The 576716-nt window shown below is 37.0% G+C and overlaps 1 protein-coding gene and 1 non-coding gene across 2 annotated transcripts; one reads left to right on the top strand and one right to left on the bottom strand.

Annotated features, from left to right (window-relative positions):
• Positions 1–342730: 342730 nt before the first annotated feature.
• On the top strand, positions 342731–573271 carry SEMA3D (semaphorin 3D). Its single transcript, XM_027539842.1, has 19 exons — positions 342731–343602; positions 377731–377825; positions 430473–430663; positions 450607–450767; positions 471605–471667; positions 483817–483936; positions 489239–489332; positions 492054–492182; positions 509189–509331; positions 525164–525278; positions 526465–526534; positions 529269–529413; positions 541497–541719; positions 543603–543691; positions 545475–545516; positions 548383–548540; positions 552087–552151; positions 561129–561265; positions 568279–573271. The coding sequence occupies exons 3-19, from the start codon at positions 430513–430515 to the stop codon at positions 568702–568704; spliced, it is 2331 nt and encodes a 776-aa protein (XP_027395643.1). The 5' UTR covers positions 342731–343602; positions 377731–377825; positions 430473–430512; the 3' UTR covers positions 568705–573271.
• On the bottom strand, positions 464880–464984 carry LOC113891973. Its single transcript, XR_003510945.1, has one exon. It is a non-coding gene; the product is annotated as a U6 spliceosomal RNA (small nuclear RNA).
• Positions 573272–576716: the final 3445 nt, after the last annotated feature.

Below are 576716 nucleotides of genomic sequence, written 5' to 3'. Positions count from 1 at the left end.
TTTGGTGTTCTCTGAAACAAAATATAATATATTTGAAGGGATGTTATCAGTGAAAACACAATTTCCATTCTTTTTCTGTACAGGTACTGACCACAGAGAGGAGTCCCAGATGACTCAAGTAGTGGAAACATTTACCCTTGTCAAACTATTTTTTGTCTAGAAGACTGGTGACCGTCCTGTCACTCAGGCCTGCTGCTGAGTCAGGGAAAGGAAGTGAAAGGGAAGCACTGGTCCAGCTGGGCAAGTGGCCCAGACAGACGCCCACACTTACTGCCAACCATGAGCAGAAAATGAAGAACATATGGCTTAAGTCACCAAACTAGATATTTTCCTGGTAAATATAAACTTGGTACTTAGCAGATTGTATATAAAATGACAATAAGCAATTACTAATAATACATATATCACAATAAATGTCATTTGTCTTACTTTGTAAAACTTGTTTTTAAATAACATGAAGGGAAAAATCTATGGTAAACCACAGTTAGGTTATTATAAAATACATCAAGAATTCTATTGAACTGTGTTAGGTAAAACAAACACTGATTATATTTAACAGCACTAATAAACGTATAAGCATTCAGCAGATATTACAAATTGTAACATGTGGCACACAATTAACAATTTCCATAAGCTGATTTTATCAAATAGCTTATCATTTTATATTTATAAATAGCTTACAAAGAAACTACATGAAACACATCAAAGTTTTATATCATTTAAAGTGACTGCTGCTGCTAAGTCGCTTCAGTCGTGTCCCTCTGTGCGACCCCATAGACGGCAGCCCACAAGGCTTCCCCGTCCCTGGGATTCTCCAGGCAAGAACACTGGATTGGGTTGCCATTTCCTTCTCCAAGGCATGAAAGTGAAAAATGAAAGTGAAGTCGCTCAGTCATGTCCGACTCATAGCGACCCCATGGACTGCAGCCTACCAGGCTCCTCCGTCCATGGGGTTTTCCAGGCAAGAGTACTGGAGTGGGGTGCCACCGCCTTCTCCAATTTTAAGTGAAGATATTAGTTATTAGGCAGATGTTACTTACATTCTTCTGAACAGACCCAAAACATCACAGATACACAGCAAGGACCATTTTTCTTGTTATTTCATGGACAGTGGTGTGTGAATTGTGAGTTAGGGGTCTTATTCACCACTGAATTCCTGGATGGAGCACAGTGCCAGGAAACCAGGAGATATAAAAAAATGAATGAAAATTCCATCCACCACATTTGAATGTGTAACAGTTCTGATGTATTTCTTAGTTGACTGTAATTATTAGTCCAATAAAACAATTTTCTTCAATTTTTTAAATTAGAAATTAAAAATCTTAAATAGGTGTATTCATTTTTTGTTAAATTAATGATTTTATCTTAGTGAGATTAAATAATATACTCTGTTCTAAAAATGAGATGCAGCATTTATGAATCACCGTAGACAAGATTCAGAGAAGGCAACGGCATCCCACTCCAATACTCTTGCCTGGAAAATCCCATGGGCGGAGGAGCCTGGTAGGCTGCAGTCCATGGGGTCGCACAGAGTCAGACATGACTGAAGCGACTTAGTAGCAGCAGCAGTAGCAGCAGCAGACAAGATTAGAGGTTGATACCTAAACCAGCTAAGTAAGCACTTGGACTTAAGAAGCTCTGATAATCAAATTTTGTGGATTTGGAAGAAAACACTGAATCACTGCAGATCATGAGAGATACAGCAGCACTGAGAATCACTGATGAATATATATATATATATACACACACACACATATATATGTATTTTTAAGAACAATTTCATCATATGTATGATTTGTATGATATTAGAGTTTTTTTGTTTTATTCTCTATTTTTTACAGTTAGGTGTATTTAAAATAAATGCATACCTGGTAAACATACATATCTATAAATACATAAATTCATGTATTTATACATACTTATTTGGGCTTCCCAGATGGTGCCAGTGGTAAAGAACCTGCCTGCCAATGTAGGAGACGTAAGAGTTGTGGGTTCAATTCCTGGGTCAGGAAGATCCCCTGGAGTATAAAATGGCAACCCACTCCAGTTTTTGCCTGGAGAATCCTATGGACAGAGGAGCCTGGCAGTCTACAGTCCAGAGTCACAAAGAGTCAGACAGGCCTGAAGCAACTTAGCATGCACACACTTATATAGTCTTTTACCACTTTAATCATTTTTTTTTTCTGTCTCAAACACTACATTGTGATTTTCTTACAGGCTAGGAATATACTATATTCAACATTTCATCCATCAATTAGGAAGTTACTGTTCTATTTCCAGTGAAATATTGTGGTGCATTAACAAGATAATAAATGTACAGATTATGAGAAGATGTAGATTTTGTGCACATTTTTTATCTAGAGATAAGAAAATTTGCTGATGAATTTGATATATGGTATAAGAGGACAATTGTCAGAGATAACATCAAAGTTTTGGTAGAATGAGGTTATCATTTACTAAATGAAGTGTGACCAGAAAACAGATACTTAATTTTGCCTAGAGAATTTATGAACGTACTGTCCACGGTGATTTTTTTTTTCTTTCTATTCACTTTCTGTAATCTCAAGAAATCCTAAGAAACAGATGGAAGCATATTATAACAATTCAGATTCTCCTATTCAACATTGAATCATCTGGCAGTATCAAGTTACATTTTGCCTATATGGCCAAAGAATCAGCCAACTCTAAATATTCCCTCTACCCAATTGATCAACACCTGTGAGCATGAAGTCTAAATTTATTACTTCTGCTGCTAATGGTGTTTCACAGAGTGTTTTAAAAAAATGAGTTGGTTGAACAATAAGAGAAAAAGAAAATGGTCAATGTAAAACCTTCCAGTCTGTGTTCATACAGTGATGTACAATCTCATATGTGATGTATGAAGTATGATCTAGTTTGTGATGTTAATGCAATTGAATATATAAAAGCTGTGGCAGTGCCTATACAGTAGCATAACAAAACTGTTCCTTTCTTGCTAGAAAACAACTTAGATGCAGTCTCACGACATAGACTTTAACTTACACACATTCAACGACCTTTCACATTTTCTCTCTTGTAGCCCCCATATCAGAACTTAGAATGCTGGTGGCAGTAGTTGAGAATATAATAAATCTGAACGCTGTTCCTCTTGGTTTTGAAAAACAGTACTATGCCTCATATAACTGCTTTAATCTCTGTTTTAGATGTTGAAATCAGAAACTAACCTTTGTATAAGAAGCAACTTCTTTCTTCTCTGGTGGCTCAGATGGTAAAGAATCTGACTGCAATGCAGGGAACCCAGGTTTGATCCCTTGGGAAGATCCCCTGGAGAAGGGAATGGCTACTCTCCTTTATTCTAGACTAGAGAATTCCACAGACAGAGGAGTCTGGTGAGCTATAATCCATGGGGTCGCAAAGAGACACAACAGAATGACTAACACTTTCATTTTTCAATGATAGATTTACACCTGATAATTCTGTTCATTCCTTTTTGCTTACATGTATGAATAAAACCAGTAAAATGTACACTTTACCTGTTTAAAATATTAGTATCACTGAAAAATAAAACCATGCATAAGTAAATCAATTTAACTCAACCTCTTAAGAGCATAGTTATCTAGTCTAAGCATTTCTCATCAGTGCTGTAGACAGAGAAAAAGTTAAACTAACATTATAAGAAAAAGACTTTAATAAAAATTGTGAAAGATATTTTCATCTAAGAAATCAAGCTTTAGAACTCTCTCTACATATAACAGAGTCTAAAATTTCTTCCAATATAGGTTAGCAGTTCATATTCTGCATTATCATAATATAAAGGATAAACCAACTCAATAATATATCCCCAATATATTTTGAAATATATTCACTTTTTCTGACTTATCAGTTTATTTGCTTGTTTGTATTTATGTAGTTTTATATGTGTTCTTAAGTTTAGATGCTGAGGACTTCTTTTTAAATATTAAATTTGTATTAAAAGTTAATTTCTAATATAATAATTAGACTGAGACTCTTAAGACAAAGGAAGCTTCAGTGAGTTTTTAGAGTAAAAATAAGGGATCTCAAAATCCTTTATAAATATTTTTGTAGATTCATTAAGTAGTATTTTTCATATTCATACTTATTTTTTCAAGTGCCTATAAATATTATTATAATTTACAAAATATAAATTTACCTTAAAATATCACTGACCTTATCATAGTTTCTGACGGTTACACATTTTCCTGATCAGAAGTTACTAACAGTATCACTATTACCTTATGAATATCTGTAAAACATTTTGACATTAAAAACCAGGTCATCAGACTTGAAAAAGTTTAGGTACTAATTTACTCCATCTTAATGAAGTAACTGTCCTTAACTGATGAAATCTAATCTTCTGCCCTTTTGTCTGTAGTTAGTGGAGATTAGAAACATCTGGTTAGGATCAAATATTCATAATCCTCTCATGTAAAGTTACATAATCCAGACTTTTTTTTTAATGTATCTGGAAAGAACTAAATACTTACCAAAAAACTGGACAGAAGGTCATGCTAACCTTAGGTTATTTTGAAGTTTTATCGGGAATACCAATGACCTATCATTTTAATTCTTTATCCTGTTTTACCTGAAAGATGCAACTGTTTTACACTTCAGCCTAAATGAGGCTAGTACTGCACAAAATGCTGTCTTTGGTTAATTGCGAGTTGTTGCTCCACACATGTCAAATTCAAGTAATTAAAACTGCAGTGCCCCCAAGCAAAACATTAAAATTTTTACATTCCAAAGGGCCTCATTAAAACCAGATGACTAGTTTGGCTTCTAGAAAGACTTGGCTAGAACATATCCACTTCAAATCCATACTGTCTTATTTGCTTACATCACAGAATGATTGACTCAAGAACCTGAAGGGTCCTCCAAAGTTTATCTAACCTCTTTCCAAGCAGAGTTTTAATTTAAATATCTTGGGGAGAGGCTATCTAATATCTCACTACAGATTCACATTTAAAAATATTTTGAGATGACATGCATCATTAATTTGTATAACTTTTTAGTAAAAAACAACAAAAAACCTTCAATGTTCTATTTTACTAAAATTCTCTCAGTATAATCTTAGCTCATTAATTTCTGGTCTGTTGTTAGGTAAAGCAACACTAATTTTAACTGTCTTGAATAATACCCCACCCTACATTATTTTCAACATACAGAGCGCTCAAACTTTGCCTTCCTCACGATAATAAAACTTGAGAGTCTAAGTTCTTGATAAAAGTAACAGTCAAAAAATTTATAAATCCCATGTTTGGTTCATACATATTTTACTATGCTTGAGCAATTTATAATTGTGTCAATTATTTAACTACTCAGCATTTGAAAGAAGGGAATTAAAGGACATTAATATCATATTCCTTAAAGAATATTTATTTAAATATATATATCACAATAAATGTAATAGGCCCCTCATCATGGACAGTTTAGTGAGGTAATAAGTAAACAGCCTCAAGCAGCTTATGAGTCAAGCAATGAAAATATGCATACTGTATTGAAAATAATACAATCTTTGAAGCCCACTGTGACTTATCCTTTAGCAAATAATCCTAAAAGCTGCAAATGACAGTGCTTATGCAAGTAGTTTCTTCCTCCCCATTAGCAATGGCAAAAAGTAATCAATGCATAGTTGTTCCTGTCTGCCACTATGTCACAGGTCAACATTAAAACAGGCTGTAATGAAAAATACAGCTTTATGACATAACACATCCGATCGCGAATGCATGTGAGAGAAAAGACAGTCTTTTGAAGTCTAGGTAAATATTGAGTCACATTCAGTTTCCTTTCACACCTATTTGCTCTGGGCACAGTCTGTTAGCTGAGCACAGAAGGCTGTTGATCGTAACTCACTCAAAACATGGACCAGAAACACTGATTTTGTCATTTCAGCTGAGAAAATGGAAAAAGCAATATAGGGAAGGTATACGATTTTTACTGGACTTCATGTTACACACCATTATTACAGCAGTCTGATTTCTGGTTCCTCAGGAAAGTGATAAAGTACTGAATTACTTTTACTCATGAAACTGGCTTAATACAGTAAGAATTCAATTCATATTGTTGCCATTACGCACATTTTTAATATCAGTGTAAGATTCAATCTTAAATAAAATACAAATTTCTGTTTTTATAGCCATGGAACATAAATCTCTTTTTCCTCCTGGGTATTTATCTTTCTATGTATGTTTAGGTAATGCTAAGTGCTTCGCAAGAGAACATATTTCTGTTTTACCTGTAACAGTCATAATCATATTTTGTATATTGCGGATATTCTATTTCTTAAATATAAATAGCTCTTTTGATGAAGAAGCAATCATATATTTTTACATTTTCTTATTAATTTTAAATATTTATCAATTATTCAACTATTCAATATTCTCTCAAAACATGTTTGATTTCTAGGCCAAGGGCAAACTGCATAGAAAACCATATATCAAGCAAGCAATATATAAAGTTGCTGTACTAGTTTGCATTCCCACCAACAGTGTAAGAGGGTTCCCTTTTCTCCACACCCTCTCCAGCATTTATTGCTTGTAGACTTTTGGATTGCAGCCATTCTGACTGGCGTGAAATGGTACCTCATAGTGGTTTTGATTTGCATTTCTCTGATAATGAGTGATGTTGAGTATCTTTTCATGTGTTTGTTAGCCATCTGTATGTCTTCTTTGGAGAAATGTCTGTTTAGTTCTTTGGCCCATTTTTTGATTGGGTCATTTATTTTTCTGGAGTTGAGCTGTAGGAGTTGCTTGTATATTTTTGAGATAGCAAAAGAGACACTGATGTATAGATCAGTCTTATGGACTCTGTGGGAGAGGGAGAGGGTGGGGAGATTTGGGAGAATGGCATTGAAACATGTATAATATCATGTATGAAACCAGTCGCCAGCCTAGGTTCAATGCACGATACTGGATGCTTGGGGCTGGTGCACTGGGACGACCCAGAGGGAGAGTATGGGGAGGGAGGAGGGTTCAGGATGGGGAACACAGGTATACCTGTGGCGGATTCATTTCGATATTTGGCAAAACTAATATAATATTGTAAAGTTTAAAAATAAAATAAAAAATATATATATAAAGTTGCATATGTGCCTATATAAATATTCATCTTCATAAAAGAGAAACATGAATTTTAGAGTGACAAGCTAAAACACTTTTCCTTACACACAATAAAACTTTGCAGATCGATTGTGACCATGATCTTACAAAGACCCATGACAAACTGCTAAAATGCAAATGACTCAAGTTGACTGAGTTAGGTTTATATCACATAATAACCTTGCATCTTACCCTTGATTTCTTTATTTGATTAGTTCTTCCATTGCTGTGGAATTGTAGAAGGTTCTTCCAAGTACTAAGAAGGTACATATTTTTATTCAGTCGCTAAGTTGTGTCCAACTCTTTGTGACCCCATGGACTGCAGAATGCCAGGCTTCCGTGACCTTCACTATCTCCTGGAGTTTGCTCAGACTCACATCCACTGAGTCAGTGATGCCATCCAACCATCCTATCCTCTGTCACCAACTTCTCCTCCTGCCTTCAATTTTTCCCGGCATCAGGGTCTTTTCCAATGAGTGAGTTCTTTGCATCAGGTGGCCCAAGTACTAGATCTTCAGTTATACCATGAGTTCTTCCAATGAAAATTCAGGATTGATTTCCTTTAGGATTGACTGGTTTGATTTTGTTGCAGTCCAAGGGACTCCCAGGAGTCTTCTCCAACACCACAGTTCAAAATCATCAATTCTTCAGTGCTCAGCTTTCGTTATGGTCCAACTCTTACATTAGCACATGACTACTGGAAAAAGCAGAGCTTTGACTATCCATATAGTCTTTATCTTTGCTGGCAAAGCAATGTTTCTACTTATTAATATGCTGTCTAGGTTTGTTAATAGCTTTTCTTCCAAGAAGCAAGGGTATTTTTACTTCCATGGCTGCAGTGATTTTGGAGCCCAAGAAAATAAAATCTGTCACTGTTTCCATTTCCCCCTGCTATCTTTATGACATGAAGTGATGTGACCGGATGCCATGATCTTAACTTTTTAATGTTGAGTTTTAAGCCAGCTTTTTCACTTTTCTCTTTCAACTTCATTGAGAAGCTCTTTAGTTCCTCTTAGCTTTCTACCATTAAGGTTGTATCATCTGCCTATCTGAGGTTGTTGACATTTCTCCCAGGAATCTTGATTCCAGCTTGTGCTTCATCCAGCCTGGCATTTCTCATGATTACTCTGCATGTACATGAAATAAGGAGGATGACAATATACAGACTTGATGTACTCCTTTCCCAGTTTTGAACCAGTCCGTGTCCCATATCCAGTTCTAACTGTTGCTTCTTGACCGGCATACAGATTTCTCAGGAGGCAGGTCAGGTGATCTGGTATTCCCATCTCTTTAAGAATTTTCCTCAGTTTGTTGTGACCCACACAGTCAAAGGCATTAGTGTAGTCAATGAAGCAGAAGTAGATGTTTTTCTGGAATTCTCTTGCTTTTTCTATGATCCAGCTGATATTAGCAATTTGATCTCTGGTTCCTCTGCCTTTTCTAAATCCTGCTTGTACATCTGGAAGCCCTCGGTTCATATTCTGCTGAAGCCTGGCTTGAAGGATTTTGAGCATTACCCTTCTAGCATGTGAAATGAGAGCATTTATATGATAGTTTGAACATTCTTTGTCATTACCCTTCTTTGGGATTGGAATGAAAACTGATCTTTTCCAGTCCTCTGGCCATTGCTAAGTCCAAATTTCCTGGCATACTGAATGCAGCATTTTAACAACATCATCTTTTAAGATTTGAAATAGCTCAGCTGTAATTCCATCACCTCCACTAGCTTTGCTTGTGTTAATGCTTCTTAAGTCCCACTTGACTTCATACTCCAGGATGTCTGGCTCCAGGTGAGTGACCATACCATTACAGTTATCTGGTCAATCAGATCTTTTTTGTACAGTTCTTTTGTGTATTCTTGCCAGGTCTTCTTAATCTCTCCTGCTTCTGTTAGGTCCTTGCCTTTTCTGTCCTTTATTGTGCCCATCTTTACATGAAATGTTTCCTTGGTATTTCTGATTTTCTTGAAGAGATCTCTAGTCTTTCCCACTCTACTGTTTTCCTCTATTTCTTTGCATTGTTCATTTAGGAGGGCTTTCTTATCTCTCCTTGCTATTTTTTGGAACTCTACCTTCAGTTCCCTTTCTCCTTTGCCTTTCACTTCTCTTATTTTCCCAGCTATTTGTAAGGCCTCCTCAGACAACCATTTTGCCTTGTTGCATTTCTTTTTCTTTGAACGGTTTTGGTCACTGCCTCCTGTACAATGTTACAAACCTCTGTCCATTGTTCTTCAGGCACTCTATCTATCAGATCTAATCCCTTGAATTTATTTGTTACTTCCACTGTATAATTAAAATGGACTTTATTTAGGTCATACCAGAATGGCTTAGAGGTTTTACCTACTTTCTTCAATATTTGCAGTAAGGAGTTCATACTCTGAGCCACAGTAAACTCCAGGTCATATTTTTGTTGACTGTATTGAGCTTCTGCATCTTCAGCTGCAAAGAACATAAATAATCTAATTTTGGTATTGACCATCTGGTGATGTCCATATGAAGAGTCGTCTCATGTGTTGTTGGAACAAGGTGTTTGCTATGACCAATGTCTTCTCCTGGCCAAGCTCTATTAGCCTTTGTCCTGTTTCATTTTGTAATCCAAGGCCAAACTTGCCTGTTACTCCAGGTATTTTCTTGACTTCCTACTTTTGCATTCAAATTCCCTATGATGAAAAGGACATCCTTTTTTGGTGTTCACTCTAGGTCTTGGAGGTCTTCATAGAACCATTTGACTTCGGCTTCTTTGGCATTAGTGGTTGGGGCACAGACTTGGATTACTTAAATGTTGAATGCTTTGCATAGGAAATGAACTGAGGACATTCTGTAAGTTTTGAGATTGCACCCAAGTACTGCATTTCAGACTCTTTTGTTGACCATGAGGGCTACATCTGATTTAAATTCACCCATAATTGTCAACTTTAGTTCATTGACTTCTAAAATGGTGATGTTTAATCTTGCCATCTCCCATTTGACCACATGCAATTTACCTTGATTCATGGACCTAACATTCCATGTTCCTATGCAATATTGTTCTCTACAGCATCAGACTTTACTTTCATCACCAGACACATCCACTACTGGGAGTTGTTTTCCTTTTGGGTCAGCCTCTTGTTTTTTTTTCCTGGAGCTAGTCTCTGCTCTTCTGCAGTAGCATATTGGACACCTACCAACCTGGAGGGGTCCATCTTCCAGTATCATATCTTTCAGTCTTCTCATACAATTCATGGGGTTCTCAAGGCAAGAATACTGAACTGATTTGTCATTCCCTTTTCCAGTGGACTACCTTTTGTCAAAACTCTGCACCATGAAGGTACTTAGAAGCTCTGTAACTTCTATGATCTTGGGAGTTACTCTGTTCCCTGTCTTTCTCAGCTCTACTCTTTTTCTTCTGTGTTGGTCATTTGGTTTTCCCATAGGTAAAATTTCTCTATGTGAGAGGATATAGTAATACTAGGTCCACACAAGGCCCTAGTCTTTTAACAAAGCTTAGTGATCTCAAAGGACTGTATTTCTCCACTCTAGCATCTACATGTTAAATCCCATCACTGGGTCAATGATTGTGATTAAAGTGATGGGTAATGTAAGCCAGACCTAGATCAGCCACTCCTCTGGCTACAGAGAGAAAAGAAAGATAGGAGGGCAGGCATGACACTGGTCCCAACAGAATGATAAGCAGTAGATAAGACTCGATTCCCCCAAAAGGATGGAGTTGGCTGTTAATACTGAAATGTGGGTAAACAAGGGTATCAAAAATCTGTTCACCTCATTTCAACCTTTAGCTGCTCAGTTAGCACACCTATAACCAATTCAATGAATGACTTCACCTATAACAGTGTAATTATTTCACTTAAAACATACTTAGCCTCTCTCTAAAGGGCACAACCCATAGCAATATTAAGTCATCCTGTTCCAAAGCTGGTCTTTTTGGGTAAAATGCATTTTTCTAAATCAAGTCCAGATGTGAGTCGTCACAGTACCACAACACAATTCTAACTATAAATAGAACCATTTCCATCTTACTCAACAGACAATGTTAGGAAAAAGAGAAACAGTACAAAAAAATACTCCTATTTGAAAAGCAAGAAAGGAACAATCACAAGCTAATTCTTGTCTGTTACTGGTGTAAATTAATTGCTTTGACCCACTGTGGGGCTATCATTTGTCCGTGTGTCTCCATTACCACGCTCCTGAGGGCACAAGGGAACACGCTGTGCCTTCATGCAAGGCTCTGCAACATAAACAGTATTTAAGAATGGTATTAGTCTTGGTCCTGCAGGCTTTGAGGGCAATCACAGGTGGCTAATTACAAAGCATGGGTTTTCCTAACAATACAATTATCTTAAAATCCTAGTCATCGATCAGTTGTCATTCAGGGTAGTTCTACTCATTAGTAATCAAAAATAAAATCTTGCCACGTTATGCTTCTTATATCTCTACTATGCCCTTGCATTTTCTGTCACCAACGCTGTGGATTCTAGGCAAGACCCTATATTCAGTTTAATGGCTTTCCTCCTGGCATCCCTCTCAGGTCAGTATTAATCTATATGCCAGGATGGAGGAGTGGAGACATATTAGTCCATTCACCTCCACACTTCTAGGCTGGAACCCTGGGGATGGTGAATGGGAGGATGGTGCGTGCCATTATATTACATATATATATATATATATATATATATATATAAAATATATATATATATACACATATTTACATATACACACACATATAATCATTTAGAGGAGAGAATAACAAGTATTATTTCAGAGGATTCTGGATATTCCTTCATATTCCTTTAGGGTTTCAAACTTATTCTGGGATCTGTTTCTCATCGCCCTGATCTATCCCCTTCTTAAGGGCTGGCAAAAATATCCACGAGGTACATGATTGTCCTACTCCCAGTAGCCTTGATATCAAAACTGAATTGTTTTGCAGATTAAAATTATAAGCTTTAAGACTCTAGGCTTAAAGAGTTTTCTCTTCAAAATGAAAAAAAGAAATGAAAGGAAATAGTGCTTTAAAGAGGTAATAGAGGCATATGGCAAAAAAAAAAAAAAAATTAAACAATGCAGTGAGAGGTATTGTTTGTTTCTATTTTCTTGACACTCAAATTCTAGTTCCTTCACCAGGGGCAATCATTAAATTTCTATGTATATTTCCAGAAATGGTCTATATAAGTAATAGCACATTCATGTCTGTCATAATGTGATACTGCTGCCTACCCATCAGAACCATAATGAAAATAATTGAAAATTCAAAATGTGACAATAAAGTGAAGAAACAGTTTATTTATACACAACTGAATAGGATGTAAATTAGTAGAGGTGCCTTGGAAAAATGACTTGTCAGGATCAGCTAAAGTAAATTGATGTATACTCTTGTTGTTTAGTTACTAAGTCACACCCGACTCTTTTGCAACCCCCTGGACTGTAGCCGACCAGGCTCCTCTGTCCGTGGGATTTCCCAGGCAAGAATACTGGACTGGATGCCATTTCCTTCTCCAGGGTATCATTCTGACCCAGGGATTGAATGTATATCTCCTGCATTGGCAAGCAAAGTCTTCACTACTGAGCCACCAGGGAAGCCCATGGATACTCTATGAATCAACAATTCCACTTGCAAGTATAGACAGCCAACAGAAATGTGTATACACAAACACCAAAAGACACAAATGATATTGCTCATAGCATCACTATTTGTTAAAAAAAAAAAAAAAAAGCTTATAAAAAGTAGAATAAATTGTGTTATATTCTTACAATGTCATGTATGGCAACGAGAATGAAAAAACTGCCACTACTGACAGACGTTTGGATAAAAATTGCAAAAGTAACCTTGAATGAAAAAAACCAGACACATAAAAAGAATGTCCTGTATGATTCTGTTTACATAAACTACAAAAAGAAGCAAAGCAAACCTGTGCTCTTAGAAGTTAGGAAAGTGCTTACTTCTGAGGATTGACTGGAAAGGCTGATTGGTATGTGTATTAAAACTCAAAATTTGCTAAAATCCATGCTGTTACTGGAAGTATTCTACATAATCATGTATAATCATATATTTAATTCACAAATAAAATCAATGAGGTAGAGTTCTACTTACTGACACAAATTTAACTCCAAATAGAGCCACACTTAAAAAGAAAATAGCAGAATAATATAATATCACAAAACATAGCTCGACTTTTATATATACATATACATTTGTAAAGCTCAACCTTTAGAAAACTAAGATCATGGCATCTGGTCCCATCACTTCATGGCAAATAGATGGGGAAACAGTGGAAACAGTGGCTGACTTTATTTTGGGGGGCTCTAAAATCACTGCAGATGGTAATTGCAGCCATGAAATTAAAAGACACTTACTCCTTGGAAGGAAAGTTATGACCAACCTAGACAGCATATTAAAAAGCAGAGACATTACTTTGCCAACAAAGGTCTGTCTAATCAAGGCTATGGTTTTTCCAGTGGTCATGCGTGGATGCGAGAGTTGGACTGTGAAGAAAGCTGAGTACTGAAGAATTGATGCTTTTGAACTGTGGTGTTGGAGAAGACTCCTGAGAGTCCCTTGGACTGCAAGGAGATCCAACCAGTCCATTCTAAAAGAGATCAGTCCTGGGTGTTCATTGGAAGGACTGATGTTGAAGCTGAAACTCCAATATTTTGCCCACCTGATGGAAAGAGCTGACTCATTTGAAAAGACCCTGATGCTGGGAAAGATTGAGGGCATGAGGAGAAGGGGACGACAGAGGATGAGATGGCTGGATGGCATCACCGACTCAATGGACATGAGTTTGGGTAGACTCCGGGAGTTGGTGATGGACAGGGAGGCCTGACGAGCTGCGGTTCATGGGGCTGAAAAAGTCGGATATGACTGAGCAACTGAACTAAACTGATACATTTGAAAGATTATGTAAAATATCATTGGTATATATACTGAGCTGGCAAGTGGTTATATCTTGTGAGAAATAATATTCCCCTATATATATTATAATATCATAAACACTCAATTATATGTATGCATCATTATATACATATATATGTATGCTGCTGCTAAGTCACTTCAGTCGTGTCCGACTTTGTGTGACCCCATAGACGGCAGCCCACCAGGCTCCCCCGGCCCTAAGACTCTCCAGGCAAGAACACTGGAGTGGGTTGCCATTTCCTTCTCCAATGCATGAAAGTAAAAAGTGAAAGTGAAGTCACTCAGTCGTGTCTGACTCTTAGTGACCCTATGCACTGCAGCCTACCAGGCTCCTCTGTCCATGGGATTTTCCAGGCAAGAATACTGGAGTGGGGTGCCATTGCCTTTTCCTATATATACATATATATATATATATATATATATATATATATATATATATGTATATACACACATGTATATATGTGCATTCAGTTGTGTCCGACTCTTTGCAACCCATGGACTGTAGCCCACCAGGTTCCTCTGTTCATAGAATTTTCCAGGCAAGAATACTGAAGTGGGTTGCTGGTTGCTATTTCCTATTCCAGGGGATCTCCCCTACCCAGGGATTGAACCCATGTCTCTTGTGTCTCCTGCATTGACAGGTGGATTCTTTACTACTGGTGCCACCTGGGAAGCACATACACACACACACACACACACAAATGCATATATAAATTACATACATATATATATATACATATTCAAGTAAAAAATAAATTAGCCAAAGTGTGGAAGTAACTCAATGTCCATTAATAAATGAATGGATAAATAAAATGTGATATATACAAATGATGGACTATTATTTAGCCTTAAAAAGGAAGGAAATTCCATCAAAGATACAACACTGATGAATCTTGAGACCATTATATAAATGAAACAAGTCCCCAAAAAAGATAAGTACTGCACGACTTCACTTCTATGAATATCTAAAGTAGTCAAATTTATAGAAAGTAGAATCATGATTTCCAATGGCTGGAGTAAGGAAAAGTTGAAAAGGGAGTTGTTGACACAGACTTTCATATTTTCAAAGTAAAAAGTTCTGTTGATCCATTTCAGAACAACATGAATATAGTTAACAGTTTCAAATTATAAACTTACTCTGAACTTCCAGATGTTCAACCTGGTTTTAGAAAAGGCAGAGGAACCAGAGATCAAATTGCCAACATCCATTGGATCATGTCAAAAGCAAGAGAGTTCCAGAAAAACATCTATTTCTGCTTTATTGACTATGCCAAAGCCTTTGACTGTGTGGATCACAAGAAACTGTGGAAAATTCTGAAAGAGATGGGAATACCAGACCACCTTACCTGCCTCTTGAGAAACCTTTATGCAGGTCAGAAAGCAACAGTTAGAACCGGACATGGAACAACAGACTGGTTCCAAATAGGAAAAGGAGTACGTCAAGGCTGTATACTGTCACCCTGCTTATTTAACTTCTATGCAGAGTCCATCATGAGAAACGCTGGGCTGGAAGAAGCACAAGCTGGAATCAAGATTGCCAGGAGAAATATCAATAACCTCAGATATGCAGATGACACCACCCTTACGGAAGAAAGTGAAGAGGAACTAAAAAGCCTTTTGATGAAAGTAAAAGAGGAGAGTGAAAAAGTTGGTTTAAAGCTCAACATTCAGAAAACAAAGATCATGGCATCTGGTCCCATCACTTTATGGGAAATAGATGGGGAAACAGTGGAAACAGTGTCAGACTTTATTTTTTTTTTGCTCCAAAATCACTGTACATGGTGATTGCAGCCATGAAATTAAAAGATGCTTACTCCTTGGAAAGAAAGTTATGCCCAACCTAGAGAGCATATTCAAAAGCAGAGACATTACTTTGCCAACAAAGATCCATCTAGTCAAGGCTATGGTTTTTCCAGTGGTCATGTATGGATGTGAGAGTTGGACTGTGAAGAAAGCTGCTGCTGCTAAGTCGCTTCAGTCGTGTCCGACTCTGTGCGACCCCATAGACGGCAGCCCATCAGGCTCCCCAGTCCCTGGGATTCTCCAGGCAATAACACTGGAGTGGGTTGCCATTTCCTTCTCCAAGGCATGAAAGTGAAAAGTGAAAGTGAAGTTGCTCAGTCGTATCCGACTCTTAGTGACCCCACGGACAGCAGCCCACCAAGCTCCTCCGTCCATGGGATTTTCCAGGCAAGAGTACTGGAGTGGGGTGCCATTGCCTTCTCCGGTGAAGAAAGCTGAGTGCCGAAGAATTGATGCTTTTGAAGTGTGGTGTTGGAGAAGACTCTCTAAAGGAAATCAGTCCTGGGTGTTCTTTGGAAGGAATGATGCTAAAGCTGAAACTCCAGTACTTCAGCTACCTCATGCGAAGAGTTGACTCATTAGAAAAGACTCTGATGCTGGCAGGGTTTGGAGGCAGGAGGAGAAGGAGACGACAGAGGCTGAGATGGCTGGATGGCATCACCGACTCGATGGACGTGAGTTTGAATGAACTCTGGGTGTTGGTGATGGACAGGGAGGCCTGGCGTGCTGTGATTCATGGGGTCACAAAGAGTCAGACACAACTGGAAGACTGAACAGAACTGAACTGAACTGATGGTAAATTTCATGATAATGTGTTTTCTACCACAATAAAAATTTAATTAAATAAACTAATAGAATAAGACAATGGTGAAATTATATATTAATTCTAAACTTTGCTCTAATCCCTTAACAACATGTTTTAATTCACTTTAATTTATATAGAGTTGCCTCCATTTTTCAAATGGCTGCAGCACATTCCATTGTATAGAAGTATGACTATCTCAACACATACTGATGAATAGACTTACAAGCATGATTCGCAGCTGTGTAAATAGGGAAAAAATGCAATGGAAAACAATTTTTTACTATCAAAATTTTTTAGAAATTGTATTTTCTCCAACCCAGTTATTCAATTTCCATGAATGTATGCTACAACACATCTCCATACATGTGTTAAGATGTCCATTCAAGTAAATTGACTGCAGCTTCTTTATAACAGCAAGTTTCACTTCCAAGTAAAAGGAGTACCATGAACATTGAATTTATCTGCATAAACTAGTAACCTGACCATATTTCTCATTGTAGAATGAACTCCTTAAAGGGTATTATTCCGCTTTATCTTCCAACTCACAATGTTCAGTTTCCTTGATGGGATAGCCATTTTCTACATTTTTTTTTTTCTGGTAACATTGGTTCTTCCACTCTGAGAACAGAGGACAATGGCTATGCTCTACTTACGGGAACTCTAGATTGAATATTTGCTTTGTGCTTTGGAACTTGGTGATATAGCATACACCATGTGAAATGCCGAGCTGGATGAAGCACAAGCTGAAATCAAGATTGCCGGGAGAAATAGCAATAGCCTCAGATAGCAGACGACACCATCCTTATGGCAGAAAGCGAAGAGGAACTAAAGAACCTATCAATGAAAGTAAAAGAGGAGAGTGAAAAAGCTGGCTTAAAACTCAACATTCAAAAAATGAAGATCATGGCATCTGGTCCCATCAATTCATGGCAAATAGATGGGAAAACAATGCAAACAGTGACAGACTTTATTTTCTCAAGCTCCAAAATCACTGCAGATGGTGACTGAAGCCATGAGATTAAAAGATCTAGTCTAGTCAAAGCTATGGTTTTTCTAGTAGTCATGTATGGATGTGAGAGTTGGATCATAAAGACTAAGTGCCGAAGAATTGATGCTTTTGAAGTGTGGTGCTTGAGAAAACTCTGAGAGTCCCTTGGACTGCAAGGAAATCAAACCAGTCAATTCTAAAGGAAATCAACCCTGAATATTCATTGGAAAGACTAATGCTAAAGCTGAAGCTCCAATACTTTGGCCACCTGATGCTAAGAGCCAACTCATTGGAAAAGACCCTGATGCTGGGAAAGATTGAAGGCAGGAGAAGGGGATGACAGAGGATGAAATGGTTGGGTGGCATCACTGACTCAATGGAGATGAGTGAGCTCTGGGAGATGGTGAAGGACAGGGCAGCCTGGCATGCTGCAGTCCATGGAGTCACAAGTGTTGGACACAACTGAGTGACTGAACAACAACAAAAAGATTTATACATTTAAAAAATATATATCAAGTTATTTTCTAGTTCACTTCATTTCCATAGGCCTCAAATGTTCATCTGCAAGATAAAGAAATTACTCTTAACTAATTCAAGAGATCTGCCCACCAGTTCTAGGGCCATAACTTCTTGTAGAAGGTCCTAACTAAATTTCTTTTCAATAGTAATGAAAACTGACTTGAAGAATGAGGATGGCAGGTTGTATTTATCTTGTATTTTTTATAACTCTGTTGTTGAACAAGTGAATACAGCAGAAATTTAATATGTCTTTGTTGTCGGTGGTGATGACAGTATTTTTACTGCTGTCTTGGCAATAAGGCAAGTGAAAAATGAGTTTAGTATCAGAATAACTATAAAAATACTTTACTAAAAGTGCAACAGTACTAGTAAAAATGGCAATAACAAAACAATTTTTAATACCAGAGACAATTTGACCTTTTACATAAAAGGTCATATATTTCTAAACATATAAATAGACATTATAGGATAGGGCCCATATATTTAAATAATGGAATTAGGATTCATAGAATTAAAGTGAGTTATCTAAGAACACACAGCTGTAGAGAGTAGCTGAGATACAAGTCCAGATTCCTCTGGCTTTGGTTTCTCTCACCACTGTGTCATTACATCATGCTACTTCAGAAAAAGATAAGGCTCTGTACTTTCTAATTATATGTTCTTAAGTACTATCTAATTTTGAAGTAAACTTCTGATGGTTTTGTATGCTAATAAGAGAAATATCCATTGACATAGTGGACAAGTCTTCCTATTGGTCAATGTACAGCTATTTAATAAGAAAATCTAAAATGCTAACTTAAAATTTTAAAACATATTTAGAATTCTTAGTTGAAACTATACATTAGAAACCAAATGACCCAACCTCCGGTCACAGAGATCATGTAAAGTTGAACTTTGAGTCAAGCATGGCTGCCTACCCAATTTGGTATATGTTAAGTGGCATGTAGCTTCCATAAATATAGAGAGCACCAAAGGTCTTCACCACATCAGAGTTTGGGTAACACTTCATTTCACCAAACACAAATATAATATAACTTCTCTATTCTATATTTATGGGGCAGGTGTTGACCATATAATACTAAGTTTACTAAAGAATGTCAACTGGCAAAATATACCCCATGAATGATATTGGTAAATACAGTAGGTTCATAAGGAAAATGTACTGCTTATTTCTGTTTTCCAAACGAGAGAGAAGGTTACAGCGCATAGCAATTACCTTGAGGCTTTTTGCTTCACGAAAGGTGGCTTCCAATTTCATGACCACAAGTCTGGAGAATGCAATCAGTGTGGTCGTGGTCTAAGCAGGACCACCTTCCAACTCAGCACTGCCAATCAGAGCAGAGCACCCTATTTGGGAAGTGTAGTAGATCCCATGCTGCAGCTTTCAGAAAAGGAAAAAACTAGCACTCTCACTGAGGCCACTGTGAAAACACGGCCTTAGCATGGTAGCATTAAGCTGTCATTGATGCCCCTTAGCTGAAAAAAATAAATTAGCTTTATAAAATAGAACTTTTAACTTAAATGGAATTAACTGAGGCATTTTTACTCAAAGTACATCAATATGAACCGAATATTTATTTTGTGCAATATGTATAAGCTGCTGTGCTACTGTTTTAGGGTAATGTATAATATCACCATTTAATTTTTGTCATAAAATCTGCTTAACAAGTTAATAGTAAGCAAACTATTCAAATACAATGGAATCATATTCTGTATTCTGAACTTTATTATTAATGTCTTAACTATATCCTTGCACTCTTCTGCAACATTGTGCTAAATAAAATTTAACACGATGTAGAAGACTGATTGTTGCTCATTTACTTATCTAATTGCTATGAAGTACCAAACAAAATCCTAAATATGTAATGTGTGACTACTATATTAATTAGATTCCTCCAGAGAAATGCAATCAATGGGGGATGGATCTGTATATATATCCCAAACATAAAGATTTATTTCATTCTCTATGATTTCAAAATTATTTAATTTTATCTTTATTAAAATATAATAATTTAGTTTCTGAAAGTAATATATGAAAATATCATATATTTTAGACAATCTTTACAGAAGGACAGTAACTCAACTAAAACACCAAAACCTACTTTCCTTAACACCTGCACTTAAAAAAAAAAAAAACCTCACTGGACAGGGGTCACATTCCCAAGGGAAAGGAAATTAAAATGAAGTCAATAAAGATATTTGATGGTTGTTTTTCCATCTTATGTGTTCATAAGCCTAAACAATTTATGGTAACAGCTGTGAGTAGGCGTTTAAAGAATACTTCTTTCCTGTTCATTTTGGTGACATGAGTCACTTTGACTTTTTCTTTTGGATAATGACACAAAGGAAATTTTTGTTTAATTCCAATACTTCATGCTACCTGAAAAAATGCACTATTTTGCACATAGTGCATTTTTTAGAGATCAAACTTTAACAAAAGAAGTCATAAATTTCAAATGTACACATGACATTGGTATAATATTATGATGAATACTTCAAGTCTTGAATCATCTGAGAATGTCCAATGTTCAGTATTAGCTCAGTTCAGTCGCTCAGTCGTGTCTGACTGTTCACGACCCCATGACTTGCAGCACGCCAGGCCTCCCCATCCATCGCCAACTCCTGGAGTTCACGCAAACTCACATCCATTGAGTCGGTGAGGCCATCCAGCCATCTCATCCTCTGTCGTCCCCTTCTCCTCTTGCCCCCAATCCCTCCCAGCATCAGAGTCTTTTCCAATGAGTCAAATCTTCGCATAAGGTGACCAAAGTACTGGAGTTTCAGCTTTAGCATCATTCCTTCCAAAGAAATCCCAGGGCTGATCTCCTTCAGAATGGACTGGTTGGATCTCCTTGCAGGCCAAGGGACTCTCAAGAGTCTTCTCCAACACCACAGTTCAAAACCATCAATTCTTTGGCGCTCAGCTTTCTTCACAGTCCAACTCTCATATCCATACATGACCACTGGAAAACCATAGCCCTGACTAAATGGACTTTGTTGGCAAAGTAATGTCTCTGCTTTTGAAAATGCTATCTAGGTTGGTCATAACTGTCCTTCCAAGGTGTAAGCATCTTTTAATTTCATGGCTGCAATCACCATCTGCAGTGATTATGGAGCAAAAAAAAATAAAGTCTGGCACTGTTTCCACTGTTTCACCATCTATTTCCCATGAAGTGATGGGACCAGATGCCATGATCTTCATTTTCTGAATGTTGAGCTTTAAACCAACTTTTTCACTCTCCTCGTTCACTTTCATCAAGAGGCTTTTGAGTTCCTCTTCACTTTCTGCCATAAGGGTGGTGTCATCTGCATATCTGAGGTGATTGATATTTCTCCAGGCAATCTTGATTCCAGCTTGTGCTTCTTCCAGCCCAGCGTTTCTCATGATGGACTCTGCATAGAAGTTAAATAAGCAGGGTGACAGTATACAGCCTTGACGTACTCCTTTTCCTATTTGGAACCAGTCTGTTGTTCCATGTCCAGTTCTAACTGTTGCTTCCTGACCTGCATAAAGGTTTCTCAAGAGGCAGGTAAGGTGGTCTGGTATTCCCATCTCTTGAAGAATTTTCCACAGTTTATTGTGATCCACACAGTCAAAGACTTTGGCATAGTCAATAAAGCAGAAATAGATGTTTTTCTGGAACTCTGTTGCTTTTTCGATTATCCAGCGGATGTTAGCAATTTGATCTCTGGTTTCTGTGCCTTTTCTAAAAGCAGCTTGAACATCTGGAAGTTCACAGTTCACGTATTGCTGAAGCCTGGCTTGGAGAATTTTGAGCATTACTTTACTAGCGTGTGAGATGAGTACAATTGTGCAGTAGTTTGAGCATTCTTTGGCATTACCTTTCCTTGGGATTGGAATGAAAACTGACCTTTTCCAGTCCTGTGGCCACTGCTGAGTTTTCCAAATTTGTTGGCATATAGAGTCCATCACTTTCACAGCATCATCTTTCAGGATTTGAAATAGCTCAACTGGAATTCCATCACCTCCACTAGCTTTAATCACAGTGATGCTTTCTAAGGCCCACTTTACTTCACATTCCAGGATGTCTGGCTCTAGGTCAGTGATCACACCATCACGATTATCTGGGTCGTGAAGATCTTTTTTGTACAGTTCTTCTGTGTATTCTTGCCACTTCTTCTTAATATCTTATGCTTCTGTTAGGTCCATACCATTTCTGTCCTTTATCGAGCCCATCTTTGCATGAAATGTTCCCTTGGTATCTCTGATTTTCTTGAAGAGATCTCTAGTCTTTCCCATTCTGTTGTTTTCCTCTATTTCTTTGCATTGATCGCTGAGGAAGTCTTTCTTATCTCCCCTTGCTATTTGTTGGAACTCTGAATTCAAATGCTTATATCTTTCCTTTTCTCCTTTGCTTTTTGCTTCTCTTCTTTTCACAGCTATTTGTAAGGCCTCCCCAGACAGCCATTTTGCTTTTTTGCATTTCTTTTCCATGGGGATGGTCTTGATCCCTGTCTCCAGTACAGTGTCATGAACTTCATTCCATAGTTCCTCAGGCACTCTATCAGATCTGGTCCCTTAAATCTATTTCTCACTTCCACTATATAGTCATAAGGGACTTGATTTAGGTCATACCTGAATGGTCTAGTGGTTTTCTCTACTTTATTCAATTTAAGTCTGAATCTGGCAATAAGGAATTCATGATCTGAGCCACAGTCAGCTCCTGGTCTTGTTTTTGCTGACTGTTTAGAGCTTCTCCATCTTTGGCTGCAAAGAATATAAGTAATCCGATTTTGGTGTGATGTCCATGTGTAGAGTCTTCTCTTGTGTTGTTGCAAGAGGGTATTTGCTATGACTAGTGCGTTCTTTTGACAAAACTCTATTAGCCTTCTCCCTGCTTCATTCTGTATTCCAAGGCCAAATTTGCCTGTTACTCCAGGTGTTTCTTGACTTCCTATTTTTGCATTCCAGTCCCCTATAATGAAAAGGACATCTTTTTTGGGTGTTAGTTCTAAAAGGTCTTGTAGGTCTTCATAGAACCATTCAACTTCAGCTTCTTCAGCATTACTGGTTGGGGCATAGGCTTGGATTCGTGATATTGAATGGTTTGCCTTGGAAACGAACAGAGATCATTCTGTCGTTTTTGAGATTGCATCCAAGTACTGCATTTCGGACTCTTTTGTTGACCATGATGGCTACACCATTTCTTCTAAGGGATTGGTGTCCACAGTAGTAGATATAATGGTCATCTGAATTAAATTCATCCATTCCAGTCCATTTTAATTCACTGATTCCTAGAATGTTGATGTTCACTCTTGCCATCTCCTGTTTGACCACTTCAAATCTGCCTTAATTTTTAGACCGGACATTCCAGGTTCCTATGCAATATTGCTCTTTACAGCATCGGACCTTTCTTCTATCACCAGTCACATCCACAACTGGGTATTGTTTTCGCTTTGGCTCCATCCCTTAATTCTTTCTGGAGTTTTTTTCTCCACTGATCTCCAGTAGCATATTGGGCACCTACCAACCTGGGGAGTTCCTCTTTCAGTATCCTATCATTTTGCCCTTTCATACTGTTCACTGGGTTCTCAAGGCAAGAATATTGAAGTGGTTTTCTTCAGTATAACATCTTATAAATTCCACCTTGACTCCATATTATTCTACGGCTATGGTTTTCGACTTAGCTATGCTATTTTTCGAGATGATTAGAAATTAAGATTCTTTAATAATTCAGATTTTAATTAGAACTTATTCTACTATTCTATTGAGTAGACTAGTAGATAATAATATTAGTAGAAAATAGTGGATAATAAAAAGATAATAAATTTCAAAGTAGTCAAAGTTATCATATAGATGGTGATAGTGATACATGCTCAGTCACTCTTTGCATCCAACTCTTTGCAACCCCATGGACTGCAGTCCACCAGGCTCTTCTTTCTGTCCATGGAATTATCCATAGTGTTACACTTTTTACTAGAACTATGGGCTTCCCTGGTGGCTCAGAGGGTAAAGTGTCTGCCTGCAATGCCGGAGACCCAAGTTCGATCCCTGGTTCGGGAAGATCCCCTGGAGAAGGAAATGGCAACCCACTCCAATATTCTCCAGCCTGAAGAATCCCATGGATGGAGGAGCCTGGCAGGCTACAGTCTATGGGGTCGCAAAGAGTCGGACATGACTGAGCAACTTCACTCACTCACTCGTTGAAAATATAGGTGAGTTACAACTATCCTTTGGTATAATAACAATGACATTAATAAATCTTGAGACCCATTCATGGGAGGCACAGTATTTATGGGAGCTTCTAAGTCTGCTATGCAACATAATGTAAAATAATACAATTTAAATGATAATATATATCATCTTCCCTCATCTCCTGTAACCCCTGAAGCTGATGGGGTGGGTTTTTCATGGATTATGATGTTTAGAAAGAGCAGAATGCATAGTCTGTTGTCAAATTTTCACTTGGACCAAAATCAAAATCTATGGGAACAGACATTCTTGGTTACACAAGATGCAGAGTCAGCCAAACCAAATTATGATGACATATCCTTTAATTTTCCACCTAACCCATGACATTTTTCTAGGAATAAAATAAAATCTATCTAGGCAAACTATGTTTACAGGTAGAATAATTGTTTCAAGTAGGTTTCTCCCTACAACCAACAGTTTGCATGCACGCTTATAATAAACATTCATTTAATAGTTTATATGAACTGTCAGAGGATTCAGTTAAGTCTTATTGAGCATAAGGATTGGGTTTTCCCTTCTCACATATTTAAGAAATGTTTTGAGTTCAAGGAGGGGGAAACAACTCACATAAGATTACTATAGTAAATTTTTCCAATAGTGTTTATTCTGAGAAGACAGTGGAAGGTACTTGAATAAAGTAAGTCTGGCAAGACTTGAATGCTTCAGTAGTGGGCAATGGGAGTTGTTTTTAGAGCAGTGAGAGCATAAAGACAGATGACTCTTTATTTTCTGAGTTAACTCACTTTCAGTGACATGAAAGGAAACTGTGGGATGGTGACTAACGCAAGTGGGAAGCGTGGAAAGGCTCGAGAAAACCAAAATAGAGTTTGTGTTTAGGGCACTTCCTAAATTGTCGCTTCTTGAGTTAACTCCCCCTCTATTTTCCATCACACGTCCTTGCATTGCCTTGAATTTAGCTTTTAAAACATTTGCTACAACAATGATGATTTTATATGTAGCACATACTATTTTGGAAGGTATGGTTTTAGGGGTCTTTAATATTTTTAAGTTAATGTGGATTATTTACTATAACATCAATTAGAAATATTAAAGCAAGGATACATTGGAAACCAAACCTAATGGTGTGTTAACAGAATATAAAATCAGAAGCATAAATATTTTCAGACCTTTCATATACGTGAATATTTATTGAAAGTGTTTCTTTTGTGATAGACTTCTGTGACCTACTCAGTTATTTCTCTAGAGCAGCAAGTAAAAAATGATCAGGGAGGCTGACAAGTTAAGAACACTCTTGATTATATTCCTTCCCTAGGTTCCCTTGTTATTATATTTTCCTGGACTCCTTTGCTGGTTGCTTATTTTTACTTAACCATTCTTTCACACTTTTTTTTAACCAATAAATCCTGGGCTTCTTCAGATTTTACTTCTTGGCCCTTCTCGATATTTTCTCTACCAATTATGTCCCACAAAAATTTCTATAATAATGGAAATTTTCTATAAGCTTCACTGTCCATGTGCCAAGCTTGACTAGTAATTAGTCAATTGAAATGTAACCAAGAGAATATTAAAGAATATAAAAGAAATGTTCTCCTCTAATTATGCTACCCAATGTCACCACCATCTCTTTTATCTATTCCTTTACTCTTTCTCCTTGTCTTTTCCTGTTTTCCTCTTTGATTTATTTTCTGTTCTCTCAATTCACCTCCTTTGAAGATCTCCTTCATGTACAAAGATTGATCTACTATTGCTATTGATCTCCAAGTTTCCAGGTTACCTATACATGCACTGATTTATTCATCATATATTCATCAGGCAATTAGTAGGTTCTAGGCACCATCAGATGTAATTCAAGAGAGAAGACTGACTGTGAAGAAAGAATTACAACTGTGATGACTATTGCAGGAGGTGAATATCTAACTAAAGGAAATTATTGCAATGACATCTTCCAACCTTATGTAATGTAGCACATTCATATATGGGAGCCATTTAAGGATTTTAGGTAATGGTAATGTTCCTAAATCTGGAAAATATAATCTCAATTGTTATAGGGTTGCTTTATTCTGGCGGGGGGCAGGGGGGGGGGGGACACGTGAATGGGCAAAAATAACAGTAACAGAAATAATGAAACTGTCTTACCCTGAAACTAGAATTAAGTATCATGGTGTGTTAATGTAAATTTTGTGAATTGTTTAGCTGGATTTCTTTCTCGTAGAGACAGTGTAGGGAAAGTTAGGAAGAACAACAAATAGCTCTTGGCCACCTTAAAGGAGAGGGCAATGTGCAAAACTCATCTGCTTTTAGGGTGTAGTGGTATGGCTGTTGTTGCCCTAGCTTGATTGCTTAATGAGGGAGTTTTGGTGCAGTTTGTGGAGAACAGGAATATTGCTTGCAGAACATGACTTGAAGAAAGCAAAAATAGAAGAAATTGCTTTACCCACCACTACCAACTTTGTTTTTTAAAATTTCTATTTTATAGAGAACTGAACAAAAGTACCACAATGAATAACTGTAAACCCTTCACTTAGAGTCACCAAGTGTTTATATCTTCTGTCACTGGTTTATCTCTATATATATTTATACACGTACTTTAACCATTTGAAAAGTAGACTGAAAGTATAAAGATTCTCCATTAATATGTCAGCATACACTTTCTAAAAATAAAGACATTCTACATAATCAAAATATCATTATCAGATCTAAAATTATTATTTCATGTGTTAGTCGCTCAGTTGAGTTGGACTTTTTGTGACCCTATGGACTGCAGCCCACCAGGCTCCTCTTTCCATGAAATTCTCCCGGCAAAAATACTTGAGTAGGTTGCCATTTATTTCCTTCTCCAGGAAATCTTCTAACCCAAGGACTCAAACCTAGGTCTCTTGCATTGCAGGCAGATTCATTATCTTCTAAGCCACAAATAATTGTAATTGTCTATGTATTCCCAATTGTCTCAGAAGTCATAAGTTTCTGGCTCATTTAAAGAAAAAAATGCATTATCTTTTTGCACAAATTAAAGAATATTAACCTATTAAATTTTTTGCACCTTGCTTTTTTTTTTACCCATAAAAATAGGTGCTGGATATCACCTATCAATTTATACAAAATTTTCTCATTCTTTCTTTCTTTTTTTTCATTCTTTCTAATTACTACTTAGCACTTCTTTTTACAGATATGCTATAGCTTATTTAACCAGTCTCTTATGGTTTGGGTTCCCAAATTTTGCTCATAACTAGTAACCTTTTGCATATATTGTTTTGTATTTTGGAAGGCCTATCTGCAGGGTGATTTCCCAAAAGTGAGATTTTCAGGTCAAAGGGAAAAATGTATACAAGGATTTTATTGAATACTGCCAAAATTCCCTCCAAAGAGCTTGACCATTTTGCAAAAAGTCAGAGTGCCCTATTCCCAAAAGCTCCAGGTGCAGAGTATGTTATGAAGTTTTTGAAGTTTTCCAGTCTAAAAAGTGAGAAATGTTTTGCCTATGTTCTCCTCTAGGAGTTTTATAGTTTCTGGTCTTATGTTTAGATCTTTAATCCATTTTGAGTTTATTTTTGTGTATGGAGTTAGAAGTGTTCTAGTTTCATTCTTTTACAAGTGGTTGACCAGTTTTCCCAGCACCACTTGTTAAAGAAATTGTCTTTTCTCCATTGTATATTCTTGCCTCCTTTGTCAAAGATAAGGTGTCCATAGGTGCCTGGGTTTATCTCTGGGCTTTCTATTTTGTTCCATTGATCTATATGTTTGTCTTTGTGCCAGTGCCATACTGTCTTGATGACTGTGGCTTTGTAGTAGAGCCTGAAGTCAGGCAGGTTGATTCCTCTAGTTCCATTCTTCTTTCTCAAGATTGCTTTGGCTATTCGAGGTTTTTTGTATTTCCATACAAATTGTGAAATTATTTGTTCTAGTTCTGTGAAAAATACCGTTGGTAGCTTGATAGGGATTGCATTGAATCTATAGATTGCTTTGGGTAGTATACTCATTTTCACTATATTGGTTCTTCCAACCCATGAACATGGTATATTTCTCCATCTATTAATGTCCTCTTTGATAAAAATAAACAAATGGGATCTAATTAAAATTAAAAGCTTCTGCACAACAAAAGAAACTATAAGCAAGGTGAAAAGACAGCCTTCAGAATGGGAGAAAATAATAGCAAATGAAGCAACTGACAAACAACTAATCTCAAAAATATACAAGCAACTCCTGCAGCTCAATTCCAGAAAAATTAATGACCCAATCAAAAAATAGGCCAAATCTAAATAGACATTTCTCCAAAGAAGACATACAGATGGCTAACAAACACATGAAAAGAGCTCAACATCACTCATTATCAGAGAAATGCAAATCAAAACCACAATGAGGTATCATTTCACGCCAGTCAGAATGGCTGCGATCCAAAAGTCTACAAGCAATAAAAGCTGGAGAGGGTGTGGAGAAAAGGGAACCCTCTTACACTGTTGGTGGGAATGCAAACTAGTACAACCACTATGGAAAACAGTGTGGAGATTCCTTAAAAAACTGGAAATAGAACTGCCATATGATCCAGCAATCTCACTGCTGGGCATACACACCAAGGAAACCAGAATTGAAAGAGACACGTGTACCCCAATATTCATCGCAGCACTGTTTATAACAGCCAGGACATGGAAGCAACCTAGATGTCCATCAGCAGATGAAAGGATAAGAAAGCTGTGCTACATATACACAGTGGAGTATTACTCAGCCATTAAAAAGAATACATTTTAATCAGTTCTAAGGAGGTGGATGAAACTGGAGCCTATTATACAGAGTGAAGTAAGCCAGAAAGAAAAACACCAATACAGTATACTAACACATATATATGGAATTTAGAAAGATGGTAATGACAACCCTGTATGTGAGACAGCAAAAGAGACACAAATGTATAGAACAGTTTTTTGGACTCTGTGGGAGAGGGAGGGGGGATGATTTGAGAGGTTGGCATTAAAACATGTATAATATCATATAAGAAATGAATCGCCAGTCCAGGTTCGACCCAGGATACAGGAATCTTGGGGCTGGTGCACTGGGATGACCCAGAGGGATGGTTTTGGTAAGGAGGTGGGAGGGGGGTTCAGGATGGGGAACACGTGTACACCCATGGCGATGTATGTTGATGTATGGCAAAACCAATACAATATTGTAAAGTAAAATAATAATAATAATAATAATATATTTAAAAATAAAGAAATTACCTAATTAAAAAAAATAATAAAAAGTGAGAAATGATAATCTCAGTATAGCTTTAGTTTGCATTGTATTGACTAAAATAATGCATATTTTCAGATGTTTTATGAATATTTCCCTGTGTTAAATTCTATTCATGTGCTTTGCCCACTTTCTATATGCTTTTTATCCTTTATTTCTTAATATTTAAACTATATTTCTAAATATTTAAATATGTTACTATTAGATTAGCCAATGTGTACTTCTGGGAAACACCATGTAGAGTTTTTGTTGTTTCTGACCCAAGTGATACAGAAGTTCTTGCTTTTTGCTGGTCCCACTACAGAACAACTAATCACCTTCTCAGATTTAACATAAGATTAGTGTCCTGGATGAAGCCTTTCTGAAGTTATTCCTCCCTGCTTTTCCCCTGAGACATGAACAGCATTTTCTTCCCTCCATCAATTGGGAACAAAAGAAGAGAAATTGAGACAGAGTACTGGGGAAGATTTGGAGATGCAGATCTCTCTGATAAAATGTACAATTAGAGTGATACGTTGTGGAGGAAATGATTGACATATAAGAAACAGAAAAGTGGATGAAGATTCATCAGCACCATCCTAATCATTTTTCATATGGTTATGGAATCTGGCTAATGGCCTTTGCACCTCCTATACAACTGGAATACATTGCTGAATGGCCTTCAAGACTACATTCTTTGCACATACCAAAGTCCATTTCTAAACCTGTCTGAAACAAGGTAACAGAGAGGAAATGACAAGTTGAAAAGCTGTTTAGAGGTAACAATTTTAGGATATGATGATTGCTTTGGACAAGGATTTGTAAAAATGCAGGAAATTATGTCTCAACCATGGTACACATCAGAAACCCTCAGAGGGCTTTTTCAAAGGTGATTTTCCAAGACCACACCCAATCCCTAATGAATCAGAAGCTTTGTGACTGTGCCCAAGGCTGCTGGCATATATGCACTTGTGGAAAGATGAGGATGTTGAGTATGAGGTGTGAAATGAGACCTCAACATGTTCTGATAATAAGCAACTTTCATATAGGTTTATTTACCATTTAAGCTTACTCATTTTTTTCTGTTGTATTTTTAAAATTTATTATTGCCTTTTATAAAGGATTTTTTTGGATATCCTGTTGATAATCCTTCATCAGCTATACGTATGACATAACTTTCTCAGGTTACAGCTTATCTTTACATTTTGATTAAAGCATCTTTGAACTTAAAGTATGATTTTTTAAAAAAAATTAATATAGATAATGCATGAATCTTTACTTTTTTGTTTATTCTAGATATCTTCTTCAAAATATATTTTCCTGATCTGAAGTCAAAATCTCTACTGTTTTCTAAAAGTTTTTAAAACTTTTATAGTTTGCCTTTCACAGTTCAGTCTTGAATCCACTTAGAACCATTTATTTAACAATGTGAAGTGTTAAACAATGTGAAGTAGAAAGTTCATTTTACTATTTTATATGTGTGAATGCATATATATAGGGCTTCCCTGATGGCTTAGTGATAAAGAATCTGCCTGCAAATTAAAAGACACAGGAGACACAGGCGTGATTATTGGGTCAGAAAAGATTCCCTGGAGGAGGGCATGGTAACCCACTTCAGTATTCGTGCCTGGAGAATCCCATGGACAGAGGAGCCTGGTGAACTACAATCCATAGGGTCACAAAGAGTCAGACACGACTGAAGCAACTCAGTATATACCCACCCACAAATATATATATACAGAAACACACACATAGTTTTCCCAGTACTATTTGTTAGCAGTCAGACTGCTATTTCACAAGTCTGTCTAGGGAACAGAAACGCTAGTGAATGCAATGGAGGCAGTTGGGGAGGGACTGAAAACTTTCAGTAGACACTTACAGGAAAACTTATATGGACAAGGATGGCTTCATGTCCTGTACAGTTGCAGAGACCCATGTGGAGAAGGGCCTGATTTATTTTTGTAATTTATATTTATATTCAGGTGGCATTGGTTTATGAGATTCCCAGGTGGTGCTAGTGGCAAAGAACTTGCCTGCCAATGCAGGAGATGTAAGAGACACAGGGTCGGTCCCTGGGTTGGGAAGATTCCCTGGAGGAGGGCATGGCAACCCACTCCAGTATTCTTGCCTGGAGAATCCCATGGACAGAGGAGCCCGGCCGGCTACTGTCCACAGGGATACACAGAGTCAGACACAACTGAAGTGACTTAGTAAGCATGCACGTGTGACATTGGTTTATAATAGTATATAAGGCTCATAACAGTATATAAGGTTCATGTGTACAACATTATGTTTTTATATCTGTATACCCTACGATATGTTCACCACCCAAAATTTAGTTTCCATCTGTCACCATACACGTTGATCCCTTTTACTCATTTCTCCCTCCTCTCCACCCTTTCCTACCTGGTAACCACTACTCTGCTCTCTGTATCCACATATTCATTTCTGTTTCATTCCACATGTAAATGTATTTATTTTTGTGTACTTGATTGCTAGTTTTATATTCCACGTATAAGAGACATCATACAGTATTTTTCTCCATCTGACTTATTTCACTTAGCATAATACACTCAAGAGTTATCCATATTGTCACAAATGGCAAGCAGTTTCACTAATGGGCATAAGTCTGGAAAAAACAAAAACACTAATTCGACAAGACTCAGGCACCCCAATGTTCATAGCAGCATTATTTACAACTGTCAAGACATGGAAGCAACCAAAGTGTTCATCAACAGATAAATGGATTAAGAAGATGTGGCATATATATATATATATATATATATATATATATATATATATAAAATGGAAAGAAATTCAGTCATGAAAAAAGAATGAAATTCTGTCATTTTCAGTAACATGGATGGATTTAGAGGGCATTGTGATAAGTGAACTAAATCAGAGAAAGACAAATGCTCTATCACTTTAATGAAAATCTAATAAACAGCAAACTACTTAATGTAAAAAAAAAAAGAAGACTCACAGATGCAGAAAACAAACAAACAAACAAACTAGTAGTTACAGGAGGATGATGAAAGAGGGGAGGGCAAGATAGAGGTAGTAAATTAAAGGTACACACTATTAGGTATACAATAGTTCAGTTCAGCTGCTCAGTCATGTCTAACTCTTTGTGACCTCATGGACTGCAGCATGCCAGGTTATCCTGTCCATCAACAACTCTTGGAGCTTGGTCAAACTCATTTCCATCGAGCCGGTGATATCATCCAACCATCTAATCCTCTGTCATCCCATTCTCCTCCTGCCTTCAATCTTTCCCAGCATCAGGGTCTTTTCCTATGAGTCAGTTCTTTGAATCAGGTGGCCAAGATATTGGAGTTTCAACTTCAGCATCAGTCCTTCCAATGAACACCCAGGATTGGTCTCCTTTAGGATAGACTGGTTGGATCTCCTTGCCCTCCAAGGGACTCTCAAGAGTCTTCTCCAACACCACAGTTTAAAAGCATCAATTCTTCGGTGCTCAGCTTTCTTTATGGTCCAACTCTTACATCCATAAATGACTACTGGAAAAACCATAGCTTTGACTACAAGGACATTTGTCAGCAGACAAATTAATATCTCTGCTTTTTAACATGCTGTCTAGGTTTGTCATAACCTTTCTTCCAAGGAACAAGTATCTTTTAATTTCATGGCTACAGTCACCATCTGCAATGGTTTTGGAGGCCAAGAAAATTAAGTCTGTCACTGTTTCCATTGTTTCTCCTCTACCAATTTGGAACGAGTCCATACTGTTGCTTCTTGACCTGCATACAGGTTTCTCAGGAGGCTGGTAAGATGCTCTGGTATTCTCATCACTTTAAGAATTTTCCACAGTTTGTTGTGATCCACACAGTCAAAGGCTTTAGTGTAGTCAATGAAGAAAAAGTAGATGTTTTTCTGGAATTCTCTTGCTTTTTCTATAATGCAATGTATGTTGGTAATTTGATCTCTCACTCCTCTGCTTTTTTGAAATCCAGCTTGAACATCTGGAAGTTCTTGGCTCATGTACTGTAGAAGCCTAGCTTGGAGAATTTTGAGCATTACTTTGCTAGCATGTAAGATGAGTGCAATTGTGCGGTAGTTTGAACATTCTTTGGCATTGCCATTTTTGGGATTGGAATGAAAACTGACCTTTTCCAGTCCTGTGGCCACTCCTGAGTTTTCCAAATTTGCTGGCATATTGAGTTCAGCACTTTCACAGTATCATCTTTCCAGATTTGAGATAGCTCAACTGGAATTCCATCACCTCCACTAGCTTTGTTCTTAGTGATGTTTCCTAAGGCCCACTTGACTTTGCATTCCAAGATGTCTGGCTCTAGCTGAGTGATCACACCGTTGTGGTTATCTGGGTCATTAAGATCTTTTTTGTATTGTTCTATGTATTCTTGCCACTTCTTCTTAATATCTTCTGCTTCTGTTAAGTCCATATAGTTTCTGCCAGTTATTATGCCCATCTTTGCATGAAATGTTCCCTTTGTTTCTCTAATTTCTTTGAAGAGATTCCTAGTCTTTCCCATTGCATTGTTTTCATTTATCCTTTGTATTGATCACTTAGGAAGGCTTTCTTATCTCTCCTTACTCTTCTTTGGAACTCTGCATTCAAATGGGTCTATATTTCCTTTTCTCCTTTGCCTTTTGTTCTTTTCTCTTCTCAGTAATTTGTAAAGCCTCCTCAGACAATCATTTTGCCTTTTTGCATTTCTTCTTTTGGGAGATGGTTTTGAATACCACCTTCTGTACAATTTTACAAACCTCTGTCCATAGTTCTTCAGGCACTTTATCTATTAGGTCGAATTCCTTGAATCTATTTGTCACTTCCACTGTATAATCATAAGGGATTTGATTTAGGTCATACCTGAATGGTCTAGTGGTTTTACCTACTTTCTTCAATTTAAGTCTGAATTTGGCAATAAAGAGTTCGCAATCTGAGCCACAGTCAGCTCCTGGTCTTGTTTTTGCTGACTTTATAGAGCTTCTCCATCTTCAGCTGCAAAGAATATAATCAATCTGATTTCAGTGTTGACCATCTGGTGATGTCCATTTGTACAGTTGTTTTATGTGGTGTTCGAAGAGGGTGTTTGCTATGACCAGTGCATTCCCTTGGAAAAATTCTGCTAGCCTTTGCCCTGCTTCATTTTGTACTCCGAGGCCAAACTTGCCTGTTATTCCAGATATCTCTTGACTTCCTACTTTTGCATTCTTATTCCCTATGATGAAAAGGACATCTTTTTTTTTTTTTTTTTTTGGTGTTAGTTCTAGAAGGTCTTGTAGGTCTTCAGAGAGCCATCCAACTTGAGCATCTTTGGCATTAGTGGTTGGGGCATAGACTTGGATTACTGTGATATTGAATGGTTTACCTTGGAAACAGAGGTTATTCTGTTGTTTTTGAGACTGCACCCAAGTACTGCATTTTAGACTCTTTTGTTGACTATGAGGGCTACTCCATTTCTTCTAAGGGTTTCTTGCCAACAATAGTTGATATAACGGTCATCTGAATTAAATTTGCCCATTCCAGTCCATTTTAGTTCACTGATTCCTAAAATATCTATGTTCACTCTTGCTATCTTCGGCTTGATCACTTCCATTTACCTTGATTCATGGACCCATCATTCCAGGTTCCTATGCTATATTGTTCTTTACAGCATCAGACTTTATGTCCACCACCAGTCACATATGCAACTGGGTGCTGTATTTGCTTTGGCTCAGCCTTCTTCATTCTTTCCTGAGCTATTTATCCACTTTTCTCCAGTAACATATTAGGCACCTATTAACCTGGTGAGTTCATCTTTCAGTGTCATATCATTTTGCCTTTTCATACTGTTCATGAGGTTCCCACAAAATGGCAGAGTAGAAAGACATACACTCATCTTCTCCTGTGAGCACTCCAGAATTGCATCTAACTGGTTGCACAGAGTCGGACATGACTGAAGTGACTTAGCAGCAGCAGCAGCAGCAGCAGCTGAACAACCATTGACAGGAAAATGTTGGATCCCACCATAAAAGATATCCTATGTCCAAGGGCAAAGGAGAAGCCCCAACAAGATGGTAGGAGGGGCAAAATCGCATTTAGAATCAAATCCAATACCTGCCAGAGATGCTTGGAGGGCTCAAACAAAACTTTGTGCATACCAGGACCCAGGGACCCCACAAGAGACTGAGCCAGACCTTCCTTTGAGTTTTTGAGTGTCTTCTGTGAAGGTATGGGTCAGCACTGGCCTGCATGGGGCCAGGGGCTCCAGTGGGGCCAGGGGCTTTTGCTGAAGCAGACCTGGGAGGCACAGCATGTGAGTCCCACCATAGAGCCACAAAGCAGACAGCCACAAATTGGAGAATAATTATATGAAATAAGTTCTCACACTGTTGTGAAAGTTCTAGGGCTCACAATGTATTTCACAACCCAAGGATCTGACAAAGGGACTGAGAACTCCCAGGGAATTTGACTTTGATAGCCAGTGGGATTTGATTACAGAACTTCCACAGGACTGGGGAAACAGACTCTTGAAGGGCACGAACAAGACCTTGTGTGCACCAGGACTCAGGAGAAAGAGAAGTGACCCTACAATAGACTGAACCAGACCTGCCTGTGAGTATCCAGGATCTCTGGCAGAGGTGTGGGTCAACAATGGCCTGCAGTGGGATCAGGGGCATTGAATACAGCAGTCCTGACATAAGTCCTTTTGAAAGAGGTCACCTCAGGCCAAACTACAGGGATGGAACAAAGCCCCATCCATCAACAGAAAATTGGACTAAAGATTTACTGAGCATGGCCCCGCCCATCAGCACAAGATCCAGATTCCCCGAACAGCCAGTCCTTTCCATCAGGAGCTCCCACGAGCCTCTTATCCTTATCCATCCTTATCCATCCTTATCCAAGAGAGCAGACAGAATGGAAATCAGAATTACAGAAAGCTAACCAAACTAATGACTGGATCACAGTCCTGTCTAACTCAATAAAACTATGAGCCATGCCATCTAGGGCCACCCAAATGGCTGGGTCATGATGGAGAGTTCTGACAAAATGTGGTCTACTGGAGAAAGGAATGGCAAACCACTGCAGTATTCTTGCCTTGAGAACCTCATGAACAGTATTAACAGCATGAAAAGATACATCATACAAGGATATCTTGTACAACATGGGGGAATATAGACAACATTGTAAAATAAATTTAAATAATTACAAACAATAACTTTTAAAAATTATAAATAACTATATTGTATACCTGTGGAGAAGGCAATGGCACCCCACTCCAGTACTCTTGCCTGGAAAATCCCATGGATGGAGGAGCCTGGTAGGCTGCAGTCCATGGGGGTCCCTACAAGTCAGACATGACTGAGCAACTTCACTTTCACTTTTCACTTTCATGCATTGGAGAAGGAAATGGCAATCCACTCCAGTGTTCTTGCCTGGAGAATCCCAGGGACGGGGGAGCCTAGTGGGCTGCCGTCTATGGGGTCACAGAGAGTCGGACACGACTGAAGTTTCTTAGCAGCAGCAGCATATTGTATACCTGTAACTTACATAATCAGTTCAGTTCATGTCACTCAGTCGTGTCCAACTCTTTGCGACCCATGAATCACAGCACACCAGGCCTCTCTGTCCATCACCAACTCCTGGAGTTCACTCAAACTCATGTCCATCGAGTTGGTTATGCCATCCAGCCATTTCATCCTCTGTCGTCCCCATCTCCTCCTGCCCCCAATCCCTCCCAGCATCAGGGTCTTTTCCAATGAGTCAACACTTCACATGAGGTGGCCAAAGTATTGGAGTTTCAGCTTCAGCATCAGTCCTTCCAATTAACACCTAGGACTGATCTCCTTTAGGATGGACTGGTTGGATCTCGTTGCAGTCCAAGGGACTCTCAAGAGTCTTCTCCAACACCACAGTTCAAAAGCATCAATTCTTCAGTCCTCAGCTTTCTTCACAGTCCAACTCTCACATCCATACATGACCACTGGAAAAACCATAGCCTCGACTAGATGGACCTTTGTTGGCAAGGTAATATCTTTGCTTTTCAATATGCTATCTAGGTTGGTCATAACTTTCCTTCCAAGGAGTAAGCATCTTTTAATTTCATGGCTGCAATTATCATCTGCAGTGATTTTGGAGCCCCCAAAAATAAAGTCTGACACTGTTTCCCCATCTATTTCCCATGAAGTGATGGGACCAGATGCCATGATCTTTGTTTTCTGAATGTTGAGCTTTAAGCCAACTTTTTCACTCTCCTCTTTCACTTTCATCAAGAGGCTTTTGAGTTCCTCTTCACTTTCTGCCATAAGGGTGGTGTCATCTGCATATCTGAGGTGATTGATATTTCTCCAGGCAATCTTGATTCCAGCTTGTGCTTCTTCCAGTCCAGCGTTTCTCATGATGTACTCTGCATAGAAGTTAAATAAGCAGAGTGACAATACACAGCCTTGACGTACTCCTTTTCCTATTTGGAACCAGTCCGTTGTTCCAAGTCTAGTTCTAACTGTTGCTTCCTGACCTGCATATAGGTTTCTCAATAGGCAGGTCAGGTGGTCTGGTATTCCCATCTCTTTCAGAATTGTCCACAGTTTATTGTGATCTGCACAGTCAAAACTTTGGCGTAGTCAATAAAGCAGAAGTAGATGTTTTTCTGGAACTCTCTTGCTTTTTCCATGAGCCAGTGGATGTTCGCAATTTGATCTCTGGTTCCTCTGCCTTTTCTAAAACCAGCTTGAACATCTGGAAGTTCATGGTTCACGTATTGCTGAAGCCTGGCTTGGAGAATTTTGAGTATTACTTTACTAGCGTGTGAGATGAGTGCAATTGTGTGGTAGTTTGAGCATTCTTTGCCATTGCCTTTCTTTGGGATTGGAATGAAAACTGACCTTTTCCAGTCCTGTGGCCACTGCTGAGTTTTCCAAATTTGCTGGCATATAGAGTCCATCACTTTCACAGCATCATCTTTCAGGGTTTGAAATAGCTCAACCGGAATTCCATCACCTCCACTAGCTTTGTTTGTAGTGATGCTTTCTAAGGCCCACTTGACTTCACATTCCAGGATGTCTGGCTCTAGGTCAGTGATCACATCATTGTGATTATCTGGGTCGTGAAGATCTTTTTTGTACAGTTCTTCTGTGTATTCTTGCCACCTCTTCTTAATATCTTCTGTTTCTGTTAAGTCCATACCATTTCTGTCCTTTATCGAGCCCATCTTTGCATGAAATGTTCCGTTGGTATCTCTAATTTTCTTGAAGAGATCTCTAGTCTTTCCCATTCTGTTGTTTTCCTCTATTTCTTTGCATTGCTCACTGAGGGAGGCTTTCTTGCCTCTCCTTGCTATTCTTTGGAACTCTGCATTCAGATGTTTATATCTTTCCTTTTCTCCTTTGCTTTTCACTTCTCTTCTTTTCACAGCTATTTGTAAGGCCTCCTCAGACAGCCATTTTGCTTTTTTGCATTTCTTTTCCATGGGGATGGTCTTGATCCCTGTCTCCTGTACAATGTCATGAACCTCTGTCCATAGTTCATCAGGCACTCTATCTATCAGATCTAGTCCCTTAAATCTATTTCTCACTTCCACTGTATAATCATAAGAGATTTGATTTAGGTCATACCTGAATGTTCTAGTGGTTTTCCCCACTTTCTTCAATTTAAGTCTGAATTTGGCAGTAAGGAGTTCATGATCTTAGCCACAGTCAGCTCCCGGTCTTGTTTGTGCTGACTGTATAGAGCTTTTCCATCTTTGGCTGCAAAGAATATAATCAATCTGATTTTGGTGTTGACCATCTGGTGATGTCCATGTGTAGAGTCTTCTCTTATATAAGACTTCTATAATATTATACATCAATTATACTGCAAATTAAAAAATGGATAAAGGATCAGAATATCACTATATTGTATACCTGTAACTGAAACTTCAGTACTTTGGCCACCTCATGGGAAGACTTGACTCATTGGAAAAGACTCTGATGCTGGGAGGGATTGGGGGAAGGGAGAAAAGGGGACGACAGAGGATGAGATGGCTGGATGGCATCACCAACTTGATGGATGTGAGTTTGAGTGAGCTCCTGGGAGTTGGTGATGGACAGTGAGGCTTGGCGTGCTGTGATTCATGGGGTCGCAAAGAGTTGGATACGACTGAACTGAACTGAACTGAACTTATATAGTATTATACATCAATTATACTTCAAATAAAACAATGGATATAGGACCAGAATACACATTTTTCAAAGAAGGCAAACAGATGGCCAACTGGCACATGAAGAAAAGTCCAACATCACTAATTATTAGGAAAATGTAACTCGAAACTACAATGAGATATCTCCTCACATCTTTTAGAATGACTGTTATCAAAAAGGCAAGAAATAATGTGTTGGCAAAGATGGAGAAAAAAGAGGACCCTAGTACACTGTTGACAAGAACATAAATTGGTGCAGGGAATTAAAAACAGTACAGAAATCCTCAAAATCTCAAGAGTAGAAGTATCATACATCTAGCTGTCCCACTTCTGGGTGTTTATCCAAAGACTATGAAAATGCTAATTCAAAGATTTATGCAGTCTATGTTCATAGCAGCGTTATTTATGATAGCCAAGACATAGAAACAATCTAAGTGTTCATCGATAGAAAAATGGACAAGAAAATGTGGGATACATACATTGTTATCGCTGTTTAGTTGCTAAGCTGTGTCTGACTCTTTTGTGACCCCATGGACTGTAGACCACCAGGCTCCCCTGTCAATGGGATTTCCCAAGCAAGAATATCAGAGTGGGTTGCCATTTCTTTCTCCAGGGGATCTTCCTGACCCAGGGATCGAACCTGCATCTCCTGCATTGGCAGGTGAATTCTTTATTAGAAGTCTTTCCCTGAGTTACCAGGGAAGCCCTACACACACACACACACACACACACACACACACACACATATATATAATAGAAGTGTGTGAACTTAATTTAATGCTCTCCTATTGCCATATTGAAATTTCAAATACTTTGTAAACAGGGACCCTCTCTTTAATTTTGCACTGGATATACTGGTCCTTACAAATCTTGTCTAGAAAATGTTATCTGGCAACATTTGTATTTAGACTGCTTTTGTCATCTTCAATGTCTATTTCCATTGGTTGAGATCTTACAGACTTAAGAATATTCAGTTACTCTTCTATTCAAGAGCAGATTCTACTTTTTGCTTTTCCCCCTCACATTAAAATTTTCAGCTAGTTCCCAGGATATGAAGATTAAAACACACACACACACACAAAGACACTCATATATTAGGGAGAAATAACAGATTACCAAGTGATTCATTCTGCTATAAAACAAAGTGATAAAAAAAAGTCAAAGCTCAATCAGCCTAACAAGAAGGTAATATAGAGAGAACATGTGGTGACTATCAAATGTCAAGTAAGATTATTGTCCCTCACATACTTTTTCAGAACAGGTTGGATTACTTGCCTCCCCATTGAAACCCACCAATTAGAAATATAAGTAACTATATACTCCTCTAAGACCTCTAACACAGATCTTTGACTCTGTACTTTTCTTCCAATGTACACCTAGTTGAGATCAACATACACTGAGCACCTGGAAATTCAGGCTGTGGGGAGGAAAAGAAAAAGTAACAGGAGATGATTTGGATCCTCAGAGAAGGACGGAGACAGATCAAATACCCCAGTGATGCCTTTGTGTAGTATGAATATAACCCTATCTTACAACTAGTTCTGTAAGTCATGGTGGAAAGCACCTGTTCAATTCAGTTCAGTTCAGTTGCTCAGTCGTGTTCAACTCTGTGACCCCATGAACTGAAGCACACCAGGCCTCCCTGTCAATCACCAACTCCCAGAGTTCACCCAGACTCATGTCCATCGAGTCGGTGATGCCATCCAGCCATCTCATCCTCTGTCGTCCCCTTCTCCTCCTGCCCCCAATCCCTCCCAGCATCAGGGTCTTTTCCAATGAGTCAACTCTTTGCATGAGGTGGCCAAAGTATTGGAGTTTCAGCTTTAGCATTAGTCCTTCCAAAGAAATCCCAGGACTGATCTCCTCTAGAATGGACTGGTTGGATCTCCTTGCAGTCCAAGGGACTCTCAAGAGTCTTTTCCAACACCACAGTTCAAAAGCATCAATTCTTTGGCACTCAGCCTTCTTCACAGTCCAACTCTCACATCCATTTACGACCACTGGAAAAACCATAGCCTTGACTAGACAGACCTTTGTTGGCAAAGTAATGTCTCTGCTTTTTATTATGCTATCTAGGTTGGTCATAACTTTCCTTCCAAGGAGTAAGTGTCTTTTAATTTCATGGCTGCAATCACCATCTGCAGTGATTTTGGAGCCCCCCAAAATAAAAAATCAGCCACTGTTTCCCCTGTTTCCCCATCTATTTCCCATAAAGTGATGGGACCAGATACCACAGTCTTAGTTTTCTGAATGTTGAGCTTTAAGCCAACTTTTTCACGCTCCTCTTTCATTTTCAAAAAGAAGCTTTTTAGTTCCTCTTCACTTTCTGCCATAAGGGTGGTGTCATCTGCATATCTGAGGTTATTGATATTTCTCTCGGCAATCTTGATTCCAGCTTGTGCTTCTACCAGTACCCTACTTTAAATTAATACGTCTGGCAAGGATTGTTACTTTTTGGTGTGAAAGTATCAATAATCAATCTTCAAAAAGTAGTGGAAGAGATAAGTGAGGGGAATGAGTAATTGAAAAATCTGGTGTGAGAAACACAACAGAGAGTAGAAGCTAGGAAAGTTCATAACCATAAGGGTGTCTAAGTGAGCAGACACTAGAAGCAGGAAGAGCTGCCCTTTACAGCCATGGCTCTGGGAAGCATGGGTGAGTGGTCTCCAGGTTAAATATGAGAATAATGACTTGCTTCTCAATGAGGAAATGTTCTCAAACTTTAAGTTATTTACTTGAGGTGAAAATGAAACTTAACTGTCCAATATTTATTTAAAAGTGACAGAAGTTAGTTAATAAAATCTTCAGTATTTTCTTAGACCAGTAGAGGGACCCATTTCTCATGCCTTTTTTTTTTTTTTTTTTTACTTCTGCCTTTTTGAAAGTCATTTTTGCTGTTCTTACAAGATCCCAGTAATTCTAATCATTGCTTTTAGAGTTTGAGCCCCACAAAATTACAATGATAAGGTCTTTGATCATGAGGAGTCATGTCCAAGAGCAAGTGAATGAGGCAGGGTCATCTGAAATAGAAAAAAGGATCTAGGAAAGAAAACTGAAAAGTTGGTAGAAAAATGATGCATGTTCTTAGGGAGTTAAGGAATGACAGAGATAGTACTTTGGAAAAGATGAAACAACCTGTAAATCAATTCAGAAGTCAAAAGTGATATGACATTGAAACATGTAAAATATCATATAAGAAACGAGTTGCCAGTCCAGGTTCGATGCACGATACTGGATGCTTGGGGCTAGTGCACTGGGACGACCCAGAGGGATGGTATGGGGAGGGAGGAGGGAGGAGGGTTCAGGATGGGGAACACATGTATACCTGTGGCAGATTCATTTTGATATTTGGCAAAACTAATACAATTATGTAAAGTTTAAAAATAAAATTAAATTAAAAAAAAAAATAAAGAATGGAGCCAAAATTGACAGAGCTAAAAAAAAAAAAAAAAAAAAGTGATAAACATGAAATCAAAGAAAAAATGATGTAGGACAGAAGACTTAGGGGATGCCTCTGGCCATGGTCTTCAGGGACAGAAACTCCTTTGGCTCCAGGAGGGGTTAGAAGTGAGTTCTGCTTTGCAAGGAGAAAGCAGAGAAAAATGAGAAGAATTACAACAATAATGGGCATTGTAAGCTGTAAAATATTTTCTCTCATCTAGTTTACGATGGAGTTTTCCCACTAGTAGGTTAAAAGTCAAATGTAAAACGTGAAATCAATTTAGTAAGCAGTGACCAAGATTAAAAAAAGAAAGAAAGAAAACCAAAACATGAAGAGACCATAATAGAAGAGAATGGAAATGGAGTAAAATAGAATTGAAGGTATAGGTATATTAAGAATAAATAATTTAAGAAATTTGCTTTAAGTTTATATGTCTATAAATGAACATACATTTACATGTATGTCTAACTCTGAATAGGAGTAAAATATATTCAAAACAAAGATTCTAGATTACTTCAAATTTTCTTCTGGCTCTAATATAAATATTTTAAATATATTAATATAGTTAATGTATATATTTGACATGTAAATATCTTAAAAATATTGGAATCCTGGGGCTGGGGAGATCTTCAGGGGACTAGGAGAAGGGAAAAATAGAAAAACACCATATACAAGGTATCAAAATAGTGTTATAGTCATATAGAATTTTATGTGTCTTTTTTAAAAAAACTTTTCAAGCACTTTTTTACTTAATCTGGTCAGGTTATACACTTATTTCAATATAGTATTAAAAATGCTTTTTAGATTCATTTGTTAAGGCAGCAGTTGGAAAGGATAGGGGAAAGTCAGAAAAAATTAAGTAAAATTTGAAAGTTGTTTTCTTCAATTATAGGACAGAGCAGCTATCTATTATATTCACTCACCAAGGGAAAAAAAAAAAAAAAACAACCCTTCACTTTTCTTATTGCATTTCCAGCACCCATCAGATTGAACTTCTAAGGCAATAAGAAAAGGCTGCTTGCTAAACCAAAAATTTGTGAAAGTGGTAAAACTAAATAAGCTTTTGCTAAAATATTATATACAATTCGTGAGCATTTATGTTTCATTATACAAATGTTAATCCTTAACTCAGACACTGTCTCACCAAATGAGGGGATACTGAAGCTTGTTAAAACCCAGACAGTGCAGCTGAACCAGGGAAATGGGGGAAAGTATAAACAAATCAAATGCTTAACCTTGAAATGAAGACATGTCAACATAAACATAACTGTACTTCTCATTTTCCTCAAATACAGTATTCCAACACAATGAAAACTAGCTTTCCACTGTGAACACAGCAGTGACATTCATTGTGTTTCTAAACAGAGCTATTAGATTCTTTCCTAGAATAACGGAATAGTGTGAATATTTTTACATTCCCGGATATTTTCTTTATACCAGGAGGTACTAGCTAGGTTTTCTATAAGATCTATATCTACAACAACCACCAAAGAAAACTAAGTGATATACCAAGTAGTGTTTGCAGTATAACAAGCTACCCTAAAATTTTTTGGCTTAAAACAATAAACATTTATTACTTCTCACAGTTCTTTATATTGCTTAGGCAGTTCTTCCTCTCTAGGCATATTTAAGCAAAGGTTGAGGATTTAGAACAGTCTCACTCACGTCTGACAGTTACGAAGTTGGTTGATCTACTGAGTCCTCATTCAGGGAAGATTTGGGCTACCTTTGGTTTCTGGCACATGGTGGTACCAGGATTCCAAAGAACAGCAAGAGAGCAAGATCCAGTGACTAAATAGTTTCCAAGTTTTTATTTGTATCACATTTGCTAATATCCCATTGCTCAAAGCAAGTCATATGAACAAAGCAAGAATCGAAGGATAGAAAACTGACTCCCTTAATAGAAGAATTGCAAATTAGGAGAGATTTAACATTGCATTTTGAGTTGATTTTTATGGTGTAAAGTAAGGTCCAATTTCATTTTTTTGCATGTGGATCCAGTTTTTCCGATATCTTTTGTTGAACAGACTACCTTTTCCTCAATGTGTATCCCTGTCACCCTTTTTGAAGATCAGTTGACAGAATATATGTGAATTTATTCCTGGACTTTCTATTTTGTTTCATTTTTCTGTATGTCTGTCTTTATGTCTATACCACTCTGCTTTGATTACTGTGGTTTTGTAATAGATTTGGAAACCATTGTCATTAGTTAAAGCATTCTCAAGATTGCTTTAATTATTTGGAATCTATTGTGGTTTCATATTCATGGGGTTGCAAAGAGTCGGACATGACTGAGCGACTGATCTGATCTGATTAATTTTAGGATTGTTTCCTATTTCTATAAAAAATACCATCAGGGTTTTGATAGGGAGAGCATTGAATTTAAATATCACTTTGGTTAGTATACACATTTTAACAATACGAAGTATTATGATCTAATAAGATATTTTTCTATTTATTTGTCTTCTTTATTTCTTTTAATCAATGGTTTATAGTTTTAAGTGTACAAGTCTATCACCGTTCCTGACACTGTAAAAGTCTTGGAAGAAAATACAAGGGAAAAGCTTTTTGATGCAGATCTTGGCAATGATATCTTGGCTACCACACAGAAGCACAGGCCTCAAACCCAACAACAGATACTGGACTACATCTTACTAAAAAGCTTCCACAGGAAGGAAAGCAAAGGAAACCAAAGAAAGAAGAAACTAACTAGAACAGGAGAAAATATTTGCAAGCCCTAAATTTGATGGAAGGTTAATCTCAAAAACATATAAAGAACATCTGCAATTTAATAATAATAAAATAACAAAAACAAGATATTAAAATGGGCAAAGGAATTTAACAGACATATCTCAAAAGATGACATACAAAAAGCCAATAGAAATAGGAAAAGGTGCCCAATATCAAATATCATCTTACACTTGTTATAATGGTTATTATCAAAAAAGCACAAAACAGGTAAATATAGGTGAAGTGTATGGAGAAATTAAATGTTTGTATGCTTCCGGTGAGAATGCAAATTGGTACACTAATTATGTACCAAACTGATCACATGGAACATAGCCTTGTCTAACTCAATGAAACTATGGAACATGCCCTGTAAGGCCACCCAGGTTGGACGGGACATAGTGGAGAGTTCTGACAAAACATGGCCCACTGAGGAAGAGAATGGCATACCACTTCATGATTCTTGCCTTGAGAACCCCATGAACAGTAAAAAGACAAAATGATATGACACTGAAAGATGAACTCCCCAGGTTGGTAGGTGCCCAATATACTACTGGAGAAGAGAGGAGAAATAGTTCAGGAAAGAATGAAGAGGTTGAGCCTAAGTAAAAGCAACAACCAGATATGGAAATGACTGATGATGGAAGTAAAGTCCAGTACTGTAAAGAACAATATTGCATAAGAACCTGGAATGTTAGGTCCATGTATCAAGGTAAATTGGAAGTGGTCAAACAGAAGATGGCAACAATGAACATTGACATTTTAGGAAGCAATGAACTAAAATGGACTGGAATGGGCAAATTTAATTCAGATGACCGTTATATCTACTACTGTGGGCAAGAATCCCTTAGAAGAAATGGAGTAGCCCTCATAGTCAACAAAAGAGTTCAAAATGCAGTACTTGGGTGAAATTTCAGAAACAACAGAATAACTTCTGTTTCCAAGGCTAACCTTTCAATATCACAGTAATCCAAGTCTATGCCTCAACCACTAATGCCAAAGAAGCTGAAGTTGAATAGCTCTGTGAAGACATACAAGACTTTCTAGAACTAACACCAAATAAAAGATGTCCTTTTCATCATAGGGGACTGGAATGCAAAAGTAGAAAGTCAAGAGATATCTGGAATAACAGGCAAGTTTGATCTTGAAGTACAAAAAGAAGCAGGGCAAAGTCTAACAGAGTTTTTCCAAGAGAACGCACTGGCCATAGCAAACACCCTCTTCCAACAACACAAGAGACGACTCTATATATGGACATCACCAAATGGTCAATACCAAAATCAGATTGATTACATTCTTTACAGCCGAAGATGGAGAAGCTCTATACAGTTAGCAAAAACAAGACCGGGAGCTGACTGCAGCTCAAATCATGAGCAAAATTGCAAAATTTTTGACTTATTGCCAAATTCAGAGTAAAATTGAAGAAAGTAGGGAAAACCACTAGATCATTCAGGTATGACCTAAATCAAATCCCTTATGATTATACAGTGGAAATGACAAATATATTCAAGGGATTAGATCTGATAGAATATCTGAAGAACTATGGATGGAGGTTCATAACATTGTACAGGAGGCTGTGATCCAAACCATCCCCAAGAAAAAGAAATGCAAAAAGTCAAAATGTTGTCTAAGGAGGCCTTACAAATAGCTGAGAAAAGAAACAAAAGGCAAAGGAAAGATATACCAATCAGAATGCAGAGTTCCCAAGGAGAGATAAGAAAGTCTTCCTAAGTGATCAGTGCAAAGAAATAGACAAATCAACAGAATGGAAAAGACTAGAGATCCATTCAAGGAAATGAGAGATAAAAAAGGAATACTTCATGCATATATGGGCACAATAAAGGACAGAAACAGTATGAACCTAACAAAAGCAGAAGAGATTAAGAAGAGGTGGCAATAATACACAAAAGAACCATACTAAAAAGATCTAATGACCCAGATGACCATGATAGTATGATCACTCACCTGGAGCCAGACATCCTGGAGTGCAAAGTCAAGTGTGTCTTAGAAAGCACCACTGAACAAAGCTAGTGGAGATGATGGAATTCCAGTTAAACTGGAATTTCAAATGCTAAATATTTCAAATGCTAAAATATGATGCTGTGAAAGTGCTGCACTCAATATGCCAGCAAATTTGGAAAACTCAGTAGTTGCCACCAGACTGGAAAAGTTCAGTTATCATTCCAATCCCATAGAAAGGCAATGCCAAAGAATGTTCAAACTACTGCACAATTGCACTCATCTCACATGCTAGTAAAGTAATGCCCAAAACTTTCCAAGCTAGGCTTCAATAGTATGTGAACTGAAAACTTCCAAATGTTCAAGCTTGATTTTGAAAAGACAGACAAACCAGTGTTCAAATTGCCAACATCCATTGGATCATACAAAAAGCAAGAGGATTCCAGAAAAATATCTACTTTTTCTTCATTGACTACACTAAAACTTTTGATTGTGTGGATCACAACAAACTGTAAAATTCTTAAAGTGATGGGAATACCAGACCACCTTACCTGCCTCTTGAGAAACCTGTGTGCAGGTCAAGAAACAACAGTTAGAACCAGACATGGAATAACAGACTGGTTCAAAATTTGGAAAGTAATACATCAAGGTCGTATATTGTCACCCTGCTTGTTTATCTTATATGCACAGTACATCATGTGAAATGCCAGACTGGATGAAGCACAAGCTGGAATCAAAATTGCAACAAGAAATACCAATAACCTCAGATATGCAGATGATACCACCCTTAAGGCAGAAAGTGAAGAGAAACTAAAGAGCCTCTTGGTGAAAATTAAAGAGGAGAGTCAAAAACCTGGCTTAAATCTCAGCATTCAGAAAACTAAGATCATGGCATCAGGTCCCATCATTTCATGGCAAATAGATGGGGAAACAGAGGAAACAGTAACAGACTTTATTTTCTTAGGTTCCAAAATTACTGCAGATGGTGACTGCAGCCATGAAATTAAAAGATGCTTGCTCCTTGGAAGAAAAGCTATGACCAACCCAGACAGGATATTAAAAAGCAAAGACATTACTTTGCCAATGAAGTTCCATCTAGTCAAAGTTTTGGTTTTTCCAATAGTCATGTATGGATGTGAGAGTTGGACCATAAAGAAAGCTGAGCACCAAAGAATTGATACTTTGCAACTGTGGTGTTGGAGAAGACTCTTGAGAGTCCCTTGGACAGCAAGATCAAACCAGTCAATCCCAAAGGAAATCAGTCCTGAATGTTCATTGGAAGGACTGATGCTGAAGCTCCAATACTGTGGCCACCTGATGCAAAGAGCTGACTCATTAGAAAATACCCTGGTGCTGGGAAAAGTTGAAGGCAGAAGTATGGGACAACAGAGGACAAGATGATTGGGTGGCATCACCACCTCAGTGGAGATGAGTTTGAGCAAACTTCTGGAAATAGTGACGGGCAGGGAAGCCCTGCATGCTGCAGTCCATGGGGTCGCCAAGAGTCGGACACAACTGAGCTGACTAAATGGAAAAGACCCTGATGCTGGGGAAGATTGAAAGCAGGAGGAGAAGGGGATGACAGAGGAGATTGTTGGATGGCATCACCGACTTGATAGACATGAATTTGAGTAAGCTGTTCGAGTTGGTGATGGACAGGGAAGCCTGGTGTGCTGCAGTCCATGGGTTTGCAAAGAGTTGGACAAAACTGAGTGACTGAACTGACTGACAGTCGTTGTAAAAAACAGTATTTGGGTTCTTCAAAAAATTAAAGCTGATATACAACTAAGCAATCCCACTTTTGAGTATATATCCAAAAGAATTGAAATGAAGGTTTAAAAGATTAATTTCCACTACCATCTTTATTACATTATTCACAATATTTAAGATATGTATACAACCTAAATGTCCAATGACAGATAAATAAAGAATATTTGGTATATACAGCATATTTATTTTGGGGGGCTCCAAAATCACTGCAGATGGTGATTGCAGCCATGAAATTAAAAGACACTTACTCCTTGGAAGGAAAGTTATGACCTACCTAGACAGCATATTCAAAAGTAGAGAGATTACATTGCCAACAAAGTCCGTCTAGTCAAGGCTATGGTTTTTCCAGTGGTCATGTATGGATGTGAGAGTTGGACTGTGAAGAAAGCTGAGTGCCGAAGAATTGATGCTTTTGAAGTGTGGTGTTGGAGAAGACTCTTGAGAGTCCCTTGGACTGCAAGGAGATCCAACCAGTCCATTCTAAAGGAGATCAGTCCTGGGTGTTCTTTGGAAGGAATGATGCTGAAGCTGAAACTCCAATACTTTGGCCACCTCATGAGAAGAGTTGACTGATTGGAAAAGACCCTGATGCTGGGAGGGATTGGGGGCAGGAGGACAAGGTGGATGACAGAGGATGAGATGGCTGGATGGCATCACAAACTCGATGAACATGAGTTTGGGTGAACTCTGGGAGTTGGTGATAGACAGGGAGGCCTGGCGTGCTGCAATTCATGGGGTCGCAAAGAGTTGAACACCACTGAGCAACTGAACTGAACTGAACAGCATATTCAGTAGAATATCTTTCAGTCTTAAAGGAAATCCTGTCATATGTAACAACATGGACGAACCTAGAGGACATAAGTGAAATAAGCCAATCACAGAAGGACAAGTACATGATTGTACTTACATGAGATATTTAAGAGTCAAACCAAAAGAAGCAGGAATTAGTGGTACTTGAGAATCCCAGGGTTTGGGGAGCCTGGTGGGCTGCCGTCTCTGGGGTAGCACAGAGTCGGACACAACTGAAGCGACTTAGCAGCAGCAGCCAGGGTCTGGAAAAAGGGGAAATGAGATATTGTGTTTCAACTTACATAAAGTTTCAGTTTTGCAAGACAAATGTGTTTTGGAAATCTGATGTACAGCATAGTGCCTATAGTTAACAACACAATATTGTATACTTAAAACTTTTCTTAAAAAGGTAGATATCATGTTAAATGTTCTTATTACAATTTAAGAAAAAGTGATATTGAAAAGTAAGTCTATACAGAGAGTAAAAACTGTGGCTTCTTTTGTAATTTACCATATGAATTACTTGGATATGTTTTTGGAATGGAGGCAAAATAAAAGTAGAGAATTTATAATAACAGTATTAAAAATACATATTTTTTGAATTTTCTTGAGAATTTAAAACAAAAAATTAATGTAGGACATTGAATATTATTCTTAAAATAATATGCAGATGGTCAGACTAGATTTTTAATGTTCATCGAGCTCATTATGAGATTCTAAAATGATATTGATGAAAGAATATCATAGTAGTTTTATTTTCTCCTTTGTTATAAACTTTACTTAGTGAATGATAGTCCTCTCCCATACTCTGTGGATAGGGGTAGAGAGAGAATCAATTCAAGTTCCAAACCTACAGTCTTCTCCATCTATCAGCATTTTCCCCACTGAGGATTTGTCCATGTTTAGTACATCCTGGTAGTTCAGATTTTCATGAGAGGGTACAGCATTTGATAATGGGGGGTAGGGAGTTTGAAGGGGGAAGGAAGGTGCAGAATCTCTCTCTTGGAACCTCTGAAATCAATTTTATATATAAGAACTTACTTATTTTTTCCCATGGGTAAGACCCATTTTAAACAGTCTCATGAGTATTTGGAAACAAACTATGAACTATTTACCAAGTGGAAACTAAATATCTCAATATGTGAAGCCTTGCACATCACCGAGCTCTCTGTTAGTAATAATGTAATATACGCAAATCTCCCCAGTTTATTGGAAATACTCTCCTAAAATAAGCCTTTTACTTTTTAGGAAAGTCTTAGCAAGCACAAAGGAAAGAGGTCATAATACAGAAAAAGAGGTCTCATATTTTTTCCACTGGAGTGTTTTTGTTTTTGACTGTGCATAAATTGCAAATATAATTGTGAGATTGGATCTCTTAATACAGAAAAATTATTCAATATATAGAATTCAAAATCTGAAGTAATCACATTGGACTTTGAATTCTATTTTTGCTACCAGCAAACTGGGTCACCCTGGACAACTAATTGTTTGACTACTGTAAGCCTAAACTTTCTAATCAGTAAAATTGTAGTAATAATAATGATGATGATGGTAAAATCAGCACATTTTTGGAAAGATTAATATCATAAAATAGCATATTTTATCAGTTATTATTCATGATTATTAATTTTACTGTGAAAGACAAAAGGACAGTTATACTAATCTCTCACTGAACAAAAATAACCACAATAACAGCTAAAATACAGAGATTTAGCTGAGGCCCAAAGCCAAATGTATTTCCACAGCACTAAAAAAATCACATATATACACAAAGTTAAAGGAATTTGTAAGATTAATTTCAAAGAGGAGTTCTCCAAATTCTCCCTAACTCTCCAAGTACTTTGACTTTTAACCATAATTATCTGGTAGCTTTTCAGGTATATGGTTTAAAGATTGGTAAATAATCATATTCTAATGTAAAATTAGATAATCAAGCCAGAGTCTGCAGGAACATCTTCCATAAAGTCATTCCAAGTATTAAAGCAGGAAAACAAGCAAAAGCACATATACATGGGTAATCTGGAAATGAATTAAGTATTTTATAAGTTGCCATACTTCCCGTTTATTGTCTCAAATAATTGACCAGGTGTTCATGGAAGCCAACTTTGAGGTTTCTAAATTCTTTCAATCTTCTCTAAACCCTTCCGGCAATACTTACCTCAGTGAAAATCAAATTCCCTTAGAGCACAGGAAGAGAGCTGTTTTATAAGTAGTTAGAAACAAACATATTACTGGAAGAACAGCCAAGATTATTGCACACTACTCTGCATGAAAACTTCAGAGTTTTTTTGCCTTTTTTTTTCTTTTGAAGTTGTTGATGGAGTTTATCTGAGTGCATTTAAGAAGACTGTAATGTAATATTGAACATCTTAAAAGAATATAAACATCACAGTAAATAAGAGCCACCTTTTTAAGATTAGCTACCTATTATAACTAGGTAAATCAACAAAGATCAAAATTTTGCAGTACTGCTATATATTGTCACCCTGCTTATTTAACTTATATGCAGAGTACATCATGAGAAACGCTGGGCTGGAAGAAGCACAAGCTGGAATCAAGATTGCCAGGAGAAATATCAATCACCTCAGATGTGCAGATGACACCACCCTTATGGCAGAAAGTGAAGAGGAACTCAAAAGCTTCTTGATAAAAGTGAAAGCGGAGAGTGAAAAAGTTGGCTTAAAGCTCAACATTCAGAAAACGAAGATCATGGCATCTGGTCCCATCACTTCATGGGAAATAGATGGGGAAACAGTGGAAATAGCGTCAGACTTTATTTTTGGGGGCTCCAAAATCACTGCAGATAGTGACTGCAGCCATGAAATTAAAAGACGCTTACTCCTTGGAAGGAAAATTATGACCAACCTAGATAGCATATTCAAAAGCAGAGACATTACTTTGCCAACAAAGGTCCATCTAGTCAAGGCTATGGTTTTTCCAGTGGTCATGTATGGATGTGAGAGTTGGACTGTGAAGAAAGCTGAGTGCCGAAGAATTGATGCTTTTGAACTGTGGTATTGGAGAAGACTCTTGAGAGTCCCTTGGACTGCAAGGAGATCCAACCAGTTTATCCTAAAGGAGACCAATCCTGGGTGTTCATTGGAAGGACTGATGCTGAAGCTGAAACTCCAATACTTTGGCCACTTCATGCGAAGAGTTGACTCACTGGAAAAAACTCTGATGCTGGGAGGGATTGGGGGCAGGAAGAAAAGGGGACAACAGGGGATGAGATGGCTGGATGGCATCATCAACTCTATGGACGTGAGTCTGAGTGAACTCCGGGAGTTGGTGATAGACAGGGAGGCCTGGCGTGCTGCGATTCATGGGGTTGCAGAGTTGGACACGACTAAGCAACTGAACTGAACTGAACTACACTTTCAAAAAGAGCACATTAGCCAAGGCTTGAAAGCAGCCAACTGTTAGAAGTTCACCTAGCACATCACATTGCCAATATACATGGTCAGGAAAAAAACATTTTGAAATAGTGTTAATCCTATGCTAATGAAGAACTTTGAGAGCCAAAGTTGAAGAATCTGTTTACAAATGCTAACTTTTGTAAATGGATAAAGGACAAGTAAATTTGATATACAGGAGCATTCAGTGTTAACTACAGCCTTGCACTGATTTCCCTGCTAGCTCAGTCGGTAAAGAATCTGCTTGCAGTGCAGGAGACCCAGGTTCCATCCCTGTGTGGGAAAGATCCTCTGGAGAAGTAAATGGTAAACCACTCTAGAATCCTTGTCTAGAAAATCCCATAGACAAAGGAGCCTGGTGGGCTGCAGCCTATGACATCATATAGTCGGCACGACTGACTGACTAACACTTTCACTTTTACTTGCATATAGATATTCAACTTTTGAAGTTTTCAACAATAGCAGTTATCAATTTTAATACTATCTCTTATTATGTCAATTGATATAAAAAGAGATCATTAAGTCCTCAAAAACTCTGTTGAGACCATTACCCCTATTAAAACTTACTGACCTATACAACATTTAATTATTTTCATGTAATTTCTTTCAGTGTTTCTTATGATTTAGCTTTGATGATAGGGTGATTTTAACATAATCAAAAAGATTAATTCTTTTTCTGTTAAGGTAAAATTGTCTTGTGATTACAAGAGAAAGGACTTAAAGTTTACCTTTATTTACAACAGAATAAAAAATTAAAAACCTCTCCCACAGTATATTTTATATGAATATAATCTTGAGAGTCCCTTGGACTGCAAGGAGATCCAACCAGTCCATTCTGAAGGAGATCAGTCCTGGGTGTTCTTTGGAAGGAATGATGCTAAAGCTGAAACTCCAGTACTTTGGCCACCTCATACGAAGAGTTGACTCATTGGAAAAGACTCTGATGCTGGGAGGGGTTGGGGGCAGGAGGAGAAGGGGACGACAGAGGATGAGATGGCTGGATGGCATCACCGACTAGATGGACGTGAGTCTGAGTGAACTCCAGGAGATGGTGATGGACAGGGAGGCCTGACATTCTGTGTGTCATGGGGTCCCAAAGAGTCGGACATGACTGAGTGACTGACCTGAACTGAATCTTATTCATATACAAAATAAATGAAATTTATAAAATACATATAAATATATATCAGAGAGATCATGTTTAACATCTTCTGATATATTGTTGTAATAGGTTTACAATTTGTTGTTGTTCAGTTGCTCAGCCATGTCTGACTCTTTGGGACCCCATGGGACTGCAGCACACAGGGCTTCCCTGCCCGTCACTATTTCTAGGAGTTTGCTCAAACTCATCTCCACTGAGTTGGTGATGCCATCCAACCATCTTGTCCTCTGTTGTCCCCTACTTCTGCCTTCAACTTTTCCCAGCATCAGGGTATTTTCTAATGAGTCAGCTCTTTGCATCAATGGCCAAAGTATTGGAGCTTCAGCTTCAGCATCAGTCCTTCCAATGAATATTCAGGACTGATTTCCTTTGGGATTGACTGGTTTGATCTTCTTGCTGTCCAAGGGACTCTCAGGAGTCTTCTTCCTCACCACAGTTTGAAGGCATCAATTCTTCAGCACTCAGCCTTTTTTATTGTCCAGCCCTCACATCTGTATGTGACTACTAGAAGAAACATAGCTTTGACTATACAGACCTTGGTTGTCAAAGTAATGTGTCTGCTTTGTAATATGCTGTCTACATTTGTCATAGCTTTTGTTCCAAGGAGCAAGCATCTTTTAATTTCATGGCTGCAGTCACCATCTGCAGTGATTTTGGAGCCCAAGAAAATAGTCTGTCATCGTTTCCATTGTTATCCTATCTATTTGCCACGAAGTGATGGGACCAGATGCCAGATCTTTGTTTGTAAAATGTTGAGTTTAAGCCAACTTTTTCACCCTCCTCTTTCATCTTCATCAAGAGGCTCATTAATACCTCTTTGTTTTGTGCTGTTAGGGTAGTGCCATCTGTATATTTGAGGTTATTGATTTTTTTTTCCCCAGCAATCTTGACTACAGCTTGTAAATCATCCAGCCTGGTATTTCACATGACGTATTCTGCATAAAAGATAAATAAACAGGGTGACAATATATAGCCCCGACATACTCTTTTCCCAATTTGGAACCAGTCCATTGTTTCATGTCCGATTCTAATTGTTGCTTCTTGACCTGCTTACAGGTTTCACAGGAGGCAGATAAGGTGGTCTGGAATTCCCATTCCTTGAAGAATTTTCCAGTTTGCTGTGATCCACATAGTCAAGGGCTTTTAGCATAGTAAATGAAGCAGAAGTAGATGCTTTTCTGAAATTCTCTTGCTTTTTCTATGATCCAGCAGATGTTGGTAATTTGATCTCTGGTTCCTCTGACTTTTCTAAATCCAGCTTGAACATCCGGAAGTTCTCAATTCACATACTGTTGAAGCCTAGCTTGAAGGATTTTGAGCATTACCTTCCTAGCATGTGAAATGAGTGCAACTGTATGGTATCTTGAACATTCTTTGCCATTTCCCTTCTTTGGGATTGGAATGAAAACTGACCTCTTCCAGTCCTGTGGTCACTGATGAGTTTTCCAAATTTGCTGGTATATTGAATGCAGCACTTTGACAGCATCATCTTTTATGATTTGAAATAGTTTAGCTGGAATTCTGTCACCTCCACTAGCTTTGTTCATAGTGATGCTTCCTAAAGACCACTTGACTTTGCATTTCAGGATATCTGGCTCTAGGTCACTGATCACAGCATCATGGTTATCCAGGTTATTAAGAACTTTTTTATATAGTGCTGGGTATTCTTGCCACCTCTTGTTAATATCTTCTGCTATTGGATCTACCCTGTTAGGTCCATACATTTTCTGTCCTTTATTGTGCCCATCTTTGCATGAAATATTCCCTTGGTATCTCTAATTTTCTTGAAGAGATCTCTAGTCTTTCCCATTATATTGTTTGTTTTCATTTCTTTGAATTCACATAATGAATAATAAAGCTATATTTCAAACACATGCCTAGACATAATGACCATCTAAAGTTCAGTTCAGTTCAGTTCAGTCGCTCAGTCATGTCTGACTCTTTGCGACCCCATGAATCACAGCACTCCAGGCCTCCCTATCCATCACCAACTCCCAGAGTTCACTCAGACTCATGTCCATCAAGTTGGTGATGCCATCCAGCCATCTCATCCTCTGTCGTCCCCTTCTCCTCCTGCTCCCAATCCCTCCCAGCATCAGGGTCTTTTCCAATGAGTCAACTCTTCGCATGAGGTGGCCAAAGTATTGGAGTTTCAGCTTCAGCATCAGTCTTTCCAATGAACACCCAGGACTTGTCTGCTTTAGGATGGACGGGTTGGATCTCCTTGCAGTCCAAGGGACTCTCAAGAGTCTTCTCTAACACCACAGTTCAAAAGCATCAATTCTTCAGCACTCAGCTTTCTTCACAGTCCAACACTCACATCCATACATGACCACTGGAAAAACCATAGCCTTGACTAGACAGACCTTTGTTGGCAAAGTAATATTTCTGCTTTTCAATATGCTCTCTAGGTTGGTTATAACTTTCCTTCCAATGAGTAAGCGTCTTTTAATTTCATGGCTGCAGTCACCATCTGCTCACCTAGAGTCAAATAGGGAATATCAAAGCCTGTCCTAGATTCCTTTATGACAACTTGACAGATACTGAGAAATATTTTTCAATGACTCCCAGAGCTATCTATTTTAACTATGTGTAAGCAAATCGTCCATCAGACCACAGTTAAACATCTACTCATTCAAAGCTAGTTCTTCCAGTGAGGAATGATTATTTCTAAACCAGGATGTCAAGGTGCAGGGCGGGGCGGGCGGGGGGGTTGATTAAACAGAAGAAATGATATATATTGTGTTCTCTTTACATTTAAATCATTCTCTTGAGTGGAAATTGTAAAACAAAAAATTACCAAAGGAAAATAAAAGAAATTTAAGTTACAAGTACTTCCTTTTTCTTTTGAATACAAGAAATACATAGCACATAGCTTTCTGTGATGGTGTGAACATAAATATTTATTTAACATCTTGCTCTGTGGTAAGTGTAGAAAAGTATAACACAAAAGTTTATCCTCAAGGACTGTCATAATTTCATAGAGACAATTTACCTTTTGGATACTACACTGGTTCTGCAGGTAAAATTGGCCCTAGGATGTGTGGAAGTCATCCTATCACAACAACGTGGGCCGAGAAACCAAAGATGGCCCCCTAGACTTCACTGGGGACTGTGGACAGGACTTAGAATCATGGGCTCTGAGACTTCCCTGGTGGTGCAGTGAATGGAAATTTGCCTACCAATGCAGGGGACACGGCTTCAATCCCTGGTCTGGGAAGATCCCACATGTCTTGGAGCAACTAAGCCCCTGCACTGAAACTACTGAGCCCATGTGATGCAACTACTGAAGCCTGTGCTTCAGAGCCTGTGCCCCTCAACAAGATATGCCATCGCAATGAGAAGCCTATGGACTACAACGCAGAGTAGGTCCCACTTGCTGCCCAAATGGCAAGGAAAAGAGAGAAAGCCTATGCAAGGAAGGTCCAGAGAAGCTAAAAAAAAAAAAAAAAAAAAGAACCATGGACTCCATCTGGAGGGAACTCTGCTGCTGCTGCTGCTACTGCTAAGTCACTTCAGTCGTGTCCAACTCTGTGCGACCCCGTAGACGGCAGCCCACCAGGCTCCCCCGTCCCTGGGATTCTCCAGGCAAGAACACTGGAGTGGGTTGCCATTGCCTTCTCCAAAGCATGAAAGTGAAAAATGAAAGTGAAGTCGCTCAGTCGTGTCTGACTCCTAGCGATCCCGTGGACTGCAGCCTACTAGGCTCCTCCATCCATAGGACCTTCCCAGTAAGAGTACTGGAGTGGGTTGCCATGAACTCTAGGGACCTCTTTTTCAACTTTTCCTCTTTACAGGTAAGGAGATTGGTACCACTGCAATATGAAAGCAAAGTAAAAAGAACAGCAACCCAAAGACCAACTCTATGAATAAAAAGTCAGAAAAAAAGATGATAGAATGATTAACTTCATGACAAATTAAGCAAACGAGTAAACTGTAAAACAGCCTGTGTTCACAGAAGTTGTGTGTGTGTGTGTGTCTTTTAGATATCTATATAATATATAATATGGATGATTAAAGAAAACCTCAATGTACACACTGATATCTTAACATGGCTTAGTATGGAGGCATTCAATTTTCTTCTCTTTGCCTCTTTCCACTATTATTTTCTACAGTGAAAAAGATATTTTGAAAACAAAGATAATAATGCAAAAGAGAGGCTATGAGTGACAATGAACAACAGTAAACAAAGTTCACATTTCATGATTTTCCATTGACATCTACAGATAAATATTGATTCCCTTGGGGATACATACAGATTCTTAAATGATCATGGGAAGCATTTCAGTCAACTTAAACATTGACTGAACAGAAAAACACTTAAAGAGATTATCTGAGTTGCTTCTTTTCTCTGCAATAAGCTGAAAGCAAAAATTTCTGAGAAAGTAAATTTTGCATAAAATTTTCATAATGGACAGTTCTAAAATTTTACCAATAAAATACTTTTATTCTACTAAAATGAATAAACTAACCCACAAATACTATGCTGATAGCTACTCAATATTATGCAACCAAATCAAGTCATATTTTTTCACCCATTCTAATTTCTTTCCTTTCTGTAAAATTTCTTTTCCATAAGCTTAAGGATTTTTGCTATCCTCTTGAAGTACTAGATCAAAAGCCTTCTAGTTAGTGTTTATTTTCTAAAGAATCTCCATTTAAGAAACCTCTGTTTAAGGAAACGAAAGAAATCCCTTTGACAGAGTCTAAAACTATAACAGCATATTAGTTATAGTTGAACTATATTCTAAGACTACTCAACTTTAGGAAACAATATTTCTGCCTCAGATATTTTCTGATACTTGCTTTTTTTTTTTTTTTCACTCTGGAAAAAAGCACATAACATAAAATTTACCCTTTAACCATTTTAAAGTGTAAAGTTCACTAGAGTTGAACAAGTATTCACATTGTAAAACAGATATACAAAACTATTTCATCTTGAAAATTTGAAATTCTATGCCACTAAACAACTCTTTCTCTCTCTCCCTCACAAAGTCCCTTGTATCCACGATTATACATGTGCACTCTAAGTCGATTCAGTGGTGTACTTTCTATGAACTTAACTACTTTAGATAACTGCATGTACGTGAAATGATATAGTGTCTTTTTTGGCTGGCTTATTTCACTTAGCATAATGTTCTTACTATTCACCAGTGTTGCAGAATGTGATTTCCTTCCTTTTTAATGCTAATATTCCATTGTATGTAGTATCACTTTTTGTTAATCCATTAATCCCTCAATGGTCATTTGGGTTGTTGCTGCTTCTTGGCTATTATAAATAGTGACACAGTTAGCATGGCTCTCAAAACATCATTTCAAAATTCTACTTTCAATTCTTTTCGTTGTATACCCAAAAGTGAGATTACTATTTCATATGGTAGCCATCTTTTTAATACCTTGAGGATCTGCCTCCGTCCACATTGTTTTCTGTAGCAATTGCTATGAGCTTTTGATATACCAATATTGCAGGTTTGTATTAAAAAAGAGACAAGTAAAAAGGAAAAAAAAATCATACTTTTACTTCTTTAAATCATGGAGAAGTAAAACTTCATATATAAACTTGAAAAAACATACGTATGTGTCTAATTTGTGATAATCAAAATACTTCAACTGGTATTTATAAAAAGAGCAATGAATCAAATATTTTCCTACTGATTCATTCTTGACCATTTACCTACACTATACTATAACAACATAGTGTTGATGTTCCTTGGTAGTAAGCATTTAAATGCCTTAATAGTACATGGAAAGAAGCCACAAAAATCTGACAATCTGAGAACGTTTTATAAATCAGTCCCTGCCTTAGGACAAACATTTTAAAAAGTTAGATTCATAGTATAAAGACTGATTAGAAAAATTTGGAAGATTAAAAGTTCATATGTCAGAGCTAAACAGACATAAAAATAAATATTTCAGAAGTATACATTCTGCTGCTGCTGCTGCTAAGTCGCTTCAGTCGTGTCCGACTCTGTGCGACCCCATAGACGGCAGCCCACCAGGCTCCCCCGTCCCTGGGATTCTCCAGGCAAGAACACTAGAGTGGGTTGCCGTTTCCTTCTCCAGTACATTCTATATAATATCAACTTATACAAATGGATTTGAAATAAATGAACTCATGTTCATGAAAGTTGCATTTTTTTAAAATGTCTAGTTTTTGAAAATGCCTCAATGATGTAAAAAACTCCTTATGTCTCTAAAAGGACAATGTTACTGAATTTAGGACCTATCTAGATAACCTCAACATTCCTCCTGTAAGGCTTCTCATTTTCTGAGTTTCTGTATCAGTGAGCTAATCATATATATATATATATATAGGCTGCTGCTGCTGCTCCTGCTAAGTCGCTTCAGTTCAGTTCAGTTCAGTTCAGTCACTCAGTCGTGTTCAACTCTTTGCGACCCCATGAATTGCAGCACACCAGGCCTCCCTGTCCATCACCATCTCCCGAAGTTAACTCAAACTCATGTCCATCGAGTCGGTGATGCCATTCAGCCAACTCATCCTCTGTCATCCCCTTTTCCTCCTGCCCCTAATCCCTCCCAGCATCAGAGTCTTTTCCAATGAGTCAACTCTTCACATAAGGTGGCCAAAGTACTGAAGTTTCAGCTTTAGCATCATTCCTTCTAAAGAACACCCAGGACTGATTTCCTTTAGAATGGACTGGTTGGATCTCCTTGCAGTCCAAGGGACTCTCAAGAGTCTTCTCCAGTACCACAGTTCAAAAGCATCAATTCTTTGGCACTCAGCTTTCTTCACAGTCATACATGACCACTGGAAAAACCATAGCCTTGACTAGACAGACCTTTGTTGGCAAAGTAATATCTCTGCTTTTGAATATGCTATCTAGGTTGGTCATAACTTTCCTTCCAAGGAGTAAGTGTCTTTTAATTTCATGGCTGCAATCACCATCTTGAGGGATTTTGGAGCCCCAAAAAATAAAGTCTGACACCGTTTCCACTGTTTTCCTATCTATTTCCCATGAAGTCATGCCCAATTCTGTGCAATCCCATAGACGGCAGCCCACCAGGCTCCCCCGTCCCTGGGATTCTCCAGGCAAGAACACTGGAGTGGATTGCCATTTCCTTCTCCAATGCATATAAGTGAAAAGGGAAAGTGAAGTCACACAGTCGTGTCCGACTCTTCGAGACCCCATGGACTGCAGCCTACCAGGCTCCTCCGTCCATGGGATTTTCCAGGCAAGAGTACTGGAGTGGGTTGCCATTGCCTTCTCTGTATATATAGACTACTTTATTATATTTTAGCCATGGAACCAAATCAAAATATTAAGTACTAAAAGGAAGAATATGGTTAGGTAATTTTTAAAAGTTAAAAAATGAATTTTGAGAATATAGGTATGTATAGGACCAGGCTTGAAATTATATTGCTGTTTTCAAAAGAAAAGTTTTAACACCAATTTAAATGTATGGGTTTTCAGGGAAAACTTAATAAACATAACAACTTACAATCAGCTGAAAATTTTCAGTTTAATTTACATTCACAATTTTTTTTAATACCTAGTGAATTAATTTGCTAAGGTAATGGTACATTCAAATAACTGAAAGCATTTAATTTTTCATGTTGCTTCAGTTACAGGAGCTTCCTTGCATGATTCCAGATCTATTTAAACTTGAAAGAGAGAAATGTATAACTAGAATTTCTATTTCTATTTTTTTTTTTATTTAGCATAAGTCAGATAGTTTGGGTTTGGGAAGAAGAAAACAGACTTGCATAATCAGCACTATTTGTTACTTGGGTATTTGTTTATACTCCTGTGTGGACCATTTGATTTTCAGATATTCAAATTCCCTGTCTTAACATTCATATTCAAAAGAAAATGAAAGCATCTCTTTGGAGTATTTGAATTCCATCATCTGTTTTTTCTCAGTTCTTTTAATATAATAATTTAGAACTCAGACCCTGGAGTCCAGTTGCCTGAGTCACAAATTGCAGGTCTATCATCTTCTTTGTCGGAGAAGGCCATGGCACCCCACTCCAGTACTCTTGCCTGGAAAACCCCATGGACAGAGGAGCCTGGTGGGCTGCAGTCCATGGGGTTGAGAAGAGTCGGACACGACTGTGCAACTTCACTTTCACTTTTCACTTTCATGCATTGGAGAAGGAAATGGCAATCCACTCCAGTGTTCTTGCCTGGAGAATCCCAGGGACGGGGGAGCCTGGTGGGCTGCCGTCTATGGGGTCGCACAGAGTCGGACACGACTGAAGTGACTTAGCAGCAGCAGCAGCAGCATCTTCTTTGTATGGAATCCTTAGCTAGTCTGTGCTACAGCTATCTCTACTCACCTAGTACTCGATGTTTTTAGGTTGTTGTAATAATTAAATTAATATTTGAATGCACTTCAAGCTGCCTGCTATAATACATACACAGTATAGAATGAATGTTAACACCATTATTTACCTAATGAAAAATGCCTCATGAAGAATAGAAGCTTTAATTTCTAATATGTAGTATTGAAGGTATATGAACATTAATTTTTATATATTTTTAAAGCATTTAAATTATGTAATACATATGGCTACCTTCTGTGTTCGTTTCCTAGGACTACTGAAGCAAATTACAGAAAACTGGGTGACTTAAAACAACAGAAAGCATTTTCTCAGTTCTGGAGTCCAAAGTCCGCAGTCAAGGCGTGGTCAGTGCAGTGCTCTCTGAAAGCTTTGTGTTCTTGGTGGCCGTGATCTAGACTATAATAACAACCAGATCCTTGTGGTTCATACAGATTCTTTTAACATAAACACTAACCAATGGACACTGTAATTTCAACCTAATGACTGGCCAAAATGGACTGGAGTTGCTGTCTACAATGAGAGAATATATTTAGTTGCTGGTACTAGATTTGGACAAATGAGCCTCTGACTTGTATCCAGGTATTGAAAGTAAGGAGAAAAAGAAGTACCCTTGTGGCCTACATTCCGTTTTCCTTTCAAAATGGAATAGTAGCATGCTTTCTTCCAGCTCTGTATTTCACATGTCTTAACTTTCAAATTCTTCAGTTGCATTAACACAGTAATGACATCATCTAAAAAGCCAAATTTCTGTTAATAACTACTGTAAATGAGAGGGGAAAAAAGCCTGACTTTTGGATACTAGGGCATGAAAAGACTCAGCGTTCAATGCTTCCTTGTCTTGTTTCTTTGGTTTTCTGCTGCTATTGCTGCTAAGTCGCTTCAGTCGTGTCCGACTCTGTGCGACCCCATAGACAGCAGCCCACCAGGCTCCCCCGTCCCTGGGATTCTCCAGGCAAGAACACTGGAGTGGGTTGCCATTGCCTTCTCCAATGCATGAAAGTGAAAAGTGAAAGTGAAGTCGCTCAGTCGTGTCCGACTCTTATCGACCCCATGGACTGCAGCCCACCAGGCTCCTCCGTCCATGGGATTTTCTAGGCAAGAGTACTGGAGTGGGTTGCCATTGGTAAAAGTGGATAATTATCTAGAATATATTTTTGAAAACTCTTGTCACCCTTCTCAGTGTGTGATAGCATACAAGACAATACAATATATATGAGTTTAAAAAAATTTATCTTTTCTTTCTGGCTTCTGGTTTTTCTGTTTCTTGGAACATAACTCCAGTCTGCCTCTGTCTTCACATGCATGGTATTCTGTTCCTTTTCCTCTTTTGTTTTCTGTAAGGACAACTGTCATTGGGTCCAGGGTCTACCTGGATAATCCAGGATAACCTCATCTTGAGATACTTAATTACATCTAAGAAAGACCTTTTTTGATAAATAATGTCACAATTAGAGGCTCCAAAAGTTAGGACATGGACATGTCATTTTAGAGAACACCATCTGGCACACTACACCTTTCTCCTTTAATGTTTGATTTTTATTTAACAAATGCCTTCTCTTTAATATAGAAGCAATATTATTATATAATAGAAATAATTATTTTACAGTTTAATAATTAATGCTTAATACATTTTAACAGCTACTGCTTGTTTAATAATATTTAACTTACATGTTAGTTTTAGTATTCTTCAGAAAACTGCGATCTACCTGGTTTTATTTGATTAAGAGAAATTCATTACATATGGGTTTTGTTTTCTTTCAAATCTTTGAACTAAGGATATACTAAAACTTGCAGAGCCAATTTCCTAATTATACACAGTTGAGTGTTTCCACAATTTGTCTTTCAGCTTCATAATTATATTATCAGCTTCTTTAGTTACACACTGCAAAAATGTTAGTTCTTGTTGACATTGTCACCATCTCCTGTTCACACCCTCCTATATATAATGTACAGTCAAGTACCAGATGGAAAGGCAGACACTAAACAATCAAAACATGCAATTAAAAGCTTCCCATCTCTAGGGAATGTTTTGGCCAAAAATGCAGAAGGTTTGGAGGGAAAGAAGACAACTTTTATTAAGTTCAGTCACATCTTTGGCTTCTGATCAAAAGTTAATGCTCTCTATTTTAATCATGAAGGGGAAGGCGGAATACAATTTGGGCAGAAAAGTATAATGGGGAAGCTTAACAGCTTCAATTCCAGTTTCAACTGAGCCTGGGGTCATTCTGCAACTTTATTACTTAAATGAAATGTTTACAGATGAACAGTTTTACCATTACTATAAAAATAAAAAAATGTGTTAGTTGTAATGTGACTGATTACTGGAAATTAACCATTAGTAATATTTTCTAATTATGTATTTACAAACTAGGAGGATAATAACTCTTGAGACTAGATATGGTACACCATTTATTTTTGTCTGGTCAAGTAGGATGAATGGATTATATTTATGTCAATATAGATAAAGGAAAAGTTCCATAAAGCTTTAAGAGTCATTTAGGATTTGATGCAGAGAAGGCAATGGCACCTTACTCCAGTACTCTTGCCTGGAGAGTCCCATGGACGGAGGAGCCTGGTGGGCTGCAGTCCATGGGGTCACTAAGAATCAGACACGACTGAGTGGCTTCACTTTCACTTTTCACTTTCATGCATTGGAGAATGAAATGGCAACCCACTCCAGTGTTCTTGCCTGGAGAATCCCAGGGACGGGGGAGCCTGGTGGGCTGCTGTCTATAGGGTCGTACAGAGTCGGACGCAACTGAAGTGACTTAGCAGCAGCAGCAGCAGGATTTGATGGGATGCTATTCAAAAAATGTATATCTGTTTTTAACAAAAGGGAGAGAGGCTTAAAAGGCAAAATTTTTTCAGAGACATTTTGACTTTATAAAGTAATACGTGGAAGATAGATTTTCCATCTATAAATTAGGAAAACAGGTATACTAGAATATGCATTTCATTTTTCCATGAAATAATAGTTAAAATTATAGCATATTTTCACCATGCATGACTATTTTTAAGTGCAATTGTATTAAATTAATTAGTTCTACACATCTTGAGGATTTTAAAAATTAAATCAACTTTCTGACATTTTATTTCAGCCCTCTCCTTTTTCTCCTCTCCATCTCATTTTCATTATTACTTTCATTATTACATCATCTCATTTCATTATTACTTTCATTATTACTTAACTATACATCTAACTAAAATAACTTAACAATTATTCATTATGTTTTACTATTATTTATTATATTTATTTTACTTGTCATAAAAATCTAATTCAAGATTTTATTTGACTTTTCTGTCTTCAAAAGATATTAACAGGAAAGAATGTTTTCTATCCATTATATTAGATATATTTGTACAACAATAACAAACAAAACACAACAAACAAATGTAAAAAATAAGGATCTAAGAATTTTCTAATGTCTCAAGTGCTAGCATTTCTCAAAAATACTTAGATATGGTGCAGTTTAATTTACCTTCTTACCAACTATAGCTTAATAGCCTTTCTTTGTTCATATTTTAAAGTAAGTGGGAAGTATGTTCATATTTTAAAGTAAATGGGAATTACTCAAGGAAAAAAATAAAAAGGAGAAAGAGTTAAAAAGCAAACAGTTCTTCCAAAGTTGTGATCTTTTAAAAAACTAATTTAACTATTCACTTTAAAATAATCATGTTAGACACAAAGGACATAATTGGTCTGGCATGTGTTCCAGTGAAGAGTTCATCTTCACATTCTTGGCAATAATCATGTAGGTTGCAGTTAACAATAAGGGAACCGGCTGAGGTTTTTCCAAGTTTTGTTTTTTTTTTTTAATCAAATACTCAAAACTGTAGCAACATCTAAGTTTCAAGCACCACCAAACCCAAAAATTGAGAACAACTGGGGAAAACTTTTATTTTATTTTTATATTTAGTCTCCTTGCATATAGTCAAACCTATGGTTTTTCCAGTAGTTATGTACTGATGTGAGAGCTGGATCATAAAGAAGTCTGAGTGATGAAGAAGCGATGCTTTCTAACTGTGGTGCTTAAGAAGACTCTTGTGAGTCTCTTGGACAGCAAGGAGATGAAACCTGTTAATTCTAAAGGAAATCAGTCCTGAATATTCATTGGAAGGACTGATGCTGAAGCTAAAGCTTCAATACTTTGGCCACCTGATGCGAAGAGCTGACTCATCGGAAAAGACCCTGATTCTGTGAAAGATTGAGGGCAGAAGAAGGGGGTGACAGAGGATGAGATGGTTGGATGGCATCATCAACTCAATGGACATGAGTTTGAGCAAACTCCAGGAGATAGGAAAGGACAGGGAAAGCTGCTGTCCATAGGGTCACAGTCTGACAGGATTGAGTGGCTGAACAATGACTCATGAAGCCAGAACAATAGATGACATCTTTATATGATATGTTAATTTATCAAAAATATTTGTTGAGTTTTTGATATTCAAAAAGCCAATAGATCTTTGGTTATGTGTATTTGAAAATGTTTAAGTATGTCTTCCTAGAATTGGAAGTCAAGCTGTTTTAGCTTGCGATCTCTAAAGTTGGTGATAAGACAAGGACTCAGGCGCATGCAGTTTATTTGGAAACTGATCTTAGGAAACAGGAGTGATGAAGGGGAATATAGGTGATACTGAAAAGGAAGAAATACCATGAATGGGCTTCTGATTTGGACAACTGATGCTCTACTCCATCAACTCCTGCCTGAGAAGTGGGGTGGTTACCTTGAAATTGTCATCCACCAATTTTAATGTGCCAGATCTTCCATTGGTTAAGGGTTGACCCTGGGAATGTGAAGTCTAGTGCACTTCATTGTTTTGGAGCTAGAATAACCCTCAGAGACAGAAGCAGATAGATGCAGGTATTTGCAATGGGGTTCTGTCACAAGTCTGAAAATAGTTTATCTGAGCCGCAAAGGAATACGGAGGAGAGATTCAAGAATCTTCAGCAAAGGTTTAGCCGCAAAGTTGATCCTGTTATGTATGTGGATGATATGAAGACAAGCACACAAGTTTAGAAAACATCCAGTTGACTCTTTTAAAGATCAAAAGGTTGACCCCAGTTCAGGGAAGGAAAGAGATTACAGAGCAATTCTGAGTATTTTCTAGAGATCTTATATTTATATTTTTAGTAATTTTCTTGTAGAAGGAAACTGCACAATAACATTACTTGGTTTGTTAAAAAATATACATTTATGTTTAGATCAAAACATAGAGTCCATGAAATTTTAGATAATACTGAATATGAACAAGGATCCACATTATCTGCTGGAAAATAATTCCTGCAAAAATGGTATTTTTCTGAATGTTTCTCAACAATCCATTCTATTTCCCATGAATTCAGTCAGTCTTTATCTTTCAAACTCAACTTTTCTTTCTTTCATTTATTATCAAACTAAATAAGGAAATTTGGTAAGTCTTTAAAAGTATCTTTAATTGAAATTCTGAGAGTACATGCCACTGAATTATAAGTTACTATCAGCTCTAAGATGTTTCAACAATATTTAAAAAATGTCTTAAGTAGAAAACTAAAACTAACTTTATTTTAAAACAAATCACTACTTCAAGGGAAATATATATATATGTGTGTGTGTGTGTGTGTCTCATATTTATAGCTTATAAAACATTAATAGTTAGGTCATTGACTTGAATTGCTTACAGCATGTTAAATTTCATTTTCCTTTGTACCAGCTTTAGAATAGTAGTTATAAGTCAAATATTTAATTTGGCAGATCTAATTGATATAATATGACCAGAAGAAAAGAAAAAGAAGAAGAATCTTAGACACTTCTTGGGAAATCTGGGCTGTGGCCTGAGAAGAAAGGCAGAAACTATTAACACCTACAACAGTAGATTCATTTGGTTACGGTCATTTAGTATATCCACTTTAAAATGAAAAAAATAACCATATCTCAATATCTTCATCAACCTTTTCTTTTTTTGTTTGTTTGGTCCTGTTCTTTTCTCTTTAGAAAATTTTGTGTAGCAGTTACATGTATCTATGTATGGTCCTTTCACTCATTCTATTTATATTCTTTGGTTGTATTATCTAGTATATATACATTGAATGTCTATAATGTATAGTCCAAAATATCACAAGTTTAGAATAACTGCATCTCTTTTATTTAGCAATCCTTTGCTTAACCAACGGAAGTGTATTTTTGTGAATGGATTTTGCAATTTGGGCCAATATTTTGGAAACAGAAAGTCTAGCCATTGTGTCTCTAAGACTGCTTGTTAATATGCTTGAACAGCTTATTAGTAAACACAGCTGAATAACTAAAATTCAAAGCAAATTTTTGAGCAAACAAATTTGACCTTAGTTATCATGACACTGTGTTCACCCTCCAGTGATCTGTTTTCCTTTACTTCCAGCAAGCTGAGCAACAGTGCATTTTATTACTGTCTTTCTTACACACAACTGTACCTGCACAGAAAACTACTGAGTCCTGATTAACTTTTGACCTCTGGAAACCACCTAATTTTGGCTTCTTTTTCAATGCTTCAAATACCAAGGGGAAGCATTCAATTAATATTTCCAAGCTACATGATATAGAAAAAACATTTTGTTGACTCAGAGTTAAATTATGTCAAAAAGAACCAGCAGGAAATTGTTCCAGACCAATCTGGACTTTCTCAACTCTTGCTTCCTGGTAGCAGATTCTTTTTTTTTTTTTTTTTTTTTAATGTATACACTGAATGTAGTTGGCAAATCAGTTGGATCCATGACTACTGGGTGGGAAATGTGTCTTTTTTAACTTATTTCCTTCATATTCTCTCCTGCTCTATTTCATACTTAAGTAATAATTCACTGGCACAAGTGGATAAAAACAGCTATTCTAAAAAGGGAGTAATAGTAGGAGCTGTTTAAGAATCAAAACATTTTTAAAAAGTACAGCTGTACTGATATTGTTATCAGGCCAGCTATTTCTGATGGCTAGGTGATGGTAAGAAGCAGAACAAACTCTCAGTGCAACTATTTGCTGACTTGTTTCCGCTATTGTGGTATGCATTTATCTTTCAAAGTGATATAGCCCACATGTACACACTGTAAAGATGCCAATAAAATGCACGTGCTCTTCAAAAGATGTAAGTACATGAATGCAGTTATTGGTACTTCCTATCCATGGGGAGGAGACTGAACATCATGCAAGTGTCTTCATTCAGGAAGTTAATTCTTCATTTCATATAGAATAGCTTATATTTATCTCCAAAAGCATTCAAAACTAGTGGTGTAATTCATACAAAGTCTCAGGAACATACAGGCCCCAAGCCCTGTAACTGCCTAGCCATTTGCTCCTCTCCTCCACCTTATAAGCCATACCTGCCACCCAGAAACTCAGACCTGAGACTTCCAGCTCTGAATTGTTCTTCCTGAAGTGGATTTGGTATCATGAAGCATTCTTACTCCAGAAGGCATACAGGTAGAGACTGAGAAGGCGAACTCATAAGCGAAACCACCTTGTGAAGAGGATGACTCACTTCACTCTTCCGTGTATTCTCCCGTACTGTTTCTTCACCTGTAAGATGTGTGTTATAACAGGGTTTGTTGGTAGAATTACATGAGTGAATTAAGAATAGCGCCTGTCTGTAGTAGGTGTTCCATAAATTTGTCGTTGATACAAAACATTTCCCTTGCTTATCTTTTAACCACTGCTGACTTCACATGTAGATATGCTTATCTCTTATCTACTTAGTGTAAAGTAAAGGGCTAATGTGAAAGGTTACTTTACCACCAAAACATTTCCTCACTTTTATAGTACTAAACATTAAAAAAAAGAATACTAATCAGAGACATGACCCTTAGGGAAGGCAATGTAAAGTACATAAATCCACTGTTAAAATCTATGTATATATCTGCTTCTAGTCTTTCACACCTGAAAATAAATTAATTGATTAAATCATAGCTAACGAAAGGCAACCTAGCCCAACTTAATTTTTTTCTTTAGTTCTCCACTGTCCTACTAATTCTTCTATTATATTTGTTTCTACATTCTCTCGTAGTTACCAACAACTCCTACAGAGGTTGTATCTATGTCATCTTTGAATAATTACACAGTAAAACACCTATCTAATAAATATTTACTGAATTAAAAATAAGGCAAGTCATATGTTAAAGGAGAAACATAACAAGGAAATATAAAACTGTAGGACACAGGTATTATAGGATGGCAGAAACAGCTCTAAGATTCCTGGAGAAGGGAGGGACCAGGGCGGAGAAATAATACATGAAGACATTGGATACTTACGTTCTGGAAATACAAGTGCTGACAGGAAAGAGTTAGGAGCTGAGAGATGTGGATAAATATATTTACCTCCTCCATGGGAGTGTTGAGCTTAATGTTTTACATTTTTTCTTGAGAGTTAAGGTGATAGTGTTTATAAACATCTAAAACCACAAGGACAAGGGGGTAGGTAGGTAGTGGTTTACTATTTTAACATGATTGAGTTGCCTGCAATGAGATACTAAAAGAAGAAATGTCACAAAAAAGAACTTATGACTGTGAGCCATCTGTCAATTAGCAAAGAAATATAGGATGTTTTCTTACCATAACAACTGCTCTTTTGCTAGAGAGTGGCACTAGTAGTAAAGAACCCTTCTGCCAAGGCAGGGGACATAAAAGATGTGGGTTCCATCTCTAGGTCAGGAAGATCCACTAGAGAAGGAAATGGCACCTCACTCCAGGATTCTTGCTGGGAGAGTCTCATGGACAGAGGAGCCTGTCAGGCTACAGTCCATAGGGTCGCAAAGAGTTGGACAAGAAAGAGCATATGAGCACATATACACATGGAAGATTTTAACTCAGGCAGAAGTACACTCAAAAAATATACAAATCCTCAAGTTCAGTATGAATTCTTCTCAAGTTCATGGCCAAAACTCCTTCGAATCCTAACTATCTCCCACATAATTGTGACAAAATATCATCTCTCTTCAAAAGTGATAGGGAATTATGGGTTAACTTCCAGAAAATTTGTGGATTTACCTATACTCCTGATGTGAAATAAATTGTGTAAGGTTATAAGAACAGTAAGTATGTGAAGTATATGACGCCAACCCCAGAACTCAGAACTCTGGACTCATTGTTCAGGTTCACCTACTGTAACACACTACAAAGACTGGGAAGAAGGGAAGAAAACAGAAGACACTGAGAAATGAAAAAATAGGCCTTAGTCCTGCAAACACTAAATGAAGCAGTAGAGCTAAAAAAAAAAAAAAGGCATTAGTCCTCTAGATACTAAATGAAACAGAACTAACATGATTTGTTTAACTAAGCATAAAAAAGTTAAAGGAGATATGCTAGTCAGAATAATCATGGCTCTAGTGGATAAGATCTTGGGAAGAAATTTTAAATAATTAAAAAAAAAGGATTCACTGCAAATTAATGAAAGGAAAATTTATATATTTAAACCAGATTAAGTGATTTATATTGGCTTTATGTGTATTGTAGACTAAGTTAGCTACACGTCTGAAGCATCTCTGAAGTTTAGTGGATGGCATGAGAAGGGGAAGCTACTACAAAATATGGTAGTAAGAATGAAGAAAAAGACTAAGTTTCAGGAACCTGGGTTTACTCTTAGTGATAGTGCCATAAAGCCATCATAAGACATGTTTCAGTTTCCCCATTATGTCAGATGTCTCCTGGAGGGGTACAATTGCACAGATCAGTGTGGTAAATAATATTATGTATGATCATTCAGGCCAGGCCAGAACACAGTCTATTTAACCATATAGAGAAGAGTCATCAGGTAACTATATCTTAATCAGCAGATTTGGGTTCAAGGAAATGAAACCTGTCTCTGGGTGGATGATAGGAAAAAGAGAGAATTTATTCATAAGATATTTGTGAATGAACACATACTATGTTTCAGGTAGTAGTATTATCAAGAAGAGTTAAGACTTCTATCCTAAAAGAACAATGAGAAAAGAAAGACTCTTAAGACATGAACTTAGGCATGCTGAGCCCAACTTGTACCTCTTAATCAAAACCATGGCAGAGGCTCCCGCTGGTACCAATGCTGATGTACAGAGCGCTACGGCCACATGGCCTGCTTGCCATGTTCCTGGGCTACAATTCCCACTTCTTTATCATTTTTTGAATTCTCAATTTCACATAGAAAAAATACTGTAAATGATTGACCATGTTTGTTTTATACTTTCAACCATGTGTTATTGGTTTCTCATAGGTGTATCTTATCCCAATGGAAATATTATGAGACCATAGCACAAATGTTGTATGCAGAGCTAAAAACATCTGGATTAAGCCATAGCTCTGTCATTTATTAGCTCTTTGGTCTTAGAAAAGCCTCTAAACTTTCTGAGCCTCAATTGTCTTCACCCTACAAATGGTTATAATAATAGAGAAGAATATAATAACAGAGAATTCCCACCTCCTATGTGTTAGGAAAGAATAGAATGATCCAATAAAAATGAAAATATATTAGAAAACTAAACATGGGACTGGTGTTTTTCTTTTTTAAAAGGGAGGCAACTGGAAAAATCTCCGCAGATGAAATTGCTAGTAGAATCCCCAGTAACAAAAATAATAATATTCAAATACATTTTATAAATCATTTCCTGAGTTAAAATATATAATATTCACTTATTAAAAGTTTTTAAACAAGAACATTTACATTTCAGGCTGCAATTTACTTTATATTGGTTGCAAGAATATTTGGGTTCCCACAGTGAAGTAGTTGAAAAAGACATTTCAAAAAAAATCTTAATTATAACAATTAATTCATTTTTCTATACAATTAATTTAAAAGCTTACAGATGGAACATAGTAAATTTTTAAAACAATAATCATGCTGTAAAAGAGTGTGTAACAGAATACAATACAACTAAAAAGCAAATTAAGCTTTCCTCCTACCCAGAATTGAGAACCTCTTACATAGAATAGCCCTGTAAACAGTTTCTTATGTATCATCCAAAAATAGTCTGTGTATTTAGAGCATTGTAACCAGATATAGTTTGAGATATCTTCTCAATATTACATATCACTGATCTAGAAACTTTAAAGTGAAATAATAAATTCCACATGTAAATTTAATCTAATACTCTACACCCTTAAAATAAATATCAAGATATAAGAAATACACAATATTTAGGATTTCTACATGTTAAAATGATGCAATAATATCAGAATTCAGTGTGTTATATGTTCACTTTTTTACTGAAAAACTATTACCCCATGATGAGAGTGTGCTCACAGCTCACATGGCTGCAAATTGCAGGTCATTTAATGGAAGATGGTTTATGTGTGTTTTGGTTGGATACTCAGCATACATTTTATATGGGTGCCCATATATGGATGTGAATTCAAGGGAAGGACAATAATGAATTGTAAGAAGTTAAATGTGGGAATTCCCTGGTGGTACAGTGTATAAGAATCTGCCTGCCAAGGCAAGGGATACAAGTTCAATACCTGGTCTGGGAAGATCCACATGCCATGGAGCAACAAAGCCCATGTGTCACAAGTACTGATCCTACATGTCCCAACTACTGAAGCCCATGCACCCTAGAGCTGCACTCTATAGCAAGAGAAGCCACAGTATTGAGGAGCCAGCGTACCATGGCAAAAAACAGCCCGTGCTCATCATAACTAGAGAAAGCCTGCATGTAGCAATGAAGACCCAAGCAACCAAAACTATAACTAAATAAATAATAATTTTAAAAGAAGTTCATATGTTTCTTTCATGTGGTTTTAATAGAGGAGAGTGGTTTTAGTAGGGGAACACAAAAATGAGTCCATGTGCTTAGGCCAGTAATTCAAGTCAGTTCAGTTGCTCAGTCATGTCCAGCCCTTTGCGACCCCATAGACTGCAGGAAACCAGGCTTCCCTGTCCATCACCAACTCCTGGAGGTTACTCAAACTCATGTCCATCTAGGCGGTGATGCCATCCAACCATCTCATCCTCTGTCATCCCCTTCTCCTCCTGCCCTCAATCTTTCCCAGCATCAGGATCTTTTCAAATGAATCAGCACTTCGCATCAGGTGGCCAAAGTATTGGAGTTTCAGCTTCAACATCAGTCCTTCCAATGAACACCCAGGACTGATCTCCTTTAGGATGGACTGGTTGGATCTCCTTGCTGTCCAAGGGACTCAAGAGTCTTCTCCAACATCACAGTTCAAAAGTATTAATTCTTCAGCACTCAGCTTTCTTTATAGCCCAACTCTCACACCCATACATGACCACTGGAAAAACCATAACTTTGACTAGACAGACCTTTGTTGGCAAAGCAATGTCTCTGCTTTTTAATATGCTCTCTAGGTTGGTCATAACATTTCTTCCAAGGAGCAAGCATCTTTTAATTTCATGGCTGTAGTCACCATCTGCAGTGATTTTGGAGCCCAAGAAAATAAACCTTCTCACTGTTTCCCTTGTTTCCCCATCTATTTGCCATGAAATGATGGGACCGTATGCCATGATCTTAGTTTTCTGAATGTGGAATTTTAAGCCAACTTGTTCTCTCTTCTCTTTCACTTTCATCAAGAGGCTCTTTAGTTCTTCATTTTCTGCCACAAGGGTGATATCATCTGCTTCTCTGAGGTTATTGATATTTCTCCCGGCAGTCTTGATTCCAGCTTGTGTTTCATCCAGCCTGGCATTTTGCATGAGGTACTCCGCATATAAGTTAAATAAGCAGGATGACAATATACAGCCTTGCTGTACTCCTTTCCCAATTTGAAATCAGTCTGTTGTTCCATGTCCGGTTCTAACTGTTGCTTCTTGGCCTGCATACAGATTTCTCAGGAGGTAGGTAAGTTGGTCTGGTACTCCTATCTCTTAAAGAATTTTCCACAGTTTGTTGTGATCTACACAAAGGTTTTGGCATAGTCAATAAAGCAAAAGTAGATGTTTTTCTGGAACTCTCTTGCTTTTTCGATGATCCAATAAATGTTGACAATTTGATCTCTAGTTCTTTTGCCTTTTCTAAATCCAGCTTGAACATCTGAAAGTTCATGTACTTTTGAAACCTAGCTTGGAGAATTTTGAGCATTACTTTGCTAGCGTGTGATATGAGTACAATTGTGCGGTAGTTTGAACATTCTTTGGCATTGCCATTCTTTGGCATTGGAATGAATACTGACCTTTTCCAGTCCTGTGGCCACTGCTGAGTTTTCCAAATTTGCTGGCATATTGAGTGCAGCACTCTCACAACATCATCTTTTAGAATTTGAAATAGCTCAGCTGGAATTCCATCACCTGTTCTGGAGGTCATTATAGAAGTAATACACCATTATTTGCTAAGACTGGTGGTTTAGTCCTTAAGTCGTGTCTGACTCTTGTGACCTAATGGACTGTAGAATACTGGAGTGGGTTGCCATTCCCTTTTCCAGGGGATCTTTTCGACCCAGGGATCAAACCCAGGTTTCCACATTGCAGGCAGATACTTTACTGTCTGAGCCACCTGGGAAGCTAGGAATTCTTGTAGCAAAAGCCAATCTGCTGATATCTTCTAATATACTTAAACTGAGCAAGTTACACATTTGAATGTTTTTAAAGCAGTTTTAAAATATATTTAAAATATATGTGCTGTTAATAAAATCCAAAACTAAAGACCTCAAAATTTTTGAATTGCTCCTGGAAACCATAGTTTTCTAGTAATTTGGTTAGAAAACCATTTGCTTCTCTAAATGTAGTATTACATTTACCACCATTATCAAAGCTTCTGCAGATTCTGTGGTTATATTTTTAATATCTCAAGTTCAGAGTCATTTTTTAAAAAATACATTTTTAAAATTCTCCATTATTTTTTATCATACAGGTACTTTAAAATAAATGTAATAATTACGTGTGCTATGTTCAGTCACTCAGTCTTGTCTGACACTTTGTGACTCCATGGACTGTAGCCTGCCAAGCTCCTCTGTTCATGGGGTTTCCAGGCAAGAATACTGGCGTGGGTTGCCATTTCCTTCTCCAGGGGATCTCACTGACCCAGAGATCAAATCTGCACATCCTGCATGTCCTGCGTTGTCAGGGAGATTAACACTGAGCCATCTGGGAGGACATAAATCCCTAAATAAACTTGAGAACATATATAGTAGTAAAATAGGGAGGGTACAGTTTAGAGTATTTTTTCTTGACCTGTGGAAAGAAATACATCACAGGGCTCAGTTGTCTGATGTGTATTCATTCCAGAGAATATTTGACACTTGAGTGGCCCAGCTCTTGGGAGATAACTTCTAAGCCCTTTAAAAATTTGGACTAATAAGAGTGTTTTTAATTACCTGGGGCCTTGCAGTGCGTTAGCTAATTTATGCTAATAATTTGACATAACAGGTGGTGCATGAGCCTTAGGTCTCTGTAGCAGTAATTACTCTGTAGTAATAATTACTGTGTTAATCAATTTTCTACCAAGTAATCTGATTGTCATATGACCTTATGTTTCCTTGTATTTCTAACAATATGGTCCAGTCTCTACAGCACATATCCAGTCTTAGCAAATATTGCTTCCCTGGTGGCTCAGTCTGTAAAGAATCTGTCTTTAGTGAAAGAGACCTGGGTTCAATCCCTGGATCAGGAAGATCCCCTGGAGAAGGACACAGCAACCCACCCCAGTATTCTTGCCTGGGAAATCTCATGGACAGTGGTGCCTTGAGGGCTACAGTCCATGGTGTCACAAGAGTCAGACATGACTTAAGGATTAACCAGTCTTAGCAAATAATGGTATATTACTTCTATAATGATCTCCCACACATTACAGTATTAAAAATATGCATAATCAGACAAATATGATGATTAAAATATTAAATAAATATATGTCTCCTTATCTTTACTCAATAGTTTCAGTTAAGAGATAACTAAATACTAATATAAGAATCAAAGGTAAATACTCATAATGCTTAATGTAGTAATCTCTTTATGTAGCATTAGACAGTTATTAGTAATTTGGCCTGAATCTTACTTGAAATTAAACATCTGAAAAAGAGGCAATAAGATTTAAATAACAGCATGTCCTTCCTTGTGAAAATAAAAATTTAACCATACATGTAAGGGTTTAGATATTTATGGGGTCTTTCATATAAATTCTAAATGGAGAATCCGAGTAGTGGGTCCTTGATCTATATACATAATGCTTTAAAAGAAAACCTTAAAAATATTGTCAAGGATTATGGAATTTGGGACAGCTGTAACTGACAATTGGTATAGTCTGGATTTAAGTGGTTCAAGATTCAGGACAAAAAAAAAGGAAAAAAAGAAAACCATGTCTATAAACATGTAAATCTCAGTGGGAACAAATACACCCTGTCTGCTAATACAGTATTCCTTCTATGAACTGAGACACATCTGTGAACTTAGCTTGTCACCTTCAGACCATTAACTTTCTTTTTCTAACATTAATTTATTTTTCTTTCTTGTATGCACTAGTTTTTCAAGATAATTAGATTCATATCTAGCTTCTTATAAAAACTCTTTCATTGATTTGGTTGAGATGTTTTAAAATTGATGGAGAGGTAGAAATAAGGAATAAGAAATGTGGGGAGGGAGGCAGCAGAGGGGAGGGAGGGTGAAAAGAGGAGGGAGAAAGAGCAAAACAGAAAAGGAGAGAGAGGTGACAGAGACACAAAAACAGAGAAATAGCAACATGAGACCAAAAACACCATTTGAGCCAGAGATCTTCTTAGTCCCTCTGCATTTCTTATAGATCAGTAAACCAGTCAGGTCTCATTTATCATAAACCAACTGACTTTAGATTTCTAGTACTTATGTTTAAGAGTCTGGGTTATTCTTGAGATTCTCTGAAGGATGTTAAGAAGGAATTTAAAAACTCAGATGTATGTTTAGAACAACCAGTTCTGCAGCAGGAAAGATGTTCAACTGGAGAGAGAAAGGAGTTTTTCGCAAAAATCAGTGAGTAATGTTATTGGCTAGACTAAGGCATTGGATTCAAAGAGATAAAAGTGACAATACTGAACACACAATCGTTTGGGACTTAGAGGAGAGGGAAAAGAGGAAATAAAAAAAAACCCAGAATCTTGCCTTGGGAGTTTGATTTATAATAATACCATTTGAGGAGATGAGAGGTAAAGGAAACATAATGGCTATGAACAGGGCTAATGATAATTTATTTGTAGGACATGTTGAGTTTGAGGTATCCAAGCACTAGTCAGGGGAAAATACAATCGACTGTTGAGATATCTGGAGCTAAGGAGAGAAAAAGTTGATAAAAAAAAGAAAATATGTTAAGAAGACATCCAGAAGTGACATATACTGCACTGTTAAAAGTCAAAGACATCAGAAAGAACACCAATACTGAAAGAATTTATAATGACAGATGACATAAAATTATATGCTCCAATATTAAGCAAAACAAGATTACATTTTGGCTAAAATAATAAAAATGCAAAAAGTACATACATATAGAAAAGTCTGAATAAATACATTAAAAAGAAAATGTGAATTACTGAGTATCAATGTCTCTATTTTCTAAAAAAATGTTCTTCTTTTTCTATTATATTATCATCTTTTTCTTAAAGTAAATAAACAAAACATTTAATAGAAGCAACTTCCCAAGCTATCACATCTATGTAAATAACAAGTGTAACATATTAGCATCTATGAAGTTACTTCTATTAATTTCAGTCACATTATGTCTTAGCTATTCTTTCCACATTGTGGAATCCTAATGATTTAAGTGTATCTTTTATAAAGAAATCTTTCTAATCCTTTGATCATTCTAATTGGGCCTCTAACAACTTTCTTCTCTATTATAGCTTCACTGAAGTATAATAACCAGTCATCACGCAACCCATGTTTGCTTCTCAGAAGGCAAAGCCAGGTCCCAAAAGTCATTTTGACCTATAAGTAATAGCAGAGTTCCTGCCACTAACCATAGTTCAATAAATATTGGTTCGATAAATAAGTGCTTAATTTGGAATAGAATTCCTGATTATGCCAGCCCATGATGGCCTTTTAGATCTCATTTTCTTATGTTGGGTTAATGTTGTCAGGAAACTATCCAGAAATATATCATTATTTTTACCATATACCAAGGTTGACAAACAACAGTCCCTGAGCTAAGTGTGGCCATTTTCCTGTTTCTGCAAATAATGTTTTATTGAAAAATTGCTCTAATTAGACATCTCTCCATAGAAGACATACAGATGACCAACAAGCGCATGAAAAGATGCTCAACATCATCAGAGAAATGTAAATAAAAACTACATTAAGGTATCATCTCATACCAGTCAGAATGACTATTATCAAAAAAGTCTACAATCAAAATGCTGGAGAGAGTATGGAGAAAAATGAACCCTCCTACAGTGTTGGTGGGAATATAAATTTGTGTGGCTACTATGGAAAGTGATGTGCGAGTCTCTTAAAAACTTAAAAATAGAGCTACCATATGATGCTGTGATCCTACTCTTGGGAATATATCCAAAAAAGAAAAATATTCTAATTTAAAAAGATAGGTTCACCCCAATGTTCATAAAAGCAACTATCTACAATACTCAATATGTGGAAGCAATCCAAATGCCCATCAATAGATGAATGCATTAATAAGATGTACCACACCCACACACTTATACAATAGAGTATTAGTCATAAAAAAGAATGAAATAATGTCATTTGCAGCAACATGAATGGACTTCAGTTTAGTTCATTTCAGTCGCTCAGTTGTGTTTGACTCTTTGCGACCCCATGAACCGTAGCACCCCAGGCCTCCCTGTCCATCATCAATTTCCAGAGTCCACCCAAACCCATTTCCATTGAGTCGGTGATGCCATCCAATCATCTTATCCTCTGCCATTCCCTTCTCTGCCCTCAATCTTTCCCAGCATCAGGGTCTTTTCAAATGAATCAGCTTTTCGCATCAGGTGGCCAAAGTATTGGAGTTTCAGCTTCAACATCACTCCTTCCAATGAACACCCAGGACTGATCTCCTTTAGGATGGACTGGTTGGATCTCCTTGCAGTCCAAGGGACTCTCAAGAGTCTTCTCCAACACCACAGTTCAAAAGCATCAATTCTTTGGTGCTCAGCTTTCTTTATAGTCCAAATCTCACATCCATACATGACCACTGGAAAATCCATAGCCTGGACAAGACGGGCCTTTGTTGACAAAGTAATGTCTCTGCTTTTGAATATGCTATCTAGGTTGGTCATAACTTTCCTTCCAAGGAGTAAGCATCTTTTAATTGAATGGACTTAGAGATTATCATATTAAGTGAAGTAAGTCAGAGAAAGACAAATATCATACAATGTCACTTATATGGGGAATAAAAAAAAAGACACAAATGAACTTACAAGCAGAAACAGACACATAGACACAGACATAGAAAACAAGCATATGGTTACTTAAGGGATGAAGGGAGGGGTAAATTAGCAGTTTGGGATTAAGCTGCTCTGTATAAAATAGATAAACAATAAGATCCTACTGTATAAGACAGGGAAGTATATTCAGTATCTTGCAAAAACTTATAATAAAAAAGAATCTGAAAAAAATACACATATCTGATTCACTTTGCTGTACATCTGAAACTAACACAACATTGTAAATCAACTGTACTTCAATTTTAAAATAAGAGAGAGAGAGGAAAAAGAAAAAACAAAAACTGCTACCCTCATTTTATATATTCTCAATGGTTACTTTCTCTCTCTAATGGAGTTGGGTACTTTCAACAGAGACCTATGGCTCACAAAGCCTGAAATATTTACTTTCTGAATCTTCTCAGAAAATGTTTCCTAGTCCCAGATTTATATCAGAAATGATATCTAGAATTTATCATTTGTGAGTTCAACAACAATGCTCTCTCTCTCTCCCTCGCTTTCTCTCTCTATATATATATATATTCAGGACCTTGGCCTATATAAAACTTTTCTTCTTTTTGCTCATTATTTTGTGACCCATTTATAACCCTAAAGAAACTGTATCAGATAGCTCTTTTATAGATTATTTATGGAAATTGTGTATAATTGTCAGTCGTACAGCATTTCTCCAAGATCTATTATGATTAGTTTAGTTTCTACTGATAGCAAGCAATTATGTAATTTCTACAAAATGCTCATCACATATCATCTCATTTATTTATCACAAAATTTGCATGATTTAAAAATTTATTATTATTATTGCCTGAAAAAGAGAGATTAAGGCAATTATTAATAATTTGCCCAAAGATAATAGCCAGAGATATATTTCCTCTGACTTCTACTATTTGGTTACTTTTTGTATTTTTCGTAACTAAAAATTTCTCCCATTGCCATGTTATTCCAATATTAAGATATACCTTGGGTAAAAGAATTAAAAACTTTTTTTCTAGATAAATTAGGTAAGTACAAAGGTTTGTCTTTTTCCTATATTTCTTCCATAAAATATTACACGAGTAAGAGTAGACAATGCTCTACAAACTTACCCTTAGAAATAAACATTGCATGTTTTATATAAATGCAAAAAAATCATATCTGCTAACGATTTCTACATTCCAAACAAGAGAATAACAAATAGGATGTGTCTATACTCTGCAGAATAGGTGTTCTACATATGATACTGTCTGCATCATATGTACTCCAAAGTACATAATTTTGCAAAATGGTAAATCCTGTCTGTGACCCAAACTGGTGGGCTGCATTTATTTTTAATAGCAGCAAGGCTGCTGTTGACTAATTAGATCAACAGAAGAAGCAAAAGTCAAGAACAATTTGCTTCACAGAAATATCAGTTCAATTCAGTTCAGTCGCTCAGTTGTGTCCCACTCTTTGCAACCCCATGGAGTGTGCTCAGCTTTCTTTATAGCCCAACTCTCACATCCATACATGACTACTGGAAAAACCATAGCTTTGACTAGACAGACCTTTGTTGGTAAAATAAAGTAATGTCTCTGATTTTTAATATGCTGTCTAGATTGGTCATAGCTTTTCTTCCAATACACTGAGGCAAATTTAAAATTAAGTTACTTCTGTGATTCAGAACTCACCAAAATAGGAATGAAATACAATTAGGCTAGACATAATAAAATGCTATTTTCCAGTTCAGCCTCCATTGGGAGATTTCTAGAAATCATTCTATCTCAAATGTCCTCCAGATAAATTAGACTTAGTCTAGGTGTTCTCTGAACGTCTTGTGAGGTTTACATTCTTTCACCTCCAGTTTATGCTGTTGATTTGATGGCTCAAAGTGCCTCTAATACATGATGTTCTCTGTTCTCTAATTTAAATTAGGTTAGTCTCACTAACAATTAAGATGTCATCATTTTCCCCCCGGTTCAAATTCTCAGCCAGTCTGCCATTTTGTAACAAAATTTACAATTAACTTCAGTATAGATGTTTATTAAGAGAAGACAAACTCTTAACTCTTTTACCTGCATTCTGTTCATGAACTCTAAGGTACCACTGCCCATGCCTCCATGTCTTTCTGTGTGTGTGTGTGTGTGTGTGTGTGTGAGAGAGAGAGAGAGAGAGAGAGAGAGAGACAGAGATATCCAACTCTTTTTATTTCACCTCTCTTCCCTGGGGTTCTGAACCAAGCTTTGCATCAAAGAACAATCTAAGCTTCAGTAACTAAACTCTGCTTTACTCAAAAGTTTCTCCTCTCAATGACCTTTTGAGTTTCATCTGGTTTCTGTAGTTCCCTTCTTAAGGATCAGTTTTTTGCAAAAATATTTCTTAGATCTTCATGCACACAGGCCTCTGTTAAGCCCATGTTATGAGCTACTCTTCCTTCAAATCTACTAGCCCGAGTCTGATTTTTTTCATCAAACACAACAGGAAGTCTAATTTTAAGTCCTGAAATCATTTTCTAGTAGATTGCTGCTAAGTCGCTTCAGTCGTGTCCGACTCTGTGCAACCCCATAGACGGCAGCCCACCAGGCTCCGCCGTCCCTGGGATTCTCAAGGCAAGAACACTGGAGTGGATTGCCATTTTCTTCTCCAATGCATGAAAGTGAAAAGTGAAAGTGAAGTCGCTCAGTTGTGTTCAACTCTTCTCGACCCCACGGACTGCAGGCTACCAGGCTCCTCCGTCCATGGGATTTTCCAGGCAAGAGTACTGGAGTGGGGTGCCATTGCCTTCTCCTTCTAGCAGATTAAGAACATCTTATTTGTGTTTCACCACCTGTAGCCATTTTTTCCCTCTGATTTTCAGAAAAATTTAAACTTAAAGTGTAACTCTTTTTCCTTAATTCCTCAAGAAACCATTAAAACATTTTTGCATGTATCATTTTCTTAAGGTTTTGGGTGTTTCACAAATTGTTTGACCAATGTGTCGCTTGGAATCTCTCACCTTCATTTGCTGAGGCTAGCCTCTCTGTTGAACTCCGGGAGTTGGTGATGGACAGGGAGGCCTGGCCTGCTGTGATTCACGGGGTCGCAAAGAGTCAGACACGACTGAGTGACTGAACTGAACTGAACTGAACTGAGCCTCTCTGTTTCAACTACACTTTAAAATGATCCTCCTCTAATATCTCTGATTTTCTGTTTTAAAAGCACCTTTATTCTCAGATGCAATTGAAAACACATTTGCCATCACAGTTTCACATATGGTTATCTATACTTTCCACTCCTCACTTCAGCCTCTGCATATTTAAAAATTTATAAATAGTCTTACTAACATAAGACTTTCTACTCCAGATTTTCTTTCCTTCTAAACGTAGAGCCTTGATGACCTGTTTGGTTTTTTTTTTCTTTTTTTGTGGGGGGTAAAAGGGGGGGATTTTATTATATAGTAAACAAAAAGTCAATAAGTAGAAGAAAAAATAATAAATTAGATTTCATCAAAATTAAGTACATTTGCTCTTCAAAAGACACTCTTAAGAAAATGAAAATGCTAAACCAGACTGAGATAAAGTATTTGAAATGCATGTATTAAAAAAAGCATTTGTTTCAAAATATATAAAGAATACTTCCAATTAAATAATAAGATGATTCAGTAAAAATGAGCAAAATAATAGACATTTCACAGAAGAAGATACATAATTACATAAAAAGATAATCAGCTTCATTAGCCATGAGGAAAATTCCCAAAGGGATAGCTCACTATATTAAATGACCTCATTTCTGCAGCATAAGAAGAATAAAGGCTTCAAAATTTTAGTTTTTTTTCTCTTTCCCTATCAGTTTTTGTAGGTGTGAAGAAAATGTATACATATTATTTCTCATGAGTAAAAACCATGCATGTGTGCTAATCAGACACTTCAGTTGTGTCTGATTCTTTGCAGTCCTATGGATTGCAGCCCACCAGGCTTTTCTGTCCGTGGGATTTTCCAGGCAAGAACACTGGACTGGAGTGGGTTGCCATGCTCTCCTCCATGCGATCTTCCCCACCCAGGGACTGAATCCACATCTCTTATGTCTCCTGTATTGGCAGGTGAGTTCTTACCACTAGCATCATCTGGAAAGCCTGTATAAACTGTATTCCCCACTTTGAAGGCAAAAACAACAACAGGATGTAGTATATCTCAAATAATATTTTTACGTCTCTTGTTCTGTCCAGGGGGATTATCTTTCTTTTTGAAAAATAAAAATCAGGACCATAGTTCATGTAAAACTTGCCTTTATTTCATATTTGCAAAAATATGAGATTTTCCCTGGTGGTCCAATGATTAAGACTTCCCCTTCCAAAGCAGGGGGTGTTCATTGAATCCCTGGTCAGGGAGCTACGATTCCATGTGCCTCATGACCAAAAAACCAGAACACAACAACAGAAGCAATATTATAACAAATTCAGCAAAGACTTTTAAAAAATTAAAAATATATACTACAAGTCTGAATCCTATACAACAATATGGTCACAAATATGGTTAGTTTTCTCTTCTATTCCTGTTCTACTAGAGTTAATTGCCACAGTCTCTTGGCATACCCACTTGTAATTCTTAGTGATTTCTGAACATCTGTAAAACACCCCATTCTCTGTCTCCAGGCCCCACATCAGCTCTTATTTGTACACATCTTTAATCTCATGATGAAAACAATGATGTGAAATTTGCATTCAAAGACATTCTACCCTGCTTTGCTTTGAGACTCTCTTTAATGTCTAATTTGTCTCCTGCTGCTGCAAAAGAAGTTTGCCAAGAAGGAATATTTTGAAGGCAACATCAAGAGTGAATATATAGAGAAGACACAACAACTAAAATACAGGTGCGGCTCCAGTCTTTTAGAGAACAAAATTGAGGACTAAATACCTTTTATTTATTTATTCATTTTTGTGAAGCAATATTTAATACTTTTGGTCTTTGTATGGGACTCATCGTTTTTTTTCCCCCAATAAATTGATGTTTGCTAGAGATGTTTTTCTATTGAGTCTCACATGAAAAAGAATTTACAAGTGTGTGTTTTCTTCTTGGAAACAAAAGATGCTCCATGAAAAAGGCTTTCTGATCCTGTTAACCTATTAACCTGTTAACCTACCAAATAAAATCAGAATTATCTTCTAGAGTGCTGCTGCTGCTGCTAAGTCACTTCAGTCATGTCCGACTCTGTGTGACCTCATAGACGGCAGCCCACCAGGCTCCCCCATCCCTGGGATTCTCCAGGCAAGACCACTGGAGTGGGTTGCCATTTCCTTCTCCAATGCATGAAAGTGAAAAGTGAAAGGGAAGTCACTCAGTCATGTCCGACTCTTCGCGACCCCATGGACTGCAGCCTACCAGGCTCCTCCGTCCTTGGGATTTGCCAGGCAAGAACACTGGAGCGGGGTGCCATCTAGAGTGCTAGGTGATATGAAAAGTTAAAGCATAATAATAATCTATGTTGATTTGGGCTTTACAGTGTAACCTATACTCTTCGGTGGATAGATGGGTCCTTTAAAAATGACAGACTGTAAAAATTTTGTTCAAAGTGGTGGTATACCTCTTTGAACTAACTGAAGAGATCTAAGCTGCATTTCAGAGAGTTCAACTTCAGAGAAATTTCAAATGCTCTACACATATGGTAGAATCAGTTATAAAAGCCACTGCTGTGTGGGGCCTACTCAGTGTTGTTCCCTGGATAATATGGTCCACAGGAGCCACATAATAAATGGATTCTCTGTCTACTCATTCTACTTCCTTTCTGTAAATTTTAATTTCTTTCTGGATAGAGAAAAACCTGTTCCATATGTCTGGGCAGTGCTGCTTTAGAGGCATTCACATAGAGATAATAGGCGTAGTTTTTTTGGTATATCCCAGGAGTTCCCAGTAACATGTAAACATCTGCAAAACACCCCTATTGTCATTGTCTCCAGGCCCCATGTTAACGCTTATTTGTCCACATCTTTAATCTATGATTAAAACAACAATGTGATTGAAATGTGAACTCAAAGACATTCTTCCTCGCTTTGCTTTGTCCTGGTCCTTGCAGTCTGTCTTGGGTACAAAGCACAGTAATTAAAGACACAGTTCTTAAGGATAGTTACAGTGTGTTGATGAAAATAAGAAACAAATGGAGTCATTTCAGTCTTGTGGAGAAAACAAACTTCAGTGGAGGAAGAAATCTAACCCTTTGATAACTGCCTTTGCTGAAAATGAATTGGACTAATCCTTATGAGATAATGTTGAAGAAATGAAATGAAGACATTTTCTATCTTTTCATATCAACTCTTGCTCTAATTTTTTCATTGTTCCCAAATGTGAAAAAAGAAAATAGAGGAAATTAAGCAAAAAAGAGAGCATAACTGAAGATGACCCTAAGTACAATATTTAAATAGAATTTCAACAAATAGATTAGGAACCTTATGAGTATGGGCTATGGTATGGATAGCCATACCATATATGGATTTTTTAGCAGTCATGTATGGATGTGAGAGTTGGACCATAAAGAAGGTTGAGCATCAAAAATTGATATGTTTGAACTGTGGTGTTGGAGAAGACTCTCGAGAATCCCCTGGACTGCAAGGAGATCAAACCAGTCAATCCTAAAGGAAATCAACCCTGAATATTCATTGGAAGGACTGATGCTGAAGCTGAAGTTCCAATACTTTGGTCACATACTGCAAAGAGCTGATTCATTGGAAAAGACCCTGATGCTGGGAAAGATTGAAGGCAGGAGGAGAAGGGGACAACAGAGGACAAGATGGTTGGATGGCATTACTGACTCAATGGACATGAGTTTGAGCAAACTCTGGGAGATGGTGAAGGACAGAGAAGCCTGGCATGCTGCAGTCCAGCAGGTCACAAAGAGTCAGACACAACTGAGCCACTGAACAACAACAAAACGAGTATGGAAGCCAAGGACTATGTTATTCACTGTTACGTTTCTAGCACTTAGCACAGTGACTGATTTATAGACTAACAAGAATAACCACTTTCTTGAGTAATAGTGTCAGCCACAGTTGTACTATGCTTATGTGTCTCTGCTGAGAAGTAATGCTCAACATTATATGATGACATGGGAAGCAAATGAGGAAACTGAGGTTTATACAAGTTAGTTCACTCAATAATTTCCATCTACTCAGTTGTGGAGTCAACTTTATTTCCTTTTCCGAACATCAAAATCAGTTCCATCTGACCATAACACGAGTGTTCTTAGTTACCCATCTATACTACAGAGATGATGAGACACAGTTGAACTGAAAAATAGTAAAAGGTAAAAATATAAGCAAATAAACAGAACTAAAATGTGTTGATCGAATAGTCATAGGAGTGGTGTTACAGGAAAAGAAAAAGTAAAGGGGAGAGTTCCAATTTTTGGTTTGGTTGGCTGACTGGATGCTTAGTCTTTTCACAGAGTTAAGGAATGTAGAGGGAGCATAGGATTTCAGGGGGGAAAGAAACAATATTAGTGGTGGAAAAGATAATTTAATTTTTGACATTTGGGGGTTAATTTTCCTTTTAGACATCCAGGGAAAGAAACCATTAGCCCTAGGATGTGTGATCTGGGGATCACCATAGGAGTAAGATAAGGGAGATAGATTTATGTACCATCTGTATGTATAGTTGATTCTAGTCATTCAGAGTAGTTATGTTCTAGAATATTGCCACAAACTTGAATTAGCAAATACTGAGCCATTGCTCCTAGGAAATAAAGGGTTAGGTTCCCAAGAGTTGTCTTGTTACAGTATGTTTTGTAATTCCACAATACATAAATTTGTTTTGTATGTGTTTTCTTTAAAGACAACTCATTCAATATATATTTATTATAAACAATTCAGTTTAGTTCAGTTCAGTTCAGTCGCTCAGTTGTGTCCGACTCTTTGCAACCTCATGAATCGCAGCATGCCAGGCCTCCCTGTCCATCACCAACTCCTGGAGTTCACTCAGACTCATGTCCATTGAGTCAGTGATGCCATCGAGACATCTCATCCTCTGTCGTCCCCTTCTCCTCCTGCCCCCAATCCCTCCCAGCATCAAGAAATGCAAATCAAAACCACAATGAGGTACAATCTCATGCTGGTCAGAATGGCTGCTCTCAAAAAGTCCACAAAAAATAAATGCTGGAGAGGGTGCAGAGAAAAAGGAACCCTCTTACACTGTTGGTGGGAATGCAAACTAGTACAGCCACTAGGGAGAACAGTGTGGAGATCCTTTAAAAGCTGGAAATAGAATTGCCATATGACCCAGCAATGCCACTGCTGGGCATACACACCGAGGAAACCAGAATAGAAAGAGACATGTGTACCCAATGCTCATCGCACCACTGTTTACAGTAGCCAGGACATGGAAGCAACCTGGTGTCCATTGGCAGACAAATGGATAAGAAAGCTGTGGTACATATACACAATGGAGTATTACTCAGCTATTAAAAAGAATACATTTGAATCAGTTCTAATGAGATGGATGAAACTGAAGTCTATTATACAGAATGAAGTAAGTCAGAAAGAAAAACACCAATACAGTATATTAATGCATATATATGGAATTTAGAAAGATGGTAATGATGACCCTATATGCGAGACAGCAAAAGAGACACAGATATAAAGAACAGACTTTTGGACTCTGTGGGAGAAGGCGAGGGTAGGATGATTTGAGAGAATAGCGTTGAAACATGTCTATTATTATATGTGAAATAGATCGCCAGTCCAGGTTTCATGCATGAGACAGGGTGCTCAGGGCTGGTGTGCTGGGATGACCCTGAGGGATGGGATGGGGAGGGAGGTGGGAGGGGAGTTCAGAATGGAAAACACATGTACACCCATGGCTGATTCATGTGAATGTATGGCAAAAACCACCACAATATTGTAAAGTAATTAGCCTCCAATTAAAATATACTAATTACTTTTTTTAAAAGATTACTGTATGTAATTTATTCTGATCAAGAGAAAACAAACAAATAAACAAAAAAATGAAAAACAGCCACACAGAGCATACAAAGCCAAGCCAATCAGGTCTCTTTTGCAAACTTTAGAAACTGGTGCAATTTTAGAAACTTCAGATACAACCTGAAGACTTGTGTTGGAATCTGTCTCAGAAGATGTTCTTTCTCTGTTTATGAATAGTTAAAGTTTATAATGCTTGAGGAGGAGAGACTACTATATTAGCTTTTTTGCAACACAAATCTGATGAACTTTTAAATGAAGACATAAACCACTCTTAATTGTGCATTATTTCTGTTTATCCAGCTCTCTCTTTTTATTAATTATTTTTCTAATTATTACTTTGCGAGCTTGGTAACTTGTTAAATTACATAGCATTTTCAGAAGTGTAATTATGAAGACTGGTAAGATATTACTAAACATATTTGTAAGAAATTAGGCAAACCAGTAACTTTTCTCTTTATCAATTTCTTGATATAAGAAAGAAGTGATGAACCTTAATGATTGCTAAGATCACTTCTAGCTGTAAAATTCTGACTTTTCTGCTAAACATGTAATCCCAATTCCAATTGTAGTTTTTAAATAGACTTGAAATAGTACCTGTAAACTGCTGGACTTCATTTAGAAAAGGAAATGACAGGAAAATAACTCACAATGTCTCTAAATCACTGCAGATGTATTCACATGTCATTGAACATAAAAAACTTTTTACATTAATATAAAATACTCATTGTGCTTATTTTACTATAAAATATACAACTGTAGAATTGTCTGAAATGCCACACCTGTTCTCAACAGAGCAGCACACATGCTAAAATTGGAAATAATGTACGTTGTGTAAGAAAATAAGGCTGCACTGAATTTGTTCCTAAGAAATGAGGTGGAATGTTTTATTCCAATCACAAATACCCATTGATGTCAAATATATGCAAAATACTTTTCCAACTACTATAGCAAATACATCATCTAGGTTTCAAAAGACTTAAAAATTAATAGAAGGGATAATGCAAGCATCTATTCAGTTCTTTCTTCCTTCATTCATTCAACATTTGTTCATTTTTAAATATTTATTATTGTCCATGGAGCTTGCATTCTGGTCAATCACAGACAATTAACCAACTCTGACAATATTAGGCAGACAATCTAAAATCAGTTATGTGGTAAACAGTTTCAAAGCAGTTTCTTTGGAAGCAAAGACCTACTGAAGAGGTATGATTTAAGCTCAGATTGAATGTCAAAAAGAAACAGCTTTTTGAAGACCAAGAAAAGGAGCATTTGAGGGAGAGCCAAATATCTTCTCTTTTTATATAAAGGAAAGGGAGGAAAAACAGAGAGAAATGGGTAAAACTTCACTCTAATTGATGCCATTTATTTCAGAATAAAAACTGATGAGTTGTGTAAATCTCTCTAGCCCAGTGACTTGTCTGGGACTGAAGGAAAGGAACTGACTTGTTTAATGTCTGATATGCTGATGTGTACAAAAAAAAAAAAAAAAGTCTTCTTTATCTTATTAACACTTCAGGGAAGCTTTTCAACCGACGTGTAGTTTCCTAACTAGGTGGAGGAAGAAACTAGGACCAGTGAGGTTGGGAAGTTGTTTGAAGAACACCTAGTACTGGATGAAGTTGGATTTGGAATGCTTGGAGGTTGGCCCCAGACCTATCCCTACTACTCCATCCTAGAATCCTGTCTGCTAGCTTCTTTATACCAGCTGGCCACATTTGATTCAGTCTTCTCTTCTTGAAACTACTTGAAAAAAGCAATTTGTGAGTCTGTTACTTGCTTCTCCATTTGGTTTAACTCAAAGAGGGAAGAAACAACTGTTTGCTTCATATAATTTTTTTTTGATTGAATATGCAATTAGCTTAGTAGAGGGGATATTTTTACTTAACAAGAAGGAGAAAAAAGAAAAAAAGAATAAGCATTGAATTCATAAGAAGACATTCTAATGAACATAATAGAACTAGTTTTAAGCATAAATGTATGATATTCTGGAGTTCTGGATTTTATATTCTTTAAGATCAAACAAAATGGGGGAATTTGCCTTTCCTCTTTAAAAAAAGAAAAAAGAAGAAGAATCTGTTATCTTCCCAAAATATATTTCTGGTTATGTTGGATAAATGAAAAAATCAGCAAGTATTTGAGTGCCCACTTTGTGTCTAGTGAATCATATAATATATGTATGGTGCATACTACATAAATATTATTCTTTTCAAAGCACTTCTTAAGCAAGGGCAGCTGCATGCTTCCAACTTTTTAAAATAATTTTTTAAGACAGATCCTCTGATAGAGTTGGTATGCCTTGCAAAACCAACTATTTTAAACAAAATATTTAAACAGTTTCCTAAATACTGGCTTGATGTAGTTTCTTATCTTACTTTGGCTAAAAATCAGAAAAATGAATCAAAGTTGCTAGATTTGACCATATTTATATCTAAACTTTGGCACTATATAAGGCTGTTCTAGAAATACATTTTATTAACAATACATGATACATATATCTATGTATTTTGAAAGATCCTGATAACAATTGCTACCAATGGAAAACATAACCCCCAAAACTCCACTTTAAAAATTTTATACTTAGGGTACAAACATTAGAGTTTTTGAAATTCAAAATATTTCCCTGAATCAGAAATTTTATTGATCAGGTTTTTCTGAAATTTGCCTTTTAGGGAAATGACTTACATGGAAATTTACCCAACATCAGTTTGAGCCAAATTTACCCATTTATCAGTTTATTAAAATCAAAACCCATGGCACTGGAGAAATTTTTATACAAGTCCATAAATAACTATGATCAACTGATTCTCAATCTTTTTAGTCATGATAAACTGACTCACTTCTTGAATTAGAACATTTAGATGTTTCCTTAGTGGAAAGTTTAAATTGAGCCTAGAGAGAATTTGCATCTGGGTGAATCCCTGAGTCTCTTGGACATATATAAGCTCATTAGATAAGGGTCCTTAAAATTCACCCTATACGTTCTCACATAATTTGCTATGCAGAAGAGATGTTATTCTTTGACCTACACTTGGCTTTTCTGTATTTTATTTACTACTACAAAAAAATCCTTAAGATACTTTGCTTTGGTTCAAGAATATCCAGCAAATTGCTCAGACTTTATTCTACTTATAAAAGTAAAATTCATATCCTTAAATTGTTAGAATGATAAGAATTTAAACAAATAATTGATGCACTTTCTTCTATCTAAAGGTTTTTGTTTTTTTATAGTTCATTCTCCTCCCTGTGGTCTTTTTGCCTTGAGTACTATTGGCCACATGTAGGTTCCTGCATTTCAATTAAAATTTTAACAACTATTACATGCCTTCCTCTGTGCTAGGCTATTAGATTAGGGACTAAGCCTAAGGATTAACAAATTGGACTCATCCTTGTTTTCATGCAAGTTTTATACTAATGGCAAAGGCACAAATTTAAAAAGAAAAGTATATATACATATAATATATATATATATATATATATATATATAATTAGAAACTGTGATAAATGACAAGAGAAACAATTAGAATGCTATGAAAGCAAATAATAGAGAAGAGAAAGTACTACTTAAGACCGGATAGCCAAAAAAGCTTTCTTTGAGAGAATGATGCTTAAACTAAGACCTCAAAGGTGAAAATAGTGCACACCTTTACACCTTTAAATGTGTGCATGGTGAATAGTTGGAGAGAAGAGGCTGTAGAGAGTCTTTCTGAAAGAGTTAACTGCATGAGCAGAGAACTCAAGGAAAGGGAAAAAAATAAAAGCCGGGTGTTTTTGAGAAATTGGGAGGGGGTGGTGAGTATGGCTGGCACATGACAATCATAGGGGAGAGACAGAGATATATATGACCTTGAGAATTGCTGGCAAAGTCAGAAGACAACAGTTTTCATGGGAACCTACTGGAGGACTTCAAGTAGGGCAATGATATAATCCCTCATGTTCTTTCCACTTTAGAGAGATGCTTGCGCTGTTCTGAAATGACTGAATATGATGTCCATTCTAGGTAGAAAAAAATGTGAGAAATGAAGGGGTCTGGCAGACTAATGTTTTGAGGGCACAGGGACCATCCAGACCTTCACAGATTCTCTAGAAAGAGTCACGGAACTTGTACTCAGTACAACAAAGCAAGCATATAGAGCAAGACCATAATAAGGGAATAGGACAAAGGCAGAGTCTGGAATATCCCAGCATAAGCTTCCTGTGCTCTGCCCCGAGAGGGCCGCTAAGAAAGCCCTACCCTCAGGAATGAAAGCATTTGTCTTTTTATTGAGCAATGTGTCTGTGTTGGAAAACTTGTTTGGGGTTCAGGGTTCAAGGTTTTTATTGGACTATGGTCACAAAGGCACATATGAGGAGCCATAACAAATGAAATTGCAGGCTCTCAGAAGGAAAGCAGGTGTTCAGTGCTCCAGGCAGGCAAAACAACCTTATCAGTGTATCAACATTTCAAAGGCAGATTTTCCAGACACCAGCCCAGGGCCTATCTTACAAGTAGGCCTTCTGTCAACAACTGTTTCAGCCTTGCTCTATCTTTTCTGTATGGCTACAGCTTCTGGGTCCAAAACCTCAGAGAAAATGACATTCAGAAGTTCAGAAGTTGATACCCCAAAACTGGAAGTGTTCCATCTTTTCCTATAAAAGTCTTCTCAGAATTAAATCCATTTCAAATTTTACCTCTATATCATCATTCTTCATTCTCTGCCTTCATTTTTTTCATTACACTTTCTATTCCCTGAAACCCTACAACTATTATCTTTTTCTTTTTGTGATAGATAAACAACATATTAACATGTTATTTTCCCCCATCATTACTAATCATTCTTCATCCTAGATATCAAAATTTTACATGGGAAAGATGAATTATGATGGTGGTTCTGCAGTTCTCTGACTTTCTTATAAGAGCAGAGGCCATAGAAGGAATTGTAGGATGAATGAGTAAAAGAAATGAGGAAGAAATTAGTACAAAAGGGCAGAAATTTGCATTTCTTTTTCATTTGTATTTAATTCTATGTATTCAGATTATATCAACACTTAAACCTTCAAAATGAACCAAAACTGTACTAATAGAAATCCTTATGATACATATTATGATCCATATTACTTAAGATCACACTTAATACCTGTACAAATTATCATTTTCATTTTCATTATGTCTCTTGGATTTTGATTCAAAAATACAACAACCCAAAGGATGAGGTGGGGAGGGACGTGGGAGGGGATTTCAGGTATAGCAAAACCACTACAATACTGTACAGAAATTATCTTTCAATTAAAATAAATAAACTAATTTTTTAAAAATAAAAACAAACAAAAAATACACAATAAGTATCTCAACAACAAAAGAGTTAAATTTACTTCTCAAGGAAACATAAACAACCACGTGGCGAAACAACATATTTAGTTGTGCAGTTGCTTTTGTTATTATTTTATCTCCCAGTAGCAATGTGAGCACATTTAATATTGTTTTAAACTTCAGGAGCCACCCCAGTGGTTTCCTATGTTTGTTTATTGTGGGTTGCGGTTATGATTCCTACATAAATGTTTAGAGATCTCTTGAAGTTTCAGACTCCTTTTGGAAAGACTATAGCCTCTAAAGGTAAGAATTTGTAGTCCTGTGACTGTTTTCACAAAATACAGTTGCAAGTTTGACATGAGAAGTATGAGAAATAGAGTCTGTTGCAATGGAATTAATCTTTATCTATTCTGTTTTTACTGAAACTATAAATATAAAGTCAGAAAAAAAAAAAAGAGCGCCTCTTCCTAGCATGCCAGACCTTGGAATAACCACAAAGTCTATAACAAAAGCAGTGGGTGGACACATGACAATTAGGAAGTGGATTTCAACCACTAACCCATTCACGAATGCTACAGAAAATGCCTTTGGACACAAACCACTGGTTTCTTCCATCAAAGATTGAACTTAGAAGTTAAGTAGCACTTTTCTATTTTACTATGGGCGAAGAAAATTTGAAAATTGAGCAAATATCAGTTTTATCAGTTTAGATACCTATATAATTCAAGCAAAATGTCTCTTTCCTTTAATTGCTAAACACTTTTCTATTTAATTTTTATGAAACATTTCAAATGCTTTCCTTTCCTTCCTCTAAGTTGCTTTCTGTATCTATAGGGCAGTTGAATATCATAATTGTTAATAATCTGGTAAAATCAGGCAAACTTTGATTCAAATCCCTACTCCTCTACTTACTAACTATACATTTGGTATTTTTAGGTAGTCTCCCTAGCATCAGTGTCTTCACTTTAAAATAACATAATGGCACCTATCCCGGTGGGTTTTGTGAGAATTAAATAACATATGAAATACATAGCATAGTGCTTTCTATAACGAAGCCCTCAGTTCAGTTCAGTTCAGTTCAGTCTCTCAGTCGTGTCCGACTCTTTGCAACCCCATGGACCACAGCATGCCAGGCATTCCTGTCCATCATCAACTCCCAGAGTTTACCCAAACTCATGTCCATCAAGTTGGTGATGTCATCTACCCATCTCATCCTCTGTAGTCCCCTTCTCCTCCTGCTCTCAATCTTTCCCAGAATCAGGGTCTTTTCAAATGAGTCAGTTCTTTGCATCAGGTGGCCAAAGTACTGGAGTTTCAGCTTCAACATCAGTCCTTCCAGTGAACACTCAGGACTGATCTCTTATAGGATGGACTAGTTCGACCTCCTTGCAGTCCAACGGACTCTCAAGACTTTTCTCCAACACCACAGTTCAAAAGCACCAATTCTTCGATGCTCAGCTTTCTTTATAGTCCACCTCTCATACCCATACATGACTACTGGAAAAACCATAGCCTTGACTAGATGGACCTTTGTTGACAAAGTAATGTCCTGCTTTTTAATATGCTGCTTAGATTGGTCATAACTTTCCTTTCAAGGAGTATGCATCTTTTCATTTCATGGCTGCAATCACCATCTGCAGTGGTTTTGGAGTCCAGGAAATAAAGTCAACCACTGTTTCCATTGTTTCCCCATCTATTTGCCATGAAGTGATGGAAACAGATGCCATGAAATTAGTTTTCTAAATGTTGAACTTTAAGCCAACTTTTTCACTCTCCTCTTTCACTTTCATCAAGAGGCTTTTTAGTTCTTCTTCACTTTCTGCCATAAGGGTGGTGTCATCTGCATATCCAAGGTTATTGATATTTTTCCCGGCAATGTTGATTTCAGCTTGTGCTTCATCCAGCCCAGTGTTTCTCATTGATGTACCCTGCATATAGGTTAAATAAGCAGGGTGACAATACACAGTCTTCACATACTCTTTTCCCAATTTGAAACCAGTCTGTTGTTCCATGTCCAGTTCTAACTGCTGCTTCCTGACCTCCAATAGATTTCTCAGGAGGCAGGTCAGATGGTCTGGTATTCCCATCTCTTTCAGAATTTTCCACAGTTTCTTGTGATCCACACAGTCAAAGGCTTTGGCATAGTCAATAAAGCAGAAATAGATGTTTTTCTGGAACTCTCTTGCTTTTTTGATAATCCAGAGGATGTTGGCAATTTGATCTCTGGTCCCTCTGCCTTTTCTAAAACCAGCTTGAATATCTGGAAGTTCACAGTTCACATATTGCTGATGCTTGGCTTGGAGAATTTTGAGCATTACTTTACTAGAGTGTGAGATGAATGCAATTGTGCAGTAGTTTGAGCATTCTTTGGCATTGCCTTTCTTTGGGATTGGAATGAAAACTGACCTTTTCCAGTCCTGTGGCCACTGCTGAGTGTTCCACATTTGCTGGCATATTGTGTGCAGCACTTTCACAGCATCATCTTTCAGGATTTGAAATAGCTCAACTGGAATTCCATCACCTCCACTAGCTTTGTTTATAGTGATGCTTTCTAAGGCCCACTTGACTTCACATTCCAGGATTTCTGGCTCTAGGGGAGTGATGACACCATCGTGATTACCTGGGTTTTGATGATATTTTTTGTACAGTTCTTCTGCATATTCTTGCCACCTCTTCTTAACATCTTCTGCTTCTATTAGGTCTATACCATTTCTTTCCTTTATTGTGCCCACCCTAGGAAAACATTTTAGATGGTAGCATAGTTTGCATACAGTATACATGCTGGTATTGAACAGGCCATGTCTCTGACAAATTTGGACTTATTTTTCTCTGAAGAAATAAGAATTTGCCATTGCTGGCTCAGCATCTTAATGATGTCCATGCTAAGGACTGAGTTATTATCTTGACCTTACCCCGCTGCAGCTTCAGCCAATGTGTCAGCTTTCTAAGCTGAAGAAGTGGGTGTAAAAGGGAAGTATTCATCTCAACTATCCCTTTAGTCAGAGTAGCAAGAGATTTTTTTTGTTTGTTTGATTCATCTGTAGATCAATGGATATCTCTAAATATAAGGAAGACTGAGAATGAAATATTGAATTTCCAAGTTTTGTGGTAAAATTTCAAGTAGGAAAGAGATTGAGAATGTCTTCAAGCTACCAAAAGAGATAGTATTGCTTTAATTCCAAGTATTTGTTTAAGAATTTTATGTGTATTAACTTATTTAATCCCCTTAGCTACCCAATTTGATCCCAATGTGTTAGACACAATCATCAGTTTCATTTTATACATGATGGAACCACAGTGCAGAGAGGTTAAATGAGTTCACACGGCTGGTCTATGCTGGGGTTCAAGTCAGGTTAGTCTGACTTTGGTCTCTGTGTCCTAATTACCGTGCTCTACTGCCTCTCAATGAAGAGTACAGGGACACTGTTTGCCAAGTAGTTGCAGCAGCAGGAGGCTCAGCCCTCCTAAGAGGGTCACGAGGACTCAAACTTAAGCAATGCTAACAGAGTAGTGATTGCTCTGTCAAGTATTCCGTGAGCAGAGATCCAGCTTTGTAAATTCTTGGGAATTTAACTCTAACTCTTCGCTGTTACATAACTATATTAACCTTACAACTCCTTTAGTATGAAAAAAAAAAAAAATCCTAACAATTCTGTTTCAGTAATCAACAGATCAAGGGGGCAAAAAGATAGTGGGACAGAGTTAACCTAAACAAAAACATTAATCACATGGATCTAATTGACATCCATAGAATACTTCAACTAACACAGCAGGATACTTCAAGTTCACAAGGAACATTCACCAAGATAAACCACATTTTGGGCTATCAGACATACCTTCACAAACTTAAATCAGACCACAAGGAATTAAACTAGAAATCAGTAACAGAAATATAGCTGGAAAATCCAACAATATTTAGACATAAAACAATATGATTCTAAATAAGATATAGGCTAAAGAAGATGTCTCAAGAGACATTAGCAAATATTTTGAACTAAGCATAAATGAAAATAGAACTTATCAAAATATGTGGGATATAGTGAAAACAGTACTCAGGGGGATATTTAGATTACTGAATGCTATAAATCATAAAACTCGACAATAAGAAAACAACCCATTTGAAAAGTGGGTGAAAGATTAGAACAGAATCTTACAAAAGAAGATAGGCCAACTGCAAAGAAGTATATGAAAAGATACTCGATTACATTTCTTGTTAGGGAATTGCAAATTAAAACAACACTGAGATACCAGTGTTAGAATAGCCAAAACCCCAAACACTGACAATATCAAATGCTAGGGAAGATATGAAGTGACAGTCATTCTTATCCATTGTTAGTGGGAACACAAAATGGAATAGCCGTTTGGAAGAGGATTTGGCCAATCTTACTATATGATTCTCTATGCTCCAAAATATTTATCCAGCTGAGCTGAAAACTTATGTCCATGCTATGAACTGCACAGGGATGTTTATAGCAGCTTTATTCATAATCACCTCAATTGGAAACAACCAAGATGTCATTAATTATGAAGAGATAAACTGTGGTACATGATACAATGGAATATTGATATTCCATTGATAAAAGAAAATTAAAAGTGATAAAAAGAAATGAGCTATCAAACCATGAAAAAACATGGAGGAAACTTAAATGTATACTGTTAAAGAAGTCAGTCTCAAAAGGCTACATACTATGTGATTCTGTTTGTAGAATATTCTGGAAAAGGCAAAGCTATAGATGCTGTTAAAAAAAAAGAGTGTTCATGGGGACAGAGATTAAAAAAGTGATGCACAGGAGAGGTTTGTTTTATGAAATTCTTCCCTGTGATACTATAATGGCAGATACCTGGCACCATGCATTTCCAAGTTCATATAACTTCATAAGTCAGAGTGAACATAAACATATGCAAATTAACAAAAAAATTACTCAGGAGATCAGGGGATCCCAGAAAAGAAAACAGGCTATAGCAATAAAATATAGTTATATTACAAATGTGTGACATAACTTTCCTGAAGGGGGAAAAGGATATAAGTAAAATATAAAATTAAATGCATTTGTCTCTGTCAACTTTGGGCAGACATGTGGTACATGCAGCTTTAAAGAAGTCCAAGTGGAATCTAGCCATGACCTCTGAAGGAGCAGGGGTGAAGTATCCTTCCCGCTGTTCTCTGAATGGAGGATAACTGAGCTCCATGATCTTGAGTCAGCACTTTTTGGCTTAAAATATGTGAAAAAAAGTTAAACTAAATAAGCCTCTTCCTGTATATTCATCTAGAAAATGGTGATGATAAAATACCTGCCTCAAAGAGTTCTATATGAAATAAATAACAATATTTTACAATAGGTGTTATAAGGTGTTACCAAATTGTAATCCTTATTTTGATTGCTATTGTGGTGAGACAGCTCTTTGGTTTTCCTTCACAGGATTTATTTCTTAAATTCTGTTACACATAAACTTAGTTTCAGGATCATTCCAAAATCTATACTTCTTTCTTCTTCCTTTCCCATCATGACTTTCCCATATCAGTCCAAGTTAAAGAGGAGAACTATATCCACTGGTTGGAGGGAATAATTACAATGCTAAACTTGCATAGTAATGGAGGGTACAGGTAATTGTAGTTTCCAGGTAGTTGCTCTCTGTGTCTCTCTTGGTTAATCCTGATTTGCCTGGTAAACATGAATTCATCCAAGCAGCATCCTCTCAGAAAGACTACCTTCTCCAGTAGCATATATATGCTTTTATCAAACTCTCACCAAATTAAAGGATAAAATATTTTAACTCTCAGATAAATAGTAAAGAGAAACTAGAAGTATCAGTGACTAGACAAGAAGACTATGATGGCTATAAATGGGTATAATCTCCTAATGAATAAAAAGTGAATCCAAAAGGCATTTTTATTTGGGTGCTTTAATCTTCTCTTCATTGGAAATAGATTGCAAAATATAAGAATTAACTCATGTAATTTTTACTCTACCTTTTTTTATACCTTAGTAAAAGCAGTATATGCTGTTTCACATCATTTATTTATAAAATGAGCTATGTTAGTACCAAACTGTTTCCATTATGAATTAAAGTGATAAAAAATTATACAGAGAAGAAGTCCGATCAGTCATGAGCTCCTGTCTTTCTAGTATTAATACATGGCCTCTTCCTTTTGTAGATTGAAATAAAAATATTGGATAAAAACCTTTAAAGATCTTGGATATGTAAAAATAGTATTTCTTACTCATTGTCTAATACTTATATAATGGATGTTTTTATTTCTAAATCTCAAAACTAGCACACCCTGAAATAGTTTAGTCCATTTATTCTGTACTGTTTGAGTTTTTTGCATCATCATGTAAAGAACTTTCTTTAATTATTGCTTTTCATTTTTTTAACTTCTCACAGCTGCTGCCCAATGAATACTGTAGGATATTCACAAGACATGAACAAAGTTATTTTTTTAATGGATATTTTGAATTTAAAATTCTTGAAATCAAAGATAAAAAAGGATGAAAATTTGTTTTCCTCAAGCAAAAGAAGTAACAAATACATTCATTGCAGATGAGTATTTTTAAACTAAAAAAAAAAAGCATATACATTTTCATTTATAAAGTGAAAGTATATACAACATCCAGATTTCTGAAAGCTTTCCTTTTTTACTGAATCTAGCCAAGTTTAGAGATGTCAAAAAGTTCTTTAGATGGTTGGTTTTAAAGGGTCAGGTTTTCTACCCTATTTTGTGTTCCTCTAGAATATTTTCTAAAAGTATGCATTACAAGTAAGACTGTTTTCTTAGTTCTTTGCAATCCTAAGATAGTCACTCAGTCTTGTCTGATTCTTTGCAATCCCATGAACTATATCAGTTCAGTTCAGTTCAGTTCAGTCTCTCAGTCGTGTCTGACTCTTTGCGACCCCATGAATCGCAGCACGCCAGGCCTCCCTGTCCATCACCAACTCCCAGAATTCACCCAGACTCACGTCCATTGAGTCAGTGATGCCATCCAGCCATCTCATCCTCTGTCGTCCCCTTCTCCTCCTGCCCCTAATCCCTCCCAGCGTCAGAGTCTTTTCCAATGAGTCAACCGTTCACATGAGGTGGCCAGAGTACTGGAGTTTCAACTTTAGCATCATTCCCTCCAAAGAAATCCCAGGGCTGATCTCCTTCAGAATGGACTGGTTGGATCTCCTTGCAGTCCAAGGGACTCTCAAGAGTCTTCTCCAACACCACAGTTCAAAAGCATCAATTCTTTGGCGCTCAGCCTTCTTCACAGTCCAACTCTCACATCCATACATGACCACAGGAAAAACCATAGCCTTGACTAGACGGACCTTTGTTGGCAAAGTAATGTCTTTGCTTTTGAATATGCTATCTAGGTTGGTCATAACTTTTCTTTCAAAGAGTAAGCATCTTTTAATTTCATGGCTGCAGTCACCATCTGCAGTGATTTTGGAGCCCAAAAAAATAAAGTCTGACACTGTTTCCCCATCTATTTCCCATGAAGTGATGGGACCGGATGCCATGATCTTCATTTTCTGAATGTTGAGCTTTAAGCCAACTTTTTCACTCTCCTCTTTCACTTTCATCAAGAACTGTATAGTCCATGGAATTCTCCAGGACAGAATACTGGAGTGGGTATCCTTTCCCTTCTCCAGGGGATCTTCCCAATCCAGGATCGAACCCAGCTCTCCCACACTGCAGGTGGATTCTTTACCAGCTGAGCCACCAAGGAAGCCCCATTGCAATCCTAAAAACCTAGTTAAACCAGTTTTTTGGTACCATGGTAAAATGTATTCTAACTCAAATTCTCCTAAGCTAACCGGCCTAAGTGAGAGCAAAGCTAAAAACATGACTCTGTCATTTAGAATTGTCATAATAACCTTCTTGGTATAGAAAAATCTTAATTAAATATGTTTACAGAATGATCCTCTAATACATCTTTGAGTCAATTGCCTTCCATTGAGACTGCCCTACTTCACTATATATATTAAGATACATTTTAAGACAGTATCTTGTTTCTATATGCCTGACTGAATTTTAGATCGGTTTACTGTCAAAGAAGTTCCTCCATGAACATTTTTATATATGAAACCATTTTTGGTCACACCAGTCTGGAAGACATAAACCTGGCTCCATTGATAGTAATAAACTATACTCCCCTATCTTACCATATATTCAGTGTTAGAGAAATTACAGCTCCTGATAAATTTTCCCGAAACAGGACTTTTCTCCCAGTAACATGGATATGTTACATCTGATATCAAGTGGCCACTATCATTTTCTTATTAATCCATTCCAGTGATCTCTAGCAAGATCTTCTCTGGAGGTCTTTACTCCCTGAAAATCTATTTTATTCATCCATTTAAGGATGTATTCCACAAGTATTTATTGAGCCTTTCCTGTGTGTCAGAATCTTTTTATATCCTACAGATTTGGAATTGAATAAAACAGTAAATCAAATAAAATTGACTAAAAATCCTTGCCATCATACATCTTATATTTTAGGAGGAAAAGATAAATGATAAACCAAGTAGATAAGTTTTACATATTATATACACACGCATACACACACAATTAGTAAATATGAATGAAGTAAAGCAGAAAAAAGGAAAAAGAGGGGTAAAATAGCAGGAAATTCATTTTCATTTCCCTGGATGCCAGAGATGGGACTTGTGCCTCTGGATTATAAATTCCATAAGATAGAAACTTCTTCCTGTTTCATTCCCCATAGTATTCTTAGCATATATGCAGTTGTGCTGGACATATTTTAAATATATAACAGACATATAGGTTGAATAAGCAAACCAGAGCCAAAATGCTAATGACAAAAAAGGACATTTATCTTATTCAACAGATTCCACCTCTAAGTATTCCTGGTGAATGCAGATTTTATGTAGCATAGGCACCACTATCTGGAGTGGATCCCCAAAATGTCAGAGTATAATCATATGTTTTTTCTGATTTGTTCAAAATAATCAAAAAAATTATTGGGGAGAAGAGGAGTAGCCATGTGGATTACCCCCCAAAACCAAGGCAAATAAATTCTTTCACTTTGGATGTTACCAACTGGAGTGATTGAATATAAATCAAAGTATAATTTAGAATCAAATCAAAGACTGTTCCAGGTAACCAACTGTTAGGAGACAATTCTATGTAGGTCTCCTGTATTTCTGTACATTTTGCTGATCTATGTCCCAGACTATCTTTTCAAGGATGTTTGTACTGTGAAGATCTTTGAAACAGACAGCCCTATAGTGTCTCTCCCTTGAGCAAAGAGCAAGTTTATTGTTTTTATTTCTATTTTTGTTTGTTTGTGTATTTCCAGCACAATAAAGATAATGACCTCCTCCAGGGCCAATTTTAGGTTTATAACAGATTCAGGTTTATAACAGATTCCAGTCCCCTAATCTTGGAATTCCTCAGCTGTGACAAGCTACAGCATGTGCTATTTGTGTCATCTTTAAAGTACCCGGGAGCAAAATGAAGCAACACAAACATGAAGCTCATCTACCTGCCCTGCCATGACTAATAAACGTCTTTGTCTCTCACTGAGGGGGCTCATGTCTTCTGCCAAGCACGAAACTAGGACCTACTTACTTGATAACTTTCAAGTTGAGTAAAATGCTCAGATTCGCAGTTCTTGACAGCAATATTCATTTTTGAAGAATTTAAGCAACTTGCTTTCTTTAAATTTACTAGAGGCAGAATAAAGTTCCAAAAGCATCAGCTTGGGTAGTTAATCAATAGAATTTCACTTTATTCAAATGTCAAGAGACAAATAAATTGCTTTTCAAAAGCAATTTAAGAGACTTTCTTTGTATTAATTGCAAGCAACAAAGATCAGTCCCTGTGGAAAACCAGACAGCCATGTACAGTTAATTCAAGTAATTTCATGCCAGTTATACATTTCACGCTAATTTTACCTCAGGCTAAAATCATGTTAATTTCAACATTCCCAAAACAGAATTGTATTTGCAATATACTTATTATAGTGCTTTGATAAATATGCAAATATTGGATAGGAAATAGAAAAGAATTATCTGTGATATAAATAAAATATAAGGAAGGCATAGATGCAGCACAAGAAAAGCAACATTAGATAATGAGAGTACTATAGCATGTTCTTTGTTAACTTGTACAAGTCAAAATGAGGATAGACTTAGATATTAGTTACTCTCAGCATAATGGGAATTGTGCCTGTTTGAAACTCAGCTACAAATAAAAGTAGAGATGACCCGTAGACACGAGGGTGTTATGCCAAGCGCTTATCTCTATTTCTTACAATATTAGTATAAAGTAGATTATAGTAGATATAATCTACTCCTGTCAGAATAAACTCTAAGACCTCAGCAAGTCATTTAAATGGAAACCACAGGAATCATTAAATGATAATTATCATTCCCCCAAAGAGCTTAGTACAGTGCCTTAGTACAGTCCTCAATTCATTTAATATACTTATCTATATAATTTCCATATCTCTATAACCAACTCTCTCTATATTAATTATATATAAAGCATAAATACAAAGCATCATTTTCAAGATGAAGAAAAAAAGCTCAATGAATTTAAGTAATTTGGCTAAGTCAAAACACCTGGATAAGTATCAGGACCCAACATTGAAATTATATTTGTGATTTTATTACACTATATACAGTCTAGAATCCCTTGTACCTCAGTTGGTAAAGAATCTGCCTGCACTGTAGGAGACCTGGGTTCAATCCCTGGATGGGAAGATCCCCTGCAGAAGGAAATGGCAACCCACTCCAGTATTCTTGCCTGGAGAATCCCATGGACAGAGGAGCCTGGCAGGATACAATCCATGGGGTCGCAAGAGTCAGACACCACCACCACAGTCTAGCATACAGAGCCTGAATTTAGATCACTGGCAGGATTAGGCAGAAATTCATCCGGAGATTACTAGGTAATCTGGGAGACCTGCCATGGTACCAGCAAGCTCTGGAGATTCAAACAGGCAGATGAATAGTATCATGAGGCCCAGAAACAGGTAACAAGATCCAATGATATGATAAGATTTTGAGACACATTGCAATCATGGTGTGATCACTCACCTGGAGCCAGACATCCTGGAATGTGAAGTCAAGTGGGCCTTAGGAAGCATGACTATGAACAAAGCTAGTGGAAGTGATGGAATTCCAGTTGAGCTATTTCAAATCCTGGAATTTGATGCTGTGAAAGTGCTGTACTCAATATGTCAGCAAATTTGGAAAACTAAGCAGTGGCCCTAGGGCTGGAAAAGGTCAGTTTTCATTCCAATCCCAAAGAAAGGCAAGCTAAAGAATACTCAAGATCTGTACAATTGCACTCATCTCACATGCTAGTAAAGTAATGCTCAAAATTCTCCAAGCCAGGCTTCAGCAATACGTGAAGCGTGAACTTCCAGATGTCCCAGCTGGTTTTAGAAAAGTCATAGGAAACAGAGATCAAATTTCCAACATCCACTGGATCATCAAAAAAGCAAGAGAGTTCCAGAAAAGCATCTATTTCTGCTTTATTGACTATGCCAAAGCCTTTGACTGTGTGGATCACAATAAACTGTGGAAAATTCTGAAAGAGATGGGAATACCAGACCACCTGACCTGCCTCTTGAGAAACTTATATGCAGGTCAGGAAGCAACAGTTAGAACTGGACATGGAACAGACTGGTTCCAAATAGGAAAAGGAGTACGTCAAGGCTGTATATTGTCACCCTGCTTATTTAACTTCTATGCAGAGTACATCATGAGAAATGCTGGGCTAGAAGAAGTACAAGCTGGAATCAAGATTGCCTGGAGAAATATCAATCACCTCAGATATGCAGATGACACCACCCTTATGGCAGAAAGTGAAGAGGAACTCAAAAGCCTCTTGATGAAAGTGAAAATGGAGAGTGAAAAAGTTGGCTTAAAGTTCAACAGTCAGAAAGCTAAGATCATAGCATCTGGTCCCATCATTTCATGGGAAATAGATGGGGAAACAGTGGAAACAGTGTCAGACTTTATTTTTTTAGGCTCCAAAATCACTGCAGATGGTGATTGCATCCATGAAATTAAAAGACACTTACTCCTTGGAAGGAAAGTTATGACCTACCCAGACAGCATATTAAAAAGCAGAGATATTACTTTGCCAAAAAAGGTCTGTCTAGTCAAGGCTCTGGTTTTTCCAGTGGTCATGTATAGATGTGAGAGTTGGACTGTGAAGAAAGCTGAGTGTCGAAGAATTGATGCTTTTGAACTGTGGTGTTGGAGAAGACTCTTGAGAGTCCCTTGGACAGCAAGGAGGTCCAATCAGTTCATCCTAAAAGAGATCAGTCCTGGGTGTTCATTGGAAGGACTGATGCTACAGCTGAAACTCCAATACTTTGGTCACCTCATGCGAAGAGCTGACTCATTGGAAAAGACCCTGATGCCGGGAGGGATTGGGGGCAGGAGAAGGGGACGACCAAGGATGAGTCGGCTGGATGGCATCACTGACTTGATGGACATGAGTTTGAGTGAACTCCAGGAGTTGGTGATGGACAGGGAGACCTGGTGTGCTGCGATTCATGGGGTTGCAAAGAATCGGACACGACTGAGCGACTGAACTGAACTGAACTGAACTGCTCAGATTCCAAAGAATACTGATAAGGAAAGGATAAGATTCAAGTCTCAGAGGAACCAGTGTACCAAGTAAAGTAGATTATCAAGGCAAGAACTGGCATAATAAAATTAGCCTGAAGCCAGGAAAAGGAGGTTTAATCCAAGAATTTGATAGGAACAAGGTAGGCCCTATATTGACACTGAGTCAGTTTATCTACTGAAGAATTATTTCCATTTTACAAGATGGAGGAAAAAAAGAGAGATAAATATGAGTCAAAAATTTAGGAAACATGAGGACTAGGAATCAAACAAAGCACTATGGTTATAGTTCTCTTTACTTGCCAATTTTCAAAATCCTCTGAATCTTAATGTTTAAAATAGATCAAATTTTGTTTGAGGAGGAAAATATATTTAAGAAATGTTATTCTGAGATCTATAATCCAATGGTTTATGTTATCCAATGTTTTTGATTTCTTATACCAGCTAAAAGTATGAAAATGAAAATTGTATTTGTATTTTTGTTGAAAACAGTCTTCAAGGCAAATATACTGTTTACTTAGTATTTGATTCCAAATTCTACTTGGGTTCTATCTGCCTTAGTGACCCAGCCCAAATCACAGATTACCCTCAAGGGCCCTTTTTGAAATTTTACCTTAAGATGCTACCTGAAGATGAATTGTTTTTAAGTATGTTTTCCATGGGACTACACTATGATTGTGTTCTTTTAGAAATACAAATTCTAAGGAGAAATGTGGAATAATTTAACAGCACATAGCGTAGGAAGAGGCAGATAATGCCTTAGGCAGTTATCATCCTTTTGTTTGTTTGTTTGCTCCACTCAGTCCTTGCTTGATCATTCAAGAGGAAAGTTGAATTCGAAATCATTTTTAAAAGGAAAAAAAAAAAAAGACACTTAGATTTTATTTTCCCACATTGGATAAAGGGCTATAGCATAGAAAGAGATCCAAGGGAAGAAAGTGTCTGTGTAGTCCATTTTTATTTATAATTTTATTTATAATATTTGTAATTCTAGTATTAGTCTCACTACAAGCTCAACTGTGTAGACTAGTCATTTAATAAGATATATACATATACAATCCTTTGAATATTAGATTAACTTTTTACTTACAAGTAATGTGTTACATGATTTGAGTTCCCTGAAGTTCCAAGAAAAATATGATTCATAATGTAGAAGTCAAAGCAAAAAAAAAAAAAAGTGCTGGATGCAAATAAGACACAAGTAATCACAGGTTTATTTTCTACCAGATCATTCTTATTCAAATCATAAAATTAAAATTGAATTTATCTAATTATATCAGTTAATCAAAGCATTTAAGTGTATTTTCTTTTATGACATCAAAACACACTCATATATGTAAATCTGTGCACTATTTTATGCCCAATTAATATCTAACACTTAGCATTTTCACTTTTACTTTTTAATACATATAACAAAAATCTGAAAAAATTATAAAATGCTTTTGAAAATTCTGAAAGAGATGAGAATACCAGACCACCTGACCTGCCTCTTGAGAAACCTGTATGCAGGGCAGGAAGCCACAGTTAGAACTCGACATGGAATAACAGACTGGTTCCAAATAGGAAAAGGAGTACATCAAGCCTGTATATTGTCACCCTGCTTATTTAACTTATATACAAGGTACATAATGAGAAATGCTGGACTGGAAGAAGCACAAGCTGGAATCAAGATTGCTGGGAGAAATATCAATAACTGCAGATATGCAGATGACACCACCCTTATGGCAGAAAGTGAAGAACAACTAAAGAGCCTCTTGATGAAAGTGAAAGAGGAGAGTGAAAAAGTTGGCTTAAAGCTCAACATTCAGAAAACTAAGGTTATGGTAGCTGGTTCCATCACTTCATGGCAAATACATGGGGAAACAGTAGCTGACTTTATTTTTGGGGGGCTCCAAAATCACTGCAGATTGTGGTTGCAATTATGAAATTAAAAGACGCTTGCTCCTTGGAAGGAAAGTTTTGACCAACCTAGACAGCATATTAAAAAGCAGAGACATTACTTTGTCAACAAAGTTCTGTCAAGTCAAGGCTATCATTCTTCCGTTAGTCATGTATGGATGTGATAGTTGGAGTATAAAGAAAGCTGAGTGCAGATGAATCGATGTTTTTGAACTGTGTTTTTGTTTTTGAACTCTTGAGAGTCCCTTAGACTGCAAGGAGATCCAACCAGTCCATCCTAAAGGAGATCAGTCCTGGGTGTTCATTGGAAGGACTGATGTTGAAGCTGAAACTCCAATACTTTGGCCACCTGATGTGAAGAGCTGTCTCATTTGAAAAGACCCTGATATTGGGAAAGATTGAGGGCAGGAGGAGAAGGGGATGACAGAGGATGAAATGGTTGGATGGCATCACCAACTCGATGGACATGAGTTTGGGTAAACTCTGGGATTCAGTGATGGACAGGGCGCCCTGGCGTGCTGTGGTCTATGGGGTTGCAAAGAGTTGGACACAACTGAGCCACTGAACTGAACTGAACTGAATTCTTGCACAGAATATGACACTTTCTCTTTAAAAAACGTTTTAAAAATAATGAAAAATTACACTGAATTCCTTTCTGAACATTGGCATCAAGGTTCTACACTCCCATTTACTAATATGTCAGGCCTCCCAAAACTCTCTTCCAAGAAACATGCTAAAAATAAGGCATTCTAATACATAATGATGACCTACCCAATCTAACAGTCTTGGCTAGAAAACTGATGAGAAGCTCCAATTCTACCAAAAACTAATTAAGAAGCACATTCCAAGTCTCATGTCTAGATATTTTCCACCTAGATATTGCTTATAGTGTCCAAGCCAAATAATTCACAATTTGCCAGACCTCCACACCTCGTTCCACATGAGATAGAGAAAAGTCATCTGAAATACTCTACTTGATTACTTTCAGAAAACTAATCCAAAGCAATTAGACTTTGAAGTTTTATAATTTTTCCAATTTTATTAAATTTATTACATGTCTTATTTTTTTAGAAAAGCCACATAAAATACTACATTGTATTTCTCGTGAAACATGTCATTCATGTCTTCCTTTCACGAAGAAGTGGTGTTGTCTTTCTTTTCAAAGATAGGAATCACCTAGTTTTTTCCTAGCTTTTTCACTTACAGGTAACTTTTTGTAACAAATGTAAATTCTCTGTGTCTGCTTCCTAATCTTTGAAGTGAAAATAATACTATTACTTAATTTAGGATTATTATGAATATATGAGTTAATCCACATGAAGTGCTTAGCACACTGAAAGTCTAATTTTTAGCTATATATCTTATTATTATCAGGTAGCTCAGTGTTTTCAAGATGTCATTCATTTCTCCATCTTGATTGGTTAAAGTGTGATCCTAAATTTATTAACCACTGTGAAGTCCCGCAGTTATGTCTGACTCTTTGCAACCCCATGGACTATAGCCTACCAGGCTCCTCTGTCCATGGGATTTTCCAGGCAAGAGTACTGGAGTGGGTTACCATTATTGAATTCCAAGTAATTGTCATGCTTTTCAATCTCAGATAAATTGCCATTCAAAACTATTTAAAAGATGGACCAAAAGAGAATATTTATAGTGAGTTTCCTGAAAAACATGCATCCATTCATTTTTTAGGAGAAATTTCAATTATTCCATATGATTTTCATAGATGATACAAAAAGGGGGACTGTATGGTCACATATTTTCTAAAACATTAATAAATTCAACTTTATTCAAACTACCACACAATTGCACTCATTGCACATGCTAGCAAGGTAATGCTCAAAATCCTCCAAGCTAGGCTTCAGCAGTACATGAACCAGATGTACAGCTAGATTTAGAAAGGGCAGAGGAACCGGAGATCAAATTGCCAACAACCATTCGATCTTAGATAAAGCAAGAGGATTCCAGAAAAGCATCTACTTCTGCTTCACTGACCGTGCTAAAGCCTTGACTGTGTGGATCACAACAAAATGTGGAAAATTCTTAAAAAGATGGGAATACCAGAACACCTTACCTGCCTCCTGAGAAATCTGTATGCAGGTCAAGAAGCAACAGTTGGAACAATGGACTGGTTCCAAATAGGAAAAGGAGTACATCAAGGCTGTATATTGTCACCCTGCTTATTTAACTTATATGCAGAGTACATCATGTGAAATGCAGGGTTGGATGAAGTACAGCTGAAATCAAGATTGCCAGGAGAAATATCAATAACCTCAGGTATGCAGATGGACCTGGAGAAGGACATGGCAATCCACTCCAGTAATCTTCCTGGAAAACCCCCATGGACAGAGGAGCCTGGCAGTTTACAGTCCATAGGGTCACAAAGAGTCAGACACGATTGAGCGACTAACCACAGCTCAGTACAGCACATGCAGATGACACCACCCTTATGGCAGAAGGCAAAGAGGAACTAAAAAGCCTCTGATGAAGGTGAAAGAGGAGTGTGAAAAAGCTGGCTTAAAACTCAACATTCAAAAAACTAAGATCATGGCATCCAGTCCCATCACTTCATGGCAAATAGATGGGGAAACAAGGGAAACCGTGACAAGACTTTATTTGCTTGGGCTCCAAAATCACTGTGGATGGTGACTGCAGCCATAAAATTAAAAGTCCCTTGCTCCCTGGAAGAAAAATTATGACCAACCTAAACAGCATAATAAAAAGCAGAGACATTACTTTGTCAACAGATATCCCTATAATCAAAGCTATGGTTTTTCCAGTAGCCTGTATGGATGTCAGAGTTGGACCATAAAGAAAGCTGAGTGCCAAAGAATTGATGCTTTGGAGCTGTGGTGCTGGAGAAGACTTGAGGGTCCTTTGGACTGCAAGGAGATCCTTGCAGACACTCCTAAAGGAAATCAACCCTGAATATTCATTGGAAGGACTGATGCTGAAGTTGAAGCTCCAAGACTTTGCTCACCTGATGCAAAGAGCTGACTCATTGGAAAAGACCCTAATGCTGGGAAAGATTGAGGGCAAGAGGAGAAAGGGACAACAGAGGGTGAGATGGTTAGATGGCATCACCAGCTCAATGGACATGAGTTTGAGCAAGCTCCTGGAAATAGTGAAGGACAGGCAAGCCTGGCATGCTGCAGCCCATGGGGTCACAAAGAGTCAGACACGACTGAGTGACTGAACAACAGTAATCATAGTAACTTTTGTCAATATTCATAACAAGCTATACTTATACAAACATCTACAAAATTTTACTTCAGCTGAGACTTCTACTCTGAACCCGACATGTTCAAAATCGTCAATCAAGTCTTAATTTATAAACTGCCTCTAATCAACTTCCTTTTGCCCATAAAAAGTTGAGTCTATTTAGTTGCACAGTTTAGATATTATCTTGGATAATTCTTCCTCCCCTCACCCATATCCATCTTTTTAGTATTCACATTGATATTACTGCCCTGAACAGGCACACGTCTTCCCACTTCCACTCTTTCCATTTTATTTCAAGAAAGCCTTTTCTCTCCCTCTAATTATGTGCATATTCTATGAACTGGTCTTTTTCTACCTACTTTGTTCTTCTTTTGCCACACTACAGAAAGAGAAATCTTGTCAAAAACGTACATTTAGTCATGTTATTTTAAACAATCTTCCATTGTTTTCTTTTCCTCTTAGGAGCAACATGCTTCATATGACCTAATTGTTTGTACTCCCTCCCTGTCCTCTCTCTCAATCTCTTGCTGCCCCAATTACACTGATTCTGTTCCACTTCCTAGTATGTGCCATGACCACAGTTCCCTCTTACTGCAAGACCTTGGCACATGCTGTTCCTCCTACTTGCAATGCTCTTTCCCAACTAAATTCTACTCAAAATTTAGGCTTTGGCTCAAGGGCTACAGCTTTCTCTAACCATACCCTACACTGCAGTTTAGATCAGACTCTTCCTTTCTTCCTTCTACCCCTCCTTCTTTCCTTTCTCTCTCTATTTATTATTTGAAACTTGAGGGGCAGAATTGATTAAACAAATACTTCATGAAACATTATCATCACCTATGTGGGCATAACTGTAAAAGATTGTATTTTTTTAAAGATGACCTCAACAGTCTCTCTAATGTTTTTCTTGCCACTACTATTGAAAAGTAGAGTTTATGATACTTCTTATGTCAGAATGTGATTGTGGCTTCTTTCATCATAAAGTATGGTAGATTTGTTATGATGTGACTTTTGAGGTAGGTCATTAAAGACCATGCACCCTCCACTTGGTTCTCTTGGAACATCCATTCACTGGAAGCCCCCTTTTAGATGCTTTCTCTCAGATACCAGCCATCTGGCTGGGAGAAGACTCAGCCACACAGAGAGGCCATGTGTAAGTGTTCTACTGATCAGCTCCATTTGGCTGTTGTTTAGTTGCTGAGCTGTGTCCGACCAAACTTTAAATTATCTCATCCTTGATTCCAAATGTGAGTAAAAACATCATCTTGAAAATAGATCATCCAGCCCCAGATGCTTGTGTCCCCAGCCATTTTAATCTTCTAGGCTGAATTCTCAGACAAACTGCAGCCTTTCTGAATTCCTAACTCACAGATCAGGAAGTATAATAAATGCTGCTTTTTTACATCACTAAATTTTGGGGTGATTTGTTACATAACAGTAATAATCAGGAAAAATGACCATTTTGCTTTATATTTTTTCATTATTTATCATTTTTGAGTGAAAACTCCCACTTCTATTCTCTTTCCACTGACCACTGTACTACTCTTTTAATATGTGCCCTTTTATAAGCACATAACTATAAGGAATGTTAACAGTTGTCTTTACTATATATCTATTTTCATTAAAATAAATGATCTTGATCTAAGATATTTCCCCCTGACTTTTCTGGTCGGCACTGTTCACGACCTGTCTAGGTTGGTAACTCCATATCAAAGTCACTGTTCCTAAATGCTCCATACTACTCCACTATGTGCATTCATCACATTTATTTGTAATATGCTCATTCTTTACTTTTTCACTGACTTTGGCCTTTTGGGGGGTGTGTGCCACATGGCATAAAAGATCTTAATTCCCCGACAAGGGATTGAACCTGTGCCCCCTGCAGTACCAGCATAGAGTCTTAACCACTGGACCACCAGAAAAGTCCCATCACTTTTTTTTTATTACCTAGTTGTCTTGAGCTGAGTTCTTTCATTACCTCCAACTCCCTTCTTTGTGAAAAACCAATAACCAAACAAAAAACACCTCAATATGGACTAGAGTACATATAACAAAGGACACAATAAAGAGTGAAATAATTGGTTCAGAAGTATACTCATAAAAAGACAGGCATATATAATTCCCCTAAATACCATCAGGTATCTATAGCAGTCTCAACTTCTACCAGCAGTGCACAGGAACACAAGAATTTCCATCTTCTACATATTTACAAATACTTGACATTTTTCTAAGCTCTAATCCTGTGGAATCCTGGAATTGCTTCACTTTAAAGTTGTAAGATAATCTGAGAAGGAAATGGCAACTCATGCCAGTATTCCTGCCTGGGAAATTTCATGGACAGAGGGCCCTGGCAGTCTACAGTCCATGGAATCACAAAAAAGTCTGACACAACTTAGTGACTAAAAAACAACAACAAAGTAAGTTAATAATATAACATAGCTTTGTTGTGTACTGTCTATATATACCTTTTCCCCATTTTCACTTAGGTTTCCTGAGTTTTCCTTTTGATTTGCAGAAATTCTTTGTAGATATTCTTTGTTTGAAGCATTACAAATATTTTCTTCTGGTCTCTAATAAGAGATTCCCTGATAGCTCAGTTGGTAAAGAATTTGCCTGCAATGCAGGAGACCCCAGTTCAATTCCTGGGTTGGGAAGATCTGCTGGAGAAGGGATAGGCTACTCACTCCAGTATTCTTGGGCTTCCCTTATGGCTCAGCTGGTAAAGAATCTGCCTGCAATGCAGGAGACTGGGTTCGATCCCAGGGTTCGGAAGATCCCCTGGATAAAATTTAACCAAAACTCCTTAAATTTTGATGTTTTCAAATCTGCCCTTAATATTATTATTTGTTCCTAAGCTTTTCTGCTTGGGTCATTTATTTCACTTTTTTTATTCATGTCTTTATTCCATCACAATTTACATTTGTATACAATGTAGATAGTGATACAACTTTAGTTTTCTCCACAGAAAAGTGAGTCAAGTTTTCCCAGGGCTATCTACTATATAATTCATCTTTTCTCCCCTGAAATTTCATGTCTCCTTAATACTATGCTTAGCATCTATGTGTACAGGACACTGTTGGTATCTTTCTGTTCCTGTATCAGTACTCCAGTGTTCCCATGATAATGGTTCTATGACACAGTTTAATATCTAGTGGCATGGGGCCTCCTGGCTGTTTTACTCTTTTAAAAATAGTTTTAGTTAGTCATGGACTTCTATTCTTCTAATACATTTTTTGAGAACTGTTTTCTCGTGTTTCTCCAAAATTTTGCTTGAGTTTTATTAGAATTATTTTGAAGTTAGAGATAAATTTGAGACAATTTACTGTTGACTTTATAATGCTATCACATTCAGAAATATATTACCTCTTTCCATTTATTTAAGTCTTGTGTTATAACTTATCTTATAATAGTCTTTGAAGCTGTTTACTGGTAATTCCTAGATAGTCTATAGTATTTTATTTTGTTTTGCTTTGTTTGAGGAGGTGTGTTTTGTTTTACTATTTTGAACTGTATTTTACTATCAATATTATTTTCTTGTGGAATAAAACATCATTTACTATTTTAAGTTGTATTGTGTGAGATATTTCTGATTTCCTTTATTGGAGCCAGTAAGTATTTTTTTTAATCATATTTTACCCAGTTTGTTGCTTGGTTTATTTTTTCCTCTCTTTCATGGTATCAGGATGTCCAAACACATCATCAAGCCAATAATAAACAATTCCAAAGTTTATTCCCTACTTGAGAACAAACAAATTGCTGGCCAAGGGGCCACCAGCAACAGGATTCTCTGACTTCAAAGTGGAGAGAAAAAGTCTCCTGCTAGGTAGCTGTTGATTTCTGAATGATGCTGTGGGCAGAGTGGTAGAGCAAGACAGGCTGCCCTGCATGAAAACTTATCCACAGGACTTAGCAGAAGTGTCTGGGGATGATGTTCTGGCTGGTGTCAACATTTTGACCAAATGTCATTTTGCTGAGAAAGTTATTACTTACAACCAGTTCTATTTTCCCATGACATATCACCTGCAAGTAAGGATAATTCAGCCTCTTTGTAATCTGCCCCCTTCTTTTTGGATGGTTCTATAAAATCATGTTCCATATTAAAGGAGACAAATAGCAGACTCTGGCATGAGCCTTGCCTATGTTTGATTTCCTACTCTATCATTTAGAAGCTATGTGATATTGTTTTCTGTACCTTAGTTTTCTCATCTGTAAACTGGGTATCATACTGGTACCCAATTCATAGTGTTTCTGGGAGGATATATATATATAATATTTAGAAGTGTCCTAGCAGAGACCAGTGACAGGTTAATCTCTTTGAAGCATTTATATCTGTGTGTAACTTTATCTCCTTAAATATGGTGGTGGATGTCAGTCTCTTCCCTTAGACTTTTGGCTCCATGAGAGCACCCATTTTATCTGGATTTGTTCACCATCACATTCCAAACACTTAGCACATATTATGGAACAGAGTAGATAGTATATGTTGAATAAATACGTGAATGAAATAAAGAATGAATAAAAATGTTTATTATAAATTTCCTCTAAATAATTTAATATACTAATGAGAAGTCAGGCTATTACAGAACCACATACCCAGAATTTAGGATGTTGGCATCCATAGAACTGTTTGTTCTACATTACATTTCAGTATAATGCTCTAACCTTATGCTGAATGGCTTTAGAAGGACCAGTTCTATGAAATACTTCAATATTTTACTATAAAGAAGTAACTGAAAGTGTATGTTGTTAATGGTACATGGTTTTCTTGGTGAGGACTACTGGAGTAATTTCTGGTGCTGGTGAGAGAAATATTTTCCTTTTTTTTTTCTCTCTTAATGTTTGCTTTTGTGGAAAAAAAACCCCACAAATTTTCTTAATTAATTGCATTTGCTTGATCATAATAACCATAAGAAAGCTTCAATGAAGGAGACCCTGGTTCAATTCCTGGGTTGGGAAGATCTGCTGGAGAAGGGATAAGCTACCCACTCCAGTATTCTTGGGCTTCCCTTGTGGCTCAGGTGGTAAAGAATCTGCCTGCAATGAGGGAGACCTAGGTTCAATCCCTGGGTTGGGAAGATCCCATGGAGAATGGAAAGGCTACCCACTCCAGTATTCTGGCCTGGAGAATCTCATGGACTAGAGTCCATGGGGTCACAAAAAGTCAGACATGACTGAGTGACTTTCACTTTCACTTCTACTATGAGTTAGGGTTTCTATTCTAACTCCTAGTTTCATCAAAATGTTCCACTTTATATTTTACTCATGCATTTTAACTATTTTAATATATTTTATTGATTTAAAAATATTCCTTTGTCCTTTATAAGACAAGGGAAAGTATAATAAAGAAGTCAATTTACAGTATAGTAATAAAATTATTTATAAAATATAGATTGCTAAAATAGCAGAGAGACTAAGAGGAGGAGAAGATAGAAAGAAACAATGCCTGTTACATATCTTTTGCTATTCTGTAATGGTAAATTGATCTTTCTTTGGGAAACCACACCTCTCCCCTCTCCTCCCTCAATCACTCCAGGGATCAAAGCCTTCCATACCCTGGACAGTGACTACTTGAGTCTGTGATGTGATTTAAGCCAAACTGACTAGATACAACTAGGATTTTTGGTGAAACTTTTGGAAAAGAAGCATGCATTTTCTGAGTCTCCCTTAGAGTAGAAGCCACAAACCAGTGGTGGTAATCCTGCCACCATGTGGAACTGTCTACTTGACTGAAACAACTTAAGAGGAAAGCAGAGAAAAGACATGGAGCGGAAATTCTCATGGAATCATTTAAGCCTGGAAATTCAACTCTGCCTGATGCATCCTGGGGCTGGCCAATTACTAACAAAATGTCAAATAAAATGATGATTGTTTCATATAAAACTGAAGATGCTTTAGCCTGAGTTCTCCTTCAGAAAGAATAGCCTGGAACAAATATTTGAGGAAAGGTAGCAAGCATAGTTTGAGAATGATCCCCAGAATCTGGCTGGGGGACTGGGAACAGCAAATTGAGAAAGAGAGAAAACCAAAACAAAAATGTTTTCTAGAGTCGGTCACTGCTGTGGTCAATGTGGACTAGCTTCCATCAGGACCTTGTGAGGAACACTGAAGTATATACTCAGAATTGTCTGCTCAAAGAAGAACAGAACACATTTATCTACGAGCCTCCTCCCAATGGTAAAGAGATTTCTCTAGGTTTCACAAGTGTAATTACAAGATGGTTTCATCAGGGAGACCCATGCCAAAAGTTAGAAACATGAGGTATGTTATGTATGAGGTGCTGTCATCTTGCACTTCCACAAAGTCCTTGCCAAGATGTGGCCGGAGTAAAAGATAAGTCAAGAGCATAGGAACAAGGTAAATAAGGAGATATGTTAAAATTCAAACTCTAAAATACAGAATTGAAGAGAGGAACATGAGGGTCCTTCTTCCTCAGCTAAAAAGGTGACTATCTTACTATCTATTTTTCACCCCCCGCCCACAGATACAAAAAACAGGTGTTTGAAATGTATTCTATTGTACAAGAATGAAACTATGAGTTACAAAGTCAGGAAATAAAGAAAAATAAGAGCATTTTTATAAGCTCATTCCTATGGCCTTCATTAAAGTCTCATTTCCATTGTGTTGAAATAGGCTTGTCTAGAAAAATAAAAGAAAGAAAACTAATTTGTTGAGAAACGTTCTTTCTTAACCTTTGGACAAGGGGTGATTCGTTTCTCACCTTTATCTCTGGCTATTAATTCAAAATTTGTTGAGAAATAGACCTAAGTCATTAGCTGAGAGTGAGGGAGATATAAACACAGAATTTTTTCTGTAAGAGAAGGAATTCCCAGACCAAAGTCATGATAAATCACCTATGGTTCTCCACTGATCTTTGCCTTTGGAACCTGACCACAGATAAGAAAGGTGACATCTTGCTAATCGTTTGAGAGAGGTACTTTTCCTGACAAACCCTGAAGGAGGGTACCAGTCTTGGCACAGCTATACTTACTCCTCAGTCTATTGGCTCCCAAACCCATACTCTGAGGACGTGAGCAATAAAGATGAAGATTTTTCCAGTAAGAAAATTCTCCTCCTTAAGGCCTTTCAAATTTGACTGACCATGGAGTGAAAACAAGTGACCTTCCTAGAAAGCAGAATAAGATTGGCTGGACATGGAACTCATGCTGGAACTCTGCTGCTGGAAGGGAAGAGAGGGCATCTGGTATTAATTGTTCTACAGGATATGTTTTGAGATTTGGACCAGTGATTGTTGGGTGTTATCTCTCTGCTTCTCTTTATTAAAATGGGAGATTTGTCCATTTATCTTATTTTATTTTAAATATGTTGGAAATTATTGAATGTGACATTTAACTTGAAGTTGCTAGATCATGAATAATTATGTCACAATTTCTCAACCAAGATATTACTTTTCGCTTTTTGGTTTAAGAAGTTTGAATTGTTTTCTGATTGTTGCAATCAAAAAATCCACTGGCTTTTGTATTGAGAAATTAATAGTAGCGGAATGTTTAAATAAGTACATCTATTTGATGTAATAGTGTGAAGCTACACAACAAGGTATAAAAGGGGTTCCCAGGTGGCTCAGTGATAAACAATCCACCTGCCAATGCAGGACTTCAGGAGACTGAGACCTGGGTTTGATCCCTGAGTTAGAAAGATCCCCTGGAGAAGGGCATGGCTACCCACTCCTGTATTCCTGCCTAGAGAATTTCACAGACAGAGGAGCTTGGTGGGCTACAGTCCATGGGATTGCAAAGAGTTGGACATAACTGAGCAACTAACACTTTTTCATATATTTAATAGTTTTCTTTGCCTCAAAGTAATTTAATGAAATGCTTAGATGAATCATTTGGAAAGTGTTAAGTATTGTCTATATCTGAAATCCTCTATCAAAGCATGGTTGGAAATATTAATTATTTCATGGCATACAAGTCTGAGTCAATATAACCTTAAGGATAGAAGTGTGGGATTAGTTACATGATCTGATTAGATTCAAAGGTATAAATGACACTTTTGATAGTGAGAGAGGGAACAATGGAATAGTTCATAGCATATGTTGAGGGTGGAGGAATGCTGAATTCTATTTGAAAGTGTTACTCACTCAGTTGTGTCTGACTCTGTGTGACCACATGGACTTTATCCTGCCAGGCTCTTCTGTCCAAGGAATGCTCCAGGCAAGAATACTGGAATGGGTAGCCATGCCCTTCTCCAGGGCATCTTCCCAATCCAGGGATTGAACCTAGGTCTCCCACATTGCAGGCAGATTCTTTACTGTCTGAGCCACATATCATATAATGGCAAACAATTGCTTACATTATTGTTTTGAAACATCTATAAACAGGTGTCTACAGAAGCAAGGTTTTAAGTAACCAAGATGTTGTTACCACTAAATCTTTAGAAACAGTAGGGTCACAATGGGCTTGGTAGGTAACTTATTTGGGGAGGTGGGGGGGGGGGCAAGGGGGCTGTGCTGCATACATGTGGGATCTTAATTCCCTAACCAAGAATCACACTCTTGCCTCTGCAACGGAAGCATGGAATCTTAATTACCAGGCCACCAAAAAGTCCGTAGTCACATGCTTTTAAGTGTGGGAGAAACTTGGAGAAGGAAAATTATAAACTCAAATCTTTAAATTCACATTTAAAGATATAGTAAGAAAAAAATAAATTCTAAGACTTCCTAAAAGAAAAAAAAAAAAACCTTGTCTGCTACAGCCATAGAGGTTGAAACTTCTGAAACCAAACCAACAGTCTAATTCTGTGAGCAGTAAAATCACAATGTATAATGAATTCTCAACCTTACACAAAACATGTGCTTCCCTTCCTGCAACACTGGGTTTTGCTGGATTAGTGGAGGGAGCTTGCATTCCTGGTGGAATGTTACCACCAGGAAGTATAGCAGTGGTTACAGAACCCTGGAAATTCAGTCTGTCACCAGTCTGTCATCAATGAAATTCTCATTATGATGTATCAACAGGAAAAGCGCAGGGTTACTATACAGATGGCAGAACACATTCTATTAAGTGGAAATTGGATAGAGATGAAGGGTTTAGAAGCAGTATAGCTGTAATGAAGGTGATCCTCTGAGATATCCCTCCATTCATCCACATTCTGTAGTAAAATTTAAGGAAACAAATTACAATAGCCTGATACAGGGGGACTGTCAATGGACAGACTGGTCAGGAATAAAGCCTTGGATCACACCATTAGGCAATGATATGTACCCAGATGAGGTTCTTCCTGAGGGCAAATGAAATGTGAAATGAGTAGGCTAAGACAATATAAATCATAGCTATGATTATATGACCACATATAGAACTGAGGGTTGAAGTAGCTGCATTTCTTCCTTACATACTTACAAATATATTTTATTATTCATTTCATTTTCTTTATTTTTCTTAATCTCCCATTTTCCTAATAATTAAAACAAGTTCAGTTCAGTTCATTTCAGTCACTCAGTTATGTAGGACTCTTTGTGACCCCAAGAACTGCAGCATGCCAGGCCTCCCTGTCCATCACCAACTCTGAGAGTTTACTCAAACTCATGTCTGTTGAATCGGTGATGTCATCCAACCACCTCATCCTATGTCCTCCCCTTCTCCTCCCACGTTCAATCTTCCCCAGCATCAGGGTCTTTTCAAATGAGTCAGTTCATTGTATCAGGTGGCCAAAGATTTGGAGTTTCAACTTCAGCATCAATCCTTCCAATGAATATTCAAGACTCATTTCCTTTAGGATTAACTGGTTGGATCTCTTTGCAGTCCAAGGGACTCTCAAGAGTCTTCTCCAACACCACAGTTCAAAAGCATCAATTCTTTGGGACTCAGCTTTCCTTACAGTCCAAATCTCACACCCATACACAACTACTGGAAAAACCATAGCCTTGACTAGATGGATGTTTGTTAGCAAAGTAATGCCTCTGCTTTTTAATATGCTGTCTAGGTTGGTCATAACTTTCCTTCCAAGGAGTAAGCGTCTTTTAATTTCATGCCTGAAGTAACTATCTGCAGTGATTTTGGAGTCCAAGAAATAAAGTCTGTCACGGTATCCACTGTTTCCCCATCTATTTGCATGGAATGATGGGACCAGATGCCATGATCTTACTTTTATGAATGTTGAGCTTTAAGCCAACTTTTTCACTCTCCTCTTTCACCTTCATCAAGAGGTTCCTTAGATCTTCTTTGCTTTCTGCCATAAAGGTGGTGTCATCTGCATATCTGAGATTATTGATATTTCTCCCAGAAATCTTAATTACAGCTTGTGCTTCCTCCAGCCCAGCATTTCTCACGTTGTACTCTGCATATAAGTTAAATAAGCAGGGTGACAATATACAGCCTTGACATACTCCTTTTCCTTTGGAACCAGTCTGCTGTTCCATATCCAGTTCTAACTGTTGCTTCCTGACCTGTATACAAATTTCTCAGGAGGCAGGTCAGGTGGTCTGGTATTCCCATCTCTTTCAGAATTTTCCACAGTTTAATGTGATCCACACAGTCAAAGGCTTTGGCATAGTCAATAAAGCAGAAATAGATGTTTTTCTGGATCTCGCTTGCATGTTCTTGATCCAATGGATGTTGGCAATTTGATTTCTGGTTACTCTGCCTTTTCTAAAACCAGATTGAACATCTGGAAGTTCACAATTCATGTACTGTTGAAGTCTGGCTTGGAGAATTTTGAGCACTACTTTAAGGGACTGGCAACCACTTCAGTATTCTTGGCTTGAGAACCCCATGAACAGTATGAAAAGGCAAAAATATAGGACACTGAATGATGAGTTCCCCAGGTCGGTAGATGCCCAGTATGCTACTTGAGATCAGTGAAGAAATAACTCCAGGAAGAATGAAAGGATGGAGCCAAAGTAAAAACAACACCCAGCTATGGATGTGACTGGTGATAGAAACAAGGTCCTAAGCTGTAAAGAGTGATATTGCATTGGAACCTGGAATGTTAGGTCCATGAATCAAGGCAAATTGGAAGTGGTCAAACAGGAGATAGCAAGAGTGAACGTCGACATTCTAGGAATCAGTGAACTCAGATGTACTAGAATGGGTGAATTTAACTCAGATGACCATTATGTCTACTACTGTGGGAAAGAATCCCTTAGAAGAAATGGAGGAGCATCATAGTCAACAGAAGAGTCTGAAATGCAGTACTTGGATGCAATCTCAAAAATGACAGAACAATCTCTGTTCATTTCCAAGGCAAACCATTCAATATCACAGTAATCCAAGTCTATGCCCCAACTAGTAATGCTGAAGAAACTGAAGTTGAACGGTTCTATGAAGACCTACAAGACCTTTTAGAACTAACACCCAAAAAAGATGTCCTTTTTATCATAGGGTATTGGAATGCAAAAGTAGGAAGTCAAGAAACACCTGGAGTAACAGGCAAATTTGGCTTTGGAGTACAGAATGAAACAGGGCAAAGGCTAATAGAGTTTTGCCAAGAGAACACACTGGTCATAACACCCTCTTCCAACAACACAAGAGAAGACTCTACGCATGGACATCACCAGATGGTTAATACCAAAATCAGATTAATTATATTCTTTGCAGCCAAAGTTGGAGAAGCTATATACAGTCAGCAAAAACAAGACCAGGAGCTGACTGTGGCTCAGATCATGAACTCCTTATTGCCAAATTCAGACTTAAATTGAAGAAAGTAGGGAAAACCACTAGACCATTCAGATATGACCTAAATCAAATCCCTTATGATTATACAAGAGAAATGAGAAATAGATGTAAGGGACTAGATCTGATAGACAAAGTGCCTGATGAACTATGGATGGAGGTTTGTGACATTGTACAGGACAGGAATCAAGACCATCCCCAAGAAAAAGAAATGCAAAAAAGCAAAATGGCTGTCTGGGGAGGCCTTACAAATACCTGTGAAAGAAGAGAAGCAAAAAGCAAAGGAGAAAAGGAAGGATATACCCATTTGAATGCAGAGAGAATAGCAAGGAGAGATAAGAAAGCCTTCTTCAGTGATCAATGCAAAGAAATAGAGGAAAGCTATAAATGGGAAAGACTAGAGATCACTTTAAGAAAATTAGAGATAAAGGAACGTTTCATGCAAAGATGGGCTCAATAAAGGAGAGAAATGGTATGGACCTAATAGAAACAGGAAAAATTAAGAAGAGGTGGCAAGAATACACAGAAGATCTGTACAAAAAAGATCTTCATGACCCAGATAATGACAAAGGTATGATCACCCATCTAGAGCCAGACATCCTGGAATGTGAAGTCAAGTGGGCCTTAGGAAGCATCACTACAAACAAAGCTAGTGGAGGTGATGGAATTCCAGTTGAGCTATTTCAAATCCTAAAAGATGATGCTGTGAAAGTGCTGCACTCAATATGCCAGCACATTTGGAAAACTCAGCAGTGGCCACAGGACTGGAAAAGGTCAGTTTTCATTCCAATCCCAAAGAAAGGCAATGCCAAAGAATGCTCAAACTACCACACAACTGTACTCATCTCACACGCTAGTAAAGTAATGCTCAAAATTCTCCAAGCCAGGCTTCAGGAATACTTGAATTGTGAACTTCCAGATGTTTAAGCTGGTTTTAAAAAAGGCAGAGGAAGCAGAGATCAAATTAAAGATTATTTTGTTTAATTCAAAGTATTTATAGCTACTTAAAGTCATGTCAAGACTGTATATTGTCACCCTGCTTATTTAACTTCAATGCAGAGCACATCATGAGAAACGCTGGGCTAGAAGAAGCACAAGCTGGAATCAAGATTGCTGGGAGAAATATCAATAACCTCAGATATGCAGATGACACCACCCTTATGGCAGAAAGTGAAGAGGAACTAAAAGCCTCTTGATGAAAGTGAAAGTGGAGAGTGAAAAAGTTGGCTTAAAGCTCAACATTCAGAAAATGAAGATCATGGCATCTGGTCCCATCACTTCATGGGAAATAGATGGGGAAACAGTGGAAACAGTGTCAGACTTTATTTTTTTGGGCTCCAAAATCATTGCAGATGGTGACTGCAGCCATGAAATTAAAAGACGCTTACTCCTTGAAAGAAAAGTTATGACCAACCTAGATAGCATATTGAAAAGCAGAGACATTACTTTGCCAACAAAGGTCCGTCTAGTCAAGGCTATGGTTTTTCCAGTCGTCATGTATGGATGTGAGAGTTGGACTGTGAAGAAGGCTGAGCGCCAAAAAATTGATGCTTTTGAAATGTGGTGTTGGAGAAGACTCTTGAAAGTCCCTTGGACTGCAAGGAGATCCAACCAGTCCATTCTGAAGGAGATCAGCCCTAGGATTTCTTTGGAAAGAATGATGCTAAAGCTGAAACTCCAGTACTTTGGCCACCTCATGCGAAGAGTTGACTCATTGGAAAAGACTCTGATGCTGGGAGGGATTGGGGGCAGGAGGAGAAGGGGAGGAAGAGGATGAGATGGCTGGATGGCATCACTGACTCGATGGATGTGAGTCTGAGTGAACTCCGGGAGTTGGTGATGGACAGGGAGGCCTGGCGTGCTGCGATTCATGGGGTCGCAAAGAGTTGGACACCACTGAGCGACTGAACTGAACTGAACTAAAACTATGGTGGAGATAATAAGATAATGGCAACCTCTTTCAAAAGATCCCATGCATGCACTGCTACACTCAGTGCCCCCAACCCTACAGCCAACCACCACCGCACCACGCCTCTGCTGGAGTCTCCTGGACACTTCCGGCAAGTCTGGGTCTCTCTCTTTTGGGGTCAGTGTTGCTTTCTCCTGGGTCCTGATGCATATAAGTTTCTGTTTGTGCCTTCTGTAAGAGTCTATTTCCCAGCCCTGTGTAAGTCCTGGCAGCTCTAAGGTGTGGTTAATGGCAACCTCCTCCAAGAGGGCCCATGCCATATCCAAGTCTGCCGCACCCAGAGCCCCTGTCCCTGTGGCAGTCCCTGCTGACCCTTACCTCCACAGGAGGCACTCAACACAGTTCTGTCTCAGTCTCTGTGGGATCCTTGCGTCCTGGTTTGCACAAGGTTTGTTTGAGCCCCCTGAGCATCTCTGGTGGGAATGGGGTTCGATTCTAAATGCGAATTTGCCCCTCCTACCATCTTGCTGGGGCTTCTCCTTTGCCATTGGGCATGGGGTATCTTTTCATAGCCACTCCAGCTCTGCACAGCCACCACTCTAGTGCTGCGCAGCCGCTGCTCCAGCAGCTACTGTGTTGCTGGGGTTTCTCTGACCTTGAATGCGGGGTTAATAGAATGGTTAAACTTATATCTTATCAGTAAATAAGTTTTAAAATCTCAAGAGGGAATATACCTCAGCTAAATAATGACTAAAGGTTACCCACATGTTGATACTGTGCTACATAGACTTTGTATCCTCTTTTGGAGAGTAGTATGTTTTTAGCAGCAGGAGGGATAGTTATACCAGCTAAAGCTAACACATGCTTTTGCTATTGTCTTTAGGTGAAAATGGAAATATGATTCAAATTGGTACACATGGCTATCAAGTTGAAAAGTGGTGGACTGTAGTAGTTTCATACGATGTCAACATGGCCAAGCTATAACTACATTTTCTAGAATTTTTTTTCCTTTATAGTTCTGAGTTGCAATTAGCCAAGAGGGAAATATTCACAAGATTGGGAAGACAAAATTGAAGAATCATTGATTACTTCGTGGAGATTATAGTGTTTCTGCATGTTAAGAAATGGACACAAAGTGCTGGTGGCTTTCAACTTATCTTTCCTCTAACCCCTCCCTGCTTACAGCTTTTCTTCCAACTAGCAGCCCTGCTCTTTAATGACAAGCCAAGCCATGACCAAACGCAAAGGCAACAGCCTCCCATAGTCTTCTCTACCAACTGTCCATCAGGAAGGCTGGTTAGCAACTTTTCCTTGATCACTTATATCCTTTTTGGAGATCACCTTTTCTTACTTCTTTATCTTCTCTTGCAATTCTATAAGCAATAATTTTTCTATAACACACACAGTGGTTCTATGTTTCTCATTGACCCCTGATTAATATTTGCTTTTAAAACAGTTGATATTTACTGCTGTTTTGATTTCTTTTTCTTCTCTTGGTCCCCACTTTCTCTTGTCCTTTTACTTACTTGAATCTACTTATATGTTATGCTCTTCTTTTCCCTGACCCTTAATAATAAATGTTTCAGACCTCAGTCTTGGTCCTTCTTCTCGAGCTATTGTCAATCCTTTGATAAATCTTAGGTAATCTTGCAGTTTAAATACTTGATTCATCTTTTTCATTTATATAAGATCTAATCTATCAGAAAATATACATAGTTTTATTTTCAAAAGATATGCAGAATTCACCACAGTTCAATCGTGTATACCCACCTCATTTATCTGAGTTACCATTATTTTAAATGTCCTCTTTCTCCTCTAGAGGTTTCTTAACAAAGAGGTCAGAGTAACTGTAATAGAGTTTATGTTCCATCATATTATCCTGTTAATCAAATCCCTGAAATATCACCCATTTATTTATAACTACAGCTGAAACACTTGCAATGGCTTACAAGGCCCTTCTGAGAACCTATGAGATCGAGGCCCATCCTATACTCTTTGCCTGCTCACTCCACTCCAGCTACTCTGGCCTTGTTGATGTTGGAAACATACCACATGTGCTCCCACATTCAGCCCTTCATAGCTTTCTTCTCTATGACCACATGTCACCTGCTCAATGAAGCCCACTGTGACTACTGATTAAAATTTTCACCGAGTCACTTACATGTCTAGTCTGCAAAGACAGCTGTATATTTTTCCATATATTCATTACCTCCAACCATGACAAATAATTTTATTATATATATGATATCATATTTAACCTTCCAACCTCAACTCTAGGTAGAATAAAGCTTCATCAGGGCAGAACTTTGTTTTCTTTTTCTTCTTTTTCCAGTGATGTAATCCACATGACTTGTATAATGATGAGCAACTAGTGATTGCTCAATAAATATTTGTTACATTAATAAATGAATGGTGAAGTTAATTTCTATCAAGATCCAGTACTTTTCCTGGCACAGAGTTTCTCTATACTATAATTTTTCTTTTTCTTTTTTAGAAATGTTGACAAAAGATGGTGTTGTGTAAATATTACTGTGTTAATATTAAACACTACCCCTAGAGCCTATTATACAGTGAAGTAAGTTAGAAAAAGAAAAAAATACTGTACATTAATGCATATATATGGCATCTAGAAAAATGGTACTGATGAATCTATTTGCAAGGCAGGAATAGAGACTCAGACATAGATAGAGAGCAGACTTATGGACACAGTAAGGGAAGTAGAGGGTGAGATGAATTGAAAGAGAAGCATTGAAATATGTACATTATTGTGTATAAACTAGATAGCTAATGGGAAGTTGCTTTGTATCACAGGGAGCTCAGCCTGGTGCTCTGTGACAACTTGGAGGAGTGGGATGGGGTGGGAGTTCAAGAAGGAGGAGACATGTGTATACATATGGCTGTTTCATGTTGATGTATGGCAGAAACCAATACAACATTGTAAAGCAATTATCCTCCAATTAAAATAAATGTTTAAAAAATTAAGCACTATCTTTTATAAAAAAAAAAAAACACAACTATGCCCTCATAAAGAGCAATGACAAGCAAAATTCAAATCTCTTATACTTTCTAAAGAAGAAAAAACAATTACAATAGCAATAAATGATGAGGAAATGATCTAACCAAAATATCACGCATAACCTACTTTCATCTGTATTATCAGTTCAGTTCAGTTGCTCAATAGTGTCCGACTCTGTGTGACCCCATGGACTGTAGCACACCAGGCTTCCCTGTCCATCACCAACTCCCAGAGCTTGCTCAAACTCATGTCCATAGAGTAAGTGATGCCATCCAACCATCTCATCCTCTGTCATCCCCTTTTCCTCCTGCCTTCAATCTTTCCCAGCATCAGGATCTTTTCCAGCGAGTCAGTTCTTTGCATCAGGTAGCCAAAGTTCTGGAGCTTCAGCTTCAGCATTAGTCCTTCCAATTAACATTCAGTATTGATTTCCTATAGGATTAACTGGTTTGATCTCCTTGCAGTCCAAAGAACTCTCATGAGTCTTCTCCAAGACCACAGTTAAAAAGCATCAATTCTTTGGTGCTCAACCTTCTTTATGGTCCAACTCTCACATCCATACATGACTACTGGAAAAACATAGCTTTGACTAGACAGATGTTTGTTGCCAAAATAATGTCTCTGCTTTTTACTATGCTGTCTAGGATGATCATAACTTTTTTTTTCCACAGAGCAAATGTCTTTTAATTTCATGGCTGAAGTCCCCATCTGCAGTGATTTTGAAGCCCAAGAAAAAGTCTTTCATTATTTCCCCATCTATTTGCCATGAAGTGATAGGACTGGATGCCATGATCTTTGTTTTTTGAATGTTGAATTTTAAGCCAGCTTTTTCACTCTCCTCTTTCATTTTCATCAAGAGGCTCTTAAGTTCCTCCTCGCTTTCTGCCATATGGGTGGTGTCATCTGCATATCAGAGGTTATTGAGATTTCTCCTGGCAATCTTATTTCCAGCTTGTGCTTCTTCTAGCCTGGCATTTTACATGATGTACTCTGCATAGAAGTAAAATAAACAGGGTGACAATATACAGCCTTGACATACTCCTTTCCCGATTTGGAACCAGTCCATTGTTCCATGTCCGATTCTAACTGTTGCTTCTTGACCTGCACACAGATTTTTCAGGAGGCAGGTCAGGTGGTCTGGTATTCCCATCTCTTGAAGAATTTTCAAGTTTTTTTGTAATCCACACAGTCAAAGGCTTTGGCATAATCAATAAAGCAGAAGTAGATATTTTTCTGGAATTCTCTTGTTTTTTTTATGATCAACTGATGTTGGCAGTTTGATCTCTGGTTCCTCTGCCTTTTCTAAAACCAGCTTGAACATCTGGAAGTTCAAGGTTTAGGTACTGTTGAAGCCTGGCTTGGAGAATTTTGAGCATTACTTTACTGGAGTGGGTTGCCATTGCCTTCTCCATACTAGCGTGTGAGATAAGTACAATTCTGCAGTAGTTTAAACATTATTTGGCATTGCCTTTCTTTGGGATTGGAATGAAAACTGACCTTTTCCAGTCTTGTGGCCACTGCTGAGGTTTCCAAATTTGCTGGCCTATTGAGTGCAGCACTTTCACAGCATCATCTTTTAGGATTTGAAATAGCCCAACTGGAATTCCATCACCTCCACTAGCTTTGTTCATGTGATGCTTTCTAAGGCCCACTTGACTTCGCACTCCATGATGTCTGGCTTATCACACCATCATTGTTATCTGGTTCGTTAAGATCTTTTTTGTATAGTTCTGTATATTCTTGACACCTCTTCTTAATATCTTCTGCTTCTGTTAGGTCCATATGATTTCTGCCTTTTATTGTGCCCATGTTTGCAAGAAATGTTCCCTTGGTATCTCTAACTTTTTTGAAGAGATCTCTAGTCTGCATTATAGTCATCTGTATTATAGTTAGGTCAAAATAAGAGACTCTTTAGAATGATGTTGGAAATTTAAACAAAGGTTTGTTTAGTACTTCCTTGTTGATAAATTTCAGCTATATTTAAATTTGAATAAACCAGAAGCAAAGGGGAGAGCCGAATCCAAGAAATCCCTTCCTGCACCAAAATAAAAATAATAATAATAATAAATGAGGGATAAGATTAGCTGGGATTGAACTGCTTGCCATAACTGGGGGGGAAAAAGTTACTGCAAAAACCACATCTCAGGAAACATTTCTAAGTGTGATTGAGGGTGTAGTCTGGTGGTTTATGTAGCAGTGTAGAGCAGAAAGTCCATCAGGAGATCAGAAAAACAAACTTGATCATGAGCCAGTGACCAGTAAGTCAAGAGCATAGCCCACACAGCCCAAGGACAATGAGCCTTAACCTAATGTTTCAAGACACTTGTAGAGTTTTGCCTTTTACTTAGAAGAGCAAGGCTTTAATGACTTGTGGAGCCTACTCCTTGATTCCAGATGTTTTTCTTCCTTGTAAGGATGCCATTCCTCTCCCTCTTCTTTCACATCAGCAACAAACAGCTATCTAAACCAAAAGAAGGTACAGAGCATAAATACTGGAAATTTCTATCTGCTTCAAGATGCGAAATTTTCCTCCAGGAAAGACATCTTAGCTTTGAATATACTTTGTAAATACATTCCTATTAGGTAAAGATTCTAAGTAAAGTATAATTCTTGACTATTTAAATCTTACACAAATATTTTATGTTTTATTTCTTAATGCAGAAAACCACCATGTTTTTTAATGCAGAAAATCACTACTCTGGAAATGATATTTATAGCATAATAACTTTATTTGAGTAGTTCAGAGTAGTCCATTTGTAGAGTTCACAGAGTCTTACAGAAAATTCATTTTAGGTAGAAGTCCTTGATAGATGATGATTTGAGATAGATAGAGTAGATAAACAGATAGGTAGATCTTCCAAGAATGAGCATGAATGGCTCCCAGTCTTGCCAACAAAAGCATGCATCAAAGTAGCAGCATGATCAAAGTAGTATGCATAACTTCTGACTTGATTTGTGATATTTTTAAAATCTAATCACAGAACAAAATATAGAAGAAAGTAATAAGGTAAAAAATATTTATTCTCAAAATATATGGAATTATTAATCTAATAATGTAAAAAATATTCAAAAATGTAAGCTTTTTGACAACAGCGATCATAATAAAGAGTATTTTATAATGCCAAATATGGGTCACATGTAAGGATTAATCATTTATAGTTAAATGGCAAAGATTATCATTGTGTATTAGATTAGTGTTATATATTATCCTGTCTATAGAATTCTTTTTTCTGAAATCAGACACAAACCAAATATTTTTAAGAATATTTCCCCGAAGTCCAAGAAATTATTGTTCAAAGAACTAGACGATAGATATGTACAACATATATTTATTTACATAACTTTAATGAGCACTGCTGCTGCTGCTGCTGCTGCTAAATCACTTCAGTCATGTCCGACTCTGTGTGACCCCATGGACGGCAGCCCATCAGGCTTCCCCGTCCCTGGGATTCTCCAGGCAATTTCCTTCTCCATTATTGAGCACTATTCTCAGTTAATAAAGAATTACAACAAAAATATTCCTGTAACATGTAACTAGATACATAAATATGAGCTCTGATAAACATCAAACATATATGTAAAACCAAATGGTACATTCACCAATGAGAAAATATTTAACCATGTTAAGCTACTTTTATTTTGCCCAAGTAACGTTCTTTTGGCAAAACATTATTTTCAGAAAAGAGCATATTACAAGTTGATAGAAATATTATAATATTGTAAAGTTAAAAAATAAAATAAAAAAACAAATCCAGAAATATTTGTCTATATTCTTTTTTTATAAACAGTTTTTCACCATTTATAGAAAAACATTATGTTTAAGTATTAAGCAAAGAGACCGGCTATCACAATCTAGATCCAAATAAACTGAGGCAAATCAAATGTAAGTGATTTGTCTGAGTAAATTTATAACAGTATTGTAATTATAACCCCTTTCTTGAATTCCACTTTCCTGGTCTACTGCAAATTCTACTGGGCCTTGTAGATTCCAGAATGGAGAAGGTAATTATTTATTTAGTTGGAAATGTGACCATGATTTTAAAGAACAGGAATATATTTAGAATTTGTTTTTCTCTTCAAGTATCTTAACTCCTTCATAAGTCCTTAGTTATTAGTTTGTGGTTAAAGACGACATAATTATCTGTTAAATCTTTGTAGTGTGGTTTGATTTTTCCTGTAGCAAATCCAACAACCTGAACTAAACTAACACATTTTCTGGCTTCCTCCACTGAGAGAATTTATAAGAAAGTGGGCCAGCCTTTCTGTCCTGGGGCAAATTTGTCTAAGAGCTAATGTTTTAGTTTGCCAGATAAGAAATAAATAAATAAATAAAACACTCTTGGTGTTTCTACAGGTTTAAAGCCACAAGACAAGATGCTGATTTTCTTAAAAACACAGACCTGTTCATCTGTCTTCTTGTCAATTTTTATTTCACAGCCATCAATCTGAGAACAAGATAATTCTGGGTATCTTGTTTCTAAAACAGTGACATGTAGACATTACAGATAGCTGGTGCCTGGCAGGTAGGAATGGCAATACCCACCAGTGCCCAGATTTGTAACTTAATCTATACTGATATTTCACTTTCAAGTTACAACTCTAAGGAAAGACTAGAAAAAGAAGTATACAATGAAAGTCACTATTATCTATTATAAAAATTCAAATAGAAACTGGACAGACAAGTGGGAAAGCTAGTACTGAAGAAACACTGCCAAGTTTCTTAAAGTATGGAAGATCAAAGATGAAGATTCACTTTGAAAATATTAATGCCTTTGTGAAAAGAGTTGGGTTATGGCCAATTCTTCTCTAATTCTGAAGACTTAAGAACAATATAGGTTGTAGATAAGAATTCCCTGTTTACAAGACAAGTCTGAATGTCCAACTGAGAGGCTGGGCATCTCCTTTTCTGGCAGGTACTCAAAAGGCAGACATCAATTGAGCAGGAATGGTTAAGTGCCAGTTTATGGAGTTGGGGGGAAAAGTGACTTCCATGGTTACTTTCAGTCTTCAGATTTTAAATATAAAGGCGCCACAAAGTCAACTAAAAGGAAATATACTTATAAATAAATCATGGTATTTGGAAACAGAAAACTGCCTCCTTCATGAACCCATACTGATTTTATTTATTATTTTCTTTTGGCTTCTGATATTTTAATTGCTTCTTTTAAGGTTTATAAATTATCAGAGCTTGGGTGGCCTATTATTCTGGGTTACAAAGTAAAAATTAAGAATCTGTGGGTCCTTTGTTGCTTCATAGATTAGTCACATGGCCTTAGGCAGGTTGCTAATTTCTCTAACATTAAATGATTAAATTAATAATTGAAGGTGTTAAAAACTGAGTTAATGATAAATATTGCTTCTTCTTAATACCTGATATTACTGAAAGCTGGGTTTGTTGACAGATCTTCCCTTCTTTTTGAATTAGAAGAAGAATCTTTTATTATATAATATGAGGTCTCATTACTCTATCTCCTAGTGACAAGTAAACATAGAATTCACAGCCTAAAACTGTAATAGAATGTTTTAATTGAAGCTAAAATTCTCACTGGAAAACATAAAAACAATTTAAGCCCTTTCAGTTCAGTTCAGTTCAGTCCTCAGTCGTGTCTGACTCTTTGCAACCCCATGAACCACAGCACTCTAGGCCTCCCTGTCCATCATCAAATCCCAGAGTTTACCCAAACTCATGTCCAGTGATGCCATCCAGCCAGCTCATCCTCTGTTGTCACCTTCTCCTCCTGCCCCCAATCCCTCCCTGCATCAGGGTCTTTTCAAATGAGTCAACTCTGCATGAAATGGCCAAAGTATTGGAGTTTCAGCTTCAGCATCAGCCCTTCCAATGTATACCCAGGACTGATTTCCTTTAGGATGGACTGGTTGGATCTCCTTGCAGTCCAAGGGACTCTCAAGAGTCTTCTAAAACACCACAGTTCAAAACCATCAATTCTTCAGCGCTCAGCTTTCTTCACAGTCCAACTCTCACATCCATACATGACCACTGGAAAAACCATAGCCTTGACTAGACGGGACTTTGTTGGCAAAGTAATATTTCAATATGCTATCTAGGTTGGTCAGCAACAGTCTAAAACAACTTTATCAAGAACAACTTGTGGTTTGATCTTTCTCTGTCTTTATTTTATGCCTACCACTGATATGTTTTGCATAATAATATCATCTTTGTATTAAATTTATTCCTTTAAATTATAATAAGCATAATTTATTTTTTCTCATTCTCAGCAACTAAAAAAGAAAAAAAAAATCCTCTACTTGATGACATTAAAAATTTAAAACTATAGAATTACAGATACAGTTTTTTGTAAAGGAAAACAACATACCCTAATTTTTAAGTATCTAAATGATTTTTATTATTCCCTATTTTAAAATATTTTTAAAAGATGGCTCACATATTTGGTCCATTTCCAAAGTGTAAATTACTTTTTTTGTTGTTATTATTTTGCTTATTGCATACCTAAACAATAAGAACAACACTGGCAACAGTGAAAAATTCTTTCCTTAGCAGCTCGTTTAGATTAAAAATATTCAGAATTTGAAAGTAGATTTTTATGAAGGCTTCCACATTCCCAAATTGGCTCTGGTCTGCAAGCTAACCTTGTCTTCTCTAAAAGAGGCATATAAATAGCCCTCCTGTGTATCTAACCGGGAGAGAACTATTTCTTCCATATGCCCACATCAACTGTACAGTTCTCCCATTCATCTGATCTATTTGGAGAAGTCTATTTGAATTCTCAAAACCATCTTTTTGCTTTAACAATGACGTCTTTTGGTAATTAAAGAGCTCTGTTCTTCATATCATGCCCTACATTTATCCCAGAACACTGCTTGTCAATCTTTGCTGACCTATACTTGAGATTCTACTTCACCTAAGAGTAAACAGCAACAAAGTCTGCTCTTTTAGAATATGGGTACCACATATGGCACGAAGCAAATTTGCTATGTGTGACCATATGGTGGGGTCATCCATTGCCAGGTCATTTTGCCTACTGTGTTTTACACCATCCTATAATCTTTCATCTGGCAAGTATGCAGTAAAGTGATATAGTAAAAAGAAGTGATACAGTAAAAAGAGCAGAGTCAGAGTCTTTCTCCTCTCCTTCCTTTCTCTCTTCTCCCCTTGATCCTTTTATGTTTATGCATATTTATATTACTTAGCAGCATTAACAGCAATATGGATTATTATCTTTGTATTTAAAGATGTTCATTTATAATGAATCCTTAAAACAACAACAAAATAAGTTGTCTCTAAAGTCATTTAAAGAATCCTTTGTATAATATAGAAACAGGCTTCCCTGATAGCTCAGTTGGTAAAAAATCCACCTGTAATGCAGGAGACCCTGGTTCAATTCCTGGGTTGGGAAGATCCACTGGAGAAGGGATAAGCTACCCACTCCAGTATTCTTGGGCTTCCTTTGTGGCTCAGCTGGTAAAGAAACCACCTGCAATGCGGGAGACCTGGGTTCGATCCCTGGGTTGGGAAGATCCCCTGGAGAAGAGAAAGGCTCCCCACTCCAGTATTCTGGCCTAGAGAATTCCATGGACTGTATAGTCCACGGGGTTGCAAAGCGTTGGACACGACTGAGCAACTTTCACTCACTAGTATACTATACTTGACAATGATATACATGTTATTTCCACTATCTTTGATAAAGATTCAAGCTTCTCAAAGAGTCCCTGGTCCATAGACTTCCAACTTCAGGAAGCTTAATTGATTAGGACTGCAGCTTTGGTGCTCTGAACTCCACCTCAGCCTTTGCTTGGAGGCCACATTTCCCAGTGGATGTCCCCAGTCAATGGTTGAACCTGGGAAGCATTCAAAGGCAGCATTGTTCCTGAGAGACACAGACTCCCCTCTCGCCTCTGGCTTGAGGACTCCCAAGTGTCCTACTGAACTCTTTTTAAACTACACTGCTGTTTAGTAGGCTTCCTAGTAACCTTTACTCCTTTTTCTCTATACTTAGAGTGAGACTGAAATTATGGTCTTAGAGCTGGGCTTCCTACGTGGTGTACGGGTAAAGAATTTGCCTGCCAATGCAGGAGACTCAAGAGATGTGGGTTGGTCCCTAGGTTGGAAAGGTCCCCTGGGGTATGAAATAGCAATTCACACCAGTATTCTTGCCTAGAGAATCCCATGGACAGAAGAGCCTGGCAGGGTACAGTAAATGGGGTCACAAATGGTCAGACAAGACTGAGCATGCACGCGTGGTCTTAGAGCTATCCCAGACATTCTTCATTCCCTTTCCATTTTCTCCCAGTTCTCCAATGATATGCCTGCACATTTTATCTCATTTTCCCATCTGCTTTTTAGAGGTTGCAGATAAACACAGGCCCCAAGGACTATAGATACATGAATATCCCAGTATTTAAAAATCTAAAACAGAAAATCAAAGAACCATAAAATTCAGACATATTGAGACCAAATAAAATAAAAAGATGAAGTGACCAATGAATAGCAAAAGAGTTTAAGATGTTCACAATTCAGTGTCTTCACATCCTTTCTATACAGAGAAAGAATTCAACATTTAATTCATTCCTATTACAAGTCCCAAGCTCTCCTTGGCACAGTAAATACATCATCATACTTAATGCTCATACCTGCATCTTTTTAGCAGATAAGGAAAACTGAAACTTGGAGAAGTTGACACAATATATGCAAAATGGTGGATGGGAAATGGGACTCTAAGCTGTAAACCTGTTCTTTGTCCTTCACTGCATACTACATTTGATATGGTGCTGCATAAATCAAGGAATAAAATCACTCCCACATTTTTCATATTGTTCTTCTTTTCATATGGGTTGCCCTAATTCATAGCTGCTTACCAAAAACATATCAAATTAATTGTAATGAGTGCACCCATGCCAAACCTAGTTGATTATAGTATGCCAGATACTTGCTCAGTTCTAAATGGCAGAACTTTAAAAATAATGTACAAACACACATTTGTCAAATATGCAGAATACAATATAGAGTTGATGATATGTAGGGTGATACATCGGAGAAGGCAATAGCAACCCAATCCAGTACTCTTGCCTGGAAAATCCCATGGACGGAGGAGCCTGGTCAGCTGCAGTCCATGGGGTTGCTAAGAGTTGGACACGACTGAGCGACTTCACTTTCACTTTTCACTTTCATGCATTGGAGAAGGAAATGGCAACCCACTCCAGTGTTCTTGCCTGGAGAATCCCAGGGATGGGGGAGCCTGGTAGGCTGCAGTCCATGGGGTCGCTAAGAGTCAGACAGGACTGAAGTGACTTAGCAGCAGCAGCAGCAACAGCAACAGGGTGATACATTTAGGATGCAAACTGATAGAACGAAATGACCTAAAAGCAGCAAGTTGATGTTTAACATAGAAAACATGTGGCCCTGATTTAAAGTTGAAAAGACAATTTTGTACTTAACAAAATTGTAACTGCTCAAGATGAGACTATTTTTCTTCTGAATGTAATACATGGGTTGGTCTTCTGGAATGACAGGAGTTCATGTAAAGGTCCAGTGTTTTATATGACCACAAACTAGATATGAGCCAACAATGTTATCCTGTTGCTAAAAGAGAAAATCTACTTTGGGACTATACTAATTTATATACAGCATTATCAAAGAAAGTTAAACACACAGATCTGGAGGATAGTCTCTGAATCTGGGCATCAACTTTAGGAGGAGTCTCCATAAACTTCAGTATTAAGGAAATTATGTTCAAATAGTATCTAGATGAGGGTTTATTCATGGATGCATTCAACAAACACTTAAGTGCACACTATAAAATAGAAGCATGCTTGATAAAGGGGATAAAAGAAGTGATCCTTGAACTCAAATACTTGAAGATATTTTAATAGGGAAAGTTTACTTTCTCCAAACTTGATTTCATTTAGGTTGATCTAAGGAAAAAAAAAAAAAAGCTGGCCTGCAAAGCTACATGAAAAATAGTTATGTTCCCAGGATTTAAGATAACTATTTCTTTCAGTTAACTACTCCCAGTGCCCTGTTGATGACCACAGATTGTGGCAAGGTCTACTGTAACCTTGGGACCTAAGCCCAACTCTACTATCTCCAGGGAAAGGGTGGTATGTGTTGTCCCGTCTGAACTGGCAGGAATGGACTAATAATTATTATATGCCAGCTGCTCATCACACGAGGGAAGTAATGAAGACTTGTCAAAGTCATCGTTCTAGAATCTGACATCTAACCAGGTGGGTGCTCATGCTGCCCTAGAGTATGACAGGAAGTGCAGAACCTACACACCTCCTGAGGCTGTCTACAATGCCTCTTTCCTAAGAATGCAGTTTCATCAGGTCTGCTGGATTATCTGCTTTTCTTTTCATGAAACACGTGCAAGAAAAAAAAATGCTGCTGAATTTAAATTAGATACTCAAATGTTTGTTGAATAAAATAAGTAGGAGCTAAACTGTAGTCAGTGAGTGGAGGATGCATGCAACAAATTTTTAATGGAATACAGAAAAAGTTTTATAAAATTAGCAATAATGAGACATGCAATGAATTTCTTTTTAGGTAGAACTGTTTCAGCCATTAGGGGTCTTCAAGGAGAGATGAGGATAATATTACTTAAGCAAATTTTATTTCCAAAATGGGCAACTACTATACTGGGTAGAAAAATGTTGTCTTGATAAAATTCTTAGCCCCTTTCCACTTCTAAAATTCTGTTGGGCTCATACTTTGAACAGGCAATGCAAACTTGCATCCGAGCAGTTGCCTCATGTGGTTGATTAAATGGAGTTCATTGACCTATGTATTTTCTCAACAGCAGTATTTTCTGACTATTGTTTGCACAGTTATGTTAATCTCTCCATCTCATATTTCTTAATGCTACACGTGAAATTTAGTGCTATACTTACTTTATTGTTTTAATAAATTACATTATTTTAAAATAATATTTTAAATGGATATTTTATTTATATGAATTTTATCTTTTTAACATTTAGAGTACAAATCAAGTTTAGTAAAAGGTTAAATTTTACCCAAACATACAAGGCATTATCCTTGAAACCATACCTAGAATCTATCACTTTTTCTTCATAGTACATTTATTAACACTATGACGGAGGAGCCTGTTAGGCTGCAATCCATGGGGTCGCTAAGAGTCAGACACAACTGAGCGACTTCACTTTCACTTTTCACTTTCATGCATTGGAGAAGGAAATGGCAACCCACTCCAGTGTTCTTGCCTGGAGAATCCCAGGGACGGGGGAGCCTGGTGGGCTGCTGTCTATGGGGTCGCACAGAGTCAGACACGATTGAAGTGACTTAGCATAGCATAGCATAGCATTAAGTAGAAAGATTGTCCTTACATGGAAATGTTATAAAAGGTATAAAATTCAGGGTCTTGAAAAAGTCCTAATAAAGGATCTTATTTTAATACTTCCCCCAAAAGATAATTTATGCTGGCAGTATTGAACATAGTAAATAAACTTGGCATTTACATGCATTACCTTACTTACTTTGGTGCCAGAACTTCATTTTAAATGAATGCTCTATTTAATCAGCTTCATTAGTTATTTTCTCTTTTATTCATAAAACACCAAGCAATGCAGTTAAAATAGTAAAGCCAAAACCCAAATGGTAAAGCCATAATGAGTAGACTGCAAAAATATTCTGCCCAAATGCTGAAAAACTATAAATGGTTAATTCTAAAGGGAGAAAAAAAAAAAACTGTACCTGTGAGACAAATATGAAATTAAATTTTTGTGAAAATTGGGAAAATTAGAACATACCATCATTTCTGATCCTGGAGATTTCCCACTTATGTGATCTATTTTGGAGGTACTTATTTTATATCTCAAAAATGTTTTAGCAAGGAAGCAGGAATAGCATTTATTTAACATTCAAGAGAATCTAATTTTCTACTTCAATCTCTGTAAATTCTAGAATGGAAATCTTTTAAGTTTTTTTTTCAAATAAATCAATATAAATATTATTAGCTATTTACTTCTCTATTATGTTTAATTTCTAACAGGGATATTTGTATGTGCCAAAGACTATTCTTAAAATATCACAAAGAACACATAATTTCATATTTTGAATAATAATTTAAGTTTACATAACATCTATTTTTTATTAATTTATTTTATTTTATTTTTTAACTTTACAATATTGTATTGTTTTTGCCATATATCAACATGAATCTGCCACAGGTATACACTATGCAAATAGAAATGCTCCAAATAAGAACTGTGAGAAACTGGATGGGAAATGAAATTATATAGAAAGAGAGAGAGGGAGAGGGAAAAGAGGAAGAGGAAGGAGAAGGGAGGGAGAAAGGAAAGAAGGAAGGAAGAATGAAGAAGGTAGGTAGGGAGAGAGAGAAGAAAAGAAGGAAAGAAAGAAAGAATCATAGAATGAAAGATAATGCATGGCTACAGTGTTGTTTTGCATCAGTTTATTTTGAATGCCTTTCCATAAATTAAAAACAGCAGCTTAAGTCTCCTAAACTATCTCATTTATTTGATTAAAAAAAAAAAGAAAGAAATTTGACATAATACAGATGCTTCCTCTCATCTAATGAGATCAAGACCAATTAACAATCAAAACTTATGGGCTGAAGTAACAGCTTCATTCATAAACCATGGTTATGGTTTATAGCTTACAATATCCAATTTTAGTTGAAACTGAAATAAGTCCTTAAAGATTCACAGAGAAATATGCAAAAATCACCCTATATTTTTAAAATGCATTTCCTAATATTTTACATTTGTCTCATGAACATCTTTTTGACAGCAATTAGTAAAAATTTTCTAAAATATTGAACTTGTTTTTTTATATAAAAAAGCTTTCTTCTCATACTGCTACTCTACCAGTTACATAAGATTTGATTAATTGCAATAACTTGTTACAGTAACAAGTACAACTGGTATAATCAGTTTAAAAATAAATACAATACCCTGTTGATAAGCATAATAATAAAACCAATCTGCTCTTGATACAGTCTAGCTGTTAAGAGAAAAAATGAGTGCTGTGCTCAAGTGTAGTTAACTAACCCTGAGCATACATGAAAGACATCAGTCTATATGAACCATACTCGTTAAGTCACTTAAGTGAAGAGAGATTAAGAGAGCTCTTCCATATTTATGCAATGATAAAATGTTGAGGGCATAAAATGTGGACAGAGTAGTCATTTGATTTAAGAAAATGTTTATATGTGGATCTACTTATACAAGCTTCCCTGGTGGGTTAGGGGTAAAACAAATCTGCCTGCAATGCAGGAAACCCAAGTTTGACCCCTGATTAGTGCAGGCGGCTGCCATGGGTGCGCTAAAGCGTGGCCGAAAGGAGCTACAACACGTCCGAGGTCAGGGGCAGAAGCCGGGAGGACCCCATGCCCGAAGGGCGGCGGCCAAGAGGAGTTACCCCACTTGGGGCAGCGGCCGAGAGTGCCAGACTGCAACCGTGCAGGAACAGCCCAGAGGAGCTACCCCACGTCCGAGGTCGAGGGAAGCGGCCGAGAGGAGATACCAAGCATCCGAGGTCACGGGTGGTGACGAGGGGAGTTACCCCACGTCCAAGGTCAGGGGCGGAGGCCGGGAGGAGATACCCCACGCCCTTAAGCCCGAGGCCAGGGGCCGCAGTGGGAGGAGCTACCCCACGCCCCGACGCCTGAGGCCAGGGGCGGCGGCCAGGAGGACCAACCCCACCATGGCTGCACCAGCACAGGAGGGCCTAGAGGAGCTATCCCGCATTGAAGGTCAGGAAGGGCGGTGGTGAGGAGATACCCCTCGTCCAAGGTAAGGAGCATTGGCTGTGCTTTGCTGGAGCAGCCGTGAAGAGATAGATACCCCACGCCCAAGGTAAGAGAAACCCAAGGAAGATGGTAGGTGTTGCAAGAGGGCATCAGAGGGCAGACACACTGAAACTGTGTGTTTCAGTGTGTCTGCCCTCACAGAACACTAGTCAATCTAATCACACTAGGACCACAGCCTTGTCTAACTCAATGAAACTAAGCCATGCCCGTGGGGCAACCCAAAATGGGCAGGTCATGGTGGAGAGATCTGACAGAATGTGGTCCACTGGAGAAGGGAATGGCAAACCACTTCAGTATTCTTGCCTTGAGAACCCCATGAACAGCATGAAAAGGCAAGATGATAGGATACTGAAAGAGGAACTCCCCAGGTCAGTAGGTGCCCAATATGCTACTGGAGATCAGTGGAGAAATAACTCCAAAAAGAATGAAGGGATGGAGCCAAAGCAAAAACAATACCCAGCTGTGGATGTGACTGGTGATAGAAGCAAGGTACGATGCTGTAAAGAGCAATATTGCATAGGAACCTGGAATGTCAGGTCCGTGAATCAAGGCAAATTGGAAGTGGTCAAACAAGACATGGCAAGAGTGAATGTCGACATTCTAGGAATCAGCAAACTCAAATGGACTGGAATGGGTGAATTTAACTCAGATGACCATTATATCTACTACTGCGGGCAGGAATCCCTCAGAAGAAATGGAGTAGCCATCATGGTCAACAAAAGAGTCCGAAATGCAGTACTTGGATGCAATCTCAAAAATGACAGAATGATCTCTGTTCGTTTCCAAGGCAAACCATTCAATATCACAGTAATCCAAGTCTATGCCCCAACCAGTAATGCTGAAGAAGCTGAAGTTGAACGGTTCTATGAAGATCTACAAGACCTTTTAGAACTAACACCCAAAAAAGATGTCCTTTTTATCACAGGGGACTGGAATGCAAAAGTAGGAAGTCAAGAAACACCTGGAGTAACAGGCAAATTTGGCCTTGGAATACGGAATGAAGCACGGCAAAGACTAATAGAGTTTTGCCAAGAAAATGCACTGGTCATAACAAACACCCTCTTCCAACAACACAAGAGAAGACTCTATACATGGACATCACCAGATGGTCAACACCAAAATCAGATTGATTATATTCTTTGCAGCCAAAGATGGAGAAGCTCTATACAGTCAGCAAAAACAAGACCTGGAGCTGACTGTGGCTCAGATCATGAACTCCTTATTAACAAATTAAGACTTAAATTGAAGAAAGTAGGGAAAATCCCTAGACCACTCAGGTATGACCTAAATCAAATCCCTTATGATTATACAGTGGAAGTGAGAAATATATTTAAGGGCCTAGATCTGATAGATAGAGTGCCTGATGAGCTATGGAATGAGGTTCATGACATTGTACAGGAGATAGGGATCAAGACCATCCCCAAGAAAAAGAAATGCAAAAAAGCAAAATGGCTGTCTGGGGAGGCCTTACAAATAGCTGTGAAAAGAAGAGAAGCAAAAAGCAAAGGAGAAAAGGAAAGATATAAACATCTTAATGCAGAGTTCCAAAGAATAGCAAGAAGAGATAAGAAAGCCTTCTTCAGTGATCAATGCAAAGAAATAGAGGAAAACAACAGAATGAGAAACACTAGAGATCTCTTCAAGAAAATCCGAGATACCAAGGGAACATTTCATGCAAAGATGGGCTCAATAAAGGATAGAAATGGTATGGACCTAACAGAAGCAGAAGGTATTAAGAAGAGATGGCAAGAATACACAGAAGAACCGTACGAAAAGATCTTCATGACACAGATAATCACGATGGTGTGATCACTGACCTAGAGCCAGACATCCTGCAATGTGAAGTCAAGTGGGCCTTAGAAAGAATCACTATGAACAAAGCTAGTGGAGGTGATAGAATTCCAGTTAAGCTATTCCAAATCCTGAAAGATGATGCTGTGAAAGTGCTGCACTCAATACGCCAGCAAATTTGGAAAACTCAGCAGTGGCCACAGGACTGGAAAAGGTCAGTTTTCATTCCAATCCCAAAGAAAGGCAATGCCAAAGAATGCTCAAACTACTGCACAATTGCACTCATCTCACACGCTAGTAAAGTAATGCTTAAAATTCTCCAAGCCAGGCTTCAGCAATATGTGAACCGTGAACTTCCTGATGTTCAAGCTGGTTTTAGAAAAGGCAGAGGAACCAGAGATCAAATTGCCAACATCTGCTAGATCATGGAAAAAGCAAGAGAATTCCAGAAAAACATCTATTTATGTTTTATTGAGTATGCCAAAGCCTTTGACTGTGTGGATCACAATAAACTGTGGAAAATTCTGAAAGAGATGGGAATACCAGAACACCTGATCTGCCTCTTGAGAAATTTGTATGCATGTCAGGAAGCAACAGTTAGAACTGGACATGGAACAACAGACTGGTTCCAAATAGGAAAAGGAGTACATCAAGGCTGTATATTCTCACCCTGTTTGTTTAACTTATATGCAGAGTACATCATGAGAAACGCTGGGCTGGAAGAAGCACAAGCTGGAATCAAGATTGCCAGAAGAAATATCAATAACCTCAAATATGCAGATGACACCACCCTTAAGGCAGAAAGTGAAGAGGAACTCAAAAGCCTCTTGATGAAAGTGAAAATGGAGAGTGAAAAAGTTGGCTTAAAGCTCAACATTCAGAAAACGAAGATCATGGCATCCGGTCCCATCACTTCATGGCAAATAGATGGGGAAACAGTGGAAACAGTGTCAGACTTTATTTTTCTGGGCTCCAAAATCACTGCAGATGGTGACTGCAACCATGAAATTAAAAGACGCTTACTCCTTGGAAGGAAAGTTATGACCAACCTAGATAGCATATTCAAAAGCAGAGACATTACTTTGCCAACAAAGGTTCGTCTAGTCAAGGCTATGGTTTTTCCTGTGGTCATGTATAGATGTGAGAGTTGGACTGTGAAGAAGGCTGAGTGCCGAAGAATTGATGCTTTTGAACTGTGGTGTTGGAGAAGACTCTTGAGAGTCCCTTGGACTGCAAGGAGATCCAACCAGTCCATTCTGAAGGATATCAGCCCTGGGATTTCTTTGGAAGGAATGATGCTAAAGCTGAAACTCCACCTCATGCGAGGAGTTGACTCATTGGAAAAGACTCTGATGCTGGGAGGGATTGGGGGCAGGAGGAGAAGGGGACGACAGAGGATGAGATGGCTGGATGGCATCACCGACTCGATGGACCTGAGTCTGAGTGAAATCCGGGAGTTGGTGATGGACAGGGAGGCCTGGCGTGCTGCGAGTCATGGTGTCGCAAAGAGTCGGACACAACTGAGCGACTGAACTGAACACACACACAGAAGAAAGACATGGCAACCTACTCCATAACTCTTGCCTGGAAAATCCCATGGACGAAGGAGCCTGGTAGGCCACAGTCCATGGGGTCGCAAAGAGTCAGACATGACTGAGTGACTTCACTTCACTTCACTTCACTTCAACACACACACAAGGCTTAATTTCATCACACATGCCACATTTCTTCCATGGAAGGAACTGGTACTATCATCTGGATCCATTTATTCAGCAATAAAATGTTAGTAAAGATTTATCTCTTCAAAGAAGTTTTGACAGAAAAAACACATCAATTTAGTTTACTTCAAAAAAAATCATCCTGGTAAAACTCCACCTAGTTTTATACATTTATTAATCTCAATAACAATTATTTTTATTATCTTTAATTATATTTATTTTATAATTAAATATATTTAATTATATTTAATTATCTTTAACCTAAATCACTCATTTAATAAAGAAGGCCTTTTTAAAGACATTACTTTTAATACCTTAAAGCACCTTTTACTAACTCTTGTTTTTACAGCTCTGAATCCAGTTTTATTCTACATCTGTGAATTGTATATGGTCCCATATAGTAAAATCTGAATATTTCCCACATTCCCTCATAGGGATATAAGTACTGATCCTGCAGAAATTCCTAAATAGTGAAGTGTCAGTGATTGGCATTCTATCCAACATAGCATGGAGCCTTGATCCAAGTATTGAAGTCAAGTAATAATCCTCTAGAAAGAGGCAGCTTCAAATACTAGAGATACCAAATATATAAACTAAGTATAACGAATAAGAGCCAAGGTCAAGATCAAAGTCATAGAATATGAGATTGATGTTAGTTGGGAATAGGATCAAGTAGATCTGGAGTTATGACAAGAAATCTCTAATTGCTGGGAATTCTATGTATTTGCACTTTGGTCTTATGGTTTTTAGATGTGGAATTTCATGATTGATTATAGAATCAAAGCCATAATAGACTCAGTCTTTTTGAAAAACACTCAAGAATTACCAACATTTTATGATCTTCTTATAGTTTCCATAATAAACATTAATCTGCTTGGCTAACATATACTTTGTCTAAAATTTTGACATTTCAGTAAAGTCAATTAAAAATACATTTAGTTCAATATAAAGTAACCAATAACAAAGTATTACTTTATGTATATATTCAAATAGATATTTCCCTGAGATACTTCTCTAAAGTTAAAACAAAAAGCTTGCTATGTTATATACAGAAATTAACCCATGTTTACTATTATAAATGTAGAGGTAATAAATTCTAAAAAAAAAATCACAAATTGTTAAAAATGGATATTTTTAGCACCATTAGTTTGAATTAAGTAAGAGTTTTTTTTTACTTTCTACATATTTTATTGACTAAATTTTCATTGTATAAATTACTTTTTAATAATAAAGTATTTTTAATTTTTATAAAAGCAATATATATTTCTTAACAAATTCTTAAATATTAAATCAATAAAAAGTTCCATGTGTTATATCTATCAATACATTTCACAACTTTATCTTCAGATATTTTTTAATCACATAAAATCACCATTATTCAATTCAGTCTTGTTTGCTCTTACTTAAGTTTTTGAGTTTGAATTTACATACATCTGCTGAAGCTGGAAACAGTCTCCAGTTACTACTGTATATATGCCAAAGTTTCTCTGCATGCTCAGTGTTATGATTTTGAGAATTACTTGCTTTCTGTCTTTTCCTCTCTTTCTGTCTCTTTCTTTCTCTCTTTCTGTCTCTGAAACCCACAGACCCCATACACTCCTCCTCATTTATCCAATTTTCTTCCAAGGGCATATACATCATGCTAAGAGGCTGGTTGAAAAAAAAAATTCCACTGTCATCCACTTATTTGGCACCAGCCTATTCCTAAAATAATCCCTGTCTTGGCACTGATCCTGGATCACCAATCAAAACATCTCATTTCTTTTTGATGAATTTCTTCTCTGAACACCTGGGTCCTTTTCCTGCTATTTGATCTAAGTTGGGGACTTTCAAAGTCACCTAAATTGTGTAATATTGAACATCAAAAAAAAAAAAAAAAATAGCTTAGTCCTTAATCAGATTTCCCAAAGAAAAGCTCTTTGTCTGCAATGCAAATTTTCTATCCTCTAACCAACAATTTTTCAATTCTAAATTTAGGAAACATAGCCTTTATCCATCTGTAAAAAATCATGTTAGAGACTTAAACCAGATTGATAGAAACCTCCTCACCTTATTGTTGTTTCAAGTAACATTTGACTACAAGTGACAGAGACCAGCATTGGCTATTTTACACCAAAAAAGGAACATAAATATAGTGAAATTTTAGTTTAAGAAGCAATGAGCATTATACATATTAAGATAATTTTAAAATGCTAATGAAAGCCAGAAAAGACAACTTGCCTAATTTTTAGATAGGAAGATCCAGTGGTATGTTAATTATCACAAATTCAATCTAAATTTAGTTCAATCTTGATAATATACCAGTAAGATTTCTTTTAAGTATCAGATCAGATCAGTCGCTCAGTTGTGTCTGACTCTTTGCAACCCCATGAATCGCAGCATGCCAGGCCTCCCTGTCCATCACCAACTCCCGGAGTTCACCCAGACTCACGTCCATCGAGTCGGTGATGCCATCCAGCCATCTCATCCTCTTCCTCCCCTTCTCCTCCTGCCCCCAATCCCTCCCAGCATCAGAGTCTTTTCCAATGAGTCAACTCTTCACACGAGGTGGCCAAAGTACTGGAGTTTCAGCTTTAGCATCATTCCTTCCAAAGAAATCCCAGGGCTGATCTCCTTCAGAATGGACTGGTTGGATCTCCTTGCAGTCCAAGGGACTCTCAAGAGTCTTCTCCAACACCACAGTTCAAAAGCATCAATTCTTCGGCACTCAGCCTTCTTCACAGTCCAACACTCACATCCATACATGACCACAGGAAAAACCATAGCCTTGACTAGACGAAACTTTGTTGACAAAGTAATGTCTCTGCTTTTGAATATGCTATCTAGGTTGGTCATAACTTTCCTTAAAGGAGTAAGCGTCTTTTAATTTCATGACTGCAGTCACCATCTGTAGTGATTTTGGAGCCCAGAAAAATAAAGTCTGACACTGTTTCCACTGTTTCCCCATCTATTTCCCATGAAGTGGTGGGACCGGATGCCATGATCTTCATTTTCTGAATGTTGAGCTTTAAGCCAAATTTTTCACTCTCCTCTTTCACTTTCATCACTTTCTGCCATAAAGGTGGTGTCATCTGCATATCTGAGGTTATTGATATTTCTCCCGGCAATCTTGATTCCAGCTTGTGTTTCTTCCAGTCCAGCGTTTCTCATGATGTACTCTGCATAAAAGTTAAACAAACAGGGGGAGAATATACAGCCTTGACGAACTCCTTTTCCTATTTGGAACCAGTCTGTTGTTCCATGTCCAGTTCTAACTGTTGCTTCCTGACCTGCATACAAATTTCTCAAGAGGCAGATCAGGTGGTCTGGTATTCCCATCTCTTTCAGAATTGTCCACAGTTTATTGTGATCCACACAGTCAAAGGCTTTGGCATAGCCAATAAAGCATAAATAAATGTTTTTCTGGAATTCTCTTGCTTTTTCCATGATCCAGCGGATGTTGGCAATTTGATCTCTGGTTCCTCTGCCTTTTCTAAAACCAGCTTGAACATCAGGAAGTTCACGGTTCACATATTGCTGAAGCCTGGCTTGGAGAATTTTGAGCATTACTTTACTAGCGTGTGAGATGAGTGCAATTGTACGGTAGTTAGAGCATTCTTTGGCATTGCCTTTCTTTGGGATTGGAATGAAAACTGACCTTTTCCAGTCCTGTGGCCACTGCTGAGTTTTCCAAATTTGCTGGCATATTGAGTGCAGCACTTTCACAGCATCATCTTTCAGGATTGGAAATAGCTCAAGTGGAATTCCATCACCTCCACTAGCTTTGTTCGTAGTGATGCTTTCTAAGGCCCACTTGACTTCACATTGCAGGATGTCTGGCTCTAGGTCAGTGATCACACCATCGTGATTATCTGGGTCATGAAGATCTTTTTTTGTACAGTTCTTCTTTTAACTATAGCAGCCAATTATTAAGTTCATATTAAAAAGAAAAAAAAAGGCAGACAATCCTTTCACAATTAAAAGTGAAAGTTGCTCAGTCATGTCCAACTCTTTGTGACCCCATGGACTATAGAGTCCATGAAATCCTCTAGGCCAGAATACTGGAGTGGGTAGCCTTTCCATTCTCCAGGGGTTCTTTCTGACCCAGGGATAGAACACAGGTCTCCCACATTACAGGCAGATTCTTCACCAGCTGAGCCACAAGAGAAGCCCATACCTCCCAAAGAGCACTGACATGGAATTAACATTGCTAGATAGTAAAACATATTATGCAGTTACAGTACTTAGAATACTATCTCTTTATTACATGTCTCTACATTACTCACAGCCTACTACTATCTTCAAGATACTTCATTGAAGTGTTCAGTTCTTCTAGGAGAGAAGGTATATCTTGAAACTAAGACAACATGATTTGGGAGATGACTAAGAACTCAAAGAAGAATCAGGTATTAAATCAATCCCATTCCTATGTATTTTCTGAAAATAAAAGGAAATGTATATTGTGTATATCATCTTTATTCATGATAGCCTAAAAGTGAAAACAACTTAGTTGTCCATAAACAGGATAATTGATAAACAAATTGCAGTATATTTACACAATGAACTAATAGCAAAACAAAACACCAATACTAAAAAAATGAAGGGATCGTAAATACCTAATGTCAAACAACAAGAACAAAATACCAAAGAATACATGCTGCATGATTCCATATACACTAAGCCCAAGAATACTGAAAAGTAATTCATGATAGGGTCTCAAGAGTCTTCTCCAACACCACAGTTTCTTTATGACCCATATCTCCCATCCATACATGACTACTGGAAAAACCATACCTTTGACTAGATGGACTTTTGTTGGGAAAGTAATGTCTCTGCTTTTTAATACATTTTGTAGGTTTGTCATAGCTTTTCTTCCAAGGAGCAAGCCTCTTATAATTTCATGGCTGCAGTCACCATCCACAGTGATTTTGGAGCACAGGAAAATAAAATCTGTCACTGTTTCCACTTTTTCCCCATCTACTGCCATGATCAGATGCCATGATCTTAGTTTTTTAATGTTGAATTTTAAGCCAGCTTTTTCACTCTCCTCTTTCACCTTCCTCAACGGCTCTTTAGTTTATCTTTAAAGCCATTCTCAGATTCCAATTCAATTAGCCCATGATTATGTATTAAAAAAAAAAAAAAAAACCAAAAAACTTAAATGATCGGAAAGCAGAGACATGAAGATGAGAAGCCAACATTTTAAGACATTGGGGGTAACCCTTAGAGCTGTTATATCCATTCCTTTACCACCCCCCAAGACATAAACACAGTTTCTACTGTTTTGACTTTTGAAAGGGCCAGTCAGTTTTGACTCTGAGATTTAAATGAAGTAACACTATTATTCCAGAACAATATTGGATCTTATAAGAGCTAACTTACTCCCCAAATTATTTTCTCCTTGTTAGAACGTGAGCGTCTAATGTGCTTCACTGTCTGGATGGTCAATTGCTTCTGAATTTATGATTAAGAGTAGTAAATCTTACAGTAACCTGTCCATTTTTATATGAATTGAGTTCCTTAGTGAGTATAACCAAAGCTATATAAAAGGCAGCATTACTAAGTCTATAATACTAGCAGACACATGAAAGACAGAGAAGTTAAAACCAATTTAAGAATAAGTTCTCTTCCAGTACATTTCTCTTAATAATGTAAGGAGTTCAGTTCAGTGGGTTGGATACCACATAACATTCTTGTCTATGTGAGCTACAAAATCCATATTGGAAGCCAATGATTGGTTTTTGTGGATGAAAAACTACTCAGCCATAGTGAAAGCCAAGTCTATCTTAATCAGGGATAGTCCAAGTAGTTTAGAACATATATATACCCTCCATCCCTGGGATCTATTTATTTAAGAACCATTTAAAAACAATAAAGACAAGGGCTGATCAATACCTATGAAGCATGAAGCAAGTTATCACACTGAGTATATGAAAAATCTTTTCTACATCAGAGGTTTGTTTGTTTTTTTTTAATAAGTATTCAAGGGAAACACAATTATTTTCTTGACCCTGACCCACATCTCTCTCTCTAAATTATATCATCATATTTCATTCTTGCTCTTGCAAAGTTCCCAAGCATCTCATCAGATATCTTTTGCCCAGGAAACTGATACAGTTTCTGATCTGAGGCTTCTGTTTTTTCGGGCAGTTCTGCATTTACAAAGGAAGATAGATGATATTAATTTATGGTAAGTTGTTAAAATACAAAGTATGACAGATATCTAAGCACTGTGCTAAGGGAACCGGAGAAGAGAATGTTTCAGTTAGGTGATCTGAGAGTACTGACTGGAGAAGTCAAGAGTTCAATATGCACTCTCTAGAGAAAAGATAAAATTTTGAAAGAAAATAATGGAAGAATGAAAAAGAAGTGTATAATCTATGAACAAGGTACACTGCTTAATAGATGGATTGTGAAATATTTAGGTTCCATATTAAAGAACTTGTTTATTTTTTCTGCAGTAGGCATTCATTAGGTGAGTTTGACCAGGTAAGTGATTCAGCCTGACCTGTGCTTCAGGAAGATAATTCTGACAATATCATGCAGAATGGATTAGAATGAAGAATACTAGAGAAGCAGAGATCAGTTTGGAAGAAGAAAAAAGGACTTAAGACACAAAATGGAAAAAATATATATTATGGATGTAGAATCAATAGAATTTGATAAGCAAGTAGAATTGAGAAACAACTATTGGGGTAATTCTAAAAAAGCTTTTCGTCATTCACCATCTCTTGTGGGAAACACAATGGACCAGAAGTATAAGAAAACAAGTCGTCTCCCTGAAAACCAAGTTTCAAAAGCATAGTCATATCTCCTAAGTACAAGAAGTGAAGAACATCATACAATGGAGGGATAGGCACTATGAATAATTCTGGGAAAAGACTAGGCAACCTATTAGGTCATTTTTTGTCTGTGACTTTTGTATTAATGGAATGGAATATGTGTTTTCCTTTTCACAGCATAGCTAACTGCCACTACCTCCTTTTAGCCTGCTTCCCTCTTTCATTCTTGTTTCTGTTTCCCAAGAACTGCATCCTGCATTCCTTCCTTCCAGCACTGTTTTTAGTACACTTGCTTTTTTGTTTTTACATGTTTCATTTAATAATCCTGATTCCCTTTTCACCATTGTGAGCCTCTGAAGCCATTTGCAATATTCTTAAGTCAGGACATGTTGATTCTCCATACTAATGACTGAGCTGCCTAAGACTAAACTGAGTCCCCACAACCTGCTTTGGATTTGATTCATTTTCTTTCCTTGAGTGGGTCCACTTTTCCTAATGGGGCTCCACAACTTTGCTGATTTTCTGCTGTTTCCATTTCCTTAACTCTTCACAGCCTCTTATTTTACATCCAGCCTGTCTCCTTTGTAGTCAGGACACAAAGGTACTGGGTTGTCACCATTTTTCGAATACTAATGCTGAGGCAGATAGCCATCACAATGAAACAGGCCGAAGGTTACTGGAAAGATTCTCAGTGTTGCTTGAAATTTGGTGTCATTAGTCACTTTATCCCAAGGTTTCAGAAACAAGCAATACAATTACATGTTCAGTTCAGTTCAGTCACTCAGTCATGTCCAACTCTTTGCGACCCCATGAAGTGCCGCACGCCAGGCCTCCCTGTCCATCACCAACTCCCGCAGTTCACTCAAACTCACATCCATCGAGTCGGTGATGCCATCCAGCCATCTCATCCTCTGTCGTCCCCTTCTCCTCCTGCCCCGCTATTCTCATATCTTTGCTTCCTCTTACTGTGAAAAAAAAAAATCGCTCTGGAGAAATATTGCTCTAGGCACCAGTGTAGCTGGATCAATGTAAAATCGAAGTATATTTTATATCATGTAAGATTTAAGGCTATTTTATAACTTTTTAAAAAAATAGATTAGTTTTTATTTCATTAAGCTTTCTATATGAATTTGTTTAAGTTAAAATTGACTTGCATTCATGAATCCTGGTTCTAAATCTCAAAATGTTAGTATATAACAGTGCTAAAAACAGTCTAATCATTCTATCTGGGTCTTATTTTCTTATTCATAGGATGAGAAACTGGACCAAACAAACTTTATAGACCCAAACTGTTTTAGAACACAGCCAGTATCATGAAGATAGTTTCCTTTTATCTTATAAGAGATTATATTATTCTCCTGGCCCTTCCTCCACGTTCATACCTGCTTCTCTCAACCAATAACAAAAAATTTTAAAAAAGAAAAGAAATCCTAGAAATTGTACTTTGGTTTAGTAGTGTATTTTTTGCAATGTTTTTCATAATTTTTATGTACATAATAATATCTACTGATTAAGTCAATATCAGAAATTAATTCAAAAGTAAGTTTGCACCGTCATCAAATTAGAAATCCAGTGTAATTTCCTTGGCTTCTATATTAATTGTACTTTACAGTGATAATTAATATTCTTTATAAAGAATGGCTCTTTTCCATGCCACAAATTTGATCATGATTCTTTTTCAAATCTACAGAACCAATTTAGAAGAAATGAGATATGTTTTGTGTAAGACTTAAAAAAAAAAGAATAATATCCTATCGTGACCAATTATTTCAAGAATGTTTGCCTCCTGCTGTGTAAAACTTTATTTGCTTGGGGCAGTATGGAGTCCTTATTTGTTTAAGCTTCATTTAAAATATACCATACAGTACAAAATGCCATATCACGGATGCTGTGGTTCATTAACTCAAGGCCATATCATACTCAAAAAGGAACATAGTTCTTCAATTAATCTATAGATTTTGGATAACTGTGCAGAACTTATTACCATTCAAGATAATTATATACTTTTAGCATTTTTATTTTTGGTTTAGTGAAAGTTCATTTCTCAATAGCATTTACTCTTTTTTCAAACTGCTGCCGACATAAACCATTCTGTTTTCAAAATTCTTCCCAAATTCATTCTCCCATGTACACTTGTTGGAAGCTTTAGTGGTATCTAAATTAGACTTGGCAGAAATAAAGAGACTTTCAACTTTTGGACGGCACCTCCTATGGGGCACTGGTTTGAAAGAGGCAAATTGAAAATGAAAGAGATTTGATGTTTCAAGGACTAAAGCAAAAAATGTTTGAAAGTGGCATAATTTAAAACTACAATAACCTATGTTTACTTATAATGGCTAGGGAATGCCATGGTTTGCTTAATTGAGAACTGTAGGTAATTCAAGGATACATATGCCGTATGTGGATTATTGATTTTCAAAATGCAATGTGATAAAATACATTCAGCCCTAAAACTTGATTTTACCAAAATTTGAACTTTGGGGATTCAGATGGTTCTTCATTGTTTGTATATTCTTGGGTTGCCAAAACATACTCCCTTTCTAGCAAAAGATGAGTTTTTATTCCATCCCAAAGAAAGCAACGTGTCTTGTAACAAAGAAGAGGGTTGACTGGTTACAAACAATTGTATGTTTTTAAAAAATATGTGTTCTATATTCCTACTGCTTGTCAGAAGAGTCTGTATGTGGGAGCTCAGGAGCAATTCAAGACCTGGACAGGACGCACTGGATAGAACCTATATGAAGATCTGCTTATCCACCAAGTATTTTGGTCCACTAATTCTACCAAATGGAGATCTACTAGAAGCTAGACACTTCTTTAAGTACATGCAATAGAGTTATTGTTCACTTTAGCGTTCATTGCTTAATATAGTGAAAATGAAGAAGCAAGAAGTCAGGATTGTGAAGATGCTGTAGAAGGAGAAAAGGAATAAAAAACATGAAAACATATCTGGATTTATCCATTCAAACACAATTAAGTAGTTCTATCTTGCAGATGTTGCATAAAATTCAGGAGAAAAAGATTGTTAAGGAATTGAAGTCTAAAAGAGGAGAAAAAAAATATAATACATTATCACAAGTACTCAAAGAGAAGTAGGCAGAAAGTACTAAGGGAAAAAAAAAAGAAAAAGAGGATGGTCAGATTTTAGTTCAAGGAGGAAACTGGAAATTGTTAAGAATCGCCATGGATTGGAGGTAATTTTTTTTAATTTTTTAATTGGAGGATAATTGCTTTATAATGTTGTTTTCTGCCATATAATATTGTGAATCAGTTGTGTGTGTGTGTGTGTGTGTGTGTATACACATGTATATATGGCCTTCCCAAGTGGCTCAGTGTTAAAGAATCCACCTGCCAAAGCAGGAGAAACAGGAGATGTGGGTTTGATGCCTGGAGGAGGAAACAGCAACCCACTCCAGTATTCTTGCCTAGAAAATCTCATGGACAGTGGAGCCTGACAGGCTACAGTCCATGGGGTGCAAAGAGTTGGAAACGACTTAGCGCACACACATATATATACATACATATACACACATGCACACACACACACACACCCTCCCTCTTGAGCCTTCCTCCCACCCCACCATATCTTGCCCCTCTATCTAATCACAGAGCACCAGGCTGGGCTTCCTGTGTTATATAGTAGCTTCCCACTAGTTATCTACTTCACACATGATAGTGTATATATGTCAGTGCTACTTTCTCAATATCACCCACCTTCTCTGTCCCCTGCTGTGTCCATAAGTCCATTCTGTCCATGTGTTTCCACTCCTTCCCTACAAATAGGTTCATCAGTACCATCTGTTGTTAGATTCCATATGCTGCTAAGTCGCTCAGTCGTGTCTGACTCTGTGCGACCCCATGGACTGCAGCCTACCAGGCTTCTCCATCCCTGGGATTCTCCAGGCAAGAACACTGGAGTGGGTTGCCATTTCCCTCTCCAATGCATGAAAGTGAAAAGTGAAAGTGAAGTCACTCAGTCGTGTCTGACTCTTAGTGACCCCATGGACTGCAGCCTACCAGGCCCCTCCATCCATGGGATTTTCCGGGCAACAGTACTGGAGTGGGGTGCCATTGCCTTCTCCCTAGATTCCACATATATATGCTTTAATATACTATATTTGTTTCTCTCTTTCTGACTTACTTCACTCTGTATAACAAGCTCTAGGTTCATCCCCTGCACTACAACTGGCTCAAATTCATTCCTTTTTATGGCTGAGTAATATTCCATTGTGTATACATACCACAACTTCTTTACCCATTCTTCATCTCCGATGGACATCTAGGTTGCTTCCATGTTCTGGCTATTGTAAGTAATGTTGCAGTGAACACTGAGGTACACTAAATTGTGGTTTTCTCAGGATATATATGGTTTTCTTAGGGTATATGCCCAGAAGTGAGATTGCTGGGTCATATGGTAGTCTTGCCTGGAGAAGAGAATGGCAACCCAATCCAGTAACCTGCCTGGAGAATCACATGCTGGCAGGTTACAGTCCATGGGGTGGGAAAAAGTTGGACATGACTGAGGGTACTTGAAGTTTTTCACCTTGCAACCTGGAAAGTAAGAAACAAACCCCATTTCTCCAAGATTCCCAAACATATCCGGGTATTTCTTAAAACATTCTGTCAACAGGAACTTTGCCTCTTAGTATAGAGGCAAAGGTGGATTTTGCCTCTGTGGGCTTCTCAGGTGGCACAAAGGTAAATAATTCACCTGCCAATGCAGAAGACACAGGAGACGTGGGTTCAGTCTCTGGGTCTGGAAGATCCCTTGGACTGGGAAATAACAACCAGTAGTCTTTGCTTGTAAATTTATTTTATAAATATGTATTTTATAAATAACCTTAGAACAATCAGGTAGAAATCAGTAAGATCAAAACTTTAAATTCCATGGTTCTCCAGTTCCGACCTTATTCTGATGCTTATTAAGCATATGCATAAAACAACCACTCAGAAACACAGACTTTTTTTCAAATGCACACGGAGGATTTAGATAAAAATGACCATGTGCTGGATTTAAAGCAAGTCTATCTTGATCCACTAAGGCAGCTGTAACAAAATATGACAGAGTGGGGATTTAATAAACAATAGAAAGCTTTTTCTCTCAGTTCTGGAGGCTGCAGGTCCAAAATCAGGATCCCAGCATGGTCTCATGAGGTCTCTCTTACAGAACACAAACTTCTTATTGTATCTTCACATGACATAAAGGCACTAGCAAGCTCCCTGGAACCTCTTTTATGAATGCTAATCTCATTCATAAGCGTTCCACCCTCATGACCTAAGTACTTCCCCAATCCCCGCCTCTTAATATCATCACACTGAGCAGTAGGATTTCAACATCATTTCAGGGGGACACAAACATTCAAACTATAACAAAGTCTCAACAAATTTCACATCATTAAAATCATGCAGAATATGATTTAGGCAAGAAATAAAATTAACAAGTGGATTCTTATGTATTGAAAAATTTTAGAAATTAAATTCAAAATAACCCACACATGGAGGAAAAATAAAAATAAAAACTGAAAAATATTTTGAACTAAATGAAAATGAGAACAACAACAGATTTTCTATATCTAGAAATCAACGAAGGAATAAAAAATACAAAGAAAGTATGAAAGGAAACAATTTAAGAGCAAATATTTATTAAATAGAAATGTGAATCAAAGAAATTAAAATTTGATTGTATGAAAAGACAATAAAATTTATGAGCCCCTAATCAAGAAAAAAATAAAGTGTATATAATCAATATCAGGAATGAAAAAGGAGTCTTTATGCCATTTTCAACAGACATTAAGAGCAAATAACAATAAATCATAACAATTATCAAGAAAAAGGAAAACAGATAAAATAGACTAATATCCCGGGAAAGATATCCTACCAATATGACAGAAGAAATATAAAATCTGAATAGATCTTTATCAATAATTTGTTAAATCTCTAATCAGAAAACTGCAAAAGAATGAAATCTCCAGCCCATATGACATAAGCAGATGATTATACCAAACTCTTTAAGAAGAAATAATATTATTCATTTCCAAAATTTTCCAGAAAATTGAAAAAGAGGGAGCACTACAGACCTCAATTTATTGAACCAGAGCGACATTGATTCCAAAATCTGACAAATTTAGCATGAGTAAAAATCACTCTTATGATCACATATGTAAAAATCCTAAATAAAATATCCCTAAACCAAATTCAGCAATGCACTAAAAGGATAATAAGTCATTTCCAAGTTGGATTTATATTCAGAATGCAATATGGTTTCAAAATCAGTCCATGTAACTCACCACATTAATAGATCTGCTCTCATTATTCCAGGTAGCTTCTCCACCACCATTCTTTACTCATCTCCACCATGAGTGTGCCCTGGCATGTTGATAAGCTTCACTGGCTTTCTAGTTTGACATGTCAATGGAAGACACTGAAAAAGAAAACAATAGAAAATTGATATCACATATGCTGTCCATTTGGACTGGTGCATTTATAAACCCCAAGTTAGAGCTTTGATTGTGTAGTCCTCTCTTGTTGTTGGGTAGTTGGTTGCTTAGTCCCTCAGTCATGTCCAACACTTTTGTAGCCCCATGGGCTGTAGCCTGCCAGGCTCCTCTGTCTATGGGATTTCCCAGGAAAGAATACTGGAGTGGGTTGCTATCTCCTTCTCCAGGGGATTGTCCCAGCAAAGGGACTGAACCCATGTCTCCTGCATTGCAGGTGGATTCTTTACAGCTGAGCCACCAGGAAAGCCCACAGTCCTCTTTTACAGTGTTGTATTTCATGAAAGTTAGGGAATCAATGCCCTCCCATCCTTTTGGATTTGATATGATAAAGTTCCCCACTGAAACTAGTTTTGAGGAGCTCTACCAGTTCCTATAATATATTCTTAACCCTCTCTATGTCTTTTTACAACTTCTTTCCTGCTGATCACAGAGAAACAAAAGGAAAGTCTTGTGATCATCTCAATACATGAAGAAAAAGTGAAATCATTCTATATTACTTCCTGCAGTACAGTTTTTTATTGTGGTAAAAGTCACATAATATAAAACACACTATTTTAACGATATTTAACTGGACCTTTCAGTGACACTAAGTACATTCATGTTGTTGTGCAACTCTCACCATCATCCATCTCTGGAAGTTTTCACTTTCTTAAATTGAAACTCTGTTCCCATGAAATACTAAGTCCTCATTCCTTCTCCCCACCTCCCCACCACCCTGGACCCTGCCATCTACCAATGTGCTTTCTGACTCTGAATTTGACTGTTCTAGCTACATATAAGTAGAATTAAACAGTATTTGTCTGCATCTACTGTATACCATAATGTGTTTTTAAAGGTTAACTTAATATATGTCCTACAAACAGATTATATCTTCTCTTTTTTCCACTTTGCTGTATAGTTAGAAAATTAATTATTAATTATCTACTTTATACATTAATTATCTATTTTATACATAGTAGTGTGTCTATGTCAATCCCAATCTCCCAATCCTTAACAAACTAAGATTAGAAGAAAATATTAACCTGATAAAGAGTAAACCAAGAGGCCCCTGGCAAACATCATACATAATGATGAACTGTTTAAAGCTTTCCCTTTAAGATCAGGAATAAGACAAGAATGCACACTAACATCATTTTAATTCAATTCAATATTGGTGTGTTTAACCTATACAACAGAAAAAGAGAAAGAAATACATAAGATTTTGAAAAGATGTTTTAAATCCGTAGTTTGTTTTCTACATAGGAATATGTAGAAAATGTAAAATAAGAAACAGATAAAGAATTAGAATCAATAGGAGGGAGAGTGAGATGGTGGAGTAAGAGGAATGGAGCTCACTTCACCCCACACATACATCAAAAGTACATCTACATGTGGAAAAATTCTCACAGAAAACTAACTGGAAAAAGGCAGAACTCCCATACAACCAAAGCTGCAAGTAAAGTTCCTACTAACAAGATAGGATGGGGGAAAAAGCATCAAGTTGATGTTTGTCCCCCTGGGAGGGGTTTAACAAAAAAGAAAAGACCACAAGACAGTCTGTTGCCCTGAGACATGACTGGGTGACGCTACAGACTGTGTGTCCCAGTCCTGGGGCCCTATGTGGAGGAGACAAGCCTCTTTGGCTGTTGGAAGAATATCCAGGGCAAACAAGAACACTGCTACTGCTGCTGCTGCTAAGTCCCTTCAGTCGTGTCCAACTCTGTGTGACCCCATAGACAGCAGCCCACCAGGCTCCACCGTCCTTGGGATTCTCCAGGCAAGAACACTGGAGTGGGTTGCCATTTCCTTCTCCAATGCATGAAAGTGAAAAGTGAAAGTGAAGTCGCTCAGTCGTGTCTGACTCTTAGCGACCCCATGGACTGTAGCTGACCAGGCTCCTCCATCCATGGGATTTTCCAGGCAAGAGTACTGGAGTGGGGTGCCTAGAGAAGCCTAGAATCCACTCAGGAGAGTATGCAGATACTGATTTGTCAATAGACAAGGTGGAGAGAGCTCTGCATGAGTACCTGCTGTCTCACCACACTCCTTGATGCCAGCTTGGGAAACACCTGGGTTCCACTCATTCTGAAGGCCACACAGCCATTCAAATCACCAAAAGCAACACGCCACAGTTCCTGCTCCCAAGCAAATGCTCCAGCCTTGTCCAACACAAGTCACATGTTGGTGCTGGATACAGGGCGGGCAGGTCTTTGGAGAAGGCTCAAAGTAGGGTTACAGAGGAGACCAGCAGCTTGGGGTGTGGTCCAGGTAGACTTCTTTTTCACTTCAAGCATCTCTTCTGACCACAGTGATATGAAACTAGAAATCAATCATGAGAAAAACAGGAAAAGAATGAACACATGGAGTCTGAACAACCAGCTACAAACAAAGCAAAACAGAAATCATGAAGTAATGACCAGGAAGAAAAGGGAGGGGAAAATGAGCAAATATCTGAACATTTACTTCAAAAAAACAAAACAAAACAAAACAGGATTCCTAAATGGTTAATAAACGTGTTAAGAGAATACTCAAATTCATGAGTCATCAAGGAAATAAAATGTATAATCACAGTGAAATATTAACCCTCACCAATTAGAACTCATAATAAACTTATAAAGTACTGGTGTAGATGTGGAGCAAAAAGAACACTCTAACACTACAGTTGGGATGTCAGTTGGTTTAAAATTATCTGTCAGTCATGAAGATAGATAACCCCTATGATATGGCAACATCATTACTAGAATTATATTCAGAGAGTCAGGTCCATAGACATTAAAAAGCCCGGGTGAGAATGTTCATACAGCATTATTTTTAATAGTCAAAAATTTAGACCATCTAAATATATATCACAATCAAATGGATTAAAAATGGTAATATTCATACAGTGGAGAAGAAGTAAATATCTACTGTTGCATAGACAAGTCTCACAAACATAGTGAAAGAAGCCAGACAAAATGAATATAGCAGTACAGTTCTATTGATGTAATTTCAAAAAAAAGACAAAATTAAACAATAATTTCGGGGAGGTACACATACTTAGATAGTAAAATTAAAGCAAAGCTATGATACTATTATAATCAAATTCAGAAGATTGTTTCCTTGGTGAGGATAGGTGGAGACAAGAGAGGGGTTTTGGAGTTCTAACCAAGCCATTGTTACATGCTTTTGATTTGCAATTATTTCACTGAGCTGTATAAGTTCTGTCTCTTTTCCTAATGTACATTATATTTTGAAATAAATAAAAGATTTAAAATCAAAATTATTAAAAAAAATACTGGATAGAAAATGAAGCTGTTAATTAAACTGACTATAGACTTTAGAACAACATTAAAAGCCAGAAAACAAACAAGTGAAAAAAAACTTACATCAATGGTAGGCACATAAACTATAATTAATTGATTATTTTAAGTTTTATACTCATTAACAGCAGACTGGGATTTTAAAGGCAAAATAAAAATCAGTAATAGACTATAGAGGAAAACATTTTTTTGAACATTTAAGCATAATGTGAAGTTTTGTCCCTGATTTTTTTGTACTGTGTCTATTATCTTGCCTTTAAAATGAAAAAGTTTTTGCTGATAAAGACAACACTTAGCTCAAGCCCATTTTTCTAGAATTCCAAAAATAAAAAAAGAAAATATTCTGTGCTATTATAGTACTCCAAAAATGTAATGCTAAAAGGTAATTGAGGGACTTTAAGTGTATCTTATTTATAAGATAGAGGAGGGACCTCACATAAAGAGGGTACAACTTTGATAGAGGCATGATGACATTAGAAGTATGGTTGAGTTCAGGAAACTAGGAGTGGCTGCATGTGGCAACAGTCACAATAGCAGAGCAAAAAAACTAAAACTGACTGTATAAGAAGCATTTAGATGATCCTGAGAGGAAAATGATTAGACTAGATACTTATTTTAGGAAAACCTCCTCACAGGTGAATATTGGAAAGAGGGAATATTGAAATCCTGGGGACCAATTAGGATCTTTTCAAGTCCAGGAAAGAAGTGATGAACATCTTAACTAAGGAGCAAATACATGACTAGGCATGAAAGTTCCAATTTGAAAAAAAGAAAAGAGCAGTAATATTAATAAGACCTAATGAGGAGTAAGGTACCAGAAAAAAACTTGATTACTATTTCCAAAGCTTTCAGACTGCATGGGGAATTTAACAAAATGCAGTAGAGAAATGAGGATCACCCAGGCCACTTTCCCAAGATAGTCCCCCTCTAGGCCTGCTGGCATCGTCATTATTAACAGGATACTTTTTAATTCTCAAAAATGTCCCAGATTGAATGATAAATTCTATGGTCACCTTAGTATTATTATATAGGAAGAAGGGTATATGTGTAACTTGAAAAGCTACTATAGTTTCAGATATGTTGATTTTGTTATTTTGATATCTATTGATTAACATATTCCCTGTAATAGGAAGTTGAGTTTTAGAGCTATAAAGAAATATCTGAGCAGAAAACTTCAGAGTTTGAAAAAATAATGTACAAAGTCAAAGGAAAATACATGAGTGGAGATAATATCATTCTGGAAGAGGTGTTGCATTAAAAAAAAAAAAAAGCCATGAAAGATCTCATTCCCAACTACAACTAGTAATTCAGATTCATGTGATACTCCTTTCAATAGCCAACCTCCTTCATTAAAAAAGGTAGCTTTACATAGGCATTTCTGTCACTCCTTGAAAATTTTTCATCCTTTTCCTCTTATCCTTGTCTCCTCATTAGCTTTTACCTATCACCATGTAGAGTGGAATTCACAGGTGACTCAGTGGCAAAGAATCCACCTGCCAATGCAGGAGACACAGATTCAACACCTGGGTCAGGAAGATTCCCTGGAGAAGAAAATGGCAATCCATTCCAGAATTCTTGCCTGAGAAATCTCATGAACAGAGGAGCCTGGTGGGCTGCAGTCCATGGGGTTACAGAGTCAGACGACTTAGCGACTAAACAACAACAACAACAAAATGTAGAATGGAAGTTAGCCTTGTGAAGAAAGGGAGTCATCAATAATCAACAGGAAAAGGAAAGCCTTGTTGTTTTTGGAGTGGGATATTTATAATACAAGACTGTCTTATTTTGCTTTTTTAGAGAACTGGCTGAAAACTGTTCATTCTCTGGATATTATGTGACCCTTCCCTACCCTTATCCACTCTTGCCAAATGGTTCATTAACTCTTAAGTATTGAAATGGCAAGAGTTTGGCAACATGGTTCAGTAAGGCTTAATGTGGGATGACATTCTCCAAAATAATATTTGGTCCGGAGGGAACTTAGAAACCAGTAGCTAATTGGACTGAAAGGAAAGTTGGGGACATGCACTCCAGTTCACTCTTCCCAGAATCACTTCCTTTATCAATTTATAACAGAAATCTTGGCTTAGATACATAAGATCATTCTTCACATTTTGAACAACTTACAATGTATTGGTGCTTAATATTTCATTAGATTAAAAAAAAAAGGTATATGTATTGAAATCACTTTTTCTTATATTTCTTTTTCAACTGCACTATTCATCTTAGTATTCTTTGTTGCTTGCTGCTCACATAGGATTATCTTATCACAGCTGGAAAACAATGAAAAAGGAACATAGCTGAGTATAATACTTCAGTTCTAGGCTAGTGAAGTATGGATGGTTTGGAATAGAAAAGAGAAACAGCTGTATGACTTCCTTGAGTATGTGATGGGTAATTTGTCAAGTTCTAAGCAAAAAATCCAGAGAATCATATTATGCACAAGGTCAGTAAAAGTTTTAGGACTGTTTTTTCTAAACAAAATGAAAATGCCAGGAATGGAGCTAAATGACCCAGGCTTCATACTTGGGGGAACTAGGAGAGTTGTCGTCGGATATTTAAGACATCTTATTCTGGCCTATCAAAAAAGTAAAATGACAGCTAACAAATAAAGCTAAGTATGCTTACTTTTCATGAGATAGAATGCTATGTGTAGGGATTTGGGGTGTGGGATGTTGGAGACAAGAAAGAATAAACATACAAGTTAAAAATTCCAAATAAAAGATTTTTGTATATGTGATTAAGTCAACCCTCAGACAGAAGACCTGTGAGGAACAGGATCACCTCACACTAAGTTTTATGGACACCCATCACCTTCTTCACAGTGTTTCCTCATTTTTGTAAATATAGACTTATAATTTTAAGTTTAATAAATATATAGTCACCAACTATAGGACTTTTGAAAAGTCATTAACTTTGGGTCTTAGTTTCTGTATCTGTCAAATAAGCATGCTGAACATGTTTGGTAGCAAGATAGTGTGGAATCCAGAGCAGCTATGGGAAGTTGGATAAGAGCTGACATGGAAAATTGATTCTGTTTTAGCAAAAATCTGAATTTTTTGAGAGAGACAATACTCATTGAGACTTGCACATAGACTTAAATGAGAAGAATGCAAAATCAACTACCCAATAAATATAACAAAATCTAAAATCTTCTATAGATCATGATTGCCTGGTATCCTCTATCAGAGTATATATCTCTTGGACCTACTTCCAGCATTCCTGAGGTCATCATTTATGAAAAAAATTATGAGGAATATAGGCATTTGAGTCAACCACATGCTATCATGCTATCCAAACAAAAGCAGTTTTGTATAAAAATGATTTGTATGTGAAAAATCATACCAAGTTTAATCACTGTAGATGAGATCATTGATGCTAAGTCCACAGTTCTTTTAAACAAATAGAAAATGGCTGCTTTCACATAGCCTGATCTGATTCAGACTGTCTCAGTTGAACAAGTGACACAGGCTGGTTCTGTTTACAATATTATATAAGTTTGCATATAGCTGTCGCTTTATATATTGTAACTCATTCTTTACTTTTTAGCCCAACTCACTCAGTGGCTAGCTTCTTAGAACTATGTGTTCTTTCCATTGCCTTACATTTCTGTTATCCATTGAATTATTCTACCCTACCCAAGCATATTTTGAAAGTATTCAAAGAGAAAAATCTTTTTATTTATTTGTTTGTTTTGCAAAGTTGCAAACTTTGCTTCTAGTTTGGAAGCATTTGAAATAAAAATCCTAATGGCATATTTTGGGAATACTCTCTCTGTGATTCTACAAGGCAAATGTCACAAATCAAACAGTTATAATAGTGGACTCTTCAGTCACCATCATCCTGAAAAGATCAGTTCACTATCAAGTGGAGAATCATGTTATTTTCTTTTGTGAAAGCTCTACAGAGGTGTACTAATTAGTCCAAGCGTAATAAATCACGGAGAAGGCAGTGGCAACCCACTCCAGTACTCTTGCCTGGAAAATCCCATGGACGGAGGAGCCTGGTAGGCTGCAGTCCATGGGGTCTCTAAGAGTTGGACACGACTGAGTGACTTCACTTTCACTTTTCACTTTCCTGTATTGGAGAAGGAAATGGCAACCCACTCCAGTGTTCTTGCCTGGAGAATCCCAGGGATGGGGCAGCCTGGTGGGCTGCCGTCTACAGGATTGCACAGAGTCGGACATGACTGAAGAGACTTAGCAGCAGCAGCAGTAATAAATCAAATTGGGAAAATTATTTGCTAGCAAATATGCAGTCCTTGAGGAAAGCACCTGAAATAAAATTGCTTTACACTCATAAGGGATAACTCCTCTGACTTTCTTCGGAAACAGAGCTACATAAATCTAACAAGAAAAATCAAGATGGCATTTCACCACTTAAGACATTAAGTGTTCTCACATAGAACAGTTTTAATAAAGAAATATCATAGAGCATATTTTATCATCTTTTATAATCTGATTTTGGTAAGAACTGTCTGAAACATATTGACTAGAGAAATATCATATTGACTTTGCTCTACACTCATATGTTTGTCAGTCAATAAGTCTTTTCAAATAACACAGGATTCAAGAGCAGGAAAATAATAATAAATGATGAGTCTTTAGTGAATTTTAGTTCAGTTCAGTTCAGTCACTAAGTCTTGTCCAACTCTTTGCAACCCCATGAACCACAGCACGCCAGGCCTCCCTGTCCATCACCAACTCCCAGAGTTTACCCAAACTCATGTCCATTGAGTCAGTGATCCCATCAAACCATCTTATCCTCTGTCGTCCCCTTCTCCTCCTGCCTTCAATCTTTCCCAGCATCAGGGTCTTTTCAAATGAGTCAGCTCTTTGCATCAGGTGGCCAAAATACTGGAGTTTCAGCTTTAACACCAGTCCTTCCAGTGAATACCCAGGACCAAATTCAATGGACTGGTTGGATCTCCTTGCAGTTCAGGGGACTCTCAAGAGTCTTCTCCAACACCACAGTGCAAAAGCATCAATTCTTCTGTGGCCAGCCCTCTTTATAGTCAAACTCTCACATCCATACATGACCACTGGAAAAAACCATAGCCTTGAATAGATGGACATTTGTTGACAAAGTAATGTCTCTGCTTTTCAATATGCTGTCCAGGTTGGTCATAACTTTCCTTCCAAGGAGTAAGTGTCTTTTAATTTCATGGCTGCAATCACCATCTGCAGTGATTTTGGAACCCCAAAAAAATAAAGTCAGCCACTGTTTCCACTGTTTCCCCATCTATTTGTCATGAAGTGATGGGGCCGGATGCCATGACCTTAGTTTTCTGAATGTTGAGCTTTAAGCCAACTTTTGCACTCTCCTCTTTCACTTTTATCAAAAGTCTCTTTAGTTCTTCTTCACTTTCTGCCATAAGGGTGGTGTCATCTGCATATCTGAGGTTATTGATATTTCTCCCAGCAATCTTGATTCCAGCCTGTGCTTCATCCAGCCCAGCGTTTCTCATGATGTACTCTGCATAAAAGTTAAATAAACAGGGTGACAATATACAGCCTTGATGTACTCCTTTTCCTATTTGGAACCAGTCTGTTGTTCCATGTCCAGTTCTAACTGTTGCTTCCTGACCTGCATACAGGTTTCTCAAGAGGCAGGTCAGGTGGTCTGGTATCCCCATCTCTTTAGAATTTTCCACACTTTATTGTGACCCATACAGTTAAAGGCTTTGGCATAGTCAATAAAGCAGAAATAGATGTTTTTCTGGAACTTTCTCACTTTTTCATTGATCCTGCGGATGTTGGCAATTTGATCTCTGGTTCCTCTGCCTTTTCTAAAACCAGCTTGAACATCAGGAAGTTCACGGTTCACATATTGCTGAAGCCTGGCTTGGAGAATTTTAAGCATTACTTTACTAGCATGTGAGATGAGTGCAATTGTGTGGCAGTTTGAGCATTCTTTGGCATTGCCTTTCTTTGGGATTGGAATGAAAACTGACCTTTTCCAGTCCTGTGGCCACTGCTGAGTTTTCCACATTTGCTGGCATATTGAGTGCAGCACTTTCACAGCATCATCTTTCAGGATTTGAAATAGCTCATCTGGAATTCCATCACCTCCACTAGCTTTGTTCATAGTGATGCTTCCTAAGGCCCACTTGACTTCACATTGCAGGATGTCTGGGTCTAGGTGAGTGATCACACCATCGTGATTATCTGAGTCATGAAGATTTTTTTTGTACAGTTCTTCTGTGTATTCTTGCCACCTTTTCTTAATATCTTCTGCTTCTGTTAGGTCCATACCATTTGTGTCCTTTATTGAGCCCATTTTTGCATGAAATGTTCCCTTGGTATCTCTAATTTTCTTGAAGAGATCTCTAGTCTTTCCCATTCTGTTGTTTTCCTCTATTTCTTTGCACTGATCGCTGAGGAAGGCTTTCTTATCTCTCCTTGCTATTCTTTGGAATTCTGCATTCAAATTGTTATATCTTTCCTTTTCAATTGAATTTCAATTGAATTTTAGTTCAATTAACCTTTATTTTGACTGCAATGTCTGACTTCTTCTCCTGCTTCTAGATTTCCTTAGTCTGGTCAATTGGAAAAGTTAAGTGTAACCAGAATCTGAGAAAAGCAAACATACTGCTCTTCTGCAAAAACTCTACACTAAGTTAAAAAAACTTGAACAGAACACAACTGGACACTAACCATATTTTATTGAAAAAAAAAATGAATTGGCCAAGGTATCTGTTGATAACTCAATTTAGTAAACTGAGTTTTTTTTAGCATCTGACTTGACGCTTTTTTTCACGTTATAAATCATCGAGTGATTGTTTTTTAATTCCAATGATTTCAACTACTATATACATGTGAGAATGACTATCCAAATTTCTGATCCAACTATTCCATGATGTTCAGTACCTATGAATAACAATCTCTTATGCAAGATCTCCCAGATATACGTACCTCAATAGACTTTGAACTCAAATTTTTGCTTTTCTCTTTTGAAATCTGTTTCCAGTATTCACCAGTTGCTTTTTAATGTATTTCTCACTTTATTATAAGCTTGTTGAGTGTAAAATGTGTGCTTATATTTACCTCTATGTATACTCAACACCAGAACACTGAGAAAATTAATGAACATTTGAATGACAGTCTAGATACAATCAATCCTGAAACCTCAAATTCATCATGGCTATTCCTTCAGTACATTGCTTCTGACACATCCGTTCCTTTGAACTTGTTTGTTTGTGTTTCTAATAACTGTTTTACTAAGCCCAGGTCAGAGTAGACTGAGGTGGGGTAAACAGGGGCACTGATGCTGTGTATATTACAGTTAGAGTAGACTACTTAATCAGGATCTTTGTCAAAAGAGAGACCTGTGGCCTGGAAATCCAAGACTGAAGTAATAACTGGCGTGGGTATCAAGACGAGGACAACATAGGGGCTCTTTTGGTGTAAGCATTCAAAATGCCAAAAAAATAAAAAAGAATCAAATTCAAAATAACAAGATGTATTGTAAATTGAGAACTTGGGAATTATTTCCTATGTAAGAGGAATGGTACACGTTCACCCAGAGAGATGAATTTTTCTAGACATTAACTCTTTGAAGAAGCTTTCTATGCTATCATGGAAATAGGTACTATATTCTCTGGATGGAGGGCCCATCTGCTCATGTCTTAACCATCGCTATTTTTATTGAGAGAAATTCTTTGGTTTATCCTCATTGAGACATGTTATACTTCAGATAAAATGTACTTTTCTTATTATGTCCCATGACTGAGCACAGATAACACATACATGAGCAGATTCTGTCTTAGAAAATGCTTATCATTTAAAGGGTATGACTTGTGGCACTGAATTTGAATACTGAAAACTAAAATACAATTTTTATTTGATATACAATTCTATAATACAGCATTTGCATAGATATGCAGAATACTTTTTTCCCTTGGGGAAAACAGTTTTTTTTTTTTTAATTCCTATAAGTGTGAAAAATATTATATAAATAAAATCTTACTACTCAGCATTTTTTAACATTGTTAATACTCATTAACTATAAAATCCAGAGGATAGAAGGGCCTGGTGGACTATAGTCAATGTGGTCATAAGACTCAGACATGACTTACGGATTAAACAACAACCTAGTTGTAATATTTTTTTAAGACGTTATATTTTCATAGCTGATATAAGGACTGAATGAAACCAAAATTTTTATTTTTAAAAAATATGCAGCTAATTCTCCTTTTTCCATGTGCAAATATTAAACAAATATTCCCTGAGGATTTATATAAAGTTTTCCTTTCCAAGACTTATATTTAATTTTGGATTTAATCATCTTTGGAACTATTCTCACTTAATTTTGCTCAGGGTATATTTTGGAGTAAACAGATACTTGTTTATATACTTTTAAAAATGAGTGTTTCATGAACTGGTACTTTTATCACACACAAATAATTGTAGCCAAAAAAGAAAAATTAGATTGTGGGGGCAGGGAAACCATCTCGCACTGAATCTCAAAGGGTACAAAAAGTCCTGGGAAGCATTCCATGCATTTGCCCTGGGAAAAGGCATTGTAATTTGAAATGCTATCTCATAACCCATAACTTTCATATTGCATGGGCCATACATTTTTATTCTTTTTGAGCGTAGGAATAAAAAAGCAAGTCTTTTTATATATTAAAGAACACATAATAGATATAGGCATTTTAGCAGAAAAACAACTTATAAGCACCATGGAAGAGAGTTACTGAGGTTCTAAAATCAGCATGTTGAAAATCCAGTTAAGCAAGTCAGATTTGCATTTATGGATGAGTGCCTTTAACTGTCTCATGTAAGAGATATCATGTTTAACACACTGTGCATCTTCAAAAGAAAAAACAACCCAGTTTGAGACTTAGTAGAACAATTTTTATGGGATATTTATCCCTCATATATACATATAGAAAAGACCAACAAAAACCCCACCAATATTCTTCTTCTACTCAAAGAATAACATTTTTAGAGTTAATCTTCATTCTACAAGTTTTTCTTTATAAACCATCATATGTTTTATTTATTTACTACATAAAAAGACCTATGATTCTTTAACAAAACTCTAAACAATATAGTAAATATGAATTATATTTTATATGAACTTGACAGAATTACAAATAACAGTTAATAAATATGAATTATTTTCTGCATAAAATCACATGATACTTTGTCTAAAAAACTGCCATTTCATCATATACTGAAGATACTGTAAAACCAATTTAGAAGACCCTCAAGAAAACAAAAAGTCCAAGAAAAATAATTCCCTATAAACTTGCCTCTATGTTTCTTCTTTATCATGCAACATAAGTGAAACCTTCAAATTTACAAGGGCAAAGGAGAAAAGTAGTAAACTTAAAGATAATATAGAACAGCACCAAAATTAGGAACACACAAATATGTATCTAATAGTGACTAACCAATAGTAACTGAATCAACTCCAAACTCACCTCCCCAACAGAACATTGTTGTTATTGAAAATCTCCTCCAAAGAACTCTATTTGGTTGAGACAAGGCTTTGATAGACCGCCTTAATAGGTACTATTATTGAACCATTAAAACTATAATTTAAGCTGAATGACAGGCAGTCAGGTATTTTCATGAAGAGAAAAAATGGGAACCAGGTCCTGGTTCAAGGTCTGTGTCCCATGCCAGAGACCAGTTGGCTGCTCCAGCCAAAGAAAGATCCTCTAGAGTGGCAATCAGGGAGGCCACCGTAAAAGGAAGGCACCTGCTAAGGAAAGTCCAATAGGATGAGTGAGGTACAGAAGAAGAAGAGCAGTCTCATAATTAATACTCAGGCTGTTGATGCTTTTGAACTGTGGTGCTAGAGAAGACTCTTTAGAGTCCCTTGGACAGCAAAGAGATTCAACCAGTCAATCCTAAAGGAAATCAACCCTGAATATTCATTGGAAGGACTCATGCTGAAGCTGAAGCTCCGAGACTTTGGCCGTCTGATGCAAAGAGCTGATTCACTGGAAAAGATCCTATTGCTGGGAAAGACTGAAGGCAGGAGGAGAAGGGGACAACAGAGGATGAGATGGTTGGATGGCATCACTGACTCAATGGACACGAGTTTGAGCAAACTCTGGGAGATAATAAAAGATAGGGAAGCCTGGCATGCTGCAGTTCATGGGGTCACAAAGAGTTGGACACGACTCAGCAACTGGACAAAAACAATGTTTGTAGGCTGGTATGTAATCGTTGTTATCTATCCATAGGCAACAGGACCACAGTCATCAATCTGAGCTATAAATTAAGATGTGAATTATAGAATGGAGTTTGAGAGATGACTGACAGGATCAAGATTAAGAAATGATCTGCTTACTACTTATAATAGACAAGACACAGAAACAGCCTAATGTATATCAACAGATGAATGGATAAAGAAGTAGTGTATATATATATATATACACACACAATGGAATATCATTCAGTCATAAAAAAAGAATGAAATATTGCTGATTACAGTAACATGGATGAACCTAGATATTATCATACTAAGTGAAGTAAGTCAGAAAGAAAAAGACAAATATATGACATCATTTACATGTAGAATATGAAAAAAATGATACAAACAAACTTATTTACTAAACAGAAACAGTCTCAGAGAACATAGAAAACAGACTTGTGGTTGCCAAGGGGGAGGTGGGTGGAGGAGGGATGGATTGGGAGTTTGGGATTAGCAGGTGCAACATACTATATATAGAACAGATAAACAACAACATCATACTGGATAGCACAGGCAACTATATTCAATATCCTGTTATAAACCATAATGAAAAATAATATAAAGAATATATATTCATATATAAATGAATCACTTTGCTGTATACAAAGTGATTTACAACATTGTAAATCAACTATACTTCAATAAAATAAATGTTTTTTTTTTTTTAAAGAAATGGCCCAGTTACCAAGTTTGGTCTTCAGCTCTAAAGCTGAACTAGAGAAAACAAAGCATCTAGCCAAAATTTTAATTTTAAACTCTGAACAGTTTAGCTTTAAGCAGCAGCTCAATTTTATGACTTGTATAAACATGATGATCAGGTGTAGTGTAAAAGAAATATAATTTGGGACACCATGCATGCTTGTACCTCAGTTCTAATGTGTCATTAGGCAATTCATCTTACTATAACTAGGGCATCGAGCCCATGTGTTGTAATGGATTATTTCTGAGTCAACATATCATGGCAAGTTAAATAATCTAAGTCTCATATCTCCATCTGTAGATACAAAACAGTAAAACCTACCTCTTAAGCTTCAAAGAGGACTTTTTGATGGTACTCAACAAATGTTAGCTTTCAGTTGCTGAATACAGACAATTGAAAATAATTCCTGAGTTAACACAGACAGTCTGGGAGTTGGAGCATGATTAAGCTCCAGCTGATTGATAGGAAATATATCAATGGGTCTATCTACTTGGGAGAAGCTGAGGGAAGCAAGAGCAAGGGACTACAGAGATGGCTGATAATTATTTGTCATTAGTACCTTTCAATGAAGCAATTTATTACGTCCTCTTCAACCAAGAGATAAAATCTACTGGTATAGTGCATGCAGTGCAGTAATGAAGGACGTAAGATAAACGACTCCACAGAGTAGAAGTGAAGCAAGAAGGACTAAAATCCCTGAAAAGAGGGGTTTGAAGAAAGAAGAATAGACTGAAGACTGCCTAAATAAAAAAATATTAAAAAATAGTCCCAATTTCCACTTACAGTCATGGAGATCTCAGGAAGGAAGTTACTGTCTGATAGAAAGTTAAAACAAACGAAAACAAAAAACAGCCAAGCCTGTTAACATTCAGTAAAATTTATGTAATATTTACCATGTGCAAACCATGGAAGAGTAAGTGGAGAGTAGGAACAGTGGATAGGATTCCAAGGATAATTTATCTTTGTCAGAATTGTCCAGAGCAAAAAATAAATGTCTCTTTTTTAACTATCAGACTAGGAAGTGGTGTTGGGTGGACATGAAATTTCATACTAGGTCCTTTGAGACACACAGGGCCAAGTTGCAAGGATCTGATAAGATGAACTAGCTGAGAGCAAAGAGAATGAAGAGAAATATTTTGGAAAACACATTGGTAGTAGGATTGTATAAGGTGACACCCTGTGTTTAGAGAATGGAAGAGAGAAGAGACCCAAAAGAGGAGCAAGTAGAATAAAGGATTAAAGCTCATATATATACATGCATGCATGTTGAATTGCTTCAGTCGTGTCCAACTCTTTGCGATCCTGTGGGCCATAGCCCGCCAGACTCCTCTGTCCATGGGATTCTCCAGGCAAGAATACTGGACTGGGTTGCTGTGCCCACCTCCAGGGGATCTTCCTGACCCAGGGATCAAACCCACATCTCTTAGGTCTCCTGCATTGTCAGGTGGGTTCTTTACCACTAGCGCTGCCTGGGAAGCCCATTCAATCCCTGTGTCAGGAAGATCCCCCAGAGGCAAGCACAGCAACCCACTCAAGTATTCTTCCCTGGAGAATCCCATGGACAGAAGAGCCTGGTGGCTATGTTCTATGGGGTCGCAAAAGAGTCGGACACAACTAAAGTGACTTAACAGACATGAATATATAACTACGACCTTAAAACATCTGTTGCTTGTGTTGTTTTTTTTTTTTTAATACTGCTTAAATGTATGAAATTTAATAGTAAATACAGTTTTTTTAAGTTCATCCTAAGAAATGTACTTAGTTATTTTATTTATGTGTCCTCCCTCTGAGATCAGCAAATTTATTTTTAAAAGAAGTATCGAGGAACCATGGTTAGTTATTCCTATAAACTCTATCTCCATTTGATTCAAAAGAATTAAAATCTGGCATGTATCTCTTTTGATTAAGTACACATTCTTTGATTAATGAGCAATTAATGTCTTATAATTTGACAAAGGTAGATATATCATAGTCTTTTTCAAGTTACTCTCTTAAAGTGTAAAAATCAGAATTACTTGTTTTCTCAGCCAACACATTTGATAACAACAGAACTTTACTATCCTGCAAAATCAACATTTTACAAGCTCCATCCTTTCCTTAGATACATTACTCATTATCTATCTTGCTTTTTCCTGATAAATGGCTCCAGGTCACAATCAGTCATCAAATCAATTGGGAGGTGAGTCAAGCCTCTAATCAACACAATTTTACAACTTTTCCAGTGACTCTGCCTGGGCTTGCTGAGAGCCCTAAAAGGGTCCTTTGCCTCCTACATGCTCTAAAGTGCCTTTGTGTGTTATCACAACACTATCAGTATCGCGAATTCAAGATATGTTTGTTTTAGTGAAGTCCTTACTTTGCAATACTCTGAAGAATCTTGGAAATATTGTTCAAGATGTCAGTTCCTTCAGGCTCTAAGAATGACATGTACCTTGGCTGAACTTTAAAATAAATTCTACATTTATCACTGTTTTACTGCATCCTTTTATTTTTGTTGGTTTCTCTTACAAGCATGAATTCTCTTTGATCTTCCCATACTTTGTAGCCACACAGAAATTATTTATAGAGTATGAGCCTCAATCTTTTTTCCTATAAAACAGCCTTGACAACTTAGTGCCACAATATTTCTCTCCTACAAGAACAAAAGATAACTAATTTTCAGTATCTGATCCCAGTTTATTCTTTCAAAATTTTCAAAATGTATCTTTAAAAACTCCCAACTCAAGTTATTTACCAAGAATATGAAAAAAATTGTTTAATTTCCTATATATATCCCAAAATTTCTGGATTTCCAACACTCTGAGACTCCCCGAAAGTAAAAGTCACTCAGTTGTGTCTGACTCTTTGCAACTCCATGGACTGTACCGTCCAAGGAATTCTCCAGGCCAGATACTGGAGTAGGTAGCCTTTCCCTTCTCTAAGGGATCTTTCCAACCCAGGGATCAAACCCAGGTCTTCCGCATTGCAGGTGGGTTCTTTACCAGCTGAGCCAAAGGGAAGCCCATCATATTCACTACTGAATAATATTTTTTCTTCACATTGACATACTTTTTTAAAAAAGTCAACATGCACTATTTTTTTCTCCATTTCAATCAATCATCTTCAGCAACCTGTAGCCCAGCCCACACTCCACACACACAATCTTTGAGAGTAACTAACAGTGACAGGAAAAGGGTTCTTTGACCTTCAAATCCTTCCAATCTGGTGATCTATTTTCTAATCTCAGTAATAACTCCCGTCACTAATCTACTTCTTTCTTTCAATTCCTTTCTCCTTCCTCTTTTCTTTCTTCCTTCCTTCCCTCCCCAATTAAATGTTCATTTGTCTTCTACTATGTTTTAGCCTCTAGGGCTAAGTGTTGATGATAATAGAAATGAAGAACATGAAGCCTCAGATCTGAGAAGTTCTGCCAGGATCCCAAGGCCATGGGGTAAGTATTGCTGGGACAGTCATATAAGAGCACAGGGGAGGAGAATCCTTAGTCATACTGCTTGCCAGTTTCAATTAGCATTTGCAGCTTTCTGATAGGATTCATTATCAGTCAGTGGTGGTAGCTCCATCAGTGGTGATGGTTACTTGTGGGATTCAGTGTTCTCAGCAGGAGGCTTCCAACAATTACTTCTGATGCTCACTGAAGGGACTCCCATGACTTGCTAACCTTTCTCACTGGACTGATCTGAGATAATCTTCTGTAGGACAGCCTATGGCAGCATTCTTGCTGACCCTTTAAGTAGCATACAGGGTCTTAATCGGCTTTTTTAAAGAAGGGTTATCTTAAGTGTTAACACAGTTTAGCATAGCTTTAGAGAAGCATATCAGAATGAAACTTTCAGAGTTACAGTCTACAGTGGCCTGAAATGCCCCTCATTATGGCCATTATGTAGTGTGAATTCTCATAGTTCCGAAGGAATTTTTATAATTGTGTTGCAGCATATACTTGGTTGAAAAAATAGATCACAGAATGTCATCCATCTCTGTGTTCTGGAAGGAATGCTGCTAAATCTGATACTCATACTGAGTCATTCAAAAAGCTGAACCGAAAAGAATTCAAGATCCTTTAGCACTCATGTAAATCTCTGGTAGACAGAGATTTGGATTGCCTAGAGAATTTGGAATTCTTTATGGAAACAAATTGTGACTAGACATTTGCTAAAATGCTACTCTTCAAATAAATGCATGATAAAAGTAATGCTTACTGTCAGATATTCCTAGAGTACTAAGAAAGAAATTGAGAATGAGAAGGAAGAGACAGAAAACACAAGCGACATATTCAACAATAGTAGTAATAGCTACTGTTTATCCTCTGTGCTACACCCTGTACATAAATTACTACATTCAATCCTCATAAAATCTTTTAAGGCTCAGCAAAATACTTATGGGCATTTAACAATGACAAGCTGAGGCTTAGAATGGAATAATACTACTAATTATCAGTTATGTATGTATCAAAGTATATAAAACTACATAGGTATTATGCCTATGTATTTAGAGTATCTGACAAAAATCTAAAATTTTCTCATGTTCTTATTTTCAAGAGAAGATAGAATCTTTTCCAAGATATTTATTGGTATTACATTTTCTTAACTCAGTGGTGTTCAAATTAGCATTAAGTGGTCCACAAAATTTTTCTGAACTGTGACAAAATAAGCCAGACTGAGAGCAAGATTTTAGACACATTGGTGAATAAAAATGTAACACACCCATCAAATATATGCATTTGATCATTTATCTAGTAATCAATTTTTATTGTGCTTTTAAAAAATACAAGTTCATAATAGTTTTTTTTTTTTTTTTTTAAAGCAAACTACCTGCTTCACTGTTCATTAGAGAGGCACAGTCTTGAGTTACCCACAAAATCTAAGCTTCAATTGAGACTTTGATAACTCGTGTCAAATTATACCTACACATAAGGGAGATTTATATATACATATATTTTTTTTTTTTTTCAGGAAGACATTAAAATCTGGCTTAAATATTGTTGCTGTGGTGGTAGAGTCACTAAGTCATGTTTGACTCTTTGTGACCCCAGGGACTGCAGCATCCTAGGCTTCCCTGTCCTTCACTATTTGCCAGAGCTTGCTCAAACTCATGTCCATTTAGTCAGTGATGCCATCCAACCATCTCATCCTCTGTCGCCCCTTCTCTGTCTGCCCTCAGTCTTTCCTAGTATCAGGGTCTTTTCCAATGAGTTGGTGTTTGCATCAGATGGTCAAAGTATTGGAGCTTCAGCTTTAGCATCAGTCCTTCCAGTGAATATTCAGAGTTGATTTCCTTTAGGATTGACTGGTTTGATCTTTGCAGTCCAAGGGACTCTCAAGAGTCTTCTCCAGCACCATAGTTCAAAAACATCAGTTCTTTAGTACTCAGCCTTCTTTATAGTCCAATTCTCACATCCATACGTGACTACCAGTAAAACCACAGCTTTGACTATATATGGACCTTTGTCGGTAAAGTGATGTCTCTGCTTTTTAATACACTGTATAGGTTTTTCATAGCTTTTCTTCCAAGGAGCAAGTGTTTTTTAATTTTGCGGCTGCAGTCACCATCAGCAGTGATTCTGGAGCCCGAGAAACTTCTAGTTTTTCATGCTGTCAATTTTTCAGCTTCTTTGTTTTTGTGATGCCCAGTTTCTTTTTTTTTAATTACTTCTATTTACAGTGATTCACAATTTACACAATATGCAAGTATAAGAACCAGAATTCTTCCATTTGCCCAATAACTATAAAGAAGTAAACTCCTATACATAACAATTCACAAAAGAGGAACCACATTTGAAGAAAAATTACCTTACCTTCTTTAGTAATAATAATACATATAGACTATTTAAATACATTTTTTTTTTCTTATGAGCCTCAATGGCCAATAACAACTATGTATAGCACTGCCTTTTTTGCTATGAAACATCTAACAGACCTTGTAAAAAATTTTGTATCAGGGGTTCTGTCAACATTCTTCAAGGTTAGTGGGTAACTTAAATGATGGACAAATTCTATTCTGATCATAAAAAATTGTATAAGAAAGTCTAACACACTTTTGTACATATGACCTGGTCCACATTGCTATCTATAAATATATGGCTAAGTCCCCAAACTAAATCTGTGGTGGTTGAAATTGAATTATTTTGCAATTATTTTAGTTATTCCCATGCTGAAAGCTACTAAGAGATTGAGAAAAAAAAATAAAAATCATTATGGCACATCAGTCTTATTCCTTCATATATATGTGCTCTTCAGAAAAGTCTTAAACTTCTACTTCAAGACTGTCACATTATGATTATTTAATAACCATTAGGAAATTTAATTATAACCTAAGCATTTTATGATGGAAAGTATCCAGTATCAGTAAGTGCTTATGAAAACAAAAGGAACTGTATCAGCAGCAAAACATTTACTTATGTAGAAGGATTTAAAAAAATCTTCAACTACAGAAGCATAATGGAATTAAGTACATGAATAGTTTTATATACTAGACAATAATTTCTAACACTGGAATATATTAAGAGAATGGTTGGAACAACTTACTGCCTATTTTTTTTTTTAAGGACATTAAAATGACAAATCCTGAAACACAACCTGGCTCCTCTTTAGACTGAAAATAAAATAAAGCTACCAGCTGCTTAGATATTATTTTATGAGTAACTGTGGCTTCTGTTACAAGCCCTGTTTCTTGTTCTTTGAACAGCCTGAAAAACAGACTTCTTTACATATAAGAGCAATAAATAAAAATTTTAATTTATAATTATATTAAAATTAATATCACCTTTACTCTTAATATTAACACAGATTTATGAGCCGATCTATAATTTACTGAGGATTTTTAGTCTTTAGAAACACCAAAAATATACCAAGAACAATGAAAAGAAAATAATACTTAAATGCAGTTAGGAAATTACATTTAAATACAAGGGGCTTCCCTGGTGGCTCCAATTGGCCCAGTGTCAACCATCTTGATGGCCCTTATCTCAGAGTTACTCATCCACTAACTATAGTGGCCCATTTTTTTTTTTTTGCAATTGAAAGACATTTTGTTTCAAAGTGAAGTGAAAGTCGCTCAGTCATGTCAACTCTTTGTGACCCATGGACTACCAGTCCATGGAATTCTCCAGGCCAAAATACTGGAGTGGATAGTCTTTCCCTTCTCTCATCGATCAAACTCAGGTCTCTCTCATTGAAGGTGGATTCTTTACCAGTTGAGCCACAAGGGAAGCTCGAAGGTCATTTTGCTAGTCTTCAAAGCCACTTACCTCTATGTTATAACAATGCACCATCTGATATCCCTAGGGTGAATGTGGTGAAGTTTGGTTTGTATTTTAAGCAACAAAATATTTGGTTAACAATATGCTAAGTATTTTAATTCATTATCTAATTATGCTTATTTAAATATTCCTATTATGCTTGTTTTGTCCTTATAAAAAGGTTTAAAGGCTTTCTAAAGAGCCTCTTGATGAAAGTGAAAGAGAAGAGGGAAAAAGTTGGCTTTAAACACAACACTCAGAAAACTAATATCATGGCATCCAGTCCCATCACTTCATGGCAAATAGATGGGGAAACTGTGGAAATAGTGGCAGACCTTATTTTTTGGCACTCCAAAATCACTGCACATGGTGACTGCAGCCACAAAATTAAAAGACACTTGCTCCTTGGAAGAAAAGTTTTGACCAACCTAAACAGCATATTAAAAAGCAGAGACATTACTTTGCCAACAAAGGTCCATCTAGTCGAAGCTATGGTTTTTCCAGTAGTCATGTATGGATGTGAAGTTGGACTATAAAGAAAGCTGAGTGCCGAAGAACTGATGGTTTTGAACTGGGATATTGGAGAAGACTCTTGAGAGTCCCTTGGACTGCAGGAAGATCCAACCAGTCAATCCTAAATCTTAAAGTCCTGAACATTCACTGGAAGAACTGATGGTGAAGCTGAAACTCCAATATTTTGGCCACCCAGTGTGAACAACTGACTCCTTGGAAAAGACCTTGATGCTGGGAAAGACTGAAGGCAGGAGGAGAAGGGGACGACAGAGGATAAGATGGTTGAATGGCATCACCAGCTCAATGGACGTCAGTTTGAATAAGCTTTGGGAGATGCTTGGTGATGGACAGGGAAGCCTGGCATGCTGCAGTCCATGGGGTTCAAAGAGTTGGGCACGACTGAATCCCAGGGATGGCGGAGCCTGGTGGGGGGCCATCTATGGGGTTGCACAGAGTTGGACACAACTGAGGCAACTTAGCAGCAGCAGCAGCAGCAGCAGAGCAACTAAACTGACTGAAAGGCTTTCTAAAGTTAACCTAGGAAACTGAAATTTAAATGTACCGACAGTTTGTTGCTGGTGGTGGTGGTTGGTTGCTTTTTAAAACTCAACCCAATGTCACAGTGATGCACTAAAATTCCTGTGTAGAAATAACAGTAACAAGTTGGGTAAATAGACCTTTAAATTGTAAGACATTTGTCAGCCAAGGTCATTTTAGTACAGATTCAACCAGGCTGACTTTCTAAGCTTCCTAAGGAGCAATAATGTATGGATGGATATAAAACATGTGTTTTGGTGGGAAGAAAATCATCTTCAATAATGAATTTGGTAAGTTCAGATCCTGGAGCCTAGAAGTCAATGTTTAAATTTGACTCAGTTTCATTCAATCAGCCAGGCATAGCTGTGCTCACTTTTGTGGAATTCTAACTTGGGTTGAAAAAGTAAATTATGTTTTCATTGCTCCAGTGGCAGGAGACATGAGAGAATGTTTCTTGTCATAAGTGGAGTGGGACCTGAGGATGTCCCTTCTCCAAAATAAAATGTGATCCTATCATAGATCAAGGAGTTCCTAACATGGGAGGAAAGCAAGAGAACTATGGAAGGCCCCTGAAATTTTAAAGCAGAGAAAAGTAAAATTTAAATTTCCACAACACTCTTTAACAATCCAATGTCTTTATTCTCAAAAGCAGCGGTCAAAATGAGAGAGAAAAAAAAAAAAAAGATGTAGAAAGAATCCAGCTGTGGTATTCATTTTTAGCCCAAAGTAAATAATCATTGAGCAGAAGTTTCTTTTCCACATATTGCTGGCTTTCAGCAGATATACACTTTTAATCAAGAACACGTGAGAGAACTTGAAGTAGCCCTTACAGCTCAAGCCAACACCTCAGTGGTTCTGGATTCTGACCCAGTGGCCACTGCCGATGGCTCACACAAGGATATTTAAAAAGATTAAGAATGACTCCTTCAACTTAGAGAATCTTGTTTTCAGAAAAGCCATGGCATCTCACAAGCAATAATTACTTATGATTTACATAGTTGAACTTATCCAACCCAAGAACAGCTACTTTAGCCTTTAGCAATTTTTTACATTTATGCCCACAGCATTTAAAAGCGGGCCTATTGGGTGATAAGGATTGACATATTAGTATATACACTATGTATAAAATAGATAGCTAATAAGAACCTACTGTATAGCAAGGTGACTCTACTCAGTGCTCTGCAATGACCTAAATGGGAAGGATATCTAAAAAAGAGGGGATATATGCATACATATAACAGATTCACTTTGCTGTACAGCAGAAACTAAAACAATATTGTAAAGCAAATATACTGAAACATTTTAAAAAGTGAGCTTAAATTTAGCTATAGCCTGGCTATTACTCTATTTCTCCCACAATGGATGTTGCATTTTACTTGTCAGGATTAAATCATTTAAGTGACAGTAGATAACATCAAACAAAGGCCTCACAGATTAGACAACTCTCTTAAATACAATTTAAGGTTACTTTTATTCATTCAATAAATATTCACTGAGCAACTTTTATCTGTCAAGGCCCAAGTTAGAGACTGGTGACAAAGTTGTAAAGAAATAGTCAGATCTTTCGTCCTCAAGACCCAAAGAGGTCATGTATGTGTGGATATTGGTATGTGATGTGGGTGTGTTTATGTGTGTGTGTTATTTGGTTGAGAGATAATTTTTTTTTTTAGTTACACCTACAAATATATCATTATAAGCCATAGTGAGTGTTCTGAATGAAAAGTAGAACATTCAATGAAAGATTATAATACAAGGCCTCATTTGAATATGTGTACTTCCAAAATGAGTGCAATCAGTGTTGTCTTGAATTGACTCAACGCAGTCTGACACAGGCAATGTTTGTGTTGTGCATCCCTCTATATCTCTTTTAGGTGATTTCTTTCAGCTCCTTATAGTGATCAATGTCTCTCCTACTTATACACTTCCTTTCCAGTGAGTGTCATGGGACTTGGATATGAACCCATATTCCTCTATTTCTCATTTAATTAAGGTCACACACATTTTGCTACTCTTGGTGGTGATAACAGTGTTAGCCATAAATGTGATGTATTTGCTAACTACTTGTTAGCAATATCCTGATTCTTAAAAAGAACAAAAGTAACTTCAGGAAACACAGAGGCTGGTTGAAAATATGTCTAACAAAATAGGATCTTGATGTTCCCCTCAAATAACAGTGCAAAGAAAGTTGCAAATTCTGGCCCCAATTATGGCCAACCTTGAGCTAATGAATTGCTCTTTTCTGTGTAATCTTAGCATTACTCCACTGAAAAACTCCCTCAATTTTCTTTGGTCTATTATCACTTTTGTCAGGCATTTTTTCCACTTAAGCCAAAGGAGATCCCATTTCAGAAGAATATTTATGTGTAGTTTTTTCTTCTTGAAGAAAAATGTTTTTCTGCCTTCATGGTGATTTGCAATTTTAGCATTTAAAAGATGAGTACTAGAACTTGATAGATTAGATGATTCAAAGAACACTGATCCATCCTGAAAGTGAAAGTGTTAGTTGTTTGGTGGTATCCAACTCTTTGTGACCCCATAGACTGTAGTCTGACAGGCCCCTCTGTCCATGGATACTGGACAAGGATATCCAGGCAAGGATACTGGAGTGGGTTACATTCCCTTCTCCAGGGGATGTTCCTAACCCAGGGATCAAATCTACATTGCTGCATTGCAAAAGGATTCTTTACTGTTTGAGCCATCCCAGCAATGGTTATCCATTCTAATTTGCATTCTAAACTGTGATGCCTATGATCCAGAGTCAGCTTTGTTATGAGTGGGATCTAACACCTTGTGAAGATACATTGTGCTGAATTTTAGTTCTCATTTGAAACACAGAGATATTTCACTAGCAATCTCTATAGTCACTTTTGATTTATTCTAAGACACATTAGAAGTTGTTCTTACTCTGAGCTTCTGTTTATTATGAGACAATGTATTATAAATTTCTCTATATATAAGCTTAAAAATAAAATACAGTTTTTGTGGCAATTATAACTAAACTTAGCACATTTAGAGATTTTTTTTTAGGAAATCTAGAACGTTTATATGTGCAAAGTTTAGTTGTGGCTTACAAGAAAAGAATACAGCCCTTCTTTGTATTTGTCTATGCGGGATGGGCCCTTTTTAGCCAAGAGGTTCTTACAATTAAAGCCTCAGAATATGTAACAGTAGAATTGTCTATCTAATATCATTTATTGTGTAAGTAGATATCTGCATAAATATATAAACATGACCATTATGTTTTCTTGCTGGGACGTAAAGGCAGAATGAAGAGGTGGGTGAAAAATGCTTATAAATATTAATCACCAAATAATACGTTAAAGTTATAGGCCAAAATTCAACTAATGTTCAAAGTAGAATTAGTGTATTTTACTTTGCAATCCATTTATATTCTCAAAGCTAACGTATTTATTAAGGCATTCCACTATAATTAGAAGACCTATCATATGAAAAAATAATTAGTAAGTCCAGACTGGGTTCTGAAATGTAAACCTTTTTTCCTATACTAATGCCTTTAATAGACTGAATTTCTTATATAAACAGAACACTTTCGGTTTGGGAGTAGATGAGTAATTGATTGAGCACAGACTAACATTTTTGTTTCCTGCTATAGTTATGATTAGTATCAGAAAAAGCTGTAGTGTTCAAGTTATTAAAGTTTTCAGTTTTAGGAAGAATACCAAGAAGCTCTGGATCATATACAAACTGAGGAACGACGTGGTCCAATTTTGGTCAAAGGAAAAGACACAAGAACAATAGTAGAAATTGAAGCTTCATTATTTTTCCTAAAACACATCTTTATAGTGATCTAATAAAATATTAATCACTGATAACTGTTTAAGGAGAAGTAAATTCTTAACATTACTTAGAGTTTTAAATATATAAACCATCTAATATTCTCACTGCTTGCTTATATTTTTGTTGAATAATTTATTCAACCACATCTTGGAAGGTTATTTAGTAATCACTTTTTAGAATTTTATGTAAATAGGAATCTTTTAATGTTAGAATTTCAAAATTCAATATTGAAAGTTCAATTCAATCTCAATCTACTCTGCACTGCTGCTGGATTGCTTCAGTCATGTCTGACTCTGTGCGACCCCATAGACAGCAGCCCACCAGGCTCCTCATCCCTGAGACGTCCAGGCAAGAACACTGGAGTGGTTGCCATTTCCTTCTCCAATGCATGAAAGTGAAAAGTGAAAGTGAAGTCTCACTCAGTCGTGTCTGACTCTTCGCAACCCCAGGGACTGCAGCCTTCCAGGCTCCTCCGTCCATGGGATTTTCCAGGCAAGAGTACTGGAGTGGGGTGCCACTGCCTTCTCTGATTGTGAAGACTAAATTTGGTTAATACATATAAAATACAGAATGGTCCTTGGTAAACAATATCACTCAATAATGTTTTAAATAATAATCTATATAAAACAGCTTAGTACTAGGTACTTAGTAAGCACCCAACTATGTTAGCTAGTAATATGCTTATTATAGAAACAGAATTGGTCTGATCTCTTGCTTTAGTCAAATCCACCAGATAAATTTTAGCCAACATGTGACTTGTGAAGCAGCCATGTCTTAATATAATTTTACCATGAGAAATGAGCTTCCTTTAAGAAGTCTAGGTTGGTTCACTGATAAAGGGATAAACTAGCTCATTGAGCCATGTCCCCAACACTTAAAAGACAGTAAATCATTTTATAATCCTAACCACAAACTACATTTGTTCAATTTACTGGTTACGTTAACTTCAGACAAACATGCATTGGGAAAAAAATCATAGCTCTTTTTCTGTGGAATGCTTTCATAAATTCTTGTTTTCTCAGTGAAAGCAGACAACCATCTTATAAAATAGTATGTGTTTTTTTTGCAAAAATAATTTCATATTATAAAAAGTAAGTGATTAAAGTTTTCTACAGAACTACAATGGAGCACATCTTGCTTTATCTTCTTCATCACTTGTCTTCCTGGCAGGCAGAACTTTTATGTTCAAATACCAAAGGCATTATCTTCTTAGAGGGAGCTCTTCAATACCTTCCCTGAGCAAGAGGCATTTTTTATTCAACAAATATCTAAGTATCTACTTTGTGGTAGGGTATGTGCTGACACCTGGGGATACACTAGGAAGCAAGAAACAAGGCATCTGCCTTCCCAGAACTTATAACCCCATACATGAGAAATAAAACAAACTGATCTTTTGGACTCTGTGGGAGAGGGAGAGGGTGGGATTATTTGGGAGAATGGCATTGAAACATGTATAATATCATATATGAAACGAGTCGCCAGTCCACGTTCGATGCACGATACTGGATGCTTGGGGCTGGTGCACTGGGACGGTATGGGGAGGGGGGAGGGAGGAAGAAGGAGGGTTCAGGATGGGGAACATGTATACCTGTGGCAGATTCATTTCAATATTTGGCAAAACCAATACAATATTGTAAAGTTTAAAAATAAAATAAAATTAAAAAAAAAAAACCTGATGAATAGCATCAACTCATGTTCCATGTAAATCACAAAATAAAATTTGAGTGACTTTATTTGAGAGCAAGTTGTTTAAGGAAATAAACTGCAGAGGCAGAAACAAACCTATAAGCGAAAAACCACAAGGGAAGCAGCCCATTTGTGAATGTTGGTGGCATTCTGAGTGAGTTACCATGGGGTTCAGGAGACATGCAGCAGAAGAGTGACAGCCAAGGTAGCACACCTCATGGAGTACAAAAAATACGCAGAAGGTGGAGAGAGAAAAATCCAAGAACAAAAGGCTAAAACCTTGAAAGGAAACAGGGAAATGAAAGCATCACGTCTAGTAATTGTGGGGTATTGAGTTACATGCGGGGAGAGTCAAAAGGCCTCCTGTGTCAAGCCTGACAATGCAGACAGAAATAGTCCGGGCACTGCAGCCAATATAAACAGAGTGTCAGAGAACAAAAACTGGGACAAAACAATGACTGGCATCAACATAGTTCCTACAGACTTGCAGTGTAGTATTTAATATAGGGAAAGTTTTACTTATAATTCAACTCAGAGTTGTATATTTGTTTTTCCACCCTTGGTGAAAGCAGATAGAATTGTCTGTTAAGAGTTGAGTATAGTTTTATACATGCTAATCTCAGGAAAGTTCTGTTTTAAGTCTAAAATTAAGATCCCCAAATTGATATTAGCCATAGGCAATACATGCTTCCTTGGTGGCTCAGATGATAAAAGAAACTGTCTGCAATGCAGGAGACCTGGGTTCAATCCCTGGGTCAGGAAGATGCCCTGGAGAAGGGAGTGGCTACCCACTCCAATATTCTTGCCTGGAGAATCCCATGGACAGAGAAGTCTGGCAGGCTACAGTTCATGGGGCTGCAGAGTTGGACATGACTGAGTGACTAAGCATATGCACACAGGCTGCTGCTCCTGCTACTGCTGCTAAGTCGCTTCAGTCGTGTCTGACTCTGGGCAACCCCATAGTCGGCAGCCCACCAGGCTCCCCCGTCCTTGGGATTCTCCAGCAAGAACACTGGAGTGGGTCGTCATTTCCTTCTCCAATGCATGAAAGTGAAAAGTGAAAGTGAAGTCGCTCAGTCGTGTCGGACTCTTAGCGACCCCAGGGACTGTAGCCCACCAGGCTCCTCTGTCCATGGGATTTTCCAAGCAAGCATGCTGGAGTGGGGTGCCATTGCCTTCTCTGATGCACATAGGCAAAATATCTTAATTCAGATAGAACCTAAAGTCCTAAGCTATCCCAAACCAAAAACTATATTTGTCCCAAGCAGAAACAGACACACTGATTTGGCCCCTCTGCTCTTGCACACATGGAATAGAAGAAAATACTACAAAGCTGTATTAACAGAGAGCCACACCCACTATGCCAGTCAGGTCATGAAAAGAAACTGGAGACACTTCACAGAAAGTAAGATGAACGTGGTGACAGAAAACTCAGGTTAAACTTGATCACTTATTCCCTATGAATGGGTATCAACTTCATCTAAATCTCAGTCTCTCTTTACTTGTATAAAGTAAAATTCATCTTTTGTGTCTTAGATTGTATTCCACAAGAATGTGAATGCAAGACAAGCATATGAATGAAAGCTGCTCATTTCAGAGGTGATCCCAAGAAGCTCTGGTCAGAAATGGGGATATGAGAAAGAAAGGAAATGAAGCTAAGAATGGCTGTATTATAGAGCAGATGACTTCTGTGGCCGTGATCTCTGTGGGCACTTGGGGAGCTCTAGGAAATCATGTGGAACATGCTACAGATGTTCTGGCACATTGAAGGGAGAGGGAGCTGGGCACTTTACCTACTAATTTTTAGCAGTCATGGTTTGAGAACTATTTCCACGGGGCATTACTTGTCTACTACTGTCTGGCTGCTCTATGTACCACATAGGGAGTGCTGATGTCAAAGAAACCTTCAGGCAAAGAGTTAGAGAGCAGATAATGGAAGCTCTTGGGAATAGTGAGCATAGAGGGAAATGGATGAGATGCCACCAGTGTCTGCAACACATACTAAATTCAAGTAAACTTTTCTATGTCAAAAAATTGTCAGAACCATGAACTACTACATAAATTGATATCAAATCAATAGTAGGTGGAAATAGGTTACAACATTTAGTGCAAATGTAGTTTTGATCACTGCAGACTTTGAGTAATAATAGAAACAATTATACTTTTAGAATTAGGAGACTTAGTATATTTAATCCAGGCATTTATCTGGCCATATCACTTTTCCATGGTTAAAGTATAGTGGGGTAATAGCTTTCTTAGAGCAAAGATGAACTTCTTAAATGAGATGAAGAGAGGATGTTCCTAGTGTGATACTTAACCTACAGTGGATTTTCAATGTTAATTCTCTCCCTTTTACCTTCCTTTCTTATTTAAAGACCACTCCTATTTAGAACTGCTTAGCATTTTCCATATATCACTCTGCTGCTGCTGCTGCTGCTGCTGCTAAGTCGCGTCAGTCGTGTCCAATTCTGTGCGACCCCATAGATAGCAGCCCACCAGGCTCCTCCATCCCTGGTATTCTCTAGGCAAGAACACTGGAGTGGGTTGCCATTTCCTTCTCCAATGCATGAAAGTGAAAAGTCAAAGTGAAGTCACTTAGTCACGTCCAACTCTTAGCGACCCCATGGACTGCAGCCTACCAAGTTCCTCTGTCCATGGGATTTTCCAGGTGAGAGTACTGGAGTGGGGTGCCATTGCCTTCTCTGCTATATCACTCTAGCCCATTAAAAACTAGTTGAAGGAATTTGAATAAAAATAATATTCATTTAACATTACATAATGAATACCTACTGCATGACATATTCAACAAAAGAATCATAGTTGTAGTACAACAAAAGAGTCCAAAATACAGTACTTCGGTGCAATCTCAAAAATGACAGAGTGATCTCAGTTTGTTTCCAAGGCAAATCATTCAACATTAGAGTAATACAAGTCTATGCCTCCACCACTAATGAAAAAGAAGCTAAAGTTGAGGGTTCTACGAAAACCTACAATATCTTCTAAAACTAACACCAAAAAAAGATGTCTTTTTCTTCATAGGGAATTGGAATGCAAAAGTAGAAAGTCAAGAGATACCAGAAGTAACAGGCAAATTTGGCCTTGAATTGCAAAATAAAGCAGGGAAAAGGCTAACAGAGTTTTGTCAAGAGAACATACTGGTCATAGTAAACACCCTCTTCCAACAACACAAGAGACAACTTTACATATGGACATCATCAGATGGTCAGTACCAAAAACATATTGATTATATTCTTTGCAGCTGAAGATGGAGAAGCTCTGTATAGTCAGCAAAAACAAGACCGGGAGCTGACTGTGGCTCAGATCATGAGCTCCTTATTGCAAAACTGAGGCTTAAATTGAAGAAAATAGGAAAAACCACTAGACCATTCAGGTATGACCCAAATCAAATCCCTTATGATTATACAGTGGAGGTGATGAATAAATTCAAGGATTGGAACTGGTAGACAGAGTGCATGAAGAACAAGGGCTTGAGATCCATAGCATTTTACAGGAAGAGGTGACCAAAAACATCCCAAAGAAAAAGAAATGCAAGAAGGCAAAGTGGTTGTCTGAGGAGGCTTTACAAATACCCGAGAAAAGAAGAGAAGCTAAAGCATAGGAAAAAAGGAAAGATATACCCAATTGAATGCAGAGTTCCAGATAATAGCAAGGAGAGATAGAAAGTCCTTCTTAAGGGAACAAAGAAATAGAGGAAAACAATAGAATGGGAAAGACTAGAGATCTTGTCAAGAAAATTGGAGATACCAAGGGAACATTTCATGCAAGGATGGGTATGCTAGAGGACAGAAACGCAAAGGACCTAGCAGAAAAAGAACACATTAAGAAGTGGTGCCAGGAATATACAAAAAAGGTCTTAATGACCCAGATAACCACAATAGTGTGGTCACTCATCTAGAGCCAGATAACCCAGAATGTGAAGTCAAGAGGGCCTTAGAAAACATTACTATGAACAAAGCTAGTGGAGATGATAGAATTCCAGTTGAGCTAATTCAAATGCTAAAAGATGATGCTCTGAAAGTCAAGTGCTGCATTCAATATGTCAGCAAATTTGGAAGAAATGTTAGTGGTCACAGGACTGGAAAAGGTCAGCTTTCATTCCAATTTCAAAGAAAGGCAATGCCAAAGAATGTTCAAACTAACGTACAGTTGTGCTCATTTCATATTCTAACAAGCTAATGCTCAAAATCCTTCAAGCCAGGCTTTAGTAGTATGCGAACCTAGAACTTCCAGATGTATAAACTGGATTTAGAAAAGACAGAAACCAGAGTCCAACTGCTAACATCTGTTGCATCAGAGAAAAAGCAAGGGAATTCCAGAAAAGTATCTACATCTGCTTCATTGATCACACCAAAGCCTTTGACTGTGTAGATCACAACAAACTGTAGGAAATTTTAAAGAGAAAGGAATACCGGACCACCTTACCTGACTCGTGGGAAACCTGTATGCAGGTTAAGAAGCAAAAGTTTGAACTGGACATGAAACAATGGACTGGTTCCAAATTGGGAAAGAAGTATGACAAGGCTGGATATTATCACCCTGCTTATTTAACTTTTATGCAGGGAACATTGTGAGAAATGCTGGGCTGTAGGAATCACAAGTTGGAATCAAAATTACCAGGAGAAAGATTAACAACCTCAGATATGCTGATGATACCACTCTAATGGCAGAAAATGAAGAGGAACTAAAGAGCCTCTTGATGAGGGTGAAAGAGGAGTAAAAAACTGCTTAAAACTCAGCATTCAAAAACTAAGATCATGGCATACAATCCCATCACTTTATGGCAAATAGATGGGGGAAAGTGAAAACAGTGGCAGATTTTATTTTCTTGGTCTCCAAAATCACTGCACATGGTGACTGCAGCCATGAAATTAAAAGACGCTTGCTCCTTGGAAAAAAAGCTATGACAAACGTAGACAGCGTACAATATCTTAAAAAGCAGAGATATCACTTTGCCCACAAAAGTCCATATAGTCAAAGCTATGGTTTTCCAGTAGTCATGTACAGATGTGAGAGTTGGACAGTAAAAAAGACTGAGCACCAAAGAATTGATGCTTTTGAACTGTGGTGTTGGAGAAGACTCTTGAGACTCCCTTGGACAGTAAGGATATTAAGCCAATCAATCCTAAAGGAAATCAACTCTGAATATTCATTGGAAGGACTAATGTTGAAGCCGAAGCTCTAATACTTTGGCCTCTGATGCAAAGAGCCGACTCATTGGAAAAGACCCTGATGCTGGGAAAGGTTGAAGGCAGGAAGAGAAGGGGGTGACAGAGGATGAGATGGTGGGATGGCATCACCAACTCAATGGACATGAGTTTTAGCAAACTCGGTGAGATAGTGCAGGACAGGGAAGCCCAGTGTGCTACAATCCATGGGGTCTCAAAGAGCCAGTCGTGACTTAGCAAGTGAACAATAACAAGGGGGTGACAGGTATTTTACAGGCACTGTGCTTAAGACAGTAAGATAAGAGACCAAAATGTTTGTCTTCAAAATACTGTGAAAAATAAATAGATGAAAAATTTTGTACAAAGAACTTTGTACTCATGATCACCATTATTTGTATATCACTACTATTATCATTATTGCAATATCAGTAATATGAATTTCAAAACCACTGCAGTGGTTATCCAGGGCAGCAGTCCACCATTTCAAAATTGCATAACACATTCTTGATTTTTAAAAATAAATAAATAAACAAAAAAATCAATTTAGAATTATTCAAGACAAGTTATTTCGTTAATCATGTAATACGTGACTGCACTTCTAGGAAATCATGTATTATGATTTTATTAGTGATAATTAAAAAATAAGAAAATGAACAAAAAAGAGATTGTCATGATCTTCCCAATGCTAAACATCTATGAAGTATGACTTGTAATGTAAAAAGTTAAAGAAGAATACAAATGCAGTTGTAAACAACTAATGACTTGGATACGCTTAAAACAAAAGAATTCATTACATTTAATGAACACTAAAGCTGCCTAGATCATGTTGATCCAAATTATTACTTTAGGATGGCTGCCTGGTAGACAGGAAGCAATTTGGTCCTTTCTGCAACACCACCAGAGCCAACACTCCCAGCAAGTGTGTTGAAAGATAAATATGCTTAATGGGGGGAAAGTTATGAAAGTTGAAAAATAATACTCTTTTAAGTAGCATATTGCTTTAAAAAGTAATTATAAGGCACTTGGGAGGCTGATTCTACTATACATAAACGTTATAATGAACCCAAACTCCTAAATACCACTTGGAGAAGAAAACTGCACAACCCCAGTGGAGCATGGCATAGGCTGATATCTGAGCAGTGAGCTGGGAAGTGACCCATCACAAGGGTTACTCAAATATTTGGAATAAAATGGCAATGGTTTTGCTTATTTTATTTTTGAATAGATCCTCATAATTTGTTCCTTTATTTCAATCAAGGAAACATTATACAAATGAATTAAGGAAATAACTGCTTTTACTTTCCCTTGGAGACTTTTCTTTTTAAATCAATGCTTCATTAAGTATAGTTCATGTGCAAACTGTTGAGGTTTTACCTAAGTAATTATCTTATTTACATTAATCTACAGAATTCTACAGTGTCAGTTTTTAGCAAAAATAAATTTGTGTTAGTTATGTTTAATTGATATTAGTATATAATGACAATATATTTTTTAAATTTTAGAATGTGTCACATATATTTCCAAGTCTACTATCTCTATCCCTAAAGAGAAAGGAAAAAAAAATATATGTCTGTTGTCAAACATACACTTAAAATCCTTTGCTAGATCTCAAAGATATATTAGGGTATAAGCATTGAGAAGAAGGTAATGATGGATAGTGGATTAAGCAAATGCTACTTTAGAGTCAATAATGACTCCCACAAAAAAACTATATAGTTCAAAGAATGCTTTGAAGGTGGGTAGAAGGCAATGGCATCCCACTCCAGTACTCTTGCCTGGAAAATCCCATGGACGGAGGAGCCTGGTAGGCTGCAGTCCATGCTAAAGGTTGGACACGACTGAGAGACTTCACTTTCACTTTTCACTTTCATGCATTGGAGAAGGAAATGGCAACCCACTCCAGTGTTCTTGCCTGGAGAATCCCAGGGACAGGGGAGACTGGTGGGCTGCCATTTATGGGGTCGCACAGAGTCAGACATGACTGAAGCAACTTAGTAGCAGCAGCAGCAGCAACTTGTTAAAATCTAAGTTTCAGATTTAATAAGCTCCATCATTTTTACTTTTGTTTTTATTTTTAAAGAAAATCAGGGGAATAAACTTTTCTCTCTTAGCAAGTTTCTTTAGAAGCTTAAATTTGAACTGCAATTTCAAAGTACCCATATTTTTTAAAGTAATTCAGGATAAAATATGACACCTAATTGAAAGCCATTCAGTTGGCTTCATGTTGAGTTACATATTGATTTTAGAGCCATTTACTAAAGTTTAAAGCTTGGAATGGATTAGCTTCATCAAACTGACACCATAAGTAGTTCTTTAAGGTCTGACTACTTTATATGATGTATTCTTAATTCTGTTAACAGTGACTTAGAGAACAGTTATGCAAAGCTTCCACCTGTCCATAATCTTTCTCCAAAATTTGAAACTTTCAACTCTATTTGGAAGAAGAGTATGGGAGCATTGCACTAAACTCCTTCTCAATATTCTCTACCATTTCAGTCATATGTTATCTGCTGCTTTCCAGGGTGTAGGGCAGTGTTGCCATGTAAGTGGGAAGAGGATCTAGTGTAGTAATCCTCAAAGGTATTGCATATGATCCACCTTAAAAATAAAGTACTAAGCCCTATACTCTTCCCAATATTTAAGCAAGAAAAATTACTTGCCAGTAATGGGAGACAAGATACAAAAGGAGGAAGTAGTGAAATCTCTGAACAAGTAAGTAGGCAATGGCCAAGAGGTAAGTTAAATCTTTATTTACTCACTCATTCAACAAGTTCTGCTGACCTAATTCCATGTGCTAAGAACTATGGCTAACATCAGGCCAGTTAGAAAGGTAAGCCATGGCTTTCCTTTCCTCTTAACTCCTACTAGAGTTGGATTTATATTGATTAAAATAATCTTTTACCAATTAATTTTGAAAGTTCATTGCTAGCTTATTCTTTTTTTATACATAAAGTAAAATGAATTTAAATTTTTTTATGCTAACATCACTTCATTTAAACTCAGATATGTTCTTTTGAGGACTTCCCTGGTGACTCAGAGAGCAAAGAATCCGCTTGCAATGAAGGAGACCTGGGTTCTATCCCTGGGTAGGGAAGAACCCCTGGAGAAGTGAATGGCTACCCACTTCAGTATTCTGACCCGGAGAATTCCACGGACAGAAGAATCTGGCAGGCTACAGTCCATGGAGCCGCAAAGAGTCGGACACCGCTGAGTGACTCACTTTCACTTTTACATGTTCTTTTGAATGTGAGATAATAATTTGAAGTAAAAGTCATTAACAAGAGTCATTTCAATGACTGATACAGCAGAAGTCAAATAATAAAAATGAATGAGAGTTCAAGAAGCATCAATAGAATTACTCCTCAAATAAGCCTGATTATGAGAAGGAGGGGTAAGGATGAACTATATCTTCAAAGGCTAAGAGCTGATAACACTGGGAAAAAAGGGTGAGAAATGGATGGAAGTTGGACAGTCACAGCAGAAGTTTAATTGACCCCCTTACTATAAAAAGCTAATTTTAATCTACTAGACTGCTATCATAGGACCACAGAGCTTCTTCTTAGTTTCCCTACCTCTATCTTATCCCCAAGATTCATTCATAGCAGGACAAGAGCAAATATGACCATGTGAATCCTGGTTCTGCCCCTGATTAACTTCATATCCCTGGGCATCAATCGCCATCTAGACCCTTCATTTTTTCCTACCGTAAAATGCGAATTATATTGCAAAACTTATAAGGTAATTAAACATTTACATAGTGAGAATTTGAGAAAATGATACTACAAAATTTTATGCTATCAAAGGAACTGTTACAGTAGGCTCTAATAGAAGCAACAAATGGTAGGTTGTTAAATTTAATACTAAACCACAAAGTTCACATAGAATGCAGTAGAAACTGTAATTACCTATATAACAGTAAATGTATATAGTTCATGCAGGTACATCTTAAAATATTAGTCAAGAGTGTGATTTAACACTGGCTACATATAATCATCTTAGCACAGAACACTAGTGCTAATTTAGTTTTCCTTTCAAAAATTCATAATGTTGGTTGGGAAATTTCAGCCTCCAAAGAACAAAGTTTCTATGAACTTTTTATAATTTTCAAGTATTTGATAAATCCTCCAACTAAACTTTGATATAAATTACTTTGGTGTTATTTGGTAGCTAGCTAACTTTTTCTGAGGGCTTTTGAAAGTATGTGTCAGGTGTTGTGTTGAAAGTCCTATTTACATGTTGTCTCATCTAATTCTCTGAATGACCATGTAAAGTTGGTACCGAATGTAATATCTTGCTCTCTCCTCCACACACACACACCCCCCACAGTTTATAGAGAGGAACTTGACACTTAGAAAAGATAAATAATCAGTCCCCTGACACACATCTTACAAGTAGCAGAATGAGAAGACACATCATAGTATTTTACAGCTAGGATAAAATAAAGCAAAATCACCTTTACCACATAAAGGCAGAATTAATATATACCCTGGGATACTTCTGAAAGATATGCAGATTTTCATTCCACTAGATGCTTCAACATCATAAGTGGAGAAATACTGAATATGCTCAAAGTGTTAAGAGTTTGGGTGAACTGTAAGTAGTAAAATGGTTATGAATTCAGTTGGGATACTTTCTTGTTAATTCCATAAAACTTGAAGGAGTTTCTTTTTCAAATAAAGAAAGATATAAAAGGGGGTTTAATTTTTTGTTTGGGTGGTTTTTTTTTTTTTTTTTTACATATCTCATACAATTGATAGAAAATAAAAATGCCCCTTAAAAAATGTATACAACTTAAAATTGATATTAAATTTACAGGAAAAGATAGGGAAATAGGTGAATACTTAAGAATCCTATGTGGTTTCTGGTCCTCTGTTTCTTCCAGAGTAAACCCGTGAAATTAAGTTAAACTTGACATTAGATCAGCTATTTCATAAAGAAGCCAGTCAATGTTTTAATACCATCTGACCCAAGACTTGCTATTCAACAAATTGATTTCTTTTATATTTCACAAGAAATTCTCAGAAGAAAAATTATATGGTAGAGAAGCAATTGCTACAGTCTTATTTAGCCTTTTATAATTTTCTAGAGAATAAATGCTTTTGTTTGCCAAAGGAAATATAGTCAACAATAAAAAAATATTAGTATTAGTTTCATAGAACGAAATGAAGCTTTACCCTTGCCAAATATTTTAACATCTGAAAATGTTGGTATTGGTACTAAAATGAAATCAAATGAAACATGTAACATGTAATAAGGTTTTCACCACTGCCAATTTAATTCCTATGTCAGTAACTTCTTGTTAGTTGGTGTGATTCTTTGACATGTTGGTTTCTACCCCTCTCCTCAATGGTTTAGATTTTATTTACACAGTAGAGTAGTAAAACTAGTAAAATATGTTGAAAAAAAAGAATATTTCCACAGCATGTTTGAAAAACACAAAACTAAAGCCTGATTGAACCAAATGTCAATGTGTAAAAGCTTTTAACAGAACCTCCCCATTCACCAGAGACATTCTTATCAAAAATATATATGAGTCCAAAGTCAGCCCAATTAGTTGATGGAGAGAGCCTAAGAATTAGCGTAAGAAAACATTCCTTTACAATCACAAATAGCTCCTCAGAGAGATGACACACTGAGATTGGACTTTTGTTAGCGTCTGTTCATGGATTCTCAGATGCAGAAGGGAGAGGCACAATTCAAAAAATGGATCAAAAAAAGAGGGGGTTATACCAAGCCCAGGGGTCCTAAGTGTTGAGTAGAATGTGTGGAGAAAAATTACTATTAAAAGTAATCATATAGTATAAACTAAAAACGGAACTAGCTTTGATCTGCTCCATATATACACATATACATACACACGCACACATATATACAGATGTGTTGAGGAACCTGAGACAAAGAGGCACATAAACCATAGACTTTCTTCAATCCCCAGGGACACCTGCAGTCTGACATGTTATTTAGAAGTGAAGATTGCCTATAGCTACTACCCTATGAACTTAAAACTTAAGAACTTAAAAATTGTGCTTTAAGTTTTGATGAAAGTGATAGGAATCCCTTTCATCTTGTCAATGTCTCCACAATTCTTTACATTTGACTTGCGTTGTATCTAGCTTGGAAAGCTGAATTGAAAAAGCATTATTAATTTTATTGTGGCTAAAGCAGAAACTGACATGTTCTTTCTTCTTCCTAGGTTTAAAATTGAGAAAACAAAATAAAACTAACCTTGGGGGAATAGGGTATTTAGTATGTGACCCAACTCAAGTTCAGAGAAGAGGTGTTCCTTGTTCACAGATTTTATAGTCTCTTCACATCTGTTGTAGATTTCATCAGCAATTTCTGTTTAGAATTCCTAATTTTCTGAAACCAAGAGATTCAAAGGAAAAACTCCATGAGACTAAACAAAAGAATTCTTTCATTTTTGAAAAATGATATATTGGGAACATTTAGAGAAGATGTGGAAGTGAGAAGTCTTGAATTAAGATAGTATCTGATAAATTAGAATGTTCCTACAAAGAACAGGACGTTAAGGGAATATTTCCATCTCAATGCAAGCAATACTTAAAAGCCTGTTCCAAATTCCTTCCTATTTTTTCCAACAGATCCTGTTATTTGATGCACATGCTTTCCTTCCTCGCTCCCCAAATTCCCTTGTCTCACCTATATTATTCTTCTGCTTAAATGAATATAGATCAGAATACTGATTTCCAAGGTCTTGCTTAAGTTGTTGTCTATATAGAAAACAGACAAAAATATTTTAATTTGGTTTAAGTTTCTTCTCTCTAGTAACTATACAGAAACAGACTAGAATTAAAAATTTAAAAGAATGCATGTTGGTGGCGGTGGGGGTACATGTTAACTTCTGTTGATTTTTAATAAACATCTGGTTTAATCTAGCTTGTATTCTGATTCAGCCTCCTGATTCTGCTCTTAGCATGACCTCTTATGAATCATATGTTAGTTTATAGTACTCAAACAGCAAGTTACAGACTATTCTTCATGTTGCTCAACCAGGCATAATTCTCAACACCTTCACCTTTTTTAAAAAATAAGATGGTATTTTTTAGAGTAATTTCAAGTTCCCAGCAAAACTGAGCATCAGGTACAGAGATTCCCCATATATCCACTCTTCACACATAAACATAACCTCCCTATTATCAACATTCCCCACTAGAATGGTACATACATACATTACAATGGATAAACCAACACTGACACAGTTCAGTTCAGTTCAGTCGCTCAGTCGTGTCCGACTCTTTGCAACCCCATGAATCGCAGCATGCCAGGCCTCCCTGTCCATCACCAACTCCCAGAGTTCACTCAGACTCATGTCCATCGAGTCAGTGATGCCATCCAGCCATCTCATCCTCTGTCGTCCCCTTCTCCTTCTGCCCCCAATCCCTCCCAGCATCAGACTCCTTTTCAAACACTTCGCATGAGGTGGCCAAAGTACTGGAGTTTCAGCTTTAGCATCATTCCTTCCAAAGAAATCCCAGGGCTGATCTCCTTCAGAATGGACTGGTTGGATCTCCTTGCAGTCCAAGGGACTCTCAAGAGTCTTCTCCAACGCCACAGTTCAAAAGCATCAATTCTTCGGTGCTCAGCCTTCTTCACAGTCCAACTCTCACATCCATACATGACCACAGGAAAAACCAAAGCCTTGACTAGACGGACCTTTGTTGGCAAAGTAATGTCTCTGCTTTTCAATATGCCATCTAGGTTGGTCATACCTTTCCTTCCAAGGAGTAAGCGTCTTTTAATTTCATGGCTGCAGTCACCATCTGCAGCAATATTGGAGCCGAAAAAAATAAAATCTGACACTGTTTCCACTGTTTCCCCATCTATTTCCCATGAAGTGATGGGACCAGATGCCATGATCTTTGTTTTCTGAATGTTGAGCTTTAAGCCAAATTTTTCACTCTCCACTTTCACTTTCAGGAAGAGGAACTAAAAAGCCTCTTGATGAAAGTGAAAGAGGAGAGTGAAAAAGTTGGCTTAAAGCTCAACTTTCAGAAAACAAAGATCATGGCATCTGGTCCCATCACTTCATGGGAAATAGATGGGGAAACAGTGGAAACAGTGTCAGACTTTATTTTGGGGGGCTCCCAAATCACTGCAGATGGTGATTGGAGCCATGAAATTAAAAGATGCTTGCTCCTTGGAAGGAAAGTTATGACTCCAGGAGATTCTCCCAACCCAGAAATTGAAACTGCATCTTTTACATCTCCTGCATTGGCAGGCAGATTCTTTACCAATAGTCTCACTATTGGGAAGCCCCAAGTAAGGAATACACAGGCAAATCCTAGAAGGCCAAATTTTAATATAAATACAAAATAAATAAATAAAAACATCAGAGGCTGAACACCACGGGAGTCACAGACTTAGTCAAAACAAGTAACAAAATAAAGAAACCAATAAACAAACAAACAAAATAGCAAGAACAACATTCAGAGCTTGAGGGGAGGGATATGAACTTAGAATTGCTACAGTTACTATTCAAAAACTCGTTTTCAACAACAATAAAAAAATAATGAGATTTGCAAAGACATAGAAATGTGTTATATTCTGAGAAAAAAAGCCAAGAACAGAAATTGTCCCCAGGTGTTGGACTTGGCAGACAAAAATATCAGAGCAGCTATTATAAATATGTTCAATGAAGTAAAAGAAGCCATGCTCAATAAATTAAAGGAAAGTATGACAACAGTTAACCAACAAATAAAAGCAAATACATAGACATGAAGTAACTTTAGTGGTTGTTTAGGTGTAGAAGCATGAAGTAACTTTGAGGCAGGAGCAGAGTATAGAATAAATTTGGAAGGATGGTAGAAAGATTCCAAATCTGTATTGTTGTGATGCTTGCTAAACTCTATAAATTTGCTAAAAATCATTCAGTTAAATATTTACAATAGGTGAATTTCATAGTATAAAGTTTATATCTCAGTAAATTTATCTTAAAAAATTGTGTACACTTTGGTATTTCTTGATCCCCTGATGTTTCTCTCTATATTTTATCCATTAGAATTTATTGTAAATACTGAATCCAGCTTAACATCATTAAAATATTCAAGAATTTCAATACTTACTGGTAACATTCCTCTTCACAAGTTCTTTATCATTGTTTCTGTATATTCCAATTTCTTAGAAAGGTGTAACAAATAACTAAGAACCATTTTTAAAATGTTTATCTTAAGATTATGACAAAATAGCCAAAATACTGCTAATTTAATGCTCTTGATTTCTCATCTGGACACTTAGAATTAATCCCTTATTCCTGTTTCATGATTCATCCTCCTCACTTCTATTCACACACTGGAGTAATTTTATGAACATAATTCCACTCTTTTTTTTTTACAGTTTGCTAATAATTCTCCAAGTATTTTTTTCTCCCTCTCTCTCCATCCTCACCTCCCTCAATCTTTTAACCTGGAGTCCACAAACTCAAAAAAACTTGATAGATTAAATTGGGATTTTGTAACCCCTGAAGGTAAGTAAGTAAGTAAAAGATTTCTGTATATGCAGTTTTGTGCATATATGAGGATATTTTCTCCATGCTATTAAAAGACATGTATTCCTCTTTCATTTTACTGTTAGAATTCAAAGCAAGAGATTCAAGGGCTTTATCATATTCTGAAAGGAGCTAGTTCCCTGAAAAGTGTAAGAAACATGGTCCTTCTGTATGTCATTTCAGTTCTCTTTACTGACACATAGATCCACCTATACCTGAACCTAGCCTCCTTCCAGCACCAGTTTATTTCCCTTCTTTTTGCTTCATATGCTTCAAGAGATAGTTACCATTTTTAATGCCCCGAAAAGACACCTCTCTGATTTGCCTCTCTGCATTTACACAGATTCTTCTCTTTCTGCCTTCTTGCAACCCACTCTATCTGGTAAATATTTATGCACACTTTTCAATTACCTCTTTCTCTAAGAAGTTTGCATGATCCTGTTAGAAAAAGTCCCTTGTGTTCCTCTATCATGTTGAATCAACTATAAATGGACCTGAGTTACAAAACCACATTTATTGCAATTCTTGTTCATAAAAGTTTTCCTAATCTAGACTGGGAGCTCAGGGAGAGGAAGAACTCAAGTGTGTTTAGTTTCCAGCCAGATAGTAGGCATTTAGAGGCACTTTAAAACAAATCAGTTCATGAACTTATATACAAATGAACACAGAGGCTTTCTGGGCCAAATAACTTTTCCTACCACTTTATGAAGGGATAAATTTGTTTCAAGAAGAAAGACAAATTTTACTGGGCTATAGTAGACAGATTAATGACTTCTCAGTCCATATCTTAATTTCTGAAACCCATGAATATATTGCTAAAAGGCATTGATGGAAGTTAAGTTGTAGATGAAATTAAAGTTGCTAATCAGTTGACCTTACAAAACAGAGATTATCCTGGTTTATCCCAGTAGGCCCATGATCTTCAAATGGGTCTTCAGTTGAGAAGAGTCAGAACCTGAGAGACGGCATCAAGGGGAAAGTCTGACTGGCCATGGCTAGCCTTGAAGATGGAGAAAGGAATCACAAAACCAAAGAATACATGCCACCTCTAGAAGTTGAAAAGGGCAAGAAAATAGATTTTTCTCCCAGAGCCTCCAGAAAAGGACACAGCCTTATATATACACCTTGGGTTTTAGTCCAGTGATACTCATTCAGTTTCAGACTTCCAGACTGTTCCACTAAATCTGTGGTAATTTGTTACGGTAAACACATACCCACACACACAAACCTGGACTTTCTATCAATACTTCCTATATTTAAAGTATCCCTGCTATAAGTTGAATTGCACCCTCTCAAGAGACATGTTTAAGTCCAAAATCCCAGGATTCAAAATGTGACCTTATTTGGAAATAGTGTTGTTGGTAGACATAGTTAGTTAGGATGAGGTCATGTGGGATGAGGGTGGGTCCTTACTTTAATACTACACAAGTCCTTTTAAAAAAGAGAAGACAGCCATGTAACAACAGAAGCAGAGATCCAAATGATTCCTTTACAAGCCAAAGAACTCTAAGAATTGCTGGCAAACACCAAAATCTGGAAAAGGCAAAGAAGAATTTTCCTCTACAGGCTTTAAAGGGAACACAACACAGGCAGAATCATCTTGTCAGAATTTTAGCCTCCAGAATTGTGAGAAAATAAATTTCTGCTTTTTGTAAAGCCACCCAGTTTTTGGTTTGTTACAGTAGCCCCAGGGGAACCAACACTAATACTAATTCAGACCCCCTCATACCTGAATTCTAATTTCAGAGTGTTGTGTATTCATCAAATTTCTCTTTCAATATTTCTCATGATCACTTTCAAAAATCCAATTAAATATATTCTTCAGGTTGTTGCCGCAGTTGCTACATAAACACAACACAGATTTGACACCCAAATGTTGAGTTTGCAGGAGTCAAGGAGCAAACAATTAGGCTCAAACAGCTGACTCTACTCATGTGTCAATGAATTATCTGCTATAAGCCCCACAATACAACCTCAGAAGGAAACCAAATAAAAAGAGACAGGTTAAAAATTTTGTTTTAACATTCATGAGTTTTGTTTTAGTGAACAAAATAGTAAGTCTTGCTTTGGAGAAAGATATAGAGGCATTAATACATTTCATCAAAGTTGGAGTTAACAATGTCTGACAGGTTAACCACACACAAAAAAATCTCCTTAAACTCCAAATTTCCCCAAACTTTCTTTTGGGCCAAAGGCGGGGAAAATGGTTTTGTAACTATTCCTGAATCTTTTTATTTAATTTAAAACTGATCAATAATAGTATCTGTAATGTAACAAGTTTGTCTTCTAAACCACTGTATCCCAGTGTTCATTCCTTTTAAATTTAAGCATTTATTTTATACTTCTTGCTTAGTGATTAATCATGAACTGCTTTGTTAAACCTCCTGTTATGAACCCTTGCTTTTCATATTGTGAAAATACACCTGTTCCTGTTTAAGTCAGAGGCAATATGAAGACAATTGGTGATTACTGCAATCTCTGTTAATCTCCATACACAGGTACTCACACATGGATGATCAAAATTCCTTATGAAATCATTCACTTTTTCACAATGGCTTCAAATCCTTTTGAAAAGAATGTCTAAGGAAAAAGTACAACTACTTATAAAATAGTTAGCTATAAACTTAGGTCTCTTTTTATTTAGTATATAAAAAGCAAAAGAAGAGAAGCAATTTTGCTTTTCTTAGTTTTATTAATACAAGTAGACTAAACTTTTATGTTGGAAACATTCCTTTTAAGAAACTCCTGGCCAAATGCTTTTCAAATAAGTTTGAGTTTATTAGGAAATGCTGATGGATCATAGTAGATGAAAGCCCTAGCTGAAATAATGACATGTTACTAACAGCCTTGGTAAACTAGGCTTAATTACATGGATTAATCAAGCTCAGTTAATGATTATTTTACAATTCTACCATATTTGTTTGAACATCATAATGTGTTTTTAATGTACATTTGCCAAGATTTAAACTCCAATACCACATCAAAACTGAGCTGACATTAATCGCATGATGAGGTAAATTTTAAAGTATAGATGTGATCAAGATGTCTTTCAAATATATCCAAACATATGGTTCTTTGAAACTATTCTTAAAATTAGTATTCTCAATCTTTTTTACTGATTGGTTCTTAAAACCAGATTTTTTCTTGAAATTTTGCATTAGAATTCAACCAAAGTCTTTGGCAAATTTTCAACTAATGTTTATTATTACTTTCAAATTATGTTTACTTTCCCAATAAGAAATGAATAATTTCCACACTGAATTAGTGTGCTGGGGTTGCCATAACAATACCCCAGACAGGGTTGATTACACAACAGGAATTTATTTCCTCATCGTTCTGGATACTATAGGTCCAAGATCAAGATGTCAGAGGACTAGCTTCCTCCTGAGAGCTTTGAGGGAGGGAACTGCTTTAGGCCTCTTTGCTTGGCCATCTTTTTGCCGAACCTCACATCATCTTCCCTACATATATGTCTGTGTTCATATTTTCTTTTTTATAAGAATACCTCTCAAACTGGATTACAACCAACCTAAATGACTTCACTGTGACTTAATCACCTTTGCAATGAACCCATCTCCAAATATGGTCAGATTCTAAAGTACTGAGGGTTAGGACTTCAACATAATTTGGTGGGAAGAGGGCATAATTCAGCTCATAACACAAGCATAATTCACACTACAGTGTTTACAAGACTTTAAGTAGCTATAAATCCTTTGAATTAAAAAAATAATATTTTTATGCTTAATGCACAGTGGCAGCTTTATTAATTCTGAACATTTAGCTATTTGACTTTTTTCCTCCTGAACTAAATTCATTGTAATAGAGTAATGAAAAGTAAGAACTTATTTTCAAAATCTTGATATTACTTTAGGAAAATAGATATGTTAGCAAAACATAGTAAGCATTGTCTATAAAGTGTTAATTTTCACACTAATTACATCTGGGATTTTCACTGTTTGAGATGAGCACATAAATTTGTTGTTTAGTCACTAAGTTGTGTCCGATTCTTTGCAACCCCATGGACTGTAGTCTGCCAAGCTTTCCTGTCCTTTACTATCTTCTGGAGTTTGCTCAAATTCATGTCCATTCAGTGGACGGTGATGTTCAGTGATGTTATCTAACCATCATCATCCTTTGATTCAAGCACATAAAGTTGACAAGAACCCAAAAGTTTGATCTGAAAAGCAAAAAGAACTGTTTCTTATGCAGTGAAACAGACATCATCAACCAAGGGAACTCTAGATTCAGAGCTGTAAGTGTCAATTTGAAGTTGATTTTGGAACATGACAAATCTCCAACTTCATTGCTTTTACACTAATGTATCAGTCACAACCAAGTGTAAGATACACAGCCTTATGCTTAGGACCATACTACTACCTTCTCTGAGCTCTGATTTCCAGGCACAAGTTCTTTCTTGATCTCCTAGAAATAATTTCTAGCCTTAGTTTTTTTAACTCATGGAATTTTATTAGTAGTTATGTCTAATAAGAAAAAAAAATTCTTGGAAATAAAGCATATTAATTTGTAAATCTTCCCTGAGACGAATGATTTTGGTATGTCCTCACCTGACAGAATATTTGATTTATGTAAAGGTGGGGTTGCAAGTAGATCCTGAACATCTATAAAAGAAGAGAGGGAGCAGAAGTAACACCAAGAAGGAAAGGCCAAAAAAGGAGCTAAAATCTCTATTAAAAAAAAAAAAAACAGGATGAAAACCTAAGGATTTTTTTTTAGTCACTTCAAAATTTTGACAGATATTAAATACATATTTTAATATGTGTATTAAATACATATTTTAATATGTGTATGTGCACATTTGTATAAATTTACATACACTATATATGACATATACATATAACACAAAGAGAGTCAAAGATAACAATTCAACTTATATAATAAGGAATAGTATAAAGACAATAAGAAGATTGTATATTTTATTATATACTCTGAGTTCAGAAAACTTGAAAGTTGGTGGAAGGAGAGGAAAAGGTTAGTTTTTATATGAAATAATTCATGTTAATATTAAAAGCCAGTTAGCCTCCTCATTGAAACATTTTGCATTTTAATCCCACTTACACTCCTTAGTCTTTGATTTTGCAAGAAGGTTTTCAAACAAAATATTCTCAGCAGTTAACCCAATGCCTATTTTCAGGCATGTATAATTTTATGAAAGATAATATCAATCAGAGCACATTCAGCCCATCTATTACTCAGTACCCCTACACTAAGGAAATTCCAGGGTCATTTAATTACCTTCTGCATTTCTTTGCAAGTTTAAATGTGAAAGTGAGATGGGAAGCCAGACAGCTGAGGAAGAGTAACCATAAAAGAAGAGGCAAGCTAAAGCTAAATGCAATAAACCTAATCTTGAACACAAATGCACACAGCTGTGCAGTCCTCAGGCACCAGAGAGCCTAAATGTAATGCAATATTAAGGAAAAACATCCATGTTCTCTGGAAGAAGCTTCTCTATTTCTTTCTTACACCAAAAAATCTTAGATTTTCCATTTCTTCCTTTGCTTTCTTACATAAAGAAATCTTAGATCACAAAACAGGATGCATTTAGAAGTGCTTCCTCTCTTTGAATGATCCCTCAGTCTTGAAAGCCCAGGTGAAAAGAACAAACAAACAAAAAAACCCGGATTCCTATTCTCATTCCAACCATTACCTTATGCTGAGTTATTTCTGTGGTGTTCAACAATTTAGAATAATACTTAGACAATGAGTACTGACAATTTTTTAGAAACTTGAAACAATTTCTGGAACACCTATATTAGTAACAAACATGCATACATATAATTTAAGAAGGTCTATCGTCACTTATTTGACAGTGCATCCTACATAATTTAACATGCCAAATAAACCTAATTGGTTTAACATCTCTCTTTTACAAGGTGAAAAATAAATCTTTTGAAGTTTTCCAGGGGGCCTCTTGGAAATCTCAGTTACCCGTAAGTCGGTCAAAAAGATACCATTTAGAATGTAATTCTTTAAAGTTGCCAAAACATCAAAAGGTATGAACATTTTACTAAACAGGATCACTAATTATTATGAAATAGCCTTTATTTAACTAAAATGATAATAGAAGATTTTATAACAAATACAGAAGTTTACACAGTTGTGAACAAAACTTTTTTGATATTGAAGAGACTGGGTTTCCATAACTAATCAAAAGCTTGATAAAACAAACAAACAAACTTGAAGCACAGTCAGTTAGTTGAAAAGACACAAAATCTTTGCTGTCCAGGCAGATTATTTTAAGGTAAACCGAAATCTTTGTTTATACTTCCTTATTAAGAGTGGACCAAAGCTGCTGCTGCTGCTGAGTCGCTTCAGTCGTGTCCGACTCCGTGGGACCCCATAGACGACAGCCCACTAGGCTCCCCTGTCCCTGGGATTCTCCAGGCGAGAACACTGGGGTGGGTTGCCATTTCCTTCTCCAATGCATGAAAGGGAAATGTGAAAGTGGGGTCGCTCAGTCATGTCCAACTCTTCACGACCGCATGGACTGCAGCCTACCGCTCCTCTGTCCATGGGATTTTCCAGGCAAGAGTACTGGAGTGGGGTGCCATCGCCTTCTCCAACGGACCAATAGTAAAACTAATAAAACTGCATCCTCTTAATGGAGAGAAAACCAAACTAATTTTGCAACAGTTTTCTTTTGATATTAAAACTAATTAAAAAAATAATCCATTCCAATATTAGTAATCTTTACCACACATAAAATTCCTTTCCCAAAATTCCTTTTCCATGGAAGTTATAAAACTTTTTGTGTCCACTTAATTTTGTCTTTTTTTTTCTTTTTTGTCCTATTTCTCATTATGGACCAATCATTTCACTTTAGAAAAAAATCACTCTTTTTCCTTTAACAAAAAGGTATCTTAATACCTTACCAAAAATCCATTTCACTTTGCTTACATAGAGGTGCTTCTCTTACTTCTAGTAGTTTTAACTACATATACTAACTAGAATTATTATCCCTTAGAATCCTTAAATCCTAGTGAAAACTAAGAACTTAACAACTGTGGACTGTTGCATTACCATTCTGTTGACTGACAAAATTTATAAATATATTTCATAATTTCTAGATGTATGTTCTTCACAATAAGCTTTTCATTGTGGCACAGAACATGTTTGTACTAATAAGCCCAAATACCTTTAGTCCCTGTGTAAAGGAAACCAATAAAGGATAAACCTATGTTCAGTAATTAATCTTTCAGTATCTTATCTTATGTGGGATTGATCTAGATATTCAATGAATATTCATAATTTAACTTATTTCAGTATCACTTTAAGGTATAAAGTTATCAAAAAGATTTTGAGTAGACATAATATAAAGTATTTTTAAGTAGACATACTATAAAATTAAATTATTGTTGAAAAGTTCTTAGTTATATCTATTGGACTTGTTTATCTTAGTTATATTATTTTACTTCTTCTTTATTGTATTTAGATTACTTGTGAAAATTTCATAAGAGATTAAATAGCTAATTGTCATTTTTTTTCATGGAGCCAAAGCAAGAATAATACCCAGTTGTGGATGTGACTGGTGATAGAAGCAGGTCTGATGCTGTAAAGAGCAATATTGCATAGCAATCTGGAATGTTAGGTCCATGAATCAAGGCAAATTGGAAGTGTTCAAACAGGAGATGGCAAGAGTGAATGTCGACATTCTAGGCACCAGCAAACTAAAATGGACTGGAATGGGTGAATTTAACTCAGATGACCATTATATCTACTACAGTGGGCACCAATCCCTTAGAAGAAATGGAGTAGCCATCATGGTCAACAAAAGAGTCCAAAATGCAGTACTTGGATACAATCTCAAAAACGACAGAATTATCTCTGTTCATTTCCAAGGCAAACCATTCAATGTCATGCTGATCCAAGTCTATGCCCGAACCAGTAACACTGAAGAAGCTAAAGTTGAACGGTTCTATGAAGACCTACAAGACCTTTTAGAACTGATACCCAAAAAAGATGTCCTTTTCATTATAGGTGATTGGAATGCAAAAGTAAGAAAAACCTGGGGTAACAGACAAATTTGGCCTTGGAATACGGAATGAAGTACAGCAGAGGCTAATAGAGTTTTGCCAAAAGAACACACTGGTCATAGCAAACACCTTCTTCCAACAACACAAGAGAAGACGCTACACGTGGGTGGACATCAACAGATGGTCAACACCGAAATCAGATTGATTATATTCTTCACAGCCAAAGATGGAGCTCTATACAGTCAGCAAAAACAAGACCGGGAGCTGACTGTGGCTCAGATCTTAAACTCCTTATTACCAAATTCAGACTTAAATTGAAGAAAGTAGGGAAAACCACTAGACCATTCAGGTATGACCTAAATCAAATACCTTATGGTTATACAGTGGAACTGAGAAATAGATTTAAGGGATTAGATATGATAGATAGAGTGCTTGATGAACTATGGACAGAAGTTCGTGCCATTGTACAGGAGACAGGGATCAAGACCATCCCCATGGAAAAGAAATGCAAAAAAGCAAAATAGCTGTCTGTGGAGGTGTTACAAATAGCTGTGAAAAGAAGAGAAGTGAAAAGCAAAGGAGAAAATGAAAGATAAAAGCATCTGAATGCAGAGTTCCAAAGAATAGCAGGAGAGATAAGAAAGCCTTCCTCAGCCATCAGTGCAAAGAAATAGAGGAAAACAACAGAATGGGAAAGACTAGAGATCTCTTCAAGAAAATTAGAGATACCAAGGGAACATTTCATGCAAAGATGGGCTCGATAAAGGACAGAAATGGTATGGACCTAACAGAAGCAGAAGATATTAAGAAGAGGTGGCAAGAATACACAGAACTGTACAAAAAAGATCTTCACAAACAAGATAATCACGATGGTGTGATCATTCAGCTAGAGCCAGATATCCTGGAATGTGAAGTCAAGTGGGCCTTAGAAAGCATCACTATGAACAAAGCTAGTGGAGGTGATGGAATTCTAGTTGAGCTATTTCAGATCCTGAAAGATGATGCTGTGAAAGTGCAGTGCTCAGTATGCCAGCAAATGTGGAAAACTCAGCAGTGGCCACAGGACTGGAAAAGGGCAGTTTTCATTCCAATCCCAAAGAAAGGCAATGTCAAAGAAGACTCAAACTACCACACACAATTGCACTCATCTCACACACTAGCAAAGTAATGCTCAAAGTTCTCCAAGCCAGGCTTCAGCAGTACGTGAACTTCCAGATCTTCAAGCTGGTTTTAGAAAAGGCAGAGGAACAAGAGGTCAAATTGCCAACATCTGCTGGATCATCGAAAAAGCAAGAGAGTTCCAGAAAAACATCTATTTCTGCTTTATCAACTATGCCAAAGCCTTTGACTGTTTGGATCACAATAAACTGTGGAAAATTCTGAAAGAGATTGGAATACCAGACCACCTGACCTGCCTCTTGAGAAATGTGTATGCAGGTCAGGAAGCAAAAGTTAGAAATGGACACGGAACAACAGACTGCTTCCAAATAGGAAAAGGAGTATGTCAAGACTGTATACTGTCACCCTGCTTATTTAACTTATATGCAGAGTACACCATGAGAAACGCTGGGCTGGAAGAAGCACAAGCTGAAATCCAGATCACTGGGAGAAGTATCAATAATCTCAGATATGCAGATGACACCACCCTTATGGCAGAAAGTGAAGAGGAACTCAAAAGCCTCTTGATGAAAGTGAAAGAGGAGAGTAAAAATGTTGGCTTAAAACTCAACATTCAGAAAACGAAGATCATAGCATCTCGTCCCATCACTTCATGGGAAATAGATGGGGAAACAGTGTCAGACTTTATTTTTTTGGGCTCCAAAATCACTGCAGATGGTGATTGCAGCCATGAAATTAAAAGACCCTTATTTACTCCTTGGAAGGAAAGTTATGACCAACCTAGATAGCATATTAAAAAGCAGAGATATTACTATGCCAACAAAGGTCCATCTAGTCAAGGCTCTGGTTTTCCAGTGGTCATGTATGGATATGAGAGTTGGACTGTGAAGAAGGCTGAGCACCAAAGAATTGATGCTTTTGAACTGTGGCACTGGAGAAGACTCTTGCGAGATCCAACCAGTCCATTCTTAAGGAGACCAGTCCTGGGTGTTCATTGGAAGTACTGATGTTGAGGCTGAAACTTCAATACTTTGGCCATGTCATGCAAAGAGTTGACTCATTGGAAAGGACCCTGATGCTGGGAGTAATTGGGGGCAGGAGGAGAAGTGGACGACAAATCTACACTAGCTTTTGTTTCTGAAGTTCATCCTAGATTATATAAACTTGAATAGGCTTCTTTACAAATACATCCAGAGTTAGGGAAAAAAAAAAAAAATCACACACTTAGAACAAACATACATAGTCACACATACAGACAGATGCAAATAGAAATCTTATAGATTTTGTTTGGAAATTTACAGCTTTAGAAAAACTGCATCTATGGATTTCCCTGGCAATCCAGTGGTTAGAAGTCTGCCTTTCCACTGCTGGGCGTACAGGTTCAATATGTGGTCAGGGAAGTAAGATTCCTAATGGCACAAGACCAGACAACATTAAGAAATTAAAAAAAGCTGTATCTAAATCATGTTTCTGTCAGATGTCATAAATTCAGGTAACCTGCTCAGACATCTTAAATTTTTACTAACATCTGTGAAGGATGTTAATACCACTTTCCAAGAAGCCTTCCTTCTTCTTTTTTTTTTCCCCCTTCTGATAAGAATTACCTCCTGAAATTTGCATTTCAAAGAGGTGCAAGTTACTCAGTTCCAGGAGTAGACGAGGTAGAACATTTACATCTCAAAAACACAGGGAAAAAGTTTAACTTCCTCCAAGGAATTTTTTGTTTGTTTGTTTTCTGAATCCATAATTTTGCAATACTAAAAAGTCTTTATAAATAAATGGAAAAGGCTCTGCCTGGGTAAAAAGGACTGGTGGTCTTTGAATTGCTCCTAAATATTCATTTCTGTTCTTGTAAAGACTAAATTTACAAGGCAAGTATAATCATTTTTAATTCCTCAAGTAACTGGACTGTAACCCGAATGACATCAAAGGGTTGATCCACCCATTCATCTAAATTACTTTCAATTTGCTTCTTTAGATCAGGGAGCGCTAAGATGGAAATCAAGATTTCTGTTCTCGATTTAGAACTGTGTGTCTCTGGAATGTTTTTCTTTGCCTCTGGGTACATAATTTCCTTTAGTTTAAGGCAGAAGAGCTAAGTTCCCATCTGGCTCTCAATATCAGCTTCTGACCACTGTTGTTGTTCAACCACTAAGTCCTGTCTTCAGACCCCACGGACATGCTATGGTGGCATGCTAGGCTTCCCTGTCCTTCACTATTTCCTGGAGTTGTTCAGACTCATGTCCTTTGAGTCAGTGATGCCATCCAACCATCTCATCCTCTGTCATCCCCTTCTCCTCCTGCCCACAGTCTTTCCCAGATTAGGTTCTGACCATTGAGATGCTTTAAAAGAAAACAATAGAAACAAACACTTTCAAATATCTTGCCGGGTTTCAGCTGATACAAACAGTAAATATTACTGGCAGTACTGAATCACAACACCTTGGCGTAAGAAGTATCGCCCCAAAAGGTGCAAAAGATACCAGCCTCCCAAGATCTAGAGCCATGACTGAAGAAAGCAAAAGAAGATGTAGACAATTCCCCTGAGAGCTAGGAACAAAAGGTAGGACTCCAGCTGCAAATGGGGTGCAACCTGCATTTCTATCTGGCCGTATTTGGGTATTCCCAACCCGATGGTTGCCAAGCCAAATACTCAGGACACAAAAGAAGAAAAACAAGGAGACAAGGAGATGATAACTAACACTGACAGAGAATGGATCAGTAGCTAATGGGTCTGGATTTAGAAAGGAAGGGACAACATGAAATTTTATCATCCTCTCTTGACTGGGCACTACAGACTGAGATCCTAAAAAGTCTACTGTAATTGGAATTCTCATCATTCACTGGCTTCAGTCAGTTTGCACAGGATTTCATCTGCAGAAGCCTTGAGGTTTAAAATCAAGAGTGTAGCTCTAGTATCTGCCAGAACTTGTCAAAGTTTATTATTTATTTAGTTCTCCTGGACTATTTAAAGAAACAACTAATAGCAGTTTACCAGAGAATCTCTTGGAGGCCTGTCAACCCTGAGAGGATAGATGTGGTGGCATATTTAAGACCACTAACTTGTTGGACTTTTGTTTACCATCTTGGAAACTCTTCAGAGTGAAAGGGAATTTAGATAGATTAGAAGACTGTGAGCACTTAGGTAAAGGAATAGAGGGGAGTAGTGGGTATCACATCAGTCATAGAGATTTTGTTTTCAGTATTTTCTGTATCTTTATTTTTAAATATCTATTTATTTATTTTTCTGCCCCAAGCAGGTAATGGTTCCTGCATGCAAGATCTAGTTCCCTGACCAGGGATAGAATCCAAGGCCCCTGTACTGGGAGCACTAAGTCTTAGCCACTGGATCACCAGGGAAGCCCCACCTCTTTGTCTTTAATTTTTATTAGCCCTTTGCAATCTTGAATCTTGCATTTAAATCAAGATTCAATTTGTATCTTGAATCTTTCAAGATGATATTTTGCAGTTTTGAAGCCTCTTGGAGGCTTTAGCAGGCAAATTAAAATAGGTACCCCATTCTGTTTGCTTGATTTGAGAGCCCTTGCGTTCAAATATACTTCCTCAATGAACAATCTTATCTCACTGGAACATTCATTATATAGTGGCCATTGTAATTCCAGGCTGTCTGAGATATTGCCATTTATGTGTCTATCTTCCAGGACCACAGTACATAGATATAAACTAAGCAGATGTGCCAGAAGTGGGATGCTCCATTCTTATAATAGAAACCTGATGCCATTTCTTTAGTTAAGTCTTTGGTCTCTCAGAACCAAATTAACACATAAGACAGATGTGCCACTAGGTTGGGGATTTTGTGGCATTTTACAGTATGCAATGTTGCCTGAAAATTTTCTTGAGCTTGGAAGGTAGCCTATAGTCTATTTAACTTATTTCATGACCAATTTATCCTAGCACTCGAGTTTCATCATAGGTGACTGGAATGCAAAAGTAGGAAGTCAAGAGATTCTTGGATGGAGTAACAGGCAAGTTTGGCCTTCGAGTACAAAATGAAGCAGAGCAAAGGCTAACAGTTTTTTTCGTGAGAACACACTGGTCATAGCAAACACCATCTTCCAACAAAACAAGAAAAAACTATACACATGGACATCACCAAATGGTCAGTAACAACTGATTATATTCTTTTCATCCAAAGATGGAGAAGCTCTATATAGTCAGCAAAAACAAGACTGGGAGCTGACTGTTGCTCAGATCATCAACTCCTTTTTGCAAAATTCAAGCTTAAATTGAAGAAAATAGGAAAAACCACTAGTCCATTCAGGTAGGACCTAAATTAAATCCCTTACAATTGTACAGTGGAGGTAACAAATAGATTCAATGGATTAGATCCTATAGACAGAGTGCCTGAAGAACTATGATGGTGATTCATAAAATTGTAAAGGAGGCTGTGATCAAAACCATCCCCAAGAAAAAGAAATGCAAAAAGGCAAAATGGCTGTCTGAGGAGGCTTTACAAATAGTTGAGAAAAGAAGAGAAGGGAAAGATATACCCAACTGAGATATACCCAGTACTGGGAGCTGTGGTATGCTGGCATAAGTCCTTTTGAAAGAAGTCACCATTGCCACCATGACCCCTAACTAGCTTGACCTCAGGTCAAAACAGGGAGGGAACACAGCCCCACCCATCAAAAGAAAATTGGATTAAAGATTTACTAAGCATGGCAGCCCATCAAAGCAAGATTCAGATTCCCCCACAGCCAGTCATTCCTATCAGGAAGTTTCTACAAGCCTCTTATCCTCATCCATCAGAGGGCAGACAGAATGAAAACCACAATTACAGAAAAATAGCCAATTGATCACAGGGGTGAATTTAACTCAGATGACCATTATATCTACTACTGTGGGCAAGAATCTCTTAGAAGAAATGGAGTAGCCCTCATAACCAACGAAAGAGTCTGAAATGCGGTACTTGAGTGCAATTTCAAAAACGACAGAATGATCTCTGTTTGTTTTCAAGGTGAACCATTCAATATCACAGTAATCCAAGTCTATGCCTGGACCACTAATGCTGAAGAAGCTGAAGTTGAATGATTCCATGAAGACCTACAAGACCTTCCAGAACTAACACCAAAAAAGACGTTCTTTTCATCATAGGGGACTGGAATGCAAAAGTAGGAAGTCAAGAGATTCTTGGATGGAGTAACAGGCAACTTTGGCCTTAGAGTACAAAATGAAGCAGGGCAAAAGCTAACAGAGTTTTGCCAAGAGAATGCACTGGTCATGGCAAACACCCTCTTCCAACAACACAAGTCAACTCTACACATAGACATTCAGTTCAGTTCAGTTCAGTTCATTCGCTCAGTCTTGTCCGACTCTTTGCGACCCCATGAATTGCAGCATGCCAGGCCTCCCTGTCCATCATGAACTCCCGGAGTTCACTCAAACTCACGTCCATTGAGTCAGTGATGCCATCCAGCCATCTCATCCTCTGTCGTCCCCTTTTCCTCCTGCCCCTAATCCCTCCCAGCATCAGAGTCTTTTCCAATGAGTCAACTCTTCGCATGAGGTAACCAAAGTACTGAGGTTTCAGCTTTAGCATCAGTCCTTCCAAAGAAATCCCAGGGCTGATCTCCTTTAGAATGGGCTGGTTGGATCTCCTTGCAGTCCAAGGGACTCTCAAGAGTCTTCTCCAACACCACACTTCAAAAGCATCAATTCTTCGGCGCTCAGCTTTCTTCACAGTCCAACTCTCACATCCATACATGACCACTGGAAAAACCATAGCCTTGACTAGATGGACCTTTGTTGGCAAAGTAATGTCTCTGCTTTTCAATATGCTATCTAGGTTGGTCATGACTTTCCTTCCAAGGAGTAAGCGTCTTTTAATTTCATGGCTGCAGTCACCATCTGCAGTGATTTTGGAGCCCCAAAAAAATAAAGTCTGACACTGTTTCCATTGTTTCCTCATATATTTCCCATGAAATGATGGGACCAGATGTCATGATCTTTGTTTTCTGAATTTTGAGTTTTAAGCCAACATTTTTACTCTCCTCTTTCACTTTCATCAAGAGGCTTTTTAGTTCCTCTTCACTTTCTGCCATAAGGGTGGTGTCATCTGCATATCTAAGGTTATTGATATTTCTCCCGGCAATCTTTTCATTCCAGCTTGAGCTTCTTCCAGACCAGCATTTCTCATGATGTACTCTGCATAGACATTCAGTCAGTTCCGTTCATTTCAGTCACTTAGTCGTGTCCAACTCTTTGCGACCCCATGAATCACAGCACGCCAGGCCTCCCTGTCCATCACAACTCCCGGAGTTCACTCAGACTCACATCCATGGAGTCAGTGATGCCATCCAGCCATCTCATCCTCTGTCGTCCCCTTCTCCTTCTGCTCCCAATCCCTCCCAGCATCAGAGTCTTTTCCAATGAGTCAACTCTTCACATGAGGTGGCCAAAGTACTGGAGTTTCAGCTTTAGCATCATTCCTTCCAAAGAAATCTGAGGGCTGATCTCCTTCAGAAAGGCCTGGTTGGATCTCCTTGTAGTCCAAGGGACTCTCAAGAGTCTTCTCCAACACACTTCAAAAACATCAATTCTTCGGCACTCAGCCTTCTTCACAGTCCAACTCTCACATCCATACATGACCACAGGAAAAACCAGAGCCTTGACTAGATGGACCTCTGTGGGCAAAGTAATGTCTCTGCTTTTCAATATGCTATCTAGGTTGGTCATAACTTTCCTTCCAAGGAGTAAGCGTCTTTTAATTTCGTGGCTGCAGTCACCATCTGCAGTGATTTTGGAGCCGAAAAAAATAAAATCTGACACTGTTTCCATTGTTTCCCCATATATTTCCCATGAAGTGATGGGACCAGATGTCATGATCTTCGTTTTCTGAATTCTGAGTTTTAAGCCAACTTTTTCACTCTCCTCTTTCACTTTCATCAAGAGGCTTTTGAGTTCCTCTTCACTTTCTGCCATAAGGGTGGTGTCATCTGCATATCTGAGATTATTGGTATCTCTCCTGGCAATCTTGATTCCAGCTTGTGTTTCTTCCAGTCCAGCGTTTCTCATGAGGTACTCTGCATATAAGTTAAATAAGCAGGGTGACAGTATACAGCCTTGACGTACTCCTTTTCCTATTTGGAACCAGTCTGTTGTTCCATGTCCAGTTCTAACTGTTGCTTCCTGACCTGCATACAAATTTCTCAAGAGGCAGGTCAGGTGGTCTGGTATTCCCATCCCTTTTCAGAATTTTCCACAGTTTATTGTGAGCCACACAGTCAAAGGCTTTGGCGTAGTTAATAAAGCATAAATAGATGTTTTTCTGGAACTCTCTTGCTTTTTGGATGATCCAGCAGATGTTGGCAATTTGGTTTCTGGTTCCTCTTCCTTTTCTAAAATCAGCTTGAACATCTGGAAGTTCACAGTTCACGTGTTGCTGAAGCCTGGCTTGGAGAATTTTGAGCCTTACTTTACTAGCATGTGAGATGAGTGCAATTGTGTGTGGTAGTTTGAGCCTTCTTTGGCATTGCCTTTCTTTGGGATTGGAATGAAAACTGCCCTTTTCCAGTCCTGTGGCCACTGCTGAGTTTTCCAAATTTGCTGGCATATTGAGTGCAGCACTTTCACAGCATCATCTTTCAGGATTTGAAATAGCTCAACTGGAATTCCATCACCTCCAGTAGCTTTGTTCATAGTGATGCTTTCTAAGGCCCACTTGACTTCACATTCCAGGATGTCTGACTCTAGGTCAGTGATCACACCATCGTGATTATCTGGGTCATGAAGATCTTTTTTATACAGTTTTCTGTGTATTCTTGCCACCTCTTCTTAATATCTTCTGCTTCTGTTAGGTCCATACCATTTCTGTCCTTTATCGAGCCCATCTTTGCATGAAATGTTCCCTTGGTATCTCTAATTTTCTTGAAGAGATCTCTAGTCTTTCCCATTCTGTTGTTTTCCTCTATTTCTTTGCATTGATCACTGAGGAAGTCTTTCTTATAGCAAACCGTTCAATATCACAGTAATCCAAGTCTATGCCCCAACCAGTAACACTGAAGAAGCTGAAGTTGAACATTTCTATGAAGACCTACAAGACCTTTTAGAACTAACACCCCAAAAAGATGTCCTTTTCATTATAGGGGACTGGAATGCAAAAGTAGGAAGTCAAGAAACACCTAGATTAACAGGCAAATTTGGCCTTGGAATATGGAATGAAGCAGGGCAAAGACTAATAGAGTTTTGCCAAAAAAATGCACTGGTCATAGCAAACACCCTCTTCCAACAACACAAGAGAAGACTCTACACATGGACATCACCAGATGGTCAACACCAAAATCAGATTGATTATATTCTTTGCAGCCAAAGATGGAGAAGCTCTGTACAGTCAAGAAAAACAAGACCAGGAGCTGACTGTGGCTCAGATCATGAACTCCTTATTGCCAAATTCAGACTTAAATTGAAGAAAGTAGGAAAACCACTAGACCATTCAGGTATGACCTAAATCAAATCCCTTATGACTATACAGTGGAAGTGAGAAATAGATTTAAGGGACTAGATCTGACAGATAGAGTGCCTGAAGAACTATGGAATGAGGTTCATGACATTGCACAGGAGACAGGGATCAAGACCATCCCCATGGAAAAGAAATGTAAAAAAGCAAAATGGCTCTCTGGGGAGGCCTTACAAATAGCTGTGAAAAGAAGAGAAGTGAAAAGCATAGACATTACCAGATAGTAAATTCCAAAATCAGATTGATCATATTCTTTGCAGCTAGAGATGGAAAAGCTCTACAGAGTCAGCAAAAACAAGACTGGAAGCTGACTGTGGCTCAGATCATGAACTCCATATTGCAAAATTCAGGCTTAAATTGAACAAAGTAGGGAAAACCATTAGACCATTCAGGTATGACCTATTTCAAATCCTTTAGGATTATACAGTAGAAATGATAAACAGATTCAAGGGATTAGATCTGATAGACAGAGTGCCTGAAGAACTATGGAGGGAGGCTCCTAACACTGTCCAGGAGGTGGTGATCAAAGCCACGTTCAAGAAAAAGAAATGCAAAAAGGCAGAATGGTTGTCTGAGGAGGCCTTACAGATAGCTGAGAAAAGAAGATAGTGAAAGGCAAAGGAGAAAAGGAAAGAAATATCCATCTGAATGCAGAGTTCCAAAGAATATCAAGGAGAAATAAGAAAGCCTTCCTCAGTGATCAATGAAAAGAAACAGAAGAAAACAATAGAATGGGAAAGACATCTCTTCAAGGAAATTGGAGATACCAAAAGAATATTTCATGCAAAGATATGCACAACAAAGGACAGGAACTGTATGAAGCTAACAGAAGCAGAATAGATTAAGAAGAGATGGCAAGAATACTCAAAAGAACTATTTAAAAAGTGTTAATGTCTCAGAGAACCATGATGGTGTGATCTCTCACCTAAAGCCAGACATCCTGAAGTGAAGTAAAGTTGGGCCTTAGGAAACATTACAAGGTCAAGGCTAGTGGAGGTAATGGAATTCCAGCTGAGCTATTTCAAATCCTAAATGATGATGCTGTTGAAGTGCTACACTCAATATGCTAGCAAATTTGTAAAATTCAGCAGTGACCACAGGACTGGAAAATGTCAGTATTCATTACAATCCCAAAGAAGAGCAATGCCAAAGAATGTTCAAACTACCACTCAATTGCACTCATTTCACATGCTAGCAAAGTAATACTCAAAATCCTTAAAGCTATGCTTCAACAATACATGAACCAAGAACTTTCCAATGTACAAACTGGATTTTGAAAAGGCAGAGGATCCAGAGATCAAATTGCCAACATCCATTGGATCACAGAAAAAGCAAGAGAATTCCAGGAAAACATCTACTTCTGCTTCATTGACTACACTAAAATCTTTGACTGTGTGGATCACAACAAACTCTGGAAAATTCTTAAAGTTATGGGAAAACCAGAACACCTTATCTGCCTCCTGAGAAACCTGAATGCAGGTTAAGAAGCAATAGTTAGAGGTGGACATGGGACAATGGAATGGTTCAAAATTGGGAAAGGAGTACTTCAAGGCTGTATACTGTCACTCCGCTTATTTAACTTATATAGAGAGTACATCATGAGAAATGTTGGGGTGGATGAAGCACAAGCTAGAATCAAGATTGCTGGGAGAAACATCCATAACCTCATATATGCAGATGATACCACCCTAACATTGGAAAGTGAAGGGGAAATAAAGAGCCCCTTGATGAAGGTGAAAGATGAGTGAAAAAGCTCGCTTAAAACTCAACCTTCAGAAAACTAAGATCATGCATCCAGTCCCATCAGTTCATGGCAAATAGATGGGGAAAAATGGAAACAGTGAGAGACTATTTTCTTGGGCTCCAAAATCACTGCAGACGGTGACTGCAGCCATGAAATTAAAAGATGCTTGCTCCTTGGAAGAAAAGTTATGACAAACCTAGATTGTATTAAAAAGCAGATATATAACTTTGCTGACATATGTCCATATAGTCAAAGTTACGGTTTTTCCAGTAGTCATGTATGGATGTAAGAGTTGGACCAGAAAGAAGGCTAAGCACTGAATAATTGATGCTTTTAAGCAGTGGTGCTAGAGAAGACTCTTGAGAGTCCCTTGCACTGGAAGGAGATCCAACCAGTCAATCCTAAATGATATTTACCCTGAATATTCATTGGTAGGACTAAAGCTGAAGCTGAAACTCCAATACTTTGCCATCTGATTTGAAGAGCTGACTCATTGGAAGAGACCCTGATGCTGGGAAAGTTTGAAGGCAAAAGGAGAAAGGCATAGCTGAGAATGAGATGGTTAGATAGTATTATCAATTCAGTGGACATGAATTTGAGCAAACATCAGGATATAGTGGAAGACTGAGGAGGTCTGTTGTGCTGTAGTTCATGCTGCTGCTGCTGCTAAGTCACTTCAGTCGTGTCTGACTCTGTGCTACCCCATGGACAGCAGCCCACCAGGCTCCTCTGTCCATAGGATCCCCTAGGCAAGAATACTGGAGTGGGTTGCCATTTCCTTCTCTGCTGTAGTCCATGGGGTTGCATCGAATTGGAAACTTTTCTCTACTTAGATTATGATGTGTCACTGATCAAAACTGAATTTCCTGTCTTATTTCCCCAAGTGCCCCAGAAGAGTATGCTATGGACTTACCACAAGTTTTTTTTGAATTTTGTGATGACTTCCCTCTTATTTTCTTTAGATTGAGCACTATATTTTCCCTCACTGAAATACTTCCCCTCCTCCCCCATTTAACCAAATTTATTCTTTCTGATTGCCTGTACATAGTTTCTGAGACCTGTCAGGACTGCCCAAAGGCATATATATCCCTTATAGATAAGTTTGGCCACAAACCCAAATGTTGTGGCCCACTAAGTCTCATCATCAAAACCTGTAGTCTCTCATACCCCAATTTTCCAAACTAGAAAAAACCTGGAGTCTCTCACAGCCCAATTTTCCAAGCCATGAAAAAACTGGAGTCTCTCATACCTTAATTTTCCACCCAAAGTGATCAGAACAAGCTTGAAGAGCTCAGAACACAAAATAAGTGGAGCTCAATCTGAGATAGGCTTACCAGAGATCCCAGAGAGTGAAAAAAACAGCAAACAAAAAGGTTTTGAAGGATACCATCCCTTGTGTCTAAGAGCAGTCCCAGAAGTTTCAGAAGCTGTCTTCAGGTCCCATCCCATTGCCAAAACTTTCAAAGGATAAAACTAAAACTATTTAACAACAAGCTTGCTGTCCTTTATTCAAAGGAAAACAGTCTGTAGATGAAGGGAAATGCAGAGCATCACAAGCATTGGAAGCTCTCCCATAGGCTGCTGGGCAAGAATGAGGTTTTATTTTTTTAATGTTTTATTTTGTATTAGGGTATACCTCATGTGAAGAGTTGACTGATTGGAAAAGACTCTGATGCTGGGAGGGATTGGGGGCAGGAGGAGAAGGGACGACAGAGGATGAGATGGCTGGATGGCATCACTGACTCGATGGATGTGAGTCTGAGTGAACTCTGGGAGTTGGTGATGGACAGGGAGGCCTGGCGTGCTGCGATTCTTGGGGTCTCAAAGAGTCGGACACGACTGAGCGACTGAACTGAACTGAACTGATAGCTGATTAACAGTGTTGTGATAGTTTCTGGTGAACAGAGAAAAGGACTTGGCCATACATAGATCCACTCTTCCCCAAACTCCCCTTCCAACCAGGCTGCCACATAACATTGAGCAGATTTCCCTGTGCTATACAGTAGGTCCTTGTTGGTTATCCATTTTAATTATAGCAGTGTGTACATGTCATCCCAAACTCCCTAACTATCCCCTTTCTCTGGCAACCATAAGTTCATTTAAGTCTGTGAGTCTCTGTTCTGCAAGCAAGTTCACATGTATCATTTCTTTCTAGATTCCACATACAAGGGATGTCAAACAATATTTCTCCTCTTTCTTACTTCAGTCATTATGAGACTCTCTAAGTCCATCCACATTGCTGCAAATTGCATTATTTCATTCTTTTTATTGTTGAACAATGTTTCATTATATATATGTACCATATCTTCTTTATTTCTCTGTTGATGTACATTTAAGTTGCTTCCATGTCTTGGTTATTGTAAACAGAGTTACAATGAACATTTTGGTGGATGTGTCCTTTTGGATCATGTTTTTCTCCAGATACATGCCCAGGAATGGGAGTGAGATTGCAGGGTGATATGGTAGTCCTATTTTAACTTCTTAAGGAACCTCCATACTATTCTCCCTAGTGGCTATATCAATTTACATTCCCACCAATAGTGTAGGAGGGTTCCCTCCTCTCCACACCCCCTCCAGCATTTATTGATTGTGGATTTTTTGATGATAGACATTCTGGATGGTGTGAGATAATATCTCATTGTGGCTTTGACTTGCATTTCTTGGCTAATTAGTGATGTTGAACATCTTTTCATGTGTCTACTGGCCATCTGTGTGTCTTCTTTGGAGAAATGTCTTTTTAGGTTTTCTACCCATTTTTTAAGTGGGTTGAAGAATGAGTTTATAGAGCATTAGAGGCAGCAGAAAACAGGGTGTATGTTCAGGCCACTCAACATGGTTGTTCTCTTGCTCTCCGTATGTGCCTTGCCAGACCAGTGCCTGCTTCACCTATACCTTACACATAAGACTGACCTTCCTAGTACTTGCCCCAGGACGCAGCTGGTGATTGTTCTCATCAAAGGAATGGTGAGTGGTGTGCTCCTCAACTGGATTCCCTGGTAACTAATGAACACACCTGACATCAATTCCCTTATAACTGATAATCTTTCATCTGCCTTGAGCTGGCCAAGTACAGACTTTGTAGGTCTGCAGGGTGCAGCCCAACACAGAGCATGATTGGCTAGGCTAGGAGGTCAAGCATTTCCTCAAAAGGCTAGCAGGTTTTAGGTTCTGGGGTAAGCTTTTAACTAGCTAAAAGCTGAGTTAGAGGCTTGTGACTGTCCTTAGGTTTTCTTGACAATGAGGTAATTCTAGGTGCAGGCTGACTTAAGTTTAGATTTGTGATGTGGTCCTTGCCACTGGGATAGTATCCATTTTGTGGGTCCTGATACAACAATTAACTATCAGAAGTCTTGTTATGAAAAATGAGAAAAGGTTGTGAAATAGGTAGTAAGGAGAAGAGAGGCTGGGGGCTATGGTTCCACTTGATACAGGGAAAATGATGTGCACCTCAGGATGACCCAGGCTTATGGGCTACAGAAAAACTCATCAAGCTTATAGCAAAGTAAGAAGAAGGGATGCAGGTTTGAAAATAGCATTGATGAGCTTAAAGAGGTGATAGATAAGAGAAACTGAAGAGAAGAAAAAAAGAGACAAATCTCTGTTCATCTGGAAGTAGAGTTTTAGTCTCTGCTTAGCTTTTTTAAGTGTTATGGATCTGCATGCATTTCAGTCATGGACTTTCAAGATTGTTACTGCATTTAAATAGCATCATGCTTCAAATAGAAAGTGTCTTCCATGGATCTCGTCAATTTTTTTTCATGTTGGTGTATTAACAGTGAGTAGGTAATTACAGAGAAATTTTATATTTAAAATGTTTCTCTCATGTAAGAGAAAACTTAAGAAGCAATGAGTTAAATTATTAGCCTCTTTAAAGGAGAACTGATGTAGAGACTGATGGTTGAGATTAAGATTCCTAACCCCTGTATTTTCAAAATATGACTATTATATGAAAACATTGTCTTCTTTATACATAAGCTTAAAAAAAAAGTATGGATCTTTAAAGGCCATGTTGAAGTAGCTTTAGATAGAATAATAATATAATTATAGAATAATTTAATTATCTTCCCTTAAATATAGTAAACTATTCAGAAGCTCTTATAAAGTAGATGATTTTGCTTTGTTCCCACCAATTTTAAATACGTTTACAAAGTCAAATGTACCTCACTGGAAAATATAGACATTTGTTTTCAGCATGAATTATTTTACCCCCAACAACTGTTTCTTTACAGCAACTGGTTATCCTAGAGTTTTTAACTTAAAATACAGAGACAATTATAGAAGTTATCCAGAATTAAACCACAATTACCTAAACTGCTTAGCTAATTAGCTACCCTAATAGTAGACGTAAATTTTCACTTTAATTGAGTACTAAGGTCTAGACTCTGAATTTTGCTTAAAAAGCAATGTACATGAAAATATCACACAGTGGCATTTGCAAATAGGCATTACAAAATATATAAAACCATATGTTTTGCATTTAATTTATTCCACACACACACAAAAAAAAACCTAGCTTTTTTTTGTTCTACTATCACTTTTACTTGTAGCTTTCCACTAGTCTGGGGGATCCTCTTTAAAAGACTACAAAATATTGTGAGGTGCCTCTTGAGTTTTATCCAAAGGGAAATTAATTATCTGGAATCTGCACTTATCTTTTTAAATGACAACAGACCTGTCTCAAGTGTGAAATAATAAATTTAAAAGTTAAAAGGCCTCTGTGGTGCAAGGGCTAGCAGTTGTCTCTGATGAGAAGACTATTGACAATGGCAGCAGAGGACAACCCTCAATACACACATTGTTTGGTATATCCAAGTAAAATTTACTGAGAGATATTTTAATTCTCTTCTTCTGTGGTTGACATGGTTTGTCTTCTAGACGAGAAGAAATTGTTATCAGTATGTAACTCAAGTCTCTAGGATATGATTACATACTTAAGGCATGAAGAATCAGCAATGCTTTCAACAGTCCCCATGGACTAGCTGAGGCCTTGTGACTGATCAACAGGGGTAACTGTCTTGCTTATAATCCTCACATTACATTCCAGAGGGAAGTCATCACCAAACCCTTAGTTTAGTAAGTTATATTATTTGTGTCAACAGTGAAGACTTACACTAATCTTAACTGGACAACTGTATACAGATGTGTCATCCAAAATGGTTAGCCCAGGGGGGTAAAAATGTATCTTGGTCTCACTATTCATCCAGCAACAGCTGACAATTTGGCAGCAATCTATGTTATGCTAAGATTTCCTAATACTCCTGCTTGTATTGTTTCATAGGAGGCTGCTTGAGGAATCATGTGACAATGAAAAGCTTGCTTTGCAAAATAAGTTATTAAAATAATCATAGGGTATATGTCTAGCACTAAAAAAGAATCTTGATGCTGTCATTTCTGTGTCTATATGAGAGGAATATGGGAGAAAAAAGTCAATGCCTGGGTGTAAATTTCATAGACAATTGGAAATCTTTGTTTCCCTGTGTTTGAAACAACATGCTTTTTCTCCTGATGAAAGGGTATGACAGATTACCTATGCACACTTTCAAACAACTGATGTGTATTTCAGAGCTGTATCACTTACAGTTTCTCCTAATAAGGAAAGAAAAATCTGGAGCTGTATAACAAGCATAGAGAATTAAATAACTTGATGCCATATGCAACAACTCATAGTCTGTCTTTGCATGGTTTCAGTCTTTTTACCGGATCTGCCTGTGGAAATATGTTAATCTGACAGTCAACATCATGTGTTTGTTCTGAGTCACTGATTACTGAATGCTGATGTGAGCATTTTTGTTACTGTTTTCCTGCTAATCATACCAGTGTTTCAGTGTTTCACTGTTTCCAACTGTGCTTTCTTCATCTTTGGCATAAGTAATCTGCTTAGTGTTTATTCAACTGCCTTCTTTCAATACACCTAAAATGTATCACTATATTTTAAGAACTCAATTCATTTCACATAAATATTAATTAGTGTGAAGAAAGAATATGTCACTTGATAGTTGTGAACAAATTTTATTTAAAGCCTCACAAATTGGTACCCCACACTTGCTCATTTCAGCTATTTTTGACTCTCAATAGAATTAGGTTATTCTTCTATCTAGGTCATGAGCTTACATCATTATCATAGCTGAGTTTCAGTCTAATCAATTGTTCAACAGAGTTATTATTACATCATGAATATTTAAATCAGAGTATTCAAAGGAGCTAGACATTCTTCAAACATTTAAGAACACAACAATATGTAGATATCCTAAGATGATCAACCCCATATTAGTCATGCTGCATTCATTCAGATCACTTTGTTGCTCTACCCATACTGGGTGGTATGTGAACTAGGAAAAAAGGAAAAGGAAAGAAACAAAAAAGAAAAAAAAAAAAAAAAAAGGAAAAGAAAGGTTTTTCAAAAGCTAAATAAATAGATGGCTAACATTTATTTGGTGCTTAATATAGGCTGGTAATGTTTTATATGCTGTTTGTCAATTGACTCAATTCTCATCACAACCCAAGAAGTAGGTTGCAATTATTTCCCTCATTTAACTAATGAATAAATAGGGGCCTAACAGGATTAATTAATTGCTCAAAGATGACAAAACTAATGGATAGGAGAGGTGGATTTTGAACCCAGGCAGTCTGACTGAAACGCCTAAAATTTTCACTGAGACACAGTGCCTCTCCAATATGATCTGAAAATATAACAATAGCTGATGCCCTCACACGGCTATTGATTTGCATGTTTTTAAATAAGAATTCTGGAAAAGTTCTCAATTGGAAAAGAGTCCTGGGACTTCCCTGGTGGTCCAGTGGCCAAGACTCCAATGCAGGGAGTCCAGCTTCTGTCCCAGGTTCAGTAACTAGACCCCACATGCTACACAACTAAGAGTTCACAGGACACAACTAAAGATTCTGCATGCCACAACTAAAGACTGAAGATCCCAAATGCCCAAGACCTGACACAGCCAAATAAATAAATATTTTTTCAAAAGTGTTTCTCAGTTTTGTTTTTTTTTTAAGTCCTTTCATCATGAGAAGATTTTATACTATCATCTTACATTTATCAGGTCTTTGGTATCATATTTCCTATACTGTCATAGTCCTGCTTCTTTGATGATTTTTTCCCTAGGCATTTTTCTTTTTTTTTCAGCTTAATCACATTTATTCTATAAATTAGAAAGTATATCCAAAATTTTGTAGAACTGCCACTATCGAGTCATGGTTAGAGACTGAATTTGGAATCTCAAAACACCATTTTCAAATCTCCAGTCCAGTACTCAGTGGTAACAGAACCTTAGGCAAAGTTGTTGCTATTACTTAGTCCCTAAGCTCTTCTTCTTCACTTCTTAAAGTGGAAACTATTAATAATTATTATTAATATTTGTATTTTTACCCCATGATGATATGAGATTTAAATGAGGTAATGCATATAAAACAGCATAGCACCTGGCAGAGAGAAAGTGAACTGTAGCTACTTCACTTTTGAGTGATAGATATAAAGTTTGATGTTAAATTTATTTGCCTTTTTTTGTTAGTGAGTATGCAGGTCTGTCAAATAGATTACCTTGAGCATAAAATCTTTCACTTATTCTCAGTACAGCATAAAATATAACATTAATTACAAAATATGTGCTTATAATAAAAACTATAAAGATGCAAAGGAGAAAAATATTATGGATTTTAAAGTTATGAGTAGAGTTGGGAAAAAGTACAGTCTCTTCATTTTAACTAAACTTTTATTAGAAAAGATGTTCATGCCAGGTTTTATGTGAAGTCTTTGTAGGAGCTTATGTTCTTGAAACTTTCAGGTACTCAAGGCTGAAAAAAGCTTTGAGAATAATTAAAGAAAAATCTGCCCAACGAAGTATGTAATGGTAAAAGGAAAAATTTTATTTTGTTATAACTCATGGTTGACTTTTTTCTTACCTTCTTGTGCACAAGACATTAACATTCCTCACTTGCATTGCTCTAACATAGGTAAAGCAACTGGATCCCATAGCAAACTCTAGAGATAAATTTAGTAAAATCTATTTAATCAAACTACCTAAAAAATAAATTTCTTCTGCCCCTGATATCTTAACGTTCCTGGTGATTTACTTCCCAAGATGTCCACTTCATATTGGTTTTGCTGGATGATTGGAATAGAGGACCCTTTCATTGTTGTTTGCTTCACTTGAGTTGAGATGGAATGGTTCCAGTTGTATAAACAGCTCTTGGTGATCTTCCAGCCCTCTTTCCAATGCCCCAAGGAGATGCAGTTGATTAAGCAGGGCACAGAGTGGGCAGGTGCTGCACACAATTCCTTCACAGTTCTATCATCCCCCTGTGAGTCTTAAGTCAGATTCTAGTCCTAGCTCTTTATGGGTTCAGACAACTAATCATAATTTACTCTGAGGTGATTTGGGTCATGCACACAAACTGCAGATAGAATTAAGTTAATAGAGTCCTTTTATTGTGTGTATGGCCAAAGCCAGTTCTCTACAGAGGAAAAGACTTAACTGACAAGTTACTGCATGCATTATATGCTCAGAGAGAGGGACATGAAGATAGCAGTAAAGCAACTAACAGTATCCAATTAACACAGAGGGTTAGGTTCTCCCTCTACCTGAAATTTATCAGTAGCAACAGTTTTTATATCTGATGAAATCTGTTTACTTGTCTTTTTTAAAAAAAATAGGACTGTGGAGATAGGAAAGAATTTCCATGATAAAAGAAGTATTTTCCATATCATTTATATATTAACATTTTCACCTATGAGTAACTGCTATCATAAATCTTATAAAGATACTTACCAAGAACTAGAAATCTGTCATCCACATATAATTTTTTATTAGTACACACAAAAACATTTTTAATTGAATTTACAAGTCAAAAAATTTACATTAAATTTTCCCATTTTAAAAAGTCATATGTGAAGAAAGTTATCTTAATTCTTTTTGGATGAGTAGTGCCATTTTCTCAATGATCTTGCTTAACAGAATCTCCTTAAAATGATGATTATGGACTATAATAGAATTTAAAACAGTCAAATACTAAGCATCTAATTTCCCCTTAGAAACAATATTCAGATAAGGCCTATTGCCATAATTCATTGGTAGTTTTATTTAATTATACAATAGTTATGCATGTTTAGCTAAATTACTATGTCAAATATTGAATTAAAATTTTAAAGTGTAGTATTCAGCTTCCCTGTGCAATATTACAATGTCGAGAAAGTTAAAGATGTTATTTTGATGTAGCCACGCGTTCTGGGAAACAAGCTCACTCAGAATGACAATGCAGATAGTGGAATGCAGTTTATTACACCAGCGGGCCCAAGGCAGAGTCTCCTCTTAGCCAATGACCCTGACCAGTTTTCTGAAAACCTTATATACCCTAAGTGTACATGCCAAACCCACCTTCCCAAATTCCCTGAAACTAGTCTGAACAAAGGAAAAGAAAGATACAATCAAAGTTAACGCATGATTCATATGCCTTAACCCTAGGTAGTTAACAGGGGACAATTATCAATATGCCTGTGGTCATACCCCAATAAGCATAATAGAATTTATGATTCTATCCAGTTACCAGATAATTAGTGTACTCTTTTAGGCAACAGAGAGTAGGTACAAGCCTTGGGGCTCTTCCATCCAGGGGGCCTGCTTTTCCAGTTGGTATGTCGTTTCCATAGACACTGGGCATATAGCTCAAAGTCCACAGTCTGGCCCACGATAGAGTTCTGCTTTCAAGATGGAGCCTGTTCTGTCTGTTTCCTCCTTCATTCCCTCCTCGTGATGCTCTTAACTCATAGTGTGTGCATCATTCATAGGGATATATATTGCACCCTGACTCTCTGACCTCTGTTTTGGGAGAATGACATCAACCTTTGGGTTACAAAGTTCATAATACACTGTAAAATAAAGGATCCACAAAGCAGAACTATCAAGGCAACTATTACAATTGTAAATATAGTTTTCCCCCAATCACCCTTCACCCAAGATAGGACCGAAGTCAAAAAGGAAGATTATCATCAGACATAACTTTTACCTGACCTTTCACGTCATCTAGGGTGGCTGATATATAGCCAGATAAATTAGGAATATATACACAACATTCAACTTTAATTATAGCACAGGTCCCTCTTTGTACTGAAACTATGGTTAGTCTCAAGATGATGCCAGCAAGTCCTTGTAGTAGCAGTTGATTGTAGAGCTTCACCTCTTTTTCTTCTTTAAGATGACCTTGGTTTCACGGGGCTCATTGGGGTCCTTTTGTATAGTCCACTCGGTGTCCTCCAGGTCTGTGTGGTATGCTCTCTTCACCTTCATGTGGTGGATCCAGGGAGTGACACCTGCAACTTTAACTGTCGTAGGGCTGCTTAGAACAACAGTATATCGACCCTTCCAATGTGGGGCCAAGCAGTCGTGTTTCCAGTCCTTGACCATACCTGATCCCCTGGCACAAATGCGTGAATCTGTTCCCCAAGGGGGAATGGCATCCTTTCTTGTACAAACTTAGTTACCTGATTTATTACCTTACCCAGTTGTTCCATCTGCTCTGAAATCTCATCTCCCCTCACCTGAAGCAAATTTGTTGACACCTGTTTTATTATGGGAGGGGGGCCTCCCATACACAATCTTGTACGGAGAACAGCCATGGGACTGTGGGGTCGTCCTGAGTCTGAGCAGAGCCGTTGGAAACAAGTCCACCCAGGAACAGTCAGTCTCTTAAGATCCACTTGGAGAGTGTCTCTTTAAGTGTCCAGTTGGTTCCTTCCACCATCTCAGAACTCTGGGGCCTATATGTTGTATGTAATTTCCACTTGGTGTTTCAAGTTTTGCTTATTTGTCATACTACATCAGCTACGAAAGCCGGGCCATTGTCCAATCCAATGCTGGTAGGAAATCCAAAAATCTGGTAACTATCTCCCTAAGCAGGCACCAGGCGACTTTTGATGCTCTTTCAGTCCGAGTAGGAAAAGCTTCTACACATCCTGAGAACGTACATATTATGACCAGCAGATAATGGTAGTGTCAGTGAGGTTTCATTTCAGTGAAGTCCACTTCCAGGTGTTCAAAGGGCAGTGTGCCTTTTACCTGAATCCCTGGAGGTTTCTGTCTGTGCCAAGAGGCAGCATTGACCTGTGAGCAGACAGTGTAGTTCTGAGATTTTGTCTTTTATAGGAAAGAGAAGCAGGGAACCAAGAAATATTTTCAAATTGGCTCTTCCAGTTTATCATGGCCTAGATGTGTCGCTTGGTGTGTTTGGCTTACCAGAGTGGGTGCCAGCTCCTCCAGTACCAATATTTTGCCACTTGGCAATTCTCACCATCTCTTTTCAGTCCTGATGGCCCCATCTGCTTTGGCTAGTTGGTTTTGGGCTTCAGTGTATTTTGGAGAGTCAGGCGTTAGCTCAGGTACCTCTGCCAATATGAGAGCTTTAACAGGGGCTTCACTTGTCACCCCCAAGTGCTCGGCTGCCTGTTTAGCAGTCTTATCTGTCATTCTGTTCCCTGAACCCGGGGGGCATCCTCTTTTTGATATCCTCAGCAGTGTATGACTGCAACACCTTCTGGTTCCCAGGCAGCATCTAATAGGGTCTTAATTTCTTTGTATTTTTAATATATTTTTCACTAGCTGTCAAAGACCTCTGTCCTTATACAGAGCCCTGTAGTGTGGAAAAGCATACCTGGAGTCTGTGTAAATGTTTGTCTTCTTACCTTTTGACAGCTGGAGGTCCTGGATTAGAGCATATATAGTTCGGCCGATTGAGCGGACCAGTGTGATGGCAGAGAGCTAGCTTCAGCGATGGTTTCTTCCATGACTACTGCATATCCCAACAGTCATTGTCCTTGTTTTGCCAGGCTGGTGCCATTGGTGTACAGGACCAAATCTGGGTCCGGGATTGGCTGGTCTCTCAAGTCAGGTCCGCTGGCATATTTCCTTGCAATCATGTGAGGGCCCACCTTCTCCCACAAGAAAGAGAGTGGCCAGATTCAGGGCCTGACAAGGCTCAGTAGTAACATGGGGGTTCTCACATAACTGTCCCTGGTATTGAGTAATCCGGGATGTTGACAGCAATTTATGGGGGTCCCCTCGTAGGAGAGTGTTGACCTCATGTGGGACTTTACGAACAAATCTTGGCCCAAGTCAGTTTGGTTGCCTCCCAGTCCAGTAAGGCAACTGCAGCAACTGCCCATAAGCATCCCAGCCACCCAGTGGCAACATTGTCCAGCTGATTAGAGAGAAGTCACTGGTCTGTCCCATGTCCCCATAGTCTGGGACAACACTCCCATAGCCACCTTGTCCTTTTCAGGCATGTAAAGAGTAAATGGCTAAGCAAGGTCTGGCAGGCCCAAGGCAGATGCTGACATAATTGTACCGGGTTTGAGTTCTAGTACCAGTGGAACTTGTTTTGCAACCCTGGGGTGGGTTGTCTTCCACCCAGACCTCAGGGAATTGTTGTTTACTTTCTTGACTGTTTAGCCTGCCTGGTTTCCCTTCTGGGAGATCATGCAACCTCCACTCATCTTGAGGGGTTACTAAGAGGAAGAGTAAATAGGTGGTTGAGCCCACTTGAACAGTGGGTCTTTCATGGGGGGAAAGGTCTTTGTGCCCCCAGTTTAGACAGCAAGTCTCTTCCTAACAAAGGTACTGGGCATTAAGAGATATAAAAAATTCATGAGTCACTTGGTGTCCCCGCATCTAACATTTTCAGGAATGGCTAGAGACACAAAGGCTGCATTTATCACCATCTGAGACCCAGCAGCCTCTGGTTGGGTCTATTGGTGTATGAAGTCTATAGACCTTGAAAAGTCTTTGGCAGAACTCAGAGGGTGCTTCACTTTCCCTTTGAATCACTTCGGAGGATTTGCAATACTCATAGCTTTTCGGGCCCCCCTCTTGAGAACTTGTAAAATAGTCACCCGATATCTCTCCAGGTGCCCCCTCCCTTTTTCTGTGTTACAGTTCCAATTGGGCCTCTCATCAGGCGTGGCTAGTTCTGCCCACCATTGTAAGTTTGCAGTACCCTCAGGTGCCATTTCCATTAACCATTTTTTTTTTTTTTTTTTTGCCTCAGGATCCTGTCTTTCCTCAGTGCTGAAAAGGGAGACTAGTAGTTGGATTATATCATCCTATGCAGGGCTGTGGGCTCGAAAAGTAGTCTCCATTAGCCTAATCATGGCTTGTGGCTCCCTCGAGTATGGTGGAGTGTGTATCTGCCAGTTTAATATATCCGTAGAGGAAAATGGCTGGTAATACTAGGCTACAGGGGCCTGACGGTAGTGCCCCATGCGTCCTGAACTGGAGGCTGTTGTAGCTCTCTGAGGGGCATCTGTAGTGGGGTTCTTTCTCCCTGTTCCTTGGCGGAGCCCAGCCTCTGTCAAATTGCTGTGTTTTCTTCCCCCTTCCCATCAGTACTCACCGGGAGAGGTGGATACAATCTAGGAGGTCCAGCTGAGGTGGAATTCGGGGGGCATTGACCAGAGATCTCCATTGCTGGGATTGGAGCCTGCCAAAACGGTGACTCTACGAACTCCAGGAGAGCTGGTGGAAGAGCAGTGGCTGCTGCAGCAACTTCACCTGGCCCTGGATTGGGCAGTAAGGCAGCCTCCGGTCCTGGTGGAGCTCTGGGAGGCAGGTGTGTCATTATCCAGTATGGGGGAGGGGTCAGGTCATCCCCGTCCAAATCCTGTAGAATTTCCTTTTTTATCATCAGTCAATTTTTGTGCCATTATTATTTCCCTTCTGGATACAGAACCTTGTCCAAGTAGGAGGGTCTTCAGCTAACCCTAGCCATGAGTCAATATATGGATATTGATCCAGGTGTTCTGGCTCTCCTGTGACTACTGATAGACTGCTTCCACTATTTCTAAGTTCACAGTGTTCTCTGGCGGCCATCCTACTCCTATGGGGGGCCAGTCGACCTCACAGATTATGTGGAGAAGGTTAGGCTTCATCATCACCCCATAGTCTCCTCCAAAACTCTTCTTTAAATTTTTAATCATATACTCTAATACAATTGCCTTAGATTCACTTCCCCCCATCTTGCTTACCTTCTCGGACCTTTTTTTACTTTTCCTTTTTGTTCTGTCTACGAAGTTCTCAGTACCCTATGTACTTCTGATATTTCCACTCAATGACACTTAAATTGGCATTCTGACTCCTTTTAATTGGGGTGAGAAGAGCCTTACTTGCCAGATCCCAGAGGGAGAAAGGGGATCGGCATATCTTCACCTGCCAGTCAGCACAGCCAAACTAGAACACCACGTGATCCAAGACTGTTTCTCCCTTAACTTTTAAAATCCATTTTGCCTTGGTGGGCTTGATCAGGCACGGATGAAAATACAGAAGGGTTAAATATCCCACGTCCCAGGCCGTCTCCGGAAAAGCCAATTCTTACTCACTTATGTATCCCCCTCCTTCTAGCCTCACAATTCCAAGGGGGTCAGGAATTTCATAGCAGATGGGACACTTCCTCAGGGAGGGCAGAATATGAGCACACAAAAACCAAGTTTCTTCTCCTAAAAATCCCCTGGTAATTGCTTGGTAATAATTTTTCCCAAGACGGTGTGGACACCACCTCCTAAATGACCTTCACAAATTTCCTTTCTAAGCCCTAACACACTCGTTAACCTGCGTACCAAGCAATCGTTGCCACCTGCCTATTCCAGGCTCCTGTGGGCCTGTGACCCTTATAATCCCTCCCAGGCGGGTGATCGGGCACCCTCTTCCACCCTACCAGGTGGGTTCCCCCTCACCTGAGTGCTTAGTTCCCCTGCTGCCGTCCACTACCTGCTAACATGCAAGGTCCGGGCATTGAGAAGCAGAATCTTTCCAGAAGGGTGAGGCGCCTTTCCCGCTCTAGAAGATTCAAGCCACAAGGCCTCGGAGTAGTCCCAAATGGGACTTGTCTCCTCAAAGTGAGGGAGTTGTAGCCACGCGTTCTGGGAAACAAATTCACTCAGAAGGACAATGCAGATAGTGGAATGCAGTTTATTACACCAGCGGGCCCAAGGCAGAATCTCCTCTTAGCCAAGGACCCTGACCAGTTTTCTGAAAACCTTATATACTCTAAGTGTACGTGACAAACCCACCTTCCCAAATTCCCTGAAACTAGTCTGAACAAAGGAAAAGAAAGATACAATCCAAGTTAAACCGTGATTCATATGCCTTAACCCTAGGTAGTTAACCGGGGACAATTATCAATAGGCCTGTGGTCATACCTCAATAAGCATAATAGAATTTATTATTCTATTCAGTTACACAGATAATTAGGGTATTCTTTTAGGCAATAGAGAGTCTAGGTACGAGCCCTGGTGCTCTTCCATTCAGGGGGCCTGGTTGTCCAGTTTGTATATCATTTCCATAGACACTGGGTATATAGCTCAAAGTCCACAGTCCGGCCCAAGATAGAGTCCTGTTTTCAAGATGGAGCCTGTGCTCTCTGTTTCCTCCTTCAATTTTAAAGTATGTCCATCTTTCCTGAGAAAGATCATCAAAAAATTGTGAGATTTTCCCTATATTCATTTTATTTTTTATTTATTTATTTTTCTTTATCCATTCTTTTTTTTTAAATTTTATTTTATTTTTAAACTTTACATAATTGTATTAGTTTTGCCAAATATCAAAATGAATCTGCCACAGGTATACATGTGTTCCCCATCCTGAACCCTCCTCCCTCCTCCTCCCCATACCATCCCTCTGGGTCGTCCCAGTGCACTAACCCCAAGCATCCAGTACCGTGCATCGAACCTGGACTGGCAACTCGTTTCTTACATGATATTTTACATGTTTCAATGTCATTCTCCCAAATCTTCCCACCCTCTCCCTCTCCCACAGAGTCCATAAGACTGTTCTATACATCAGTGTCTCTTTTGCTGTCTCGTACACCAGGTTATTGTTACCATCTTTCTAAATTCCATATATATGCGTTAGTATACTGTATTTATGTTTTTCCTTCTGGTTTATTTCACTCTGTATAATAGGCTCCAGTTTCATCCACCTCATTAGAACTGATTCAAATGTATTCTTTTTAATGGCTGAGTAATACTCCATTGTGTATATGTACCACTGCTTTCTTATCCATTCATCTGCTGATGGACATCTAGGTTGCTTCCATGTCCTGGCTATTATAAACAGTGCTGCAATGAACATTGGGGTACACGTGTCTCTTTCCCTTCTGGTTTCCTCAGTGTGTATGCCCAGCAGTGGGATTGCTGGATCATAAGGCAGTTCTATTTCCAGTTTTTTAAGGAATCTCCACACTGTTCTCCATAGTGGCTGTACTAGTTTGCATTCCCACCAACAGTGTAAGAGGGTTCCCTTTTCTCCACACCCTCTCCAGCATTTATTATTTGTAGACTTTTGGATCGCAGCCATGCTGACTGGCGTGAAATGGTACCTCATAGTGGTTTTGATTTGCATTTCTCTGATAATGAGTGATGTTGAGCATCTTTTCATGTGTTTGTTAGCCATCTGTATGTCTTCTTTGGAGAAATGTCTGTTTAGTTCTTTGGCCCATTTTTTGATTGGGTCGTTTATTTTTCTGGAGTTGAGTTGTAGGAGTTGCTTGTATATTTTTCAGATTAATTCTTTGTCAGTTGCTTCATTTGCTATTATTTTCTCCCATTCTGAAGGCTGTCTTTTCACCTTGCTAATAGTTTCCTTTGATGTGCAGAACCTTTTAAGGTTAATCAGGTCCCATTTGTTTATTTTTGCTTTTATTTCCAATATTCTGGGAGGTGGGTCATAGAGGATCCTGCTGTGATGTATGTCAGAGAGTGTTTTGCTTATGTTCTCCTCTAGGAGTTTTATAGTTTCTGGTCTTACGTTTAGATCTTTAATCCATTTTGAGTTTATTTTTGTGTATGGTGTTACAAAGTGGTCTAGTTTCATTCTTTTACAAGTGGTTGACCAGATTTCCCAGCACCACTTGTTAAAGAGATTGTCTTTAATCCATTGTATATTCTTGCCTTTGTCAAAGATAAGGTGTCCATATGTGCATGGATTTATCTCTGGGCTTTCTATTTTATTCCATTGATCTATATTTCTGTCTTTGTGCCAGTACCATACTGTCTTGATAACTGTGGCTTTGTAGTAGAGCCTGAAGTCAGGTAGGTTGATTCCTCCAGTTCCATTCTTCTTTCTCAAGATCACTTTGGCTATTCGAGGTTTTTTGTATTTCCATACAAATTGTGAAATTATTTGTTCTAGCTCTGTGAAGAATACTGTTGGTAGCTTGATAGGGATTGCGTTGAATCTATAAATTGCTTTGGGTAGTATACTCATTTTCACTATATTGATTCTTCCAATCCATGAACATGGTATATTTCTCCATCTATTAGTGTCCTCTTTGATTTCTTTCACCAGTGTTTAATAGTTTTCTATATATAGGTCTTTAGTTTCTTTAGGTAGATATATTCCTAAGTATTTTATTCTTTCCGTTGCAATGGTGAATGGAATTGTTTCCTTAATTTCTCTTTCTGTTTTCTCGTTATTAGTGTATAGGAATGCAAGGGATTTCTGTGTGTTGATTTTATATCCTGCAACTTTACTATAGTCATTGATTATTTCTAGTAATTTTCTGGTGGAATCTTTAGGGTTTTCTATGTAGAGGATCATGTCATCTGCAAATAGTGAGAGTTTTACTTCTTCTTTTCTAATTTGGATTCCTTTTATTTCTTTTTCTGCTCTGATTGCTGTGGCCAAAACTTCCAAAACTATGTTGAATAGTAATGGTGAAAGTGGGCACCCTTGTCTTGTTCCTGACTTTAGAGGAAATGCTTTCAATTTTTCACCATTGAGGATAATGTTTGCTGTGGGTTTGTCATATATAGCTTTTATTATATTGAGGTATGTTCCTTCTATTCCTGCTTTCTGGAGAGTTTTTATCATAAATGGATGTTATCTTTTAATTATTTAATTATTTTTAGACATTATATGTTATTATTAATGTAAGGATTTAATTTTAATAAAATTGTTTACACTTATATATATAAGCACATATATTTTAATAAAACATATACATAATACATATTATAAATATATACTATGTACAATGCATATCATATATATTTTACACAGACTAACACTAACATATATATATATATGTATCTGTGTTAAAATTGTATTTGTAAATCAATTAGTAGATTTTAAGTTCACAAATAAGCTTTGAATAGAAATGTATTTATAAGTGATTTGAATCACACCACTGCTCTTGATACCCCATCCTATTCAAGCTGTTTAGCATTACAGTATGCCAGACTTAGCTTTTCTTTTTTCCTATTCTAAAATACAGTAATTTTTGTATGTTTGCAGTGAATCTGGACATTTGGACATTATTGATAAAACTGTATATTTTCTCCACCCTACTAAAAGATATATATTCCTCTTTCATTTTACTGTTAGAATTCAAAGTGAGAGACAAGAGAGATGGTCAAATTTTCCATTCTTTGTAATACCTTTGACCAAAGACAGAAGAGAATATTGTTAAATTTTTTAGGGAAAAAGTCAACTTGTATAGAATGTTTTCTTAGAAATTCACACTTACTAAACTTTCAGCTTCAGCCTTTCCCCAGAACGTTATTGCAGGATTTTCCACCTGAAACATGTGACAAGCCTTCTTTATAAAGTTTATTTTAAACATGTATCTTTCTGAATTTATAAGACAGAAGAGTAAGACTTTATGGTTGTTTCTGGGGAGATTTGGAGGAAGAGTAAATTTTTGCCAATGTTCATTCCTGATCACTTGTATTAGATAATGTGTTTCTTTGGGGAGCCAAATTATTCTATAATCCTAAATAAATCAGCACAGCATAATTGACTAAGAAAAATAATGCATTTAGAAATCTGGCCTCTACAATAAGTTTATCTAGATTTTAGTCCCTATCATTTAAAGGCTAAAAAATATTTTACTATTAAGTATTTATTTCATTTCTTACATAAAAATATTGACGAAAGAGTATATTGCAAGAATAGAACATGAAATTTCTGACAGGCTATACTTTCTACTCATTACCTATGTTTTGGTCTCAGTAATAACAGTGAGCTTTTAAAGAAGAACCTCAACTTCAGTGAATATGGCTACCAGAATAAAATAAATATCAAGCATATCTTCTGGCAATCAAATAAAACTTCTTAGTAAAATAATCACTTTTCATTCCTCCATTATAAAAATATTTGATTTTCAGTGAATATTTGTTTTACTCACCAGAGACCAAATTTCTACTAAAAAAAAAGAAGAAGAAAGAAAAATGCTTCCAGTGCTTTTAAAACTATTTCTGTTCAGTTCTTTAGAGTACTGGGGTGACAGGAGTTGTTGTATAGTATTGACTTTTGAAAGGGATCAGTTTCCTTTATAACAAACATAAGAATCTTTAATATTAAAAAACAACAACAACCAAAAAACATGTTATTCAGTATATTTCACAACCCAGCACGTGTTTCAACGACCCATGACCATAACACAGTATTAGAATTGACATAGCAAGCAAAAAATATTTTTGAAAAGAGGTTACTGTTAATAAGCAAAGAATTTTTATTTAAAGATAAAAAAATATATACTCTGAGTAGTAAGGGTTTCAGGAAAATAAACCATAGTTGTGACTTCCTGCAGAAAAGACTTTCTACTTATTCTTTTGTTTGGTTCAGGGTTTTTTCTACTTAAGTCTTGTTTATCAGTTCAGTTAAGTCGCTCAGTCGTGTCCGACTCTTTGCGACCCCATGAGTCACAGCACACCAGGACTCCCTGTCCATCTCCAACTCCCAGAGTTCACTCAGACTCACATCCATCGAGTCGGTGATGCCATCCAGCCATCTCATCCTCTGTCGTCCCCTTCTCCTCCTGCCCCCAATCCCTCCCAGCATCAGAGTCTTTTCCAATGAGTCACCTCTTCGCGTTAGGTGGCCATAGTACTGGAGTTTCAGCTTTAGCATCATTCCTTCCAAAGAAATCCCAGGGCTTATCTCCTTCAGAAAGGCCTGGTTGCATCTCCTTGCAGTCCAAGGGACTCTCAAGAGTCTTCTCCAACGCCACAGTTCAAAAGCATCAATTCTTCAGTGCTCAGCCTTCTTCACAGTCCAACTCTCACATCTATACATGACCACAGGAAAAACCATAGCCTTGACTAGACGGACCTTTGTTGGCAAGGTAATGTCTCTGCTTTTCAATATGCTATCTAGGTTGGTCATAACTTTCCTTCCAAGGAGTAAGCATCTTTTAATTTCATGGCTGCAGTCACCATATGCAGTGATTTTGGAGCCCCCAAAATAAAGTCTGTCACTGTTTCCACTGTTTCCCCATCTATTTCCCATGAAGTGACGGGACTGGATGCCATGATCTTCATTTTCCGAATGTGGAACTTTAAGCCAACTTTTTCACTCTCCACTTTCACTTTCATCAAGAGGCTTTTGAGTTCTTCTTCACTTTCTGCCATAAGGGTGGTGTCATCTGCATATCTGAGGTGATTGATATTTCTCCTGGCAATCTTGATTCCAGCTTGTGTTTCTTCCAGTCCAGCATTTCTCATGATGTACTCTGCATATAAGTTAAATAAGCAGGATGACAATATACAGCCTTGACGTACTCCTTTTTTTATTTGGAACCAGTCTGTTGTTCCATGTCCAGTTCTAACTGTTGCTGCCTGACCTGCATACAGATTTCTCAAGAGGCAGGTCAGGTGGTCTGGTATTTCCATCTCTTTCAGAATTTTCCACAGTTTATTGTGATCCACACAGTCAAAGGCTTTTGCATAGTCAATAAAGCAGAAATAGATGTTTTTCTGGAACTCTCTTGCCTTTTCGATGATCCAACAGATGTTGGCAATTTGATCTCTGGTTCCTCTGCCTTTTCTAAAACCAGCTTGAACATCTGGAAGTTCACGGTTCACATATTGCTGAAGCCTGGCTTGGAGAATTTTGAGCATTACTTTACTAGCAGGTGAGATGAGTGCAATTGTGTGTGGTAGTTTGAGCCTTCTTTGGCATTGCCTTTCTTTGGGATTGGAATGAAAACTGACCTTTTCCAGTCCTGTGGCCACTGCTGAGTTTTCCACATTTGCTGGCATATTGAGTGCAGCACTTTCACAGCATCATCTTTCAGGATTTGAAATAGCTCACCTGGAATTCCATTACCTCCACTAGCTTTGTTCATAGTGATGCTTTCTAAGGCCCACTTGACTTCACATTCCAGAATGTCTGGCTCTAGATGAGTGATCATACCATCGTGATTATCTGGGTCATGAAGATCTTTTTTGTACAGTTCTTCTGTGTATTGTTGCCACCTCTTCTTAATATCTTCTGCTTCTGTTAGATCCATACATCATACTTTATTGAGCCCATCTTTGCATGAAATGTTCCCTTGGTATCTTTAATTTTCTTGAAGAGATCTCTAGTCTTTCCCATTCTGTTGTTTTCCTCTATTCTTTGCATTGATCACTGAGGAAGGCTTTCTTATCTCTTCTTGCTATTCTTTGGAACTCTGCATTTGGATGCTTATATCCTTCCTTTTCTCCTTTGCTTTTCACTTCTCTTATTTTCACAGCTATTTGTATATCCATAGAAATAGAGAAAGAAAGTAGACCTGATAAAGTCATATCATTAAATCATCAGTATGCAGTCTTTACATGTAAAAGTTATGTAACTTCATTGTTTTGAAAATAAAACCGATATGTTTCAGAAGTTGAAAAAATACAAGCATATACATATGCAGTGATATGCATCATTGTTGTGCTTAGTCACTCAGTCATGTCTGACTCTTTGTGAATCCATGGACTGCAGCCCTCCAGGCTCCTCTGTCCATGGAATTCTCCAGGCAAGAATACTGGAGTGGATTGCCATTTCCTCCTCCAGGGGATCTTCCCAACCCAGGGACTGAAACAGCATCTCCTGAGTCTCCTGCCTTGCAGGTGGATTTTCTACCACTGAGCCACCTTGGAAGCCTCAGTGATATGCATATAATGTACTTAAAATTAAACTAGAACCAAGTATTTTACTTTTGTTTTAGAGCAGGGATAAGCTTTCTTTTATTTTACTGTTTTCTTTCACTATCTATCCCTCTCCTCCTGTTTAATTCTCATTTCATTCAGAAAAAGAAAAGGAAATTTAGATTGACAATAATTGCACATCCCTGGGATCAATAACACAGTGCTAGTAAAATTCGTTCATCTAGAGCCATTTGTGTATCACTTTCCAACTTGCTTCAGTATGGGAACTTAAAAATTATTAAGCATCAGTGTTAGTAGGTAGGAGGACCACCTAATACTGCTGCTATTTGGGGAACATGATCTGACACTTTATAGGATATTCTGTGACCTCATAATGGACTGTTTTCTACCTTATGGGTAGTGCTTTTATGTTAGATCACTCTGCTACATGTATAGAAAGATTAGGATCTTCTTTTAAATGCTGTATTTTTCTGAAAGAACAAGCTATCAACATAAATTGTAAATTTAAAAAGGAAAAATAAAGGCCACTCTATATTGTTCACCAGTTTATCCTCAGTGTCTGACACATACAAGGTATTCAGTGAATATTTCCTGAATGAATAATAAATCATGAAGTTAATTCACTAGATAATCATGCTTCATTTCACTGTACTTGCCTTTGTCTATAAATATCTTAGTTATGGTAGCCATTTTATCTATTAAGTTATGATAATATTAAAAGTAGTGTAGCCATCTAGAAAAAAAATAGTGGCATATTTCTATCCATTGTTCAGCCAAGTTAAAAATATTGACTGAAATAAAAAAATTCAGATATCAGAGTTGCTGAAAGTCATGATAAAATTATCTGGGTGGTAATACTGTTGCATTTGAGTTTGTGCTCTATAATTTGAACAATTTTTCTTGTACAATTTCATCATAGCTGCTGCTGCTGCTCGGTAACTTCAGTTTTGTTTGGCTCTTTGGGACCCCATGGACTATAGCTCACCAGGCTCCTCTGTCCATGGGATTCTCCAGGCAACAAACACTGGAGTGTGTTGCCACTGCTTTCTCCTGGGGATCTTCCCGACTAGAGATTGAACCCAGGTCTACCACATTGCAGGCAGATTCTTTACCATCTGAGCCACCAGGGAACCCCCAGTATTGACTTAACTTTAAAAATTTTACCATAACAGAACTATAACTGCTTTTGAACTGAGTTCCATCTTATGAGTAGTGTCATAATATTAAAAAGTCTATGATCTTAGTTAATATGTCATTTTTATTAGAATGACACACTGAAGAAACTTCCTCTTGTAAGCCTACGATCTCTGTATATTTATTGAATAGTGGTCCTTCCCTAGATACCTTATTTTGCAATGTTTAAATTATAATGTTCCATCCAAGAAAAAAAATTTTTATCGTAGCTTGATTGATCTCTGTGCTTGAATAAACTGGAAGTACCTTTTCTCTGAGCCTTTATAACTAGGGAAAGAAAGACCTCAGTATATAATCAGTCCCATTAAACCCTAATTTCCAAATTACCCTTCTGGAACTCTAAATTCCGCTTAGAGATTTTAAGATTTTAGTTTGGTAATTTTGGCTGACATTCTATATGAGTTCTACAAATGAAATGCATGGCTCTAAAACCCTTCTTTTGGAGACCACCAAGCTAGAATTTTCTTACAACTTAGTCCCAAAAGAAGTAAATAACTTTGTGTTAAGATTTGTAGTTTCTTTTAGAGCTCATAGCTCTCATATGTTTCTGCTTTACATAGCCACCCATGTCATTAGAAATAGCAGAATACAAGGTTAAAATACTCAGAAGTGATGAGAATTGTAGTCATAATATGATCATAATATTTTTAGGAACATGTCAAAATTCAATGGCAAATGCAGAATTTTAATAAAGTAAACTTCACTGAATGATATCATGACTATATAGCAAATCAAACTCTTGAAATGTTTACATTAACTTTTCATTGCTATCAAATTTTGTATTGCCACCTAAAATCCTGCATTATTGGACATATATTCTGTTCTACATTTCACAGTAGATTTGTCTACATAAATGGAAACACCAGGTGGATAGAGTAAGTATTCATTTCTTTCATACTTCCTTTTTTCTGCCTGTGGTTTAACTTAGTGAAAAAAAAAATCAAATATTATACATGCAACCAAGTCTGACAAACAGGTCTCCTTTTGGTTAGGGGAAGCACACTGACTAAAACCACCCACCCTGGCCAGGCACCATAGTAACCATTTGCATGAGTTGTTTTACGACAGGAGGTCCTGGTAAGGAACACGGAATTAATAAGCCACCACCAACAGGAAGAGCTCGGGAAAGGTCAAAAGGAGACACCACATGTCCATCCACCTCCTAGAATCCTCGCTGGCATCCCTCTTGGCTGAACAAAGCATGCACCACCAGGAAGGACTCTGAGTCAGAATGATTGGCTAAAGATAACCTGGAAACTAATCCCATCACCATAAAACGTGGCAGAGCAGTTCTCCTGGGTTCCCTTACCCTACTTCTCTCCACCTGGGTGCCCTTTCCCAATAAAATCTCTTGCTTTGTCAGCACATGTGTCTCCTCGGACAATTCATTTCTGAGTATTAGACAAGAGCCCAGTTTTGGGCCCTGGAAAGAGTCTACCTTCCTGCAACATTTTTTCCTACAAAAAATTATTTTTTATGCTTGATAATGGGTTACTTTAATCATCACTAATGCAAGAGAACTTCAGATAATTTCCTGGATACTGTTTGTGGTTTCTCCGTTGCAGGTAAATATTACTTTATTTGTGACATGTTTAGTAAGAGCTACTGAAATAGTCTTTTCTTCATGTAGGTATTTAAGAAAATGTTTCCCTTTCATGACATTAAAATTTGCTAGTTTTTTTTTTTTTATTTAAGAATTTGCATCTTGAACAGAGACTCAAAATGTATCCCAAATTTTACACACTGACAAAAAATGAATAATCTAAAATAATCTTTGACCCTATAAATTGGAAGAATTACTTGTGATCCCTGAATACAAACCTCTGAATTTTCAAGTGAAGAAATTTACTCCCAGAAAAATAAGATGATTGGCTTGCCTAAACTGACAGTGAGATATAGCAAGGGGACCCCTTTTAGATACATTTGAATAAATTTACAGAATTGTAATTGTACCATTTTTTTATAAAATGCAACTCTATTTCATTTCCTCTGTACTTGACCTTTTTAAACACCTTTTTAGCAAATAGAATAGCCAGTAGATGATGTTTTTACCAGTGATCCCAGAAATCATGTTTAAAGCTGCTTATCTAAGATCTCTGCATAAGTCTGATTACAAATTTCTGTTTTCCAGCAAAGGTAATGGGTACCTGTTTGACAGGAGCAAACCATATGCTTTTCTTTTTTTTTTTTTTTGTATTCTGAGGATAAATGCGAAAGGTGCCTGAAGGGGTCTGTGAAGGCTGTCTGCAGATTGCACCATACATTTGATGAGCAGGAGGTAAGGTCACTAGCCTCTGGTAGAACAATGGGAAAACAAAGGAGCATAGGTTGAACTTCAGTTAATGGTTGCCAAGAGTTCTCATTTTAATGCCACACCCAAACCCTAATACAATGACACTGATGTTCTTAGCCCCCATCCTTTTTCACTACAATAACTTTCAGCCTTTTAAGAGTGATTCCCACTATTAAAAGGAGTTAAGTATAAACAGAATTCCTTCCTTAAATACTATCTAGAGAGGAAAATGGTATTTCAATGTAAAATAACCAGAATAAACATTGACATTTACATAATTAAGAGAAAGATTTTAATACAAAGTATTCTTATATTTTTAGGTGGTATTAGTACTACAAAAGTGGTTCCCAGGTGACTCAGTGGAATCTGCCTGCCAATGCAGGAGACGTAGGAGACCAAGCTCAATCCCTGGGTCGGGACACTCCCTTGGAGGAGGAAATGGCAACCCACTCCAATATTCTTTCCAGGAAAATCCCACAGACAGAGGAGTCTGGCACATGCAAAGAGTAGGACACGGGGGTGCAAAGAGTAGGACATGACTGAGTCACTGAGCACACATGCAAAGTACTACAAAAAATAGGGCTACTTTTGGTGTTTCTCATTTTCAATGATTTAGACCTAAATTAGGAATTGAACAGACATGAGCAGGTCATGTACACTTCACCATTTCTGATTAACCATTAATGATACATTAAATTTCATACCTTTAATGCTTATGAGGGTGGATATTCACCCCTTGAAGAAGTTACAAACCTGCTTTGATTTATTCTTTGTCCACTCACTCATTCAAATAACATTTATACATAATTCACAAAGCCAGGCACTGTGTCAATTACTTTTAATAAGTAAATCTTGAGACATCTATAATTTCTGGCTTCCCATCATCTCCCATAGTTACTCAGTATAAAAGGGACATCTTTTTCCTCTCAAAATAGTTCTATTTCCATTGCTAGCACCATATTTCAGACTTCATTCCCAGACTACCTTATTGATCCCCTTGCTTCCACTCTCAGCTTCTTTGGCATCAGTTCAGTTCAGTCACTCAGTCGTGTCCGACTCTTTGCTACCCCATGAATCGCAGCACGCCAGGACTCCCTGTCCATCACCATCTCCTGGAGTTCACTCACACTCATGTCCATGGAGTCGGTGATGCCATCCAACCATGTTATCCTCTGTCGTCTCCTTTTCCTCCTGCCCCCAATCCCTCCCAGCATCAGAGTCTTTTCCAATGAGTCAACTCTTCACGTGAGGTGGCCAAAGTACTGGAGTTTCAGCTTTAGCATCATTCCTTCCAAAGAAATCCCAGGGCTGATCTCCTTAGAATGGACTGGTTGGATCTCCTTGCAGTCCAAGGGACTCTCAAGAGTCTTTTCCAACACCACACTTCAAAAGCATCAATTCTTCAGCACTCAGCTTTCTTCACAGTCCAACTCTCACATCCATACATGACCACTGGAAAAACCATAGCCTTGACTAGATGGACCTTTGTTGGCAAAGTAATGTCTCTGCTTTTGAATATGCTATCTAGGTTGGTCATAACTTTCCTTCCAAGGAGTAAGCATCTTTTAATTTCATGGCTGCAGTCACCATATGCAGTGATTTTGGAGCCCCCAAAAATAAAGTCTGACACTGTTTCCACTGTTTCCCCATCTATTTCTCATGAAGTGATGGGGCCAGATGCCATGATCTTAGTTTTCTGGATGTTGAGCTTCAAGCTAACTTTTTCACTCTCCTGTTTCACTTTCATCAAGAGGCTTTTTATTAGTTCCTCTTCACTTTCTGCCATAAGGGTGGTGTCATCTGCTTATCTGAGGTGATTGATATTTCTCCTGGCAATCTTGATTCCAGCTTGTGCTTCTTCCAGCCCAGCATTTCTCATGATGGACTCTGCATATAAGTTAAATAAGCAGGGTGACAATATACAGCCTTGACATACTCCTTTTCCTATTTGGAACCAGTCTGTTGTTCCATGCCCAGTTCTAACTGTTGCTTCCTGACCTGAATATAAGTTTTTCAAGAGGCAGGTCAGGTGATCTGGTATTCCCCTCTCTTGAAGAATTTTCCACAGTTTATTGTGATCCACACAGTCAAAGGCTTTGGCATAGTCAATAAAGCAGAAATAGATGCTTTTCTGGAACTCTCTTGCTTTTTTGATGATCCAGCAGATGTTGGCAATTTGATCTCTGGTTCCTCTGCCTTTACTAAAACCAGCTTGAACATCTGGAAGTTCACGGTTCATGTATTGCTGAAGCCTGGCTTGGAGAATTCTGAGCATTACTTTACTAGCGTGTAAGATGAGTACAATTGTGCAGTAGTTTGAGCATTCTTTGGCATTGCCTTTCTTCTTAACTGGTAAATATAATTTTTGATCTCCTTTGTTCTCTGGGTCAATTACGATACTTTATTTTTGTTGGACTGTTTTGACTCTGCTCAAGAGCATATATGTGTATGTGTATATTCCATTATTTTAATTATTATTTGTCTGATTTTGTAACTGCCATTGTCTGGGGTTCATCTTTGTTTCTCATTTTGGGATATTTGTTTTAATCTTACTTAATGCCATAACAAACCCTTGTGGAATCTTCGTTCCTGACCAGAGATCAAGCCCCGAGCCTTTGGAATGGGAGTACTGATTCCAATACCCTAGACTATCAGAGAACTAACACTAGAGAGTATCACACAGTGAGAACTCACACAAAGGAAACCACTTGAATACAAGACCTGGCATCACCCAACCACCAGTAGCACCCTGTGCAGGATCACCTCATCTAAACAACAAACAAAACAAAAATACAAACCCAATCATCAGCAGACAGGATTACCACCTCATTCGGCCTTGCCCCTCAGAGGAAAAACAAACAAGCAAACAAAAACTCAGCACAAACCTCACCCTATAGGAAGCTTACACAAACCACTGGACCAACCTTAGGAGGGCAGAAACCAAAAGGAAAAAAAATTCAACCATGAAGCCTGGGAAAAGGAGACCTCAAACACAATAAGTTAAAAAAAAAAAAAGGCAGAGAAATACTACATAAATGAAGGAACAAACTATAAACACAGAAGTCAAAATAAATGAAGAGGAAATAGGCAAACTACCTGAAAAAGAATTCAAAATAATGATGGTAAAGATGATCAAAAACCTTGAAAACAAAATGGAGAAAATACAAGAATAAATTAACAAATACTTAGAAGAATTAAAGAATAAACATACAGAGACAAACAAGAATACAATCATTGAAATTAAAAATACTCTAGAAGGAATCAATAGCAGAATACCTGAAGCAGAAGAACGAATCAGTGAGCTGGAAAATAAAATGGTGGAAATAACTTCTGAAGAGCAGAATAAAGTAAAAAGAATGAAAAGAACTGAGGATAGTTTCAGAGACATCTGGGACAATATCAAATGCACCAACATTCAAATTATAGGGGTCCCAGAAGAAGAAGAGTAAAATAAAAGTTATGATAAATTTTTTGAAGAGAATATAGTTCAAAATTTCCCCAACATGGAAAAAGAAATAGCCAGTCAAGTCCAAGAGGCACAAAGAGTCCCATACAGGATAAACCCAAGGAGAAACATGTTAAGACACATACTAATTAAGCTAACAAATACTAAACACAAAGAAAGAATATTAAACACAGCAAGGGAGAAGCAACAAGTAACATACAAGGCAAACCCCATGTGCTTAACAGCTGATCTTCCAGCAGAAACTCTGCAGGCCAGATGAGAATGGCAGAATATATTTAAAGTACTGAAAGGGAAAAATCTACAACCAAGATTACTGTACCAACAAGGATCTCATTCAAAATTGATGGAGAAATAAAAAGCTTTTCAGACAAGCAAAAGTTAAGAGAATTCAGTACCACCAAACCAGCTTTACAACAAATGTTAAAGGGATTTATATAGTCAAGAAATACAACAACAACAACAAAATATCTACAAAATCAACCCCAAACAACCCCAAGATCAACCCCATTAAGAAAATGGTAATGGAAAAAAAAAATTATATATATATATAGCTCAACATTCAGAAAACAAAGATCATGGCATCCGGTCCCACCATTTCATGGGAAATAGATGGAGAAACAGTGGAAACAGTGTCAGACTTTATTTTTCTGAGCTCCAAAATCACTGCAGATGGTGACTGCAGCCATGAAATTAAAAGATGCTTACTCCTTGGAAGGAAAGTTATGACCAACCGAGATAGCATATTCAAAAGCAGAGACATTACTTTGCCAACAAAGGTTCGTCTAGTCAAGGCTATGGTTTTTCCTGTGGTCATGTATGGATGTGAGAGTTGGACTGTGAAGAAGGCTGAGCACCGAAGAATTGATGCTTTTGAACTGTGGTGTTGGAGAAGACTCTTGAGAGTCCCTTGGACTGCAAGGAGATCCAACCAGTCCATTCTGAAGGAGATCAACCCTGGGATTTCTTTGGAAGGAATGATGCTAAAGCTGAAACTCCAGTACTTTGGCCACCTCATGCGAAGAGCTGACTCATTGGAAAAGACCCTGATGCTGGGAGGGATTGGGGGCAAGAGGAGAAGGGGACGACAGAGGATGAGATGGTGGATGGCATCACTGACTCAATGGACTTGAGTCTGGGTGAACTCTGGGAGTTGGTGATGGACAGGGAGGCCTGGCATGCTGTGATTCATGGGGTCGCAAAGAGTTGGACATGACTGAGCAACTGATCTGATCTGATCTGATCTGATATATATCAATAATTACTTTAAATGTAAACAGATTAAATGCTCCAACCAAAAGACACAGCTGAATGGCTGAATGGATACAAAATAAGATCCATATATATGCTGTCTACAAGAAACCCACTTCAGACCTCAAGACACATATCAGACTGAAAATGAGAGGACAGAAAAATATATTCCATGCAAATGGGAAGCAAAAGAAACCTTTGGTAGCAATTCTCATATCAGACAAAATAGACCTTAAAATAAATAAGATTACAAAAGATAAGGAAGGACACTTCATAATGATCAAGATATCAATCCAAGAGGAAGACATAACAATGATAAATATCTATGTACCCAACATAGGAGCACCTCAATGCATAAAACAAACACTAACACAAATAAAAGGAGAAACTGACAGTAACACAATAATAGTAGAAGACTTTAAGACCCCACTCACAACAATCAACAGATCATCAAAACAGAAAATTAATAAGGAAACACAAGTCTTAAATGATATATTAGGTGAGATGGATCTCATTGATATCTTCAGGATATTCCATCCAAATGCAGAAGAATACATCTTCTTCTCAAGTGCATATGGAACATTCTCCATGATAGACCACATCTTGGGTCACAAATGAAACCTCAGTAAATTTAAGAAAACTGAGATCATATCAAGCATCTTCTCCGACAACAAGGCTATGGGACTAGATACCAATTACAAGAAGAAAAAAAAAAAGCTGTAAGAAACACAAACACATGGAGATTAAACAACATGTTTCTAAATAACCAACAGGTTACTGAAGAAATGAAAAAGGAAATAAAAAAACTTCTAGAAACAAATGACAATGAAAACACAATAACTCAAAACCTATGGGATGCAGTAAAAGCAGTTCTAAGAGAGAAGTTTACAGCAATACAATCCTACCTCAAGAAACAAGAAAAACATCAAATAGACAACCTAACTTTACACCTAAAACAACTGGAAAAAGAGAAAAAGCCCAAAATTAGTAGAAGGAAAGAAATCATAAAGATAGGAGCAGAAATCACCGAAAAAGAAATGAAAGAAACAATAGTAAAGTTTAATAAAACTAAAAGCTGGTTCTTTGTGAAGATAAACAAAATTGACAAACCTTTAGTGAGACTCATCAAGAAAAAAAGAAGAATCAAATCAACAAAATTAGAAATGAAAAAGGAGAGGTTACAACAGACAATGCAGAAATACAAAGGATTATATGCAAAAGAGACTATTATGAACAAGGATATGACAATAAAATGGAAAACCTGGAAGAAATGGACAGATTCTTAGAAAAGTTAAATTTTCCAAGACTGAACCAGGAAGAAATTGAAATTACAAACAACCCAATTACAAGCACTGAAATTGAAGCTATGATCAAAAATCTCCCAGAAAACAAAAGCCTAGGACCAGATGGCTTCACAGGAGAAGACTATCAAACATTTAGAGAAGAGCTAATGCCTATCCTTCAAAAACTCTTTCAAAAAATTGCAGAAGAAGAAACATTTCCAAACTCATTCTATGAGGCCACATCACCCTGATATCAAACCTAGACAAAGACAACACCAAAAAAGAAAACTACAAGCCAATATCACTGATGAACATAGATGTAAAAAAACCTCAACAAAATTTTAGCAAACAAATTCAGCAACACATCAAAAATCTCATACACCATGATCAAGTTGGGTTTACTCTAGGGATGCAAGGATTCTTCAATATATGTAAACAAGTCAATGTGGTGCACCATATTAACAAATAGAAAGATAAAACCCACATGATAATCTCAATAGATGCAGAAAAAGCCTTTGATAAAATTCAGCACCCATTTATGATTAAAACTCTTCAAAAAATGGGCATAGAAGGAACCTATATCAACATAGTAAATGCCATATATGATAAGCCTATAGCAAACATTATCTCAGTGGTGAAAGCTGAAAGCATTTCCCCTAAGGTCAGGATAAGACTAGGGTGTCCACTTTCACCACTATTATTCAACATAGTTCCAGAAGTCCTAGCAACAGCAATCAGAGAAGAAAAAGAAATCCAGATTGGAAAAGAAGAAGTAAGCTTTCACTGTTTGCAGATGACAAGATACTGTACATTAGTTCAGTTCAGTTAAGTTCAGTCGCTCAGTTGTGTCCGACGCTTTGCAACCCCATGAACTGCAGCAGGCCAGGCCTCCCTGCTAAGTCGCTTCAGTGGTGTCCGACTCTGTGCGACCCCATAGACGGCAGCTCACCAGGCTCCCCCGTCCCTGGGATTCTCCAGGCGAGAACACTGGAGTGGGTTGCCATTTCCTTCTCCAATGCATGAAAGTGAAAAGTGAAAGTGAAGTTGCGCAGTCGTATCCGACTCTTAGCGACCCCATGGACTGCAGCCTACCAGGCTCCTCCGCCCATGGGATTTCCAGGCAAGAGTACTGGAGTGGGGTGCCATTGCCTTCTCCGCAGGCCTCCCTATCCATCATCAACTCCCAGAGTTTACACAAATTCATGCTTATTGAGTTGGTGCTGCGATCCAACCATCTCATTCTCTGTCATCCCCTTCTCCTCCCGCCTTCAATCTTTCCCAACATCAGGGTCTTTTCAATTGAGTCACCTCTTCAATCAGGTGGCCAAAATATTGGAGTTCCAGCTTCAACATCAGTCCTTCCAATGAACACCCAGAATTTCCTTTAGGATGGACTGGTTGGATCTCCTTGCAGTCCAAGGGACTCTCAAGTCTTTTCCAACACCACAGTTCAAAAGCATCAACTCTTCGGCGCTCAGCTTTACTTTATAGTCCAATTCTCACATCCATACATGACGACTGGAAAAACCATAGCCTTGACTAGACGGACCTTTGTTGGCACAGTAATGCCTCTGCTTTTCAATATGCTATCTAGGTTGGTCATAACTTTTCTTCCAAAGAGTAAGCGTCTTTTAATGTCATGGCTGCAGTCACCATCTGCAGTGATTTTGGAGCCCAAAAAAATAAAGTCTGACACTGTTTCCACTGTTTCCCCATCTATTTCCCATGCAATGATGGGACCAGATGCCATAAGCTTCATTTTCTGAATGTTGAGTTTTAAGCCAACTTTTTCACTCTTCTCTTTTATCTTCATCAAGAGGCTTTTTAGTTCCTCTTCACTTTCTGCCATAAGGGTGGTGTCATCTGCATATCTGAGGTGATTGATATTTCTCCTGGCAATCTTGATTCCAGCTTGTGCTTCTTCCAGTCCAGCGTTTCTCATGATGTACTCTGCATATAAGTTAAATAAGCAGGGTGACAATATACAGCCTTGACATACTCCTTTTCCTATTTGGAACCAGTCTGTTGTTCCATGCCCAGTTCTAACTGTTGATTCCTGACCTGCATATAGGTTTCTCAAGAGGTAGGTCAGGTGGTCTGGTATCCCCATCTCTTTCAGAATTTTCCACAGTTTATTGTGATCCACACAGTCAAAGGCTTTGGCATAGTCAATAAAGCAGAGATAGATGTTTTTTTCTGGAACTCTCTTGCTTTTTCGATGATCCAGTGGATGTTGGCAATTTGATCTCTGGTTCCTCTGCCTTTTCTAAAACCAGCTTGAACATCTGGAAGTTCACGGTTCATGTACTGCTGAAGCCTGGCTTGGAGAATTTTGAGCATTACTTTACTAGCATGTGAGATGAGTGCAATTGTGTGGTAGTGTGAGCATTCTTTGGCATTGCCTTTCTTTGGGATTGGAATGAAAACTGACCTTTTCCAGTCCTGTGGCCACTGCTGAGTTTTCTAAATTTGCTGGCATGCTGAGCCTAGCACTTTCACAACCTCATCTTCCAGGATTTGAAATAGCTCAACTGGAATTCCATCACCTCCACTAGCTTTGTTCGTAGTGATACTTCCTAAGACTCACTTGACTTCACATTCCAGGATGTCTGGCTCTAGGTGAGTGATCACACCATCGTGATTATCTGGGTCGTGAAGATCTTTTTTGTACAATTCTTCTGTGTATTCTTGCCACCTCTCCTTAATATCTTCTGCTTCTGTTAGGTCCCTACCATTTCTATCCTTTATTGAGCCCATCTTTGCATGACATGTTCCCTTGGTATCTCTAATTTTCTTCAAGAGATCTCTAGATTTTCCTATTGCATTGTTTTCCTCTATTTCTTTCCATTGATTGCTGAGGAAGGCTTTCTTATTTCTCCTTGCTATTCTTTGGAACTCTGCATTCAAATGGGTATATCTTTCCTTTTCTCATTTGCTTTTCCCTCCCTTCTTTTCACAGCTATTTGTAAGGCCTCCTCAGACAGCCATTTTGCTTTTTTGCATTTCTTTTTCTTGGGGATGGTCTTGATCCCTGTCTCATGTACAATGTCATGAACCTCTGTCCATAGTTCATCAGGCACTCTGTCTATCAGATCTAGTCCCTTAAATCTATTTCTCACTTCCACTGTATAATCATAAGGGATTGGATTTAGGTCATACCTGAATTGTCTAGTGGTTTTCCCTACTTTCTTTAAGTCTGAAGTTGGCTTAAGACTTCATGATCTTAAGACTTCTAACTCCTTCATGAATAAGGAGTTCATGATCTGAGCCACAGTCAGCTCCTGGTCTTGTTTTTGCTGACTGTATAGAGCTTCTCCATCTTGGCTGCAAAGAATATAATCAATCTGATTTCAGTGTTGACCATCTGGTGATGTTCATGTGTAGAGTCTTCTCTTGTGTTTTTGGAAGAGGGTGTTTGCTATGACCAATGTGTTCTCTTTGCAAAACTCTATTAGTCTTTGCCCTGCTTCATTCTGTACTCCAAAGCCAAATTTGTCTGCTACTCCAGGTATTTTTTTACTTCCTACTTTTGCATTCCAGTCCCCTATAATGAAAAAGACATCTTTTTTGGGTGTTATTTCTAAAAGGTCTTGTCAGTCTTCATAGAACTGTTCAACTTCAGCTTCTTCAGCATTACTGGTTGGGACATAGACTTGGATTACTGTGATATTGAAATGGAAAACCCTAAAGATAGCATCAGAAAATTGCTAGAGCTAATCAGTGAATATAGCAAGGTTGCAGGATACAAAATCAATACAGAGAAATCACTTGCATTTCTATATACTAACAATGAAAAATCAGAAAGAGAAATTAAGGAATCAATCCCATTCACCATTGCAACCAAAAGAATTAAATATCTTGGAATAAAGTTACCTAAGGAGACAAAAGAACTATACACAGAAAATTATAAGACACTAGTGCAAGAAATCAAAGATGACATAAACAGATGGAGAGATATTCCATGTTCCTTGGCAAGAAGCATCAATATTATGAAAATGACTATACTACCAAATGCAATCTACAGATTCAGTATGATCCCTATCAAATTCCAATGACATTTTTCACAGAACTAGAATAAAAAATTTCACAATTCATATGGAAACACAAAAGACCCCGAATAGCCAAAGCAGTCTTGAGAAAGAAGAATGGAGCTGGAGGAATCAACCTTCCTGACTGAAGTGCATGTGCCTAGAGCCTATACTCTGCAACAAGAGAAGCCACTGAAATGAGCAGCCTGGGAATTACAACAAAGAGTAGCCCCTGCTTGCCACAACTAGAGAAAACCTGTGCAAAGCAATGAGGACCCAAAGCAGGCAAAAATGTAAATAAACAATTAAAAAAAAAAAATGAGTGGCTAAGTTTACTTAATTCTAGTCTCTCTGTTCAATCCAAAGCAAATGAGTGCATTTTAAAATAAGCTATTTACTGTATGTGATGAAAGAAAGTAGAATGTGTTAAACCAAATAACTGATGATTTAATGCTATCAAGTCAGTATGAAGATGTTTTAACCCAACAGTCATTATTCATTTATTATTGGGTAAGTTCAATTCGACTTCTTTTCTTAAATTTAGAGTCTACTTAGTATACTTATATTTTCTTGTATTTAATTATTTTTTTATTAGATAGGTACCATAACCACCTGTCATAACTATGGAAGGAAAATAAACTGAAATCTATCACCCTATTATCCTTTAATTCTATCTTAGTTGACTTCCCTCTGGCCTGTCTTTAGTACTTATATGTAGCTCATATTAGCATGTGAATTTTTGAAGTGCTATTACTCTCACTTAACATTATAAACAAACATTTTCAAATTATAAGAATAGAAAGCATACCCGTAATAGTTAGTGGCAATATAATATTCTGTCGTGTATCAGATCTCCCCAAATTTATTTAACCACCACCAAGTTTGGACTTTAAAACCAATTTCCATTTTCTTTGATAGGAATTAATATTGTAATGAAAATTACCTCAGTTTATTTTCTTCCATATTTCTTTAGGACAGTTATAACACGTTCGGATTCACTTGGTAAAGAATGCAAATATTTTTATATCTCTTGTTTCACATTAGCAAAGTGCTTTTTGAAAAGGCTGTCTGATTACGCTCCTGCCATAATATACAACTTCATTTTCCTCTGACAATCTAATTAATGAAAACATTGGTACCTCATGGTTGTTTTCATTAGCAGTGTTTTGGCTATTTCTGAGAAACCCTTTGTCTCTCTTTGTTTCACTATTTGTTAATAACTGTCCTCTCTATTTTGTGAAATATTAAATATTACTGCTTTATTTTTTTAATTTATTTATTTTAATTGGAGATTAATTACTTTACAATATTGTATTGGTTTTGCCATACATCAACATGAATTCACCATGGGTATACACGTGTTCCCCATCCTGAACCCCCCTCCCTTCTCCCTCCCTGTACCATCCCTCTAGGTCATCCCAGTGCACGAGCCCCAAGCATCCTGTATCATGCTTCAAACCTGGACTGGCGATTCATTTCACATATGATATTATACGTGTTTCAATGCCATTCTCCCAAATCATCCCATCCTCTCCCTCTCGCATAGAGTCCAAAAGACTGTTCTATACATCTGTGTGTCTTTTGCTGTCTTGCATACAGGGTTTTCATTACCATCTTTCTAAATTCCATATATATGTGTTAGTATACTGTATTGGTATTTTTCTTTCTGGCTTACTTCACTCTGTATAATAGGCTCCAGTTTCATCCACCTCATTAGAACTGATTCAAATGCATTCTTTTTAATGGCTGAGTAATACTCCATTGTGTATATGTACCACTGCTTTCTTATCCATTCATCTGCTGATGGACATCTAGGTTGCTTCCATGTCCTGGCTATTATAAACAGTGCTGCGATGAATATTGGGGTACACATGTCTCTTTCAATTCTGGTTTCCTCAGTGTATATTCCCAGTAGTGGGATTGCTGTGTCATAAGGCAGTTCTATTTCCAGTTTTTTAAGGAATATCCACACTGTTCTCCATAGTGGCTGTACTAGTTTGCATTCCCGCCAACAGTGTAAGAGGGTTCCCTTTTCTCCACATCCTCTCCAGCATTTATTGCTTGTAGGCTTTTGGATCGCAGCCATTATGACTGGCATGAAATGGTACCTCATTGTGGTTTTGATTTGCATTTCTCTGATAATGAGTGGTGTTGAGCATCTTTTCATGTGTTTGTTAGCCATCTGTATGTCTTCTTTGGAGAAATGTCTGTTTAGTTCTTTGGCCCATTTTTTGATTGGGTCATTTATTTTTCTGGAATTGAGCTGCAGGAGTTGCTTGTATATTTTTGAGATTGGTTATTTGTCAGTTGCTTCATTTGCTATTATTTTCTCCCATTCTGAAGGCTGTCTTTTCACCTTGCTTAGAGTTTCCTTTATTACTACTCATCATTTATCTAAGGAGTCTTTTGGCTGACTTGGGGGCAAAGATCCATGAAGTAAAACAAAGGTCTCAAATCATTATATGACTATCCCAATGGTGTTCTCAACCTCCACAAAAATTTATAAAGATTTACCTTGTCCTAAATATGCAGGGTGTACATAAATGATAATTCCATTTAAATTTTAAGCATTGGAAATTAATAAATATACACAAAAACCTGGGTCACACATGTGAATATAAGCTTTTTACATTTGGTCTCATATTGTAATGTTTCAAATAAAACTTCACACAACAGGAATGTGAGAGAGGCAGAAGAGTATAAATATATTGTTATATTTGATTTCAAAGGAGACAGGTTAATAAGAGGAAATGTGGGTCTGTCAGTAATAAAAGGTAGACCTAGGTCTGCCAGCAATAAAAGGTAGGATAATCAATCAATAAGAAAGAGAAACACTGTTGATTCTCTGGTCTTGAGGAGGAGGGCTTACTCTGCCCTATACACAATACATAAGTGTGATGTGTGCAGTTGTAACTAAGGAGTGCTTGTTATGCTGTGGCATAGTTCAGAAGAGGGTGTGTTAAGTGGCAAAGTATCTGAAAGAAAAATGAAACCTCTAGTCATCACTCTTAAGTTGTTATTTTTTCAGGATAACAGGCAACAACTTGTTTTTCTAATGTGTTTTTAGTGGTGTCATATGGGACCTTGAGAAAGCTGAATGGTGCCATATGGGTGCAAAAGCTTTTCTATTGCTAAGGATGAAGCATGCATAGTTAGTTGTAAAAAAATCTGTGGTATGCAAGGTGTGACCCTGAGATGAATCCACATCCTGTAAATCTTTGTTCATCTACACTTGCCCCAAGGATATGCATGGGGGGAAATATAATTATGGGTTCTTATGTATGGGTTGTCTTGCTTTATCTGATATACTAATCATTACTTCTACTTGTGCTCAGCAAGTTCATTGGCTACTTTACCCATCCAGGATACTCACACAGAAATATTTTTAGCAAAATTTTCTAAAATAGTAACAAGATTTTGGAGATTTTCTTGTTAGAAATCACAGCTTAATATTCTTTCCTTTTGGTACTAGAGAACTATATGATTTAAAGAATCTAAACAAATTCTGACCTAATATTGAGCTTAACAAAATAATTCTAGAAATATCCTCAATAAGATATTCTAATGTCTAATTAGACAATGCCTTAATAAAAAAGCTTCGATTGAGATTTAATTGGCCTGCACAGATTCACACCTAATGTTGTAATTGACAATTACAGAAGCTCCCATTTTCAATCAAGACCTTTAAAAATACTTTCATTCAATTTCTGGAAAGTAGAAATCATTTTTATACATAAAAATTACAGCTTTCCTATTTTACCCTATTAATACTCTTTTTTCTTCATATTTTATTTTGTGATACAATATCTTGACCCTGCTAAAGTTTTCTGGTTTTTAAAAATTAAGATCATTGATTTAATCATCCATTATAAGCTGTAGCTTTTTATAAGTATTAGAAGGATAGAAAAATATCAACTAAGTGATTTGATTTGAAGAATCTTCCAAATTTTCCTCCATCTAGCATCACATCCTGAAAATAAAAAGACTTCCACTATTTATTGAGATAGTTTTACAACTAAAGGTCAACTTTCCAAATGCAATACCTTTAAGCTTTATGGTTTTCAAGGCATTGAGATAGTAGTTTATCAAAGACTAGCTCTGCAACTTACTTTTGCAAACCCTGGGAAAAATACTTGTAACTGGGAAGACATGAAGAATCATGGGTCCCCATATCCTGCTAAGAAATAGTAAGAGCTTAGGATAATTGAAGAGCTAAAGGGAGCACAAGGTCATTGATTTCTGCGGTTGAAGAGAAGAGGGGTGAAGTAAAGATAAAATGGAACCAAGAAAATGTCTGCTTATGCCATACTTTTCCAAAGTTATCTATGCATATTTATGCAACTTGTCTCATCAATTCTACTATATTCTTGCAGGTAGTCTGAAGAAGTGTCTTCATGTAGTAAATGTAAAATGTTATTCTTCATGAATAAAGATAACACTAGTAAGTCTACAGAAAGCATTTGAATTTGAATTTGTAGGTAGAATTGTATTGTCCTTGTGTCTAACATCATATATTACCAATAACCAACTGGATTTAACAGTTCTGACTCAGGCATACATTTTAAAAATACAGACATTAAATATTTTATATAGCAAGTAAATGCCTCACTGTTAATCAATATTATATTTTATCAAGACTTCTTCTGAAATGAAATTTTTGATTATCAGATCTATTCTTTTCACTGATGACCCTTTGTACTCTTTTGTTGCAATGTGACAAATATTTGAACTCTCAAAATTATTCTTATTTGGTATATTTAAACAATAAATAGCCTTGGTACATGCTTTGAAGAGCTTATCCAGAAGAGAAGACATATGGGTAATCAAATAATTTCAGCTACATTTTAGTAGATGCACAGAATACTATGAAGCACATAGAAATCATCCAAGAAGATGAGATACTTAGTTAGAAATAAGTCAGGCCAAGAATGGGAGTGCTGAGGAAGCCAGCTGTGGACTCTAAAACATTTCATGTAGAGACAGAACAAAAAGAACAATTGCACGGACATGATGATAGGTAATTAGAGGGTGTTCAGTACTATTGAAATGTAAAAGTTGAACAGGGATACTTGGGATAGACAAAGTTGAGTTCACATGTTGCATGTCATTATGCCACCTTAACCAGGTACTAGTGATAGTTAGGAAGCAAAGGAACAACATGGCCTTATTTACATTTTACATATAATACTCCTGCAATAGTGTGAGAAATTAATTTTGGGAGGTGTTTGGAGGGGAAAGAAAAGAGGCTGTAAAACTAAAGGAGTGAAAAAATCCATTAGGAGTAAGATTAGGGGCCTGAACTTAACATGTATTTTTGAGTACAGAGAGTGAAGGGACAGATTTACATAATGTGTGTACGGTATGATTCACAGCACTCTGTAACCAATTGGGTGGCAACAGATGGAAGAAGTTGGAGGAATGCAGGGTGACTGCCAATTGAATGATGAAAACACCATCCAAAACAGTGGATACTGGATTAGAAATGACATGTTGCATGTGAGGGGTCATAGGAGCTCCGAATACAGTACAGATAACATTGCTGCTGCTGCTGCTAAGTCGCTTTAGTCGTGTCCGACTCTGTGCGACCCCATAGACGGCAGCCCACCAGGCTCCACCGCCCTTGGGATTCTCCAGGCAAGAACACTGGAGTGGGTTGCCATTTCCTTTTCCAATGCATGAAAGTGAAAAGTGAAAGTGAAGTCGCGAAGTCGTGTCCGACTCTTAGCGACCCCATGAACTATAGCCTACCACGCTCTTCCATCCATGGGATTTCCCAGGCAAGAGTACTGGAGTGGGTTGCCATTGCCTTCTCTGGATAGATAACATTAGGCAATGGGTTTTGTGAGTCTGGATTTTAGGATTTGTCCCTATTAATATCTGCTTCTTTCTTCCTAACATATTGCAGAATTACAAACCTTTTTTTCAAAGTTTGTCCTTGTCACTACTTTCTTGGTTTTTCTTGGTTTATCTTCTCTCTATGGTTTTGTGGTTGAACCATAAAGACTCTGAAGATATAAACAGTGTCTTATTCATTTTTCTTCTAATAATTAGCACAATTTCATGTTCTTTTTGGCCCTCAAAATATATTAAATCATTCCTTTCATTTGTGAAACACTGAGGTTACAAAGATGAAAAACAGGCATAGTCCCTGCCGTCAAAGGGCATATAGCATCACTGTACAAACACACAATTACCTTTTTATACCTGTAATATTGAAGGAGCTATAAAAACAATGAAAAGGTAGCTATTGGATTGATCTTGCAGAAAGAAGGAATGGGTGGGAATTTTTTGAGATGAGTTTACTACGTGAAGCCGTACAGGGCTTGGCTTTGAGGATGCCACCCTTGCTGTGAAATTGTTCTTTCACTGTGGAATATTTCAAACATACAGAAAATAATAAGCATCTGTGTACCTATGACTTATGTTTAAAAATACTACTTTAATAATATTAACATTTAATGATCTATAACTGCAATTTTTATTTCAGATATTTAAAAAAAAAAAAAAAAAAAGAAATGCAAATCCTGAATGAGTAAGCTACCTATTCATCCATATCACATAGCAGCTCAAAGATGACATAAGCCCCCCCCCCCCTTTTTTTTTTCCTCTACATTATCAGTTACAGCTGACACAATGACTCAGTTCCACACATGTGGATTTCAATTCTGCTCAATTTTGTTCTCTCATCCCCTGGATCTGGCCCTATTCAGCATGGTCAAAGCATATTCACCAGCACCTTGCCCCCATACTAGTCCACGAGTGGAGGAAGATAGAAAGCAGAGGGCAATTCCTTCCACAAGATATTACTCTGAAGTTGTCCACATAAATTCTACTCGTAGTCCCTTGCACAAATTTATTATTCTCAAGACAAAAATAACATAAAAGTGAGGCAGACAGAGAAACAGTTTTCTAGCATGTGTTCTGAAGGATCATGAGTTATAGTATCAAAGGGAATGAAAAAAGAATAGATAATAAGGGGTTATATCACATTCTCTGCCATAATCATTTAAGCCCATTATCAACTTACCCAAGAGAACCATGGTTATCAGAAATTATATCACATCTCTGAACTCCAATTGTTCATCCTATTCTCTGACCCAGTAATTGTATTCTTGCAGAAGGCAATGGCACCCCACTTCAGTACTGTCACCTGGAAAATCCCATGGATGGAGGAGCCTGGTAGGCTGCAGTCCATGGGGTCACTAAGAGTCGGACACGACTGAGCAACTTCACTTTCACTTTCCACTTTCATGCCTTGGAGAAGGAAATGGCAACCCCACTCCAGTGTTCTTGCATGGAGAATCCCATGGACGGAGAAGCCTGGTGGGCTGCAGTCCATGGGGTCGCTAAGAGTCGGACACAACTGAAGCGACTTAGCAGTAGCAGCAGCAGTTCACTTGCCCTAGTATTTCTTGCTACTGTAGTTCTTCAGATTATCTATGAGCTTGAGCTCATTTTTCTTTTTTACTACATTATTATTTTTTTCAACCAGTGGCTTCCTTTTCCCTTTACTTTCACCAGCTTAGAATTCTGATTTGTTAATATAATCACAACACAATCTTAGTTCTCGTGTCTTCTTCTAATTGTATCATAATTACATAACAAAGTCCATGAACCCATTTACCTATCTCCTCTGAGCCTACAATTAAGCCTTTAAATGGAAAGCCTTTCTGGAAAAAAAATAAGAAACATAGATGACTGACTTCACTTTAAATTATTATAAATTCATGAAGTCAAACAGTTCCAGCCAGAGCTCCTACTGTATTCTCTTTGTAAACTTTTACATTCCCCTCCTCTAATGTGAATAGGTGATGCTTCCTCTCCCTGAAAACCTCTTGCACCCTCAGGGGTACCACCCTGAACAATTCCTAGGGCTTAATTCATGCTGAAAATGATGTTCAACCTTGAACACTCCCTTTCTTTACCCAACCTTGTGGCTAATGGCCTCATACTTCAAACATGAACTGGATCATCTTTTGCTAAACAAAATTTAGAAGTTAACCTACAACAGCCAAGGTTTTCCAAAGAGAAAACAGCCCTCCATCTATCAAAGGAAAGTCTAGATCACAGATTTTTACTCTAGACTCTACCTCCTGCAAAATTCTCAGGATACATGTTCAAATATTTCCAGAGTCTTCAAATTCATCTTTCTAATGACATACTCTCATCAGCATACTCTACCAGCTCTGCTGCTGCTGCTAAGTCACTTCAGTCGTGTCCGACTCTGTGGGACCCCATAGACAGCAGCCCATAAGGCTCCTCTGTCCCTGAGATTCTCCAGGCAAGAATACTGGAGTGGGTTGCCATTTCCTTCTCCAATGCATGAAAGTGAAAAGTCAAAGTGAAGTCGCTCAGTCGTGCCCGACTCTTAGTGATCCCATGGACTACAGCCTACCAGGCTCCTCCATCCATGGGATTTTCCAGGCAAGAGTACTGGAGTGGGGTGCCACTGCCTTCTCCACACACTATAAGCCTTCCTTTCCACCTGGATCATCATATAGATACTGCTCAATTTTTCTGCTCTCTTTCTCAGAAAATTTAAAAATTGGGTTCTAAATGTTCCAATTTCCCGATATAAAATAAATAAGTCAAGGGGATATAATGTACAACATGATGACTACACTTAAAAAACATTGTTTGCACATCTTGACTCCATTTAGCAATGTCTCAGTCATTCTTTAACACATTTCAACAACTTCTCTGTTCTTTAACACAATCCAGCCTACCTTCTGTCTCTATAGCTCCACTGGGGTCACAGTCTCCAGTCACCTCTATCTCACATTGCCAGATTCAAAGAACATTATTTAATTATCATCATACTTGACTATTGGGAATATATGTATAAAACAGTTTGACCTTTTGCTCCTTCTTGAAATTCTCTTCTGTCTCATATTGCACTCTTTGAATTTGCCTCCAACTTCCCAAGATGTTCATTTGCTGGCTCAGTCCTTTTTTCTCAAAGTATTAGGAACATGCTGGAGTTCTTCTAAATACAGTCTTGACCTCCTCTCATGTTTATTTACATTCTCTACCTTCGAGGTGATTCTATTCCCATAGTTTTAAATAATAACTACATGCAGGTAGCTTACAATTTTACTTCTTTGATGAAGACATCACTAGAGAGAGCCAAATTTATATAACTAACTGTCCCTTTGATGCTTTGAGTGGGATACCTTATGAGAAACCCAAAGTTAAATTACCCAAAACAAAACTTCTGATTAGGTTTCAATCTGATTCTTCTCTGTTCATCTTCATCTTAATTTAACATACTTACAATATCCCCCAACCAAGATTGATTTTTGACTTATTTCTTCTTTTACCACCTCCCATATCTTCCTCTATTTCTTACATTTATAGGAGTTTTAATATCTACTTTTCTTTGTAATATTTTGTATCTAAACATTTCTATCTTTGCTACTAATAGCTCAGCCCCAGATATTTCCATCTCTTGCTTAGGTTACTTTTACTTATTCATTTTACTGAAGCATAGTTAATTTACAATTTTGTATTAATTTCCACTATACAGTAAAGTGATTCAGTTATACATACATATATATAATTTTTAATATACTTTTATATCATTATTTATTATGGGATATTGAATATAGTTTCCTTTGTGCTAAACAGTAGAACCTTGTTATTTATCCATTCTCTACATAGTATTGCTTGGACCACTTTTAATTAGTTTCAAACTGATTTCTCATTTCTATGTTTTCTCTCCTCCCATTCATTCCCCACAGAGAAATTAGAATATTCACTAACATGAAAATCAGATCACATCATTTCTATGAACTTCCTGTGTAAATTATGGGCTTTGGTTGGTAACAATGAATCTGTGTAGATTCATCATTTGAAACAAATGTACCACTCTGTGGGATAGGGGATGTTAATGGTGAGTGATAAAGATTATGTGCATGTGTGGAAGACAGGGGATATAAGAGAATTCTCTATACTTTCTGCTTAATTTTACTGTGAACCTAAAACTGCTTCAAAAAATAGGGTTTATTAATTTTTAAAAATTAATACTTAGGCCTCCTCAAGTTTCAATTGGATTATATATTTCTTAGAAGCTATGGATATTTTATTAAAAGGTGGAGTGGGTTGGTGAGGCACTCAGTAATATCTGAAACCTGGTTTTCTTAGCTAACTCTTAGCTTTTTACATATAGGATAAAGATATACCCACACAGAAGGAGAGACAAGATAATTTAAATCATTTTGACTACAACTTCTAATTTAGAACTTAGCCACAAGACAATATGACTGAAACCTAAGTAGCCTCAAATCAAAATGAATTCCATTCCTTCTCTAAGCTTTGTTGTTTAGTCACCAAGTCTGTCCTACTCTTTTGCAACTCCATGGCCTGTAGCTCACCAGGCTCCTTCATCCATGGAATTTTCCAGGCAAAAATACTGGAGTGGGTTGCCATTTCCTTCTCCAGGGTATCTTCTTGACCCGAGGATCAAACCTGTCTCCTGTTTGGCAGGTGGATTCTCTACTGCTGAGCTACCAGGGAAACCATGCTTAAATCTCTATGCTGGTGTGTGTGGGCTCAGTCACTCAGTCATCTCTGACTCTTTTAAATCTGTGCTAAAGCAGCTTACCATTTCTCTGATATGAAAGGCCACATGGGCCTCTGTATCACCCATAAGCATTAAGTCTTTAAATTACAAGTTAACAATCCTTCAAAATTACTCTTGCCTCTGGCTTTATATTCAGCTATAAAAATCATGTTAAAAAGTTACCATAACTCTGAGAGTTAACCAAATTCACTAGGCCCTCAAACCAGATGAATTAATATTTTTTTCTTTATATAAACCTTTGGATAATTTCATTTTTTTATTTAACTTACTAAAGCCATAATTTCTTCTGGGTGTTATTTCAGAGAATTTTTCTAGGGAAGAGAAGTGAGTCTTGAATCTTAAGGACCTAATAAGGAAAATTATGTTTTGACTTTGGTTTCTTTCAGTTATTTATAGGTTCACCCTAAAAATAATACTAACACATATTTACTCTATGAGTACATGGGATTATTGTAAATGGAAAATTAGTAAATCTACAATTGCTCTTCGGAATCTGTTTCAAAGAAGGTGTGATGTTTCAAGGGACAAGGTTGAGGGTTGTTTGGAGCAGGGATTGAGAGGCTTATTATTAACATCTGACATACATTCATTTGTTCAATTTGGTTCATTTGGTACAATGAATGAGTCTATACGAAACATTATTATTAACTAAAGACCATGCTTTATTCACGTTTCCTTCCTTTCAATTCCAGGACCTATGTTCATTACCACATTACATTTAGTCATCATATTTCCTTTAGGTCATCCTGGCTGTAGCAGTCTCTCATTCTTTCCTAATTTTTTAATGATCTTAAAAGTTTTAGAGTTACTGGTCAGATATTTTATAGAAAGTCCCTCAGTTGATAATAGTCTGATGATTTTCTCATGATTAGTCTGAAGTTATATTTTGGGGAGAAACACCACAGAGGTAAAGTGCCACTCTTATCACATCATTCAACAGGTTTTGAAGATTTATCCAAATTGAAAATGTACATCTTTCTAGTTTATATGTTTTAACTTTTATTACATTTGTATATCAATACTCCAAAAGTATTTAGTTATTCTACAATTGATAGTGAGAATACTTCCAATATTTCAAAATTACAAAGATTCAATATCTCATGTATGTGTGTGAGATTCTCCAGAAAATATAATAAAAAATAAAACATGTACCTTTTTATTGTTACTTTTCCTTCCAGAGTAGTTGTATAAATTTATACTTTATAAAACAACTGTGCTCTCCATACTGGTCGTCATTTGGTTTTGTAAGGCTTGAAACTTATTGGCACATTACAGTTGTGGAAAAAATCTTCCATTGTTTAAATTTACATTTCCATGATCATTAGTGAATATATTTATAAGCTAACTGACTGTTTGGTTATCCTGTTTCATTAATCAACCGTTTAAAGTCTTTGACCACCTTTCTATTAAGTTAATTATTATCATTATTATTTTGTATTTTTTCTGTCATTGTCTTATACATTTCATTCTATTCACTTTCTTTTTTATTGTAGTTTCTCTTTCATTATTTAAATGTTCATTAAAGAACTTACTTTGTGAAGTTCTGCTTAGCCTTCAATATGCTGGGTAATAATACTTTGTTTATGCATGTAGCAAATACCCTTCCCAATCTATGACTGGTCCTTTCTTTTTTATTATAATTTCTTGAGATGCATACATATCTTTTATTAATGTACTCATTTATCTTTTTTTAATTTATGTACTTTGTGTCTTATTTAAGAAATCTCCCTTACCTTAAGATAAAAAATTACCCCTTATTTTTCTTCTATAACATTTAAAGTTCTGCTTTAAGCATTCATGTTTTATTTACCCAGAAATTTATTTTTCTATATGATGTGACAGCAATATTTCTTTCTACTTTTCTCAATTTTCAAATGTCTATGTGTAGAGGTCTACTTTTGGGAGGGCATGGGTGAATGTGATCACATGGATCACAGCCTTGTCTAACTCAATGAAACTACGAGTCATGCCATGGAGGGCCACCCAAGACCAAGGGTCATCATGGAGAGTTCTGACAAAATGTGGTCCACTGGAGAAGGGAATGGCAAACCACTTCAACATGCTTGCCTTGAGAAGCCCATGAACAGTAAAAAGGCAAAAAGATATGACACTGAAAGATGAACTCCCCAGGATGGTAGGTTCCCAATATGCTACTGCAGAAAAGTAGAGAAATAACTCCAGAAAGAATGAAGAGAAGTTGTTTTTGCTACATCTCAAAGCAAAATCAACACCCAGTTGAGGATGTGCCCGGTGATGGAGGTAAAGTCCAATGCTGTAAAGAACAATATTGCAAAATGGAACCTGGAATGCTAGGTCCATGAATCAAGGTAAATTGGAAGTGGTCAAACAGAAGATGGCAAGAGTGAATATCAACATTTTAGGAATCAGTGAACTAAAATGGACTGGAATGGGCAAATTTAATTCAGAGGACCATTATATCTACTACTGTGGGCAAGAATCCCTTAGAAGAAATGGAGTAGCCCTCATAGTCAACAAAAAAGTCCAAAATGCAGTATTTGAGTGCAATCTCAAAAATGACAGAATGATCTCTGTTCATTTCCAAGGCAAACCATTCATATCACAGTAATCCAAGTCTATGCCCCAACCAGTAATGCTGAAATAGGTGAAGTTGAACAGTTCTATGAAGACCTACAAGAACTTTGGAACTAACATCCAAAAAAGATTTCCTTTTCATCACAGAGCACTGGAACACAAAAGTAGGAAGTCAAGAGATACCTGGAGTAAAAGCAAATTTAGCCTTAAGTACAAAATGAAGCAGGGCAAAGGCTAACAGAGTTTTGCCAAGAAAATGCACTTGTCATAGCAAATACCCTCTTCCAATGACACAAGAGAAGACTGTATACATGGACATCACCAGACAGTCAATACTGAAATCAGGTTGATTATATTCTTTGCAGCCAAAAATGGAAAATGTCTACACAGTCAGCAAAAACAAGACCAGGAGCTGACTGTGGCTCAGATCACGAACTCATACACAACAGAGTCTGTTGTTATAAACTGTGCAATTGCCCATTTTCATCTCCTTTCTTGATTGGTGCTGGGTACAAGACCTATTTTGCATGGGGCTCAACCAAAAGGAAAAGATAGGAAGTATTAAAAAAAGCAGGAAGCCAAAAGGGGTTGGGAGAACTACATGTTTGGGGTCAGACTGCTTCCATGTCTTAGGAGTGTCTGTTTAATAAAAGATCTATCTGCTTGAACTATTAACTGAACTGTAACTAGTCTTTTTTTTTTTTTTTTGATTGATTATATTCTTCTCAGCCAAAGATGGAGAAGCTCTATACAGTCAGCAAAAACAAGACTAGGAGCTGACTGTGGCTCAGATCATGAGCTCCTTATTGCAAAATTCAGACTTAAACTGAAGAAAGTGGAGAAAACCACTAGAGCATTCAGGTATGACCTAAATCAAATCCCTTACAACTCTACAGTGGAAGTGACAAATAGATTCAAGGGATTAGATCTGATAGAGTGCCTGAAGAACTATGGATGAAGGTTTGCAACATTGTGCAAAAGGCAGTGTTCAAGACCATCCCCAAGAAAAAGAACTGCAAAAAGACAAAATGGTTGTCTGAGGAGGCCTTACAAATAGCTGAGAAAAGAAGAGAAGCAAAAAAGGAGAAAAGGAAAGATATACCCATTTGAATGCAGAGTTCCAAAGAATAGCAAGGAGAGATAAGAAAGCCTTCCTCAGCAATCAATGCAAAGAAATAGAGGAAAACAATAGGATGGGAAAGACTAGAGATCTCTTCAAGAAAACTGGAGATACCAAGGGAACATTTCATGCAAAGATGGGCTCAATAAAGGACAGAAATGGTATGGATCTAACAGAAGCAGATGGCTGGATGGCATCACTGACTCAATGGTCATGAGTTTGAGTGAACTCCAGGAGTTGGTGATGGACAGGGAGGCCTGGTATGCTGTGATTCATGGGGTCGCAAAGAGTCGGACACAACTGAGCGACTGAACTGAACTGAACTGAACAGAAGCAGAAGATATTAAGGAGAGGTGGCAAGAATACACAGAAGAACTGTACAAATAAAGATCTTCATGACTCAGATAATGATGATGGTATGGTTACTCACCTAGAGCCTGATATCCTGGAATGAGAAGTCAGGTGGGTCTTTGAAAGCATCACTATGAACAAAGCTAGTGGAGGTGATGGAATTCCAGCTGAGCTACTTCAAATCCTAAAAGATGATGCTGTGAAAATGCTATACTCAATATGCCAGCACATTTGGAAAACTCAGCAGTGGCCACAGGACTGCAAAAGATCAGTGTTCATTCTAATCCCAAAGAAAAGCAATGCCAAAGAATGTTCAAACTACCACACAATTGCACTCATCTCACATGCTAGCAAAGAAATGCTCAAAATTCTCCAAGCCAGCCCTTCAACAGCACATGAACCATGAACTTCCAGATGTTCAAGCTGGATTTAGAAAAGGCAGGGGAACCAGAGACCAAATTGCCAACATCTGTTGGATCATCAAAAAAGCAAGAGACTCCTGAAAAACTTCCACTTTGGCTTCATTGATTACACCAAAGCCTTTGACTGTGTGGATCACAAGAAAATGTGGAAAATTCTTAAGAAATGGGAATACCAGACCATTTTACCTGCCTCCTGAGATATATATGCAGGTCAAGAAGCAACAGTTAAAATGGTACATGGAACAACAGACTGGTTCCAGATTGGGAAAGGAGAATGTCAAGGCTTTATATTTATATGCCCTGTTTATTTAACTTCTATGCAGAGTACATCATGCAAAATGCCAGGTGGATGAAGCACAAGATGGAATCAAGATTGCCAGGAGAAATATCAATAACCTCTGATATGCAGATGACACTACCCTTATGGCAGAAAGTGAAGAAGAACTAAAGAAACTCTTGATGAAAGTGAAAGAGGAGAGTGAAAAGGTTGGCTTAAAACTCAACATTCTATAAACTAAGATCATGGCATCTGGTCCCATCACTTCATGGCAAATAGATGGGGAAAAAGTGGAAATAGTGACAGATTGTATTATCTTGGGCTCCAAAAGCACTGCAGATGGTGACTGCAGCCATGAAATTAAAAGACACTTGCTCCTTGGAAAAGAAGCTATGACCAACCTAGACAGCATACTAAAAAGCAGAGAGATTACTTTGCCAACAAATATCTGTGTAATCTAATTATAGTTTTTCCAGTAGTTATGTATTTATGTGAGAGTTGGACCATATAAAAAGCTGAGTGCCAAAGAATTGATGCTTTTGAACTGTGGTATTGGAGAAGGCTCTTGAGAGTCCCTTTGACTGCAAGAGATCAAACCAGCTGATCCTAAAGGAAAACAGTCCTGAATATGCTTTGGAAGTTGAAGCTCAAACTCCAATACTTTAGCCACCTGATGCGAAGAACTAACTCATTGGAGAAGACCCTGATGCTGGGAAAGATTGAAGACAGGAGAAGAAAGGGAGGACAGAGGATGAAATGGTTGGATGATATCACTGACTCGATGGACAACAGCTTGAGCACATGCTCCAGGAGTTGGTGATGGACAGGGAAGTCTGGTGTGCTGCAGTCTATGGGGTCACAAAGAGTCGGACACAACTGAGTGACTGAACTGAACTGGGTGAATGTGGGGCTCAGCTTATATGTATCCTCTCTGTCAGCACTTTTAACTTTTTTTTTTTAATATAAATTTATTTATTTTACCCTTTGCTGTAGGTAATCAATTGCTTGTGTTATATTTTATCTGTTTTATAGACTTTATGATAGGAATGGGTACTAAATTTGATACCAGGTACTACACTGTCATGATCATGGGAATTGAACTGAAGATGTCTGTACCTATAGAGGTTATCTTATATTTTTTAATCTTCATATTGTCTAAAAAAAAAAAGACTTACACTAATCAGTATCTCTCCTTTTTCCAAACAATATAATGACTGTAGAAAGTCTTAAATCAAATTGTTCTTATAATCTCACATGCCTATTGTTTTAATTCAATTATAGTTTACCATTATTGTAAAATTTTTATAGTTTGATCCTACTCAGTTATTTAGTGTCATTTTGTCAGTTTCTTAGTTCACCATAGTTTCTCACATTTATTTCTTTTCTTCTGAAATTAATTTTATTCAGCAATTTTCCATGAGAATCTGTTGGTGGTAAAACCAGCATTTTTTACCTGAAAATTTATTTCACTCTAATTTTCTAATGGAATCATAGTTGGAGTACTATTCTATTTTGTGAATTCCTCTTAACTCTCTAAATGTGTTTGTTAGTTTGTCTTCTATCATTTCTATTAAGAAATCTAATCTCAAATTTATTCTGTTTTCTTTTTAGATATCTGTTGTGATCTGATGGCTATTAAAGATCTTCCTTTTGTCTTTGATTTTCAGCATTTCACTAAGAAATGTCTAGACATAATTGTTTTATTTTTATTTATCTTTTTCATTACTCTGCATGTTTTCAAAATCTGAAAACACATATCTTTCACTCAATCTTAAACATTCTTAATTATTATTAACTTGAATGTTACCTTTATCCCATTCACTTTATTTTCTCCATTCTATGGTCCACCACTGCATATCCTTGTACCAACCCCCTTTCTCTCCTACTCCCACCCCCCACCCACCCCGCCCTGGTACTGCATGTCCTCTGCCTGCCTTTTGCCTGTGGAAAAACTTTAGCCAAAGAATAGGTTTAGTTAGAGAAGTGAGAAAATGCAGAAACAAAAGAAAGCAGTAAAGGAGATCAAATAATAATAAGGTAGTCATTAAACACAGTCAAGGACCTTTAGTTCCTTCTCAAGGGCTATAGATAATATTCTGAGCTATAATCTGTGAGCTGTCCTATAGATACTGAAACCTCCACCAGGTAGAAGAAGTTAACTACATGATGACCAGATTGTACCCACAACATAAAATCCCACAATTCTGAGAACTGGCCTCAAAGAAAGGGAAACAAACTGACAAACTGACCCTGAAACTGAAGATTAATTGTATCTAAAAAAAGCAAGATGACACTGGTCATACCATGAATGACCAATTTGAAAGAAACTGTCAGAGCTGACTGTGTTGTTTCTGTATGTAGCCCTGTAACTCCATCTATAAAAGCTCTTGCCCACTGATTGTCAGTGGTGGGAGGGGGATGTCGGTCTTTGGATGGATGTCTGACCCCCGTTCCCCAGTTGCCAGTATCTGAAATAAAGCAAATTTTCCTTTTGACCAGCCTGGCCTCTTTATTGGCTTTTAAGGGGCAAGTAGCCAGACCCAGGTTTTTGTTTACATACACAGGAGTAGAATTTCAGGCCATAGGAAATGTTTATCTTCAGACTTACTAGGCATTATTTGTTTTCCATAGTGCTTGTAACAACATATTTGCTATCTTCATCTTATAAGCATTCTTGTTATTACATATCTTCACCAGCACTTGGTATTTTCAGACTTTAAATTACACCAACTGGCACAATGTATGTACTAAGATATATCTCCTTGTAGTTTTAATTTGTACTTCCCTAGACACTAATAAGATTTAACATATGCTTATGTATTTGTGTGCCATTTATTTTTCATCAATGAGAGAGCACTTATTCCAATGGTATGTTTATATAATCATTTGAAGAAAATGGTTCACGTTCTCCTGAGAGAAAAACTGGAGGATGAAATGCCTGGAGGCCTCTTTAACCTTTTGTAAAGTTATGAGCAGCTCTGCTTTGTGAAATATTTCCAAATGCACTCCTGCTCTCACTTGTTGAACATGATTATCTCATCTGAAAGAAGTGTAATTCAATCTGCCATGAATGATCTTACCTTTGCTGTGTTTAAAAATATGCTATTGACAAAGCTTTCCCTGAGCTTATACCACAAATTGTAAAAGTGAAGAAGGTGCCTACATAAAGTTTTGATGACCAAAATAAAAATGGCATAGCAAAAATAAAAGTATCTATGATATAGCTTGACACTGAATCTTGCATATTGTTATGGAGACAAATAATAGACGTATTTATTAACATCTACTCCAATTTTCGGAGAAGGTAATGGCACCCCACTCCAGTATTCTTGCCTGGAAAATCCCATGAAAGGAGGAGCCTGGTGCACTGCAGTCCATGGGGTAGCTAAGAGTTGGACACGACTGAGCGACTTCCCTTTCACTTTTCACTTTCATGCATTGGAGAAGGAAATGGCACCCACTCCAGTGTTCTTGCCTGGAGAATCCCAGGGACGGGGGAGCCTGGTGGGCTGCCGTCTATGGGGTCCCACAGAGTCAGACACGACTGAAGTAACTTAGCAGCAGCAGCAGCACTCCGATTTTACTGTTTTTTTTAATCCATATATTTTTATCCATATATTCTTAATTTTTACGTCATTTTTCTATTACATTACCAAACCCTAGTTTCCAGTAGATTTACTAGTTTATCTTTTATTCTTCTAATCTCACCTGGTCATTTTAAATTATGACATAGCCAAAGGCAAGTTAACAAGTCTAGACAGTATATACATGTTTTCTTATTCTGCAGGAAATACTTTAATTATAACTTTAGTAAAGAAATCTTTCTAAGAGAAGATATAATGAGAAATGATTTATAGCTTTTAAAAGAGTATTTTTGTTGTACTCATTTACCTCTTATAAAAAATTATAGGAAAGAAAGATAATTACTCACTTATTTAATAAGCCCATCTGTTTAAGTTCTAATTCATTTAAAGCTAAACTGTGTCCCAAGTAAGACAAGTGTTTAAGTTACATCTGTGTATTAAAGATGGGAAGTTACAGTAATATCAATTTGATTTAATGTGAAGTAAATACAAGTAATGAAGTTATTGGTATTCTACAACGATTGAGAAAAGATTTTATTGGAGAAAACCAAGTGTTATAAATATTAAAGCTTTTAGGATATTTTGTTTCTTAATGCTGTTTCTTGAAAATAGGTATACAGATATCTGTGTGGACAATATAATGCTATGCTTGGAAAGCTGTATTTAAATTTCCCCTAGTCCTTGTTCAGAGCACTATTCTTTACAGGAAGTTTTTTGTTTTTTTGTATGTTATAATTCAGGCACTGAATCTCTATTCTGTCTCAGCAGATATGCTTTTTCTTTTTATACTGGTTCTGTACATGTGTGTGTGCTTAGTTGCTCAGCTGAGTCTGACTCTTCTTTGACCCCATGGACTGTAGCCTGCCAGGCTCCTGTGTCCATGGAATTCTCCAAGCAAGATTACTGGAGTGGGTTGCTATTTCCTATTCCTACTCCAGGGGATCTTCCTGACCCAGGGATTGAACCACGTCTCTTGATTCTCCTGCATTGGCAGGTGGATTCTTTATCACTGTGTGACCTAGGAAGCCCATTCTGGTTCTACATTGGTCAATGATACACTCTTTTTAATTTTACACCATCCTATATTCCAATATTGTGCTTTTGACTCATAACACTTTTATGTCAGGGTTTTATATTTTTACACAGTTGACACTCTGGGTTCACTGTCTCCATTTGCCATATAAGCATTCTCAGCACACTCTGTAAATTGTAAATTACTGCTACATTCCCTTATAAGGAAGGGTTGCCTCTCAGTGCTTCACTTCAGTAATTTAAGAGATCATATAGATCGCTCGGAGAAGGCAATGGCAACCCACTCCAGTACTCCTGCCTGGAAAATCCCATGGACTGGATAGGCTGGATAGGAGCCTGGTAGGCTGCAGTCCATGGGGTTGCAGTCGGACATGACTGAGCGTCTTCACTTTCACTTTTCACTTCATGCATTGGAAAAGGAAATGGCAACCCACTCCAGTATTCTTGCCTGGAGAATCCCAGGGATGGGGGAGCCTCATGGGCTGCCGTCTACAGGGTCTCACAGAGTCTACAGGGTCGCACACGACTGAACCGACTTAGCAGCAGCAGCAGATAGGTCACTCAGGCTTTCACCTGGAAAATGAATAATTTCGGTTTGAAAGTCACCTGAAATCTACCCCTCCACCTTCCACCATTGCTTACTTCTGATTTCATACTGCCAAATAGCTGCCTGGACTATTCCAACCTAATTTATATTATTAGTCACACATGGCTTGCATCCAAATAAAAAATGCTTTAAAAACATAAATATATAAGTACAAAATTATCATAAGATATGGATAAAATATACATTAAGAATTACATTTGATAATTAAATAAGATATACACTCTAAGCTTATCATATTACCATAATTAATATATTAGTATATTTTCCTGAAAGTAATACCTACACAGAATTAATGTTGTATACAGGTCAAGAAGCCATAGTACCAGACTTGGAACAATGGATTGGTTCAAAATTAGGAAAGGAGTATGTCAAAGCTGCATACTGTCACCCTGATAATTTACTTATATGCAGAGTACATCATATGAAATGCCAGGCTGGGTGAATGGAATCAAAATTGCTGGGAGAAATATCAACAACCTCAGATATGCAGATGATACTACTTTAATGGTAGAAAGCAAAGAAGAACTATAGAACCTCTTGATGAGGATGAAAGAGGAGAGTGAATAAACTGGCTTAAAACTCAACTTTCAGGAAACTAAGATCATGGCATCTGGCCCAATCACTTCATGGCAAATAGATGGGGGGAAAGTAGAAACAGTGATGGATTTTCTTTTCTTGTGCTCCAAAATCACTTCAGTGACTGCAGTCATGAAATTAAAAGATGCTTTCTCCTTGGAATAAAAGCTATGACAAGCCTAGACAGTGTATTAAAAAGCAGAGACATCACTTTGCTGACACAGATCCATCTAATCAAACCTAAATTTTTTTCCAGTAGTCACATACAAATGTGAGCATTGGACCATAAAGAAGGCTGAGGCTGAAGAAAGAAGAAGTGAAGTGAAAGTCATTCAGTCATGTTCGACTGTTTGTGACCCCATGGACTACACAGTCCATGGAATTCTCCAGGCCAGAATACTGGAGTGGGTAGCCTTTCCCTTCTCCAGGGGATCTTCCCAACCCAGGGATCAAACCTAGGTCTCCCACATTGCAAGCTGATTCTTTACCAACTGAGCTATCAGGTGCTTTCAAATTGTGGTGCTGGAGAAGATTCTTGAGAGTCCCTTGGACAGCAAGGAGATCAAACCAATCAATCCTAAAGGAAATCAACCCTGAAAATTCATTGGAAGACTGATGGTGAAGTTCCAATACTTGGCCACCTGATGCAATGAGTCAACTCAGTGGAAAAGTCCCTGGTGCTGGGAAAGATTGAGGGCAGGAGGAGAAGGAGGTGACAGAGGATGAGATGGTTAGATGGCTACACTGACTCAATGGACATGAGTCTGAGCAAACTCCAGGAGACAGTGAAGGACAGCAAAGCCTGGCATGCTGCAGTCTGTGGGGTGGCAGAGTCTGACACGACTTAGCGACTGAACAACAACAAATGACAGAGAACTGGATGGTAGTAGCGCAAAGGGACCCTCCTCTATCCCTTATTTTTCAGAACTTGTTTTGCCAATTTATAAATTCTAGTAGAAAAAGTAAAGTAAAAATGCTATCTACCACATTATTTCTTAGAACTGTCAAAATGATTTTCATCTTTTATTAATTTTAAATTGAAGTATAATTGATTTACATTGTCATTTTAGTTTCAGGTATACAGCACAGTGATGCAGTTTTAAACATATAAAACATGAATATAAGTGTATATCTGTGTGTAAACATATACATATATTTATATTATCAGATTATTTTCCCTTATAGGTTATTACAAAATACTGAGTAGAGTTCCCTGTGATATATAGTAGGTGTTTGTTGATTATATTTGTATCAATACATAGTTGTATGTGGGCTTCCCAGGTGGCTTGGTAGTAAAGAATCCACCTGCTAAGGCAGGAGATACAGGCTCAACCCCTGGGTTGGGAAGATCCCCTGGAGAAGGAAATGGCAACCCACTCCAGTATTCTTGCCTTGGAAATCCTATGGACAGAGGAACCTGTTGGGCTACAGTCCGTGGGATCACTAAAGAGTCAGACACACTTAGTGACTAAACAAAAACAGAATTGTATGTATATGGTAAGTACAAATTCCTATTAAGTTTAATTTTTTAAAACTATTTTAAGATCTTTTAACATGATTTCTTTGAAATTAAATTGTATGCTGGGCAGTTATTTGTCTCTATCCATGATTAAGAGGAAGAAGTTTTAACTTTATAAGCCTTTCAAGAGTTTTTCTGGGTTAATCTATGCTTAAGTCACACAGATGCAACCTTTAAGCAACTGTCATTCAAGATAGTTCAAATGTTTGTCAGTGAGCAATTCCAGTGCTGCTGTCATTTGCAATAGGACCACTCATCTCTGCACAATCTTTTACTTATCTTTCTGCTTCTGCTTCAGAGTTGCTTTCTTCTGGGCTTCAGCAGCATTGAAGGAGAATATTCTGCTGATAGTATGATGTGAATCTACTCTGGTACCTCCCAGGGAAGGTTTGGGCTTCTATCTCTTTGCCCTTTTCCAACACTTTACTAAAGCTTCCAGCATTCTCTTTTTATCACAATCTTCAGAGCATGTCCAGGATCATTGCAAAGATAACACTTAAGTGTTAGATACTAAGTCCTTCATCTTGGGAGCTGGCCCTCAGAGCTCTCTCAGCAATCACATCCTCTCTACCTCCAGAAACATGAAAAACTTTAGTTGAAGCTTTTACTTTTTCTTGAAACATTTAAAAGCTGTAGGTAGCAGTTTTTGTTTGTTTGTTTGTTTTACCTCTAGGAACTTTTGGTTGTTATATAGCTAAGAACAACATTCTCTAACATTTACCAATATACAATTATCAAATTAAGGAATTTAATGAGATACTATTATCCAATATATTTTCTTCATTCAGTGTTTTAACAGATATCCCAATAATGTCATTTACAGCCTTTTCCCCTGATCTGGATCCAGCTCAGACTCTTGTATTAACTTTGGTTGGCATGTCATTTCAGTCTCTTTTAATCTGGAAGAGTTCTGCAACCTCTTGTCTTTCACAACTATGATATTTTTGAAGTACAAGCCTGCTATTTTGTAGAAGTAGAAGCTTTTGTTGTTATAGTCATTCTTGCTGTTGTTTTATCTCTTTCTCTGTATCAGCTGTCTGAACTGGTAAAACTTTCCCACCATGCCCCATCCAAGATGAGTGCAGATATCTTCCCCTTCTTCCCTCTACACAACATCAATAACTGGACAAAATTAATGGAGGTCAGGTTTACATAAGGGGATGTAAGAAACTTATAGTATCTTTTAAAAACAAAAACAAAGTGTCCACTTCATGGAAATTAATGATTAAATTGGAATTGCTGTGGTTGAGTTCTGAGAGCTCACAATACAACCAGGATGGATAATTCAAGTAGCCCTTTGATATATGTTTCTTGAGTTTAGGAGAGATGTTGGCCTGGAAATGTATTTGGAACAAATCTACACAAACGTGATGGATATACAAAACGGAGTAAATATTACAACATAATAAAGGAGCTTGAGAAAAAAGAAGGAAAAGTAGAATTCTGAGAGTGCTTACATTTATGGCAGAGAAAGGGGGAAAAGCCTAGAAAGATGCAAATGAAATAAAGGCCTAGTGAAAGACCTAGAAAAAGATTTACAAGAATAACTCCCAATAGATCAAGGAAGGAACACTCCTTAAAGAGGAAAGAAAAGGTGTAAAATATCACAGGAACTGAGCTCAAAGTGTTCGATGGCTGGAATCAAAGCAGGAAGTTGTTCTTGTTGAGTCTGTTGCAACAGGAGATGAAAGGACAACTGAGTGGGGATAAGAAAATTCAAGAGGCAAGTAGAGATTACTCCCTTGTGCCCTTTGACACTGAGAGAAAGGAGGATCATTTAATGACTACATGAGAAAGTAGAGTGTTTGAGGGAAGGCATTTTGATGTAGAGATGAGCTAAGCATGCATGTAGAGAGCAAATAGCTAAAGAGAGAAGATCTGCCAAATTCAAATTAAATAGGCTAAGGGCCTCAGCACATTAATTAAGAAGAGTTTTAATCTTCATCAGAAAAAATAGATCAATACTGAGAAGAAAAGAAATATTAAAACTTCTCACATTAGATGATCTCAGTTTCTGCAATACAGGAAACAAGATACATTGATTGCTTTAGCAAGGGTATAATGACTGAGGATAAAAGTGATTTGAACACTGTTTATAATTCAATGTACTGTCAACATTGAGGACCTATGGAGGACTGACTACATGAATATGCACTGAAGCCAAAGAGTCGCCCATAATTAACACAGAAAACAATGGAACGATGCCCATGATTCTGATTTTAGTAAAGTAAGTGAAGAAAAAAATTGATCCTTATGGTTTAAGCAATGCCATGACTGAAATGGTTGATCATCACAGAAGCATGTGACTCTGGAAAGGCTCTGTAAGGCTTAGTGAAGAAAGGCAGAGTGAGACACAGAAGAACTTTATGGTGGCAAAAATCAGACTGAAGAACTGGAGGGAGTGAGAAGGAAAATGAGGCCATTTATTAAGAGACAGAGATACAGATGAATAGTCAAAGCCACTTTGTTGGGCAGTGATCTGGAAGTACTAATGGGAAGAGGAAAGTAGACTGATTGTCAATAAATGAACCAGAGAAACAAAAGGTTCCTGAGTTTTACCATTCAAGATAACTAGGTTTTACTTAAAGCAGTCAAGATGAGATTTTTCTTGAAAAGCAAATGTATACTGAAGCTTGCTTAAATTTAAAAACAGTTTCCAAATAATGTGGTAGAAAATAAGAAGTATGCTGGCAAAGTGAGTAGTTTGAAAAGAATGATCATCAGGAATAAGGGGAGCAACATAAATAGAATTAGGTTAGATCAGAAATGCTGATCAAGGAAAGGGGAAAATTCTAAATATGACAAATATGTAATTGGTTATTGGAAGAGTTTTTATATTTAATCATTTCCAGTGTTCCATTTGGAACACTAGCAAGATAAAACAGAACTATAAAGCATTTCTCACTTTAATTTTTCATCATAGACACTTAAAGATATACTCATAATAAAAGTTGGACACATGTTAACAAACAGTAAATGTGCTATTTGGAGTTTAGCAATGAAGCTTTTATTAAAAATAATTATTTTTTAAAAGATAACTTTTTGTGGATAAGATCCAGTAGGGTATAAATCCTAGTCCTAGTGAATGTTCTTGAATATGGAAAATATTTTATATGATTTTATTAAATCAAATATTCCTTTACTGGAGGACATTTTAAAAATTAGCAATGAATCAAAACACTTATTTAATAATGTAGCATATTAAGCAAAATATTTCATATACTCTGACAATGAAATGATTGTTGGCAAAATCTTTCTAAGACAAAAGGATTATCCCATAAACCAATATTATTTAAAGATGTCTATCTTCTGAAGGCTTAAGACTCTATGTGATTCACGATTGCTAAACAATGGTGACATATATTTTCTTTTTGTTAAAATGTGGAAGAGTGCTATTTTATAACTGAACTTTTCTTTCTTATAGTGGGTGACACTTAGAATAAAAAAAGAAATAACTTGAGATTTTATTTTGTTTAGGAAGTAAACTGAATGAAAAAACATTGAAACTGTCCAGGGATTCCTACAGAGTATGTTGAAGCCAATATGCTGTGCCAGGTAAGGCTTTGTATAAAGTAGACAACTCATTGTCCTCTAGGATTAACATTGTTGGAAATAAATAGGTCTCAAGGCACTTACTAGGTTTAGTGTGTTGTTGTTTGCTTCTTAACCTAGAGCAATGAGTCACAGTAGGTACATGACTTCCTCTCTCTTCACCTTTTTCATAATTCTCTCATCTCTATACTCATAAACTATAGCATCACAAAAATGGCAAAAAAAAAAAAGAGAGAGAGAGACTAGAGGAGGTAAAATGAAAGATCAAAAGAATAAAGGATCACTAGGTCCTTTTGAAAAACAATTCTCCAAAACATGTGGGTGGTCAAAGAAAAGGACAGAATCAAAAGATTGTATGAAGAAAGAGCAGAATTTCAACTCTGTAGCCTGGAAGGCATCAACACCAGCTATCTGATGAGATTTCCAGATCCTACACTGGAAGCAAATACCAATGTGTACCAGTAGATTTTTGTTAAATCTTGCATGTCTGTCTGTCTCTGTCTCTCTCTTTTTCTCTCTCTCCCTCCTTCTACCTCTCGTTTCACTTTTTTTCTCAATCACTCTTTCTCTCTACATGTATACGTATATATAGGTATAGATATAAATATAGATATCTATGGTTTGTCCTGTTTTTAAATAGACACAATGCTTAGTGGATGACAATCATGTGATTAAAATGAAAATAAAGTCATCATCCAGAAAACAGACATTTATGGTAGAAAAATATCTGGATAATTGTGCTTCTTTGTTTTATCTGGACATGCTGAAATTATTCAGATACAAATTTATAGTATGCAGGATACATATTAACTTTCATGACAAATGTTTGATGAGAAAAACAAAAATAGAAATCCCCTCAAATATCTATCAGTATGGGGAACATCAAATATTCAAAGATATGTAGAAAAAAGTCATAGTTTTAAGTAAAAATACTTTTTGCTTTCCTGTATAAAATTTATCAAATGTATAGCAACATCGTGTCTATGACCAATTTCAAATATTATAATAAAAATATTAGAAATGAATGTTTTCCTGTGTCTCTTTGCCAGCTTGGTTAGCATGAAAATTAACAAGGAAGGCAAGGAGAATATCTTAATTTATAAATTATTTGATTCACATATCTATCGTCAAAGTTAATATTTGTTTTTAATGTGATTTGCCTTGGAAAAACGTATTGTTGATCACAAACAAACAAAAGAATTATGTATTATTGCACAGTGAACCTGAAATTGCACTTATATATAATGAGGTCTTACTTTAAAAATTTCTTCACAACAAAGTGATAAAGAGAACTCTAATTTTTGAAATTCATCATATATGCTTTCTACTAAAGGAATACAAAGTTTTAATCTGTAGACTTTAAATTACATATGTTCATTACATATATTACATATGTTTCAAATTGTCACATAAATTGACAATGTTTCAAAGAATAATGATGTGGATATTTTGATTGTGTTCAAATATTTTCAGCCCTAGTTCCTATACTTTATAAGACAGAACATTTACAATTTTTAAATATTTTCCAAGAGGATAAGTGCTTTGCAATTTAAAAAAATGAAATATAAAGGATAAGGAAATAATTAACTCAATATCATTTTTCAAAAAAATAAGCTATAGAAAAGTATCTCAATTATTGTTTTTATGATTATATCTTATTTTTATTTGAAAGAGCACAAAGTTCATTGTGCTTAATGCACATGCCTTATAAGGAGCCACAGATTTTTCATTTACCATCAGTTACCCACTGATGTCTAGATAAATTTTTACAGTACCATAAATTTCCACAGTATAAACTCAATAAAAGGCTATATGGCATGTACTTTGAAAACATCTGCCCTTGCCCTCTATAGTCTTTCTATACCACAAAGGAGATCATGTTTAACCTTCACTTTAAACAATACAATTAATTTGATGAAAATGTTTGGCTTATAATACAAAGACTTTTCTTGGATACGAACAGAAAAAAAATCAGTATCTTAAGCTTTCAATGTTGAAACTGGAAAACTGCTTTTTCCTTCATATAACCATTTCATCAAAGAAAACTATGAGTTCAGAATCCTTTTTCTGCTACCACAACTACCACAAAATCTGCAAATATGCTATCTGGGGATCTCCCACAACCACAGAAATTGAAAGAATATTTACTATCATTTATAGTTTAATTCTATATTTAAGAAAAGAAAGAGGTCACTGAGTATACAGTAAGAGTGTCATTTAATAAGAATGTGAACCAGAAAATAAGGATACTGAATTATCTCTGGATTGAAGCTGAAAAAACCTCAAGTGATTATTATTTTCATGTGCAACATGAAGTTGCCATTTTAATTTGTCAAACCAAAAAAAAAAAAACCACAAAAAACAAAAACAAGATGGAAAGCCTATATCTTAGGTTTTTTTTTTTTCCCCATGAGACTGAACTCTTGATCCCATCTCTAAAATGAAGAAAAGAAAAAACTTTATGTTTAATAGGCTGTCATATAAATCCAAGTTGGAAAAGAATATTTACAGCAGAAAGAATGAATAAAGCATATGAAAGCCATGGAATTTTAAACAGACTTAACACTGTAGACCAAAGTATTAATAATGCACTTGTAGAAAAATATGAGAATTTGATGGGGAGGGGCTAAACATGGATTCTGACAATTCAATGATAAATTGGTGAAAGAGAATCCATAAATGTAATTTAAGAAACATTTCTCCTGCTTTTAAATCAAAATTAGTATAATGTGGAAGTTTTATAGTCTTATTTGTATGGGCTTATATGTCTATTATATTTATAGGATATAGCAAGTGAAACTTTCCAGGCAAAATTGTTAATATCTTAGGAAATTATGTGCTCAACATAAAATCATAAAATCTATTTTTTGCTTGTTTAGAAATGCACATTAACATCAAAAGCTTAAAACAAGGCAATGCAACATGCTGTAGTAAAATTCAAGATATACCTGGCAGCAAAATAAACGTCGCCGTAGCATAAATGTACTAATTGCTGATGTTTCTCTTTGTCTTCAATAGCACTCTTGTTTTTTACAGTTTTTTAGTTCACAATGCTTAAGATAACTTCACAGCTATATTTGTAAGAAAAAGTCAAGATAAAACCCTGAAAAGACTGTAGTTATTAAACATGTGCTTAATACTAGGTCTCTGTGTTAGATCTAAATAAGCTACTAAACACAGTAAGCTTTGTGGGACCCATGGATCCCACCTCCTTCTACTTAATGATCCTAACCAGTTATAGAAAATCTTTGGAAAATTTTTCCAAAAGATAATATACACTCATAGTAAACATAATTTAAAAATTAAAGAGAAGTATAACCTAAAATGTAAAATGTCTCCCACTGAACTCTTTTTTTCTAGTCTCCTTCTAAGATATATATTATATTTACATACATTTCCTTGCATATACATAGTACTGCCACTGTGTATACACAAATCCTTAGATTTATACAAATAAATCTCTTAGACCATGTCTTTTGCAATAAAAATGTAGATTAACCATATGCTCATATCAGTAATATAGATCTCTCATATTCTTTTAAACAGTTGTTTCTCTACTATATTAATACATTAACATTTACATAATTGGTCACATATAAATGGAGTTTTCATTTGTTTATAATGTTTTCTTATTATTTTAATGATGAAATGAAAAGTTTTGAACATATATATATCATCGCAATTTACTGGAGTATGCTGCTGCTGCTACTGCTAAGTCGCTTCAGTCATGTCCGACTCTGTGAGACCCCATAGACGGCAGCCCACCAGGCTCCCCCGTCCCTGGGATTCTCCAGGCAAGAGTTCTGGAGTGGGTTGCCATTTCCTTCTCCAATGCATGAAAGAGAAAAGTGAAAGTGAAGTCGCTCAGTCGTGCCCGACTCTTAGCGACCCCATGGACTGGAGCCCACCAGGCTCCTCCGTCCATGGGATTTTCCAGGCAAGAGTACTGGAGTGGGGTGCCATTAGTAAGTTAAATTTTAGAAATAAAATTGTTAGTAAATATTGATTGCAAAAAATAAATTTCATTAAACATGTCTGCAAATCAGATTTCCTCAATCCAATGTCTACAAATTTATGCAATTGATAGATTTTTTAAAAATAAACACAACTAAAGAAAGAAATTAATTCCTATTAATATTGATGTCGTGAAGTGAGTGTTTGTATCCCCCACCAAACTTCATACATCAAAGATCCAAGCAACAGTATGGCTATATTTGAGATGGGGTCACTAAGGAAGTAATTAAGATCAAATAAGTTTATAAGCATGTGGCCCTGTTTCATTAGGATCAGCATCCTTATAGGAAGAGACACCAGAGAGCTCACTTGCTCTCTCTCCTCATGCACACAGGAAGAAAAGGGAACATAAGGGCATGGTGAGGAGGTGGCTGTGTACAAGTCAGAAAACAGTGACTTCACCAGGCACCAACTAGCTGACACCTTGATCTCAGACTTCTCCCTCCAGAACCATGAGGAAATATCTTTCTGTTGTTTAAGCCACTCAGTCTGTGGTATTTTGCTATGGCAGTCCAAGCAGATGAACACAATTGAAGTTGTCATAATTTTTCTGTCAATTAGATTGAATAATTATATACATCAAACTTGTTGGTTATCCAGAAAAACCTTTAAACTTTCAGTGTGGCTAGATATGACTTGTTAATAGCCAGTTCAATAAAAAAAAAATACATATATAGGACACACACACACATATATATATATATATATATAGCAAGAGACATAATATATATGTATGTGTATACACATGGGGTTGCGAAGAGTTGGATATGACTTGGTGACTGAACAACAACAACGTATATGTGGGAAGCTCAGTGTATACACACACACACATAAAGATAACATAAATGGTAGAAACACAAATCCATGTTTCAGAAAATATAACTCACTATATATGTTTCACTTTCTTTCTCATAAAACATTTGTCTTTTTATAAAAATCTTCATACTCAAAAGCATTTATAAAAACTACAAAATGAGAGATTTTTCTAAATACAAAAAATAACAAATGAAAATAAAGCCATAATATAAAGGAAAACTCATTGAATATATATACAGATCAGTTCAGTTCAGTCTCTCAGTCGTGTCCGACTCTTTGCGACCCCATGAATCACAGCACGCCAGGCCTCCCTGTCCATCACCAACTCCCGGAGTTCACCTAGGCTCATGTCCATCGAGTCAGTGATGCCATCCAGCCATCTCATCCTCTGTCGTCCCCTTCTCCTCCTGCCCCCAATCCTTCCCAGCATCTGAGTCTTTTCCAATGAGTCAACTCTTCGCATGAGGTGGCCAAAGTACTGGAGTTTCAGCTTTAGCATCATTCCTTCCAAAGAAATCCCAGGGCTGATCTCCTTCAGAATGGACTGGTTGGATCTCCTTGCAGTCCAAGGGACTCTCAAGAGTCTTCTCCAACACCACAGTTCAAAAGCATCAATTCTTCGGCGCTCAGCCTTCTTCACAGTCCAACTCTCACATCCATACATGACCACAGGAAAAACCATAGCCTTGACTAGACGGACCTTTGTTGGCAAAGTAATGTCTCTGCTTTTCAATATGTTATATAGGTTAGTCATAACTTTCCTTCCAAGGAGTAAGCATATATGAATACATATACAGTCAACTCTATAGTTGTAGTCAACTGGTTACTGTTTCATTGAATGTCTATTGATAAACAAGTTATTTTCCAGCATCCAAATAGAACAAACCATTACCCACACAACACAACATTTCAGAAGTAAAGTTCATATATCCCTACTATTATACACCCGCAAAATAAAAATCACACACTGGGAGTAAAATGAAAAGGAGTCATGAGAATTACCCAGATAAACAAGGAAATGAGAAATCTAAAACAGTCCTTACTTGACTTCAATTTCCATCAATATGAAAATGTTGGCAAGCTTACTGTGCCCATGCCCTCCCCATGAGAATATATGTATATAGATAAATAATTGTGTCCACATATTAACTGTATTAATATTTATGTACTTACATTTACATATGTTTCTTATTAATAACCATATTTTTATATACACCTATATTTACATTTGAAATCATTTCTAAATCCATAGTTATTGAGGACCATGAGTTCACACTCCACTTACGATCACATCACAATGTTTATTCTAGTCTTCTCCCTCTCCATATTTGTAACTTCCTTCTCTGATAGTGGGAAGCTGAGGTCTCATTATTCTTAATTTACTAACATGTTTAACTCATTCTGTATACGAACCAATGTCTTATTGCCACAGTTACCCAGCCACTACGTGCAAACCTTGTTTATCAACTCTTGCACTAAGATAAACACCATCTTCACCCCATTCAGGTTTTAATATCCCAGAGTAATTTACCCCACATATAAACATCTCACCCTACTTGGTTTCTGAAACCCCACAGCAAGCCATCCCTCCAGAGAGATGTCACACACCCGGCCACCCCACCCCTTCACAGGTTGGCTGCCTCATTCTGTTTTGGGTCTCAACATCCCTCACCAGGCTGAACCTCTGGGTGAGCTCATACCTTGTTCCCTGTACTAACTCCACACCTTCCCCAAAGGCTATAGGAATGTATCCTTCAGAAAGAGAAAGGGGAAATGAAAGGAGAAAAGCGAAGAGAAAGAGTCACACATCATAAGAACAACTTGTTCTTTTTCCACTGGAAAATCAAGAGCAGTGATTCTTGAAAAGGAAATGCTACAGATCCTGTGGTTTGAAATGCATAGCCAATATGTAATTTTGTATTTGGAATAGGAAACTAATGTATTGTCTTCATGATATGAACTATTCAAAATGAATCCTGACAAAAATCTTTGTGGATAAGGACAGGATCTTGTGGTGAGGAGGAAAGGAAGTAAGATTTTGTTATTATCAAAATGAAGCATGGGTTTAAAATATTGCCATAAAGAGGATAGGCATCTTGTCATTCAGGGAATACCAGTATTGCTGGCTTTATTCCAGTCAATATGTATTTGCATTGCAGGGTGAAAGGTAGAGGACACTTAAGTAATTCAACCTTAAATTCTAACTCATCATATATATATATATATATATGTTCAATATTATTATATATGACATTTACTATCAATACATATATAATTTTTAATATCTTTAAACACATGATGTTTAATATCATTATATATAATGGTTAATATCATTATATGTAGAATATTTAAAATCATTAAATTGCCTTTACAATGAAGCAGTTGTTAGGATACTTGCATGAAAATCTATGATTAGCTAATTAGAAAATCATTTTCTTGCTACCGTTTTGTTTTTTAATGACTAGTAAATATTTAAACAAATCAGAAATTAACAGAGTGGGAAGCTGTAGTGTCCCCATTATTAAAGTAGGTTTTATTGATAGAGTAACATGATGGGGAGCTAATTTAATATCTTAGTGACCTCTCTCCTCTTTTTTGGCCACTTGAACATGCTATTTCCACATCTGAAAAAACTGTAACAGAAAGGTCACATCATAATGTTCTTCCTCAAAAAAAAATAATAATAATGTTCTTCCTCAATTAAGAAATAACTGAAAAAAGTCTTTATGAGCTACAAGATGTCTTTTGAATCATTAATTTCAAGTTTATCTTAAGGAAACATTCCTAAGAAAATAAGAACATATATAATTTGAAATTATAGTACTAAAGATAACTATGCTACATATAAATTTAAAAATGGTAATCACCTGATGTCTCATAATATAGGATTGAATGAACACTAACTTTACAGTCATAAAATGGGATATTACATAGTTTTAAAAACAATTTGAAGTAGATAGTGATTAGGAAATAATTGTTTTATTGTTTCTGAGTGAAAATCTACTATATAGCAGTAAAATTAACTGTGGAAAATTCTGAAAGAGATGGGAATACCAGACCACCTGACCTTCCTCTTCAGAAACCTGTATGCAGGTCAGGAAGCAACAGTTAGAACTGGACATGGAACAACAGACTGGTCCAAATAGGAAAAGGAATACGTCAAGGCTGTACATTGTCACCCTGCTTATTTAACTTCTATGCAGAGTACGTTATGAGAAACGCTGGGCTGGAAGAAGCACAAGCTGGAATCAAGATTGCCAGGAGAAATATCAATAACCTCACATATGCAGATGACACCACCCTTATGGCAGAAAGTGAAGAGCAACTAAAAAGCCTCTTGATGAAAGTGAAAGAGGAGAGTGAAAAAGTTGGCTTAAAGCTCAACATTCAGAAAACTAAGATCATGGCATCTGGTCCCATCACTTCATGGGAAATAGATGGGAAAACAGTAGAAACAGTGTCAGACTGTTTTTTTGGTCTCCCAAATCACTGCAGATGGTGATTGCAGCCATGAAATTAAGACACTTACTCCTTGGAAGGAAAGTTATGACCAACGTAGATAACATATTGAAAAGCATAGACATTACTTTGCCAACAAATGTCTGTCTAGTCAAGGCTATGGTTTTTCCAGTAGTCATGTATGGATGTGAGAGTTGGACTGTGAAGAAAGCTGAGTGCCAAAGAATTGATGCTTTTGAACTGTGGTGTTGGAGAAGACTCTTGAGGGTCCCTTGGACTGCAAGGAGATCCAACCAGTCCATTCTGAAGGAGATCAGTCCTGGGTGTTCTTTGGAAGGACTGATGCTAAAGCTGAAACTCCAATACTTTGTCCACGTCATGCAAAGAGTTGACTCATTGGAAAAGACTCTGATGCTGGCAGGGATTGGGGGCAGGAGGAGAAGGGGATGACAGAGGATGAGATGGCTGGATGGTATCCCCAACTCAGACGTGAGTTTGAGTGAACTCTGGGAGTTGGTGATGGACAGGGAGGCCTGGCATGCTGCAAATCATGGGGTCACAAAGAGTCGGACACGACTGAGTGACTGAACTAAACTGATGAACATATTTTACATTAAAAACAAATTAATATATGAATTAATATATGTGAATATATTTGCACATAGAGAAAGGTCTGATTGGGTACAGATTAAAATGCCATTTTGTACTGGAGTTTCCATTGGTTTTATTTTTTATTTTTTCTTGCTTTTCCCAAAATTATTTATTTCCTTTTTTCTCCATTCTTTCAACAAATATTTATTAACTCTATCTTGTTGCAAGCTCAAAGAGAAAATTTCCTTTCTTTCCTTGAAATAAAGATAGCATGCTGCTGCTGCTGCTGCTGCTGCTGCTAAGTCGCTTCAGTTGTGTCTGACTCTGTGTGACCCCATAGACGGCAGCCCACCAGGGTGCCTGGGATTCTCCAGGCAAGAACACTGGAGTGGCTTGCCATTTCCTTCTCCAATGCATGAAAAGGAAAAGTGAAAGGGAAGTCGCTCAGTCGTGTCCGACCCTCAGCGACCCCATGGACTCCAGCCCACCAGGCTCCTCCATCCATGGGATTTTCCAGGCAAGAGTACTGGAGTGGGGTGCCATTGCCTTCTCTGAAAGATAGCATATCAATATATTATTATACTTTCTAGCTGAGTATATATGTCCCATCTCTTCTTATTTATAATTATCCAAAAAGGCACCTGAAAAAACATCCTGGAACACCTCAAGTTATACGCTGAGTGATTTAAGCCTTGGAAAACATTAAAATTAAACTTAGCAAAAGGCAAATCTTTTGAATTTGACCTTTAAAAATAAGAAAATTCAGTTATTAAGGAGAGAAACTTTATCTCTGAACACATATGAAAATCCTCTGCCCAAGAAACTGTGAAGTGTATTAGCTTGAACTGTAGGTACACAATGGATGATTTAGAAAATCATAATCTTTCTTTACAAGTGAAGTAGCTCAGTCGTGTCCAACTCTTTGCGACCCCGTGGACTGTAGCCTACCAGGCTCCTTCCTCCATGGGATTCTCCAGGCAAGAATACTGGAGTGGGTTGCCATTCTTGCACTATTAATACAACAAGGAAATAATATCCTGATTCTATATCCTGATTTCTAGCATAAAAATTGTGATTATTAGAAAAATGCTATTCTATCTAGCTAGTTCAGTTTGAAACACAATGAATTGGACTATTTCTAAATTTCTAAATTTACTTTGTGTGATCAAGCAGATTAATTTGAAATATTAATGTAATGATTACTGACTAGGAAGGTGAGTATAAATTACAGGAAAATAGTCTTTTACTTTAATGTTGCTTGTGAGCAGAGAGAATTTCAAAATAAGACAGTAGCTACTGCCCTATTTAATTTCTATGAATTGGTGTAGGTGTTTGTGTTATAAATAGTAACACATGGTCAAGAGGAATTAAGAATGCTTCAGGAGCTTACAGACCAAGTGTGACTTCCTAAGAAGCAACCCTAAGATCTTCGTATTGATTCAGATTACTAAGCTGCCTAAACAGATGAGGGCAATATTGGTACTGTTTACATTCTTTTTTTGCTCTAAATTTGCAAAACAGTCAATAAACGTCAGCTGAGATTTAAAAAGTCATTTTCTCTAATGCATTTTTTTTGCATTTTTACTGGAATAAAGATTCTCCTGAATTACTACTTTCTCCATATCATGGACTACAATCACAAAATTTTCTGCTAGGATGCTGTACACTTCTCTAACACAGAACCATAAGGTCTACTTGTGAAGTGTTACCCTCATTCCTATAACAATGTTAGGATGAGATTGCCCCACTATCTTTGACACTACAAGATTTTAGGACCCAGCCTATCCCCAGCTGCAGAGGATACAAAAGGCTTTTTTAACTTCCCTTCTCTAATACCTACAGCAGTTTGACTTGTGTAGATTAAGACACAAATGGAGGTATTGCTGCTTCTGCTACTGATGATGACCAACCTTCCCCTGGTGCAGGACTGTGTATGAAAGTGGTGATAACCAAGATAGCCCAGTTCCATCACTTCTATGATGTTTAAAAAATAGACATCCTGCATAAAGGTCATTTGCTCTTCAGGTTTGCAAAACATAAAAACGCATGTTCTACATTATTAGTTAGAAGATTCTTATTATACCATAGTTGAAAATGTAAACTTGTGTATTTAGTAAAATGTGATTGATTCTGTAGAAAAATTAGTAAAACATAACAGTTGTCCATGGTGTAATATGAGATCTATCATATGACTTGCTATTTACAGACAGAGATTGATAAGTCTCAACAAAAAATAATGAATTTCATTTCATCCGTGTTCTTGTTATACTTAAACAAAAATCATAGCAAGAACAGTTTTAGAAAATTAATATCATTAGGTCCAATGCCTGAATATGAGCCCAAAGTCTACTATCACCCATTAGGAGTCAATATTTGGAATGACCCATTAGTAGGTAAAGAACCCACCTGTCAATGCGGGAGACATAGAGACTTGGGTTCCATCCCTGGGTGAGGAAAATCCCTGGAGGAGGGCATGGCAACCCATTCCAGTATTCTTGCCTGGAGAATCCCCATGGACAGAGAAGCCTGGTGGGCTATAGTTTATAGGGTTGAAAACAGTTGGACACTACTAAAGAGACAAAGTACATTAGTAGGCAGAGCTGAGACTCAATAAATAGAAATATCGAAGCACATTACTTATGTAGTCTTTCACTAGAGGTGGATAGTTGTGTATAGAAAACTATGTCTTTCCATTAACTATGCAGAATTATCAGAGAAGGCAATGGCAACCCACTTCAGTACTCCTGCCTGAAAAATCCCATGGACAGAGGAGCCTGGTGGGCTGCAGTCGATGGGGTTGCTAAGAGTCGGGCACAAATGAGCGACTTCACTTTCACTTTTCACTTTCAGGCATTGGAGAAGGCAATGGCTACCCACTCCAGTATTCTTGGCCTGGAGAATCCCAGGGACGGGGAACTTCACGGGCTGCCATCTATGGGGTTGCACAGAGTCGGAAACGACTGAAGCGACTTAGCAGCAGCATGCAGAATTATCACTGAATATTTCAGTCCAGTCCTCCTTGCACCTAGAAGGGGCTGTATGATAGTTGGTCCTAATGAATCATGAAAGAATTAATGTGTGCTTATTAAGGGCCAAAGCATTTTAAAAGGGCATGCCGGACTTCCCTGGTAGTTCAGTGGTTAAGAATCTGTCTGCCAATGCAGGGGACATGGGTTCAATCCCTGGTCTTTTAAGATTCCATATGCCTGGGGGCAACTAAGCCCACCATATACCACAATGATTGAGGCCATACTCTAGAGCCCATGCTCTGCAACAAGAAAAACCACCGAAATGAGAAGACCATGCACTGCAACTAGAGAGGAGGCACTTCTGGCAGAAACTAAAGAAAGCCCATGTGCAGCAACGAGCTCTCAGCACAGCTAGAAGTAAATAAATAAAATTTAAATAAAAAAACAAATAAAACAAAAAAAGGGCATGCTATCTCCATTTTCCTTTTCTTTTCTACCAGCTGGATGAACAGAACTCCACGTTTTAGAGGATGAAAGAACCACAAGATAGCAGAAGCTCGATTTCCCTAAATATCCACATGCTCAGTTGCTCCGTTGTGTCCGACTCTTTTGTGACCGCAAGCACTGTAGCTCACCAGGCTCCTCTGTCCATAGAATTTTTCCAGGCAAGAATACTGGAGTGGGTTGCCATTTCTTACTCCAGGGGATCTTCCCCACCCAAACTGCAAACAACTGTATCTAGCTGACTAATATATGAACCATAATTAATTCTGTTAGGACACAGAAGTTTGAGGGTTACCTAAGATATCATCATTACGCTAACAAGTACAATTCTCTATAATATTCAAACAATCCTTTGGGGCAGGGAAAAAGAGTACTAGAAAAGAGAGGAGAAGGGATAAACACAGGTATGATTAAATTTTTGTTTATGTGTGAGCAAAATGATCTACTAAACAATGATATAGCTAATACTCAATTAGATAAAATGTGCATATTCTCCTACATGCATCAGTTTAGGCAAGTTTTTTACTACATTATGCACACCTTCTGGGCCTCAGTTTTCCTAACCGCAAAATAAGTAATTCTGCTAGGTGAACTGTATAATTACTTTCAGCTATAACATTCCCATTCCATATTTCCACTAACACATGAAGCAATGTACTTTAAGTTACAAAGTGACCTTCTCTGAGAAGAAGAATTGTGCTATAGAGTAAAGAACACAGCACCAGTCACCTACCAGGATTCCAGGGTTTCCTCTACATCTAGATGGCTGCAGGTATTTAGACAAGTTATTAATATTTAAATCTCTGGACTTCAGTTCCTTCACTTATAAAGTAAAAATAAAAGTAAAATTATCTCTAGGTTTCCTTTAAGCTCTAATATTCAGCAATTTATAAACTGTCCCAGTCTGTGTGATTTTTATGGAAATGAAAAGCCAGGCCGTTAGTGTGCTTCTGAAGTAAAGGGCATAGCTTTCCCTATCAAGTCATATCAAGAAGTTAGGCCAAAATCTGCCAACCAATAAATAACTTTTAAGACACAATGACATTTGCACCAGCCCCTTTTTCACTTATCCTTGCAGTATTAGGAAATGTTCCCTGAACGGCATGGCAGAGGCAGCAGAAGTGCAAATTTATAGTTAGCTCCCAGGCCCTAAGCTAGGGTCACACTCCTCACTGATGATGTCCTCCCAGTTCAGGAGCTCCTCTGGAGACCAAAGCATGGTGCAAAGCTTTCCTTTCCGTGAGGCAGAGAGAAGGGCTACTTATGTCATGACTAGTCAAGGGTGGGAAGATAAACATTTTCTCGAATAAATCCTTGAAAGCATCAGCTAATTCTGCCTGTCTTTATAACAGCTCTGATCCTCCATACACAGAAAAGTAAGTCAACTGAATTTATCTTTAAGAAAAAAGTCAGTAGAAAAGGGGGGTGGGTAGGAAAAGGGAAATGACAGGTCAATTTAACTTTGAGGCTTTAGTTGGCATGTATGCACTTGTGTGTTGTGTGTGTGTGTCTGTGTGTGTGTGTGTGTGTATGAAGAGGGTACCATTTACTAATATAGATGTTGCATTAGAATGGTTAATTTCTACCTATCTCCAAACACCCACCTTAGGTAACTTTTCTCCATTAAAGTAATTTGAAATTTAAATACAAAATTCCAATTTTATCTCTAGCTACTTAGAAAAGAGCTTTGTTTAAATAAAATGTCAGGTCACTGTCAAAAGGATAAACAAAAGAAAATGTTTAGCTTCTTGTGGGTGAAAGTTGTAGCAAAATAAATTTGAGAGAGAGAGACTTGCAGATTTTTTTTTTTTTTTTAGTTTTAAGGGTGTGCGTTCTATAAATGAGAACATGTATTAGGATAATTGGATTAGTAATGTACACGTGTTGAGAATAGACAGGTAAATTTGGCTGGAGATTTCTAAATCTCACCATAACCTTAGCAATTTTATTATCTGCTATGATTATATTTGTTTGTCTCTGTTTCATGCCTTCAGGAAAGCTTGCTTGATGGCTATTAACCTACATGTGATGAATTTGAGTGGTATTAAAAAACATTCAAGTTGAAATCTATAATTATAGAATGTGTTTTTTGTAAAAAGGGAATTTGACATTTAATTCAATGCTATTATTTCTTTATTTTTTGGTGTTATCCATAACATTGATTGCTAAATTTATTTTAATATAGATTTTCCCTCCTGCTTTTTTCCTAAGATACCCATAATATTATTTGATATTTTACATAAGGTATCTTATTTATCTGTATATTTTGTGTCTAAGTTTCATGTGAGTGATACATGAGGAATTGAGTTGTTACATACTTAGCTATCTGTTTTATACTTACTTATATTTTGAGAACACCAAACATCATAAACTTTCATTGGTGATTACCAAATGAGAACATCTTGTCAACCACCTTGGAGAGTATGATGTAGAATTCAAGAATACAAGGCCTGACACCATACAAAATTTTCAAATCCTGGTCAATATGTGGACTTCAGAATATGATCTATCCTCTCAAGGCTTGTTTTTACCAATTGTAATGTGAAGGTATGTTAAGAGTTTTTACCACTAAAATGACGCAGTTTCTACTTGAAGTAATAGAGTATTACCTACATTTCTATTTTATCTCCTTTAGCATTTAATTTGCATATTAATCATACTCTTTATTGAGTTCCTTTCTACTCATATTTTCTTCTCTTCCTAACATGGGTCTCAGTTCAGTTCAGTTCAGTCACTCAGTCATGTCCAACTGTTTGCAACCCCATGGACTGTAGCTCACCAGGCCTCCCTGTCCATCACCAACTCCCAGAATTTCCTTAAACTCATGTCCATTGAGTCGGTGATGCCATCCAACCATCTCATCCTCTGTCATCCCCTTCTCCTCCCGCTTTCAACCCTTCCCAACATTAGGGCCTTTCAAATGAGTCAGTTCTTCACATCAGGTGGCCAAAGTATTGGAGTTTCAGCTTTAACATCAGTCCTTCCAATGAACACCCAGCACTGATTTTCTTTAGGATGGACTGGTTGGATCTCCTTGCAGGGCAAGGGACTCTCAAGAGTCTTCTCCAACACCACAGTTCAAAAGCATCAATTCTTCTACACTCAGCCTTCCTCATAGTCCTATTCTCATATCCATACATGACTACTGGAAAAAACATAGCCTTGACTAGACAGACCTTTGTTGGCAAAGCAATCATGTCTGCTTTTTAATATGCTGTCTAGGCTGGTCATAACTTTTCTTCCAAAGAGTAAGCATCTTTTAATTTCATGGCTGCAGTTACCATCTGCAGTGATTTTGGAGCCCAAAAACATAAAGTCTGTCACTGTTTCCCCATCTATTTGCCATGAAGTGACAGGGAGGCCTGGCGTGCTGCAGTTCATGGGGTCACAAAGAGTCGGACACAACTGAGAGACTGAACTGCACTGAACTGCACTGATGGGACCAGATGCCATGATCTTAGTTTTCTGAATGTTGAGTTTAAAGCCAACTTTTTCACTCTCCTCTTTCACTTTCATCAAAAGGCTCTTTAGTTCAGCTTCGCTTTCTGCCATAAGGGTCTAATTCTGGCCAAACATGGTCTACTTCTGGCTAAACATGGGTCTACTTCTGACCAAAATAAAACTGCCTGGTTAATCAATGGACAGTTTAGACAAGGACTCATCATTTCTTCTAGATGATGATTAAATTAGATCCGTGCTACTTTTGACTATTTCTCTGCTGCAGTCTTGATACTGGAGTGCAGGTCTTCTTTAAAAGATTTGAGGCCAGAGCCCTCTGGACTCTCCCATCACTTTTCTATCTGACCCTGACCCTTATTAAAAAAGAAGTGTAGTTTGCTTCTCTGACTTATTCACTAGTCTGACCCAGTTTTATGTTGAAATCTTTGTCCTACAGTTTGTGCAACATGATTCTTAATAATAAGGTCTTGGCCCCTGTGACCTGAACCAACTGATTGCACCATAAGTTTAAGTGATCACTCTACTTGGATCAAAGAAGGAGAGAGCTCCTTTCATTCTGTGTCAACATCATCTCAATAGCTGTCTTTCAAACAGCATTGTCTCTTTATCAGGCAAAAGTAAAACATTAATTTTAAATTTGTAGTCTCCTTTAAATGTTACAAAGCCCATATATATTTACTATCTTTAAATTCCTTCTAAGAATAAGACAATGTGGATAAGGCAGGTATTATTGTTATCTATATTTTAGACACAAGAAAGTGAAAATCCAGAGAGGTTAAATGAGTTGCTCAAAGTTACACAGTAACCAGTGTTCAGAATTGAGATAAATTCTTGGGCTTTTTGAATCAGAAGCCATTTTTTTTTCTTCCAATAACCATATGACTGACTTGAGCCATTCAACAAGCATGAATCAAGACTAATGGCCAATAAACATTTTTTGTTTCTCTTTAGGAGAAGTGTGGCCAGAAATAACAAGATAAGTTGAAAGTAAACTTATGAATAGAACTTTGACTGGAGAGAAAAAAACATGACCCTGAATCTGCCACCCACATGTAATTTTTATGGAAACGTTTCTAGGCTGACTTGTTGATATAGTCAAGAAACCAAAGTACCACTAAAAGGGTGAATTGTTTAGGTACAGGGCCACAACACATGGTGTCCAGATCTGACTCAGAACATCTAAGATGTATTACTAAGTTGTTATTACATTAACAAGAATATAGCACCTGAAAGAAAAAGATGACAAAAAGTAAATTAAAAAAATAAAAGTACTGCTTTTATTATTAAAATTGGAAGCAAACAAATATATTTGAGGGGGAGTTTATTGATAATTTCCTAATGACATAGTAGATAACACATCTAAACCTTGATGATTTGAAATTACCTGTTGACAAAATTGGGATAATATTGATGAAAAATTTTATGAGCCAGTTGTGGGGGACCTTAAAGTATATTCTTTATTTCTGTGTTAATAACTTATAATTCAAAGCATTTTACAATAATCATTTTTCTTTTACAAATTTCCTTCAAGATGGCTAAACCACATTGCTTGATTTAAATATGAAAAATTTTGCATGCCTAATTATGGAATTAAGCAAATTTTCCAGCAGTGTTACTATCTCTCCAATGATAATAATACATTTTGATCCTACTCATATCCTTGAAAGACTTCTATAATCTGGAATAGCTGTGAGTGTGTACCTATATGTGGATGTATCTATTATAATTATGTATCCTTCCCTCAGGAATCTTATTTAAAAATAGATATTTTAATTTAGTTATCTAATTACTTTTACTAGATACGTTGGATCTATGAAATAACTAACTTACATATAATTATTATATGATAGAGAATAACTATAGAAGTGGTAATATATGGCTGAGCAAATAAAAATATCCTTCATCTTGTATTCATGGACCAATGTGTGGTATGGTATGTATAAAGTACTTGAAATACAAACATGAATAAAATAACCAGTGTCCATTCTGAACTCTAACCCATTGATGTCACTGGCCAATAAGCCAATACAACCCATTCTGCTATTCAGTAGTAGAAACTTCTTTGTGCCTCAAAAGGCTCCTTTTCTTTTTCTCTCTGGGCTCTAGTAAACAGCTACCTTCTTTTCCTCTGGTAGCTGCCACTACAACCTCTTTTTCCTAGGGTTCTTCATCATGGAAGCCTGGATTTACAGAGGATGTGGTTTTCTAAGTTGTGTACATCTTGTTTGCTACCCCTTAAGATGTGAATGCAGACCTTATTCTACTTACAGTTCTACAATTAATCCTGATTAAGGAGCACAGAGAAGAATTTCCAAAACAAGTGCATTAAAAAACCTAGAATCCATGTATTGTACTTCTCAATTTTAAGTGTATTTCAGAATCACTTTCTGAGACTTTTTAAAATGCATATCATGGGATGCACCCAGGACCTACTGAATCAAATATATGGTAGTGGGCACGTGGGGATTCCCATATTTTAAACAAGCCCCCTGAGGGAAAGAAATCTTTAAAAAGTAATAATATAGCCCTTAACTGGAGATAGTAAATAAAATTCTAGGAAACTCATCTTTAAAGTAGCATCTTTAAACTCTACTTGCTCATGACAAGAATACAGACTTCCATGTATACTAAAGTAAATAGGAGGCGGTCCTAAGATAGTGGAGGAATAGGACGGGGAGACCACTTTCTCCCCAACAAATTCATTAAAAGAACATTTAAACGCTGAATAAATTCCACAAAACAACTTCTGAATGCCGGCAGAGGCATTCAGGCACCCAGAAAAGCAGCCCATTGTCTTCAAAAGAAGGTAGGAAAAAATATAAAAGACAAAAAGAGAGACAAAAGTGGTAGGGATGGAGCTCCATCCCAGGAAAGTGAAAGTGAAGTCGCTCAGTCGTGCCCGACTCTTTGCGACCCCATGGATAGTAGCCTGCACCAAGCTTCTCTGTCCATGGGATTTTCAAGGCAAGAGTACTGGAGTGTGTTTCCTTCTCCAGGGATTCTTCCCAACCCAGGGATCGAACCCAGGTCTCTCACATTGTAGACAGACAATTTACCATCTGAGCAACCAGGGAAGTTCCCATCGCAGGAAGGGAGTCTTACAAACAGAGAAGTTTCCAAACACCAGGAAACACTCTCACTGCCGAGTCTGTGGCGAGCCTTGGCACCACAGAGGGCAACATAACTGGGAGGAAAAATAAATAAATAATTAAACCCCACAGATTACACGCCCAACAGTAACTCCCCCAGCGGAGAAGCAGCGCAAACGCCTGCACCTGCTACTAGCAAGCGGGGGCTGGGCAGGGAGGCGTGGGCTGCATTGCTTAGAGTAAGGACTGGGCCTGAATGCCCCAAAGGCAATCTGAGGGAACTAATTAGGGCTAGCAAACCAGACTCTGGGATAGCTACCACGCGAAAAGCCCTAACCTAAGACACTGTCAGGCCTGCTCACAGAACAAAGGACTGAGCAGAGCTAGCTGGCTGCAGATCATCCCCCTCTGGTGACAGGCAGCCAGAGCCAGAAGGGGGCAATCGTGGCACCAAAGAGGCATTATCTACCAAACTACAAGCAGGCTTTGTTGCTAACTAAGACTTCTTGTGATTCTGGACGGTCAACATCCACCTGAGAAGGTGCACCAGTTATACACCCAGAAAACCGAGCAGCAGGGACACGGGAGGAAATAAGTCGCAGAGACCACGCTCACCAAACACCTGGTCACCTGAGCTGCTCGGACCTGGGAAGGGCACAAAACGCAGGCCCAACAGAGTCTGTGCCTCTGAGGACTACCTGAGTACCTGAACCTGAGCGGCTTAGACCTGTGAGGGGCATGCAGCCCAGGGCCAGCCTCGGACGGTTCCTGGTGGAGCAACCTAGAGCCTGAGCAGTGTGGGCAGGGAAGGCACACGTGCCGTGAGCGGGGGCAGGCCCAGTGTGGCCGAGACACTGCGAGCACATGCCAGTGTTATTTTTTTGTAGTGTCCCTCCCTCCCCACAGCGCAACTGAACAAGTGAGCCTAAAAAGTGTCCACCACTGCCCCCTTGTGTCAGGGCAGAAATTAGACACTGAAGAGACCAGCAAACAGAAGAAGCTAAAACAGAGGGAACCTCCTTGGAAGTGACAGGTGCAATAGATTAAAACCCTGTAGTTAGTACCAACTACATAGAAAGGGGCCTATAGATCTTGAGAAATATAAGCCAGACCAAGGATCTATCCAAAAATGAACTGACCCCACACTGCCCACAACACCACCAGAGAAAGTCCTAGATATATTTTCACTATTTTCACTATCATTCTTTTTTTTTTTTAATTTTTAAGTCTTCTATTACTTCCTTAATTTTCATTTTATAACCTACTATTACTTTGCAAAAAAAAAAAAAAAAAGAAACCCTATTTTTTAAAGAAAACTTCATATATATATATATATATATATATATATATAAAATAATTTTGTGACTTTTTTTCTTTTCTTTTCTTTAATATTGTATTTTTGAAAATCCAACTTCTACTCCAGACTTTCAATCTTTGCTTTTTGGTACTTGTTATCAATTTTGTACCTTTAAGAACCCAATCTTCAGTACCCATGTTAACTTGGGAGCGAGATTACTGGCTTGACTGCTCTCTCCCCCTTTGGGCCCTCCTTTTTCTCCACCATGTCGCCTCTATCTCCTCCCTCCCCCTTCTCATCTCTACCCAACTCTATGGATCTCTTTGTGTGTTCCAGACGGTGGAGAACACTTAGGGGACTGATTACTGGCTGGATCTGTCTCTCTCCTTTTGATTCCCCCCTTTATCCTCCTGGCCACCTCTGTCTACTTTCTCCCTCCCTCCCTATTTTCTTCTCTGTGTAACTCTGTGAACAACTCTGAGCGGTCCAGATTGTGGAGCGCAAATAAGGAAGTAATCACTGGCTAGCTTACTCTCTCCTCTTTGATTCCACCTCATCTCATTCGGGTCACCTCTGACTCCCTCCTCCCTCTTCTCTTCTCCATGTAACTCTGTGAACCTCTCTGGGTGTCCCTCACTGTGGAGAAACTTTTCATTTTTCACCTAGATGTTTTATCAACAGTGCTGTATAGATGGAAGTCTTGAGGATATTGTAAAAATAAGACTGAAAACCAGAAGCAGGAGGCTTAAATCCAAATCCTGAGAACACCAGAGAACTCCTGACTCCAGGGAACATTAATCGACAGGAGCTCATTAAATGCCTCCATACCTACACTGAAACCAAGCACCACCCAAGGGCTAACAAGTTCCAGAGCAAGACATACCATGCAAATTCTCCAGAAACACAGGAACACAGCCCCAAGCTTCAATATACAGGCTGCCCAAAGTCACTCCAAACCCATTGACATCTCATAACTCATTACTGGACACTTCATTGCACTCCAGAGAGAAGAAATCCAACTCCACCTACCAGAACACTGACACAAGCTTCCCTAACCAGGAAACCTTGACAAGCCACCCGTACAACAACACCCACAGTGGGGAAACTCCATAATAAAGAGAACTCAAAAACTGCCAGAATAAAGAAAGACCACCCCAAACACAGCATATAAACAAGATGAAGAGACAGAGGAATACCCAGCAGGTAAAGGAATAGGATAAATGCCCACCAAACCAAACAAAAGAGGAAGAGATAGGGAATCTACTTGATAGATAAAGAATTCCAAATAATGATAGTGCAAATGATCCAAAATCTTGAAATCAAAATGGAATCACAGATAAATAGCCTGGAGGCAAGCATTGAGAAAATGCAAGAAAGGTTTAACAAGGACCTAGAAGAAATAAAAAAGAGTCAATATATAATGATTAATGCATTAATGCAAATGAGCCCAAAAACACTCTGAAGGGCACAATAGTACAATAATGGAGGCAGAAGATAGGATTAGTGAAGTAGAAGATAGAATGGTAGAAATAAATGAATCAGAGAGGAAAAAAGAAAAATAAATTAAAAGAAATGAGGACAATCTCAGAGACCTCTGGGACAATGTTAAACGTCCCAACATTCGAATCATAGGAGTCCCAGAAGAAGAAGACAAAAAGAAAGACCATGAGAAAATACTTGAGGAGATAATAGTTGAAAACTTCCCTAAAATGGGGAAGGAAATAATCACCCAAGTCCAAAAAACCCAGAGAGTCCAAAACAGGATAAACCCAAGGTGAAACACCCCAAGCCAGATAGTAATCAAATTAACTAAGATCAAACACAAAAAAACAAATATTAAAAGCAACAAAGGAAAAACAACAAATAACACACAAGTGGATTCCCATAAGGATAACAGCTGATCTTTCAATAGAAACTCTTCAAGCCAGGAGGGAATGGCAAGACATACTTAAAGTGATGAAAGAAAATAACCTACAGCCCAGATTACTGTACCCAGCAAGGATCTCATTCAAATATGAAGGAGAAATCAAAAGCTTTACAGAGAAGCAAAAGCTGAGAGAATTCAGCACCACCAAACCAGCTCTCCAACAAATGCTAAAGGATCTTCTCTAGACAGGAAACACAAAAAGGGTGTATAAACTCGAACCCAAAACAATAAAGTAAATGGTAATGGGGTCATACTTATCAATAATTACCTTAAACGTAAATGGGTTAAATGTTCCAACCAAAAGACAAAGACTAACTGAATGGATACAAAAACAAGACCCCATGTATGTTGTCTACAAGAGACCCACCTTAAAACAAGGGACATATACAGACTGAATGTGAAGGGTTGGAAAAAAATATTCCACGCAAATAGAGACCAAAAGAAAGCAGGAGTAGCAATACTCATATAAGATAAAATAGACTTTAAAACAAAGGCTGTGAAAAGAGACAAAGAAGGACACTACATAATGATCAAAGGATCAATCCAAGAAGAAGATATAACAATTATAAATATATAAGCACCCAACATAGGAACACTGCAATATGTAAGACAAATGCTAACAAGTATGAAAGGGGAAATTAACAACAACACAATAATAGTGGGAGACTTTAATACCCCACTCACACCTATGGATAGATCAACTAAGCAGAAAATTAACAAGGAAACACAAACTAAATGATACAATAGACCAGTTAGACCTAATTGATATCTATAGGACATTTCACCCCAAAACAATGAATTTCACCTTTCCTCAAGCACACACAGAACTTTCTCCAGGGTAGATCACATTCTGGGCCATAAATCTAACCTTGGTAAATTCAAAAAAACTGAAATCATTCCAAGCATCTTTTCTGACCACAATTCAGTAAAATTAGATCTCAATTACAGGAGAAAAACTATTAAAAATTCAAACATATGGAGGCTGAACAACACGCTGCTGAATAACCAACAAATCACAGAATAAATCAAAATATGCATAGCAATGAATGAAAATTAAAACACAACAACCCAAAACCTGTGGGACACTGTAAAAGCAGTGCTAAGGGGAAGGTTCATAGCAATACAGGCATACCTCAAGAAACAAGAAAAAAGTCAAATAAATAACCTAACTCTACACCTAAAGCAACAGAAAAGGAAGAAATGAAGAACCCCAGGGTTAGTAGAAGGAAAGAAATCTTAAAAATTAGGGCAGAAATAAATGCAAAAGAGACCATAGCAAAAATCAACAAAGCCAAAACTGGTTCTTTGAGAGGATAAATAAAATTGACAAACCATTAGCCAGACTCATCAAGAAACAAAGGGAGAAAAATCAAATCAATAAAATTAGAAATGAAAATGGAGAGATATAAAATCAACACACAGAAATCCCTTGCATTCCTATACACTAATAATGAAAAACAAAAGCCCAGGTCCAGACGGCTTCACAACTGAATTCTACCAAAAATTTAGAGGAGAGCTAATACCTATCTTACTCAAACTCTTCCAGAAAATTGCAGAGGAAGGTAAACTTCCAAACTCATTCTATGAGGCCACCATCACCCTAATACCAAAACCTGACAAAGATGCCACAAAAAAAGAAAACTACAGGCCAATATCACTGATGAACATAGATGCAAAAATCCTTAACAAAATTCTAGCAATCAGAATCCAACAACACATTAAAAAGATCATACACCATGACAAGTGGGCTTTACCCCAGGGATGCAAGGATTCTTCAATATCCACAAATCAATCAATGTAATACACCACATTAACAAATTGAAAAATAAAAGCCATATGATTATCTCAATAGATGCAGAGAAAGCCTTTGACAAAATTCAACATCCATTTATGATAAAAACTCTCCAGAAAACGTGAATAGAAGGAACATACCTCAACATAATAAAAGCTATATATGACAAACCTACAGCAAACATTATCCTCAATGGTGAAAAATTGAAAGCATTTCCCCTAAAGTCAGGAACAAGACAAGGGTGCCCACTCTCACCACTACTATTCAACATAGTTTTGGAAGTTTTGGCCACAGCAATCAGGGCAGAAAAAGAAATAAAAGGAATCCAAATTGTAAAAGAAGAAGTAAAACTCTCACTGTTTGCAGATGACATGATCCTTTACATAGAAAACCCTAAAGACGCCACCAGAAAATTACTAGAGCTAATCAATGAATATAGTAAAGTGGCAGAATATAAAATCAACACACAGAAATCCCTTGCATTCCTATACAATAATAATGAGAAAATAGAAAGAGAAATTAAGGAAACAATTCCATTCACCATTGCAACAAAAAGAATAAAATACTTAGGAATATATCTACCTAAAGAAACTAAAGACCTATATATAGAAAACTATTAAACACTGGTGAAATAAATCAAAGAGGACACTAATAGATGGAGAAATATACCATGTTCATGGATTGGAAGAATCAATATAGTGAAAATGAGTATACTACCCAAGGCAATCTATAGATTCAATGCAATCCCTATCAAACTACCAACAGTATTTATCACAGAGCTAGAACAAATAATTTCACTATTTGTATAGAAATACAAAAAACCTCGAATAACCAAAGCAATCTTGAGAAAGAAGAATGGAACTGGAGGAATCAACCTGCCTGACTTCAGGCTCTACTACAAAGCCACAGTCATCAAGACAGTATGGTACCGGCACAAAGACAGAAATATAGATCAATGGAACAAAATAGAAAGCCCAGAGATAAATCCATGCACCTATGGACACCTTATCTTTGACAAAGGAGGCAAGAATATACAATGAAGAAAAGACAATCTCTTTAACAAGTGGTGCTGAGAAAACTGGTCAACTACTTGTAAAAGAATGAAACTAGAACACTTTCTAACACCATACACAAAAATAAACTCAAAATGGATTAAAGATCTAATCGTACGACCAGAAGCTATAAAACTCCTAGAGGAGAGCATAGGCAACACATTCTCTGACCTAAATCACAGCAGGATCCTCTATGACCCACCTCCCAGAATACTGGAAATAAAAGCACAAATAAACAAATGGGACCTAATTAAAATTAAAAGCTTCTGCACAACAAAGGAAACTCTAAGCAAGGTGAAAAGACAGCCTTCAGAATGGGAGAAAATAATAGCAAATGAAGCAACTGACAAAGAATTAATCTGAAAAATATACAAGCAACTCCTGCAGCTCAATTCCAGAAAAATAAATGACCCAATCAAAAAATGGGCCAAAGAACTAAACAGACATTTCTCCAAAGAAGACATACAGATGGCTAACAAACACATGAAAAGATGCTCAACATCACTCATTATCAAAGAAATGCAAATCAAAACCACAGTGAGGTACCATTTTACACTGGTCAGAATGGCTGCAATCCAAAAGTCTACAAGCAATAAATGCTGGAGAGGATGAGGAGAAAAGGGAACCCTCTTACACTGTTGGTGGGAAGGCAAACTAGTACAGCCACTATGGAGAACAGTGTGGAGATTCCTTAAAAAACTGGAAATAGAACTGCCTTATGACCCAGCAATCCCACTGCTGGGCATACACACCAAGGAAACCAGAAGTGAAAGAGACATGTATACCCCAGTGTTCATCTCAGCACTGTTTATAATAGCCAGGACATGGAAGCAACCTATATGTCCATCAGCAGATGAATGGATAAGAAAGCTGTGGTACATATATATACACAATGGAGTATTGCTGCTACTGCTAAGTCACTTCAGTCGTGTCCAACTCTGTGCGACCCCATAGACGGCAGCCCACCAGGCTCCCCTGTCCCTGGGATTCTCCAGGCAAGAACACTGGAGTGGGTTGCCATTTCCTTCTCCAATGGAGTATTACTCAGCCATTAAAAAGAATACATTTGAATCAGTTCTAATGAGGTGGATGAAACTGGAGCCTATTATACAAAGTGAAGTAAGCCAGAATAAAAAACACCAATACAGTATACTAACACATATATACAGAATTTAGAAAGATGGTAATGATAACCCTGTATGCGAGACAGCAAAAGAGACAGATGTATAGAACAGTCTTTTGGACTCTGAGGGAGAGGGAGAGGGTGGTATAATTTGGGAGAATGGCATTGAAACAAGTATAATATCATACATGAAATGAATCACCAGTCCAGGTTTGATGCATGATACAGGATGCTTGGGGCTGGTGCACTGGAATGACCCAGAGGGATGGTATGGGGAGGGAGGTGGGAGGGAGGGGAACACATGTACACCCGTGGCAGATTCATGTTGATGTATGGCAAAACCAATGCAGTATTGTGGAGTGATTGGCCTCCAATTTAAATAAATAAATTTATATTAAAAAAAAAACAAATTAGCTATTCTGATAGACATGTAGTGATAACGCTGCTGCTAAGTCACTTCAGTCGTGTCCGACGCATTATGGTTTTAACTTTGTTTCCCTAGTGGCTACTGATATTGAACATCTTTTCATGTGCTAATCTGCAGTCTGTGTATCTTCTTTGGTGAAATATCTGTTTATGCCTTTTGCCCATTTTGTGATTGGATTGTTGTTGTTGTTGTTTTTCAACTGTTGATATTTGAGAGTTCATTATATACTTGTTCTTTGTCAGATATGTGGCAAGTATCTTCTCTCAGTCTGTAGCTTGTTTTTTCATTCTCTTAACAGAGTCTTTTGTAGAGCAAAAGTTTTAAAATGAAGTTAAGTTTATCAAATTTTCCTTTCATGGATTATGCTTTTGGTGTCAAGCATAAGGACTCTTTACCTAGACTTGTATTCCAAAGATGTTTCTCATGTTTCCTTTTTTCTAAAAATTTTATAGTTTACATTTAAGTCTGTGATCCATTTTGGTTTAACTTTATATGTTTCTTTTTTCTTATTTTTTTTTGTTGATAGATCTTCAATTGCTTGAGCACAATTTATTGGAAAGGCAATCCTTTCTCCATTGAATGTTTTTGTACCTTTGTCAAAAGTCAGTTGGGCATGTTTGTATGAATATGTTTCTGGGCTCTCCGCTTTGTTCAGTTGATATATTTATTCCTCTGGTAATATCATTGTAAGGATTACTGTAGCTAAATAGTAAATGTTGAAATTGAAAAAAAAAATGAATGAAGTAAATAGTTAAATTGTTTCCTTAAATCTCATATTGATCATTATTACTAATAAAAACATAAATGAAATACAAAAAATGTAGCAGAGGTGACATATCTTCTCCAAGTGTAACCCCTTTGAACTGTACATCATGAAGTAAAATCAATGATGATCTCATCAGATATGCCAAGGAAACAAAAATCAAGTATCCAGAATTTTCAAGACTATGTAAAATATAAAGTCAAATCAAAGATAGTTAATGGTGTACTTCCAATGAAAAAGTACATTAAAATATTTGTATTTAAGAATTATTTTATTCCTATTTCCTATTTTATGAATGCTTTATAATATACATAATATGTTAGCACAGTTGTAAATATATATCACTTGTAAATATGTATGTACTGGGATATTTCAGATAGTTCTTACTCAGAAGTGTGCAGTCACATCATCAAAAATTCTACAAACAATAAATGCTGGAGAGGATGTGGAGAAAAGGGAACCTTTCCATACTGTCAGTGGGGATGTAAAGTGATACAACTACTATGGAGAACAGTATAGAGGTTAATTAAAAAACTTAAAATAGAACTACCATATGATCCATCAATTCCACTCCTGGGCATATATCTGAAGAAAACGATAATTCAAAAAGACACATGCATCCAGTGTTCATTGCAGCACTGTTTACAACAGCCAAGACATGGAAGCAACCAAAATGTCCATCAATGGATGAATGGATAAAGATGTGGTACGAAAATACAAAGGCATATTACTTAGCCTTAAAAAAAGGAATGAAATAATTTGCAGCAAGATGTATGGATTTATAGAGATTATCATACTAAGTTAATTAAGACAGAGAAAGACAAATATATGATATTGCTTATATGTGGAATCTTAAAAAATGGTACAAATGAACTTATTTTAAAAATACAAGTAGAGTCACAGATGTAGAAAACAAACCTGGGGTTACTGGGGGGAAAGGGGGAGCCTAAATTGGGAGACTGGGATTGATATATACAAATTACTATATATAAAATGTAAAACTAGTAAAGACCTACTGTACTGCACAGGGAACTAGACTTAATACTCTGAAATGACTTATATGGGGAAAAAAACCTAAGAAAGAGTGGATATACATACTGCATAATTGATTCACTTTGCTGTACAACAGAAACTAACACAACATTTTAAATCAACTAAACTTCAACCTAGTGGACGTGATGAAATTCCAGTTGAACTATTTCCAATCCTAAAAGAATGCTGAGAAAGTGCTGCACTCAATATGTCAGCAAATTTGGAAAACTCAGCAGTGGTCACAGGACTGGAAAAGGTCAGTTTTCATTCCAATCCCAAAGAAAGGCAATGCCAAAGAATGCTCAAACTACCACACAAGTGTACTCATCTCACACACTAGCAAAGTAATGCTCAAAATTCTCCAAGCCAGGCTTCAATAATATGTGAACCATGAACTTCCAGATGTTCAAGCTGGTTTTAGAAAAGGAAGAAGAACCAGAGATCAAATTGCCAACACCCGTTGGATCACTGAGAAAGCAAGAGAGTTCCAGAAAAACATCTATTTCTACTTTATTGACTATGCCAAAACTTTTCAGTGTGTGGATCACAACAAACTGGAAAATTATGAAAGAGATGGGAATACCAGACCACCTGACCTGCATCTTGAGAAATCTGTAAGCCACTCAGGAAGCAACAGTTAGAACTGGACATGGAACAACAGACTGGTTCCAAATAGGAAAAGGAGTACATCAAGGCTGTATATTGTCACCCTGTTTATTTATCCTATTTAGCCTATATTCAGGTTAAGGAGCAACAGCTAGAACTGGACATGGAACAAAGAATTGGTTCCAAATTGGGAAAGAAGTATGTCAAGGCTGTATATTGTCACCCTGCTTATTTAACTTATATGCAGAGTCCATCATGAGAAACACTGGGCTGGAAGAAGCACAAGATGGAATCAAGATTGCTGGGAGAAATATTAATAACCTCAGATATGCAAAGACACCACCCTTATGGCAGAAAACGAAGAAGAACTAAAGAGCCTCTTGATGAAAGTGAAAGAGGAGAGTGAAAAAGTTGGCTTAAAGCTCAACATTCAGAAAACTAAGATGATGGCATCCAGTCCCATCACTTCATGGCAAATATATGGGGAAACAGTGGAAACAGTGACAGACTTTATTTTTCTGGGCTCCAAAATCACTGTAGATGGTGACTGCAGCCATGAAATTAAAAGACACTTACTCCTTGGAAGGAAAATTATAACCAACCTAGACAGCATATTAAAAAACAGAGACATTACTTTACCAACAAATGTCCATCTAGTCAAGGCTACGGTTTTTCCAGTAGTCATGTATGGATGTGAGAGTTGGACTATGAAGGCTGAGCATCAAAGAATTGATGCTTTTGAACTGTGGTGTTGGAAAAGACTCTTGAGAGTCCCTTGGACTGCAAGGAGATCCAACCAGTCCATCCTAAAGGAAATCAGTCCTGAATATTCATTGGAAGGCCTGATGCTGAAGCTGAAACTCCAATCCTTTGGCCACCTGATGTGAAGTACTGACTCATTTGAAAGGCCCTGATGCTGGAAAAGGTTGAAGGTGGGAGGAGAAGGGGATGACAGAGGATGAGATGGTTGGATGGCATCACTGACTCAACGGACATGAGTTTAAGGAAATTCTGGGAGTTGGTGATGGACAGGGAGGCCTGGCATGCTGCAGTCCATGGGGTCACAAAGAGTCGGACATGACTGAGTGACTGAACTGAACTCATACTCCAATCAAAATTAAAAATATATAAATACTTTATATTTGAATTTAAAAAGAAGTGTGCAGTCAGAAAAGTCTAGAAACTAAATCTAGAGACCTCTTTGTTTTATCCAATTAAAGGATTTTTTTCCCCCCCAGAGTCTCCACTTTTCATGCAGGAAAGTCAATCAAAGAGGAATCATTGAATGCCTTTTTATCTTAAGTGAATAATTTGTGTTCCTTTTGGGACTTCTACACATGTGGCACTTTTTGGGCACTCAGTCATGCCCAGGAATCACTTGCTTTTTCATGGACAAATCCTTAAATGGTAAAATAATTAGCTAACTAATGATTATTATTAAACCATACAATTCCATGAATGCTATTGCTGATTGTTGAAAATGGTTAAACCACTGGTTAGCAATAGTAAATGATAACAATAATAATTTAACGACAACTTTCTGGTAATCATTATGCTAAAAAAGTTCATCAAAAACAGTTATTTCCTTCATGTATAAATAAAGAAACATCTATACATAGGAAACTAATTGCTTGGCAGAGCTATAAAAGACTTCATAAGACAGGGCATTTTTATTAGTCCTCGACAGATAAATGGGTATTTGCTTAGGCATCTCTTGGCAAAGGACATTTCTGGGCAAAGCACCACCACAACAACAGAGTTCTCACATATTGATTTCTGGGAATTAGAACACTCTCATTCTAACTGACTGGAGAAGGCAATGGCAACCCACTCCAGTACTCTTGCCTGGAAAATCCCATGGACGGAGGAGCCTGGTAGGCTGCAGTCCATGGGGTCGCGAAGAATCAGAGACGACTGAGAGACTTCACTTTCACTTTTCACTTTCATGCATTGGAGAAGGAAATGGCAACCCACTCCAGTGTTCTTGCCTGGAGAATCCCAGGGACGGGGGAGCCTGGTGGGCTGCCGTCTATGGGGTCCCACAGAGTCGGACACAACTGAAGTGATTTAGCAGCAGCAGCAGCAGCATTCTAACTGACTAGATCCTCTATTTCACTGGCTAAATCTTGCTTTTCTTTATCATATTGACTTTTCTCTCCTTATCGGTCTTTCTTGTCTATTGAAGTGTCTGTTGAATTCAGTGTCCCAAAACTAATATCTTCTCATTTGTTTGTCTGTAATACATTCAGAAAACGAAGATCATGACATCCGGTCCCATCACTTCATGGGAAATAGATGGGGAAACAGTGGAAACAGTGTCAGACTTTATTTTGGGGGACTCCAAAATCACTGCAGATGGTGACTGCAGCCATGAAATTAAAAGACGCTTACTCCTTGGAAGGAAAGTTATGACCAACCTAGATAGCATATTGAAAAGCAGAGACATTACTTTGCCAACAAAGGTCCGTCTAGTCAAGGCTATGGTTTTTCCTGTGGTCATGTATGGATGTGAGAGTTGGACTGTGAAGAAGGCTGAGCGCCAAAGAATTGATGCTTTTGAACTGTGGTGTTGGAGAAGACTCTTGAGAGTCCCTTGGACTGCAAGGAGATCCAGCCAGTCCATTCTGAAGGAGACCAGCCCTGGGATTTCTTTGGAAGGAATGATGCTAAAGCTGAAACTCCAGTACTTTGGCCACCTCATGAGAAGAGCTGACTCATTGGAAAAGACTCAGATGCTGGGAGGGATTGGGGGCAGGAGGAGAAGGGGACGACAGAGGATGAGATGGCTGGATGGCATCACTGACTCGATGGACATGAGTCTGAGTGAACTCCAGGAGTTGGTGATGGACAGGGAGGCCTGACATGCTGCGATTCATGGGGTCGCAAAGAGTCAGACATGACTGAGGGACTGAACTGAACTGAATTGAATCTCCAAATATTATTTTCACTAGGCTATAAGATTTGTAAGAACAAGGACCATAACTCTCTCACTCATTTTTATCTTTCCAGAGTCTAGGAGTATATAAACATATAGTAGGTATGGAATAAATATTTGCTGAATGGATGACTGAATATATTAGTCTGGCTTATTAATAGGCATGTGCACTATCACCTAGTGGTATCTAGACAGAGTAAAAATAAATATCAGTTCGGCCTAAGTTTTGAAGACTTCCAAGTAAAGAGAAGTCACAGCATGATGGCAAAAGAAGTATAGATAACTGAGGGATAATAAAAAGGTATATATGAGGTTAAACAAATGGGCTCTGAATCCAAGATGCTCCACATTACTCAATTTGTGATAATACAGGTAATTTATTTATGCTGCTAAACCTTGAGGTCTATATTTCCAGTATTCAAATAACAATAACATCTCTTTCATAAGATCTTCACAGAGGTAAATATAAAATTAATGAAGCTATGCTTCAAGGCCTATTATTTGCACAGGTACCTTTAAAGCCCTAGTTAATGAGTGTAGGACCATTATGAGTAGTTATAATATTTGCTGTTGAAGAAAATCTGGAATGTTCCAAAACCTTACAGCTTTTATATGAAAAAATATTTAGTAGAATTTCCTATAATATTCCGCAAGGTTTATATGACCTTGGCTATAATAAGTTAGAAAGTTAAAAGGATTTTTCTTAAGTTATCAATAAGATACACATTCTAATAACCTTGATAGAGAAAAAAATGATTTTTTTCCATAAAAATATTACCAAATTATTATTATATAAACAGGTCAAAAAGAATCATAGGAAAATGTGATTATGTGCATAGTCTGACCGGTGCTTAGAATGCTGGATTTGGGGATTATATGCAGAAATAATTTTTTAACTCATGATTATAAAAACAGATATTAAATTAAATGAATTTAATAGGGAAACAATCATCTTATTCTCACCAGACTAAAATTCAGTAACATCTTTCTCTTTATTTTGTTGTTTCTTCCCTTTCCTAACAAATGATACTAGAGAGAACACCTTGTTAGTGTGAAACTGTTAGTCATTCAGTTGTGTCCTACTCTTTGTGACCCTATGAACCATAGCCTGCCAGGCTCCTCTGTCCATGAGATTCTCCAGGCAAGAATACTGGAGTGGGTAGACATTCTCTTCTCCAGGGGATCATCTTTGAGGGATTGAACCTGCATCTCCTGCTTGGCAGGCAGATTCTTAACTGTCTGAGCCACAAGGGAAGCCCAGAGAGGTCACCCTATGTACAATTACATTAATAAATTATTAAAACAGTACAAATATTTTACTATAAAATGTATACAACTAAAACGTATTTTCTAATGATGACCAATGTTGGGATGTGAAAATTGCCCAGTTACTATCAATCTACAATGCTGAATCAGTAATTTTACTCTAAAGAGCTGATCATGTTTGTTAGAGGAAGAAAGTGCCAACTAACCAAAACAATATGTGTATTCTATTACTCTTCCCATTTGATATTTGACAAAATTAAAATAGTGTCTACCCAAACCACAATATCAGGTTAGGTATCCAACTGAGTTTTGTTTACTTGAATCGATACACACAATTGTGCACATTTATTTGTATTACCACAGCCACAGATGGTAGCCACTGAATGTATGACATTTTTACATAGATGCACATGTTTTCAATGATGCTAAACTTAATAATTTATGTATTTTTTATATAGCCCGTGAGACTGAAAGGCAGCCAAAGAGAGCCACATCTAGAAATGTTGCTGATGTAAACTAAATTAAGTTGAGCATAATGTTATGCAAACAAAATGGAAACTGAAGATAAAACATACATATCAGATGCAATTTTAGAACTAATCAAACACCATAGGTCACAAAGGTGAAAGACATCATGTGCTTACATTAAATGATTAAAGGAAAATAGCTTCTGTTTAATGCTCTGGAATACTGTTCTCTCTTGTCTTCTAAAAACAATTACACAGCACCGAGCAGAATAACATTCTTAATCCATCTGTGAATAAATACAGACTGTGGCACATGCAGTGGAGCCATTAATACACTAAATAATTAGCAAATAGTTACCACAGATACAGAATCTACAGGGTTAGTATTTAAAAAACAATATGCATACTCTAGAATTATACCAAAAACAAAAAAACTTTACCTGAAACTTATAAGTAAGCATTTTTATTGCAATTAATATTTAGCTCACCTGATAACATATAAATGAAATGAAAAATATCATATTGGAATTTAGCAGACCCTATTTTCAAAGGAATTTTAATTGTTAGAGCTTAGTACATCCTTGGGTACTTTCAGCATGTGTAGACATTTTCAAAAATCTGGTAAAGTCTTTTCCGATACTACAATAGCAAATAGAAATGCTTTTAAATGCTTTATTATGTGTATTTATAAACTAAGCACACTATATTTATTAACTAACTGCTTACTGATAAAAATAAATTGTAAGAAAGACAATGACCATGACTCGTGTGCCCAACATGAGTACTATAAATTGCTACAAACTGATAATTAATAACTTCTAGGATAAATCTGCAAGAATAGAAAGCAGTTCTTTTAATATTTCACAAAATAAACTTTCTTATGGGCAAAATTTAGACGTCATGATTCTGTCTAATGCAATGTATAAACCACTACTTCACGAAGTTTAACTTAACAGATACTTTGCCTGAAATGCAATCACATTGTATAAATTTGCTATAAATTGAGTGGAAATGAAAAAAAATAGCTAAAACAAACAATACATAGTGCATATTTTGAAAATAAAAATATAAATTTATAGATTAGGTTTCAGAAGAAAATCTAACTATCAAACCTAAAGTTTTAAAATAAAAATATTATCTTTAGTAAATCAGTGAATTAAAGTTAATTTACTCCAACCCTATACATTTTTGATATTATATGGAATTTAGAAAGATGGTAACAACAACCCTGTGTACGAGACAGCAAAAGAGACACTGATGTATAGATCAGTCTTATGGACTCTGTGGGAGAGGGAGAGGGTGGGGAGATTTGGAAGAATGGCATTGAAACATGTATAATATCATGTATGAAACGAGTCGCCAGTCCAGGTTCGATGCACGATACTGGATGCTTGAGGCTGGTGCACTGGGACGACCCAGAGGGAGGGTATGCGGATGGAGGAGGGAGGAGGGTTCAGGATGGGGAACACAGGTATACCTGTGACGGATTCATTTTGATATTTGGCAAAACTAATACAATATTGTAAAGTTTAAAAATAAAATAAAATTTAAAAAAATAAAAAATAAATAAAAATAAAATAAAATAAAAAATAATAATAAATAAAAAATATTTTTAAATGTCTAATTACACAAACACATGCACACACATACAATTCACAAATAGAATTTTTTAAAAAAGTTTAGCCCATAACAAAGCTGAAAAGTGAAAGAGATCACACAGATACCATATTTCTCAGCAGAAGAAGCAATTAGCTCTGAAGTCTGTTTCAGAAAAAAATTACCAGTTGAATAGGTACACACTACTGTTCTAAGGTTAGGGTTTTTCCAGCAAACAATTTTTGCTTTTTTGAAGTGTTTTGATGTTAACAATCCAGTTGCTATATGGAAGTAAATGCTTAGCCTTTATATCTTCACCTAAAAAGCATAGGCCACATGAACCCTCTCTGAATGATAGTGACAAAGAAAAAGGTGGAGGGAATATTGTGACTTCAATCTGGAAAAGGCCTTAAAGAGTTTAGCAAGCAGCAGTAGAGAATAGAGAAGTAGAGAATAGAAACAGTTTAAACAAATGTTTAGAACTGGATCCCATTTCTCTTTATATTTTCATCCATTTTTAGGAACTCATCTTGGTGGCTCAATTTTTCAGAAATTCTTTAAACTTGTTTTAAGCCTATTCATCCTCCTTGGTTAAAGAGCATTGATGACAGCTGTGTTTGAGATATTGAGCCAGGACAGTAGAGAATCATGGAATCTCCTACTTAATCTTTCTCAGCATCATAAACCTTGCTTCCCAACATTTATTACAGTTCCAATTTTACATTTATTTGAGGGTTAATTGGATAGTATCTATCTCTCGGCTAAACCAACAGTTGAGAAATTATTTTAACCACCATTTATCTTTAGGATCTGCAACACTGAGTCATAATATGCATTTGATGTAACATTGACGAATGGATAAATAAATAAAAGCAGAGGCGACTCCCACAAAATCTTTTTGCCTAATCCTACTGAAGATCATGGTAAGCAATAAGCCTAACAGTCCTGCAGATCATATGTTGACTCATATCTTACAATATTTACAGATAAACTAGATAGAGTAATGTTCAGCATGCTAGCTTAGCAGCTTTTTTTCCCTCTGTTGTTTTAGAAAAAGTTTCCATCTCTAAATATGTTCTCTCTCAAAATAATCTTTAATCTTACTGAATGTTTATATCTATTGTAGACGTGCTAGTTAACTCTTCAAAATTGTTATTAACATAAAAGAAGTCCATGATATAATTTTATTCACTCCAGACTTATGCTCTGCATCAGTTCCCTGGAATCTTTCGTCATTGTACCTTTCCTGTGTGAACTCCTAAAGATCCTAAAATATTTATGCACATATGGATGATTTCCAATTAACTTTGGAGTATCAAACAACTGTGATTTGAGGAATTCATTAACGCATAAACTAAGTAAAAGAGGAGTAAGCCTATCTTGTATAAAGTAGTTTAAAAATAAATTTTTATTTTATAAATCATTTAGGTTATGACTATATAATTATTAACCAATGTTTTGACAGGTGCAAAACAGGGCAAAATAACAAAAGATTATTTTCCTCAGTGTAGAAATGTATGTTTAATTATCAAGAGAAAGTTTTATGAAGATATTTATTAGCATTTGCTAAGAAAGATTGTGGTATGTGATAGAATTAGCACAAAATGAATTTAGTTCAGGATTATACAATTAGCCAGTCGTGCAACTTTGGGCAAGCCATCCTGACTCTCAGCTTATTGTCTGTAAATAAGCAGTTTGGATCAATAAATGACAAACCTAAAGTTACACAGTTTTCTATGGTAACCTCAGGAGTTATCATTCTACTTCTGTTATTCTTGTAAATTTTTGAATGGAGAATTTTAATACATTGTAAATAGTTTGCCATGTTTAATAACTAAGACAAAGATTGAGAATTTCAGCACTTTTGTTATTTTAAAGAAAAGACATTTTAGTTGACCTTGATGAGAGTTAAGTATGTAGACGCTACATATAAAATGTTTAAAGTCTTAGCACTCAAAAACGAGTCGGTCATTTATTATACTGAAAAAAATCTTAGTATACTGAGTTGAATAGCTTGAATTTTTAGAGTTAGTACTGGTTGGTAGTTTGATACTAAAATGTTACTTGGGGGAAAAAAGGAATAAATCATTATAAACTGTCAAAGGGAAGGTGGGATGAAGAAGATAAGATGGAGAGATGGTTAATAAAGAACGATTAACTCTCTGCTCGTAAAAGCTTTCTGGTAATTGCTGAGAAACAGAGCATGTACTCAGTGGTGACATGTTCTGATGTATTTGCCTCTCCCGGTTCCTCTCCCTCCTCTTTTCAGAGGCCTCCTCTTCCTCCTTCTGACTGACAAACACCTAACAAGTACCTACCCAGGAGACAGAATGTATATGTAAACTATGATGATTACAATTTGCAGAAAGCTTTAGTACCATCATACAGGTTGTACTTATGTGTTTGTATGTGTATTATATCTAAAATATACACTTTTATACACTACAAAAATAAGTGGTATTCTCATAGGCTCAGTTTTACCAAAAGTCATATCAGTAGATATATTTTGCATTTGCTCTGTTAAAGAAAGTTAATACTCAGACTACTCCACACACTCATTTTAATTGATATATTTTGTTGTTACTACTATTAAGTTGAAAAGTAGACCATATATAGTGTTGATCTGGGGTTAAGTGTGACTAATAGGGTATAAAGAATTTTGATGGAGATAAAAAGACTAGTAGGGATGTAAAAGAGCCAAATGCCCTTGACTATATTCACTTAGACTATATTCAATTAGAATGTTCACGTAAGTTACTATATTCATTTAGAATGTTCACATAAGTTAGAGGTCTTTGTTCAGACCTCTAACCTCTCAAAGTCCGAAACAAAATTTCCCTCTTCCAATTAACATATCTAGGTATTTATAATGATCTGTGGATTTCCTTTGCTAGTTAAAGCTCTGTATGTGTGAGAGAGAGAGGAAGATGGTCTTTAAGTGCCCTGGCTTACTCACTTTCCATGCCATTCTTCTCTTCTCACATTTCCCAGTGGCAGTGTAGGGTGAGATGTGATGGAATAGGTGAGAATAAAGGGAGCTTATCACTTTCTCAAGGTCAGCTCTGCTGTTTCTCCAGCTCAGATTTCTAATTTTTTGATCCTGTACAAAGGATATGTTGAATTTATATTTTGGAAAATGCCAAATAAGCAAGTAGCAAAATCAAAATTAGGCCTAACCTAAGGCCAGATAAATGAAACTGCAATTTTGAAAGACAGACTGTTCACTCTACTCTGAGGTCAGTGAAAGAACCAAAAATACTTTCATCTAGCTCAGGTGGTGATGCTATGACTAATTTATTAAATTATTTTCCTTCCTAAAGTGAATGGCCAATATAAAGACCTATCTTTCTTAGTTTTAGAACTTGAAGACTGGTAAAGACGAATTTCATTGAGGCAATCCACAAATTAAATAATTTTTTTAACACTCAAAGTAAATACTGAATGTTTTCACAAAGTTAACATGATGGCCTTAACTTGTGTTTTTATTTATAAATGCAAGTACCTGCTGCTTCACAAAGTCATTAAAAAAAAATCCTTAAACTTTGGAGCTAGATATAGGCCAAAAGATCATTGTAGTTGGTAGGCAAAACAAAAATAGTATTTCCAAATTTCCACCTGGATGTCTACTTTCACTGAATGTACACCTTGTTCAAGTCCTTTCTTGAAACAGAATGATTAGTAGCGTCTTCACTGAATACAGAAGAAATGTTTACATTCTGAAAGAATACCATATTGATTTCTTCTGATTTCAGCAAACCATTTGCTCTATAAGCAATCATTGTATGTTATTAAGCATATGTTCTCTGAAATATAGTGCACTGAAACATCTGTTGAAGCATCTCTTTCAACATGAGAACTGTTATTCTACCTTGTGGAAACATCTTGCATAAATAAATGCCAAGGAAGTTATAAAACCTCTCCTCTTTTATGGAGTTTGGCTAAAGAACAATGATAAAAACTTCTGTGTATTACCAGTAATTATGTCACAAGTCACTTTAACCACGTATAAACATATAATTACAGAATGTGAAAAAAATTAAGTTTATAATTTCTCAATTAATCATAACCTTCACTGTGTCTGTTCTATTATTTATGACAATTGGAAAACAATTTGCAAATTTCCAAGCTATAAATATTGTTACTTTTGTGAGATCAAGAAATCTGTTGGTAAGGAAGTAAAGCAGAAAGAAAATTCATTTAATATGATTTGTTGTTATTCAGTTGCTCAGTCATGTCTGATTCTTTGCAACCCCATGGACTGCAGCAAGCCAGGCTTCCCTGTCCTTCACCATCTCCTGGAATTTGCTCAAACTCATGTTCATCAAGCCAGTGATGCCATCCAACCATCTCATCCTCTGTCATCCCCTTCTCCTCCTGCCTTCAATATTTTCTAGCATCAGAGTCTTTCCTAAAGAGTCAGCTCTTCACATCAGGTAGCCAAAGTATTGGAACTTCAGTTTCAGCATCAGTCCTTCCAATGAATATTCAGGATTGATCTCCTTTAGGATGGACTGGTTGGATCTCCTTGCAGTCCAAGGGACTCTCAAGAGTCTTCTCCAACACCACAATTCAAAAGCATCAATTCTTCTGTGCTCAGCCTTCTTTATGGTCCCACTCACATGCATACATGACTACTAGAAAAACCACAGCTTTGATTATTGGAACTTTGTTGGCAAAGCAATGTCTCTGCTTTTTAATATGCTGTCTAGGTTTGTCATGGCTTTTCTTCCAAGGAGCAAGCGTCTTTTAATTTCCTGGCTGCAGTCACCATCTGTGGTGATTTTGAAGCCCAAGAAAATGAAATCTGTCACCATTTCCAGTGTTCCCTCATCTATTTGCCATGAAGTGATAGGACCAGATTCCATGATCTTCGTTATTTGAATGTTGAGTTTTAAACCAGCTTTTTCACTCTTCTCTTTCACTTTCATCAAGAGGCTCTTGAGTTCTTCACTTTCTGTCATAAGGGTGGCGTCATCTGTATATCAGAGGTGGTTAATATTTCTCCCAACAATCTTGATTCCATTCACCCAGCCCAGCATTTCATATGATGCACTCTGCATATAAGTTAAATATGCAAGGTGACAATATACAGCCTTGACATACTCCTTTCCCAAATTGGAACCAGTCCATTGTTCCATGTCCAGTTCTAACTGTTGCTTCTTGACCTGAATACAGGTTTCTCAGGACACAGGTAAGGGGTAAGGTAGGCTGGTATTCCCATCTTTTTCAGAAATTTCCAGTTTGCTGTGATCCACACAGTCAAAGGATTTAGATTGGTCAGTGAAGCAGTAGAGGCTTTTCTGGAATTCTCTTGATTTTTCTATGATCCAACAAATGTTGGTAATTTGATCTCTGGTTCCTCTGCCTTTTTTAAATCCAGCTTGAACATCTGGAAGTTCTCGGTTCACTGTCAAAGCCTAGCTTGAAGGGTTTTGAGCATTATTTTGCTAGCATGTGAGATGAGTGCAATTGTGTGGTAGTTTGAGCATTCTTTGGCATTGCCTTTCTTTGGGATTGGAATGAAAATTGACCTTTTCCAGTCCTGTGGCCACTGCTGAGTTTTCCACATTTGCTGTCATATTGCATGTGGCACTTTCACAGCATCATCTTCCAGGATTTGAAATAGCTCAGGTAGAATTTCATTATCTCCACTAGCTTTGTTCACAGTGATGCTTCCTAAGGCCCACATGACTTAGCATTCCAGAATGTCTGGCTGTAGGTGAGTGATCACACCATTGTGGTTATCTGAGTCATGAAGATCTTTTCTGTATAGTTCTTCTGTGTATTCTTGCCACTGTTTCTTAATATCTTCTGCTTCTGTTAGGTCCATACCATTTCTGTCCTTTATTGTGCCCATCTTTGCATGAAATGTTCCCTTGGTATCTCTAATTTTCTTGAAAAGATCTCTAGTCTTTCCCATTCTATTGTTTCCCTCTATTTTTCTTTTTTCTTTTTCTTTTTGCATTGATCACTGAGGAAGGCTTTCTTATCTCTCCTTGCTGTTGTTTGGTACTCTGCGTTTAGATGGGTATATCTTTCTTTTCCTCCTTTGCCTTTTGCTTTTATTCTTTTCTAAGCTATTTTAAGGCCTCCTCAGACAACCATAGTGTCTTTTAGCATTTCTTTTTCTTGGGGATGGTCTTGATCACCACCTCCTGTACAATGTTATGAACCTCTATCCATAGTTCTTCAAGCACTCTATCAGCTCTAATCCCTTGAATCTATTTGTCACTTCAACTGTATAATCATAAGGGATTTGATTTAGGTCAGATCTGAATGGTACTGTGGTTTTTACCTACTTTCTTCAATTTAAGTCTAAATTTTGCAATAAGGAGTTCATGATTTGTTGCACAGTAAGCTCCCAGTCTTGTTTTTGCTGACTGAATAAAGCTTTTCCATCTGTGGCTGCAAAGAATATAATCATATGATTTCAGTATTGACTATCTGGTGTGTTCATGTGTAGACTCTTCTCTTGTGTTGTTGGAAGACGGTTTTTGTTATTATGAATGCATTCTCTTGGCAATATTCTGTTAGCCTTTGCCCTGCTTCATTTAAAAAAATTTTTTATTATTATTTTTTTTACTGTCATACTATTTATTGTGTTGTTTATTTGTTTCAAGTGAAGAAAATTCTTTATAAAATAACTTTGTTCCCAGATGAATTATTAACCAGGATACTATAAGAAATCTATTGATATATCCACAAATCTCTTGAGGCCTACTACTGCAGTGATTTTTCTGAAGGATAAATCTGACCTTAGAAAGAAGGAAATAGGAAGCTGGAGGGATAGTTGTTAAGAAGGGAAAATGGAAGAGTAGGAAAAGGAAATTAGCAAGTTAAGATGTTCTGCCTATCACTGCAGTTCAAGAAAAGAAGAAAACCATAGTATCAGCAGCTACTTCTAAGTCTTCTGTATTCAGATTCTATTATATTTTATTAAAATATTTTTCCTGCTTCATTTTTAATATGATGACAACATATTAATCATTAATCATACAAAACTTCTGCATCTCACTCAAGTAAGTTTTGTGGAACTAGGTATGTGCAAAGAGCGTGCTTGAGTTGAACACTAAGTCTGTAGCTAAACTTTAAGATGCACTACATAATGCACAGGGTCTTTCCCTTCCCTACTCCAGACCTGCATTCAGACTTAACCACATTCTGGTATGCAAATGCCATCCAGATGATATTCTGGACCTCTCTCTCAAACTGCTAACATTATTTTAAGCATCTGAGTATCTTCCTTTAATCTTCAGACCCTAAAGAAACCTCATTAGAATTTAAATATATGTAACAGATATGCAGATGACACCAAACTTATGGCATAAAGTGAAGAAGAACTAAAGAGCCTCTTGATGAAAGAGGAGAGTGAAAAAGTTGGCTTAAAGTTCAACATTCAGAAAACTAAGATCATGGCATCTGGTCCCATCACTTCATGGGAAATAGATGGAGAAACAGTGGAAACAGTGTCAGACTTTATTTTTTTGGGCTCCAAAATCACTGCAGATGGTGATTGCAATTATGAAATTAAAAGACACTTACTCCTTGGAAGGAAAGTTATGACCAACCTAGATAGCGTATTGAAAAGCAGAGACATTACTTTGCCAACAAAGGTCCGTCTAGTCAAGGCTATGGTTTTTCCAGTGGTCATGTATGGATGTGAGAGTTGGACTACAAAGAAAGCTGAGTGCTAAAGAATTGATGCTTTTGAACTGTGGTGTTGGAGAGGACTCTTGAGAGTCCCTTAGACTGCAAGGAGATCCAACCAGTCCATCCTGGAGGAGATCAGCCCTAGGTGCTCATTGGTAGGACTGATTTTGAAGCTGAAACTCCAATAGTTTGGCCACCTGATGAGAAGAGCTGACTCATTGGAAAAGACCCTGATACTGGGAAAGATTGAGGGCAGGAGGAGAAGGGGACTACAGAGGATGAGATGGTTGGATGGCATCACTGACTCGATGGACAAGGGTCTGGGTGGACTCCGGGAGTTGGTGATGGACAGGGAGGCCTGGCGTGCTGCAGTTCATGGGGTCGCAAAGAGTAGGACTCAACTGAGCAACTGAACTGAAGTGAACAAGGGTAAATTATAAAGCTCTGCATGTGCTTCCCTTCTACCTTTCTGAGTCTTTGGCTCTCTCCTGGTCTGCCCAAGCTGTCTACTTCTTGGTGCCTTGAAATTTGTTTCAGAAACATTGCTTAGAAAAATAACAACATTCTACATGTGATGTTCAATAATGAGACTTGCAGCAAGCAATTGTTTTGGGACATAGGATTTTCCTGAAAGACAGTTAGTTGTCTTTTTTATCCCTTCTTCCTCTAATATGTTCAGAGATAAGACTGGCCTGCTGAACCAATGAGTTTATATGTAGAGTAAGTTATCCATATTTGGAAACAAGAAGAAAAGAAGGAGAACGTTGGTGATTTCCAGCCAATGGGGATTAGAAAGGAGAATAGAGAAAGAAAACAGAAGCATGAATCAGTTAAGTATGTTCCAATGTAGGTCAGGAGAGGGGAATGTTTGTTAGATCAGTCAGTGAGGAGGGAAGCTACACCTTCAACCAGGTACCAATCTGGGAAACTCATGCCAACCTGGTGGTCTGTCTGTAAGAGGGCCTGGGATGTCATTTTTCTCTGAAACTTGTTCCCATAGGACCCAGCTAAAAGGACATAGCTAAGAATGTGGAGAGACTGCCAAGGTCAAGTTATCAGAGCAAGAAACTCTGCATTGATTGTTACAAAGGAAATTGCCTGAGTTGTGCCTACATGCTAAGAGGATCTCAGTACTCTGTAGACGCAGTGAGAGTTGAGGTAAGCCTGAGACAGGAAATGCTACTGGGCCTGGTGAAATAAAAAGATCACTAGTTGCCACAGTCATAGACTTGAGTGAAGAAGTTAACTGGTCAAGTGCTACTCACATGGTAAGGTGCATGTTCTGGAGGATGGAAAAAAAAAGGAAGACGCTATCCCCTGAAACTTTGGTATCTCCCACTGCATATGAAGCTACTCAAGCACCAGGCATGCTTTTAGGGAAAGAAGTAAAGACAGGGACAAATTTTCCAGGAGTTTGGTCACTTTTTTTAGCTGAGAGAGATCAAAAACAATATAAAAAGAAAGTTCAAATTATTGATTTTGGCTAAGATAAGTGAGGAGAAAGGAGAAGAGAAGGAAAAATGAAAGACATGGGGAAATGAGGAAAAATAAAGCAAAGTTTTTTTGTTTTAATTTCTCTCTGATTACTGATGTTACTATTTATTAGAAACTTTTAAAATGTCTTTGAGTATTTTTCAGGGCCTAGACAGTACCAAGAAAAACCGTAACAGTGAATTAAATTCTTACTGGATCAGAAAGAATGAAACCAAGAGTGTTAATAGCAAAAAAGTATATAAGAAAGCCCATTCCTACAGTTAGAGGAGGTAATACTGAGTGAGACTTGGGAACTAAACCTGGTTCCAATGACCTCCTTACCTTCAAAAGCCTTTATGCAGGATGCTCAGTCACTACTTAGCATGTGCACAGGGACTCTTCTCCCCAGTCATACTAACAATCAACCACAAGGAAGGGAGAAATCACCAGTGCCCATCACTTCTAGGAGCCATGTTCCTATACAAAGTGAGAGAACTAAATATGCCTTCTCCATAGAGATGTTATATATTACATAGTAGGTTTCAGTTACATCGTACTGGCTTAGGTCTGGGGGATACTTTTAGGGAAAATTTACTTCTAAATCGGACCAAATCAATAAATGACTTCAGAAGGCTATTTTGAAGTGGTTGACAGTCTGTTTTTACCATATTAGATCAATGGATGTCATTTGAAAGGACTATTCATTCAACTGCTTTGGAAAATAAGTCAGTTTCAAATGCCTTTGCCAAGTTGGAAAAGTCACTACCCTCAGATGACTAACACAGGGTCAATTAAGTAATAGTCTAGTCTATCAAGCATCTTCCTTGTCAATGCCAAAATATAAAAATTTTTTAAAGTGCTCAAATGTTCTGTATTGTGAATTAGCTTTAAAAAGTATTTATCTTTAAAGCTACTTTTTTCATTTAATCTAGATTACATAAGACATATAATTTTCAACTATTTATTACACTTGAACCTTCTTTCCCTGATTCTATGGGCCATTCCTTGAGTTCATATCCTTATTACCCTGGAATATTGTAGTTATCCTTCAGAAGGACTATTGATTTCTAATTTTCCCCACATCCAAAACATGCTATTGGCAGACTAGAATTCTCAAAGCAAGGAGTTTTAAGATTGCTTGCTTTAAGAAATCACTACAGTGTTCAAAGTTTTTAAAATTTGTTTTTCCAATATCTTTCCTGTTCAATTTGTGAAGTCCTTTCTTAGTAAGGCATCTAAAACTTGCTTTGATATCTTACATATCTACTTTTTCATTGCTGTTTCTTACTTTCTAATTTTATAGCTACCTATTTCAGAAAAATTAGACATATTCATATTTTCCTTAACACACAGCCCACATTCCCACATCAGGACTTTGTTTACAGGGTTCCTGCATGAAACAACCTCTCTTTGCAGCCTCTTTCACTTATACCCCCATACTTTCCAGGTGCTTATGTTCTGGTTCTACCTGTAAGGACCTTGCCCAAAGCCATCTTGACCACAGTCTGTCCATACACTTAATTTATAATCTCTTCTGCATAATCTCAGATTATGTTTTTTCTCTGAGCTTCAATAGAACTTTTAAGTCTTTTTTAAAAATCCCTTTCTGTCTTCAAAGTGTTTGGCAAAACTACAGTTTTGGTTGTCTCTAATACTTAATTTAATCAACTCATGAAAACATGCTATATGAACATATTTATATTTCCAAAATAAATTGGGCTAAAAACATATATCATGCTGTTTTTCTTACTAACATATCCACACCCTTCTGGGTATCTTCTGGGTATACTTCCACTCCCTCCTCATGATACCCACTCCAATCTTCCTCTCAGATACTGGTCTTAATCTCACATTACTGAGAAGAGAGGCAGCAATGGATAGACCTAGAGATTATCACACTAAGTGAAATAAATCAGACAGAGAAAGACAGCTATCATAAGATATTGCTTATATGTGGAATCTAAAATAATGACATAAATGAATTTATTTACAAAACAGAAACAGGCTTCAGTTCAGTTCAGTCACTTAGTCCTGTCTGACTCTTTGCGACTCCATGGACTGCAGCACGCCAGGCTTCCTTGTCCATTACCAACTCCTGGAGCTTATTCAAACTCATGTCCATCAAGTTGGTGATGCCATCCAACCATCTCATCCTTTGCCGTCCCCTTCTCCTCCTACCTTCAATCTTTCCCAGCATCATGGTCTTTTCAAATGAGTCAGTTCTTACATACACGGAAAACAAAATTATGGTTAACAAAGGGGAAAGGGGGAAGGGATAAATTAGGAATTTGAGCTTTATATATATAAATATATATACTACTATATATAAAATAGAGAAACTGTATAGCACTGGTAACAATTTTGAAACCTTGTAATGACCTACAATGGAAAATAATCTGAAAAATAATATATATATAATTTATATATGTACATAACTGAATCACTCTGTTGCACACCAGAAACTAATACAACATTGTAAACTGGCTAAACTTCAATAAAAATAAAAAGAACTTCCACAAGCTCACAACAAATCTTTTGCCTATTAACCTGCTTTTCACTACACATAACTCGGCCCTCTCTCAATTTACCACAAATTCTCCTTGCTCTTATTAAAAGTGACTTTTTACCTTGGGTACTAAACCTTATTCTCTCTTGCTTCTATGCAAGGAAATCATTCCAAAAGTTCTCTCCTAATTCTTCCTTTCCATACTATATAATTTCCATTGGTATAAAACCATATTGTAATTGTTTTGTGAAAAAAAGGAAACACTTCTGGGTTTCTGTAGAATAATGACAACCACCTACATTGGAATCTCTCCTCACAGCCTCTAAAAAACCCATATAGAATAAGAAGGAACGCATATGAAACCACCCTTAACGCATTCCTATATCTTAACTAGGAGACAGAAAATACCACAATCTTTAATTTACATAAAAATAAGGAAACAAACATCCCAAATTGAGTAGTGCCAGATCTGGAAGCTACAAGTGAGGAGGAGACTGAACAGAAACCCATGAGAGAGAGGGAGTCCTACATTTAGGTACTGAAGGAGGTCACAGCATAGACTGCTGGGGAATTATTTTAAAAAGGACTTGAAAACACAGAATCAAAACTAGTACTTTGGGAAGGCAAACCATAGATTCTGGGAGAAAGGGACTCCTTGGGGAATTGGTACTGATGGGAAAGAATAAACAAGTGGTGGAAACCAAGCATTCTAAGGAAAGAGAATCATAAAATCAGAACATGTTATCAATCTTTCTCCTCCACTGAAATGAAAGGAGCCATTTACGAAGAAAACTGCCTCCAGTTGTACCAAAAGAACTTAGAAACTAAGAAAATTAGGAATCCACACCCAAACTCCTCATAGAGAATTACCTGCTTTGCTGGTTTATGAAAATTTATTCTTTCAGAAGGAACAGACATTAGCAAAAAAAAAAAATAATAATAATAATAATCCATGTTTAATTTAGGGGGAAAAAAAGCCAAAAATGAGAATCAAAACATTTCCAGTGATGAAAATCACTCTCATTCAAAATAAAAATATCAAAAAGAAAAAAGAAGGAAAGATAAAACTAGAGAATATAAAGAAAAAACTATAGAAATGTGAAATTATTCATATAGTACATAAAGTGCAAAATAATACAAGTTTCTTCAAAATAAATTAATCCTATTAAACATAATGAGCTTAATCCATCTACTAAAAGGTAAACATTTTCAAACTGACTCAAAGTAAAAGTCTACTATATATGTTGAGTTAATGAAATAAGTCTAAAATGATATTATTCATAAAGTTGAAAATGAAAGGATGAGCAAAGATGTATCAAGCAGCAAAGGAGGCGGTTTATAATATTAGACCGTAATACACAAAGGAAATGTTATGGTCATCTATGGGCCAAAGATTAGAACACCTAACTTTATAAAGTAGAAACTACAGGCAAAGGTAGAAGAAATAGACAGAAAATAAGAGGATAGATCATATGAAAATATATAGACTAACAGAGAAAGTGCCTTTAACTCAAGTGCACAAAAAAAGTCATGAAAACTGACCATATATTTGGCTGCTCAAATCTCCCAAATTTCTATAAAGCATAAATATTGCAAATAACATTTTCTTACATGGATACAATATATTTAGAAAATAATATAATTTTAAAATAAGCAAGAACAACAATATCTCTTTTTCCTGGTGGGAAAAAAAACTCTATTAATTCATTGGAGGAAGAGGAAATAGGAAATCAAATTGCAGAATTTTTGAAAAATAATGACAATATAACACTACATATCAGACACTCTTGGCTCTAATTCAAGTGATAATCAGAAGAAAACGTATCTGTTTATATTAATAAAAATCAGAGTGAAAATAACAATAAAATCCTCAAAGCAAAACTTTTAAAAAAGGAAACTAAAAACAAAAAAGCAGGAAGCAAATAACTAATGCATAGCAAAAATTAATGAATTTTAAAACAGAAAACAGTACAACCAACTAATCAATGAAAAAGTTGTTTTTTAATAAAAAATCAAAATAATTACTAGCCCACCTAATTAAATATAAAAGAAAATTAACAAGAAATTACAACTGATAAAGATCAATGAAACAAAAAGAAAATTAAAAATTAAGTAATTATTGTCCAACTCTAGGCAGATAAATTTATAAACTTATATGAAATAGATAACATCTGCTGCTGCTGCTGCTAAGTCGCATCAGTCGTGTCTGACTCTGTGCGACCCCATAGATGGCAGCCCACCAGGCTCCCCCATCCCTGGGATTCTCCAGGCAAGAACACTGGAGTGGGTTGCCATTTCCTTCTCCAGTGCATGAAAGTGAAAAGTGAAAGTGAAGTCTCTCAGTCGTCTCTGATTCTTCGCGACCCCATGGACTGCAGCCTACCAGGCTCCTCCGCCCATGGGATTTTCCAGGCAAGAGTACTAGAGTGGGGCGCCATTGCCTTCTCTGAGATAACATCTAGGAAAATATAATTTACCTATATTTAACCCAGTAGAAATAGAAAGGTTAAATTTATATAGCAGAAAAAAGGTATTAAAGATTTCCACCAAACCTTCATAGACCAGACATTAACAATTTTATGATAGTATTCATGAATAATCTGAAAGAATCCATGATTAAAGTTAAGGAAACAATAAAATAATTCAGAAAATTAGCAAAATATAAAATTAATATATAGACAGCAATAGACTCCAGTACTCTTGCCTGGAAAATCCCATGGACGGAAGAGCCTGGTGGGCTGCAATCCATGGGGGTGCTAAGAGTCGGGCACGACTGAGCGACTTCACTTGGACTTTTCACTTTCATGCATTGGAGAAGGAAATGGCAACCCACTCCAGTGTTCTTGCCTGGAAAATCCCAGGGACGGGGGAGCCTGGTGGGCTGCTGTCTATGGGGTCACACAGTCAGACACGACTGAAGTGACTTAGCAGCAGCAGCAGCAGCAACCTCTACATCTGAGGCTTACCTGGTGGTGCTAGTGGTAAAGAACCTGCCTGTCAATGCAGGAGATGTAAGAGACATGGGTTCGATCCCTGGGTTGGGAAGATTTCCCCAGAAGGAGGGCATAGCAACCCACTCCAGTATTCTTGCCTGGAGAATCCCATGGACAGAGGAGCCTGGTGGGCTTACAGTCCACAGGGTCACAAACAGTCAGACACGACTGAAGCAACTCAGCATGCACACAACCTCTGTATCTATTAACAATACCCAGGTAGAAGATATAATGAAAGGAAAACCTAACTTACAATATCAGCAATAATGTAAAACAATGAAACATTAAGAAATATACATGGGAGTTTCCTGGAGGTCAATGGTAAGGACTTAGGGCTTTCATGTCCATGAGTTCAATCCATGGTTGGGAAATTAAGATTTTGCAGGCTGAATAGTGCAGCCAAAAAAAGAAAAGAAATGTACAAAACAGTTAAGAGAAAAGCTTTAAAACATTATGGAAATACAATGAAGTAAACTTGAACCAATAAAAGGGTGTTGTTTGTTATTGGTTTGGAAGAGTCAAGATCATAAAGAGTCATTCCTCCTCATCTTGCATGATTATTTTCTATTTGAATCTTAAAATCAGTTGGTTTACCTCTGCAAAAAAAAAAAAAAGGTTAACTATGAATCATACTATGTGTGCCTATCTTCTTTCACTAACTACTGGTTTTCTGAAGCTAATGTACATTGCTGGCATAGTTGTAGTTTATTTTTATTGCTCTATAACCTTCCCTTATGTGAACTGTCCACAATATATTATCCTTCCTATTGTTGAGGATAGTTTGCATGGTCTCCAAGTGAGACTATGTCAAATAATTTTGTCATAAACATTATTGTATAGTTACTTTGATGAAGATATTCATACCTTTTTCTTGGGCTCAATCTATGCATAGAATTGTTGCCTATAGGGTATGTATACATTTAGGGTTTGGTAGATAATGCTAAAGAGTTTTCCAAAAAGGTTGTAAAAATTTACATTTTCATCTACAATGTATGAGAGTTTGGATCCTCCCATCCTTAGCAACTACTGGCATTTTGTCCTTTCATTTTGGTCATTCTGGTGGATGTGTAATGGAATCACATTGTGGTTTTAATTTGTATTTCCGTGGTAGCTGCCGACATTATTGGCCCTTTAAATACCCTCTTTTACGAAAAGTCTGCTCAAGTCTTTAGACCATTTTATATTACTTTGCCATCTGGCCTTTGGTTAGATTTAGTCAAGACAAAAGTTTGCAGATGATCAATAGATGAGAAACAGAAAAGCTTTATGCTTCTGGGTCTCAAAATGAAGCAAGCTTTGGTAGTTTCTGGTAGCTGCAGGAGAAGAAATAGCAGGGTCAAAGTGTTTCTAACTCCAGCATCACAGAGCTAACACCTTTCATCAGCCCAGTTCTGGTTAAGGCAACACATTTTAGCAGATCCAATAAGGACTGGAACACCACACTCAACAAAGACTTGAAGCTTTGGAGCATTAGTAGTACCTAATCTCTCAGGATCATTCTTTTCCTTTTACTCTTCCAGACCCTGTCCTTCTCTCTTTTGTTGCTCCTTCCAACATTTTTCATCTATTTCCCTATACTCCGATTTCCTATCTTAAATGCCTTTGGCTTGACAATTAAATGCTTGGATTGGTTTCTGTGTTCATAACCGGCTCATAAAGGGCCTGAGAAACAGAAAAATAAAATGACATATTTCAAGCATGTTCATGAAGCATTCTTAGTGATAACAAAACATTGGAAACAACTCAACTGGCTATCAACCTGAAAATGGATAACTCATGACATCTTCACACAATAATATCATTAAAAGCAATGAAAATGAACAAAAAGCAACAGCATTCACAACAGGGAAGATGAATCTTAGATACTGCTGAGTAAGTGAGTAAGTGAAAGTCGCTCAGTCGTGTCTAACTTTTTGTGACCACATGGACTGTAGGCCTCCAGACTCCTCTGTCCATGGGATTCTCCAGGCAAGAATACTGGAATGGGTTGTCGTTCCCTTCTCCGAGGATCTTCCCAAACCAGGGATAGAACACAGGTCTCCCACGTTGCAGACAGATTGTTTACCATCTGAGCCACCAGGGTAAAGAAAGTCACAGAAAATTATTATTTTTAGAAAGCTGTTATATTTATATAAAGTTAAGAATAAAGCATCATGTTGGATATTGTTTAGAGCTATAATCATAAGTACAGAAAAATGGCAGAGAAAATAAGCAGTAAATTTAGAATATTGTTCATTTCTGTATGGTAGGCAAGAGGATGGAATCAGGGAAGAGCACAAAGAAAAGTTGAGAGAATTATAATTTTCTAACTCTTAGTTTAAGTGGCATATTCTTCAATGTGAGTTCTATTTTATTGTGTATACATGTGTGTTTGCTATTTTTTCTATTTCAAATGCCACATAACAAAAGTAATTTTTAGAAAAGGCTTTTTTTGAGGGGTGAGGGGTGGTGTGGCTCTGCAGCACAGCTTGAGGGATGTGGGATCTTAGTTCCCTGATCAGGGATCAAACCTGCACCTGTGGCAGTGAAAGTGTGGAGTCCTAACCACTGTACTTCCAGGGAATTCCTAAAAAGAAGACAGTTACTGTACACTAAAGTCTGGAGGCAGAAAACAAAATTCCCATTATGTACATGACTATACATCTAGGTCTATTTTCTAGACTTCTAATTTGTTTTATTTGTTTATCTGATCTTTAACCAATACCTCACTGTTATCAACTGGCTATCAACATGAGAATGGATAACTCCCAATGCATTCAAACAATAATATCACTAAAAGCAAAGAAAATGAACAAAACAACAGCATACACAACAGGGATACACAAATATCATAAGTTTATAATATTCTAATAGTTAATACTGGAAGATCACCATTTTTAATACTGGGCATGCTATCAATCATACCATACTTACAATATTAACCTTCGTTAGTGGGGATCACTTATCTTTTATTACTATTCTTAATTAATGAAATACTAATTTCTTGATAATTTTTAAATGGTCATGTTTTTGTCTTTTAAAATTAGCTCCATTCTTACAGTTGGATATTTTACATATTGTAAAGTTAGAGATAATTTTTAAAATACACATATATCATAGACTTTTAATGTAGATTCTTTTGGCAAACACATGAATAAATTTTGGGAAGTAAAACTGCTTGCCATAGGTAAACATAATTTTACTGAAATGTCAAATAGAAACAGAAGGCAGTTTTTAAATAGTAGTATAGTGGCTTATTATTATTCAGTAAATTAAGGTAAATAAAATTTAAAAGTCAACTATTTGATGAACGAATGTTCCTTGCAAATGAAAATTCCAGTAAAGTGTATCTATGCTTCAAGGGTCAGAATGATCACTGAACTAGATAAACTTAAGCTATAGGATTCCATTTTAAGCTTATAATTTACAAAAGCAATAACTCCATGTTAAACTGGGCATTTTGGAAAGTTGTATTTATTCTTCGATAAGTGAGATATAATTCAGTCTATTTCAGTAGAGAACTTGCTAAAGTAAGGGTGCAGATTAGGCCCACTCGCCTACTTAACACACAAGCAGATCCAGCCAAATGGAAAATGTGTGGTTTAAGTCTTTTTTTTTTTTTTTTGTATGTAAAATAATAACAATGATGGACTAAGGATTTAGCATTCTGGCCTGTTTTAAACCTTTGACATTCACTTAGTTACTAAGTTATTAAATGATAATGATAGCTACATGACAGTCATCCTCTTGATCAGCAGAGATCATTTCCCACTAACCCCATCTCGACTGCTGTTTTAGGAAAACATGGCGGGCATTTTCAAAAAATTTAATACATTTGTTATATATTCATCTCTGAAGAACAAGTAGGAGAGAAAAATATGCAGAGAATGAAAATCAGGATTCTCTTAACTATTATACATTTTACTTTTTAATGGAAAAATATGCATCATCCCACAGCTAAAGAAATATTAGAGGGATAAACACAGTAGGAAAGGAAATCATGAATTTTCTCCTATTTGTGGAACTGATGGTTTAGGTTTATTAACACAAACCTCACTATTTAGGAAAGAAATTCTATCTAATGCATTTATTTGGAAAGCACTTTTATAATATCTGTAAGAATCTGTGGGTTATTTTGGAAAATTTTCCATTTTTTAGGGATACTGATTTCGTTGTGGCTAAGCTGCTGTTTAAGACCTTGAACAAAACAGAAGTCCTGGAACGTCTTCCTGCTGTCTGCACAGACCTGTTTTCTCCAGTTACCGCACAAAGGAATAGTTTAATTCCACTTGGAATATAGGTATGTTTGAGTTTCAGGAAATAATAGAGCATGGTAGATTAGTTGTGAAGTAGAACAAATAAGCCACAAGAGGGCATATTTTTCTTGGTTTCATCACTCTTAAATAAATAAGGCTTGCCTCAATTAGGTATCATAGGAATCCCTCCCTTTCTCCCACTTTCTTAGAATACACTTGTGTCCACAGCAAGCTCTAAGGGTGGAGTGGTGGTGGTATGAGGTATTAAGAAAAGCAAACTTAAAGATATTTTTTTCTTATATGATGTATAGGAAAGTTGTTTGCTTTCACTTAAAATATTTCTTTGGGGATGGTTTGTTTATATAAGAACATTGTTAAAAATAAAAAAAAATAAAAATAAAACAAAAAGTCATTTATTTTATTTTAAACTCCTCCATTCTGCAATAGCTCTGTGGAGTCCTATATCAGACACAGAAAGCCTTTCCAGTTTCTAGTGAATGTTCATAGTCAAGGAGGTTTTCTTTTCTGAGGTCTCAGGACTTGGGCCAAAGGGGTTGGGCTGTGTTTTTATTTTTGTTTTGAAGTGCATTCCTGCTGAATTTAATTATTCACCACACCCCAACCCAGCTAAGTAAATATAACCTTAAGATTCTGGCTTAGAAAGGGTTTGAAAAATAACTGATTTTTATTTTTTCCAAAAAAAAAAAAGGGCTATATAGCAGGGTGCTGTTTTGCAGAGGGCATCAAGGCAAGTCACGAGAAGCTAGGTGATCACTCCGTCTTCTCGTCTTTCATTTCCTCATGTATAACATGAAGACTAGAGGATCTTTGAAGTCTCTCCTAACTCTAAATATTTATGATTATGATGTTATAAGAGTTTAAAACACAAAGACATTATAGTTTCACATTCCGATGAACTAACTATAAACTATCTTCTGTCTTTATTTGATGATGAGAAACAGGGATCCATTTACTTCTGAGAGATCTATGCCTGGCTAATACTATGTCTAATACTGTATTAAAGGTGAAAGTCAGGTGTGTTCTTTTCCACTACTAAACATGATATAATGATCTTAATATGTTACTACCTAATGATCCAGTGATGAGTGAATTGTCATGATCAAATGAAACAGATGTGAAAAAATATCTTCAGTTTATAAAGGGAAAGTATCTGATAGAAGATTAGGAGTTGGGTGAGCTGCTTTCAACTCATGTCATCACTTGTTTCAATTAGACATAAACTAAAACATACCCCAGTTTTCTTATACGAGTATAATAATATCTTTTATCTGTTGGTACTAATGTGCTAATACATGGGAAAATATTCATAAAATAGTATTTTAATTTATAAGGCAGAAGGGTTTTATGTCTGACCAAGGTACGATTATTTTTATAGAAGTGAGCACTAAATGGATTGGGTTTCGTCTCCATTTCCTTGTCTCTGTGCAGAGAACTTTGCAGTCTCTTTTATCTGTCTTTTTCCTTTTAATTTCCATAGCTTTGTCAACAGAAGATTGTACAGAAAAGTACTTACTTTCTGCTTAAAGTATAGTCAAAACCTCTGAGATTCTGCTAGATTTAAACTCTGGAGCCAGTAATTATCATTCTCCTGTCTCCTGGGCAGAGGTAGCTATATGTGGAACTGGAAAAGCCTAGCATATACCTATTCTATCCTTTTCCATCCATGCTACCTTCCTTTATGGGTTCTGAAACAGATTAACGATTCTTGAAATTCTACAATTAGAATTTTATTCTTTAGCATTATTCAGTATCAAAATGTAATCCTTAAGAAATACTGTATTTCATATTATCTAATGTATATCTACTACCATAGAGTGAAAATGACTTTGATTCAATCTGTGAGCCCTAAGGAAGATGAGTAGTGTGTCACAGAGGAATAAACTGGACACTCAAGACAAGTTTACTCATTCAATAAAGTTTCCAAGCACCTGGAAGGAATTTTGTTTTTCCTTTTTTTTTCTTTTCTTTTTCCCCTCAGTCTAGAACAGATATAGCAGCACCAACTAGGTAGTTCTGATGATACATACTGGCTTCCCTGGTGGCTCAGCGGTAAAGAATCTGCCTGCAATGCAGGAGATGTGGGTTCCATCTCTGGATCAGGAATATCCCCTGGAAGAGGGCACAGCAACCCACTCCAGTATTCTTGCCTAGAGATTCCCATGGACAGAGGACCCTGGCTGGCTACAATCCATAGGATTGCAAAGAGTCAGACACAAGGGACTGAGCACGCATGATGAGAGACATCTCTTTCAGTGTAATTAAGGATCATTTGCTGAGACTCGAAGAGTCACCCTTGAAGATAAACTAAACTATATAACACACCTTACATTTTAATAAAACTCTGTAAAATACTTTTCGTGTGTGTGTGTGTGTGTGTGTGTGTGTGTATGTGTGTGCTCAGTCTTTTCCTACTGGATGTTATTTTAAGAATCCAGATTGGGTATTAACCAACACTGCAGACCAGATTACCAAACTGCTTTGCTGCTGCTGCTGCTAAATCGCGTCAGTCGTGTCCGACTCTGTGCGACCCCATAGATGGCAGCCCACCAGGCTCCCCCGTCCCTGGGATTCTCCAGGCAAGAACACTGGAGTGGGTTGCCATTTCCTTCTCCAATGCATGAAAGTGAAAAGTGAAAGTGAAGTCGCTCAGTTGTGTCCGACTCCTAGGCACCCCATGGACTGCAGCCCACCAGGCTCCTCTGTCCATGGGATTTTCCAGGCAAGAGTACTGGAGTGGGGTGCCATTGCCTTCTCCCACCAAACTGCTTTAGATAACAGTAAATTTCAAACTCTTAAAAACAGTTGTAAAACCATACTAGGGATATGTGGGATCCATACTGTGTGAGATCCTGTAGAGTTAGTAGAAATTTCAGAAATAAATTCAGTGACTAATTATTGTCATCACATCCACTGTTTTCATTAACTCATTTAACCCCCAAATATTTGTTAAGCACCCACCATATGCGAGACACTCACAAGTATCGTGAGGATTACAAAGCCCTGGGCACAGCTGAGGCCATTCATCACAACTGAGCTGTGTGGTTGACTCTGCCTGCTGCGTGCTCAGAGTAATTAAAAGGAAAGAAAGCACAGAACCCAGTTTCCAGATGTTGTCTTCTCATGGTATGTTCAGGATGCCCTAGAAAATGCGGTCTAAATTTGAAGTCAGGGTACTTCAAACTAAATCAGTTTAATACAAATTCATAGGCATTCATTGTTTTAGGAGCTAGAGAAACAAGAACACAAAACAGGTGATACTCTTGTATGGGATGCAGACAAATGTATAACTTAGTATGATATAATGTGAAAGAGATGTATTTGGTAGCGAAATCAAAGTGCTTTGGAAAAACAGGAGAGAGTGACTATTTCTTTGGGGGTTTTGTGGAAAAGTTTGAGACAGTAGCAAAAGGGAGATGTCATTTAGCTTGAGTATATTAAGCTAGGATTTGAGACAGGAGGGAAAAAGGGGAAATCCAGAGTTAACCACAATTCTAGTTAAATACAACATTCTGGCCAACAAACTGACAAAATATTAGAAAATTAATAGAATAAAAATCAAAAGCTTCTTATCACAAACCCACCATATGCAAAACCCTAAGCTATGCTGGGGGAGACAAAAGAGGCATTTTGTTGTCACAGTGAGCTTGCAGTTTGGTCTGGGGGCAATGACCTAAACAAATAAAACAACATAAAAATATTTTAAAATGTAGCAAACATATCAAGCATATGGTTAACTATAAAATGAGTGGTATGACACTAAATAGAAAGCATGCAGCAAAAAACATGGCTATATGTTGGAATAGTCTGTAAATTTTCCTGTATCCAAAGAAGAAAATTATGGGGTTTGTTGGTTGACAGTCAAAACCAAGGTTACAGTGATGGGGCAGTATGAGACACAGGAAAGAACCTTGGTTAGAGTTAGGAAACTTGAATCCCTCCTAAGCTGGCTCTGCCACCAACCATCTGTAACTTAAAATGACTCATTTAGTTCTGGTGGCCCTCAGCTCCCTGAGCAGAGGAAGGCTGAATGAAGAGTCTCCTCCCCAGACCAGTTCTTCCATTGTTGCCATTGTCTGCTCATTGCCCCCAAACCAAACCCCGCCTTGTCATTTGCCAAGGGAGCTCTGAGACCTTACAAGCTGTGCTCTTAAATCAAGCTGACAAATGCAGGACCCCGTGGCTGCTTTTTTTCAGAGGTTCCACCCCAAGTCGGTTTTATGTTTCAGACTAATAAGTGCAAGGTGTGTGACCACGGACCCAGAGTTCCCATAATAGACACGTTAGCCAATAAGACCCAAAGTTTCATGACTCATCATTTGCACAGCCCTTCTCCATGTCCCTGAGGTCAGCCTGATAACGAATTCATTTCTAAAATCCGTGGAATCAAATCATTATTTCTGTATTCATTTTCTTAAAGAGGATCCCAAATCCTCCAAATCGTGTGAGTTCCAGGCTCCACAAAATGTGGATTCAGCCTATTCCTCATACACTTCCAAGTTTTCTATTGCATGACCAAGGTGTGTACAAATCTACACAGGGAAAGTAAGACAGGAATAAGTGACTTAACTCTGTTGGTCTGGTATGAGGTAAAGAGGAAAAAAAAAGACTTACACCTTCTGTTGTGTGTGTGTTTGTTTTTTGTTTTCCTTCTGCTTGGTCTTCCCTCGGTGCCAGCCCTTTATTGGTGGGCTGATTTCTGTCGCTCATCTTTCAAGGCCAGTTCTTTCAAGGCCACTAACAGTAACAGTGGATCGTAATTTTATAGACTGGAACACAGGTACTCTTTTAGAGTCCTAGAGTTTCTGAGACAAGGTTTGTCCTGTTTCTTCCGCGGGGAGTCTTTGGAGACTTCATGGTATACAATAAACAGGCCCTAAATTCACGGAGGCGAGGGTTCAAACGTCAGAAGTTCCTTTACATACACAGTGCCCTGACCGGAAAAACATACCCTAGCGCGGCTGGGGCTACATTTAATCCACGCTGCTGACAGCCCGCGCGCCGACGGGGATGGACTTCTGCACGCTGGGGAGGACTGGCGTGCGCACTGAGAAGGGGGGGCCAAGGGCTGGGGGAGGAGATCGGAAGGGGAGAGGTAATCCCCGGCGTTTTGAGCATCCCCTTTTTAGAAAGACTGAGTCTCTCCCGGGACAGCTGCTGCGGTCACACCACAAACTTAAAAGCCGGCCTCCCGCTCCGAGCGTGCCTTTCCTCGCCACCCTCGCCTCCCCTCAGCTCCAGCTGGTGCCTGGCTCCGCGCCGCTCCGGCAGGGCGCTTGGGGGTCAGCAGCGCCCCCTGCCTCCTGGCCAGTCCTCTGTGGCCGCAGCCTCCTCGCTCCACCAGGGCCGCCCGCGGCTCCGCGGCTCAGCTAGCGCTGCCGCTCAGAGGAGGTCGCGCCGGTGTCCCGGGTCGCCGCCTCGCTCGCGCACCTCCTGCATCCCCTTCCTCTCTTCCTGAAGAGACAGCGGGCACCGAGGGAGGGAGAGAAGAGGTCGCGGCAGGTAAGGCAGGTTTCGGGTCACCTGCTGCTCCTGTGGGAGGGTGCTCTGGGGACCGCGGTGTTCAGTAAGGGATGACTGGATTCCGGGGTGGCCGAGGGTCTGAAGTGAGGATACCGAGTGTCTGGGAGATACGGAACATTATGGGACGGATAGAGCTCTCCGGAGCTGACAGGAGTGGGTCCGCCGGGGGCCAGACGGAGAATCCGGCGCTGAGGCGCGGACGGTCCTGGCTCGCGGCACAGGGACAGCGTGGCGGCGGGCGCAGCCCCCACACTCGCCACCACCGCCGCAGTCTCCTCAGCCCGAGTCGGGCAAAAGTTTTCCTCCCGGACGCGCCCGGGAACTTCGCTCGTTCTCATTCCCTCCGGGACGCTGGCGGCCGGGAGCGCTTCTGAACGTGCCCCCTGGCTCCCCCGGCTGCAGGTTCATTCGCAGACGCGTCGGTGGGGACCGTCTGAGGAGGACTTGACCTGGGGCGTCTGCGCCCTCCCTCGCTCCTTTTCCCGACGCGTGGGGGAGGGGACGGGGAGACCGTGGCGGTTGTTTGTGTTGTGGTGCTTTTGGGGAGGGATGGGCGACGCCTTTTACCCTGTGAGGGAACCGTGACGCTCCTTCTGACGGGAGCTTGCATCTTCCCAGACTCGGAGGGCAAAGTTGGAAGCAGACACCAGCCTCAGAGCTGGCTGACTGGGAAAGGCGGTTCTTGCCAAACGCACTCTTAAGGGAGCCGGGCATCCCCCGGTAGCCTCGCTGGGCTCCCTCAGAAAAGGCCCGGATTTGACTCCTGCCGGGAGTTTAACCCGCCTGATTTAACCCCGCGGGGTGTTCCCCAACCCCTCCCCATGCGCCCGGAGTTCATGCGTTAATGGTCCGCCCTGGAAGAGCCCCGGCAGTTTTCGGCATCACCTGATTCTCCTTCCCTCACGAGCTAGTTCAACCTCGTGGGCTGAGTTGCTTTGCTTGCTTCCTGGCGCGCGGAAGGGACCTGACAGGAGAAGGAGGCGCCGCGCTCCCGCGACTAGGCTGGACTCGAAGGGACTGGACCGGAGCCGCGTGCCCAGCAGCTGCGGCCGCTGAGGTCCCCAATTTTAAGTTACCGAGACTGGAGTTAAATAGGCGAACTTTCCGCTATTTAGCCCCAAGTGAAGCTGTAATGAAAGGCAAATGTCTCTACGAAGACTCTTCTTTCCCCACCAAAGCCCCTCCCATCCTTAGCCTGTCAGTGCCATTTGCCAGAGAAGGGGCGAGGGGACCGAAAGTCAAATTTAGCTGGAAAGATTCTCCTCCCGTGGGTGTGTGTTGAGGACGGTGTCCCTAACGGATGAAAAGGGTTGAGGGCGAGGTAGACTGGATGAGACCCCACTCCGGGGTCTGGGGCTGCTATTGTGTAACCATGGCAACCGCCGGGGCAAGAGCGGTCAGAGCCTTCCGGGTTCTGCACGTGGAAAGAAAAATGTGAAGGGTGGGGAAGGGAGAGAATCACATGTCATCACTCCTGTGTTGCCTTCGCTTCTCCTGCTGTTCTGAGCCAGACAGCTAGGAGGATGAGCAGGAAAGGTCTGGGTTGGGTGTGAGCAGCCCCAGCCAGCAGTTACTTTAACTCTGTCCCGCCTCAGAATCACTGAGGCCTGTTCTAGCAGTTAAAGCTGGCCAGAGAAGCCGTCGCTGATAGGCTACGAAGTGATGGTTCAGGTCAGGGAGATGGGAAAAGGCCTTGGCCTTTGGAAGAGAAAAGGCCAGGAAGTACAGGAAGGAGATGTGGGAAGAGATAAGAATAGGGTCAAGAGGTAGCTGAGAGACAATAAAAGGGTACTGATCTGGACTGCCAAAATTTCAAATGGAATTTGCCCATTTATGAAGTGGAAAACTGGTGGAAAAGGGAAGGGACAAACACATTGCATCCTAGGTATTTTGTACATTATCACCATTAATATTCTCAACAGCAGTACGTTTCTTTTTCTTTTTTTTTTTGTACACACAATTTTATTAGGCTTTATATTATGTCAGTCAGCAACCTATATTGTGTGACTGCCATTGTCTGAAACCTCAGCAAGGTCTCTTGTCCCTTTATCCGGGTTCTATGATCAGATTTTTCTCCCTCTCAGCCAGTAATTAAAGTATTGCATTTAAGAGCTTCCCAAGTGGCGCTAGTTGGTAAAGAACCCGCCTGCTAATGCGGGAATTGTGAGAGGAGGGTTCGATCCCTGGGTCTGGAAGATGCCCTGGAGGAGGGTGTGGCAACCCACTCCAGTATTCTTGTCGAAGAATCCCCGTGGTCAGAGAAGCCTGGAGGGTTACAGTCTGTAGGGTCGCAAAGAGTCTGACACGACTGAAGCAACTTGGCATGCATTGCATTTAAGGTGTAGGTCAAAAATGTGATGCTTTGGAAAGGTGCTACATTAAGCCATGAACTCGCCATGTTTAGTTAGTTTTTCTTTTTAAAGAAAAGAAACAGAGTTAGAAATGTGGGGTGTCCCATTTTGGTTTTTTCAATTTTAAGAAAAAATATAATTCTTAAAAATGGTATTGGTGGTTAAGGGAGTAAACAAAGCAGTCACTTTCCTTTTAGAGATGAGAACAATGAGATGTGAAAGTGTTAGCTGCTCTGTTCAAATGTAAGCTAGTAAGAGGTGGAGCTGAGACTGGAACTGTTTTACCTGGATGTTGGTCACCTTTTAAGAACTTCAGGCAGCTTTCCATGACGCCACTTAAGGGACCTTTCTAAGATCAGTTTGATGCAGTATCTGTGTATTATAATTTACAGGGGAAAAACCCCAACAATTTAAATGGGATTCAGGGTTGAAGATGGGTATGGGCCACAACAAGTGTGTAGAACAAGAATCTTATGTACATGATATTAATAATTTATATTTATACAGGTCACTGTGCCTTATGGGGAATTATTTAATAATGTTTATATAGGAAAAACAGAACAAAAAGAAACATTTTATCAAATAGTAACCCTTTGGCTATTTTGAGAAAATTCTCTGAGGTTAATGAAGTTTTCCTTAGTCTACTTACTGCTTTCACAACCTGATACCTACAAACTTACTTCATATTTTGGCACCACCATTTCACCTTTGTGTCTGTGGCCCATTTGCTTGCAAGAAATAATCATTTGACTCCTGTTACCCTCCTGCTGACTCTCTGAGAGGGGAGATTAAGGGAAAATGCCTGGCAATGCAAAATGTTTTGAAATTTTCAGAGAATTATAACCAACACCAGTAGAAACTAAGGGTAAAAGATAAATAATTATGTATCTTTTCTTTTGCCTTTTTGCAGACTTTGTACTTAGTCTTAGATAATTTGCTCTATAATTTTGCATGGGAAAATTATACACAAAGCTAAACTGTGTTTTCAATCTCCTTTGTGTGTGGAGGGAGCTGGTAAGGGTGGGAGTGGGAATTATTTTTGGTGTCAGGGAGGGTCTGGAATATAAACAATTACAAAGGCAGAGGAAGCACATGTACTGTTTCCAGTGACAGGCTAACACATTAAATATAGGTTTGAACTTGAGTCACCAGGCTGAATTACTCTCACGTCTTTTCCAAAACTAGGAAATATATTGTTTGGAGTTGGAGTTAAATTAAAACTATATGTTTCATGGTGCTCAGGTCTTATTCCTCATACTGTGGTCTTTTTGCATTGCATGGGTATTTGTAAACTATCAAAAGGTTTATCACAGACCTGAAAGTTATCTGTAGATGTCCTCTGGAATTGGCAGATATCTCTGTTGCCCTCTGTTTGTTTTCTGCTTGGACAGAGTTACTGGGTTAAGTCATCCCCATTTTTATTATTTAGAACATCAACTTATCAATCTCAAGGGGAAAACGTTCTAATTGGTGGTGATTTAATGAATATTAGTATGTCTTCAGATTGTTTGTTACAACTTCATTATGGAAAAGAAATGTGACTGAACTTTACTGTTCTGTTTGGGAGACATAATAATTTGATGATACATGTTTTTTGGATAGAATTCTTGTCAATTAATAAATGATTTATTTAATAAACATGAGTAACCATAGCTCTGTTTGAAAAGCTATTCCTTTTATATGTACCTGGACCTATATAGATAACCTAAGTAAAGTATTAATAAATATTTCAAGACTTGATAACATATTCCTTGAAGGAAAAAGAAACATTCATATTTGTGAAATAAGTAGTAATAACAGTAATAATGACTGACCATGGGAAAAATTTGTCAATCCCACACCTTGTTACCTCAAAACTTAGTTAAAAAATACTTCTTTACTCTAGGAAATCTTGGCCAGAATTCCTTTTTATTATTATATCTTCATCCTGCCTTTTAAGCTAATATTCTGAGTTTTTCAGTCATTTGTTTCCTTACAATTTTATTTATAATTCCTAACTGGATCAAAAGGACCTGGAAGTTAGGATTTGTCTTCTCTAACTTTTTATAACTTTAGGTTAGTACAATGCTAAACATATTTAGATACTAACAAATATTGAAATATAATTAATTATCAAGCAGTTAATAAAATGATTTTGAATCACTTTGTCCCCTATAAAAGATCAGCTTAAAGATCTTTGGTTTTATACTTTACTTTCTCTGAGATTTTAGAAAGGAGAGTTTTGCTTTTATATGAGTTTTAACCTTTAATAGAAAAAAAAAGTTGAGATGTGGAGTGTTTTATCATAATGCATAACATATAGGAGCAGTGTAATGATCATGTGAAATAGGGTTTATAAAAATACTTAGTAAAAGGTTGCATATTACAAAAAGTTATTTTCTTTTTGAATTTATTATATTTTTTAGAAGGATCCAATTAAGAAATGAGAATCTGCATCATCTGTGTCCACCTTATTTCACCTTAACTTTAAGTCGTTTTTGCTGTTTAGTTACTAAGTTGTGCCTGACTCTTTGTGATTCTACGGACTGTAGTCTGCCAGGCTTCTCTGTCCGTGGGATTTCTCAGGCAAGAACACTGGAGTGGGTTGCTGTTTCCTTCTCCAGGGCTCTTACTGACTCAGGGATCGAACCCACGTCTCCTGCCTTGGCAGGTGGATTCTTTACTGCTAAACCACCAGGGAAGCCCAAGAAATATAAAGGTAAAGCAAATTCACTGCAAACAAGAAATGCACTGATAAGAGACTGCAACACATTGAAATTATTTTGAAATTTAAGTAATAATAATGAGGTATACTTAAATTATTAGACATTTACAAATATAAATTATTCAAGACAATGTTTCAAAAAGTTGGAATATGTAATAAGATAGATTGTTCATATTTAAATTTTAAATGATTTTGGTGACTTTTAATTTATCATCATTAATATTTGATCTTTTATCTCCATGTAAATAATAATGTTTAATTATTTCTAATAGTTATGAACCAGGACTTCTTCAACCAACCTTCTAATCTTTTGCTGGTAAATTTAGACAGTTTGCTCATTCTTTTGCCATGCTCAGTAAGCCACACATATTACCCTCCTATAAAAATAAGTAGAATTAAAATTCTACTATAAAATAAGTAGAATTAAATGATCAAGTATTCACAGAAGAGTTTGTGTTTCTCTAAATCTGTTATCCATTTAAATATATGGGGTCTTCTGCTTCAGAAATTAGAAATGACGTACTTTATGTCCCTTGTTTCTTCTATAGGGCATTTAACATAATACTATAACTTCAATATTTTATGTTGTAACTTCAACATCTCAAGTATGTTCTAGTAAATCATAGGAAAATGGGAACACTTGGTGCATTTTTCTAATGAATTATTAAGCATTATTAAATGGGGCCATAACTACTAAGAACAAAGTCAAGTAAACCAAGTCTAGATTACTGAGCAGAAGAAATACAGTATTACTACTTTCAGGGAAAATAAATAAAATTGTATAGATATAGAGAGGTGATATTATTACTCTACCATCAGGTAAATGTCTAATATATTTTCCTGTACTAATTATGTACTTTTTTTTATTACAGTATTATATTTGGTCCAGAAATATATAGCTGGTCCAGAGCCTATATAGCTGGTACCTAGTAACTGAGTTAAATATATCTAGTTTCAAGCATTAGATTAGCAGAAATTAGACGAATACAATTTCTCAGTAGAAATATTGTCTGGAGTTATGTTAGTGAAGAGACAGAGAAATAGTATAGTCTAAGTTTTTAACATCAGCATGTATGAACTGCATAAAAGCAATGTCCAGAAAAAAAGTACCCTCTTAAGTTAAATAGTTCTATAGAAGCCTTTAAAAAAAAAAAAAAAGACATATTGACAGCTGAACATGTGCCTAATGACTTTCTAATCTCAAATTATACCTAAATAATCTAGTTTTCTTTGATGGAATGTATAAAATCAGTGTGAGGCTTTTACTTCTTTTTTGTTTTCTCTCCTTCTAAAGCCCAGTCCACAAATATGACATTCAGGCATTTCTTGCATTTTGGTATTTGCTATTGTTGCTTTCAGATAAATATTTGCTGTTTATATCTGAAATAATTGTTCTATGAAAGAAAAAAGTGTGTTCTAAGGTGAAAAAATGAATACTTTTTTTTTTTTACTTGGAGGAGCACTTTTAATCTTGAAATGTAACACTTCATTTCAAAGAACTATTTGGAACCCTCAAAATTCTCAGTTTACTTACAGTACTAAATACAAGGTCAGTAGAAGTTGACAGTAATTTGCGTTTTCTTGTTGAAATGGGGTGTACATCTAAAAGAACTTTTATATTAATGATTTCATTACAGATACACATTCACAATCATTACTGAAAAATCAGTAAATACAGATAAGCATAAAGTAAGAAAATGTAATAAAAAGTTATCCATAAATCCACTACACATAAATATATATGTTAATTCTTAGGTTAAACATGAAATTTATTTTTAAAATAAATGTTATATGTGACAGCTAGGGCCTAGATCTCATTTTCTAGGATTACTGTCCCATAAAAGGAACCAGGGATCCTCAGAGAAATGGCTGATTCTAGGACTGGGGCAGGAAATGTATGTGAGCCTGGATCATCTTTTGCCAAAAAATAAACAAGTTTCCCAAACACACACATACACTCAACATACCAAATGTGCACAATGATAGGGGTATGTCAAAGAGATCTAGGAACCAGCTGAAAAATTTCCCAATGGCCAACACTAGAATAATTTAAGCAAAATAAGTAAACTATTATTGATTATAACCCAAGGTATAAAATATGTATCCATGGGACCATGCTAATATAAATGAGTGATGAATTAATAAAGGAGAAGAGACAAATACTCCATCCAGTAGAACTTCAAACACTTTATGCAGGTATCTGGCCCTCAAGGAAGGGGAACATATAACTCCTTACTTCTGAAATGAGCTGTGCATGGTTACTTCCTCCAAAGAGTACTCAGCATGGAAAGGAAGGGAAAGAGTACTTTACAGTAAACAAGGCGAGCAGAGACTGTCTCTGGCAAGTGCTCAGGGTCAACCTCAACAGTCCTAAAGCATATTGGTAGTATGTGCCTTTGATATGAAGGATGAAAGGAATACTCCCCCTCTCAACCTCTCCCTTAATATGTTCTATAACCCCAATAAAACCATGAGAAAAACATCAGACAAATTCCAAAAGAGGGGCAGTCTACAATATATTTGACCAGCATTCCTCACACCGGTCAAGATCATAAAAAACCAAAGTAAGTCTGAGAAACTGTTATAAGCAAGAAGAAGTCAGAGAGACACGAACTAAATGTAATGTGGTGTTCTGGGTGAGACCCATGGAAAGAAAAAGAACATTAGATAAATACTAAAAAAATCAGAATAGACTTGGACTTTAGGTAATAACAAAATGTCAATATTGATTTTATTCATTATAACAAATGTCCATTCTATCTATCGTAGATTTAAAAATAATAGGGAAAACTGGATGTGGGTTCTAAGGAAACTTTCTGTACTGTCTTTTCAGTTTTTGTGCATCTAAAACCATTCTGAAAAATAACATCTATTTGTAAAAATTATACTTGAAAGCATATAGATTGACCATGGTGAGAAACTATATAAAAGGTGAACCATTCTCTGGTCAGAAAGGTTAATGTTGTTCAATTAACGCTTACTTTATTCTCCTAGTTCAAGGTGGAACTATTCTACTGTTTTTTTCCTGTTGATGCTAAGTATAATAGATCTCATCATAATAAATGCATATTTTGAAGTGTTCTTGTAATTACTTATTTTTCAAAATAAAATATATTACTTGGATTAATAAAAAATTTTACATCACCATTGTGATCGGTTCTTGTGCAAAGAAAGCTATGTATCAGTAATGTTCCATAAATCAGCCTTAAATATTAAAAGAGAGGGCACACTTTTTTCACACTTTAGTCTTTGCTATTTTATCGATATTGACAAGATCCATATTCTGTGTCAGATGTCTTCAGTTCTACATGATGGTTGTGCTTTCAAATTGTTGCCAAAAAAGGCTCAATGACTATGTTCTTGTTTCTCTTCTTTGAATCTCAAGGACATCTACTACATTAAATATATTAAAGATTATTCCATATCAAATGTTATAGGTATAATACACATATCATTGCTTATTTTAAAAATTAAAAATTTACCTAAGGAGTCTTTTATATCCCTTTAAATTCATAGAAATTAAGACTCATATATGTTCCAAAAATGTAGATATGTGTTGCCATTTCCATTTTTATCTGTGTGTGTGTTTTCAATTCTTTCCCTCACTTTACGTATATACTTTCTATTATAAAACTCACATTATTCCTTCTATTCTCTGTGTTACAAATGGTTGCATATGTTTTGAAAGTCCAAGGATTTTTTTTTTTCCCTTTTAGTAAGTTTTCTTGCTTATGTGCTTAGTCACTCAGTCATGTCTTGATTCTTTATGACCCCATGGACTATAACCCCCCAGGCTCCTCTGTCCATGGGATTTTCCAGGCAAGAATACTGGAGTGGTTTGCTATTTTCTGCTCCTGGGGATCTTCCCAACCCAGGGATCAAACCTGTGTCTCCTGCATTGGCAGGCTAATTCTTTACCACTGTGCCACCTGGGAAATCTCTTGCTTATAGTTGGACTAAAAGTCCTGTCATTTCACCTTTATACATGCTGATGTCTTATTTTTTATTATCTCATATTTATAATTATTTAATAATTACCTGACTGTGCTTTATAGTCAACTTTCTATTGAATTTGTGCTCTACTGTGGCAGTGGTTGAAAAGTTTAAACATACTTTTTTTATTTGTCTTGTTTTTAGTTTGTATGAATCATAGCACACAAAGAAACACATTTCAAGAAGTTGTTTGGGAAAAATCATGGAATCCAGTCCCAGAATATGTGGCTAAAGGGCCTTTTTTTTTAGTGATACCCCACTGAACTTCCAGAGATTCAGGGACAATGTCTGAAAAAGACCCAGATCAAATATGACTAGTGTGTTCTGGGCTTCCATTGGAATCTTAGGTACAAGGTTTTCATTTTTGTTACATGGAAGGATTGAATGCAATTTTTTAAAAGAGAGATCCTGCCTATGGTAATTCAACTCATTCTGAAAGAAGAATGCAGAAATACAAATTCTGACCAAAACCTTTAGAAATGGTTTGCATAATTTGCATAATAGAGATGTGAAATTTATGCTTTTGCATGGACTATCATTGACTCCTTTTTTACTTCCTATCAATGTATTTTCAAGTAATTGATGACTTATGAATACATAATTATAACTAAGGTACTATTTTCAAAAAGTCTTTTCAGATGAAAATAATCGTCTCAAATCTCATCAATTGTGAGGTCTGACTCTCCTTATCAGAAGACAGGTTTTTAAAACAGTTGTGAAATTGTATACTTACTAACTTTATCCTTCACATATATTCTGATTCAAAATTCACTCTTTTGGCCACACTAGCCTCCGTCTTATAGCTTCAAATATTTCCTTATCATGATCAAATTGGGGTGTTAAGTTGCTTTCCAAGCAGTTTGGTAGAAGGTCGAAGTAGCCAGACTGTTCTATCTGTAAAAGTATTTGCATGATGAAATAGTGTAAGGTGAGTTATGTATAATTACAAAGTAGAAAATTAGTATAAGTCAAATTATTGTATCAACTTATGAAGGCTTTTATCACCTGTAAAGTAGCTGTTCAAAAGCATTTGTACTGGATATACAGATGAGGGGATAACATTTCCCTTTCTTTGACTTGATTCACATTTCTCAGCGCCGTGGGGATTGTTGTCTTAGACTACACTGTGATGAATTTTGGCAGAGAGTCTTCATTGTTCAGGTTTTTAAAAGGGCAAGTTTTTGGCAGAAGTAGTTTACATAGAAGAGGAATGCTGTGCTTACACATGTGCACTCAATAGACCCTTCAGAGAGCTTGGGCTGAGATCCTGGGATTCCTTACTTCACCCTACTCCAAGTCTCTGGATGTTGATTGCTTAGAGCTCTTTTGTTTTGTCATTATCACATAGGCCTTTTCACATTCCAGAAAATGGTAGTTTTGATCCATATTTCAAAACTTTTTAGAGTACAAGAAATGGTCACTCATATCCTGTGCAGTTCACTAGCGACGTTAAAAATAAGAATTGCATTCAGATCTGCTTTTCCTTAATATTTATAAAACATGTAACCATCATCTTCATGATGGTCACCAATCATTCTTTTTATATTTTTGTAACCTTTGGTTATTTCTGATAATCGGAAATGACAATTTTGACTTTCTCTTTTTTCCATTACTTTATTTTATACAAACAGGGTTTAAAAGTGTGCTTTATGTGGGTGATATATTAAGATGAGCAAAAACAAAAAAGTCTTGTAAATTCCCTGAATTAATAAAGAGGACAGACTAGCATCAACCACATGGGCTTACAGTTTCTCTACTCTTTCCTCTTGGGACTTTGAGCTGATTTCTTCTTTTACTTGGATAGTTTTGCCTCTTACTACCATCACTTCTCCTGGCCCCAAACCAGTGCCCACTCCCCTAGGTACCCTCATGTACGGCCATTGAATCTTGCTTGAAAAAGTGCTTTTCACTTAAATTCTGCCCTCCTGTCTGTACGATCTTTTTCAGTTCCGATAACTATTTCTCTCTTACTTGGACTAAGTTTCTCAAGAATAAGGACCAAGTAGTTGCTACCTTGATATTTTTCTCCATACTTCCATGCATATCACCAAGTCTTTTATGTAATAAGTACACAATCTCTAATACTTGAATATAAATTATTCTATTCAGAACCCCTTTTTTGTTTTTCCTCTTATAACTAATTTAGATGTATAATTCCTCATGAAGTTATTTTCACACACACATTCCTTCATTGTAAAAAGGTTATTATTAGTTATTAGTTATTAGTTATTAGTTATTAGTAATATTCATATTACTCTTGATGCCTTTCCATCTTGAATTCCCTTTTCATCTTTTCTTTAATTCAAGAAGTATTTATTGAGTGCCTGCTATATGCTATACGAGTCACTGACAAAATACAGGTGAGAAACCATGGCTGCAGCCCTGAAGTAGGTGACTGTAATTCATTATCATCAAGGGTCAAATCAAATCTTATGATATTAAATCCAAAAAACAAACAGTCCTATTCATAGTCTTGGCCTTTTCTCTCTGCAGCCTTTTTTTAAATGATGTCATCCTCTCACCTTAACCTCTTTTATCTTTATGGAGATTATGCTCAGAGCATTATCTCCATCCCTGACTTCTCTCCCAGGTCCCAGGTACATTACCACACCACTACAACCCCTGTGGGTTAGTCTTCATTTCTCTACATTATGTGTAAAAAGGAGATCTCTCTGAAAACTGAAAGAGTCTTTAATTAGTGGAACTTTAAACTGAGGCTTTCAAGTGTGGGGGAACATGTGGTGCTGTGGTTAAGGTTATGCCCTGTGGAAGCAGACAGCTTGGATTCAGATCCTAGTTCTGTCACCTCTGAACTGTGTGATTAGACAAGTTGCTTGACCTTTTTATGTCCATTTCCCATCTTTTAACTTGGGTTCATTAAAGCACTAATCTCATAGGGTTATTGCAAGATATAAATGGGTTAATATAGGACAATCAAATGTTGTATTATACTGTGTTATCTTTCCATTATCCTTACAAGATGATGCAAATTACATATAGATCAGATTCTCACACATCTCCACACTGTTCTGCTGCCTTGTTCCTTATCTGCTGGATTCCATTAATCTCATTCAGAAAAAGGTCCTTTTGTGACCTCCTTCAGGTATATTCCTGGATAAGAGAATGACATTTTAGGATTGACTATTACCATATCCTTCTTCTGCACAATAGTGTGTTTAAAGAAACATCATTTGGGGCATACTGTGACTGACTATGCTATAGGGATGTGAAGGAGAATCCAGGGCAAAGGAACCCTTTCATACTAGCTGTCACAGAAGCAGCAGCTGCTTGTAGAAGCTAAACAGCAAACAATATAATCCTTTGGTGCCCCATCTAAATTTCCAGGTTTATTTTGTAGCAGTTCACCATTCCTTAGCCATCTACTACTGGATTTATAACACTGCACATTCCTTGAAGTGCTCCATTCCCAAATAAACAACACAGATTTGTTCAACAGCCTTCATATCCCCCTGCTTCTGACTTTTTTTAACTCAGTACACAGATATTTCTTTAGCCCTCCAATGTGGGCCTTCTAAGGTCATTCTAATCCCCTGCCCTCAGCTTCCTTCCCCTGTTTGATCACTACCTTGTCCCTGTACCTCTGCTAACCAGTTATTGCACTTGAAACTTCTTATTAAATGCTCTCACTACTTTGTGGTTTCAGAATATTCTATTTCAGTCCCGTTTATAAGGAGTGAAAGAAAACAGAATGACCTAATTCACTCTCCATCCACTAGAGGATTTGGAAATTGGCCCAGTGACAGTCTCTTGTAGTGCAGGCTCATGCCCGAGGACTGGACTAGACCCTGTACCGGTGCTGAACTTGCTGCCATGGTCTAGCTACCAAGAGGTCCCTGGATTCTTGCTCTTTAAAGGTTGGGCTTCAGGGGATCTTGAAGGAACCTGTAGTATAGCACTTATGAAATAAAGTTGCCCAAGAGAAGCATCTTCCAAGGTGTAAGTTTAGGAAGAATCCAGAGACAAATGGGTAGCTCCTGCATCTACGTATAAGCAATCTAACATGCAAGGAAAACCTTTGTCTCAGGTTGATGCATCTTCTTGGCCCTTCTCTGAAATATAACTAGTGGAAGCAGCAAGTATGTTAATCAATGATATTTTCCAGAAATTGAACTTAAAGGTCACTTCAGCTTCTGAGCAAGTGGAAGTGAAACTGAATAATGTTCTAGTTATTTTATGGGAAAATACTTTTCTAATGCTGTTTTTGGTATTGTTTCAGATTAGTCTATTCCCATAGTTGGCTTATGAATGTTCATCAATATATTTTATATAATTAATAAATTATTTTCTACTACTTTAATTATGAACCTTATATATATCATATTAATAACTATATGTAAGACCCTATTTCTACTTCACAGAAAATGAAATGCTTCAGAGATAGGATAAATAAGATTTACTTGAAATAATTTCTAAATATTTTCTAAATAATTAAAAAGCCTCTCACAGTGCTAATCCCAGGAGTGTAAAGTGATTTCCTATAGTTGCAAATAGATAGATGTAAATCAATGTAAAATGTTTCAAATATATATTAATATATATATATCTTCAGTGTGTGGCATTTTCTATTCCATGAATCTTAAGGATAATTTTATTAGAGCAAATTAAAAGAAGGAAAAAATTTTAAGAACTAGAACCCAGAGTCAATTTAGTTTGTTTGTTCTGGTTTTATAAATTCACTCTTACTTCTGTTGGCTTTATTACTTTAGTAAGTAAATATTTATAAATCTCCTGGCTTGTTTCTTGATGAAATTTTAAGTAAGGAAGATAATTTACATTAGTTTTCTAAGTATTTTGCTGGGGCAAGGGAGTTCCATTTTCAAATGATTCCTTTTAGGTGTTTATGAGGACTAGCCAGGCTAATAGTGGTTTTCTGGGTAGTTTCAGGGTCATTAAAAAAGTGTGACCAGGGCCAAAGTAACACCTGTTCCAGGTCTGTAGTTCAGGACTGAAGACAGAGAAGGTGGAACAATCTAGGGGTTCTCATGTATGTTCTTCTTTGGGGGCCCTGTAATTCCTGGGTTGTGCCTGATGGCTCTCTCCTCTTGCTCTTTCACTGGTTCCCCTTTCTCTTCCTCCCACTTACTGCCTTTTGCCCACAGTTCTGTTCTTTTCTGTCTACAGACTTTTCTCCCTGATCCATTCACTCTCCTCATTTCTGTTATTATTTAGATGAGAAAGACACATAAATTATTAACCGTGACCTCTCTCATGGTATTGATCCCTCTGCCAGTGCTTTTTCCAGTAGACTCTAGTCTAAGGCAATTAATCATCCATTTAATAAGCAGTTTAAATTCTTACTATGATCTCATCATGTACTTTCTTCCAATGTAGTTGTGATTTTTGTACACACAAATGATCTTGTGGTGGAAAGGCAGCACAGTTTGGAGTCACAATTTACTATCTGGGAACACTTGTTATTTAAGTCTATCAGTCTTGTTTTACTCATATATTGAAGTGGGGTAAATGACAGCTCTGTATACAAAACACATGTGAGTATTAGTTGAGAAAATATAAGTAAATTTCTCCTAGTGCCTGACACCATGGCTATTTAATATATCAACACTGATAGTTTTATTTCTTCTCACTAATATACATTAAGCATATTTGGTTAAAAAAGCTTTGAAATGTCAGGGTACAGACTTTGGGTTTTATACTGGAGGCACATGGGAGCCACTGAAAGTTTTTGAACCATGAAATAACCCAAGAATTAGTATTTTAGGAAGATGAGCCTAGGAATAATTTACAGGGAGACCAATTAAGAGACACTTTGTAGATAAAATAAGGGCTGGACTAACACAATGGTGTTGAGAATAGAAATAAGGGTGTTAGAGAAATGCAGGGCTATCATATCAGACTTTTACTGTTTGTTATTTGTGTATTTCATGATTTTTCCCTGTTATATAGTCAAAGAACTATTATTATAATGTGAACTTTGCTCTCAGCCTGACTCAGAACTATTTTATATTCCTCTCAGAACATAGATGTGTTAACATCTATGCAACAAGTAACATCTTACCACATATAAAGTCTGAGGTCAGACTTGATCCCAGCAGGATATAAAATATCTCATGAATTTTTTTCCTGCTAAAGGAAGTTTTAAGTATTTCAGGTTAAGAAAATAATCCTTAGATATAGAGGATGGAGAGACTGTGTAGAGAGCAACTTTCAAGCAGATATCACAGAACTGGAAAGAAAAACCAATGAAAATCTCAGCTAAATATTTAGTTTGTAAAATAAAAGTGCTTTCTTATTTTTTTTTTCATGTATGTTTAACATTTAGCATCCAATATTTCTCATGCTGTTCATCCTTTTATCTTTTTTTTAAAAATTGTCTTGATACTTTGCTATATTTCAAAAACTAATGCAAACTCACATTCTTCCTCCAATTAACAATTCAAAAAACATAAATAAGTTCAGTAACTTATTTTCCCCATCACACATATTTGTGTTTTATAATAAATTATTTTAATTTAAAATTCATTTTATACCTCTGGCAAATCACCAGCTCCTAGGGTGAAGATGTATAACCATATCTGGTTCATTCTCCTTGACATCTAGCATAGCAATCAGTCTTTGTGGATTTGTAATTACAAGTGAAAAAATAAAATCAAGAAGAGCTGTGAGAGTTGAAAATAAGATCCTGAGTCAGTATTGGCAAACTGTTATTTTGTTTAAATAAATAATTAATTAGATGCTTTGGTTATTCTTTTTCAGTTTTAGTTAAATCCGGGATCATAGAACGATTATCCTTCTCTCAATCAAAAACATGTAAAATAATTCTCACAGATAGCAGTTGTTGTTTAATTTAAAAAATGTTTAAGTGACAGATGAACCTTCTGTACCATTAAGATAATAACCTATGGAAATGGTCTAGGTCCTCTATTTTGCATCTTACTATCAGTTTATTTTGACTTTAGATTACCTGCATTCAAAAGAATGTTAAGGACAAAAATTACTATATGAAAGTAGCAGACAACCTATTAGTTTAAGAAATAGTGCTCCTAAAGTTCAGTTTTACATTCTAAGTAAATATATTGAATTTGTGTTTATCCGATTTGGTATTTTGGCATTTCTCTAACATGGGTATATTTTATTAAAACTTATTTAAGAAAACTAGTACCTGAGGACTTTTGTTTTGTTTGTTTGAATTCCAACCTAGGAAATAGAGTGTAAGCCTGATAAATCATCAGTATTCAGATACCTATTTTGAAATTCCTATTATTAAAAAAATATAAATAATATAACAATTTTTGTTTCATAGACTCGTGACATTTCAGAATTAAAAAAAACAACCTAATTGAATGTCTAGTCCATCTTCTTAATTTTACAGAGAGGACTGAGGATGAAGTAATGTGAGTTCTTCCTTCCCTCCCTCTCTCTCTTCCTTCCTTAAACATGAAAGAACAGCTTCTATATTCACAGATTGGAGCTGAATGTTTGGAGAGAAATGGCCCCAGGCTTGAGTAATTCATGATCCATGTAAATAAGACACTAGTTGTAGTGTGTTCATAGGCACACAATTGAGTCATCACAAAGCTGAGATTATAACTGAAGTCTTGTCCCTCCTAAAAGGGCAGACATGCTACTTTTCACTAATGCGACAGATGATTTAGAAAAATTTAATGCATGCTGTGAGAAATGTTGACACTTATACCCAGGCAAAGTGATGGCTGCTAGTAACATAATGATGACCATTTCTGAAATAATACATTATTTTTCTCATCTGATAATCAAAAACTCTGCTCTGGTTATGATCATCGATGCTACACAGCTGCTCTTGACCTGATCTCTTTCTAGTTTAGTTATTAAAAAAGGGTACATTTACAAATGTGTACCTTACATTACTACTATAGAATTTTTAATTTAGAGATCTATGAATACACACTCATATATACATATATATGCATATGTCTGAAGGAGAGAAAATGTGTTATCCTCCCAAAATGCCTTTTTAGCATAAGGGTTATCTCACTAGCTTTTGGAGAGACAACAGCTATAGGAGAAGCTTTGAAAATCTTGTAGAAGCTACCCTTTTGTAAAATCAATTAATATTTATGAAGGAAATCTCCATTTGTAAGGGTTTTTACTACTCTGTAAAAGATGATGCTATGAAAGTGCTGCACTCAATATGCCAGCAAATTTGGAAAACTCAGCAGTGGCCACAGGACTGGAAAAGGTCAGTTTTCATTCCAGTCCAAAAGAAAGGCAATGCCAAAGAATGCTCAAACTACTGCACAATTGCACTCATTTCACACTTTAATAAAGTAATGCTCAAAATTCTCCAAGCCAGGCTTCAGCAATACGTGAACTGTGAACTTCCAGATGTTCAAGCTGCTTTTAGAAAAGGCAGAGGAACCAGAGATCAAATTGCCAACATCTGCTGGTTCATGGCAAAAGCAAGAGAGTTCCAGAAAAACATCTATTTCTGCTTTATTGACTATGCCAAAGCCTTTGACTGTGTGGATCACAATAAACTGTCGAAAATTCTGAGAGATGGGAATACCAGACCACCTGTTCTGCCTCTTGATAAACCTGTATGCAGGTCAGGAAGCAACAGTTAGAACTGGACATGGAACAACAGACTGGTTCCAAATAGGAAAAGGAGTATGTCAAGGCTGTATATTGTCACCCTGCTTATTTAACTTATATGCAGAGTGCCTCATGAGAAACACTGGGCTGGAGGAAGCACAAGTTGGAATCAAGATTACCGGGAGAAATAGCAATAACCTTAGATATGCAGATGACAACACCCTTATGGCAGAAAGTGAAGAAGAACTAAAGAGCCTCTTGATGAAAGTGAAAGAGGAGAGTGCAAAAGTTGGCTTAAAGCTCAACATTCAGAAAACTAAGATTATGGCATCTGGTCCCATCATTTCATGGCAAATAGATGGGGAAACAGTGGAAACAGTGGCTGCCTTTGTTTTTCTGGGCTCCAAAATCACTGCAGATGGTGATTGCAGCCATGAAATTAAAAGACGCTTACTCCTTGGAAGGAAAGTTATGACCAACCTAGATAGCATATTCAAAAGCAGAGACATTACTTTGTCCACAAAGGTCCATCTAGTCAAGGCTATGGTTTTTCCAGTCGTCATGTATGGATGTGAGAGTTGGACTATAAAGAAAGCTGAGCACTGAAGTATTGATGCTTTTGAACTGTGGTGTTGGAGAAGACTCTTGAGAGTCCCTTGGACTGCAAGGAGATCCAACCAGTCCATTCTGAAGGAGATCAGTCCTGGGTGTTCATTGGTAGGACTGATGTTGAAGCTGAAACTCCAATACTTTGGCTACCTGATGTGAAGAGCTGACTCATTTGAAAAGACCCTGATGCTGGGAAAGATTGAGGGCAGGAGGAGAAGGGGACAACAGAGGATGGTTGGATGGCATCACTGACTCAGTGAACACGGGTTTGGGTGAACTCTGGGAGTTGGTGATGGACAGGGAGGACTGGCGTGCTGCGTTTCACGGCGTCACGAAGAGTCGTACACAACTGAGTGAATGAACTGAACTGGACCATCTTATGACTGAATCTCAAACTCCTTGCTGCAGAAGGCCCCGACTTAAATCTATGTAACAATACCTTTGTTTACTGTGCTTTACCTGGTGACCTCCCCATAGATGGCTCCCCAGTGCCCTTTATCTTTCTTCTGTCATTAGTTGAAGAAAGTATTTAAGGTGTGACCTTGGCCTGTTCTGTTGTGTTACCTCAATTTTCCTGGATATCTTCCATGTATACAGGAGGTGTGCATGTTCTTAAACTTGTTTTTCTCCTGTTAGTCTTTTTATTACAGGGGAAGGGGACCATCTCAGCCAAGAACCTAACCAAATAAATTGTACTCCACTGTCTGCATTGTCCTTCTGAGTGAATTTGTTTCCCAGAATGCGTGGCTACAACACTAATACTTATTATCATCATGATGAAAACATGGTGATCAAGATAAATTCCTGCCTTCATCAATTTCAAGGGAGGATGTTACAAAAGGAAAGTTTGAGTTAGCATGTGCTTTCATGTTCTTTATTGTCATAAAAACTACTTTATGCAAGAAAGTAGGATATGCATCTTCTGCCTCAGTGGTCTGATTCTTTCTTATCATGTTTTTAAAAATATATTTAATAACTCCAAAACTTTATTGTCACTTTATGTCTTATCTTCTAACATGTTAATCATATAATATATATATATATGCACATATACACATAAAATTGTATCCTATATAGACTATCAGATCAGATCAGATCAGATCAGTCACTCAGTTGTGTCCGACTCTTTGCGACCCCATGAATCACAGCACACCAGGCCTCCCTGTCCATCACCAACTCCTGGAGTTCACTCAGACTCACGTCCATCGAGTCAGTGATGCCATCCAGCCATCTCATCCTCTGTCGTCCCCTTCTCCTCCTGCCCCCAATCCCTCCCAGCATCAGAGTCTTTTCCAATGAGTCAACTCTTCGCATGAGGTGGCCAAAGTACCGGAGTTTCAGCTTTAGCATCATTCCTTCCAAAGAACACCCGGGGCTGATCTTCTTTAGAATGGACTGGCTGGATCTCCTTGCAGTCCAAGGGACTCATAAATCAGGAATATATACACAACATCCAACCTTAATTATAGCACAGTTCCCTTCTTGAGCAGCTGTGAGCATGTCCAAAGCCATTCTATTTTGAATTACCACTTTTTTCATTAGGATTTGTTCTTCATTTAAGGCTTGAATGGCTTTAGCACTATCTAGGAAGGCCTGTTTTGTGTAATTTTTCAAGGATTCTAATTTAATCATAGTATCTGTTGTGCCTGTAGAAGGTATGAATAAGGCAGCAATATACTCATACCATTGAAACACAGACCTTGTCCACCTAGCATGTAAATAAGGTAGATTTACCAGGGCTTGTTGTAGGTTAGGCTTTAGTTACTTCTATGAAACTGGTGTTTACATCAAACATAACCCCATGACTCAAGTCTGTTGACTCTAGGTCTGGCTTACCGAGAACAGGGAGAGATTATGATTGACAAGAGAAAGGAAAGTCTCTTTTTGTCATCCCAGAAAAGAGCAGAGTGGTTTAAAATCTTGGCAGAGCAGTGACACCCACTAAGGAAGTCCATCCATCACAGACAGAGGCATAGCCCCACATAACCAGCAGTTAGAGGTGTTGTGGAAGCCCGCGTAGGAATGTGCCCATGCGATGAAAACATTTTCCTAAGGTGAAACAGAAGTTAAATTCAAAATCACGTTGATGAGGCCAAGCAGCAGGAGTTGATTATTCAGCTTCATCCTGAAGGGGCTCGTCCAGGATCTTCTTTTCCTTCTTAAGGATGATCTTAATCTCTCGAGGGTTAGTGGAGTCCCTCTGCACAGTCCACTAAGTGTTTTCTGGGTCTGCGTGGTATGTTCTCTTCACCTTCATGTGGTGGATCCAGGGAATGACACCTGCAACTTTAACTGCCATAGAGCTGGTAAGAACAACAGTATATGGACCCTTCCAATGTAGAGCCAAGGAGTCGTGTTTCCAGTCCTTGACCACACCTGATCCCCAGGCACAAATTCGTGAATCTGTTCTCCAAGGGGGAATGGCACCCTTTCTTGTACAAACTTAGTTACCTGATTTATTACCTTACCCAGTTGTTCCATCTGCTGTGAAATCTCCTCTCCCCTTACCTGAGGCAAATTGGTTGACATCTGTTTTATTATGGGAGGGGGCCTCCCATTCACAATTTCGTACGGAGAAGAGCCATGGTACCATGGGGTCATCCTGAGTCTGAGCAGAGCCGTCGGAAACAAGTCCACCCAGGAGCAGTCAGTCTCTATGATCCAGTTGGAGAGTGTCTCTTTAAGTGTCTGGTTGGTTCCTGCCACCATCCCAGAACTCTGGTGCCTATATACTGTATGTAATTTCCACTTGATGTTTAAAGTTTTGCTTACTTATACTGAATCAGCTATGAAAGCCAGACCATTGTCTGATCCAGTGCTGGTAGGAAATCCAAATCTGGGAACTATCTCCCTAAGCAGGCACCGGGCTACTTCTGATGCTCTTTCAGGCCGGGTAGGAAAAGCTTCTACCCATCCTGAGAACATACATACCATGACCAGCAGGTAGTGGTGATGTCGGTGAGGTTTCATTCTGTTGAAATCCACTTCCAGGTGTTGAATGGGCAGCATGCCTTTTAGCTGAATCCCCGGAGATTTCTGTCTGTGCTGAGAGGCAGCTTTGACCTGTGAGCAGGCAGTGCAGTCCTGAGATTCTGTCCTGCATAGGGACGAGAGGCGGGGAACCAAGAAATATTTTCGAATTAGCTCTTCCAGTTTGTCATGGCCTAGGAAGGTCACTTGTGTTTGGCTTATCAGAGTGGGTGCCAGCTCCTCCAGTACCAATAATTTACCACTTGTCAATTCCTACCATCCCTTTTCAGTCTTGATGGCCCCTTCTGCTTTGAGTAGTTGGTTTCAGGGTTCAGTGTATTTTGGAGAGTCCAGCGTTAGCTCAGGCAGCTCCACCAATATGAGAGCTTTAATAAGCCCTCACTGGTCACCCCCAAGCCCTTGGCTGCCTGTTTAGCGGTCTTACCTGCCAATCTGTTTCCCCAAGCCCAGGGGGTATCCTCTTTTTGATATCCTCAGCAGTGTATGACTGCAACCCTTTCTGGTTTCCAGGCAACATCTAATAGGGTCTTAATTTCTTCCTTATTTTTACTATTTTTTTCACTAGCTGTCAAAAGGCCTCTCTCCTTATACAGAGCCCTGTAGTGTGGCAAAAGCATACCTGGAGTCTGTGTAAATGTTTTGTCTTCTTACCTTTTGACAGCTGGAGGGCCTGGATTAGAGCATATAGTTTGGCCCATTGAGTGGACGAGTGTGATGGGAGAGAGCTAGCCTCTACGATGGTTTCTTCCATGACTACTGCATATCCTGACAGTTGTTGTCCTTGTTTCACCAGGCTGGTGCCATTGGTGTACAGGACCAAATCTGGGTCCAGGATTGGCTGGTCTCTCTAGTCAGGTCTGCTGGCATATTTCCTTGCAATCATGTGAGGGCCCACCTCCTCTCACAGGAAGGAGAGTGACCAGATTCAGGGCCTGACAAGGCTTAGTAGTAACATAGGGGTTCTCACATAACTGTCCCTGGTATTGAGTAATCCGAGATGTTGACAGCAATTTATGGGGGTCCCCTCGTAAGAGAGTGCTGACCTCATGTGGACTTTTATGATCAAATCTTGGCCCAAAGTCAGCTTGGTTGCCTCCCGGACCAGTAAGGTAACTGCAGCAACTGCCCGTAAGCATCCCAGCCACCCAGTGGCAACACTGTCCAGCCATTTCAGGAGATAAGCCATGGGTCTGTCCCATGTCCCCACAGTCTGGGACAACAGTCCTATAGGCACCTTGTCCTTTTCAGTCAGGTAAAGAGTAAGCAGCTTATATAGGTCTGGCAGGCCCAAGGCGGGTGCTGATGTAATTGTACTGGGTTTGAATTCTATTAACCAGTGGGACTTGTTTTGCAAGCCTTGGCGGGGAGCGGGTTGTCTTCCTCCCAGACCTCAGGGAATTGTTGGGTTAACTCTCTCTTGACTGTTTGGCTAACTCTCTCTCTCTCGTCCGATTTCCCTTCTGGGAGATCCTGCAACCTCCATTCATCTTGAGGGATTATCGAGAAGAAGAGTAAATAGGTGGTTGATCCCACTCGAAGAGTGAGTCTTTCGTTTGGGGGAAAGGTCACTTGTGCCTCCATTTAGCAAGTTGCTTCCCAACAAAGGTACTGGGCATTCAAGGATGTATAAAAATTCATGAGTCACCTGGTGTCCCCACCATCTGGCATTTTCGGGGTAGGCTTGAGACACAAAGCCTGCACTTATCACCATCTGAGACCCAGCAGCCTCTGGCTGGGTCTATTGGCGTATAAAGTCTATAGGCCTCGCACAGTCTTTTGCAGAACTCAGAGGGTGATTAGCTTTCCCTTTGAATCACTTCGGAGGGTTTTGCAATAATCATAGCTTTTTGGGCCCCCCTCTTGAGGCCTTGTGAAATAGCCGCCCAATATCTCTCCAGGTAGCCCCTCCCTTCCTCTGTGTTACAGTCCCAATTGGGCCTCTCATCGGGGGTGGCTAGTTCTACCCACCATTGCAGGTTTGCAGTACCCTCAGGTGCCATTTCTCTTAACCATTTTTTTTTTTGGCCTCAGTTAGGATTCTGTGTCTTTCCTCAGTGCTGAAAAGGGAGACTAGTAGTTGGATTATGTCACCCTATGTAGGGTGGAGGATTCAAAAAATAGTCTCCATTAGCCTAATCATGGCTTGTGGCTCCCCTGAGTATGGTGGAGCGTGTCTCTGCCAGTTTAATATACCATAGAGGAAAATGGCTGGTAATACTAGGCTACAGGGGGCTGATGGTAGTGCCCCATGCATCCTGAACCAGAGGCTCTTGTAGCTCTCTGAGGGGCATCTGTAGTGGGGTTCTTTCCCCCTTTCCCTGGAGCAAAGCCTCTGTTGAATTGCTGTGTTTTCTTCCCCCTTCCCATCAGTACTCACCGAGAGAGGTGGATACAATCTAGGAGGTCTGGCTGAGATGGAATTCTGGGGCATTGACCGGAGGTCTCCATCTCTGGGATCGGAGCCTCTACGATCTCTGGCAGAGCTGGTGGAAGAGCAGAGGCTGCTGCAGGAACTTCACCTGGCCCTGGATTGGGCAGTAAGGTGGCCTCCGGTCCTGGTGGAGCACTGGGAGGCAGGCGTGTCATTATCTAGTATGGGGTAGGGGTCAGGTCATCCCCATCCAAATCCTGTAGAATTTCCTTTTTTATCATCAATTTTTGTGCCATTAATATTTTCCTCTTTCCCTTCTGGAATACAGAACCTTATCCAAGTAGGAGGGTCTTAAGCTAACCCTAGCCATGAGTCATATGTGGATTTTGATCTGGGTGTCCTGGCTCTCCTGTGACTACTGTATAGACTGATTCTACTATTTTTAAGTTCATGTTGTTCCCTGGTGGCCATCCTACTCCCATAGGGGGCCATTTGACCTCACAGAGTATGTGGAGGCGGTTAGGCGTTATCTTCACCCCATAGTCTCCTCCAAATCCCTTCTTTGAATTTTTAATCATGCACTCCAATACAGTTGCCTTAGATTCACTTCCCCACCACATCTTGCTTACCTTCTCGGACCTTCTTCTACTTTTCCTTTTCATTCTGTCTACGAAGTTCTCAGTACCCTATGTACTTCTGATATTTCCACTCAATGAAACACTTAAATTGCCATTCTGCCTCCTTCTTAAATGGGGTGAGAAGAGCCTTACCTGCTAGATCCCAGAGGGAGAAGGGGGATCAGTGTGTCTTCACCCGCCGGTCAGCACAGCCGAACCAGAACACCACATGGTCCAAGACTGTTTCTCCCTTAACTTTTAAAGTCCGTTCTGCCTTGGTGGACTTGATCCACCAAGATGTGCAGATGAAAACACAGATGGGTTAAATACCCCACGTCCTAGGCCATCTTCGGAAAAGCCTATTCATACTCACTTATGTATTCTGCTCCTTCTAGCCTGACAATTCCGAGGGGGACAAGAATTTCACTGCAGATGGGACACCGCCTGGGGGAGGATAGAATACGAGCACACAAGGACCAAGTTTCTTCTCCTAAAAATCCCCTGGTGATTGCTTGGTAATAATTTTCCCCAAGACGGCATGGACACCACCTCCTAAATGACCTTCACAAATTTCCTTCCTAAGCCCTAACATGCTCTTCAACCTGTGTACCAAGCAATCACTGCTACCTGCCTATCCTAAAAATCCCCTGGTGATGGCTTGGTAATAATTTTCCCCAAGATGGCATGGACACCACCTCCTGAATGACCTTAACAAATTTCCTTCCTAAGCCCTAACATGCTCTTCAACCTGTGTACCAAGCAATCACTGCTACCTGCCTATCCTAAAAATCCCCTGGTGATGGCTTGGTAATAATTTTCCCCAAGATGGCATGGACACCACCTCCTGAATGACCTTCACAAATTTCCTTTCTAAGCCCTAACACGTTCGTCGACCTGTGTACCAAGCAATCGCTGCCACCTGTCTATTCCAGGCTCCTGTGGGTCTGTGCCCCTTCTAGTCCCTCCCAGGGGGCTGATCAGGCCCCCTCTTCCACCCTGCCAGGTGGGCTCCTCCTCATCTGAGCGCTCAGTTACTCTGCTGCCGCCCACCACCTGCTAACATGCAAGGTCCAGGCACTGAGAAGCAGAATCCTTCCAGAAGGGCGAGGCGCCTTCCTCCTTCTAGAAGATTTGTGTCGCAAGGCCTCAGAGTAGTCCCAAATGGGACTTGTCTCCTCAAAGTGAGGAGTTTCCTGGCCCATGCACCAAATGTTGTAGCCACGCGTTCTGGGAAACAAACTCATTCAGAAGGACAATGCAGATAGTGGAGTGTGATTTATTACACCAGTGGGCCCAAGGCAGAATCTCCTCTTAGCCAAGGACCCTGACCAGTTTTTGTGAAAACCTCATATACCCTAAGTATATGTGCTCAAACCCACCTCCCCAAAGTTAACCTGCGATTCATATGCCTTAAATCCATGATTTGCATGCCTTAAGCCTAGGTAGTTAACAGTAGACAATTATCAATAGGCCTGTGGTCATACCCCAATAAGCATAATAGAATTTATGATTCTATTTAGTTACACAGATAATTAGGGTATTCTTTTAGGCAATGGAGAGTCTAGGTACGAGCCCTGGGGCTCTTCCATGGCGGGGGGGGGGGGGGGGGCAGCGGGGGGGTGTCTGGTTTTTCCAGTTGGTATGTCATTTCCATAGACACTGGGCATATAGCTCAAAGTCCACAGTCTGGCCCAAGATGGAGTCCTGCTTTCAAGATAGAGCCTGTTCTGTCCATTTCCTCCTTCATTAGAAGAAGGAATGATTCTTGACAGGATGAATGTCTGGGAAGTGTTTCTTGTGATGCTGTCTTTGGTTTACGGCATTAAGAAGGTTCTTCCAGACAACCTGGAAGTCTTTGATTTGTTTTCTTTTTCCTTATTCAAGTTTACACTGTGACTTCCATTGTTACCTCTCAATTTTGGAATAACCCCACCATCCAAGAAACCTAAACCATAGATAGGCTAATTGGAAGGCAACTTGCACTCATGCACATACTGTATGTAACTCATTGGTAAAGAGAGGCTTTCAATAGTAATTCAGCTATTTTTAAATAAAAAAATAAAAATAGGTCACTCTTAAACATTGTTAAAAAGTTATTCAGTAGTATTTTCTGTTCATTACTCTGAACAGTTTGTTCTGACCAGCTTGTATTGGTAGAAAGGACAAAGCTTTCTGAGGACTGGTGTCTAACTGCACATCTTGCCCCTCCAAACTTACAGGTCTTTTCCACATTTTTAAACATGAAACTCTGTTACAAAATGCTGTCAGAATATCCAACAATAGTGTAGACTTTAATCCAAAATAAATGTCCTTATCAAAAGTATTCATGTTAATGATATCCTTTGCAGTTACCGGTATGTTGTTTATAGTTCTTTGTCTGTGGGAGGTAGGCTTATGTAAAATGCTGCCACTTTCCACTCATCATCTGGGTGTGAACAAAGAAAAAGAGATAACACTTTTACACAATATCATACTTTCTTGATGCGGTCACCTTTAATAATAGAAACCAAAAGAAACATTTCCCAATGTATTCATCATAATTCTACCAGGAAGCAGATGTGCAGTCTTCTTTTTCTCTTAATCATGTATTTATTTATTGCATTACATCTTTCAGTCGTGTATATTTTCCTGTAGAGGGAAATTCCATCCTTCCTGGAATAATAATTTCCTAAGTTTTTTATGTATTTTTCTTAAAAAAAAAAATGATGAGTTGATGTGAAAATACACTCTTCCTTCTTAAATGTATTGGTCTTTTAAGTATATTTCTTTACAGATAGAGCTCCAGTACTTGTAACTCTTCCTGAGGATATTTCTGTGTTATCAGAAACTACCCCCCACCTCCCAAAAAAACAGATATGGGGAATTTTAGGGGAAAATAATCATATTCCTACTAAAATACAAACAAATGAATCTCCCACAGTATCTTCATGGAAAATTTCAGTATCATCTAAAGATGGAAATTTATAGTAACTCAACCTCCTATTATTCTAGCTCTTTCTTTTGTTCACTTGTGCTGAAATGATCTATGTCTCCATCAGAACATACCAGCCTTGACTGTCCTCCATCTTTCCAGAATCTCTTGGTTTCACTTATCTATGTATACAGCCTAGATCTCCAGACCAGGCATTTCAAAGAAAAATTTTCAGCCTGCTATAACATCTCATGTGCTCACATAGTTGATGTAGTTTCCTATATAATGATGCATATATTTTTTGGACTCTTTGATTTCCACGTGGGTTTCTATTCATCTAAGTCCAGTGAATTATCTTCTGGATCATCAGCCATCCTTGCTGATGCATATTTCTCTGGGCCAAGTAATTTGTGTTGGTCTCAGAACAATGTTCAGACAACTTTGGACAAATTTGGTAATTTATATTCACATTCACAACACCTGTTTGTCAAATTGCCAACATCCATTGGATCATCGAAAAAGCAAGAGAGTTCCAGAAAAACATTTACTTCTGCTTTATTGACTACACCAGCCTTTGACTGTGTGGATCACAACAAAATGTGGAAAATTCTTAGAGAGAATTCTTAGAGAGATGGAAATACCAGACCACCTTACCTGCCTCCTGAGAAACCTGTATTCAGGTCAAGAAGCAACAGTTAGATCCAGACATGGAACAACAGACTGTTTCCAAATCAAGAAAGGACTATGTCAAGGCTGTATATTGTCATCCTACTCATTTAACTTATATGCAGAGTACATCATGTGAAGTGCTGGGGTAGATTAAGCACAAACTAGAACTAAGATTGCTGGGAGAAATATCAATAACCTCAGATATGCAGGTGATACCACCCTTATGGCAAAAAGCGAAGAGGAACTAAAGAGCCTCTTGATGAAAGTGAAAGAGGAGAGTGAAAAAGTTGGCTTAAAACTCAGCATTCAAAAAACGAAGATCATGGCATCCAGTCCCATCACTTGATGGCAAATAGATGGGGAAACAATGGAAATTCATTCGAATATTCATTCAAAGGACCAATGCTGAAGCTGAAACTCCAATACTTTGGCTACCTGGTATGAAGAACCAACTCATTGGAAAAGACTCTGATGCTGGGAAAGATTGAAGACAGGAGGAAGAGAAGGGGACATCAGAGGATGAGATTGTTGGATGGCATCACCGACATGATGGACATGAGATTGAGCAAGCTCCAGGTGTTGGTGATGTACAGGGAAATGTACATTTCCCACACACCACAGGTACAGTCCATGTGGTTGCAAAGTCGGCAACTGGCCTGAACTCACAACACCTATAAGCCATCATTCATATGATGATATGATCAGTTGTTTTGGCTGTAGTCTGTTATATGTTATACCCTCCTGTACATAAACCCCAACTCATATTTCTTTCCTTCTATGTGATAAAGTGTGTAAAATGAAACAGGGTTTTACTTTCTTAACCTCTTTATTTTTGTTGTCACCAACTAGTGACCTCAATTTAATCAATAAGAATCATGAATAGTCGATGCTCTTATTTAAAGGGAATGACCAGAAGTGGACTTAAAGGCTGTGAATTTTTAAAAATTGTTATACATATGCATCAAATTACTGAAAAAAATCACAAATGATGAAATCATTGAGTGTAAGACACAGTTTTCTCCTGATAATGTTATTTCATCATCAACTGTACTCTCCTGTCACTGTTGTCATTCATTTCTTGTCCAGAGTGATGGCAAAATCCAATTCGAATGCCTTCAGTTGGTATGAGCTGGCTTTAATCTAACTTTGCTGCTTAGTTTTAGCCACACGGATTTATAATATCACCTCTTTTCTCATGACATATCTTATATGTCTCTTAAAATAATACCCATTCTCAAATTCCAGCTTAAATGATATCCCTACTATGAAATTTTCAGATTCTATCCATTCCCCTCCTATCTCAGTCAAGAAATAATTTTTAACAGTTTAGTTCATATTTTATATCTCTTTTATAGCACTTACATTCTGCCTAAATTACAAACAAAATACAGTGGAGTTGAATCTTATACAGGTTATAAGTTCAATATTTGAAATCACATCTTGTCAATGTTACCCTGAAAAGTCATTAAATTAATACATAAAATGTATTATAAAGCATTTGTGTGCCACTTTAGGAGCTGACATTCAGTCTTTCAATAATATGTAACACTGAAAGTTTTCCTTCTACATTGGATTCAAGTCACTGTTTCTTCACTTCAGCACAGATGAAGTAATTGGCTTATATTTAGAGTCTGTGTTGTATGAAAAAATCCCATGCCTCTTTAAATATGAAAATCAAATACAGCTTGATGAGATGTTTAGACTATGAGAACTGAGAATGACAAAGGGGATTTCTTTTTTCTTGCCCTCAAAATTATTTTTAAAAAGCTAAGTTATCCAAAAATTCTTCCTATCATCTCGATTTTCATGACATTTGGTTGCATACCTTCCTAAAGGTTTGGGTCAGTAAGTAGATAGACAGAAAGAAAGAAAGATAGATAAATGGAGGTTTGGGTAAAAATATACTATTTTGGAGACTATGATGGTTTAGTTGCTAAGTTGTGTCCAACTCTTGTGACCCCATGGACTGTAGCCAGCCAGGCTCCTCTGTCCATGGGGTTTTCCAGTCAAGAATACGGGAGGGGGTTGCCATTTCCTTCTCCAGGGGGTCTTCCAAACTCATGAATCAAACCTGGGTCTCCTGCCTTGCAGGGGGATTCCTGCATTGCAGACTTATTCTTTATTAACTGAGTTAGGAGATAAGGACTATGTCAAATTTTAAAACTTCTGTGCATCAGAACAAACAACAGAGTAAAAAGGAAACCCATGAAATATAAGAGATAATTGAAAATCATATATCTGACAAATGTTAATATCCAGAATATATAAAGGACTCCTACAACTCAACACAACAACAAAAAACTAATTGAAAAATGAGCAAGGATTGAATAGATATTTATTCAAAGAATATTTAGAAGTAGCCAATGAGCATATGAAAAGATATTCAGAATCACTAATCATTAGAAAAATGCAAGTCAAAGCCATCATGAGTTATCACTTCACATCTTAAGATGGCTACTGTCCAAACACCAAACAACAGAAATAACATGGGTTGGTAAAGATGTAAAGAAATTGGAATCCTTGTTGCACTGTTGGTGACAATGTAAAATGATCTAGCTGCTTAGGAAAACAGTACTGAGTTTTCATTAAGAAACTGAAAATATAATTACCACATCATCTAGCAATCCCACTTCTGGTTATACATCGCAAAAACTTGAAAGCAGGATATCAAAGCACTATTTGCATATGTAAGCTTATGTGGCATTATCCAAAATAACCATGATGTGGAAACAACCCAAATGTCCATCACTGGATAAATGGACAGACAAAATGTGGTATGATAAGGGGGCAACAGAAGATGAGATGGTTGGATGGCATCACCAACTCAATGGACATGAGTTTGAACAAACTCCGGGAGATGGTGAAAGACAGGGAAGCTTGGCATGCTGCCATCCATGGGATCACAAACTGAGTGAGTGAACAACAGCAACAACAATGGAAAGTGAGTCAGACTTAAAAAAGAAGGAAATCCTGTTACATGGCAAACATGGATAAACCTTAAAGACATTATGCTAAGTGAAACAACCCAGTCACAAAAGACACATGGTATATCGTTGCACTTCAGTGAGGCATCTAAGTAGTCAAATACAGAAACCAGGAAGTAGAATGGTGGTTTCAGCTCCTGGGGGCAGGGAGAAATGGGGAGTTGTTCAATGGATACTGGAGTTTCAGTTTTGTAAGATGAAAAAGTTCTGGAGATCTGTTTCACAACAGTGTACATATACATAATAATACTGAGTTTTACACTTAACAGTGGTTAAGATAATAAATTTCATGTTACTTTTTTTTTTATACCAAAACTAAAAATGACTAAAGAATACTAACTTAAATAACTAGTTTAAATCTAGGATGCTTGGCATTATATGATGTAGTGGCTCAGTTCAAATTTGAAAGGCTTTGCAATAAAAGCATTGTTAAAAGAACAAAATTTTACTCAGATAGACCTTTGTTCAAATCCATGCTCTGCTGCTGACTAAAACACTGGCTTAATTTTTCTGAGCATCAGTTTCATCACATGCTAATTTGGATTAAAAATAGTATCTACCTGCAGAAACTTGAAATGCATTAAAGTTCAGCATATTGTAAGGATTCAAAAACGGTTATTGTTACTATTATTGATGATTCCATTTAAAAAATAATCATTTGTAACTTACAGTGCAAATTCAAGGCTTCTTTGTTAGAAAAGGCATCTGTGACTTTGCTCATTTCAATTTATACTTGGAAGATAGGCAGTACTTTTTTTTTTCCTTCCTACTATTTTTGAAAAGGCATTCAGACATGAAATGCTTGATTATTTACTTGAATCAGGATTGAAACACTTGGCTAGTTGAAGGCAATTCTGGGAATGAGAAAAAGGGCCCCTCTTTGAGTGATTGAAGCTGGATTTCTGAATCGGATCTTTCAAAAATAATGGGATTCTTTGCCCATTTTCCATGAATTTACATTTTTTCATAGAAAATTGTCTTGGATCAGATAAATTTTAAGTAACATCTCTTATTTTTTCATTACTTTAAAAAATGCAGCCCTAAATTATCTTAATCTTTCTTACTCTCCTTAATATCCTTTCTGCTGGATATTTGATTCTTTCTATATTTAGTTTTCTATCCTGTGACTATTTTTAAAGTCTGCTTTTTTTCAGATTCGGTTTCTTATTTTTCAAGTTTGATAAATATACTTTCATGAATTTTTAGAAATTTAGCTTTGTTTTACTGTTCACTTTCTCACAAGCACTATGTTCTTTGCTTGGCAAGAATTTTCTTACTAAATTATGATTCTGTTGTGTGGTGAGTGATATTTTCTACTTGACACAGATAAGGAAACTGAGACATAGATTACATAGCCCAAGTTCCCACCCATAAAGTATGAAGAATGGGACGTGGACCCAGGTGGTTTGATTTCAGAGCTCAGGCTCTCCAGAGCTGCACAAGTATCCTCGTTTTATCAGAGATGCACTTTCAAAAGCTGCCTCTTTTTTTCCTTTCCTTTATTCTCTATATATTTTACAGTCCTACTCATTTCTTTAAGGAATATCCCCCTTTCCTTCAAAATGTAGATCAACATTTTAGAATGTAATGTGTTCCCTTGTGTGCTCCTGCATTTCTTACTGCATCTCTGTTCTCCCAGGTCACTGACTCACTGCTGGGGATGTCCTTGGCCTCCTTGCCCTGTGACATTCAGTTACTAACTCCATTCTTTTACTTCTGTCTTCCAAGGAGTCTGAGCTTTTGAATGTTATTTTCCTTTCATTCAGTTCCAAGATGATGTTTGTCTCTGCTGAGTGTATTTCCTTTAAGCTACTGGAATCTTCTGTTCTGCAGATTGCTCCTTGGTGCATTTGGAATGAAGCTGCCAAATTTCTTTTTGTACATATGCTTGCTTTTCTGTTCCTGGAAACTCTACAGAGTTTCCTCTCATTTTCTACATTTTTCTTCTTCACGTTTCACCTCACTAGCCTAGTATGTGTCTACCATATTGTTTTCTCTCCACCCCAGTTCACTTCAGAATATCCTCTTGTTCTGAATGCTTCAATTTACCCAAACCTTCCACTGTCTTTTTTACTGTGGAAGGAGTTGTATTTTAATCAACTACGCCATGTCATTCTGCGAAAACCAATGGCTACACATTCTGGAAACTTCAGCAACTAAGTTTTTTTATTTCTTTTTTTAACCTGATCTACTTTATCTGCTTCCTTCATTCCTCTCATAAGAATCATACTTTAATGATTTGCAAGAAGCTCATGATGAGGACCTGGCTTTACATAGTAATCACTCTTAAGTGAGCTCTAAGTGCTTACTGGTGCTATGATTGAGGACACGAATTATATAAGAAATCCAGGGCAGTGAAAAGATCACAGGGCATACAGTCAGAAGATTCAAGTCTTTGCCATTGGTGGTTCTTCTTGTCAACCTGACTTTAGCTTCTACAATATTTCTTCTTACTCTCAGCTTTATTTGTCAAGTGAAGGATTAATAATACTTAACTCCAAAGGGGAGATTCAAGTGAGACAAAAAGCACGCACATATTTTATAATTTGGAAATTGCCATACAACAGGTACAAATTATTATTATATTGGCTTTCAAAGCACAGAGATGAAAGTTTGTCAAGCACATACCAATGTAAATAAAAATGAAAGGCGAATATGACTAGAAATCCTTACATAAGGATTTCATTTATTTATACAGTTTTCTCTCTAGCATCAGAAGTTTTCTTAAAATATTGACATCTTCATTTAAGGTTTTATTTAATAAAAGAAAATTTCACATAGCCTTATGAATATTTGAGTGTCTGAAGGTGGTAGGTAACATGCTTTGCTGATCTGAATATCATAATCCAAAAATAATACCATGTATGTAGTTCACAATTTCTTCATGTGATAGGATGGCTGTTCCAGTGCAGTTCATAGGGAAAACACAGATGGGTGGCAAGGACATGCATTGGCATGTGTTATTACGGGTGAAGTTCCACCTGGAAATCCTTTGCTTTCCTCTGTAAGGAGTCATCTCACTCCCACAGGATTGGTGATTTCAAGGTTTTATGTCTTCCCACATGTCTAATTATACAAGTGATTCATTTACAGTTTAATCTTTAAAAATACCATATTGCAAACCAACACATAGACTCACTGAAAGCCATACTAAAAAGATTTATTATCCCATTTTATTCCCCTATGAAAACTACTGAATTATTATATACCATTTCAAGCCATTAATAAAGACCTTTGTATGAACAAAATATGGAGGATAAAACTAAGTTTTTCAGTTCTTTTGAAAATGAGCTTGAACTGTTAACAGGATTCTCATTTTTTTTTTTTTTTAATTCTGTTGATTGCTTTGTCTTCTAGAATCGTGGTAACCAACTGAGTGGTCAAGTTGTTTGTATCTTATGCATACAGACTGATAGCAGCAGTTTCCTGGGACGTGCCTCGCTCCACATCAGGTGAAGAGATTTGTCATTTGTATGTTAATACTTCCCTTCCTAATTTTAAGGTTGTCTTCTTTTCTGCCTTCTTGCGATTGTTCTCTGTGAACCTCTCCCCTTGGTACCATCTTAAATAATAATGGTTTTCCTCTAGATTATTTATATCCTTTGCCTGTTTGTAGATAGCTACCTTGCCCATCCATTTGTTGCTCTGCCAAGAAGTGCTTGTTTACTGCTTTAATCTTTTATCATAAATCATTTTTTTTCTATATCTTAATCACTCTTCCATCGTGTCTCTGAACTCCTTCCAGCTTCTGTGCACCTTTTGGATAATGAGGTGCCTGGATCTGAGCACCAGTTGCGGTCCTCCCATCAGTCCTGTCTAGGAGGGTCCCATCATACCCAGGATGATGTTTTCTTGTTCCCTTAGGTGCTCATTAGAGATATGATGCCTGTCTCTACAGGCAGAGTCAAGCGCAGCTTCATCTCCCTTACTCTCCTGCAGCTCTCTTCTAGCTTATCCTTTTTCCAGAGTGAAAATCCCAATTTCTCTCCTCTTCTCACTCTCATTTTCTTGCTTCTAGCTCTCACTATAAGTCTGTACATATCATTCTTTACTGTTTTTATTTTACTCATCCTGCCTGCCTCATGATCTAATTAATTTGTTTTATTTCCCTTTTTCTCTCCATTTCGTAGTTAACTCAACATCTTCTTTGTCCCACCATTTTCCAGTTGGTGCTGACAACAAACCATCCATCTCTTAGTCAAATTGACTTCCTTCACTCCTCCATTAGAAAAGATACTCTTATTTCCTTATGTTTATCTAATATCCTACCTTGTCATTTTTAGGCAAATCAAATAGTAGCTTGGCATTATTTTACTAGGTTTGAAAATTTAGTTTTATCAGTTCCTCAGAGAATGAAGCTATATATTCTGTTTGAGACTACTGTGTGGAACTTAAGAAAATGACATTTAGTTCAGTTTTTAACCCATAAATTGTATATTTTGGGGAAAGACATGAAAGGTCTCATGACTCTGAAATAGTTACAGTATAAATCATGGTTTGTGTTTCTTCAGTACTTGTTAATCCTTTCTTCCTTCACTGCATTCTTCCCTGACTTTCATACTTCCTTCCTTCCCTCACACAATGGTTCCTTAAGTCCTGGCATCAAGGATGGTGTGAGGGGGAGAGTGCTGTACCTGTGATTCTAGACCCTGTTCTCAGAGTGTTGAATTGTGCAGACACATCAAACCACTTACCTTGTCACTTGTGTCCTCATATATAACAAGAGTGAGGTTCCCAAACATGATGACTGAGAATAAAGCAGCATTTTATTCACAAAGTGTAGGAATAGTGAGACAGAAATCCTAAATAAGGTTTAGGGTTGGATTGAGAAGAACCTCAAAAAATTGTATGTGAAACAACAGAAGGCTTCCTGCCAAATGAGTTTCGTCAAAACTTTCTATAGTATGAATGTGTTTGTGTATGAAGGAAGAGTTGATGTGAGGGAGGCTAAGAAAATATGCTAGGGAAATATTTTAATAATCTAGGAATTAGGTAGTAAAAGCAGATAAGGATTAGAGCTTGGAGAAAAATTTGAATCTGGTATTATGCTTTTGGGAAACAACTTTACAGTCAGTGGCTCCTCAGAGTCTTTCCACCTGGAGTGTTTTCATGGTTAATCTAGACTCCTGAATATCCCTCTGTGACTTGCTGAAACAGAGTACTTGGAGATGGTGTCATGGAAACTGTAAGTGTTACAATCCCCTGAATTGCTTCATATGCTTATAAGTGGTTACAAAATCTTCAGGTGAAAGAGTTGTCATTGTCACTATTAGTTAATTTTAGGGTCTAGTGTTACTAGGAAAAGGAGTACATGAAGGAGGTAATGGACCAAGGGATTAGGATCATGGAGGGAAAGACCAGTGGCTGTGATGAATAAGTGATGTGGTTAACCAAGCTTGACACAATAGGTGTGGTTAGTGAGAATGGTTGAAAAAGTTTAATTAAGGAATTCATGAGAGACCTAGGAATTCTGAGCTTCTGCTTTTAGTAAAATAGAAAAATTTCTGAATGATATTGCAAATCAGTGTGCTCACACTGATTTTTAAGCAAAAATTGAGAACAGAATATTGTTGGGGGAAAATATCCAAAGTATATAAATATTTTGTTGTTTTGTTCTCTTTTATTTTCCCCAAAGACTGATGACACATGTAAAGCAATAAATTAATGCTTTTCATTTATTTTGGGCTTCCCTGGTGGCTCAGATGGTAAAGAATCTGCCTGCAATGTGGAAGATGCAGGTTTGATCCCTAAGAGAGGAAGATCCCCTGGAAAAGGGAATGGCAACCCACTACAGTATTCTTGCCTGGAGAATTCCATGGACAGAGGAGCCTGACGGCTACAGTCCATAGGGTTGCAAAGAGTCAGACATGATTGAAGTGTCAGAGCACGCACGCACACACACACACACACACAGACCCTGGTATTTCAACATTAACTTCAAAATTGTTACCTTGCTTGATAGTGATATAATTTATTTACTGCCACATTTTTAGTATTGACTTATTTCAGCCATCTAAGCAAATAAAAATGAATCTTTATTTCATAAAATTTTATTGTGTTAGTCGCTTAGTCGCGTCTGACTCTGCAACCACATGGACTGTAGCCTGCCAGTCCATGGGATTTTCCAGGCAAGAATACTGTAGTGGGTTGCCATTCCCTTCTGCAGGAGATCTTCCCGACCCAGGGATTGAACCTAGGTCTTCTACATTGCAGGTAGATTATTTATTATTTTTTTCTGCAGGCAGATTATTTATTATTACCAAATAAATACGGATTATTTGGTCTGAACCACCAAAAGCTTCATAAAATGGAGAAAAAAAAATCAAAACCCAGATCTTTAAAAATATCTGACTTACAAAGTAGGCTTGTGTCAGGGATAATGAGGCTTTCTATATCTCAAAATGGCATTTATTCCTGAAGCATGCCAGCCTCTCAGCACAGTGACTTACTGTGTTTATCTTTATAAAGAAGAAAGTAAACTATTATGCAGACTCACTTCCATTTGGGAACCATAGTGCCAAGTGTTAATAGCATCATTATTTTCAAACAAAATGTGTTAGAAACATTACTTTTTTGTTATGGATTTCATGTGGGAATTTCCATGAAGAGTTTATATTTTATAGTCTATAATATAGCCACATGGCATAACTATTTTCTTATAGTACCTATTATGCTAATGATCTGCAGGGTAGGCAGATTGTCCCTTTAGTAAAGAAATGTCAATTTCTTAACCTTTGATACTTGTCTTTTTGAATGTATCATTTATACTGATTGAATATGGGTGGTATATTAGTGATATATTTGGAGGGAAATTTAAACAAACACATGAAGAGATGGAGTTTGCTGATAAGTTGGTAAACATCTTAAAATTTTTTGATATTGATTTAGAATGCCAGCAAGACCATAAGAACTAAAGAGAGACTTGATTTTCTTAAGAGAAAATTTTGGAACTCTGTTACATTTGAAAATCCACTTGTTCTTTCAGGTGGTGGAATCAAGTTCTAACATTCTATGAAATACATAAAAGTTGGAGACTGCTTTACTGTATTAAGACTTCTTTATCTTATGGCATAGTATGAGATATAAATATAGTAACACCTTATTTTGTCTACATGTAGCATTCCTAAGCTAATATATATAAACTTTATATATGAGAAGTTGATTCAAAACTACTAATCTTTAGAAGAAAAATCAATGTGATTGAATAAATTCAAATAAATTTGAACTTAAAAGCATATCAAGTAAAATGTGTGATGAGTCATATTGTTCTCTCATGATTTCAACAGCTCAGCATTAAATTGTTGATTAAGATGCCTCAGTTTTTAAATGAGAAATCAAAGACTGGTCACTTGTTCTCTGATAGATGCAAAAACCACTTTGTTAATGTCAGACTCTTTAATAATTTGCATTCTATTAATATTAAAGAGCTAACCTGCATTATAAATAAATATCAAAATAAAATAAAGCAATAAAGCATCAAAATATCTAAAATGTATAACCAACAAGGTCCTACTGTACCACATAGGAAATTCTGCTAAATGTTATGTGGCAGCCTGGATGGGAGGGGAATGGGAGGGAGAATGGATGTATGTATATGTATGGCCGAGTTCCTTGTCTGTCCACCTGAAACTATTACAACATTGTTAATCAGATATACTCTAATATAAAATAAAAAGTTTAAAAAATAAAACATTAATATCTGCAAATATGGTACACCTAGACCACTCCAGTACTCTTGCCTGGAAAATCCCATGGACAGAGGGCTGCAGTCCGTGGGGTCGCTAAGAGTCGGACACGACTGAGCGACTTCACTTTCACTTTTCACTTTCATGCATTGGAGAAGGAAGTGGCAACCCACTCCAGTGTTCTTACCCGGAGAATCCCAGGGACGGGGAAGCCTGGTGGGCCGCCATCTATGGGGTCGCACAGAGTCGGACACGACTGAAGTGACTTAGCAGTAGCAGAAGATAAAAAAGCTACAATTATATTTTTATGCTCTTTCAAATAATGTTTCACAGTCACTAAATATATAAAACAATCATTTGCAAAATGTCTTTGACACCATCAGTAGGGGCTGCTTACTGATTTGTCTATAACTAAAGATTCATGTACTCTTATCTATTGCTCTCTTGTTGAAAATATATTAGGTTTCAGTATGACTAAGTGTTACCAGAGATTTAATATGTATCCATGGAAAAGAAATAACTAGTTGACCCATCAGGGAGATTAACATTAACACCATCACCTCATGATTACTGAGCTCTAATGGACAAATTAACTAACCTCCTAGTGATCTAGTGTGCAGTAATAAAAATATTTTATTAGTTATTATTATCTCTTAGCAACATGTTTTTAACTTATAAGAGAAGTTAAAAGTATTTCTATCATGCTGAAGTGTTTAGAGGTGAAGTATATTGATAGCTTCATCTCACATTTATTTTTTTTTTTTTTTTGGTCAAAAGATCAATTTATTTCAATTGTGTACATATACGAGAAGAAACATCAACAAAAATAGGTTTTTCAAATATTCCTTGAAGTTAAATTCAAAACTTCACTCCAAACGTTAAGTCAAATAGAATATTTTGGAGAGGCATAAATGCATCTGTATTATCTTTTGGAAACTAAGCGACTTGAATTGGGGATCCATTCTTTTTTGTTTTGAAAGCTGTTTTGAAAAGCCCTAACCATATTTCCACTCTCCCTCTTTCCCTTTCTTTTTTTCCATCAATCAACTCCTCTCTGCTAGAGACCATACCAGATGCTTCCTTATCAGTTTCCATCAGTGTAGGTGTTTTTATTTGTTTGTTTGTTTGTTTTCCTATTAGGCTCCATGGTCAATGTTGATGGAAAAGCCATAAATCAAGCACCATACCATTTGTTTCATGAATTTCTCTTACAAAACTCACTTTTTAATTAGAGAGGTACTACTGCAAAGTTTTTCAGCAAATTCTCCAGGCAGTCCTTGAAGAACTTATAATCTGCCTTTTCATTGCACACAGACCCTCCAAGGAAAGGTTTTGGGTAGCTGTGACATTTGAGGTCAATTAGAATTCTTTTTTTTTTTTTTTTAATTTTATTTTATTTTTAAACTTTACATAATTGTATTAGTTTTGCCAAATATCACACATTTAAAAACATCTTTTTAAAAAATCAGGTGGATTGGCAGGATGTGTAGATATGTGATAAAGCTAATATAGAAAACTGTTAATCATTGAATCTGAGTGTAAGTCTGTGGATGTTGCTGTACACTTTAGGTTTTATAAATATTTAAAAATTTTTATAACAAAAATTTGGAAAATCATTTGCAACATAGACTATTACATCATTTTTGAAATGCAATCAGTGTGATAAAATATGAAGGGAGCTGCCAATAATAACATTATATAATTCCTTATAAGTAGAAAGACAAGCTATGCTATATTTTAAAATATGAAGTATGTTTTTAAAGTAAATGTGAATTTTAGCTAAATTCCTTTCAGATGTATGTATTTCTTGAAAAAGATTTTACTCTTTCTCCAGATTATGTGTTTAAACCTAATTATTTTTTATGGCCATCTATTATTTGAGGCTAACCTAAAGTTATCACTTTGTGTTATATTTTAATCAATGGGCTTATTCACTTTTATAGTTCTCTCTGGTGCATTTATAAAGTGCACTTTATACTGCACTTCTACTTTCCTATAACCAGGGAAACAATCTGTACTACTGTATTTCAAGCCATTGCCATCCCAACCATTACTTCATTTGCAATAAAAAGCACAAAAAAAAACTGGGCAAGTGCATTTCGTACATGTTTATTTCTAAAGTGTTAATAAGTAAATGCCTGATCAGTGTTGGCACAGAAGTGGCAGACCCCCCGCATGGTAGTAGGATTTGAGTACCTATCTTTCCATCCCCTCTCATCTATTAGTCCTTCTGGGTTTTGTTCCATCTTTTTTTCTTTTTAAATAAAATATTTAACTTAAACTGTCACAACATTGTTAATTAGCTATACTCTAACACACAATACAAAGTTTAAGTTAAAAAATATTTAACAGTCTGTTTACAGCACATGTTATCAGCCACTATGAATTATTACTATCTGACTTTAATTGGGAGCTTTAATTACTATATATCCTAAGAAAATGGAGTATAGGGAGAGTTTGGAACTTGGGCGTCTGTAACATCTGAACATTTCTCAGTTCAGTAGGCACAGGGGAGATAGGGGTCCAGGTGCTCAGTAGCAAGCTTTAGTACTGTGTGCTGGAAAGGAGGAGGAGAGAACGGCCTCCTTGGGCTGAGTAGATAGAGGGAGAGGAGAGTGTCTGCATGACTCTTTGCCACAGCTAGCAGTTTGTGGGTAATATATGGCCATACCACATGCAGTATTCTTTATAGATATGGTCAGTTCAAAAAGATCTTGGATACAAATGATGATTGAATCTCTGCCATATAATTCTACTGGTATTATTCACTGAAACAGTTTGAATGTAAAGTCATTATGATGCTTTGGCTCCTACTAATCACCAAACATTTAATATCATCAAGATTAGAAATTACCTGTCAATAATTAGTTATCTGTCTCAGAATCAGGGTCACAGCTTTCTGTTAATATGCCAGTATGAACATGTGCAAGTGTCTTAATTTCTGAGGCTACTTGAATTTGATTTCCATGGGCACCAATAGCAAAAGATTGACAACTATGATAGAGCTTTCTATTATTTAATTAGGCTTATAGAATAACAGAATTTACCATGTGGGTAACAAGTATTTGGTCAGTTTATCACCTGAATCAATATTTGTATCTGTTTTCTAAGATTTACTTTCTATAGAACTTACTTTCATAATAAGACTATCAATGTATATTTGAAGCCATATCACTAGTACCTAATCTTAGAAATGTTCTTTTAATATTAAATTATTATTAGCTCTGTAAATGCTCTATTGTTTCACTGTTTTCCAGGTATCATCAATAGCTCTCATTTTTTTTTTTTTACTGTATGACATTTTTACACACTTTTACACACTTCTGAGATCATTTTCATCCTTGTCAACTTGACTTCTCCACAAACACAACACAGGTTTGTGTTGTCCTCATACTGTACTACTGGTCCTCTTTTTAGGCAAAAATACAGGTATCTTTTGACTACCAAATTTAATTTGTTCATCTGAGATCAAATTTAGTTGTGAATGTTGAAATCTCTGTCATTTGCTTGTGGTTAGCAATTATCCTTCCATATGCAGCTTTGATTTAGTTTAATAATCAGCAAGAGGTCAATCCACTCAGTATTTACTTGCACGTTTCAGTAAAATTTGTCCATCAGGTGTTTGAAATAATCAAACCTAAGATTAAAAAGCACCCTCTCTGTGTAAACAAATACGTAGCTACAAATAAGTGTAGATGTAAAATAAAACATAAAATGTAACAAGAAAGAGATCAAAGTGAGGGAAGCAGGAAATTTTAGGGTGATGATATTTTCCTATACATTATTATCAGACCACAGCAACCATCCATACTGCACGTTTGATATTGTCAGGTTGTTTTATTTCTCTCCCTCAGTTTTTGTCGCATCACGACAAAAATTTGGAACGATGGACTAAAGGATTTAAAACAACAGACCAGTTCAGTTCAGTTAAGTTCAGTCCCTCAGTCATATTCGACTCTTTGCGACCCCATGGACTTCAGCGAGCCAGGCCTCCCTGTCCATCACCAACTCCCGGAGTTCACTCAAACTCATGTGCATAGAGTCGGTAATGCCATCTAACCATCTCATCCTTTTTTGTCCCCTTCTCCTCCTGCCTTCAATCTTTCCCAGTCTCAGAATCTTTTCCAATGAGTCAGTTCTTCTCATCAGGTGGTCAAAGGATTGGGGTTTCAGCTTCAGCATCAGTCCTTCCAGTGAATATTCAGGACTGATCTCCTTTAGGATGGACTGGTTGGATCTCCTTGCAGTCCAAGGGACTCTCAAGAGTCTTCTCCAACACCACAGTTCAAAAGCATCAATTCTGCAGCACTCAGCTTTCTTTATAGTCCAACTCTCACATCCATACATGACTACTGGAAAAACCATAGCTTTGACTAGACGGATCTTTGCCAGCAAACTAATCTCTCTGCTTTTTAGTATGCTGTCTAGGTTGGTCATAGCTTCTTTTCCAAGGAGCAAGTGTCTTTTAATTTCATGGCTGCAGTCACCATCTGCAGTGATTTTGGAGCCCAGAAAAATAAAGTCTGACACTGTTTCCACTGTTTCCCCATATATTTGTCATGAAGTGATGAGACTGGATACCATGATCTTTAGTTTTCTGAATGGTGAATTTTAAGCCAACTTTTTCACACTCCTCTTTCATTTTCATCAAGAGGCTCTTTAGTTCTTCTTCACTTTCTACCATAAGGGTGGTGTCATCTGCATATCTGAGGTTATTGATATTTCTCCCGGAACCCTTGATTCCAGCTTGTGCTTCCTCCAGCCCAGCGTTTCTCGTGATGTACTCTGTATATAAGTTAAATAAGCGTGGTGACAATTAACAGCTTTGACGTACTCCTTTCCCAGTTTGGAACCAATCTGTTGTTCCATGTCCAGTTCCAACTGTTGCTTCCTGACCTGCCTACAAATTTCTCAGGAGGCAGGTCAGGTGGTCTGGTATTCCCATCTTTTCACAATTTTCCACACTTTGTTGTGATGCACACAGTCAAAGGCTTTGGTGTAGTCAATAAAGCAGAAGTAGATGTTTTTCTGGAACTCTCTTGCTTTTTTGATGGTCCAATGGAAGTTGGCAATTTGATCTCTGGTTCCTCTGCCTTTTTTAAATCCAGCTTGAACATCTGGAAGTTCACGGTTCATGAACTGTTGAATCCTGGCTTGGAGAATTTTGAGCATTACTTTGCTAGCTTGTGAGATGAGTGCATTTGTGTGGTAGTTTAAGCATTCTTTAGCATTGCCTTTCTTTGGGATTGGAATGAAAACTGACCTTTTCCAGTCCCGTGGCCATTGCTGAGTTTTCAAAATTTTCTGTCATGTTGAGTGCAGCATTTTCACAGCATCATCTTTTAGGATTTGAAATAGCTCAACTGGAATTCCATCACCCCCACTAGCTTTGTTCATGGTGATGGTTCCTAAGCCCCACTTGACTTCACATTCCAAGATGTCTGGCTTTAGGTGAGTGATCACACCATCATGATTATTTGGGTCACAATGATCTTTTTTGTACAGTTCTTCTGTGTATTCTTGCAACCTCTTCTTAATGTCTTCTGCTTCTGTTAGGTCCATTGCCATTTCTGTCCTTTACTGAGCCCAACTTTGCATGAAATGTTCCCTTGGTATCTCTAATTTTCTTTAAGAGATCTCTAGTCTTTCCCTTTCAGAGAAGGCAATGGGACCCCACTCCAGTACTCTTGCCTGGAAAATCCCAGGGATGGGGGAGCCTGGTGGGCTGCTGTCTATGGGGTCACACAGAGTCGGACACGACTGAAGTGACTTAGCAGCAGCAGCAGTCTTTCCTTTATATTGTTTTCCTCTGTTTCTTTGCACTGATCACTGAGGAAGGCTTTCTTATCTCTCCTTGCTATTCTTTGAAACTCTGCATTCAAGTGAGTATATCTTTCCTTTTCTTGTTTGCCTTTTGCTTCTCTTCTTTTCTCAGCTATTTGTAAGGCCTCCTAAGACAATCATTTTGCCTTTTTTATTTCTTTTTCTTGGAGATAGTCTTGATTACTGCCTCCTGTACAATGTTGCAAACCTCTGTCCACAGTTCTTCAGGCACTCTGTCAGATCTAATCCCTTGAATCTATTTGTCACTGCCACTGTATAATCTTAAGGGACTTGACTTAGGTCATACCTGAATGATCTAGTGGTTTTCCCTACTTTCTTCAATTTAAGTCAGAATTTTGCAATAAGGAATTCATTATTGGTGATTGGTAGGGAGGCCTGGTGTGCTGCAGTCCATGGGGTCACAAAGAGTCAGACACGATTGAGCGACTGAACTGAACTGAACTGATTTGAGCCACAGTCTGCTTCTGGTCTTGTTTTTGCTGACTGTATAGAGCTTCTCCATCTTTGGCTACAAAGAATTAAAAAAAGCCAAAACAGACTAGTTACAGCTCAGTTAACATCTCAGGCAGATACATCTTTTATTAAACAGACGCTTCTAAGACATGGGAGCAGTCTGACCCCAAAGGAGTAGTTCTCCCAGTCCCTCTTGACTTCCTCCTTTTTATACTTCCCATCTTTTCCTTTTGGTTGTGCCCTGAGCAAAATAGGGCTTGCACCCACCACCAATCAAGAAAGGAGATGCAAATGGACAGCTGCAAGTTATATAACAACAGGCTCCGTTGTGTATGTCTTCCCATAATTCAGTATGCTATAATCAGATGTATTTATGTGTAGAATATTTATGAACCCTTAATGGACTCCTAGCTTCCTAAGGTTACTTGAGGAAGCGCTTGTAGTTTGCATCCACTGTGTGCCTAGGGTACATGTGCAGGAGTTGGAAAGGCTCTGTGGTTATTTTTGTAGCATATCTGTAAGCTCTCCTGGGTGTGTCTGGGATGGGGTTTAGAGGTCAGCTTGAATCCATTTTGGCTAGGCCACCCCTTGTTGCTCATGCCTAACATCTTACCTAACAATATAATTAGGAAGTAAATAAAACCATTTGGGACATATTTGTAATGGATTTATTTTGCATTTTAGTTTTCTGGACATTTTCATTGTTTTAATCCAAGTGAGCTAGAAAATTTGATTCTTTTTACAGAGGTGCCAAAATTTGTCAGTTTATAATTTGAATTACAAGTTATTTAGCATCTTTTATGGAGAAGGCAATGGCAAGCCACTCCAGTATCTTGCCTAGAAAATCCCATGGACCAAGGAACCTGGTAGGCTGAAGTGACTTAGCAGCAGCAGCAGCAACATCTTTTAAGAAAAGTGTATCATGAAACCTCAAGATAGCCTAGTACCTTCAATTCAATATAACTGAATATGAAATATTAATGCAAAAAGCATTATATAAGATGCTTTGAAGATATAAAAAGAAGGTGTGCTTAATCATTCAGTCATGTCTGCCTCTTTGTGACCCCATGGACTGTAGCCCACCAGGCTCCTTTGTCCATGGATTCTCCAGGCAAGAATACTGGGGTAGGTTTCCATGCCCTCCTCCAAGGATCCTTCCGACTCAGAGATCGAACTTGTGTCTCTTATGTTTCCTGCATTGGCATGCGGGTTCTTTACCACTAGCGCCACCTGAGAAACCCGTAGAAAATAATGATATTCAAATAAAATATAATAATTAAATTAAAAACAGCATGCCTGAATGATCATCACACATATGCACAAATCGATAATAAAGCTCAATTTTAAAGCTCGAGCTCGATTTAAAGCTCGATTTCAATATTGTAATATGTTCTACTCTGATTGTTAAATCTTCTGATGAAGAACTGTATACTTCCTGGAGTTGATTTTGAAAATGATCTATTACTGTTTGTTAAGAACATCACACGGTTCTGTTTGTATGTTTGTTTTGCTCAGTTTTGCTTTAGTTTGGGATTACAAGATTTCCAGAAATTGTTTATATATGTGTAAATGTAGAGAAATTTACCTGGTTTTATTGAAGATTTTCAAAGTAAAAAATTAAGGAGGGAAAAGAGACAGACTATATTGAACTAAGAGAGGGAAGGAGAAAATAAACAAACTTTGTGAATAAGCATTTTCTGTATTCAATTTTTACGTAGACTTTCTGTGGCAATTTACTTATGTGACTTTCCTTTTAGTCTCAATAATATTAGAGAACTTCTAATTTCCTAAATGTGTGTTTATTTCTTTATTGTAGCTAATAGTGCTATTTATTTTCATTTTATATTGGCGTATAGTTGATTAACAATGCTATGTTAGTTTTAGGTGTGTAGCAAAGTGATTCAGTTATACAAGTAACTGTATCTGTTCTTTTTCAAATTCTTTCCCCATTTAGGTTATTACATAATACTGAGCAGAGTTTCCTGTGCTATACACTAGGCCCTTGTTGGTTATCTATTTTAAATATAGCAGTGTGTGCGTGTCAGTTCCAGACCCCCAATTTATCCCCTGCTGCTACCTCTCCTCTCTGGTAACTGTACGCTCATTCTCTAAGTCAGTGAGTCTGATTTTGTTTTGTTAATCAGTTCATTTGTATCATTTTTTAAAAAACTTCCAGTTTGAAGCAATATCATATGATATTTGACTTTCTGACTTAGTATGTTAATCTCTAAGTCCATCCATGCTGCTGCAAATGACTTTATTTCATTCTTTTTATGGCTGAGTAATCTCGCATTGTATGTATGTACCACATCTTCATCCATTCATCTGTTGACAGATGTTTAGGTTGCTTCCATGTCTTGGCTATTGCAAATAGCACTGCGATGGAGATTTCTTAAAAAGCAAAAAACCGAGATACCATATAATCTAGCAGTCCCATTCCTAGGCATTATGTGGAGAGAAATACGATCGGAAAGAATACATGCATCCCAGTGTTCATTGCAACAGTGCTATTTAAACATTTGTATTGCTTGGCAATTGAAGGAAGTTCAAGTTGATATTAAATTTTTCAGTATATAACTTGGTTAAATTATTTTTTAAGACACTGGAAACATTGTTTTGAAATTTTATAGTATCTTACATTTACAATGAAAGGAACTCAACAGGAAACAAACAAACAAACAAAATAACACTGTCACCATGAAGGGAAGTCAGTGTGAAGAAAGTCAGCTTTGGATTGTCTCCAGCGGGGCTTCATTTTGGTACCACAATAAGGACTCTGTTATACCAGGCTACTATCTACCTGGTGAACTTAGACATAAACTTGAAAACAACAACATAGAAAAGCTTCATTGACTATAATCTTCTGGCTACAAATCTGGCAAGAGCTAGAAAATGCAGAAGAATGAAGGAGATACTAAAATAAAGCTTGAAGAGTCAAGCAGTAAATTGACTTCTATGTTGTATTAGCAAATTCTTTCTGCAGATATAACTTGGTGGGTGATGCTACTTGTAGTGATACATTTTTAAATTTCCTAGAAAAGCATTTAGAACGAAAATTTCCAAAGATTTTCAGTTCATAGTACCTTGGCTCAGTAACATTTCCATGGCATCATTAGGCCAACAAATAAACAAAAAGCAAGAGTTCTGTTTATTAGTCGCAGTCATACAGCTTATTAGTTCCAGTGACTCAGACAGTAAAGAATCTGCCCTCAGAATAGGAGACTGAGTTCAATCCCTGGGTCAGGAGGATCCCCTGGAGATGGCAATGGCAATCCCCTCCAGTGTTCTTGCCTGGAGAATTCCATGGACAGAGGAGCCTGGCAGGCTACAGTCCATGGGGTCAAAAAGAGTCGGACACGACTGACTAACACAAGCCACTTAACAAGTATTTATGTTCTGACAGCCTAAATTGAAAGAAAAAATAAAATTAATAGTTTTATTCTTAATAACCACAATCACTTATTGATGGGGGTGTGTGTGTATGTATGTGTGTGTTGGGCACTGCACAACTTCTCAAACCTTGGAAACAAATTGAACACTGTCATCTTCATTACCTGTTCCACATGGATTTTTTAGGAGACACTTGCTTTTTAATCACATGACCTGCTGAAAACCCAGCTTTGCACAGCTATGCTGCCCTTGAAAGGAACTGTGTAATACCTTGACTAGTAATTTGTAAGGATGCAACATCTGTGTCTGATAGATGTTGAATGATGTTGTGTTTACCTTGACATTTTAAAATATCCCTCACCACATCCTGTAAGCACTCTTAGCACTCCAGGATGATTTGGCACACAGTTTTGGAATCATGTAGACTATTAGATGCTAATGTGAATCAGGCCCTGAATCTTAAAACTGAGAACTCAGAAAACCTCTGCCAGAGTGACAGTAAATGGGAAGCACTGTAAATCAAACATTTTTTATTCTTTAACATATATTATTCTTTAATCTCAGTTTTCTAGATTTTTTAGTCTAATGCAGATATTTCTCAAGATTCACGGTATAATTTTCTGTGGCTTTGGAAGTTTGATGTTAGCAAATCAAACGACTGTGCCAGCAGTTGTTTGGCACAAATGTTGCTTATATATTTTAACAAAATAATATTATCAGAGTCTATTAGGACATTTTAAATTTTGACATGGCATTTTAAGAATTGGACTAAATGTTTTTCAAAGTTTCCAACTACACATTTTTCCAACTACCTTTTCTCAACAGTCTATGAGATGTATAAGAGGAGATTTTGTATCTTCTCATGTGTGTGTCCTAACTGCAAATAAACCCTGGGGTGCTGTAAGTCAGGGGATTTGAACTAATTTTCCATTTTATCTCATTTTTGCATTTCAGTAACCCAGTTAACTGTATAAACATTGTTTCCTTTTAAAAACAAATATCTTATAGAAATGTGTATTTAATCTTAGCTACGGAACTCAGTGAGTCTTATTTGGATTATTAGAAGAAATCAAATATGAGAATTTTTAAACTAGATGATGTTATCTGTTTCCTGAACAATAAACTATGAGAACTATCAGTGTCCCCAACTGAAGGCTCAGAATCAAAAACTAAAGCAAATTATATTAAAGTGAATTATCAAGAATATAGATCAATTTTTAAGTGAATAGTGAAACACAAAGTATAATAATGTAGAGCTCTTCTAACATGTCTCTCACAGGGGGCTAATACTGATCATTCACGAAGATACCTCATTCCTATCATTGACATACTCATGATTTTGAATTCAAATTTTGAATTATTTTTTTCTCATCTGTTCATTTCTTTTGGTAGATCTAGATTTATTTATTTTTTTAATCCTAATTTCCTACCACCTACTTTGTTAATAAAGTTTCCATACCTGTAAGTAGATTTAGTCATCATAATCTCTGCTATAGTAACAATTAGCTGGCTTTCATAGCAGGAATGACTGGTTTAATTTTTATTTAGTGACTGAAATAATTTGTTATATACTTGATAATCAGTGTTTGAAGGAATGAAACCCAGAACTGGTGCTGGCAGGCTGGTTTGTCTGGGACCTTGTGAGTTCTCTCAGCTAAGAAACTTTTAAAAATCTAAAGAGGTAAGTAGCAGGGAATTGGTCATGTAAATGAAGGCTATATGGCTGTATGGAGGGTAGTGGGAAGGGCATTTCACCTGTGTTATATATGCAAGACTGATTCTGATTGTTCCGTATCTAACTACAAGAGCAGAAAGCAATAACAGCCTACACTGTGATTTGCAATATCTAGGTAACTTCCCATTTAGCTCAGTGGTAAAGAATCTGCCTGTCAATGTAGGAGACATAGGAGAAGCCAGTTCAATCCCTGGATTGGGAAGATCCTCTGGAGGAGGAACTGGCAACCCACTCCAGTATTCTTACTTGGGATAGTTCCATGGACAGAAGAGTCTGGTGGGTGACAGTCGTGGGGTTGCAAAGAGTCAGACACGACTGAAGTGACTGAGCTCGCGCACAGTGAAGTGAACTATTAGGAGAAAATAAAAATATGTAAATAATATGGTAAATAATAACTGGAAGAGATAATAATTTGATATTTCTAACTTCATAAAATTCTGTCACCAAAATGTTAGAAATACAAGTGTGTGTATCTATATGTGTACATACATATACATACTTATATATGTGTGTGTGTGTACATGTGCTTTACTTATATCTGTGTATGTGTGTACATGTGTTTCCAGATGTTACATTTGAATGGATCGTGGCATTATATTTTTCATGATTGGTATTGTATTGCTTTTTAGCTGGGTAACTAGTCACAGGTCTGTAGATAGAGACAGATTTACAGATAGTTGGAAGTAGGGGTGATTAGAAAGATGGACAGAATCTCTACCCCTTTGCCTACAACTATGAGTGAATAATGTTAACATTGTTGTATGCAGCACAATGAACCCCTCCCTGGAGGAATGAACATGTTTACTTTCTTCACTAACTTTATCCTAACTGCTGGATCAAAGTGCCTTCTTTTGTACTTTCCATTCCTGAGGCTCTTTTCTTGCAGTGTTCATGTTAAATTTGCTACACCTCTGAGTACCCACGCAGATTTGCAACACAGTTTTTTAGCCTGCTTCAAAAGTTTGCTGCCTTATTACCAAAAGTATCTGAAGATTTTTCTGTTCATAGACACACACACACAAATATATAATATATGAAAAGACTGGTTCTTGTCATTTCTCTATTTCTTTTATCTATGAAGTCTGCCACTGTGCTGTTTTTCCTTTTGAAAATATGATTTCAAAAAAAATAATAATTTATTTTTATAAATATAATGACATGCTATTTTAAATGAAAAATTAAGTAAAGGATTTAAAAATAGTATGTGAAATGTGATGTCATGTGTGCAGGTATATACATATATATTGTAAAATTTTGGAATACAATACAAATATAAGGTAGACTGCATTATCTTTTTATACCAACTAGTTTTTCTTTATGTGTGTGTGTTTTGAATCTCTGTTTGTTTTGTATTTGGGTCATTAAAAATAACTTCATTTTGCAAATATACTATAATTTCTCCCCAGTATAGGTCCTTCTTTCCACCAGATATTTTATAATTTTTTGTTATTAAACACACTGTATTATCTTGCTCGATGAGATTGACTCATGAAAGTTTCCTGTTCTTTCATGCAGGTTCTTTCCTATGAGTTGTATTTTCAGTACTCCAAGTGTCCAGTAAAGTAGCCAAGTTAGCTTTTCAAATGTCAAGTTTCTCTGATATTTTGGACAGATTGAGATTTAAACTGTCTATAAAATGGCAAGGGCAGGGATGCAGCTTCCTAATTTGTCATTCAGTTCTTAAATATCTTTAGAATTAAAGAAAAACAACAACAATAGCATAAAATGCATCAATATTTTCTGATTATATTATTGTTTAAGAAACGTACTTTTGTCTACACCCTCCCAAAACAATAATATGTTGTTCAAATCATCACATCTGTGTCAATACTTTACAATTTTTATTTGGCTCCATTCATTCACTTACTCGTGATTTCTTTCATTTTCTATAATAAGTTGAACATGTCTTATATACCAAATATTATGCTAGAATAGGAATAAAATAAAGGATAAAAAGTAGAAGCTTCTAACCTCCTAATTCCTATACTTCAACAGAACCATTCCAGGAAGAGGTTAAAAATTTGGAAGATAGATTATTGTGACCCTGTCATTTATATTGAACAATTCAGAGCCTTGAAGCATTCTTAATGAGGTTTCAAGGATTATATTTTTCTTCCTTGCCTTATAAACAAATAAATTAAACCAAACTAAACACTAATAAAAGCCATGCTAGAACTGTAGATATTATCCAGCTGCTCCAGGATTTCCCTCCAAAACTTATTTGTCTCCTTAGTTAAGTACAGTGGTCACTAAAGCCAGGTTGATATGAAATAACAATTTTCCCACCTTTGAGATGTTAATCAATGGATTGGCATAAAAGTAAGAATCCATGGTGAACCCAAATAAAATCCTGTGAGATATTAATATCTGCTTTATGTGGATAATATGTTTCAAAGTAAGTAGTGAAGGGCATAAGGGAGATAAGCACAAACACAACTTTAATTTTGGACTCTAGACTCACATAAAAGTATTTAATATTTGTGTGTGTTTGCATGCATGCTAAGTTGCTTCAGTTGTGTCCAACTCTGTGCAACCCTATGAACCATAGTCCCGCAGGCTCCTCTGTCTATGGGGATTCTCCAGGCAAGAATACTGGAGTGGGTTGCCATACCCTCCTCCGGGGATTTTCCCAATCCAGGGATTGAACCTGTGTCTCTTAAGTCTCCTGCATTGGCAGTCAGGTTCTTTACCACTAACTCCACCTGGCAAGCCCAAATATTGCAGAATGACTCAAAAAAAGACTATGTATAAATGCTTGGAAATCTTGATAAAGATTCTCACAGAAATTCTGGTGTTTGTGTAAATTGTGTTCATTTTTTTGTCACGTCAAATCTGAAGTGAAAAATATATCTCTATGCTGGGAATCCCTTCCCCTCTATCTCATAGCAAAGCATGTTTTCCTCATCTGGGGACAAGCATAAAGGGTTCCGATCTCCGCGTCTTTTACAGAAGTTTCAAATCTAGCTTTAATTTCACCTTTTATTTATTTAATTTTAATTAATCTAAATTTTAAAAGTGGTACTCAATTCACTTATTCGAAAATTTTCGTTTGTTGAAACAGGGCACATTCAGTTTGCCTTTTCAATTGTAAATTCTGTGAAATCTGAATACAGACTAAGTATTTCTGATGAAAATTTAACATTCAAGTAGAAAAATGCTGAAAGTATAAAATGTGCAGCTGGTTTGGAAGACTTAGAATGAAAAACATCAAGTGTTTGATTAACACTTGATCTATTGTGAAGTGAAGTCGCTCAGTCGTGTCCGACTCTTTGCGACCCTGTGGACTGAAGCCTACCAGGCTCCTCTGTCCATGGGATTTTCCAGGCAAGAGTACTGGAGTGGGTTGCCATTTCCTTCTCCAGGGGATCTTCCTGACCCAGGGATCAAACCCGGGTCCCCTGCATTATAGGCAGACATTTTTACTGTCTGAGCCAAATGATATTTTAATATATTGGATCGAATAGAATATAAAAATTGATTTCATCTGTTACTTTTTATTTGTGTGTGTGTGTGTGTGTGTGTATGTGTGTTAGTTGCTCAGTTGTGTCCAACTGTTTGCAACCCTATAGACTAGCCCAATAAGCTCCTCTGTCCATGGAATTCTCCAGGCAAGAGTCCTGGAGTGGGTTGCCATGCCCTTTCCAGGGCATCTTCCCAAACTGGAGATTGAACCCAGATCTGCATTGGAAGCAGAACTCACATGGCTGCAAAATTTTTTAAAGTAAATTTCTCACATTATATTTTTATTGGATAGAACTAGTATATATTTTAGAACTGATTATATTAAATATAGTATTACATTGTTGTTGTTCAGTCTCTTAAGTTGCGTCTGACTCTTTGTGACCCCGTGGACTGCAGCACACCCAGCTTCCCTGTCCTTCAGTATCTCCCAGAGTTTGCGCAAACTCATGTCCATTGAGTTGATGATGCCATCTAACCATTTCATCCTCTGTCATCCCCTTTCCCTCCTGCCCTCAATCATTCCCAGTATCAGGGTTTTTCCAATGAGTTGGCTGTTTGCATCAGGTGGCCAAAGTATTGGAGCTTCAGCTTCAGCATCACTCCTTCAGATGAGTATTCAGGATTGATTTCCTTTAGTATTGACTGGTTTGATCTCCTTGCAGTCCAATGGACTCTCAAGAGTCTTCTCCAGCACCACAATTCATTATAATATTACATATACTGACATATTTTTATGTTATTTTTATCTCCAACTATCTTGAAATTACTGTGATAATAAAACTATTAACATTAACTTCAGAACTTATATGTCAGGTACTCTGGTAATCACCTTACGTGTCATTTCTTTTTCATACCTAATTGCATGTAGCATTGTGATTGGTGTGTAGTAGGTACCCATTATCATTCTTATGAATGAGTAATTTTTAAGATGCTCTTATTGGAAGTAATTTTTGCTTCATGGGTAAAGATATGAGAGACAGAGCTATTGAAAAGAGGGTTAAAAAAAAAAAAGCTTTAGCAAATTGCCTGAGGTAGACTTCTTTTCCTTTTAATGTTACTTTTGCTAATTAAGGTGGCAATGTCTTAGCATTTGCTGTTGAAAAGAGAAAGTCTTTTCACTTCATGGCTCAAGAGAGAGATATTCAGGAAAAAAATGTGTAAGATGGGTTATATTTATTTTAAGAAACTATCACTCAACCAAAAAGAGAAAAGGTTATTACATTCACATCATATTGCTTGTCTGGGAAACTTTCTAGTGAGAAAATGAACAGAGTCATAAAATTAAAGAAAATATTGACAGGGTTTTTTCAGATATTAAGAAATAGCAGCCCTTCTTTCTTTTCTTATGATGACTCTCTGGGATCTGTGAAACCAAATAAATATCAAAAGGCTTTATTCTTCTTTCTAAAAGTTGTCTACATCCTGTTCTGTAAGATCCATGATGAATGAAAATTGGGAAAATGCTGTATTACCATGGAGAACAATTAAATAAAAATAGGACCACCATGAGATAGATTCCTTATTTCCCTTATGTAGTCTGTGTATTTTATAAATAAATTATGACATCTTCAGAAAGTTTTTATTGTGGAATTTTAAATAAGGTTGTAATTTCATGTCTTGAAATAAATTTTGACTTTTAAAGTAATAAAATTCATATGGAAGTAACTCTAACTGATTTGAAGTTGTAGATGAAACTAAACACTTTCTGAACATTTTGCTAGGTATTTTTGGCTCAAACATATGTTATGTTTGTAAAGAAATGACTTTTCAAGCTTTAAGTAAAGCATTGAATAATTTAACAATTGAGAGAAAAACACCCAGCAAATTGTGTTTTTTAGTGATGTTGACATATCATAGTTTAGAAATTCTTATGTACCCAAACCAACTAAAATTCATTGCCAACTTCCATATAATTCACAGAAACATATTTTTTTTTCTTGTGTTGGGGGTGGGGTGGCTGTCGTATTTAAATAGTACATCAATGTATTAAAGCTCTGTTTAAATGCATTTCTAACTCTTTTCCTATTCTCTGTTTTTGAGTGCAAAGTGCATTGCACACATCATAAATTAATATGAGAGACCCCCAGTAGGGTCTCTCAGTGCGACTTTATAAACCAGGCCCTTGTTTATTCTGTGTGTGGCCACTTTGGTTATTAGTAGGAGTTACACTGAATGCCTTTTCCCAGATTTATGAGACTTGGCACAAACCATGAGAAAACAAAACCTCACTTCTCTCGATAGAAAACATTATTAGATACTAAATAAACATTAATTTAGGTAAACTGGTACTACTCAGTCCAAGAGGAAAATGCTCTTAGATTTCATTCTAATGGGTGAAAGAATATAAGAGGGGAAATTGCTTTATAGAAGATCACAAAGAAAGGACATTAATTTAAGTGATGGCTAAGACTGTTCTTAGCATACCTTCATGCTCATTCATGAAGGGCAGTGCTCCTCTGCCAGGGAAACATGCATCATCCTCTTGTCCCAATGGAGAGGGTCAGGAGAACACACAGTCTTTTTAAGATTAGCACAAAATCCCTGATAGCACAATGATTAATTTTCTCTGAATTCCAACAAAGGCTTTGGGAAATAGGCATCCTGTGCAGTTAGTTAACACGTGAGTTTTAAATAACTTGGTAACATTGAAATTTATGAACAGGCTAAAGCATTTTTAAAAGGATAACTTGAACCTATCTCTTGTCAACAATTAATGTCATGGAAAAAGGGAGGAATGATCTGCATGCTAGGCTAAAAATGAGAGCAACACAGCAACTAGGTAGAGTGTGTCACATGGAATTGGATCCCAAGTTGGACAAAGTAATTGTAAAGAACAATTTGGGGACAATCCTGAAAATTTTAATAAGGACTGGATATTAAATAAAATGAAATTTTATTGACAGGAAAATGGAGGTAATTAACTTATAAATATACAAAATAGAATATTTGATATGATCTCCTTGTGATAAAATATATAGGACAAATGGAAAGATAAATAAGATTTTAACAGTGGTAATTTCTGAGTGGAGTGTGAATAGAAATAGAGATGTTTTTATTTTCTTCTTTTTGCTTGTCTGTAGTTTAACTGTATAGAGTACAAATATGCAACTTAAGTAATAATTACAATCTGTTATTAATAAAACAATTAACCAGCAGTAAAATTTGCCTTGATACTTTTACTAAAATATTATGTATTGTGAAAATGTAAAAAAACCCTAGACATCAGTCATTGCATTGGGTTATGTTTTTGTTTTGCAGTGTAGAATACCACAGGTTGTTTTAATGATATTAAATTTTTTATTCTTGATAATAAACTAGTTTTACAAAGAGCAACACTAGAACTTTGCTAAGAAATAATCATCAAGTCTCTTTCTCTACAGTAAGAAGACTAAAACAGGTACATTCTTCTTCTGAGAATTATAAATGCATTTTGAAGTTTTAGGGTAACAAAACAAACTACAAAACAGACTATTGCTCTAATAAAACTTTTTCAAACTCCTTTCACTCCCATCCCTGATCATGTTATGCATTCATTCATTCAGCATGAGGCCATTCCCTCAGGAAAACTTGAAACTTAGATTAAGAAGGCTTGGCTCTTAATAAGGACTCTGTGGTAATCAGAAACTGTTAGTAAAGTGTTCATGTCTTGCAAGTTGTAGACTATAGATTGTGCAAAGTAAATGACAAACGACAGAATTAGAAAATAAATTAGAAGAACTCTATTGTAACTTATAGCACCAAATTGTGTGCTGATGTTTGAAGTAACACCATGATGAAGAATATCTCAACTATTTTCTTTTAATGTAAGTGTCTTTTTATGTATTAGAACAGAAAGACACCTTAAAGACCATCTTCACTAATCCCTTCATTTAAAGATGAGGAAACTGAAATTCACAAAGATAAAATAATTTGTCAATAGTCACACTGACATTTATTGGCAGAGCTTAAATAAGAACTTAATTTATGTGACTTATACTATTGTGTACTTTTACTCTGTCACATTAAAAAGTCTTCCCTATTTGAGGAAGGGGGGGAAATGCAGAAATTAATACACATTGTAGAAAATCATATTGAAGTTACAAATGGAATTTTGATATTAAACTGATTTCTCTTGGAGGATCAGATATCTCCCTCTAAAAATTTAAGAACAGTAATCTCAAGCACATTAGTTCAATTCTGTTGATGTGGTGTTTTTATTTTAGACCATTATATAACATGTAGTGTCATATAATATCATTTAATTTAATTAGTTCTCATGTTCAGGGAACATGTAACTATAGTTAGAATTATGAAGTCCAAGAAGTCATGTCTTACTCATCACAAGATTGATTGAATATGAGTTAAGTTGATTTTATTTTTTATCTGATTTGGATTTCAAGAAGAAATAATTGCACTCTTCAAAAATGTGTTTTGAATTTCTCTTTTCAATTTTCATGTCAACTAAGATACTATGGTTTGTAACCACATCATGAAAATGCATTTGGACATTTTTATCATCCCACCTGGTATACTGAGAGAGGAAAAATGCCATGTTAAAAAAAGAAAGGTCGGAGGCTATTTCTTTACACTAAGAAAATCATTCTCCTTCTAGTTAAGGTAGAGGAAACATGACTTTTTTCCTAACCCTGTATGCCCAGTAAGTACAAATCTCCAAATGAGAATTGTCATTGCTTTGAATGCAGTAACTTTTTGAAGAATGGAAATGTTTTAAATGTTCACAGTTAAGTCTGCTTAATGTCACTTAAGTTGTCCCATTTAGATGGTAACTTCCCCATCCCAAGTCTTTATCTCTTCTGTTTTTCTCTATAGCAGTTCCCACAATGTGACTTATTATATATTTCCTTTGTGTTTATTTCCTGTTCCTTTTTCTAAAATACTGGTGCTTGTATTTTAGATACCATTGATCTTATCAACAAGGGTGATATTTTTCTATATTCACTCAGTATCTGGAGTGCCTGGAAAGGTGCTTGACACTTGGGACACTTGGAATGTGCTCAATAAATATTCTTTTGAATGAAAAAGTCAATTAATAGTCATCCACAGTAGTGGTTCAATTATTATTTTAAATCAGATAAAATAGAATAACTCCTTATGTTAACAAATATTTTATATTTATTATATATTGTAAATCACATCAGACATCTAATTTTATGAGTATATCAGTAAATATTTTTCATATATGTGCATTAAAATTATAGGATACATTAATAGTAGCCTGCAGTAATATTTTAACTGCTTATTAATTTCAGCAGATAAAAAATTATTTTTATCTATTTTGATAATTCTTACTTTTTCTGCTGTGCTGATAATTTAACTCTATGATTTTAACCTTCACCTAGAGAAGAAAAAAAGAAATGATTAAGTTTGTTGTTATTGTTCCATAGTGGGAATAATTGCTTATTCTGCAAAAGCATTTTAAGTTACAGTGTTTATAATTTGTCTCATTTTTGAAATAGAATGTATGCCTTAGTCTAGCCACAAAAATGAGATAATTCTATAAGCATTTCATGAGTTCTAAGATGAATTTTTTTTTCTGTTTTACCATTCTAAAAACAAGATGGGTCATACAAACATTTTTTTCTTAATAATTTTTTTTCTCTCATTCATTTCACAATTGTTTAATGTCCTTTAACAGAAAAATATACCATGTGTGAGCATATGACTTTTCTAGTGTTTTTAATAACTTTTTAGATTTCTAATAACTGCTATATTACTAAATTCTGTTGTTCATTTTATTTACAAGTTTATGTAGTGACATTTAATATCAAAAAGTAAATGTGTTCCCTTGCCATAAGTAAATTTATGGCAAATTTCTCTAACACTCTTGTTTATGTTTATAGTATGTTTCAACAAAAGCAGCCTAGATATTTCAAGATGTCTCTTCATTTTCTTTTCTATAAATGTCCAACCATTTCAAATATGAATAGAAGCTATACTGATGATAATAATTATAAAAATGTTTTACTCTTTTTTGACTTTGCAATCTATAGGTTTTTTGTAAGAAAGACAAAAATATTTTCAAAATCCAAGTAGTACAGCTATCTTGTTATATTAGTATCATGTTATTGTAGCTTTAAATTTAAAGTGCTTGGTGAAGCAAAATTTCAAAACTTTATAGAAAAGCAGTTAATTTGAATAGTAGCTTTTTTGTATTTTATGCATTTATATTGAAACTTTTCATGGGTCTTTGTTCCTGTCTTGGAATTCTTGAATGATTATATCTGTGATATACTTGTGTTATCTTGAGTAAAGCTGATTTTTTACATCACTCTGAAACATTTTCACAAAATGATAGTCAATACTATACTTACTATATGTATGGATATTGGGATACAATCTAAAAATAAAGGTTAGTGTTCTTATTGCTAATGAAGTTAGCAATGTATGTATGTCTGTTAGCAACTGTCTATATGGCTTTTTAATTTTGTGAAATTGGAAGCAATTCATCATGACTAGATTTGCCATACTGGAATTTTAGACTTAGAAAATACCTTAAAATTCCAGTGGTTCCAGATTCCATGTTTTGAAGAAAAGTATAGACAGACCTAGAGAGGTCTGTCTTTGTTTGAACTGCTGTAACAAAATGCTGCCGACTGGGTAACTTACAAATACCAGAAATATATTGCTGGCTGTTTTGGAGGCTAGAAGTCCAGGATCAAGGTGTCAGCATGGTTGCCTTCTGGTGAAAGCCCTCTTCCTGGCTCATAGCCAGTGCTTTTTTCTTGTGGCCTTTCATGGTGGGAAGAGCTAGGGGGTCTTTCTGGAGCCTCTTTTTATAAGACACTAATTCCATTCATCGGAGAAGGCAATGGCACCCCACTCCAGTACTCTTGCCTGGAAAATCCCACGGATGGAGAAGTCTGGTGGGCTGCAGTCCATGGGGTCGCTAAGAGTCGGACACGACTGAGCGACTTCCCTTTCACTTTTCACTTTTATGCACTGGAGAAGGAAATGGCAACCCACTCCAGTGTTCTTGCTTGGAGAATCCCAGGGACGGTGGAGCCTGGTGGGCTGCCATCTCTGGGGTCGCACAGAGTCGGACACGACTGAGTGACTTAGCAGCAGCAGCAGCAATCCCATTTATAGGCTTCCCTGGTGGCTCAGTGGTGAAGAACCTGCCTGCCGATATATGAGACATAGGCTTGATATCTCATCGGGAAGATCCCCTGGAGAAGGAAATGGCAGCCAACACTAGTACTCTTGCCTGGGAAATACTACGGACAGAGGAGCCTGGTAGGCTACAGTCCGTGAGGTTGTGGAAGAGTCAGACACAACTGAACGACTAAACAACAACAACAATCCAATTCATGAGGGTGAACCCTCATGACTTAGCCACCTATGAAAGGCTCCATTTACAAACACCATCATCTTTGGAGGTTAAGATTTCAACATACAAATTTTATGGGGGTGTACACATTCAGACCATAGCAAAGTCATATAAATTATCTGAGGAGAAAAAGCTTGCTGGTGGCAGAAACTGGCCTTAAATTAATACCGGGAATCCATGATGATATGTCTTTCTTCAAACTGATAGTCAAATATTTATTTACACCATGATGTTTTCCGTTAGAGACACTTCCATTAAAACAAGAAGATATTGGTCAGCTATGCTGCTGCTGCTGCTAAGTCGCTTCAGTCGTGTCCGACTCTATGCGACCCCATAGACGGCAGCCCACCAGGCTCCCCTCTCCCTGGGATTGTCCAGGCAAGAACACTGGAGTGGGTTGCCATTTCCTTCTCCAATGCATGAAAGGGAAAAGTGAAAGTGAAGTCGCTCAGTCATGTCCGACTCTTTGTGACCCCATGGACTGCAGCCCACCAGGCTCCTCCGTCCATGGGATTTCCAGGCAAGAGTACTGGAGTGGGTTGCCATTGCCTTCTCCGTCAGCTAAGGTTGCTGCTAAAAAGAGTGAAAATTTCTGAGTGGGTGACAATGGAATATCTTGGTTTTGCCCTTTGTGTTGATTGCTCGAAATGTGATTTAAAGTAATGAAGTCATTCAAACAATGTGAGTGTTAATCATATAGTTTGATATTAGCTTCTAATATAACCTAATTATATTAGATTTGATATGTGTTAGTTAACATATATTTCAATGTTAAATGCTTTAAACAACAGTTTACATATTTAGTCCATATGCTTCATGTATTACATAGATCTTCTAACCTAATGTCATCTATATAAATAAGTGAACACAAAATGAACAGTACTATAACTGCTGTCATATTTTGGTACAAGAGTGTTGAGTGGTAGCATATCCTATAGTTTTAAGAATATGAGTATTGTTATCTCAGGTTAACTCGTAAACTAACTCCATGATGTACTTTTCTTGTCACTGAGTAGAGTTACACTGCATTTGTTGTGTTTACAAATACATTGTTTGTCAGCCATGAAATTAAATCATATTTTATGTTTGTCCATTCTTTATTTTTAAACTTCTAATCGATTCCAGGTTGATTGTATTATCAGACTTTTTGATCCACCTTTGTTAACAGTTTATTAACTAGTGCTTAAGGGATAGCATTATGTTTCTTCATCTCAGTAAGTCAGTCAGTTCAGTAGCTCAGTTGTGTCCAACTCTCTGGGGCCCCATGGACTGCAGCACTCCAAGCTTCCCTGTCCATCACCAATTTCCAGAGTTTACTCAAACTCCTGTCCACTGAGTCAGTGATGCCATCTAACCGTCTCATCCTCTGTCATCCACTTCTCCTCCTGCCTTCAAACTTTCCCCAGTATCATAATCTTTTCCAATGAGTCAGTTCTTTGCATCAGTTAGCCAAAGGATTGGAGTTTCAGCTTCAACATCCATCCTTCCAATGAATATTCAGTACTTATCTCCTTTAGGATGGACTGGTTGGATCTACTTGCTGTCCAAGGACTCTCAAAAGTCTTTTCCAATATCACAGTTCAAAAGCATCAATTCTGCAACACTCAGCTTTCTTTATAGTCCAACTCTCACATCCATACATGACTATTGGAAAAACCATAGCTTTGACTAGATGGACCTTTGTTAGCAAAGTAATGTCTCTGCTTTTTAATAAGCTGTCTAGGTTGCTAGGTTTTCTTCCAAGGAGCAAGCGTCTTTTAATTTCATGGCTGCAGTGATTTTGGAGCCCCCAAGAAATAAAATCTTTCACTTTCCACTGTCTCCCCATCTATTTGCCATGAAGTGATGGGACCAGATGCCATGACCTTAGTTTTCTGAATGTTGAGTTTTAAGCCAACTTTTTCACTCTCCTCTTTCATTTTCATCAAGAGACTCTTCAGATCTTCTTTGCTTTCAGCCATAAGGGCGGTGTCATCTGCATATCTGAGGTTATTGATATTTCTTCCAGCAATCTTGATTTCCAGCTTGTGCTTCTTCCAGTCCAGCGTTTCTCATGATGTACTCTGCATAGAAGTTAAATAAGCAGTGTGACAATATACAACCTTGATGTACTCCTTTCCCTATTTGGAACCAGTCTGTTGTTCCATGTCCAGTTCTAACTGTTGCTTCCTGACCTGCATACAGATTTCTCAAGAGGCAGGTCAGGTGGTCTGGTATTCCCACCTCTTTCAGAATTTTCCACAGTTTGTTGTGATCCACACAGTCAAAGGATTTGGTGTAGTCAATAAAGCTGAAGTAGATGTTTTTCTGGAACTCTTTTGCTTTTTTGATGATCCAACAGATGCTGGCAATATGATCGCTGGTTCCTCTGCCTTTTCTAAATCCAACTTGAACATCTGGAAGTTCACAGTTCACATATTGCTGAAGCCTGGCTTGGAGAATTTTGAGCATTACTTTGCTAGCTTGTGAGATGAGTGCATTTGTGTGGTAGTTTGAGCATCTTTGGCATTGCTGTTCTTTGGGATTGGAATGAAAACTGACCTTTTCCAGTCCTGTGGCCACTGTTGAGTTTTCCAAATTTGCTGGCATTTTGAGTGCAGCACTTTCACAGCATCATCTTTCAGGATGTGAAATAGCTCAACTGGAATTCCATCACCTCCACTAGCTTTGTTCATAGTGATGGTTCCTAAGGCCGACTTGACTTCTCATTCCAGGATGTCTGGCTCTAGATGAGTGATCACACCATCATGGTTATCTGGGTCATGAAGATCTTTTTTATAGTTCTTCTGTGTATTCTTGCCACCTCTTAATATCTTCTGCTTCTGTTAGGTCCATACCATTTCTGTCCTTTATTGTGCCCATGTTTGCATGAAATGTTCCCTTGGTATCTCTAATTTTCTTGAAGAGATCTCTCATCTTTACCATTCTATTGTTTTCCTCTATCTCTTTGCACTGATCACTGAGGAAGGCTTTCTTATCTCTCTTTGCTATTCTTTGGAACTCTGCATTCAAATGGGTACATCTTTCCTTTCTTTCTTCATCTACACCCTAATATTTTATTTTATTTGTAAAACATAATATATCTATTTCTCTAGTTCCTCATAATACTTAAGTTCTTTCTCACAAATTTACATATGTTTTTAGGTTATTAAAGACTATCATTTATGTCTTAGAAAATTTATAGACCCTTATATCCTCTAAATTCATTTAGTTAAATCAGAAGAGCACTTTTTATGTTTTCCCTTTAATTTGTTCATTTCTAATCAATCTAATAAACATTTATTAGGTTTTTACTTTGAACCTAGTCAACTTCTATGAGATATTTAAGGTAGATTTAAAAGAATGCACATTTTTTTGTGTTTAAGCACCTTTTAACAGTTTTGGAGTGATAGGAGGTGTGTACAGTTTAGGCCGTATACAAAATAACTTGACTGTAAGTTAGTGTGTTAGAAACAAATATGCCATAGTGATCGTGATAGAGAGTGAATATTTTGCCTTGGAATTTATCCATAAATGCTTTTTGGATGAGACTGGATCTGGGAGAGCAGGATATCAAACACAGGGAGAAGGAAATGAACATGATTTGGATGGCATGTGTTTCTTGACCGTCTTGACTGGAACAGGGAGTACACATTGAGGAAGAGAGAGAGAGTAATTTATGTGAGGAAGGAACTGGGAGAGGGAGTTTATATTTTAAATTTGAGATGGCATTATAAAAGAAAACACTTTATAAAAACAAACACATCTGGAAATATATGTCACTCCCAAGATTGGAGTCTACAGCTGGAATTCAGAATACCAATTGTAAGTAACCCAGGCATATAACAACAGCTACTCAGGGCTCCCTTTTGAACATGGAGTAGGAAAAATAAATCCTAGACATAAAATAGCTTGTATATCACTAAATGACACAACTGTCACTGATGACAGGCTTGTTTGCTAAGTAAAAAACAGACATACCTTTCCCTTTTCTTCCTGTACATATGTTTCTTCTTTATTTGATAAAGAGAAATTATAATAGATCTCAAAGCAGGTTTTCTGATAACTGACTCTGTCCTAGATATGATCCAATAACCCTAATCCTTGAGAAAACAAGATTGAAGTAAGTTGAAATAATTAACCTCTTTTAAGAAATAGTTTTGTGTATGTTGTCTGTTAATTATTTTTATAATATTTATGTGCACTTTACTAGAACTATATAGTATCCCTGTTAGGTTGAAGACATAGTGACATACTATATTTACATAAAAGAACTCTAACACTCTGAGTGGTTAATTAAATTCCTGAAGATAAGATGTTCAGTTGGAGACAAAGCCAGGACTTCTGTGAGGCCTTAGGGCTTTATTGCCTTTTCTGCTACAACGTGATTCATCCTTGTTCGTGTTCTTTATGTCCTTTATAAAATAATAGGTGGAGAAACTGACATACTAAAAAGTCAGATTTTAATAGTAAAAGTTATATGGCAGAATCTATAAATAACAAATTATCAAAAATGTTTCTCTTAGTTGAAAATCTCCCAGTTAATGCACATTCCTTTTTAGCAACAATAGAGCTTCCCAGGTGGTTCAGTGCAGGAGATACAGGAGACATGGGTTTGACCACTAAGTTGGGAAGAATCCCTGGAAAAGGAAATGGCAACCCACTCCAATATTCTTGGTTGGGAAATCCCATGGACTGGGGAACCTGGGCGGCTATAGTCCATGGGGTCACAAAGAGTCAGACACAACTACATGACTGAGTGACAGGATGCATGCACGAAGGCATACTTTACCTTTCAGTGGTAACGATTTTAGCCCTTTTTATAGTATTTGATACCAAAGGAACATTTCATGCAAAGATGGGCTCGATAAAGGACAGAAATGGTATGGACCTAACAGAAGCAGAAGATATTAAGAAGAGATGGCAAGAATACACAGAACTGTACAAAAAAGATCTTCACGACCCGGATAATCACGATGGTGTGATCACTGACCTAGAGCCAGACATCCTGGAATGTGAAGTCAAGTGGGCCTTAGAAAGCATCACTACGAACAAAGCCAGTGGAGGTGATGGAATTCCAGTTGAGCTATTTCAAATCCTGAAAGATGATGCTGTGAATGTGCTGCACTCAAAATGCCAGCAAATTTGGAAAACTCAACAGTGGCCACAGGACGGGAAAAGGTCAGTTTTCATTCCAATCCCAAAGAAAGGCAATGCCAAAGAATGCTCAAACTACCGCATAATTGCACTCATCTCACACGCTAGTAAAGTAATGCTCAAAATTCTCCAAGCCAGGCTTCAACAATATGTGAACTGTGAACTTCCTGATGTTCAAGCTGGTTTTAAAAAAGGCAGAGGAACCAGAGATCAAATTGCCGACATCTGCTGGATAATGGAAAAAGCAAGAGAGTTCCAGAAAAGCATCTATTTCTGCTTTATTGACTATGCCAAAGCCTTTGACTGTGTGGATCACAATAAATTGTGGAAAATTCTGAAAGAGATGGGAATACCAGACCACCTGATCTGCCTCTTGAGAAATTTGTATGCAGGTCAGGAAGCAACAGTTAGAACTGGACATGGAATAACAGACTGGTTCCAAATAGGAAAAGGAGTTCGTCAAGGCTGTATATTGTCACCCTGTTTATTTAACTTATATGCAGAGTACATCATGAGAAACGCTGGACTGGAAGAAACACAAGCTGGAATCAAGATTTCCGGGAGAAATATCAATAACCTCAGATATGCAGATGGCACCACACTTAAGGCAGAAAATGAAGAGGAACTCAAAAGCCTCTTGATGAAAGTTGAAAGAGGAGAGTGAAAAAGTTGGCTTAAAGCTCAACATTCAGAAAACGAAGATCATGGCATCTGGTCCCATCACTTCATGGGAAATAGATGGGGAAACAGTGGAAACAGTGTCAGACTTTTTTTCTGGGCTTCAAAATCACTACAGATGGTGACTGCAGCCATGAAATTAAAAGACGCTTACTCCTTGGAAGGAAAGTTATGACCAACCTAGATAGCATATTCAAAAACAGAGACATTACTTTGCCAACGAAGGTTCATTGAAGTTAAAACATGCTTCTAGACAGTTGTATACTTTAATTGCTTTAAAATACCACTTATAGATAATAATTTTTCTTAAAATATATGAATTTACAGGTATGCCCTAAGTAGATGGATGATAAATGTGTCTGCTTTAAATGCAGGTGCATTCAAATATTCAGATGCAACATTTGAAAAATGAATTTTGTGCCTACTTCACACTGATGCTTATCAGAGTCCCTGGCTGTCAACCCTTTTTGAGTGAATAAGTAAAATAGTACTTATTAAACTTAATATAGTAAGTTACAGATTAACTTTCAAAAAAGAGTACTCCTTTTTAGAGTAATGCAATACAAGAGTTTCATCGAAGAGTGCCTGAAAAACTGATTTTTTGAAGTGCCAAGGATAGGAAGATATCTTTTTCTCATCATTTTATGATCAAGAATTATTTGTTGTTCTTTGACATTCCAAAAGATACATGCATGCACTATTGCATTTGAACTTCACATTCTTTCCTGCCCAAGACAGCAATAATCTCTACATTTCCACTTTTTTTTTTTTTTCTGAGTGGTTTGCATATTTTACCATTCCTATTCCTTTTTCATCTGGATATGGCTTTACTCAGGAAAATGTTTGTGCTGTGAATGTTTTAGGACTATGGTGATTGTAAAGACAGAATGAGTATTTAAATATGTGCTTAATTTCTGCCAAGCTCAATTTTGTGCTTTGCCTTCTAGATAAAACAACCATTAACATAAGGAGACAAGGGGTCAGTATAAAGGTGATACTAAAAGAATCACATTAAAATATTATTAGCTTATTACAGAAGTTTCTCCACTGACACCAATTGGGATATGGGGGGAGTGAAACAATAATATTTTCCAAATGCTAATGGGCATTTGCTCAATTCCCAGTCATAGGTAGCAACAGGATTCATTGGCAGACCATACCCCATTGGGGGAAATAGAACTATCCTAATCTGTATCGCTTACTCCTTGGAAGGAAAGTTATGACCAACCTAGTTAGCATATTCAAAAGCAGAGACATTACTTTGCCAACAAAGATCCGTCTAGTCAAGGTTATGGTTTTCCTGTGGTCATGTATGGATGTGAGAGTTGGACTGTGAAGAAGGCTGAGCACTGAAGAATTGATGCTTTTGAACTGTGGTGTTGGAGAAGACTCTTGAGAGTCCCTTGGACTGCAAGGAGATCCAACCAGTCCATTCTGAAGGAGATCAGCCCTAGGATTTCTTTGGAAGAAATGATGCTAAAGCTGAAACTCCAGTACTTTGGCCACCTCATGTGAAGAGTTGACTCATTGGAAGAGACTCTGATGCTGGGAGGGATTGGGGGCAGGAGGAGAAGGGGACGACAGAGGATGAGATGGCTGGATGGCATCACTGACTCGATGGACATGAGTCTGAGTGAACTCCGGGGAGTTGGTGATGAACAGGGAGGCCTGACGTGTTGCGATTCATGGGGTTGCAAAGAGTCGGATACGACTGAGTGACTGAACTGAACTGAACTGAATCTGTATTGCCACTCCAGTATTCTTGCCTGGAGAATCCCAGGGATGGCAGAGCCTGGTGGGCTGCCATCTGTGGGGTCGTACAGAGTCGGACACGACTGACGCGACTTAGCAGCAGCAATCTGTATTGAGGAATATTCATCATAATGTCTAAGGTTTATTCTACACATACTATGTAGAAAGATAATTTAATGTTTAGTATTCAAATCAAAGAATATAACAAAAGTTGCCAGTTTTTCCTAAATTTTGAAGAAATTATTGTCTAGAGAGTGGTAAAATTAGAATTCACACACACCTGACTCCAGATTTCAAACTTTTTACTATTTCATGGTCCGTCTATATACAGGAGTTTTCTGCGACATTCTCAGAGTGAAGTGAGAAAAATGCAATTCTGAAAATTCTTTGAAAAAAAGATAACCAGAAATACCAAGAATATCCCTGACCTGCTCAGTTATTTCTCCTGTTTTGTAGGTATGAATCTTTGTAGCAGACATGAGGTTCTTCTTGTTAAATCCCAAAGCTTCCATATGTTTCCGGTACTCTTAAGTTTGTATAGACTTTTTAATTCTTCATGATATCACACACACAGATGACATACGGACATTTTGGCTGCTTCATCACCATGCATCATATAAGTGGGCTGCTAAAGGGTAAAGAAAGAGGTTGGTTGCTTCTTTCATTTAGTTAACACATTTATGCTCATCTCCTACATACTCCATGCCAGACACTGTGCTTGGCTTTGGGGATACAGCTATGTGTGTGATTCATGTGTGCCTTCATGTAGCTTGAAAGAAACACGTGTCTGCTGTTGAAAATTACACTTGTTCTGAAAGGTACAAATGCAGATCCTGTGAGATGTAGGGAACGGCCTAAATATCATTTGGAAACATTTTTAAAACTGATTTTACCATTCTATAACAGATTACTGATATGAATACTTTGAAAAACTATAGCAGTTATAATTAAAACTAAAGTTCCTGACTTGCAAAAGCTTTCAGAAGTACCTTTAGGTTGAATTATCCTCAAAACTGTTTGTAAGTTCCAAGACTTTTGTCAAACATATTTAGTAACCCCAAATTGAGTCTTTTAAAATAAAAAGCATTCATTTTTCACTTGGCCTTTATTATTATTTTCTAACAATTTCCATATCCAACAAAGCAAGTTTGTTCTTCTGTTTAGGATTTAATTTTGGCAGTGAACATTGTTAGTGCTCAACAAATGGAGGTTCAGAGAAAATAATATATTATTATTCCTGTATTATGGGATCTTATCTAACTGTGCCTGGAAAAAAGCTTACATTGTGGGGTGAAAGTTGGGAACTTTAATGCCAAATTACACAAAACTCATTTGCAAGCATGATAGGGGAACATTTGAGTTTCCAGGTTTCCTTTTAAGTTTCATCCCCACTTAACATCTTTGGAAAAATAGTTGCTATGATAGTTCATGCAAAAGTGGAGGAACTGTAAGCCAGTCATTTCTGAGAGCTAACTATATACCTCACAAGGTCGTTAAGTGCTTTCCATGAATGATCTCATCTTGTTCTTGCAACAACCATATTTAACAAGAACTGATAATCCTATTTTATAGATGAGGAAACTGAGATCAGAGAAATTAAGTTAATTCTTTCAAGACAAAAAGCTAATAAGTAGCAAAATGGATTACAACCCAAACCATCACCAGGCTGTGTTACCCTTGGGAGATTCAAGAAAGTTATAGTTACTGTAACACTTGATAAAAAGAAATGAGGTTAATTATTGAGGATGCTGAGAGATTATATCTAAAGAAAATTCTGTATTTTATTTTAAAGTATTTATTTACTTGGGTTCCTTGGGTCTTAGTTGAGGCGTAGGAGACCTTTGTTGTGTCATGTGGCATCTTCTGTTGTGGGGCACAGTCTCTCTAGCTGTGGCGTGCAGGCTCCAGAGCATTCGGGCTTCAGTAGTTGTGGCACAAGGGTTCTCTAGCTGTGGCTGTCAGGCTCAGTAGTTGAGACAGGGGCTTAGTTGACCCCAGAGCATGTGGGATCATAGTTCCCCGATCAGGGATCAAACCCATGTCCCCTGCATTGCAAGGAAGATTCTTAATCACTGGACCACCAGGGAAGTCCTGTGAATTCTGTATTTTAAAATTCAGACTCCAGTGTCCTTTTCACTTGTAAGTCAACCTCAGAGGTAAGAGGTGATATGATATTTTCTCTAAGAGAGAAATATATAAAAAATAAAATGAGTAAATGTCCATCTGTAGCTGGCTGCTCAACTCAGGAATCTCATGCTTATTCTAACTGAGGCCGAAAAGATTTAGGGTGGTTATTTATTTATTTATTTATTTTTACAGTTAGTTGTCTTTTATTTGTGTACAAGGTGCTCTGCCACTAATTTCTGTGAGATCTCAGGGAATCATCATGATTGGTTACTTAAGCTTGAAAATGAATGTGTTATAAATGAGGAACATTCTACAAAATAATGAATCAGTATAATTTAAAAATATCAGTATTGTGTTGGAGACAAAGACATAGAAGAACAGACTTGTGGACACAGGAGGGGAAGGAGAGGGTGGGATGAATGGAGAGAGCAGCATGGAAACATATACACTAGCACATATAAAACAGATAGCTAGTGGGAATCAAGTTAGATTAACCATGTTTTGTAAGCTGTTATGAATTTGAAAATATGCTTTATAATAAAAGAACAATTTAGGTAAGTGAAAAAAAACTTGTAAAATTTATCTTGGATAAAATATAACTTATTTTTAAAATTTTTGTTTATTTTACTTTTTCACCACACCATGTGGCTTGTGGGATCTTAGTTCCTCAACCAGGAATCAAACTCAGGCCCTTGGTAGAGAAAACAGAGTCCTAACCACTGGACTGCCAAGGAATTCCCAAAATACACCTTTTTAAATGACTACTACTTTGTGAAGAAAAATTCTTTTAATTAACTACTTAATACTTTGTATATGTCAAAGGATGTCAGCATCTTATAAAATATGTAAACTTAAGTGGCATCATAATTAATTTTTTTAAAGAAGGTGAAAAGCAAAGGACATTGCTAACACTTTGTACAAGATCATTCTACCCATTTTAAAAGCAAAGATGAGGGGTAGAAATGGAAAACAGTACACTGAATTGAATAGGCTAGATGGATAGATGTATAAAAATTAAAACATATATGTAACATAGTAAGATCCAATGCAAAGGATATATTTAATTATAGCATATGTCATTGCTATATTTTGAATATACCATTGAGTATAGTATGTTGTTCAATTGCAAGTATCCCACAAGGTTATTTAAATTCTCTGTTTTTTCCTTTGAAACTAGTACTGTTTCTGGAAAAGAGACCAAGAGAAGCCTAATCCTTTTAATCTCTTGTGTGTGCTCGGTTGTTACGTCCAACTCCTCACAACCCTGTGGACTATAGCCCACTAGGCTGCTCTGTCCGCAGAATTTCCCAGGCAAGAATAATGGAGAGGGTTGCCATTCTCTTCTCCAGGAGATCTTCCCAACCCAGGGATTGAACCCATGTTCAGCAAGGCAGATTCTTTACTTGCTGGGTCATTGGGGAAGCTCCCACATTAATTTGGCTGCACTGGGTCTTTGAGGCATGTGGGATCTAGTTCCCTGACCAGGGATCAAACCTGGGCCTCCTGCATTGGGAGCATGGTGTCTTAACCACTGTATCATCAGGGAAGTCCCTTTAATCTAATCTTTTAATACAAGTGAAAATATTAAGGTCAAGTATTATACATATTCATCAATGTTTATTCTGTCTTGATTTTAAGGATTTATATGATGTTATTACTTTGATTGGGTAGTTATATTCTCTTTCTTTAAAAACAACATCATTTAATTTTTTATTGAAATATAGTTGATTTAAACAATGTTGTATAAATTGTTGCTGTACAGCAAAATGATTCGGTTATTCATATATGTATGTATATTTTTAATATTCTGTTATAGTTTATCATAGGATATTGAATATAGTTCTTTGTGCTATACAGTAGGAGCTTGTTGTTTATTTATTCTACATATAAGAGCTTACATCTGCTAGCCCTAACTTCCCACTCCATTCCTTCCCCAGCTCCCTCGGCCTTGGCAGCTGCCAGTCTATTCTTTATGTCCATGATTCTGTTTTTGTTTCATATATAGGTTCATTTGTGTCATATTTTAGATTCCACATTTAAGTGATATCATGTGGTATTTATATTTCTCTTTCTGACTTACTTCACTTAGTGTGATAATTTCTAGTTGCATCCATGTTCCTGCAAATGGCATTATTTTGCTGAATATTTTTATGCTGAAACTTGTATACATAAACCAAGTCTTCTTTATCCATTCATCTGTTGGACACTTAGGCTGTTTCCATGTCTTGGCTATTATGAGTAGCGCTGCAGTAAGCATAGGGTGCATATATCTTATTGAATTATAGTTTTGTCTGCCTATATGCCCAGGGCTGAGATCATTGTATCATATGTTTTTTGATCAACTTCCATATTGTTTTCCTCAGTGGCTTCACCAACTACACTCCTGCCAACAGTGTAGTTGTTCCCTTTTCTCCACATCCTCTCCAGCATTTGTTATTTGTACGCTTTTTAATGTTGGTCATTTGCTTGCAGAATTCCATGCGTAGAACAGCCTGATGGGTTACAGTCTACAGGGTTGCAAAGAGTCAGACACGACTGAACGATTTTCACTTTTTTTTTTTTTTTCATTATTACTGGTGTGAGGTGGTGCCTCACTGTCGTTTTGTACATCATTTAATTTAAATGAGTAGCTTTGGAAGCACTCGAGACACAATTATATATTATCCTTATATAACAAAATTCAGACCATTTGCTTGCATGGTCATTTGTTTTGGTGGCACCCTGTGATTTTTTGATTTTTTTTTTTCATTTGTCTTCATATTCTTGAAGGTTATACAATAGTTTCCTGAGATCTCTTTATTTTACAGGCCTTATAAACTGTAGGCATACGTTAAGATCATTACTAAATATCTTTAGAAACATAATTTGCTTTTGTAGTTAAAAATAATCTTAATAGAAAATTAAGACAAATCAAATACAGTAATTGAAAAATGGCTAATACACATTGATCACTTACTATGTACATGGTGTACATACCTTAATCCTTAAATGAATGAGTTAAATACTTCTGTAATCTACTATTTCAGATGTGACAAGTGAGACACAGTGAGGTTCGGTAACTTTCCTATCAATAATCAGGAGGCAAGTGGCAGACCTAGGCTTTGCACCTGTGTGTTCAAGCACCATGTCAGTCTACTTCTGGAGGAATTATGAAAGGTGTAACTGGGGATGTTTAGAACTGTAGGTAGAAGAAATTTAACAAGCAAGCATGTAAGGATAAAAAAATGAAAATTATAATACTGGCTTATACATACAAGTTATAACATTACTTTAAAATTATTGTTAGTGTTTTAATTGCAGAACTAAACTAAATGGGAAAGTATTGACTGGGTCAAAGTCTTGGGAACTTTTGAATTTCTGGTAGTAGCTGGTAGATCAGCTGTGGCAAAATTCAGGTTTCTATTGCAGATAACTGTCTTCAGAGACCCAGCCCTTTTCTGGGCTAGCAGCGCCTACAATGAGCATGTGCAGACTTATCTTGTAATATTCACCTAAGAAAGACTTGATAGTCATCAGTTATTGAACTCAGTTTGCTAAAGATAAATTTTAAAATGTTAGTGACTTTCACATTTAATTACATTAAAATTGTTATTTCTTTTTAACATAGTTGGGTCAATTATCATGAAATTAAAATCTGATATGAAGAATGAGTTTAAATTAAAATCTGATATGAAGAATGAGTTTCTAAATTCTGCATATGACTCCTAGTTCCTTTCACACACTGCCTTTTTTTTTTTTTTTTAACTTTACAATATTGTATTGGTTTTGCCATATATCAACATGAATCCGCCACAGGTATACACGTGTTCCCCATCCTGAACCCTCCACCCTCCTCCCTCCCTGTACCATCCCTCTGAGTCGCCCCAGTGCACCAGCCCCAAGCATCCAGTATTGTTCATCGAACCTGGACTGGCGACTCATTTCATATATGATATTATACATGTTTCAATGCCATTCTCCCAAATCATCCCACCCTCTCCCGCAGAGTCCAAAAGACTGTTCTATACATCATTGTCTCTTTTGCTGCCTCGTATACAGAGTTATTGTTACCATCTTTCTAAATTCCATATATATGCGTTAGTATACTGTATTGGTGTTTTTCTTTCTGGCTTACTTCACTCTGTATAATAGGCTCCAGTTTCATCCACCTCATTAGAACTGATTCAAATGTATTATTTTTAATGGCTGCACAATACTCCATTGTGTGTATGTACCACAGCTTTCTTATCCATTCATCTGCTGATGGACATCTAGGTTGCTTCCATGTCCTGGCTATGTGTTGCGATGAACATTGGGGTACACGTGTCTCTTTCAATTCTGGTTTCCTCAGGACACACTGCTTATTTTTATTCCCAGATAGTGTTATGTTTATGAAGTTAGTTATTTAAACTTTTCTCACTATGCAGGTGGATGCCTTACATTGTTAGAAATGTTTACTTCCCTTAGGCATTTCATTAGTGAAGAAATAAACAAATTGTGTTAATGTGTTTAGCACATGCTTTTGCTTTTTAAAAAAGTCATTTAACTTGTCTTAAGTGTTTTGATCTCAAAAGTACCTACATTCCTAGAGAATTTATGTGAATACGAAGTTCAGGGTCACATTTTTCCTGCCATATGCTGTTTTTCAAAGAAGTTTCCTTTTAGATATTGATGCCTGCATGCTAAGTCGCTTTGGTTGTGTGCGACTCTTTGCAACTCTATGGACTATAGCCCTCCAGGCTCCTCAGTCCATGAGATTCTCTAGAGAAGAATACTGGAGTGAGTTGCCATTCCTTAATCCAGGGGGTTTTCCCCACCCAGGGATGGAACCCACATCTCTTACATCTCCTGCATTGGCAGGCAGGTTCTTTACCACTAGCGCCACCTGGAGAACCCATCCTTACTACAAGTGCTGCCTAAGTAAGCATAGGAGAATATAAGATAGCTCCATTGCTTTGAAAGACAAGGTATTTGAAGTGCACGATTATTTCAGCTGATACAGAGACCATTGGGCCAATAAATAAATTAGTTTGTTTATATAAAATTTATGTATTTTCATTGAAGGGTCAATTTTTTAAAGGTTTAGATCCATTTATTGTCCATGTAGCAGAAATAGTAGATCAGTATTATAAAGTCTGAGAAATCTTTATTGGGCATATAACTCAGTATCTAAGTGAATAAGTAAATGTGTACTTTAGGAAAGAAAGCTAAAACTTTCTATTATTTATCAAAATATCAGTCAGTTTTTTATGCTAGTAATATTCTTAAAAGTAATAAAATCGAGGAACCATTCAATAATAAACACATGGATAACTATTTTTAATTTCAAGAAAATATAATTGTTTTGCCTTCTTAATTACAGTAATTTCTACTCTGCTTTATTCAATATTTCATTAATTTAAGAATCTCCTTTTAAACTGCAGGGGGCACATATCAGAATATTTGAGGTGTGGATATTAAGTTTTAAACGACATTCAGTTTAAATAATTTACATTTATATTTTGAATACAAAATGCAGACATTTGACAAAATATCCTAGAATTCTCATAAAGTATATCAGAATTCCAAAAGGTAACGAATAGGATTATCTTGGTCATAAAAAGATGCATGGATCAGAATGCTCTCTGGAAAATGAGAATATGGAAAGGAAAATCTTAAGCCTTTGAATTGAGGATTAATCACATTTAAAGACAAACTGACTATGATTATGCTTTGATACTTTTTCTGACCCTACAAATTGATAACCATTAGTACTTTGAGTAGCCAGTTAATATGAGATTTAAGGCTAAGAAAGAAGACTAGCAAAGCCATTTAGTCATATTTTATTAATTTTTTCTGTGTTTATTATTTGAACAGTTTGGGCCTTGGAGGCACTTGATTTCTTTAGAACTTCTTACAGTGTAAGCATGGTTTTGCTGTTACTGTCATGTTCAAGAAAAAATGTAACCCTCAATATTAAATCTAACAGGTTACACGTGTATGTTCTGAAATCTCACTATTCTATTATTTTTTTATTGAGTTGGATTCAACTGGGGTAAGATCCTAGAGGATTTAATCAGGCTTTAAGTGCAAGGCTATATAAGGCATGCAAACTCAAGTAACATGTAACAGTCGTTCTTTGTTGAGCACAGATTTATTCAACAATATACTTTCAGTGTAGTTTAGAAATAGAAACATTATGTTTAAACCACTGCAAACTATAAGTGGAACTACTATAATTTATTCTTACTGACTTTAGCATGTAAGTTTCCTTTTTCATTATTTCTCAAAAATCAGGTAATCTGTCATACTCCCCAGAATATATGAATTGATGAGGAATTCATGACATCTGAAGGCAGTTCTTTTTGTTTAGTTGCTCAGTCATGTCCAACTTTTTGCCACCCCACTGTCCATGGAATTTCCCAGGCAAGATTACTGGAGTGGGTTGCCATTTCCTCCTCCAGGGGATCTTCATGACCCAGGAATCAAACCCAGGTCTCCTGCATTGCAGGCAGATTCTTTACCATCTGAGCCACCAGGGACACCCATGAAGAATAAATAGCTATTTATAAATTAAGAAATCAAGGATTCTTTTCCTCCTTTCCCAAACCTACACACACACACACACACACACACACACACACACACACCTGAAAAAGAATCCTAAGTTCAGGATTTTCAGGTATGAAGACTTATATTGTATTTTAATTCTTTCTTTTTTCTTTTTTTTAATTATTAAAGTGCTTCTTTTATAAAGTAGGGTGAATAATACTTTCTCTATCATAGGAGATTGAGAATTAAATATAACTAATTTTTTTAAAAAAAGACTTATATTGTATTTTAATTCTTATCCTAAGTATAGAATCTAGTTTTTCACCATAATTATACATTCTTACCTCAGTGACTTTTGGAACAAATAGATATAAATAAGACAAATTAATGAAGTTCAAATGTGAAATTTTATATCCCTTGCTCCTCAAATTATATCTTTGACAATTTACCATCCATCTAATAAGTTCTGGACTCTGTATTCCTTTGGGAAATGGCATAAGGCCTTCTTGAGTGTGAGATTATGTATTTGAATCTCTGATTTAGTGGAACAGTGTGTAAAACTCTCTCGTAATCAGAACACTCCCTATTGGCTTCACATCTGAAGATCCCCAAGAGTGCTGTTTGTCCCAGTGCACATCTGGAACAGATTATGTGCAGTTAATTGGCTCCAGGTCGAGCTTGTTACAGACAGTAGCGCGCAGTATAACCTGTGCAATTCACCAAATCCACCACTTTAGGTTAAATCACACCTACTTCTGTAATTCTTCCCAGATGCGGGACACACACTCTTGTAGGTACAAAACACACACACACACATACACTAACATACACTGGAAGATAGCAAAGTATCAATAGATTAGTGGAGAGGTTGTTGGCAATACATTTAACTCATAAGTGATCTCAATTAAAAGTTTAACTGTTGAATTTAAAGGATGGTTGGGAGGAGAAACAAAGAATTAGGAACAGCAGATTATAGACAGTGACTGTTTTATAGGAGAAACATATATAACGTTTTAAAAAATGTTTCAGGAGGTTCAGAATTTTTGATTTATTTTGTCCGTCACCCTTAACAAATGTTTCAGCACGTGTGGGCACTTACTGGAATGCCACAGTAGCAAGGAAAGCAGTGCTTTGATTTTTAACGTATTTAACAATATTAATGAGTTAGGTAACAGGGAACAGTATGGCTACTGTTCATTGAAAACCAAAACATCAATCTTCTTAACATAGTGTTAAGGCACAGGGCATGTCTTAGCGATTAATGACCAGTTGGAGGAGTAGATATCTCAATACATAGCTAAGGGCCATTAACCCCAACTGGTCATTAATTCACAGGAAATGTCCTGTACTGAGGTCATTATTGCTAATAAAATGCACACACAGAAAGTTTCCTCTTTTGCCTGTGTACATAAACATGCATTCGCACTACATGCAGTTACATGTCATAAAAGAGTAGTATTACACATGTCCAGAAGCACAGGAAAACTAAACCTAATGAGAAATGTAATGTACTTAAACTCTTTGTTGTTGTTGTTTAGTCACTAAGTTGTGTTCAACTCTTTCCTGACCCCATGGACTGTAGCCTCCAGGCTCCTCTGTCCATGGGATTTCCCAGGCAAGAATACTAGAGTGGGTTGCCATTTCGTTCTCCAGGGGATCTTCCCCACTCAGGGATCAAACCTGTGCCTCCTGCTTTGGTAGTCAGGTTCTTTACCACTGAACCACCAGGGAAGCCCTGGTTTAATCCCGACATTCAACTAACCTTTCACTCTTTTTGGAGACTATGGGTAGGTGGAAGTATGCATGTTTGTATGTAAAATTCTGAAAGAGATGGGAACACCAGACCGCCTGACCTGCCTCTTGAGAAACCTATATGCAGGTCAGGAAGCAACAGTTAGAACTGGACATGGAACAACAGACTGGTTCCAAATAGGAAAAGGAGTACGTCAAGGCTGTATATTGTCACCCTACTTATTTAACTCATATGCAGAGTACATAATGAGAAACGCTAGGCTGGAAGAAGCACAAGCTGGAATCAAGATGGCCGGGAGAAATAGCAATAACCTCAGATATGCAGATATGCAGATATAACACCACCCTAATGGCAGAAAGTGAAGAGAAACTAAAAAGCCTCTTGATGAAAGTGAAAGAGGAGAGTGAAAAAGTTGGTTTAAAGCTCAACATTCAGAAAACGAAGATCATGGCATCCGGTCCCACCACTTCATGGGAAATAGATGGGGAAACAGTGGAAACAGTATCACACTTTATTTTTGGGGGCTCCAAAATCAATGCAGATGGTGATTGCATGAAATTAAAAGACGCTTACTCCTTGGAAGGAAAGTTATGACCAACCTAGATAGCATATTCAAAAGCAGAGACATTACTTTGCCAACTAAGGTCCATCTAGTCAAGGCTATGGTTTTTCCAATGGTCATATATGGTTGTGAGAGTATGACTGTGAAGAAAGCTGAGCGCCGAAGAATGCTTTTTAACTGTGGTGTCGGAGAAGACTCTTGAGGGTCCCTTGGACTGCAAGGAGATCCAACCAGTCCATTCTAAAGATCAGTCCTGGGTGTTCTTTGAAAGGAGTGATGCTAAATCTGAAACTCCAATATTTTTGTCACCTCATGCAAAGAGTTGACTCATTGGAAAAGACTCTGATGCTGGGAGGGATTGGGGGCAGGAGGAGAAGAGAACGACAGAGGATGAGATGGCTGGATGGCATCACTGACTCGATGGACGTGAGTCTGAGTGAACTCCGGGAGTTGGTGATGGACAGGGAGGCCTGGCGTGCTGCAATTCATGGGGTCGCAAAAGAGTCGGACACGACTGAGCAACTGAACTGAATTGAACTGATGGCAAAGCTGTGGATCTGCTGTGATCAGATACCCATGTTCTGCTAACACGACAATGTTGGGAAAATTGGAAATAACAGGCAAGTGGGATCAAAAAAGCACTGATGAAAATGGATGATAACAGCACTCATGGTCTAAGACCAAAGGCAGTGTGGAATAACTGCATCATTTGAGTTCTACTATATTAGATACCAGAACAGGCATGAGGCACATTTAAGTGTTAGGCTGAATTCCTCTTTGGTTTCCTCTCTCCTTCACCCACTGAATCATGTTATCTCCATTACCTGTTTTATTTTTATCATGCTTCCAGCTTTTTTGGAACCCTTCACTAGGTATCATTGTCATCTGGAACTGTCTCTCCTTTTTTTTTTTCCTCTCCTTTTTTATTCTCTTTCTCTGTGAAACTAGCTTTGTCTTACTTAAACCTATATTAAACTCCTTTGATTGTCTTCCATAGCATCATATCAATATCTTGATATTAGCAATTATTTCTTGAGAGTTTATTATTTGTATCTAATCAACTGCTCCTTTTAAAAAAGACTCTTATCTTTCTTCTCACCTTAATAAATGTTTGGAGATGAGTTATGGTGTTAGTGACCAGAAGTATATATATAATATATATTCTTAAGTGTATATTCCTTAAAAATATTTCATTTGCAAAAAAACACATTTTTAAGGAGAATCTATAACACAAAGAATGTATCTGTGTTTTACAGGCATAAATGTAAAATTTAAAAAGTGAAGAAATAAATTTTTTTAAGACACCAAGTAATTGAAAACTCACATAATTTAAAACTAATTCTTATAAATTTTTCTGTAGATCAATTAAGTGACTGTTTTGTGCCAACAGTGTATGTGTTGTCCTAATAGTTTTTATATAATACAAAACTTTAGTCTTTTAGAGTTTGCTTTAAAAATGTTATTTACTGAGGGACTTCATTAGTGTTTTATTCTAAAATATATATTTTTACTTAAATTATTAAAGCTAGAATTTTCATTAAGGGCTGCTGATAATATAGATCTTTTACATCACACTGAAATTTCTGTTTTCTCTTAAATTATATCATTCAGTTCAGTTTAGTTGCTCAGTCATGTCTGACTCTTTGTAGCCCCTTGGACTGCAGCCCACTAGGCTTACCTGTCCATCACCAACTCCTGGAGGTTGCTCAAACTCATGTCCACTGATGACATTGAACCATCTTATTCTCTGTCATCACTTTCTCCTCCTGCCTTCAATCTTTCCCAGGATTGGGGTCTTTTCTAATGAGTCAGTTCTTCACCAGGTGGCCAAAGTATTGGAGCTTCTGCGTCAGCATCAGTCCTTCCAATGAATATTCAGGGCTCATTTTCTTTAGGATTGACTGGTTTGATCTCCCTGCAGTCCAAGGGAATCTTAAGAGTCTTCTCCAACACCACACTTCAAAAGCATCAATTCTTCAGTGCTCAACTTTCTTTATGGTCCAACTCTCACATCCATGCATGACTACTGGAAAAACCATATCTTTGACTAGATGCACCTTTGTTGGCAAAATAATGTCTCTGCTTTTTAATATGCTGTCTAGGTTGGTCATAAATTTTCTTCCAAGTCTTTTAATTTCACAGCTGCAGTCACCATCTGCAGTGATTTTGGAGCCCAAGAAAATAAATCTCTCACTGTTCCTGTTGTTTCCCCATCTATTTACCATGCAGTGATGGGACCAGATGCCATTTTATTTTCTGAATGTTGACCTTTAAGCCAGTTTTTTCACTCTCCTCATTCAGTTTCATTAATATGCTCTTTAGTTCCTCTTCACTGTCTGCCATAAAGGTGGTGTCATCTGCATATCTGAGGTTATTATATTTCTCCCGGCAATCCTGATTCTAGCTTGTGTTTCATCCAGCCTGGCATGTCCAATGGGGTACTCTGCATATAAGTTAAATAAGCAGGGTGACATTATACAGCCTTGACATACTCCTTTCCCAATTTGGAACCAGTCCGTTGTTCCATGTCTGGTTCCAACTGTTGCTTCTTGACCTGCATACAGATTTCACAGGAGGCAGGTAAGGTGGCCTGGTGTTCCCATCTCTTGAAGAATATTCCACAGTTTTTTAAATCCACATAGCCGAAGGCTTTGGTGTAGTCAGTACAGCAGAAATAGATGTTTTTCTGGAATTTCTTGCTTTTTCTATGATCCAACAGATGTTGGCAATTAGATCTCTGGAATCATCACAAAATGTCAAGCAAATGTGAAGAAAATATGTGTGGCATATTTGGTACATTATTCTTAAATGAGTATCTAAATCAACTTGATTCTTTTCATTTGTAGTAATCTTCTAAATCAAAGAATTAAATATGCACAGATTACAGAAAGATAGAATAGTTTGGTACTTCCTAGATAATTAAAGTAAGTGAGAAAACATACTGTATTAAGCATTCGTGTTGAACACTTCATGAATAAACAACATACAATCTGTAATGTATTCTTGAATATTTGTCTTATGTATAAAATTAATACATATATAATTTGTTTTATTTCACCTTCAGAGACTGATTTTGACTTCTGAGATTTAAGATAAATTTAAGGAATCTTGATTCAAAGTCATTCTAATAAAAGCATTTTAATAAAGAGTTGATCTTCCATAAGAAAAATACTCTTAATAGACTTTCTCTTAAAATTAACCCTATAGGCATACAATATTTATTTTGATATTAAATAATTTGATAATTACTAAAGGATAATACTTTTTTATTATGGCTTAACTGTCACTAAAGGAAGTGTAGAAATTATTGATACTTGAAGCAGGTACCACATCTGGAATCCTTCCCAGAAGCAGGCAAAGCAATATCGTTCCTATGAGTTATGTCTTAGAAAATATCGAGGAGAGGGAAGACTTTTGAAGAGTTGAAAATAACTTGATTGTGACATAATGAAAAGCACATAAAATACTTTGGGGCTAAGGAAGCTGATTCTATCTAAAGTCTGGAACAAAAGTTTTAATTCATCTCTTATTTGCCCTATGACCTTGAGAGAATTATCAAAATGTGTACTTCAGTTTCCTCATCTGTAAAATAAGGAAAATATATAATTACCTGTCTTTCTTGGATGTCACTAGCATTGATAAAAAATAAATGGAGGCATGTTAAAATTTTTAAGAGTATATTTGATCAAAAATCAATCTGAATTGTGTGATACCAAACTGGAAGTATCAACCACTAATACCAAAGAAGCTGAAGTTGAAAGGTTCTGTGAAGTGCTAAAAGACCTTCTAGAACTAACAACAAAAAAAAGATGTTCTTTTCAACAAGGGGAGTGGAATTCAAAAGTGGAAAGTGAAGAGATAACTGGAGTAACAGACAAGTTTGTCTTGGAGTACAAAATGAAGCAGGGCATAGGCTAACAGAGTTTTGCCAAGGGAATGCACTGATCTTAGCAAACACTCTCTACCAACAGCACAAGAGATGACTGTACACATGGACATCACCAGATGGTCAATACCAAAATCAGATTGATTATATTCTTTGCAGCCAAAGATAGAGAAGCTCTATACAGTTAGCAAAAACAACACCAGAATCTGACTGTGGCTCAGACATGAACTCTTTATTGCAAAACTCAGACTTTAATTGAAGAAAGTAGGGAAAACCACCAGACCATTCAGGCATGACCTAAATCAAATCCCTCACGACTGTACAGTGGAAGTGAGAAATAGATTCAAGGGACTAGATCTGATAGAGTGCCTGAAGAACTATGGATGAAGGTTTGTAACATCATACAGGAGGCCATGATCAAGACCATTCCCAAGAAGAAGAAATGTGAAAGGCAAAATGGCTGTCTGAGGAGGCCTTACAAATAGCTGAGAATAGAAGAGATGTAAAAGGCAAAGAAGAAAAGGAAAGCCATACCCATTTGATGCAGAGTTCCAAAGAATAGCAAGGAGAGATAAGAAAGTCTTCCTCAGTGAACAATGCAAAGAAATAGAGGAAAACAATAGAATGGGAAAGACTAGAGATCTCTTCAAGAAAATTCGAGATACCAAGGGAACTTTTCATGCAAAGATGGACACAATAAAGGACAGAAATGGTACAGACCTAACAGAAGCAGCAGATATTAAGAAGAGGTGGTTAAGAATTCACAGAAGTTCTTCATAACCCAGATAATGATGATGGTGTGATCACCAACCTAGAGCCAGACATCCTGGAGTCTGAAGTCAAGTGGGCATTAGGAAGCATCACTATGAACAAAGCTATTGGATGTGATGGAATTCTGGCTGAACTATTTCAAATCCTAAAAGATGATGCTGTTAAAGTGCTGCACTCAATATGCTAGCAAATTTGGAAGCAACTGTTTCAACGGACTGGTTCCAAATTGGGAAAGGAGTATGTCAAGGCTGTATATTGTCACCCTGCTTATTTAACTTATAAGCATGGTACATCATGCTAAATGCTGGCTGGATGAAACACAAGCTGGAATCAAGATTGCTGGGAGAAATATCAATAACTTCAGATATGCAGATGACACCACCTTTAGGCAGAAAGTGAAAAGGAACTAAAGAGTCTCTTAATGAAGGTGAAAGAAGAGAGTGAAAATGCTGGCTTAAAAATCAACATTCAAGAAACTAAGATCATGGCATCTGGTCCCATCACTGGATGGCAAATAGATGGGGAAACAATGGAAACAGTGAGAGACTTTTATTTTCTTGGGCTCCAAAATCACTGCAGATGGTGACTGCAGCCATGAAATGAAAATATGCTTGCTTCTTCGAAGAAAAGCTATGACACACCTAGACAGCATATTAAAAAGCAGAGATGTCAATTTGCCAACAAACGTCCATCTAGTCAAAGCTATGGTTTTTCCAATAGTCATGTATGAATATGAGAGTTGGACCATAAAGAAAGTTGAGCACCAAAGAATTGATGCTTTTGAAGTGTGGTGTTGGAGAAGACTCTTGAGATTCCCTTGGACTGCAGGGAGATCAACCAGTCAATCCTAAAGGAAATGAGCCCTGAATATTCATTGGAAGGACTGATGCTGACGCTGAAGCTCCAATACTTTGGCCACCTGGTGAAGAACTGACTCATTAGAAAAGACCCCCATGCTGGGAAAGATTGAAGGCCTGACAGAGGATGAGATGGTTCGATGGCATCAGCAACTCAATGAATATAAAAGCTCTGGCATTTGGTGATGGAGATGGAAGCCTGGCATGCTGCAGTTCATGGGGTGGCAAAGAGTCTGACACAACTGAGCAACTAAACTGAACTGAAACTGAAAGCGGTTAGGAGCACTCCACTAATAGATGGATATTAGGGGAAAGACTTACCTAAAGAAATTTTCCAAAACAGGAAGATTATTTGATTGTCTATACCTTAAAGCCTAGTTAACTGATGGATTGTTCTTAGTGTTCTAAGTTTGTACTTTTGAGACATTTACAGGCTTAGGCTTTGTTCAATTAGATAGGCTATCATGGCATTAGAGAAACCTCAGTCTAATGACATACTTGTTTAATTTATCAGCATTAGGTCATTTAATTTATATAAACCAGCCTTTTTCTTCTCTTTTTTATTTTTTAAATTATGAAAGTAAGATAACACATTATAGGAGACTTGGAAAATACAGAACAAAGTTACATATAGTTCCACTATATATTACAATTATTTTTTAAGTAGATAAGTTAAGATTTTTAGTTGGAGTTTCAATATCAAACTCACAAAAATTAATAGAATGAATATACAGAAAAGTAGAAGTATGTAGTAGACGTGAAAAGCACCATGAACCAATTCAACATAATTAAGAATTATACAATTTTCACAAAATGGTAGGATACAAATTTTGTCCAAGTTCCCATAGAGTATAAACTAGGAGACACTGTAACATATCTAAGAACATAAAGTAAGGTGCAACATTTTCATGGTTTAAAGGTATTGAAATCATATAGAGTCTGTTCTCTTATTACTGTGGAATTATGTTAGAAATCAGTATCAAAAGATATTTGAAAATTACCCACATATTTTCAACTGCAATGTGACATTTACCAAGGAGATATTTGACTTAGCCATTTAAAGCCTCACTAAAGTTAGAAGACTGAAAAAAACACAGAGGGTGATTGTAGAGAAGAAAGCATTTAAAGGAGAATTTAATATCAAAATGAGAGAGTAATATCAAAGATATTTTAAAAACCCCATTTATTTGGAAATTAAATGTCTACTTTTAAATGATGGATATGTTTGAAAAGCCATAACAAGGAAAATTAGAAAATAGTGTAACAGAGTAAAAATGAAAAGGGAATTTAGTAGAATTTATTGCATACAGCTGAACCTGCTCAATGCAATTAAATAAATATGGATTCTTGAATAAGGTAAAAAAACAATGAACATAGGATAAGATTTTCACACCACTTTTTTAAAAGTACCTGGTTCATGTAAATACTCAATGAATATTATTTATAATTATTATTACAAGGCTTCGTTGGAAATACGTGAGTTTTGATTTATTCCATGTCTTAACAAAGACAACCAAGGCAGCTTGATTGTGGCAACCTACTTAATAACTATGTCCTATTATAAATTTTTTTCTTCTACAGTATTTTATATTCAGTGCCACCCTGTGTGGAGTAATATAGGTTGCAGGTAAGATTGCCTTGGCCCAGGTCTAAAATCTGTACTGGTGGCCCTGACCAGATCATGTTTAATTGTCCCAATTATAGGTAGACTTGGAAATATTTTTTGGTCAGAAACAAAAGAAATCTCTCAAAATGATAGCTTTTATTCAGTTTTACTTGAGGATCTTTTTCTTTGAGGATTGTATAAGGCAAGAGTAGGCTTCTACCAGTATTCTTTTCTGACCACGAATCCATCAAGATACACAAAGAATTGGTTCCTCCTATATTTGCATAAAACAAGACAAACACTTTAGTAGAAGAAGAGATGCTAATTAACCTAAGTAGTTGAAGTTTTTGTTTTGCACTCATCTCCATGTCTGAATAAAGCCAGCCGTTTATTTATTACACTTTTATTACTCAGTTTTGATTCATTCCCCCTGCAACAATTTGTAAGAGCAGAACAAGAGAGGAGAAATTATTTTTTTAAAAAATATACATTCATAAAATTATAATTTACTAAGTATAGAGAAATCTGCAAATTGCTATATTAATAGTTTTTTTCTTCTTTTTAGATTCAGTTAACACTGTTTGAAAGAGAACATTGTTTTCATCATGATTGTTACTAAAGATGAGAAACCAAAGTCCAGAAGCCACAATTTTCATCTTTTTCATGCCCTGATGACGATAAGCATGACCATGCTGTTTCTTCCAGTCATTAGAACTTCTAAGCAAAATATTCCACGACTCAAGCTAACCTACAAAGGTAAATGTGTCAGTGTTTTTCAGCATCTCTTCTTTTATTTAGAAACGCATGCTGAGTTCAGTGAAATGTTTGTAATCAGTTAATAATATTATTATTATAGAACACAAAGCCCAATTATATATTTTTCTTGGTGAAGAAAATAAATGTAAAAACTGTCCATGTATACTTTTCAGTTCATTATTTACAAGTATTGATTAGCATAATTAGGAAATTTTTATCCTCAAGTTGCAGTCAGCTGGTATTAAAACAATCCCTACATATGGTCAGGCCACTCAAGATGGTTTTTCTCTTGCTGTCTGTAAGTCTTCTGCTCAACCGGTACCTGCTTCACCTACATCTGCCAGACTTTCCTACATGTTTGCTTGCTGCTGCTGCTGCTAAGTCACTTCAGTCGTGTCCGACTCTGTGCGACCCCATAGACGGCAGCCCACCAGGCTCCGCTGTCACTGGGACTCTCTCCAGGCAAAAACACTGGAGTGGGTTGCCATTTCCTTCTCCAATGCATGGAAGTGAAAAGTCAAAGTGAAGTAGCTTAGTCGTGTCAGACTCTTAGCGACCCCATGGGCTGCCGCCTACCACGCTCCTCCACCCATGGGATTTGCCAGGCAAGAGTACTTGAGAGGGGTGCCATTGCCTTCTCCACATGCTTGCTTAGGCTCCAGCTAATGATCAGCCCTGGTATTTCTTTGGAAGGAATGATGCTAAAGCTGAAACTCCAGTACTTTGGCCACCTCATGCGAAGAGTTGACTCATTGGAAAAGACTCTGACGCTGGGAGGGATTGGGGGCAGGAGGAGAAGGGGAGGAAGAGGATGAGATGGCTGGATGGCATCACTGAATCGATGGACGTGAGTCTGAGTGAACTCTGGGAGTTGGTGGTGGACAGGGAGGCCTGGGTGCTGCGATTCATGGGGTCGCAAAGAGTCGGACACGACTGAGCGACTGAACTGAACTGAACTGAATGATTGTTCTAACTTTTAGCCACCAAGATAACCTATCAAAGCGGAGGAAGGGGTTTCTGATTTCCCTGGTAACTGATGAGCCAACCTGCTGTCAATTCTTTCTATAAATGGTAACATTGCCCCGCCTCCCCGCCGCCCCCCCCCCCCCCCCCCCACCCTCTAGCCCCCGGCCTCTGGGACTGAAGCCTGCTGCCATGTTCTGCTTTGGGGTCAGTCATAACCTCTGTGGGGTATTGCTCTAAGATCTTGCTTCAGACATGTAAGCTCCCCTTCTGTTAAACCACTGATATTTCTGTCGCTGACCCTGGGCTCTTTCTTTGGTCTTGAAGCTGGGCAAGTAGAGGCCTCCTAGGCCTGCAGTGAGCAACCTAACACCCTAAAAATAGAAAAATGTTAATTCCATACAGCTGCTACTAATTAGCTTATCCTTGGCATTTTTTAAAAACAGCAAGATATCTTCAAAATACTAACAAACTGAAATATCTTGAATATCTCAAGGATATACATATTTTATTGTTTAAGAAGTGTGAAAGGCTTAAAACAGAGATGAGAAAACATTTAAGAAGTGAAATCTGATCGCTTTTATATTAATTTAAACATTTAAAAGCAAAGTTTATATGTTAGTATTTAACCATCATGTTTATATGTAAGTGTAATATATAAATATATATATTGAAAGAGAGAGAGAGAGAGAGGATGTGCCAAGTTTCGTTGGTGAAGATTTTTTTTCCTGGTATCCCCTTGGCCTCTTTAATACCTTAACTAATGAGAGGAATATAGGGGATTCAGACTCCTTTATTCTGAACTTGGCAGGTAAAAATAATGCTGATAACTTTAAGATAACTTTTTATCTTAAAGATTAAAAGGTAATCTTTTAAAAGATAGTTTTTCAGCTCAAATTAAATATCGATAGTAAAAGCTAATTTGATGCTTAATGTAAGCATAAGTGGAATTATTTTATTACATCCATTACACATTTCATATGTTGGTATTTGTTTTGAATTTATATCTCATGAACAACGAGTTAAGCTAGCATCATTATCTTTGAGTTTTTACATTCTTCTCAAATTGCTAGAACGGGTAAAACTAACCTATGGTTTTAAAAAAAAAATCAAGATATTGCTTTTGCATGGTTGAGGGACGATCATATGGAAAGGAATGCGAGAGGAAACTTCCTTAAATTATGGAAATGTTTTCTGTCCTAATAGGGATATGGATACATAATATGGGCTTTTCACAACCCGTCATATTGCACGTGTCTGATTTGTTTGCCTGTTTTTAAGGCAAATGCCTCTACATTTACCTTAAGTTCCCTGATAGCTAAGTTGGTAAAGAATCCTCCTGCAATGCAGGAGATCCCGGTTCAATTCCTGGGTTGGGAGGATCTGCTGGAGAAGAGATTGGCTACCCACTCCGGTATCCTTGGGCTTACCTTGGGGCTCAGCTGGTAAAGAATCCACTTGCAAAGTGGGAGACCTGGGTTCGATCCCTGGGTTGGGAAGATCCCCTGGAGACGGGAAAGGTTACCTACTCCAGTATTCTAGCCTGGAGAATTCCATGGACTACAGTCCCTAGGGTTTCAAAGAATCAGACACGACTGAGCAACTTTCACTTCACTTCTTCATAGAACAGAAAACAAATAGTAAAAGTCAAACAGTTAAAAAAAATAGAAAGTTTGAAAATAGATTGAAGGGAAAAAAAAGGAAATATTACTTGGTTTCTGTGATACAGTGAATAATGCCAGAGCATTGTATTGATGAATATAAACATGCAAAATAGACTTGGAAAGAAACTTTAATAATAGTTAATGATTACTCTCTGGGATTCCTCATGGGCAAAGCATTGGAATAAGAACTGTGTGTGAATTATGTTATCCTCATCACCACCCTCGGAGGTGGAGATTATTACCATCTTCCTATAAAGGAGGATACCGAGGTACTGAGAAATTAAGAAATTAAGGTCTCAGATTAGTTGGTGGCTCAATTCCTGAGTCAGCCCCATGCTGCAGGGAGCCTGTGTACCTATTCATATTTCTCACACCCTGGACAAGAGCTTTTCTTCCCTGGGGCACTTACCTACCTGACTGATTGTATGATTTCAGTTGTCAAAATCAAATGGGGTTGAAGAAAACCACAGTCTCCGTTTAAGATTACTCAGGGGCCAAAAGAGATTTACAGACTTCTGGGATTTCATCCCCTCTGATAGTCTTATAGGAAGCAAAGATTGTCATTGTGCTAATTTGTAGTCATAATCAAAATTTTATACAATTAATTGTAAAATGTTAACTCAAATGTGGTAACTTGATCATTTGAAAATAATGGATCAGGTTCTAAAAATTAAAAAGAATTAAAAACATTAATTTTAGGTAGCAGCTGCTAATTAGCTTATTCTTAATAAGAAAGTTTTGGGGAGCTGAATCTGCTTTTGTACTTGGAATACAAAGTACAAAAGTGTGTAAGAGTTTAAAATCTTGTTTTATTTATCTCTATATATATTCTATATATTCTCACTTCTCCCAGCACCTCAGTCAGTTCAGTTCAGTTCAGTCGCTCAGTCGTGTCCGACTCTTTTGAGACCCCATGAATCGCAGCATGCCAGGCCTCCCTGTCCATCACCAACTCCTGAAGTTCACTGAGACTCACGTCCATCGAGTCAGTGATGCCATCCAGCCATCTCCTCCTCTGTGGTCCCCTTCTCCTCCTGCCCCCAATCCCTCCCAGCATCAGAGTCTTTTCCAATGAGTCAACTCTTCGCATGAGGTGGCCAAAGTCCCAGCACCTAGTACTTATATAAAAGAACTGGTATAAATGTTGGATTCAATGCAATAAGAACTCTTCTTTTTATGGTTCTTATATTTAGTATACTTTTCAAATGTTATATTTTTAGGTACTTATTTACAAGTATGTTATCTGCATTTCAAAAGCAGTAGCAAAGATTGAATGCAGTGAAGTAATTTTAAAAATCTCTGAACTCACCCATGTTACACACATACACTCCCTCTCCCCCGCACCTCCTTCCTCCACCACCCTCCAATAGTGCCCTGTGGCTGCTGTTAGTTATTCACTTCCAGGATATGAGGCTAGAAAATTCAGTCCAAATGAAAAGTTGATTGTAATTTTCAAAAATTATTCATTTTTATGAGCACAAAATCAGCTTTACTTTCCATAACTCAAGCTTCCTTATGTGCAGAGTGGACACACAGCCCATACTTTGAACAGCTGCAAGATTATTTTACAGGATTTCTTAAAGGTCAACAGAAATACAATAACCATTTTATCTAAAGAATGCCCTTTGATAGACTTAGTTTTGAACCTCTGAATCCACAGGAGCTTGTTTGGTTCTTTTGTTGTGTAAAGAGATTCCTTCTCAGTTGAATATTTTGAATTCTTACACATTTATGCATGCTAAATCAGTTTCTAGAGTAGTAAGTAAGGAACCTGGAGATCAGGATGATCTGGGTTTCTGTATTTTGTGTTATAAGGATAAAATATACATACATATATGGCCTTACAAGGTGGGCTTCTCACAGTGACTTGTATACTTTATACTGCAGATGTAGTAGATATAATTTTTGAAAAATGACGAACTTCAATCTTGAAATTAGTATAAACATTTTGTATATTGTTCTCCTGATGAAGAAACTTATACAAGTTAAGGATATTCGTACCCAGGAATCTGTAGTATCTGCAGTGGTGTTTGGAAAACTCCTAAAGATGAGATAGGTAATACAGCTAAAGAGAGAATGTACAAAAGCTTTGGCAAAGGAAAAGCCGCTGTCTCCTTTGAATTTCTTTTCCAGATAGGAAGGCAAACAATAAACAGGTAAACAGACGAGTGAAGGTTACTTCAATCATGGGTTGTGCCATCCAGGATATAAGGCAAAAGACTGAATCCAGGATCCTAGTTGGACTTTATCATGGCTAAGTTTTAGGACACTATGAAGAACCTTGTTTTTGTACCCATTTTATAGATAAGAAACACGACGTCAGAGCTTGAAGGCCTTGCCCTAAAGCGTGAAGCTGTTAAGTGAAAGAACTAAATTGTGTGTTTCCATCTCTCTAGTTCAGGTCCATGTTCTTGCCACTCTATGCCCTTGAGAGAGAGATTGCATGTTCAGAAATAGAAATATCAAGATATATAAGAAGAAAACAAGGTTTCATTATTACATCTTTGGCAATACGCTCTTTTCAGTAACTACTGAGAGTACTAATTATTTTTTGCTCCTCCAAAACTTATGTGTTTCTGTAGAAAAAAAGCTTGATGTCACCTTTAAAAATTTCATCTGCTATTATATAAATAAACATTAGTGTATTTGAAAGAATAGTAATTTTGTTGAATTTTCTGAGAAATGAATGGATGTCTATATGTTTTTTATTATTTGCAAATAAATCTGTTTAATGTAAAATGTGGCATGTCTCAAGTAGAGATAACAATTTGAGGCATCTAACTTACTTGATTTGACTAGTCTAATATTGATTCTGTTCCTCTCGATTGAGTATAGCAATGAAGAAGGCAGATTCTGAAGCCAAACTGCTTAGGTCTGTGAGATATTTGGATGTTTATTTTCTGTATTGCAGTTTTGTAAATGCATTAATGTATTTAATAAGGATAGTGTGAAGGTATCTTGATTCATGTAAAGCATGAAAAACAGTGTTTGACGTAGTAAGCATTTAGCTGTCAGTTATTTTTTGGAAATCATTATTATCTTGCTAGGTATTAATGGTTGTTCCTAGACCACAGTTTTCCCTGTGTAAACAAGTTTGAAAAATATTATATAGTTTCCTCCTGGGGATTTACAGCATATATTAAAATCGCCTCTGTTTATTCTCAGAGATTTTTTACTAGAGTTAGTTTCTCTTAGTCCAGTACCACCCACAGACTGTGAATTTATTGAAGGTACTTTCCAGTATTTTTATCTTCATCATATTCTAGTAGTTAACAAGCCTTAGGATCATTATTGACCTTGATAAGAGGAGTGTCTTTGAGTGGTCAGTAACCTTCAGAGTGGGTTAAAAGGAATCATAAAATCATTCAGGAGCTCCTTTCAAAAGTGGACATTTTTGTTGTCAAATCAATGATTTGCTCTGAATTTATCTCCCCTTAAGTACATCGCAAACAAGCATAATCAATCTTATAGGAAAAATCCCATATATATGTATATATATTTTTCCCCCAAGTGGAGCAAGTCATTGATACTTTAATTTCTAATAAACTCACTTGTTTTCCCAGACATATTTTCCCTAAACTGAGGCTGTGTGTGGGATTGGCTTTTGTCTGACATGTTTAAGGATCCTAAAGAAGAGAGTTAAAGGAACAACTATTAATACCTAGAAAGATAATAATGTTTCACAGAAAATAATAACTGATGGTATGGCTAAAAAGAGATGGAATGGGAGAAATAAGAAAAATGATTAAATCAGAGTTAATAGGAGGGAAGGAGGATCAGATTCTTTCACTGTTGCCATTGTTAAAACATTGGCTTTTAGTCTGAATGTTATGGGAGTCCCCTGTAGAATTTTGAACACAGAGGTGACAGGATCTGACTTTCGTTATTATAGGATCACTCTGGCTTCTGTATTGTGTGCAATAAAAAGGAGAGATCAGGAAACTAGGGAGCTAAGTCTGAGAGGATTGTAATAATCCAGGTGGGTTCTGTGAGTCAGACTCCTTCTGTGGAGATAGAAGAAGAAGGGAACGGTTTGTTGATGGATTGGAAGTGAATGAGGGGTTGGATGGTGTGGATGTGAAGTAAGAGAAAAGTCAAGCCTAACCCCATGGTGTGTGTTTGTTTTTTGATCTAAGGATGGGGTTGATATTAATTGAGATGGTGGAGATTGTGAAAGGCTGCTGTGTGGGAAGATCAAGTGGACATATTTGTTTGAGAAGTCTATTAGATATCTAAGTGAAATGCCAAGAAAGTATTTGAGTGTATAATTTCTGGAGTTTATGGGCAGTGTCAATTGGAGATATGAATTTGGCAGTTAGCATATATAAATTTTAATTCCTTAAGTCAGGGGATTAGAGAAAGAAGGAATGAGCATCAACATGAACTAAAAGAAGTACTCAGGTCGGGAGGAGCAAAATCAGAAGTTGTGGTGTAGAGGAAGTTATATGAAGAAAGTAAGAAGAGGACTCATCAGCAGTGCCCTGTTTAGCTCTGTCATGAAAGATAAGTAAAAACCAATATTAAATTTAACAACAAAAGTCTATTGTTGACCTTGATAAGAGTAGTATCTTCAAGAATGGGAGTCAGAACACAAGGATGCATTCTGGAGTGTGGGCTCAGGAAGTGGAGATAAGTGTAGATAATTCTTTCAAGGGGTTTTCCTATAATGGAGATGTAGCTGAAAGGACAATGAGATCAATAGACTGTCTTTTTTTTTTTTTTATGAGTAAAACAGCAACATATTTTTGTGTTAATTGAAATAATCTAGGTGAGGAATAATTAATGATTCAGGAGCAATATGGGATAATCCATACCCTATTGAAGAAAATAATGATAAGACTCAATTTTTTTTCTCTAAAATCAGGCTCCTTTTAGAACATAAGTTAATAAAAGTGAATTATTTTGCATAATAAACTATTACCTGATTCATTATCAATGTCAACTGTTGTCTAGGTGGAAAGAGAGATTAAATAGATATGAAAATATATTCAGTTTGATATAATGACACAGGTTGTAAGTACTACATATGTTTAGAAAATTTATATGTAAGGATTTGGAAATAAAAAGATTAAATGATAACATCAGAGTCCCATAAGCAGATAATTAAAAAACTGATCTGTTTCCTGCATTTCAGTTCAATATCTGTATTACAACTTGCCTGTATCTAAAAAATTTATTTAGTAATAATTAAAATCTATTATCTGGAGTAGGAAATGACAGTCCACTCCAGTATTCTTGCCTGGGAAATCCCATAGACAGAGGAGCCTGGCAGGCTACAATCCAATGGGTGGCAAAGAGTCAGGCACTACTGAGCACACACACACACAAAATCTATTTAACAATATATGTGAAGCACTCTTCTAAATGTAATTGATCTGTAGAGGTTCACAGAGTGGTGGAAGTTACTAATATCACCATACAAGGGTATCATATAAAAAGTGTTCTGGAATTAAGAACATATGAGAATCACTGAAGTCTGCGCAGTCAGCAGCATCACCCCCCACCCCCAGCAGGGTGGGGTGAAGGAGAGCTATATTATGAGACCTTTGATTGTGTCCTGGTTATGCATAAATATGGAAGGAACTTATAAGAGTATAACTTAAGTAAAGGCAAATTTTTCTGGTATTAAATCCAGTCAACCTGTTTTTTTGGTTAAAATAGTTTTTTTTTTTTTTTTTCTTTTAAATAGTAGGTTTACTATCTATAAATTATTGAGGAGATAAAAGTTTTTATATGCAATTGCTTTTTGTATGACTTCAATAACCTAAAATTTGGCTCTAATTCCTTAGGTCTTATTAAGGACTTCTTACAGTGAGGGTCTTTCAATATATGTGTAAAATATAAATTTGTGGATATTTTAAAAATGAATGTCATTGGGTCTTTTTAACAAAATTTGATGAATGCCTCTCAAGAACTTGTAATATACCTTTTGCATTTTCCTAAGAGTCCTTTAAACATGCTATTTTAATCCTATTAATTCAAAAGAGGCATAAATTAAAACTAAAGTGCTTTTTACTTAGAAAGATACTCATAAAGAGGTTTATTTCACTAAAGCCCCAGTGAGCCAGACACAGTCTAGAAAATAAGACAAATATTTCAGTAATCCCAATGGAATGATGAAGTGGGGGAAGTGATAGAAGTGTACTCATTGATCTTAAAATATAAAATATAGCTGTAATGGGTGATAGGGCTTAGAATTAAAAGACCAAAATATGTTTTAACTCTCTCTTTGGCATGTACTGTTCTTATGCCATTAAAATAGTTGTTTGCTCTTTCCGAGTCTAGGTTTTCTCACCTGAAAATTATTGATAATCCTTCTGGTTCTCCTTAAGGATCAAATTAAATACTAGAGGAGAAGCTCCTTGGATGTAATAAAGCACAAAATGGATATTATGATAGGCTTCAGAGAGAAACTAAATATATTATTGAATTAATTGAAGTAAGGTGTGAAGAAAATTCAAGGCCTTTAAAAATATATTTAGGCATCGTCGATATAATTTCTTCTGCCACAAATAATAGGAAATTCACTTAAGTCAATAATAAATCATAACTTGTCTTTACATTTTCCTTCTAGGTTAATGGATATTAAATGGATTACTTCTCTTCTTTGTATGAGAAAACTGAGGGGGAAAAGTTTTATACGTCATTGGTTGAAACTAAGTAGGTCATTTATCACTGATAGCAATTAAGCTAGTTGTAAGTTAATCACATTGATCAAATCTGTTCATCCCTAACTTATTCTAACACTGTAGTATTGTACAGGAAAAATAATAATTTGGCTATTTTGTGTAAATTAACACACCATCATTTAAGGGTTTGAGAGAAACTCTAGTGTGGGGAAGAAAGAAAGAGTCCAGCACTTCAGAGCAATGGGCCCATGGTTTTCTTTAGAGTTTCTACTCCAACTGCAGTGTAAGGACCAGTAGTACCAGCATAAATGAGGAACTTGTTAGAAATGCAGAATCTTAGGGCCTCTCTCAGATGCCTCGGTGAGAAGCCATTATTTTAGCAAGAATCAGAGCTGATTTGAATGCATGTTAATTCTGAGCAGCACTGCTTTTTACAGTGCTCTATTTCTGAAACCACCCCCTGACACACACACACACAAACAGGAATACTTGGATGTCACAACAGGAATCTCTCATGATTACAGAGCATTAGAGCCACAGTGGGGTCTCCAAATGGCACATTAACCTCTCTGAATTATTAATAAGCTTGCAATAAATTCTGATTTAAATGGAAGGTAGAAAAATCAACACAAACAAGAATCACTCCTTTGAAAAAATCAGTTACATGTTTATTAGACTTCTTATGTGAAAAAAGAGGTGATGAATTGCAGTGATGATTTAGACTTATTTTTATCTGCAAGGGTTTCTAATCTTTTTAAAGGATGAAATGACTGCAAAAAGATTGATGCCATAGTATTATGGTAAATAAATCAAAACACTTAAAAGAACTTCAGAGGAGATTGGGTGTGAAATTGAACTTGGAAAATTGGAAGCAATTTAGTTTATTGAATTTAACTCTTTGTTGGCATTAGATAATTTGATCATAAAATTCTAACAATTCTAATTAGGGGAAAAAACAGAATAGATAAATTTATATGGATTGGAGAGGGATTGGCGAGGGATGGGAGCAGAGAACAAGGTTGTTTAGGAACCTGTTACGCAGTTTTGAGAAGTAGTATGGCTGTTTGCCTAGCTGACAATAGGAATAAATGTTTGAGGAAGAAGAATGAAAGATTTTCATGAGTAAATCTATACATAAGGCTTTAAATTTACCTGGATGTTGATGTGAAGGAAATGCAATAGACTTAGAGGTACTAATTATTTAAATAGGGGAATAAAAAAGTAAGGGAATAAGGCAGAAGAACTAAAAATGATTCTGCTATCCTGAGCCTGAGAGCTCAATCATGTCATTAAAGTCATTATAATTGGTAGGATGAGGTGGCTGAGGGGAAAATGACAATATCAAGCTAGGTATTGGAAATTCTGAACTTTGACTTGGGAGATGCAGTGGGGTTTTAGGTGTCTGTTTTGAAATCATCAGTAGAGAACTAACACTTTATGAGAAAACGGTTTATGGGAAACTGTAAATGGAAAAGCTTATTTCATTGTTTATGCCCTACTGCCTGAATTAAGGGGGCTTACCAGGTAGCGCTAGTGGTAAAGAGCCTGCCTGCCAATACAGGAGACATAAAAGACACAAGTTTGATCCCTGGGTTGGGAAGATCCCCTGGAGTAGGAAATGGCAACTCACTCCAGTATTCTTGCCTGGAGCATCCCATAGACCTAGGAGCCTACATAGGCAGGATACAGTCCATAGGGATGCAAAGAGTCAGACACGACTGAAGTGACTTAGCATGCACGCACACTTAAATTAAGGAGGCCATTATTCTATGACTGTATTTTGAATCTCCCTCTTGCAAGTCCATAAGCATATTCTGATTCAAATTCCATGCACATCTCTATAGAATTATCTTCCTTAGGTAAGAGAGAGAAACCTTTCTGGACGAATCCTAGAGAAAAGTTCCATGGATAACTGACATCTGTTTGTTCTAAATGAAAAACCAAATGGACATTTTCCTGAATCAGTGGAAATTAATTTTCAAATCAGGTGTCATGCTGAACGCCCAGCATAATAAATGAAAAACAAAAAAAGACATATTCAGGCCAATCATTTTAAATTTTATAATAGCAGAGTGTGGAGGGAAAAAGAAAGAAAAAAAAAAAAAACAGAAGACATTCAAAACCTTGGGGCACTGATGGCATGAGACTTCTAAACTGTAACTTTGGATATATGGAAAATTTCAAAAATTTAAGTCACAGACACTTCTGGAGATGTGCTCACCAAAATAAGAAAATAAATCAAAAAATAAAGACATGAGATACAGGAAAGATGGGAGTCATACTAGGAGAGAAGTTGAAAAAAGTCTGAGAAAGTATTACTCAAGCCAGAGAACAGACAGTTCAGATTGGAGCAGGAGGAAGAAAGAGCCTAGGAGTGGGTTTTCCTGGAGAGAAACAAAAACAGATGACAATTTCATTTGAAAATTTTATGGACACAGTTTTCAGAAGGTGTGGAAAGTTTTGACCATGATCTTAATGAAGTCAAAGCAAATGTCACAATTGAGAAATTAACAAAACCAACATATTGTTCAAGAAAGTAAGGATCATTAAAGAACAGTTTTTCTAAGTAGGGAAGATATTTACCTTGTACTAGTAATGGAATGATTAAATATAGCTTTCATAAAAATGGATATTCTATAATGTTAGGGACTTGGTTGGAGGGAAAGAGTTGGCATAAGAAATCTAAAATTCTCAGTTTCTGTAAACAATAATTCAATAGAAATGTCTGAGTGAAAAGATAGTAGTAACATATATATTATTTGTAAATATGAAAATAAATAGAAAATAAACTAGTAAATATGTCAATAGATTCTAGATTGGAAGTGGACAGAGAATTGGAGATGACAAATGGGCTTATATATGCCTCCTAACATTACTTTTATATGTGTGTGTGTGTATATATATATATATATATATATATATATATGCTTAACTTTGATTAATGTAATTTAAAAATATTATTGTAAAATATTATAAGTTAGTCTCATAACCCTGCTACCCTGCTATGTAAATTAACTTGTATGCATCTTTGCTTGAGGAATTATTTGCTCTTGTCATATTTGTCTTGCTATTTGGAATCAATAATAAGTGATGTATTACAAAATAAAATGTATTGACATTTTTGAGTTTTTTTAAATTAAATTCATATTCTAAATTGAAAACACATTTATGCTCACTTGTGACATGGTGTTTTGATTTTAAGTATTCCTTGAAATTTAAGAAGGAAGACATTCTCAATACCTTAAAGTGAATTAAGAAAATAATTGTCAAAGTAGAATGTATCTTTCCTAGAATTATCCTGTCAAGTATTTCTGAGGCAGTTTATTCTGTCATTGCATTGTTCTTCTGGAAATGTATCAGTTATTTATAATGTTAGACTTTTTTATAGGTCAGTAGCAAAATTTATTATGGCCAAGCTTTTGAGAATTTAAAACTATTCATTCTTACTCAAAGAAAGGATTTAAAAGGGATCCATAATCATAAATTATGAATCTCACATGTGATGGATCATAAAAGAAAGGCATCTATTGTTGAAAGCTGGCCAAATAAGAATAAACCTATGATTTAAAAGAACGGATGTACATGAAAATGTGATGGTGTAAAATTACCACACTCCTATTCCACATCTTGTCCTGGAAAGAATGTAGCTCTGATGATGTAATAGACTTTACTTGTTCCTAGTGTATGTTTCCCTATGTGGTGTCACCTGATTTATTATTGATATAGATAATGATCTGTCTGAGACCTAATGAACAGAACAGTTTCCAACATTCCATTGCAGATGAGCAAATAAGAATTTGATTTCTTTTTCTTTCTGATTTGAACTTGCATTATTTTGCAAGGGAGAGTTAGACTTTTCATCTAGGAAAATAGAAGAGTAATATATTCTTATAATTTAGTCTTTTTGTCAGGATTTTAAGTTTGAATATATATATTTTGAGCAGTTAGCTATGGAGACTTAAGCTTCATACATAGAGAATAAGCGGTATGTTTAATAGGTGAAGGTGAGCTATCTTGGTCATCAAAATCTTTTCATGTAGTCTCAGGCCTCAGAAAACCAATTGAAAGTCAGGTGGGGCCAATTTAAGATGAGCTCTCTTTCCAAAGGTTAAATCAAAGAAAGAATTCTTGCCTTGCCTTGGACCAAAAGCAGGAGAAATAAATACAGATTCATAGAGGGCCAAAGAGACTCAGTGAGTCACAAAATTAGGGACTAATTTTCATTTTGGAATGAACAGTTTGCTCTCTTTACTCAACTCCTGACCCAAACTGAGAACAGGCTTTGGGGATGGAGGGTAGTGAGGTTGGTTTGATAGCCAAAACATTTCTGGGAACTGTGGGATCAAGAGGTTCCATAGAAGGAGTCTTGGGAGACTGACAGCCATGGAAGCCCAGAGAATTCAGAAGTCAAGAGGGAGAAGCTGAATTTATGGAGAAGGCAAGAATGAAAACACCTTTACCTCTTTATTTAGATGGTGTTGCAGAGAACACACTGGAGATGTGACTGTGTTCAAGAAACATCAGAATAGTCCTAACGATATAATGGTTATTTCCTTGAGGAAAAAGATGGGCGGGTAGGGTAAGAATTTGTGCTTTTCTGCTGAATATCCTGAATGGTAGGGAAGAGTAACAGAGTTGTGTGTATGTGTGTGTTTGTCTTTCTTTCATTCTTTTTTTTTTGGCAAGTGCCCAGTCCTAACCAATGGACCACCAGGAAATCCCCAGGGTGACAGGGTTTTGACCCGGATTCATTTTTGGCTATAAGCTTTTTCTGCTGAGGAATTTGACTAGAAATTGGCTTTGTTCAAAGGTGATTTTATTTTTACCCCATGAAAATCTGCCCTTAATAACTTTGATTTTCTTCTTTAAAAAAGAGCTTCCTGTTAAGTGTTCTTTAAAGGATGTGGGAAGCCATTTTTAACTATGTAGTCTTCTCAAGAGAGAGATTGTCAGCTCCACCCAGTTTAGAATTTCTGGCAATAAATGCAGGATTTCAAGGGTTTGGGATTTTGTTCGTTTAATAGTGAACACTGAGGAAGTCTGTGTTGCCTAATCCTAAATTTGTTAGATTCAGACCACTCCTTTCCTTTCTAGGGTGAAGAGGAAGAGTGTAGAACATTAGGTCAAATATTTCTTCAGGCTGAAAGAACAATTATATGAAGGGACACTACAGGGAGATATAAAGAATTCTTTATAGAACAAGCTATTGTTTCAAATAGGAGCAGGAACTGAGATCTTCAACCTTCCCCTCACATAGAGGGTCATGTGGCTGTGAGTCAGGGGGTTCATTGCTGCCATATTCTGCCATGAAGAGCAAATTGGTTTTGTGAAGCCCACTTAACCATTCTGAACCTCATTGAATTGGTAATAGAGAATTCAAACAGCATTATCAAAATCTCCCTTTAGCTCTAATTACATTATACTGTATTTCTGTTCTTCCCAAAGGTTAGAGACTACCTGCTCCAGGGAATAGAGCAATGGCCTGGAGTAAACAGATGAATGAGTTACTTGATAAGTGTCCATTTAAGTTTGTTATTTGATATGTGTCTGTTTTAACAGAGTTCAATGTATGGTTCTAATGCCATAGAACTTGAGTGTTGGAAGGTGATCAGAGACCATTTGGTTTCTCCAACCACCATATTGGCAAGAGCTGTGTTATTTGGCTTGCTAATGAAGACAGAGAGGAAGCTCTATTTTACTGTTAAAAGTATTTAACAATCTACTACTGTGGTACCATTGTCCTTTGTCACAAGTACATTCTCAAGACTTCCCTGGTGGTCCAGTGGTTAAGACTCCATGTTTCCAATGCCAGGGGCATGAATTCGATCCCTGCTTGGGGAACTAAGGTTGTATATGCCCTGTGGTGTGGCCAAAATAAATAAGGTCTTCAGCCACTAGGAGTTACAAAAAAAAAAAAAAAGATATATTCACATTTTTTGTTGTGGATGAGCATTTTCTCCGCACTAGGCTGTGAGGTCAGTGAGTGGAACTTGTTAGCAGAGTTTTTATAGCATATGCAGAGAACCTGGTGATCTTAGATGAGTCAGTTGTTTGCCTTCAGAAATCTAGTTTTATAATGGTAGAGACTCACTTTGTTGTGTTAGAAATGAGAAATTATTTTAAGTATGCTATTAACTCTATGTGGGAGACATACAATTTATCCATGCCTTTGGTGAGATGGGCTTCCCTTGTGGCTCAGCTGGTAAAGAATCTGCCTGCAATACGGGAGACCTGGTTCAATCCCTGGTTTGGGAAGATCCCCTGGAGAAGGGAAAGGCTACCCACTCCAGAATTCTGGCCTGGAGAATTCCATGGACTATATAGTCTATGGGGTCTCAAAGAACTGGACACGACTGAGTGACTTTCACTTTCACTTGGTAAGATAACAGAAGATGTTGATGAGCTCTGGATATACTCTTTAGCAATGCACACATACATACAAGGGGATTCCCCGATGGTGCTAGTGGTAAAGAAGCCATCTGCCAATGCAGGGGATCTAAGAGACTTGCAGGTTCAATCCCTGGGTCGGGAACATCATCTGGATGAGGGCATGGCAACCCACTCCAGTATTCTTGTCTGGAGAATCCCATGGACCGAGGAACCTGCTGGGCTACAGTCCATCAGGTTGCCAAGAATCGGATACAACTAAAGTAACTTAACACGCAGGCACATGAATACAAGTATAGGAAAATACTATGCTCTTTATAGGTGTTTTGAACCACAGAACCATCCTGTTGCTCTGTAATGGTTTCTTGATCATGGATTATGAACATTTTGTCTGTGTCATCATTCAATTAAAATCCATCCTGTGCAGGATTTTCATAGTTAAACTGCTACTGCTAAGTCACTTCAGTCGTGTCTGACTCTATGTGACCCCATAGACGGCAGCCCACCAGGCTCCCCCGTCCCTGGGATTCTCCAGGCAAGAACACTGGAGTGGGTTGCCATTTCCTTCTCCAATGCAGGAAAGTGAAAAGTGAAAGTGAAGTCGCTCAGTCGTGTCTGACTCTTTGCGACCCCATGGACTGCAGCCCTCCAGGCTCCTCCATCCATGGGATTTTCCAGGCAAGAGTACTGGAGTGGGGTGCCACTGCCTTCTCCAATAGTTAAACTAGTAAATGATTAATCATAACTTTGATGTATTTATTTCAGAAATAATCAACTGTAGATTTTTCAAGAATCTATTGATAGAACAAGACTGGGAATTTGAGGCCCTGGTTGATTGAGTGAGATTACAAACTGAGAACAAGGTGATAGGAAAATGAACTGCTAAAAGAACAGAAGGAGTGATTATGGTGGCTTAGGTCAAAGGTTTAGGTAGGAAGAACAAAGAATGCATTTAGGAACTAGAGGTCTGCAGAAAGGTGGGGCTGGCTAAGAAAGTACAGAGCAGACCCCCTCTGAATGGCATTTATGAAGCAACCCATTCAATCCACCACCAAAGTGGGGGGAGGGGGGAAACAAGATGAAGTCTCTGTTAAAAAGAATTATAAACTGTGGACAATTTAAAAAATCATATGCCTAAGACTTGCTGGTTTAAGGGAAGAAAAAGTAAAGCTTGGAAATATATCGCCAAATTATTAGTCTTTAACTTGCATGAGTTTTCAGCCTGCAGAGCCAGCATTCATATCTGATTCCTGAAATCCTGAGAGTATATCAGCTTTAGGTGTTAAGATACAGACTCTGGATTTAATTTTTTTTTCCTAGGCTTTTGTTGATGATCCCGTGGAAACAAAAGTGAATTTGCTTGGTTTGGCAGAAATGCAAGAAAGATAAGCTGCTTAGGGGAGAGGGAACCTGTTCCATTCCCTGTCCCAAGGTCTTTTCAAAATGTGTCAACCTGAGAAATTTTCATATGTAATGTCTGAATCTAATTATTTAGTTTGGCTACGAAGCCTCGGTAAAGCATGTTCTAATCGGTTTGATGCTAACATTGTCACAAAGCAACATTAAATCATTTTGAAATGATAATACTTAAGGTTAGTCAATATTTTTGCAGCTGTTTTTCCTTGTCAAATTTGTTTGAAACTAAACCTGAAAAAATTGGTTATGGTAAAAGAAAATAAAGCAAATGATGATGTCCTTTATTTTCCTCATTTAAGTAGAGACAGAAAATGAGATGCAATATCCTAAACATCTTCCTCCTCCCCTTAGTACCACCATAATTCAGGGACTTACCATCTTTTAGAAACTTCTGGATAGTCTCTCTGCCCCCATGTTTCCTGATTCTCATCCATCCTGAACACAGCAGCTAGACTTATTTTTGTAACGCTCAGTTATACTCTTTGTGACTTTCTCTGCATAAAATATTTTATTGGCTTTCAGTTACCTATATAATACCTAACCTCTGCAGCCTGACGGCTTACACCCTGACTACTTTGAGACAGCCTCACTTTTCACTGCCCCTACCTCTTCTCTCTGTTCCAGCATACTGAACTACTGCAGTTCCACACATATTGATTAAGTGCTCAGTTTGTCTCAGCCTCTGAGCTGTGTGCTGGGAGTTCTAAGATAAGTAAGACCTGGTCTTTGACCTGAAGGAACTCATACCCCATAGTAGGAAATGCATTAAACATGCAATATGTAAGCATAATATAAGATGGTATATACCCTGGTACAATACATTTGAGTGGTCCTCTGCTTGGAGTAAATGTTTTTTATATTTTTCCTGTAAAGTTTCTGTCTACCCTTCAGGAATGTTTGTAAATATTACCTCCTTCTGTAAGGTGATACGTAATTAACTACTTGAAAGATTTGTTAACATTTTGTGTATACTTCTATTAGAATTTATTTTGCTTGTACTGTATTGTCTATGCATATCTGTTTGCATATGGATCTGTGAGCCCCTAACAGCGAGGCTCAGCCATCCCACAACCTTGTTTGCATGCTTAATACTTTCTAAGCTTATAAATATTTGTAGACAAAATAGCTTTTTAATGTTATTCCAAAACTATTTTAAAAAACACAGAAATGTGCTAATCTTCATGAGTCAGATTTAATGGAAGATGAGTTGATATTCCTTCATAGAACTTCATAGAACTCATTTGGTCCAAACCAGAGTTTAATATTCAAAGTAACACTATTTATTGAACTTTGCCTATCTTCAAGACATTGTTCTAAGAACTTCATATAAGTTACCTCCTTTAATCATGGGAATTATGAGTTGGGAAATATGACTTCCTTTTAATAGATTTTATAGAGTTTTTAAAAAATCATTATTATAATAGCTAATAGTTACACAGCACTGCCGGGCACTATTCTAATGCTGGTCATATGTTTACTGATTATTCTTCACACTTTAATAATTTATTACATTGTTTCTATCCATCATTATTCCCATTTTATAGATGAGAAAACGACAGCACAGAGAGGTTAACGTTCTTGCCCTAGATCATACAGCCAGAATTGCAAAGTCCAGTAAAATGTAATGGACTTTAATAAGTGACGAGTGATGTTATTTTCTTCTTGTTATTTAATAGTCTAGGGTTGCAGAAAATGAGAAGGCATGATTAGTACTTGGAGTAAAATATATTGAAAAGATTTGGGTTCCTGTAAACTCAGATCTAAATTTAAATTTATTTCCTTTTTTGTTTGTTTTGTTTGGCCATATCACATGGCTTATGGAATCTTAGTTCTCTGACCAGGGATTGAACCCAGGCCCTCAGCAGTGAGGCCCTCATCCTAACCACTAGGATTCAGACCTGAATTTGAATAGAAATTTGTCTATATCACAATCATAACTGAAAGACTTAGGCCTTGTTACAGCCCCAAAATAAATGGAGACTGGGACTGAGGTTATATTGTCAGCTTTGCCACTGTCGTTTTGTGACTTTAGGGCATGTGGCTTCATCTTGATGGAATTAAACACCTTCATTTATAAAATCATGAATTGGCATAAATGAACTTTTAAGGTCCCTTCTCACTTTATAATTCTGATTCCATCACTGGTTCAGGATCACATCTTCAGAATTCATTACTTCTACGTTTACATCTTCCTGTATATGTGAACTTTGTGTGTGCATGCTCAGTCATGTCCAACTCTTTGTGACCATGTGGACTGTAGCCTGTCAGGCTCCCTGTTCATGGAATTCTCCAGGCAATACTACTGGAGTGGGTTGCCATGCCCTCCTCTAGGGCATCTTTCTGACCCCGAGGATCTTTATGACCCAGGGATCGAACCAGTGTCTCCTGCATTTCCTGCATTGCAGGCGGATTCTTTACCACTGAGCCACTGGGAACTAGGCAGTGTGTAATCATCCAAACATGGATATCATAAAAAGTAGAAGGGCAAAAAAAATGGCTGAGATTTATCATATACTTAGTTGGCTGCTTCCTTTGTGCATATTGGTCATTTGATCAGTTTGCAAATCTTACTGTAGCTAGATGCATTAATTTATAACTTAAGAAATCAAACAGGGTTGTGAAAAATTTTGTATTTATTGCTTTTCTTCTAACATGTTTTATATTTATTTTGATGATAATATAAACACATCAATAAAATAGAAGTATAAGTTGAATCTTTCTAAACAAGTGTGTGCTAAAATCTGTCTGTGGTTTGCATATATCTAAATTGGAGTTTTCATAATGTACATATGCATTTATAAAGTGGAATGGTGTGTGTATGGAAGCAAATAAATATTTTGCTTAATAAGAATTTTTTCTTTCTATCCTTTTTATTTTCCCATAGACTTGCTGCTTTCAAATAGCTGTATTCCTTTTTTGGGCTCATCAGAAGGACTGGATTTCCAAACTATTCTGTTAGATGAGGAGAGGGGCAGGCTGCTCCTGGGAGCCAAGGACCACATCTTCTTGCTCAGTCTGGTTGACTTAAACAAAAATTTTAAGAAGGTCAGTTTATTTCTGTCTAGTTGATTGGATGCATTTATTTTCATCTATGCCCCTTTCCTTCTTTTCTGTTTTAAATGATTCAGCATCAAATGCAGTAGGTCTTGTGCATGTCAAAAAAGAACATATTAAAAGAACGTATTAAAAGAAAAGAAAAGAACATATTGCCTCTGATACATATTTCTGGATTTTATGGATTTAAGCACATATGCATGTTTTTTGTTAACAGTGAGTGTAATACTAAAACCTTTGAAAATATGAATGAAAGGTATGAACAGTTAATAAATGGATGCTACAGAAATTCAAAGTTTTAGACTGAAAAACTGGAAATGAGTTATTCATGAAGTATTAATATTTATATCTGTAGCAATTATACATTTTTAATTTTCAGTGAACACATAAGCATACTTTAAAATGATAGTATGACTCTGGTAGCATTTTAAACCACACTGTCTTCTCCACATTCTAATTTTACATTCAAACAGGTTTCTTCTATGATTTCCTCACATTCAGATAGTAAGGATGAACAATGCCTCATTTATGGGCTCATTAACAATCTTACCACTTAAAGAAATATATACTCAAAACTGAAAAGCCATTACTATTGTATCCTACAGTTTCAGCTAGCATTGTGATACACAAAGCAAGGACGGCCACACTGTCATAATTATTATTAACTAGTATTGTAACTTAGTAAATATCAATAGCTATGCAAAAAAAAAAAAATGGATACCAAGACTAGAGGAGTTGAATGACTAATGAGAAGACATATGATCATTCTGCATCTGTAAGGTATATGTGGTTGTTTTTTCTTTCTCTTCTTTTCCATAAGAAATACTATTGCAAAAGAAATACTAGGAACCATTGCAAGGTTTCAGGTCAGTAGTTCCCTACTGTATTCTTGCCTGGAGAAGTCCATGGACAGAGGAGCCTGGTGTGCTACAGTCCATAGGGATGCAAAGAGTTGGACACAACTGAAGTGACTTAGCATGTACACGCTGAGTTAATAGAGACTTCATCCCATTCAGAAAGAGTTATTTGTAGGTCACTCTTGGACTTTGAAGCTTCACATAGCTTTCACCTACAATGACCACTTTAACTTAAACTTCTACTTATGAGGCACTTTTAATAACTAAATATCAGTTGTTCCACTATTTGAATATTATCAGCACCAAGAGTTTTAGTCTACATAGGCAAAATATTTGTCACCATATGCGTTACTATTGCTTAATGAGCACCTGCATTAGAAATATTGTTTCTGCTCTTTTAGTCATTTAAATAGTACATTCTTAAGTAGTACTTCCACACATTTTGAGGCCCACCAAAGGAAAAGGAATATTTTTTTTAATAAATGCTCAGATATGGTAAAGAAATAATCTTTGAATGTCAGTGTATGTGTACCTTTTGTGTAATCTGTGTTTCTAGAAGAATGAGCGCCACAGTATTGCCAGTAGTTCTTGACTTGTGTCAGTCCAAACACACAAACTCATAAGGTTATCTTATTTTTTAAGATGAGTATTATTCTATAACTTAGATATTGTTTATAGTAAGATAAAATAAACAGTTGTGTGGTAGAATTTGAAAAAACTTACCTTTAATTCTGCCATTAAAGCTTCATTCCATTTATTCCTTTTTAAAAAATAGTTATTTATTTATTTGGCTGTCTGGTCTTAGCTGTGGCACATGTAATCTTTAGTTGTGGTGTGTGAACTCTTAGTTGCGACATGTGGGATCTAATTCCCCAACTTTGGGATTGAATCTGGACCTCCTGCATTGATAGCATGGAGTCTTAGCTCCATGCTATGGGAATTCCCTTATATAATAACTGGGAAATCCCCCAGTTCTTCTTAAGGGTGTATTTTTTCCGTTAGGAGTATGAGTACTTAAAAAAATTCCTAGGAGAGGTTATAGATAATATCAACTAGTATCTCAACATCAGTAAATATCTTTATGGCTCTTCTTATGAAAGAGGCCAAAGGAAATCTTCAACTTTGTGGTTTTGCTTTAAAAGACACTACATAGCTAACAAAGCATTTTTCCAAATATGTCTCAGTCTTAGAATAATAACAAAAAGCGATTCATACTTTTAAGGGAATTTGTTCTGGTGCTGTTCTCTGCCTTCAGAGATTGGAAAGGATTGGAAGAATAAGTCCATTTATCTGAACTGAGTGTATTAGATCATTGCTTAAAATAAATTCTGATAGCTAACTTCCTTCTCTGGCTATTTTAAGCAGATCTCTCTTTGGCTATATTCCATGCTTGAAATGTGCTAATATCTAATAAAATAAATGTTTATGAAATATTGATTTCCCTTATGATGTTATTGAAATAAATGGTCATTTGAACATACTATAAAAGTAGGGTCTATACTAGAGACTTTCTGTTTAACTGACATTTATCTTTGTAAAATGAACAATTCATAAAGAGGTTAGGTATGCAAAGGTAAGAATTTATGTTTTTATAGGTATCAACCTTTAAAATTTATATAAATCATGCCAATTCTAAAAGGTTCTTACTCCACAGTAGCAAGTAAGTGTCAAGATGTAGTAGTTGAGCAGTGTTTAGACCTACGTGGTTTGCGTTGGCTCAGTGCCCCTCAGCAAAAATCCAGACTCCTCTGTGGAAGAAACCACACATGCTGGGACTCTGTGGGGCTGAAGGATTTCCTTTGTATTCTTTATAGACTAAAGCAATCTACAACACATAATTGAGCTCTGAGTGACTGGTTGGGAATTTTTTCCTCTGGGAAATTTAAAAAGAAATTGTGTAGAAAGTATCCAGTTGGAGTATCAAAATTTAGGATATCTGTTTATTTGAACTTTTTGTACAAACAAGGCTGTGCCTACTGAAATAACAGCCATTGTCATTTCATATTTGCCACAAGAATTTAGATTGGAATCACTAAAAATAGTAGCAAAAAGTCATTTCATCATAAATATTTAATAATATTCTTCTTATGATCTTAACTCTGTTCAGACTAGATTTTTGAGTCTTATATAATAAATGAGGCAGGTATATGAACGGGGCAGGTATATGATCAATAACCTTTGAGAAAATAGCCATAGAAGGAGAAAGTTGAAATTAGACCTTTCAGGGCATTTCCTCTGTCTAGAAAGTCAAAATTAAATAGACAACTTTTTTTCAAATTCTGACATTTAGATAAGAGGGATAAGCGATCCTTTTTTTTTTTTTTTAATTTCTACAGAGACATAATAGACTTAAAGGCAAGTATAAGCATTACCAGGGACATGATATCCCAGAATTTAAGGAGGCTTTTTCTAGAGTTAATCTGTTGTTGTTTAGTTGCTAAGTTGTGTCTGACTCTTTGCAACCTCATGGACTGTAGCTCACCAGGCTCCTCTGTCCATGGGATTTCCCAGGCAAAGAATACTGGAATGGGTTGCCATTTCCTTCTCTAGAGGATCTTCCCAACCCAGGGATTGAACCCACATCTCCTTCATTGGCAGGTGGCTTCTTTACCATTGAGCCACCAGGAAAGCCTCTAGAGTTGGTCCATTAGTCCTCTATTTAGTTCAGAAATGTGAATTTCTGTGAATTTCTCTCAGAAGGCTTGAGACAGATAATGCACATTGACTTGATATTCCTTTCCCCCAACACTAGATCAAAATGGAGCAATTAGATCCATTCAGAAGGGATCCCATTCCAAGGGCAGAGATCTGGATCTATATTTAATCACTCCCACTAGTTTTGTTGTAAGTTGAATTCCCCCAGAGGCCAAGTGTAAGATGAAGATTAGCTTATAGAGTATTTGCAAGGGAGGGTTTCTTGGGATCAACACACATGAGGGCATCACTTAGGAAGTAGCATTAGACAAAGGGAGAAACAAGCTCTGATGCAGTCTGAACAAAAGCCTCAGCTGACAGACCATGATGATAAGGTAGCAAACATTTCAATATTTTCATCTAGTGTAAGTGATAATATCATTTTTCAGCTTCATTTATCTAGTAAAAGAGAATATCCATTTTTCTCCCTATCACATCCATTCACCATGACCATTTATGTTATCTCTTAGAAAAATAAAAATCTGATCATATTTCTTCTCTGTTTATAGACTTCTGGCAGTTCTCGATTTCCAAGGAACTTGCATAAACTTCAGGATTCTGTTGACTGCTAAGTCCTTCCCATCCATTTCTACCCTGTTTCCAGTCTCCTTTTTACCCACTCTTCCATGTTCCCTCACTAGCATTTTACTTTGTTTGCCTCTTTCTCTTTCTTTTACTCTAACTGCCATGTTAGTTCCTTCCAAAATAATTCAAGTTTTGTACTTTGCTACAATTTCCTGAAATTGCCATTCACTTTCTTGCTCATCTCACTCTTCATTTTTGAAGGCATCTATCTAATTTAACTCTTTTACCGCATCCAGTTCTCCAAGGGTTCCTCATCCTCAGGAGACCTAACTATCTCTGTGTTTACTAGAACATTTTATATATTTGTTGTTGTTCAGTCACTCAATCATGTCCAACTCTTTGCAGCCCCTTGGACTGCAGCATGCCAGGTTTCCCTGTCCTTCACCATCTCCTGGTGCTTGCTCAAACTTATGTCCATTCAGTTGGTGATGCCATCCAACCATCTCATCCTCTATCATCCTCTTCTCCTCTTACCTTCAAATTTTCCCAGCATTAAGGTCTTTTCTAATGAGTTGGCTCTTTGCATCAGGTGGCCAAAGTATTAGAGCTTCAGCATCAGTCCTTCCAATGATGTTTCAGGACTTATTTCCTTAAGGATTGACTGGTTTGATCTCCTTGCACTCCAAGCAACTCTCAAAATACTCCAACACCACAAAAAGCATCTCTTCTTTGGTGCTTAGCCTTCTTTATGTTCCAGCTCTCCCATCCATACATGACTACTGGAAAAACCATAGCTTTGACTATACAGAGGTTTGTCAGCAGTGATGTCTCTGCTTTTAATACACTGTCTAGGTTTGTCATAGCTTTTCTTCCAAGGAGCAAGCATCTTTTAATTTCATGACTGTAGTCGCCATCTATAGTGATTTTGCAGTCCAAGAAAATGAAGTCTGTCATTGTTTCCATTGTTTCCCCATCTATTTGCCATGAAGTGATGAGACCAGATACCATGATCTTAGTTTATCAAACGTTAAGTTTTAAGCCAGCTTTTTAACTCTCTTCTTTCATCTTCATTAAGAGACTCTTTTGTTCCTCTTCACTTTCTGCCATAAGGATGGTGTCATCTCCATATCTGAGGTTATTGATGTTTCTCCCAGCAATCTTGATACCAGCTTATGCTTCATCCAGCCTGGCATGTCCCATGACGTACTCTATATATAATTTAGATAGGCAGGGTGACAGTATACAGCCTTGATGTACTCCTTTCCCAATTTTGAACCAATCTGTTGTTCTATGTCCAGTTCTAACTGTTGGTTTTTTACCTGCATAAAGGTTTTGCAAGAGGCAGGTAGGGTGATATGGTATTCCTATTTCCTTAAAAATTCTCCAAAGTTTGTTGTGATCCACACAGTGTCAAATGTCCTATCTGATAGGGCTATTATCATCCATTTTTATAAATATATCCCCCTTTTAATAATACACTCCTTGAGTGGGGGAACTATTTTACATTCACTTTTGAGTCTCCTTTAAACACTGTACAGTATCTTACCCATCATTTCAGTTCAGTTCAGTTCACTCTCTCCGTCATGTCCGACTCTTTGCGACCCCATGAATCGCAGCATGCCAGGCCTCCCTGTCCATCACCAACTCCTGGAGTTCACTCAGACTCACATCCATCGAGTCAGTGATGCCATCCAACCATCTCATCCTCTTACCCATAAAGAATACTAAATAATGTTTCCTCATTTTTTTTGAGTTGGTAATTTTGTTATCTTCTTTTGAGTGTGAGACCAATATATTACTCTTTAATCAATTAGTGTGCTTTCAGCTTAAAGGCACCTTACTTGAGCTGGTTAAAAAAAAATAAGAAGACTTATTAAACTATAGAATAAGTGTCTAGAGTTTGAGTGGCTATATAAAAGGTAATATCACCTACTTAGCAATAATACGAATGATCTGGTTCTTTCTGTGTTGGCATTATCCTTAGGTTTGTAGAAAGGTGGCTGTAGCAGTTTCATGGGCCACATCCAGACAAGGGAATACAAAAGAATAAAAAACCATTACTTACTATGTCTCATTCCTAGGAGTAAGGAAACCTTTTAAAGAATTCTGCCTTGCATCTCCTTGGCCTAAGCATGTCAATTCTAAATCTTATACTTGAAAGAGGGTTGGGGAAACTATGATTTGCTTACATCAGCCAGCTGCTTTAGATGGAAGACCTGTTCACAAATCGGTCATTTTACAGACATGGAGGAGAAAGCAAGTTATCTGAAAAAAATAATTTTCATAGGGGAATTTTCTTATTATTAACATAGATTTCCATAGGCAAACATGAAAGTTTTCTCAGATAATCAAAGACTGTGTATTTTCTCTTTGGAGGAAGTTATAAAGATTAGCTAGTTCTACAAGGAAATTATCTGGAAGGATTTATTTTTCTTTCAGGAGATATCTTGGAAAATATTCACTGCAAGTAAAAATCCTTGAAATAATTTATTTTTCTCCACACTGTATGGTAAAAAATTAAAAACCTGCTAACCTTTACAAATACTTATCTTGCTTATGTAAGAGTTCATTTGCCTCTATAAAACTTCTCTATGGTTATTTAATCTAAGCTTTTAAAATCTAATCCACTGCAGTTTTTTTTCAAATCTGCTGATATCCTGTTTTTTCCCTACAATATTGTTAACTGTTGTTCGGGTGATACAGTCAGTAGGGATTACATTACAATTTAACTCAGAGAATTAAAGACTATATCATTATTGTGTAGTACTAGATTTTCACATTATACACTAAATATTTAATGTGCAGATAACATATGTTTTTAACAAATCAAGTAAATAGACTTAACTTAAGAATCCTTGGGAATATGACCTAATGGAATTGTATCTAAACTAATTTTGGCTTGAATGATTTGGGGTTGAAACCTATTATATGTATTTGTAGAAGTAAAACTTGGAATAATTTTTAGTAACTGAACTTTGAATAATTTTTTCTTTTGGCCTTCTACCTAAGTCATTTTTTTTTTTTTTTTAATCTTTTTCATAGAAAACTTTGAGTGTCTATTACTGGTGCTAAGAACGTGGTGTGAATACATGCTAAGTTGCTTCCATCGTGTCTGACTCTTTGCGACCCTATGGACTATAACCATAGGATGGGAAAAACATGTTTGAGAAATGGGGTAGAAAAAAATCATTTCTTCCCTCCACATGTAAATTTCTCATGTGTGCATGCTAAGTTGCTTCAGTCATGCCAGACTCTGTGATCCTATGGACTGTAGGCCACCAGGCTCCTCTGTCCACGGGGTTCTCTAGGCAAGAATACTGGAGTGGGTTGCCATGCCCTCTTCCTGGAGGTCTTCCTAACCCAGGAATCAAACTTTCCTCTCTTAACATATGCATTGGCAGCTGCGTTCTTTACCTCTAGCGCCACCTGTGGCCTCAGTTAAACTAAATTTCTCTGCCCTAACCCTTAACCTATCCCATCTCTAGAGTCAGAGGAATTTTAATATAGTCCTTGAAAAAGGTGGTCAACTGCAGACAGACATTTATATCCATTTATCATTCATTTATAAGTGATGCATGAGAAACCTGTTCAGGGTAGACATCATAATAATGAAAGTGTTTGACAGTTGTACTGTATGGTTTAAGGACCTGTGGCTTCTAAACAAATTATCCTAAATTATACAGTATCTGTCACTTTGACTACAAATGAATATTTTCCACCTCAGCCAGCCTTAAGTAGTTCTAGCAATAATTCATGTAAAATCCAGAGCTCTCTCTATTGTAAACTTTAGCAATAATATATACAAGCTAAAAGTCTCTCACTCTCTCTTCTCACTCTTTCTTTTTAATGGAATCATGGTTGACAGTTAAAAAAAAAAAATCCAATACTCTGTTTGGTTATGTTATTTAGTTGGCTTCTTGACTTAATAAATTATTGGGATCCTTCTATCTGAAAATGTAACTCATTTTGGAAGCAGTTCAAACCATGCTTGGGTGGAGTTAGTCTCTAAACCAGGATGTAAGCAGAAAGGTCACAAAGGGAATGATTTATTAAACTAAGTACTGCCTTTATATCTAATGAAGCATTTTTTTCTTGGTTTTCTTTTGTTTTCTCTCTTTTTTTTCAAGTAGGCTATAGAGGCCAATGAATAGACCAATGAGAAACAAGCTTACTCTGAAACTACAGTTATCATTTATTTCACCTGCTAATCTAACAACAACTTTTATGTCAACTCATGGAGCGTAATAATAAGCAACTTTATGTTACCTTCCATTTCAATCTACTCTGTGGGACTCTGTTTTCTCCCTGGACCTGTCTGACTTCAGCAGACCCCATTGCTTTCCAGGTCACTCTTGGGTAGTCCACAATTGTTACCCAGCAGTTAAAAGGTCCATTCTCATATAACAGAGCATTCAACCTCATTTAAAATTCTCCCTGTTTGGGCATGCCATGGGAGGGAGGGCAGGCTCTCAAGTAGGGAGAAATTTAGAGGCTTCTTCACTCCTGACTCTACTTAACACCCCTCCTCTTTTGTGAGCTGTTACACTCAGTGTCTGACCCTCTAGTGTCATATTAGAAGGAGGGGAGAGGAAAGGGGTTCAGGGAAGTACCTTTTGCCATCACCAGAGAGACCTCACTTCTCATCTGTCTGGCCTTGTCAGACGTTAAAGGGTGACTTTTCTTTCATAAGCACCATTGTGAGTTTCTGGAGTTTCTTCTCTTGCAGTTCTCTGGATAAAAGTGACTGTACTTCTGTTCTAACCAGTGTGTCCTGATTCTGTATCCTGAAGCAGGTTGCAGTTCCATCAAGTGTTAACTTCTAAAGTCTTTTCAATCTATAGTCTTGAATAGGATCAAGGGGACCTCATGCCCTCCCATTTTTGCATAAGCATGGCTCCCACCTGTCCCCTAGGAAACTGTCATGTGTATTTTCCTGGACACACTCTGGAATTTCAGGTTGATATCAGTATGGCCCCTGAGCCTGGCCTCTGCTTCTGCTGCAACCTATCAGTCTCTCTCATTCTTTACACATTCATCCATAATGTTCCACAGCAGTGTGTTTAACAGCTAGTGGATCTTCAGTCATGTTTGACTCTTTGTGACCCTATGGACTGTAACCTGCCAGTCTCTTCTGTCCATGGGATTCTTCAGGCAAGAATACTGGAGTGGCTTGCCATTTCCTCCTCCAGGGGGTCTTCCAGACCCAAGGATTGAACCTGTGTCTCTTATGTCTCCTGCATTGACTGGTGGATTCTGTACCATTAGTGCCACCTGGGAAGCCCCTAGTACATCTTGAGGTGCCATCAAAGCTGATTCCCTGGCATCTACTCCTCACCCTAGGGCTTATAAGACACATGATACAACTATCTCAGAGAAAATATCCTTCTCAAGGGAAAAGAAAAAGCTTTCTAATCTCCAGGATCCAACTGTTTTATAGCTTGAACATAGGTGTTCTATATGATTCTTGGCCACCTACTTTGAAGATTTTTGCATCCTGAGCTAACATGTCATTTTCAGTTTTTTTATCAGCTAAAATTTCTTTTTTTAACATCTTGCTCTACTAAGTCATAAAATGAGCTTTTAAAAGAATGTTGCTTTACCTCCACATGAAACAGGCAAGCTCATTGTATATCATTCCTGATGTATACACTCTAGAATTTTATGAATAATGGAGAATGTCAGTATCCTTATTAGAATTTACATTTTGGATAGTAATAGCCTTATTCAAAACATTTGCTGTTTTACATCTTGTTGCCCATATTTTTCAATAGTATTTCTGTTGGGTTCTAGCAAAGCTAAGCCATAACCGAGAAGCTAATAAATGAGAGTATAGGACATGCAATGATTCATTTTTAAATAAGCTAAACATTAATCTTCAAATAGTTTAATTTCACTTTGAGACAGTACTTATCTTTTTCCCTTGTTATTTAATTAATTAAAAATATTTTATCTTGAAACTGACATGTGTCAAAATTAAATGCTGTACATAAAATGTTTGAAGAATTGCTATGTTATCTAATCAAAAGTGAAGATTGTTAACCGGGCCCCAACAGAAACCTATTAGCTAAATTTACAGGGTTGAAGGCAGAAGCAGTTCAATACTTAAAAATTTTTTATGTTCAATGTAGTTGATGTTTGTTTTTAATGTAAAAAGCACTAAATATGTTTCTGGCAGAACAAAAGGAACTTTTCCTATGGGTTTTAAAATGAGAGAGCAATATATCAAAGCAATATAAATTTTATAGCCTACCTAAGAGGACTCCATATTTTTATGGAATAACTTGAGACAGTTTCATTTCACCTTGCTAAAGTTAGATCCCCAGTTATGAACTTTAGATTCTTTCAGTTATTTAACCAAAAAATATTCAAAACTATTTAAAAGGAAACATTAAAAATAAAACCCTTAAAAGCTAGAACTCAGATACTCTAAGAAGCTTGTTCATAGTCATTCCATGTTTATAAATGTGACAGTTTTTTTCTTTTTCCTAACAACCATAATGTAATTTTGTATTATTTTTTCCTTATTTAACATGAAAACGAGGTATGGAATTACAAAAGTTAGATTACTTGAAATTTATCAAACCATGCTTCTGTTTTTAAGCACTTTGATTAGAAAAATAATAATTAGTTTATAATTTTAACTACAATAATTTTCAGTGGAATATTTAAACACCTTTTTTTGTATAGCATGAAAGGAATTTATTTCCCTTTCCTTAGGGAAGCCTAAAACAAGAGGGTTTCTCATACATGGGGATCCTGTACTTGCTTACTTTATATTGAGTATAGGCAGAAATGCTTTTATAAATCAGAGTGACCTTCTGACTCTATTTCATTAACTCATTTCATGGCTGAATAAGACATTCTCATCTAATGTGTGACCCTGGAAGTCTATTATTTAGGGGGAAAGACTCAGAATAAATAACTTCTCATTTAAAATCAAGTTATTGATGAAAGAAAATTGCCGCTCTTTTCTCAGTTAATACTTGAAATAAAGAAAATATAAACCCTTGGAAACCATGTGGACATCCCAATAAATTAAGTTTTGGTATAAGGCGCGCTGCTTAGTTTCATGGTGATTAATCTGCTCCTATTGCCTGCAGAACACATGCTGTCTAGTCATCAGAGGTGGAACAATTGCCTCGTTCATGGATGGGCTGGCTCCCCCGCCCGAGTGCTGATGTGCAGGTCCCATCTGGTCACTGTAATGGACTGTCAGGATGTTGTCAGACTGCTCAGACCTCGGCCAGAACTCTGACAAGAACTCTTTCTCTGTCTCCAGTTTTACAGGAAACTGTGTAGATCACGTTTCAATAATTTTCAAGTACTTATTCTAAATGCGAAGCTGTGCCAGGTGCTAAAGAGGGTAGAAAGGAAAAGTGATGTCCCTGGTCACTCAGTATCAGTGGTTACTTAACTTTAATGAGTCATATACTTGTTGAAGAAGATAATGGAGTCTGTGACTTGTATTCCTTACAAAATTTTGGAATCTATCCACAGTTGTAATTGCACCACAAATTCAAAATTACCAACCTATCTGTGGATTTCTTAAATTTCCTTTTAATTTGTATAATACAAAAGCTAATTCTGCAGATAATGCTAAGATAACAGTTGAAAGCACAGCATTAGCTGCTAACAAGTGATGCAGGAGAGACTTGAACTCCTGTCTTGCGAGTCCACTACAGTTCATTGCTCTTTATGCCAGGCAAAGGTCCCAAGCTTAATCTGCTTGCAGAAAGAAAGGGGCAGATGGATATGATAAACATGAGTGTATTGGAATTCAGAAGTAGGCAGTAGAAGAAAACTACATGTATTGGTAGAAGAGGCTTTGAGCTGAGTCCTAAAACAGGAAAGGGAAAGACAGTTCTTACCCAAGACTTACTTCATGAGGAAAGCTATGTGCCCAGATTAGACCCAAAACTTAAGAATTTAAACTTCCCCTCCTGTAACAGTTTCTATCCTAGCCAGTTTGAGTTCTATGAGCTTCACCGCTGGCCCTCCTGACTTTATATCCAACATTTTGTTCTTTCAGCTTAGGTCTCCTACCTCTCTTATGTCCTGGGAACCCAGACTCTGGAGTAGTCACTGCTCCCTTGATTGTTCGTATCCTTGTATTATACAGCATTTAGAACAGCATTTTCCCAACTTTTTTACAACCATTCAGAAACTTGACTCATGTTCTTTAACAGAGATGGCCACTTGAATTTTTAAGACTGAAATTTTGTCTTTAATTAGATTTTATGAACAAGTTGTAACTTCCTCTTGGTATTCCATTCAGTTCTTTTGACATCTCTAAATTAGGGCAAAGGGCATTTGACTGACCTTGCACTTGCTAACTTGAGTCAATTAAATTGCTTCTCCAAAGATGAAACAAACAGCAGATATAATTAGCATTTCCTTAGGATGTTGTTATAAGGCCTTATCATTATTTGAATGTTTCTGTAACTTGCCTAGGATTAAAGAATTAAAAATAAAGTGCCTGACATTTCACCTTACTAAGTGATAACTCTTAATAAGTTATATAGCTTATAAATGAAACTGTAATTGTTAGAAACATTGCATCATTTTACTGTGAGCTCCTCCTGCCTATTTGTATTCAAAGTGAAGTAAATATGCTTCAAAAAAAAAAGCAAATCATTTTGGATTTTGGAAAGAGATAAGCAAATATAATTTGCTTATGATTGTATACAGTTGTGCTCATTTCATGTACTAGCAAGGTAATGCTCAAAATCCTTCAAGCTAGGCTTCAGCAGTACATGAACCATGAACTTCCAGATGTACAAGGTGGATTTAGAAAAGGTAGAAGAAACAGAGATCAAATTGCCAACATCTGTTGTATTATATAAAAAGCAAGGGGATTCCAGAAAAACATCTACTTCTGCTTCATTGACTATACTAAAGCCTTTGACTGTGGATCACAACAAACTGTGGAAAATTCTTAAATAGATGGAAATACCAGACCACTTTACCAGACCACATGACCTGCCTGAGAAACCTGTATACAGGACAAGAAGCAACAGTTAGAACCAGACATGTTCCATGGAACATGGAACATGGATTGGTTCAAAATTGGGAAAGGAGTTCATCAAAGATGTATATTCTCGTCCTTCTTGTTTAACTTGTATGCAGAGTACATCATGCTAAATGCAAGACTGGATTAATCACAAATTGGAATCAAGATTGCAGGGAGAAATATCAACAACCTCACATATGCAGATGATAACCTTCTAATGGCAGAAAGCAAAGAGGAGTTAAAGAGCCTCTTGATGAGAGTGAAAGAAGAGAATGGAAAAGCTGGCCTAAAACTGAACATTCAAAAACTAATATCATGGCATCCAGTCCCATCACTTCATGGCAAATACATGGTGGAAAAGTAGAAACAGTGGCAGATTTTATTTTCTTGAGCTCCAAAATTACTGCAGACAGTGACTGCAGCCACAAACTTAAAAGACACTTGCTCCTTGGAAGAAAAGCTGTGACAAACCTAGACAACGTATTAAGAATTAGAGACAACACTTTGCTGACAAAGGTTCATCTACTCAAAGCTATGGTTTTTCCAGTAGTCATGTATGGATGTGAGAGTTGGACCATAAAGAAGGCTGTTGCTTTTGACCTGTGGTGTTGGAAAAGACTCTTGATATTCTCTTGAACAGCAAGGAGATCAAATCAGTCAATCCTAAAGGAAATCAACCCTAAATATTCATTGGAAGGACTGATGCTTGGAAAAATTGAGGGCAGGAGGAGAAGAGGGTAACAGGAGATAAGATAGTTGGTTGGCATCACTTACTCAATGGACATGAGTTTGAACAAACTGTGGGAGATAGTGAAGGACAGGAAGAGAGGGAAGCTTGGCATGCTGCAGTCCGTGGAATTGCAAAGTCGGACACAACTCTGTGACTGAACAACAAAGCAAATAAAATCAATGTAAGATTAATAGATCATAGGTTGTATTGTCTCTGTTCAGACTAGTAATCTATATTCTGTAAATCTGAAAGAAACAGATACATACCTGTTTGTACTCATTTTTTAAAGAAATATGTAACCCTTCACAAAGTTACATGTCATCCTTGTGCAGGGAGCATACTAATCTTTTCTATATCCTTCCAATTTTAGTATTTCAGTGTCAGGTGAACAACAAAGGGGCTCAGCCATACATATACATGTATTCATCTATTCCCCATCTCCTAACAACTCGATTATTTTCCCTCCTTAGTAAAAATTCTTAAGTCACTGCATAGCCTCTGTGCTAAATTGCTCCGTCATGTCCAACTCTGCAACCCCATGGATCGAGGCTCCTCTGTCCATAGGATTTTCCAGGCAAGAATACTGGAATAGGTTGACATGGTGCTGACAAAGTGAGCACTAAAATATGTCTATTTAGAAGTTAGTATCCAATCCTTTCAAGTGTTACAGGCAGAGATGAATCTTTTGGAAGTGATCAATTTCAATTATGAAATACTTTGAAGACAACATAAGCATACTAACATGGTAAGTCAGTAAATTGTTGAATTTGAAAACTAACTTATCAGACATACTTGTTTTAATACATTAACTCATAAATTATCATTTTCAAGTGGAGACATTTTATACAGTTATTTACTTCTCTTCTTTCCCATGTAGTTTTCTGTTATCGACTTGATCTCTAACATTAGCACTCAAATTAAAACCAATTTGCAACCCCTAATTATTTTGTAGTGATTTAATTAGTAGTTTCACCCTAGGTAATTATGTTGAGAAAAATTCTTGGGCTCATCTGGATCCACAGAAAAGATCTGTTTGATTTCTGATGTCTGCCCTGCACATGGATGGAAAGATCAGCCTTGTACATATTTGAGATCCTTCATGTGTAGGGTCCAAGGTCTGGAAGAGTACTCCCACCAAAATGAGAGCCTTAAGATCTGTGTCTGGTACATCATACAGTGTTAGTTAAGAACTAGTGTTCTGTGGGAGTATTTCTGAACAACTGAAAGAAGGCAGTTATGCAAGTAACATCTCAGCTTCTGGTATGCCTCTTCTTGATAAGTGAAAGAAAAATGCCTATGGTTAATTTTCTAAAGGAGTAATGAGAACCGCATCAACTTTTAGAAATAGGGTATGTGTTTTCTTTGCCTTGCATATGCAGCTCTAAATATGGTATGATGCTGGATGTGCAAAGCTCCAAAGTGCAAGAGAGTGTGTATGTCATTTTACTGTTAATAAATTCAGTGAAGGTAGTGAGAGTATTAATAATCACTGCCGTAAAACTTTCCCATTACCTAATGATCAAGAGAGCCTTTTATAGAGATTGTGGACTTTGTATCTTCAAGTATGAGGTGTGATTTTTGTCTGAGCATGAGGCAGTTTCAAAGTATACTACCTGGGCTACTGAAATAATCTCAAGATCTCAGGTACTTCCTGGGCTTTTGTGTAAACCATGCTGATACTTGAAATTATATGTGAAATATTCTATCTCCAATCAGAATTAAAATCTCTGTCTCTCCCTCTATGTGTCTGTGAGTCTTTCTGTCTGTAGCTCTTTTTTTCTTACAGTTTTGTCCCCTCTGTATCTCTCTACACACACACATACACACACACACATATCCAATTTGTCACATTATGTGCGCCACTTCAAAAGATAATTAAAAAACAAATACGTTACTTGAACATATTTCTGCCAACTCTCTGTATGTGTGGAAATTTTGTTTCTTTGGCTTTATTTTTAAATTGAATTGCGTGAAATTTTGCTGCTTTGTACTGGAGGAGGGCAGGGCAACCCACCCCAGTATTCTTGCCTGGAGAATCCCCATGGACAGAGGAGCCTGGCGGACTACATACAGTCCATGGGGTTGCAAAGAGTCGGACATGACTGAGTAACTGAGCACAGCACAGCACATTGTTTATCAACAAGGGATCAAAGGGAATATTAAAAAAAAAAAAAAAAAGAAACCTTATTCTAATGACTAGGTAGCAAGTAAAAGAAAATTTCACCATAAATGATAATTAAAATAATTGCTTTAAAATATTGGCACAACTTCAGTGATCTTTTTTCCTTTTAAGTAAATGTTTAGAGTCGGAAAGATAATCAGATATCTCCCAGATTGTTATTCTTAAAATAATTCTATTTGTAATTCCTAAATTCTTGACAGCAGTATGTCAAAATAAGCCAATATAATCTCAACAACTTTATTTTTATGGCTTGAATGTTTCCTTAAGAAGTAAAATTGTCTTTATGATACTATCTTAGAATTCCTGTGGAATAACAATAATGACCTAAGGATAATCTCTGTTTTTTAACAAGTTTTAGGCTTTATGGGATTGAAGGTGAATCATGAAAAGTGAGATAACATTTTGGGGAAAAATTCTGCTTTGTAAACAGACATCAGAAGATTTATTAATATTGTTTTTTGAAGTCCAACAAATTTTCAGTGCTTGAATATCTTTGTATAGCATTTATCCACTAATCAGAAACTCAGTTCTTGGAAGCTTGTCATTTTAGTATTAATTGCTTCATTTACTAGGGTGACATAATTCAGTTTAAAATTGTATGACTTAAAGTTAATAACTGAAAATGTACAACAAAACCATTTAAACATCTTTTAAAATTTGTGCCCCTTTACAAAGAGAAAAAAGAATCTTCAATTACTATTTTACTGGCAAGTCTTAAAGACACAATTAGAGCTGAAACTATTAAACTAAACTAAACTATTACATTAGAGTTGAAACTACAAGATCAAGTAATTTAAAACAATGGCTCCGAAGTCAGGACTGGTAGGGACTTTTTTCCCACATAGTGCTTCGAGGGCTCCCTGGGCATCCTGGCCCCATCCTCTGTGCTCCCTTCTCCCTAGGTTTATATCTCTGGTGGAAATGCCATTTCCCTGTTTACAGAACTGTCTTCCTGACTCATATCGTAGACCTCAGAGCCACACCTTACCAGGTATACAGAAGCCCTTTCATAGTTATGTGTTTAATGAACAAATAAGTAATGAACAGTAAGTAATCTGTGCTAACCTTGGAACTTTGATTTAGACTTCTAAAATGATAAAAAAAAAGATTGCTTTCACATTTTGTCAATCTTTAGATAACTCCTTTTTGAAGCTCCTATAAATACATTAAAAACCAATTTTAGAAGCATCATTTATCTCATAATTTACTTCAACTCAAGCACCCAGTACACTGGTTGAAGGTAAAGGAGAGAACCCAGTGATGTTCTTCTTTTTTTTTAAGTCACACTTAATATGAAAAAAGTCCTGTATTTCCTTTTTTTTTTTGTATAGTACTAATACCAGTAAGCTATTCAGGTCTGAACAAATCTACAAATGTTTATTCTAAATTTATCTCTGAAATATGATTAAATCTGACCATCATATAAAACAGAAAAGAGCAAGATCTGACATACTGAAAGGATTCAAAGAAATATTAATCTAGATTAGAGACCAAACAAAATGAGCTAGTGATTAAACAAGTTGACACATTGTGGATATGCATTCCATGTACCATTTATTTTTATTCCAATGATACAAAGTTATCCTTTGTAAAATCACTGTTACACAAAAGAATCAGCAAATATAGCTTTGCAGTATTGCAAGATGAAAGAATTCTTAAGATTGCACAAAGTGAATATATGTAACAATACTGAACTATATGCTTTAAATAACCAAGGTGATACATTTGATGTTATGCATATTTTATCACAATTAATAATAATAATCAGCAAGATAAAAGATGATATCTTGAGCTTATAAGTTCAAATATGAAGCAAAGATTCCATAAATTCAAGGTGTTATTTAAGGTGTTATTTTTAAAGGGGCAAGAAGTACACTCAGTTCAGTGTTTTTGCTGCCAGTGACTAAAAATAAAAATAAACAATAAAATAAAACAACTCGAAGAAACTCTCAAATTTCCTGATAGATACAGTGTTTTATTTTTGCTCTTTATATATTAATTGATTTAGGACTTCTTGATTTCACGTTGATGACAGATTGTTGTCTGTCATCTGGATTATGCATGGCCCATTTTGATTCATTTACTAATTTACATAATTAAAAACAGTTAAGAAATATACATCTGAAAACACACCATCCAGAACAAAAACTAAAATCTTTAATATCTTGTTTTGTTTTTTTTTACTGGTAATTTAATCATTTTCTTTTTACTAGTCTTGGATAATCATCTTTCTGAATCCCGTATTCATCACTCTTCTGCTTTTCTTTTTATGTATTTATTGTATGTACATACATACTTAAAAAGTGCCTTTTATTTTAGTTGTTTTCAATATTATTCTAAAGAGATTATGCTGTTGGTCATTTTGAAGAATATACTTTTTTCACTAATAATGAAATTGCTGAGGTCCATTCATACTGCTTTTCATTGCTGTAGTTCATTCATATTTTATTGCTGGCTGTGTTCAAAACCTCAGATATGCAGATGATACCACTCTAATGGCAGAAAACAAAGAGGAACTAAAGAGCCTCTTGATGAGGGTGAAGTAGGAGAGTGAAAATAAAAAAAGGCTTAAAACTAAATATTAAAAAAACTAAGATCATGGCATCTAGCACCATTACTTCATGGCGAACAGAGGGGGGAAGGTAGAAGTAGTGACAGATTTCCTCTTCTTGGGGTCTAAAATAACTGCAGATGGTGACTGCAGCCATGAAATCAGAAGACAATTGCTTCTTGGCAGGAAAGCTATGACAAACCTAGATAGTGTATTGAAAAGCAGAGCCATTACTCTGTCAACAAAGATCCAGATAATCAAGGCTATGATCTTCCCAGTGGTCATGTACAGTTGTGAGAGCTGAACCGCAAAGAAGGCAAAGTGCCAAAGAATTGATGCCTTCGAATTGTGGTGCCGGAGAAGACTCCCAAGAGTCTCTTGGACAGCAAGGAGATCAAACCAGCCAATCTTAAGGGAAATCAACCTTGACCAGTCATTGGAAGGGCTGATGATGAAGCTGAAGCTCCAGTATTTTGGTCATCTGGTGTGAACAGTTGACTCATTGGAAAAGTTCCCGATGCTGGGAAAGATTGAGGGCAGAAGAAGAGGGTGTCAGAGGATGAGGTGGCTGGATGGCATCATGGATGCAATGGACATGAACTTGGGCAAGCTTTGGGAGATAGTGAGGGACAGGGAGGCCTGGCGTGCTGGAGTCCACGGGGTTGCAAAGGGTTGGACACAACTTGGCATCTGAACAATTGTTCAAAATCACGTGCATGTGTTTTAAACCGTTTCTAGACAAACAGCATCTTTATGTCTTTATTGTGAGCCACATCCATGTTAGCTGGTCACCTGAGCCTGCTGCTAGATCAGCAACCATATCTGTGTACTCTCTTTGGTTAGATTTGTAGTTGTTAAAATATGCTCTAGGACTTCCCTGGTGGTCCAGTGGTTAAGACTCCGGGCTTCCAATGCAGAGGGCTTGGGTTCAATCCGTTGTCAGGGAACTAAGATCCCACATGCCATGCTATGTGGCCAGAATTTCTTTTTTTTTAATGCTGTAAACAAACAACCTTGCTTCATTTAAAAATCACAGTAATTACATCATATAGATCTATTCAAAGAATGTAAGTGCTATTCTATGTTCTCTTTGTTCAGAAACTTAAAACCCTAATATTTGACTATGAATATAACATCATATAAACATTAGTGACTTCTAAATCATTTGTTCAATTCCAGGTTTAACAAGTCTCTTTCAATGTATTCCCTCAGGATATTTTCCTTTTTTCTCACCTATTAAAATATTTTCTGCTAACACTGGTGAGAAACATAATAAAAATTTGTCAGGAACTCTTGGAACATATAAGCTACTCAGAGCTTGACTTTCTTGTTTCTTCTTGCCTATAGCTTAACAAAGAGCAATTCTTTCTGTAAGCTAATGGAGTATTACAACAGTTTTAGGCTTTATTTTGAAAAACTTCCTGGAAGAACTTCTAAAGTTCATTAAAAATAAGACAAATTATTTGTGGTAAATTCAGGACTGTTCAAGCTGATTAAAAGTGATCAATCAAGGAGCCTACTGCCTTTGTCTGTATGCATTTGCCCAAATAATATTTATTATGTAGTGTTTGAGACCGCCCCCCACCCCTCCCAGTTCAAGGCACAGACTTTGGGTCATGCTTTGGCTCTGTTGCAAACCAGTCTGATGGCCCTCGACTTGTTGTTTAATGACTATATGAAGAAATTTTCTGACCCAAAAATGGTGAGAGTAAGCATAGCTATTTTAAAGGTTACTGAAAGATTTAAATAAGATAATGCTTATCATCCTATTTTAATGTTTAACTAAATGAAAGATGTGTCTCAGCTCTATATGTGTTAAATATTATGAACAATTTCACACTGGTCTTTGACTTGAAGTGATAACTTATGCTTGTGACAGAGAGCTGTTTCTCACACCTCACTGAATGTTTATAGTGCACTACTGCTCTGAGCAAACAGAGAAAAAACAGGCTAAAAAGAATCTCTTACCTAAAGCAAATGCTAACCTGAAGTTCTGTTGAAGTCACAATAAGAAGTTATACCACATGATTTATCGATTATTAAATACATTTCAAAATAAATTATAATATTGACAGATAGAAATGGATGTTTCTGCCAGATTTTTCTTATACTCTTTTTAGAATGATTTTAGAAAATATTTAAATCTCAAAATTCTTAAATCATAGCTAACAATATGCTTTTGGCTTGATACCCACTCTTTAATTTCACACCCTTTCCTAATTAGAATCGTAGGGTGTTTTAAATATTCAGATTCTAACACACCTTGAAATGTTTTACAGATTTATTGGCCTGCTGCAAAGGAACGGGTGGAATTGTGTAAATTAGCTGGGAAAGATGCCAATGTAAGTATGAGACTTTAAAAAATATCTTTGTTAAACTGGTACTGATATGATAGCAAATATTTATATTAAATTTTATTGAATGAATGACATTAGTGTATTATTTTTACAACCACACTAATAGTCTATGTAAAGATTAATATGGTATAAAATAGTTCTACTTTGCCAAAATGAATGACATTATTCTCAGAAATGTAGAAATACTACACTTTCTAAAGTGTTACTTCTGATTGTATTTTCTTCACAAAAAAATACCAAAAATACATTTAAAATATTTAAAAATAAACTATTAGGAAATACTATATTTCTAGAATTGTGTATTTTTATCTAATCTGTGTATTTTTTGAATGCACACAAAATCATCAGTTGTTGTAGCATTACAAACACACACTTGATATTTAATTTTGGGTGAAATTAAACTTATAACTATAAGAATTCTTTCAAAAGTAGGCATTATAGAGATACTAAGAAAGATCAGTTGTCCTGCTTGCTCCGTCCAATTGTGTTGCCTGTTTAATCTCCTGTGATGCTAAGGCTTTGACCACCTCTTCTCATCTGAAAGTTCTAATTCAGGTCAGATTATCTGTATTCTGCCCTGACTTCTTGCATTGTATGATAGGGAGAATTGCTCTTCTTTGGAAAAATAAGTCACCCCCTGAATATAACTCAAGATGACAAAGTTCCAACTTCGGGCAAAAGCATGGACATCATGAGGCTTCCTTTGTATCATCCTGGAATGTTTCCCCTCACCACTATAACCCAGGAATATTAAGCTGAGCAGTGCCCTTATATTTAATAACAGCAAATAGTTTGTGTTGTATGAAAGCACAACTAGATTTAAAAATTCTCACTTTAATATTGTGCTAAAGGTAAAGCAACATGACATGTTGCTTAGTAAATTTAAGGGGAAGCTTAGAAGCCTACCAATCCAAAGTGAAAAATGAAAGTGAAAGTCACTCAGTTGTGTCCAACTCTTTGCGACCCCATGGACTGTAGCCCACTGGGCTCCTCTGTCTATGAAATTCTCCAGGCAAGAATACCGGAGTGGGTTGCCATTTCCTTCTCCAGGGGATCTTTCCGACCCAGGGACTGAACCCAGGTCTCCTACACAGGAGGCAGATTCTTTACCATCTGAACCAGCAAGGACGCCTCATAACAACTGATTTATTCATTCATTTGTTCATTCATTTACTCAACAAGTATTTATTAAGAGCCTAAATATGTATAGTTATATTCTTGAGTTATATTGATCCATATAGCCAATTATGGACCAAAAATATTTCAAAAAAGAAATTCCAGACAGTCTCAAAAAACAAACTTGAATTTACTGCCTTCTGGCAACTTTTATATAGTGTTTACATTGTATTTACAATTGTTTATATTGTATTTACAATTGTTTATGTATCATTTACATAGTGCTAAGTATTATAAGTAATATAGAGATAAAGTATATGGGAAGATATATAGAGGTTTTTCTGCCATTTTATATAAAGGACTTGAGCATCTTCAGATTTTTATATCTGTCAGGGTTTTGGAGCCAATTTTCTGAGGATACTGAGGGACGATTGTCCTGCAAAACAAAATAATCAAAACGAAAGAAACTTTTGGTTATGCCTGATTTTGTATTCAATTAGTGTTAAATGTGATCTTTTCAGGCACCTAATGTTAGCAGAAATATGTCAGGGAGTATTCGTTTCAAATGCAACAGGAAAACATTTTTATATTTATTTTACTAGATATGAAAGAGATTAATTTAGAATATATTCTTCCTCTCATGTCTCTAATTTCTTCACCCTGTTCAGTGTCAGGTACCCTGGGAGCAGGTGCCCAGGTCTGAAAAAGCAACAGTACTTTTTTGAACTCATGGGGAAAATAGATGCTTTGGTTATGGTTTTTCAAAATTATTTTGTTGCATAACAATAGAAGCTTATCATAAACAGTGTGAACATTTTAATGTTTTATATTTCACTAGTATTGAGTGTCTGATGAAGAGGCAAGAAGGAAAAGGCTGTTTTAAATGTACTGCAATGAAATAGTGTCAGTTTTCCCATGGAATAGATGAGGGATAAGCTCTCAAGGTCAGACAATCAGTGAAGGTTTTAATTGTGTCAGTGTTCTCATTTCAGTATGTTCACTAATTTCAGTTATATAGTAACTCAGTTGCCTCTCTTATTAAGTTAAAGAGTGATAAACGTTTTTGAAGGTAGTGTCCTAGACAGCACATAAGAACCAGTAAATGGAATCTGTTCTTCCAATTCAATTGTATTTGAGAGCTGATAGTCACCTCTAACACCTGTTAACCTAAGATTAGAGGTTTGGGGAGCTTTTCTCTTTTTACTGAAGTCTGTAAAGTTTGCTGTTGAAGTATGTAGGAATAATAAAAGTGTCTGTCTCCTTTTTTAATTTGTCCCTTTAAAATAATATTATATTTTAGAGTTACTAAGAATAGGTAACATATTTATAGTACTTACCATGTTCCAGGAACTGCTTTCAATGCTTTATACCTATAATCTTGATTAATCCTTAAAACAATATGTTAGATTTTATTATTATTCCTCATTTTCCAAATGAGAAGACTGAAACCAGAACAATTAACTGACTTGCCCAATATTACGTATTCAGTAAATAGTGAAGCCAGGAATTAAATCAAGAAGGCTTGCCCCACAATCTGTGCTCTTATGAAATACTACAGTCTACACATAAAGATTTAAGTTTTATGTGTAAGGTCTACAAACTGAATCCCTCAAACCATTTCTCTCTTCACTATCACCATAACACAGATCCTCATTTTACATCATTACATAGATTTTGGTCCACAGAAAACTGAGACTAGTCTGTGGTTTTATTATCATCTCTTACAACCTTTGGCGTTACCCACACTCTCCCTTCTCTAGTAATTTTTACCTATTTCCCAAGAGTGTATTGAGAATTAACAAGTGTTTAGAAAGACTGTCCCTTTACACAAAGGTACTATATAACTGAAAAATAGTGAATTATTTACCATAATGAAAGTTAGCTAGTTGGTGTGCTGAGGAGGTGGAAGAACAGGATACAAAAGAGAGCTAGTCCTCTTGCTTGAGTACAGTCCGCAATTTTAATCCAGGGAAGGAAGAGGCGACAGGACGCTATTTGGTCTATTTTGTTTCTGTTTAGAATATTATTCAACAGAAAGTCACTAAAGAAATGGCTGGTCCTGCAAAGAAAAGAGGGGTAAACAGCTCAGTCCTGACAAAAGAATGAATGGCGTGTGGGCAGCCTGGGCTGTTCGTCAGCTTAACTATCAGAGCACACAACCTTGTCAATAGAGACACTGCAAAGAGTTAAAGGATCTTCCGTCTCTAAAGTTCTCTGATTACATTTATCTTCCGTTTTAAAGAACATCTAAAAGTACAACAAAGTGTTCGTTGCAGAAAGTTTGAAAACTATATAGATTCATCTGTAAATATTTCTTTCCCCATGAACATTACCCAGAGATAGCTGGTGACATTTTGATGTTTATTCTTCTATCTTATCTATTTACTATTTTTCAGAATGAAATCATTGTATACATAGTCCCTTAAAACATTTTTTTTTCACTTCACAGACTGCCATGAGCATTTTCCCATGTCATTAAATTCCTTTTTATAACACTACTTTTAATAGCTGCACTGCATTCCTTTATATATTATTTCATCAATCCCCTATTGTTAGAATTTTGATATATATCCAGTTTTTACTATTGTAAATGATGCCACACATGAAAAACCTTATATATAAATATTGTGAACATCTCTGGTTATTGGGTAAAATTACTGGTCAAAGGATATAAAATATTTTATGCATTGTAAAATGGCCCTCCAGAAAGTTTAAGCTTCTTATACTTAAATTAGCAGTACATGCTCTTAAGAGAGTATATTTCCCCATACCCTTGCTAATATTGTATACATCATATACTTAATGCTTAACATTAATACATTAATGAATGAAATAAATATATTTAATTTTTGCCAACAAAAACAAAATTATTTTTATTGTTTTTAGCTTGAAGGTCGTTCATTACTATAAACACTAAATATCATATATATTTGTAAAATTAAGATTTATATTCATATATGATTACTTTGGGGGCTTCCCTGGTGGCTCAGAAGTTAAAGCGTCTGCCTGGAATGCAGGAGACCCAGGTTCCATCCCTTGATTGGGAAGATCCCCTGGAGAAGGAAATGGCAACCCACTCCAGTACTCTTCCCTGGAGAATCCCATGGAGGGAGGAGCCTGGTAGGCTACAGTCTTTGGGGTCGCAAAGAGTCGGACACGACTGAGCAACTTCACTTTCTTTCTTTCTTTCTTTCTATGATTACTTTGTGTCACACTCACGTAAAAAATGTCCTTTCCTAGTTTTCCTGTTAGGTATTTAGACTTTTATAGGCACATCTCTCCTTTTTTTCCTTTAAATTATTTTTTTTCCCCTTCTACCATAAGTGGTAGAAATCTGTTAGATTTTTGTTGTTGTTGTTAAATAATTTTTGAGAGAAGTGTGATATTTGGATTTTCATATACTTATTCTGAAGTGTTGACAACATATTAAAATGTTTTTAATATTATAGGACCGAAACAGATATCTTTGCAGACTGAATTTTAACAGAGGTCTACCTGACAAACCTAAGATATACCACAATAATAGTTCAGTTCAGTTCAGTCACTCAGTTGTGTCCAACTCTTTGCGACCCCATAAATCACAGCACGCCGGGTCTCCCTGTCTATCACCAACTCCCGGAGTTCACACAAACTCATGTGCATCGAGTCAGTGATGCCATCCAGCCATCTTTTCCTCTGTCGTCCTGTTCTCCTCCTGCCCCCAATCCCTCCCAGCGTCAGGGTCTTTTTCCAGTGAGTCATCTCTTTGTATCAGGTGGCCAAAGTACTGGAGTTTCAGCTTCAGCATCAGTCCTTCCAATGAACACCCAGGACTGGTCTCCTATAGGATGGACTGGTTGGATCTCCTTGCAGTCGAAGGGACCCTCAAGAGTCTTCTCTAGCACCACAGTTCAAAAGCATCAGTTTTTCGGCGCTCAGCTTTCTTCACAGTCCAACTCTCACATCCATACATGACCACTGGAAAAACCATAGCCTTGACTAGACAGACCTTTGTTGGCAAAGTAATGTCTCTGCTTTTCAATATGCTATCTAGGTTGGTCATAACTTTCCTTCCTAGGAGTAAGTGTCTTTTAATTTCATGGCTGCAATCACCATCTGCAGTGATTTTGGAGCCCCAGAAAATAAAGTCTGACACTGTTTACACTGTTTCCCCATCTATTTCCCATGAAGTGATGGGACCGGATGCCATGATCTTCGTTTTCTGAATGTTGAGCTTTAAGCCAACTTTTTCACTCTCCTCTTTCACTTTCATCAAGAAGCTTTTTAGTTCCTCTTCACTTTCTGCCATAAGGGTGCTGTCATCTGCATATCTGAGGTTATTGATATTTCTTCCAGCAATCTTGATTTCCAGCTTGTGCTTCTTCCAGCCCAGCGTTTCTCATGATGAACTCTGCATATAAGTTAAATAAGCAGGGTGACAATGTACAGCCTTGACGTACTCCTTTTCCGATTTGGAACCAGTCTATTGTTCCATGTCCAGTCTAACTGTTGCTTCCTGACCTGCATACAGGTTTCTCAAGAGGCAGGTCCGGTGGTCTGGTATTCCCATCTCTTTCAGAATTTTCCACAATTTATTGTGATCCACACAGTCAAAGGCTTTGGCATAGGCAATAAATCAGAAATAGATGTTTTTCTGGAACTCTCTTGCTCTTTTGATGATCCAGCGGATGTTCACAATTTGATCTCTGGTTCCTCTGCCTTTTCTAAAACCAGCTTGAGCAACAGGAATTTCATGGTTCACATATTGCTGAAGCCTGGCTTGGAGAATTTTGAGCATTACTTTACTAGCTTGTGAGATGAGTGCAATTGTGTGGTAGTTTGAGCATTCTTTGGCATTGCCTTTCTTTGGGATTGGAATGAAAACTGACCTTTTCTAGTCCTGTGGCCACTGTTGAGTTTTCCAAATTTGGTGGCATATTGAGTGCAGCACTTTCAAAGCATCATCTTTTAGGATTTGAAATAGCTTAACTGGAATTCCATCACCTCCACTAGCTTTGTTCCTAGTGATGCTTCCTAAGGCCCACTTGACTTCACATTCCAGGATGTCTGGCTCTAGGTGAGTGATCACACCATCGTGATTATCTTGGTCATGAAGATCTTTTTTGTAAGTTCTTCTGTGTATTCTTGCCACAATGATAGGCATGTGGCAAGTGATCAAAAAAATTGAAGATCATAGTATTCTGCAAAATATACTAAACACAAAGATTGATCAGATTCTTAATCATAAGTGTCTTTTCATGTTGCACCTAAATAATTTAAATGATTACAATTCAGTTATCAAAAACACATATAAAGCTGTATTGGATTTAATTGAACTACATGTAAGATTAAGGACTTACAAATACTTCTGTTTTGCTAATATTTTTCCAAGTATTAGGGGGAAACAAGTTCTAGATGTTAATACATAGATGAATAGGTATCTGTCTTTTCTCTAAGTATTAAGTTTTATATTTGTTTTATTTATAGCTATATATCTATTTATATATGTGTGTTTTATATATATATGTGGGAAGGATTGGGGGCAGGAGGAGAAGGGGATGATAGAGGATGAGATGGCTGGATGGCATCACTGACTCGATGGACGTGAGTCTGAGTGAACTCCGGGAGTTGGTGATGGACAGGGAGGCCTGGCGTGCTGCGATTCATGGGGTTGCAGAGTCAGACACGACTGAGCTACTGAACTGAACTGACTGAAGGATGTGTATGGGGCTTCCCTGGTGGCTCAGTCGTAAAGAATCCACCTGCCAATGCAGGAGACACAGGTTCAATCCCTGGGTTGGAAAGATCCCCGGGAGAAAGAAATGGCAACCCACTCCAGTATTCTTGCCCTGGAACTCTCATGGTGTAAAGAGCCTGGCAGGCTACAGTCCATGGGGTCACAAAGAGTTAGGACTTAGCGACTGAATAGCAACAACAGAAAGAAATGTGTATAAGGGTAGATATTGGAACGAGTAATATTACTTGAAAAAATCAGCAAGTTGGTATGTGTGTGTGCATGCTAAGTCGCTTCAGTCGTGTCCAACTCTGTGCAACGCTATGGACTGTAGCCTCCCATGGGATTCTCCGTTCATGGGATTTCCCAGGCAAGAATACTGAAGTGGGTTACCATTTCCTTCTCCATCGGATCTGCCCAACCCATTTATCCAGCCTGGGACTCCTGCACTAGCAGACAGATGCTTTCACCACTGAGCTGTTACTACTACGTGTGCACGTGTGCTAAGTCTCTCCAGTCCTGTCCGACTCTGTGCAACCCCATGGACTGTGGCCCTCCAGGCTCCTCTGTTCATGGGATTCTCCAGGCAAGAATACTGAAGTGGGTTGCTGTGCCCTCCTCCAGGGGATCTTCCCGATTTCGCTTAAGTCTCCTGCATTGGCAGGTGGTTTCTTTACCACTAGTGCCACCTGGGACACCCAGAAGGTTGATACTTGTTTTTAATTCTGTCTTTTTCAGTCTGTCTTATAGTGGAGAGTTGAGGAGGTAGGAAAGAGAGTAGGTAGGAAGCATAGGAAGGAAGGGGAAATTCAGTTCTCTTCCAAGGTTGAGTATATCACTCACTGAGTTGAATTGTTTGATCACGTGCAACAACCCTTACCATTGTGGCAATAGCTATAAATTAGTCAGCTTTCAGGGAAAATTTAAAAAGCTGCTTCTCAGAGTTTTCTTTCTTCATGCCTCACAGAATTACACCACCCTTAATAGCTATGCAGTTTGCTAAGTGAATTAAATCAAGTTAATTATTGCTCATGCTATTTAAGCAAAACCTAATGAAACTTGTGCACAAAAAGAAAACACATAATCTTTGAGCCTTAAAAAATGTTATAAATTAAAAGAGAAAGACTTTTGTTTCACTTGAGGCACTAGTGTTTGGCTGAAATGACCACCCTAGGCAAAATTTAAAATAAGAGACTTTATCTTTTAGAATCTCTTTCCACGTTTCTTTCCTTCAGGTAACCAATGCCTTTTCATTGCTTCAATCTTCTTAGAGAACTGCCTGCCATCAACTTCATCGACAGGAAACTTTGGGCAGAACTGACTTTTGGGTAAACTAAGTCAGAAAATTCAGAACTGTCCCTACAGTGTTCTATTCCATGGCAGCCCAGTCTGAGAGAAGGGAGAATATTACCAAGAGTAAATCCTTGGTAATATCTCACCAAGTCAGGAACTAGCATAATGGGTTACTTTCCAGGGCTGGCTGCATCTTAATAAAGTACTCCCAGAAAAGTTAAAGGATGTGCAATGTTTTAGGTGTGATTCAGAGCTTTTCTTTATCATCACTCAAATTATATCTCCTTTGTGTGTGATGTTTCACTCTGGGCCTTATTTGCCTTTTTAAACAGTGCTGTGTCTCACAGTCTCTAATCTTTCAGACTTTATAATTTATAATCTGGAAAGGCAGTTGTTTTATTTCTTTATACAAATATTTATTTCAAACTCTTGTAAAATTACTGTGTTAGTCGGCTTGAGCTACCATAACAAAATACCATAAACTAGGCTGCTTTAACAACAGCCATTTATTTCTGACAATTCTGGAGCCTGGGAAGTCCAAGATCAAAGTGCAGGCTGACTTAGTTTCTAGGGAAAATTCTCTTCTTGGCTCATAGGTGGCCATCATCTGGTGGTTTCTACACAGGGCAGAGAGAGTGAGAGCAAGTGCCCTGGTCTCTTCTTATAAAGGCATGAATCCTATCAGGAGGATTCCACCTCCTGACCTCTTCTAAGGCTGTTGCTATTGCTATTCAGTTGCCAAGTTGTGTCTGGCTCTTTGCGACCCCATGGATTGCAGCACACGAGGCTTGCCTGTCCCTCACCATCTCCTGGAGTTTTCTCAAGTTGATGTTCATTATATTGGTGGTACCATCCAACCATCTCATCCTCCGTCTCCCTCTTCTCCTTCTGCCTTCAATTTTTCCAAGCATTAGGGTTTTTTCCAATGAATCAGCTATTCACATCAGGTGGCCAAAGTATTAGAGATACAGCATCAGTCATTCCAAAGAGTATTCTGGTTGATTTTCTTTAAGATTGACTAGTTTGATCTCTTTACTATCCAAGGGACTCACAAAAGACTTCCAGCTATTTACTTCCTAAAAACCTGACCTCCGACCACCATCACCCTGGGAGCATTAGGGTTTCAACCTATGAATTTGGGGAGGACACAAATATTCACTCCATAACCATTCTTCTCTAAATTCTATGACTCTGGTAAAACAGAGCTTTTGAAAAATTATGTAATTACTAGCAGTGAGTCAATCCCACCTCACTCCAGGCATATCCCTCTACACTTTTCCCCTCCCTGTGTACTATTCCTTGTATAGATTTTACCCTTGCATAAACCTCTTTGTGGGGAAAAGACTAATAAGTAGAAGTCCCTTCAGTGAACATGAGTGAGCAAGATGAAGGCTGGAGAATATTAGAATGAATCTCTTACCCTACCAGTGAAGCCATCATTAGAATTTATCTGATGATCACCTACATTTTTACTCTTTTTTGCCCTGGCTTATCTCATGTTACTGAGACATTTGTTCAAAACCATTCAGTTCACTTCAGTCGCTCAGTCATGTCCGACTCTTTGCGACCCCATGAATCGCAGCACGCCAGACCTCCCCATCCATCACCAACTCCCAGAGTTCACTCAGACTCACATCATCGAGTCGGTGATGCCATCCAGCCATCTCATCCTCTGTCATCCCCTTCTCCTCCTGCCCCCAATCCCTCCCAGCATCAGAGTCTTTTCCAATGAGGCAACTCTTCACATGAGGTGGCCAAAGTACTGGAGTTTCAGCTTTAGCATCATTCCTTCCAAAGAAAGCCCAGGGCTGATCGCCTTCAGAATGGACTGGTTGGATCTCCTTGCAGTCCAAGGGACTCTCAAGAGTCTTCTCCAACACCACAGTTCAAAAGCATCAATTCTTTGGTGCTCAGCCTTCCTCACAGTCCAACTCTCACATCCATACATGACCACAGGAAAAACCATAGCCTTGACTAGACGGACCTTTGTTGGCAAAGTAATATCTCTGCTTTTGAATATGCTATCTAGGTTGGTCATAACTTTCCTTCCAAGGAGTAAGCGTCTTTTAATTTCATGGCTGCAGTCACCATCAAAACCATTAGTAGGGCGAATTTTCTCTCTGAATTAAGTTTTCATTTGTGATTGTCTAACATGATATAAAAGAACATGAAGCTAGTTTTCTACAGTGCTTTGTGTCAATAAAAAATAAATTCTCTTCATCAGATACCTTGGTGGAAGGGCGAAAAACATATAATATGATTTTGTTAAGATTGTCTGCCAGATAAATTGTCTCAATGAATATAAAATTTTCCTTTCTTAGGAGTCTACATGTAATACTTATATGAGAACATATATTAAATGTATGAAAATATTCAGGATATTAAGGATCCTACAGTATGATTTGCATATGCTAAAATAGGACTTTCTTTTTTTGCAGCACAAATGTGTAACCATATGTAGTTGTCCTGCTGCTATTAGAGAATTCTGACTCTCCCTACATGATAAACATCCTTCTCTTCTATGGCTAACTGAGGGACTGACTGATACTGTCCTCTCATTTAGTGTTAAGCAACTGCTTTGTTTGTAAGGGCGCAGAGAGCAGAAGACTCAGTAAGTTAGTTCTTTGTAACATTTTTCTGTAGTAGAGTGTGCAGATTTTATTCACTGGGATCTACAAATTCTTGAGACATAAGATTACCAGGCCAGCTGGACAAAAAAGAACTAGGTACTAGAAACTCTGTACCACAGCTATGCAGAAATAGCTCTCTCCTTGAACATCAGAATAGCCACTGAGAAACTGATTATTTTGTTTAGGTCAAAATCAGAGTTTGTGATAAACAACTATTAAGTGTTATATTCTTTATTTTAATCCATATAACAATCATAATCCTATCAGCTAAGTTATCATCTGCCATTAAAAATATTTAAAAAATCATCCTACCAGTTGGTCTTTTTTATTTTTTAATATTCTTTTCCTAACAACCCTAATGACAGCAGTTACCTGACAGGTGAAGGACCTGTGGCCATTCAGGCAAGAGAAAATGGACCTTTTCTCTGAATCTCAGTGATTTCATAGTTTTCCAACCTCCTTAGTAAACACTTGTCCATCTCCTAGGTAGAGCTGATTTAAAATAAAAGTGTACTGTTGCCCAGTGTTTTCTTGGAGTCTTTGGATCTGAGAATCATGAAGTTAGTTAAAAATTGTTTCCAGTAATTATGTAAACATAAGGGATGGCTTAGAGGAGATGGATTGAAAATAATAAGAATGACTATTTTGAAAAATTGAGTCACTATTTACAAGCAGTTCAGGGATAGAAAATAACTAAGTTATAAAGATACACATTTTAAAGAATACTTTTAGGCCCAAGCTTTTGGAAAAGAGGCAGAAATATAAGTCTCTTAAAATTTTGACTTGGCATAAAAAATATTTATGGAAGAAACAGAAGAAGTTCTTGGAATAAGCTGGACTTAAGCTGGGTCTTAAAGGCTCTGTAACATTGAAAATAATGGAAATAAAGTGGTAGGGCATTCTGGAAAATAAGAATGGAATAATATATATGAAGACATCTGTGTTAAGTGTTATGTTTAGTGTAGCTGATTCAGTTGAAACTGCACACAGTAAGATCTATGGGACAGAAAATGTAGGAACATCAGAACATAATGTTTGGTTTGGGTTTGGTTCTGTAGGTAATTCTTGAAAGTAAGTATGGATATCTCTTTAATACTCTGTATATATTCATTCTGTAGGTCCCGTTGAGTCTTAATGTAGAAATGTGCATTCTAGTACTCTGGTTATTTCAAAACCATAAAACTTCAAAAAAAGCTTCAAGTCATAGTTTCTAATTTGTCTTGCCTCCTTTGCTAAGTCAGGTGTTAAGCATTTCTCATAAATCTTTTTTATTTTAGCACTTATTTTTGATGATTAATCTACTTGGAAAACAGGTGGTATGAATGATACTTTGAAATACCTGAATTATATGCTAATGCTTTTATGTTTTTTATGCCCAATAGACAGAATGTGCAAATTTCATCAGAGTACTTCAACCCTATAACAAAACTCATGTTTATGTGTGTGGAACTGGAGCGTTTCATCCAGTATGTGGATATATTGATCTTGGATTCTACAAGGAGGTAATATTGTAAAATAGCATGAAAACAATTTACTATAATAGCTTATTACTTACTGCCTATGACATAAAATACATAGATTTGAATATAAAAATTGAATCATTTTCTGTATGAACTGAGTAAGAACTTATGTTCCCAATCACTTAATAGATTATTACCATTTTGATTATCTGCTTTATTCACCTTATAAAAACTTCTTCTATTAAAAGTTTTCTAGTGACATGATTAAAATTAATAGTGTAAAATGTTGAAAGTGCTTGTTTTCTAGGCTCTATGTACAGCTTTATTTGGTCTTGAGCTTCCTATATAACTAGAGCTATTTATGATGTTGCTGTTGGTAAAAATTCGTTTCCTGTAAGACCTTGTGACAGAATGGTATCTTCTAAGTAACTTAACTTTTCCCACCCAACAAATTTGACCTGTTGCATATGTTTACAATAGCAGACACTAAATATAGATAATTTTAATGATTTTCTTAAAATTGTATAGTTAGTTCTTACCATACTTGTTATCATACTGGACTTATTTCTGCCAGACCTAATTGGCGTAGTGGAAATGTAGGAAGTATTAATTAGGAGTAATGCATTCCATCTATCAATGAGCATTTCAATAAATGAGAAACATACATATTGCAATAATTTAATCAACACTAATTTGTTAGAGTGCTTTCTTTGTGTCATGGCCTGTGCCAGGCACTTCACATGGACTGTTTTTTGGAATTTCACAACACTCTTAATGAAGTTTGTACCTTTATAACTCCCAGTTTGCAAATTAGTGAAAATGGAATCTCAGTGGAATGAAATAACATGCCTAAGATTACCCAGCTGATAAATGGTCTAGCAAGGAATTGAACCCAAGTAGTCTATCTCTAGAGCAAGCATGCCCATCTGAGCTTTAGAATCTGTACTCTAATTACTTTGTATGGGTTGATGGGTTACACTGTCATCCTTATGTTTATGTATATACTTCTTGTGACTAACCACACATATTTTAAGGGTATTTGGCTGTATGTTTGAAAGTAAAGTCTGGGCTTATAGTACAGGTTTCTTTGCATTGATTTAACTGATTCAAGCAGAGATCAAACCCATAACTGTGGCTGGATACATTTTTCTCTCTGACCAATTTGTCTAACCAGCCCAGACTCAATGGTTTGAAAGTAAAGCAACCCTGATAGTTAAATCTCTGAACCACTAGGAGACTTGGCAACTTGAATCCATCATTCTTTGTTGCTGGTGTAATGTTCTCTTGCCTGGCTTTGATGAAGGGTAATATATAACAGTGGCTCATAGCGTAGGGTGTAATTATATGAGATAGCCCCACAGCTTGGATGTATTTTGAGGCCTGGGGCTAAAGGCCAAACTCACAACCTGCTGAGGGATGCAAATAGTGTTCTTTAACTCCTAAAACTCACAAGTACTGAAAGGGAATTTAGAAGGAGCTAATACTTAGCTTGAAACTGTCAAAAAGCCCTGGGGCCATCAAATTTACAGGTTATGTGAATGAGAGAGTTATAAGTGAACAGGGGTATTAAGCCTTGTGAATTTTTCACTAGTCAGGAGGACAGGTAATTGTATGGCAACACTGCCTGAAGACTGTCCACTTATGAAATGAATTATTAGTCTCAGGATTCACTGTCCAGTTCAGAGGGAAGGCATGACATTCTCAAATAGATAAGGTTGCTTCTAAGATGACTTTGAAGAGGGAATAGTAACACAGAGATGGAGGAGAGAAGTGTATACAGTCCCCATTCTTGGGGGACACTCTTTTGTGTCGGGGGCAACAAGAAGAAAGAGGAAGCAGCTGAAATGAATCCCAGATTTCTATCTGGCAGTGAGCTGGAGAATAGTATTATTTATTGAGGTGAGACGAGTAACAAATTTGTGGGGGAAATGGTGAGTTAGTTTTTATACATTCTGCTTTTGAAAAATGCTCTGTAGATCATGCCAAGTGGGCAGTTGGATCTGGATTTCAGGACAGAAGTCAGGGCTGTTGACAACTACTGAGAATTTGAACATGGGGAGCCAGAGTTTGAATTATGGCCCCTGTCATTTACCAGCTCCATGGCCTTCTGCATATACTTTCTAAGCTTCTGTTTATTCAGCAGAAGGATGATGATAATAATAGTAACTCAGAGTTATTTTAAGAATAAAATAAGAAAACGATTGCGTGGGCTTTGGCATATCACTTTCTCTATTCTGGTCACTTAATATTCAGCTGTATTAGGCAACAAGAACACAGAAAGGTAAAAAGGCAAGTATTTCCAAAGTATATATATAAACTTTATTTAAAAATAATGTCTGCCATCTATCTATCTATTCTATAATACTGGGGGTGCCTGTTAGTTTTTTTTTTTTTTTAATTTTATTTTATTTTTAAACTTTATAATATTGTATTAGAGTTGCCATATATCAACATGAATCCACCACAGGTATACCTGTGTTCCCCATCCTGAACCCTCCTCCCTCCTCCCTCCCCATACCCTCCCTCTTGGTCGTCCCAGTGCACCAGCCCCAAGCATCCAGTATCATGCATCGAATCTGGACTGGCGACTCGTTTCATACATGATATTATACATGTTTCAATGCCATTCTCCCAAATCTCCCCACCCTCTCCCTCTCCCACAGAGTCCATAAGACTGATCTATACATCAGTGTCTCTTTTGTTGTCTCGTACACAAGGTTATTGTTACCATCTTTCTAAATTCCATATATATGCGTTAGTATACTGTATTGGTGTTTTTCTTTCTGGCTTACTTCACTCTGTATAATAGGTTCCAGTTTCATCCACCTCATTAGAACTGATTCTAATGTATTTTTTTTAATGGCTGAGTAATACTCCATTGTGTATATGTACCACAGCTTTCTTATCCATTCATCTGCTGATGGGCATCTAGGTTGCTTCCATGTCCTGGCTGTTATAAATAGTGCTGCGATGAACATTGGGGTACACGTGTCTCTTTCCCTTCTGGTTTCCTCAGTGTGTATGCCCAGCAGTAGGATTGCTTTTAAGTTAGCTTGGAAACATGTTCTTTCCTCTGGAATCTCCCTTTGCTTCTGCAAACCTCATATTTAAATGTTAATAGTATTCATAATTAATATGATATGAACAATAACTTTGCCTAGTCATTGTGATGATGAAAATTTCTATTCTTATCTTCTTCTGTCTTTACTTCAACAGTATTTCTCTGTGTGTAGTTTGGACAGGTGCTTTTTGTGTAATGAATTAGGTGGGACCAATCTTATAAAATTAAAATTGTCTCAAAAGTTAAAATGTCATGTAATTCAGTTTATCTCAGGAAATCCATTGTATCAGCCTTTATTTTTGACATCATTTTCCTGTTGGTGTCCTTGACTCTGGCTCAAGGAAACCTGCTTTCCTGTTCTCTCCTTTCTCCAGGAGATTATAAGGGAGACCTTGTCCTTAGCCTCCACAGATAACAATTTTATGGGCTTATCTTGAGAATTTCATGAAATATTACATTTTGACAACAGGAGTCTGTACAATTATAAGGATTTATCTAGGACTTTGCATCAACTATGACATTGTCCCAGATACTTTCTTGGGTTTTCTTTTTTAGCTTTTTACGATAATCTTCTGACACACCAGAATTCAGTTTACTTTTTCCCTTTACAACGTCCCATTATAGGCTTTAGAATCAACAGTTCTGTTTGACCTGTGGAGAATAATGTGCCCTTAATGATATTTAAACATTCTTAAGGGCTGTGATCTGTAGGTGTTTTTTCCTGACATATCTCTAGCCCCATCCACGGTTGGGAAACATGCCCTAAAAGTGTTCTCATTGGACTTTTTTCACGCCTAGGCGCCACTATCACAACTTATCATTAGCTGAACTGTTCTAACTAAACATACTTGAGCTTGATCATGTTACATGGTCATGGTGAGTCTATAAATTAATTTCAGCACCTTTTTAAATCCATGAATTTGAAATCCTGAGATTAGATATGTTAAGAGCATGAACTTTGGAGACAGCCCTGAGTTCAAGCTCCTCCTCTGCCTCTTATTCATTATGTGTTGCTGAACAAGATCCTTCTCCCTTTTACTCTCAATATTCCTCTTGTAAAGCTGGAATCCATAAAGTAGCCACTTCTTTACATTTATGGTGACAATTTAGTGAGATAATGTACATAAAATTCCTGCTCATGGTTAGTATGTATTAACATTAAATACCATTAAAGTATTAAAGCTTATTTTCTTAAAACTATTAAATAGTAATTGTTATTCATGCTAGTTAAATTAATATTGCTATTTTTTTTAATAAGGCAGTAGTTACTGTTAGTACTGTTTAAAAGAAAAAGATGTGAAATGTCACATCATACAAAAATAATAATCCAAATAATCAATTTTTTCTCTCCCTTTTGCTTCTTTGCTTGCTTTCTAGATAAGTGGCACTGAATGATTCCTTTTAATTGCATGTGTGTTCTGATATAACTCTGTAGATATGCCTTCTAGAGAGAATGTCAGAAATGCTGAATTTCGCTAGTGCATTTGTAGGTTGAATCATCAGTCTTTTTTGCTGGATGGTAGTGTTGTCGTTGTTATGAAACACTCAAACTCATGGGGCCATATTCATTATACATTCATATTTTTCTTGGAAAGTTCAACTTGAAATGTTTTTTTCCCCCTGAATATTAAAAGTCTGCCAATGCCATTCTGTCTGTGGCCACTATTATAAAAATAAATGTTTCTGCCAAAATAACTGTGTGGCTTTAATGTGCATAGTGTTTTCATAATAGTGAAAATACTACATTGGAATTTTTTTTGCCCACATGTATCAATAGCTCTGAAAATGAACTGTCTGCCTTACCACACTTTTATGTCACTGAAATTACAAAGTATTGTAAGGCTTAAGTAATATGGTATAGTTGCAGATGCTTAGGTAGATAGACCGTCATAGTTCTGAAAGTATGATTATTAAATTTATTTCTTAGAGGAGGAAACTGGCTTATTAGACTCAGTAAATTAGTTATTAGGCTTAAGAAATAGGATTGCTTGATAGTGATTTTGATGATGATAGTGGTCCAGGCTAAATGAATTGATGAAGGCATTGAAAAATTCATTCATTATTATAATTACTACTTAGGCCAAATGGAGACCAAAACATGGGAATTGAGTCTTGCCAGAAATAACATTTGTGGAAGAGTTAAGAAGCACAGTTTGATGTGCATGCTATATGTTCAGTTTTTGTTGAATTAATGAGTTAGAATTTAGTTCTTATCTCCTATGTTCTTGCTGACTCTGATATTTAAAAAAAAAATCACACTTGTGTTAATATTTCTCTTAACAGGAAGTTATTTTCAAACTAGACACACACAATTTGGAGTCTGGCAGACTGAAATGTCCCTTTGATCCTCAGCAGCCTTTTGCTTCAGTAATGACAGGTAAGAGCAGCAAAGGATACTTCTTGCTTTTAGGTGTTTTTCTAAAAAGATGTGTGTAGATTCAACCACACTGTCTTAGTGAGTTAAAGATTATTTTGGATTAATCATCCACTGACTGTTTGGTGATAGTTTTTTAGTCTCACATCTCTCTGTATTTAGCTTTTTATCCATAAAGTGAGTCTCCCGTAATCCTTAATGTCTGCACAGTTACATTTTAAATAAACTTCAGATTGAAAAGGCTCAAATGTGTTTAATGCAAAAGACATTCATGTTGCTATAATTTTACATATATAATAACTCAGATATTCTTATATTTACCTTATATGCCCCTATTTGGTTCATTATGGCAGTTAAATTTAGCAGTTCCTTGAACATAATATATTACAAAATATATTGAATATTTGAGTGGGAGAAGTAATAATAAGATGTAAGTGGATAAATTAATAAGACAAATAAATCAAACTATAGAACACAGACAATAGAATGTTGTAACTGCTCTCCCCTCAATTTCACCATAACCTGATTGTATTATTAGAAATGTGAAATTTTTGCTGGCACATTCAGTTTTCTCTTGCTTTGCATACATCATAAATTCTCTTACGGGAGGAACATTGTGTTTAAAGAAGGTGGTACTGTGTGGTCTGAAGTCTTTTCTGAAGACTATCGACATGACCTCTGACCTCTAAGTTTCAGCCATTATAAGGACAACTTTTGTCTTGGTTTCGTTCATGACTCTAGTCTCTTTTTATTTAGCTTGTCCATCAGGTGTTTGAATAGGCTATCAAGAGTGACACACCATGACATTTTAATTTTCACTTTGTGAGAACCAGTGCTCTTCTTTGAAGTGAAAGTGTGTGTGTTTTGAAAATTATGTGACTAATGTTCAGTCATTATCCTCAGAAAGTGAGGTCGATGATTTGTGACTGATCCGCCAAATGGAGTTGACATACCTTTAACAATAGACTGTAGACATTGGTGACCCCTGAACCTCTAAGTAATTTAAGTACAAAGAAGATGGCTTTAAAACCTGGATATAGAGATCCAACTTTTATGTTGAAATATGCTTTTTTTTTTTTTCCTGGAAAAATGAATGTTTGCAGTTTTATGTTTCAAATTAATGGTGTATTTCCTTTATGTCTCTACTGATGATGTTGTTTGGTTCTTCTATTTTTAAAAAATTGCCCCACAAAGAAATATTGTCTTGCACCATATGTTTATAAGAGATGGAATCAGTACCATGTCTACATTTACTTTATATAACTGGGAACTTCCCTGGTGGTCTGGTGGTTACCACTCTGCCTTTCTATTGCAGAGGGCACAGGTTCAATTCCTGGTCAGGGAATAAGATCCCACATGTTGCACTATGTGCACCCATCCCCCCCCCCCCTGAAAAAATAGTTGTAGTTTACATAACTCGATTTCTCTCTTTTATGTTTATGTGTGTGTGTGTGTCCCCCTCCCCCACCTTTGGAAACTGACTATTGTCATGAATAGTTAGGTTGGTTGTCTCACATAGTTCACTAAAAGTCTTATTTCAGTGGATGTAATTGGAGGATTTTTGAAAATAGCTGAATCACTTATGCAAAGGAGGGATTTTAAAAATGTTTCTGAGATAATTGAGTTTTAGTGATTGTAGTTGTTCTTATATTGGCTTTAAAAAATCTAAATGCTCTGTAGAGATTTGGCTATTTTTTAAAAGTTTAGTCTATTAAGTATAACCCAAAGTAGTTGAATATAAAGATTTATTGAAACAGAGGCTTAGCTTTCAAAGGGACAACATGTTCTACTGTGGGGACTGCATTCTTCCTGCCATACCCCACCCCCAGCAATGTGCTAACTTGCATCAGGAATGCAGACCACCACTCCCAGTTCCCCTCTCTTGCCCCTTGCATCCTTTTCTTTCCCCTTCTCCCATCTGTCTCCTTTCTGTCCTTTCTTCCTCTCCTCTCCCTCATCTTAAACTCCTCTGCCCTCTCTTCCTCATTCTTTCCGCTCTCCTTCTCCTTCCCACCTCTCTCTGCCTCTGGCACCCCTCCTTCTCTTCTCTTCTCTCTCTCCTGTTTCTGGTAAGACATGGATATCCACTTTACACAAATAACAGGACAAAGAAGTTTGGTATGCAGTAATGGCCACATCTTTCCCTTTTCAGAAATTCCTGTTTATCAGAACTATTAGAAACATGATTAGCTACAAGGAATGCAACATGTTATAATTACAAAGTATGACTTCAGTGTTGAAAGCTCCCTTTCAGCAGAGGTTAGGCAAAGAAAAGTTGTGGTCACTGAGGTTGTGTCGGTTAAGTAAATACTAATTACACAATCCATTCCTCATTATGGCGTTTACTTTTTAAATTTGTGTGTGTGTGTGTTTTTACAAAGAGGGACTCCTAATTATGACATATCTTTGAATTATTTGTGAGGACAGGGAAAGAAGAGGAGTTCCTCCATAACAGAAGCTAAATGCACGTGTAATTAATTATTAATTCAGGAGACTTTGGCCTTTTTTATATTCAAGTATTTGGAATCAGCTTACCAAAGTTTATTGAGTTATCTTTTCTTCAGCTGAGCAGATTTTTCAAAATCTGAAAGGGAAATTTACAAAACAATATATTCTGATGTAAGCAGTAAACATCTTTGGTTTCATGTCGTAAAACTGGTCTATTGTCAATAGTGTCTGCTGGTAAACTCTTAGAAGTCCTGTGTATTCTTTTCTCCCTTGCAGATGAGTACCTCTACTCTGGAACAGCTTCTGATTTCCTTGGCAAAGATACTGCATTCACGCGGTCCCTTGGGCCTACTCATGACCACCATTACGTCAGAACTGACATTTCAGAGCACCACTGGCTCAATGGTTAGTGATTTTCACACTTTAGATTTTTTTTTTTGCCTTTGCTTTTGAGTAGATAAGGAACTCAGGATTATTTGTTCAGATGTGTTTTGGAAGTTATTTAGCTCAATATATAAAATACATTTGAAAGAATTCCTCTCTGTGTTAGATCTCCAGGACTTGTTGCATATATGATAATAATAATAGCTAACATTTATTGTGCTGTGGTCCTTGACATTGTTCCATGCTCTACTTGATTTTTTTAAAATATTCACAGTTTTAATGTGAGGGATGTGTTATTATTGTTATGTGCTTTTTAAAGATGAATAAACTGAGGTAAAGAGGAGTTGAGTAATTTGGTCAAGGTCTTAGAACTTGTCAGTTGCTGAGCTGGAATTCAAGTTGGCAGTCTTTCTCCTGTAGCCTGTTTTTTAATGACTAAGCCAAATGCTGTCTATGAACATAATAGAAAAGGGTCAGATTGTAATGCTAACTTCTTTTGCTGAAAAAAATAGTTTTTCTTTTAGTTAAAACATGTTTCTCCAAAATTTTAAGCATATTGATATTAGTTCGATTATTTTTGTGTTTAAGCATTTAGGGTTTCTAACAACAAAAAAGACTTCCTAAATGAATTTATTTAATGGAAGGAATGGTGAAAGCCTGTTTTGTTTTGTTTTTTTTCCTTTTGCCCTATTGCCTTCCAAGAGGTCAGGTTTTTATCATGATTTTCTAGTTTTTCAGTTAACATAGGAACTTATTTCACCATATGGCAGAATAACTTAACACTGCTATTTAAGCAGACACACAGCATTTCCCATTCCCACTAAAACCCATAAATATTAGGTTTTAGTGGAGGAGGCTTGGGTAGAGATTTCCTTGGGGCTATCTCTGTATCTTTCAGTATCATTCAAGCAGTGACAACATAAACAAAAGGGAAAAACACTTTTAAAACATTTCTTTAGTCAAAACCTCCAGATCCATTTGTTTACACAACAATGTGATCCATTGACCAAGAGAGAACCCTATTAATAGAGTAAACAAACTTAGAATATCCCCAACTAAGTGATTACTATTAACTTCTTAACACTTGTGCAAGGCAGGACCATATCCTTGAATATTGCGAGGTTTTCGTGGCAATAACTTGGTTTGAGAATGACTCCATAGATTTTACCAGCAGAAGAGCTTAGTTTTCTGTTCAGGTAACAAAATAGTATGGCTTTAAAGTCAAGTATAAATTGTATTTCCTAGTCTTGGGATGGTAAATGTCATCATATTGCCACTCATTTAAGAGATTATTCTATTTTTTCCTTACCAGTGGCATGTCCAGAAGAAGTCAGCAGTATTGCTAAGACAATAAATGTGAGAAATATGTATTCAGCTTTTATTTGTCTAGCATGCTCTTCTTAGTGCTATGAGAAGAGAATTACAAAGTAGGAAACTTGTGTTGGTTTAACTTGTTACTGATGAGCAGCTTTTAGGGTCCTATGATATACTGAATGCTGTTCTGCCCATTAGGCCTGCAGGGATTATAGGGGAGGGTTGCCAACCTCCTGGATGATGAATGTCCAGAGCATCAGAAGAGATGGTTCATGGGGCTGAAAAGCTGTGAATGTTTTCCTGAAACTATTATGAAGTTACCTATTATTTAATTTTTTATTTCAGTTATTTATTTTATTGAAGTATAATTGATTTACGATGTTGCATTAATTTATGCTATATAGCAAAATGAATCAGATATATTTGATATAGCTATTGAATATAGCTCTCTGTGCTATACAGTTGGAATTTGTTGTTTATCCATCCTGTATATACTGGTTTGCATCTCCTAATCCCAGACTCCCAGTCCTTTCATCCCCCACCTCTCTTGCCCTTGGCAATCTATGTCTGTGAATCTGTTTCTGTTTCACAGATTTGTTCATTTGTGTCTTATTTTAGATTCCACATTTTGCTTCATATAATAATCTGTAGTTCCATGCATAATGCTGCAAATGACATTATTTCATTTTTTTTTTTTAATGGCTGAGTATTATCCCATTAACACTTACTTCTTGGAAGGAAAGTTATGTCCAACCTAGATAGCATATTCAAAAGCAGAGACATTACTTTGCCAACAAATGTCTGGCTAGTTAAGGCTGTGGTTTTTCCAGTGGTCATGTATGGATGTGAGAGTTGGACTGTGAAGAAGGCTGAGCACCGAAGAATTGATGCTTTTGAACTGTGGTATTGGAGAAGACTCTTGAGAGTCCCTTGGACTGCAAGGAGATCCAACCAGTCCATCCTAAAGGAGACCAGTCCCGGGTGTTCATTGGAAGGACTGATGCTGAGGCTGAAACTCCAATACTTTGGCCACCTGATGCAAAGAGATGACTCACTGGAAAAGACTCTGATGCTGGGAGGGATTGGAGGCAGGAGGAGAAGGGGACGACAGAGGATGAGATGGCTGGATGGCATCACTGACTTGATGGACGTGAGTTTGAATGAACTCCGAGAGTTGGTGATGGACAGGGAGGCCTGGCGTGCTGTGATTCATGGGGTCGCAAAGAGTCCAGACATGACTGAGAGACTGAACTGAACTGACTGAACTGATTATCCCATTGTATATAAATATACCACATCTTCTTTACCTTCTTTATCCATTCATCTGTTGACAGGTTAAATTCTTTTATTTTGTGTCTTTTTTTTAAGGTATAATTGACAAATAACATTTCACTAGTTTCAAGTGTATAACATAATAGTTGATACTTGCATACATCGTGAAATGATCACCATAATAAGCCTAGCTAACTTCTGTCAACACCTATAGAGAATTTTCCTTCTTGTGATGAGAACTTAGGATTTACTCTTAGCAACTTTCAAGTATTCAATAAACTGTTTTTAATTATAGTCACCATGATGTCAGACTATTTTTTTGGGCTCCAAAATCACTGCAGATGGTGATTGCAGTCATGAAATTAAAAGAAGCTTACTCCTTGGAAAGAAAGTTATGACCAACCTAGATAGCATACTCAAAAGAAGAGACATTACTTTGCCAACAAAGGTCTGTCTAGTCAAGGCTATGGTTTTTCCAGTGGTCATGTATGGATGTGAGAGTTGGACTGTGAAGAAAGCTGAGCACCAAAGAATTGATGCTTTTGAACTGTGGTGTTGGAGAAGACTCTTGAGAGTCCCTTGGACTGCAAGGAGATCCAACCAGTCCATTCTGAAGGAGATCAGTCCTGGGTATTCCTTGGAAGGACTGATGCTAAAGCTGAAACTCCAATACTTTGGCCACCTCATGCTAAGAGTTGACTCATTGGAAAAGACCCTGATGCTGGGAGGGATTGGAGGCAGGAGGAGAAGGGGATGACAGAGGATGAGATGGCTGGATGGCATCACCGACTCGATGCACATGAGTTTGGGTAAACTCTGGGAGTTGGTGATGGACAGGGAGGCCTGGCGTGCTGCAATTCATGCTGTTGCAAAGAGTCAGACATGACTGAGTGACTGAACCGAACTGAACTGAACTGATGATGTACATTACATCTCCAAAAGTTACTTATTTTATAACTGGAAAGTTGTATCTTTTGGACTCCCTTTACTAATTCCCTAATCTTAACCAGAGAATCATATCTTTGTTTTTTTATAGAGATAACTGATAATAACAGGAAGGGAAGTAAGGAGGAGGACAGAGAGAGAAGGGCCATTACACCAAAGATAGTAAAATGAGGTTCAATTCAGTTCAGTCACTCAGTCATGTCTGACTGTTTGCAACCCCATGAATCGCAACACGACAGACGTCCCTGTCCATCCCCAACTACAGAACAAAAGTGGTGGCAGTGGAGGTGGATGTGGGAATATACAGCAACAAATAATTGAAATAGAAGATATTGTTTGGGAATAGAGGAAACCAAGGATATGAGCAAGAATGCAAGAGAAGATTTGGGGTACTGAGAAAACTTTGCAATTATGGAAATCAGTGGAAAGGAAGTAATTGGAGGGAGAAAGTACAAGTCTCACTGAATTGAATGCAGGAAACTGATGAAGAATTAGAATTATCATTTATATTTGTAGAATGTATAAGGCAGATTCCTTTAACCTTGTTGTTGTTCAGTTGCTCCGTTGTGACCGATTCTTTGCGACCCCACGCACTGCAGCACATCAGGCTTCCCTCTCCTTCACCATCTCCCTGAGCTTGCCCAAACTCATGTCCATTGAATCAGTGATGCCATCTAACCATCTCATCCTCCGTTGTCCCCTTCTCCTCCTGCCTTCAATCTTTCCCAGCATCAGTTCAGTTCAGTTCAGTCGCTCAGTCGTGTGCGACTTTTTGCGACCCCATGAATCGCAGCACGCCAGGCCTTCCTGTCCATCACCAACTCCCAGAGTTCACTCAGACTCATGTCCATTGAGTCGGTGATGCCATCCAGCCATCTCATCCTCTGTCGTCCCCTTCTCCTCCTGCACCCAACCCCTCCCAGCGTCAGTCTTTTCCAATGAGTCAACTCTTCGCATGAGGTGGCCAAAGTACTGGAGTTTCAGCTTTAGCATCATTCCTTCCAAAGAACACCCAGGGCTGATTTCCTTTAGGATGGACTGGTTGGATCTCCTTGCAGTCCAAGGGACTCTCGAGAGTCTTCTCCAACACCACAGTTCAAAAGCATCAATTCTCCAGCGCTCAGCTTTCTTCACAGTCCAACTCTCACATCCATACATGACCACTGGAAAAACCATAGCCTTGACTAGACAGACCTTTGTTGGCAAAGTAATGTCTCTGCTTTTGAGTATGCTATCTAGGTTGGTCAAAACGTTCCTTCCAAGGAGTAAGCGTCTTTTAATTTCATGGCTGCAGTCACCATCTGCAGTGATTTTGGAGCCCCAAAAATTAAAGTCTGACACTGTTTCCACTGTTTCCCCATCTATTTCCCATGAAATGATGGGACCAGATGCCATGATCTTCATTTTCTGAATGTTGAGCTTTAAGCCAACTTTTTCACTCTCTTCTTTCACCTTCATCAGGAGGCTTTTTAGTTCCTCTTCACTTTCTGCCATAAGGGTGGTGTCATCTGCATATCTGAGGTTATTGATGTTTCTCCTGGAAATCTTGATTCCAGCTTGTGCTTCTTCCAGCCCAGTGTTTCTCATGATGGACTCTGCATATGAGTTAAATAAGTAGGGTGACAATATACAGCCTTGACGTACTCCTTTTCCTATGTGGAACCAGTCTGTTGTTCCATGTCCAGTCCTAACTGTTGCTTCCTGACCTGCATACAGGTTTCTCAAGAGGCAGGTCAGGTGGTCTGATATTCCCATCTCTTGAAGAATTTTCCACAGTTTATTGTGATCCACACAGTCAAAGTCTTTGGCATAGTCAAGAAAGCAGAAATAGATGTTTTTCTGGAACTCTCTTGCTTTTTTGATGATCCAGCAGATGCTCACAATTTGGTCTCTGGTTCCTCTGCTTTTTCTACAACCAGCTTGAACAACTGGAATTTCACGGTTCATGTATTGCTGAAGCCTGGCTTGCAGAATTTTGAGCATTACTTTACTAGCGTGTGAGATGAGTGCCATTGTGCAGTAGTTTTGAGCATTCTTTGGCATTGCCTTTCTTTGGGATTGGAATAAAAACTGACCTTTTCCAGTCCTGTGGCCACTGCTGAGTTTTCCAAATTTGCTGGCATATTGAGTGCAGCACTTTCACAGCATCATCTTTCAGGATTTGAAATAGCTCAACTGGAATTCCATCACCTCCACTAGCTTTGCTCGTAGTGACGCTTTCTAAGGTCCACTTGACTTCACCTTCCAGGATGTCTGGCTCTAGGTGAGTGATCACACCATCGTGATTATCTGGTCGTGAAGATCTTTTTTGTACAGTTCTTCTGTGTATTCTTGCCACCTCTTCTTAGTATCTTCTGCTTCTGTTAGGTCCATTCCATTTCTGTCCTTTATCGAGCCCATCTAGGTCTTTTCAAATGAGTCAGTTTTTCGTATCACGTGGCCAAAATATTGGAGTTTCAGCTTTACCATCAGCCCTTCCAATGAATATTCAGGGTCATTTCCTTTAGGACTGACTGGTTTGATCTTGCAGTCCAAGGAACTCTCAAGAGTCTTCTCCAACACTGCAATTAGAAAGCATCAATTCTTCAGCACTCAGCCTTTTTATGGTCCAACTCTCACAACTGTACATAACTGTTGGAAAAACAATAGCTTTGACCACATGGACCTTTGTTGTCAAAGTAATGTCTCTGCTTTTTAATATGCCGTCTAGGTTTGTCATAGCTTTTTTTCCAAGGAGCAATCATCTTTTAATTTCAAGCATCTTTTAATTTTTAATAATAAGAGGGATAGTATAACCTGGTCTGCCCTGGACATTTTCAGTTTACCTTTGCTGTTCTTTAACTCTGAGGTGTCCGAATTTAGACATAAATTATAGCTCTGTTTATGTGTAACTTAATTACCTAAGTTTAAATAATGACTGTCACTTATTTGTGACTTTGGTCAAACCTTTCTGAGCATTTAAATTTTTTCTCTAAAAATTTGGCATAAATTCTCTGGGGAATTTTCTGGCAGCCCAGTGCTTTCACTGCTGAGGGCCCAAATTCGATCCCTGGCCAGGAAACTAAGATCTCACATTCTGCATAGTGCAGCCAAAATAAATAAGTAACACATTTAAAAAATAAAAATAACAATTTGGCATAATAATAGTATCTGTTCGCATGGTGTTACAAGAATTAGATTGTATAGGGAAGTCTGATGAATGACAATTGTAAAAGCAATTCGGTGTCAATATTGTCATCACCCTCATCGTCATTACTCCTGAAGGTGAGAGAGGTAGCAAGTGGGACTAAAGACTTGGGTGCTCTGATTCTCTGACATCTGTTTAATACTTAGCATTTTGAGATATTAACCATCTGTTCTTCCTCTGTCTCTGTAATTCTGTGATCTTATCTATTCTAATAGCTTTAAATGTTTTCTCTGTTTTAGTGTTTTCTCAAACTGTATTTTCAACTTTTTCCTGTAACTGTGCTGTGCTTAATTGCTTAGTCATGTCCGACTCTTTTTGACCCCATGGACTGTAGCCCACCAGGCTCCTCTCTGTCCATGGGGATTCTCCAGTCAAGAACACTGGTGTGGATTGTCATGCCGTCCTCCAGGGGATCTTCCCACCCAGGGATTGAATGCAGGTCTCCTGCATTGCAGGTGGATTCTTTACCATCTGAGCCACCAGGGAAGCCCCAAAATACTGGAGTGGGTAGCCTATTCCTTCTCCACAGGATCTTCCAACCCAGGAACCAAACTGGGATCTCCTGCACGACAGGCGGATTCTTTACCAGCTGAGCTACCAGGGAAGCCCCTTCTTGTAACTAAGTTCTCTTTAAAATATTTATTTAAATGTCTTACATTTTCATCTCAGTTTAAACAAAAGGAACTAGTTGCCAAATATGGAAATAAGATATCTAAGCCTTGGCCTTGATTGTGCCATTGAAATCATTTGAGATTTATACAAGTTGTTTAGTGACCTTTTGCTTGAGTTTCTTTGAATAGTAAATAGATGTAGAAAACAATAATTGAATTTAAAATCTAAAATACTGGGAATCTAATTCAAAACTTTCTTGTTTTCCTTTTCTAAACTGCCCTCACCTATTTCCTGATTTTAATCTATCTTAACATTCTTAATTTCATCTACCCAGTAACCTTGAAGTTATCTTTAATTTCTTCCTCTCCTTTATCTCCCTTTGTCTAATCTATCACTAAGAGCCTTTACTTCCTTCAAAATATCAGTTGACCTTGTTTTTTCCATGGCCACCATCTTTCTTTAGGTCTCCATCACCTTGTCTCTGTTTTATTGCCCCTATCTTGTTTGTTAACCCTTTTCCCTATATCTGGTCTCTTCTGCTTCAAATTAATTTTATATAGCTTCTATCCTAGTCACTGCTATTAGGCACTTTTAAAGTATAATCTCAGTTAGTGGTATAATTTTGAGAGAATTACTATTTCCACTTTACAGTTGGGGGTAGATTAGAAATCAGATTAATAGTCTGTGGTGAGACAGTTATTGTGGGATTGAAACTCAGGTAGGTGTCTCTAGCTCTAGACACTTTATTCTTACCATTGTATGATACAGTCCACCAACCTAAATTCTGATCTTGTGATTGCCCATCTGCTGCTCTTGCAGCCTCATTACAATCAGGGTCCATATCGCCATGCCATGTTGGGCAACAGCAAACTGAAGATGTGCGTCTGCTTGTGGAGACCACAGCAAATAGAGAACATGTGGGTTAGGCAAGCAATGTGGAAGCCCTACACAGCTGTAGCCAATATTGTGAACATTTGCTAAGGGATAAGCTGGCCAGAATCAGGAGAGCACAATGCGTCAGGAGACTCAGTCTGTCAGAAGCTTCCTGGTCCAAGGAAACTATGGCAGGGCAAGGGAAAAATGGTAGAAACTATATGAGATTCTTGTAAAGACATGCTAAGGGAAAAGATTGACTTGGGGGGAGGGGCATTTCTATTCCCCATTTTCAGAAGTGGCTATTTTCCAGATATAGTCAGCCTAGTATCCAAAGATAGAGGCCAGAGGAGTCATCTGGATAGTGTCAGGAATACAGGGAGACAAAAAAGCAATGGTTGTTAAAGGAGCTATGTTTGGGGGTTAGACATTATCTTATTCAACCTTCAGTTCAGTTCAGTTCAGTAGCTCAGTCGTGACCGACTCTTTGAGACCCCATGAATCGCAGCACACCAGGACTCCCTGTCCATCACCAACTCCCGGAGTTCACTCAAACTCATGTTCATCAAGTCAGTGATGCCATCCAGCCATCTTATCCTCTGTCGTCCTCTTCTCCTCCTGCCCCAAATCCCTCCCAGCATCAGGGTCTTTTCCAATGAGTCAACTCTTCGTATGAGGTGGCCAATGGTCTGGTTGGATCTCCTTGCAGTTCAAGGGACTCTCAAGAGTCTTCTCCAACACCACAGTTCAAAAGCATCAATTCTTTGGTGCTCAGCTTTCTTCACAGTCCAACTCTCACATCCATACATGACCACTGGAAAAACCATAGCCTTGACTAGACGGACCTTTGTTGGCAAAGTAATGTCTCTGCTTTTGAATATGCTATCTAGATTTGTCTAAAGTGTACTTTTTATTAATTATGTACATAGCATAATCAGTGCAATACCTGTCATATATCACAGTGCAGTCCACAATCATATAATGCAATGTGTAAATTTTCTTGACTACTTATTTAGCATGTACATGTGAAACTCACTCCGGGGTTTTGTTCAATTACTAAGAACTGACAGGTACTTGATATTTCAAATAATGTCACCAGTGTCAATGTCTGACTACTTTCCTCTATATATTATTGCATCATTGATCACTTTGTCTAATCCAATGCCAGAAGACATAAGAAATATGAATACTGATTCCTTCTTTGAGAAATGAATCCATCTATTAAATCCATCGCCAGGAGGGTGAAAACTTGTGAAGGTGAACCCTATGGCTGTTCTAGACACAGTCTTAGGTACTTCCACACTTTTCTGTATCAACTTAATCTTAGAACACTTAAGGAAAGATACAAGTCAGAGGGATTATTCAAACACATTAGACGTTTTTCATGAGAATTTTGAGATAAAAGTAAGAAGTATGACCATTTGGATAATGAAAACAAACAATGACGCCTCCGTTGCATATGTTTCTGTTTTGTTTCCTGGAGTAGATGAGAACTTTTGTTTTAAAATTTTTATTTCCAACATGTGGAGGAAGTTTTCATTTGAAGTTTCTCTTGGAGTACTGTTGTCTATAAATTGTTTTCCACACAGAAGGATAGCATTTTTCAAAAGTGGTAGAAAAAGATACTACAAGAAGAAATAAAGGAAAATAAGCAACTCACTATGTCTTACGTCCTGTTGTAGATGTGCTCATCTGGATGAAACAATGTTCATAAGGAGAAATGAAAGTGATATGCATTTCATCAGGCCATATGGATGTATGCCATTTTCATTTGGCAGTGTCTCTTGATGTCATGCTAAAAGTTCATTTGTGAAAATGCACGATTTCAAACTCCATCCCTATTAAGGCATGTGTTTCAAATGCCAAATGGGAAAAATGTACTCTAATAAAGCACAGGTGTCTTGGGGTATGATTTTAAATTATTTAATACAACTATGCATGTCATATACTGGTGAAATGATATCTATTTTTACATAAACTTGGCAACAAGTCAGAAAAGAGTTTCTATCATAAAATACTAATATCAATATTCTAAGACATAGGACCTCAATTGAATCTGTGAGAAAGAAAACTCTCTTGCTTAAAACTGGTATTTATTTTTAACTCAAAATTACTTATTATTTAAATCACAGAATAGTGTACTGTTGGATACTAATGCTTTTTTTTTCATAATTAGATTTCTTCACGTAATAATAAATATTTGGCTTAAATACTTCCACCATTTAATTTGTTTATAGTACTCCAAAATAATTTTCTTACAGTAATAACTTTTTACATGAAAAAGAACCAACATTTAAGAGTCCAATAAGACCACAGTCACTGAATAAACACAGTAAGATCATTTATGTCATATATTAGTTGAAATTTAAAAGAAATACAACTTGGAAAAATATCTACTCTATTTTGCCCCACTAGTATTATAATTGGAGAAGGCAATGGCACCCCACTCTAGTACTGTTGCCCGGAAAATCCCATGGATGGAGGAGCCTGGTAGGCTGCAGTCCATGGGGTCGCTAAGAGTCAGACACAACTGAGTGATACTTTCCTGCATTGGAGAAGGAAATGGCAACCCACTCCAGTGTTCTTCCCTGGAGAATCCCAGGGACGGAGAAGCCTGGTAGGCAGCAGTCCATGGGGTCTCACAGAGTCGGACACGACTGAAGCGACGCAGCAATATTATAATGACATTTCTGGAATGGGGACTAGGATCATACTCTAACTTTTGACCTTTTCAAATGGCAATACCTGGCAACAACACCTGGATAATGTTTTGCATAGCCAAAGAGGCTCTTCTGTGCATTTCAACAATAGAATATGAATTAACATGTTTATTTGTATTGCTTTTAGGCAGAGTACATTCCGTTCTGTCATAAAGCTGTGTTTTGTTTGTTGAATTTCGCAAATAAGAGAACACCAATCAGCCCATATAACTGCTGCTTCCATCTGTGTGTCTGAGGAAAGTTTTACAAACAACTCTCTCTCAGAGTAAAAATCCTTTTTACCTGTAACGATTTTCTGTTTTAAATCACTGAGATCTCTTTTTCTCTCTGAAGAGAGAAGACTGCAAATTTTGTACCACTGTTATTTTTAAAACTATAAATTTAGCTCAGTCATGGGCTTTCATGGTGGCTCAGACAGTAAAGAATCTGTCTGTGATGTGGAAGACCCGGGTTTGATCCTGGGTTGGGAAGATCCCCTGGAGAAGGGAATGGCAACCCACTCCAGTATTCTTGCCTGGAGAATCCCATGGATAGAAGAGGGTGTACAGTCCATGGGGTTGCAAAGAGTTGGACCTGACTGAGTGACTAACACTTACTGTGTTATTTTTATTTTTATTTTTTTTTAATTTAATTTAATTTTATTTTTTAACTTTACAATATTGTATTGGTTTTGCCATATATTTAAAAGTATAAATTCAACTCAATCATGGCAATAGTTCTGATACTAAAATTACAAAGGGTCATCAGGCTGCAAAGAGGTAAGAACTATGATAAATTCTACTTGTGTCATCTCCATTTTAAGCTATGTATTTGTTGAGATAAAACAAGCCAATTGCATTCCTATAATTTCTGTATCAGTTCAGAAATCCTAGCTGTCCAAGGAACTCTCAAGAGTCTTCTCCAACACCACAGTTCAAAAGAATCAATTCTTCTGCACTCAGGTTTCTTTATAGTCCAACTCTCACACCCATACATGACTACTGGAAAAACCATAACTTTGACTAGATGGATCTTTGTTGGCAAAGTAACGTCTCTGCTTTTGAAGGTTGGTCATATCTTTTCTTAGGTTATGCCTAAGCTTGGTCATAACTTTTCTCCCAAGGAGTAAGCGTCTTTTAATTTCATGGCTGTAATCACCATCTGCAGTGATTTTGGAGCCCCCCAAAATAAAATCTGCCACTGTTTCCACTGTTTCTCCATCTGTTTGCCATGAAGTGATGGGATCAGATGGTATGATCTTAGTTTTCTGAATGTTGAGATTTAAGCCAACTTTTTCACTCTCCTCTTTCACTTTCATCAAGAAGCTTTTTAGTTCCTCTTCACTTTCTCCCATAAGGGTGGTGTCATCTGCATATTCAAGGTTATTGATATTTCTCCTAGCAGTCTTAATTCCAGCTTGTGCTTCATCCAGCCCAGCACTTCTCATAAGGTACTCAAGTTAAATAAGCAGGGTAACAATATACAGCCTTGACATATTCCTTTCCCTATTTGGAACCAGTCTGTTCTTCCATGTCCAGTTCTAACTGTTGCTTTCTGACCTACATACAGATTTTTAAAGAGGCAGATAAGATGGTCTGGTATTCCCATCTCTTACAGAATTTTCCACAGTTTGTTGTGTTCCACACAGTCAAAGGCTTTGGCATAGTCAATAAAGAAGAAATAGATGTTTTTCTGGAACTCTATTGCTTTTTTGATAATCCAGTGAATGTTGGCAATTTGATCTCTCATTCCTCTGCCTTTTCTAAATCCAGCTTGAACATCTGGAAGTTCACAGTTCACATACTGTTGAAGCCTGGCTTGGAGAATCAGAGCATTACTTTACTACTGTGTGAGATGAGTGCACTTGTGTGGTAGTTTGAGCATTCTTTGGCATTGCCTTTCTTTGGGATTGGAATGAAAACTGAACTTTTCAGTCCTGTGGCCACTGCTGTTTTCCAAATTTGCTGGCATATTGAGTGCAGCACTTTCACAGCATCATCTTTTAGGATTTGAAGTAACTCACCTGGAATTCCATCACCTCCACTAGCTTTGTTCATAGAGATGCTTCCTAAGGCCCACTTGACTTTGCATTCCAGGATGTCTGGCTCTAGGTGAGTGATCATGCCATCATGATTATCTGGGTCATGATCTTTTTTGTATTGTTCTTCTGTGTATTCCTGCCACCTCTTCTTAATATCTTCTGCTTCTGTTAGATCCATACCATTTCTGTCCTTTGTTGAGCCTATCTTTGCATGAAATGTTCCCGTGGTATCTCTAATTTTCTTGAAGAGATCTCTAGTCTTTCCCATTCGTTTTGTTTTCCTTTATTTCTTTGCACTGATCACTGAGGAAGGCTTTTTTATCTCTCTTTCTGTTCTTTGGAACTCTGCATTCAAATGGGTATACCTTTCCTTTTCGCTTTTCTTCTTTTCACAGCTATTTGTAAGGCCTCTTCAGACAGCCATTTTTGTTTTTTGCATGTATTTTTCTTGGGGATGTTCTTGATCCCTGTCTCCTGTATAATGTCATGAACCTCCATCCATAGTTCTTCAGGCATTCTGTCTATCAGATCTAATCCCTTGAATCTATTTGTCATTTCCACTGTATAATCCTAAGGGATTTGATTTTGGTCATACCTGAATGGTCTAGTGGTTTTCCCTACTTTCTTCAATTTTACTCTGAATTTGGCAATAAGGAGTTCATGATCTGAGCCATAGTCAGCTCCCGGTCTTGTTTTTGCTGACTGTATAGAACTTCTCCATCTTTGACCGTAAAGAATATAATCAATCTGATTTCAGTATTGACCATCTATCTGGTGACGTCCATTTGTAGAGTCTTCTTTTGTTTGTTTGAAGAGGGTGTTTGCTATGACCAGTGCATTTTCTTGGCAAAACTTTATTAGCCTTTGCCCTGCTTCATTCTCTACTCCAAGGCCAAAGTTGCCTGTTACTCCAGGGGTTTCTTGACTTCCTACTTTTGCATTCCAGTCCCCTTAAGGAAAAGGATATCTTTTGGGGGTGTTAATTCTAAAAGGTCTTGTAGGTCTTCATAGAACCATTTTAGCTTCTTCAGCATTACTGGTCATGGCGTAGACTCGGATTACCGTGATGTAGAATGGTTTGCCTTGGAAACAAACAGAGATCATTCTGTCATTTTTGAGATTGCATCCAAGTACTGCATTTTGGAGTCTTTTGTTGATTATGGTGGCTACTCCATTTCTTCTAAGAGATTCTTGTCCACAGTAGTAGATATAATGGTCATCTGAGTTAAATTCACCCATTTCAGTCCATTTTAGTTTGCTAATTCCTAAAATGTCAACGTTTACTCTTGCCATCTCCTATTTGACCACTTCCAATTTGCCTTGATTCATGGACCTAACATTCCAGGTTCCTATGCAATATTGCTCTTTATAGCATTGGACTTTGCTTCTATCACCAGTCACATCCACAGCTGGGTGCTGTTTTTGCTTTGGCTCCATCTCTTCATTCTTTCTGGAGTTATTTCTCCACTGATCTCCAGTAGCATATTGGGCACCTTCCCACCTGGGGAGATCATCTTTCTGTATAGTTTCCATTTTATTCCTTTTTTGTCCCAGTCTAATTATGAATAATTTGTATTAAAGTCTTCACTCCTCCTGTCCATCCATGCATCTGTGTGACTGACCTAGGGTTAATGAGTCCTGTCTATGTTCTTTTCCTGTATATGAAATGGTAATCTATGGCAGTGACTCTTAAACAAGGATTTTTACAAATCCTTGTAAAAAATCACCTATAGGGTTTTATTTATTTTGTTCATATATTTTAAAAATACACATGCCAGTGCAGCAGGAGATTTGTATCCAGGTAGTCGCATTGAATTGAGGCATCTGTAAATTCAAAAAGGTGCTATATATTATTATCAATACCTGATCTGTGCCTGTGGAAACCCACAATTGGTTGTCCTTTTCTCTTCTCATTGTTCCAATCGCTTTTCAAGTCATTGGAAACATCAAGACTGGGCCTTCTTATTAGCCATATCTTGGCCTTATGTCAGTATTTTCTTAATCCAGAATGTAACTGAAGCAAAGAGTCAATTCTTGCTCACTTTGTGTTCTTGATCCTAGAACTTTTTCTTGTTCTAAGTGCCTTTGCATATAGTAGTGATCAAATATATCCTTACTTTCCATGAATATGCTGAAATCCTAATGCTACATTTATAAGAAATTTTGTTTCCACAGAGAATTTTTTTAAAGAAAACATGATATGTTTAAATCAAATATGAATTTGTGACTAGAAAAGAATTTTAACTTTGCTCAGATATTCAAAACTATTTGTGATGTATCAACAATTTAAAAGCAGGGCTGGAGGGAAAAACAAAAATCCTTCAGTAGAATTGTTAATGGACCTTGCTAACTTAAGATTAATTAAAAAATAAAAGTTTTTAAATGCTACATGATTTTCTAAAAATTTTTTTGTGTAATTTAGAACCATATCAAAATGAGATTATTGAGAGCATAAAAATCCACTGGAGTTCTAAGTTCCAGGGAAAGAACAGGGGAATAACAAAGAATAAAAGGGAGAAAGTTCATGCACATACTTCCCACCCACCCACCCCAGTCTTTTCCTCTTAAGGTTTCACATTTAAGCAGAGAAGAGACTGGATGGGAGACCCAGGGTTGACCCAGAGAGGCTGCGATGATAAAGACTGAACTACTCATCACTTAGAATCAAACTTTAACTTTTGTCTGTTGAAGGAGTCTATTATGAAGTGTTGTTTGCTGGGCTACTGATCAACTGTTCTGTATTTGCAGGGGCATGGTTTTTAATACCGTGGGGTACCCGGCAATCAGGGCCCTGATCAAAACAAAGGCAGTGTTACTTTTTCACCTCCTACTTATTATATTTATTTTTTGGGAAACTTTGTTTTCTCTCGTTCCTGCTTCTACATCCTAAACAGTGCTCATTGCTTTCTTCCAGGCATCTTGTATATTCTACTTAATTGAAGTCCTTTACTCCCAATTAACCAATTTTTGTCTTTGCTTTAATCAAATGATTTTTATTAATCAAAGTGTTTATTTCTGAACTAGTATCATCCAATTACAGATCTGTTACTCCCAGATCTGTATGTTAACCATATAAATGGTTAACTCCCATTTATATAAAACTAAGACTTAAAAGGCCAAGTACTTTTTAAACAAGGCATTAGTAACCCAAATTGACTTGTCACTGATGCAACTGCAAAGGAGTTAATTGTATTGTCATTATTTTTTTGCTTGATATGCATCATGGACAATTTTCCCTGCCAGTACATTTAGAATTGCTTCATTTTTAATAACTACATGTTATACTATTGATACCAATTGTGTGAATATGCTCAATTTTCCATCATCTCTTGTTTGTGGCCCTAATCATTATTATTATCATCCCAGTCATTTTAATAATGAATAACATTTATTTAATCCTTATTATGTATCAGACACTACTGGATAGTAAATGCTTTATATGTATTAATTTACTTGATTATCATATTAGTGACCCTAGATATGATGATATTGGTAACCTCATATTAGGTATGAGAAAATTGAGGAATAAGTGGCAGAGACAGGATATAAACTTGGAAAGAGTGTCCTCAGAGCCAACACTGAAGTCAACCCAAGCATTTTACTGGTTGGTTGAATATTTTTTGGCAGTTACACAAACTATAGCAAATAACATCGTAATATATCAAAATCTGAGATAAGTTTATAGTTTTTCCTTAGCTCTTCATAATGGAAACTGGTTAAAAAAAGCAGTCATAAAAAAGGAAAATATTAAAGTCCAATCATAAACAAGGAAAATATAAAATCATTGACTCTCTAGGTTTGAAAAAATGACTTTATGTGTAATTCAGTTGAATTGAGATAATTATTAATCTCAGCCAGTCATGTTCTCACCTGGTCTCTGGAGTCCTAAAGAACTTGTTCAAGACTTCTTTGTGCTAATACCTGTTTCTACTTTGTGTCATGTTTATTATGCATATGCTTCATTTCCGCATTTCATTCATGTTTTTTATTCTGCTGCTAATTGTTTTACATACAAAAGATACTAGTATTATTGTAGCTGAATTATTTCAGTATTTTAATGTAGAGCTTCTTTTCTTCCTAACAGGAGCAAAATTTATTGGAACTTTCCCCATCCCAGACACCTATAATCCAGATGATGATAAAGTATATTTCTTTTTTCGTGAATCATCTCAAGAAGGAAGTACTTCTGATAAGACCATCCTTTCTCGAGTTGGAAGAGTTTGTAAGGTAAGATATATTTGTTTTACTTTAGGCATATGTGTATATGTATGAATAATTAACCATGTAATTTTGAAGTTAATCCCATTATTCCTAAATGGCAGAGTAAATTCATGTTATCCTATACGTATAATTTTTGAGATCCAAAAGGGAAAAGAATTAAAAATTTTCCAATGTTAAAAATTATTTTTTCCAATCCCTGAGCTGTTTGCAGGTTTGAGTTAACTCTGCTTGGCAGTTTGCTCCTTTTATTGGTGGGCTGTACCTCTGCCAGTTATCACTATTCCCAGTAAGACCACTGCATTGTCCTGATCCATGGACATTAAAATGTTTTGTACATTAAATAATCTTATTTTTAAATAGAAAGTAACAGCATCACTAGCAGAATCATATCCCATATTTTTTAATCAAAACACATCACATGTAAAATTATATATTTTTGCATAATAAGTTGAAAATGTGGTTGTAATCTTACTATTTAGATATTTTCTAGAGCATTAATCTAGATTAGGTTCTGAGAGAAAAACATGATAAGAAGGAAACACAAATAAACCAAAAAATAAAACATTTATTTTGAAGAAAACTGAAATTTTTAATACTACCATTTTGTGGAAATTACAAGAAAACAGAAACTCTATGAAACACTTCCATTTTGTGCCGTCAAAGTTGTCATGTAAATAAATACAAGCTTTACAGAATAAAAATACTACTGCAATCATACTTTACAGCATATTCTTTTGTTAGTTGGATTTATCTTCACTAAAATCACTTTTCTTAAATATCCAGACACCTTCGGCATTAACTCAGTTATTAAGAGGAAGAGCTGTTAACTTAATAAATACTCTCAGCGGGAAGGTTTCTTTGGTCTTGTACAAACTTTTCATTTTCTTCCATCTGAGCCTATTACTTTTTTTTCTCAACCTGTGCCCTCAGGCTTTTGAACACTTTCAGGGACAGAAATACAAACCTGCATTGCCCTTAAGAGTGCTAATGAAAACACAGTTTTTGAAAGAGGCCAAACTTGTGAATGCAGATCATTCTTTATCTAGCGTCCTAGCCAGTAATGCTGTCTCCCATTGATCCCTTCACCCCCAGGGGACAGTCTCTGAAAAGCATCCTCATTCTTTCAGAGTCTTAAGAATTCACAGTCATTTCTCTTGAAGTCTCTCTCCTGGAGATGAATGGCCATTGCTTGGAGTAGTCATAGTATGTGAGTGTACTGAAGCATGCCTTAGCACAACAGTACCCCAGCCCGGAGGCTGTGCTGTGGATGGACATCATTTGTATAAATGAACCACGATAAGTATGTCACAAGAGATTTACAACAGTTAGATGTATTTTAACAGTCACTTTGTGATGAACACATATAACAAGTATTAGCTTTGTGAACGAGTCCAATACTTATTTCTTGATAGGTTGATTCCATTTGATAGAAATTTGTTTATAACAAAGTCATGTTTTTACCCTCATATTAAATATACTGAAAGTTGACTTTAGAGGTGGAGAAATACATAGGTTGCCCCATTTATACATTTGTATTATAAAAATATAATCTAGACTTTAAGTATCAGCATGGGTTATTTTATTTATGAACAAACTCCTATAGAACTAAAAAAACAGAGACTAAAATATGAGTCTTTCCATCACAAAAAACTTCTGAGACCACACAGCAAGATTTTGCCGTGCTATTGTGTTTGGATAAAAAAAGCTAACAAATTGTGAGATCAAATAAGAACATGTGATGGATGAATTTCCTTAAAAAAAATAAGGAGATAATAGTGGTTATTCTTTTTTTTTTTTTTGAAGGTTAAGTGACTTCTTTATTTATTTAAATTTAAATTGATTTATTTTAATTGGAGGCTAATTACTTTACAATATTGTATTGGTTTTGCCATACATCAACATGAATCCTCCAGGTGTACACATGTTCCCAATCCTGAACCCCCCTCCCACCTCCCTCCTGGTACCATCCCTCTGGGTCATCCTAGTGCACCAGCCCCAAGCATCCAAGATGGTAACAATAACCCTGTATGCGAGACAGCAAAAGAGGTTATTCTTAAATTGATGCATCTCTTTACTCAATCCCTGTCTTCAGTTAACACCTTCTTCAGAATTTCCTGCCACACATATGACCTACTGGTCAGTGTTTACAATATTTGGCTCTAAATGCATCTTTGTAATTTCTTAATTTCCTTCCTGCCCTGTCCAAGTTTTTAACTTGCCTAATAATTTAGGATTAGCTTAGTAAAAAGTGAGCACTCCTAAGTAAAGATTTCACTGACAAGATTAAAAATGATTTGAAATCTTAAAAAAAAAGTCCTTTTTCGCATACAAAATATTTTTGTGACAGTTTTGGGAATATATTTATTTCTCTGTTTCTTTTTTTTTTTTTTTTTTTACTCCAGGAGGTTATTATAATACTGTTTTTCTGTTTTCAACAAATAGTAACATAATGTATGTCTATGCTGTGAAACAAAATGATGGTCAATTAACAAAGATCTAAGAAGGAAGAGAACATGCTAGAGAGAGTTAAGACTAACTGTGTCCACTGTACTGAATTTACAAAGCTTTTCAGTAACATGAGAGTCCTTTATACTATTTGTTCCACCAGGATATCCTTATTCCACAAGGATATTTTTTAGGAAATATTAAGCTTTTGTTGTTCTTGTTGTTCTTGTTTTGTTTTCTTTTCTGGGGGCTTCCTTTGTAGCTCAGCTGGTCAAGAAATGCCTGCAATGCAGGAGACCCCAGTTCAGTTCCTAGGTTGGGAAGATCTGCTGGAGAAGGGATAGGCTACCCACCCCAGTATTCCTGGGCTTCCCTGGTGGCTCAGGTGTTAAAGAATCTGCCCACAATGCGGGAGACCTGGGTTCAATCCCTGGGTTGGAAAGATTCCCCTAAAAAAGGGAATGGCTACCCACTCCAATATTCTGGCCTAGATAATTCCATGGACTATACAGGTCACAAAGAGTCAGACACAACTGAGAGACTTTCATTTTCAGTTTTACCTGAGAACTTTCAGCCCAGTGAAAAACTGTTGACATTTTCAGAGCTCCCTACCTCTACAGCTACTAAAGTAAAAGTTGTTTTATTGACCTGACAAAAGAATTACTATTAGACTGAGTGGTAGAGGAACTGGATATCAAATTGCCAACATCTGCTAGATCATTGGGAAAACTAGAGAGTTCCAGAAAAACATCTATTTCTGCTTTATTGACTATGCCAAAGCCTTTGACTGTGTGGATCACAATAAACTGTCGAAAATTCTGAAAGAGATGGGAATACCAGACCACCTGACCTGCCTCTTGAGAAACCTATATGCAGGTCAGGAAGCAACAGTTAGAACTGGACATGGAACAACAGACTGGTTCCAAATAGGAAAAGGAGTACGTCAAGGCTATATATTGTCACCCTGCTTAATTAACTTATATGCAGGGTACATCATGAGAAACGCTGGGCTGGATGAAGCACAAGCTGGAATCAAGATTGCTGGGAGAAGTATCAATAACCTCAGATATGCAGATGACACCACCCTTATAGCAGAAAGTGAAGAGGAACTACAAGCCTCTTGATGAAGGTGAAAGAGGAGAGTGGAAACGTTGGCTTAAAGCTCAACATTCAGAAAACTAAGATCATGGCATCCAGTCCCATCACTTCATGGCAAATAGATGGGGAAACAGTGGAAACAGTGTCAGACTTTATTTTTGGGGGCTCCAAAATCACTGCAGATGGTGACTGCAACCATGAAATTAAAAGACGCTTACTCCTTGGAAGGAAAGTTTTGACCAAACTAGACAGCATATTAAAAAGCAGAGACATTACTTTGTCAACAGAGGTCCATCTAGTCAAGGCTATGGTTTTTCTAATAGTCATATAAGGATGTGAAAGTTGGACTATAAAGAAAGCTGAGTGCAGAATAATTAATGCTTTTGAACCATGGTGTTGGAGAAGACTCTTGAGAGTCCCTTGGACTACAAAGAGAGCCAGCCAGTCCATCCTAAAGGATATCAGTCCTGGGTGTTCATTGGAAGGACTGATGCTAAAGCTGAAACTCCAGTAATTTGGCCACCTGAGACGAAGAGCTGACTCATTTGAAAAGACCCTGATTCTAGGAAAGATTGAGGGAGGGAGGAGAAGGAGACCACAGAGGATAAGATGGTTGGATGGCATCACTGACTCAATGGGCATGAGTTTGGGTAGACTCTGGGAGTTGGTGATGGACAGGGAGGCCTGGCGTCCTGCAGTTCATGGAGTCACAAAGAGTCAGACATGACTGAGTGACTTAACTGACTGAGTGGTATATTGTGATGGGCAGGGAGGAGATTTTGGAAATAGGCAAAAGTTACACAAAAGTGAACAAAGGACTGTTTACACAATAAGGGTGAATCTTTTTGTAACCCATTCCTTTATTATTTTATCATTTCATTATTTCAACAACAAAACATAAGTTCTGTGCAAACTGCAGTATACTAGATGCTGGGAAGTAAGTAAATTACTGTCCATCTTCTTTAATACCTTACAATACAGGTGAGGGTAATTGAGATACAAGCAAATAATCACAGTGGAAGGAAAGTTATGACCAACTTAGGTAGCATATTCAAAAGCAGAGACATTACTTTGCCAACAAAGGTTCGTCTAGTCAAGGCTATGGTTTTTCCTATGGTCATTATGGATGTGAGAGTTGGACTGTGAAGAAGGCTGAGCGCCGAAGAATTGATGCTTTTGAACTGTGGTGTTGGAGAAGACTCTTGAGGGTCCCTTGGACTGCAAGGAGATCCAACCAGTCCATTCTGAAGGAGATCAGCCCTGGGATTTTTTTGGAAGGAATGATGCTAAAGCTGAAACTCCAGTACTTTGGCCACCTCATGCAAAGAGTTGACTCATTGGAAAAGACTCTGGTGCTGGGAGGGATTGTGGGCAGGAGGAGAAGGGGATGACAGAGGATGAGATGGCTGGATGGCATCACCGACTCAATGGACGTGAGTCTGAATGAACTCTGGGAGTTGGTGATGGACAGGGAGGCCTGGCATGCTGCAATTCATGGGGTCACAAAGAGTCGGACACGACTGAGCGACTGAACTGAATGTGATCAAGGTCAGACTGAGAACTCTATGCACTTCATGAAGCCTAATAATTGAGAGGTAGAAGGACTACACCAAGGGCAGGAAAGGAGGATAGGCATTTCAGGCAGCCTTGTGACAAAATACATTTTGTTTACAGAACAGTGATATCTTGTTGTCAGTGGAAATTGAGAGATGGTGGGGAGCAATGTTATCTCTTAAATTGTGGTTAATTGGATGATAAACAGTATTATTTTCATATTAAAGAGTTTCAATTCTATCATTCAGACAATGAGTAGTTATAAATGTTTTTAGGAAGAGAAGTGACCTCTAGGTATTTAACAGTTCTTTGAGGAATGCATCTGCATTGAGAAATATTTGTGACTGAGAGACCTGTTAGGTAGTTTCCCAAAGAAAGTAAGAATGAAGAGATAAGGTAAGTTCAAGAGATATTTTTAAAATAGAATGTATGTTAATTTCTAAAAGGTCCTAAATTTACTACCACTCTTTTATTTATTGCTTGGTGTAGAAAAGCGTTGTCCAATAGAACTTGCTGCAATGATGGGAATGTTCTGTATCAGAATGTTCTGTATCAGAATGTTCTCTATAGCATAGTAGCCAGGTGGCTATTAGTGATCACATACGCCTAATATGACTAATATAGCTAAAGAACTTAATTTTTGGTGTTATTTAATTTTAATTAATTGCAATTTAAATAGCCTTGTATGATTAGTGGCTACAATATAAATATAGACTATCAAAACATTCATTTACTTAACACATTTATTGGTAACCAGCCTTCTACAGGGCATTTCTAAACAATAGTCTGATAGAAGTCTTAAAAAAATCACACTTGGGCTCACTGAGCTTATAACCTAGTGCATGATATATGAATGAAACAAGAAAGCACATAGATTGACACATAATTGGAAGGTGTGATAAATGCTATAATGGAAAAATCACAGGGTGCAATTGGAAAAATAAGTAAACTTTAGATTGGAAATGGAGGGTCTTTCTGAGAAATTGACTTTTGAATCAGATGATAAAAATGATTAGGAAGTTGTAGGGCAAAGGTGACAGGGATGATGAAGAACATCACAGGCAGAAGGAAGAGCGCATGTGAAATCTCAGAGGTGGGAAAAAACACTTAAGAAATAAAAAGAGGTTTACTGTGATTGGAGCAAAACAGATGCATTGAAAATGAGCAGGATAGTGGTCATTTCCTTTTAAACAATGTATAAAATTTCACCAGTCTTCAGAAGTCTTATTTCCCCAACCATAATTAGAATTGACTGATACTGCAGGTATTGACTCCATGATGTATATGAAAGGCTGCCACAACTTCCTGTCTTACTGGATCCTCCATGCATTTTAATTCTCCCTTACTGCTGTTCCAGAGACCTTGATACCAGTCGTGTAGAAAAGAGACTCCTATACTCTTAGTAACTGTGGTTACCAGAAGATAAGGCAGATATTAGGAAAATGCACAAAGAGATACATTCTGATATTTAAGATAAGAAACACCAAGAAAAGTTTATGGGCATAAATTTTATATTTGACCATATTGAACTTGATGTTCTCAGTTATGCTGCCATAATAACCAGTTGAAAATATAAAACCTGAGACTCAGTAATGTCTAGATTCATGAATGTGGAAATCACCAGTGTATTGGTAGTTCTTGAAGTCATGGCAATGTCTGAAATTGCCCAGGAAGATTTGTAGTACAAGATCAAAGGGCAAGGACAAAATCCTGAGGGACAATAACATTTGAGAAAGAGCAGAGTGAAATGTTCACAAAGGCATTGAGAAGGAATAGTTTGATAGCAGGTAGAGAACTAGACAAGAATGTTGTCAAAAGTCAGGGATAGAAACTGTTTGAAGAAGAAAGTAATGTCAGATACTGACATGTCTGACATTGTCAGGTATAATTATGACTAAAATTCAGGTATTAGTTTTGGCAGTAAGAATATAATCAGTAACTTTTGCCCAAATGATACAAATCATTTGCCCAATTTAAAGTGAAATCTAGGCTTACATCTCTGCTGTACTTTTTTTCTAGCTCAGTTTCTTAGCCTAGATAATGAGGACACTCAATTCTTCCATGACTGGTTTACCACACAAATGAAAGGCTTGAATGGGATCACATAAATTTGGATATGACAGATACAGAGGAAAGTACTAGAAAACAAGGGATACTTATACAGTGTTCAAGCAGTTAACCATCTAAGAGATTGACATGTAAGTAATGTGAGTACATGATCATACTGTCTTAAATTACATGTCAAAAATCATGCATACACACACATCATATGCACACACTTTTGGAGTCAGATCAATTAACTACTTAGGAATGTGAGATAATAGTGTGTGTATATTGTGGGGGGTTTGGTGGTGGTGAGAGGCAGATTAGTTACTGAGAAGAGATGATGGTATTTTACTAATTTTAAATGTTAAAATTATGATTATTACTTTCCCATCATTTTTAGCAATATTTGTGCTTTGAGGATGGATCTTATTTCTGCATAGAGTCAAAGAATTTGCAGACATCTCCTGGTGGCTCAGATGGTAAAGAATCTGCCTGCAATGTGGTAGACCTGGGTTCAATCCTTGGGTTGGGAAGTTCCCCTGGAGAAGGGAATGGCAACCTGCTCCAGTATTTTTGTCTGGAAAATCTCATGCACAGAGGAGCCTGGTGGAGTACAGTCCATGGGGTCACAAAGAGTCAAACATGACTAAGCAACTAACACCCACTGGTGAAAATTATGTGAACAATTTAAACAATGCAAATTTTAGACAAGAAATAGGAATGAGAGATTCACTAAATAGTAAAGAAACTCACCTAGAAGATAATTTCATAGGATGCTGTTGATCAATGACAGCCTCAGGAGAGTAAGTACCTTCATTCAAAGAATCTCTTCAAAGAGAGTATGATTATCATTATAAATGGCAGTAAATCTAACGAATTGTTTTCCAGTAGTGTCACTACATTCTAGTCAAACTACTTATTCAGTTTTCTCAAATTTAAAATAAGGTGTTTAGCCTAGAGTGTTTTTTAAAGTCTTTGCCAGGCTCTATAATTCTTGGATTTGAACAGTCAGTATTTTCAAGTACTAAATGGTGCACCTTATACCGTGGACTGCTCCCATGATGGTAAATTACACAAATCTTTGTGGTGAGGTAATAAATGCTAACTGAAATAGTAGGTGAAACTGCATGAAATAAACCTTCTGAAAAGATTTATGTCTATTTACTTTGCAAGCTAGTCCTTTCTGATGTGATGTTTATTACTGTGTGTGTGTGTCTGTCTGTCTGTCTGTCTGTGTTTCTTTTCAAAACCCACCTTGTAATGTATGGAAATACCAGTCAGGTTAGTGGAGCTTGCTTGCAACTTTCTGCCTCAAGTTTGTTTTGCATTATTTTTGGATTCTATTCATTTAGCTTACTTATGCTAGCCACTCCAGATTCCAGCTGCAGGTTGTGCCAGCTCTCTTTTTGTCCTGCGGTATTTCCTTTTGTCCACGCCAGGAATTCAGCTTGGATGGACCTTTCACATAACTTGCCTGGGGGTCTAATTAATAGCCCTTTTGCTTCGATTCTACTTGCATTGTCTATTTTGATATATGGTCCTATTTGGACAATTACTGCCTTTGAAGATTTGTGTTTTTAGGCTGATGACACTTTCGTATTTATTGATCTCCCTCTTGTTTCTTTTTTTGCTTACTTACAGCTTGTCGCTTACAACCTAATGAGAGATTTAGAGCCCAGAGTTACAGATGTGCTTTTGCTTCACTTCCATCTGTTTTCCTGTCAGAAATTCCTAGGCAAGGGTTTATACTTTTGGCTATAGCTTTTTTTTACTTTTTTTTAAATTTAATGAACTCTGATCCTACCTGAAAAAGACTGCAGAATGTGCCTAGATATGCCTAAATTTACTCTGTTAAACCTTCTTAGACAGTGATTTTTTGAACACAGTGTATTACCCGAGTCCTGCATTACTAATAATCTTTTTGAAGTAGTTAGAAAAACATGTTCTCCATTTTGGTTCTCCAACGACAAATCAAAAACAATCATCTCTAAACACTAGAGTTCTTTTCAAAAGAAAAGAAAAGAAATTTTTTTTCTTGAAATCCTATTCAGAAGTTATCCCTTCAAAACCACCATGTTCAATATCTGTCATCCAAGTTTTTTGTTTGTTTTTTCTTCTCCCCTTTGAGATATTCAAGTTTCCCTAGTTTTGCTTCTTTTATTACCAAGGTATTTCAAGATTATTAGTAGATAAATAGAAGACTCATTATTATTTTTCTTTTCTGCTTTTATTTTTAGTGGTCATAACGTGTTTTGCATCTCTATGAAATAGTTAAAGGAAACACAGTTAGGACATATTGTTGAAGAAGTCATATGCAGAAAAGGAAAGTAAAACATAGTTTTCTCATTTGATTCAGTGGGTTTCACGTCACTATTTTCCATGAGTTCTTTAATGTATTAGAATATCCTCATTTAAGCTCTTCCTCGCAGTATAACAATGTATTTTAATACATATGGTATGTCTTTCTAATTGGTCTCCTGGGAATCTTACTCTGGTTTTGACTTTTTATTTCTACCACATGATGATCATAGTTTCAAGCTTCTAAATAGGCCATCCTGCATTTGGATCACCCTTATCATTATTGACATATATAGCCTATTTAGATCATCCATATTAAGTTTACCATTTCTAAATTTTGTCCCTAGAATAATTCAGTGAAGAGTGAGGCACCCAGAGAGAAATACATTGAACAATTGCTCTGAAATGTTAGTTACTATGATCTTATCTCCAGAATTTCCTGGTGCAAATGGGTGATTTGAAGCTATATCTCAATACAAGATTATTTAAAATCTGCAAGGTACAGCAGTTATAAATGACAAATCAGATACAGAATATGAGTGATGTTTTAAAATATTATTCAACAGGCATTAAAGACACAGAAGTATTAACTTGCCTTGATATTTTTGAATTTGTAAAAAGGATCAATAGAAAGCCTGTATGTTTATCTCAATGTGATAGTGTCAGTTATAGAAAAAAAATGTTTTGTATTTTAATATTTAGATCATACTTCAGAAGAAAGTGGGTGGTGTTAGTTCAAGATAAAATCTCTGAGTATAAATGTTATTGACAGCTAGAATGGTGGATAGGGGTGCACAAACGTGCCTAGATTATGGTTTTTAAAGTGCTTCAGGGAATTGCATTCTCTTGTCTGCACAAAGATGCAGGAGAGTTCCATTAGGCAAAATAACTTTTAATCAAAGGAGAATTTATAACCTCTGACTTAACCATCAAACTGTTTTTCTTAAGGGTTTAAGATGTTTATTTATTTGAAAAGTCTGGTGTCCTTCAAATTTAACTAATTAATATGGTTACAGATTTCTGAATGCACATCTGTATTTTAATTGAATACACTGTGTTCAATGTTCACAAATGTCTTGGAGATTTCACTGATTTACAGAATCTTGAGGATTTAAGAGCATAGGAGCTGAACAGCAGTTAATACACTAAGAGCTTCTGTTTCTCAGTATAAAGGTGAACATGACAATATTTATAAAGTGTTGAGAGATCCTTGGAAAGGATGTTATACAGAGATAAAATCATGTTTAACAGATGAACCCAGCATAGTGACCTAAAGGTCAAAAGATACACTCAATAAAAGTTCATGTGTGACAGCTTGTAGCTACTCTATGTGTCCATGTAAGATTTATAAGGACTTGAGTTTGCTGTGACAGAAGAAGGAAAATGGAATCACCATTAACCTGCCTCCTGGCTGATCTCCCCATTAGGAGATTCCAGGATTAGAAGATCATAGTATTTTATAATATGCAGCTATTACCCAATCAAATGATTCAGAGATACTCTATTTTAAACTGCACAAAAATTGTGAATTGTTTTTCATTTTAAAAATTTTTGGTTTTTATTAATCACTTTAAAGTTAAGAAATATGGCAAACATGTAAAAAACTATAGAGAATGAAAAAACAGGCACCTTCTACACTCACTACCCACATTGTACACATGTGGTTGGGTTTGTTTACATTTAATTTCATTGGTACTTTCATCTGCATCTTTGTGGAGAGGATGGCAAGGCTCTTGGCAAGTCTAACCACAAAGAAGCTGTGGAGTGGAAACACAGAACTGACCAATGACTAAAAGCTGCTGATTTTGACATCTCAATAATAAATCTACAGTGTTAGTGAGATAGTTGTGTTCTTTAGAACCTCACAAAAATAAGCAAGGAGGTGACAGTTTAGTACAAAAGTGGTTACTTCCCTTTCAGCCCTCTTCTGGGCTTAAAGTTCTCAGGGGGGATTTTGTGGATTTGCAAACAAATCCAGAGACTGAGAGCTGGCCCACAAAATCAGTCAACTGACACTTCTCTGCAGGAGAAATACAACTCCTTGTGAACTGAACTTTGCCATCCCAGGTCATGCTTCTGGATGTCTGTAAGAGTTACTATCCAGACATTAAATGCTTATAATCCATTCCTGAGAGCTATTATCCCAGAAACTATACTTGTTTTCCCGTTGACAGCAGGTGGCTTTCATCTTTGACCTGGATTTTTGTGTTTGTTTTTATCTTTTTATTCCTTGAGAGGCCACGCATGGCGGCTCAATGGGTAGGCAAGAACCTTTAAAGATTCTTTTGCTCAAAGGACTGCAGTTTCTATTTGTCAGATTGAAAAAAAAAAATTCAGGTACAGTATAAATCTCTTTTCTTTTCAACAAATTTGGAGCTAAGAGAATAGGTAGAGTTTTTGATGGTTTGTCTTAAAATATGGGTGATAACTGCAAATATAAAGAGGGATGGTGTTTGAAAATGAGCCATTTCTTATCACTTTTATCTAATATTATGTTGAAAAGAGAATGTGATTGCTCATTGTTACAATGACATAGTAATGTGTACAGTGTTAAAGGAATGTCATGGAGCGAATACTTGATACTATCTGCTTATTCACTTAGCAAAATCATTTGGATAACTTCTAGGGGTAAAGCAGTGAACCAAACATGATCCCTGGTATTGTAATTATGATAGTCGATCTGTTTCTTCATGCACATTGAGTCAATACTGTTTTTAGTATTTATTACTGGCTCCCAAAATGTACAAATATAAGTGATGACAATTTTATAAATATTATAAATATGTAAGAAGAATGCATTAAAATAGACTTTAGAGTTCTGCTTAGTACAACCTAGGCTTTGCTAAAACAAAACATATAAAGGCTAGGTGTGAGAGTTTAAAAAGACTAAAGGTCATTAGAAAGATGAGATAACACATTTTTAAATTTATTTAAAATCTTTCTTTCTGAATAATTACAGATAACATTTTTTTTCACAGGCATTATACTGTGCATTATACAGAATTCATTATTACCTTAGGAGGAAGCATTAATATTAATATCTGGGTATATATTAAGTGATCTGAGGATATTAGCAGTATAAATAAAAACTATGTCTGGGAAAATCTGCCTTTGTATCTGCAGACATTGGAAATCATTTAATAGCTAGCTGAAATATTTTTATTATTGAGCAGTGATACTCAAACAATAGATGTAGGTTCGATCCCTGTGTCAGGAAGATCCCCTGGAGAAGGAAATGGTAACCCACTCCAGTATTCTTGCCTGGGAAATCTCATGGACAAAGGAGCCTAGTGGGCTACAGTCCACAAGGTTGCAAAGAGTTAGATACAACTTAGCAACTAAACAACAATAGTTCAAGAAATAGAGGCACAATATACGAAATATAAATTTAAGAGCAATTAACAATCATGTTTGCTTCTAGAGGGTTATTATATAAAATATATTATGTATTCATTTTCTTTCTTTGCTAATTACTAAATCTTTTAGTAATTCTTCATTATGTACTAAATTATATACAGATGCTTTGGTCTGGTATCAAAGCCTTCCTTGATCTTACCCCAGTTTACTTTGTAATATTTTCCTCTATTTCAGTTTATCCCAGTCTTTATCTAAACCAGATTTGTCCTTGTTCACCTTACCCATCTCTGTTTTCCCAGTTGTTCTTTGCCCCTGGTTTCCAACATCTAGAATATTTCTTGAACCAATCTCTGAATGTGTGAATCCACCTGTAATCTTAGACAATATTAAATCTTAGTGAGTTCTGTCCTCGTTTTCCTAACAAATTTCAGAGAAGGCTCAGATTTTTTGGCATTTATCTCTATTTTTATCTGTACTTTTTCTAAAGACTTCTGTCAATTTTATCTTGTATTTTTATTCACTAATTATTCAACATATTTTAATAAATATCTGACAGTCAGGATGTTAGTGGTATATTTGGAGTAGATGCTGGATAAAAAGAATAAGAATACATTTTCTGATGAGAATTTAAAACTCTAGAAGTTATTTTGCTTTTTATTATTGCCATGTGTTAATAGTTCTATACAGCATCAGTGGCAGAATATTATTGCCAGAAAAAATCTTTTGTTTGTCCAAGTTCTAAACAATTGCTGTGGTTACCACTGTGTTTCTATTATGTACATTTACATGTATATGTATAATCAGCCCCCAACACACATGAACTCAGCTACACACATTTCAAGGATAAGCTCACATTGAGGGAATGCCCTGGTGGTCCAGTGGTTAAGACTCCACACTTGCACTGCTGTGGACCCAGGTTTGATCCCTGGTCAGGGACCTAAGATGCCACAAGTTTCACCATGAGGCCAAAAATAAAAAGAAAATTGTGGCGGATTCATTTCGATATTTGGCAAAACTAATACAATATTGTAAAGTTTAAAAATAAAATAAAATTTAAAAGAAAAGGGTAGGTTCACACTCACTTGGAGTTATTTAAAACTTTTAAGATTAAGACAATGTAAGCTGTGAGGTGTGACATTTTGTTCATTAAGTGCAAACTTGAGTTCATACTGCTTATTGATTTTGAATGTATTTAAAATTTTAAATTATTTTTAAGTAGTTTGTTATAAACCTAAAGAATTCAAGCAAATGATAATTACTCATCTATATGGAGCTATACTTGAACTACTTCTGCTGTTTAGCAGAGATGGATGTGAAACACCATTCACTCACTCTGGGTGTCACAGTACACCCTTGGTGTTTGTTATAAAGACAGCTCTCGTCTCCAGTCTCAGGGACCTTGCTTGCCCTGTTAGCTCTGCCACAGATCCTTTAGCCTTCTGAGATTTGCTCTGGTCTATTAGGACATCATCTGAGAATCTAGATTTCCATATTACCCGTGTTAAACTCAAAGTGCTCTCTTTCTCCTGCCCTCCCTTTCCTCTCCTCTTCTCCTTTTCTTTCTTCAAAAAAAGCAACTATTTATTGTGTATGACTTTGAATTCTCCTGGTTGGAGTTGTCATTTAGATGCTTTTCTCTAAATTAATTTTCAGAGATTAAAGAACCACAGAGAAATTAGTTCTAGATATCCAGACCTGAAATTTGATAGTGAACTATTTATTAACTTCATAGTAACATAGCATGAAGGACAAATTTTTTTATATAATTTATCTTTACATGGAAATATAGTAATGGAAATCATGGCTTCATAATTTTTGAAAGTCAAAATTAAGTACTGAATGCATTTATACCATGAAAGTCTTATTTATTTATTATAAGCATAGCAGATTTAGTTGAGCCAAATAAAAAAATCATCTTAATTTTAGTGTTCACAGGGACATATTAAATTAAAAATAATAAAAATATCTTTTTATGGTGAATTATTGAACAGCATAACCCTGTTTATTCTCCCTAATTGATTTAAATGCCTACATCTTGCTAAATGTCTAAAGAATATATTTTTTCAATTTTTTACTGAGGTATAATTGGCATACAACATTAGTCACAGGTATATAACATAATGATTTCATATTTGTATATACTGTAAAAGGATCACCACAGTAAGTCTACTTAATGTCCATTATCATATATAGTTGCAATGTTTTTCACTCTTAGCAACTTTCAAATATGAAATACAGTATAATTTATACTCACCATGCTGTATGGTATATCTGCACGTCTTATTTTATAACTGGAAGTTGGTACCTTTTGACCCCCTTCCCCATTTCACTCACCTACCACTAAAGAACATGGTTAATGAAATATTTCAGAATAAAATAGTGTGGAAAAACATCAATTAGTATTTAAAACAAGATTGCTTTTATATGTATGCTATTATGTGTATGTTATGTTGTCTTGCATTTAATTAGTAGAGTACTAAATTTGGAAAAAGCTATTCCAAAATATACCAAAGCATATTTCTAAAGGATGCAAATAATTCATCTAAATCATATGACTAATGTACAAATCAGTGCTAACATTTATTGAATACAAGTTGTCTGGCCTTTGCTAAGCACTTGACAAAATTTTTTCCATTTAATCATCAAAATAATGATATCTCAAGGCATTTATTATATTTTGTCAATGAGAAAACAGAGACTTGGAGAATTAAATTGCCTTTTGTAAGTCATAGAGAGAAAATTGGTAGAGATGGGAGTTGATTCCAAGCCTGTATTATTTACTGTTGGCTTGCACGCATCTGCTCATTCAGCAGAGCTATGGTGTTTACACTGTACATTAAACTGTGAAAAAAGCATTTAATGTTGAAGGACAAAACTGCCTTTTCCCTCCTTAGAAAATTCAAGGAGGAAAGCTCTTGAATTGCTTACAAAGAGAGTAAGCAATGACATCAATAAGACACTGCCTATAGTAACCACCAGTTTTAGTTGGTGATAAAATCATGTTAGTAAATCTGTATCTTATTTTTTTTTCTTTTTTCAGAATGATGTAGGAGGACAACGCAGCCTGATAAACAAATGGACCACTTTTCTCAAGGCCAGATTGATTTGCTCAATTCCTGGAAGTGATGGGGCAGATACTCATTTTGATGAGCTTCGTAAGTCACGTTTCTTTTCTCTTAAAAAAAAAAAAAAGGAGTCTTACCTCCTAATTAAGTAATTTAGCATATATTTTATTTTAGCCCCAAATACCTGATAATAAAGCCCAGGACAGCTTGCCAGAGTGGTACTTACTAAATTCCCACACACAAAAGAACGTGGGTGCACATCGTAATGAAGCAATTCCCTTCTTTGTAAGCGTCCTCAAAGTTATGATGGAAACTAAACTGTGGTCAGAAATGGACACTTACGAGCTCCGGGATGCCACAGTCGATCCATTCTTCATGCAGTCTTTTATCTGGAAGGAGCCGCCAGCTGTAGGTAGCAAGAATGTGGGCTCCTCGTTCTATAGATGCCCTCTGCTGGAAATGCCCTGCAGATTTGGAGAACTCTGTCCCTTCTGACTTTCTAGTAAAAAGGATATGCCAAGAAGCATTAGATTCTTCTCTTTCATTTCGCCTCTCTACTCTGAGTGTGATGCTAGAAGGAATTTGTCAGTTGTATATAAAGTTAGTATCATTAGCTTTTACCTTTTGAATTTTTTTTTGTGGTTTTGTCATGCAATGTAAAAATTGATATCATTGAATAATTTTTGTCAGTATTGCATTTAAAATATTGAAGTCTATGTTCAATATTCATGGATGATTTCTCATGCTGTATATAAGCATGCACACCTCTTAAATAATACTTTAAGGGATATTATTTACACTGCTTTAATATCAGTGTTGAACAAGTAATTACACAATACTGCACAAGAAATGTACTGCTCCAGCTGTTTTCATAGTTACCAAATAGATAATTGAATTACTAACAAGCTGGTGCAGTTATAAGAAAACACCTTGTTTTAACACTGGAGGGTAAAAATAACCCATTTTTACTTTCAATTCTCCATGAAGTCACATACAGCTAATAGGAAACAGACATGGAGCTTATCAAGTGAACCATCCCATTTACAGGTGATTGAAGTAAACACCTCGGAGGTTAAATGTTCAACACAGTGCCAGATAGCTAGTGAGAACTGGACCTTTCCCCTTAATTTCTTTTGTCATAAGGTAATGACTGTCACTGTTATCTTAATTTTACATACTATTTAGAGTCTCAGAAATATTGCATTATTAAGGAAAAAGCAAACGTGATATTGAGAAATACAAATTACAGTGAATCGTTATTTTTTCCCATTAATAGAAGACATTTACTTACTCCCCACGAGAGATGAAAGAAATCCTGTAGTGTATGGAGTCTTTACCACAACCAGGTAAGTTAAAAAAATGCTGTAATCTTTCCAGAGAATTGATATATGTATGTAAGAAAATAGTTCTGTGTTCTCTTTGCCCCTTTCTTTTGTATAAAAAAATACACATTTTTTTTCATTTTACTTTTTTATATAGTGTTTCCTAGATATCAATACATAAAATGTCTCTGTTCTCTTTACACCAGCAGAGCATCCCCTATAATGACCACCACAATTTATTTAATCAGTCCCCTGTATAGACATTTCCATTGTTTCCAGTCCTTTGCTAATATACATAATACTTCGGGGACTAACTTTGTACATATGCTATTCCCTGTAGGAGCGAGTAAATCTCTGTGAGCTAAATTTCTAGACTAAAATTACTGGATACGAGGGCACATGCATATATTAATCACAATATATTGGTCTAGCTGCATGACATAGAGGTAACACTAACAAAATACAAAATACTATCCAGGCTCTAATCAGGAGATGACACTCTTGACTTTTAGAATGTCTTCACATGGACTTACTTGCACTTACCCTTTACAAAGATGGGAGAGTGGCTATTACTATCACCACATCATCACTGCTCGACTAAGTTAAACAAAGGAAGTTGGTATTACATGTGTTTGACTGAAGAAGAGTAAGTAATTGCTAGGACAAGAACTGAAGTTGTTTTCCTAACTTCTGCACTTGTATTATCTTCCTTCTGCTTAATGCTGTCCTGTATTGTCATTGAGGCTCTGTGACTTCCTTAAAAGTTCTCCTAGCAGCCATGAAGCATTCTCAAAGAATATTTGGACCTCACTTGATCTTATTTAATGATAATTTTATTTAACTCAGTAACTTAGTAACTTACATTTGACTCCATTCCAAATGCACTTTTATTCTTGTTAGTTATTACTGCCTATATTACATTCTTTGAAATACTTTTCACTTTTCCCATTGTGCTGCTATCAATCATTATGAATGTATATTGATTGCAGTATTGGAGGATTAATCAGTGTTGGCATTAGCATTGGACAAGTGGTCTTCCTGCCTCCTTTTGAATAAATAATATTCATTTATTATTTTATATTATATAAATTATATTATATTATAATATAAAATATTATAAAATATAAAAATATTATATAATATTTTGTGGGCAACATACGTTTTCTGAGAATTTACTGTCATTTAGTTCACAATACCTTAAGTAGAAACTCAAATGGACTTTTGGTTCAAAATATATCAGAAAACAAAATACTATTTAGTTAATTATAAAATATAGGGTGGAAATATTTAAATACAACAATAGAGAGGATATGCTCAGAAGCTGCTATTTTGAACCCCATTTTTCTGCTATTATAATAATTTATATCTTAACTAAAAAGGTGCAGGAAGAGCACGTGCCTGTAGTTATTCAAGTATTTGAGCCCTGGTTCTCTTGACATCTTTTCATTCACAGAACTTTCTTTGAAGTCACTGTGCATTTCACACACAAGGCATAGACATGTGCCAGGAAAATACAGCCCCAAGATAGTTCTCTTTTTCTACTATCAAGTTTTTGCCCACCCAGAGTGTGAAGTTACAAGTCAGCTCTTTGTTCTTGGTGTACTTGATTATTTTATTTTTAATGCTGCCCTGGCAAGTGAGGTAATGTCGGGATGCAAGTCATATCCTTGTTCCAATGACAAGATGTAATTAATCTGCAATAACACCAATACCATTAAGCATAATTCCTTTAAAGTATCAAAGACAGATCATGTGATCTTTATGGGGGTCATCATTTCCCTTCGTAGCAGCTAGTTTTCTCCCAGCTGCCTGTTCACCATCAGATCCCAAGGCTTCCCATTAATGTCCTTCCAAGAATTATTAATGATTGAGTTACTCATGTCAGAGAATCCTAAGCTCATTTGTGTAGTGCCAAGCTGAGCCTCTTAGAGTGTAAATGGTGATCTTATTTTTAAGAACACAAATCACTGTAAGTTTTAGATTCAGAGAAATGTCTTTTAATTTCTAGAAATAAAACAAAAATGAAATGTCTGCCAGTGCTAACAATTTTCATCATCAGTTTGAGACAATGTGTTGAATTCCCATGGAGCTTTTCTGCTCCTGAATTGGATGTCCCCTTCCTGTGTAATCGTGTCCCCTTCCGGTGTAATCATGATGAACTTTAAGCATCAGATAAATTACATAAACTCAGAAATCCAAAAAGGGATTAAAGATATTATTTCAGTGTTTTTTAATTAATAAAAATTATCTGACAAAATTATTAATAGCCAGTATTTATGGACATTCATTTTAAGAAAGCAGATAAACAAGGTATTTCCATACCTAAATATTCCTTTTTATAAAAGTAGGTAATGTAACTCTTAATTTTGTAAGTTCCTTAGAAAGCATTATGTTATAATAACTTCAAATAAAATTCAAGAGTATGTGAATAAATGATACTGTTTCTTGCATAATCCTGTCTATCCCCCAGTTTTTCTAGGTGATTCCTATTTGTCCATCAGATATCAATATAGACACTGTCCGCTCCCTGAAAACTTACTAGAGACCCTTGTACTGGGTACCCATCTGCGTGTATAGTTTACTATAATTACTATAGTTAAACTATTGTTTACTATAATTACCTGTAATGTAACTGTTATCAAACCTTTTTCAGGATTATTTGGCTCTAAGCTCCGTTAAGACATAGGCCCATTTTGTCTGCAGCACCTGTCGGATAGAATGGACCAGCGAATGACTGGATCCTGTTGCTTTCTTTCAGCTCCATCTTCAAAGGCTCTGCCGTGTGTATGTATAGCATGGCTGACATCAGAGCAGTTTTTAATGGTCCCTACGCTCATAAGGAAAGTGCAGACCATTGCTGGGTGCAGTATGATGGAAGGATTCCTTATCCCCGACCTGGCACAGTATGTATTCAACTTAATAATCAAAATATTATTTTAGGTCCATGTTCTCTTCCTAATTCTAATAAACTATGTTATTCACCACAGCAAAATGCACTGTGGTTTTAAAATAATTATTTACAGTGATGTGTTAAAATGTCTGACCTTTACTGGAACTTAACATTTTTCTTTTGAGTAAGAATTATAAGTACTACAGCAAATAATGGGCTGTATGGTAAGGAGCAAACTACCCTGGGAATATAGTATTTATCCTCAAAGTGTCAATAGAATTGTCAAAATGATTTAATATCTAGAATAACAAATATTCCAAGTTAGAAGGAAATGCCAAATAAGTATTTATTCCTCACATACAACTCTGCATGTAGCTAGAGTCTTCTAGTCCCTATTTCTATTTTAAAAAGACTATACATCACTTATAATTGTTCATTTAACTTATATCTTCTCTTATTCTGCATTCATTTTTATTATGTTGCACCTTGGAATTTATTTTAGATGTGGAAAATACCTAGGAAACACTGAGTCCAAAATTCTATTCAAACAGCATAAATCATGTTCGGAACAGAGGTGAAAAAAGTACGAAATGTGATTTAGAGTTTATGCATCTGTTTAAAAAAAAAAAACCTTTGTAGTTTAAAATCTGTATGTACATGATAAATGGAAGGCTTTTGTTTTGTTGATGTGATTAAAACAGTTATGTTACTATTTTAGGAATGGTTAATTGACCTAATAGAAAGGGAAAATGCCTTTTAAAAAAGATTAATTCGTAATAAATATTTCTATGAAGAGCACTAAAATAATCATCAAAATCTCAGAAAAGTTACTGATTTAACCCATCTAATTCTAATGACTTTTATCTTTTCACATGTTTGTTCTTAAAGAGGAAACATCTGGTAGCCAGGCGTTCTGAGTTCTCTTTTCATCTTCCTGTTATATAACCTAATTAAATTGGGGAAACATAGTTTACTACCATGTCTATTTTCCCTTTCAAAATTCCTCAACATAAATTTATTTCATGGATGTTTTCTGGACTGATAAGGAGTAATCACAACTTTGGAAATGAAGTTCTGCATGTAACATTATGGTTTTCAGTGTTCACTTTTTAATTTTCTTTGAACATCATAGCTGTACTTGCTTGTTCCGTTTTTTTTTTTTTTTTTAGACAGTAACATAGGGTGTAGGTGCTCTTAGGGTGTGCAGGTACTCTTCTAAAGGCTTTACAAGTCTTAATATCATCTTTATGATGACTCTGTGAAGCAAGTTCTGTTGTTATTAATGTCATTTTACAGACAAGCTATATCAGACACAGGTAGGTGCAGTAACTCACCCAAGGTCACGAAGTTTGTGAGTGGTGCAGCTGAGTTTTAAACTCAGATAAACCTATCAGCAGAATCCAAGCTCTTAGTCCTTGTACTCTGACACTATATTAAAAACTTGTTATGTTAAATTATATCTATTTTCCTCTTGCATGGGAGATCTTTTACTGGATATACATGCTATATATATGTATACATAGATATAGGGCTTCCCAGGTGGCCCAATGGTAAAGAATCCGCGTGCCAGTGTAGGAGACGAGACATGGAGACACAAAGAGTCGGACACGACTGAGTGACTACACACACACACATATATAAAGCCCTATATGTATAGGGCTTCCTTTGTGGATCAGATGGTAAAGAATCCACCTGCAATGCAGGAGATCTGGGTTCGATCCCTGGGTGGGGAAGAACCCCTGGAGGAGGGAATGGCAATTCAGTCCAATATTCTTGTTTGAGAAATCCCATAGACAGAGGAGCCTGATGGGCTACAGTCCATGACGTTTGAGGTTTTTTTTTTTTTTTTTTTACTTTGAGGAGGATAGTTAAACTAAATTTCCTCTAGCTGAGAAAATCTTATGACGTATGCTCATGGTCTCATAGTTTGTGAAGTGAGACTAGGATTAAATTTAGATTCACATAACTCTAAATCAAATATCATTAACCTCCATGCCATTCTGCCTTCAAAGTGATCAAATCAAACAACCAAACAGAACCTTACATTGTTTCTCCAGGGATCAATCTGTTCTCTACAAAAATAATGAAGTGTTGAAGCCTCATTGCACTTGTCATTTCTTTTATTGTAATTCAGGGAATATGACTTACTTTAATCAAAAGCATGCCTGAATAATTTGCTTTCTAGGAAATGTCAGGAAAGTGGCTTACTAAAAGCCACTTTTCACTTAAGTTAAAAATTTTAAATAGATTATTTTTAAAACTACCTTTGCAACTTCTATTTTCTCAACCATGTTGCTATTAAGAATTCTAAGTTGTTCTCTCAACAGTGCCTTGTGTTGACATTATCACTCCAGTAAATACACATGGGAACTTTCTGTGTGCCATAGCTACTTATTTTTCTTAGTTTAACAGACTTTTGTACTTCCTGTGATAAAAAGTCAAACCTAAACTCCTAGCCTTATGGTGATATCACTGCTCTACAATGTTAATGAGCCTGGCAACTCAAGAATGCACAAGATTCACTAATGGAATTCCTTCACTTCAAGTGATTCTTCTGCCCTCTGGTGTCCAAACATAATCTCTGAACAAATTATATTTTGTTCAAATGGGCCTTTTCAACCATTATTGAACTGCTGGTCTTGGTAATAAGTTCAAAGTGAAATACAGTATGAAAGAATCCACCAAACAGTGAGTGATAATAGGTCAGATATAGAAATCAGAGTGAGATCAGGCCAAAAAATAGCAGAATCTGGGAAAGATTTGTAATAGTAGGAGATTTTCTTTCTTACATTTACTATTAAAATTTTACTCTGTAGTTTTATTCTGTGTTGATGAGTTTTTATGTGTTTTTTTTGCGTGTGTGTGTGCTCGGTTGCTCAGCTGAGTCCGACTCTTTGCGGTCCCATGGACTGTAACCTGCCTAACTTCTCTGTCCGTGGAATTTTCCAGGCAAGAATACTGAAGTGGAGTGCGATTTCCTGCCCCAGGGGATCTTTCCGACCCTGGGGTGGAACTTGCGTCTCTAATGTCTCCTGCACTAGTGCCACCTGGGGAGCCCCAGTGATCTATGCATAAATGTTAACTATTAATATGTGTTTATTTCGATGTGAGCTTCAGTTTTAAAAACAGTCTCTTATCAAAAAGGTGAGAAGAAAGGATTTTTGAAAACAATTTACTTTAGTCAGAAACTTCTTACCAGATTTCTAAGTGTACAATACTGTATTGTTATCTACAGGCTGTAATATCATAGAGCACCTCTCTAGATTTTACCCTGTGTAACTGAAATTGTATACCCACTAATTGTGACTTACCATTCTTCACTTCCCCAAACCCCTGGAAACCATTGTTCTATTCTGTGCTTCTATGCTTTTGACTATGTTATATATATGGGGCTTCCCCAGTGGCTCAGTGGTAAAGAATCTGCCTGCAATGCAGGAGCTGCAGGAGATGTGGGTTCAATCCCTGGGTCAGGAAGATCCCCTACAGGAGAGCATGACAACCACTCCAGTATTCTTGCCCGGAGAATCCCATGGACAGAGGAGCCTGGTGGGCTACAGTCCATAGGGTTGCAAAGAGTCGGACACAACTGAAGCGAGTTAGCACGCATGAACATGTTATATATATATATCAGTTCAGTTCAGTTCACTCAGTCGTGTCCGACTCTTTGTGACCCCATGAATCGCAGCACGCCAGGCCTCCCTGTCCATCACCAACTCCCGGAGTTCACTCAGACTCACATCCATCGAGTCAGTGATGCCATCCAGCCATCTCATCCTCTGTCATCCCCTTCTCCTCCTGCCCCCAATCCCTCCCAGCATCAGGATCTTTTCCAGTGAGTCAACTCTTCGCATGAGGTGGCCAAAGTATTGGAGTTTCAGCTTCAGCATCAGTCCTTCCAAAGAAATCCCAGGATATATATGTATATGTATATGTATATGTATGTGTGTGTGTGTATATATATATATATATGGAATTAAGCAGTTTTTGTCCTTTATGACTGACTTATTTCACTTAGTGTAATGTTCTCCAGGTTTATTTACAAGTGGTAGGGTTTCCTTCTCTTTAACACTGAATAATATTCTACCCTATATATGTACCACTTTATAAAATCCGTTCATCAGTTAATGAATATTAGGTTGTTTTCACATAAGATCTGAAGGGTTGTCAAAAAATTAAAAACTAAAACTAACACACGATCCAGCAACCCCACTTTGGATATTTATCCAAAAGAATTAAAATTGGAATCTTAAAGAGAGATTAGCACTCCCATGTTCATTTGCAGCATTACTCACAATAACCAAAATGTACAAAGTTTTTGAACTTAAAACATGTAAAGACTGTATGTTTCACTACTTTTGAACCATTCTCCCATAGTTTTTAAACAATTTCTAAACCTCTAATTTTGTAAAAATAACAATTCATTTTAAAATTACATTTTCTCCCAAATAGTTACCATTTTTATTGTGAAATGTTTCAGCTTTAATTTTAAAGATCAAACTTACATGTGAATTTCCCAACTAAGACTTCATTTTTTGGTAAGGAGCAATAAGATGTAATTATCCATATTGCCTTTTAATTTTATAACTTATTTTTATTATAGGTATATTGGAATTTGAATGAGAAATACATTAAAATTTCCATGAATAGCTTACACATCAGCAAAACCCATTGTTCTTTCTTTGTGTATAAATATTAGAAAGAGGTGATGCAAATGTTGACTCTGAAAATATCTGAATTCCTTGTTTCAAGGAGATATTGTTATCATATCGTAGGATAATAATACATAATGACAATAATTCAGTTTTTAGAGCAGACAGGATATATGCATTGGTGCTTCACTTATTATTAAAATGCTTGCTGAGAAATTCCAACTTTTACATTGGTCCATGTCCTCAACAGCAGGGGTTTGAAATAAAACATGGAATTCATGAGTTCCAAAACTCACCCTATTTTCTCTTCCTGATCTACCTAAAATATTTGGCCTGAGCAATGACATATTTCTGCAAAACATTGTTTTTATAGAGCTGATGATTCTTAGAATTGTATTTCTTCACGAATTTCCTAAATTAGATGTCTTCATGAATCTCCTAAATTAGATCTGAGTGTAACTTAGACTGGCCCCATTAAGTAAGGATTTTCTGATTATCTGCAGAGAAAAAAAGGTTTTAAGATTGATTCAAAGATAAGGATACAAAAAGAAAAATACTTCAAAAAAGTATCCTAAACTTCCTTTCTGTATTAGACTTTGAGTGCATGTGTGCTTAGCTGCTCAATCATGTCCATGTCTGACTCTTTGTGACCCTTTGGACTGTAGCCTGCCAGGCTCCTCTATCCATTGGATTTCCCAGGCAAGAATACAGCAGTGGGTTGCCATTTCCTTCTCCTGGGGATCTTCCCCATCCAGGGATTGAACTTGAATCTTCTGTGTTTCCCGACTCTCCTCCATTGCAGGCCGATTTTTTACTACTTGAACTACCAGGAAAACCATAGACTTTGAATCTTACCAAATGAGATGAAGAAAGTAATGGAAGAATCCCCTCACAGTGTTGCCCTATCTTTTCATTTATGCATCTGATAAATGTCTAAAACTTGGTTTCCATTTCCTTTGTTTTAAGTTTTCCTAAGTATTTGGAAATCTTTGGGGAAATTAATTTTGTGTGTCACTACCTCATAGATGCCTCTCTATCATGTTAAATTCACAGTTTCATTTTTTTCCCCAATATTTGTTCACAGTATGGTTTTCCACTTACTGGATAACAAACTGTTACTTTATTACCACTTCTAAATTACCAAGAATATCTTTAATTCTAATCCTTCTAGGTTTTTGATTCTGGAAGGGAAAAGCAGAAGGAGGACTAGAACCTGGGCCTCCTGACTCCTGGTTCCTTAATCTGATACACTGAGGCTAGCATATGACAAAACATCTCTCTCTTTTTCCTTTAACTGTATATAGGACATGTTTCTCTGACAGGGTCAGATTCTAACAAGTCAATCTTTTCAACTGGCTTTCAGCCTTCTTTTCCAAAGGGACAGCATTAGCTTTTAAAATAAGATTCTCCAAATCCCAAACTATTGACTGTGTTCAATCAAGTTTTCATTTTTCTGGTATAGAAATCTCTCTAAAAGACAACCTTCAAAAACAAGAGATTTACCTGTCTCTACCTCTGGCTCTTCTAACTCTTAAATTGAATATAGCATCTTTCTTGCTCAAATATGTTATAAACTAACTCTCAGAGGAATAAAGGGGCTAGGATGGCACCTATTAAATTTGCATGTTTTACTTCATAAATAAAAATCAGACTGCTTTACACATTTAGCTTATTTTTCCCATTTTGCAAAAAATGAAAGCCGGGTTCAGTTGTTCCCCATGCCATGTCTTCCCTTGCACGGGGTCATCCCTCTGGTTTGTTTAAAAGGAAATTGCAACCTGCAGAGGAAAGCTCTAAGCAGCAGGGGGAGAAAACCTGTAACAGCTGTCTGGGGCCTACCAGGGGGCCAAGTTCTCTCATTGGATAAAACCCATTTTTCTCCTCTTATCCATTGCTTCCCACTGCACGATTGAAGGCCCTCTACAAACATGCAGATGTGCCAAGCATAACATGATCACACCTAGTCCAGGTGGCAGCCTGCCAGAGAAGATAGATAGGCGTGGAACCAGGGTTCACTGATGCTGGGTTTACCCTTTCATCTCAGAGCTGCCTACCAGGTCCTTTTCTCCTCTGTGCTTGTGCTGGTATTGTTTCCAGCAAGATACAGACATTTGAGAGTTTTGAGACTAGCTCTCTGTGTATTTTTTACCCTTCAAATTTTAAACTTAGAGTTTTTCTAAACAGTAGGTGGAGGCACAGATAAGTTCCTTGATTTATTTCTTACAATCACAGGAGCTAAAGTGATGGAGGTCAGGCAAATGTTAGAAAGCTGGGGGCAGAAATAAATTGCCCTCTACAGTATATTCGGATGGACTGAGTCAACAGGTAGAACTTAAAGTACATACGTACAGAGAAAACTTGGCTAGATTGTGAATACCTGGGATGTATGGTTACAAATGGAAAATCTTGTGGAAGGAAAATAATTGAAGATGGTTATTTAGATGGAGCATTTCCCCACACATTATCTTTCTCCTTTATGGAATTCTTCCCTAGTTTCTATTTACCTGCATAAGATGCTTGGCATCTCAAGTTATTTTTAGATCTCTGTGTGATGCAGGTATATGATATCAAAGGGGGAAATTCCCCTGGTTTTTAACATACTAAAATAACAATATTTGGTTCAAACTGTACTGTCTTAAACCTCAGGGAGTATCTCTACCAAATCACTTTCATTTGTGAAAGCAGAGTGGAGACGCAGACCAGAGAGATCACACACAGCAACCTAGAGGATAAAGATCTTATCCAAACACTGGCTGCATGCCATGAGGAAAAGCTGCCATATGAAAAAAATACATTTTCAAAGATCATTTTATAATAGGCAATAGAAACCAGATTTCCTTTCTTTTTATATTTTCTTAGATTTTAATATAGTTAAACCTTTTTGTCAGAAGGTGAGCAAGGAGGAAAATTTATACTTGTTTTTTGATAAATGGTCATAGCTTCATTTGCCTATACTTTCTCACATTAAAATTTCTTATAATTTGAATATTTGATGTAAAATCTGGCTTGAATGGTACAACATATCTTTTGAAATATTGGCTACTCTGTGATTGTAGCTACACAGTCAAAAGAGCTGATTTTCTTAAGTTAGAGAGCTGTTTCAAAGATGTAATGCAGGCAGAAATCTTGCATTTGCTTTGATTTTAATGATAGACCCGCCAGATAGCACCATAGGAGTTTTAAGCTATAAGCCCACTATGAATGGCCTTTGACTGAAACATGCAGCCTGTAATTGGGCAAGAGCTTTGTATCATTTGAGCTCCATATCCACTTTAAGTTACAGCTTAATCTGCTTAATACAGGATTTCTTCCATTATCTAGTTGACAGATTTCACTTGGCTAAGAGCAAAGTTCTAGAAACAGTGACTAAAGATACAGATATAGGTTCAGACCACCAACCAGCTAAGAATATGCTCAGTAAGTACCAAATGGCTAACATGCTAGGACATTTCTAACCTCTTTAGTGCGGATCCGGGACAAGACAATAAAACTGATCAAGAGAAGATCAGTTTCTTTTCACATGCAAGATTTTTATGACAGATAAATATATTCTTAAGTTATTTATGGAAAATCACTAACAGATTTTTTTTAAATTACAACTTCTTTGATATTTCTTATAATTTGGTGAGCTATTACAATTTTATTGCTGTAAATTTAAGGTCAGGGTCATTTATTGTGACTAACTCTAGTATGTTTAGTTCCATAGAATGACCCTGGTGAATGCTTTCACTGAGAAGTACAAATTCAGCCTTGACAAGATTTTAATTAGTGTAGTGATAGTGAAGTCGCTCAGTCGTGTCCGACTCTTTGCGACCCCATGGACTGTAGCCTACCAGGCTCCTCTATCCATGGGATTCTCCAGGCAAGAATACTGGAGTGGGTTACCATTTCCTTCTCCAGGGGATCTTCCCAACCGAGGGATCGAACTCTGGTCTTCCGCATTGGAGGCAGACGCTTTAACCTCTGAGCCACCAGGGAAGTACTGGATATAAACAACTCAGTTCAGTGCAGATTATGATTCCAACTTGTTGAAGAGCTAAAATATGGAGAAAGCAAGACTCTCTTATAAACTTTCCTAATACTGCTCATTTTCTTTTCGATGCTTTCCTCATATAGCTAAATTTTTTCATTCCCAAAAGAAATGTATTAGCCAATTAAGAATTCAAGTGTAACAACAGCATTATTCTGAGATAAATTCCTAAACTATAATAAAATAAAGTATATTTAGTTTGTGGGAGGGGAGATATTTGATGAAAAAAGTCAAATATGAAGCAATTCCCTTTTCATAATTTTGGATAGAGGCACATCGAATTCATTTAATTTGTAGCAGTGTAAAATTTTTACTTTTACCACCAGGGGGCAGTGTATACTAACTATTGAATTAGTGGATGCCAAAAGGTACACTTGAAGAGATGGTAGACAAGTGAAAATTCCCTGAGGGTTTCTCCACAGATCGTTTAGGGGAAGAGCTGTTGAACTGCTGAATTGTTCACAGTAAATTTTCACACCAGTTATGAAAAGCTAAATGATTATAATGTCAAACTATTAAAGCTGTTTTACAAGTAATTTTATGACATGTTGATTAGTTCCATTTTATTTTTTAACAATCATGGTTTTAATTTAAAACTGAAATTAAACATTAATTAAAGGAAGTTGAAAATAATGGTGTTTGTAAATAACTTTCTTTCAACTCAAATTTCATGTACCTTTGTAAAAAATAGAGCTCATTTTGGAAACTTTAGAAAATACAGATAAATGGATACAATTTAGATGTTTCTTTTGAACTTTAATAAGCAGGATACTTTGTTTTGTAAGGATCTCTTTGATGACCATTAGCCATTCCATCTGCCAACAAGTTAAGACAGTTGTCTTTTGAGATCTGAATTCAAGAAGAGAACAGTGTAAAAGGCAATAGAAATATCTATCACGGGGGTTTTATAGTCAGTTTTCTGAAGTTATACTTCTTGGAAGAAAAGATATGGATGGGAATTACCAATTTTCACCTATGCTAACACAACTAAAAAAGACTATTTCAAAAACTGGAGCCCAAATGGACATGGATAAAAGATTTAAAATGTGTGCACTATTAATGTTTCATTGAGGTATAATTGACATATAGTATATTAGTTTCATGTGTATAACATAATTTGATATTTGTATACACTGAAAGAAATGGTATGGACCTAACAGAAGCAGAAGATAATAAGAAGAGGTGACAAGAATACACAGAACTGTACAAAAAAGATCTTCACGACCCAGATAATCACGATGGTGTGATCACTCACACTCACCTAGAGCCAGATACCCTCGAATGTGAAGTCAAGTGGGCCTTGGGAAGCATCTCGACAAACTAGTGGAGCTAATGGAGGTGATGGAATTCCAGTTGAGCTATTTCAAATCCTGAAAGATGATGCTGTGAATGTGCTGCACTCAATATGTCAGCAAGTTGAGAAAACTCAACAGTGGCCACAGGACTGGAAAAGGTCAGTTTTCATTCCAATCCCAAAGAAAGGCAATGCCAAAGAATGCTCAGACTACTGCACAATTGCACTCATCTCACACACTAGTAAAGTAATGCTCAAAATTCTCCAAGCCAGGCTTCAGCAATACGTGAATCATGAACTTCCAGATGTTCAAGTGGTTTTAGAAAAGGCAGAGGAAACAGAGATCAAATTACCAACATCTGCTGGATCATGGGAAAAGGAAGAGAGTTCAAGAAAAACATCTATTTCTGATTTATTGACTATGCCAAAGCCTTTGACTGTGTGGATCACAATAAACTGTGGAAAATTCTGAAAGAGGTGGGAATACCAGACCACCTGACCTGCCTCTTGAGAAATTTGTATGCAGGTCAGGAAGCAACAGTTAGAACTGGACATGGAACAACAGACTGGTTCCAAATAGGAAAAGGAGTACGTCAAGGCTGTATATTGTCACCCTGCATATTTAACTTAAATGCAGAGTACATCATGAGAAACGCTGGGCTGGAAGAAGCACAAGCTAGAATCAAGATTGCCAGGAGAAATATTAATAACCTCAGATATGCAGATAACACCACCCTTATGGCAGAAAGTGAAGAAGAACTAAAGAGCTTCTGGATGAAAGTGAAAGAGGAGAGTGAAAAAGTTGGCTTAAACCTCAACATTCAGAAAACTAAGATCATGGCATCTGGGCCCATCACCTCATGGCTAATAGATGGGAAACAGTGTTTGATTATTTTGGGAGGGCTCCAAAATGACTGCAGATGGTGATTGCAGCCATGAAATTAAAAGACGCTTACTCCTTGGAAGGAAAGTTATGACCAACCTAGACTGCATATTAAAAAGCAGAGACATTACTTTGTCAACAGAGGTCTGTCTAGTCAAGGCTATGGTTCTTCCAGTAGTCATGTATGGATGTGAGAGTTGGACTACAAAGAAAGCTGAGCACAGAATAATCGATGCTTTTGAACTGTGGTGTTGGAGAAGACTCTTGAGAGTACCTTGGACTGCAAGGAGATCCAACCAGTCCATCCTAAAAGAGATCAGTCCTGGGTGTTCATTGGAAGGACTGATGTTTAAGCTGAAACTCCAATACTTTGGCCACCTGAGGCAAAGAGCTGACTCATTTGAAAAGACCCTGATGCTGGGAAAGATTGAGGGCGGGAGGAGAAGGGGACGACAGAGGGTGAGATGGTTGGATGGCATCGCTGACTCAATGGACATGGGTTTGGGTAGACTCCGGCAGTTGGTTATGGCCAGGGAGGCCTGGCGTGCTGCAGTTCATGGGGTCGCAAAAAGTCAGACACCACTGAGTGACTGAATTGAACTGAAAGATGATCACAATAGGTGTAGATAGCATCAGTTGCCATCCATAGTTATTTTTTTTTTCTCTTGATCAGAACTTTTAAAATTTATTTTCTTAGCAACTTTCAAATATGTAATACAGTGTCTGTAACTAATAGCCACCATACATCACCAGGACTTATTTTATAGCTAGAGGTTTATACCTTTTGACTCCTTTCACCCATTTTGCCCATCCCTCACCCCCAACTTCTGGCAGCCACCAATCTGTTCTCTGTATCTACGAGCTCTTCTGTTTGTCCCATTGTTTAGATTACACATATATAAGTGAGATCATACAGTATTTATCTTTCTTTCTTTGACTTATTTCATTTAGCATAATACCCTCGAGGTCCATCTATGTTGTTGCAAATGGTAAGATTTCATTTTTTGTGTGGCTGAATAATATTTCTTTGTAATATTTTAGAATATTTTTGAAAGCAAAAACTTGATTTAAATACACTCACGGCGAACTGTATGTATTTATATCTTGATGTGAGTTCATGTTGATCCTATTGACCATTCCTTTAATATTACCAGTAATAAACTTTAAAAACTTTGAAAGTAAATGAAATTTTCTCAGGTGCATGAATAATGTCTTTACTCCCCGCCTCATTTCTTTTCAGTGTCCAAGCAAAACCTATGACCCACTGATCAAATCCACCCGAGATTTTCCAGATGATGTCATCAGTTTCATAAAGCGGCACCCTGTGATGTATAAATCAGTATATCCAGTTTTGGGACGACCAACGTTCAAACGAATCAATGTGGATTACAGACTGACACAGATCGTGGTGGATCACGTCGTCGCAGAAGATGGCCAGTATGATGTGATGTTTCTTGGAACAGGTATGCTAGGGCCAGGTTATGCTTTCTTTCACATGAATTTTTCATTAGACAAACAGAAAATTCAGAAAAGTCTACTGATCAAAATCAAAATGAGTAATTATTAGTTCATACCTCATCACTGTTTTTTTTTTTAACTTGCATAACAAGTGCTTTTAATTGACCATCATACCTATCTTCCAGCTTCCATTTGAGTTGTGTGAGATTTCAAAACATATTTCTGTAATACAAATGCAGTGTGCCTGCTATAGATGAGGTGCTCAATACATATTTGCTGAATGACTATGGACTAAAACAAGTAGGCAAAGAAAAGTTTCTCTATCTTCAAACTTCACATTTCTTTCTTTCTACAGAGATATTTGACAATTCTATCCCAAAGGATCCCTTCACCCAGTTTTGAGAATACCTGACTTAGCTGATATAAGATGGCTTTTCAAAAAAGTTAATCATTAATTTGTAAATAACTTAAAGTAAGAACTTCTTGGTAATTATTTTTCCTGCCCTTGAATTTTCTGGATTAATTATTCATTATTAGAACCCATTTTATTTACTTTTTGACTGCCAGCTTATTAAAATGATTACTTTTTCTAGGAAAAGAAATATTATTTGGTGCATTTCAAAAAAGTAATATCTAATAATGTACTGTGAATTCTAATGGCAATAAAAATAGCATGTATTTTTAAAACAAAAGCACTGCATCTGGATAATGTATAATTTGATGAATCAAGCATTGCTTAAAAAAAATAGAATTTTGATGAGTTTTGAAGAAATTGACACTTTTACTAAAAAAGGTTTTTAGGACTATCCTAAAACAATTTTAGGATAATTTTACTTCTAAAAGTGTATTGGTTTTACAAAAGTTAGGAAGCATTCAAGAACTCCTATTGTCAAACCTGATTATGCTGCAGATGGTGGTACCAAGGCCCAGGGAAAAAAAGTGGCGTTTTCCAGACTACAGAGATTACTACTGAAGCATCAAAACATGAAATAATTAGTTTGTCATTAATTCTAATGAGTTTGCCTCTTAATTGCATGGCCCACCCGAAGCTCATTCCTAGCTCTTCAACATTTCTGAGTCAGAAAAGCCATTTAGCCACTAGGTGGTACTACCTAACTTTTATTGAGAAAATTATAAGGATACTGAGGTAGACTTATTTCCAAATATGGTATTTGGAAAATGTATATTTAATATTTTTCAAAGATTCTAGAATCATTTAAAAACAATTCACGCTGCTTTGTACAAACAGGATTATTACCATACATGTTTACATACTCCGACCACAGTGCTCAGAAGTTTATAAGCAACTATTTTTAATTTATTTTTATACAGGTCAGTCTAGACATTAATCTCCAAATGGAAATTTTTTTTCTTTTTCTAAAATGTTCTTTTGATCATCTTTCTGTAATTACATGCCACCTTGTGGAACTGCAATGTATTATTAATCTTGTGATAATTTAAAATTCTAAAATAATTTTCGATAAAAACTTTACTTTCTAGCCCATTAATGTTTCTGTCAGTTAAATACATTTGATTAGTTGTGGCCACTTTTCTCATATAGATACCTCATATGATGTTTCTCTTTTGTTGTCATTTCAACTAAGTTTTAAAGGAGACATAGATATTCCTGTGCTAGGAATACACTCCAAGTATGTGTCTTTTAATATTTTATTTATAAACATATGTTCTATGAGCTGAAAGCTATAATATTTCAGAAGAGGAGAATCATATATTAATAAATTAAGCTTCATTTCTTGCATGCTTTATTTAACCTGATTTCTTGAAAGGCATTAAGAAAAAAAAATGAGGGGAGCAATGTGAAGGTTGCTAATAAATGTTTAAACATTGAAGTAGAAACATAAGAATCATGGGTAATGTATTTTTTCAGACATTGGAACAGTCCTAAAAGTTGTCAGCATTTCAAAGGAGAAGTGGAATATAGAAGAGGTAGTACTGGAGGAGTTACAGATATTCAAGGTAAGACTTAGGCCAGAGTTCCGGGAGAAGAGACAGTGAACCTAAGCAGTTCTTATATGGGACGTGTTTGTCTCAATATATCATCACTTTTTCTGGAGAAGTCTTTGCAGTTAACTCCTTTATTTTTTGTTTCCTTAAGCGAAGGAAAAAAGTTTAAAAAGCAACCAAAGTAGGACTCACTTTCCCCTGTAGAATATAACTGAGATTGGGACTCCTGGGACTACCCCTCATGACTGAGTTTTCCAAGCTTATGCTCAGACAAATCAGTACAGTAGATGAAAGCCTGGGATCTCTTTTACTATCCAGATGCTTTTCTGCTTTATAAATTTTACTTTTCAGTTTTTCCTCAGTTGAATTTGAGAAAACTGAAAAGTATATAAATCATGTTTCCCTGCATTTGTATAAGGATTTTTTTTTTTTTTAATTGCATGATAGTAAATCTTTATGTATGCTAAGTTCCTCTCAATCGCCCAAAACATTAGTAGACCTAAAATAATAGTTCTCCAGATTTGGGGAATATCCTTAGACTTTTAACAGTAAATCTGAATTGTGGCATTCTTTGTAGATGTTCAGTGAGATTCAGTTCAAAGTTATTTTCTAAAAATGAAATTAGAAATAAAGTTGCATTTCTTAGAAGAGCTTTTGAAAAATATGTTGCGTCTTTTGTAACATTTTTGTTGAGACAACTTATTAAACTATACTGTTTCCATGTGAACATCTATTGTCATAAAAGAGAATAGACCCTCCACTGAGAGGGGCTCAAGTTAATTAACATGCCGGGTTCCACTGGTTCCTGTTTACACCGTGATGATACTAGTGGTCCAGGAGTTAACAAGAACAAGACCTGCTGTCTGCCATCTACTGAAAACAAAGCCTTGGGTAGTTCCCAAGGGAGAAGTCAATGTCAAATATAAGTGTGAACCCAGAGGCCAAATAAAGCCCCCACAACACATGTAGGCATGTTAGACTGAGTCTGTTCAGTGGTTGTTAGTGGTCAAGAGGAATTGTTTGGAAGGATTCCACTCTTCAGATTAAACAATGAACCTGTCTGCTTAATTCATTTTAAAAAATTATTTGATAGAACTTCCTCATTTAACATTTTTCTTTTCCTTTCTTTCATATACTTCCTTAAATTTTTTATATCTATTTTGAGAAATTAATATATAGGGAAAGATTGATGATAGATGAAAAGAATTTTAAACATCCCATCATTCTTAGTTTGAGAACTTTTCTGTTCATATTTTAAATTTTATGTTGCTTGCATAGAAATGTATTTCCTACAAATAAAACTTTCTCCCCATGAAATTATACACATCATGTTGTATAGGGTTCTATAAAGCATATGCTCATTCACAAGGAGCACTATAACTCTTTAGAATTCTGCTACTTGAACAAGTTTTGAACTACTGATCTAAGTGAGAGCAGAAAGAGGCAATAAATAATTATGGAGATGTTCTTGTCAACACTAGTTTGAATTATGTGGAAGCAGTTAAGATAAGCAAAGTCAGAAGAGGGAGAAACCTTATGGGTAACTGGGAACAATTTGCAATGCAGAATGCCTTCACATATATTTAGGTAATTTTTCTTTAATAAGAAACTATTTTGATAATTTTTATTAAGGTTGAATCACTGCACATGGAAAGGAAATAGCAAACATTAAGATCTTTTTCTCCTCTACATAAAAGAGCCTTGAAGTTTACTCCAATTATCTTTGGTACAAGATAAAATATTGGCTACTATAAAAGACTGTTCGTGATTACTAACAGTTAATTTCTATTTTCAGCATTCATCAATCATCTTGAACATGGAGTTGTCTCTGAAGCAGGTACTTTCTAATTTTTGTGTAAAAATTAGCCACAAAAAGGAAGACTGTTTGAATCAAAGTTTGTTTTAGGGAAAATCCACTGAGGCAGGAAGTTAAATTATAAATCTATAAAAAGCTTTAGATTGTTTCTTTTGTAACTGATTATTGGGCATTGTTTCAGCCTTGCCTTAGGAGACATGGAACCCAATTTCATTAATTGAATAATACATTCTCCCTTTCTTTGGCTCTTGAAAATTGAGCTCACTTCCCTAGTCTCATGAGAATGCCATTCTGTCAAGGCTGTAAAGTAATTCATGTAACAATAGAATACTAGCACTAAACATTAAAAATGGTTTTTAATCAGGGAGTGTAGGAGTTAGACTGCAGTGGAAAACAGCCCAATAGTTAACCTCCAACCTTCTACTTAATATCTTACTCCAGGAGTCAATTTCCTCAACAGTAAAGTTAGAAGAATAATATCTACCTCCTAATAAATTGGATGGTATATGCAAAATTCTAGACAGAGAGCTGGAACTTTCTAACTGTAAAGTAGATGGTAGCTAATAATAACAATAATAATATTTAATATGATGTCTCAGTTCTTGGATATGATACCCCAAACCCCAGTTGATTCAAGAGGTTCAGACTTGCATTACCATTTCGATACATACTCTAGATATATAAGTAAAACACATGATAGGTAATATGTTCAACATTAAGTTGTTGCTAAAATTGTCTTAATCCGTAGAGTAAGTACACTTAGTATGATACAAGGATTATTAGGAAAATATCCAAGTAGATTTCTTCTTCAGTCCTTTCTGTTAATTTGTTCATTCATTCAACATTTAGTTCCTGAAGGCCTGCTACTGTCCTTGGAGGGTACAGAAATGGATGAATGGCATAAGTCTTCATCTCTAGAAACTCTTGTGGAACTGAAAGGCAAAGGCCCATGCAAACACAGTAGTGCAAAAATGGAACCATGTACTAGGAGACGGAAAAGAGAGGAACTGATGGAAAAGAGGGTCAGGGGAGCAGGGGGAGGAAGCTAAGAGAAAGGCAACTTGAGCTATGAAAGCTCTTGCAGTTAATCAGACAGAAAGAAGGATGGGATGGAGAAGCCAAGTAGGAGTGGGGAACACTTGAAAAGGTGTAAAGAGTGAAAGATTGTAACTTATCCTGCTAAGTTTGTGTACAGTTGGAGCAAAGAGCATACCTATGCTTATGGAGCAAGGAGACTAGAAAGGAACCTGGGGAAGTAAAACAGCAGAAGAGTAGACACATCTTTGCATGGATGCCCTCCTGAGAAGTTTGACATGTTTATCCAAGACAGTGAAAACCTTGAAAGATTTTAAGCAGGAGGGTGTCATGGTAAGATTTTCCTCTTAGAGAGAGCAGTCTGGTGTGGCAGTGTGGAAGATGGATTGAGTCCTGGGGTAATAGTAGGACACTTACAAGTGATCCTGGAAAGAGATGATAAGGACTTGAGACAAAGGCAGTGGAGAGGGAGGAGGAAGTAGATTAGAGAGTTCTGTATGAGAGAATGGAGAGATAAGGTGGCAGATGGAATGAGAGTGAAGGAAGATTCAGAGACAACTCCCAGATTTGTGCCTTGGGTGACTGGGATGCTGTTTCTTGGTCAGGTAGGGTAGGAAGTGACTTCCCTGGTGGTCCAGTGGCTAAGACTCCATGCTTCCACTTCAAGGGGCACAGGTTCCATCCCTGGTTGGGGAACTAAGAATTCCACATACCACACAGCTAAAAGAAAAAGAAAGATACGGTAGGAAGCGTAGATTTGGGGAATCAGTATGTGCATATTTATGTTGTTTTCAAGATACCACTGAGTCTTTGTACAGGAAGAAGAGAACTGAAAAGAAGGAAACCCAACATTCACTGCAGAGAAAGGAGTCATCAAACAAAACAGAAATCTTAGACAGAAATAAAGAGGGAGAACAGGAGAAAAGGAAGAGTTTCAAGGACATTATAGAGAATTATATAGTAAAATAAATACTAAACAATATATGCATTTAGCCTCTTGGAAGTCTTAACTGGCAGATTAGTGGCTGGTAGGGATATAAGACAGATTGCTATAGGTGGAGTACACATCTGTTATTTGTGCCAGTATCTATTTCTAGATTTTTTTTCCCCTCCATTTAAAGTTTGGTATGTCTGCTAGACTTGACCACATGTCATTTGAAGACACAGACAATGGCTTGTTCACTTGGATGATCCCTCCCCTCTGCCACCACCACATGTCCTCAAATAGATTCATGTAAGGATGTGAGGATGTGGTGCCTTATTTTTAGGACTTATTTTCAAAATGTAATTTCATTTGCTGAGTTGTCAGTATCCTGCAGGCTTTTACGTGTGATACAGCATCCCATAAGCCTCCTTAATACTTTCTTCACAGTGATACCAAATACTTTCTCTCTCATTTATAACTCATTTTCCTTCAGGGATCCATACTTCATTAGCAAATGAAATGGTTAGTTAAAACCACAGAAAAAGTTCTAGAAACCTCCTTTTGGTCATTTCTTATGGCAGGAGAAGACCGACAGTGTTGCCTATAGCATCTGTGCTTGATATAATCTACCAAAGTGTATTTTCAACTATTGAGAAAGAATTTGACATCTTAATTCCTCAGTCTAGCAGCTGGTTTTTTACCTTCTGAAATTACTGCCAAGGTTACTCTAGCTCTATAGAATGCTGTCCAATTCAGGATCAACACCTTCAAACCACCATCCAGCCAGACTGAAGACTGACTTATCTTACTCTTCCTGTGGCACCCGAGGAGACAGATTTAGATCTGTGATATGATATTCAAGAAAGGGAAGTTCTTAAGAGTAGGCTGAAAGATGCTTCTAATGCATTTGTTTTGCCTGATTTGCAGCAACAATTGTATGTTGGTTCCCGAGACGGATTGGTTCAGCTTTCCTTGCACAGATGCAACACTTATGGGAAAGCGTGCGCAGACTGTTGTCTTGCCCGAGACCCCTACTGTGCCTGGGATGGACATGCATGCTCTCAATATGTGCCCACTTCAAAAAGGTGAGCATCACCTCACGTTAAGAGGAAGCCTTCCACTTTACATGACGAACAGCTCACATGAAGTTGTGAGTAAAAGTTGGCCAATTTCTCTTGTAGTTAGTTTAAAGACAAAACATACAGGAAACATGGTCTATGGTAGGGATATTATAATGTAAGTGTTTTATAGTTTTTCATAAAGCTAAATTTAAGGAGGATAAAATAGAATGTTCTGAAATCTAGAAATGTGGAGGTTTTACCACAGCAGGTTTGTTTGTCTGACACACAGCAAGCCAGTCGTGGAGATACCAACGTTTGCAGCAGAGAACGGGGTTTATTCATGAGGCAGTCAAGCGAGGAGACAGGAAACAAGTCTCAAATCCACCTCCCCAAAGGTGAGAGACTCAGGATGTGTATGAGATAAACGTGAGACCTGGGGAGCCTAGGAAAGGTAACTGGAGATAGAAAAGGTGAGATAAGCAATGGCCTGTGCAGATGGAACTAAGCTACAGGCTTCTTCCTGGGATGCATGCTCGGAGGGTAGAGTTTTGGCCTCTGATGTCAAAAGGTCACTGGACACTCTCACATGCCCAGAGGGAAAGGCAATGCCCTAACTGGCTAGAGCTCAAACAGGACACACCCAACTCCAACAGCTTGGACAAAAAGTTTATTTGTTCAGGTTACCCGAGGCTTGGAGATATGCACCTTTTTGTAGCAACAATTAAAGCAAGCTTGATCAATGAAGCCCGTTACAGGTTTAATGGATTTAACTGATAACTCTTGATTTCAGAGCTTTAAAAAATTCTGATAATTGTTTATATCCTTTGCCTTCATCTTTGTCAGAAAGCACAAAAAGTTTGCTTTCTTTACTATTCTAGCCTTTGTACATTCTTCCTTTCTTCCCATATTTATAAATACATATATACTCATAGTTCAGTTCAGTTCAGTCACTCAGTCGTGTCCGACTCTTTGAGACCCCATGAATTGCAGCACACCAGGCCTCCCTGTCCATCACCAACTCCCTGAGTTTACTCAAACTCATGTCCATCAAATCGGTGATGCCATCCAGCCATCTCATCCTCTGTCGTCCCCTTCTCCTCCTGCCCCCAATCCCTCCCAGCATCAGAGTCTTTTCCAATGAGTCAACTCTTCGCATAAGGTGGCCAAAGTACCGGAGTTTCAGCTTTAGCATCATTCCTTCCAAAGAAATCCCAGGGCTGATCTTATTTAGAATGGACTGGCTGGATCTCCTTGCAGTCCAAGGGACTCTCAAGAGTCTTCTCCAACACCACATTTCAAAAGCATCAATTTTTCGGCGCTCAGCTTTCTTCACAGTCCAACTCTCACATCTGTACATGACCACTGGAAAAACCACAGCCCTGACTAGACGGACCTTTGTTGGCAAAGTAATGTCTCTGCTTTTCAATATGCTATCTAGGTTGGTCATAACTTTCCTTCCAAGGAGTAAGCGTCTTTTAATTTCATGGCTGCAGTCACCATCTGCAGTGATTTTGGAGCCCCCAAAAATAGTCTGACACTGTTTCCACTGCTTCCCCATCTCTTTGCCATGAAATGATGGGACCAGATGCCATGATCTTCGTCTTCTGAATGTTGAGCTTTAAGCCAACTTTTTAACTCTCCACTTTCACTTTCATCAAGAGGCTTTTTAGTTCCTCTTCACTTTCTGCCATAAGGGTGGTGTCATCTGCATATCTGAGGTTATTGATATTTCTTCCAGTAATCTTGATTCCAGCTTGTACTTAATGTATGTTTTTGTAATACTGTAGATTATATACAGCTTACAGTACATCCCAGTGGTTATGTGGAATTTTGCTTTTACTCCAACTTGGCCAATTTCTGCCACCCAGATATGCTTAAATATCAAACTATGTCCCACTGTTTGTAACTTATTGCTTTATGTACTCTTAAAAGTAATGTCATTGTAGGCCAACAGTATCCTGGCTAGGAATTTATTTACACACACACAGGCAAAAAAGTACCGCAAATTATATGTTTGCTCATTTCAGCACTGTTTTCAATAGCAAAATTATTGGAAACAACCTGAGTGCTCATTAATATGAGTTATGGTGGCTGATATATTAAAATATCATTATTTTAAAATATGGTTTACAGTAACACTATTTATTAAAGTATCACCCAAAGTATATTTTGTTCTAGGTAAAATGTCAGCAAACTGTATATATATATATTTTTTTAATCTTTAGGTCTTAACAAGATAGCAGGTGAGCATACAATAGTCCTACTACTATATATTTACTTCTATTTTTTGAAAGTTAACTGATCTGTTAAATTGTAAATTCTAGTATCTCAGATTGAATGTATAGTACAAAAACAGACACAATGCCAAGACTTTTTTATATTCTCTGAAATCTCTGAATTGAATCTAAGTTTAAAGTAAAAAGTCACAACATTTTTGTTAGTTTTTGACGAAGAATATACTCATCCTAGGTAATCTTTGGGCAATGCTTTTCTTTTCTAGAACCTAAAAAACAAGAATGCTCATTAGTTGGTAATGAGCCTTCAGTTTGATGAATTGATCCTGTTCCTTATGAATCCAAGATTTAAAAACATTCTTGACCTTATGTACCTTATGTACCTTATACCATCATATTTTTTTCTTTTTGTATTTCCCAGGACTGCATCTCTGAGCTTGCAGACATGCCACTGTGATGTTCTCCCTTACCTAACATAATGTTTGTGCGAGCCAAAAAATGTGTATGATAGATGAATCTTCCACAAGACTGTCATCCAGTCAATGTTTCCCTTAAGGAACACCCTAGTATCACAGAATGTTCATTGTGACATCTGTGATCTCTGATGTGGCAACATAAAATAGCCAAAGCAAATGAAACTGCACACTGAGTGTAAGATTTATTTAATTTAGATGTAGCAGATTTTTTTATATACAATAGTTATCATTTTCTCTTCAGGAAAACATGTGACAATAATGTACAAGGCAATTATTTTATTGTTACTATTATTAGCACCACTATGAGAGAAACATTGTGAACTGTGTCAGTAGATAGAAATAACATCTAGCCATTCATGCCATTTCAAACTTGTACTTCTGTTTCAAATAATATCTATCTTGTTGTTTAATCACATAAATAATGAATCTTCGTATGATAAAGCATTTTATACTTATGTGTACTTTCTTACCCACTGACTAAAGCTCTTTTATATCTTATTACACTGAAAAAAAGAAGATACAAATAGTTACCCCCCGCCATTGAGTGTAAATAAAAACTGGAGCACATTTATATTCAACCTGTTATACTGAATAATTTGTCAAAATCAAAGAAAAATTGTGGTGGCTAAATAAAATGCAGATCATCTTATTGCTAAAACAAGATCCATTCTGTTAGGACTCTACCTAACTAGTATTACTTGGATTAATGTTGCAGTGATTGGAATACTGACCTGCATTTAAGTTAAGCAGTGAAACAAGTACAGTTCTGCTTCTGCTACTGTTATTAGTATTAGATGTAGACTTTTTATATTCCAGATATCATGCTTGAAGTTCTAAACAGTTTAATCCCTTTTCCATAGGCGAGCTAGACGCCAAGATGTGAAGTATGGGGACCCAATCACCCAGTGCTGGGACATAGAAGACAGTAAGTATAGGTCTACTATTCTTTACTCCCATTGAAAACTGTAAGCCTGATCTTTGTGTGTCTTTTTTATTATATGACTTAAAACATCTTTTATGTAGGAAGATCCCATTTTGTGTAACTCTTGTGCTCTGGAAAAGCAATAGAAATAAATCAGCCCCCTGTTCACATGCCTAAGCGAATATACTTCTTTGTTATATTGTTATTTGTTTCATATGGCTTTTAAAATTCCTATACCTTTTCCCTCCTTTTTTACTGCCTTGTCCATCCTTGTAAAGTTTGAAACTACCATTAGAGATAAAGCAGAATATAGTCCAAAACATACGGACATTTAGACCGTCCCAGAAGAGACCCTCCAAGAAAAGTTTGATAAAAGGGCTGGACTTAATTGGAAAGAAACTTTAGGTAGCCTGTGCATTATTTGTATTCACTTATTAATTCATGTACCATTCAATCAGTAAATATTTATTAAGTGAGTTCCACGTGCATATAATTGACCCGGTCATACTTTGAGACTAAGAGACTCCTTAGATAACTTACAGTTCTTTGGGGAGACGTCATAAGGTACAAATCGTGATGTGGGAGTTTAGGGGGAAAAAAAAAATGAGCAATCACCAGAGGCTGTATTATTCAGAGAAAATGTCAAAGAAGGGAGGATCTTGAAAGTCTGAGTGTGAGAAGGGAGGAGTAGAAAATTGAGAGAAAGTCTGTTGAGTGACTCTGGTAACAGAGAATACAATCTGTAAACGTGTATATTCCAGAGCTTTAATTACTTTCCACTCTCAAGCTCTGCCTTCAGATAGAAAATATATGCACACAAGTGCATGCACACACACAAACACACATGCAACTGGAGGAAGAGCGGAACTGCCTTCCCGTCATCACAATGTGAGTAACCACCCACCGCTGAATAAACAACCCACATTTCATAGTCTGTAACTGGTGGTCTGGCAGAGTGTTCTTAATTTAAAAACAAAACAATTGTTTATAATTTAAAGTATCATTCTTCTGAAAAACAAGCTCTAGTCCAGAATAGGACGTTTGTTTTCTTGTTCCAGCGTGCAGGTGACTCACTGTAACAGCCTGTGTTTTATTTAGCAATCATTACTGTGTGCTGTGCATACAGGTTTTCACACGTGCATATGAGATTAGCAGGGACTGTTTTAGGTACGGTGGATATGCTCAGGAGTAAAGAATCCTCCTGCCAATGCAGGAGATGCACGTTCCATCCCTGGGTCAGGAAGATTCCCGAGAGAAGGAAATGGCAACCCACTCCAGTGTTCTTGCCTGGAAAACCCCATGGATAGAGGAGCCTGGCAGGGCTACAGTCCACAGGTCACAAAAGAATTGAAAACAACTTAGCGACTAAATGGCAACAAATGAACAAAAAAGAAAACAACCTGCACATTCAGGGATTTTAAATTTAAGTGTGTGTTAGGGGAGGAAGCGAGCAACAAACATAAAAACAAGTAAAATATATGCCATGTTATGAGGACTTATAAAAGACTGTTGCTGCCTAAGGCACTCACAATCTCTGTCTCCACTTCATCACATCCCCTTCTTGTTATGCTCCATTGTACATTGCCTTTTCTAAGCACCATCACCACTCTAACTCAGTCCAGTTTTTGTCAAGATCACCAAGTGATTTCCTCCCTTGCCAAATCCAATGCACACTTTTTAGCACGCACTATTACTCTCTAGCTCCCTTGTCCCTGAAACACTTTCTTCACTTGGCTTCCATGCAGTGGTGCAGTGATATGCTGGAGCCAGTTTTTATGGCCCCATGAGAGCTGATTGTTTATTATGTAGGGGATTTTTGAGCTGGTTTTAAACCATTGGTACCTTGAATCAGCCATGGTGGGAGTTCTTATACCAGAAAAATCAGCAAGCACTACAAATCAGGTCCTTGCATTTACAGAGATGGTCTCCCAGCACAGGTATGCTTCATGGCACCACATGGAAAACTTCGGGTTTTTCTTTTACCATATAGGCTTCTCCTTCTGAGTGTTCTTAACTTTCCTTTTCATTCTACTACCTAAACATTCCATCTCTGTCTATTCACTCCTTAACACCATCCATTTCAATACTATCAGAGGCTTTTTTTTTTTAATTGAAGTATAGTTGATTTACAGTGTTGTGTTAGTTTCTGGTGTACAGCAAAGTGATTTAGTTATTTTGTTGTTGTTCAGTTGCTAAGTTGTGTCAGACTCTCTATGACTCCATGGACTGTAGACTGCCAAGTTTCTCTGTCAATGGGATTTTCCAGGCAAGAACACTGGAGTGGGTTGCCATTTCCTTCTCCAGGGAATCTTCCCAAGCCAGGGATCGAACCTGTGTCTCCTGCATTGGCAGGCTGATTCTTGACTACCTGAGCCATCAGGGAAGCCATATATATTTATTCTTCTTCATATCTTTTCCATTATGGTTTAACAGGATATTGAGTATAGTTCCCTGTGAAATACAGTAATTGTTGTTGTTCAGTCACCCAGTCATGTCTGGATCTTTGCAACCCCATAGACTGTGGCACACCAGGGCTCCCAGTCCCTCACCATCTCCTGGAGTTTGCCCAAGTTCATGTCCATTGCATTGGTGATGCCATTGAGCTATCTCATCCTCTCATGCCCTCTTCTCCTTCTGGCCTCAATCTTTCCCAGCATCAGGGACTTTTCCAGTGAGTCGGCTGTTCACATCAAGTGACCAAAATACTGGAACTTCAGCATCAGTCCCTCCAATTCAGGGTTGATTTCCCTTAAGATTGATTGGTTTCATCTCCTTGCAGTCCAAGAGACTCAGGAATCTTCTCCAGCACCACAGTTGGAAGACATCAACTCTCTCTGGTGCTCTGCCTTCTTTATGGTCCAGCTCTCACAACCATATGTGACCACGGGGAAGACCATAGCCTTGACTATACAGACATTTGTCAGCAGTGTAACATCTCTGCTTTTCAACACACTGTCTAGGTTTGTCATAGCTTTCCTGCTGAGAAGCGGTCATCTTCTATAGAGTAGGACCTTTTTTTTTTTTTAATCCATTCTAATATATAATAGTTGTATCCACTATTCCCACAACATCAATCCATCACTTCCTTATCCCCTTCCCCCTTGGCAACCCTTAGTCTTTTTTCTGTGTGGGTGAATCTGTTTCATTAATAAGTTCATTTGTGTCATATTTTAAGTTCCACATATAAGTGACATATGGTATATGTCTTCTTCTTTCTGACCTACTTAGTATGATAATCTCTAGGATCATCCATGCAGAAATGCACATGTCATTATTGCATTTCTGTTTATGGCTGTGTACTATTCCATTATATATACATGTGTGTATATGAACATTATGAAAATCTTCTTTATCCATTCATCTGTTGATGGACATTTAGGTTGCTTCCATGTCTTAACTGTTGTAAATATTGCTGCTGTAAACATTTAGACTATGTGTGCGTGTGTGCTAAGTTGCTTCAGTCATGTCAGACGCTTTGGGTTGGACTGTAGCCCACCAGGCTCCTCTGTCCATGGGATTCTCCAAGCAAGAATACTGGAGTGGGTTTCCATGCCTTTCTCCAGGAGATTTTCCTGACCCATGGATCGAACCTGCGTCCCTTATGTTTTCTTCATTGGCAGGCGGGTTCTTTACCATTAGAACCACCTGGCAAGCCCATGATCTTTTGAAATTAATTTCTCAAAAGCACTAGTCTGGTTCCTATCTCAGCCCTGTCTGCATTTGTTTCCTCTGTACCTGAAGAACTCTTCACTTCAGGTGTCCACATGGCTCTATCCTCACATCGTTTTATTCCATGATTGAAATGTTAGTATCAGTGTTAATTTCTCAGAGACACCCTTTCTGACCAACCTACCTGAAATACCTTTCTTCCCTTCTATCCCTAATTATTCCCTAATCTGCTATTTTTACTTGTACTGCATAACACAGCCAGATACTATATTATCTATTCATTCACTTGATTACTTTGTCTCTGTCACTGGAATATAAAGGTGGTGAATTTGCCTGCCATAATCACTAACATATTCCCTTCATTGAAAGTAATGCCAGTGTGGTAGGCAAAAAAAAAAAAAGTCTGCATCATACTTAGGTGAAGGAAGGGATACTCAGAGGGATAGCCCTTGAGCTGTTCCTTAAAGAAACAATCACACTTTCCTAAGTAGATTAAGTAACAAGTATTAAAATCAGAAAGGACTCATATAGGTTTGGTTAAGTTCATGACCATCCCTATGTTATTCTACGGAGTTTGTGTTTACCCTGTAAGCGATAAGGAACTATTTCATATTACTAAGAAAAGTTGTTTTTAAAAATAAAAGTAATTTATTTTGGTAGTTTGGTGATTGATTGGAATAGGAGAAGTCAGTGATAGAGAATCAATTGTGAAAATTAAAGTAGAAATTAAGAGGGTATTTTCAAACTAAGGGTTTTCAATCTCAAGGAAGAGAAAGGGTCACATTTGAACAATTGTTTTTGGTAAAGAAGAGAGGAAATGAGTTACTTATAACCCACCATAAATATGCATTGCATTGACCTGGTAATCAAGTTTTGAATAACTGGCAAATAGATGTTTTCTTTCTTCCTTCTTTTGTTCATCAATTGTTATATACTGTGATACTGCACGATTATTAATGTTAGTGTTAAAACAATGTTAATTGTATATAATCTTGCTGCACTGACATCAGTGACATGTCCTAAGTGTATTATGAAGAAACATTCCAGATATTTCTCTATTAAAAAAATTTTTTTGCTTGCAATCTGAAAGATTAAAATATTCTTTAAAATTGTTTTACACTTACATGAAAGATACATATTCTACTCTTTAAAAACATTATTGCATGCAAATTTTGCACCTTTAAAAATGGATAGTAATAAAACACTTGTGAAAGTGCTGCACTTAATATGCCAGCAAATGTGGAAAACTCAGTAGTGGCCATAGGACTGGAAAAGATCAGTTTTCATTCCAATCCCAAAGAAAGGTAATACCAAAGAATGCTCAAACTACCACACAATTGCACTCATCTCACATACTAGTAAAGTAATGCTCAAAATTCTCCAAGCCAACCTTCAACAGTTTGTGAACTGTGAACTTCCAGATGTCCAAGCTGGATTTAGAAAAGGCAGAGGAACCAGAGATCAAATTGCCAACATCTGTTGGATCATCAAAAAAGCAATAGAGTTCCAGAAAAACATCTACTTCTGCTTTACTGACTATGCCAAAGCCTTTGACAGTGTGGACCACAACAAACTGGAAAATTCTGAAAGAGATGGGAATACCAGACCACCTGACCTGCCTCCTGGGAAATCTGTATGCAGGTCAGGAGCAACAGTTAGAACTGAACATACACACTGAGGAAACCAGAAGGGAAAGAGACACGTGTACCCCAATGTTCATCGCAGCACTGTTTATAATAGCCAAGACATGGAAGCAACCTAGATGTCCATCAGCAGATGAATGGATAAGAAAGCTGTGGTACATATACACAATGGAGTATTACTCAGCCATTAAAAAGAATACATTTGAATCAGTTCTAATGAGGTGGATGAAACTGGAGCCTATTATACAGAGTGAAGTAAGCCAGAAGGAAAAACATAAATACAGTATACTAATGCATATATATGGAATTTAGAAAGATGGTAACAATAACCCGGTGTACGAGACAGCAAAAGAGACACTGATGTATAGAACAGTCTTATGGACTCTGTGAGAGAGGGAGAGGGTGGGAAGATTTGGGAGAATGGCAATGAAACATGTAAAATATCATGTAGGAAACGAGTTGCCAGTCCAGGTTCGATGCATGATGCTGGATGCTTGGGGCTGGTGCACTGGGACGGCCCAGAGGGATGGTATGGGGAGGGAGGAGGGAGGAGGGTTCGGGATGGGGAACACATGTATACCTGTGGCGGATTCATTTTGATATTTGGCAAAACTAATACAATTATGTAAAGTTTAAAAATAAAATAAAATTAGAGAAAAAAAAAAAAAAAAAGAACTGAACTTGGAACAACAGGCTGGTTCCAAATAGGAAAAGGAGTACATCAAGGCTGTATACTGTCACCCTGCTTATTTAACTTATATGAGAGTACATCATGAGAAACACTGGGCTGGATGAAGCACAAGCTGGAATTAAGATTGCTGGAAGAAATATCAATAACCTCAGATATGCAGATAACACCACCCTTATGGCAGAAAGCGAAGAAGAACTAAAGAGCCTCTTGATGAAAGTGAAAGAGGAGAGTGAAAAAGTTGGGTTAGAACTCAACATTCAGAAAACTAAGATCATGCCATCTGGTTCCATCCCTTCATGGCAAATAGATGGGGAAACAATGAGAGACTTTATTTTGGGGGGCTCCAAAATCACTGCAGATGGTGACTGCAGCCATGAAATTAAAAGACGCTTGCTCCTTGAAAGAAAAGTTATGACCAACCTAGACAGCATATTAAAAAAAGCAGAGACTTTACTTTGCTAACAAAGGTCCGTCTAGTCAAAGCTATGGTTTTTCCAGTAGTCATGTATGGATGTGAGAGTTGGACTATAAAGACAGCTGAGTTCTGAAGAATTGATGCTTTTGAACACACACATATATGTTTAAATTTACAAATAGAAAATTTTAAACTCAGAGATAAACATTATTGGAATATTCAGTAAATTAGTTTGTAGTAAAACTGATGTGGGGATGACTGTGTCAAAGGGTCACTATCTGCTGATTTGAAGATGGATTTCATATAATCAGCTCACTGTTTCACTTTTCCAGTTGATTTCACTAATTTTAACATTTACTTAATTGACTAGTTCTTTTGTTGAATCCATCTAATTGAATTTCTCCCAAGCTCTTGCCCTGTCGCCTAACAATCAGCCTGCATCCTCCCTGCTTTGTTCATGAACTCCCTTTGCTCAGGAAAACAGTCTCTGTTACTGTGAAATGATGCATTTCTTTCTTCTCCTTGATCTGCACTGGTGATCTTCCTGTGCATTAGGAATTTATTATCTGAAAATCGTGGCTATAATCTATTGAGTTGGCAGAGAGAGAGAGTGGATAGACTACAGATTTCAAGTGGAATCCATGCATTTTGACAGTTAGATAAGGTTAATTCATAATAGGGTCAGCATGCTTGACTTAATCTTTGCTGGTAAGACACAAATAAGTTCAAAAGAAGTTTCTAAAAAAGAAACCTAACTATTGGATGCATGTGCATTCTTGCCATTTGCTGATAATTCAGGGTGCTTAGATTGAAGATTCACTTAGGTCCCTTAAGCCTTACTCTGGTTTATGCCTAAAATGCTAAGTGGGCCCATCTGCAGAATTGAGACATCTGAATATATGTTGAAAAAGTGCATGTTTGGGCCAGGCTGAGAAGCTGTCATTTTTTGTTTGATCAAATTTGAGCTGCAGATCTTAGATCACACATGGGACACAGCGTTTGGCTACTCTGGATGGAATGTATTTCAGATGGTGCAGTTGATTTATAAGAAGAAGGTGTCTGAGACACTGATCCTTTAGCCTCCCATTGACTGTCTTATTGCAGATGCATGTGGGGCTATAATATCCCTCTCTGAATAAAAGAGAACCTTTTTGGGGTAGATAATATCCTGATTCAGAGTATTAGAATATCCAGTGTATTAGCGTCATCATAGAATTTCATCAAGTATAGAGAAGTACACTTACTTTTCTGATACTGAAATGTCATATGGTCATAACATACAGTTTGTGGTCAGCTCTGTGGACCAGTTCATAATGAATTTCTCTTTAAAGGTGAAATAAATTTCTATTGCAGAACTATCTACAAAATTGGTTCTATTTTCTACAAATTAAAAGATTTAAAGTTAAAAGATGTTGAAGTTTATTCAGTGCAACTCAAAGAGGCTCAATGTTAGTTATATCTTGTGAATTCTTATTTAAAAAAGAAACTTCAAAAGTTAATATATTGATGAAAGAATAAAAACTGAAATGCTAGGATAGAGTTTGCATTTTACTCATAGGTAACAAATACTATGGGCTGGAAGAAGCACAAGCTGGAATCAAGATTGCCAGGAGAAATATCAGTAACCTCAGATATACAGATGACACCACCCTTATGGCAGAAAGTGAAGAGGAACTAAAAAGCCTCTTGATGAAAGTGAAAGTGGAGAGTTAAAAAGTTGGCTTAAAGCTCAACATTCAGAAGACGAAGATCATGGCATCTGGTCCCATCACTTCATGGAAAATAGATGGGGAAACAGTGGAAACAGTGTCAGACTTTATTTTTTGGGGCTCCAAAATCACTGCAGATGGTGACTGCAGCCATGAAATTAAAAGACGCTTACTCCTTGGAAGAAAAGTTATGACCAACCTAGATAGCATATTGAAAAGCATAGACATTACTTTGCCAACAAAGGTCCATCTAGTCAAGGCTATGGTTTTTCCAGTCGTCATGTATGGATGTGAGAGTTAGACTGTGAAGAAAGCTGAGCACCGAAAAATTGATGCTTTTGAACTGTGGTGTTGGAGAAGACTCTTGAGAATCCCTTGGACTGCAAGGAGATCCAACCAGTCCATTCTGAAGGAGATCAGCCCTGGGATTTCTTTGGAAGGAATGATGCTAAAGCTGAAACTCCAGTACTTTGGCCACCTCATGCGAAGAGTTGACTCATTGGAAAAAACTCTGATGCTGGGAGGGATTGGGGGCAGGAGGAGAAGGGGACGACAGAGGATGAGATGGCTGGATAGCATCACTGACTTGATGGACGTGAGTCTGAGTGGACTCTGGGAGTTGGTGATGGACAGGGTGACCTGGCGTGCTGCGATTCATGGGGTCTCAAAGAGTCGGACACGACTGAGTGACTGAACTGAACTGAACTGAACAAATACTATGCTATGAATTTCATTTCTCTTTAATAATGTATATGAATCTTTCCCTCATGGCATCTGTTCTAAATCAGTGTGTTTTCCCATTGCTTTTAAAATCAGGTCTAGGTTAATCTCCTATTCTATGTTTGCTTTCCAGGCATTAGTGAACCTGCTGATGAAAAGGTGATTTTTGGCATTGAATTTAATTCAACCTTTCTGGAATGTATACCTAAATCCCAGCAAGCATCTGTTAAGTGGTATATCCAGCGGTCAGGAGATGAACATCGAGAGGAGGTAAGTTATAGTCATCAAAGAAAGATCACCTTGAGGGAAAGAGTGTAAAACTTACATCAAATTTAGGTTGTGCGAGAAGATGTTCAACTTTTAGTGCCAAATGCAGTTCTTATCACTACTTGATAAAAAGGAAAGTAAAATTTTATACTCTGGTATCCAAGGTAACAATGCCTTTGAGAGACAAATAGCCCAATTTAATGCAAATGTGTTAATGAAATACATTTAGAAGCAGACAAATAAACAAATGTACATGATTCTTCCTCAACTTCTTGTTTTTCATAGATTCTTTATATTTTAGAACAATTCTTGATCAAGAATGAGACTTTCCCTCACAGTAGCACAATGACTAAATTCTAACTCACGTTGTATTCAGTTTAGACTATAAAATGAAACATGTCAAATTTGTACAAAACTGGAAATATATATCATATCGTCATATGAATAAGTTGTACAAGTATCTACCTTTTCACTCTAGTATATTAAAGTTAAATCAACAGAGAGGGAAAAGTAATATGGATGCTCTACTTTTGACTTTTCCCTATTTCAGTTTTTCTAACACATATATGTGTTTAAAACATATTACAAAGATTTTGTGAGATAGGTAAGTTATATATGTTACCGAATTTAATGAGATGAGTTTGGGTAGTCTGAGAAATTGTATATTAATATTATTTGAACATCATGAAACAGGTTAAGTGACAGAATATGAGAAACCAGTGATAATCTAGAATTCTAAAAGTCCCAGTATTAAATTAAGGATAATGTAATTGTAATGGAATGAACACAGGGTCAGAATTAGATGAGTTGAGTAATGACTTTGGTAATATTACTGAAGTCCCATGGGCCAAAATTTTCTAAGGTAAATAAAATAAATGCAAAAGTTCCTGTCAAAATAAAATGAAAAAAAAAACCACATATGAGAATGTGAATTTCAAAGCAGAGGATTACTCACAAGTGTAAAATAATTCATATAACATCGCAGACACTTTCTGTCTGGGAGGATGTGTAAAATAGGAAGTAGCACTAATGATGTGTTCACCCTGACTGCTGAGAGTTTCTGAGCAGGTGGCAACTTCTTTAGCACTCGGTTTCTCTGCCATATAAGTAGGAGGACCAGATGGCCTCTAAAATATCAGCCTTCTTGTTAACTCTATAAACATTTAAATAGGATATGTAATCAGTCAAACATTACTGTGGAATTATGGTTCTCAACTTCAGGCAGTTTTGCTCCCAAAGTATTCATATTTTTGGTTGTTGTCACTGCCTGGGGGGAGGATGCTACTGGCGTCTAGTACATAGAGATTAAGGATGATGCTAATCATGGTGCAATGCTCAGTCCCTCACAATAAATAACTATCCAGCCCCACCCAAATATCAGCAGTGCTGAGGCTGGGAAACCTTGGAGTCAAAGAGCCAACTTTTATGGTATGGTCCACTGTTAAACTAAGAAGCTGTTATTCTCTTCATCTAAGAATAATTTCTCTATCAAAGTATTGACCCTTCACATATTTAATACTAAGGGAATAGTTGTCTCATGTCCTTATGTCATAATTGTCCTTGTGTCAAATACGAAAATTGTCCTTATGTCAAATTCTCTAATAAAACTTGATTCTTGTTGTTACATCCAGAAGTTTTAAGAATATGGCATATCCATATTTATACTAAGTGTTTAAGAGTCTCATTGTTTACCAATATAAAGTTTTATCTGATGTAAAAATGATTTAAATTCAAGATATAAAGCATTTATTGTTTATCCATGAAATATTGGAAGGACATTAATCTAAATTTTTTAACATTCAGGTTTTCTTTTAGTTACATTACAGTATTTTATTTTTGAATATCTCGAATGACTATTTTTAATTTTAGTCAATAAAGTTTGATGATTTCTTTTCAGTTAAATATAGTTTTTTAATAACGATTTTCTTCCTCCATGACAAATTTAATCTAACTTTAAAAAAATGTTGAACTCTGCTTGGGGTGCCCTGCCAGGTTTAGATACATACATTTGCCTATGCATGTTTGCATTCATATATTTTATGTTTCCAGAAAAAGCTATGCATTACTTTAATGTACATTTTAACAGTGTATCATACAGTCATGGTGGTACCAAGCTCCATAAATTTCAGTGGAGCAGAAATAGTGTATTTATTGAATTATACTTAAAATATTTTAGCTGTAATGTTTCAACTGATATTTTCATCTATCTTTGTAAATAGGCAGTTATTCATTGTCCAGGATATGCAATACTGCTTCCTGAGCTGAGGAAAGGGACAAAATCCAGACTAGATTTGAAGCATTTTTCCCAGCAGGATACCCTCTGCTCTTTACCAAGAAGGTCACAGTTAGAAATCTTTCCTCCACTCAAAAAAAAAAACAAAGCCTGAGGGAAGGCCCAGGATCCCCTGTGGCACAGAGGCTGTCACCAGGTTATTCTCTGCCAGGAGGAGAACATTTCCTTGCTGAGTTGTTTCACAGTTGGGTGCTGTTGGGAAGGTCATGAGTCAGTTGTCTGCTGACTTTCTTATAGAGCTGTTCTTAAAATTGATGGTGTTTATGCTGTAACCAGCAAGTTAATTGACAGTCCCCAAGCTTCTATTGAACTTTTGAGATCTGAATAAATAATTTACCATTTGTGATAGTAATTTTTCCATGGATTTTTAAAATATTTTAAAAACACCTTCAAATGTTTTTGTTTCTGTCTGTAGGTCTTTATTTTTATTGCTTTTATCATAAAAGCAATATAAATGGTTTTGAAAATACAGTGACATATAAAAGACTATGAGATCACAAAGTGTAGATAATCACATATATATTTTGATCTCTATTTCAGGTTTTTTTCCTACTAACCATTACACTATCAGCAATTTCCCCTGCCATTCAATTTTAATACATGATTCCTGTCCCACACCCTTGCCAGCCTGATGCCACAATCATCCACTCACGTTCCATGTTTTATTTAAATAGCTTGTGTTACCTCTTAATCAATTTTCCTTTAGCTAAATCTTTCTCTACTTGTCTGTTTTCTTAGGGCAGATTCTTAAATGTAAAATAAGTGAGTTAAAGACTTTAATATTCTTACAGCTTTGCATAAACAACTGTATATTGCTAATTTCTCATCAAAATCACCATATTGGCAAACTGCCTTACCTATTACTTGCTTGGTTTATGTTGATACAGTCATTTAAAAATTTTAATAATCCCTTTACATATTTAAATAGTAACATTTAACATTATGCATAAGTAACTTTTTATTATGTTTTATATCTCTAAAATTCTTTTGTGTGTTCAAAACACACACATTTGGAACTTCTATTGATTTATATGATTTCTCTTTGTGTTTAGAAGTTCCTTTCCCAATAAAAACATATATATATATTTTCTCATCATTTTATGATTTTACTTTTACAATTGTAATTTTTTGGGGTTTTTTTGGGTTTTTTTGGCCCTATTGCATGGCATGTAGGATCTCAGTTCCCCAACCAGGGATAAACCCATGCCTCCTGAAATGGAAGCACAGAGTCTTAACTACTGGACTGCCAGGGAAGTCCCTACAATTACAGTTTATATTTTATATTTACATTTACTCCAAGATATTAATCAAGAATGAGTTATGTATTCATTTAACTACTGGACTGCCAGGGAAGTCCCTACAATTACAGTTTATATTTTATATTTACATTTACTCCAAGATATTAATCAAGAATGAGTTATGTATTCATTTGATTTTTTTCCCTTTTAAATAATGAGCCAGTTTCCTCAGCACTATTTTTAAATAAGTCTCCGTCTATGTTTGTTGAAGGGAGATACTCTTGAAGCCCTAGTCACTTGGAAGACACATGCTTTAGCTATGAAAGACCTGACAGGTGAATTATCTGCAAAGGAATTACCATTAGGCTGCTATTATCAGAGAATCAAGTCCCTGACCTTTACCTGCTGCTTAATACCTAACTGTCCTTTGTCCCATTCCATGTTTCTCTTTTCATTTTAAATGAATTGCCCTTCACTGAAGATCTACATTTAATAATGCCAAATATATTATCCTTGTTCACATTAGGCAAATGGATAGTCGACCCGAGTTCAAGCGTGGTTTTGATTTGTAAGGCTGAGCAGCTTTTACATATCACTAGAGTGGAGAAAATTCTATGAGTTTAAATCAGTGGCCAGAGATTACATTATCTCTTTGTAGAGGAGCTGAATTTTCTAAATTGACTGTGCTGACATTTCGCTGTCGAGATGCAGTCTGCATAATGCATCCTATTCCAGCATGGAATGAGAACATTACAGAGAATGAGAATGTGAAGGAGGCAAATGTTAATCAACCACTTAATTTCTGGGTCACAGATTTCTATCTCTATATTGCAAAAATCCTATGAAAATATATCAGTTAAAAATGTTTTATTAGAGATACCATTTCATTAAAGGCATATTTTTAAAATTTTAGGAAGACAAAAAAAAAAAAATCCCTTAAATTATCTCATAGAATTTAGATAAATCCAAAAAGAAATTCATTAAAGCAGACTTTTTATCTGTAGGTCAAAAACCAAAGAAAATGTAAGCATTCCATCAAAGAAAGGAAAAGTAAAGGACCCCAACGGGGTAATGAAATGCCAGGTGTTTATGAAACCCGGAATCCTGTAGGGACTGGAAAGGAGGGAAGAGGGCAAGACTTTAGAGTAAAGTAACGTAAACAGGACATAAAACAAGAATAGCAAAAATAATGATAAAATGTTGTGTAATACGTGTGAAATCACAAAGTCATCGTTCTTTCCTGTCAGAAGCTTGAAAATAAAAATTAAAAGTATTGAGTCAGAGGTGTAACAATCTCTAAGAGTCGCATTAAATGCAGTTTAGCAAGATAGGATGGACAGGACACATGTATACCTATGACTGATTTATATTGATGTATGGCAAAAACCATCATAATATTGTAAAGCAATTATCCTCCTGTTAAAACAGATAAATTAGGAAAAAAATTAGCAAGAATACCAGCTAGAAAAGAAAATCCAAAGATGAACTGTAACTGAAGTCACCCACTTTGATCATCTTGCTATTAATAATAGCCACAGGCCATTTTCCATTAAATCACCGAAGTAAAGCTTCAGAACATCACTTCTCCAGCAGTATAGCAGTAGTCTATGATGCTTCTAATAATACTTCACATTTAACCTTCAAAGAGCTTTACTTTTAACCACCCACCCCCCTCCCAAATACACCATATGCTGTTTCACCAACTTGATAAATGGGAGACCAATCAGGGAAGATAAATGAATAGTCATAGGAAGTAGAGCAGAAAGGAACCAGAACCTAGGCTATGGAGTCAGAATTTCAGTTTCTTAATCTAAGATGTATTTAAATTTAAAAATAATTCCTACAATAAAATTATTTAAAACAAAAAATATATAGTACATGTTAAATTTGCGATTATTATTTTTGTTTAATCTTTTAGAGCTCTACCAATTCAAGTTCAACTTTTACCCTAGGCAGGAGATTTCTATAGTTTCTAAGAATATAAATGAATTCAACATGAGTTTTATTACAGTAGCATTTTAAAATGGCTGGGCCTTTAGAATAAATCCATTAGAAAAAGAAAAAAGAAAAAGAAACTACACACCAACTCAACCAAATAGGCAAAGTAAGGGTAACAAGCAAACCCCTGATGGTGTGGATTCAGTGTAGAGCAAAGGCAGGGCTGGAGACCATTCGGCCTCATTAACCAGGGATCTGAGCTGTGACCTGCCTTTGGCCTCGTGTGGTACCCCGCCAGCTGCACTTCTCTGGCACAGAGGGTGGTTGGCCATATACTTGTGAGTTAACTGGGCTGGTAGCCAGAGATGTTTCTTTTCCTTTTCTCATATTTCCAGAATAGGGGGATTTTTTCCTACATATTTTTCACATAAAGATGCAAAGTATAGTCCACCCACTGTGAATAAATTTAATTTAGCCGTCTTTATGCCTCTTTGATTTCCATCAGCTCAAAGTCCACAGTACAGGGGCAGATGTGTAAACTGGGAAATCTTCCAGACCTCTTTGTTGTTGTTGTCGTTATTCTACTTAGTGCCGAGTGCTCAACAATAGTCCACATTAAACAGGGCTCTTGTGTTGGTAAACATGCCTCTAGTTTATGGAAGATAGGTTCACTATTCACACCAGACTGGGGGCCAGGCAAGCTTAAACATTTGAATTGTCTTTCTGTACTATTGCTTCAAAGGGCAAAGAGCATCACATTCCAGGGGAGGTTCTTTTTGTTCATTGAGCTTTCTCACACTCGAAGTCACATCACAATGTTATAGTATACTGAGGTATGGGAAGTATTTTCACAGATGACATAGTCTAAAGTATCATACAGACACACAGTATCAAAATTCAATTCATAGTAAAAAGAGAAATTCAGCTTTAAATGTTTCTAACCTTCTGACTATATGGTCCTACTTAGTTACAGCTCTAACATCCCAAAGGCTGTGTCCTCCATGCCTTTCCACTTGACTTTTAACAAGTCACCACTTATAGTTTCCATATGCTATTCAGCTCATTTATTTGGCAGTATCTAGAAAAAAAGAGTAAATTCCTTTCAGAATCATCATTCTCTTCTAAATGATAGGTAGTAGTGTGCACTAAAGCTCTTTTTCTACAGAGTGACTGACAATGTTATATTCTAGTTCTAAAATTCAGATACAAATCGGTGTTCTTAGAATACCAATTAGTATGTGGAATCTCTTTAAAGATGGTCAGCTGATAGTTTCCAGGTTTACTTCATTTTCATGACTTTTTATTCCTATCTGTAGATTGGGAGGAAAAACTAATTATATTCCAAAGACTCAATTAGATATGATCAGATGCAACCATACACTTCTGGGGGCAGCTACTTGAGCTGAATTTTTCACTCTCTTCCACAACAGCTGACAGTATTATGCTTAATGACAGAGAGATGGGGACTAGATCTTGTAGATTCATCTAAGTAAACTATGCAGCCTCTCTGGCTCTCATTTATTACCTACCTTTTTTCAACTCTGCAGGTAAAACCCGATGAAAGGATCATCAAAACAGAATATGGGCTACTGATTCGAAGTCTGCAGAAGAAGGACTCTGGGCTGTATTACTGCAAAGCACAGGAGCACACTTTTATCCACACCATAGTGAAGCTGACTTTGAATATCATTGAGAATGAACAGATGGAAAACACCCAGAGGGCAGAGCATGAGGAGGGGCCAGTCAAGGATTTGTTGGCTGAGTCAAGGTTGAGATATAAAGACTACATCCAAATCCTTAGCAGTCCAAACTTCAGCCTAGACCAGTACTGTGAACAGATGTGGCACAGGGAGAAGCGGAGACAGCGGAACAAGGGCAGCCCGAAGTGGAAGCACATGCAGGAAATGAAGAAGAAACGAAATCGAAGACATCACAGAGACCTGGAAGAACTTCCTAGAGCTGTGGCCACATAGTTTTCTATTTAATTTAAAGAAAAGAACTCTTTACCTGCAAAAACACTGTTGTCTGTTTTATTCATCCTTATACTAACTCATAAGAGCTTTCCATGGAATTTTGCTAAAGCACAAGAACAGTAATCTGAATAAGACTATATGGTGGATATGGCATTAATAAGGGTGAATCATTCATCTGAACCAGTTTTCCAAGAACTAAAACTTACACCTGCAAAGTATCTGAATTATCCTCAAAACAGGGGCTTTACACTTGTAAATGTTTTATACTCTGAGTTTTTGAATTTATTATGTAAATAACTGAGTTAAAAAAGCATCAAATTTGACACTGAAATAAGGTGCTTTATGTCCTTTGCATGGCCTTTAAGCATGGAGTTTACCATGCAGTTGTTGCTTTATGTTCTTATGAACGGATATATCATTCCACTTTAGAACTGGCTGCCTGGGGGTAGAATTGGAGGGAAGATGCAAAATACAGCTCACAGTATCAACAGGAACTTTCCCAGGGAGCCATTTGCTCTTGGTGTATGTATGGTTCGGAAATTTGGAGAGGTGCATTACTCCTTTCAGACCCCAGGGGTTACAATTTAGTGTCCTGCAGCATTGATTTACTGAAGGGCATAAATGTTCCTCCCAGGATTCCTTGTGACTTGTCAGGATAACAGGTTCACAGAGAGAACTTGATGCTCAGTTATGTGTTTTTAGAATATATGCTGAGCTTTATAGGGGCATAATGCTTAATAAATATTTTAATAGGGTATGGGAAAGCATTTTGATAAAAGAAAACATCACGAAGTATACTGCATCCTAACCGGGGGGAACGCAGATGGGATTTGTTAAGAGAAAGAAAGACAGCCATAAATTCTGGCTTTGGGGAAAACTCCCCATAAAAAGGAAGAACAATCACAAATACAGTGGATGAAAGGTAATGTGGCTTTATGCACTGGAGTATAAGTAGCTGCCAATTTGTAATTCATCTGTTTAAAAAAAAAAACGAAAAACTCTAGATTATAAGAAACTGCAAGTAAACGCCTGAGGAAAAGTTACATTTTCTAAAGGATCATGGGAAGAAAGAACACAAATTTATATACAACCAATGGAATTTCAGTGTGTACTGCCTCTCTTTCTTCTAAAAATTTCATCATACTCTATAAATTATTTCTATTTAGTGTCTTTATTCTCTCCTAAATAATGGATTATTAGATTTTATTTGAGTGAATAGGAAAAAACAATATATACATATATATAGAGAGAGAATTAGATAGACAACTGTCGTGGGGAGTGGGAATACTATGTATTTGTTAAATAATGAAATGCAAAAATTTTTACAACGGAAAGGGTTAAATTAACTCTTTGACATCTTTTTCTTCACAACCTTTTTTGCATTTCTGAGATTATATGCTGTATAATCTCATTGTTTTAGTAATTTAATAATAAATAAGTCTACTGCATGTAAAGAAAACAAACTCACATTAACATTTTTCACGTTTTGTTAGTGCTTTCAAATGTTTCCAATTTGACCTTCCCTCTGAATATGTATGGTATGTTTCCTGCCTGTTTAAGAAGGACTCACCTTTCCTTCATACAATACGAAACCCTTAGCCTTCTTCTGTTTTGCCTTTTCACGCCCTTTTTAGTGTGAAATGAAAAATTAGTCACTTCCTCACACAGAAGGCAGCTTTTCAGAAAACTAAATAGCAGACATTGCTTGTTTCTCATGCATTGTACGTGTCTTGAAAGTAAAAGCCTCTGAGAAGGGAACTTACTAGAGTTCAGTATCATGTCTGTTCCTGGTTTTATGCTCAAAATGTCCTATCTTACAGTCATTGTACTTGCATTGCTTACCTACTCAAAGAAGTCACACTGATCTATGATGTTAAGTCACCTTTTGATAGGATACTCATAAACATTTGTAGATGTTTTACTATAAGGAAAACTTAAGAAAGATAGTTTTTTTAAGTGAACCAGAACAAATCAGTCTATTAAAAAGTAATCCATATGAATAGTTCAAGCAAGATCAGACTGCTAACAAGAGTGTTTGAAACTATTGATTTGCTGGCTTAAAATCTTGCCGGAACTCTTAATAAGCTCAAAGCATATAAGTATGAGTATGTTTTTTAAAAAGATTTCCAAATATGTGTATATTAGACAGTAATGGTCAAATTACGAATAGCTTTGAGAGAATTATATGAAACTCAAGTGTTAGGATTGACTTGTGAAAATAAATTTGGTTTTCATCAAAATATGAATGTCTAAGCCATTTTTAAATTAATTCTTTCTTAGTTATTCAGAAAAAAGTTAGGAATTTTAATGGACAGCTAAATTTTAATGGCTGCTTTGGATCTAAAACTATTAATTTATGGTAATTACTTAAATAAGTTTGAAATATTGTTAGTAAAAAATTCATGTAATAAATAAAACTTTTATTGGCAAAGATTTATGTATATTTATAAGAACAAGACATCTAAGCTGCTACATTTAATTTTTTAATCTTTTAATTGCCTAAAACACTTAGGGGAACAGTGTGAATATATTGTCTAGAGATAAGACACAATATATACTTCCTCACCACTGAAAGCTTTTACCAAATTTTCTTTGAAATAATGAAAAATAAAATTATAGTTAATAGTTTCAGATTTGCTAAAAACTCAGCTTTTTACAGAGAGGTCTTAAAATGTCTGTGTTTAGCCTTAATTTTATGGGTTTTTTTCCCCCATGTTTTGAATACATGTCTCTGACTTGCATATTCATCATTTGAATTTCATTCCAGCTAAATATGAATTTCATGCTGCTAAATCCTAACTGTGCATTCATTTACATTTGATGTATTGGGAATTTTAAGTTTGTTTAGAAGTAGATAGTCTAAATAATTAGTGTAGAACCTATTTTTCCACAGAGAGCTCAAAACACATTCACATTATTAAAAAATTTTTTTGAAAATCAACCAAATTATTTAAGAAATAGAAAATCGAGAACATTAGAAATGTGCAAAAGCCACAACGGTAGTGAAAGAATTATAACTCACACCATACCTCACAAATCCGTTAGCTAAATACTACTTACCTACAATATGCTGCCTGCAAAATGAGTTTACTCTTGAATTGTTATTTGGTCTATGTTTCAGTTCTTTATATGCTATTAACTTTTGTTTCTGCTGAATTGTATAAACTCAAGCAAAAGATAAGTTTACAGTTGCCAGTGCCTGTTTTTCTATATTATATTGAAAATTAAAATTTCAAGGACAATTAGACAGCCTCCAATTGTCAACAAAATGCTAAATTGAACAATAGCATCAAACACTGATATTTTAAAACTTAAATATATCTCGTGAAATAAGATATAAATAAATAAAAGTGGAAATGAAAGCTGAAACAGCATCCCTTTATAATTTGTCTTGGACAAAATGTTGGAATTCATTAGCCTTATTGGGAATGGAGAATTTAGAAAAAAGAGATATTTAAAATGTTTTTATAGAAATATTTTTCTCACAGTAAATGACAATATTTAAATAATTTAATTTACATTTGAGGTTAAAAAAAGATCTAGTATTCCAAGATTGGACACATTGACAGTGCAAAGACAGGAACATATACATGACTTATACCTCTCATTTAAATATTTTTCATATTAAAGTATTTATGGTATGTTTGAAATAGGTGATTTGGGGGTGAAGGGCAAAAAATCTGTCAGTTATTTGTGTAATTTAATACTTAATTGTAAGTGGTTAGCAATCTACTTTGAATTTATAGTTTTGCTATTTTAAAAGAAGTGTAGTCTTGTAATCTAAAATAATTGCAAGTTTCTAAATGTATATTTTGGTTGTATTATAATAAAATACAAACATTAGTGTTTTATGGTTATAAACAGAATGTTGGTTTGTGTGCAAGTTTTGTTTTTAGACCCTGAACATGATAACCAGATTTTACACATAGAATCACACTGACTCAAATAGAAAGGAAAATATCTCCTAAAAAATTTTAGTAGATATATTTTGCACTGTAAGTATGCAATAATTTCCCTTATGAAAAAAAGAATAATTTTCTCTTCCCAATCATTATAATTATATACTTAAGCTTTACTGTGATTTAATTTAGACATGAGTAGACTGAATTAATATTACTACTCAAGTAACAACTTTTAAGATTTCCAATTACCATTCTATAAGTGAAAATTAAAAATAGTCATCTGTATGCTTAGCTGTATGAATTTAAATTTTTAAAGGCATAAGTTGAGGTTTCTGATTTTGTTTTATAAATAATTTACTTGAATTTCTTTTAGAGACAATTTCATTTCTTATTGATTTTGTACACCCATGTAGGATATTTTATATTTGCAAATAGATAATATTATAATATACCAAACCTGTAATGAAATAACTTGTAGGGATGTTGTATAAAGAAATGTCAAGTTTTCTGAGTGCTTTGACATGCTTCAAACATGAGAATTTATGGTAATGTGTATACATAAAATTTTAAAAAGAAAAAAAATTATATAGGGTCCTCTTAAAGAGCATGCCCAAGCTATTACTATAAATAAAGATACAACCTAAGATTAAAAACTGAAAAAATTCCATGTGTATTTGTTTGACTATATAGTAAGACATGGGAGTGATCCTGAGAAAAAAGGAGACAGAAGTTTAGCATTTGAGAATCAAAAACATCTATAACCATACAACTTGTTATCTGCATTAGTATGATTTGTTAGTCCAGGAAACTCATGCCTAAGATGATGAAAATGTAAACTATTTTTTGCTTCAGAAGCTCATATACTTGTCACTTGTGTATATATTAGTACAAACAAATCTTGGAAGAGGGATTTGACAATACTCAGTTCAATTCAGTTGCTCAGTTGTGTCTGACTCTTTGTGACCCCATGGACTGCAGCACGCCAGGCCTCCCTGTCCATCACCAACTCCCAGAGTTCACGCAAATTCATGTTCATTGAGTCAGTGATGCCACCCAATCATCTCATCCTCTGTTGTCCCCTTCTTCTCCCATGTTCAATCTTGCTGAGCACAGGGTCTTTTCAGATGAGTCAGTTCTTCACATCAGGTGGCCATCCTTTAGGATGGACTGGTTGGATCTCCTTGCAGTCCAAGGAACTCTTCTCCAACACCACAGTTTAAAAGCATCAGTTCTTTGGCGCTCAGCTTTCGTTACTGTCCAACTCTCACATCCATACATGACTACTGGAAAAACCATAGCTTTGACTAGATGGATCTTTGTTGGTAAAGTCTCTTCTTTTTGATATGGCTGTCTAGGTTGTTCATAACTTTTCTACCAAGGAGCAAGAGTCTTTTAATTTCATGGCTACAGTCACCATCTGCAGTGATTTTAGAGCCCCCAAAAATAAAGTCTGCCACTGTTTCCCCTGTTTCCCCATCTATTTGCCATGAAGTGATGGGACTGGATGCCATGATCTTAGTTTTCTGAACATTGAATTCTAAGCCAACTTTTTCACTCTCCTCTTTCACTTCCATCAAGAGGCTCTTTGGTTCTTCTTCAATTTCTGCCATGATGGTGGTGTCATCTGCATATCTGAGGTTATTAATCTCCTGGCAATCTTGATTCCAAATGTGCTTCATCCAGCCCAGGATTCTCATGATATACTCTGCTTAAAAGTTAAATAAGCAGGGTGACAATATACAGACTTGACATACTCCTTTCCCGATTTGAAACCCCTCTGTTCTTCCCTGTCCAGTTCTAACTGTTGCTTCTTGACCTGCATACGGATATCTCAAGAGGCAGGTCAGGTGGTCTAGTATCCCCATCTCTTTCAGAATTTCCAGTTTGTTGTGAACCACACAGTCAAAGGCTTTGGCATAGTCTATAAAGCAGAAGTAGATGTTTTTCTGGAATTCTCACTTTTTCAATGATCCAGCAAATGTTGGCAATTTGATCTCTGGTTCCTCTGCCTTTTCTAAACCCAGCTTGAACATCTGGAAGTTCACGGTTCATGAACTGTTGAATCCTGGCTTGGAGAATTTTGAGCATGACTTTGCTAGTGTGTGAGATGAGTACAATTGTGCTAAGGTTGAACATGCTTTGGCATTGCCTTTCTTTGGGATTGGAATGAAAACTGAACTTTTCCAGTCCTGTGGCCACTGCTGAGTTTTCCACATATGCTGGCATATTGAGTGCAGCACTTTCATAACATCATCTTTTAGGATTTGAAATAGCTCAACTGAAATCCTGTCATCTCCACTAGCTTTGTTCATAGTGATGCTTTCTAAGGGCAGCCTGACTTCGCATTCCAGGATGTCTGGCTCTAGGTGAGTGATCATACCATTGTGATTATCTGGGTCATTAAGATCATTTTTGTATAGTTCATCTGTGTATTCTTGCCACCTCTTCTTAATATCTTCTACTTCTGTTAGGTCTATACCATTACTGTCCTTTATTGTGCCCATCTTTGCATGAAAGTTCCCTTGGTATCTCTAATTTCCTTAAAGAGATGTCTAGTCTTTCCCATTCTATTTTTTCCTCTTTTCTTTGCATTGATCACTGAGGAAGGCTTTCTTATCTCTCCTTGTTATTCTTTGGAACTCTGCTTTCAAATGGGTATATCTTTCCTTTTCTCCTTTGCTTTTCACTTCATTTCTTTTCACAGCTATTTGTAAGGGCTCCTCAGACAACGTTTTGACTTTTTGCATTTCTTTTTCTTGGGGATGGACTTGATCCTGCCTCCTGTACAATGTCACAAACCTCTGTCCATAGTTCTTCAGGCACTTTGTCTCTCAGATCTAATCCAATGAATCTATTTCTCATTTCCACTGTATAATCGTAAGGGATCTGATTTAGGTCATACCTAAATGGTCTAGTGGTTTTCCCTACTTTCTTCAATTTAAGTCTGAATTTGGCAATAAGGATTTCATAATCTGAGCCACAGTCAGCTCCTGGTCTTGCTTTTGCTCACTGTATAGAGCTTCTCTATCTTTGGCTGCAAAGAATACAATTAATCGAATTTTGGTATTGACAACCTGGTGAAGTCCAAATGTTGACTCTTCTCTTGTTATTGTTGGAATAGGGTGTGTGCTATGGCCAATACATTTTCTTGGCAAAACTCTATTAGCCTTTGCTCTGCTTCATTCTTTACTCCAAGGCCAAAATTGCCTGTTATCAGGTATTTCTTGACTTCCTACTTTTGCATTCTAGTCCCCTATAATGAAAGGGACATCTTTTTTGCGTGTTAGTTTTAGAAGGTCTTGTAGGTCTTCATAGAACCGTACAACTTCAGCTTCTTCAGCATTACTGGTCAGTGCATAGACTTGGATTTTGTGATATTGAATGGTTTGCCTTGGAAACAAACAGAGATCATTTTGTTGTTTTTGAGATTGCATCCAAGTACTGCATTTTGGACTCTTCTGTTGTCTATGATGGCTACTCCATTTCTTCTAAGGAATTCTTGCCTACAGTAGTAGATACAATGGTCATCTGAGTTAATTTCACCCATTCCAGTCCATTTCACTTCACTGATTGCTAAAATGTAGACGTTCACTCTTACCATCTCCTGTTTGACCACTTCCAATTTGCCTTGACTCTTGGACCTAACATTCCAGGTTCCTACACAATATTGTTCTATCATACAGCATCAGACTTTGCTTCTATCACTAGTCACATCCACAAGTGTGTGTTGTTTTTGCTTTGGTTCTGTCTCTTTATTCTTTCTGGAGTTCTTTCTCCACTGATCTCCAGTAGCATATTGGGCACCTACCAACCTGGGGAGTTCATCTTTCAGTGTCCTATCTTTTTTCCTTTTCATCCTGTTCATGCGGTTCTCAAGGCAAGTGTACTGAAGTGGTTTGCCATTCCTTTCTCCAGTGGACCATGTTTTGCCAGAACTCTCCACCATGACCCTCTATCTTGGGTGGCCCTATACGGCATGGGTCATAGTTACATTGTTTTAGACAAGGCTGTGGTCCATGTGATCTGATTGGTTAATTTTCTGTGATTGTGGTTTTTAGTCTGTCTGCCTTCTGATGGAGAAGGATTAGAGGCTTATGGAAGCTTCCTGAT

Source organism: Bos indicus x Bos taurus, chromosome 4 (genome assembly GCF_003369695.1).
Source record: "Bos indicus x Bos taurus breed Angus x Brahman F1 hybrid chromosome 4, Bos_hybrid_MaternalHap_v2.0, whole genome shotgun sequence".
NCBI lineage: Eukaryota > Metazoa > Chordata > Mammalia > Artiodactyla > Bovidae > Bos > Bos indicus x Bos taurus.
Note: the sequence above shows the minus strand (reverse complement) of the source record. Positions and strands in the feature narration are given on the sequence as shown.

Excerpts from the sequence above, each read along its gene's own strand:
- SEMA3D (XM_027539842.1), top strand. The coding sequence starts at position 430,513 with ATGATTGTTACTAAAGATGAGAAACCAAAGTCCAGAAGCCACAATTTT. Across the intron at positions 450,768-471,604 it reads TAAACAAAAATTTTAAGAAG|ATTTATTGGCCTGCTGCAAA; the intron begins GTCAGTTTATTT and ends AATGTTTTACAG. Across the intron at positions 489,333-492,053 it reads TTTTGCTTCAGTAATGACAG|ATGAGTACCTCTACTCTGGA; the intron begins GTAAGAGCAGCA and ends TCTCCCTTGCAG.